This window comes from Balearica regulorum, chromosome 17 (assembly GCF_011004875.1).
Source record: "Balearica regulorum gibbericeps isolate bBalReg1 chromosome 17, bBalReg1.pri, whole genome shotgun sequence".
In the NCBI taxonomy this organism is placed as follows: domain Eukaryota; kingdom Metazoa; phylum Chordata; class Aves; order Gruiformes; family Gruidae; genus Balearica; species Balearica regulorum.
The window spans coordinates 9,007,294-9,584,009 of NC_046200.1; the positions used below are offsets into that span (position 1 = coordinate 9,007,294).

Consider the following 576,716-nt stretch of genomic DNA (forward strand, 5'->3'; position numbering starts at 1 on the left):
AATATTTTATCTTAATATTTAGTTTGGTATATTTCATTTGTAACAATAAACATCAGTTAAGCTTTGAGTATACTGAGGACCTCCAAAGGCCTAACTCATTCTCTGGTTTGTTAAGAGTGTATTTATTAAAGCTACTGGTAACAGGGAGATGGGACAATTATGTCTCCATCACAGTGTCGAGGTATGGCAGAACATTCAGGCAGTCCCATCTTAGTGTAAGAAGCAAGTCTCGGGTCTGCCCAGGATCCTGACTTCTTCCACCGTGAACCTGGATTCTGGCCCTTCAGTAGAATTTTGTGAGGCTCTGGCTTTTCACTAAGGAAGCACTAGTTTTGCTCTATCCTTCCTATTGTCTGTATTGTATCTTTGCTGGGATTATTTCAATTTTTTGCGGGGGAACCTGAGCCCCTCAAATTACTTTTAACAGGTATTTATCATTATACTAATTTTCAAGATACCTGATACTTAGTAGCTTCTCCTGCCACAAACATTTGATGCAACCACGTAATTTCAAGGCCAGTAATCCAGACCAAATTTATCACATTGCATAGAAAAGAATTGGCAGTGACAACTTTGGAGGCTCAGGAGTTAATACAGCTTTTCTTTTTGCAGATTTTGGGAATTCCCCTAGATTTCATTTGGGTTGCCATCTTAATGACGACAGTACCAGTTGCTTGTCTTCTCAAAGTGACTGTCAGTTTGAGAAGGTCACTGCTTGTAAAGCTAAAACTATCTCTGAGATGGCTCCACCAGTTTATAGGCAAGAATATGCCAGTCCCTCCTCTTCCAAGGGCTTCCTTAGCATGTTCTGGTATTAAGATTTGAAGGACCCACTCCAGTCTGCAAGGGAAAAGGCAGATTCCAAGTACCCTGAGGTCATAGCAGAAAGAGGAATGCTCCAGACATTGTTTCAGACATTCACTGTTTGAGATCCTTTGTGTTTTCTACCTGATCTTGCTGTGCTTGGAGTGGAATCCAGCCAGGGCTTGTAACAAGAGGACATTTGCTTTTGGAAGGGGAAGTAGCGAGCACATGTTGGTTGTCAGAAGTTGGAGAGTATTTCAGAGAATTGATTACTGTAACACTTGGTCTGGGAACATTCCAGTCAATACATTCTGTTTACTAACCTGAAAAACGAAGCAAAATGCCCCAAACTTCGATTATTAGCTTTAAGGAAGTATTCTCCTATTTTTTTACCTGCATAAGACAAGTATAACCATGCAACAGCATAAACACACACACCAACAAAAAAACCAAAACTCCCAGAAAAATACAGCACTCTTAAAAAGGAATTAAGTACCAGAAATGGACTTAACTTAAAGCTCTTTCATTGCTAATACCTCACAAAAGATTTTACTTCATCTTATCACACAAAGTTACAGGCAAATTAACATAAACATATGTGCAAACATGCACAATCTATTAATGTTGACAAAGACTGGTCACCAGATTGACTTTATTCTGATTCTAGTTTTGAACACACATGTAAACAATAATTATGAAACAATTTTAAGCAAAAAAAAAAATCACTGAGTTTTTACAGATATTTTAAATTTTCTTCCACTACCATTTTGATAGAAAAGAGTCAGGAAACAAAAATCTTTTTGCAAATTTATGACTTTGAAAAGATGTTATACATAAGCAAACTTAATAAAATGCCATGCAATAGTTTCCTATATACATTTTTTCCTTTATATCCTTTAAAACTGATATTTAAAATCTTCTTTTATTCTTAAAAATACTTTTATAAAAATACTCTGTTAACTTCAGCTACAGTTTACTTTTTCCAGTGGATTCATTGCAACTATAATTTGCACACAGTAAGTTATGCACTTCGTGAATTCCTGATCATTTCTATGGACAAGCACCATTTGCTGATATCTGTACTGCAGCCCTGCTCCAGTTTCCACTGAAGCCAATTACAAACTATCATAAGCTTCAAAAGTTAAACAAGCTCACTTCAACTATTCTGACACAATAAAAAATAACATCAGAGGTTTTGGTTCTTTACTGCTTATTTTAATTGTCAGAAAAAGCAAATCCCAGATTTAGAATTTTGATTCAAGCAAAGCAGAACACAATTTGTTTTTACATCTAAGCTTTGACTTGCTTTTGTTTTACCTACATGTAAAAAATAAGAGTAAGTTTTCATTATCACAGGACTACTATAAAAACTAAGTTTTATAAGTGCTTTTAGCATGAAATGGCATGCAAGCATTTTGCTTGCCATTTAGGTAGTGTCTTCAAAGAGAACGTCTTGTTCTACTATACATACTGGTGATTTTTTTCTTAAGATATAAAAAAAGTCTGGTACATGAACTCTCAGTAAGAGCAAGCCACTGAAGCAGAGTTTTGCTTTTAAACATGCATTTGTCAGATTCAAGTTTAAGACAGCTATGGCTATTTCTTTGCATCTAAAAGTAACAATAACATTTTTATTCATACAGATATATGGTTTAAGCAGCCATCAAAAAAAAAAAAGGGCTAACCATTTCTTAGAGCTCAGAAAGACAGTGTGGAAGGCTCCGAGTCTGAAATCACGTACAACCCAACAAGACTGTACTGATCATCTTGCAATCAAGGTGGTCAAAACGTCATTTATGTAGTATTGAATCAACAACCAGTGACTAGTCATGCAAGCAGTCCCGGTACCTAGAAGCTATTCAAATATGCAATACAAAGGAAATAATTGACTAAGTGTTGCTTTAGCATCTCCTGGCAATTACAAATCTGAGAATGGCCTTTCATAGTACTTCACCTCAATGGCAAGTCTAATTCACTGCTGCTTCCATTACAGACACACACACACTAGTGAGAATGCTTGGACACACAAGCATGAGTACCAAAGAACAGTTACACATCTTTGTGAGGAGTATCAGAAATCCTGCTACTTTGTAATAATTAATTTATCATCAGAGGCTTGTAAAAAGAGTACATCCAGCATATGTAGACAAAAAAATAGTAGTGATCCATTACTAACTTAATATTCAGCATTCAAAATGAGTCCAAATGGAACACCAATAGCAGCAAAATAACTTCAGGGTTTAAAATATCTTGATATTAACTGGAATCTTCTGTCACCTAGACTGGCACTGAATAATTGAAAAAAGCATGCATTTAAATAGCTTTTTAATTCACAGATGTTAGAATGTACAAAGTGCATCTTAATACCCAACTTTTTCAGCAATACAAGACTGCAATAATGTCACCTTACAACAAATAGCTATTTTTACGAAAAATCTATGAGCCATTACTCCAGGCTTTAACATATTATACCAATAAAGAAATGAAGTCAAAATTGCACATGTACAAAACAGCTGATACATGTAAACTTCTTATTCAGCTTCTGTTTGCCAACAGATACCTATTCCTTACCTGCCTGCTGGGGAAGAAAGTAAGAAAACCAATACTGCTAATTAGACTATCAGAAAGCAAGATGTCACAATACATATCATTTTTTTCTGGGCAGAGATAAGCAAGTCTGCTCCCACGATTTTTTCAGTAAAACTGAACAGAGACTGAACTAAGCTTCCTACCTACTCTCAAATCAAGTTTTAGAAATAAGATATATTGCTATACTATCTATAGGCAAAAGAATGTAAAGAATTCCTACCCTGCTCTGCCCTCCCCAGGCAGAGCATTGCACCATGGTACTGCTGATAAGTTTAAATGTTACTAAAGCACTTAATGCTACAAAGATAACATACATTCGTTTAACACCCACTGGCATCAGCTATACAATCTTAAAAACCTGTGTTGAAGAGAAAGCAAAGTTTAGCAAAACCTTCAGACAGAACAATAAAAGCAGCAAATGTTTCCCCTCCTTGGAACCAAAACATGTTTAAGATTCTACTTAAAACATCTTTAAAAGCAAAACAAACCACACCCACAAAAAAGCAATGAGTTTGTATTGGGCAAAGATGGCCTTGCCCTGGAGGCAGGGCAATATTCAAAAATTTATTTCTGGTAAGATGCTACTTAATGTAAAAACAGTTTCTTTTGGTTTTATCCAAAGGATTTGTGAGCCCGACAACGTATGCTACCAGTTTATTTAAACTTTTGCTTTCCTTGCTATTTTTAGCTTGTGGAGGCTGGCACAAAACACTTACTAGAGCTTAATGGCTTGTTCTCTTACTGCTTTTATTACAAACCATTCAAATGGAAAGTTGTTAAGTATGCAGTTGGAATTCATAGGTACTTGTTTTCCACTGGTTGACATCTGCATTGATCATGTTGCGCTCTGTGAAAGTAACCCATCCTTCTGAATCAATGAGAATGACCGTGTTAGTCCTGAAACAGCATAAGGGTAGAAGGTTAAACCTTATGTCCATTATAGAAATTTGCAGCGTCCCGTCCCTCATCCCCAAAGGTTTTAGCTCATTTTTTTTCTTGACCACATCACCACACCAGCAAGGCAGAAATCATCCTGGCAAGTTCTAATGGACATTTTCAGTCTCCTCTTCTGTCACTCCACTGCTCCAATTCCCTGTTGCACTTACAGTAGCTGACACACAAAGTTGCTCATTTACAGAGTACGATAAAAGGTTTAACTTCTTTTAGTGCCAAGTGTTCCATTCAGAAGTAGCATAAACCCAAGTTTCTCTTCACAGCCTACATGTACCCTGATGGGTTATTAATATCAATAGTACTCTTTCTCACGCTTTCCTTTCAAATCAATTGTCCATTAAGATTTAAACATCATTAATTATTCTCATAGGATATCACAGAAAAAATTTTGTCTTTCTGGGAACTTTCCAAAGAGAAGATTTTTTTCCATGAAAAGCAGATTCCACTCGTGGATCTACGCCACTTTGTCACATGTAAGCTGTCATTTCTCTACGGACGCCGCAGTACCCTGGCAGAGAGATCACTGACACAAGCAGGACTTTTCCACCATCCTGATGCAGTGGCTTTCCCCAAGTCATTCCACATATGAATTTTTTATGAGTTCACTCATAAAAAAAGTTCCTAATTTCCTCAGAAGAATATTGTGAGGCCTAATTAACAATCTCTATTCACTAAGCCATGTTGCTAAGGGAAAGATAAGTGTGAGCATACAATTACAGTAGCAGGGAAGATGCAAAATATAGTGGTAATTCACCAGTTGGTATTTCTACTGAGTTATCCCTCTTTCCTTTGAAATAGCTAGACTACCACCTGTGAAGCAAGGGGAAGAAGGTGCTGCTTTACCATTTTAAGTCTTCATTATCCCATATTTAAAATGTTCTTTGAATACACTTGCTAGAGATATTCATATTTTGCAGTGGTTTCTTTCTCAGAATACCAACTTAAAATACTCACAGAAATGAGTATTCTCTGCTTATTAATTTACATCTCTACAGTGGAAATGCTATGGCTGACTATGCCAGAGACACCAATCTGACAAAATGTTGGCAGTCTTTCAGAGTAGGAATTCCCTACCAGCAGCAACAGGGTTCACCTATAATTCTGTCCCATGGAGGATTAAATTCAAGATGCATTGCATTATTCTATTCTTCTTGCAGCTTTGGTAGAACAGTCTGGGCAAAAAGTGAGAATATCTCAGTAAAAACAGCAGCATCAGTTAGGGGAAAAGTGGAAATACACGTTCTTTTGAACAAGAGTAATAGGTTGTTAATGTATGAAAACGGCAGCTACATATTACAATGACATGCCTAAAGAAACCTCTAACTGAGCTACGCAGATGAAACTATTCTTCCTCTTGGAAGAGAAGTGTGTTCTGCAGTTCTTCAGATATAGAAGTAATTGTGTTTTTCTGCTAAAAACATGATTTCAAAGCTTTTCATGTTTTGATAAGATCAACATCGGATGTGGTCAGATATGCTACTACGCTGGGGAACCAGAACTGTATTATCTTGTCTTGGACACATTGAAGCTATGTCACACTCCCCACCAAAGAACCACCATAATATGTGCTTTAAATGCTTATCAGTAGCATATTTAAGACACCAGAATACTGAGCAAGGAAATACTTTGCTGAATTATACTCGATTAATACCCGAACAAATTTAAAGCAGTCAGTATAGAGTTAAAACTTATAGCAGCATAATTTTCATTTGAGATATGCATTGACCCAGTACACACCTATTTCCAACTATGAAATTTTTACCTTGTTCCATAACCTGGGCAACGAACACATACGGCTGCATACTTGTTCAATATAGGACGTATATAATCCTTCCCTTGGTCTTCAATCGCAGGGTCTGGTATTTGACTGAAAAAAGAAGTACAAAAAATATTTAATTCTCCAATATTAACACATTCATGCCTCTTGAACCAAGCTGTGTTGACTGAGTGGCAGATAAATAGCAATCACTTTTCAAAAAGTACAAAAAAGTGTGAATTGTGTTCAAAACTAAAGCATGAGGAAAACTAAAGCTAAAACAGCTTGTAAGCTCATTCCCATAGAAATTCTTCCAAAGTCTTAAACTTTTGTCTCACTTTAAGAAATGTTTTTTGTATCGACAATTTTTTCACTTTCATTGTTATTCTTTGTCTTTCTGTATTATAGTTTCAGTTAAAACATTAATGATCAAGTAATTTAAGGCACATTTATGTATAAACCAGCATTTTTCCAGTTAGACTCCAGGAATTCTTTCTGTGTCTAAGACAGACCTCTCTGCTTCCTTCAATCTTATTTGGAATACCTGGAAAATACCTAGGAAAATCCTTAAAATAAAATTTGTGAAGATGCAGCAGAGATGCAGCTTGTGCCCAAATTTCTTGGCATATATTCCTATCAGTGCTTGAAAGATATTTAGAAACATCATTCTATTATAAAGCATATCAAGGTTTATTTATTGTAATTAAACAAGTACCAGCATCCCATAGAAGAGATGCTAAGGTCCCAAGGGTTAACTGCAGCAACCCTACATCCCTGGCTTTCCATTCACATCACCAGAACATGTTCTCAAATGCTAGTGATAAGTACAGTTTCCTATTTCAATAATTAAAGATTCCAATTTTATTTATCAAAGTCCTGTTTACCTATTATTAGAGCAGGTTTTTGTGCTTGATTTTTAAAGCTTACTAAGTAGCGCAATCTTTAAAATAATCTTTAAAAGGGCATAGAGAAATCAGTGTACAGTCTATGAGTACTAACACTGCAGTAATAATGTTTACTGTGCCTGCTGCTTAAAAGTCAGTATTGTTGAAAGTCAATCTCTGTGGAGAGAAAGAAAACTCTTCTTGCCCTTCATTACCCAGCTTTAGTCAATTAATATAAGGCTAAGGTTTCTTTTCTGTCAAAATAGTTTCTATATACAATTTTTAAACTGGTCATATCACATTTTGAGTAAATTCCGGCTATCATGTTCTTACGGCTCTTGATTATTCATCACTGTAAGGAGTTCCTGCACCAAGTCTTCTTTGGTAAGGTCTTGACTTCTCTTGACCACTTCTGTGAAAAGCTGCTTCCCATATTGAAGTTTCTTCCATGGTGTATCCAACAAAGAATTACTTAAACCATATATTCCTATACATAAAAAACCCCAAACCACTTATTAAGCTCTGGAGCAAATAAAATTAACTTATGTACTCTGCAAAAAAAAAGATAATTATGAAGTTATCCCACACAGTCTGAGGGACAAAAACAAATGCTGTCAGCAAATTCATCACGAATCCTATTGCCAGTTTTCATTTTGCTTCAAAAAAGTGAGGTCATTAAACTATGTACAAAGATGTACGTCACGTGATAAAATAAATACAACACCCCTTCAGATAGTAAGAATCTCGTAAGTGTAAAAATAATGGAATAATTTCTCAACAACTCTTATGGACCACTACTTCTGACTGTCTTATTAGGGGGGGAAAAACCCACAAAACCAACACATGACCACATTAAAAAACCCCAAACACCCACTTCAGAGCATCATTGCTTTAAGTTTACTAAAATTAGAAAATGGAAGCTTTTAATGAACTATTGATTCTTTACTGAAATCTAGTTGTAAATACTGAAATGAATTTAAAGACATTTGATTTTTTTTTTTAAAGAGTGCAAATAAAGAGTTAGCAAAGACAATGCTTAAACAGCTAAATTACTAGAGCAATACAGCTACATTCCGACTCCTTTAAAATCACCAAAAGTAATATTCAGACCTTTCTGAATAAAACCTACCAGGATTTAAGAAAACAGGTTCTGGTTCTCCTTTGTTTCCATAGTAGCAAATCACATCTCCTTTGGTGGTACTGAAAAACATAAATAAGAATTTCTCCTTGAAAAACCATCAACTTCTATATTTGATTACGCTCTAATTTCATGTAATCTTCAAACACAGCAAGATGTTTCTCCCACTGTTACTACTATGATACCACAGCCTAGAGATTGAAAAATTATATTACTCTACTCCTCCCAAAATACCATACGAGCTGTACCACTGTCAAAGAGTACCATTATAATTTTTAAACATAATTGTAATAAAATTCAGTAAAACCCCACAACTGCTGCATGGAAAGTGGCCAGGCTTAATGACAAAAATCTGTATGGTTTTGAATAACTGGAGATTTAGTTACTTGGGGGAAAGGGGAATGTTAAAACAAAGGGACAGTCCATCACAGCAAGTAATGTTTCCCCACCATCTCTTTTGAATTGCTACTGCATTCTAATTATAGTTAACTGTAAGCTCTCTCTCTAATTGTAGGTACTGCCTTCAGGGCTCGCTCTCTTGCGCGCAGTTTAGCAGGGAGGATCTCACGTCATGTTTGTTCAAAGACAGCTTCCAACATTGCAAATGACTCTCTCAGCAGAGATGATACCAGCATATCCAAACAGCATAGATTTGTAAGTAGTCATACTGATATTGACAACACAAATACCAAATCAACTGGTAAGATTAAAAAAAAAAAAATCAAGTCAGTCATCAATAAGCCTTGCACTTCTTGTGGGAAATGGAGAGTGGGGAATAGATTGCCATTAGATGGCTCACTCTCAACATCCCTCAATCCCATCAGCTGACATGAAATAGTGATTCCTCAGATTGCTACCAGTTGGTGGGTTTTGTTTTGCTGGGTTTTTTTAGTTTGTTTGGGTTTTTTTAATTTGCCAGGACACAGCCATGAGATCATAGAATTCTGTATTTCAATCTAGGGATTTACTTGTCCACAGTGGAATAGAGTATTATTCCAGTTACCAACTAATACATTCTGACTGTAGTTCCTCGTAATTTGTCCCCCAAGCTCTAGCTCCTTAGACAGCAAATAGACTTTTTGAAATAAAAACCCCAAACACAAAACTTGCAGCTAAGATTGAATTTGATTTGAGTAACATAAAACATAATACAGTAATGAAGCCATTTCCAGCTCCTCATTTTTTCCTAAGATAAAAAGACATATCTGTGCCTTGATGCAAGTAAGAGTATATAGAATGCAATCTCATTAATGATGTACTGGAAGTTAAATTGCTCTGCATAAATTATCATCCACTACTCAAACTTTAATAACAAGCAAAACAGTCTTGATTTAGCTGTTTATATTCTTCTTAAAAAGCCATCCTGAAAGACGTTCTACAGTATCCCTTGCAAGACAGGCAAATGAAGAGGAAAATATTAACTTACTAATTACACAAGTCAGAAGAGGCAAGAGGAGGAATAGAAAAAAATACATGAAGAAAAAAATAAAACTTCTCCCAAACTCATGAAACTTTTCTGGTGCCTTACAGAAAGTTGTCCAAGTTTTTCAGCATAGTTAGAAGACAGTAATTATAGCAGGTAGTATTTGTGTATTGTTGCTTTTATTGTTAAGTATCATATAAGAAGCTCTCAGTTGCTCAATTTACAATTTATCTACTATTAAAAGAAATGTGGCATTTTTTGAACCTTCCTCTAGTGGCTTAAGATATTTATTTTCTGCATCTTTGTTCTTCTTTTCAACATTAAGATCCTTGTTCAAATTTACCTTACGCTCATCTCCAGATTCCTTACTGACCACCCCTACTCTCCACAGACAAATCTACATACCAGAATCGTGACAACTATCACGACAGCATGCTTTAGTTTCAGCAGGGCACCAAATATCGACCACTCCTTTCCTGTTCCGGCCCTAATTCTTACACACCGATGATTTTTACTAGTCTCTGCTAGACTTCTCATGTGAATGCATTACCTGTGATTCAGTACAAATATTCTTACCCATCAATGAAAAAAAAATGTTAGTGAAAAGGCTGTTTGTTTCTGTATGCCATTTGGAGTATTTGCATTGGGAGTACCTAGACAGTCCATAACAAAAGCAGCTGAAACAAAAGTAGAAGGAAAACACAAGAGGTGACCAGAATTTTCTTTCCTTAATTTCCCGAGATGCAAATTTCTGTTCCACTACAACAGATTAACTTATGTATGTGACCCATTTATGGAATCTGTTAAAAGTTGTATTTTCTTAATCAGAGACAAAAAGGGGTTTCAAATTAATATTTTTAAACATATGAAGGCAAAGAAACATAGCATTGTCAATGAATATGAGAAAGCACTTCTGGGAAGTACAGTTGGAAGAAAAAATTCTATTAGCAACAACCTGAATTCTCCTTCTATTTCTTGAGACTCCTTCAGGTACAAACAAGTGCCAAATTATAAGTTACACAGGAAAAAAAGGTATACTTTGTTCATGAGCAGGCAAATAGAGCAAAACAGCTGTATTTACCAGACACATAACATTTTCTATGTTAATAAGCTTAAGTACTAAATAAAGTTATTGGAAGAGTGGGAAAAATCTAATTAAATATTCACCTATTATGCTGGTTCAGCAAACTTTTTTGCCAGTTATTTCTCTGCAGAAATATTTGTATGAGAAAAATGAGCAAAAAGTATTATTTCCTGAAACTATTTTTATATCCATGCCATATACAATGAGAAGTCTTTGACTCTTTTTCCTACTACTAGGTCCTTCAGTTAAATAACCAACATATTTTGCTTTTAAGCTAGATGGGCACTATTACAGATGTCCTGTATTTGAAATAAGGCTCCTACACATTCTTCCCTGAACTAGATTCTTCAAGGAAAAGCTTTAGATAGAGAAGTTGAGCCATACTTTATTTGGCTGCAAATACTAAGCTACACATCTGAGATGCCTGGGACCTTACAGGAGTAAAAAAAAAAGGAATGGAGTTCAAAGGACCAGTAGACCTTCTGTGAGGAGATCTGGGTATAGAGGCTCAGTTATTCAAAAACTGAAACTTTTGAAAACAGGATGATGTTAATCATCTTGCTCAAAGCATGTTATGGCCTTTGCAAAGCCTGCTATAAACGAAGTCTAGACCCAGGCCGAAAACTGAATGGAAGTTATACTTAATGTTCTCAAGTCCTTGTTTATTAATGTTTGGTTAGGACCAGCTGGCCATTTTAGCAATGTCAGGTCTCTCCTCTCCTCAGCATTCTTTATATTATCTTTATGGCTAGTTAATGGTTAGCATCAAGTGATGTTAACATGTATGGTACATGTCCATCCCAGCTGGGGTCACTTTTCTACAAGCCCGGTTCTGATTAGTACATTTAAAGTTGGCACACAGTTAGCACTAATATTAGAAAAAAAATCCCTTGGCAGCTAAAAAAGGAGAGCGTTAAGCTGAGCTGTCATTAATAGACCAGCCTGACTTCTTGGTCCCAGTCACATGCTAGGATACAAGAAGTCATATACTTGTAAGAGTACACTAGCACACTGCATTTTTCATGAACAGGGGCATAGAAAAAGCGACATGTGAGTAAAGTATTTTAGGCCACCTGAAGTTGCTGAATTGGTGTGCTTCATGGGGCAAACTATTTATATTCTATCTCAAAAGCAAGAAGTAGTACTTTGAAAAATATAATCCGTAAATAAAATCTAGTTGGAATTAATACAATACAGACAATGACTAAGTGCAGGGAGAACAAATAAACCATAGTTAGAAAACAGGAAAAAAGTTGGCTGCTAATGGCTTATTTTAACATTTGGGTAACTAAAAAAAAAGTTAAAACTACAATAGCAATTATAATACATAAAATGCTTGTAATCTATTTAAGCAAATAAAGCAAAGTCATTACGGTCATTATAGGTTTTTCAGTTAAGACACCAGCAATTACACAAACTACTTTGTTGGTGCATTCAGTACTCTCAAATTGTTGAGCCTGTATCTGCTGTAGAAGGTCTATGAAGAGAAAAGATCAGAACAATTGTTATCATGAGGTCTCACAAGACAAAGCTTTAGATGGAAAGGTAGACAAATGGCCCAAGCAAGCCCTCGAACACAGTTGTAAGACAAGTCCTTTCATAAATGAGACCACATGCTGGATAAGTAGGCACTACTAACTTCTTTTAGCAATGGCTTTTTATGTGAAAGAATATTATCATCTAGCATCTGTTCTGAGATTCTCATGACTGACAAATTCAGTAACAAGATCCCCCGGAGCTTAACAAAAAGATGGAGAACATGTACAACCTGCAGGGTCACTAATTCAGGACATCTGTATCTTACTGTTTCTACATTCCACATTCCCCCAGATGTGTGTTTTCTATTATACTTACTTCCACTGCAACACTGCTGCTGTCTTCTGTCAAAAGAAGACTGAAGCCTTCCAAAAGACTTCAGAAATGAGGGTACTTCCAAAATTTAGTTCACTGTGCCAGTCAGCTACTCTTTATCATTTGGCTCTGCCTATTCTCTTCCTAGTGTTTATAGATACTCAGTACTGAACATCAAGGCAGAAGCCAAGATGGAAAAAAACAAAACAAAACACTAAGCTTGATCACAGCAATAGCCTCAAAATCCTAGCCTGGACTCAGATTCTCTTCCCTCCCAGCTTTACAAAGTAATAAAGGCCTAATTAAAGTGATGACGATAGGACCCTGTAGACTTCTTTTTTTAAGATCCCAGCCATAGCTGACAGCAGAAACTAAAACTACATAAAAATTATGCTCTTAGATACATCATTCTGTCAAAAAATGTAAGCAATAATAAGCGTTCTAGGAAATATTCTAGGCAGCGTAAGTCTCAGTAGTAATAGATACTTCACAGGCCATGCAGAGTTTGCTGCAATTACTTCTTAATGCTGATGAAATACAAGCAGTGATCTTCCGCACCCTTGCTCTGCTTCAACTTCAAAGTGGTTCCAAGTCATGTTCAACAAAAGTACACACAGAAAGGAAAAGAAAAAAGTAAGGAGGTAGTAAAGCTCTACAGGGTGTGGTTATCACCACGTGATCACTCCCTTGGGCACTGAGCTCTAATCTTCTAACAGGGTGAATATTTTACAAACAAGGACATTGGGTTGTTTTATGAATAACATGTGCCTGTATTTTTTGTGCAAGGAAAAAAGATGAAATTGGCAGTTTGAAATGCTGAACAGTAGTTTCAACTGAGTATTATGGTTCACAGATTAATTTTATTTTCTTCAATGTTCAATGAGCTAATCAGAAAACTCTTTCTGTTCTGAAGCTAAAAACAAAGAAGCAAACACCAAAGCCACCAACTATAAAGCCCAGACATTTTTGTACATATACAACCTACCATCAAATAAAATGGTGAAAAGAATACTGCTGGATACTCACAGCATACAAAGTCTACTTTAAAGCACTACTCTAATATTGTTGTCAGTGTCTAGATGTTTCTTTGGTGTTGTCCTAATTTTTTGAGCCAGGCAGAAGCTAACACCAGAGGGATGAGATAAAATAAGTTTTTCATAAGCTTTTTTCCTTCTCTTGACATTGGACTGTCCATCTCATTAGACCTGCAAATGACTGAGGACCTACGCAGAAGTATTTCAAAAGTGGTAGTACAGAACACACTAGAGAAGTACCTGGACACCTCATTCTTATGAGGAAGTCACAAGGAGCAAGACAGATGCACTCTGCAGAAGGTAGTATGACAATGCATGGGAAGAAATGTAAGTGAGCAGTCATGATGATTGGCCCATCTACATTCCTTCCACACCAGCAGTCTGACCCTATCTCACTTTTCACTGGAAAGGCTCCTACGTCTCATTTCTGGAGAGCAATCAAATCCCTCATACATACTCTTGTCTTGATAACCATACTGAAGGAGACAGCCCATGTTTCAAAACCTGGTCACACTGTTCAGGTGTTTTAATCTTAAGAGGCCCTGCACTATGAACAGTTCAGTTAACTCTTCTCCCAAGCACCTTTTCTTCAGTTTGCTTTTTTCCTCATCAATGATGTTGCTACATAACTAACCAACTGTAGATTCCCATACTAAAAAAGAAAAATATATACAGTCTATATTTTTATATATATTTTATATACATAACACTTTAAAACATCTATTTCATATTATGTATTTGTGTATCTGCTCCCCTCCCCACACACATCTTCCAACCCTACTGTTTTGGGGATCTCATCTGCAGTTTCAACTGCAACTCAGTCCTATCACATCAAGGATAAAACCTATTATTAACCAAACTTCACTCTCCAGAACATGAAGAATATATTCTAGTACATAATCTCTATTTTCAGTACATTACCAAGTTAGTCAGTGCAGGTGATGGTACAGTTTACTACATTTCCCCTGGAAGGATGGAAAACTGCCTGTCACAGGGGAGGGTAGAAAAGCTTACATGAAGGGCTTTTTTCTGCAGCTCCCTTCAGCTGACTTGTTTCGTAAGGGACAATTCATCTATTCCTCATGGAGAAAGTGATTCACTCCTATTACACAGGGATCTTATTGCACATAAACAATATGGGCTCTAACTGACAACCTGTCAGAGACTCTAAACTTGCTGGAAAGTGACAAGAAGCTGCCCCTTCAGTTTGTCCTTCAGGGCAGTCTGCATTACACGCTTGACAGTACAGAATGCAAGTGAGCTGCTGCCACAACCACTGTAACACAAGCTCGAGATTCCCATGGAAGTCCGAGCAACTGTAGCAACTAGATTTGTTGGACATAAACACAGGTTGCCTCAAGACAGAAATGCTGTCCTGATCATTAACAAAAGCAGCTCACTATTACTCCAGATTTTACCACAAAGGGAGAAAGAAGGAAAACTGCTCTTAATCTTAAGCATTTTCTCAGAGACCATTCCAGCTTCCAATAACCTTGTTCCTCCCTAATCAGACCTACGATAGTCAAAACTGGAGGAGTTAGCAACACTGCCGCCTTAGAAGCTACTTTTGCAGCCACACAAGATTCCAAATAAACAGTTTGTCGTATGCCATACGTTCAACATAAAAGTACGTTTAGCAAAATACGGTAAGTATTCATGACTCTCATACTCAGCAGATACAGCAAGATGATAAACTGAAGGGATTAGAAAACTGAAAGTACAAAGTATTTTTTCCAACAGTATTCTTATTGAAAAAGAAATTAGAGTTTAAATTGACATCATGAGATGCCACAGAGCAAATAGATTACACTAAAAGTGTCAAACCCCACATGTTTAAAATAAGAGTCACACAAAGCTGTGGAAATAAACAAGACTGTACACAATCTGTATGGTGGTTTTCAGCTCTCCTTCTCACATCATTGCACGTGTATTATCTAGCATACTGTCATCATATAACACAGAGAAGATAAAAATTTCTTTTCCTGAAATGTGTACCTGAAAACTCAAACATTGTAAGTATCTCTCTAAATTAGAGTCAGCAATATCACGTGCTAAGATATACCCCTCCCAACAGTGCTTCATTTACACCTTCAATTTGAGTTTCCTCTCCATTTCACACCGCTCTAACAGAGCCAATCACTATTTGTTACACAACAGAAGAACATGTTGAGAACAGTCTTCAATCTTTCCTTTGAATAGTAACATGGCCCAACAAAATAGCATCAACTACAATAACATTTTCTATTTACATAGAAAAGTAGCTTCCATTTATATACTACATTTCTCTCAGGAGTACTTCTCATTTCCTAAAATGAGAAGTTTACATATCTTATAGAAATTGCTCTGCATCATTAGCTTGCCAAGAATTTCATTTCATCGGAGTGTCCAAGGCTAAGGACACATCAAAATGGAGAAGTTAATCAACACATACAGTGTTCAGAGCGATACTCAGCAAGGAATTATGACTTGCATCACCACAGAAAGACTATTCAATTGAGCATACAATTCCCTATCAGCCTAGCATGGAGGAATAAACAAACAAAGCCAACACATGAATGATTGCCTTAAGAAATAGTGTCCATTAAATCTACTTTAATACCATTATACTAACAACCATTATGACTACTCTATTTACCTAAATTAGAACAAACTCAAACCTACTTACTGCTTGCTGGGTCACACCTTGATTATCATGTTTGCTTGAAAACACAGTAGCATTCATTCTTCTGTTATCTTTTCAGTCAAATCTTCTGACCGTGGTAAAAATTAATTTAAGCAACAGAAAAATTTTGGGAAGTCTCTGGTGGGATAATGAACTTCGTAAAGTAGAGAGTAAAAATAACAGAAAAGCAGAAAACTCAGTAATTCCCTAACCTGCTTGTGAATTAAACTTGTGGAAACACAACCTATATGCTTATTTCTAAGCAGGCACACCAAGTAGAAATACATTCCTGGTATCTTCACAGGCAGCATATGTCTGCCTTTCTCTATTCATCCTTTTAGACTTCAATCTTCTGGAAGTTCCATTTCACTTTCCTACTATATCACAGCAAATTAAAAAAGAAAACTAACAGCCTGGCAGAATTTGAAATAAAGGACTTTCTTAACAAAAAAGAAGACAAAACACTTGCAGAAAAGTGAGAGAGTAGGGAAGAAATGACTGCCAAGTCTGAACTACCAGCTGAAGGTGGTCCAATATAGAAAGTGAAAAATATAAACACAAGGTCAGTCAGCAATAGGCCTAACTTGACAGTGATCGAAATTATTTTCACTGAAAACAGTAAACGCTACAACCTTCTGCTTTAGGTGTACGTGGTTTCCCAGAAGCATGCAGAAAAGTCCAGTGGGAGAAGACAACCTGATGCTGCAGGGCCTAATAAGATTAATGCTTCTGCAGAAAGCGTGCCAAAGCAGTAGTGTGCTCTTGGCAACTTATACCTGCTTATGGTCATGAAGTATGCATCTAATAGAATTGATACATAGCCTGGAGTTGACTTAGCCCTGGATTTCTACTCTTCTGAATCAGGAATAATACAAAGAAAAATCAGCATATATACTTGTGCGCACCCACATATGTGCAGTGGAAAGGACTGTGCCAGCCACACTGACTATAATCAAGTATCCAAGGTCCTTTCTTCAGCTACAGAAACTTGAAGAAGTTAAGGTATTTGGTATGTGGTGATTTTTTTCAATGTTTCAGCCACAATTAATGATCTAGTCACTATGACAGGACTAATAGCTTGAAAGCTGTCAGCTGTTCTAATCCTGCCACAGCATGCCACCTCTTGAAGCAAAAAAAATTATGAGAAATTATGGAGCCAACGTTTTGTTTTCTCCAATACACAAGCCACATAGCCTTCAAGATAAAGGCTGACTATCACCTATCAGGGAAAGAGCTGGAAGAAGTTTTGCAGGAAGCAATGATTAGAATACAAGATAGCCCTCCAGTGTTTGAAAGATGAAATAATAACAAAGGAAATTATGACTAGAGTAACACTAGGACCTTACATGCGAATTAGCAAAAAAGAAGAGCCCTAGCTTTAGTTTGTGACTTTAGTTTTGCAGACTTACTTCAAGTCAGCTGCTAATAAATTAAATCCATTGTAAAGATGTCCTTCTACTGAAACTTTCTTCAAGTAAGAGTAGCTGTCCAGATCTGCAGTCAAGAAGTTTGTTACAAGAGCACCTAAGAAAGAAAAGTACATAAAGCAACTTCTATGTGTGAACTCGCTATTCTGACAGGCTTTGTAAAACAGTAAGACACAAGATTCCTGTTACCAGGGTATAACAGTGGGGAAAGAAAACCCAACAAAAACCCCACAAACCAAGCTACCAACCAGCCTTTAAAAGCCTTGTAGCATTCCATCATGTTCACATTAAGAGCTTGACTTTTACCCTGAAGAACTTAGTCAAAAGCTCTCAGTCAAAATTTCTACAGAATTTGTATGTACTAACAGTTCTATACTGGATGTGCCTTTCTTCTCCTCCCATCCTGCCAAACTTGTCTTGCTTAATTTCCCTGATACATAACCCTAAAATGAAATACAAATGACATGGTTCATTTGTTTCTCTGTATAACATGTTTTGCCATTGCAATATATTCCCAATGCAGTACCATATGACAAGCAGACCTATTTTTGCGTTAAAAAAATAACCCACAGGTGTGCTCTTTCAGAAGAGGTTTTTTCCCCTATTATTTCTGCACCTCTGATTTATCAATGTGTAGGGGAGAAGGGACTATAATAGTCTTTTAAACTAACCTCCACATAATCTAAGCTGCATTGTTTCCCTGACTTAGGTGTTTGAACAAGAACATTTAAAAAAGTCTACTGCAATCTAAATCTAGCTCAACACTTGTCTAGTTGTTCTAACTGTAAATTAGAATTACTGTCAAGAGAAGACAGTTGGTGCTGCACTTCTTGTCTGAATGTAACTTCTATGTTACATACAAGGGTCTATGTTACATACTAGGGTTTAGGCACTACATCTTGTTTTAGTTTTGCGTGCTTGATTGGAATATCATTCTCTAAGTTAAGTTACCCACACAGGTGCTCAAACTCCTAAGTTCACAAATGCTGTTTATAGCACATAACCATTTTATTTGTCCACAAAGTGGTGTTAAAAATTAATACTGTAATCACCACTATGTTATTGGGACACCAGGGCTTGTTTGTCCACTTTCTTCTTTTTCTCTTTCTACTCCTTCATACCTCTTCCTTTTGCATTTTTATTAATCTTTGGCTGCATGTAGTTTGTCAGGGCTGCCATCTTCCCTTTCTTACTGATTCCCAGCCACGTCCCACCTTCTTTTCCTTCCTCCATGTCCAGACCTAATGGAATAAGTAACAGTTAGGCTATTACATTTTTTTTTAAAAAATCTCAAACTCAAATCAGAATTTCTTAATGCAAATCCTGAGCCTTGATCAGGTTGGATAAAATGCAGTAGGTACAAGACTCTCTTTCTGGACAAGTATAAGTGAGGTAAGCCCACTTATATTACCCACTCTCCAATTTTGCACTATCAGATATTTTCTAAGCTACTGCAATAAGAGATGAGAGATAATGAGAAAATTAAATGTAAAAGCAAAATTGTAAGCTTTGTCTATATGCTGAATTACACATAAAACTTTAAGTAGGCTCAGAATGCTTGTTAGCTGAAAAGCAAATCTTGGAAGATTAACGTTATTTGCAAATTTAACTTCACAAGTAACCAGAAGAAACTAGAGTCAACTAGATAGCTGATAAAAATCTTGAACTCTGGTAACAGTAATTTAGATTAAGGAGGAGGACCCACAAAAATGAAGCCCACAGCCAAACCTCTTGAAAGGGCGTACAAATTTAAAAACCCAAACCACTACTTATTTGCAATAAGCTCACATTAACTAGCTAGCATTTAACAGAAAAACTAGTTCAATATAACATGCATGCTGTTAGAAACTTTAATTCTGAATCATCATAAGATAACTTTCATTAGAAAATCAAAAGAACAAGTTTTGGATCCTTATTCAGAAACTCCTTCCTTTCTTCAGCATTCGAAACTTCAATATGAATTTTAGCCATGTCACATCTTTACACAATATTTTTACTACTGTTCTCTACCTTAACTGAAAGAAAAACAAAAGAAAAACACACAGTTTTATTGACCGGTGCCCAGTGATTAACATATAGCATTTCCTGTTTTCTGAAATTGCTGTAAAAATGCAAAAATATTTTGCACTTGAGTCACACAATAAATTTGATTTATTTTCATTCAACTTAAGGTTATCTCATACGAAAGCAGCATTAACTCCAAGGCATCTATTCACGGGATCTCCACTGATACACCCCCTGGATGGAGAATATACCAGTTTCTTATGCCAAATATGGACAGAACTGACAAGGGTACAGAAGACAAAAATTCAGGGACATTAATTTTTCAGGATAGTTTTGTTTGTTTGTTTTTAAACTGCTACATATCAGGGGAACGAGCATCCACAATGTCTAGCATGAAACAAAAATATCATCCAAAACTTCAGACGTAAGGGAGTTGCAGTGCAGTGGGAGTAATTTATCCTCACAGGCCTCCCTGCCAATGACAGTAACACACAGCATCAAAGACTATTTGCAAAGTCAGAATCTTGCATTTAAACAATGCTTTGTCTTCTAGAGCTTCATTTCTGTTTCTGAGAAAAGGCGGAAGTATTGATTATACTTAAAAATGACTACAGATAGATTCCTTACAAAGGAGAACGAGACAGGTGAGTAACTGTACTATCAGTTTAGTAAAATGTAGACATGAAAGCTAACAAACTGACAGATCAATAACTAAAATTATTCTGTAGCCTATAAATTATTAACTGAAACGAGAAAGTTTTCACTTTCTTGGGGCTTGGTTTAATGATTTCAAGTCACTATTTTGGACAACGAATCTGTAGAACAACTAATTCCACCTACTTTAAGTAATATCTCAGTGTATCTGACAAAGCTGAAGTAATTGTGATGGACAAATTAATCTAATATGCTTCCATTGTGCTACTCAGACTGAAATCAGTTAAAGAACATAAAACTGCAAAAAAACCCACAAGATATTAACACAAATAAGATAATAATAGCACAACTCATCTTTCAAACTTATGACATGTTTTCCCCAGAAGTATAGGAAAGAAGTGTATTTCTTATTAGAAATGGCACCACCACCCCCATAACAAAAAATCCAGGCCATATTTGCCTTATAAATTGTATGAAAACCACTCAAAACAATAAGACATACATACCACTAAGTATCTCATTGCTGCTGTCCCAAAAATCGGCCGATTTGGATGGTCTGTGGTAAAATTCATCTCTGTTAGCTGCTAGAATAAGCCTGTAGAACATAAGAGGAAAGAGATACTATTACTTACAAATAGGAACTTCACAGTACAGGCAGGAAAAGAATCCAATTTTTGTCACAGCATTAGCTCATTTTAAGTATGAAACCATCCTTTATCCTACCATCTCACCTTCATCACTCAGTGTAAAGGCTGAATGACATCTGAAAGCAGCCCCCTTTCTCATTGTCTTGGGACATTCAGCAAGTCTATCTTGTGCTATGAATGAGGCAGCTATTATTTTCAAAGAATGAATGCAAGAGACTGAATTAAGACCGCATAAGCAATCTTAATCAAAATTCCACAGCATGTGAAGTTACAGCTTAAAGAAAATTTAAAGGCAACCCACAGATTTATACGTAACTTATAAAAAAAATCTGAAGCATGAGACTTATGTTTTTACTGCATCATTACTTAGGATCATGTAGTCACAGTATTTTTTCATCTAACTTCGACACCTAAAGCTTTATTTCTGTGGTTTAAAGATACAAGTCAGATGTTTTTGTCTGTAAGTACCCAGAACAGATAAATTTGTGATAGTCACAATGGTCCAGCCTTGCTGAAATTCATTTGAAGAAATGATAGCATGTTCAAGGAAACAGAAGTAAAAGGAAAAGGCATGGGTTTTTGTAACAGTCAAGAGGTATTTTGGTGGTGCTTCCCCCCTGTTTTTGGTTGTTTTGTGGGGTTTTTTTTGCATGTGTAGATGCTCGCATAATCTGAGTTCTACCAGAACAGTAGGACAAAATAGTCCACATTCATCTTTTGAAAGTCAGCAAGTTAACATTTTCTGTTATTTAAAAGCAATGGAAGATAGCATCAGAAACTAAATTTAGTGACTTACAGCATCATCAAATAGATGCAGGGGTATCTATAAATAAAAGCGCAAGTAAAAAGCGTTACTGGGTTTCTATGCTGAGAATCAGCATTCAGACACTGCCATTTTCAAACCCGTAGATGAGCTTTCAGTTGATGCTGCTCTTCCATCAGTCTTTTTCCAATCATTAGTTTGGAATAAAAAAAAAGTTTGTAGAACATCCTCACCTGAAGAGCAGGTAATGGATTTGGCTGATCCAAGTAAAGGACAAAAGACAACTGTAACCCTAGGGAAGCCACGTGCTGCAGACTCAGGGCAACAGGTGACTGCAGACACGGTTGTGCACAGCTCCGCCACACCATGCCATGATCGAACAGCTAGAGCTTCCAAAGTCCTGCTCATTATTAGCCATAACATGACTTGTCTTTATTTCAATTGTGAGATTGTGAGTGTTCCCCATTCTCTCCAGCTATGTTACTTAATATTTAATTTTAATGAAATGCCATCTTTCAAAGACCTGCACGTTTTCTTAACCAGTTTCCTATAACCTCAGTATCATCTTCACTGTTAGTGCCTCCTACCAGCTGCTTGTCAGTTACATTTACACAGCAGAAGACAAGTTTGTTATTATAAACTTAAGTCAGACCATACAATTTTAATTCTAATTTTTCAGCCACAACACACAAAAATCAATTCCAATGAAGTCTTATTACTTTACAGCTTTCAAATGTACTGACATTTTCTGCAGGTTTCTGGACCTTTTCTGCAAATTCACCTCTTCATTAACACAATGTTTTAAAGCACGATCATAGGTGCCAGTTGCACATTAGAAATACTACAGGTAAAGAATTATAATCAGCTATAGGGAAAATAAAAAAAAGACACTTCAATGGCATCCTTTTTGTAAGGAATATGCTTAGTATTTTGCCCAACAAAGATAGCATCTGTTGGAAAGCACAGCATATGTATATTTTTATCTTTCAAATGCCAAATAATCATAGTATTATTCCTTTCAGACTTGCATTATTTCTTTTCTAGCTGATTCTAGTCTTCAATCTATAGGCTTTCAGCTGGTTTACCAAATTTTTGTCATTTTGCTTGAATATCCTCCATTTACAGTATGCATCCTCCTTTTACAGATTTTTATTTAAACAAACATCTCTAGTGTTAAAAAATAGTTTGGCTGGAGTGCATTTCTCATTTCCTGAAGCTCCAATTATATTTTGCCTTCAATAATTCTTGACACACAACCACAGTTTGTTTATAGTATCTAAATACTAAAAATAAATGAAGTCTTTTGAGTGGGATTGAATATTCCCCATCTCAAATTTAATACACAGACTCATAAATTCAGTACAAGGCTAGTATGCAGAATCAGTATAATCAAAACATCTTTGTCTTTTATGAAACAATCATACTGAAAAGGAACAATATTAAGTGACCCTCATCTTCTAATAAATTGTAAAAAAAGCCTGTTCAGCTATTTTCATAGCTGAAATAATCCAATGGTATTAGGATTTATGTATTAAAATTTATTTTAATGTTGAGGCAGAGATGAAAACATGAGAAATCATTCCATTAAAGCAATTTCCTACAATGTAATTCAGTTCCATAAAAAAACTGTGTGATTATAGTTTTGAAGCTTGAAACATGTATTTATTTGTAAGACCAACACAGTATAGTTCAGAAAGCTGTAAAGGCAGCATGTTACCTTTGACAATAATAATGGACTACAGTAAAGTGTTTGTTACAATGCACTAACTTTTCTACAAATAGGCCTGTAGAGAGAACACAGATAAAAAGGAGAAGAACAGCAAGTTGCAAGGGTACAGGGTATAGGAAGACTGAGTACCATTCCCAACTTATACTCAGACCTATGTCCTTCAGAAAGCTGAGGCAAAGGTAAAAAAACCTTAGGAACAATTTAAGAAGAACAAACTGCAACATTCTTCTGAATAAAGAAAAAAGATTTAGTTATGGTGTGTTAAGGAAGAAACAAAAGGGACTAAAGTTATGTATCTGATGTTAATTTCTGATACCAAGAACACTATGGCCTGGCACTTACCACAATGGATCACAGAATCACAGAATGGTTTGGGTTGAAAAGGACCTCAAAGATCATCTAGTTCCAACCCCCCTGCTGCAGGCAGGGACACTCTCCACCAGACCACGTTGCCCAAAGCCCCATCCAACCTGGCCTTGAACACTTCCAGGGATGGGGCCTCCAAACCTCTCTGGGCAACCTGTTCCAGTGCCTCACCACTCTAACTGTAAAGAATTTCTAACATCTAATCTATATCGACCCTCCTTCAGCTTAAACCCATTCCCCCTTGTCCTGTCACTACACTCCCTGATAAACAGTCCCTCACCATCTTTCCTGTAGACCTCTTTCAGATACCGGAAAGCTGCAATTAGATCTCCCTGGAGCCTTCTCTTCTCCAGGCTGAACAATCCCAACTCTCTCAGCCCGTCCTCATAGCAGAGGTGCTCCAGCCCTCTGATCAGCTTCGTGGCCCTCCTCTGGAGTCTCTCCAACAGCCCAATGTCTCTCCTGTACTGGGGCCCCCAGAGCTGGATGCAGTACTCCAGGTGGGGTATCATGAGAGCAGAGTACAGGGGCAGGATCACCTCCCCTCAACCTGCTGGTCACACTTCTTTTGATGCAGCCCAGGATATGGTTGGCTTTCTGGGCTGCAAGCGCACACTGCCGGCTCATGGAATCATAGAATGGTTTGGGTTGGAAGGGACCTCAAAGATCATCTAGTTCCAACCCCCCTGCTGCAGGCAGGGACACCCTCCACTAGATCGCATTGCCCAAAGCCTCATCCAGCCTGGTCTTAAACACTTCCAGGGATGGGGCCTCCACAACCTCTCTGGGCAACCTGTTCCAGTGCCTCGCCACTCTAACTGTAAAGAATTTCTTTCTAACATCTAATCTAAATCGACCCTCCTTCAGCTTGAACCCATTACCCCTTGTCCTGTCACTACACTCCCTCATAAACAGTCCCTCACCATCTTTCCTGTAGGCTCCCTTCAGAAACTGGTAAGCTGCAATTAGATCTCCCTGGAGCCACCTTTTCTCCAGGCTGAACAGCTCATGTTGAGCTTCTCATCAATCAATACCCCCAAGTCCTCCTCCTTGGGGCTACTTTCAATCCATTCCTTGCCCAGCCTATAGTTGTGCTTGGGATTGCGCCGACCCACGTGCAGGACCTTGCACTTGGTCTTGTTGAACTTCATGCAGTTCGCACGGGCCCACCTTTCAAGCCTGTCAAGGTCCCTCTGGATGGCATCCCCTCCCTCCAGTGTGTCGACCACACCACACAGCTTGGTGTCATCAGCAAACTTGCTGAGGGTGCACTCAGTTCCACTCAATGTCTATGTTGCTGACAAAGATCTTGAACAGTGCTGGTCCCAGTACCGACCCCTGAGGAACGCCACTCGTCACTGTTCTCCACTTGGACATTGAGCTGTTGACCACAACTCTGAGTGCAACTATCCAGCCAATTACTTATCCACCGAGTGGTCCATACATCAAATCCACATCTCCTCAATTTAGACACAAGGATGTCATGCAGGACAGTGTCAAATGCCTTGCACAAGTCCAGGTAGATAATGTCAGTTGCTCTTCCCTTGTCCACCAACGCTGTAACCCCATCATAGAAGGCCACCAAATTTGTCAGGCACGATTTGCCCTTAGTGAAGCCATGTTGGCTGTCACCAATCACCTCCTTGTTTTCCATGTGCCTGAGCATAGTCTCCAGGAGGGTCTGCTCCATGATCTTGCGAGGCACAGAGGTGAGACTGACTGGCTCAGAGAAATTTATCTCAGAGGTATAGAGCAAGATATCGCTTAATAAAAGGTACCAAGAAAGTTAAATAGAATTAAATATTCCTGGATTACATCTTAAAAGTGTTTTCCTCTTTTGACATTGATGGCAAGTTGTTTTCTGCTATAAATCAGTAATTTCAATCTTGATGCAATTTTTTATAGCACGCAAACTACTGTAAATTTTACTTTTAAATATTGATCATAGCAGAAAGTTCACTTGGCAAGCAACTACAGCTTACATCCAAAGGATTTTCCCAAGGGGCATCAAATTGATGAATCTGTCTTCTGCTAACTAGCAACACAAAGAAAGTCAGACCAAATAAATGGACATATTAATTCAACACCAGTCACATCATAAACAAAACCCTTTTTAGGCAAATTCCAGATGCAGAAAGGAATGCACTCTATGGACAATTGAAGTTTTGGTTCTCATTTCCTTTCTTTCTATAGAATGGCATCTGCTTCTCAATACAAAAGGGCAGAAAACCAAGTCAGTGAAAGGCACAGTGATTTACTGAGCATACTGACTCTGACAGTTTCTGGATGAATACCAGTACTTGTACCCCACAAAGTAACATGGAACCAATACAGTATGTATAAATACAGAAAGCAATAGAACTTTACAGTCTTCTTACTGCCTGGAAGTGCTATCTTTCTATTATGTACTGAATGTACTCAAAGACACTGATGTTGGATATGACCTTATAAAATCAAGGGCTGTAATGAGAGAGAAAATTATTACAGGAAGTTTAATGTTTGGGAAACTCATCCTATGACATCAACATATCCAGTAAAACTTACCTAGAAGCATGAATGCTTATTTTGTTTTAAGCTTTTGGCTAAACATTTCATACATGATTATTAGTTTATTACCTGAAGTTTTAATTAACTTTAAATTTTAATTATTTTTAATTACAGAAGATTTCAACGTGACTGTTAGTTTATTACCTAAAATTTTAATTGCAAGCAGATTTGGGGAAGGCTAGGACACTTACTAAAAGTTCCTTATTCTCCAGTTCAAAGCACTACTTGTTTTATATTGATACAGGAGACTTGATTTCCAGCATTTTCTGAAGTTGTAAGTACTTAATTTTAGGACAAACAGCAACTGAAGATCTTTAAGTACACCTTGTCCCAAAGCAAACTGATAGGCATAAGTAACTGTGAGGATACTTTGATCTCATCTATCCCTGTTTTAAAAAACAACTGCACCTATTCACAAGCTAGTCAGTTCTGTTGAAACCAGAGTGGAAGAGTGAGTAGTGGTAGCCATGATGTAACATGGAACAGAGCAATGAACTACGCAGTGAACAAGAAGGTACTGTCCAGAAGATACATAAGCAGTTAAATTTCAGTATTAGTACCTTTTGGATTCATAGAGTACTGCCCCAACAAACATGATTCCCCTTAGTTTAAATGATAAAGTAGAAGGCAGGACTTTCAAACTCTGGATTACAATATTTAAAGGATTTATCCTACACTACACGATAGATCACCAGCAAAAGGCCTGTGATTACAAAGCCCAAGACTTCTGACATAGTCTAAAAACAAAGGGTTCTCAAGAGGTTACAGTAAGTCCTCCAATGGGGAAAGTCATGAAGTTAAACATTAAAAAATCATAATTAAGCACGTAATACTGACTTGAGTTTGTAACTCAAATATTGGCTACAAAAAGAAACTGTATAAAAAATGACAGAAACAAGTCTGTTTTAACTAGAGCCATCTTTACCTGTATGCATTTTTTGAAGCTGGTCGGGGGTCAAATTTGAATAGAAGGATGCACATTGAAGAATTGATGTTTAAATCTTGCTTCTTCCACAAAGGCTCAGTGCAAGGTCATTCTGTAATAGCCTACAAAGTAAATAAAGATTATCTATTATACTGCAAATTATAAAAATATAACCTTGCTTCTATGCTGAAGCTTAAAGATTGCAATATTCTCACTCATAGCTCAATAAAAATAAATAAGTAAAACAGGACTTCCAAAATAGATTTGTTTCAATGAATGGTTTACTACCAAAATTCTTATGGTAGTTGTTTCAAAGTTATGCGTGGCTAATTCAGATTTTTAGGAAAGAAACAAGCATCAGGAAAATACTGACAGTGTCTAGAGTGCTACCAATACATGAAAGAAAAACTATTATGTAATTTTCTGCCCATTACCAATAAAGTACCACTACTTTCCCGCCCCCCCATCTTAAGTAAAGCAAAATGCTTCTGTTAAAATAAAGGAGAAAATAAGACTCAAACCATTGCAGAAGCTGGAAAAAAACCCTATCAAAGACACTCCTAAACCTGTAAATAAAGTATACTTTAGGCCAAGCTATTAAAGTCCAGGAGAAAGTATTATTGTTCATCATCTGGAAAAACATCAGGTACAAACAAAATATTCTGGCCCAGAGTGTACATTTTGATGAATACTTTCCAGCACTTGTGGTATGTTTAAGATTCTGGCCATGCTCAGATGGCATAACAAATGTGCTTTCTATTTCAAAACCACATAACAGCTTTCAAATATTTTGTGTTGCCTCAATGAAAATTTTTCTGGTAATAAAACTACAGCCTGATCTTTACTTCTTGTGGCTGCTAAAGCAATTATCAGAATACTACCAACGAACCACACATAACCATGTTTTACTGCTACCGAGAGCTTCTTCCATGCAGAAGTTTAAGGAAGGTGAAGAGGGGAGAGGGACAGGCAGAATTCAATACCACAACTGTAAGACCATCTGAGCAACCCAGTGACTGAAGCAACTTCTGCACAAAAAGTAGGTTTTACCATGCTTCCAGGAATGCAAAAAGTATCTCTCTTGCTCTTTAATTTCCACATCATTTACCTTAAGTGATATCAGGAAATGGATAATCTTGACTACATTTCATATTACCAAAAGTAGAGCTACAAGTGCAGAATTTATAAAGATTTTTTAATTAACAGATTGCCAGTAACTGTTGGCTCCTGTTAAGTCACAGTTCAGCACTCCAACCAGCCTGCTGTCACTGTCACAGCACAACAAGTTCAGTCTTGCAATCTAATATTCTGCAAAGAGACTTCTGTTGCAGGAAAGGAAGTAACTCCAAAAGAGGTGCAACACTCCTGACATGCTTGCCAGGGCAAAAGAGTTAGTGCAAGAGTGTGTGTATGAATATATATACCTATCATACCAAGTATTTTAAATTATGTTCTGTGACAAAAGGAATTTCCCTCCCAAAATGAATTCATAGTCTACTAGCTATGAGCAGCAATAATCTAGCAAACAGATAATAGTTTGGATAAACAGGTTACACAATAAAGCATCAAACAGAATTAAATGACACCATAGGCTTTCTTCGCCTCTACCAAGTCAATCCCAAAATAACTTGTTTAGAAATGAATCATGAATTGAAGATGCAGACTTGATTTTTGGATAACTGATTTACTAGCCAGGTGTTAAAAAAGATGCATAGTCAGCTTTATTTACAAAAATCTAATCAGTTTCGAGAAGGTGTTACCACCCTTCTCAGACTCCTATTGCTGAATTTTCAGTACACCACAATCATGCTGGACTTGTACAACCAAACTACCAGCTCTAGAAAACTTGAATAGTCTATATACAGATCTTCTTAGCTTTGCACAAAACTCAGGTTCTTATATCCCAGCTGCTTTATATCACTAAGCATAAATAACACTGACCCGTTCACACCTTCCACTCCAACTCCTAAAAAGAAACTGAAGCAAAACAAAATTACAGTCATGGTTCAAATCACAGAGCATGGGTTTCCTAGAGCAACAGACAGCTTATGAACTAGAGTACGGTGCCATTTCCAGATAATATAATTAAAACATAACACAACTCCAGGTACTTCTGAAACCTTTTATATTTTTTTAACTTTAAATTTTTGATGCTGTCCAGACATTCAGGCAGAATCTATATGCCATACATTACCTCAGTTTCTTTATTCAGGATACCATTTCTTCTGCCATAAGGTATTTAAATCACAGAAATTCCTATTCATGATTTCTCTTCTGGAACATTACATCATTCTTTGTTCTACACCAGCTATCTTTCTTTTAACCTTTCTTATCTCAGTCCAGAATCTTCTTGCCTTGCTTTATGTCCGGCTCTCACCTCCAGATCTACTCTGTCTCTAGATACTTGCTTTGTCATTGGACACTTATCTTTCTGTTTGGTAATTTTTCTGTCCCCGGAACAACATGGGAGATGGGTTTCTTCATGACTCAGGTTCTTCAGCATGCTTATTGTGCAGCCAGAATATAGTCATGAAGATTTTTCACTTCTATTAATTCTACAGTACCTTCCAAACAGGTCCCTACCATAGACTTGTCAATCCAACCAGCCTAGTGGATTTGCTAACTGTAGGAACATGGGCTATCGTCAAGTCTGGCAGATTTTCCGCACTAAAAGACTAAGCTCCCAAATAATCCTCTCAGAGATGCACAATCCTGTACAACACAAGCCTCCAGCAAGGCTGGGGCAAATAACAGTCATCCCTCTTTCCCAAATTATGCAAATCTCACAGTGGATATTGTTTATGTGACATGGTACATCGGCTACACAGAAATCAAACAGGCGATTTCCCTGTCCTTCAAAAAGTGAACCTTTTTGCTGAAGTCATTAGTGATGAGAGACTCAAATTAGGACAGACAAGACCTTTCAACCCCCACTCCCAACATTACAGTTAGAATATTGTAATAAACATCAAACTAAGAACAAAGTTTATTTTAGCTGATCGACTGCTGCTGTTCTGTTCCTCAAGCTATCTTCTCTCAGAGAGCTCCACAAGTAAATGGAAACATCATTCTGACCTCAACAACAACTTGACTGAACATAAAATTGGGAGTAGGAGGAACGACAATGAACAACAGCTGCGTTGCACCAGGCTCAACGCTGAGCAAGACATTGTCCTTCCTGTTCTGAGTTCTGTAGATGGGAAGTTCCGCAGAACAACTGCTCCCCTTCCTTCCTGGCCCTCAACATCTCAACAAGAGTTGTGGATTGTGTTTATAAGCTACACTGTAGAGATGCAAATAAGTTGCGGCACCAAAACTGAAAAGCAACAAGTTTTCTGTTAACAGACTTATTTAACATTAGGAGTTAGGCATGCTGAACCTGGTAATAGCACTTTAAAGAGGCACTCTTTCATAGTAGGCACACTTTCATTTTTGAACATGCAAACCCTAATGTACATTACTAGATCTGCTACTGCTAGTTGCACTTCCACCAAAAAAAAGTTTATCACATGCTAGTGATTTCAATTATGCAATTTCAATTTTATAATTCAAATCTTTGTTTTACCTTCTATTTTCCTTTTCTCCCCAATCTGCAGCCCACAGGAGAAGTAAACTTTTGGTCTCTGAACTACAAAGCATTAGAGTCAAGCATTAGACAGTGACTCACATGAAACACTGATGCTTCCAAAAGGATCTGAATCTGTAATGGAAAAGTCTTCACAAGAGAATCAGTAGTACAAGACTGATCCTAACCATGGCTCCAAGAATTCATGTTGCAAAATCTTCCTTGGAAACCCACAAAAAAAAAAATAGATTGTGTTTGTTAAAAGAAATGACAGATAATCTCAAAGAGCTTTAGTTTGTCTTTAAGAAGCATACCAAAAAGCTATATATATATATATATATATATAAAATCTCAATTAAGAGATTTCTTGCCTGTTTGTTGAGCAACTTGTTATAAAAATAAGACCGTTCTATTGTAATTACAACTTTGCATGTCCCTCAAAAGGTAAAGGGCTACAGTTTCTACTACCAAGGATATATTACTGGCAGCCCATCAGAAATGAACTTATGTCCACAAAGCACATCAAATAAAATGTGTTAGAGCGGTTCATGGAGCAAGCAATAAACTAGAATAAAACTGCATACTGTTGTTCACTGGTCCCTACTTCACAAAGACAGAAATACGATAGCTTCATTCTTTTCACCTTTTCCTCAGCGTGAGCGTCAAGATTGACATTTAGAAGTGTTAAGCCATGCCCAACCATTTCAGAAACAACACTCATAGCTCAGAAGAGATCTCCTTCAAATCTACAGTTGAGAGGTACCCATTTACAGCATCAGCATGAATATGGTAGATAATCCTTAGAATTTTTTTTCTTGACAAAGTGCAGAGAAGTGCACTTGGTGAAAGCAGGGATATCAAATACAATTTTAGTGGGCAACTGCCACTGACTACTGTTGCTGACTATGTAGATATGGCTCCCAGTATTCATTAGGTGTCCTGCCAGATAATTAAATGGATTACTCAATAAAAACCTGTTGACAATTAATCACTCATAAGACTGCTATTTTAATAAACAAGTTTCAGGCTCCATTAGCTGATTTATTAAGTTCCCTTCAAATAATCAATTCAGTTCAGCTGTTTGTGCAAAGTTACTGGTCAACATAAAGCTTACACAAAAACTGCCAGCCAGAAAACAGCGGATGAGTAAGTTTGCAACACTTGCCACTATTATCTAGAGGGACAAATGTTTTCAACACTTTGATGCCTTTCTAGAATCCATTATTATGGGGTACTACTGCTTTGACAGAAGTATCTTTTTGTCAGCTCATCAATTCTGGTTGATGCTATAACAGTTCTTTAAGTTACATTTGTGCTTTTAGTAACTCCAAATAGCAAAAGAGTATTATTTATCTTGGGCTCCACCTGCCGGCCTTCAAACAAGCATAAGTGTTTATAGGTCCTATATAAACAGTCCAACATGTTTTGTTATTCAGACAGAAGCATTTAAGCCAGCTAAAACAGAGCTGGTAAGTACATAAACATTTAATCAAAAAATCTTCATATAGCTGTAATTTGTTCAAGCTTATATTCATGTAAAGAGGGTGCTGCAACTATGGGGATGAGACAAGCATATTGCGCAGAGCTGCCGTTCCAAAGCAGATGCGCTCAACTCATAGCCTTCTTGTCATTCATCTGTAACCTCCCACAGATCAAGCAGAGGAAAAGATGAAAAAGATTAGGCCAGTGCTGGCTTCCACACTTGCAACTTGATCCTACAGCAAGTCCAAAGCTCGATCAAAGCTAGCTTTCTAGCTCCATTTCAGCAGAAAATGTGTCTTCAGAACTATCCTTAGAGAAACAGGAGGCAACTTAAAAAAAAATTCAAATAAAAAAAAGGCTAAGTTGTGGCACAACACATACCTTCTGCTTTTCTTTTTTGAAGACAATACAAGCCAGATTATGAATACCGCAGACCTTGCCATGTTGCACAGAAAAAGCTTACTATAAGGTGGAGACAGTAAATACTGCTCTCTGGATAATGAGTTTTTATAAAATCTAGTTTGATTATTCCTAGTCAATAAGACAACAGTTATCAAGGATGATATGTTAGCAACAATCTCCTGTTTCTGTAATATGTTTCTAGTTTGCTGTCTAACTTACACCTAATACACACAACCCTGCTTGACAAGAATTACAAACATCCTGTAATTAAGCATTCTGCTCCAAATGGCACTGCTGATTTGGAAATGACATTAAAGTAACTAACATTCTTATTCTGTGCTATGGTACTCTGTTAGTACAGTGTGTTGTTTTGCTCATTTTAATGATCTGTTAAAAGCCTGAGTGGATACATGCCAGCATAAGGTAGTGTTTAGAGGGACTATCAGGAGACCAAGACATGATAGATTGTCTATGTTATTTTCATAGGGTTCTACCATCATTTGGTTGATTAGAAGCAATCAGTTCACAATTTGGCATAAAACCATTTTACCCTTAAGAACTCCCAGTAGCAGCCTTTGAAAAATGAAGCCATTTGTTATGTATTTTGTTTTCACAAATGAAGCATCATAAATAACATCTGTCAGTTACCAGAGCGATCTCAATTGCTTCTCAACTGATCCAAAACTGTTGTTTAGGTGCAGTCTAAGAGACAGCTAAAGATCATTAATCACTGGATTCTGATAGTTTTATGGACCACAACAATAACTCCTGGTCAGAGTCTAAAGCTATTTTAACACTTCTGAATTGGTCCAAAGGAAACTGAGCACTACACTCCTCAAATGCTCATATAAGAATAAAGTTGGAAAGAGGTTTTTTTTAAAAAAATATATACACCGAACTTTAAAATCATGGAAAAATAAGAGATGCTTGATTAGCTTTCAAAAGTAATCTGCTTCCCTCCCTCCCCTGAAAAGTGTTTCACAGCTGCATTTTCTAAAGCATTTTATGGATTTGCTTTTGCACTTCCCTTGCATAGTACATGCTTCTGGGTAGTAATACTAATCATTACATATAAATATGAGGTAGAATAGATGGATCCATCTAATCTGATGCCTTTCAGGTTGCTTTGTATAAAGACAATTTGTAACTAACCAAGGGTTTGTAATCTTACCAAGGTGAAAAGTCACTCTGCGCTGCAGAGACAGCAATGCAAAGCAGAACACTTACAAAACCACAGAAAATAACACGTAAGACGCATGCCCTTCCCAAGTTTAATGAGCTAATTTTATTTTCAGCTCCTCAGTTTCTCTCTCTGGCATCTTACTAGACTAAGTCTACTGTACAGCCTCCAAGAGAAACAAAGGCCAGTTTCAACACACCATTTTTAAAAAAAAAAAATTGGCAAGGGATGGAGTAAGACAGCCTTTCCCCCAGTTTCTCAAGAGCGCTAGCAATTGTTCTCCTCTGCCACAGTTCTGCAGATCCAGAGTCTTTTGCTAGACTTCTTCCTCCTTTTAGGTAAAGACTGTTATTTTCAGCTTTCACAATTCTTAGGTTTTCTTCAGTGAGGAAGCAGCCAGGAATCCTTTTTTTGGGCAAGAAAATTAATTTTCCATTTCTTATCATAGAAGGTCTATGTTACCAGTAGTTGGAAGAAATACTTAGAAGAATCATATATACTTGCTCTGTTCTTATGCTCTTCCCTAGAGATCTTCCTCTAGACTCTCCCAGAGAAAGAATACCAGTCTATACGGACCTTTGACCTGACCCAGTACATCTGGTTTATATTTTTAAGCTTAACTTCCTGTGACAGAAAAGCTGCAGTCATCACTTACACAAGTGTGTTTTTATTCCCATCCTTCCCACCTCACCTACAGTAACTCTGAGCTTACTACCTCCCCTGAACAAAACTTAGAGGGATCATGGGGCTACAGACATCCTAGAAACTTAGGGGGAAGAAGCGACCAAGAAAAAACACAAACCCACAGCAGTTAAGTAGATGAAAGAAGTCCTGCAAGTATCCTTAATTAAGAAAATACACATCCATTTCTTTCAAGACAGCAGATACAAAATGAATATTGCAACACACAAAGAGCTTCAATCAGAGCTTATTGCTTTGATTTCAAATAGTCCCTCTAGGAGACATAAAGCAAGGACAACAGAATTTTATTAGTTCTGCTGTTAACAAAGTTATTTTTTTATTGTAATTTTAATGCACTCTTTAAAAAAGCATGCCCAGAGAAGTAATTTGGCTGATCACTATCAGCATTCAGCAGGTTCACTTGGAATTGCTCTCACAACAACAACAACAGTGTCTAGGCCTACCTGCTTTACTGCAGGTATCTTATATGTCTGATTGCTTCCACTTTCAAGAATACAGTTGCTGTGATGGTAGACATCCTATTACTGAGTCTGGAGCAAGTGCAACTAGTTAACAAGAGAGGCACATAACTGCACTGAAGCATTGCTAAACATACCAAAACAATTACAGAGAAAAATACTGGTCCACCCCTTTAGCTACTTTGTTTAAAATATTAACTGATCATTTATAATGAAAATAGCTAGCAAGTTGGCTTCAGTTAAAGCTGAGATACTTCATTCTCTGTACAGCTGGGATAAATTCAGTCAAACTGCAAACTGCTGATAAGGAGTATGGGAAGCCTGAAAACCATTCAGCTAAACCCCAAAAGTTAGTGAATTTAACTAAAAAAAGTCAAGTTTATGTTACATATTTTGACTTTTAAAAACAGCACAATACACAGCAGAGTGAGCTAGTAATCAAGTGTGTCTCAGAGCTGCCTGTGCCCTGTTGGCCTCACACAGTCACAAAAGAAATCTCTCAAACCGCCTCCCCTAATGTTTTCAATACCCACAAACTGAAACACCAGTAGCTTCCAGTGCCCTTCTGCGACCATTTCTTGACGTACTGCCATGAAAGGGTCACCATATGTTAAAACTATCACCTCATCAAACTCTTGCATGACACACATACCAACAAGCCACCACCAGCACAAGAGTTAAATACCAACACATAACCAAAGAAAACAGCTGTTGGTTCAACACTTTAAAATGCCCCAGTCACTGCCGCTGCATAAACTTAGGACAAAAAGTTTCTTCCGAAGAAGAGCCGCCCAGAGCAGCGTTTTCCTTCGCGCCACTGGCTGTGAGGGGAGGCAATCACCGCTGCCGCGCTGGGCCGGGAGGGGCCGGCCGGCCCGCCGCCACCTGAAGCACACACAGCCCCCCTCTAACCCCCCCCAAACCAGGAGCCCGTTAGCTCCCATCTAGGCAGCGCTGCGGGCTCCCCACGCGTGACAGCTGAGGCGACTCAAGGCCATTTCTGAGCATGGCCCACACACCTCCCAGCCAAGCGCGAACCAGGAGAAAAGGAGAGATGCCGGCCCGAGGTGACTCCGCCAGGACCGCGCAGAAGAAGCGGTCGAGGTCCAGGCCGCACGACCCCCTCAGAGGAAAAAAGCCCCACAAGAGAAACCGCCAGCGCTCCGCACTCACCCAACTCACCACAGACACGAACACATCTCCCCCAGCACTGCTTCCGGAAACGCAGCCAGTTCAAAACAACGCCCGCCCCTATTGGCTCCGGGCGCCCCGCCCCCCGGGCACTATTGGGGGACGAATCCCCCGCCTCTCCTCCTCAAGCTGCCATTGGCTGGTTCGCACACAGGTGCCATGGGGGCACCGCCCTCTCCTTTCCCCCCCCCCCGCTAGCCCGGGCGTCGCGGGGCGCCATGAGAGGGGCCGTGGGCTCCTGCTCCCCGGCCCGCCCGGAGGCCTGCTGCCACGGCGTGAGGGGGACCTGGCCCTGCGGTGTTTCGGGAGCAGGCGGTACTGGGTGCTAGAGGGACATCACCTCCAACACAGCCCCGTATCCATGTCCGCTATAGTGGATTGGGGAAGTCATCTCTGGTACTGTACACTCCATGGGCTTGGCTGCCTCTGCCTGTTTCCAGTGGGTTTTGTCTCAAGGTATGAAATAATAACATCCAAGGCCTGATCTGAGCTTCAAAGGGCTCATACCTCTGAGGACTGATACACCTAGGACCTGGTTGTTGACAATCTTAGTGAGTTTGGATGGAGCTACCTACCCATTTCTAGAATAAGGTCACTGTGTGGGATGCCTGTTAGCACAACTACCTTCAGGAGAGACTCCGCTTCCAAAGTCATTGAGGCCTGAGCTTGCAACACTGTGCATTCAGGGCAGGGCAGCTTTCCTGAGGATTGAGGAAATCCCAGGTAACAAAGTCAGATTTGCTTTCAGTTATTAAGCACAGCATGATCAGAACTGATAAACATTTAGTAATTTTACTTAGTATGCACATTTACGCTGGGATTGGACCTGTGCCACCTTTTTGTCCTTTCGTACTCAAATATTAACTTACTCATGGGTTTTTCAAACAAGATTTCAAACTTTATTTCTGACTTTTTTTCGCAGGTGGCCATAGAGGGTTTCAGTGGAGCCTGTAAATTAAAAATGTTTTATGGTGAAGCCTCTAAGGGAAGACCAGTAAAGCTTTGACTGCTCTTCTAGGTTCTAACACCGATAAACACAGTACACACAAGATACGGAACACTAATGAAAAGAACTCCCAGAGCTATATGAGTGTGTAATGTGGCTTGAGGGGCAAAGCCTGCCATCCTGGATGCAGAAAACCTGAAGTCAATTGTTAGCTTTACCACTGATCTGTCATATGACATTGAGCAAGTTCACCTCAATACTTGCTTTCTCCATCGTCAACAATGGGAGGACAGCATTGACCTCTGCAAGGTCTTTTGAGATCTACTGATGAAAATTGCTAGGTGAGTATATTATCATCACTATTTGTCCTACTGTTTTTGAAACATAATAATAGATTGTAGTTATACCTACACATATCAACCTTGATACATATAAAGCTAAAATATATTTAGGTTTTCAGGTATACAGCTGTTATTTAAAACAGTTAACTGATGACTAAGTAGACAAACTCTAAGAATCTCTTATTTCCATTACATTACATTTGGTAAAATGCATGCACATTAAATGTAATTTATTGTTCTTTTCTGTTACTCTATTTCCTAAAGTATAGACTCATCACTGTGACCAAAGATTATTTAGCATCTATGCTTTATACCTATTAAAAATCTTCAGATGATAGGTCTGCATACCTTCAGTAGTAGTTATATGTCTGTGAGAAGAAAAGGAAAATTGTCCATAGACTTAAAACTTAATGGTGTTAGTTTTTACAGATTTTTAATTTTTTTTTGTTACTTTTAATACATATGGGAAGTTAGAATAACTTCCAGAGTAATTTAAAAACGTTTTTTAGGAGGCTTCACAAAAACAGCCAACTGCAAGGACTTGTGAATACTGGATTTAGTGGCCATTCAGATGCTTCCTTCTATTCCCTTTGTCTACTTTTTGTTCTGCCTAAACCAGCTCTGTTATTGTTGTCCCTTTTATACCCTGTCCTAGGGGATCTGTCTATAGCTCCCATTGTTCGTCAAACTCTCGAATAATCTGATCCCAAGTAGGCAGGGATTCTGTATCCACTTTAGTGAAGAGAGCAGTACTGGTTATCAGTGCAGAACCTCTACTGGAGAAAGCTAAAAAAACAACCAGAAGCTTAGTGAAAAGCTTGTGGAATTGTCCTGAGTTAGTCTCAAAAACTAAGAGAGAAATAGTCCTGACACTTGTTTAAAAACTTTGTTCTATCTTTTAAGTACCAGAATGCATGTAGTTTGGAATGCATAAAGCACACCTTAAATGGATTCAATATCTTTTCCCTGAGAACTCTCCACAAGTAGATGTTAAAGAGGAGATATCAGTGACCCAGGCAGAGTTTTCTAGACATAGTTCTTGTTCTGATCCTACTCAGTATCTCCATCAATTGTCTAGCTGATGTAAGATTTTTACTAGTGAAATATATAGCTTAGTAGATGAGAGGATAATTCATGACTATTAGTGACAGAATCATCTGATGTGCCCACTTAGATTATTACAGACATTTTTAATGTCAGAAAACACACAGAAATGCATCTGGAAATAAAGAATGCAGGGATGGGAACTAGCTTGGCAAGAAATACTTCAGAAAAGAATTTAGCTGTTATTTTATATATATGTTTAAACATGACCTCTCAGGGTAATACTGTGGTAAACTGGACTAATGTAATCCTTTAATGTACAAAATACAGACTATATGGGGGAGACAGGGGAGTGATACTGCCTTTGTCCCCAGCACTGGTGAGGGGGAACACCACACCATTTGTGGCATCCACAGTTAGGGAAAAACACTGTAAGTAATTCACAGGAGGAACAGAAAAATAACGATGGGGGTAGGAAGCTCAAGCCATTGGAAGACAAAATTGAGAGGTGACTCGATCGATCACGGCGCACAGACCACTGCAAATGGCGAAAAGGTCAAGCTAGACAGATCCTCAGGGATCACGTGCCAGCATTACCTGACCAGCCCTCTGTCACAGCACGCATTTCGGACATTAGCTGGACCCGGAATCTCCCAGTCTAAAGCTGTGAAAGGTGCCCCTTAGCTTCCCCAACCCAGAAAACCTTTAGCTGTACTGCACGTCGGTGGGCTCAGTGCTGCAGGCCGGTTAGTGCGGCTTCGCGTACCCATCCAGTGAGGTGACATAACGGTCCCTGCGGCTCCTGCCGGAAGCACGTCGCCGGTGCACGGCTCCGGCGGGCGGCAGTGCTGTGCTGTGCCCCGCGCACCGCTCTGGGCCGCGCCGGCAGCCCCGTCCCCGCTCTCGCACCGGGCCGCGCACCGCCGCTCCGCGGGCCCGCCAAGGGGGCGGGCAGCTGCGGTCGGACGGACAGTCCCGCCGGCCAATGCCGCGCGAAGTGGTCAGCCAGTGAGCGGAGGGAGGTGGAAACACACCAATGAGGCTTCGGTTGCTGGGCGCGATCGCGGAAGAACTAGCCAATAGGAAAATTCGTGGCGCGGGTACAGCGAGCCGGTTTGTGTGCCGGCCGCAGGCAGGCAGCGTGAGGCAGGGGTCGGCGGCCGGGCCGCTGGCGGGAGTGAGTCGCCCCCACCCCCACGGCGGGCACGTTCGAGGGTGCTTTTTCCCTTCCGCTAGTACTTCCCCCCCAGGTGTGAACGTTGAGGAACGATAACGCCCCGCTTAAAAAAAAAAAAAAAAAGTTAAAAAGACGGTACCAGCATGGGCTGATTGGGGAATGTTGTTTGTTCCCTTCTCTCGGTGGGCCCGTCCTGAGGGACGCTCGATCGGGGCGGCTCCGCGGGCGGTTATTTTGCGAAATGTAGTTTCGGGAGGGGACGCGTTTTTCAGCGTTGCCCTTGGACCTTTTTTTTGGAGTGGCCTTCGGGAGAACCGTGTTCCTCCAGCGGTGGTGAGCGGCCAAGCTGCGGTGCGGGAGCTGGGGCTCGGAGGCCTGATGGCAGCGAGTTTATGTGCTCTATGCGGAGGAGAAATTCCCTGTGTGCTTTAAAAACGCAGCCAAAAATCATAGTAGAAAAGGTAAATGCAAGAGAAGGGTTAATGATTGCTTCCACCTCCCCCTCCTCTCCCCCGGTTGGATAAAGATGGTCTTGGATACCCTTTGTAAATAGGAATGTGGAGGTGGGAGGGGGAAGTCAGCCCGACTCAGTCTGCTATGTTGTCTTGGTGGGTAAGAAGGCGGCAGAGGCTGGTGAAGCCCCGGTGCTCTCCCGGGAGAACGCGCGGGGGGACGGACGCGCCTTCCGCGGGAGCCGGGCACCCGCGGGGCTGCGCCGGGGTGGGGAGGGCGGGAGCGGCGGGCGGGAGCTCCGCGGAGGGGGCTCTGGCTCCCGGGGAACGGGAAGCGAGAAAGGAAGACGAGGTGCTTTCGTTGATATGCTGCCCAGAGGTTGCCGAGTGTTTTATTGAAGAGTTGGGGGTTTTTACTTCTTTTTTTTTTTTTTTTTTTTTTTTTGTGCACCCGCCTCCTTGAAGCCAGCAGAAGCAAGGAAAATAAGCTGAGGACAGAGAAATAAGAGGAGACGGAGGAGATGGTGAGCACATCTTTGGGTTGGGGGGAATGAATGAGGTTGCTGGGCTATTTTTTGTGAGAGGTTCTTGCAGAGTGTAGTACGTTTGGGATGATTTTGCATCACGATTGCAGACTAGCCTTCTTTGTTTGCCGAGGATTGCTGTTTAAGGTTTAACAGCCTTCATCAGTTTATTGTGAGATACGCAACGAGGAGTTGATGTATACGAATGGCTAAAATTACATAGGCAAGCCACACATACAAGCAACCCCTAAACACACCAACATTGTATTAATCCTGCAATATGATGGGCAGCTCTTGTCATGGAGGGAAGTCATTGCTTGGGTTATTTGTGGTGTGCATAGGAGATGAGTATCTCTGTAGAGAAGACTAAACAAAACTAATCTATTTCTTCACAAATGTGAAAATCCATTACGGACTTAAAAGCCAAACTTAGGGGTTTTTTTCCTTTTTTGATTTTTTCTGCAATATTACTGTGTATGATTAAAATCTAATGTTTGCAAAACTTGATCAACTCTTTAAAATGTTCACTTCTAGCATGCAAATAGTAAAGACTATCTCTTTTTTTTTTTTTAAACGTAGGCACTTGTTTGTGTGGAAGGGGGAATTCTTATAACACGTACTTTGGTTTTTACAGTGTACTGTTGTGCCTCAGGTAGGTCATAATACAAAATGTGACTCTTGGCATGTTAAAAAAAAAACCCTAAGCAGATCTTTTATATCAAGTAAAGACCTGTTTTTATACTAATAATACCTTAAACACTAAATACAAGTTTGTGGGGGAAAAACCCCTGTTGTTTTGTATTAATGGGAATGCTTTATGGTAAAAATCATGATTCTAAATGACAGAATATTGACATTGGCTGATTGTATCTTCCTGTGGATGAAATGCTGCAGTCTGTATTAAGCACATTAGCCCTTTAAGCTTCCATAAATTTAAACATATTTTGTTTACAAAATTGTGCTGGACTGCATGGTGCAGTAGTAAAATCTGGAATTTCAGTGGCTTTAGAAATGTTGCAAGGCACTGCAAAAGAGAAGAATTGCAGCTTCATGTTAAATCTGCTGTGGAAAAAAGAAGATTTGTCGTAATAATGTAATACAGGATATACATGGTGACTAAAGTAACTGGAAAGGACTGGATAGTCTGGAGTTTCTGCAGGAAAAAATAAGTTGTGAACTATACTGTAATCATCATGCAAGATACTTGGATGGATGGCTGCTAAATTTATTTTAAGCAACACCTCTGTAAATGCTTGTCTGAAATATTTAAATTATATGCCCCATTAGGCAAATGGGTTTATCTTCCCATTGCTTGGCTGAAGGAATGTATTAGGAGGGCAAGGTTTAGGAGAACAATACAGTTTGACTGCATAGTTTCACTGCATAGTTTATCCTCATGCATTGTTCAGAGATGCATAGAATGTATTTTATTTGACATTGGTGATCTTTATAAAGTTGACTTTGCTGATTTTATTTTTATACCTTAGTTGCTGTCAACCTAAATAACTAAATTTCAATTAATATAACAATAGGTTTGACCTACTATTTAGCTAGAATGGAGGAAAAATAGTTCCCTCCTTTGATTTTCATCTATTCATGCAAAATCTCTGCAATGGATTTCAGTCTCAGCAATTCTTTAATATTGGAAGAACTGTAAGAGTTACAAATAGAGATTCCCATTATATTGAGTTAGGAGACTGTACTAGAAATGGCAAAAATCCTGCCTTTTGCTCATACTTCAAATTTTGTACAAACTGCAGTTCAGAGAAGATATCTCATCCTGAAGACCATCTGCATGCATATTACAGTTATATAAAACTAAGCTTCTGTATTTGATTTTATGTAATGCAACACATTATTTCTGCAGTGCTTTTGGTGGATCTTGGTTAGTGTCAGAATTGATACACTGTGAGGAATACCTGTTAGAATTCTTGTGCTACCAGGTTTATAATTTGTTGCTGTTAATATTTTATTGTGTGAGTATAAATCATTGACGCAAACATTGTAAACAAATGCTGTAGCAGCTAAGTGTGAGCTTACATTTAGCTTGTGTCTTTACAGTTTAACCAGAGTATGACAATATCTTGTCTGGTGTGAGTGCATTCTATTCCTAATAGCCATCACAGTAATCTTCAAAGCAGGAAGATTTCACTTTATTGCCTGTCTCTACAGAAGAAGGAGGAAAAAGGCCAACTCTAGGGCTACACCAGTATGGATAGGGAAATAATTCATCAGATGCATTGCATGCAGTTACCTTAATCAGACTTCATATGAGTCACCTGGAAATCAGCATTGAGATTTCTGTTAAGATTAAAACCCAAATATTTTTAGAAAAAGTGTTCTTTCCATAATGCAAAACATTTAGAGCATACATGTAAACATATTTTCTTCAGAGAAGGGCATTAGCAGTATCATGGGTTTAAGCGTTGAAATAAGAATAAGGAAATCTTGAAGTATTCTCGTAAATTCTAGGTAGGATGCAGTCTACATGTGTGCTGAAGCAAGAAGGTTAGCCACCTATCTCAGAGTCTGAAGAAAGTAGCAACTGTCTTACATAATTAGATGTTTTTTATTTCCCTCAGCTAACTTGTATAAAAGAAAGCCAAACACAAAAAAACTGTGGTGCAAGTTTTTTGTTCCTTGTTCATCCTTTTCACTCCTACCCTTGCATTTCACAGGCAATCCAAAACAATCTGTAACACTGCTTCTGGTTCTATATGCTCAGGTTCCAGAGGTCTAGATCTTCTGCATTAGCTTAGGTGACATTAATTTTAAATAGTATGTAAGACAAATAACTAATTCTAGTGAATCTAATTGTGTTTATACACCTGCTGTTGTGCAACATTGTAAGAATAGGCAGCTCAATTGAGTATTATCCAATCTTTTGGCAGTCAACCCTCTAGCAGTCACATTTTCAAGAAGCAGCATTTTTGATGTGTGGTGTGTAAATGGCTAATCATTTAATAGCGAATGGACAGCATCTATTAATCATCATTAATTTATACACACTACATCAAATAACATATTTTGCAGTCCTGATGGGACTCGTTGATTGCCACTGTTTCAGGATAGTTTGATGTTTTGACTTACCAAAATACATGCCTCTCTTGGAACATCAGTCAATCTTGGGGATAAAAAATCTACAAGAGATGCAATAGGAATGTATATATGGGTGGCATTTTAAAATATTTTAATCTTTTGTAGAGAACGCTTCAATTTAGTTAATGAAATTCATATCTAGTCACTACTTATTCCTACAAAGAACCAGACTAAATATATTTTCTTACAATAATTGTTATTACTGGGAGCATACCACTATTGAAGCAAATGGCCTCTTTCTGAAAATAATGAATCTTAACTAAGGCAGGCACCATTATACCCATGAAATGACTAGCTTTATTGATTTATTTTTTTAACTGATTATCAAATTCTGTGAAACTTGATACTGTGTTTATACCCTCATATTTTGCTATGTAGTTATATTTTTGTTGTTTAATCTAGATACAATTAATGGAAATGTCACTGGTTCCAAGTAAGAGCCATCTAAAGTTGGCTCTAAGAAGCTGGCCACAATGAAGTCAAAGGATCTGCTTAATGATATCTTTCAAAATCAAGCCCTCTGAGGAGTTAACCTAGGAAAACAAAATCAGTGGGTACTTCGGTAGGTCTCCTTCTCAAGTGTAGACTTTCTGCACAATAGATAATGTTTACTAGCACTAGTACACTGAGGAAAGAACCTGTGAGCCTGAGTATATGCAGTTCTGTATCTCTCCGAATACCCCTTTGTGAAGGATCTCGTGGTCTGATTTGCAAGTCTTAGTCCTCTGTAATCAGCTGATATTAATTACTATGTGACAAGTGATATTTGAATATAGAGTATATTTAGAAAGAGTAAAATTGTAATATTTAGATCACAGATTCCAGACTAGGTAGCCCAAGAAAGTAATTTTCATCCAACACTTCTCTCATGGTGATACTGCTGGTGGCAGTATTACAAGATACTAAGATCCATTAAGAACACATGGGCAGGAATGTGCTTCTCTGCTTCATTGTCCAGTTTATATTGCCCTGGGAAGACCTTTCTGTTTCTGAGCTACAAGCAGTAAGCTTTATCTCTACAGATAATGATGGCTTGCTTGGACAGTTTAGGATCTTTGTTCCATGAGGTCCGTGACTGTAGTGTCAATATCTTCTGTGCATGCTTCAGTTGATGTTGTTTATAATTATGGTTTTCCTGCATCTCGAGTCACATGCATTTTGTTTCAGAAGCTGAAACAGAGTTTCCATGAGCTACTGAGCCAGATATATGCTGGTGTACCACTAATCTATTAGCTTGTGATTGGTAGGTCAGGGAGAAATTGAGATATTTTGCTATCTAAGCAATATCATCTCTTTGCTGCTTCAGTGCTTACATGACATCTCAAGTTGGCTGAAGATTAAAAGGACACTGTCAAAGTATCTTTCACAATTTCATTTTTGTTATTTGTTTGCCTTATTATTGCTGTCATAAGCCATTGGAAGCTTGAAGTGTAGTGCCTTGCCAACAGGCCTTTGTCCTCCAGAATAGTTACTGTTCAGCTGCTTATGGTTTATTTAAGAGTTGTGAAGCATTTACTGTCTTATGAAATACATTACTGAAGAGTTACAGCTTCAACATTGCAAGCGAGAGGGAAGAACTGAGTAAATCAGTTTGGGGCAAACTCAAAATATTTCTTCTTTTCCTTATTTCTTTCAGAAATTAATTTGGGAGTATGGAATTAGGTATCAGTGCTTCCTTTGCACAGTCATCCTTGAGAGTGGACTTTCTAGGGGATTGATATCAAGACCTGTATTCTTAGTTGGATATATTTTGAATTATCTAATGAAGTAACCTCTGTAAGAATTCTTACGGGGGCAGAAGTATTGACAGGCTTTGAGGTGCTGAGCAGTAGCTTAATTTGGAGTACTGGCCAGAAGAAAATATCCTTACAGGATCTGGACTTTGTATCGCAAATGGCTTTTTTCTAAGCTTTTTTTTCCCCCTCTTCTTATTTCTGCTTTCATAAAAGGAATGATCATGGGGTTTTTTTGGTACAGAATAATGCTATCTTGACTTGTTGCTGTAAGAAGGTGTTTTCTTAATTGATCTATATTTGTTGCAATGTAAAGTTAGTGAAACTAGAGCTACTGTTTCCAGTAATTTAATTGCTTGTTCTTCATCTGCTCTGGCAGTGTAATTTCTATCCCTGAATTGAAAGTATATCAGCACAATTCTTCCATGGGACCTTCTTATTACAGTAAACATTCTCTATTTAATTTGGGTTATGTAGTGGTAAAATTTTAACTGCTATTCAGAACAGAGACAGAGGTGATCACACAGACTTCTACCGAATTGTTCCTATGGCTAAGAAACTGTATTGCAATGTTTAACTAATCAACATTGTCCATGTCTACTGGATTCATAGCTTGATGAGAGCTGAATGTATGTAGTGACATTGGGTAGACTTATTTTTGCAGGTTTTAAAAGAAAAAATAATAACCTTTTTGACAGTGTTCAGAATAGGAAAGATTGCAGAGATTCCCCAGAGGAAAGCAAATTGCAGTGACTTCAAATATGGTTTATAAAGCATGGATTATCTTGGGGAAGGAGAATCTGACACGTGACACTTAAGTTGGGGTAGTTACAATAACTTCAGACATGTCAATTAGATGCCTGAGTTGAAGGGCAGCAACTTCTGGCTGCAAACAAAAACAGTGGATAGAGACAGACTTCTCTGGAGGTTGATTCAGTCTATGAGTCTGAATCAAGTGTTTTAACTGGCACTTTGAAGGACCCTCTCTCGCTACTGAGTAGCAAATATGGAGACTAGCTTCCTAAATTAAACATGTATGTCAGATGCTGAAAGTGAGACAGTATGAATATTATTCTGTGTACATTAAAACTTTTAAGAACTTTCATGTAGTGGGTATTTTAATTGCTTATTGATGGGTTGAATTTTCTTTAGACAACTGTTCATACACCTCATCTATCAGGTTAACTGTTGAAGGAAACAAAATAATTTTGGTCATTTTGTGCAGCTGTCAACTTTGAAAGAATTCTGTTGATGGATATGTATTGACGTAACTACAACTTCCTCACGAGGGGGAATGAAGGGGCAGGTGCTGATCTCCTCCCTCTGGTGACCAGTGATAGAACCCGAGGGAATGGAATGAAGCTGTGACAGGGGAGGTTTAGGTTGGATATCAGGAAAAGGCTCTTCACTGAGAGGGTGATCGGGCACTGGAACAGGATCCCCAGGGAAGTGGTCACAGCAGGAACTTGACTGAGTTCCAGAAGCATCTGGATAACAATTCTCAGTCATATGCTCTGATTGGACTGGTCCTGTGTGGAGCCAGGAGTTGGACTCGATGATCCTTATGGGTCTTTTCCAACTCAGGATATTCTGTGATTCTATGAATATCTCTCATAGCAGTCTAGTAGAATCCATAAGCTTGCTACTGCAAAGAGTTTCTGTTTTACTGTTCTTGGGAAAGAGGGGAGCCTTAGACAACACTGCCTATGGAGAGAAAGGGGGGCATGAGCATGATTTATGGGGTTATATTGGAGTTTATATCAACAGAAGATATGTGGGATATAAAATTAGTGTCTCAAAAACAGTGTTCCTTTAAAATGGTGTGTTTTGGTTTTAAGGAAATGCAAGTTTTATTAAGTGTTGCAGTGCTTCTCTAGAATGTGTGCAGAACACAGTAATTATTGGTGTAGGCATTTTTAACAATATTCTGCTCTTTCTTTTGAGATATAATCCTAATATTTTGTTAATCCTCTACAATGGGTTAAAATGGCATAAAGATCAGATTGCTAGAAGTAGGAAGTCTTTTGTCTCTTATGTCTGGATCTGTTTCTCTGTTTTGATAGGCCAGTGACAATAAGTGTTCTTGTTTTGCTATATGTCTACCCTGAAGAATTTAAAAGAAAAATGCTTATATATGCTAACATTAATGAAGTGTTTCATACAATTATGATAATAGCATTATCTATACTTTTCAATACTTCACAAATCTTTGGCTTATGGTTATTATTCTGCTGTTGTATGTTGCTGTCAAGTTTTGATTTAGAAGTGAACTCTATTTAAAAAGGTGAAATAATCTAACATTCCTTCTACAATTCTTAATCTGATGCAAGGAAGCTTCCATCATGTTGATCAGTAAAATGACAATAACAATCCATAAAACTTTGATTCAGTTTTGCGTATAATGGTCCCAAGGTATTAGAAGTATAGTTTTATTGTATGCAGTAGCTATAAATTTAAGAGTTTTTCAATGTGTTTAAAACATAATCTCTTCTGCCTGAATAAATATCGCCTTTGACTTTATTTATCAATGTAATGTCAAGTGAAGTCTCAAATGTGCATACTAACTTAAACTGGCAGTGTTCTGCTGCTTTGTGCCACAGGCTGGGTTATGCCATGCTGGTATAATTCTCCACATATTTTTAGACTGGTTCTTCTTTAATTCAGTGTGACAATACAAGTAGTGAGTTATTGACGGCAGCTAAAGTGAGACCATTATGACTGTAATCAATAACACACCTGCATAGAATAACAACTACTACCAGGGACATATTTTGTATTGATCCAGGAATTTATGCTGTCTCCACTACACCCAGTCTGCTACTTCCATAATTTATGTAATAAAATCTCTACTTTAGAGAAGCTGTTACTAAGTTAAATACCAAGAAATGATGACATATCAAGATGTAAATTACATATTGAAGATTTTACTACAAGCAGAAATAGCGCTTGCTAAATTCCTGTGGGTTCTGATTCAGGACCAAGGCACTTCCTTACTGCAGGCTGAAAGATAATGGAAGTAAAAAAAGTGTTTCCTCTCCTGAGGCAGTATTTTAGAGGTAGAGGGTAAGACGCTGTTCTCAATATGATATGGTGGTGGAAGCTTATTGAATTGTCTAATCCATAAGTTTGAAACCTTGGTAGAATTTCTTTATCAGTAACAGTAACCCTTATTGCCATTCTATTCTTAAACTGCAATGTAATTTTCTCTCAATACTGATACATCTTTATGTGTCTCTCGCTAATAGAGGAACATATTCTGAAAGATTGATGCTGTCCTCTGCCTTTCTTTTCAAGCCTGAAGTCAGTGAAATTGGACAGAAGGTACAGATTATGACCAGGAGTTTGGGAATACCAATGTTCCTTGAAAGTAATACCTAACTTCCTGGAGACACATGTTTATTCCCTTACTTGCTACCTCTCTATTTGTTTTGTTGATCAGATGATTAGCTGCGAGTCCAATGGAAAAATTACTGTATATTCATACTGAGTAGAATAAAATCTCTTGGTGGGTTTTAAACATAAGAAAACTTAATGCACCACAAATCATCTTGGTGTGTGAAGCCTATATGAAGCTTCAAATTCAGTTGTTCATACAGATTCGTGTATACTTTATTAATTATTGATTTGAATGTCAAACAGAAAACTCAAATTTGCAAGTATTGCATGCACTAGCTTCCTAGATATACAGCCTTCTATTTCTGATCATGTTACCATCTTTGTATCCAAATGTACCTACAATTTGTCAACAGGAGTAATCTCAGTGTAGTCCAGAGAAATATGCATTTCTTCATACTTATTGTTCTTCAGGTTATTAAATAAAATCTTACTTCTTGGTTGACTTCTAGACCTTATTTGTTGCCTGTCTTCTGTTTAGTGGCATTATATGAAAGCTCTGTCTGCTGTAGGAACAAATAAAAGGACTGGTTTAAATGTTCAAGACTCAGTACTAAGAAGCTCAGCATCAGGACTGAGTGAAACCCTTCCATGCCAAGCTTGAACTAAATCTAGTCAAATTCAAGTAGCATATTATATTACTCTTTATGTAATAGTCTATTACGTGTTGTTTTGTTGCTTAATGCTGAGATAAAACTCTTGAAGTATGATAGATGAGAATCCAGACAGAACAGTGTTCTCCAGACAATTTTCTTAGGATACTATTCATGAATTAGCCCACTAGTTCTTGGCTACATGTTTTGTGCTGATATTTTGCCCTATACAAAACCAGGATATTGGAAGAATATTTGCTACATTATCTTTTTAACCAGTGTTTCAGGATGATATGTTTCTGTAGGTGATAAACAGTCTTCAGCTTTTGCAGACTACATATTGTGTTGATTGTGGGGTTTCTGAATCCCAACCCATGCTCATCTATCTGTTCAAGGAAATAACCACCTCTTTTCATTTATGACACACAAACCACTTTTCACTGTTTTGAAGCAGAGAAGCAGTACAAGAACTCTGAATTTCAGGAACTTTAGGTTTTAAGGGACTGAAGAACTAATGTTAAACAGAACTGTAGCTTGTTGTATTCATTTTGCTCCCCAGGAAGATCTAATGTAAATTGTCTAGAGACATACAGCCTAATAACAAAATTCTTGTTTTGTATTGCTAACAGTGGTTTTTAAATTGAAAATTAACATATACTCTAAATATTATTAATTGTATGAAGGTTAATCTCTTCACAATGCTAGGTAGCTATTTGCATTTGGATGATCAGGAGACAATACAGGATTCCATTTTCCAAGGGATTTTTCCTTCCTGACTGTTTGAACACACTCTGTCTCTTCCCAATGCAAAATTCTGATTTTTCTGGACAGTTATCATTGTTCTTCTTCTTAAGCCTTACTGAGAGGATGAAAAATTCACAAGTAGCAGAGGCCTGATGAGGTTTGCAGCCTGTCTTGCTCACATTTCCTTTGAAGGAAGATCAATGGTGATTGAATCCTGAATAAAAAGAATATGTGAGAACCTCTCTGTGATTTGTAAATAAGTTGATATCTTGGCTAAGACTTTCAATGATCCCTTAGGAATTTAGGCACCCAGTTCCTGTTAAATTCCATTATATTTCGTTACAGTATTTTCACTGAAACCAACAGAATTAGGTTTAGGAATTCTTTAGAAGGTTTGGATCACAGGTATAAACTTACCTTGACTTGTTTCTTTTAGGTTTGTGTGGTTGTTTCAGCTTTATTTTCAAATAAAGATGGATTAATTTGGTAATATGTATTGACAAGTATGTTTGAAGAATGAAATTATTGAATTATTTTAAAAATGCACTTGCAGATCCATTTGAGAAAAATGTCAATTTCCTCAGACTACCAAACTAAGAGGAGATTTTAGCATAAAACTTGATTTATTTCTATTTTTTTTACTTTGCTTACTCTAGAGGATTTTTGATGTCCAAATATAAATGTGTATTTGTATATCTTTGTGATATCTCAGCTACTGAGATTCACGGGATTTGGAAGACTTGAGGTCATACAGTAAATACAAGAATTCCTTCTTCACCATGTTTGTTTAAAACTGCACACAGGCATTTAGTACTTTCCCAAAGCTGAGTAAAAAAGAAAGTTCAGAGGCACTTACCACTGTGAAGAGTTTCACAATACAAAGTTTCCATTTATACTATTGTGAACCATGTAATTAAGTCCAATCTCCAGTTGAGATTGTATAATTTGGAGAATATTGAGCATCCATGCTTGCCTCAGGCTGTCTACTGGACTATATTGCCTGCAATTAAACAGATGAATGCACAAATAAGGATAGGCATCCTTCCAAACAGTTCTATCTATATTTAGCAAATTCTTCTCATTTCCCTCTCTGTAGGAGGGTAGTGATATTGGTAAACTTAATATTGGCCAACAGAACTGAGAGTGTCTTAAGCCCTGTCCTACAAGATGTTTTCCTTTCTGATATTATTTTGACCTTGTATTCTCTCCCTTTCTTTTGGATTGCATCTTTTCATGGCCTAAATGTGAAATTCACATTCTCTGTTCTTCACATTCTCCATCTGAATATAGAAATAAGTAAAAGTGAGTTCTCTGTGCCATAAAGGAATAGAAAGAACTTGAAAATTTTGCAAGTTATATGTTCTGAAATTTATGAAAGATATAACTAAGTTGGGGGGGGGGGGTGGATGTGGAGATACAAAGACATCTCCTTTTTATGGAAACCAAAGCTATAGATTCTGTAACTTTTAACCTCATTTTATGTATCAATATTTGAAAGACTACAATGCCTCTTGTTAAAATTCATCAAACTTTCTATGTAACATTACCTTTAGAAAATACTGAATTCACAGTTTGTCTAGTTTTCTTAACTGATATTTACATTTTCCTTTTTTAAACTTCTGTATTATCCAAATATGTATTAAAGTTGATGCTGTAGCTGGCAGGCTTGAAAGATGCAGTATAATCTGCATGATTTTCCTAAATGAATTACTAAAATTGATGAAAACAGTAATAACTATTTAATCTCATACTTGCTACATAGAGGTGTTTGTGTTTCGGTAGGGAGACCTTGTAACTGTTAGATTTGGAAGGTTACTGGTGTGAATTGTCCTTAGTTTTTTTTTTTTTCTTTTCCGTCCTCCCTTTTTTTAATTGGGAAAGAGAAGTATTGCAAACTCCCATCTGCTTAAGGTCAGAACAAGACTAGACACAGGTTTTCATTAAATTAATTTCTTTCCTTCTGTATTTTCTTCAGGAAACAAGTTGTTTAACATTTATTTATAGAATACACTCTTTAGTTGTTCAACTTGCCACATTGTTCAGCAAATGTCCAAATAAGATGCAGAAGCTTATGTTGCAATGAATCTTAAAGAAATAGAGCACTGAGTGGAAAAGCTTTGGAACTAGTGACAGACAACAAATCAAAGCAAGTTAAATCATAAAGACCTGTAAGATCATCTGGTCCATCTTTTGCAAGATTTCTCCACACAGCATACAAAATCTTTGCTTCAAACTGTAATGTTGTATAGTAATTTGAAGAGAAGACCTCGAATTTCCTTCCAGTTCCCCTTCTGCTAATTTTAGAATAAGTTATTTCACTTGCCTCTTTTCTGTTTTTACTTCCAAGTACCCTATTTCTCAAGATTTAAGTGTTTAAGGGCAGAGATACTGCTCCTGGTGTATCAGATTATGATGAACTGTATAATACTCATTTTGGTAATGTAATACTTTCCAGAGCATATGTCATGTTTCCTGTGTCAGCTGTACCTCTGAACCTTGTAGGTCTGGGACAGTAGTCTGATTTTAGCACTTCCTTCCCTTTCTTATACTTAAGGAAAATACTATTTCCTTTTCTTTCAAATATGAATTTGTATACATACCATAACTTTCATCTGCATTCCTATGGCTAAGTGCCTGGCTTTGATATTTAAGAGAATAAAGTAATATACAGAAGTTACATCTAAAAGAATATTCTCTAAGCTGCCGGCATGTTACATCATTCCTTTGTCATCACAGAAACCTGAGCTATAGAGTAAGTAAATGATTTCACATTGGAACTTCCACTGAAGTTTAGCTGTGTGGGCTTTCCTTTGAGTCTGGACAGCTCTGCTGTTCTGCCCCTTAAGCATCTTCTGTATAATGTCAGCTTCTCAAGAACTGATCATTCTGATGGTTAAAAAGTTCTCCATATTTCAGCTTATTTGTGGTTTTCTAGCCAGTTCATACTGGTTTGGTTTTGTTCTTCAATGGCTCCTCTCTTTTTCTGAGAATTGCATGTTTAGTGAGGACAGTTCTGCCCCCTTTCAGCCTTTGTTTTGCTGTGCTAAATAAACCAAACTCTTATTCTCTGCTCATAAAATGGCTAATCCACTCCCAGGTAGTTTTCAGTAGCCTATATTTATGCCAAGTCAATCTTTCTCTAATGTGGATCTCTGGAATATCATACTGAATTCCAGATGCAGTTCTTAGGTCGTTATATACACTAGTATTAGCAGTTGCTGCCTTCCAGTGAAAATAGTTCACTGTTAGTCTTAGAATTACCTTGTGCTTTCTCACGTACAGCTCTCCCAGCTCTTAGGTAGTTAACTAATACTTTTTTTCCTTCTCACCTGAAGAAATGGAGGCTAGGTCTACAGTTTCTAAGCTTACTGAAAATGTATGCATCTTGCAAAATAAAATTTTCTGGTTTTCAGATATAATCTAATATAGCGTGTTTTGTTGCTTTTTCCGTTAAACTTGATGAAGGGGCTTGTATAAAGAACCGGGCACTAGATATTAAACAATAGCTTAAATAAATAGGGAATATCTCAACTAACACTCAAATAAAATAGCTAAGCTTTATCTAAGAAGGAGTATGCTGCTCTCCTTTTCTCAGTACTGTGACATTTCTCTTTACTGGGGTCAGTTTGAGAGAGGATTCTAGTAACACTAACCATTTCAGGATGCAATGTCTAGAAAAGGAGAGATTTATGTAAACTAAGAGACTACACGGAGAGTGTTAGAGGGGCGTTAGTTGGACTGAGAGAACTGCAACAATTGACAATAGGCATTTTAAGTGTGCCCATCTCCTGATGGAGAAAACAATCTGTCTGTTCCTTGGCTAGTAGACCAGCATTCCCTAACACTCACTGTGTAGTCTCTTAGTTCACTAGAATTTCACATAGTGTCTGATTTAAATGAGGTTTCTACTGTCTGTAGATCTATTAAATATATCTGCATGTACCCATGAGACTGCTATATGGAGAATATAATTATTTTGTTTACCATTTTGAGATTGACGTGAATGGAATCAATACCAGTTACTTTGCTTTTCATTACTGAAAGCATCTGAAATGTTGACCAACCTTACCTTACTTCTGTCAAACAGATCACAAAGCCCTTAGATCCACACCATTTGACCATCTAGGACATTCTTCAAAGAACTGGCAGGCTTAGCATGTCACTTTCTTCTCACTTGAACAAATTAAATCTAATTAGGAGGATCCTACTAATACAATGTAGATACAGATTACAGGTGCACACAGTGTGTGGAGAATCCAGAATGAAAATAGCTGTAATGAAGAAGGGTGGGAGGTAAGACCCTGAAATAGGCTGACTTATTTTAGAGTGCAAGATTGATAATTTAGTGACTTTAGTAGCTGCACAGATATAAAATATTTACAGCAAGTTGGAGAATTCTAATGGGGAAAAGAAATCTCTCGACATTTTCTTCTAGAGAGTATAAAATGAGAAAGGAATTATGCACAAATACAATTACACAGTTTTTGTATTAGTGATTAACCACCTGATATTCATTTCTCTCTTCTTCCCCCAGGTGTGATTTGACCGAATACACCTGAATTACTTAGGTGTTTTTAAGAGGAGAATCATGAACAGAATTGACTTCTCCTTGGGAAACCTTTGACATTTCACTGCCTGATACTTGTCTTTCTTACAGCAAATGTCACTTGAGACTTCTGTAATAAAGAACAAAAAAATATGCTTGTGCATTCTTGTCATTTCACATGAAATCAAGTGACTGATTTCTGATAGAAACCTCAAGAGCATTGAGTTTATACAGGTTTCTCCCGCTGCCACCTCAGAATAACTGCTTGCATGTCTTTTTGAAGGCAAGGAATGTTAGTAGTAGATTCTTGTGAGAAACTAATTGACACTATGAAATTGAAAGAAACTTTTATCGGGTATGTGTAATAACAAGACAAAACCCAACTGGTTTAAAGTAGGTGTAATATCCAGGAGTAAAAAATGTACATCTGTTTTGTATGTCCTTGTGTGACTAGGGACTTTAGAGCAGTCATTGGAAGATGAAGGAATCCAGCTCTCTGCATTATTGGACCCAGAGGCCATACTGTGTCATTACTAATGCATGCAGGCATATTCAATAAATTTCATGGTTATACATCTCATTGTCATTTTCAGAGCTCATTGATTTAAGCAGCCCCCACTGATCAAGAATACTACAACGGGCAGCACAGCTTAATATGCTGACAGGTACGAAGTGGAGAAGTCTTACTTTGATCAAAAACTGGGGAAAAAAATTACTGTGGGGTTGAACTGAAGACTGGAGCAACTTGCCCAGAGAGATTGTGGACATTACATTCCTGGAGATTTTAAAAACCTGACTGGAAAAGTTCCTGAGCAACTTCTTCATAATTGACTCTGAGTAGGGGAACTGTACAGGTGATCTCCAGTGGTCCTTTCCAAACTCAACTGTTCTGTGATTCTGTGAAAATAAGATGGTTAATAATTGAATAGCCTTCAAATTGTTCTGTCTTCTACAAGAAGAAGCAAAGTTGCCAGGATCCTGATGGTGTAAAGGGCAGGAAGTCCAGAAAGGAGTTTCAGGGATGCAAGACAACCTCCTTTTACGTTTCTCACCAGTGAGTATAACTCATCAATCCCAGCACAGGCAAGGGGTGTGAAGGGAGAGCTGGATGGACAGAGCTGTGGGTCAGGCCAGGATGTGGCTGCAGTTCTGAGGGTACCATTAGCAGCTGCATTTATGAAACTCCAGTTTGTTTGGGTTTCTTTTTTAACCAACTTGGTTGTATCCATTTAAATTAACACTTAAGGTCAAACTTCTGTCTTTAGTGAAATAAAGAATTTTATAAGGTTTGTTTAAATGTAAAGGCTTCCACTGTCACTTTATACAGCTGGCTTCAAAGCATATTGAATATCATCTTCTAATGAATTTTGGTTTTGCCAGTAGATACATGCTTCTTCCATTATCTTGTTTGTTTCTACTTGGTATTTTGTACTTTGAGTAAGATTTGCAATTACTTTTCTACAATACCATGTTAGTAACAGCAGCAGGAAGCCATAGTTAGCTCAGCTGGAACATTTTGGCCTCTAGAGTTCTTGTTGTTGCATTCAGAGTAAGAAATAACTGCCTGCTTATCTTTGTGGTATTCTGCTTCCCTTCTTCCTCTCATCCTTTTTTCTTGTTCAGTATTGCTTTATTGGTTAGACTTAAGACAGATGGTAGATACAGTAAATCCAAGTTGATTGTAACAGATATTGTCTGACATTGGTGTGTCTGTAACTAGGAAGATGAAAACAATGGGCAGTAAATATTTTTGACAAGCTGAAACAAGTTACTAAAATTTCATAATAGTCTTGCCTGTTAGACTGGATAAACAAAGTGAAAATTATTTCCTTTTATTTATACACATTTTTGAAGATCCTCAGAATTGCTGTGATGGTGTAGTGAGCTGTATTTCTGCTCAGTGCTCACTGTTTTTTGTTCACATACTTAATGCTACTCATAATTTTCATCAATGCAGTCTTCATGTTGAGAATGTGGTACTGTGGTACAGTCGTGGGTGTTTTCACCTTTACAACTGGTCTGTATTAAAGCACCTTGAGGACATATTTGTAATATTAAAATAAAGGTGCTTAGCCTTTGTTTAAAATCCTGTCTCTGTGGAACTAGGTTACCTAATGAGCATGTTTTACTTATCTCATGGGGACAAAGCCTGAGTTGTTAAATCTGTGGCAGCAAAACGAAACAATTTTTGAACCAAGTCATCATTTTCAGTATCAATAGAAGGTCATGCCCTTGTCAGCCAGTGTTGGTTCAACATAAGGTTCCACTTGGAATTGGCTGCATTATGCTTAGAGCTGCTCTTTAAGACACCTTCACCCTTTACTATGTTTGGAACTGCTAATATGGTGGGTCTTTTGAATATTTATAAGAGACTTATTAAATAGTTGTTACTGCAGTTATTCAGAGTGTACACTTGTTACTTCTTGGTAACTGGTCTGGCAGAAATAAGTTTGTTCAAGCTCATGACAGACCACTAGAAAAAGTGCTCTTTTTCCATCACTTCTTCTCTCCTTAGTGTTGTGTGTTAAGCCATAATACTTGATTGGCAAGTTCAAATACAACTACACTTGTACTACTTCTGTAGTTTCAATGTTGGCTTGGTTCCTGAGAAATTCAGACCTTCTGGGACCTGGAGTTTGGCACACTGAACTTTTTACACAAGATTATAAATGAAGACTGGAAATCTTGTTCTCTTGCTTTGCTGCTTGACTTACTTAGTGTTTTGCTCAGCTCTGCTGTACAAGGATATCCAAAATCACATTACATCCACAGCCCTTGCAATTTTAAGAGTATGTTATTGGAAAAAGGTAGGCATATGTTTTAATAGCAGGTGATTGTTCTCATCAAGAATTGCAGTGCATGTATCATATGCTTGAATTTCTGTTCCCATGAGCATCTTCAGAAGCTGAATAGTGGTTAGTTTTTAATCAAGTGAAAATTACCAGAATGTGGAACATACTTTTTGAGCTATGTTGCTCAAAAAAGAGAAGTTGTAACATAGTAAGTTATGGGTAATCATAATTTCTTCCTGAAACCTTTCTAGGTGCTACAGGCATGTATAGGTAGCAGAGTACCCAGATTTGTAACTGAAGTGACATCTTGATTTATATTGGAAACATGGATTAAAACAGCTTGCCATTGAACTCTTGTTTTTCTTAATCAATGAGATTCTTAATGGTGATTTATTTTTTAAAATATGCCATAATTTCCCACTTTTTTTAAAGAGTAGAAGCTTTTAAAATGGCTCATACAGAATTGCAATACTTACTGAAAAAATAATTTTAGAAGAGTCAGTTTGGGATTTATTGCAATGTTTTAAAACTTAATCAAGCTTCCAGTGCCTTTTTTTAATCTGTAATATTACCCCACTGATGTCTGTTTAATATTATTTCTGATTGTTATCACTATTTGCGTTTCTTTTTGGTTAGGGAAAATCATGTGTTCATTTTATTTTTTGACAAAATTTTTTAAAATGGCAAGTAATGGCAAGATTTTGCTTCTGACCTCTGGATGGAATTGCTCAGCAGGTGAAGTCTGAATTGCTAATAAAAATGAAACTTGTGAGGAAAATTCTTGCCTGAGGTTGGATTTGTACTGATTCAACCTATTTCTTAGGATTCTGCCATCTCCCTCAGTGCCGCTTCTGGAACAACATGACCCTTTTAATGAAATTTTATTTCCTGACAAACTGAATTTCCGTGTACGTGTTCTACTTGCTAGTATGTTTCATGTTTGTGATGAGGTTTCTCCTTTGTTCTGCAGTACTTTAAAGCATTTACTTAAGAGCTGAAAATAAATAAAGCATCCTGTTTACTAATTAGATAAATTTACATCAAGTGTCATCCTAAAGTCACTGGAATTACTGTATTAAGACATAGTGTTGCCTTATAACTTGTAAATTATGAAATGAAGCATAAAATTTACCGTGGAAGGTGAAGGCACAGAGGGAAAAGATCTGGTTTTTGTAAGGCAGCCGAATGCTGACTGTCTTACAAGAATTGGTGGTAAAAAACCCAAAGTCTACAGATAGCTTTGTTTATATTTTTTAGATCTCTTAAAAAAATAAGTCAGTTTGATGTAAAAATGCTAATTTTTCCCATTGAGTGCACATACATCTTTTGTGGGTCTGAGTGTTAGTCATTTTTTGCTGGTATTAGTGGGTTTAGGTGGGCCTTGTGTGTGAGCACTCTTCATTGAGTACTGTAAAAAACCAAACCAAACCCTAGTTATGACATTGGTTACTTAAATCACTGCTATTAGGGGGATACCCTATATGTCAGTGTGACTGTCCTACAAATCCAGTCTAGTCAGCAGTAGAAGGACCAATGAGCAGTGGTGTTTTGGCATTGTAGGGGTATAGCTACGCTTGGGCATACATATATATATATTCCTCTGTGTCTTGCCCAAATATAGCGATAATCAAGAATTCTATGCTACTACCATTCGCGTATCTTCCTTTTTTTTAGCTTTAGAAATTCTGTAGAGGAATTGGATATCTAAAGTTTTTTAGATTTTTAAGGTCAGAGAAAAATTTATCCTTTCCTTTCTTGTAGCTGCAATGCTGCTAGCTATTAGTATTTGACATTAGATGAAGGTGTGACTTCCAACTTGCATTGTGTATGTATGGAATCAGACATATTTCTAGCTTGGAAACAAAGGCAGATAAAACAGTTGGAAATTAATGATTTTTGGAATTAAAATAAACAAACACAAAGAACAGTTGATCAAGACTTGGCAACTTGTGGCCCAAGATGGTTTTTGTGTTTCCTAAGAACAAACAGTTTGTATTATTGCTAACTTGACTTGAAAAATTCTCCAGTTTCCTTGTAACTTCAAGTATGTATGTCTTCTGTGGAAAATGTTCTTCTATGTATGGGACAAGTGTTAGGTCATTGAAATCAAGCGTATGATCCAGAAAAAAATATATTTAAGTAAGGAGAGAACAAGGAGGAACATCTTAGCTGGTTTGCTTCTTGTTACTGTGCACTTAAATTGTTTTTTGGATTTTGTGATCCAGAGATTTCAGAAGAAACTTTTCTGCATACCACAGCATTCAAACCAGATAAGAAATTTCTACCATGAACTTTGATTTCAGGAAGTAGGAACTCTAGAGGCTGATGAAAGTCTTGACTTAGCTGTTTTGAACTAGGGATAGCAGTGCGGTTTGGCCAAGTGTTTGGGCTATGAAGCTGTGTATGGAGTTGTCCTGTTACTCAGGTCAACAAGCCATTAGTCACATTAGTTACAGAGTTTCTGTTTAGAGTTTGATCTGTCCCTCTTGTTTTTCAGGGATATCCATAATATTGAGTTGTGCTTTATGAACAAGGAAAGAGGCCTAACAACTCGCCTGAAAGGGTGGTAAGAATTGTCAGAATTTCCTTACATATATTTTTATTTCTTTTATTAACTGCACATGTTCATATCTATGAAATCTAGAAGGCAAAATCGTTACTAATTTAATCTTTCTTGCTATTTACTGTTCCAGTCTCACAATTGTCATTCTGTAGCCAACAATAAAGTAATGAAAGACTAAATTCATTTTGTAGTAATAGTCTTCAGTGGCCTTTTTTTTTTTTTTTTTTTCCAAACAGTAGGACTATTGAACTGAGTATGGCTAAAATATGCAAGGGTTTTTGAATTAATCTGCTTGGAATAGCAAACCACCATATAAAACCCAAATGTCTATATAATCAAAATGTAGAATAATTAACTGCATATAATGTAACTAACAATAAAACTTTGAAAAAAACCTAACTTGTCCCTGCCTATGGCAGGGGGGTTGGAACTAGATGATCTTTAAGGTCCCTTCCAACCCAAACCATTCTATGATTCTATGAAAAGCTTATAACTGGACCTTTTAGAAATGTTTTGTTCTGCTGCCTCACTACTTGTTCAAAATTAGGAAAAAAGTAGCAGGCAATCAAATGAGATGCTGTGTGTGGATACATGAGCAGCCTGTTATTATTCTGTGGCATATTTGTGAAGCAGAGGAATGTACAACTTTGAAAATGTTCCTGCTCCTTCTATGCTGAAGAAACAGTAGTAATTGTAATATCATTGCCAAAGATATTTTTTACAGAGTTCATGACTAAGACTGATTTGCTTGTTTCAGAAGTGAGGTATGCTCTGTACTCATTTTAAAGAGTATGTCACCCTTAATCAGGAGTGCCATACATTTTCAGAATGATGGTGCTTTCAGTTTATTGCTTGTCAGCCCTGAAGAATGCTGGTTAGTTCCTTTACAAGTGCATCTTATTGGCTGAGAGTGCTCACTTTCAAAACAATTTTAGGTCTATTTTGATTGGTTATTGGTTTATGGCTTTTAATGATAAAATAGAATTCCATTTTTTTGCAATAGGCGTCTTGCTGGAAAATCTGAAAAGTTGGAGCCATTTGGAACTGCTCTTACTCCCACTGAGGTCAGCAGTAGAATTTCTGTGGCTTTCAGTGGGAGTAACATTATACTGTCTGAATGTGAAGACTTTTTCCTCTTCTTGCAAAAAACATTTGTAATTATAATAGTCTGCTACAGCTCGGGTTACACGAAAACTAAGTAACTACTGTAGTACTTGATTATAAAAAAAAAAAAAGATATTTCCTAAGTAGAAGAAAGATGTTTTAACCATTTCTATTATGCCAGCATATTGATTTTTTTTAATACCTACCACTCTGAAAATCATTGCACCATAAAAATTGATTATCTATAATTATTTTGCTTATATCATCTGAACTGTTTTATTACATTGCGTGCAGGAGTAGGTCTAAACAGACAGAGTGCCTTCTCATGAGGCAAGAAAAAGAATTGCAGGATGTATACTTATTGGAGTAATGGTAGACATGGCCTAAATTCTACAATGACAGATATTACTGGTCATCTAAACAGGGCAGATTAGAGAGAAAGCATGCAATATTGTGAATAGATGTAAAGTTTTCAAAACTGTGTATTAGTTCTCAACTCTTAATAAAAGCTTAATATAATATAATATTATTAGTGGCATTTTTATGGATGTCATTTATGGAAAAAACCCCTATTTTTTTCAAAGGTGAACATTTCAAAAAATGAGATACTGTATTTGCTATACAACAACTTTCATTAAGAACTACTATTTTTTTTTTCTCCAGGAAGATACTATTACAAGTGAATTTGGCATAAAAGGTTCTAGCTAGTGGTTGCCCAGAAATGATTTCTGAAACATGAAAAATAATTGCCTTTTCAGAAATTAATACTAAACAGATATTTCCAGAACTGTGATTGTGTGATTTAAATGGTCAGTTTTCATTGTAATTTGCAAAATGGAGTTTTCTTGATTTGAAACATCTTCCAAGCTGCTAGATTTCAGACCTGGGCCATCCAGAATGTGTGTTTTTTATCTGTTATAAACATTAGATTAATGTCTGCTTATTTTGGGCTTCTACCATCTTTTCTGGAACAATCAAGCAATCAAGAATGATCAATTAATCTTGTTTAATTGATGGATTGCTCTAGATTAATCAAACTCCTACTTAATATGCTTGATATTTCTTACGAGTAAGCTATTTTTAAAAAAAATTGTCTGTAGCAAAGCTTATTACAAAATTAAGTCTTGGGCATGTCTGATTCTTTGTCACACCCAGGAAGTGCAAGGTATGACCCAAATACTCAAATGACCCAAAGATAACATTTTGGTTTATAAACATTTGCAGCATAAACAAGTCTGAGCTAAGTAATTTCAGAAAGGAACTTCCCTTCCATGTAGTGTATATTATATGTAGATGCTAATTACTGATTTTTTTTTTTCATACATAGTTCTTGGAAAGTATTTTTATCTGCTTTATCTGACACCAAGTTTATTTGAGTTTGAACTTTTACTATTGTCTTCGCATGACATTAGTTTACAAACTAAGTCTGACTTATTCTGTGTTGTATGCCTGAGAATTTACCTCTATGTGATTATGTTTAGTTAATGATCATACAAGCTTTCCAGAATTCCTGATATGTCCTAATTTTGCCTTCATTATTATCAGCACAATTCTGGTGCCTTTAGTGTTGCTGAATGGATTTAAAAAGGAAGGTTGGATTCTTATGTACAATATGCATGGATTTAATTCCTTATATTTCCAATAGCCTCATTTGGAATCACTTTATAATTCCCAAGTAAAAATGGTTGCTTGTTTGAAAACGTGAGGAATTTGCCTTGCTGCTGCTTATGACCTGTCTTGGTTTACTGATGATCCTGTGGTCTGGGCAGCTGAGTTGAGCTCCTTCTGCTAACCTGTGTGAGGCCTGGGTTGCAAGCTACTAGGATGTTGGAAGTTGCTGCCCTACATGTCTTTGTCTCCTCCTAACAATGATGACAGTAGCAAGACCAAGCCTGGTACTCTGCAGGAATGGTGCACCAGACAGCAGACTGTGGGTATTTTCTTTCCTCTAGCTCACTGTACAGCTACCTATGCACTAGGAAGAGATGGGTTGTATTACTGCAAGTCGTATTTTATGGTTTGATCGGGTAGGGTTAAATAAATTCACTTTAGGGAGCATTGGAACTACTGGAATACCGATTATCAAAACAGGCAGGCATTTTTTGGTAGGGTGTAGTCAATCAATTTCTTGATGTGGCATGTATGATCTGCTTATTAGCAAAATGTCTTGCACAAGTACTTATCTGTCTGAGGTGGAATTTCATTGAATTGCCTGGAAAAGTTTGGCCTTAAAAGTGGACTTTTTACGTAGCTAAGGTATATATGATACTTCATTATGTGCCTTCTTGCTTTCTACTTCATGGCTCAGAGAAAACTTGCTTCATCTAAAATGCAGTAGTATTCAAAATTTGTATGCTTTTCTGGAAAAGACGTAGAAAAGACTGATAATCTGTAGACGGTATATGCATGTGGAAACATGCTGATGTACATCTATCAAAGAGAGTCATACATCTTTACACAGGTTAGGATTGAAAACAAACACGTAACTTCTGATCCTTGAGATCTAACTGTGAATGTTTCCATTCTGGTTAAACATACAATGTAACTTGTCTGTGATATCTTAGCTGTCATATTCCCCAAAAGACATACTGAATTTCCCCATGTGGATCCAATTGAGAGATTAAAAGTTTTAAGATTTAATCTGTGCTTCCACAGCAAGAGTCATGGTAGGCCTTCTTAGTATTCATTCAGTGTTCGTGGAGACATCTGTGGCAATACTAGAGTAGTATTGGCATGGTCTATTAAAACTACAGTGAATAAAACTTTAAGACCCAATGTCTTGATTTACATTTCTTACAGCAATATCTAATAGAATTGGCAACACATAAATGTTAGACAAATTTTCTCCTTTTATTTAGATCCATTAAAGCCCCTTCCAAGCAGATAAAGAAAACTTAGATGATGAAAAGAATTACACAATAAATATAAAGCATTATCTTAGAAATATCTTACAATACCTGGTCCATAGTATGCACCCCCTCAGCAATCTATCCTCTTCCATTAACTTTAAATTGCAGAAGTTATACAGATGCAATTGCAATGCAACCATTTTCAACTGCTGCACCATGCCACGGTGACTGTTTTTAATTGTTTCTTTCTTCAGGTGTTAAAATATCCTTTATAAAAGAGGACAGGCAATTTTATTTGACTTTTGCTACTTTCTTGATTTCTTGTAATTCCACTATTATTCTTTCACTGTAAACTTTCAAATTATGCTTTAGAAAAAGCTTTACGGTAAGCAACGATTAAACATTATTGGTTTTGTTTGGTTTTGGTTTTTTGGTTTTGGCTTTTTTTTTCCTTAAAGCTATATATGGTGTATAAATTGGTGCTGTTTGCTTCAACAGGGATGTTCATGGAAGATGTCTTCCAAAACTGACTTGCCAACTTTGTAGTAGAAACTTGTTGGAGACTGTCAATAAGAATTTTGCTAGATTTTTTTCCTTGTACAACTTAAATAAAGGGTCTTCCTGTTAAAAAGCTGATGACTTAAGTTTTGAAATAGGCTCTTAAAATAGTTCCATAGTAATGTCAAGAGCATTAAACTCTAATAAACAATCACCTTTGTGTTTTAGATTTAAAGCTGAATTTTCCCTCTATCTGGAGGATTACACTTGAACAACTGTGGAAATGTATTGTCCCATGAGTGTTCTGGCAGGGATTGCTTCCCTGAAATGGTGCATTCAGAAGCAGAAGGGAAATATGTCCTAATATGTCTTGGAAGCTAAAAGCATCCCTTATTCCTCCTCTCCTTCCTGACTACAATTCCAGTAATTGTTGCAGCTTTAGCATCGCCCATATCAGTAGAAAGGGAGACTGTTTCTTGCAACTGCTACCTACCATTGCAAAGATGAATTTCAGACATTTCTGATTGGGGATATGAGGGCATGTTTATCTCTTTAAAATGATCATTAGCATATTCTTCCATTGACATTATCTTTAGCATGTTCCTCCTTCAAATTAAATTGTAGCCTATTGTATGGTGATTCTTTTGCTTTCCTGAAGTGTTGTTTCTTCTTAAGATAGCTGTAGAGAATCAGAATTGATAGTTACCTCAGAGAGCTAGCTGCATAACAGAAGATTGAATTTATAATGCTGTGATGGATCATAGCACTTCTTGTTTCGAGAATTTCTTCTCTGGGCACTAGGCATTTTGAAAATGTCTGCTGGTATTTTTTTTCAAGGTTTACTATATACATGTATGGGGTGTCATTTTGGCACAAAGATGTAACACTTTGGTGACAAAGATAAAATTTTCAGTATTCTTGGGGGAAGTTTGGATTTGGTTTGTTAGTTGTACATCACTTTCTGGGTATTTATAGATACAGGGGGCAGCACAAAGGCTAGATGCTTTCCAGCATGTGTTAATGCAATAATACCTCTTTCAAGAAGTTTTTTTTATGGAGCTGAGTTTGGAAATATGTTTGAAAACAGCCTTGTCACACATGTCATCAAGGTCAAAAGGGAGAGAAAGCAGAGACTTCAACATTTCAACTAAGGTTTTGTGAAAGGAGCATAGAATGTTAGTGTTTGCTAGCTAATAGTGTCTTCATGCCTCCTGAACTGTCTTGCAGTAGAGATGACTCAGTTTCTCCTGTTCTGTGAAATGTTTAGCTCACACTGCTGTTTGGGACTTGAACATTGAACCTGCAGGGAATATGTTTGATAAAACCTGATGATGATGGATTATGAATCTGAAGTGTTAGATGAAAGTGGTATTAGATGAAAGCCTGGAGTGCACAGTGCAGAAGAATCCCCAAGTGAGGTTGGGAGTGTGGTGTCTGTACTTGGAATACTCTACTTGTTGATATAATGGAGAACAGAGATTAATTCACCCTCTCTGTTTACAGACAATGGAGGCTTTTTTTCACATAGCTGTAGTGCTTTGGAAAGGGTCTCTTCCAACTGTAGTATTGACTTTATCATGCTTTGCTACAATCAGTTCTGAAGTAATGAAACAGTCGGTTTCATGTTGTAGTAATTCAGTGGTATGTGGTGAATACCAGCTCATTCCTTTGAGTCCTGGCTTAGAACACGTTTTTATTTCAAATAAACGTCAACTGAAAAATACTTTGCTGAGCATTGGACTTGATTAACACCATCATAACATGTTTCTGTGTTTAGTCATTTAAGCTTATTACTTATAGTTTTGGGAACTGCCATATGTGTTGGTAGCACTCAGTTGTTAATTAAAAAAAAAAATTATAGATCAGTTAGACTAATACTAGGGCCCCAGATCTGCCTTATCAAATGCAGACTTTCTATAATAATCTTTGTGTGCCAGTGACATTGTAGGATAAATGCTACTGTGTTCATTTTTGAACCAAGAAAAACTCCACTGATTTATTTGATTTATTCCAGACTTAAACCACTGTAAAAGCATACTATTGCTGTGTAAACACTTTCTGCCAGCACGTGAAAATACATATATACAACTCATCCATTGACTTATTTCTGTCTTTGGCTGGCTGATGTCTCTCTCCCAATCACTGAAGCCGAAGGTTTGTGAAAATCCTGTTTAAGATTTGCAACATAATGGATCTTGCTGTGCCAGGTTCAGCTCTTTTACGGATGCCTAACTGCTCTTGGACCTGTCAGGTATTTTATCTCTGTGCTGTAGCATTATCGCTGAACCTTCTTACATAGTCACGTATTAAATAAAAAGCAGTAATTGTTTCAAATAAACATGAGCAATACCTTCCATGGAAATAAAAGTGGATAGGAAAGAGGTAATTATTTTTAAAGTATTAGAAGCTGATGTTTTCCTGTCCAAAATACCAGCAGTAATGGTCCTCAACTGAATCAAAGGAATAAAATGGAAAAGGGAATTGTGCCTTCTAGAACCAGAGGAGCAGATGATCATGGGAGGATGATTTTTTGTTCATGATTTACTAACATCTGTCTGATGTTAGTGAATTTGAACTATATATTGAGGCAGATTAGGAAAGGAGCTTCCTTTGCAAAGTTGAGACTCGTAGCTGCATATAGTCCTTCTTGTTTCCCCCCCCCCCCCATTGTCAATGCAGTTAACATTCCAGGACTTACGTGTGAGTGGAAAGTAGAACCTGAAGGAGGTAGTGCCAAAACCTGAAACTAATAAACTGTTCCTAGGTAGCTCTGGTCATGCATAACTGTCCTCTAAAGAGGATGAGGACAAAGTTTCTTTTACTAAGTAAAGACAACAATGATAAAGGGAAGGAAATACATATAGCTTTGTATGCTTTCTATATGTGCAAGTTACTATGAAATAAGGTAGGATGTGAATTTACATTCTTTCACTGTTCACTGGACTTTCAATTCATCTGAGAGAGGTAAAGATAAGGACAGTTTTGAAAACTGAGAAGGCCTGCTTGAGGTTTTTTTTCAGAGTTAAGAATGTCATGAGGGGAAACAAACTCACTGCCTTTATGTAGAGAAAGTTGCAGATATTTTTATGGTGTTTTTGTAAGAAGGCATAGTCCACAACTTTGTGTTAGTTGTAGCAGTAATAGTGGAAAAAGTGTATGGGTACTTTTGGGAAACAAAGTTGCTACTGTTTAACAAATGACAAAAATATTTTTTTGCTCTAAGTTTTCTTCTCTTTCCATGCCAATACTTTCTTAACTTTCAGGGACCAAAGAGTTCATTTCTTAAGTTTTTCAGTAAGTTCAAGTGAGTGGAATTACTGCTGCCTGATTGTCAGGTTCTGTTTTATTTGGTGTATGTGATAGCAGTGGACTGGGTAATACTTGACCAAAACACCTTCCTTTTCAGTGAAGCTGTCATGCAAGTGCATACAGTGAAGATAAAGAAAGGAAAAAGCACTTTACTGAATGGTGAGCATTCTGGGAATCCTGTAGTCTTAGAAACATGATGGGAAGTGTGGCATTACCCTCACTTGTTAATCCTTATTCTCTCCACTGAAATCTACTAAATCTTGCTTAGGGCCTGAGGAAGACAGTATTTAAGTCAAGAGCGGGAGAAGACATCTTAGGGGCATTGATGCTTGATGTTCAGATGAAGGCAAACTCTAGAAAGGAATTTGGAAGAATATTCTTTGAAGTGTGTGACTGGATGATGGTGGAAGCAAGGGATGGAATAGTATACATCTGGATTTATTTACAAAATGGCTAGAAAAGCTGTTTATTTTAATAAAGAGTGGTGACACTTTCAATACTTACACCATTCAGTTTGTATTAAAAGAAGCTAAATAAAGAAAACAAGTTGGATTTTGAAGCTGACATGCTGTATTTATTTATTGTCTTTAATATCAACAGATACCAATGTGAATTCTCAAATTTGAGATAGCTTGCTAGTAGATGTGTCATGTCAGCCAACTTTCAGGCTGAGCAAATTACTGACTATACTCAACAGGGTGCATAATTTTTCAGGGGTGGAAGGAAAGAGTTACAAACAAACTAGAGACTGGAAAAAAAGTCTTTTCTCGTAATGGAATTTGTCAAGCAGACACATATGTGCTGTGGAATTGTTCGCACTTGCTAATTGCTAATGCTAATGTCTGAGCCTGAAAGCTCAGCTTAAATATGAAAACTCTTGCCTCCCTTTTTTTCTGTGTAACACAACTGGAGGAGAGGACACTACTGCATCACCTAGTGCATTTGGTGTGTTGAGAGCTGATCACACACTGTTTAACTTGTGAGAACAGACAGCTCGCAGCATAACACTGTCCTCTTTTTTTTTTTTTTTTTTTTTCTTTTTTGCTTGGTAAATACTACAGCTGTTTCTTTTTTGCCTGAAAGAAACATGGAATTAGTTCTCTGTATGTTTCTGATCAAGAGATACAAAGGGCTTCTTTCGTGGTGTACCAGAATTAAATAGGAAAAGGTTATCTAGCCTTTCTGAGGAAATTCATTTAAAAAGAAAGGCATAAAGATATTTTCTCTCATTTTTTCTGAATAATAATATGCACAGATAACATTTTGAATCTTGGACCCAAATCCAATCAATTCTTTTTATTATGTAAACATTTGCTAATTTCTGCATATAATGTAATTCCTTGGCATTTTGGAAAACACAGCACTGGAAACAAGTGTGTATGGATTTTTAAAATTTTTTTTAAAGCAAGTTATTTTGGTGTAATGAATTAGAAGCCCATCCTCAGTCAGAAACATTCAATCAAATGTGAAATAAATAACCAGACTGTATTAAAATCTGTGACTAAAATAATAAATTTTAATATGATTCATCCAAAACTGTAGGTATAAAATACAGTAGAAAAATTTTTAACTTGGTGCACTGAAGTCAAGTTAATTGGAAGAATGGCAGTGCAGGAGAGAGTGGCATTTTATTTTGTCATACTGTGACCACAGGGTATTTCAGAACAGTTTGAGTTTGTTAAAAGGCAAATTTTGCTGGAAGGAATAAATGCAAGATTGTGTTTGTCAACTTATAATAGGAGTGGAATTTCATTAGCACTACTATTCATTTGTGTTGTGGGAAGAAGAGCAAAATAGATTCTCATTGACTTAAAATGTCACTGTCAATTCTAGGTGCTGGAATTCTCTGCAGTTTGTTGGCTGAATATATGAAAGAAAATAGAACTATGGGTCAGCCCTGTTCTCTTTAATTAGGATCCTTGGGGTTTTGTGTGGGCTTACACGTTTGGTTTTTTTTCCTCGTTGTTGTAGTTGTATAACATTGTGCTTTTGTCTTGTCTTCTTAAACTCAGGCACTCTTTGCTTTCTGACAGTGCTTCATTTTGATTTCTGTAATGCAAACCGTCCTCTCAACTGCAAAAGCATAATTTGTTTTGCCTATACTTCATACCTTTCTCTCTATGATCCCTTGTAAAGTCCTTGACATTTCTTCGCTTGGTCTATCCAACATAATTTTTACCTGATTTTCTTGTCCAGCTGCTGACTGTCCTTTCTTCAGTGTTTCTCTCAAACTTCTGTTTATTCTCTTCTTTAAAGAGCTGTACAACAAATCTGTGTATCCCTTTCCTCTCTTCACACTCATTCCATCTTCTGCTACGTCTTTCTAAGCTTTGTTTCTTGTCACAAATTTCAGTATACTCCTTATAGGGCATCATTTCAAATCAAAGTTTGCATACTGGCAGTAAAGTATGTGTGATTAGTTTATGCTTTGGCTTAAGCAGAAGAATCACCATCTCTGCCTGTTCCAAACACAAAGGATTACAAGCTGGCTACTAGATCCTAAACGTTTTGGAATGAGGTTTCTTATCATTTTTGGTTTTGTAGAAATACTTGGTAAGGATTACTGAAAAATACTGTCCTCCCTGCTCAAAGTGGCAGGTTATATGGAATTTTCTGCTAGTACTTATGAACAGCCTTGGAATTATGGCTGTCATGAAGTTCTGTATTAGCATGCAGTGAAGTGGTTTTAAACCAAAGCAAATTAAATCAGAAATACCTGTTGTTAATCTCACATTCAGAAATACCACATTAGCTGAAAATCACTTTGGCCTCTTGTGATTTTCTGCTCCCGTAACTTGTGAAGATAAAGTATCATTCTCCTGCCATCATTTTCTGTATCCTAAAAAAGAAAATTGTGTAAGGAAGGCCTTTCACTTACAGATGACCAGTCTTCCCATCAAATTTTGTCTGTAATAACTGCATTTTTTTCCTGATTGTTTTTAGACTTGAGGAATAAATGTTTAAATTCCTTCTGTCAATAACCCCAGAGGAAATTACATTACCTGGAAAAGATTAATTGCTTGTTCTCTGTTATTTTTAAAGTCAGTATTAATCATTGGCATTCACCAGAAGTATAGAAGACCTCAGCATTACAGGTCTTTGGGGGAAAATGAAGTGTCCCTTAAAACACTTGGGCACTAGTTCCTCCTTGATTCAGGTAGAAGAGTTTCATGTCTTTATAGTAGCAGTTATTAATGATAGTGTGTTTGACAGGAGGTTTTATTTCTTTAATTCCAAAACAGCATATATTAAACATAAACAATTAAAAATACAAGTAGGTAATCCCTTAAGACTGTTTTATAGTAGGTAAAGTCTAGTACTCCGTATTTTAAATATGGCTTTAATTGAACTACTGCTTCTCAAAATATTTCCACTTGTCTCTGAAGTCATAATTATGGCATTCATCGTATTTGAATATAATTGCTGCACTTTAATTTCTTACTTAAGTCCCATGACTTGAACAGAATGCAATCTCAGCTGTTGCCTCTCTTGCCGACTGGAACCTGCATTTTGGACCCCATCTCTCTTGGTTTTAATCAGTTATAGTGCAATGTTTCTAATGAGGCTGTCTCATATGTGTAGAGTATTACCCTAATATGGAAAGGGACATTTACAAAACAATAAACGAATACCATGTGTGTGCTTATGAGGCTTACTCTTATCAGCTCTGCAGCGATTTCTGGATACAGCAACAGCTTCATGCTAATCCTATTGTAGACAAATTCTCAGAAATTATTCCACCTCTTTAAGAAATTGAAGGGCATGATCTACAAAATGAGAAGAATAGTATCTCTACATAACAAGACTTAATTGATACTTGTCAAGTGTTTGAGATGCTTTGCTTTACAGAAGGTGTTGCTGGGTAGTTACAAATATTTATTCTACTAGATGCAATATCAGTGAGTAGATTGGTAGAACAGACCAGTAATAAATGCCTGTGTCTTTAACATGTCCTAAAAGAATTAAAACTCTCACAGAAGAAACTGGAATGTTTAGAGCCTTGGGCTCCTGGTAGATGAAGATCTCAGGAAGTATTTTCAAAAGCCTGATAAGTGCAGTAAACTACAGATGTGTTAGGATGTTCACTGTGTATCACCAATCACACTGAAATTGAGATGCTTTGAAGTAATACAGGACTAAACTCTGTGCCTCTTGAATGTGTGACTTCTTGATGGGAACGAGTTGCATATCTGCATTGTAAAATAGATACCTCAATTTGGAACTGATTAGAAAAGAGTTTCTAAGCCCAGTCCTTTTCTGTCACAACCATGATGCTTTATATGTTTAAATCTATCAAGCTTCCTCCTCAAAAAATAACTAGTGTTTGTGTTTTGTTCTTCTTTATTTGATTTGGAGGTGCTTTCATGATGTTGTTCTTCTGATGGGTAGAATGGTCCTAATTTCCACCAAAACTAATAGCACAAACACCTTCTCTTTTCAAAGCAATAGATTAATGACTCTTGAATAAGAACATTAGTGAGAACTTTAATGGAACCTGATGATGCTTGACCTTGTGGTCCCTGCCACCTTTCTCTTTTCCTCATCTCTGTTGAAAAAGAGAAATTGAGCTTTGGGAGAACTTGCTCACAATAGCCTTCTCTCTTGCTACTTCCCCATATGACCTGCAGTGTTGAGGACGCTCCTGTGATGCTGGTGAGCCATCTCTGGTGCTCTCTGCTTTGCTGTGCAGCACCATTCTTGCTGCGCACGCTGCAGAGAAGAATGTGCAAATGAAAGGCAGTGCAACAGAGGAGACATGAGACATTTGTGGAACGTTACCAGCTCTCCCCACTAGCTAGCCCAGGCAGGAGGCAGGCTCAGCACATGCTAGGCACAAACCGCTTTGAGGCTCTCTTTGCATTTTTCTCCTCTTCTCTTTATCAGTCTCTTTACTGGGGTGCTCTGAAGTTCCTTAGTCCTTGGGAATTATTTCCATCTGTAGCCTTGCTCCTGAGCAATTGTAGTAATGCCAGAGTCCAATTTAGCAGTATTTATTCAAGAGCTTGGGTCCTTGACTGATTTGTAGAGGACAAATGAAAAGAGCAATTGCAAATGGGTTTCTGTGCTATTAAAGCTCTAAACAGCCTTCCCTCTTGGCTGTGTGTCAAATTATACCTCAAGGGGGAAGGGTGGGCTATGAACCTTAAAAAGATTTCAATATTGAAGTGCAGGGTCAAGTATTCGTAACAGTGGGTATCTTAACAAACTGGTCTCAGGGTGCTCAGCGATAATACTTTTCTTCAATATTGTTAGGTAGCATTGAAAGTGGTAATTGAGTAGCAAGGGTTTTGAGTTCTTACATTTCTTCATCAGCTTTCCCTATGATTTATTTATATGATAATTTCACTATAGAACCTCAGTTTTGGATTAATTTTATAAAGCATAGTGACAAGTTGTTGTGCTGTGGGGAAAACTTGTATCTAGTATAGCAATACCTGCACGAAGAACTGGTAAGCCAGAGAATGAACCCAGCCAGGAGAGGAAGAGGTTGTTATTTCTAAGAACTGTTAAAAAGATCTTCTGAAGGAGAGACACTAGCCTACAACTTCTTTCCCCCTGTGGAATCTTTGTTTCCACCATTGTTCAGCTAGTTTAGGCTATTCCATCAATGCATAACACTAATCAAGGGAAAGGGAATTACTATCTTGTGGACGCTACCCTGTAGTACCTTGAGGCTATGCAGCCTCTCTTCCCATACAAATACATAGAGTTCACCTCTTTTGGAGCCATCAGTTCAGCATACTGCAGTGTTCACCGTTCTCCTCAGTGACTGCCCCATAGCTCTTTAAGCATTTTCTTTATTCCTCTCAGGTGTGCAGAAAGTGGTAGGCTTAAATTGACTTTAGCAAGAAGCTCTAATGTATCGATGCAAGAAGGCCATCATGTACTAGTACAGAGTGGTGTTTTCTAGACATGAAATCCATACCCCGGTCCTCTGCTTCAGTGCAGTCTACCACTGAAGTGTATTTGCTTTGTTGTTTACAGCTGGTTCTCCCATCAGCAGAGTATATATCCGAGCAAAATGATACTGTAAGAAGGGATTCATATGCTGCTGTAGGAATCTGTGCCTTGGACTTACCAAGTAGTAGAACTGTGGCTGATTTATGACTCAGTGAGAATAAATGCCTGGTCTCTTCATTCTTCTAATATTTCACGTATGAAAAGGAGATATTGCCCATTATTAAAGGAGTGGGCTCATCAAAGAGAAAAGATAATTACAAATCAACATTAACATTCTTCTTTGAGGATAGCTAGTTGTGAGAAATTGGGAGGAACAGCAGAATGGAAAAGTTTAAGAATTAAGTGCCAGTATCTCTGACCTCCTGTTTGAGCATCAAGCCTGCCTTTATGTAATAAAAGCTATTTATAAATTGCTACTCTGTTAAACGTGTACAGAATTTTATGATGCATAAATTGGGAAACAGAGCCAGCAAGGGAACTTAGCAGAGTGATGAATAGCTGACAGGGTGCAAGACTGAAACTGTGTTTTATTCATGGATTGTGAGGTCAAGAAGAACTACTGGGAAAGGCTGGCAGTTGAAGGAGAAAGATCAGAATCTAGGAGATAAAGAATCCAGTAATCTGAAAACTATCAAGCCACATTGTCACACTTCTTTTTGGCAGTTAGAACTCCAGGTAGTAGTTCTTTATTTTTACTTTGCAACATTTTCATGAATATTTTTAGTTTTTCTCCCAACTCCATTTGCACCACTGTCACTAGCCACTTCCAGCATCACAGCCCTAATACTCCTAAATCTCAGTAATTTATTCCCTTAGAATTTAAGCAACAGATAAGAAGAGGGTGTGGGGTTTTTTTCCCGCTTTGTTTTGATAACACCCCCTGCTGATACTGTAGAGAGAATGTGATCAAGCACCTCAAAATCGTAATCTTGATCTGGGGCCTGGCTAGAAGTTCATGAATCTGTTCAGTTGGTAGTCACTGCTCAAAAGACTAGTAGAGACTGATAACTCATTAAACTGCCATTTCATGCAGATATTCCTCAGCAGGATGCAGTTAATGCAACTTCATTCCAAACAGATGAGTCAAGTTGAGGTCACTAGGTGGCAATTATTCTTTGTAGTATTGTCACAGGATATGTTAAACATGCAGGTGCATTTTATATCCTCAAATACCACAGAGTAAACCACATGGAAACAAGGCTAGAGTAGAACTGTTTTGCACCAATGTATGAAATCTGATGCCTGCTTGTTTTTTATTCCTTTCATAAATTTGTTTTAGGGTCTTCATGTATTTAAATTTGGCAGATAGATTATTTAAAGATATGTGGTTGTACATTGAAATGCATGTTGTTCTGTCTTTTATGTGTTTCTGTGTCTTACATCTGTAAGGATTTCTGCCAAAAAACATTGACAAGGAAATTAGAGAGGCACTCAAGGTAGTAATTACTAAGAGAATAATTCCCTTACCTGGCAGCAAATAAGAAAATATATCCTGATTAGTTTTACAATAGCAATGGCCTTTAGTTTTCTTCTGGCACCTTGTGGGATATTTTCTTAAATAGGTAGTGTAAAGGACTTTTATGTTTGGGGAAACTGCAGCACTTTTTCAACCAGAAATCACAAGAGATTCACTTATGCAAGCCCCTGTGTCTTGCCATACCCTTGATATTGTAACCTTGTAATGCTGTAATTTGATTTAAAAACGAAAAAGGCAAGCAGTATTAAAGAAAAAAGTAGAAAAATTTTGCTTGTGATTCTTTAGAAATTAAATACATGCAACTGTACGTGCAGTATAGCTTTTGGTCTAATTTGAGTGTTGCAGACTAACAGTATGTATTTGCTGGGTAGATTTTGTTCTGCTTTTGGCCACAGCTGTTGCTGAAGGCATCTTCAGAGCATGAAGGAAGTGGGTTGAAAGTGGATTCATTCTATTCACTAACATCTTTTATGGTAGCATGATATTTTTCAGGCAGTGGCCTGTTGCTACCCAAGGTTGCTCTATTACCTCTGAGGAGCCCTTAGGTTAGGAATGGGTGAGTGGGAGAGCCTTAGATCCACACCAATTATTCAGGAGACTGCATGCTGCTAGCAGACCACTTAGACACCTCTGTTCTCTGGAATTGCTTTGCACACTGACTGGTATACCAGGAAAACTAGCTGTGCTGTATAAAATGCTTTTCTCAGCCCTACCTTTGTCCTTGCAGCCGTGCAGCACTATAGCATATATCTTAGTCTGCTAATTGTACGTACACGTTGAGCCAAAATGTTACAGGCTTGTTTGGTGCATTTGTCCTCATTGGTTGAACTAAGGTCCTTCACCATACAGTGAGTATTTTGATTTTTATGCTATAGCAAATGTAATTTGAGGGACTATTAAAGTTTGTTTGCATTGATAATAATACCTTATGCTTTGAATAACATGAATGTCTGTTCTGCAAATAATTGCAAGCACTGCCTACACACTAAGCAAAATGCAAGGGGAGCATGACGATTTTTTGGTGAATGATTCAGGATCTTAACTTTTAAGTTAAAGAACCATTTGTTCTATTATAAAATTAATATCTTTGAAAGAGAAGATCTGTCAGATTTTTTTCCAATAGTAATAACTTGATACTTGTCTTCTAAACTGTCAGTGACGTTTCTTTTAAGGAAGCACATTTCTGCTAGATTTTATATGATATTTTATGGATAAAGATACATGTATATGTATGAAAGAATTATGATAGTATATGAATCAGAAATAGCTTTGCCATCGCTCTAGATGGGATTTGTTAAGTTAGCTGTAAGAACCAATCTTTGCAAATTTTGCTTTGGCAATTTGAAATAGTAAATATGAAATCCCATGCAATTTCTAGACACTTTTCAGAGTAGTAAACCATTTTAACATGGAATAGGACTGTGTTTAGAGTAGTGAATAACAGCATCTTTTGGAAATGCTACAAAGATGGCATTGCTTGTTTCCACATATCACAGTTGGCTCACTAAATAGCATATTTTCTCATCAGTGCTTTCACTAAGTAGCATATTTTCTCTTCAGTGCTTTCCCTGATGTTATTTCCTCCCTGATATGTTGATGGTCGAATCAATCCCTAAAAGCAGAGTACTCATGTTGAGAAGCTAAGCATGCACAGGAAAGAATTTTAACCTAAATACTGGTGTTGGTTTATACATTAGTTGGATCGACGTGCTGTAGTAGTGGTGCTGCAGTATGATTGGTCAAAATGATACAATGAAGATACTTTATTCCTGTTGTGTGAGTTGATTTGTGCTTTCTGTATATGGAATTTTTATAGAAACTAGAGGACATGCAGGATTGTGCATGTGACTTGAAACATGAAGTGGGAAGGGTAGTACATGACATGTTATATAGGGCTCTGGGAAGGAAGCAAATTACATACCTGTCTGAAAAGAAAAGGTTCACTAACATGGTGTTTAACGTGTTTTCCTAAGAAAGCAACTACATATTTTAATTCTGAAGTCTATGAAATATATGTGTTACATCTGTCACTTTTGTATATATTGATTTGCTTTTCTCTGGAATCGGCAAATTAGATTTGCTTTTCTCTGGAATCGGCAAATTAGACTTGCTTTGGACCAAAGCCAAATAATATATGAGACAATTTCATGCCTGGTGAATTATTGAAGAGAATGTTTGGTACGTAAAAATTGTCTTCAGTTTGCTGGTTCCCCTCCCATTTCTCTTAATCCCTTTGGGAATCTTGGTTTGAACTATCTTGCAGAGGCTCAACAATTTCTAAAGGTTGGGTGGAATGGAAGGAATTTTAAATATGATCTCCCTTTTTCCTGACACTTGTCCCTTTTCAGATTGCAGTCTCCTTTTTGCTAATTCTAGATAAGCATGTATGCTAGATTGCAAAATATGCTTTAATCATAATGGTCAACCCTGTCACAAAAATCATTGTCCAAACTTGGGATCACAGGATGCTCAAAGCAATCATTTGAACTTTTTTTTCTATATCTCTGCGATAAATTTATGGAAGATAGCATGAGCTGTTTTCTTACTAAAGTGTGTGTTTCTCTTTTGTTTGTACAGTCTGATAAGTTAAGGTTAGTTACGGGGCAGAACTGCTGGTTTTCCGCTGTAACAGCAGCGTGAGTGAGGAAGACAAACAAGTAAACTTTCCATATAATCATGTTGTTGGAATAGAATATATGTCAGACAAATTTTGGTCAAATGTGAGCTTTTATAACAACTTTGGGCTGGATTTTGTTGAATACAAGGCAAGTGAATTACATGAGTTTATTGTGAGAAGAGGCTAAATAAAGGGGTGATTTTTAAGAGCACTAAAGATGCCTATTAAACTTATCTTAAAGGCTTTTTTTTTTTTTAAATTATCTGATACCTTGCCTTATATGTCTATCACTTGCCTTTGCCAAGGTCTGAAATAGCATATATTTTAAATGGGAGGAGATATGCAAAGATGTACTGAAAATGTAATTTGTGAACCTCTTTGGAATTCTTTGGGATATAAGTATAAATACAGAAAATCTGTTAGAGCATTTTAAAGGCTGCAAAAAAGAAGATTTAATAGAAATTATTCATGTTAATTTTCAGTGTTACTCATAGGTAAGTATTTTTTTTCTCCTCTTTCCAGATACTTGTTACGTAACAAATTTGAACATATTGATCATATCTTAAAAAGTGAAGGTCCAGATTTTTCTCGATTCACACAGAATGCTGCATGGAAACACAATACATGAGATGAGCATTGTTTATTTAAAAGAACTAAAATACTGTATTAATAATGCCTACCATCTAGAAATTTTTGTATAGCAGTTTTTGCTTTTCCCCCATGTGAGATGATTTGTGTAATCCCTGTTACTGATATGCTGTAGAAAGTTTAATAATAGTACAATTTTATTACTGCATAAATCTCTGTTATGGCAATATAAATCTCATATGACAAACTTGAGACAAAATCATATTAATTGTGTCCTTCTATTGACTTCAGCTGAGGCATGTCCAGATTCTTTGACAAAATTAAATATGAAGAAATGCAAAGAGGCTGCTTGTCAGTTATGTCTATATAGACAAAGCTAAAATAACTTAAAATGGGGGGGTTGTAGTTTAACCCCAGCCAGCAACTGAGCACCGCGCAGCCGCTCGCTCCCCTGTCCCCCTCAAGGGGATGGGGAGGAGAATGAAAATAAAAAAACTTGTAGGTTGAGATAAAGGCAGTTTAATAGGATAACAAAGTTTACAATAATAACAGTAATAATAACAAAACAAGTGATGTACAAATGCAATTGCTCACTGCATGCAGAAAAACGCAGCCTGGTGCCCAGTCTGTTTCCGAGCAGCAATCCCCTCTCCCAGCTCGCTTCCCCAGTTCTGTCCGGAGCGTGACGTTCTATGGCAGGGAATATCCCTCTGGCCAGTCTAGGTCAGCTGTCCTGGCTGTGCTTTCCCAGCTTCTTCTGCACCTGGCAGGGCCTGGGAAGCTGGAAAGTCCTTGACTTAGTGTAGACACCAGAACTACCTAGCAACAACTGAAAACATCAGTGTGTTACCAACATTATTCTCATACTAAGTCCAAAACACAGCTCTATACCAGCTACTGGAAAGAAAATTAATTCTATCCCAGCCAAAACCAGGACAAGGAGGTAACTGTGCAAACGCTTCCTGGAGAGAAGACAGATGTCCAGGTATTGATGAGTTTGTCTTTTATGATTACAAAGTCCTCAACCACACTTCTCATGTAACTAGCTTTAATGTAGAAATAAAAGAATCTGGTATAATATTAACCATAGTAATTGAGATTAATATGTTGTAGCAGGGAATCCTGGCAAGATGACCTGGAAGATGGGGGGGGAAACACCAGCATTTGTTCTGGTAGCATAAACTCATTAAGACAAACCTGTATCTCTTCTCAGTATAGGTTACTGTCTATAGGGAATGCCATCACACTTTCCTTGTGATGCAAATGGCAGCCACTAATATGAAGCTTTGGATCAATTGATTCATTTCTGACTGCAGTTGCTTACTCATGCTGCACTATAATGAGCTTGTTTTCCATAGTGATTGTATGTAGGAAGGGGCAGTGTAGAGAGGAAAAAACCCCACAAGGGATTATAAAGAAAGCAAGGAAGGTGACTTAAAGTCCTTCATGTAGAAAGAGAAGCTTAGAGATGGCTCTTTCCTCACTTTTTGCATGGATACTTCTCTTAATTTTACTAGCATCTCTAATTAACTATCTCTGTTTCAGTGCCTTTCAATATAGATGCAGGGATTTGCATGGAAGTGAGAAATGTTACTCACAAAGATTAAAATTTGGCTTTGCTTCTGCACAGTCTGGTTATTTGTTTTTATTGTAATGATTTAGATTCTGAGGATAATTACCACAGTATCTGATATGGACTAAAAGCTCACGGGAGAGCTATTTTTAACCATGGTACTAAAAGTCACAGTAAATTATTAATAAATTCAATATCTAATTTGGCAAAACCTGTGCTTTAACTGTTCATAAGCTACAGAGTGGGCTGTTGAAGGAGATTCTTTAAAGATTAAGCAGAAGTAGCAATTTATAAAGGAAAACTGCATTCTTGGTTGAACAGCACTGCTGTTAGGGTGTAGATATTAATCTTGAGCATCATGAATAAAAACCTGAAACCAGTGTGGAACAGTTTTCAGTTTTAATTTTATAGTTGTTATTGCTCATCACAAATGGCCTGTTTGTTTCCATATACTGTACTGGAAAAAAGAATCTGTATTAATTGCAAATTTCTCATAACTTAATTGTGTTTAATGGTTAAGGTTAGATCTCATGACGGACAGGCAGATTTTGAATGAAATGTGGCAGGGCTGGGATGTGGGACTCATGGCACCTTAAGAAAAGGGTGTGTAAAATGCTTCTGCCTCCTAGAGCCAGAGACCATCAGTGAGCTACAATCTGTATCTTGTCTCTTGGTAATGCTGCAACCCCTAGTCCTGATTTTCTACTGGGATGGTTCACTGTTAAATTTAGACGTGCTAACTGTCACAATTAAAGTATAATCTGATGCCAAGAGACATAGACTTTTTGTGACCTTGGATGAATCACTTGGTCTTATGAGGAATAGACATATTATTTGAGTAATAAAGTTATTACCTCAGAAAGTTCGGAGCACTTCTTTGTTTTTAATTTAACAAGTCAATTCAGCAGTATGAGGTATGTGAGGATTTAGGTATTTTTACAGAGTCCAGTGGGTATTCCACTCATAAGGTATTTGGCAATCCTTTCATGAAATGTACTTTCTCTTTCTTCCTTTTAATATTTTTATTTGTTTAATGACAAAAATAGATTCAAGAAGTTTTGGGGGAAATTTGAAAGTACCATGAACAAGTTTAAAAAGAACAACTCCCATGTATTCATCTAGACTTGGTGTTTGACAGCTGCGCTGACAGCCCTGAGCACTGTCACCTGGCTTAGCACCCAGGCAAAAGCGGAAATTTTCAATTACTGTTCTGGTGTTCCAGTTCTGGTTCCTCCTCCATATGAGACCTGACTTTTCCTGCTTTGTGATGACTTGCTGGAAAGTGCAGCATGTCCCAAAACCACAAGGTCTCACTTTGTAGCTCTCTCGTTCCTATAGATGTGGACATTTCATCCATGAGTGAAATGTTGGGCAGGAATGCTGCTTAATATGCAAGATGTTACTACTGCACAACAATTCAGGGAATGCTTTTGGCAAATACGAAGATTTCTTAAAATTGAAATTTTGTAGGTTTTGGAAGTATTTGTAAAAAAAGTTGGATAGTTTCAGCTAAGAAAAATACTGAGTTTAGATTTATAAACCAGAGAAAATGAGGCATCCTTTCCCTTTTATCCAAAAATATACTGATTAGAGTACTGCATGGGATCTGGGAAACCTGATTCAGCACTGAGGCTGTAAATCATACTTCTTCCACCTCAGGCAAATGCTTACAGCAGGCTTTCCTGGCCTAGGAACTCTCAGTTTCTTCTTTTGCTGTTGTTCCAAGATAATTAAAAAGTCCCAGCTTGCTTCCAGTGTTCTATTTAAATTAACTGAAGACTAAATTTGAGTGGTAGGAGACTTGAGTTCAGAAAGGTATCTTAACTCCTTGCTTCTAAGGTAAATCTCCTTTGATCTTTTCATTGGAGAAGGTTCATTTTGAATGCAGCACTTGATCATGGAGACATCAGTTTTGTGATAGATCTAAGCTAACCTAATAGGTAGTGCTGCCAAAAAGGTGTCTCCCATTTGCTTCACTGCCGCTTGTGTATTGTAGCGGGAGGTCAGGATGGCTCCTTTCGTCACTACGTAGCTGTTGCCCTGGCTTAGCTGTCTTATAGAGTCACAGGGACAAAGGAAGACAGAGGCATACTGAGCTTTTCTGTGAAAGGGAATTCCTCTTTCTCCTCTCCATTTTGTGAATCTGGCCTTCATTTCACAGCTTTTGTTACAAGGCTGAAATGGAACATGTCATGTCAAAATGAAATTTTGAGAGGGTTGGAGCAAGAGAAAGAGCTATTTCAAATTTAGTTCGATCTGCCAAACCGAGAAATCAATTATTCACACAGCCTGAGTTAGGACATAAAATGAAATAGTATATTATCTCCAGTTAACTGTTCTCTCTGTAGTTTTAAGTATGATATTTGAGCTTAGACATTGGGGGGAGAGGGAAGAGGTGTGTGTTGGTGTTGTTTTTTTGGTTTTGTTTTGTTATGTGGTGGTGTTTTGGGGAGTTTTGTTTGCTGTTCGTGCAGTGGGATCTTTGTCACCTAGAATGTATGGATAATACACTGTCTGGGATGGATAGCTGCTGTTGAATACATGGGGGAAATGGTACCAGAATTCTTAGGCAACTCTTCAAGAATGATGTGGAGCTGAAACCACTTAGACTGAGTTCTGATGAGGTCATGGTCCAGGCTGTAGTGGAAGCAAAGCTGACACAAATGAGCAGAACATAAGTACGAATGTGCTGTCAGTTATTGATAATGTTTCACTATAAGAAAATAGGTCATTGAATAGCAAGAAATGTAAAAAATGTTAAACTGTATATATTTCAACAAATGAGACTTTTTTCCAGATCTAATCTTAGGCTCTTTTGATGTAATGCTGTGAAGTTTTTGTGGTTTTTTTTTTAGCTCTTATCCTTTTATACTGTCTCTGAAAATATGCATCATGAATGGGTGGTTAATATTAAGACAGTATATTCTGCATGCTTTGACTTCCATCAGGCAATCCATACCCTAAAGGAATATTCAACCTAAGGGAAAAATAGTGCAGCAATTAATTGGAGGCAATACACAACTCTAATGGTCCCTTTTAGGATGTTAGTGGATGCAAAGATTCTGTAGCAAATCTTTGCAGTCAGCAAGAGGGTGACAAGTGACTGTCTGTCCTGAAGACCTCTCTGTATAGAGATGGAATCATCTTTATTGTCTTCATTCTGTTACCCCAGGCCAGCATGTGTCTAAAGCTCTTGCTGGGATTTAGTACTGTGGCTTCAAGCTATTTATATTAGGATAGGAGGGAGTAAGCTATTCATAGCTGGGCACAATTGGAGAGAGATATAGGGAGGCAGAAATGACATTTGGATTATGATCCTTTTGGTAGGCAGTGACTTTATAGCTTTTCAGCTCAGAACTCTCTTCATTTCCCTGGTGTCATTTCTGCATCTTGTCTAGGATTTGTCATTCCATCATCAGTCCCTTTTCTTCTTGAGTTTTTATGTTCCATTTTTACTTTAAGAGTTTTTCCCTGTCCGTTTCACTCTAGCTTCCTCATTAGTTTCTAGCTTTATGCCTGTCTCCGTGTTGAATCCCACAACATCATTCTGTGTTTTCTGGTCTAGGGCTTGACTTTTTGACAACATTTTGCATGCCTCGTGCTCTTATATATGTGTGTTATATTCCTAGTTAGGCTCTTTTGCTGTAGTGTGTTATTCTAGTTTTCTGAGAAGGGAGGCTTTAGGTGATAGGAAGCCATTGTTTTTTAAATTTTCCAAGATCCAAATGCTGTCTGGATGATGATGATGATGCGTTTGTTGTGCCATCTATCAGCCATTTCTAAATTGTGGGGAAGGAAGAATGTTGTGCTTTTCCATGAAGTTCCCATACTATGCTGAGTGGGGGAGGGAACTTAATTTTATGTTTAGGCAATGATTCGTGACTGTAAATGCTTTTGTATAAAGCTCTGACTTAACATTCCCATATACGAAAATACCATACCTTTACAGATGCAACTGGGAGATGTAGCCAAATAAGAGAATTAGAAAGCTTTCTGTTCTGTTTATTATATTTTTAGGATTGTCTTAAAAATTCCACTAGAAAGATTTCACTTATTCATTAAACTGAGTAGGTGTTCTGAAACAATTTCAAACCTATTTATAGAACTCAATAGAGATTATATCTGTTTATAGAATTTCACAGCTTTAATGGAGAAAGTCCAAAAATGTGGTCTTATTCTTTCTTAAAATCTAAATAGTTTTTCCATGAGAGATGTGTTGTTTTCTTTCCCTTTGGTTTTCTCTTACTCTTTATTTTACTAGTCATTGGAATGTGCTAACATTCCTAGCATTGAAGAGATCTAAAAATTGAATCTAAAGCACTGGAAATGGTCTTCTGTCTTCCTGTGCTTTGTCTATTTACATGAAAAAGACTGGGTTATTGACACTGTATCATATTTATTGTAGGTTCCTGGATCTTGTTGCCATAGTTACATCTGGTAGTCAGAAAGAGTTTTGCTGGGTTCAAAGTTATGCTAATTGACAGTTTCTTAGGGAGAATAATCCTTGAATTTCAGGGAATAGTCATTCTTTCTTGCTCTAAAACTTGAGGAAACTCTTTAGTTTTCAACCACAACAATATCCCCACTCCCCACCCCAATACGATACCAAGGCTGTGTGTACTTAATTTTTCTCAGAGAATGGTTTTGTTCTTGGATGCTTTTTGTTGTTTGATCAATCCTCCTCTTGCTTTTCTCATCTTCCCCCATCTCAGAAAACAATAGCCCTTTTCTGATGCTAGTATAGATTTTTCTGGAGAAGTGACAGTAATACAATGTTTATCTTGAGTTTCAAGGTCCTGATTTTTGTGGGTAATGCAAAATCTATTGTCCAAAGAAAGATAAGCAGGGTTAAGCACATGGAAAAGCAAAATATTATTACTGATGCACCATTAATCTCTTACATGTTCTTAAAGTAAATTGACTTACCCTCACAAAAGAAACAAACAAACAAAAACTCACCGGAATTCTAATGTTTGGTCCTGGGCTTTCTCTCATGTTTGTTTCAAGAAAAGAGAAGCTGAAGTGGTGTAACTGAGCACAGACTTGGTTCTGAAGATTCATTCTAAACAACCCTTGGTATGTGTACATGGTACCTAACAGGAAAGCTGGATCTATGAGATTATCACAAATGCACAAGATGGGATAAGCTACGGAACTTAATTAAAATTGTTTGAAGATATAATCAAGCTGCATCTACCTTGAGATTCCAGCTTACATGAGTGTAAACTGATTTGTAGCATGGGAGAGTTTTATGTAGTTTCAAGCAAGGACAAGCTATGCCTCCTGCAATTTTTGCTGCCTTATGTGGCTAGCTAAAATCCTCTTAAAGGCTTTATTGGAGCAGACATTTAGATTTTATAATGCTAGTGTGTGACACTACTGAGGTGTCGTACTTCCATCCTGTAGTAGGCTAGGGAGAAGAGGAACAGCTGCTAGTCCGGCTTCCTTGTAATGTCCACTTAGTGCTATATATTCAAGGTATATTAAACGGAGTCTTCTGGATGATGTCCAATGGCTACCCAATTAAGATGTAGAACCTCGGGCACTTCTAAGTCAACAAAATTATCAGAAGAACTTCTTGAACTAGATAAACTTTAATTTGTCTCAATGAAGAAGCGATTCAGGGGGAATTACTGCAACTATTGCATTAAACACCTCTGATGAAGGTCTGATTGAACAGCATTTAAATGCTTTCCTTGGACTGGTGATAACTAAGGACTTTACAAAAGTGGAGTTTTTATTGAGGAGCAAGCAAGAGTCTTTTGAACATGCCTTATTAACCAGACTGCTTAGCTGTGAAGGGTTGGTAGCTTGTGGCTAGAGCCTAGCATATGATTTTGCAGTGACTGAGAACATTTGCAGACTCTGGCTAAGAATCTTGTGTCCCAGAAACTGCTGAGGCTGTTGGTTTTCAGAGCTCCCAGAGACAGAGGCGTGAGTGGGAAGGTTTGAGATGGTGTGTTAGGAAATGGGGGCTGGCCTGGGTAAGTCTGGCTTGGTATCTCTGTAAATATTAGCTTGGATCTCTGGGGTGGCGCAGTGTCTGGCTGCATTGTACCGATGTGCATTCACTTACCACGATTGAAGTGCTATCCAGGCATTTTGAGTTTTTGAATTTTCCTGTGTTCAGTCCACCTTCTAACTCCTACAGTGTGCGTCCACCCTGCTAAACTTCTGTTCCTCGAGTGCTCTTGTTGCAACCTCGGAGTATGCCATGGAGGAACCTGGCTGCCTAAGGAAGTTACAAATGTTTGGGATTTTCATTTAAAGCTTAGTGACTAGCTAGGAGTATAAAATGTAACTTGATGAAATCAGAGGCATGGTCTAGTGAGTGAGAGAAATGATGTAGTGCCAGGAGGTCTGTGTTCTATCCCTAGCTCTTCTATTGATTTGCTGCAGCATTACACGTGTCATTTATGCTGTGTGAGCCTTTAATGACACTTTTTTTAAACAGGAGAAAAATATGAAGAGGGATAGCAATGATGGCCAAATGGCTCCTTTGATAATAGTTAAAAGATCTTATGTATTTAAGTCTGCAGAATACTGGCAATCCTTGTCTGTGGAAGTGGTATATGAGAAATATATTTTTATTATAATTCTATTGGAACTTGATACAACAACAGTAGTGTTCAGCCTGTTGAGACTGACCATGTTCAAACTGTAGCTTACATGTTCTGAGTTTGAATTCAAAATATAGCCTCTGTATTCTGTCCTAAAGCTACAATTCCTTTCTCCTATTGTTTAGCAGCAATTGTATGCCTGTCTCCCCTTACAACTAGCTCTGAACGGCTGCTTTTCGAAAGTGGATGAGTGTTCTTGAATTTAGTACTTTGTGTTATCAGTTTAAATTTGTGGGGGTGTTTTTCGTGGTAATAACATATGATATATATAAATTATATCATGTTTTTGCCGTAGGTAAACTGCATTCTGTTACCATTTGTTTGGAAGGCCACTTTTTTTTTCTGCTCTTTCGATGTACTGTGCTGTCCATTTGCTTCAAAGAGCTTGTGATTTAGACTCATGTATAAGAGACAAATTTAGCTACAGGATGGTGTTAAAATTATCTTGCAGTGTACCAATCTTTCTCTAACTTAACTTGGCTTATAATACTACCTTGAGAGAAAATAGGACAATTAACAGTATCCTCACATCCTAAAATGTAAGACATTTGAATAAGTACAATTTATATTTAGCCACTGAGATATTTGGAAAAATACATCTCCTATGATGTGCAAATTTAAGATTAACATCCAATTGCTTTATTATTTTGCTTGATGTACTTACTACTGACTAAAACTTCTAATCAATTCTCTATTACATGCATTCTAAATTTTCCGGATTTAGTTTAGTCTTTTCTTTTTTCCCCATGTGTACTCTAGTGCTTAGTTTTCTTTGCAAATTTACATAAAAATAAACTCCGAGGGCCTTGAGAGAGGACTATGTTAAGAATGTCATGTTCCTGGACTGCTTCTTAGGTCTTCTACTATTGTCCTGTTAAAGTTGCGGAGAAATTTGCTGATAGTATTGTTTTAATTATGTAACAGAAGCATGCTCTTTCTCTTCCTTTTTTGAATACTGTATTATGCAATGACTTAAAGGTCTTGCCAGAGAAGACTTGTCTTTTTTTAAAACTAGCATTAAATTACTGATTTTCCAATACTGTGAAGCTGTCTGCAGTTAAGCAGATCTTAGAATTAAATCATGTTTAAATCATAAGGCGACTGACTATGTTAAAGTTCTGGGGATAGGACTGAAACTTTCCTGAAGTTCAACAGTGTTTGAGTTGTATATTTTAAGTCAAGCCCATCTTTTGTTCCTGAGTTGGGCACCAGCCAAATTGTGCTATTGCTATGTCTATTTCGATGTCTGTAACTCACTGAAGGAGTTTTCAGCTTTATTTTATGCCTCAGTTGAATATGCTGTATTTTTTGGGTGGGGATAAGGGAAGAGAAGAAAAGAACCAGTCTCTGAATGCTCAGACGTGATACGATAAGCTATAGAACATTGCTACTGAAGGATTTTTACTGAATTCAAATAGGTGCTCTGTAGCTTCCTGATTTGAACCCTCCGTATCTGGTAGCTGCTTTGAAAAGATGGATGGTTATATATATCACAGTGTCAACAACAGAGAGATGTAAGCTTCTGCTGTCAAGGCTACAGCCATTAGTGTAACAGTACGTGGAACACAAATTAGTTTGAGAACAGGTTTGACTCTTCCATATGACAATGCTCAGCTTAATTTCTGGAATTTTGTAATTGTGTATAAATAAATGAGTCTATCAACCTGTAATTAACATGTTGCTTTTTCCCTTACCTGCTTTATAATTTTCTTTCAGAATGTATGTGTGTGTTTATTATATTTCACAGGAAAGAAAAGCAAATCAAAACATTAATTTCTCCTATTGAATAAAAAATGTCAACCTAATGATGTTTTAAAGGTAAAGTGTTCATGCATAACTTACTATCTAGATTTACAGTGTTCTGTATATAGTCACTTGCTTCAAAAATTGTTTTGTGTCTGGCTGGATATTTTCTAACCCTATTATGAAGGTCGTACTGTCTGCTGGTAGAGAGGACCTGCTGCAGTACGTAAGTTATGGCTTGAGTTTATATTACATGATTTTGATGCATGACGATATGATTATGCAGTAAGCTACAGTGTGATTCATGAGATCCAATTTTGTAGTGCCTGTGATGTTATTGAAGCTGGTGCTATGGTTATGACTTTGTGTTATGGCGTTATTTCCAAAACCAATTTTTCTTCCTCTTAAAATACTGCCAGTGTATAATCTTATACCTGCTGATGTTGGAGATCTGGTTGTGTCCTTAAATTGACATTAAAGTTTACATTTTGAGGTCAGAGTATTAGATTCTGAAAAGAGTAGTCATAAGATGCAAAATGATACTGCTAGCTCATGTTGACTACAAACCCCTTGGACAAATTTCACAAGGTTTTGACACATGGACATTTCATACTAGGAAGTAAGACTCCCAGACAGTAAGTGAACTAACACCATAAATAATCAAGGACACACCATCACAAAATATTCTATGGTCTATTTTCACAAATGTAATTTAATTTTAATTATTTATGATTCTCCTTTTATGCTGTGGTATTCCATAAAATTAATGAAGTCTTCATAATATGAGACCTTTCTACAGCTCGACCATTAAATCTTTGAGTGGTGCGGTAAGAATGCCAGATTATTAGTAAGAATTATTATTCTTGAATTTGGTGAATTGTATGGCTCTTCTCATACATTTTCTGTCTTCATTCTGTATACCTTTTGGACCAAAGGCCGATTCCACTTCTATTTTGTAGTTGTCTGCCAGTACGTGTAATATGAATTAAAGTACATGCCCACCTTAAAGGGAGAGGGGAAAAGGAGACACAACAGCTGGGCTCTCTTAAATCAGATCTTGCCAGGGGAAAATGACCACAAATTGTCCTGCTCTGGATGATATGCAAATCTCTTTGCTGTCTAGGAAATAGATTGTAAGAGCAGATCCTTGGAGGTATCCAAAAGATACAGAGATGTGGCACTTAAGGTCATGGTTTAGTGGTGGACTTGGCAATGTTAGGTTTATGGTTGGACTCAGTGATCTTAAAGGTCTTTTCCAACCTAAATGATTTTGTAATTCTGTCTAGTTTGTGTGGCTCAGTGCTGCAACGTTCTGGTGAAGCCTCATGGTACAGCTCTACTGTTTTGTGAGGTGTCTGTTGTTATAGTTGCTCTTAATTTAGCACTTTTGGAAAAAAAAATGCACAAGAATTATATGCAACTTTTTTTTCAGCTTTGACTTACGTTGTGAACAGTGACAGCTTAAAGAATGTGTATGTGCTATAAACCTGAGAATTGTATTGCTACCCGCAATACATATGATAGCACGTAATCATGTAATGCAGTGCAAGTGCCACCAAAAAAGACTTTACATCTTTCTTGTGTTTAGTATGTGTGGCAGATGCACAGGTGGGGAATAATTAGAGGTGAAATGAATGAGGGCAGTTTGGCAATTCTTTCCTGTTCTAGAAGCTATTGCTATGCAACTTAGATATAAACCCCAAACTATTTTCCTCAGCAAATCGGGTGTATAATAAATATATATGTATATATGTTCTGGAACTTTCTTATCTGTAAATGTGATATTTTTATGAACATGTGCTAACTTGCAATCTGCACAACCTGCAGTCAAATTCAGCAATGTTAAGTTAATTGCTGTTTAATGACTAAGTTCCATTTGGCAGACAGCACTGTGTTTTAGGTGAACAGCATAAGAGGATGGGTTTCTTTGTACTCTTCATTTATAATGGTATCTTTGCCATGGTGAAAGTGTATGTGTACATACATACATTTATTTTTACATATTATATATTTGTAACTGGCTTACAGTGTTTCAGGAGATTCATAAGTAATTTTCGGCTAAGATTTTTTTATTCTCTAGAATGCATTAATCTCATGTATGTGTGAGCATGTATATATGAATGTCATAAATGAGATGATCTCAACAGCAGATTTAGAAACTAATTTAAATTAGGCATAACAAAAAAATAGGGAACAAGGAAACAAGTGCAATTTTTTTTAAAATTAATGATAATGTGAATACTGAAAAGCAGTATGTATTTTTAAATAGGGATATAAGATGAAAAATGTTCAGCCAGATTTTGCAAATGTCAGGTGTGCAGTTATGTGGAAAAATATGTATAGTATGTAGCTAATGTGATTGGGATTCAGGGATTTGTTATGTAAGAGAACTCAGGGATTTGTTATGTAATAAATGCTTTGGATGTGCTCACAACTGCAATGGAGGTGAAATTTTTAAATAAGACACATAATTGCACACATGTTGCAGGCTTTTGTGTGTGTGTGCTGATCTTTCCCAAATGAAATTGCTAACTAGCAATGAAGCTAAGTAGTGTAAAACTTCCTGTAAAGACTAACTTCACATATTTCAGTTTTATCGTAACAACCTTAGTTAGAAACATCCATACATGATTTTATGGCAAATAAATTTAATTTACAATTTAGTCTGTAAATATATAACTACATATATACAATATGTAACTACTATATGCTTAAACTGAATGAGCACATGATAAGGAAAAGCTGTTCAGAAATCTAGTGTTTTGCCTTTAGTACAAATCTGTTATCTGATGATGATTTAATCCTTTGTCTGCTATCACTGGACCAGACCTAACCCACGAACGCCTGTGTCGCCCCACATACATGTCAACTGCCTAATTAACACTGTTGTATTTGTTGTCTTAAGGAGCAAGTTAAGGTCTAGGGCTAGTCTTATTTTATGTATATGTTGAAGATGTAAAGCTACAAAAAAGGTCTTGGGTTCTGCTCATCATAATGGGGTTTAGGATTCTCAGAAAATTCCTTGACCCAGTAAAGATCAGGGTTGGGCCTTTTTTTAAACCTCTCACCCCGCAGAGTGTCCAAATTCGTTGTTAGTGATTTGATACAATTCCACATGTCAAACTGTTCCTTAGTTTTTGAAGCAGCTGTAATCCAATGCAGATATGAGTGTTTGAGTTGTTTTCTGTGAAACTTAAGTTGAAATAAAATAAATTCCATTTGGCTTTTTTATAACTGTTTAAGGCAGAAAGTTCCATAATGCTGGAGTCCAAGTGAATTTTCTATTGGTTCTTTGCCCTAAACAAATATGGGAATATTGGAACTACTTATCTACTCCCTGAAAGTCAGTGGAAGTTGGTGTTAATGAGGGAAATACGGTGCAGAACTGTGGGGGAGTCCACCGCAGTTTCCCTTAGGGTATTAATTACTTGGTAGACAGAACTCACTCTTGCTCACGGCAAGGTGCTAGGAACAAAGCGTTAGGGTGTGTTTGCACCAGCAATTAGGCCTTCTCTCCCCTCTCAACACGAACCGAGCCATGCAAATAACTTCACCTTGACAGCACTTCTCTACCATCCATTCTGACTGATGGGAACGAGATGTTGGAAGAGCTGGCCTCTAAGGGAGTGTGTCCTTCCCGTGTGTTAGTACAGGGAGACGGGACTGGGTAGGTGCCTCTGTGACACTGAGTTTCGGCTCCTTACTTGCAGAAAGTCAAGCAGGTTATTCTCCAGGAGCAACAGAGCTGGGAAGGAACACTGTTCTGGGCAATCGTAATTATGTTTGCACTTAGTGTTTGCGTAGTTGTGCTTCATTCTACTGCTGTGACCCCAGCTCTAGGATTACTGGTTACGGTTAATGTGGTAAGGACTGCTGCTATGCAAAGGAATTGCTTTATTGAATGAGCAGGAAGGGACGGTGGCTTGATTGTGTGCCCTAGTCAAGGGAATGAAATCTCTGCTGGAAGTTACAGTAGCAGTGTGAAGGCATTTTGCCAGAGAAGTCATCCAACCATAGTTACAAGAAGTCTTCTGGGAATAGTTTTCATGTATTGGTAAGATCTAAGAAACAAGTTCTTCTTTCAGACTTGTGTTTATGTAAGCATGAGAAGTTGTTTGAAAAACTTCAGGTGTCACTTTATAATTCTATGCCAGTTTACTCAATACAGATACTGGAAGAGATCCTATCACAGGAGCATATATATAGGGTATAGATAAATATTTGGACTTTGACATTCTTGTACTTGTATTTGAATACCCTTTTTCAATTAAAGTATGTGTCTAACTTCAGGCATGTACTCTAGTTCTACTAACACTAGATAGGACGTGAAGTATTAATTTATTTTAAATTATGTTTTTATAGGATAGATAAGAAAACAAAGAGTTCTGATTTTACCAAAGCACTTCTAGTGCATAGTGGAAAATAGCTATAAGGTGCATACTTTTCTTTATAATAAATGTTCAAAAATTACCCAACCTTTAACTTAATAAATAGAATAATCTTTGTGTTATGCATTTTATGTATACAATTCTGCTTTCTGGAAAGAGGCCTTCAGCCACTGAACAGTGAATTAATTTAAAATAAATTGAACATGTTTTGATTTAATGTACAGAACATACTTTATACAATGTACTATTTTTGGAAAATGTAACTGAAAAATCAATTCCAATTTCCTTTCCAAATAAGCTGAGGAATTTAAGGATAAATAAAACAACTCTGTAAATTGTCTTTCATTGTTGTTGTGTACTATAGCCATAATTAGTTAGATGTTTGTGCACCAGGAAGAGAAAAGTACACAATAGTATTACTAGAAGAAAAATGTTTAGCATGTTTTCCACTTTGGCTTGATGGCTGGCAGCCAGCATTGAAGTAGAATCATTAAACACTGCTGATGATGAACAGTGTATATCAGTGTTGCACTGATAAGGCTTCGTTTGGATTTGCATAGAGGGAGCAAGTGTAAGTAAGTGTGATAAGGAGCTCCAACCCTCTGTCTTAAAAACTGTTCACTTATCTGTGTCTTCTGATCCTAGAAAAGTAAATTGGCTGCTTCTAACCTGAAAACACACAGAACCATCTGATAGCAAAACTCAATATTGTATTGCTGCAAGTTGCATGGATTTGTGGGTGGTCAGCCGGAGCATAATAATAGCAGTGCTGCTTTTCTTTCCAGCAGTGCTTTAGCATGTTAGATAAACTTAATTTACATTTTGGATCTTCTGAATTGATAATCACATTTGACCAAAAATAAAGATTGCAAATAAAATTAACTTCCTTTACTAAAAATTAAGTATTTAGTCTCCCTTTTTTATTATTTATTCAAAGAATATTATGATTGAGTTTTCCTGATATCAGTATGATGCTGATTCTCCAGTCTCAAAATATTATTCTGAAGTAAACGTCATTGCTCAGATGCATTGTTTGTATAGCACTGATGAAGATCTTTTCGTATTTCTCTCTCTTTCTTTTTTTGGTATTATAATACTAAAACAGTATACCTAGCAGATAATACAGTCAAGTTACTCAGCTGGACAGTTATCTTTATTTAAATAGAGCTAGCCTTAAATACCTGGCTGTCTTTGAATTAGAGAAAATAGTTGTTAAGAAGCAGGTAGACCGTACAGGCAGATTGTCAGAAGCGCCCAGGGTACCAGTGAGGTATGTCCTATCCATCTGGCAGTCAAAGTTAGGGATTTTTCTCCTTAATGCTCACAACTGGGATCCTGGAGAGAGCAAAATCATTAGAATTCTTCAGTAATACGTGTGTGGTGTAGATACAATAAGCTTACTCTCTGTGCATTCTTAAGCCAGTCTAAATTTGATTGTGTCCTGGAAGAGTTTCCCTTAGGTGTCTTGCTGCAGCTCTGTCTTTTCTGGGACACTCATTAATCTGAAGGTGAATTATCTGAGACAGAACCCAGAAACTCTAGTTGGTTTCTTCAAAAGCATTTTCCACTCCTTAGCAGGCATGCTTTACAGCTTTTGTGTAACTCTGCTTGATGCTTCCCAATCTGAAGTACAGCTTTAAAATGGTTAAAAAAAATTAAGTTACATTTGCTTTATTACAGATGTTGGATTGCTGCTTTAAGTAGTAAAAAGAGAATAAGCTTGGGATACTCCTTTCTTTTTCTTCAGTTTCAGATACAAATGCCCAAAGCCTTTAAGTCCTTATATTGAGTGTCCATCTTTTTTACTTGATTTTCACCCCTCTTGCAAGTCCTTCTACGAATGCATTTATTAAAGAATCATAACTATGATTATATAACTTTGGAAATACACATGTATTTATAATATGCACCTTGGGAAGACAACTTGTTTCCTAGCATGCTATGTATGCCTCTGTTCTAGTCATCTTTCCATTTCAATGTTTCGTTATATCAGGTGTCTAAAGTAATGCTCTGTACTTACAGTGAGCACACTGCTTACTCTTCCAAAGGATTTCTTTGAATTCAAAAGAACTACTCACAGTAGTAAGCACTGTGCTGAGCTTTTCTTTGTGCTTATAAACTATGAGATCTACAGCATTGGCTCAACATCTTTATCTTTTCTGTAGAACATAGCATGTGGCTTTAGCACCACATATTAAGTAGTGGTACTACCTTCTGCCTGTGGAGAAGGTTTTATTCAAGATACCTATGTGGTTTACTTCATTTGCCTTCAAGGCAATACCATTGGAACATAAAAGTAAGGAATGACATTAATATTAAAATACCAGCTCTTGATATGACAGGTATGATAGCTTATGTACATAGTATGGTACTTACAGAATCTGAAAGACATTTTTAGATTAAAATGAATTTTGACTTTGTCTACTGTTGACAGATTAAGGCTATTTAAAATGGAGTATTCTTCAGTTTTGTGGCTTTTTTCCAGAATACTATTAACTCTTAATTTGCCACAGGAACTAAAATACAGAAGTTTGTTCTGATGCTGAGTTTCAGTGTAAGACTTTGACACATCCCTGCTAACTTGTTTACATGATGTTGAGGAAACAGTTCACAACTTGTCATGAATATCACAAGGGTCTACGTTGCCAGAGGCGAGATGCTTTAATTTCACTGGTACGATGACAGCACTCTGTTGGAATCCATCCATTTACCCATCCATTTGAGCACAGCTGAGAGCCAGCAATTATGTTTAACTGTGTCAATTTGTAGAACGATAGTAAGCTTTGATGAAATCACCTCGCTAATTGAGAATTCAAAGTTACTTTCTCAAGGTTTGCTAGCTACTTTACTGTAAACTTTTAGGATTACAGATTATATTCCTGTGATTTAAAAGGGAAATTTTCTTTCTTTTTTTTTTCTTTTGTTCAAGACATGTTAAATTCTTCTCATTTACCTGATGACAGCTATGATACATTAGGTGCTTTTTGTTCTTGACTGCCGAGAGTAAATTTTGTCTGATGGTCTCAGGCAAGTTACATAGCTATAGTCAAGTAAGTGATAGCAGAAGATGGCTAATAATCCTTGCTCCTAGCTTAGTGCTGTATAAAGCTGTTGACACAAAGAAACTGATTTGCAGATTCAGCAGTTAAGATTTATTTGGTCAGGCATTAGAGAAGAATTACTTTTACATAGCAGTATTGCATATTCAGTAAATTAATTGAAAATAAAAGCTCATACTTCTCTCAAGAAACCTGCAGAGTCATAAAAATTGTGTATGAATTCCTTCCTCTAAGCAATTCAAATGAGAAAACATTATATGTTAGGTATGGATACCCTTTTTTTGTGTGTTTTCATATTGTTAAGGAAAGGACTTGATTTAGCCAGATCATACATAGGCTTTTAAAATCTGCAACAGAAGATTTCACGTTAAATCTAGACCAACCCCAGCACTGTTTAGTTTTAGTGGACCCTGGAATCATGTTCTTGAATAACTAGTTTTTAAACGTTAAAATTTTGATGGGTACTGATTTGAGAGCAGTGGTTTCTGGACAGGATCTTGCAAACTGCTTGGTCCTTGTTTATGAAACCAAGGCAAATGATCTGTAGAACCATTTTAAAATGCTTTCAATAGCTTTTAAAATGCAGTTTTATGAAGATGGTATTCTGCAAGAGATTGGAGAATTTGCAGTTGGTTTTTTGATCTAAAATTTAAGATTACATTTTTCATTTTGTTGGAAAAAACTGTAGTTCGATTAAAACTGAACAAATATGGTCAACAACATGAACTGATATATTACAAAGATGCTTCTGCTTGGCTAAGAGAGAGGGCCGTATAGAACAGGAAGAGAAGACTATGTCAAGTCCTTTCCTGCTGTGAGGAGAAAAACTACGTAGGAACTGCTGAAGTTACAACCAATGCCTGATGTTAATTTGCTGAAAATTTAATTCTATACAGTGTGTCCCTAGAAGAAATACTGTTTACACATTTGAGTAACTGCTCTGGAGCACATTTGCCTATTAGCTTGTAGAGGGAAAGTGTGTCTTTTTCCTTTCAGCAACATGTTTTAAACAAAACAGCTTACACAGTTGGACTCTCAGCAGGGAGAAAGTCAGAGGACTGACATGTTATTGTAATAATGGCAAGGTCAGCAGCGAGATCTGCGGAGTAGCACAATTGAAAGATTAATCTTATACGAATCTATTTTTAACATGAAGCATAAGATAATCTGTCTTTGGCTGCAGAATATGTTAGTAAAGATTGTAAAATTACAGGGCCTGGTTATCTGTCAAGTTTCTAATGAGGGATCACATTTAACTGATAAACAGATTAAGTTTTGCAGAAAATAGCCTCCTTGTTTAATTGTGAAGATTTCAATCTGAATAAGTACTCTGTATGAAAAATGCATTAAAAAAATTAACTGTCCTTGTACCTGGTTGTCTGTGCTCTATATTTAGGAAGAATGGCCTTAATTTTTTCCTAACTTGTAAAAATATATCATGTCAAATGTACCTAGGTACAGACAGCCTGCCATTCCTGCATGGCTATCATTAGTATCTTTGTGAACATATATGCTGGATCTGCAAAAGATGCTTCATTTTTGCTCATGTAATTGGGATCTTTGTCATAAACCCATTAACTGTAAAGGAAACAGTAAGTTCAAATTTATCGGATCCATGGAAACAGTACATTTACTTAGAAAATTTAAACTTTCAACAGTACTTTTCCGAAGACCTGTTGATTTCATGTTACAGGTTCATATTTCTTTTTTAAATCGCTATTGATTTGTACTTAGTTGGGGCCAGACTCTGTGGAAGGTTAATCAGTCTTTCAGGAATTCCAGGTTGGTCTTGGTTTTTCTCCCAGGTGAAAGTGTATTGCGACCTCAGACTGCATTTAGGCTGGATTAGGCAAACCAGAACCGATTCCTGTAGCTATGGTGTATCATTTGGCAGCTCATCTAGAATACTGTTTTTGACATATATCACAGCAGGATCTTAGAGACGGGCTAAACAGTGAGATGCAGAGCTTACCAAAAGTAGTTTTGAGGTAGAAATCCATGGCCATTCTTGAGTATTGCAGATTCTCAGGCTTTCATAAACACAAGTGTTAAGACACTTGAGTCAATCTCAGTGTTTCTCTGAACAGATTTTTAGTGCTCCAGGTGTATATCAAGTTTTCCTTGATGAAGCTGGCTCAGGAAGCTGGTTCCTGGCCTTTGTTGCCATGCCGCTGTGACCTTGGCTGTACCACAGGGGCTCCACTAGATTGTTAGACCTATCTGTGGTTAGAAAAAAATGAAAAAGACAAGAACTTGTAGTTGACACAGAGTTTTGTGGGGAAGTTCTACTTTGAGAGGCATCTGTAAAGGTTAATCAGCCAAGTACAGGGAAACGACTGTATCGTACACATCTTTATCCTTCTGTTGTTGGCTACTGCAGCAGTGATATTCCAGCCGCACACCTTCCTGTGGGTATTAAAGTAACAAGTGTGTGTTGTTTGCGCTTTGGATATGACAGTTTCAACTATAGCATGATTTAGTAACTACAGTTGGGCTTGTTAAGTACACAGGAGATCAATTAATTTGTTTCCTCATGACTCTGCATGTCTGTATCTTACACAGTTCTGATGCAACTGTCTACTGACCATTCCTTATGTGCTGATGCAGATAACCAGCTAGACCTGTGTCCTGTTGACATACTGTGTCTGATTCATGGAGCAATAAAGAATAGCAGGAGAGAGAACGTGAATGTGCTGTAACTGGAGTCGTGCTAACCTGTGAAGGTCTACCTCCACAGACGTGAACCAGCACATCTTCCCTGATGTTTTGGAACTTGACCCCACACATACCATAACAGTGTTTTGACACCTTGAATAGGATGCCAGTTTGTTGGGTTCCTGTTTTCCCTGCTGCCAAAACACCATAAGCAAAAGTGCTTACTTGAAAAGAGGGGTCCTGCTTAGTATAAGTTTCTATAGACCCTTAGTCATGGTCCATGCCTGTCCCCATGTGATAACTAATCTTAAAAATTCAGTTTACAGTTCTGCTAATGTAATTGTCTTTATTTGTTATGTCTCACTTAGCTATTGCTAGAGATCAGATTTTTTTTTGATGCCTTCATTGGATCTTGCACTGGAGAGAAAATAAGTGATAGGGGTCAGTAGTGTTTGACTTTGTCTTTGGCCTAAACTTACACCGAAAAATACAGAGGATAAGCAACTTCTGAGTTAAGCCTGGCTTTGTTGTTTTTCTTCAGACTTGTTTACTTTTACTTGTTTATAATTAAAGAACTATTTTCTCCAGCTGACAAATTCAATGCACTCCTAGAAAAAGTGTGGTTAGAGTTTTCACCTGCTGCTTCTTCCCCCTTCCTTCTTTTATAAAACCTCTCCAGTGCTGGGAGCTGAAATACTGCTAATAGACTACATAATAGTCTCTTTTAATTCTAATACTTGGTTCTACTCTCTTTTAAACAGTTTATTCTAGTTTCCTTTTAAATGTTATGCATACCAAATATACCAGGAAAAAAGAAAAGCTATTTGAGGGAGGTCAAGAATATGTGTATATGTTTTTTCTCATCTGTGTATTAGGGGTATTAAAATTGATCGTGAGTTCTTGTCATTCTTTGTTTTTTGACATTAAAAGAAAAAATAATTCCCAAATACTTCCTTGCCGAGATTCCCACTTGAGGAAGTGTATCTGAGAAAAATCTTTGAATAATAGTTGGTGAGACTGACATGAAATTAGATCAATTGCAATACTGCTGACATTGATTGAGAGGTGTTAAGTGAGGGCTGGAAAAAAACATATTTGGTCAAGAATGATACTTTTTTCACCAATGCTCCTGAAGGTCGTATAAATAATTTGTTTCCTATAAAGCTGATTACAGAAAACTGAAAAGCCAAATCGCAACTTGTTGAAGTCCCTAGGAATTCTGGGCACAAAGATCTATGAAGACTACACAAAGGTCTTTAAAGACCTTTAAGATTTTATAGCTGTGCATCCTTAATTCAGCTGAAACATCAGGACAGTTCAAGATGCTGAAACCATTTAGTATTATGGATGCATAGCTTTGTCTTAAAAATCCCGTTTTCTCATCCTCCTGGGAAAACTGAAGTGGAAAGTAAACTTATAAATGCTTTGAAATGTTTCATGTTTTTAACTGGAAACCCGCCCACAATTTTCCCAGAGTGCAGAACACTGAAACCTAATGCTTCTTTTAAAGAGAAGGGAGCTTCAAAGATACGGTTTGGAATTCGAGTGGGAAATGAAATTTCTTCCTGCGTTCACTCAGTGCTGATGAAATTAAATCTGTTGTATTTGACATGTAGTTGAGAACTTTTAAATATAGTGCTAATGTTTGAAATTATCCAAAAGCAGGTTTAATTGCGGGGTTTTTCTGCAACAGCCAAGGAGTCACCTGAGACTTCTGCAAGTCTTGGATAACATGTACCACCTCCAACTCCTGGAAAAAATATTTTAAAACCCCTTTTTAATCATATCCCACCTTTTTATCATTTGATCTAAATGTTACTGTTGCATATAGCAGAAAGTGTATATTAACCTTGATAACAAAATGAACTCTCTTATTTCTTTGTGCATTTTGAAAATAGGACAGTTTTTGCTGACTGTATTGGGTTTGCGTGGCAAGGTTTTGGTAGCGGGGGGGCTACAGGGGTGGCTTCTATGAGAAGCTGCCAGAAGCTTCCCACGTGTCCCACAGAGCCAATGCCAGCCGGCTCCAAGACAGACCCGCTGCTGGCCAAGACCGAGCCCATCAGCAACAGTGGTAGCGCTTCAGGGATAACGTAGCTAAGAAGCAGGGGGGGGAAAAAACTGCACAAATGCAGCTGGAGAGAGGAGTGAGAAGATGTGAGAGGTACAACTCTGCAGAGACCAAGGTCAGAGAAGAAGGAGGGGGAGGAGGTGCTCCCGGTGCCAGAGCAGAGATTCCCCTACAGCCCATGGGGAAGACCATGGTTTTCTGAACTCTTGCTGACAGAAAGTAGTTCAACAGTAAATCCAAACCTATTTGTTTCCACTGGAATTCTGCAAGGGTTGCATCGGGCTAGTTCCACAACTGTACTGCCAACAATGGGAACTTTATTGGTACCTTCAGTCCAAATAAATTAATTTTGTAATTAAAAATCAGTGGTGAATTTAAAAGGGCCTTTGCCTGATTTATGGTTAGCATTAACCACCAATTTTACTGTGGCAATACTACCAATTTGCACTGTTAAACACTTCTTTTAACAGCCAGCTGACGTAACTGGAATAGCTGGGTTAAGCAAATTGGGGTGTGGAGAGCAGTGATTGCAAGTAATTCAACATTGTTTCCTCCTTGCTGATGAATATTTTTGCATCCCTCTCCTAGTGTTTATGTCTAGTAGAGCATTCTGGTAAGCACATGCTTACGTCTTATTTTCTTCTTAAATTATAGTATCTATAAGCTTTTATAAAGGTAGATGTACATAAGGGTTATCATACTTATAATTCAGGAGAAAGCTACGTCTGCAGAATCTGTATTCTACTCATCTATGAACAGAAGCAGAATAAGGGAAGAGCTCTTCACAAGAAGCCACTGTTTAGACTTTGAAAACTTTTTGTTTAAAAAATAGAATGCTTCTGTTTATTTTAGTTCTCCTAATATCTGTTTTGCTGTTGTATGAGGTTTTTTGTTAAGCTCAAATTCCAAGTTAGCACTGACATTTTTATTGATAGTTGACTTGTTTACAACTCCTTTTTCTCCTTTGAATAAGGCCACAAATTAAATGTTGGCTTGCAGTATTAAGACTTGACTTGACTCGGTCCCTTGCAGTGCAAAATTAATGTCTATGCCATCTTTGTTTTGCACTCTTAATTGCAGCACAGGAAGGTTTAGAAAAAATAAAAATAAATTCCAAACAAACAAACTAGGGCAGCATTGTTCCCAGAAAGCTCCTGGAGAAAGTCTTCTCTGAAGAGAACTAACCAATGTGCAGGAGGAGATTTCCTTGGGAAGAGGCAGGATAGCTTTTGTTCTAGTTCATGAAGAACAGCTGTGCTCCAGCAGTGGTTTCTGATGATGTACTGGTAGCTGTTCTTCTCCCTGTGTATTGTACTTAAGTAATTCTGAAGTAGTTGCTCTTCGTGTTGTAAAAAGAGCAGTTGATCTAAGCCAGGCTGGCTGCAGCCTGGGCCAGTTGTCACCCATCGAATGGTTTGGGATGCAGCCTTGCAGCCTTCCTATGGAGCTTCAGCTGCTGCTCTGAAACGCCCCTTCGATGGAGGGCAGAGACAAGCTACCTTCCTTTCTCCTGCAGAAGAGGAATACCCGAGCAAGACGGCTTCTGCTGGGACTCCAGAATATGGATCAGATCAATGTCCCATAATGGTTCTGGGAACTGCTGGGTCTTGTTTTTCTTAGTGTAATGCTTTATGAGGAATATATGATCACACGGTATAACAAAGATACAACCCAGAGAATATTTTTAGCAGTACTGACATGGAATACTAACTTCAAGAAACATGCAGTTTCTGTAACATGATCATAGTTAATGGTTACAAACCAAATTAAGTCTAAATATTTGAGGAAATTAACCTGCAAAACTGGATGTGAAGGGATGAACACATACCAAATTGTTCTGATGAACAGAAATTACCTTCTGAAGTAATGTGAACTTGGGATGACTTTTTACTCTTTGTGTAATGAGGGGAAAATGGTTCATTTTTGCTCTTTAACAGATGCTGCCTTTGAATTGTAACAAGAAGGGGGGAAACAGATAATGATTTCCAGTGAAGTCTAATTTGTTAAAAGGCACAATTAAGCTTTGAGATAAACGATTTAGCTTTTAAAACACTGAGAGTAAAGGAATTAAACTCGAATTTCACCTACTGCCTGTAGGGTAGCTTTTTGACTTCTGTAAATAGGAGTATTGTGCATTTGAAAAAATTTGATTTTTATGGTTGTGTTCTGTCTTTGAAACTACACATGTGCAATGACAGCTATTTTGCATCTATTTTAGGGCAGGTTATCTTATTTGATTCTTCTCAGAAGCTAAGCATGTTGCTATAGCTACTGAGCTTGTGGCTCTGGTGAGGTTTTTTCATCAATTTCTAAAAGTAATTGTTAAATAAGGCTGGTATAAGGCCTGTGACATTCTGCTGTCGATTCCACTTGATTTTTTTTTTCTCTTTAGTTTATTTAACTCTAACAGCTACATGGAAACATGTATATACCATTTTTGTGTAAATATGTAAAGATGGCAAAGGAAAAAATGAATGTGCTGGTTTTCTAAGCCAGTATTTGTTTTAGAAAGCTCTTATATTCCTCTTGTTCAGGTTGTGGTTGGATGCAGGCTTCTGGTCTCCAGTACGTAGTACTACAGGTTGAGATGCAGCTGAACCTGATGGCTGTGCGAACCATATGCTGAAACTCCATTCCTGAAAATAATCTTTTCTTTCCGGTGTACTACATCTAAACCAGGTGCACTAGTGAAAGAAGTACTGCCGACAATGTATTGCAGATATTAGGTACACATTTTTAACACGTGTAAAGAGCCCTTTTAAACAACATTTAGCTTTTCCTTGAATTTGTAAAGGCTGCTTCTCATTCTTGAATCTGCCTACACCACTTGATGAATTCTGTGTTCCCTACAGTTGTGGTCCAATTGTTATATTGTCATCATTAATATCAGGCAACAGTACTGAAACATAGTATTGGATTTGTCATGAGTGGGTGTGGTTTGGGTTTTTTCTTTTTTCATTCAAAGTTCACCAGAAGTCAAAGTCCCGTATGATCCTTATGACAGGGCTGATTGTTGCAAAACTATACGCTGTAGGGCATCCTGGAGTATGGACGCTGACGAAGTTCATCTGCAGAAGTGAAAGCCTTAGTATAAACCTATTGCAATGAGGGCAGGGTAGTGAGTATTAGATGTTACTGGCTTTTTGTCAGGCAGCAGTAATATGGGGTGGAGGGAAAATATCCTGTAAAATAGCACCATCACTGGAAAGCCAAAATATAAAAGGATGAGCTGGATTTGCAGGGATATTTAGGGATTGAAATATACTGGTAGGTATCCAGTGAGATTTCTCAAGCCGTTGATATAAATTAGGAGTCTCATGCTCATTGACTTAGAGAATGGGCAGCAGCTCTGTACTGAGTCTCTTAGTAAATTCCAGAAGCTGCGTATTTGTATCTTTAGGTGGTTTATTACTGTTGTACATTGTGAATGCCTGACAAATTCTTTGGTAGCAGTGGTGGATTTAGTGGGTGCTTGCCGAACCTGTGTCTGGGATGCAGTGCTTCTGAGCCACTCGGGACAGTGTAAATTTATTCTTTACACAGGTTTTATTCAGTTAAGATTAGTGGCCTATTTAGGCTGCAATAGCTAATTCTGTTACAGAATAATTTATTCTGGAGCTCGTAACTTTCAGAGAATGATCTATATACAGACATTGTGATCCTGTTGGATAATACAGGTATTCCAAGAATAGGAAGAAACTGTACTGAAGAGATGATAAGAGAATAAAAGTACTGGAGGTTGACACTGCAAACTCCTTTAAAGATTGACTTAAAGACAGGTTCATAATAACCAAACTGGTGTTGCATTTTTAGCATAATCAATTCACTCACTGTTGTGAAGAAAAATCCCTGCTTCAGGAAAATCCTTTGACCATGAAAGCTCTTAGACAGGTTTCTTTGCAGAAGGCCAAGGTGTTACCAGTCATCTATGGGGTGGATGAGGTATATATAGGTCTGGTGGCTTGGGACCTCTGCCTGCAAAGTGCTGGGCTGGATGTATGGCTTTTAAGTTGGGTGCTCTCTGTTTCTGTTACTGAAATAGTAACTTCATTTTTAGGGCACTCCTACCAATTCCATACACAGGTACACAGATATATCCTGTTAGGACATTGTCACTGGCAGATGGCTCTTAAGGCAAGCAGTGATCGTCCCTTTAAGGGTTTGGATTACCCGCATATTTCCTGCCATTTTTTATTGTTGCTTTTCTGCAGCTCCTTCTTTGTTGCAGAGTAGTCTTCACTTCTTCTACACATAGGATCTAAAATATCTTTTTAGAAAGGGGCTAAGAAATAGTTATGCATATAATCTGGGAAATGAACAAATGAATGCAAATCCTAGTGACCTAAGAGATATTTGGTAAATTGTAATTGTGAAAATATTTTTCTAGTAAACGGTCACCTGTCTGCTTGCTGACTGCAGCATTTGATTTAAAATGAGTAATCATGCAAAGTTTTTAAGGATTTATATCCTAATCTTGGTTTCATGTAAATACCTGATTGTCAAAATCATTTAGTAAAAATTACTGTCATTCAAGATTGTCTTACTGGACTGTTTATGAATATGAGAAATATGTAGCATCTATATTGTGTGTAAATGTATGCATACAGGTTAAATTCAGTTACACAGACAACTTTCTGTCTCAAAAATCTCAAATATTTCAGTCATTGCCTTTTAAAGGGATTCAAATTATCTTAGTCCAATTAGTTGTACCAATATCTTTAAAAATAATATGGACATTAGCACGCATGCGTAATCACTTAAGGTGCTTATCCTGTAATTTACTGAATGACTGTGACCTATGACATGAGAATTCTTGGCTTATAAAAATCCAACCTTTAATGACTACTGTAAAAATAACTGTAATTAGAGTTTAATCAGCACATAAAGTACAGAAATGTTTAAAGCCATCCAGGTGGTGTAGAATTTACTGGGCTGCTGCTAGGTTGTGTTAGTAGCATTGCAGGAAACTAGTTGTTTCATAGTAAGCAGAATTAAATGGGGAAACACAACTTTTTATTGGCAAAATTTGCCTAGGGAGCTGAGTTAATTTTAATTTTTTTTTTTAATTTAATCCCTGTAATATATAAAACATGCAGAGCAAACATTGATTTGCAGCTGAAGTGCAGCCAGCTTTGGGTGAAATGTAGAGGCAGTTTAACAGCGGGAGTGCTCTGTAGCTTAGGGAAGGAAACAAGGAGATGCTCTTTCTAGTTGGAACTACTAGAGCTGTAACATGCTGGTGAAGCCTGTCTCATGATTTGTCAGTGGGCTGATCTGACTAGCAAAGAGGAGACTGTTACCAGTTCCAACTAAAAGAATTACTCATTTAACTCAAGTGAATTGGTGTTGGTGCTTTCATGCTAAAGATTAAGGTTTAGTGCCCACTGGCAGTTGTTGGGGGTTGACTACCATTGACTGTATGGTGTAGTTGCTATATAATCATCTATGTTGGGATTTGTTTGTGATGTTAGGCTTGGTATGCCTTCTATTTCAAAAATCTGCTGTAGGATTGCTGACTATAAGATAGCTAGCGTTTCAGATGAATTGCTGCTTATTGCCTTATCTTTCACTTGCATTTAGAAGAAGCTATTTCACAGAATAAGGAGTTACTTTTCTAGTACAAGCTAAATTTCCAGCTCTCATTCGCCTTATACAAAAAAATTATTTCGCTCCGTTAATATACTCATTTTAATATTAAAAATTAGGCTTACCTTGCTTACCTGGTCATTAATTAAAGTGGTTGAATACTGTCGTTAGAAAGTAGATAAATGGACAGTGGTATATAATGCACCTCTGTTACTGTACTAACAGAAATGAACAGTTCCTCACTAAAAAAGGCACTATTATCTTTCCAGTACCTGATCTCTTCTTCTCTATATATTTTATGTAGAAATGCACAAGAAGTCCCAGGCTGGTTTTAAACTTACAGTATTGAAATGAGACACAGATGTGAATTCTGCAAATAATCCTCACAGCGCCATTTTGCCAGTAACCCTGATTCTTCTGCAAGGGTGGGAAATCTCTTACTCCGTTTTCTTCCTGATACTATCAGTGACAGTTTTGCATAGTGTGAAGTCGGTATCAGTAGTGGAAAACTATAGCTTTACTTCATCTTCAGATCAGGTAATGCTGCCTGAAGTATTAGCTTGCTGTGGTTACTTCAAGACGACAGTGTTGACATACTTGCTTTTTGTAGATCACAAGTTGTTTATATTTGGATCCTCTGGAGTGAAAATGTCTGTAAGAATATTATTATTCACTTGTTGTCTTACTTCCCACTATTTTTAACTCTCAAACTTTTCTTCCATAACATTTTGGACATAATTTTTGAGAAGGATTCTCCATGCGTTGACACCTTATTTCCTTGTAGATTCCCTCGAAACATGCATATTCAGCACCTCTTTGGAGGACCAAGTCTCTGCTTTGTTCTCCTTGTCAGAAGAGCTTGTGACTTTCCTGCGTTTCCAGTAGAGCTTGAAATTAGTCATATATTGATGTTCTACTGAAACAAGCATGGGACTCAAAATTACCATGGCTTTTATTTGTAGCTTGTTTTGTGCATGATCATAATCTATAACATTAGTAGCATGCTGCTTGCTGCAGAGGCTTCTTAAGGCAAGTCTATATGTTGGTTTTATGGCAAAACCAGCTGGGTGGCATGAGTTCCTATCTGGAATCTTTGCAGACACGTTTGGCGTGGCACTGAGCCTTGCTAATGCAACTTCCCGAGTGCAGCTGAACCCAGGCTTTAGTGTGGATTCATAGTTGCGGCTGTATGGCTTCCAGGTGGCTTGTGCAGGGGCAGAGACTGCCCTGTAGAAAAGAGCATTGATGTGAATGCAGAGGGAATGCAGGGGCTTCATATATATCTCTTCAGAATTGCTTTTTATTAATTTCTCAATGGTAAATGTAGACATGAGATTTATTAGAAGAAAATATTTGCAAGAAGGTAGAATTTGGAGCTTTTGATCAGAATTTCTTGCCAATGTCTTTTTAAAAATGGAGTGAAATACAGGTCCATCTTTTTTATTGCTGGAATCTACTTATAGTCGACTCCTTTCATTCTTCCTCATACCACACATACAACAGTTGTCAGCCTTTACCATCAGAAGTGCTAGATCCTACTTGTGGATCACTGGAATATTATGCCTATGCTTTCATTGTCACTGAATGTACCCTAGAAGTGTAATTTAAATTCTGTGTATTGCCCTGGTGCCTCAGTGTTACAATGTAATGAGAGAGTTTTATGCATATGGCAATTGCATGTATTAGTGCTTGCATGAATCGGATGATTACATTTAGTGACTGGGCAATAAGTGTATCATACTTTGAAGGGATCATCTGTTGGAGAGTTGTAGGGGTTCCACAGAGGTTTTTTGTTGGGTGGTTTGTTTTTTTTTTTTTTGCATTGAAGATCTAAAACTCAGGGGAAATTCAAGTGGAGCTACTGAAAAATGGAGGGGGCTTAGCAAGAATGAAATAATCCCTACAAATCTGTGGTCTTTATTTTCTGCTTTTGACCATAGTTCTCTCTCTTCAAGTACCTAGTGATTCATTGCTACTGATTGCAGCGTCCTACCTGTGTGCACAGCCACCTTCACGGTGTTTCAGGTAAAATATATATTCTGAAGCTCACACAAGAAAACAAGTGATTTCACAGAATTAAGTGTGAGCAGAACAGTGACCATTGTGTTGACTACAGATTGGATTTAATAGGTAGTGTTTTATTGTTTAATGGGTATGACACTGCTGGCAGTGAAGTCTGGTACTTCATTTGGCCATAGCAGAGTTTCAATGACCCTTATTGATTTTCTTTTTTTTTTTTTCTTTTTTCCCCTCCTTCCTCCAACTCAAGGTCTCGTTACAGTAAAAGCTGATGAGTGACAAAGAAATAGCAATAGATGCTTCTGGGACTCGCATACCAAGCACATAATTGTTTCTGTGCCTCTTTGAACTAGTTGCCTATCTCCAGCTATAATGATACACCAGAGGAACAAATCAAAACCCGGTCAGCTCAGTACTAGAGTTTTTCTCTTAATCAAAAGAATATGTTCTTGCTGCAGAGCCAGTTGCTAGCTGCAAGAAAAGCTGGAAAGTGCTGCCTGTCCCTCAGAAGCATTTCCCTGCAGGCATGGTTTTGATGGATGTATGAAGGGAATACCATCTGCCTTAGGGATGGTAGAGCTGTTCAACACAGGGCTCCCAAGGGGTTACAAAGCTGTAGGACATTTAGAAGTGTCGAGGAGAGAGAAAGGAAGGGCAAACAGAGTCTTTTCTGCTGAGCAGCAGGCTGTTGAAACAAGATGTGGATGCAATTTGTCTTGTGTTTTTTGTATCATCTGAGTATGTACTGGCTACTGCCTCTCAGGATTTTTACCAGGCTATCTTCTTCCTATCCCCAGAAGTCATTAGTGACTCATGATACAGCATCCTTTATAGCCTCTGCAGGCTTAGCTGTAATTTAGATCACTGTACCAATACGCTAATTTGCTGCTTCCTCCTGTTGTCACTTACCGACTCCATAGGTGTCCTTGCCTTTCCTCCTTCATGAGTTTCTTGATTCTACAGTCTTAAAGGTTGAAAGAGGTCTAACGTAAATGTCTCGGCTTAGAAATGCAACACATTTTCTTGATGAATTGATTGCTTGCATAGGTTGTAGAATCGGTCCTTTTGACTGGGTCTACTGACCATTCAGATCTCCTGGGATCTCTGTTGGCCTTCATTGGTTTCTTCTGGGATAGTTCAAACAGGAATTTCAGCTCTATTTGATGTACTGCTATTTCACTTGTCCTAGAGCATCTGAAGCTTGAGGTGCCTCTCAGTTGAGCCCTACTATCTGAGAACGTAACTTTATTCATGTCTGAAAGAAAATCTGATTTTAATAGAAAATGATATAACTGGAAAAGAATAAATCAGACAAAAAGATGCTGTAGCTTATGTACACTCAAGCACAAGTGCTGGGGCATAACTAACATTGTTAGTGCTGGTAATTATATCTGTATTTTGGTTTAACACAAACCTAATTATGGACCGTGTTGCATTATCTACTGGTCAGGAGGTCACAAACTATAATTTCCCCTGTTTCTGTAGGTCTGAAATAGACAAGTGGAAATGGAAGTGATAGTGTTTGGGAGGATTAAAAAATTGGTTATTTGAAAGCATGAAGTCACTGCAAGGGTGATTGAAGGTTGTGAAATAGTGAAGCATTCAGGGGGATATTCTGCAGTGAGGTACTGTTACAACAGTTTCCTCCATCACTTTGGTATAAGTTGTCCCCATGAAAGTAGCATGAATTCATACTGCAGCTTAATACATGAGTATCGTACATGTGGGTAGATATATCTATTGCATCAAGACTTACAGCCAAATAAAACCAAGAGTGATACACGTTCAGCCTTCACCTTTCATGCAGTAGTAGGTGAAATCAACAGCAAGAACAAACATTTATATTTTACATCAGAGTTAAGGGTAATGTTTAATTCATGTTCAGATCCTTCAACCTTTAAATTTTCTTGTTTCATTACAATACTTCTTAAACAGACTTAATAAAAATCTCGATTCCCATGATTACCCTTTCAGAGATGTCACAGTGTATCCCAGCTGCAGAGGATAATTACGCACTGAAAATACAAAGACAGCACTTGACGTTTTTCCCAGATTCATACTGTGTTGGTTTACTGTATTTTATTTTTTTATATTATTATCTTTATTGATTCAAAAATTGTTTTTTGAAAACTTGTTCCAGAACTTGCTTTAGGTGTATAGGATTTTCCGCACTCATAGATAATCACCAAATAATGGTAATTTACTGTCCCTGAAGATTGTTTAGGGCTATATCTGAAGGACTGTAACTAAACATGACTAATGACATCATTGGCAATTACTTCCTGTGCCTCCTTTCCTGGAAACGACACAAACAGTAACATTTTGTTTGTCCGTTGATTGCATTATTATTAAATAACTAAATCAAAACATGATGTTAGAACATTATCATTTCACAGTGTGGTCAGAAGACAATTTGATTTTGTAGTACAGTCAAGAGCAAATTGTGTTTGGGGTCTGGTGCATACACAGAGCTTTAGCACCATTCACAGCTTGTTAGCTTCTTTACTCTTAATTCTTTCAGGAAAGTTGAAAGTACCATATTTTAAAAAATAATTACCACAATAAAAATCAAAGTGAATGTGGTTTTGAACTACTTTTACTCAGTTGAGCTAAACCTCTACTGGTGGTATTCTTATTTTATAAATAAGAGAACTAAGGTACAAAAGTAAAAATGAAGCCCTGAAGGCAATTGATAACAGGGCCAGTGATGTAAACTCGCATCATCTGATACAAAGCCCATCCTTCTGCAATTCAGAGGAATTTAGCTCCAAGAAGCCACTCTACATTTTTTTCCTCTGTAGCCTGGAATACTTAGAGAAGCAGCAGCAGAATGGAACTTTTCAATTAATTTTCAATTTTTGTTTCTTGTACATAGGAAGTTGTCCTCTTAGGTATTTTGTAACCAATAAAGAACAAAATGTTTCAGAGAAATAATAGGGAACCTGGTAACAGTTCCCAGCTCCTCCTAAAGTGCAAGCTTGTTCACACTTGCCACATTAAGTCCTATTCTGAGCAAATAAACAACTCCTAAGTGAGAGCCAGAGATTAACTATGTTCTCCTGTGGAGTTTCCAAAGCAGCGATGTCTTTCATGGGAGCAATTTGTCTGAGAAGCTGGCAACATACTCTTTGTTTCAGTGATGTAGATCCTAGCGAGTCCAGAGAGAGAGGATCTTCTGTTGCCTCTGTTAATGCTAGAATTGTTCTGAATAGACATCTCCCATCTTTCTGTTGGTCTTGATCTCCATCGCTTGCAACTACACACAGTAGTAACTGTGAGGGTATTGTGCTGTGGCCAGCATGTAGCAGTATTCACTCTGGATGGAATTTCCACACAGAAATCTGATAAAAGGATGGCAGTGGAAATTGAACTAGAATGTGTTATTTGTGCACCATAATTGCAAAAATACTTTGGAGATAGATACTGTGCTTCAAGACTTGCAAACAGATTTCATTTAAGTTAATTACATATTGACATATCAGTTAAAAGGTATCAGGAAGGACTCTTCCTGCTTGATGTGTTGCATTAACTATCATATGCTGCTGTTGCAATAAGGTAAGTTAATTTGGAATGATCAGCTCGGACTTTATGCAGCCTAGGCATGGAATTAACAATGCTGAAACTGCTTGTTACCTCATTTTGGTTTTTTCTATCTGGCTTTAAAATCAAGCTTTGCAACAGCAAATGTTGTATAATGAAAAGCAGGGGGAGCTCTTTCTTTTATATTTAAGGAGATCAGTATTTGTGCTAGTTCCAAGTAAAGGTGTACAGCCTCCTGATAAATCTGTAATTAGTAATTCTTTTCAATGAAGGTATATAGCTTTGAGATTATCCCAGAATGAATAACTCCTGGCTTTGTAGATGGATAGGAATGTGGAGTGATGTCAAGGTAAGCCAGTCAGCCTTTAAGAGTGTGTATCATGTTCCTGTGTTCTGATTCTGCTGGTTAGTAGTACAAGGAAGTGTTGTTTGTAAGGCAGATCAATAGGGTGAAAAAGCATGTCTGGTTTGGTGATGGAGACTGCGTGCGTGAATGCATGCTGGCATGGGAGGGACAGAGTAAAAGAAGTTGCACCCGAATTTTTGCGCCAAAGTCTGCCTTCATGTTAGTAGTCACACTCAAATCTCTAAGCCAAAACCCACTGAAGGGATGAGGGGCTGTAATTTCCATTGACTTCAAAGGAATTGTTAGTGCTTGATTTCTGTCAGCACTTGACCTCTAGAAAATTCAGAGGAATAAAGCCTAAAGGTGTGGGTCCTTTTGGAAGGCTTTTGAAACCAGAGTGTGTTTTGCCTTAGAATCACTGAATAATTCATGTTGGAAGGGACTTTTGGCGGTCATCTGGTCCAACCCTTACTCAAAGCAGTGTCTTTAAACCTTTTATGACATCCTTGTAAGACTGGGCATATGTGAGTAGTTTGAAGCTTTGTTAGGTTTGACTCTGCCATAAACTGTAACCCTTTTAGCTTGAGCTAAAAAACACCAGTGAGGAAAAAAACACCTTGAAATACTGAGCACTCAGTCTCCATGGCTAACATACAGTGGAACAGGCTGCCCAGGGGAGTGATGGATTCACCATCCCTGGAGGTATTTAAAAGATGTCTAGATGTGGTGCTTAGGGACATGGTTTAGTGGTGGATTTGGCAGTGTTGTTTACAGTTGGAGTAGATGACCATAAGGGTCTTTTCCAACCTAAGCAATTCTGTAATTCCAATGTGTTTTCACATGCCAGAGTTTTTGACTGTGTAGTCAACTGAAAGCATGTAAGATGTTGCATTCAAGTTGCTATCATAAATCTGGCATTCTTTTAAATGTATGGAATATTTGGGTCTGCATTTCATGTAGTTGAACCATTTTGTAGTGAAGAAAAGAATGTAACTAGAATACTTAATACTGATTTACAAATCTGGAGTATTGCAGAAGGATCTCACTTGTGAAAAATAACTTCCTTTGTCAGCTGCATAGTCACTCCATTCATTCATTTAGTCACCAAAAGTACTAGTCACCTTTCTCTTTTGCCATAGTAGGGAGACTAGATTAGAAATAGTGATCACAAGCAGGAGGTGTTCCTTCTTACAGGAGGTGTTCCTTCTTACAGGAGGTGTTCCTTCTTACAGTCTATGGCCAACCTGATACCTTAAACACAGCAATTTCAGTTTTCAGAAGATATTCTGCTCAGCATTCATAGTGCTTGAAGTGCTTGAGGTAGGCATTTGATTGCCCTTGACCTCTTATACGAAGAGAGATAGCCATTTCTTCTAGGGTATTCATAACTTACGCAAACATAGAAAAAGAAGCTAATGGTACTTTTAGTTTATTATCTTTGCTTAGCATTACTGTCACTTTGTTGTTTATAGGCACAGGTCAGCTAGATAGTCCTGCATACACTCATTCAGATTCTGTAACTGATGGATAATGCATCTGTTTCCTCTAAATTGGCATGCCAAGATGAGAATGGGAGCAGCTAAATAACTGGAGTCAAGAATAAGCGCTTAGCCCTTGCTTGGGTAATCAATCTCACAGACTCAACAGGAGGCCTGCTACGGAAATAGCAGGAAAGAGAATCTGAAAAGATGTGGGATGATTTCTTTAGCGTAAATGTGGTTTCATGTCACTTTATTTCCATGACTCACTATATCTAATATAAACAATAAAAGACAGAAGAGGACTGGCTTTCTGAGGGTGGAATCAAATATGAATAAATTTAACAGGGATTTAAGCTGCAGAGAGCTCTAGTGGAGCTTTTTTGGGTTATGTCTGGCACTTATCCTGTCATTACTGGCTGAGAAATAAATGTTTCCACCTTTTTATTCAGCAATGCTAGCAAAAAAAAAAAAAAAGAAACGAAAAAGGGTCACTTTAACCCTCTGTCCCGCTGTACATAGTTCTTATTTTATGCTATTCTTGGGGTAAGCTAAGCACCTTTTGGAACAAATAATAAATTTAAACTATATCCCCAGATAGAGGTAGTAACAGGAGCAGGAGGGAGAATGGAGGAGTAAGCAGTAAAAAGCAGGAGTAAGCAGCTTTATTTTAAAAGTACAATCAAGTCATGTTTACCATGTTGCAATGCTTTATCCTCACATCTTTCAAGCTGCCTGCTAAAACTGAGGAATTTTGCATTGAGTGCATCAACTTGCTTGTCTGGTGACTATGTTGTGACAGTGCCTGGAGGCCTCAATTGGGACTAAGACCATACTGTGCTTGGCACAGTACAAATGAGGAAAATTAAGTCAGTCCTTTTCCAAGAAACTCAGTAGAGAAAAATCTAGCTGTGATGACAGTTGTGGTTAGGTCTCTGTGGATGCATATTAAACTGAAAAAAGTCAGCTCCTGCTGTAAAGAATATAAAGTACAAAATATTCCTATTTCTGTTTTGCAATTGTATATCTGTATTAATGTATGATAGAAGACAGCAGAGCAATCTACTACAGAATATCCACATACAGAGCATGCTTGTTGTATTTGTCTTGCATATTGATAGTGATTATACTTGGATTTGTTTTTATTTATCTGACATACACTACTGTCAATTCTGTGAATGTGTATTTTGTAGGTTTCTCTGGCCAGGTTGGAAGGACAGGCCTGTCTGTGGGTTTTTTTTGTTTCTCTCATATCCTCAGCATTTGCTGGGAGAGGCCTTTGCAACAGGAGCATTTTTCTGACTGCAGGACTCCATCATTGCAGGCTTTTTTTTCCTAAGTAATTCCTCTTTACATTCTGCTCCGAAATCCCACTGGGTGCCTGCTCAGCAGTGCTTTAACTTCTGAATATTGAAACCAGCAGGTATGGTGAGAATGGAATATTTTAAATGGCAGAAGAGACACTTGGTGTAGCGTATAATATCTGTCTCTCTATATGTTGCACTGGAGAGAAAAGCTCTTTGAGAGTCACTTAGGGTGCAACTGTTTATGGAGGAGTGACTAGGACTTCCAGGGTATGCGAAAGCTCCAAAACAGGAGAGTGGTGCCAGGTGCTGGGAAAAAAGGAAACAGACATCTCTGGATCAGTGACACTGCTTTTAAGACAAGGTGGATGTAATTCTAAATACAAAAATTTTGCTTGGCAAGGATGTAAGATGAGAGACATTTATCCAAAGGTAGACGTTTATGGGCAAAGCATCTTATTTTAGTGCCTGTCAGCTGTACAATGTGGAGATCATTATGGTAAATGCTCATCCTTTTAGATTAAGTTGTTAGCTGTAATATGCTCGGACTTTGTTATGTTCTAAGGTTTTTGTAACAAAGTGTGACTTTCAGTGGAAAAAGAAAAATTCAGTAGAAACTGCATGAGCATATAAAATAGGTTTGTGTAGGTCAAGGAAGAAGAAAGAAGGGTGATTCTGGGCTAAAATATGATAGCTTCTTGTCAAGCCCCTGAATTAATATTTTACTGGCAAGCAGGCATGCGTGCATGTGTAGGGGCGTATGGGAAAAGAGTGAAATAGATTACAGTCCAGAAATTGGATTCCTGAGCAAGGTGGTTTTCTTTTTCTTGGATGGGAAGAATAGCTGAGTAGTAACTTTTCTATGGAGTCAAAAGAGGCCCCCTTTGACCTGAGGTCTCTATGGTGAACAGTACAGAAAGCGATAGAGAAAATACTGGGAATGTTTTTTAAAGGGGTCTATTCCTTTTTCTAGGAGGACTATTGAAATAGAAAACCTCCCTGAGCACAGCAAGAAGCAAATTCAACCTAGTTATGTTACTGATACTCTTCTTCTGAAACGCCTTTCTCAGTTGTCTAACAAACAGGAAAAGAAATGCTAATTCTGTCAGTAAGATTGTTTCCTTGGTATGCTTTATTTCTTTGCATATTTAATTCACTCTGAACCTTAAAATAGCTTTCTGGTGTTTGTCTTGGTGGCCTCTTGTTGCTTTATTTGCTTTTGAATTGATTTGCAAGCTTTCACTCGCTTCCTTTTTGCATGAAGATCTGCAGGGATAAAGGATTGTATCTCTTCCTCTCTGCCCTCTGTTGCCTTGCTTCCTCTCCTTCCTCTCCAAAGCATGTTTCATGCAACACTGAGCTCATCAGCTGGGTTTTTTAATACTCCAAATGGAGCAGTTCTGTAATGGGAGTTGGGAAGCAATACTGTAATACAGTTGGCCTTTATGACTAATCAGTTAGATAAAGAATTCAGGCTGCAGAATAGCAGAACCTTCATGCTTGATTGATGATAACAGCAGCCAACTGACTTACTGCCCTTACTGCTAGCATCCCCCACACTATTAGAGACGATTTCCAGCATAGTACAATAGATTTGTCCTAGTAAGCATAATGCCGGGGTTTGTAGCGCATGACATCAAAAACAAAAGAAAAGCAGGTCAACATGGATGATTCCCTGAATATACTTAGAAAAGCAGGAGTGGAAGAGTCTGGAACTAATGCTTGCTTGTCCCATACCTGCATACTTCCTACCAAAAGAAGCGGATTAGCCTCTGTGCTCAGCACAGTGTAAAGAACGTCTCTTATTCCTCGTGACCTTTACCATGGAGCTTGTTTTTCTTTGGCAAATCTCCCAGACCATAGGCAGGGCTGATTTCTTTGGCTAGTGGAAGTTATTCTCTTTGAGTCAGGGCTTATGGAACTGGCATTATACATATGCATAGAATATATGGAGTGAAATAAAATATCTTTTATGGAACCCATAAGAAAGGAGGAAAAGATACACTTGTTTAATAGAAATGTATCTTAATTTCTTTTGTCTTACAAGCTGTAAATAGCTCTTAAAAACACTTATTGGCTGTGGGTTTGGGGTTTTTTGTGCGTCTAGTGATGTAAACTTACTGCACTATCCACAAAGCCATGAATCATACTGTTATACTGAAGCTGCAAAGAACAGGTTGAGGTGGGAAAACTTTCTGTTGCAAAGAGAAGGATGGAGATTTTCCTGGATGAAATCAAAATCTGTTTATGAATCTCTGGAGAGCAATTCCACTCTCCTGTTTTATAGGAGAGTAAGGAGCCAAGAATATGGATGTTTCTAACACATACACGTAGTGATACATTTTATGGACACTGTGAACTTATCAGGTGCCAGGTGTTAGCAGATTGATTGCATTCTGTGTCATTGCAGAAACTTAGCTGTATTTCTTTTCTTTTTAAATATCATTGTGACCACTGTTCTCATTACACCTACTAAAACAGAAGGAAAAGACAGCTAAAATAATATCTAGCAATTGGATACTTGATTTAGATAGATGTAGATGTTGTTTGGAGCAGAACTCCACTAAGTGCATAAACTAATATTTAAGATATTTCTGTAATCAGATTTCAGTTGCTGGGTTGAGATATGTACTCTGATTTATTATCTGTACAAAGAAATTGCCTAAACTGTAAATAGCTGGTGATGCTTTCTGTCCAGAATTTGATCTTTGTGTTTGACTTAGTACCTGAGAAAGAGGTATTAAGCTACAGTACTGATTTTGATTTGAAGTGAAATGCTGAAAATTCATTGTGAAATTGTTAAGAGCAGGGAGCTTGTTTTGTGAAGAACTAAATTAGAAGCTTTCAAATCTTTTAGTACTGACAGACTAAATGACCTCAGCAAATGATTAAGTTTTTGTTCTATCACTGATTCATCAATAGTTGTTTTCCTTTCTGGGTCCATTTTTCATAACAAAAAGATCTCAGTATAAAAGAGAACTTTACCTTTTACAATTAGCCTTCTCTTCCTGATTGCTTCATTCCCTGTTGCCACAATCTAAGCCACAAAAATACAATTACAATATTGAATGACTGGAATTTATGAGACAATTTAGTTTTGGGAAGTGAATTTGTGGTTTGTGATGTAGGAACCTGTCTGAGGGCTGAAAGCTAGATGCCTGTGGCATGAATGATAGACAACCCTTCCCAAGCAACTTTGCTAATGGGAAGATTGCCAGTTGTGCTGCACTGCGTGTTGTCTGACAATGGTTACTCATTCTTAACAGTGTACCTTTTGATCTACGTGCCACAGGAACTTAACATCCAGCATATCACAGAAATGAAAAGCACTGTGTGTTAACCTGCAGCTGAATCTAACAACCCTTTTGATGCTGTCATAAACCTGCAAATTCTCATGTAGCTTAAAATATACCAGATTGCATCTCTTAAGCTGTTATGTTAATGTTCTGTATTTATGTATGTGTATTACCTAAAAGATGCAAAGTTCTCAAATGGAAAATAAAGAGCCTACAATATCTACTCTGAAATGCATCTGCAGCATCTATTTATAAATGAGCTTTGAACTGATGAACTTGCCTTATGCTGTGCCTCCCAAACAGATGCCAGAGATAGTTAGTTCAGTTATAGAGATATCACAAATCTGGTACAGCTTGAGATGCTGTATATTCAGTGTTCGTCTAAGTCAGTAGCACTCAACGGCATGGCATGGGGCTGGGGAGGAAATCCTAGACATACTGCCTGGATTGCGCAAGAGATGTTCTGGATATATGACCACGATGAAGATGGAATTTTAAGGCATTTTGTCCAACGGAAGCAATTGCATGATCTGCTTAACACTGATTTTTTATACATATCTTTCAGGCTAGGCATATCTTATAGACAGCTCTGAATGGCAAATTAATTTTGCTTTAGTCTTTTGTGATTGACTTGGTCTCCTGGGGCTATAAATCAAAACAATTGATGGTTAGCTTGTTTAAAGTTCAATCATGCCCAAGCTTTTGGCTGTGATGAGCATTTTAGCTGTAGAGCTCTGCACCAATGAGGAAGAGATGAGGCAAGAAATATTTTGTCATTTTTATTTTTCCTTGGGGAGAACAAGCTGTGGAAAGGCTTGTAATCCTCCAGTGGCTTGGTGAAATGGATGGATGGTACAGAACCTGAAAACAGTCTGGAACAAGAAATCTACTCTAACCAAAATGCTACTGAGTTGGTTCTGGTGCTCTATGGAAGGTAGAGGGAGGAAAAGAGGGACACAGAACAAAAATTGTGCTGGCTGGAAGAAGCAATAACACTTCAAAAACTCATAATGAAGCATTATTGTGTGTTAACAGTGATACTTGCTGTGTGTCTAGTGAACAGTGTTCCAGCATCCACCAGGAACCAGTTCTTGTCCTACTGATCTCAGAGCAACATGGCCCTCTGCAGGAGTGGACTAATTGCCCGTTTCTGTTTACTTGCTGTAATTCCATATGGGGAAATGTGCAAAGATGGGCAATGTCCTTGGAAAAAATGCAGAAAGGATGCAGAAGAGGGCAAATAAGAAGGACTATAGGATGCTTGAGATTGTGTAAGATCTATTAAGGAACTGTGATAAGTATAAGTCATGCCTCTTTACAGTTCCTGCACCTGAAAGAAGAAATTATAATGTTAAAATATTGCAGAGCGGTTCAACCAACAGAGAAATAGATTTTTTTTTTTTCTGTTATACTTACGACGTGTGTTTTGTATTTTGCCCATTTCCCTTGTACTTCCACTTGTAGAGATCTTTAAAAATCTTTGCTTGGATCTCTTTGCTAAAGTTTCTGCTTTAATCTTCAGAGAAATCTTAGAAACCTCAAAGCCACTCCTTCCTGGTTAGTCCAGACACAGGTTGTTCTGCCAATACCATATGTCCTGACTCAAGCAAAGGTTGGTACCGGTTCTGGGTATTAAGACTTCATTATCACATTAGAGTGGACTAGCACCATTTTTGGCACTGAAAAGTATTTTATCCAGCAGTGTGATCAGGAGGAGACAGAAACGCATCTGCCCTTTGTCTGAGGACTTTCATTCCTTTATTTCTTCTAGGAGGTGTCTTCATGTTATTGTCTCAAAGTCCAATATTTCACAAGCCAGTTTGATCTCTTTGCCTTAGATTTTTCTTAGCACTGACAGGATATTTACTTCTAATATCAGGTAGCACTTATTTTCCTGTATCAATTTCTCTTAGCATCTGTCTATTTCTATTCCATAGCCACAACCTATTTATAATATTCAGAATTTGAGCTGGTCTGGACTTGATAAGGTAAATGAGCCTTAAGATTCATTCATAATATGTAATTTGTTAATGATTCAAAGCTTGCCTTTCCAAAAATGTTTTTAATTTTTACTCAGTCAGTGCTAGCATTTCTGTAAACATTCTCTTGGAAGAATTGTTTGCCTTAAGGAAGTGGAAATAGCATGAAAACTACTGAGAACAATTAAATTGCATAAATAAAGGGTCCCATAAAATATTTTGAGGCAATTACTCTAAACATGTTGTACTGATAAGGTTAAAAAGCATAATACAAGTTCTGCTGACACTCTGTAAGTCCATTTTTCAAAGGAGGTTAGTTTCAAAGCACCTCTCCCCAGATGTGGGCTGCTTGGTGGAGCCTACTTGAAGGCACTAATCAATTAAACCTATGCTGTTTAATATTAAACAGCATTCCTCCTGTCCTAACCTGCTCTTGCTTTTCTGTCTGCTCATGAGTGGCAGAATTTTACAGAGAAAAAGAGTAGCATGAATTTTGTGGGGACAGTTCTTCAGTTGAGCTAAATGGATACTGAATTAAATAATAGAAAATCTTACTTCACTTCTTCAAGCAGGGTGGGGATATGAAACCTATGGAGTAATGCTCATCATTACCTAGAAATATTAAAACCAAGACAAGGATTTATATTCTAGTTTGGTTTTTTTCCTCTATCTTGGTCCTCTAATGGACATTTTGATGACTAAGACTAATATCTCCTAGCAGTCCTATGATTTTCCCATATGTAGTCTAAGGCCAGACATATTTGAAAAATGCCAGGTTATTTGGAAGCATATGTGCTCAGTATATTTTCTACAGCTTTAAGAACAGTTCTTTGTACATTCATGTTTACTAGAAAACTAATAATAAAAATCCTCTAGTAATGTGCCTTGCTATTACTAGCAGAGGCACTAGTTTTTCTTCATCCAGGCAGGCACCACCAGCCATCCTGGAATATTGCTTGGATCTACCAGGAGAGGGCACGTGTTATCCAGAGCAGGCAATGTCTCCCACTGATCTCCTGCCTGCTGCCATACACCACTGGGTAACTCCAGAGCTGGAGCAATTTCAGACGCTGTCCCAAAGAAAGGTTTGACATTTTTCCAGTTTCTAAGGTAGGTTGCTTGCTCTTAACGGGCTGACGTTCCTCATGGCAGTTTGCCCAAAAAATGTTAAGTGACTACCATAAAAGAGAAGCCTTAAGAATTAGCTGCAAGAGTTTTTAATCCTGATCCTACTTTATCTTAACAGGGTTCCTTGGAGATGTAATTTCATTTGTCTTGTGCAGCGTTAATGGCTTGACAGGTACAGGGATATTTAATAAATAATTCTTAATTATAAAGTGTATTGAATTGCCAGAAGAGGAGATTATATCTCTTTATGACAATATTGTGCATAAAACAGCTAGCCTACCAAATGAAAAGGGATAAAACAATAATTTGCACAGTCAGATGTTTTGAAGCTGCAGAGGCAGGTAACAAGATTTGAACATCATTGATTCATCTTTGAGCAGAACGAGAGTACAGGCAGTGAGATCAGCAAAATAACCTGCTGGTGTGTCAATTAAATCTCTCTAGTAAACAATCAAAACAAGTGAAATGCTGCTTTAGGCATTTGCTGCCTGTTTCTATAGCAATAGCTTATTCACTACTAGACAATTCAAGTGGTTAAATAGTATTTGGGAGTTTTTGTATCTTCAAAGAACTGTCTATCAAACAAGATTTTGCAAGGACTATTGCATTAAAATTCTAAATTATCCCAATTTTAGAGAGTCAGAATAAACAGTTATCAAGCAAAGTTTTAAATGACAGGCAAAAATGGAACAGAAGTTCATCATTTTCAAACATTTACCTGCTTGGACCACTATATCTTGGACACTGCCTAAGATGGACATATGTATATTGAAAAAGCAAGTGATTTAGTACACAAAAATCCCAATGTGATTTTTTTTTAATCTCCCTTCAGTCTTTTTATTTTTAAAAATAGGTACGAAGATTGAAAATTGTTATTGAACACCCCAAAAAGTGAATTTATGGGTGGTTGAGTGGGGTTTTGGTTGGGGTTTTTTTGGGGGGCCGGGGGGGGGTGGTGTGTTGTGTTTCTTACCACCTCTGATGCCTCGTCATGGACCAGTACTGCATTTAGGTCTTAGCGACAGGGAGTTATAACTGATTGCTTAATATTTTGAAGTTACCATGAAGGCTAGGAGTTGAGATCCAAACTTAATCTCTTTGTGTCACCTTAATTAAACTTGATTCTTCTGTATTTACAGAAGCAGAAGGACTCAGTTCAATATAGAGACATGTTACAGGAGAGTGCCTTAGATTAGTTTCATCCAAGGTTAAGTGTACAGCAGTCAGGGATATGTTTAGAACTTTGTTTCTATTGCCTTATGAAAGTCCCAGGTGATGTCTGAGATTGCAGTGCACCAATTTCTTTCTTGTCCTGGAGAACATCCAGAACAAATTATCCAAAGTTGGTTGCAGGCCAAACAGACAGCTTTAGAAGACCCATCTGAAGGGCAAAATACTGTAAAGACTAGGACTGTCTTAGCTTGTAAAAAATAAATAAAAATAAAAAGTAGTTTTAGATTACATCACATTAAAATGTAAGACCATATGGCTTAGCTCTGTTTAGCTTACTAAAAATACAGCATACTCCAAAATGTGCCTCAAGTTTCTCTTCAAAAACTCTGTGCTTCTGAGGTTGTCATGAGAGCTTATGACACAATACAGTGAAGAAGATTAAGAAGAAAAAAAGAGGGAGCTCAAGGTTGCTCTGAGCTCAACGTTGTTGTGGTGGAATGGAGGAAGGATAAACCTGAAGTCACTTTGCCAATTTCTCCCCGAGAAAACTAGTATAATGCAGTAGAGGAAATATGCAGAAAACTAATACCTTCCGTACTCAAGTGTTCAGAAGCACCCCCCAAATTTGTAATTTGCAGTCCATTATGGATTGTATGTGGATTGCCTTTCCTTGCAACAGAGATCTTTTGACTGAAAGATTCCACGTTCAGGGATCTAATGGCAAACCACTGTACTGCACCATGTTGCAAGGAGTTCAGAAAACTCTTCCTATGCAGTCCTGTAGTATTTGGGCTGTACTATAGATGCTTCTGCTGTAGTAGAACATCTACGTTCATTATGCAGGATGGCAGCCTACATTCCTTCTGTGTGTAACATTATCCTGAGAAAGTACTACTGTAAGTAGTCTCTGTACTTTTCCTTGGCATCAGCTACTGGCCGCTGTTGGAGAGTAGGAGTCTGGAGTACTGGAATAGCCGAAATATTTAAGGCCAGTCTGATACTCCAGTAGACTTGCACTGATGTTGAATTTCTTCCAGCTTCTACGTATTTTTAGATACTGTAGCATGAAATTTCACACCCCCAAACCATGGCTTCAGGGCAGTAGCACTTGTGTGGCCAGTTTTCCCAGCTCCAGCAGGACTGATGATGGGAGTACAGGGTGCGATTGTGCATCCATTCTTTTCTCATTATTTAATAAAACATGTTGACTGTCACAGCTTTGTTCTTCAAAGTAAATTTTGATATAGGCTATATGTCTATTTATAAATTTCAAGTACAAAGGGGAATAGTTCTCTGTGTAATGAGAACCTTCACTAGTACTCGTGGTCCTGGGCAATATGTGTATTAATAAAGAGTGGAGAAATTTAAGTCAAAGGGCTGCTGATGGTGAGCGATTCTGAGTAAATTGGTATAATAAAGTGAAAGGAAAACACAGCACTTAGAATGACATTTTTAGCTTTGTTCATGTGTTTCTGGATAAAGAGGATTTTTTTAATGATCTGATTTCTTTCTCAATTGGACTCAGAAGAGCAGTTTTACATAGAGAAGGAATAATGTGAAGGTCACACAATTTTACAGTAGATGTAAAAAGTAGAGCTGTAGCAGGGGAATGAAATTTCAGGGTTATGATGGGGTAACTTATATTACTAGATATGGTTTGAGATGAACACTGTACCCAGTTTACCTCATTTGGTATAACTGCATCCTCTTTAATGAAATGGAAACATAAAATGATCAGATATTCACTTGGGGATATTATTCTCTAAATCATGAAAAAGTATTCCTCTACCCCTTAAAGTTAAATAATTTCCGTTTAACTGTGATTTTTTTAAAAAAGTCTCACAGTTTCCTGTACAGCTTGACAGTTTTGGTTGCTTTTATCTTACTCCAATGCTCCACTTCCATAACTGAGTGACTGTATCTGATCCTACCATTAGTAACAACTGTGTTCATTGTGTACGTGGGGCTGCTGTTGTTTCCATCAAACCCTTATGTGTATATTGGGGACACACACACAAAAGGTCATTTTTATTGAGACTTACTGCAAACTAGTTTTATAACATGAAGTACTGGTGGTATATCAACAGAAGGGAAATACTGTGGCTGACTTAATTGTGAAGAGCAACAAACCAGACTGTTCTTCATACATTCGCTCTGTTTCTGCGTCAGTGTGCTTTCAAGATAGGAATGAAACTGCTCTGTACGTTTTTAAAACAGTCAAACCTCAGACCAAAAAACCCTGAAGGAACACTGCACCCCATCCCAAACCAATGCCCACAACCCAGCCCACACCTGGTTCCATACTGCATCAAGTATTTGGTCTAGTTCTATGCTGCCGTGTTACGTTGTTCCGATAAACCAAATCTTCATCCTTTCCTTCTATTCCCAGTTTGCCAAATTTAGCCTGGATAGTTTCTGCAGTCTAATTCTTTTATAGCTAATTAAATCTGTCTAATTTTACAGCAAATGAGCTGATATGATCTTTTTCATGTCTATGATGTGAAAAATCATTGGAGTTAGTGTATAAATTCAAAAAAATATTATATACATTGAAGTGAAATACCTGAGTTTAAAGATACGTAGCAACTGCATGAAAAAATCTATTCGTCTTCTAAAATTACGTAAGATTTCAGCAGTACTGTTGTAATTTGAAGCATACTCATGAATGTTTGTAAACCTGTATGTTTATCTGCCATAGATATGCTAAAAATGAAGAAGTTAAAATCTTCAAATTCAGTTCCATTGTTGAGCTGTGCACGCAGCAGGTCGAGTTACTGCTTCAATCTCTTGGCACTCACATGCATTGAAACTACAGTTAATGAGAACTATAGTTACTAAATTTTCACAGAGGCTCTGAAAATGACTTCAAAGATGTTTGAACACACCGATTTGTGTGTGCAGGAAATAATAAATGCATGGGGCAATATGTACTGTTATCTATTGGTTTGAATTTTAATGGAATTTTTTTTTGGTTCCCTTTTGAGCTGCCCCATTCTTAGGAGGCAGCATGGTGATCAAAGAATAGGAATATGGATATGAAAATAAAAAATTATTTCTAATCCCAGGTTTTGCTCTGCATTTTACTTTGGATACAGTATGGTATGTCTCCAATAGCAATTATTGGTGATAACTTTACTTCCCTTGGAAAATACATTCAAGTCCCAAGCTGAAAAAGCTCTATAAATGTAAAATATTTGCATTATGATGTAAATGGTGGTATTTCATTAAGTTCTTACTGATGAATGAAATTACAAAAAGCAGAAGAATTTTTTATATATTCAGCATACTTGTTTTTTCAACATCAGACAGTATTTCAAGTTTTCTTAGGGATTTGAAACTTTAGAGTTGACTTTGCTGAGAGCAGCCTGTGCCAGTTGTGAACAAGACTTTGTCAAAGAATTCAGTGAGTTAATTGTCTTTCCAAATTGTCAGTTTGGAATGTAGCAAGATGTCAGAACACTTTCCTTGGTCTTTTTGCTTCTGGCGTAACTGACTGATAGATTTCAGGAAGGGGTTAAAAGGGGTTAATATATATGTCATGCTTTCACTTCAGTAAAGCTGGAATCTGGAGATGCTGTTTGCCACTGTATACAGTCTTCTCTATAATACAGTTTTCTTTCTTATTTCCTTAGCGTTTTGGGAGAGGGGTGAATGCCACCCTTTTGACATGTACTCACATTCTTCAAATTCTTCTTGTTAGTCTTTCACAAGTACGGACTTAGGTAAAAAGAAATGCTAGAATTTTGTGTTTGTAGTGTCTCCATTGTAATCCAGATTACGTATGCATATGAATTAATCTATTTATTACATTACAACAGCCAGCTCCTGAAACTGAGCTCACAGTCAGTCAAAATAATTTTTTTGCATTATTATGTCATTACAGATATTAAGGCCCAAGCATTCTCCTGACATTTCTGCTTTGAATTACTTTGAAAGTGTCAGTAACTGCAGCCTGTGAGAAGGGTGAGCTTTTGATAGCAGACCACTGCTTTTACAGATCTCTTTGTCAGAGGCTAAAACATTTGCTGTAGGATTTGAAGGTTCGTATAGTGCTGCAGCAGTCACATACTCTGTGCAATCCATGTGCAGCCTGGAACATGCCTGCTTTTTCATATGTGCTGCATAGTAAATGTGTATGAAAAAGGAACATGGCTTTTTAAATTTCAGTTGCTGAGTAGTATGTGCTCAATCTGCAATTTATTCGCAACATTAATGAAAAAACAGGTAACACAATCAAAGCATGGATAACAAAACAGGAGACATAACCTATGTGCATAGGTTTGTAAGAATGGGAAGAATGGCTGGAGTTCAGGGCAGTAATATAAGAACTGAAAGACCCAGAAAAAAGAAAGAAGAAAATAAGAAGATCTGGGAAGACCTATATGAAAGCTTATAGGCCCTCTGTAAGTTTTCTACATTACTTGGTTTTCTGTTTTACTTAGATGAGTTAGTCCTGACTCTTCAACAATCAGTGAGAATTTAGGTACCTAAAGAACTTGGTGAACTTGGGTCTGAGTTTCTCTTTGTTTCATCTCCCAGTGTGCAAAACAATGCTAGTAGCGTTGCACTGCCTCCAAGGCAACATGCGTCCTGTTGTTGTGAGGATAGGCATAATTACAGATCACAAGGCAGATTTTTGAGGAATGGTAGCCAAGTAAGTGGGTTTTGTGATTTGGAAAAGCAATTCTGACCTAACTATTGTGACTGCTTTGAAAATCACTTGTCAAAGATATAAGGATATCACATTAATTGCTATTATAACAATCACAATACTTATTTGTCAAAGTAGTATATTAAACCTGATATGCCTTGCTCATGCCTTAAATTCTTGATTGATCCACTTAACCTAATTAGCCATGTTTGAGGGCGGACAAAAACATGGGAGTCTCTCAGAATTGAAGTATACCCTGCAACATCCTGCTAGCTTAAATACAATCAGAATAATGCATGTTTTCTACAAAGAATTGAAGTATCAAATCCATTTAAAGCCTTGGCAGAGCACTGTGTCCAGTAGCATGGCCATTACTGTGATTCCATTCAGCTTAATATATGCAAACCAGACAGTTTCAGTAAATTGCAGCAATAAAACTTTTGTTCCAGCAGCCAAGTTAATCATCTGACTCTTCATTGGAATGACTGTGTGTTTCCATGACAATCAGATGGGTTTATGATTGACACATATACAATTAAAATCTGCCCTTCAAAACTGTAAATTGCAGAGACCTAAACTCAGTCAATATTCTTAAACAACTTGTGTGAAAAGAATGTTAGATTGTGGCTTCCACCAGCAAAGGCATTACAATTTGTAGGCCTAACGAGCAGTGAACACAGCAGAGTAATTTTAAGATTTATTGTGGCCTTAGCCTTAGATTTTGATCCTACCTAAGTGTGGACTTCTATTCTCTTATTGATTTAAACCTCCGTGGGTTTAGTGATTTCTTTTAATTAACATCTAGAGCAAAATTATGTAGTTCTTGGACAATCTGATTTCCTGTTGCCTTCATATAGAGCTGTGTGTGGTTAACTGTTGGACAGACTATTAGGTTTTTTAATAGTAAGGTTATGTGTATACCAACTCTAATAAAATATATGCTTTAGCTTTACCAAAATTTACGAAAATTTATGGACATTTTGGTGGACAATTAAATTTTGTTTAATAAAAGAAAATTAATTTCATGTTACTAAAACTCTGGTACTATTAAACTGTGTTAATAGCAGGGTTTCAGTGGAGAGTATATTTGCTTCTCTGCTCTCTTTAGTGACTGGTTGGCCTCTGGACACACGGAAAAGTCATCTCCCTTTCCAAGGGACCGAAGAACTAAGACTTAGATGAAGCCTGGAGAGACTAGCAATTTGTTTTATTTTATCATGAAGATTTATTAGCATTATATGAGAAGCTTTATATATCGAAGCTTTGCAAATTTTTTGGGAGCCTACTCAAGGTGATTACATTTTTTCGATATCAAATAAAATATTATTTGTTCGTTCATTGCAATTATTCTAGCAAGTCGCAGATAAGTATATTTTTGTGCAATTTTGCAAGGCTGATATGGTGTCGTTATATCTGATACTATATTCATAGGATCCATTTGATTTCTCTATGTTTTGAAGCACCTACAGCCTGTGACACTGTTGTGACTAGAAATCAAAATATCTTGCTGTTTTTTGGGGTACTTGTATGAAATACATTTTCTTTTTCTAATAAACAACTAGCGAAGCTGAGGTTTTTTGAGACCAATATTTTTTGCCTCATCAATCCTTTGCTGCATTTTTGATGCCACAGAAACCAGAGGCATCGCTGAATCATTCAGGAGGAATAATTTAATGAGAGAGGAGAAAACTAGCATCTGAACCTTCCTGATCTGCCACAATCTTCTAAAGATGACATCAGACTGGAAGCTGGCTCGCAAAGTCCCACAGAAGTGTCATGGCTGTAGTATTTGCAGTTGTTTAGCTGCTTACGTTAAAAGGCATGCGTTCAGGTTAAACGAACAGATGTGCAGCCATATTCTATCTCTTAAATCTTAAGATTATAAATATTTAAGATGCAAATAAGACTTGTGTGATAGAGTATTTGCTTCTGTATTTTTGACAGTTAGGCTTGTTCGTCAGTTTTATCACACTTGGCGCTTATTAAGAGGGTTCTGTCCAGGCTGGCAGAACTAAAGTTAGATCTTTTTTACTGCTTTGTGGTTTCCCATGTTGTCTTACTCCCCGTTCTGCCTGCTCCATTCCTGTGAGCTTGAACTGTAATGAGCAGCGTGCTTCGACAAAAAGGTGCTGTAAGGCACGATATCTCACAACTGAGACCAAGAGTGCAGCATGGTGTATCTGCACTTTCAAATCCTGTGCCACTGTTTGTGTCTCTGACCTCTTTTGTTCTCATTTTATTTCTCTGTGGTAATAAAAAATGATTCAACAGGTGTATCAAATGTATACAGACAAATATATAAATTTTAAAAGCAATGTGGTCACAGACTTACTAATCTTACCAGGAATGTGTATTAATCCTACTATCAACATGAGTAACAGGAACTATAATATGGCACAAATCTAAGTGAATTGTTTGCCTGTTTATTTCTCTTTATTAATTACCTATTCCCTTTCCTGACCAAGCGGGAGCTCTGTAGGCAGACTTAGTGTGTGCTTTCTTCACTGTTAACCTTATTTTCCTTGTTTCCTTGCCTGTGTGTATTTTTTTTTCTCCTTGTTTTTCCTCTGCCTAGCCACAAAGCAAGTTCTCTGCAGTCACTAAATCAGGTATCAAAGATATTAATTAATATTAATTAGTCCATTGCTACTGATACCTTCTAATACTTACCTAGGTGAGTTATTGTGGCAGCTACATGAACCCCGTACGTGGAGAGGGATAAATACAATGATTTGTCAGGCACTACTGACAGTGCTCTGGTTCTGGCTCCAAATGCACTTGGGCACACGCTTCTGTTGGCAGTTCCCCCGTGGCACTACTGCTGCTGTTTACAGTGGAAACATGGGTCTCCCGAGGGCCTTTCCTTGCCAGTGTTTCTGTGTTCTTTCCACTCACAAATTTACTTGGCGTCAGCGTGTTTCATCACTAGGCTTTCTAGTAGGTGCTCTACTCCTCAATACTACCAGTGCAGTATTTAGTTGGTTACTTTGGCTTTTGAAAGAGGCCTTTGGTCTCTTGTTTGTGTCTCCACTAGTAACAAACTGCAGTATTTGGGACTCTGTGAGGTCAAGCTGTCACTGAACTAGATTAACCAGTTTACTGTCGTTGCCAAATTTCTTGTGAGCTGAGCCTGCAGGTTTTAAAAAATAGGCAACTATTGAAATTTTTTTTTTTAAATACTGGCTCGTACTCTCTCAGAATCCTAACACACTTTATTGTTTAGGTTTTTGCTAGCACATCCCTCCCAATATTTCATAGAAAAAGCAACAAGAAGTTGCTTGAAATTGGCAAGTTGTCAGAGTTTTAGGAATATGATTTAATTTAATCTGCCATCGTTGGCCCTGAAAATAAATATAAAACCATCTGGATCCAATTGTTTCAACTTCTTTACAGTAGTATTGTAATAAATTTTCTATATCAGAAAAGTTAATGAAATACATGAAAAAGATGAGAGCAGTCACCATAAAAAAGGAAACAGTATGGCAAAGCAAGTAGTTCTGCTTCAGAAGTTTCTGGATAACCAAATTCCTACTGCTTTCACGTTTTAATCCTTTTAAAAGAAGAGGCTGAACTCTTTTAGTGTTTAAAGACCAGATTAAACCAAACAAACTATTATGATTCTACGGTCCTTAAACTTATGAACTGAAAGCACTAGGAAACAAGCTATGTGAATAAATATATGTATTTACCATACTTCAATTAACAAAAGATTGTAGGTACTTACATAACCTTTTTGCAAATGTGGAAACACATACTTCTGGAAGCTAATATTGCATATTTTAGCTGTTCTTGTTTGTCCTGGGAATTGAAAAAACTGTAGCCAGGTATTTGAATAAGTTGGTGTTATCTTTAAATAGCTTAAGTAATATGACTGCCCAGTAGCCTGAGTGTATTAAAATGAAGCATACAGCTTGTAAGAGTTCTGGGACTTGGAATACAAATATCCTTTGTATTTCCTTCTTCAGTAAGCAGTCTCCACTTTGTGTGTGAATTCCCGGTTTGCCAGGAAAGGTTACTGAGCTCTGATCTGTAACAACTCCAAATGATTGATTTCTCCTATCCTTAGATATTCTTCCTAGCCATCTCTTTTACATTCATACAGCAATAAGTTTGGATACTATTTATATCTTTCCCTGGCAATTGTTTTTCATGCTAGATTGCTACAGTACTTCACCTTTAATTTTCACCTTGCTTTGTGGAAGCAATATATATTAGTGATCTTAATCTGTGCTAATGTAACACTGGTTTGTGTGCATGACTGAGTAGAGATCCTACTTTTTCTCTTCATGTGAAATTCTTCCTTCAGGTCATCATTAATAAATAGAACTTATTAAATTATTTTCCAACAAAGATAAATGGAAACATTGTTATGCAATTAAGTAGAATATACATAACTTTAGTGTAAGTTAATCAGATGTGCTACACGCTTTCACTGTCACCCAGGTGACAGATTTCACATCCTTGCAATTTCTACTAGCCAAAACCTCATTAGTAAAATCAATGCTTCTATGGAACATAAAATAAAATTTTAAAAATGCCAGCACATCTGAAATAATCTGACCACTTCTACCTTTTGGTTTCCTAACTATTTGTATGCAGTTTGTTAGTTGGGGAATGCTCATTAGGTTTAGCTGCATACATGTGCATCCACTTGATCAGTTTTCTGGAAGATGTGTGCATCTCCTACCATCCACGAGAGTGCTGTGGATTCTGCAGGATTGCTATGGGTTTGCTTCCAGTTGTTTCAAGCTAGTGTTCTTTGTCCTTGTTTAAAAATGAATAAATAAATAAAATCCTGCTTCATGTAAATAACTGTAAGAGTTGAAGATGCGGCTGAGGCCTCATTCAGTCGTCTGTCTTAGGATCCTAAGGACGAGAGGAAGGCATCACTCACATGTTAAGAATTAGTTTTGAGATTCAGGAGATAGGCTTCTCACTCATGGCTCTGACCTTCAGCAAATTGTCATTCTCTATGTGATTTCCCCAATCTTGCCTGCATTTTACATTCCGTTCTTTTAACTTTATTAGCATGTAAGCGTAATCTGTCTGTCTATGGTAGAAGGTCTTCTGCCAGTTACATGGGTTACGTTCCATTGTAACACTGACTACTTCAAGTGTTCTAGCTGTCAGCATACACTAGTAAGACAGTTCAGTATGAATGCAGATTTATGGAGAAAATACAGTTCTTAAATTAAGCTAGGCTACCCTATAACTTTATTCACAAAATATTGTTAGCTGTTAAACTTTCAGCCTGGTTTTCTTCTTCCGTTTGGGCACAGAGAGTGTGCTCAGAAAGAACTGGACATTTTTCAAGTACATATTTTCGGTAAGAAATTTCCTAGCTTGACAGAATATCTGGTAGCTGCCTTTTGTTCAGACTTGAGACCTTGCCAGCCAGTAGATGTTAGCCACTGGCAGTCAGTGCAGCATAATTAACGTGCTAGAATGATGTCAGATCAACACAGAAGCATCTGACAGTGTTGACTGCAGAGTGCTTTTGGTTATTGTAATCATAATGAAACTGTTACAGACAGCATTGTACCGTTTCGTAGCAGCTAATCTATGTTGTATGAGTACAGTAAGATAATAATTGTAAATTGCAGTTTTCTTTTTTGAATTAAAATTGTCAACAAAGATTTCCTTTTTCACAGTTTACTTTTAAAAACTCCAGCTTGCTTTAGGAAGTCCGTGCCAAAGGAGTTATTTGAAGACTCTCTTAACTTTATAGTTTGACTGTACAATAAATGAGTTTAAAACACGTTGAGTAGCCATGACACACGTATTAAACTTCCCTTTTTTTTTTAGGCAAGACTTTTCTCCTCTTCATGAAAACATTTTCAAATAGAGGCCAAATGGGAGAGCTTAATTTCTCAGTTCTTTTTGTCTACTATTTCAATTAAATACGACAGCGAATTGAATAGGTTGCCTCAAAAAATTCAAATACAAAGCCTTGGCTAAATCCACAGCTGGAGCCTGCTGTACTTTATGTCTTGCAGTCAGTGTTGAACTTGGCTATTCACCCACAAATTAAACAACTTGCTTGTTTCTTCTACTTTCCATTACTTTTGAGATTCCTCCTTTCTTGTTTTCTTTCCTGGTCTCCTTTGGTGTCTTCTGTCCTTCTGGTCTGTTTAGGCAATAACCTTGAATTAGGAAATCAAGGTCAGAAGCCATTTCTCACCCTCCAGACTATTAATTGGACTTCTTGATTGGTTAGGAAGCTGTGCAACACTGAAGTTAAAAGTCTTCAATAAGCAAAAATCACTTGGCTTTTCATGATTGGGTGGCTGCACTGAACATTCATATTTTTAAAACCGCTTTAATGGTATTTATATCACTTGGAAATTAAATTTCATCATGTAAATTCACTGTATAGTATAGCTATTAATTAACAGGAGTACGATTACTAGTACTAGTAAATAGATACTGCTGTTTTATTTAGAAAACAGCTCTTCTGCAAAGCACATTTTTCAAATCTAAAATAATTAGTTTTATGTTAAGCTTGTGTTTGGAGTTGGTGTATAAAGTAATGTTGGGGAAAAAAAAGTGTTAGCTGTAAGAAGAGAAACTAAACCAATACTCAGATCTTATATAATGGTAAATTAATCTTACTGATTGACTCTTTGTGTCAAATTCTGTATTAAGTGCAACATTCTTCAGCAGATGCATTTGAAAGAGGAATGATTTTTCACTGCCAGTCCTTGCAAAGCAAAAATGTTGGTTTGGGAGTTGTTACTTACTGAAACTTGTACGTGATGGGTGATTCAACCTAGATTAAAAAAACAAACTGGAATTTTATTTACAATCATGAACCTAAAGCTTTGTTTTCAACATAACTCTGCCAGGAGCACACTCTGTTCTTACCGCATTGTCCATTGTCACTTGGGTTTGTCCAACACTCTCGCAAGCCCTACTCGCACTTTAACCATATTGTTGGCCAGTATCTCTCATTCTTGCCTAGCAGGAGTTGAGCTGAGGTGTATGAACCTTGCAGTAATTCAGCTAAACCACTGAACCCTGCAGCGGCCCTTCAGAGCTATGAAATACAGATATGATAAAGATTTGATTTTTGGGTAATCATACACTCACGCACACAACTCTAGGAACAAGAAACAAAGGCATATGAAGAGGTTCTTGGTGTTCAGTCGGTAACTTCAGTGCTGTTGTCACGGGGGGTTTTACTCAGGAGTTACAGGCCAAACTGTGCAATTTCTGTCCAGGCTGAACAGGCATGGAAGTGATTCCTGAACTGGGTCTGCCTTGCTTTATGCGTGGAGTTTCTCCCCTGGAGAATATAACAAGCTGCAACCAGAGCATCCTGCAGTTGTTGTGAACTTCACTGGCACTAATGTTGTATTATCACTAAAACCAGGATTTAATTTTTTTTCTTCTTTTTTCAAGATTAAGTTTTGTTATAAGTTTTTTGGAAGATCACCTTTGCCTCCCATTTAAAATTAATAAATTTATCCTGTCTCTGTAATACATATAAGGTGACTTTGGCTACCCTATGAAAAGCTATCATGTTTGATTGGGATATCCTTAGTATACTGGAAAACAAAATTAGGGTAAATTAAATGAAACTCCATATTAGCATATACTATAACAAAATTCCTTTTCAAAATTTGCATAAAAGGTGATCAAGTGCTGCGTCAATTTGGGTGTGATGAATTCTTATGCATATTAGGCTGTAAAATTTTAAATTACATTTTTTATAAAATGTGTTCAGCTACAGTTGCTATGTAAATTCTTGAAACAATGTTGTTGGCAAAGTCTCACTTATTACATATAGGTGTAATGTATATGTGCACCTGTGTGGTATTAGAATCTGTATATACCTGCTTGTTTTTCCATTCCTAGATGTCTGTTTTTAATGAGAAATATTAGGAAAGTAGTACTAGCAACCGTCAGCAGGCTCTCGATAGGAAGATTATTATGCATTAACTTTAAAGAATTAGAAATGTATAATTCATGGCTATTTGGTGGATTTTGCAAATCTCCTAGTTGTGTACAGTTGCTAATCTGTATGACATGATGGAAAACAAATCTTGGAAATACTGTCATTTAGGTTTGTGGCAATCAAGAAACTGCAGTTTTAATGCAACTTTTCCATTTGATGTTTAGGAGGAAATCCTAGCCGTATATTAAAAACACTGAACTGTCTGGGCTGCTTATAAATATTAATTTACCAAACGCACAAAAGTCTATGACATTTCCTTCAGTAGAAAGGATTAGCTTTAATTTTACTTGCTTATATCATAGCACATTGAAGTGAATCACCATATGTTGGCTTTTGTAGTTCTATATTTCATACATTTTCTTTTAATATGTCATGTCTTTATCAACACACTAGGTGCATCTAGTTTGCCAAAGTTGCTTCAGCCATTGTTTCCTTAATAAAAGATTTACATCACTGTTAGCATGTAATGACTTGAGCAACATTTTATAGGCTGTTGTACATTTTCGGTCCTGACATTTTAAAAAGCTGCAGTTCTTATCTCTGGCATGTCTGTGTACTGATGCATGGGCTCTTGACTGCTTTTGTAATATTTATATAAAATTTATTGGCAGTAACTGCTACTACCCAGAGCATCTATTTGGAAAGGTCTGTGTTATCTATCCGTGTTGACTGAGCTGTTTGAGGGTTTTGTAACTTTCTGGGCATTTTGCCACTGCTTCTGTCCGAACTTTGTCTGCGTTTGTATCAGCTGGTTTAGTTAATGGTTGCTTGCTTGATGTTAACATGCTGATTAACATTATAATAAAGAATGAGTAGGAGTTTATAAGGGAACTCAAAGCTCATAAGTAACACAAAAATAACGCTGTTTTGAATAAATTTCTAAAGATAATTGAGTGTAAATAGTAGAATATCAAACAGCTTGTAGTCCGCCTCTTTTGATGGAAAGCCTTATAATGAGTGAACAGTGTTGCTGCTGTTTGGTGTATTGTGTGGTGGCTGTGTTTGTGTCACATCTTTAAGTGGAGAGACCTCACTTCCCATGACTGTTTCATATGTTGTAATGCAAGTTGTGACAGAGTATATACCCACATACTGAGCTGTATAATGTAGATACCTCATGTTTGCCGTCTGATATCTTATATAAAAGCAGAACTATGTTGTCAGTCAGAATATCCTATGTTTATCTGTGAAATAAAATAGCAGTTTAGCAAATTAGGATATAAAGTGAAGGAAGGAGCTTAGGGAAAAACATTCCTTCTCCTCACCTCCTTGTCTCTTGGCTAAGAAAAGTAAATCACAGCAGATGCAAAATGCAGCTCAAAGAATACTATTCAGCTCTCCCTATACTTCTGGTGATTTATCTGTAACAGAGCTCCTGCTGAGGAAAACATACAATTGGAGGGTATGAGCTTCTTGCAATCAATACAGACAAAAATGGACAGACAAATTTAACTTGGTACCAAGCGAGCTCTTTTCCACCGGTCTCTTTTCTGTTGGTGTAACTCTTGTTAACTGAAGTGCTGTCTGCGACATGCTGCTGTAAGCAAGAGAAACATTGGTCCGTTAAGGCTGGTTTTGGGTTGTAAGTGTGTGGTGAGGGCTGTAGCTGTGAATCTGCAGATAATTTTTATGGTCCCAAATAAATTACATCATCCAAATTCTTTATTAGCTGTTTTAGTGCCAGAAATGCCAGAGAAGCTCATTTGAGTGACAGAAGGAGCCAAAGATACAGGCTTTCCATTCATGCCCTTGGCAAGATTTTGCAATATGTGCTTATAGTAGTATTGCAGCTGAATTGAAAAGTAGTCTGCTTGTCTATCCATACCATTTTATTGTCTCTCTCAGTTATTTTGGAGTTTACTACTTGCCTTACACTTGGCAGTTTTAATTGCATCTATGTCTACATACAGGCGAGGAACCCGCTCGGTGCCCAGACTGCATTTCATTAGTAGTTTTGTGTAACGCTGTCTCCGTGTCACTAATAAGCAGGCTAGCGTGGTGTGAACCGCTGGCCAAGCAAGTCCACTGATCTCGGTGGATTTACCCATGCTTTACCTATGCGAAGACTGCTTCTCACACATCTGACTCACTGTAATCGTTTTCAAGAACTGGGTGCATGTTCAGAAGCTTTTTGAGTAAGGGACCAAGAAGGTACTATGAGTAGATTCCCAGCACAGTCCAGGCTTAGTGGATGATGCAAAGTACGACATTAGGAAAAACAAATGGTAGGACAGATTGGCACAGTACTTTCCATCATGCTGTTTCTGTAAAACTGGTGGTCTGTCCTTGCTGTATACACTTGCGATGGTGCAGCATCAAAATTTGTCCCTAAGCTTTCCTATAGTCCAATAAGCTACTCACATTCTCACCATGTTAGAAAGAAGTTTTAATAACTAATTATGTTCACTGGAGTAGGAAAAGAATGAAGTGGTGCTTGGGATGCAATTGTGAAACTTGCTGAATGGTAAGAAACTGTTAGCTGATAGATGCTTTACCTTCCCATGTGTTTTGCAGTGTCAGTGTCTTGATGTTCTGTTAAGTTCCTTATTCTGAAAATATTTATCTTAATTAGTTATTATAGCTACAGACTAATTGTCTCAGTTCATTTTTTTTAGTCGTTTGTTGGCGAGCAAATGTAAAACTGCTCAGAATCTCTAACACTGTGACTGGGGTAATTAGTTACAAGTGAGAGATAACAAGCAATTTGAAAAAGCATTACAGGTTTTTCTCCACCTTTCTCATCTGAGAGCTGTAAGATACTTGATTAAAATCAGCGATAAAAGTATATCACTGGAATGAAGTAGCATTTTTGTAATGAAGTAGAGGTGTTTCATTAAATGTGATGTGGTCCAGTGAGTTTCTTCCCCTCTCCCTCTCCCCTGCAGTACAGTTCATGTTGTCAAATGGACAGCAGTCAGGGGCTGGAAAAGGGACTTTGCAATACAGCCACGAGCCTCAGCAGGCTCCAGGCTTCCCAGGAGTTTGGGCTCAAGGTCTCAGCTGGCATCACCCAATATATACCAACACTACGTTTCCCAAAGTCAGTTAGACTGCAGCCATGTGAACGTGATGAGAACAGCATGGTCTGTCAGCATTAGCTGATGCGGTTGTTTGCCATAACCCCGACAGCACATTATGGACTGGCACTCATGAGATGAAGTAGAATAGTGCCTGTCATGCAAGAGGAGGGAGCCCGTGTGGTTTGGAATTACTGTCCCAGCTCCTCCTGACCCATCTCTTTGTTTTATCCACAGTGTGGATGTGTTGTATTGGCAATGCAACCTCCTCTAGACTTGCCTTGATCATCTATTCTTATCTGATCTTATTGCTAAACTTTCTGGTTACACGTGGTATCAAAAGTTTTAACAAAAAATTAAAGAATTAAATGGAACAATTAAATTTGTATTGAAAAAAGAAGTAGTTTTTTCATGATAATCAACACTAAATTTCAGGCTATACAAATGTGATTATTACTAGAAGGTGACCAGTAATAATGACCAGGTGTTTCTTTTCTGAAGTACCTGATATCTCATGATACTTTATATATATTTTTAATGAGATCTTGTGAAATAGGAAAATGCAGTTTCTTCCCAGATTATATTATAGAAAAAGGTCAAATAGCCCACAGACATACATGAAGGCTATGGTGGATCTGGGTCTTACCCAGGATGTCCCAATTCAAGACAAACGCCTTGGGCTGCTTGTCTTCTTGACTCTGAATCAACTAAAAGAAAAAATACAGGTGGAAAAGGAGGAAGGAAAAATCAAGCAAAATATTTTTTTCAGTAGTTTTTGTCTGTTCCAGGTGACACTAAACATAAATCATTAATTATTTCTGGCTTATAAATGGAGAATATTTTAATAAAATACATAAAATTAGCCTACTTAGAGGAGGTAGTCATATTCTTGTTATGAGACAAAAAGTAAAAGAAATTAGACTTCAAAGAAACCTTCATTTTACATCAGAGATGTGTAATTTTGTTTTAGCACCTGTTTGGTTACAGTGAGGCTGAAGGGCTGAGGTGTTTTTCCTTACTGACCACTGATACATTTGTTTAGCCTTACTGTACCTTCCAGCCAAAGGAGGAACAAAGGGGAAGGTCCAGTGATGAAGCTATGTTGCACACTGGAAATGGAAGGGTAGTGGCGTCTCAGTTTTATGGGTAAACTTTAGCCTGAGTGGAACTAGGATGACCTGCAGGAAATCATCTACTCAAAATGTTCTTGGTCTCAGAAAGAGAGGAGGAGACTGGACAGACAGGTCCGAGACAAAGGATCCAGCTTGTTATCTCTATGAGAAATTTCTAGGATAGAAATGCTGTAAGGGGAATACGACCTGAAGCTCGAACATAAAAGGAGATGTTGAAAAATGTTGAGTTCTTTCTGGTGAATTTCAAAGGTGAATGTCTTCCTGCTCTAATTTCTCTTATTTCCTGCTGCTAGAAGAAAAAATGTCAAATAGGATGAGGTGTATTTATGTAGCCACAGTTGACATTTTTAGAGTCACTAGATAGTATTTAGACCTGGATGACTGAAAATGCTATGGTGTATGCTTATGAAGGAAACATTTTTGGCTTTGAAATCTATGAATCAATGGGGAATTAAGTATAGATTGGAGAAATGTTTGATACATGCACGTATGAGTGGCACTGGGACAGAAATCAAGAGGATTGGAATAGCTAGTTAGCCAAACGAGCTCTTCCTATGGAGTTTACCTTCTGTACTCCAGTTCTGTGGGATTTTCTTGGTGTTTCAGGTGATGGTGGAGTAGATGTCGGAAATAACACTTCTTTGCACACCAGCATGACTCAGGAAGGGAAAGGGAACCAAGGGGAGATACAACTAATAGATTCCACTGTATTATGTAAATGTTAGCCATTATTTAAAAATAACTCCCTCCTCCTACTTCCCCAAGATGGAATAAAAATGTCTTTTTTGTTATGTTTGTTTGTTTCTCTGACAGAGTTATCATCGAACCAAGGGAGAGTTTCTATCTTAAAGCCACTACAAGAAAGGAACACTATAAAAGGTATTGTGTTTCTGTAGATGCTTACCAAGGCTCTTGAGTATTTTGCTGCTTTGTCATTATGTATGTTCTTAAATCATTGTCCTTTTATTTTTTTAAATTATCTTTACACCTCTCAGAAATTCATTACTTTGCATGCTATTGAAGGCCTACTAAAATTCGGTTTAAAATAGTGTTAGAACGGTTGAGGGGCAGAAAGAAGGAAATACCTGTGATAAATCTTAAGACTGTGGAACCTAGGACAGGAGCCTCTGTAATTCTATATTGTGTTGAGAGCCGAGGCACTGGTGAGGGTAACATTCAAGTGCTAGCTGAGGAAATCAGGGGTGGCAGTTTTCTCTTTTGTGACTTTGCGCCATCTCTGATCCATGTCTCCCTTCTTGTACCATGGAAATCCTCATTTAGTTTCACTCTAACCCTGACAGAGCCGGGAGTGTCTCTTGCTGTGTGACTACTTCCTATGGCCCAGACGTACAGGAGGTGGACTCTAAGGACTCACTTTCTATCCTGTTCTCGGCTTGTGCTCGTGCTTTCCTAAGGTTTTTCTGTATTTGAACAAGCTACAGGATTAAAGGCCATGGTTATGTCTTGCATCTCACCTCTTTCCGCAATACAGGCCATACTCTTAAGATGTATCTTCCTCTCTCCATTCCCTCCTGCCAACTATGTCTTAGCTTTCTTGAGATGAAAAGACCGGTCCTCTGGTTGCGTAGAAGATGACCACAAGCGTTTTCAGCTGCTGTGAATTTGCTTCAGTACTTTGGTGTGTCTGTTTTAATTTTAGGGGCTTGGTGGTGAATAATGGGATTAAATATTAAAGTACTCTGTTGTTTGTTTTCCTGATATATTACTCCCTTCTGTGTACCACTTTATTTTTCTCAGTGTAGGTGGATTATAGTTTTAGCCAAGCATTCTTCGAAAATAATCCTCTGAGTAAAAATGTATCATGTTACAGATTTTTATAAAGTTCTTTCCATTTTCATTTGATTATTTTTAGATTAAACACTGTCCCTTTTATTTATATCAAAACTGAAAGTGTATATAGCCCATGGAAGTTTCAAAGCTGTAGGAAGGATTCTCAACAGAGTTTACATTGTATTTACTGTCTGAATTGTTTGCTACTTACCTCTGTTACAAATATAGCCTTAGTGAAATGAGTTAGAAGTGTTTATTATAGCTGGAATACATTCCTATTTATACAGTGCAGGATTTTCATTTTGATATAATAGAGGGAATTTGTTTTAAACATTCAAAGTAGCTAGACAGTTAAAGCAAAATTATTATTTTTCCCACTCAGCACAGTTCTCAGCAGAATGGTTATTAAAAAGGGGTATTTGAATAGAAAGCTGGTTCTTGGAGCTGATCTTCAGTGATCTGGAAGAAATATTTCTCCTTCTAAATAACTGTAATTAGGCACTAGTGAAAAGTGCATTCCTGGAAAGAAGAAATATTGATGGGTGATACAAGCTACAAAAAGCATTAAGATTTAGTCAAAGATGTAAAAGTAGGATAGCCTTGAAAGAGATGAGGTCAGTGTCTAACTATAGGTATCTGGAAGAAAATGATCTGTCCAAAAGACAATTGATAGTGACCCCTAAATCCAATACTTTCCCCAATTCCTACTGATTTTCAGATCAGGGTCAACCTTGGCACAGAAGACGTAGTTTAAATGCGGTCGTTGTCCAGTTGAAATAGAGGCTTATGATAAGGTCGAATTCAGAACTGGTTTCATAGGCAGGGAAAAAGTGCTAGGGAAAAGCAGTTGTCCCTGGAGGTTTAGTATATATATTTTACATATATATATATATATGTCCAGTGACCTCTGCCAGCCTTTCAGCTGCACACAGAAGGGAGACACCGTATCCCTGTTCTGTGCTGGCAGCCATAGAGTTGCTGACTGATAGCAAGCTGCTTGACCGTGACTGCAGAGCCACTAATGGAAGAAACTTGCACAAAATTTCCCTAACTGATATGAGAAACAGTCAAATTATTCTAGCTGAAGTTTTCCTAAAAAAGAAATTCAGCCTGAAGGAAAGATCTATCAGGGAAAACTTCAGCCCAAATGTTTAAATTTTGATAGAGCTACAAGCCAATGAATAAAAAGTTCTTATAATAAAGATATGAATCTTAGTTGTGAAAATTGCTACTTGCAGTGATGTAATAAAATAATTTTTGATAAATATATGAATGTAACGCTTTGCAGACTAAGCACAGCACTGCATTTCTGTTTCATGCAAGTGAAGATCTAAATGAGTAAACACTTGAGTTTGGACTCACCAATGGGGTTGCTATGGCATCTTGATTTACCCAATGATATAAACGAGTCCTGTCCTGAACATTATTCTCTGGAGGCTATTTTGACTGTCAGTTTAACCCCAAAGACACCAATATGCTTGGCTAATAGAATAGAAAATGCTTCTGAGTGATAAAGATTTCTGCTTTGAAGATTCAGCAATGTCTTACACCTGAAAACAGAGACGTTAAATTGGCAGGTTTTGTGACATTGTTTCTGCCCCTCTGGAGCAGGACGTTTTTGCAATGTGTAACAAAGACTGTTCTGTTGGCAATGTTAGAGAGATGTTATGTGCCAAAATCCATCATATGGAATGATGAGTCTCTCTGAGACTGTCGTTAAAATGTATCTGTTTTTCTTGCCTTTATATGCTTATGCATGAACTGGATGATTATTCAGGACATCAGATGAGCTAAATACTTTTGTTTTGCTCAGTTATTATTTATTAGTTTTCAAATGCATGTTTGCCTTGTAACAGTAAAAAGCTGTGGTGTTAATCAGCACAAACTTGGATTGCATCCTAAACTTGCAAGGGTAAAATGAACTTGGATTGCATTTTAAATTTACAGACGCTGAAACAGCGAAGGGTCTATCACTGCCATCTTTGAATCTGCACATACAAGTGCAGAAAGCAGATCTACAGCTTTGGTCTAACAGAGTGGTTTACTTAGTGCCTTAGGCTTCCAAATTTAGCTTGGTGAAAAAAATACTTGCTTTAGAATGAGACAGATGTTACTGGAGAGAATTAGAGCTAGTGGGCCTCCTTCTGTTACTTCCCTTTTTTTTTTTTTTTTATTGCTTTAATCTCCTCTTCATTGATACTGTTCCTGGTTTAAAGCAATGTAAGGTCAAAATCTGGTTGTTTTTAATGAGAGAGGTTGAATTATGGGAGAGTAATGCAGTAGGTTTGGCTAGTAAGCAGCTAATAAAATTCATTTGATTTAGTAGCTTCAAGAATTAAGCATGAATATTGACATTTTTTCTTTCCTGTTTTCAGTTCCCTGGTGGAGAATAGAGCAGCCACACAACCCACTAGATATGACTGAGAGTTAAACAAGACACACATTTAGAAAAACAGGAGAGGGTTGTTTTTCGGGTGGTTTTTGTTTTTTTCTCCTGAAAGCAGTAAGAAAATAACAGACAAGATGCTTGCTCCGAACACATCAGAACTGTGATTTTTTTTTTTTTTTCCTAGCAATGCCAGTTTGGTTTTTTGGTGTAAAATGCTATGGGAGTTATTAAGTATTTGATTCACATGGGTTAAAAGATCTATTTCCTTTTGATGCATTTATTTACATTAATCTTAAAAGTAGTAATTGGAAATGCCCTCATAAACGCTGAGATTGGAGCCCTAGAATTAAAAAACATTTGTTATTAGCCAGGAATGTAGCTGTGCAGTTTTATTAGCCTTTCTTCTACTGTAATCTACGGATCTCATTTAGCTGCATGCAGCCCTGTTCTTCTGAAACATAAAAGGAAGGAAATCTCTCAATAGCCTGAAATCAAATTATCTCTCTGTGTTAATCTGCATGTAAAACAGCCAAGCCCACTTCTTTAAAGGAAAGTAGTTTTACTGATAAGCAAAGCTAGACTGTGTGCTGTGGATACAAGAATTAAGTGGACTTTTTTTTTTGTCTGCAGAGGACTATTTATAGCATCAATTAACTCCTCATGGTTGGGATAAGCATTTGATGCATCTGTTGCTGAGCTTAAACACTCACTGTTCTGTGGGGTCACAGCTGGATTTTTTTCCTATCCTCTCAAACTGTGTAGTGAAATCACCATTTTCTAACTAATGGCAGTTAGTTTCAATACATTGTCTACTGACAGTGTTATTGTAGCATTTGGAGTAGATGAAGCAGGTCGTTGGTCTACCTAACCGCATAGCTGACCCGATCTTTGTTGCTTGCTGTTTTATCTGTTAGAAGATAGCACAATAATGTCGTTTATGAAAGGATGATTATGACCATCTGCAGGATTTTCCAGCCTTGCTGTAATATTTCAGTTATTCCATTATGCCAGTGAGAAACTGGTCTGACTATGGAAATTGTTGCCTACCCACTGACTCTCTTGTTCCTGCATTTTGTGAAATGGAGATTTAATGCTTGCAAATATATGGCAGTTCTCAGCTGTAGTTCCCCACAGTTTAAGACTGCATTCCAGTCAGTAGCTTTTCTCTTAAAATGGAAGCCTTTTACCAAAACTCAAAACATCTAGAAGCCAAGAAAAATGAGGATACTTGTATATTGTTTACTGAAATCTTTTAAGTAGTCTGTGGAAGTAATTGCATAAGGTTATAGCAGTTTGTTCATGTGATTGGCTTATTTATGGCCAAATTGGATTGTATATTAATGAAGTCAAACTTTAAAATACTAGGGGACAAACTAGGAAGTGAAGTTACGAGCTATGCTGCTTTTGATCTTTATCTTTTTCTGTTTCTCATTGAAATAGCCCTGTTCTAAGAATAGACTTATTGATTTTTGGTGGCTCTTCTTGCAAGGTAGGCTCTACAGTAAAGAGATATTTCTGTTGAAAATAAGCTGAGACGCAGTCCATCCATGTAACCGTATGCAGACAACAATGCCTTGATAGTTAATTTAATGCCTGATACTCTGTAGCTGCTTGGAAGACAGTATTCTAGTAAAATGGTTATAGTGGAATTTTCTACTCGATAAAAGTTGGCACAGATTGTCTGTTTCTGCTTCGCAGCAGAAGCACAGCGGCTAAAGCATCTATTGATGTCAGTGAGAATCAGACTGGGGTCAGAGGATGTGGTGAAGCTTGGTACACGTAGCTTCTGCTAAAAGCAGCTGTGAGAATACTTGGAATCCTGAATATACATGAATCAGAAAGGGACCACAAAGTGCAACCCATTTTTAAGTAGTACTCCGTATTGATTTCAGTGGGGGAGACCTTCGAAAAATCAATGACATGCAGCAGCTTTAGGATGCAACGACATGTGTTCTAGGTGTTAAAGTGATCGGCCTATGAACTAATCAAGCTGGTAGCAGTCATGTTTGGTAAGTTCCAAGGCAGAAGAAAAGGTGTCAGAGGTTTGAGAAGCAACAAATTTACTATTCATATTCCAAAAGAGATAGCAAGTATGATCTTGTTTATTCTAGCTTTAACTTCCAAGTTGCATTTTATTTCTATAGAAAAACAAAACACATAAAGGAAAATACAAAAGTTTCTGGGGATATGTAAACATAGGCCTGTTCATTATAATGTACAGTATTGAGCAAATGGAATTGCTGAAATCATCAAAATATTCTGATTTTTTTTCCATGAAATGTGTGCACATCATTCAGCTCAGCTGGTTACTTCAGACTTGGCTTCTTGATAGGAAGTGGGGGGGGGGGGGGGGGGGGGGGGGGGGGGGGTGGGGTGAAGTGCTGTCTCCCTAATGCTACCCAACTAAAGTAGATAAATAGAAATTAAGGTGTGCAAAACAGTGATTCTCTTTATGTAGGGAATGAAGTATTAATGATGCTAATATTTTCACGGTTGTGGCTGAGTTGACAGAATTAACACTTATTGAGACAGAACAATAGCAAGGGATTATAACTGTCACATTTAAATTCAGCAGATGCCTACTGAAGTTAGAATTCAGCCATCTCCTCCTTGTTCAGTCTTTTGATATTTACAAGATTTTTTTAAAAAAACCTATTCCGCCTAGATACTCATTTGAAAATATATGGGGAGTGTTTGTTTACACAGAGAATTTACAGTGCACAGTGTGAATTTATAGACTATCACATACCCCATTAAACCTTAGTGTGGACACTTCCTAGGTGTGAGGTAACGTGATGCCACTTTGCCATGCTGTTTTATGCTTAATTAACACAAACACTGATCTCTGAAGGAAGTGTGGCATAACAAGTGCTCTGTGATGGAAGACTTCAGCTTCCTTGGTGTAGACAAGGTCTTAGGTCCTGGAGAGCAAAAGCTCTGCTTCAGAAAGGTGCTGTTATGCTGTTCTGGTTTATAAATGATAGATTTCAAGGAGAAATGGAAATTTTTTACATTGGATAAAACTAATCATAAGCTAAAACATTTACTTTAAAAATTGCCCTTGTAAAAATATATCAATTTGAAGTTTAATGCATTACTGAATTATTTATGCTATTATATGTGTGCAGTTGTTATAAAGGTGTTCTGTATTACTCTAATTTATTTTCCTTTCCATTCAAGAGTACGGTATAGCGATTGAAATGTATCTTATTAGGGAAATAGAGCTACAGTATAATTAAAGCTATGTCGGCATACTGTATCAGCAAGCCATGAAAAAAATGCATGAAATTTTGGAAGGAAAACCCGAAAAATTCCTAATAGCAAACTGCTGAAGTGAGGAATTGTTACAGAAGGGAAGCTGTAGAAAGATGACTGGTGTCATTTAAACATGCACTGATTAATCCAGGGGAGAGATTGTATTAGCTGTAAGAAAATTTTGTCTTAGTTTTTGCCGAGAACTGTATCTTTTGTAAGTTAATACAACACTATTTCAGTACTTTTAATTGAGAGGTTAATTAAAGTATTAATTTTTAAATGGACTGGGAACCATTATGGTAGGATTGGAGATGCTATGGTGCTACTGACCAGAGCCAGTTCTGTTGTGAGGGAAGCGTTGCAACTACTGTATTGCACGTACAAAGATGCATTGGCATCTGGATTCTTTTGTTGGTGTTGCCAAACCCAGATCGTAGTATAATACTCCACAAATTTATTTGCAGAATTTATTTATTTCTACAAAATTATTCTTGCTGGATGATCGGATGAAATTTCCTACTGACATAAACCCTCATATGTTACACATTGACATTTTTTCTTCAGTAATAAAACTGATGAGCTGCAGTGTTCATTGCTATGTCCTTAAGATCCAACGTTCCTTCTCAAGGAGTTTTCCTGTTAGCATTTCCTCTGCCCTTGTTCCTTCCCTAGTTTAAGCCTTGTTTCACAGACTGCTTCTGTCCAAAGGAACAAAAAACCCTGACCAGCTTTTTTTTTTGTTTCTTTTGACACCGACACAGTATGTCTGTCTGTGCCTATGAGAGAACTATATTGAAATAGCTTTCTTTGTGAATTCCTCATTGCTATTCATTGGTGGAGATTGTCACGTAAGGGTCAAATTAGAACTCAGTCAACCAGAGCAGCGACGAGAGGAGCCAGGCTCAAGATAGATTTCACCATAAGGTCTGAGAAGCAGTTTATTTGGAATTTGTTATGTGTAAAAAAAAAATATATATATATATAAAATTTTATTTTCCAGAGTGTTGCTCTTTTGTCTGTAGAAACTGAATTATGCTTAATTTATTCCCTCTGGTCATTTACTTGAGAATTAGCCTTTCTCTCAGTCTGCCTCCTGACTTTCATCTTTGGGCATATCTTCGCATGGTTTTGTTATATCTCGTAAGTTTTAAGCATAGAATTTACTTCTGTTAGTTTAAGAAAAAAGAGTTTTCTGGCGTGATGGTTCCATGCCCTCTGAGATTGGATCCACGCAAAGAAAGGATCCTATTTCTGGTAATTTGGCTGAAACATAAGGAATTGTGTTTATGCTGGCTTCAGGAAGGCAGACAGTACCTGGTCAAGCATAAAATCTGACGGGGCAAAATTACTCTGAAAATGTTCTAAAACATTTGAACCAGCAAAGTGAGTTTGTACTGGCTCTGCATTTCATGCCATGTGGTTGCAGCATTTTTGATGTGGTAGTAGCTTAAAACTGGATATACTGCTTCACAGAACCGTGCCTTTGCAAAATGGATTCTGTTCTGTACATTTTCCAGCAAAAACAGGTACTAAATTTGCAGTTGCTGACCCAAAGAAGTTTTGGTGCTCAATGTTTTAAGACAAAACAGATCAGAGATTTATACAGCTACACAGATGACCTAATATCCCAAAACCTACTTGCACTTGGGTTTTGTATCGGATCAGATTACAGACAGGTAGAACAGGAACAGATTACAGACACTTACATAGTGTCTGTAAGCTGTTGTGCAGTGTGCATCTTTCAGAAATGCATGTACCCTCTCTAACAGGTATCTATGAAATGATCTGCAGCCATCTGGGGGCTCGTACATCAAACATGGGGCCTAAAGTTGCATGTCTAAATAATTGTTCTCATTTCTGAGAGTGTCATGTGAGGTTTCTGTGTTTTAAAATGTTTGGCTACAATATTCAGTTTTGAGCATTCAAAATCTTCATTCCAGTAACCAGAGTTTTCTCTGATTTAGGACATTAACAGTAAGTCTCTCAGGAACATGCAAGTATTGATCACTGATAACAAATCAGATTAACCAGTTGGGTTTTTTTTCCTTAAGAGTCTCAGGATTGGCTTCTCTGAATATTGCTTCTTTTTCCTCCGAGTTAGGAGGAAAACAATATAATAAATAATTTATAAAACTTATTGAGGAGAACCAGGGAGATGGCTGTGTACAGAAGAGGCTGTAATACCTTATTAACTAACTCTGTTTTCTCTTTCCTCTCTCTTGTAGCTGGTTCTGCTTGAGGCTGCTCTCCTGCTTTGTCTATACTTTTCTAGTCTTAGTGGGTGATGTCACAGCAGCTCTAACATTCAGACCCCAGTAACCACTAGGTGTGTATCACTTCATTTTCTCTGCATGCTTTCCGATATTGCATGGGGGATAACAGTCATTTTTGTACTCATCTCTTGTGGCACTTCAGAGTGAAAATATAATTAGCATGTGTTACGCTTTAGTTCCATAGACTATTTAAGCCCCATTTTTGCCTTATTCTGATGGTTTTCTTCCTTGTAGAGGCACATAGTTACTGTTTTCATGCATGCTCGCAGGCCTTCACGTTTGCTGCTACAGCTGCTGATTTGCTGTACGTACAAGCTTCTTGTTGCTCATCATAGTACCATCTCTTGTCAGTAGGACTTAGTGGACTTGAATTGGGCTGGGAGAGAGCAATAGTGGGACGGCTATGGTCAGTATTCAGAGTATTGGACTAGAGAAATCTCCTGTGTGCCCCAAGAGCCACTTCCCCTCCTGCTGAGAGAAGCCTCTGCGATGTTCTGTAGCTGACTGGTGGACACTGCTCCTTCAAACGCAGCTCACTCAAGTACCTGATGGCCTCAGGCAGGCAGAATGCTTTGAAAAGTGCAGGGGTTTTGAGGTTCTCCAGGACTGCTAGGATGTAGGTGCCCAAATCTCACAGAACTTGTTCCCCTTAATCTCAAGGGTTTTTTAAAAACTCTTGACTATCAGCTACATCCTATATTAGCAAAATTAGTGTTCAAAGTTCACTCACTTTCTTGCAGAGTACCAAGTGACCCTAGGCATGTCAGTGTTTCCAAGATCTTCAAACTTGGCCATGAACTGGGGTATTAATAGTGTGTAGGAGCCCCTTTTTGGCTCTTTGCACAGGGGTGATTTTCATCCCTATTGAGCATTTAAGCTGTATTGACTTATAGAAGGCCTTTTGATGCATTAGTTCTTCATATGGACAGTCACAAAAACCAGATCCTCTTACTTTGCTCTAACTCTAATGCAACACTAATATATTTAGAGTCACGTAGGCAGGAGAGAGATTTGCTGCTGTCAGCGTAGCCTTTGACACTTTGTAGGCAAGCGTGTGCTGTGTTTAGAAGTGCAGCCTGAGAAATAATCTTTACCTGGCTGCTATAGGTCTGATAATTTATTTATACCCTTTTCAATGCACTTTAATTTATTTACAAATGGTAGCAAATTGCAAGTGGCAGCCTGAGTAACTAACTCATGAGTCAGTACTTTTATTTTTCTCCTCTAGTCTAGACTGCTGATAATGTAAATTGTTGAAACCCTGGGTAAATAATTGGGAGTGCAATCAACAGCAAGCAAGTATTTATCTGCTAATAAAACATTTGAAATGCAGAAGTCTGTCTTTGTCCAATAGTTCTTAAAAGGCAGTTATTGGTCCTGCTGCTGTTTCTGCATAGCAATTAGGATTTTTATGGTCACTAATTGTACATCTGAAAATTTATACAGTTTATTTTCTGCCTGTGTTTTTCTTTGCACAGAGAAAAGAAGCACAATATTTATGGTTGTAAGGAGGTTAACATTATATTTTCTGCATGGAGGTCTCTGTAGCTCTCTAGAGATTTGTGCCATTTATAGAACCCAAATTTTCTAGGTTCTCTCATGTGTGGCATCAAGGGCTTAGAGCTCATTAAGGATTTTCTGAATGGGATCTTTGTCACATTCTCAGAATGTGACTTGAAAGTTATATACCAGCTCAGTCATCAACTGTGACTTTTATTATTAAAGCTGTTACTGCTTCAGAATCTGTATTAGAGGAGGTGCTTCTCAATTTTTCATGCTGCTATTGGTTATGCTTTTTCCTAGAACATAAACTTGCATTATATATTCTAAAGGGAATCTGTTTTGTTTTTTTTAAATTTAGTTACTGTAGTTTACATCTTGTCATCTTCTTCCTACATCCCTACTTGATTCACTTTTTGAAGTTAGTCCATAGAAGTATCCAGCCCCTCGGGCCCCCAAAAGATAACAGCGATGTCATATCATAGTCGCATGTGAGAGCTGTTTTAGCTGCAGACAGTGAATTGCCTGAAAGATGGGCCTCTGCGGGGAGTGACTGAGGACACTTGAGTTCCTGCTCTGCAGCACCTCTAAGGAGCCTGAACTGTCTCCGCTCAGTATTCTCTGGCCCATCCTGAGTCTTTTTATCTTTGGCCTGGAGCATCCCTCCCCTCATCTGAGGTGTATTTGGATCTGTGTGTTGGTCAGGCTGTTCCTCTACTCTAGCATAAGGGCAGTGATAATTAGTAACCAGGTAGCTGTCTTTCAGAACATATCGTTAGATATGCCCCCCACCCCAACCCCCATGTATGTCACTCCCAAAATATGACTAGAGTCTGGGTCTGTGAAGTCCCACTTCTTTCACACTCCCTCTAAGGAGTCTGTGAGCGTGTCTGCACTACTGGGAGGAAAGACAACAAACAGAGCGGTCTCCATCTGTGCAAAGCAGGGAAGCACAAAAGCAGAAACATGCAAGTTGGCTGCACGTGAGCCAGCTTAGGTCCAGAAAGTCTGGCTGTGTTTATGGGTAGCTGTGCCAGGGCTAAATCATGCTGAGATGTAGCAGGTGAGTCACGCAGTCCTGTCCTGCGTTACACAGACTTCTGCTGAGTCACACTCTCCCTTTAGATGGTTGTGATTGTCCTTTGCAGAAGGTTTTATAGACTTTTAATAATCTAGCAAAAACAAGGCTCAGAGTGGAAGGTCTCTGAAGTTGACGGCTTAGTCTCTATTTGACTAGTTCGCAACATCTGGAAAACCCTTGGGTGTTTTTTGGTTTTCTTTCAGAATCTCAATAGAAGTTAAATCAATGCATAAATGAGAAAAGTTGCTTCTGCTTACTGGTCTCAAAACATGAAAGGCTCAAAGCATGGCTATGTATAAACATTATGAGATTAATACATGGTAATCCTTATACTGTTTCCAACGTGATTTCATATCACCCTGATTCCTTTCAACAGCAACTCCCTAGGAGTTAACAATGAACCACAGAGCTACTGGCAGTTTATCTCCCATGAAATCAAGGTTATGTCATTGGGTGTGGGTCTGTTCCTTCTGCCCCAGTGTCTTTTGGGCCTGTTGCGTGATTTCAACCACATAGGACAAAAGAAGGGAGACCTCAGGCCTACTTATGAGTTTCCAACAAACTGTGTGAAAACATGCAGCTTAATATCTACTAATAGTCCTCTTTTGGGAACAGAACAGTGTGTGACCACGTTATCATTAGCTACCAAAGAATAAGCACAGGAGAGAGACCTGATAAAAGTAACAGTCATGGTAAATGCATCAGTGGAGAGTGTGCATCATCTAAAGGCACTCAATGATGAAATGCAAAGCTTCAGGAAACCAGGGTTTGGTACTGTCAGTGCTCAGGGAAATCCTTGTTGATAGATGGAAAACAAAGAATCTCTGCCAGCAGGAAGAATCACACATCTAGGGACAATTTCTAGGGACTTAACTCTTAGTGCAGAATACGAACCGTTCTTGAATTACAGGAGCTGGAGAAAATTCTGCCGCTGTGCTGATCTCAGAGGTGCTGTAAGTAGTTTAGTAGTAAATGGTAGTAAACTAGTTACTTGTTTAGCTTTAGTGAAAGGGTTCTGTTGAAACCACTATTTAGGCTTATATTATGTTGCTGATTTTATACTCATGAAAAGATTTTAACCAATGTTTGCATGACAGATCTGTGGAATCAGTGGGGAGTTTTGCTGCATGCATCATACAGATGGAGATAGGGGTTTAAATGGAATACTTTATAACCCTACTAGAGAAGACGTAAGGCAGAAGATATATCCCATCCAGCTGGTTTCTGAGTTGTTCTTTTTCCTGCATTGAGAGACAAGCAGTCTTGTGTGTTTTCCATGGAAGATGTTTGATTTTGGCTTTTTCATTTGCATTATTAGCAAACGGCTGCATGAAGGACTGTTCCATTGGCTATCATGCTGAAATCATCAAGCACATTTCAACTGCAATTGCACTGTCTGCATTTAAAAATATTTTCCACGTTACAGTGTACTCCTATAATTTAAAAATGAAAACTATTTTCAGCTACTGTCTGCTAAATTTGGGGGGGAGGCCATTCACTTGGAAAAAATGGACACAACTGTTTTCTTGTACCATGAAGTTTCTGTCTCTAAAAATGTCAAACTTCTCACTTCTGCTGTTAAAGACAAAAATTCCAGGTGTCTGTAGCAAGAAAGGTTGTGCTCCTCATCCCCTCCAAAGCCATATCTTTTTTTATATAGTTCTTTTAAGTACATTATTATTTGCACAGTGAAATTAGCTTTGCAAGAGGGATGAAAACCCCTGTCAGAGCAATTTTAGCAAAAAGATCAAAGAAATTAAATATAAATTCTCTCCAAGGTGAGCATGTGGATTTTTTTTCTTTTTTGAACAGGAGAGCCTTGGATTAATTACTTTTAATTTAAAATCAAATCAATGGATGGAAAGGAAGGCTTTTCAAAGAGCAGTGCAGTTTGCTGCTTAGAGTGAACAGTATTTGTCAGGGTGACTAACATGTGCATTTTTATTCTTGACCTCTGACCTGTGCCCTCCCCACCCCTTTACCTAACCCTTTCCATTTGCCCTGGTCAGTTAACAGGCAGGAGCATTTGAAAACAATCATGGATGACTATGATATCAGGTCTGCTGCCAGCATTTTAGCATCTGTTAAGGAGCAAGAAGCTCGTTTCGAGCGGCTTACCCGTGCACTTGAGGAAGAGCGGCGCAATGTCTCCTTGCAACTTGAGCGTGCCAATCAGCCAGCAGACCGAATGAGCATTTGCAACATTGGCAATGGGCAGCCACTGGCAACCGCCTGGCAGCAGCTTGTCCTGCAGGTAACAGCCTGCTCATTTTACCTGTTGCTAGAGTTCACCTATTCCAGAAAGTCAGGTGCATCTTGTTTGTCGTCAGCATTTCATTCTGTAGCTTGTCTTCTGATCCCCCAGAGATTGGTATGCTTCATCAATTAATTTGGTAGCTCAGACTTAAGAGCTTTGGCTTGGAAGTTGCTCTTACTTCCTTTTAGCTCCTGGGATACTTTTAAAAATGTATGCATCCTTAAACCTTGAAGAGAGATTTTCACGCCCTCCTCTAAATCTATGCACTTGCTTTAAATATGGTGATGTGCTGGTGATTGAAAAACAAGGCTGAATCATAATCTCCATAGCAAACAAAATTTCCATTAGAAACAGTTGGACTTTGAATAGAGGGAACTGCATGAAAAGCAGGGATTTCCCTCCTGCGAAGTCTTATTGTTTGTGTAGGGAGGACTTCATAATTTGTTTCTCATGTTTATTGAATTGATAGACTTTATTTTAATAATGCACTCTGGCTTTGTGGTAGCCTTAGATTTCCAAATATTGTTTTGCTTGATATGTGTTCTTTAACTGTTCGAATGTGCAATGATAAACTACTTAGATCTCTAAATTACTTAAGCTAGCAAATCACTCTGACATGCAAGGTAAGTCATGCAGAAGCAATAGTGCCATTTGTGAAGGTCTGTTTCCTAAGAAAACATCGCTCAATTCAGAGGGAAACTCCAGGCTATGGGGATTCTAGAAGTTCTTTCCCAATTATACCAGACTGTTTTACAATTATACCTTCATTGAGCTGTATTCAGGCAGACTTTACATTATATTCTGTTAGCACAGCTTTTCTATTAACAACTGCTATGTTTCTGTACGTATAGATGTTTGAATATGGGACTTCATGTGAAAGGAGCAGCCTGCACTGGTTTGGCTAAAAGTATGACAGTAGCTGGTAGGAGCTGTAGGTTGTTGTCCTCTTGATGAGCATGGGGGCTGGGGAGAGGGGAGATGTGCTAACATATTTTTTAATAGAAAAAGGACAAGTTCACCTTCACTTTTTCTGAATGACTTTGTGCAAAGCACCTGATTAATAGCTCCAGAATGAAATTCCTTATCCACAAAACTGATGAAGCGTGAGTTTTCTGCAGTGTTATGGCTTAAAGTGTAACCACTTCCAAGCAAACTTAATAAAAGAGTAAGTTACTGGGGTCTATGTGACGCTTATGGAGAAACAGCCCCTGTAAGTGACCCCAGACTGAATCTGTGTACACTCAGCTCCTTGCCACTGGAGGGCCTGGTGGGGGGAGCTTTAGTTCATAAATAACTAGTGTTGAGGGTTCTAGAGTAGTTTGTATATGAAATAAAATGGTTGAATAGCTAAATATGCACAGTTAAGAATTAATGTAAGGTTATTTGTGTGAATTTTCATTAAACGTACTGAGGACCAAATTTCTCCCTGACTTACTAGAATTAATTAAATAGTGTTTAAATGAAGGATGAAAGCTGTATGTACATTGTCTTATGCAGAATATATAATGATTTCATCTTTACTATTATATTTCACATTTCATTGTTATGAGTACACAAAGCAAAAGGCACTCCATACTTTGCTGTCCGTAAGGATTGCTCACGCTATATGAAATGCAACTGTCTCTGAAGCTGTGTTTTAGTGAGGGCTGACTGATTTCTGCTTATCGCCCTACTCCAACCTTTTGTTATAAGTAATATTGCAGAATAACTCGAGGAGTAGCTTTTCCATTTGGAAGTTGCATAGGTGATTATATGTAATCTAGTTATTCTGAGTAGAATTCGGGCAAAAAAATGAGCGTTAACTCCGTTTTATGAGACTGCCAAATAATCTTCAGTGATCTCCACAACCAGGCATCAGTTTTCCATGTTGTTTGATTGTCAAAGTGGAATCTGTCAAAGGGATTTGTTGGGGAAGTGTGTATAGTCGGGGCTTTTTTAACAAAGTCTCTCTCAGTATTTCTTGTAGTATATGCTCCCAGACTTATTCCCTTCTTAGAAAACTAAGCTCTGGGGGGTTTTTGACTTTTTTTTTTTTTTTTTTTTTTTACTGTTAGAAAAGGAAAAATAGTATATAGGCAATGTGCCAGAAGTGTAAGTTTTCTGAAGTCCTCAAAAGACAAAATCAAGGTCTTATGCAAATATTGATTCTAATTAATTCATTCTGGATTTTTTTGCTGGCCACTTTTTTTTTTTTTAAAATACCAACTTTAAACTCATTCCATAATAGCTCCTTGTCCTAGGCAGCCCATTCACCACTTCCTTCACTTCACTTACTGCTGAGTTCTGCCTGTTCAGTGTGAGTTTCAAATACTCAAATGGAACACGTGAACTGTGGTGCACTTGTTGACGTTTGCTGGGAGCGTATCTGGCATTGTGTGTATTGGTCCCTGACAAGAAATATCGGATCTGCAAATGAGGTCCAGGGTGTGCTGCAATTGCCAGAAAATGTGTGCCTAGACTTCTTAATTTTACATTAAGAAAGTGTGGGGTATTTTTCGAAAAAGTATCTTAAAGTTGTTTTTAATGGGAGAAGTTGATTACCTAGACACAAATCATTAGTGGGTTGTTCAGATATTAATTAGAAATAGCTGAGATTATTCTTTAATGGGAATTTTTCCCAGAGGAAGGGTTTCTGGGAGATACTGTCCTCACAAGAAGAGGTCTTAAATGTTGCTGAAATGTCTCCCATTAATTAATAAGAGTATTTAATTGAGGTAGTGACCAAAGCATTTGCCTGTTGTAGAAGGCAGTGCCTGCCAAACCATCAGGCTTTGCAGAGGTTTTGTACCCATCTCTCCTTCCTGCAAGAGGCAATAATCAGCTACTGCCATATGGACAGCTAGCTTTAACCAGCAGAGTTTCTGGTGAACAGGGACAATGCTGTTCAACAAGTGGGTACCATAGAACTTCTGCCCTACGTACGTTCCCCAGTCTTAAAATCTGCCTTCAGTTAGAGAGTGTTGCTGAGTGTACAGCCAGTGACATGAATTAGGGTGTTTCAACTCTAGAACTGCTGGAAGATGTGCAACATTATGCATGCTTTACTGCAGGGTTTGAAGTGGTCAAATAAAGTGCTCTTCCAGACTAAGAACCCTCTGGACAAAAGGTCATTACTGACTCAATGAAAACCTTTGCATTACCCTGAAAAATGTAACATTTAATGAAATTTTAATCATAGAGCTTTTATCTGGTTAATAAAATCTCCTACAAATCCTTCCATTTTTTAAGGGTGTTCTTGACTCTGTTCCGTACTCTGGCTTTGAGTGGGGGGAGCCACACGACTGGCCATTGCTATTTGTTTCTGAAAGTGAAAATCTGGTTGTACTAAAAAGACCAGAGCTTACTGTTAATGTCTATTTGTGTTTGCTTCTCAAATTTTTGCAGTAAAGAATGTAAAAAAATATTTTTTTGGTTGTTATAGTATCTCAAGCTGTGGGAGTCTTGGCAGTCTTTGCCTTTTTATGAGTTTACCAATGTGGGCATAGTCCAATAAGCTTCTAAGTCACTGGTGAGCAGCACCTAGCATGTGTCTTCTACGTGTTAAAGTATGTGGTTGATAATGTTTTTTACAAGCTTGATAAATCTTAATACTCTTCATGTGTGAGGTATTTAGTTTCATCTACCTGGTTCTATTTCACTTCTTTTCAAACCAGCCTTGTGCTGCTTTTCACAGTGGGAACTAAAATTGGACAAGGGGAAGATCTGAAAGTGCCTGTGTAGGGTATGTTTTGTAGTGGGCTGAATGCACAGAGCTGCAGTGTTATCACTGGATGGCTAACCATTCAGAGCATAACTTTTTAATAATAAAGAATATTCTCTTTTTTTCTTTTTTTAACTTTTATTAAAACATCAGACATGTGAAACTTGGTAAACCCAAGGCTATATCCTGAGTTGGTTTAAACTGGCGTGGCTCCATGGGTTTCAGAGAAGCTCTGTCAAGTCTGATCAGCTGGGGAGCTGAACAACGTTTGCATTCAAAGATTGTTTCCCCATTGGTACCCATTGACGATTTCCATTCCTGTTAACGTTTCAGAACCAAAATAAAGTACAGCATTCAATAAACCTCTTTTGCCAACAAATACACTGTAACAATACTTTGACTTCAATGATCTAGCAGTGACCTATAGGCATTTGTGAGGCGTTCCCATTATCACAAAGGTAGGTGGTATCCCCGTTCTTGCGGGTAGGAAAGCTGTGGGAGTTGCTCGTCTCACGTGGTATTAATAACAGAAACCAGCCCCTTGCATGCTGGTGCAGTCTGACATCAAATTGACTCTTATGCCTGTAAGAAGTAGCATAAGTTGATCCGAGAAGTCTTTGCACTGACAAAATCATCCAATAACTAAAAATGTATTTAATTTGACTGTTATTTCCATTCTTTTAGGTTCCCTGTGGTGGGTTTGTTGGGGTGTTTCTATGTTTGGTTTTTTTAGATATATTATCTGGTACATTTGGCTGAGGAGATACTGGAATAGATTAAACCCAAAATGGAGATTGTGTGTGTACATATATATTGCTATAATACACATATAGATATTCCTACATGCTTTTTACAAAGCCTGTTATTACAAAAGCCTATCTGCAAATATTCACTCTGGTGTACGTTTTTTTCTTAGAATGATATTTTTGTTTAAAACCTAGTGGTATTAAATTGGTAATCTTGCTGCAAGTTTTATAAAATTCTGCTGTACCTTATGGAATACTTTTTTGCTTGTTGAACAGTAGTTTCCGTACAAAGGAAGGTCCGTTACAGCCCTGATGCCACAGAATTGGTGAAGGCTGCTGAGCAGTAAATAGTGATGGAGCAACGGCTGATAGGGTTTGTGGCGTGTGTTCTAGAGGCCGGTCAGTCAACATGTGCCAAGAGACTTACGGCTACAACTCTAAGTTAAATCAGCTTTAGTGACTTGTTTCTTCCCTCTTTTAGTGACTAGTTTCTTCACCCTTCTAGGGGCAATAAAAAAGCTTCTTATGTTTTCAAAAGCAAAGTACAAGTTTTGGATCATGTTTTGACTTTCAACTTCAATCCAGCCAGCTTCACTGATAAATTTTTGACTCGGCGTTAGGCCAGTAGCTTCAAAGGTTTCATCCTGTCAATCTGTTGTGCTTTTTCACACCATGTAAGAGTCAGGCTTGCTGAGATTCTTAATGGTAAAGTCTGTGAGTGCATCGTATAGGCTGAAATTTCAAGTAATCAAACCAAGCTGATGTGGAACCGATGAATATAGCTTAATATCTTGTGTTTATGTAGCTATTACACCTAGAATATACATTATTATACAAGCTTGTCACTTGTAAAGCCAGCCCTGTGCAGGATTGTGCAATTGCAGTAGTTAACATGGCATGAATATGGCGTTGGAGGCAGAACTGAGCTTGTCTGTACCTTTTGTAATAGTGTGCACAATAATTTGGTCCCTTAGACGTGACTGAGACAGACTTCTCTGAAATAGGGCTTGTGGTTATGCCATTTATAAAGGCTTATTAATGATTCACTGCAGCCTGCTCTACAGTCATTTTGTACTAGCTTAACTATTTCATTACAGATGTGGATTTTTTTCTTTCTCTCTGTTGTTCTTTAAACTGAAATAATATAATTAGTATGATGCCAGGTATAAATTACACTGTTACAAATATATCTTGTGTAAATCCTGTTAGTGGACATGTTAGCCCTTTATACGTGGCCATCCTGAAAGTGACGGAGTTAGAGCAATGCAAACGCTGTTGGTTCTGAACTAAGGAAATACATGCAATAATACCCAGGAATAAAACAACTTTAATTGATGAGGTTTTGAGTCAGTCTTTTTTTATTGCTACCATGGTTATTAATTTGTTAAGAGGTATGGTAATGAGCACAGGCTCAAAAATCTCTATCGTGTTTAATTACTATCCTACCTCTATAACTGCTAAGAGCTTTTTTCATATGTTTCTCCAGGTCTGACATAAGTTTGACCATGCTTTTTTTTATAAATTGATATATAGTTTTGGTGCAGATGTTCCCTAACTTTGTGTTTAACGAAGGTAAACAAAATAGTTGAAAGGAAGGCAGAGAGGTAAGTGGGAATGCAGAAACTTAAAAAGACATCACATACTGGTTTGTTGTTTGGTTTTTTTTCTATTAACACCTTCACCAAAAAAGACCGGCAACAAATAATACCCCAGAAGGCCATCTTGAAATGTCAGTAATCAACCAGGATAACAAAATTCTTTTTTTTTTTCTTTATTTTGCAAATGCAATTATAGCTGTTCAAGGAAAATCAGCTTATGGAAAAAAGCTAGTGAGTATTTTCATAGTTACAATTTGGATCATTTATATTTCAACTTATGTTCCCGAGGCATAACACCTGTTTAAAAACTAACAAACACATTTTCCTTTTTTGTTTTATTTTTTAGGCAGGTATTTTGTTGCCATAATTAAGCACCAGTATTCTTCAGTCTGTATGTTAATCTGAGATACCTGTGACTTCTCCCAGAAATGGCATTTTGAGAATTGAGGGTCAGTTTCAAGTAAAAGGTGAACTCCAAAGCACACTAGAACACATGGCAAGAATTTAAAAAAAATACAGGAAGATTAGCTCAAGTTACTTTTCTAAGAACATACCATCAAGTTAACCTTTCTGAGTTACAGTTTGGGCAACAATAACTCTTCTGTCTGTATTTCGTTACTTTTGTTTAAGGTTCTCTGCTCCACACTGACATAGTACAGGCTGTTAGAATATTAAGACTGTTTCCAGTGGTTTGATAATAAGAACATGGGTGCATTAATATTGTATCTTTGAACATATGCTGAGAAGAAGCAAAAATGGGTTCTGAGCTGCATTGAGCCATCAGCTTGCTTTTTTACCTCCTCTCCATGTCATACAGAATGCAGTTCCATCTTTGCTCAGTGTCTAAAGTTTTTTGTAATTAGTTCTAGTTTGTAGTGCCTCTTGGCTTCCTTTGTTATATTTGTGCTCATATTAAGGGACTGACAGCACGGAAAATGTCTTGTTTTTGTTTTTGTTTTGTTTTTTGGGGTTTTTTTTGCCAACAGGGAAGGTCAGGTACAGACAACAGTGCTGTTGATTCATGATAGCTCCCCGGTGTTACAGTACTATTTCCTGTTACACCACCAAATACCCAGAAAAAAACTCATCAATCATTAACCCATGCATGTTTACTCCTGCTAGTACTGAGCAGAGTGCAAAATGTTGAAAGAATTTCTAGGTACAGTCCTATTGTGCAGCCAGCTGCGGGTACGCCTGCTCTCAGGCCCCCTCTCTCTGTAATTCAGCTCTTGTGTACTTTGGGCCTGTGCACTTACACATGCACTCGCTATGCCGTCAGCCTGATCCTGTCAATTCGGTACGTATGAGCAGTCTTACTGAATTTCTAGGAATGACCTGGGTCAGATTTCAGCTGCTGCATACGTGCAACTATTCAAAGGTTTGGGGCGGGGGGAGGAGGAAGGGAGGGAGATTTGGGAATATGATTCCCATGGGAGAATGACTTCTTAGATCAGAATTCAGTGTGAGCTAAGAGTATTTGCACTACCCATGAATCCCAGCACAGTTAGGATCTGGACCAGAAGCCGTTACTCAGCTACTTTTCAGGGAGACGTGTTCCCCATGCAATGAGGTATGATCCCATCTCTGGCTTCTGCTGTGTTCTGGTGGTAATAGTTGAGTTTAGCTTGGAGGTTGGAGCTTTTGCCGCCTTTTTTTATGGACATTGTCCTACCTCTGTGAAAGCATCAACTACTGGTTTACAGTGAGAGTCAGTTGTTGATAGCTCAGCAACAGTGGAAACGGGAAGCAAGGAACTCATGTTTGTCAGGGCCAAAGTACTGCAGATGGCTTAAGACAGCGATGCTAAGCCAGCCTGCACCTCGCGGGCATTCAGCCAGAGCAGTGGCGCCCTTGGAATTACTGCAGGAGTTTCAAATAGAGACTTTCCAAAGTAACGGTATGGCGTTTTGCACCACTGTGAGCTCAAGGAGCTCCTGCTGTTTGCCTTTCTGCTGGGATTACCCAAATTCCAAAAGAAATCCTAGAACCTGCTTCCTGTATTGCAGGAGGAATGCGATAGCAAAAAGCTAACAAAAAAAGAAAGTTTGTGCAGTAGGCATCATGGTATATATCATAGGAGATATGGACTCTAGTATTCTTGTGAGAATTTACATTTCCTGGTTCTTCTATTTCTTGTCATAGCTTCTCCCCTATGATTATTTTTTGGCCTTCATTTAAGGCCTTAGATGGTAAAAACATGGATACAAAAGTGAATGGGAATATTTGCATCAGTTTCAGCCACAACAAAGAAGATTTAACCAGCTGCCTCAGAAGCTGTGAAGTGCCTTCCAGAAGGCATTTATTTGATAAGAAAACCATCTAAACCCCACTTATTAGAGTTATTTGGGGCTCAGATCTGCTGGCGTGCAGCAGAATCCACTCAATCTAATCCACTATCTGAGAAGCGTTTTGTCAGAAAATCCAGTTTTAAAAGTAGGTACCAAAGGATTAATTAAAAAAAGGGAACCCAGCAACTGAGAAACTGACCCTCTGTCTGGTAAGGAAAGAATTATTTTATTCTTTCCGAGACAATGATTTGGGTTTTTTTTTTTCAAAATTTAATTACATGATATTTTATAGTTTCACATGGGCAGGTTGAAAATAAAGCTTAGCTCAAAGATGCATGCCTTTGCAGAAATCTCACTTTTCTCTCTATCATCAACAGTACCTCACTTTCATGTCTCTCACTTCATCTCTGAAGTATATGCTCTGCACCTTTATGTGGTAGCTGCTAAATTCCAAAGTGCCATCTAATGTTTGTCAGCAGGACAGCAACTGCTTTATGCTAACGATTATAATAATGCAAAGCAATAACCACATTTACCCGAAGCATCTCAAAAATATTTTTGCAGTTTCATTTGCCTTGAAAAGTCTCAACTTTTTTTGTTTTGTGTGAATTTTTATTGAATGAGGTTTTGGAAGCAACTGAAAGGCAAGAGTTTTCTTATTTTGTCAAGATTTGTGAGACAATAATTTTCCACAACTGTTAACCTTTCTATCCTGGAACTGTGCCAGGTTTAAATTAAAATTATTTCATTTGAATGATTAATTCATAGTTTCATAATAATTTTCCATGATTTTACATTGCTTTACTAATAGAACTATGTTTTATTCTAGAAGTATATCTAAGAAAACACATTAAAAATAAATTCTGCTTGCTGTGTGTACCTTATATAAACAGGCATCTAGGTTGTTCTTTGCATGACGTCTCTGAGTGCTGCAAGATCAGTAAGTATAACTGCAAGTAAGTATTAAAAATTGTCTTAAAACAGGACCATTCAAATGTAAACATTAAAACATTAAAGAGTAATATCAGGTTTAACAGGATGATTTTAAAGACCAACTTTCTAGTCACATTACCACATTTGCTTCTTGATAATTAACATGAAAACATCTTACATTTTAAAGTTGTGATTTATTTTTCATGTTCTGCTGCTTGTTTATTTCTCAGCTCAGACAGCAGAACTTGACTAATTGTAGTGGCTTTTTAAGATTTTTTTAATTCTGCTACATTTCAGTTCCCAAGCATACTACTGCACTAGTTCAGCTGGGATGTTCAGGAAGAAAGGTTTTAAGCCTTCACGAAACCTTTTTGCACTGTATCTCTCTGTTTTATGAAAAGATTTTGTTACTAATACAGGCCTTGATCCATACATGTACAAGCGAAGCAGACCTTTATCCCTACAAGGCATTGCACAGGAGTCGGTCGGTCTTCGTAAGCCTCTACCCTTGCAGATCCGCATGTAGCCGCAAGAATGTTTTGCAGAAACGTTAAAACCAACAAGCAGGCAAACAGGCAATTTCCTCTTCCCCTGAGCCCTTTGAGCTTTGGACCTGAAGGGTTCAACCTGACTTTTAAACCCCCAAATTTTCTACAATTCCATTTCAGCTGTCTCCAGTATCTGTAAGCTCTTTGAACTAATGAAAGAGCCCAAAATGAATGTTGGGTTATGATGACATTGATAAATTTCTGAGCCTTTTGCTAGTTTAGGCTGTCTTGTTAATTGTTCAAATTATGCTCTTGCTTGCTTTGTCGCAAATGTGGAGTAATTCACTGAAGTCATCAGTGTGACTGCAAACAGAATGGCCGAAGATGGCCATGGGCAGCCTGAGGCTGCGTGCCAACTATAATTAAAGCCTTTGATTTAAATAAATGTCACAGTTTACTCTTTTTAGGTATATATTTAACAAAAACAAAACAAAACCAAAACCCTAAAATTGCTTCCCTTTTTCAGCTACCAAATTACTGGCCGAAGAGAATATTTCTGAACCATAGCTGTGGTGACTAGGAAACGCTGTAGAATACTGTCAGAGTTCATTTTAGGGACTTAATCTAAAATGTATCTTGAGCTGCTGGCGAAGTGGCATTTTTGGAATGCTGTAGTTAAAGATTGAAAAGAACTACACTCTCCATGTTTCTTAACCCATCTCGATTAGCTCTTCTTCCTTTTTGCAGTCTTATTTTCATATATATGTATTTCAAATACAAGAAACTTGCTCTGGAATAAGATTTCATACACAGAGACCTTAATTCTTTCTTCAGAAGAAAATCCAAACCAGCTTCAGGTTTTGGTTTGAGGACAGTAGTAATTACCATAAAAATTGATTGATTGTACAGACAGCTATCAATCCAGTACATAATGGCAAACCACATTTTTGCCCTCTGGTTGAGAGAATGACATGTTAAGCTGGTGTCTTCTGAGCAAGTGATTGTAATGTGCAGCTTGAAATGCAGCACAAATCATCTGGAAAATCCAAAAACCAAAATAAAATCCAAGAAATGAAAAATGGTTAATCCAAGGTCTTTCTTTCCTGCATTTGAGTGTCTTTGTTTTCCTTTCCAATAACTACAGCATGAAATTATGGTCACAGTACCAACCTGAAATTTGATTTGTTTTCCATGCTGTTGTCATTCCGTTATAAATGTGTATTTTAATTATTTATTTTTTTTCTTGCAACTGGAGGAGATTTTCCTCTTTTTATCCCTGTAAAATGTAGTTGATTCTTATCTAAATGAAGCTGCTGGGAAGAAACATAGGTCATTCATTCAACTGCGACCTATATGCAGTGACATGTAGCTTCCTCTGTCCTTTATTTCTAATGTAAGCAGTGCTGTCACCAGACTGTCCTTGTTCTCGTTCTGTCATATGACAACTTGGATGAAATGGAGTTGACTGATATTAGATGTAGCAAGATGGAAGCTGTGTTTGTATACAAATGAAAATCCCCTGAACTTAATGAAATACTTAATGGTGTCCCTCTACAGAAAGCGTCTCCTTCCTCTTTGCCATACTGTTCTTCAGCCATGTGATCCTTTAGACCTCTTCTTTAATACTGGCTTCTTAAATAAGGATAATACATAAAATCATCCTCCATTTATGTACAGCTACTCTGACTGACGCCATCTGGCTTCGTCTCCATTTCTAACCTTGCAGTATGAAAGCAAAAAGATTGTCAAAACCATGTTGATGGAGATGTTAGAAATATCCTGGTGGATTTGTCCTACTAGAGTCATGCAACCATTTTGGACCAAGTACAGATGCTTTGAAAGGGCTCACGTAACTTTTCAAATATATTTAAAAATGATGGAAATGCTAACAGAAAAAGATATCTAAATGTATCTTGGAGATAAAATGTTCTGTTTTCATTTGTCTGTGTTGAAATCGTTACAGTAGGGCACACTGACACATCATCCTATACTGTTCTTTAGTTCTCTCACCTTGTTTATTTGCTGCATGAAATTCACACAACGACAATAAAATATCCTTGGTATGGGAGCACCTATATGAATATAGGCTGTCTAGTTCTGAGAGTTGCCAAGGGTGATCGTGGTGCTTTTGCCTATATGGTTACCTGGGATTCTTGATTCATCTTGTGCCTTCTTGCTCTGTTGGGTTTATGGAAGTTACATATCACTGAAGCCATATGTTATGTTTCCAGGCAGAGCTGTAAACCATTTCATTTTTACTGCATCTGAGAGCAGATCAATCTATAGTGCAGCAGTAGTGATGGAGAATTTTTTAAGGGTAATGGGAGAAAATAAAAAAAGAGAGCTTGGCCCAGATACTATACTACTCCATCTTCCAGAGAATTAAATCCCTTCCTTTTTTATAAATTTTTAATTTCTCAGAGTGAAGAAAGAAGGTTTTCACCCTACTTTTGCAGTTGGGAAAAATGTGACAGATTAAGAAATTAAGGTTAATTTAAAAAAAAGAGGGGGAGAGGGAGTTGTGATGTAGTCAGCAGTCTGATACTAATGGATAGAGTGTTTGTTGCCAGAACGTGGAAGTTCAGTATAACCTTAGGGATCTAATCCATAACTCTTACTTAGGTAATTAGTTCTTTTACTTCAGTATTGCCAAATCCCAGCATTCAGAATTATATGAGCTGGTAAAATATTGCAAGCAGCTAAGAAATAAGGGGACTTATGATGTATTTTGCCCTTTAGAAAAAAATAATTAAAATCTTTGGCTTTGAGTCAAAACATTTTCAAAATTTACTTTGCAACCAGAAGACCTATAAGCATCTATTATATTTTTGAAAGGAAAAGTATGTTTTTTAAATAACAACCTGACTCCAAAAGGTGGGACTTCAAAATTCAGTAATGCTAATCTTGCATGGCTTGCACAAATACCTGTGGGTTTACAACATGAGAGATTTCTTATGTGAGTAAGAATTGGCAAGTCCATCCAGGAAGGTTTTCAGTTTCATCGTTTTGCATGCAAGAGTAGCTACTTCAGTGCCCCATGGATATAGACTTTATAACGTTTTTTTCTTTGACAGTGTATAAAGGTCTGGCACATATCCATGTGCATGCCTAAATTGAATGGTACTTTTCTATGCCAGCATGGCCTCAACAAAAGTTGAGCTATTTTAGTTTGTTAACTGAAGAAAAGTTGGACAAGGAGAAGGGGGCGGGAGGGAGAGTGCTATACAAAAGTACGGGAGACCCATACAAAATACACGTCTCTTGCTTTCGCCTTTATTTTATTAAGGGCTACTATCAGTTGCCTCTAAATTATTCCACTGTAGATAGAGCATATTTTTTCCCTCCAGTGAAGCAAATACTTTGTTTCAGCTAAACCTTGTGGAACATCTACCATTGCCCTTGCCAACCTTTATGGCATTTATTTTTAAACAAACTAGGATCAGAGTTGGGTAAAGTAGTTCTGCCCTGTGCTCTGCCCCTAAATTACAAAGCCTTAGCTCTAATATTCAGCTGGAAATCTGACATTGGCGGTAACAGTAAGGCTGAAATTAGGATTAAATCAGTCTGATACATTCCTTCTGGTTTTAAATGTCAGTACAGGAGGTGCCACCTTTTCATGTTGATCTGATGGGATTGATATTAATGAACATGTTAATTACATTGACACTGGAAGCATGTTTTAGAATTTTCAGGAAACCTGAAGCTGGGATGAAAAGATAGTTTTGTGCAAAGGCACCTATTCTGATAATTAAAGAAAATTAAATGTAATGTACCTTCCTTTGTGCTTTATAGCTGGCCTCGCTGTCTCTGACTATCCCTGTTTTCCAGGGATAGTCTCTAATTTGATTCCAGTAGCTTTCAGTCCCTAATTACCATTGTTCAGCCACCAGCTGTTACAGTGGTGGATTTATTTATTGCTTTGGTTTGCTGCAGGAACCTAGTTCGAAAGAGGAAAAACAAGCAGTACCCCTTGGCTGGTGACTGCAAGCAGTGCTGGTTATTTAGCACTGGGAGGAGGACTTAGCTGGTTGCCTCTCAGACCTGGTTAACTGCATACATCCGAAGGGCAAGGCTTTAATTCCAGTGCGTGGTAAGTGTGCCTTCCTGCCTCTGTGGTAGGTCCAGGGGGGAAAAGTCTTACGTTTAGTTCAGGTTGGTTGACACCTACCTACCTAGGTCTCTTTCTTGTAAGAGACTTGATGCCTTAATGTATTTATTAATACATACCCTTTCTGCAATTTCTTGGAAAGGCAGAAAGAAGGATCAGACCCTGGAATAAGAAGTATGGGAAGCTTTCCTCCTTCCCAGAGATTTCATGGGGGTTTGCAGCCTGGCTGCCTGTTCAAAGACTGAACCTTTATAAAAGCTGGGTACTTTCAATTTATTAGCAATAAATGGATGGGAAAACCATGCTGTGAAGTCCTAGTTTTTGTTGCAGAATGTGGTGGATGCAAGGTACAGCACATCTGGCATTCATTTTGGTAATGAGTAATTTATCAAGGCAGTCTTTAGTGAATGTGGGACAGGTTTGTGGGCAGGTGAATGGTTTTAAAAAAATTAGGCCAGTTGCACTTGGAGCTATAAGCCTCACTGCTGCATCTGTGTAAGATGGAAAAGGGAGGAGGCTGTGATGGAAGATCATCTTTCTCTGGCGTTGGTGCATTAGGGATGGCGTTAATCTCGAAGTGAAGTGCAAAAAGTAAGCAAGCAAGAGAATTTCCTTTCTTGGGCGTTCTTAGACTTCCTTGTAATTCACGAGGCAACTGCGCTTTCGGTGCGGATGGTATCCGAAGGACTTTCTGCCTCCGTAGCCAGCAGGTTAGCGTTTTTAGAGACGCTGATAACAGTCGTTTCGCTCAGTGACGTTTTCCCTCTTTGTCTTTATAATCCAGCAGGAGCAATCCAGCCGGGCGGAGGGGGGGGCGGGCCGGGCCGGGAAGTGTGGGAACCCCGGGGGGGGGGGGGGCTCCGGGCGCGCCGAGCCGGTCGGTGCCCTCTTCGCCCGCGGGCCGCCGCCCTCCCGCGCCCGGCCGGAGGGTCCGCACGGCGGCGGCGGGCACGGAGCGAGAGGCTTCTCCGCGGCAGCGCCTCCGCCCGCGCCTGCTGAGCGCTGGCCCGCTCCCCCCGAGCCGGCAGCCTGCCGTTCCAGCCGAGACGCCGAAGCCGCCGGGCGCTTCCCGCTCCCCCGGCGCGCCGGGCGTGGCCGCGCCTCAGCCCGCTCCGGCTGCGGCTGCCCGTCAGTTCCGCCCCCCGGGACGGAGCTTCCCGGGCGCTCAGGCAGCGGAGGGAAGAGCCATGTGAAAGGGACGCGTCCCGTGTGGGAGCCGCCGGCGGTGTTTTCTCTGCCGTCGGAGTGGCGTTGGTCGGTGGTCTCTTTTCCCTGGATGGGCTCTGTCCGTAGGGAGGCTGCGGAGGGGCTCTCGAGCGGCGAGGTTGCTGGTCAGGTTACAAAAGGAGCGAGCTTCACGGCGGAGAGAGGCTCTGGAGGCAGTCAGAGCAGAAGGCTGGGTCCACAGAGGGTTTGCAAGAAGCTGGAGGCATTCCCTGCTAGGGGCTGTAGAACTGGCACCTTGCATAAATGCCTGCGGAACTCAAACAGGTTAGTGCTAAACTTGGGTCCTTCCCTTCGGGCTCTGGCAGTTCCGTGCGTGTGCGGGGGTCCGGCTGCGTGGAGAGGAGAGAGCTGTCAGGGCTGGAAGGGGTTGTTTACCAGAACTAAGAGCAAAAGCTGAGCCGCTCTTTCTAACGGAGGGTTCGAGAGAGATTTTGCTTTTGTCTCTGTTATGTTAACTGATGAAACACCCGAAAAAGCAAGCCATTGTTTTCTTTGACCTTCTCCTTCTGCTCAGTAAATCTGGGTAACTCTTTGACATGAACAGCTAGAAATAGTGCTCTTTAAAAAAGAAAGCTTTGCTACTGTTTGCTTTTGTTAAATGTTTGCTTTTCCCATACAGTGTTCCGTTGCTTTCTCTTTGATTTTGTTGTTGAACATACCAGGGAGATAACTTCAGTTTTTCAGTCTAAACGTTATCTTAAACAAAAAGCTCTCTTGGCTGTCATCTTAATTATTATAATGGCCTTACAGCTTTGTGCGAAAAGATTTCAAATATTATTCTTTACCTTGGAGTGTCATTGGGCATTGCAGAGTAAAGCTGTTGCAGGCTAGATTTAAATAAATAGAGATCGTGTAGACTCCTGTAATTTACAGGTGCTTACTTTGTTAACCTCCTCCATCTACCTTGTAAGCCTCAGGAAACCCTATAAATTCAGGTGGCGGCAGGGTAGAGCTGCTTTTCAAACTAGGATGAGGTGTTATCTTTTTCTCAACCCTCCTTTTTCTTCTCTGCTTTTTTAATTTAAAACAGAATATTTTAGGGTAAAAAAAATACAACAATAATACATCTGTGAATTTGTTTAGCTTCAGTGCACTGGAACTGTTAGAGGTGCTTCAATTTGGTTTAACCATGCTGTGTTCAACTTGTCCATCTCAGTAACAGCTGAATCATTTCTCAGTGCAAATAGGATGTTGGTTGTCTTGAGGGGAAAGTGGCCCTTTCAGCTGGGCCCTTGAGTGCTCGGTTTTTTGCCTGTAAGCAGTCCCTGTACTCACTGCCCTGCCTGCTAGAGGTGACCGAATCCTGGTTTTGTTTGGGAGCTTGTTTGTGTGCCTCACTACCTGTGGACTTCTTAGTGGGGAAGGGATTTTATTTGTGTATGTGGTCCTGTTCCTACTGTCTGACCTGAAGTTACTGTACCCGTCAAATCACACACAATGGCTTGTTGATTTTTAGATAGATAGATACAGTTAGCAGCTCTTTGGGATTTTGGTTTTGCGTTGGTTTTTTTCCCTCAATACATGAAGAAAGAAACTGGAGGTAAGGAGTAGAATGCTAAGTGTGCAAAAGGTGTGTTTAATGTCTCTTGGTCTGTGCAGTAGAGCTACGTTCTTGTCTTCTGGGTTTTCTATTTTGATGGGAGGAGAAGCTTGAGTGAGAGTAGAAGATTATAATTAATCACTTCAGGTCATGCATTTCAGTTAACTTGTAAATTCTTCTTCCATATCAAACCAAAAAAAAAATCACATGGTTTTAATTTTCATGCTGCCTGTCATAGTTGAGGATCAGGCAGAGATATGTTATCTTTTCTGATGGGAAGAGGGTTTCTGATTAATTCTGCGGTCTTTCTGCAGTATAACTGATCAGACTGATACCACAACAGTGTATTAGAGATTGCTTTGCTTAATGAAAGGCAGTAGTTTTAAGCTGTGAGTTGTCAGAGAAATTTATTGTGCAGTTACAGGGCCTTTAGAAAGTAATCTTTTAGCCTTAATGATCACAATTAAGTAAAACCAAGCCAAATGGATAAATGACATCAAGGTGAATGGCAAGTTTACACAATCCATACGGATAAAAATGAGAGATACTAGAAGGGACTTCTGCCACATTAACTAAAGACCTAATGTGTTTAGAGGCTCCTCACGTTACAATCGGAGTAAAGACAGTTACAAAATTGTGACTAAAAAGAACCAAGAGTCACTTCTAACTATCCTTTTGGCTTCTACTGGGAAATAGCCGTGGTTCCTGAAGTTCTGGGCCACAAAACCAGCAGTGTACCTGTGAGCGCTGGTAGAAGAAACAAATGCTGAAAAACTGTTCTCATGGCCATGAGCGTGCAGGGCAGGTGTCACCTTCTTGGTGTTCTCCCTTGGCCCTTGCTGGTGATGAGGGATGAAGACTGCTGAAGTTTGTGCTGGTATCTGCAGTCTGACATTCTGCAGTGGCCAGAATGTAAGTACAGAGTTCACAAAATCCAGAAGGATCTTGAAGTCTGTTAAAATATGTTTGGTCGCTTTATGATGTACAGCTTTGAACTCGATCTGAAACCTTAAGTGCTGGCTTGCCGCAGGGCCATGAAGTTGTGCAGGAGAAAGGAGTCACTTCAAGTGACTTTTGCCAAAAACTCTTCAGTCCCGTGTCGTTCCTGCTTCAGAAAATAATTCACTAACATTCCTAATGTTAGTCAGGCATCAAAATCGGTAAGGCTGCCCTTCCTCAGTACTTTGTCCCAGAAGGGTTTCGCTAGAGGATGATACTGATGTGAGCAAGTGTTAGATCTTAGGTCTGGCAGGATGAAAAAGTAGTTAATGTGTTAGTGGTTAGACATGATTCTGTGCCAGTGATGGAAATCTTGTGGAAGAAATGTTCGTGGAGGTGCAGCATGCAAGAGCATCATCATTTTCCAAACAATTGGGCAAGTTGTACTAGAAAAAGTGATTGAGAGCTTAATTTTTAACATAGATCTCTATATGGATTCTTACATGTAATGGGCTGCCCAGTGTGACTATAAGGCTGAAACAGCTCTAATGTGTTCTACTACCTTGGAGTAATGAGATGCAGCAATTGATGGTGTTGACTCTTCCCTGCTCCCCAACGTAAACCCTGTGCCAGCAGTTGTGACCTCTGTAGCAGAGCTGGGCAAAGGGAATGTGTTTCACGGCTCAGTTACCGAGATGCTGAAGTACGTACTGGAGCAGTGGAGCGGAGGCACATGTTGCCTTCCTTCTGCTAGCTGCCACTGAGGCAGTAATTCCCTGCAGGAGCATGGATGTTGTAAGTCTTGAGCAGTTACTGCCTAATTCGGGTGCAGAACTTTGGAACTCAGATGTGGGGATGTGCCTTTACCTCTTGATGGAGGGGCATGCACCGTGACTAGGGTGCTCTGGAGCTGCAGCAGGACACAACGTGTGGGTTGGGAGGGTGGAAGTGCTCTGTTTCTGAAAATGCTCGTCCAAGAACTGTGGTGTTCTAAAAGTGCTGTTGTAGCTGTTGGGATATGAGGGTTTGTAATGTCCAATTTGTGTGTCTGCCTGTGGTTTGTAACAGCAATAGACATACCGAGCAAAGTATTCCAGCAATTGCACTTCCCAAGGCCGCGTTGCTTAACCACCTGTCCCAAAGGTTGTGAGATGAGCTGGTGTACAGGGAGAATCGGGCTGTCTGCATTTTTTTGCTTAAGTTCCACTGCAGTTACTAAAAATAATTAAAAAAAAAAAGTGTGCATTCAACATCTTTCATAATGTAGAAATACTTATTATGGAAGATCAAAATGGGAAAGAAAAGCATGTTAAACTGTCACATTTGAAACTGCATGGGCTGGATGTTTCTAACAAGGCTATTCTCAAACACTCTTCTCTGAGGAGTTCACTTCTGCCACTGAATTAAGGTTTTGATACCGACTTCAGTAGGAGTAGAGTCGGAGCCACTTGTTGAAAATGGTTGTGATGTATATAATGTCTCTATATTTGGGTCTTAAATAATAAGGCGTTTCTTTGAGGATTTTAGCGTGTTCTCAGTGTGTCTTTATCTGTTCCTGCCTCTGTTTCTTGGTTGCTCCAAGTTAGTTTCCTCTGCGATAGCAAAATTGTGGACCTAGATGCAGGGAAACTTCTAAAAAGCTCCCGTTTCATTTGAAGTATGCCATAAAGGTGTAGGGGACATACCGTAACATATTTCACTTACTGCTTCTTCCCACCCAAACCTTCTGAAATGCCTGTGCTGATTTGAGGAGGTATTAGTGCCCTCCCTCATGCCCCAAGATACCACTCTGAGACACAGAATTAATACTTCGAAGATAACGTGGATTTAATTAAGGAAACTAAAATTTCAGACTCCACCACTGCTCCTTTCTGGAAATATTTGTGGGTATGGCTGTGTGAGATGGGAGCTTCAGCGTCACTGGGTTAAGAAGATCCTGTCCCTTTCTGCTGCTGGTTGTTGGTTTCCCAAATTATGCAACAGGTTGCACTCTCAGTTACGCAAACACACGTTTTCAGCACCATTCTGAGGACAAGTGAATTGATCCAGCTTAAAAACTGAAGCAAACACTACGTGCTTTAGGAACAGAGGAATGGCATCTTGAACCAGACTGAGGCCCTTGGAAAAGCTGTGTCTTCCTCCTAGGGGTGAAACAGGGAGGAGAAGTAGCTCTGTATTACGTAGGTTAGTGGGAGGAAAAAAAAAAAAAAGGCAAGGAGTGAACAGCGGTGTGTGCATAGGATCTCATGGAACCGCTCTTGCTGGTGAAACAAGATGACAATACAGGGGTTTCTTATCTCAAATAACTTGACCTAGGAGCTCTGTATACGTTTGGTTTGGTCAGATCTTCCTGAGGACACAGTGAAGTATTAAAAAGACTCTGTTCATGTTTTTTAAAGCTACTCTTGTTTCAATAGCATCTTCCACATGACTGATGTTGCCCAGCAAAACTCAGCTGTGCCCAGCAATGACACTGTGGAAAAACAGCAGAAAAAGTTACGGATGCACATGCAGGTTGGGATGCATATGTGGATGGGAACTTTCATCTTCCTCCTAATTTCATATTAGCCTCTACCTTTCATACGATCGCACAGACAGGTTTATACTACTGGAGGTAAGAGAAGGAAATTAATATTGCAGTACCTTTAATAGTCGTAAGGTTAGGATAGCAGAGGTGACGTTTAGTTTGTGTTCAAAGGTTTTGTTTCTAGTGAGAAATGGAACACAGGATTTTGCTAGTAGGTTTTCTTTGGGTTTGTTTTTCCTTTTAAGGAGGAGGGGGAGCTGATGTTTCCTCCCTGTGTCCCAACCGTGGAATAAATAGCAAGAGTAGAGGTTTAAGAGTGAATGGCGTCCCTGAAATAAGTCCTGAGACTAGAGGGAGCGTATTTCAAATTCTTGGATAAAAGGAAAACTGAAACCTAAACTTTGATAGTTTTAAGTTTCACAGTGTCCTTTGTCCCTCACATATCTCATTAGGTTGCAGCCAAGCTTTGGGATTTATTTTTTTATTCATCTGTCTGCATGCCTAAGCAGTGAACAACTGTAACTGTACCTGAGAGAAGCTTGATGAGCACACAGAGGCTAAAATCTCACTTTCTCTGGGGAATTGTAATCTCTTGTATCTACGAATGGGCAGGCAAGATTTCTTCTGCCTTGCTAAGGGGTGGTGACTGCACAGACTCAGTGCTCCCTTGTATACTGCAGTAATGTGAAAATTCATTACTTTCAGTGGTGTTCTCTGCTTCTGTGAGTCAAGCCCACACCTGCTTACAGCAGGAAATTGAAATCCTGGGTTTTCCCTTTTGGCTAATCCCACACATCTATCCTCAGCATCACAATACTTTGGCATTCAAAAAATAAGGTGAAACTGTTCTAAGGAAACCTGGAGAATTTTTGAGCTTGGGAATTTCTGCCTCCACAAGCTAAATCACTTGGCATAGCTCTGAACTTTTATTTTTAGTAAAACTTTCATAGCCAGACTATTGTAATGTTCAGAGAAAGAGATGTTTCTGAAAGCCTGAAATGAAACCAGAATGTGAGGGCTTATTTTTGTACAGTAGAGAGTGTATTTTTATGTGTGTTAGTGTGTATAAATATATATGTATGTATAAAAATATATATATGGAGGAGATGAGAATATGATTTAATTTAAGTAGCACTACTCTGGATGTGAGTAGTGTAACACTGATCAGAATCATCCAGAACTTTCAGAAGACTTTTCAACTTACAAACTTGTAATTCATTAAGGAGCTGATAAAAGATATGCAGCACAATTTGTTCATGGGATAGTAGAGCCCTGAGATGTAAACAGTTCCTCTGTGTGATCCGGATTATTCTGCTGTTTGAATTGTAAACTCTTTCAAATTATTTTAGCAAGTTTTGCATTTGAAGCTATTTGCATCTCTCTCTGTTGATGACATGATTCTCAGGCGAATTCAGCGTTACGGGAATAAAGGCCCTTTTGCCTTCCGGGCATGGCAGCATGTGGGCCGTAGCTGGGTGGCTTTGTGACGCACGTAACAAAGGCATACACTGGGGTTTGTACCATAGTGCTATGCAGAAATGAGAGCCTTCCAAATTTGAATGAGATGGAGTTTAATACAGGCTATTGAAAGTATGTTAAATTCCAAGTAGTTGTGGAGAAAGGTTTGATAAGGAAACCAGTATATAAGACTGTATATTGAATTTCACACAGAACCGTGTTACAATAATGCAAACCAAGTTGTTTTGTTTTGAATGGACAGAATGACTTATTTGTAAAACAGATTGTGCAGGTGGCTGGATTTCTCTATCAGCATCTTCCTGAATCCTTGTTAATCACTGGTAAACCTGACCCTAATTCTTTAAATTGAAATTGTGGCTAGAAGCTCTTCCATGGCACCACTGTCTGATATTGGCATAAATTCTGTAGAGCAACTGCTCTGGTTCTGCATCAGGTCATGCTGATGTTCTCCTGAGTAAGTTGTTTACTCCCAGTCACCTTGCTGACTTCTGTGTTTTGTCCTTCTTAAACCTTCTTCGTAATGATAGCAATGGTGACCAGAATAATTCTCCTATTGTTCATATACATTAAATTATGAGGAATGTATTACCATTTAAACTTAATCCAGCAGATGCTTTATGTTGCTGGCCTCAATTACATTGGTTATCAGCTCATCTGTAAAACCAGCGATATGTTTTGGGAGAGACCAGTTGTTGCCCAGCTGGGCTGTCTTGGTGATCTCTCTGCCTCTGTAAGTCTCTGATACACCATAGATACGGTTTTCACTAGCTTTAGAGCGTACCTCTTTATAGATCATTTTTTACGATGCTCTAATGAGGGAACAGTTATAAATACTCTTTTCCTGGGTTGTAAAAGATTTCAACTGAAATGCCAGATGCTCTGAAAGTAGAGTGACTTTGTAAATTGTAGATTTTATTTATGAAGTATGTGTTGATGCTGCCTACTATTGTAAAATCTAACTCTCCCTGCTTTCACAGCATCTGGCCATGAGATGTCCCCTTGAACTCCTGGATTGCTGATAGGCTTTTTTTTTTTTTTTTTTAAGAGTAACTGATGATATTAAGCATTGCCTTTAATGAAAAGGGAACGGTTACTTCTGTGCTGGTAACTTCAAAAGCTGTATGTTTTCATTATTTCCCCTAAATGCTGCTTGGCTTGTGCGTTATCATACCTTACTTGTTTTCTGTTGAGTTGGTAATATTTTGAAATGACCTGGTACATTGGAAAATAAATTCTTTACCGTCTAGTTGCTTTTTCCCTTTTTTGCTACTAGATCTTATAAATACAGTCGTATCTCAATATTTGAGAAGTGGTCTTCATATCATAGGAGAGTTACGTGATTCTTGAGTGCTCGTGAAAGAGGTGATTGGACTTCATGGGTGAGAGATTTCCCTCTGGGTGTTCTCACTTGTTGCTTATTTGGGTAAAGAGAGCAGGTGAAAGCTGCTCCTAGAGCAGCCGTTTACTGCCCAGTTCCTGACTGGTGTGATTCTAACCCTCCCACCTTACTCAGACATCAAAACGGCAATGCTTCAAACATTCCCAAAACTTGAGAATTCAAGACATGCGTAATGCCTTGCTTTACGCATGCACTGAAAGCTACATTGCTGTGATAAGGGCTTCAAAAGTGCTTTGCATAGTTTATATGTTGTTACAGATGAACCCTGTGGCTGGTGTGCAAATCGGAGGGGAAAAAGTTCTGTCTTCCTCCCCAGGAAGGGAGGCGGCAAGCCTGGACCAGGGGGTGGATGCCAGCTAGCACTGGTGGCTGGGTGCAGTTAAGTGCACAGTTTTCTGGATTAAATTTCAATTAATCAGTTATGTAGAAAGCCTGTCCTTGCCTTCTAGGACTGGCAGGCAAGTTAGTATTTAATAAAATATATGGAAACTTTCTTAGGTCTGCTAGTTATGGCATTAATTCACTTCTGCACGATGATTGTGTTGCAGCAATTAGAGTGTTGGAACTTGAGGCTGCAGCCCCTGTCTTCCCCCCCCCCCCCCCCCTTTTTTTTTTTGCTTTTCAATAAGCTTATTGTACTTTTTGGTTTTTCATTCTCCTCTTTGCCTAAAAGGAATGGACTATGGTATGTTTACAAGAGTTTAAAAAAATTGTATTTCTCACATTAGCATATGTAAATGTGAGTAAATGCATGTAAATATATGCTAGATGAGGAACATTCCACATTTGTCCTTAGCGATTTCATCTCATCTGGGTCGTTCTTTCTCTTTCTACCATGACATGTTGTTTTATTACCTGAGGTTAGAATGCATCTTGGTCACAGCGACACATTTATCTTGTATTTTATGATGTGATGTTATCACATCTCATTTCTTTTCTCTTTCCTATTCAGCTTTTCATCTGTCAGTGACAGTCATGACACGAGCTAGTGGCATAGTAATACGAGGGCTATGTATTAGTGCATACCGTTGGCAATTTTTAAGGGTAATTCTTTGTTTCTAAGGTCCCATGTTTTTTAGCAGGTTATTTCTGCAGGGAAGAGCTATTTGTAATTACATCAAAAACAGCAGCCATCAATCATTTTAGATGTAGCAGATAGCAAAAAAGGTTTCCTTGAATAACATTCAGTAAATATGAAGGTGACACTACACCCTTCTCTCTTGGCTGCAACAGTGCAAGGAGGTGCAAAGAAGTGCTAATTCGTGATTTGTGTAACAGTGACAGACCTTTGTGTATGCAGTTGCAGCTTTGTTATTTTAACATACAAGAAGTAGTATTTTCCGTCAACTCTATGAGAATGTGAAGTGAGAGGGAGAATGTTGTTCACTTCCATTGTTAAAAATGTCATGGCCCTTTTTATTATGTTGGGTTTTAAAATGTATTGTTTCCTATCATTTTTTCAAGGGCCAAAGCTTCAAAGAGAAAACTGCTGCCGTATAGGCAACCAAAAACGAGGGACAGAGTTTCAAACCTTTCAAGTATACACCAACTGCAAATATGATTAGAGATCAGAGTGCTGTGTCAATCCACTGCACAATTTTGAAAGTCTGGCTGCTGGTTTTGGTGTGTAAATAGGAACTGAAACATCTGCCTGCGAGTTGCTGTAAATCTAGTGTGGCACACTGTTAATTCAGTCAGTTTTTCTGCTGCTTGGGTTTTGAGACTCCAGTCAAAATCATCTTTGTGTTTCAGTTACGTGGGATCCGTTTATTTTTATTTTTCTTTCTTTCACCAAGCTGACACTTTAAAATTTCAGCTTAACGGTGCCAACGCAAACTTTTCAATACTCACATAAAATGTAATTTTCCTTCTTTGCTGCCTCTACCAAGAGGCGTAACAAATATTGTGTAACATCCATCCCAAGCTTGGCTAGATTCCAGAGACTTTCCAGAAAGAAGGACACTAGTAAATCAGCATCTGTCCTGTACATCAAGATAGTAAAGGAAGAGTCGTGTCCACAGCAGCTGAAGTGCTGTGTATCCTTGTATAAATATACCCCAAATGTGTGGGTGTGTTTCAGGAATTGTTGGTCATTGAATTTTCTTGTGTTCGGAGAAACTTGGCCAAGGTACATTATGTGGATACTGTTTTGGCAACTGGAGTCACAAAAATATTTACAAAGACTGTTGGGTTCTTCCCCCATGCTCTTATCCCTCCTTCCTGTATTTAAAATTCCCTTAAGTGTTTTGTTTTATTCTTCTAAAAAAATCCACAGTTTTCTTTTAAAGGGACAGGGAGAATTAGCTTTCTCCTGGGTGGAAATTATAGATAAATGCTTTTTAAAGATGCCTTTAAGGTAACAATGGAATCACACCACTTAAACTATGTTGGGTTTTCATGTTTCTGGTGGATTACAAAGACTGTGTTTTTGGGTGGCTAACAAATTGGGAAAAGGTACTTTTCCTCCCTTTTAAAATTCAACTTCATGTTCTCCTGAGGAAGAATGTCAAGATGGCTTTGTTTGGCACTTACGCAGTATAGCTCAAGTAGAAATGCTGTTTGTGGTTCTGCTGTGTTGTGTTTCCCGTGATGGCGGTGGGAATGCAGCATGAATGCCCACGGGCTCCTGTTTTCATCCCAAATGGACGCTGCTCTGCAGCATGCTTGGGATCGAACTGTGTGTGTGTGGGACATAATGTGAGGTGATGAAGGCTGACTTCTCTATTTGACAAAATTAACTAAATATTGGCCCTGGCAATTGTTGAGGACAGATTTCTCAAAGTTGCTGCACAGTTTGACTAGTTGAGCAGTGCACTTCAGTCTGTTACAATGCACTTTTCACGTTTATTTTTACTGGTCCCTGAAATTCTAGATTAAGTTCTGATAGCACTCATAGTAATTTAGAGCCAATCTTTCTTTCTGGCAGAACTCATCTCATTAAATCTGGTGGAAGTATTGTCACAGTATAGACTTTCAGGCAGGTACAGGTCTCTCTCAAATATCTTTGGATTTAGTTGAGAATTGAAGGAAAGGGAAGACTGTCATGAACAGATCAATTGCATTGGAAAGTAAAGAGTTAAGAATGGAAATCTGATTGCACAGCTGAAATCTCAATTTGAACTTGTGGTCTCTTGAGAGAAAATGCCATTCAGCACCGTTGCACAGAGTTATTTCATTCTTAATTTTAATTGACATGTCCCAGAATGCAACCTTCTCTTACGAATCCTTACAGTACAGAGATGTTTGTGAGTCAGTGTGTCTCTGTGTGGGCGACTTCTGTGTTCTAAATTCAGGTCATCATTAATTTCCCTTTTGATACCAGCAGCCTTTCTATCTACCGCATTCACTCCATAGGTTTATGAAATTTGAATGAATCCCTCCCTAAATAAGATACTGGTCATCCTCTGGGATTTCAGCTTAATGACCTGACCCTGCTTCTTTCTCTCCTTTTTTCTTCTCTCTTTCTCTACCTCCCCCCCCCAGCCCCGGATGCCTGATGAACAGGTAGAAGTGATGCTTTCATGGAAGTGTTAGCCCCTTGCCTTGGTGACAGGAGTATCCTGTACAACCTCAGTAACGGAAAAGTAATTCTTTTATTGTCATAAAAATGGCATCAATGTCTCAACTTGATTGGGGGGGGGGGGAACTCAAGGAAAAACTTGTTCTGGTGTAACATCAATTTTTCATTCCTCTTCTCAGTTTAATTCGAATCCAGTAATTTATAAACACAGCAATAGCAGCAGAACTGTGCAGCTCCATCCTGTAGTAGTTGTAGGGAGTAGAGATACCTGCCTAAAATATTTTTTTAATATTTTATATCTCCAGTACTGATTGTATTTTCCAGACAAACTGTATGATTGTCCAATATTGGGATTATCCCTAGAACTTAATTAACTTTCTTATAGCTTTTGTCTCTGTTTTATATCTGATGGGCATCAGTTTAAAGAAACACTCGGCAAATGGCAAAGAGCCTAAATGCATGCAATAGATATATAGTGGAAAACTTGTGCTTCACAATATCAACTTGTGTTTTAATTTGTTTTTAATCTATAAATGATCAGATGAGGACAACTGCAGGCACGTCTGGAACACTGAGTTTTGTTGCAGTGTAGACTTTGACTACCACTCCAGCTTATAATGGATAGGGTTAGTGTTACAGGTCTAAATGCCTTGAAAATATAGATTTCCATAGTAGAATTTGTTTCTAGTTATATTTTTTATATTTTCTGTTACCTATCTACTTTGTCTTCAAGGCTGTTTTAGCTGGTACAGTATTGTGCTAGTATACAAGGTATAGTAGGTATGATTTTGGAGAACAGTGTCTTCATTATCTCTTGGATTTTTGCATAACTTCAACTCCATCACAGAAACAATGTAGTGTTGGGATGATGATGGTGATAATCAGACTCACTGCATCTGTACGGGAATGTTTCAGTTTACAAAGGGTCGTGCTCAGTCTCAAAGACAATAATCTAAGTCCTCTCAAGGCTTTGGCTTTCTTAGATGTTACCCATCTTTTTCAGAAAAATTCGTCAGTGATAATGTAGGTAGACTAGGTAGGAAAAAGGGCATAGTATGGTGTGTTCTAAATTAAGTGTTTAGTTTTTCCCTCTGAACATAAATTATTGTGTTGTGTTTTAACATAGGAAGTGGTTTTGTATTGTTGTTACTACTTTATCAAAGTTGAAGTAACCTGTTGTGAGTTACCCATCCTAGTAAGCCTAAGCATTGCTCCTTGTGTAGAGTTACTTACCACAAAAAAACCAGTAGCCTGTTTTATGATAAGATTTGACTGTCCCTAGATAAAAGCACACAAAGCTCCCTGTTTTTTATCGTTGCAGCTGACAGGTCAGCCGTAACGTAGAAACGGGGTGGTTCAATACAGTGTTCCAAGTGATGGCTGGAATGGAGAGTATGGTTCGTGGCCACTTCTCCTGCTTTCTGTTTATGAAATGCCTGTCCCTAGGCTGAAATTAATTTCATAAACTCCTAGCTAGAGCCTGTAGTCTCCATCGCGTCTTTCCTTGAATCTTGATCTGCCACATACCTATACCTGGAGTATTTCCCGGATGCAAGGTTCCCAGTGCGATCTGGTTGGTAAGCAAGTGAATTTTACTTCTGATGTGCTGTATGAGGTCCTGTAGAACTTGCTTTTGCCTGATTCAGCCTGTTTGTCATAATAGCAAGGCATGCAAATAATGATCATCTCTGACCAGGTGTTTCTTAGTAGAAATTACCACTGCTGGTTTAGTTCTTCTGGGGGTTTTCTGGTCTGGGGCCTGGAGCAGGAAGGGAGCCTACCTCGGCTTTGTCCATGGGTAATTTCATGAATAGCTACTGTGCTCTGACAAAGTGTGTGATTCAGAAGAAGAGAAACTAAATTCAGTTCTGTAACCTGGTCTGGTTTCGGTATTCTAGTTTTGAAAAACGTGTCTTTGTTTGAATTTTAAGCAGGTGAATTAAAAATACTGTAATTTAGTGTGTTTATACTCTTGTACAGCTGACTGCCTGCCTTGGTTGGGGTGGGGGCTCTATCAATTATTAAAGCATGGACTTGTTTGGTTTTGTCCAGCTGCAGTGCAGAGCACAACCTGCTGAAGTTGCTGACTTGGAGGTAAGTGTGAGACCTTTTTTCTCAGCAGAATCATTACTCTTGTGTATGTTTCCTCAAAAACCTAAAGGTTTCTGAATCTATTAGTGGGTACATGTGTCTGCTCCTAAACTAGAATGTGCATAATACTACAAATACACTTTGCAGAGGCTGCACTATAAAAATTTGCAATGCGTCCCTGTGTATTTGGTTTGGTTTTTTCTTTCTGAAGCTAACTTTCTTTCTTTCCTCCTTCCCCCACAGATACCCATATCCTAAAGATCTGGGAAAAAACCATATTGTTTATGTGCAGCCTATTGTTCAGTCAAAGTACATATTATCAGTGGTCACATGCTTTGCTTAAATATTTTATAAGATCAATGTATATATGCTAACCCTGCCTTTTTTCTGTTGTCTGATTGCATATTTCCATTTATACCTACTTAGTAATTTAGACAGGCTTAAAATGTTAAAGCTTTTAGCAGACACTTCATTTCAGACATGCTTTGTGCTGAAAGTTCACCTTTGTGTTGTGCTCAGGACAGAGCTTTGAGTAGTAAGAAACTTTTTTTTCCCCCCTTGTGTTCTGACTGTACAATGCTGAAGTAATCTTGTATCTGTAAAAAGGGTGTCCTGTCCCCCTATGCCTCCAACATGAAGCAAAAGCCATGCAGGTTTGTGCCAGTAGGATAAAATATGAAGGTAGGTTTTTGACACTGCTTCAACATGAGTCCTGTTGCAACTGGGTGAGGAGTAGGTCCTGCGAAAGGTCAGTGTACAGTAGTGATGTTTCAGGCATGTGACCACAGAACTGGACTCCAATGCTCAACAATAAGAAAATAATCCAAAAGAGATGTGGGAAGGAACTACATCGGGGAACTGGGCTTTGCTTGCACTTGGAGTTTGAATAGGGCAGAGTCCGGCAGTGAGCCGTTGGCACCTGTGTAACACCACACAGGGTGGGTGCTCTGCCCTACAAGGGAGCTTTGTTCCCTTTGCTCTGTGCGGGGGAGGAAAAGTGGCTCTGGTGCTGGTCGCCACCCTGTAAAGACAGTCAGTTCTGTTCCAGTAAATGGTTTTAATACAGATGCTGTTCTCAGCAAAGGGGTTTTGACAGGTACCAAGCTTGGACATCTCTCTTGCTTTATTCCTGGGAGTTTGGAGCACTGCCCCATCCAGGATCAGGCTACAGAGCAGGAGAATAAAAAATGCCAAGAAAAAAAAAGGAGTTGTTGGAATGAATCTTTTCCTGGCTCTGGGTGGAGAAAGGTCTACATGCTTTCTTCCTGCTCCTGCATGCAACAGCATACGGTTGCAGCTGCTCTTTTGCTACTTCAGGTCTGACACAGAAAAGGAAGTATTTTATCTCTCTGCAGAAGGTCTGCTTTCCACTTTTCTCCTGAAGTTTCCAGTCAGGCATTACAGAAATTTACAGGAGCTTTGTCACTAAACGTGACAGAAATAGGTCTGGACCTTCTGCAAGCTCAGCAGACGTTAATATTCCTGAGTACAGGTCCACAGTGGCTGAAGTTGCAAGCAATAGTGATCGTACCTGATTTTTTTTTTTTTTTTTTTTTTGGTTGAGTTTCATTCTTATTTGGGCCAGATCTGCTTCTTGTTGCTATGTTGGGGTCATTACCCTGAGGACAAGTGAAAGCAGCTTATTGCTCAGGTTCAAGCTCCATAGTTTCACTGTTTGGAGACATTGGTTTCTGCCTTCTACCTATCTGGGCAGATTCAGTGGAATGGATTTTTGATTCTTTGCTTAGTCAAAGTTCTTTTAGGAGCATCATTATCTCTGAAATCAATTTAATTTACAGGAAACGCATTCAGCTTCTTGCACTGTGTGCATCAAGAAAATTCGAGTAGATAATTAATCTGAGGAACTAGAAATTAATTGGGAGGGAAATTGTTGCTTTAAAGATGTGCTATTTAGCACCATTTTACTATTTTTAGCTGTCTATTGAAGTATTATAAGATGTAGAGAAGATAAACCTTTATAGCCTGGTACTCCTTATTTTGGAGGGATGATACAATATACACAGCCAAATATTTCTTCCTTTAACTCATTGGACTTTTGTAAGTGCAGAAAGCTAGCTGTCAGCTATCAAGAAAGTTTGGGAGCTACTGGATGCCTGCCTTGTTGTAATATGTTTATGAAAATTTCAGCTTGCTTTTATAGTTTTCCAGAACTGGGAGTCATCCACGTGAGTACACCAGTACTTCATAGCACCGGTGCCTGGAGTCTCTGCTGTTCCTCAGGTTCAGTGATGATGTCTCAGGAATGGCCATGGGAGTAGCCTTGACCCTTCAGGAGAGTCAGCTGTGCCTCCTGCTGAGTTGTTTTTGAAAGCAAACGAATCAGTAGCAGCGGCAAGATATCTCTGGGCACTCTGTTAAGGGGTAGAATAGAATGATGAAGCATTTAAAGAAGCGTTTCCTCATTTTTTTTCTGGACTTTGCAATAGGTACCCAGTGGTAACCACCACCATTTCGTATGCTTTGAAATCACCACTGAGTGGAAAAGGTGATGCCAGAAGCAAGCTAGGGACATGGCAATGCTGTTTAGAGTGTTTTGAGGAAATTCCTTTTGCTTGATGTTGTATTATCTTTACACTCCAAAAGGCCGTGTAAGTGGCTTAAATGCTACAAACTGTCAGACTAGATCCAGGCTCTGTTATCTTTGGGATTTTTTGCTTTTTAGGGCCAGTGAGTTGTTACCAAAAAAACCAGCAGGAGCCTGTGAAAGGAGGGTGTTGATGGCACAGCAAGTTACTTTTGCTGGTGCTGAGTTGAACTTTCAGCCATCTGGTGATAATGGTGTCACTCTTCAATTCAGTCTTTCCTTGTTAGAGAAGTTTAATTGAAATGTGATGAATGAAGATTGTGTGCAATATATGAAGTGCATTTTTGTGTCTGATAATAGCAAGGATCAATTTAGTGAGAAGCACATTAGAGCATACTATGGCTACTGATTTAGAATCTAATCGAGGACCTTTTTTCTCGTGGAGTGGCTGTGAATGTCAACATATAATAATATGAGGCGATGTGTCAATACCATGGAGACAGCCTGTTAGAAATTATATGGAATTAATTCTAGACAACAATGATGTAAAGGTTAAGCAAGTACAGAAGTGTGACAGAGAGCAGGTATTTGTTATAGTATTAAGAATATATTGCAGATGTAAAGAACCTACATGAGAATGTGGCTCTTAACCCACAGTTGGGACCGTATAATCAATGGTGCCCGATTTAAGGGGATTGATTTGCAGGATGGGAACCTCAGAAAACTGTTCTCTGGATAAGTCAGGTCACGTAGGCAGAGAGTGGAGAGGGTTTGTAATGATTGATGAAGAGCTGGATTTTAAGGAGCTTTTTAAAAGCAAGATTGTGGAGTGTATGTTTGCATGCATTGGCTTCTTAAAGCAATCATTTTAGCAGGATCGCAGTAGTCCGAAGGTGGGCAGAGATGGTTTTGCTAGGCCATCTGATACAGCTGGGGAGAGCGGAGATGAGAGAGAATGGGCAGGCTTTAAGGACATCTCTGCTTTAAGGACATCTCAGCTTTTCTGGTCAACTGCTAAAGATAATTTTGAAAGATCTTTTGCTGTTTCACCCAAGGGAATGAATTCTGGAGGGATTGTCAACAGTTTGTTATTGAGATAAAGGTAAGTGTGTTACAGTTCCTGGATGCTGTGCTCTGCAATGAGGAAATAAGGGAATGTAACTTTGGGGTTATCTGAGGGAAAACCTCAGTACTTCTGGCATTTGAGAAGTCTAACTTTCAGACCATACCTGAAAGTATACAGAAAGAGTAGAGATATGCTTTAAACTGTGTGGAATGGGTATTCAAGTGAATTTCTTGTTTTAATCTATATCACTTCAGATTATGGCATGTTAACCGTAATTATTTGGACAGACGTGTTGTGGATTGAGTAGATATCTGAAGACAAACTGTTCTAAAGTGCTCCAGTCTTATTTTTATATCTCTATTTGCCTGTCTGATGAGGAAAAGGAAACTCATGGTCTTTTGTGTCACAGTAAGAAAGCAGTGCTGACTGAAGCCTGTTTATTCAGCCCCAAGTAAAGATGATCATTACTATGCATGCATTTATAGCTGCTGCAGATTTGAATGTGGGGGAGGCAATTCAGAAAGGCTTTGAGGTTTGTTTTTTTTTCCTGTTGGCTTGCTTTAGGTGGGGAGTGTCTGGAGAGGAACTGGAATGCAGATTTATAATTTCAAAAACAGTAGGATATATTTTGGTGGCTAAAATGAAACAACAGAATCACCAAGTGGTTGAGGTCGGAAGGGACCTCTGGAGCCCATGTGGTCCAGCCCCCCTGCTCAAGCACGGCCACCTAAAGCCAGTTGCCCAGGACCATGTCCAGACAGCTTTTGAATATCTCCAAGGGTGGAAACTCCACAACCTCCCTGGGCAATTTGTGCCAGTCTCCATTACCCTCGCAGTGAAAAAGTGGTTGCTGATGTTGAGACATAACCTGCTGTGTTGCAGTTTGTGCCTGTTGCCTCTTGTCCTGTCACTAGGTACCACTAGAAAAAGCCTGGCTCCGTCATCCCAGCACCTTCCCTTCAGGTATTTATTTACATTGATAAGATCCCCCCGATCCTTTTCCATGGTGGCTCCCATTCCACTCAGTGTCCACCAGGACCCCCCCATCCTTTCCTGCCAAGCTGCTCTCCAGGTGGGTGCCCCCCAGCACATATTGGTGTCTGGGGTTGTCCCTCTGCAGGTGTGGGACTTTGCACTTCCCCTTGTTGAACTGAAAGTGAAACTTGAAGTGAAACTTGTTGAAGTGAAAATGTTTTGGCATATCTTTAGATACTGTTTTTGAACAATAACCTTTGGCCTGAAACATTGGAAAACAATGCTGGGAGCATGCCAAAATGCTGAAAAAATTCAAGCATAGCCTATTTAAAAAAAAATTAAAATCTGGTGTGCACACCTTAAGCTCAGATGATGCTGTTAAAACCAGTCAGCTGATTTAGAAGGATGTGTGTTTATTTCATGCAGCTTGGAGCAAACAGGATACTGATTTCAACAGTATTTTGTTTGTTTCCAGAACCCTTCTGTTCAAGACACCAGCTCAAAGGAGAAAGGTTGCAAGCCACATCCACTTTAGATTTTAGGAGATGTTGTATGTCACTGCTGCTTGTTGTCTTTTCAAGTAAACTGCTTATGGTTTCCACTTGAATGTTGTTTGTTCAGGAAAATCTAATGTAAATAAATTGATTGTGAAATGTGGTTGGGTTTTTGTTCTGTAGTTCTCTTGATGCAGTTACAAGGATGTTCTAGAGACATGGCAACCAACCTTAGTTTTAGCACATCTGATCTGAGAATCATAAAAAGGCCTTAATTTCTGCACTTTGGAACTTTTTCAGTTAGAAAAAAGGACCAAAATTTTGAACAGTATGTCAAAAAAGTGTGGATGGGTGGGGCTTGAATCACTAAACTTGGAAACTCTGAGTGACAGGTGGGTGTTTTGTGTCTGTTGGGAAGCCTTGAGGAGCTGCTTATAGCAGAAAGGAATAAGCACCTCCAGGGGCTAATGAATTTCTCTTCTGAGGGTCTGTGCACCCTGAAGGCTCACTGTTGCTGGAAGGGGTACGTCTGCCTGTGCTTCTGAGCTGCTCGTCTCATGCAACCCCGCGAGGCAAAATAGCCCTGGTGTTGCTTCTTTTTTTTTTTTTTTCCTTCCTGGTCTGGTACAGATGGGGAGAGAACAGGACTAATTCAGGGGCATGTGAAACCTCAATAACTGTTTGTAGATGTGTGGAAGAACAGCAAGGTAGGAAGGCTAAATTACTAAATGTATTTTAATTATAATTTCTTGTAGGATGTTGAAATGTCTTTCTAGTCCAGCAGAATAAGAAACAGATGCTTTGAACACTTTGGACGTCCAGGACAAAGGTGTGAAATGTAGACATCCTTCTCATATCACTGCCTTTCATCTAGATGGCAAGTAGAACTGCGTACTTGATAAAGCTTATGCTTCACTCTGGATCATAAGTTTAATCATTGAGTGTCTTCAGTGAAGGTGGATGTTATCAGTGTCTTATAGTCTAATGTGGAACTTTTTTTTTCTTCTTTTTTCTCCTTGAACGTGAATAACTAGCCCACGTGTGCCCACATCAGGATTTCCTCCTGAACTGTGAGTTGGAGCAATGATTTGTAGAGCCCTGTGGAGAAGGCTGAGTGTATTTGTGTGCCATTATTTTGCCATACATGGTCTACATGTTGGGTGCAAATTCTATGTGTGGTTATGACTCCCCTCTTCTGAGTTACCTACTTCTGCATTTTTATACTGTGGATTTTATCAAAGATGAGGCCTCAGTTAACAGTAATGTCTGCTGTAGCGGGTCTGAGTGTGGGAGATGCAGATGGGAGGCAGTTGTATCAGAAAGACATAAGTTCCTAGGATCTATCTTAGGATCTACTTTTATCCAATAAAAGATAGTTGGAGTGGTAGGAGAGCCTTGAAGACAGGTTTAAAAAGCTCCTATGAGTAATAGAGCTAAATTTTATGAGTAAGAGAGCTAAGTACTATTTCTAGAAAAATGTCACTGTTTTGGTTCTGCAAGTGATATGTTTAGTTACAATTATTGCAGACTTCCAAAACTGAGGATTGCCAATTGGAGAATGCAGCGCTGGAGGGGCATTTTTGCAGAGGGAGTTGTTGTACAGTAATAGGAGGACAAACATTTGGTAATTCAGCAGTGTGGTTGACTACACGCCAGCTTTTAATTGTGGTATGTGGATCCTGCTGATGTTTCCAGAGGCATTTGGAATGGCAGCAAACTAGTTAGCCAAGTGTAGGAGGATCATTGCTGGGGAAATGCTCCCTGTAAAGTTTCCAGACTTCAAGGGAACGGAAAGGGTTTTTTTTTGTCTTCCTTTAAATGTGACAGATGCCGATCAAGTGGAGAAATGTTAAGACTTTTTTTGCTTTTTCCTGGAATTCATGTGAGGTTTCCATTCCAGTGGTTTTGAATAATTCCAACTCCATGTTTCTCATCTGCTGTGAAAAGCATATAATGTGATGTTGATGTAGCAGTGAGGTACCTTAACTGCACCGTGGCTTTTGGAATGTGGTGGTTGGCATTGTTACCACCCGGATTAATGTCTTTGTTTTTCTTTCTTGCCCTTGGAAGGTCTACAAAGAACATTTAGAACCTCCTGTGCCATAAGGCTCACTGGTTTTATTTATTTTTCTAGAGAAAGAATCTGAAAAAAAGAATCCTAGGCTGACTGGCTTGTTCCCCCTCTCTCCACCTTCCATGTTATATGCCTAGTTTTTATTAAATTGAAAAAAATTAGAAGTCCACACATACTTAAGGGTAGAGCTCCTCTTGCTGCCGAGAGTCAGTACGAGCTCTGGGAGCCCATCATCAGGCTGAAGAAAGATTTGGTACTGGCTTTTGTCTTGGGAAACCCTGCTCTGGTGTGCTAATTAGAGAAAAGTCTGTTAGCACAGCTGTGGGGAACTCATTTGCCATCCCATGTGTTTGTTGACTACCTCTATGAGAAGAGAGTATCAGAAAAAAGTTATTCTCTGAAGTTTGGGATAAGTTAACTAAAAATTGCTCTCTTCCCAATGAGTAACGTGATTTTCAAGATTTTATGTGCAAAATCTGAGATGATACAAGCACCAAGTCTGCTGATTTGAATCCTAGATAACTTTCTAGAATTCTGTGATAACAAAGTAGCAATACAAAGGGAAAAGATATGTTTGGACATGCTGTAGTAGTTTGCCCTCTTCAGGGACCTAGACCAGGAGACGTGTGCCCCCCTTCACTGCCCCTTGTGTTATCTCTAAAGGGTCTTTGCTTCTGCTGGAGTCTCTTCGGCTGGGCACAATCCTCACAGAGCAGAGAGGAGAAGGAGCTATAGGAGTTTCTTATTTGTTCTTTATAATGATTAATTTCTGTCCCCTCCCATGTAGGGAGGCAAGTGGACAGTCCTTGGGCAGGTTAAATGTCTCTGAACACTTTGGCAAAGTAAATAACACCTGTCCTATGCGGGCTTAGATGAAAGCAGGCGATATGCCAGGAAGCATGTGTGCCTCTAGGGCTGATGATTGGACCTGTCGTTGCATCTGTGTTGCCAGCAACAATGATGCTTCCAGATGCTTATCCCTGTCTATTCACTAGGTGGTAAGAGCCATGGCAAGTGAAATATATGTAGTAAACACTGCCCACAATGCACAGATGTAAGGAGTTTTTTGCACGTACATGGGATGTCTGACCTGCTTCTGCTGGATAGTAAAAAAAAAATGCATGAGAGAAATTTGTAGATAAATGTGTGATGCTTCTGTGCAGCAATGCCTTGTACCTGCTCTGTCCAAATCCATCTCTTCCTGGCAGATAAAAAAAAAAGGAGAAGATAATAATCCTCTACTCATCTTCTCCCAACCATCAGATTTCCCTCGTTCTGCTCAGAGTTCTTCTTCCTCTGTCTTCTGGCCGTTCCTTATTCTGCTCCTCCTTCATCTGTTCTTCCCTTAGACTTCTGCTTCTTCCTCAGGTTGTCCTTGCACAAGCTGAGTCTCAGGCCTTGCTTGCAAGCATTGCTGTGTCTTTGGCCAGTCTCACCTGGTTAACATTCCTGGCTTTCCTCATCTTCCTCCCTGGGCTTAAGAAGGCTCCATGATTCCTTGCTGGAGTAAGGAGAGCATGAATCTTGTTTACTTGATTGCCTTGGTAATCATCAAAAAGGCTGGAGGCTTAGTGGGAAGTAGGGAAATGGGACACCCAAATGCTGGAAGTTCAGCTGGCCTTAACAGGAGGTTTCACAGTCCCTCCCCAGCACGGTGGTAAGTGGCACACCATCTTGTATGAAACTCTTCAAGAGCAAACCTTCTTTGTAACCTGCTGTTCTGTCACCTGCATGCTGGTGACAACTTAGGAGATTGCTCTCATGAACGGTTCCTGTACGGTGTTTTAAAGTAGCTTGTTGGTGTCAGATTGCTGTCCTGGCTGCTGCTGGTTAGGTTTTCTGCTTGAAAGATTTCATTTGAATACCATGCTACCTGTGTCCTCCATTTTTCTAGTTTATTTGGTGGTATGCGTACATCGGAGTGCTAATGTATGTCATTTTGTTCGCGCAATCAGATGTAGCCGTGTTAGGTCCCCTGGCAGCTTGGAGTTCTCGGTTACCTGAAAAGTAAGTTTGAAAGTAGGCAGAAGCATGAATGCTGTAGAAATTGTAGGTACACGAGCTAACCTGGCAAGGTGATCCTGACAGTTCCTCTTTGGTTGTCAGGGAGCTTTTGCAGGTGACGACTTCTGTTCCCAGGCTGATGTGAGGCACCTTGTCCCTCGAGCAATTACTTCCCTTATCAGGCTCTTTCACAGGTCTCGGCCTTCTTCCTCTGCTGACTATCAGGAGAAAACGTGACTGCCCAGGACTTGTTGAGGGAGTAGAGAGGGTAGGGATGAAGAGTTTACTCATCTTGAACAGACCCTTGGTCACTAAAAATCCATTAGCAGCCCCTTATGAAAGAGGATAATCTGCTGGTGCTGTTTAGTTTGATTAATGCAAGATGTCTTTTTGGGGGGCTGTGTCAAGGCTGTGTGATAGAGTAATGTTTCTGAAGGTCTGAGAAAGGTAGAGTTATTTGAATAGAAACTCTCTATAAATCTTCTTAAATTGCATTAAACTTACTGATTGGTGCACCTCAAGCTTGCATTGCTCTTCTCTATGTACCTGGTGTTCTAAAGTGAAGATAAAAAAAATGGGTGCAAGTTGAGGCAGCGTTTGGTGTCTGAACTGCTCACTGTCAAATTTGCACCATGTCCTATCAGTTTTCCTGCTCAGTGGTGCCATGAGAGTGGCCACACCAAGAAAGGAGTCATTACTCATGTGCAGATCTCTTCTAAAAGTTGATGTGTTAACTGGAAGGGTTGCTCTTAAAAAAAGAGGAGGAGGGAAGGAGAAAGAAATGCTTACCAAATGCTCTCAGCTTGTTATAAAGTAAATAATGCTTTCATAAGCCCTTTTTCTGTCTGTTGCATAATTTGTCATAATTTTTTGTTTGCTTGTTAAAAATGGGAGGGCGGCAAAAATAACCTTGAAAGAAGGTGGCTTTAGTGAATAATTTTTGCCCAGTGGTGATGGTATTCTAGATTACTTCAAATATGCATCCCCAATATTGAATTTTGGGTCTGTATAATAAACTTCATTGATTGTTTGGAACGGATTGGTTAGGGTGCTGTTCTCTGGGTAATGGCATGTCAGCTTAATACATATTCTAATGCTCTTGGCTAGGACTGAATGGAATTTACTCGAGTGAGAATTTCCAATGACACTAGAGCCTGAAAATTGGCATTGTGCAATATGCGTGGTTACAATGAAGCAGCTTTACTGGAATACAACAAAAAGACTATGTTCTTAGTTTAAAAAAGAAAAAAAGGCAGATTTGATTGTTTTACATAGGTGATTCAGAAACTTGAACTTTATATAAAGGCTATTAAAGTATCCCTTTGAAAACATTGTTATGAATAATTCTTACACTGCATTAATACTTATCCCAATGAGCATGCACAAACTAAAACCACATTCTTAAAATTCCCGCATCAATGCTATTTCTGCAGTAATGAGCCTGGATTTGCTGAAATGGACAGACTTCATCTGTACAAAAGACAAAGCTAGGAAGAACTTTTAATAAGATCAAGTCACAGGAAGAAAAGATGAAAAGGTTTCTGGAAAAAGATTTTGCCTGTTTTGTAATGAAAAACATGTAGGATGGAGCAGGAAGAAGCAAATCAGGTTCTCAAGACAATGCAGCAGTTGAGATGGAGTGTTTTGGTTCGAGACAAAAATTGAAAGAAATGGGAATTCTTCATGGGAGATGAATCCAGTGAGTGTAAACTGTTACTTCTCCATCTAACCTGAGGGCAAAGAGAAGTAATTCAATGACCAGTCTCGTTCATCAAGATTATCAGCTATTTAGAAAACTCAGCATTCTTTTGTCACATAATTTCCATATGCATATGATTTCTATATGGTTTTTAAAAAAAAAAAAAAAAAAAAGAAAAGGCAAGCTACCCCAGACTTGTAGTTGAGAGGTAGCCTTATGTGGCCTTTGAATTTCTGGGCTGAATTTTTTTCATTCGGTGAGATGGCATGACAGTGCCAGTCCTTGCTGCTCTGCAGACTGACTCTGCTGAGCTGAAAACCCGGCCGGAGAAGGTAAGTGACAAACATCTGAGCCTTGTCTGTCTTTGAGCAGGCTTTGCTATTGCCTTACATCAGTTTACATCTCGGGAAGGTAGGTATCAGTATTTATACAGCTAGCTCTAGCATTTATACCTCTTTAGCATCACTTTAAGTAGATATAAACGACCATTCCAGGAACAGTAATGTTGAGAATTGGGAGAAGTCTGGAAGGATCTTTGTGTATAACAGCTTCTCACAGATGCTGAGAAGAAAACATTAAATCCTTATAAAGGTCCAAAGTGCTTACTAGCTGTCAATGCTGCATTCTGGTTTTAATCTTTGTATTTGAGAATTGGTTGATATGTGGAATCCTGTAATTTATTCAGGTCAAAATGCTCTGATTGTCTCTTTATAGATTATGTGCCTATAAATTTCTTGTAATCTTTAAAGAGGAAAGAAGCCATAAATAACTCAAGTTTTATTTTGAAGTATACATATCTAGCTTGCTCTTTGGGAGCAGTAATAAACTATGTCATAAAGGAGTAAATTATTAATAGATTTTTGGGGTTGGTTTTTTTTTTTAATGCGGTGAAGAACTGTGTGTATTTTTTGGCTTCAGTGAGTTGCTGCCAAGGCCTTTCACATTTCTGATTATATTAATTTTTTTATGTATGGCTTAATTTGGTTTTGTCTTGACATGCTGATTGATTCCTGTGTTTTCCTGCAACCAGCTCTGATTACTGAGTAGGCACAAATGATAGCAGGATTCCCTGCTGTCAACAGGCTTTCTTCTACCAAGCTGCACTTTTTCTAGAGCAAATGCCTCTTCTTTGCTAGGTCAGGAAGGGTTTTGCAAGACCTGTTCTGCTACTTCACGACCAACCACTTCTGCTACTGCAGAAATCTGGAAACCTGCCACTGATCAGATGAACATCACGGTGTTTTCATTAATTAATTTGCACTATGAACCACTATGAGGATGAGTCCTGGAATTGATGATCCATCAGAAATCATGTATTCAAAGGAACGTTAATTTTATTAGCCTGATGGCTTGGTATTTGCCTCACTAAGAGGCTGGCTTCATTCTTGTTCTCCCTGTCCAGTTAGAGTCACTCTGGTTTGGGCTGGCGAAAAAGTGCTGCATTTGCTAAGCTCCAAAGGACTGTCTGAAAACAGCTTTTCATTCCGCTGGACTGCAGGAGAAATTCTTCTGACAGTTCTCTTAGGGATGGGAAACTTCCAGGGGAAAAGCATGCATTTATTTCCAGATGTATGGAAACACATGGTTGGTATCCCTAAGGTTGAAACCATTTATCCTATTTTGTTGGAGCAGCAGAAGGGTTATCACCCTTAGAGAGGCAAGGCTATCTTCATTTTGCTAGCTTTACAGCTGAGCGGCACATCTCCAGTTCGTGGCAGTGCTTATGTGGTACAACTTTCCTTAGCAGAAGGCTTACAGAAATACTTACTCCCTCCCTGCTTCTGAGACTTCTTGTAAATGGATAGGACCTGCTTCTGTTAAATTCTTTAACTTTTAAACATGTTTTTATTCCCCCTTGCCTTCTGTCTTCACCCCCCAGAGGTGGCCCAAGTGTTTTAGAAACAACATAGTCAACTGGAGCTCACTGAATAATTCAACTGTTGCCTGAAGTGACAGTAAGAAGAGGATGACCCATTTAATAAATCAACCAGAGCTAAAAGCTGTGTGGTTTGTAAAAATGTTTATCTGCCCTCCCTTTGAACTACCCGAATTTCTCTTCTGAAACACTTTCCCCACCCCCCACCCCCCTTTCTAAGTTGGGTTTTCCCTGCTCTGGAAGGGTGCCTGCTCTACCTGCAGGTTATTCTTGCAAGCTGTTTCTGTTAAGAGGATCTTTTTCAGAGAATACTGGGGGTGTTGTTTCAGCAACATGGGACGTTGCAAACCATTCTCTCCATCCATAGGGTGTCACCGGCTAGCTGTCCTCTCTCATGGTCACTTCTTAATATTCCCTGCTAAGGGCTTCTGAGAAATCCTATCAAAGCCACTGCTGCAGCAGGAACCTCCCAAGAACTATCAGAGTCAACTCTGGGGTTCCTTGACCATTTTTAACCCAAGAAATAAAGATATTTTGGAGGCTACTGAAATATGCCTTCTGAAGCAACGAAAAGTGACCTATCCTTTTCATACATGCTTTTGCTTTTCTCTAAATAAATAAGAATTCTCTAAGTGCTCTTTATTTCTTATTTGTGCGTTGTGCCTCTGTTATCTAAAACAGATCTAAATGCAAAATATGATCTTTAAGGGACATTGCACAGATATATGACTAAGGAAGTTCATAAACCTTTAGCTAAAGACATTTTTCTGTCTATAGTCTGTGTCAGACTTATTTAATCCCTTTGGACAGGTGCTTGCCAGTACATCAGTGTGTTACTGTATAAATTGGTTTTTCATTGTTGCTGTAATTGTAAAATAATCCCTCTATTATACCCACCCAATGATCACTGCATTATCTTTCTGCTGAGCTGCAACATTTCTTGGTGCCTGATGGTGTCCTGCCTGTTGAAATGTGAGAGGTATTTATTAAATTGGCTTTTCAGTTGTGGCTCAGTTGAAAAACTGGCACAGTGATCAGTAGGAGAGACTTGCTACATGCCTTGAAACAACATCATCTCCTTTGTAGTTTACTGCTTTTTTTTATTTTTTAAATGGGCCCTACTTCAATCTGTGTATCTAGGCTCATGTTAACCATATTTAAGGTTACTGAGCTTTGTGTTTCAGAGGCTGCTGCGAATGAATGTGAGAGCACTGCTGTGTATAAATAAATGATTGTAGGTTTAAAATCGAGGTCTGGGGAGAAATGATCAATTTGCTTCTCTTGCCTGTTCTGGCTGGAGAGTTGAATTAGCAGCTAAAATGTGTGCTGTGGTGTGTTAAACATCATTGAATAGGAGGCTACAGAGATAATCCTCTGGGGAGAGGCCGTTGAGGCTGGCACCTTTCAGCACTGAACCCAGAGTTGGCTTTGCTGTTCAATTGCTGTTGTCAATGCTGAGGTAGTAGCTCTTTCAATAAAATTTTGTACCCTTTGAAGCATCCCAAACCTCTTCCTTAATCAAGAGGCAGAGTGCAAGGTAACACTATGCTTGATCATTTTCAAGAGCTTTTGGCTATTTTTGTTTTCTGCTCTGTTTGGGGTTTGTTTGTTGTTTTTTAAATGGTTGGATTGCTTTCTCCCCAGCTGTAAGGCAAAAAGCTTCCCATGGCAACATGAGGCTCCTTCCCCAGCCCCTTCTCACAAGGTATTCAAAACTAAATTTAAAAAAAAGCCACTGGGTGTTTGTAATTTGTTTCTTTTGAAACACAATTAAATTCAGATGACTTAATCCAGATGTAAGCTAGAGAGACTGAACAGTGTGTCTGGATTTTCTTGTACCCTTATCTTCTCTCCAGGTTGGGATCTGCTTGCGTGTGCTGGTTGGCATGCTATGTTGGCAACCGGGGGTTCAGAAATGACCCAGGTCCAGAAAAGAAGTTGACCTAAATTTGAAGACTTAAAAAAGCACAAAGAAATGGAAGCATCTCTTGTTTCTTAATATACTTTCTGCACTTGAGCCTTGAGACAACTAAAGGTTTGGTTTTTAAGCTTTCGTAGAACCACCAGAGTTACATGTAATTCAGGCGAGTACTGAGCTTCACTGAGAGGTGCAGACAGCGTTTCAGTGGCAGCTAGTGACATGGTCCCTTGCCATGCAAAAAGCCATCACTGCAGAAGTCATGGTGGTAAAGTTGTCAGCATCCTGGCTGTGTGATGGGGAAGAATTGGGGAAAGGATGAGTTGTTGCAGACTCTTCTTGGCTTAAACCACCCCACCTCCCCCAGTAAACTAACATCTCCCTTCTCACCCCCAAACAAAATACTGGGCCTTTGTTCAAAGGGGAGGTAATAAATAAGGCAGAGTCAAACTGACCTAGGAAGGACATGGAATACTAGGCTTCTCTCAGTTAGTAGTTCTGAATGCTTCTCCTGCAAATAAAGCTTCCACTGGCCGTGTTTAACTGTAGGAGGAAAGGGCAAGTAACTAGCATTGGAGTGCTCGATCTCATGTCTACCATCAGGAATGGTTTGGAGCCTGTTTCTTGTTTAAGAAGCTACTTTAGAGGAAATATGGCTAATTTGGAGGTATTTAGGAGTGTATTTTTCCAAAGAGAGGTCAGGGAATTTTTGTTTTGGTTTGGTTTTAAGCTCCATTTAAAAGCCTGCCAGTTTCCACAGATCAGCTTTAATTTTATTTTCCCCACTTGCCATACCAACAGCAAGATATGTTATAAAATGCATGACCAGGCCAAGTCAATAAATTCTAAATGCACCCTAAATTATTTTCTGTGTGCCTTGCACATTTTTATGAGGTTATCGAAAGGCTCACTTGATGCGCGTTCAGATGAGCGGGGGAAATTAAACTGTTTTCCCCTTTCCTTTCTCTTCCTTCTCTCTGATAGACTGATATGCTTTGGCTTGAAATTACAAAGTGTCCTTTAAAGGTCTCTCAAGTAGACAACAGAATTGGTCTCAACTGTCCTTTTCAAAAGAATATCTGTAAATGTCTTTTTTTTTCTATTCAGAAACTGAAAAACATTTTTTTTCCCCTTGAAATCATACTGTACTATTGAAAGACTGTCCTTGACCTGATGGAAAATACTTTGTGTTACTATAGGACAAAACATCCAAGGTATATGATTTTCATACTGTACCATCTTGATGCAACCATGTTAAGGTAATTGTCCTCTGTAATACTTTTGCATTACCATATTGAGGAATCTGGCCCCCACGGGGTTAAGAGCATCAGAATACTATTATGTGTTTCAGTAAGTGGTTTGCTGTTGGATGTGTTCGTACAGAAGCTGGCGGAAGCACAAGCCATTCTTATGCTCACACTGCTGGGTGCCAGCCACAAGTTTGCTTGTGCATACAAGTCGCTATAGGCTGCTGTTGTGGAAGTTGGTTCCAAAACACTTTGCTCCATCTTTTAGTGCCTTTTATGGCCCTATTCATGCTTTTCTGTGCATAGGAGATGAAATCTCTCATTACTGTAAGATTTCTTTGTTTGCTTATTACAAGAAAAATAATGCTTTTGTACTGCACAGGATTGTATTCTTTCCAGAGGCGCATCTGCTTAGACTGGTGGGAGAAGTACTGGGTATCAGCAGAACTCAGGTGCTTTTGAAAATGTTGCACAAAAAAGTAGGAAGAAAAATTTTAAGCTTGAAAAAAATCAAACCAGTAAAACTAGGGCTACGTAGTGACTTATTTCATCTGCATCAAATTAGCATCAAATCAAGGAAGTTTTATGGGTATCATTCAACCGCTACATAAATCACTTTGTAAAGCCAGCCTTTTGACCAACAAAATGGCTATTTGCTGTAGACAACTGGTACTGGCCTGTTAGTCTGTCAGAGTGACTGCTGTTCTGTGCTTGGCTTCCCAACAACATGGGGAAGTATTTGGCTAGTTCTGTGTGTAACCCCTGATGTCCTTCAAACACAAAACCATTTTGTCCCAAAGCTTGGGGTAGACCTTCATGCTAAGGTAGTAGAGTGATTTGGATGGCTCAGTTGGAGACCAGTTGCTCTGTATTTGTGGGAGAAGGATGTGATATTTTTAACGGCGAAGGATGATGATGCTGTTAGGCCAGCAGCTATTTGGCTCCCTGCCTTGCAGCCTGCCAGCAGATCCTGTTGCACAAGCCAGCCTCACCAGCGCAGCAGATGGTGAGACCAGTGCCGTGGTGAGCCGTGTAGTAACGAGGAATGATTGCTTATAGTGAACCACGTCTATTGATTAATTAACACAGAAATCAGCAGCGAGGATGCGAAGAAGAAAAAATAGTTTTCCCCAGAAGGATCACTATAAAAGCAGGAGTGAGCTGGTGAGCTACAGAAAGAACTAAAGAGACTTCATAAGAGAAGCATGTGAGTGCGTGTACAACAGACAGTCAAAATTGGCTGTAAGACTAAAAAAAATCTACAGAGTGATGCTATGTTTTCCAACTGTTACCTAAGCAGGACTTCTGTTCACGTGACTGGGAGAATTTGTTAGGTTTTGTACTTTTTACAACAGCTGTGCTTTTCTTCATGTCAGTGTAAAGAAATAGGGTTTAAGATTTATCCTATGGATGTATGTAGAGATGGCTTCAGTTTGGAGACTAGAGGAGAAGTGTTTTGTTTTTCTGAGAAAAAGGTTTTTAAAAAGCACATTGGATGATCTGCAAGAGTAGAAAATACTCAAAAAGTTCATATTAGTGTTGAGATTGAACTGCAGGACTTTAATCCAGTGGAAAAGGCTTCTCTCAGTATGTAGGAATAAGAAATGTGGAACAGGGGGTGTTTCTGAAAGACTTGATCTACCTTTGTAGATACAGAGTTTTCACTTGCTGACTAAAAGGTAAGAACTTCTCTGAGCTGGATTGTTGTTGTCTTTGTTGTTTGCTTTTTGCCTTACTTTGTTGTTAGCCCCTATTAAAGAATCTGAGAGATGATTGTGTTGATACATCCCAGGAGGGAAAAAGCTGCTATTAATAGAGCAACTTCGGGCAAAAAATTGAGGTTAGGCTTTGTGGAAATGGAACTGAAACTACAAATAGCCTGAACTTGAACACTTACACGTTATAAAGCTTCTTGTAAAGAAGATAAACATATCTATTTGCTTCTCTAGATGGATACTATTGGGTTAGTCGCTATACGTCCCTATTCCCCGGGCTCCGCTACGCCACTGGTGGAGTCAGATGTCCAGCTTCAGTGTCCTGTTCCCTACACCTCTCTTAAAATGAGCAATCCCCAGAACACAGTGCAGAATAGACCCAGGCACGCTAAGAATGGCTGTGATGGACAGTAGATTGTAGCAGTAATAAGTGAGATGGTTTATTTTGGCCCAGTGCCTTTGAAAGGGACTGGTAATAAAAACTGTGAGGCAGAGCTCCTGTGAATTGTGTTTGATGGTTGTAAAAGGTTGTTGTGAAAGGGGAGGAAGAAATGGCTCATGCTGATGTATTGGTCGAAGAGCTGGCTTTTCAGAGTTACTAAATGAGAGGCTGAGTGAGTCAGGCACATACTGAAGGAGATGGATGTTGGGCACCAGATGCTAAGGTAGGATGGGCAATAAAGCAGAGGAGAGTGCTGTTTGAAAATATGGAAGGAGATTAGAACCGCTGTGCTATAGAAATGACAGCTGATGTTGAGAATTTAAGAAAATTGACTAGATACTGAGGACAGTGAGTGCTTTTGGCATGGGAAACTTAGGAAAAGTTTAGCAAAAATGTCTGAGTTGTAGCTAAATGGAAGGAAAAAAGTATGAGGGGAAAAGGACAAGATGAGGAAGGGCTTCATGGCTCTAGCCAGGCACATCATGCCAGTGAACTTCAGAGGACTGTAGAGTATTTTGCTGTGGTCGTTTCACTGTTTAACGCTGGTATATTCTCATTGCCATGAGAGGGAATTGCTGTCAATGTTCTGCAGTGTAAAGTCCAATGGAGTTAATCCTTCATATTTGAGTCCAACAAAATTTTGCATTTTAGCAGGAGCCTAAAGTGATACGCAACATCTGTGTAGAGCATTGCTGAAATTCCTGATAAATGAGTTCCAGAGGCAACCTTCCATTTCTGGGACATCTTATTCTTTTTGTGCGACAGATTTTGTGAATTTTATCACCCTAACTCTTCAGTGGCCTGAGAAGCTAAAGGACTGGAGTCTTCTCTTTGGGTGATGGGAGAGACAGGAGTCTGTCGGGCACTGATGCACTCAAGACTGATTTGCTGTTGCTGACAACTAATGTTTCACACAAGCTCAGCATAACTGGAGGCACTGAAACACTGGGGGTAAGCTGTTGATAATCTGTGCCTCAGTTTTCTCTTCTACATAATAAGTAGCCTTTAAAATGAATGCTGGTTTTGAAGCTCTCAGGACATAGAGAAGGTGGCGATTGTGAACTGTAAAATGTTATTGGAAGGTGGTTGAATTATTTCAAGTTACACAATACAAATCAAAACAGTGTCTTTGTTTGCTTGGGACATCTCCTGCAGTATTGGAGAGCTGTTGCTGTCCCTACTTTGTAGCAAGGTCACTTCTGTCAATACCATCCAGATGTGTATCCTCAGGGTTTGTCTAAACACGGTTTTCACTGCGTGGTGTTAATAGCTCTTACGCTGGCTCCCAGCAGGGTCCCACCCTTGTGCTTTCACCTCCATGTTTATCCACTTTTGCTACCCTCTCACTGCTATTTTTTGCTCTATTCGGCTGTCTTGATTCAACAATGTTGGGGGAATAAATCTTGCCTCCTTTCCTCATATGGGAGAGAAAAGTAAAATTAAAAAAAGGAGGGACTACAAAGCTCATCACAGAGAAGCAGTGGATAGGAACAGACCTGGAAATTTCTACCCCTGGGACTCTTTCTAGGAGCAGAGAAGCAGTGTCAATTTTGGAATAGGTAAAACCGTGCAGGGTTAACCATTCTGGAAGTCATCTCATATTAAGATACTTGTGGTATTCAAAATGGATTGATTTAAATGGTGAGAAGCAGGAAGCTCAGGGCTCTGTTCACATTGACTGCATGGTGTAACACGAACAGCAATACCTGCACAGGCACACTCGGGTGTTGCAAGAGAGGAGGTTCAAGGGTCTGCTCTAGGACGGCATTTGTCTGCTCTGCTCTTGCTTCTGTTGACAACTAGCAGGTGATTTTTAGTTAAACTCAGGAAAAGGTTATGAAAGGTTTTTCCTCATTGCTGGTGGGTGAAGAAGGGATGCTGTGCATGTGCAAATGCAAGGGGATGAAACCGAGCACATCCTCTTCAAAATGTGGAACGTGATAGTGTCATTGCTCAAGGCATTTAGTACTGAAGTCAGCGTAGGAGATAACGGCTTCGAGCCGGCATGGCCATAATCCAATCAAAACTTCATTTTTTGCCTGATTGTGTTGGCCTGAGCAAGTCAAATGTTACCCAATTTTCTGACCTAGTTCTGTTTTGTGCCTCCAGGACAAACTCTGTTATATGCTTCTGTCTTTTCAAATATGTGTTTTTGAATGTGTTTGTGTGAGTTCCTGAACCATTTCAGAGGTGGGGGAGAGTAGTATAATGCTAAAGAAAAAAATTATAGAAGTTTCCACTTGGATTTTTTTTTTTTCCTCTGGGTCTTGTTTTCTTCTGATGGCTTTATCCTAGCAGAAGCAACATGTTCCTTCATTTGTACCATTGTGATGACATGGATTTAGCAGAGCTGTGCCTGAGACATGCCAGTACAGTACAACTAAATGAGGCTTCCTGATGAAAGGTGTCCTGCATCACTAAGCTCAGGCTGGGCTTTTTGTTTTAGGGTAGCTGCTGTGGTATTGGCCTGAGTTAGGCTGTTTGAGATTGCTAAAATGAGGTGTTAAGAAATAGACTGCAAGTAAATCTCATGAGTTCATGAAAAATTAGTTTTGGAAAGATAAGAATGGTTCCTGGGGTAAAGGAGTGGGTCAAAAGGGAAGAGCTCAACTAACTGCTGCTGCTAACGTAGCATTCAGCATGGAGCTGCCCATCTGCAAGATGGGAAGGGATTGCATTTTTCCTCAGTTTTGTGAAGTGGCTGAGAATCTATGGCTTAACTATGATGGAGCTGTGATTCAAAGATGCCCCTTGTCACTGTGGTTTATTTATCCTGGTTTATTACATTCAACTGAAAAATTCCTCTTCCAACATTTTGCTTGCCTGATACTTAATTGTGCATTGGCTTCATGAGCCAGACTTGGCTCTTGACTTAAATGAAGTCACGTTCATTTAATAGCGTTATGCTGTAGATGAATTTTCCTCTCAGTGCTAAATCTGGGACACTAGTCAAGTAGGTTCTGCTGGCCTAAACATACACTCAGTCCTTCACTGCAAAAGGTTTGCACAGAATTGTATGTGTGTGTAAGAGCTTTTTTTTTTTTTAATAACACAGCTGCTCTAAATAATGTGCCTACGCAGCAGTTGGGAGGCAAAAATTCACAGACCAAGATAGTTGGCTTTTGTATAATATTTTTAATTGGCATTTGGTGTGCTCTGTAAATTCACCCTGGCTGAATATTCTAACAATATATGACCAGATTTAAGTCTTTTCACGCTCTCACACCCAAATTACTATAACTTCTCAAAGAACATATTGTTTTATAGAAAGGTTGCATGCATTGCACAGTTGCATATTTATGGCTATGTTACAGTGTCGGGTTTTGCCTCCTGTGTAAATCTTCAGGTTAACATCCCTGGTGCCTGCTGGAAGTCATGATCTGCATCATTTCAGGTGCTCAGTAAATGGTTGAGAGTAAACCATTTGGCAGTTTCTGTGCTATTGCTAAATGGAAAATCAGTTTCACTGCTTTTTAACGCTTTAATTCATTAGTAGCTTAAGAAGCTTTTATTTCAGAAATGAAGATGCTGGTGTTAGTAACTGGGCTATAGTTGCATTCACAATGGTACGTATTCACTTCTTCCCAGGGCACAATGATTCCATGGCTAAAAACCGCTATGCAAGGAAGGGCAATTAAAAGGACTTATTTAAATAAACAGTTTGTACTGAAGACTTTGACTCCCCACACCCAGCCACACTGACTGCTGTTTGGAAGTACTTGAGGAAAACACCACTCCCTTAGTAGGAACTCAAGCGTGGCAGGGGCTTTGTTTTGATTTGTTCCAGTTGTGTTTTGCCACTTGGAGTGAAGTTGTCCTGGGCTTGTCCACCAAGTAAAAGGCTCTCAGTCACTTCCCTGGTTTTATTTTTTGCCAGGGCTCCAGCTATTGCACTCTACCTGAAGATTACATCAGTCCTCAGGATTGGAAGAGAACAGTGTTTGAACTGCTAATACAACCTCTTAGGCCAGTACACGTGCTAACTTCTATTACCATCTCCAGGAAAGGTGAAACACCCCAATTTGAGGCGCACTTAATCCTATGTTAAAATTGCCAGAAAAGGTGTAGTTATCTTCTGAGCTATATAAATGTCAAAGTGAAATGAAGCATAGGAAGGTGAAATGCACTTTGTCTTTTTCTTAAGGAAATCACAAGTGCTGTAGCTTTTTGAAATGGAGTGGATGGAGGATATAATAGAGGGCACGTGGGAGGTGCAGTTGCAATTCCTCATGCTTTCCTGGAGGTGCGTTGCACTTGTTTCCCAAGTAAGCACTACTATGTATTTATAGAAATCCTGATTTTTCACAGGAACAGTTGTTGTTGCAGCTGTATGCAAAATAATGAATTCAAAAGCAACAGGTGAGGAAAAAGGCAAGTGGATTAATAACATAGTGATTCACATGTGCTCTCCCTTGGGGAATGTTGTCCTTGTTCATGCTGGAAGGTGACCTTTCTTCCTGACATAAAATTGGAGGTAATAATCTCAAAAGTCCACACAGAGGCTATAGAGGAACTGATGTGAGAAGAGACAGGGGAAGCTTCAATAAAGCTGTGCTGTGGTGAGCTGTGGGATGACTGAACTGTCTCACGGGAGTCAGAAACCCAAGAATGCTGCTGGGTGAGGCTGCAGGGGACAGACCCACAGTGAGCAGAAGTTAGTTATTCTGAATGGGTGTCTTCACTGTCTCTGATCTCAACTTATGTTGAATGAGCTTATTATTTAGATGCTCATAATGAATTAGATAAATAGTAAAATAATTAACAAAGTAGGCACTTAAATGATTATTGCAGGTTTTAGAGCTGATTTTATTTAGATAAATGAGGTAGTTCTTTCTACCATTAGCTGCACCCTAGGAGAAAGGACTTTTTTCCCCCCTTCTTTCTAATGAATAAACACCACAAACAGAAAATGTAGCGTGGCTTTGACTGGAAAGACAGCACAATTGTCTGCTTCTTTTAGAGGGGGAACATCAGAGGCTCTGACTCACATGCAACTTCTGAAAATACTTTCTGGTTTTCTTAAATGTCAAAAATTTCTCAGATTCTTTGACACAGTAGTATAGATCATCAATTCACCAAATGTTGATACATGACTTACTGTCTACTTAGATTTTAACACAATTTTCCAGGTACTGTTAGAGTACATGTAGAAGTACATCTACATTTTTGCCATTCTTTGAGCTATTTCTTTTTACTCAATTTGGTTTTAGGCCTGAGCCATCAGTCGGCAGAGTTACTTCCACTGGCATGCTCCATGGTTTCTTCTTGTAACCCCTGGTCATCTGTAGGACTTCAAGTTCTTCACACCTGGTGACTGGATCCTAACCTGGAAATCTTTCATGCTCGGACTTTAGGCAGTATTCTAATGTCTTTTCCTGATATGCGTATGTCAGCTTAACCAAACCTAATAGTCTCTTTGTATGTTATGTGGCTTTTGTGATTCTTAGCACAGATAATTTAACACAACTTGCAAGCTGTTTGCTTTAGCTTTCATTCTTTTACACACACCATGTGTAGCCCACTGCCTCTCCCAGTGAAAAAGAATAGTGGTTACCAGTGGTGTAAACCCCTGACCTCAGTTCTGCAGGTTTTCTCTTTATCAGTTGCAATACAGCATCCTATCTGTGCAAGACTCAGGTATGTTGTGAGAAAATGCAAGGGGATTCAGAAGAGTGATTCAAATTACTGTAAAAGCTGACCGAGTTTCTGATACTTTAAGGTACGTCACAGAGGCGATCTTTCCCCTCTTCTTTTCTTTTTTTTAAAGAACAAAGGGAAAAAGACTTAGGAAATTGACTGTGACTGCACAGACCAGTACTCTGGGAGTGGATGCTGCTGTATGTACTCTGTGTGTGGTTTGGCTTTCTTTTTAAAGGTGTTAACAGAGAGACAAAATGCAGCTGTTGTGCAAAACCTTTCTTGGGAGAAGGTTATTGCTAAATCCCTAGCTGTGAATTGTTTTTCAGCAACGTCAGATCAATCAAGGCAATTTTATTTCCCTGTCGTCTTTTGCGTGCTATGTGTGCGTGTTCATCTGGCCATTCATTATTAAAACAGTCCAGCCATTTGGTACTTTGCATTTCCTAGTCACCCAGCTACTTTCTGCTAAGACTGTTACCTCCCACTGTTTCCAGAAGATCTGAGAGATCTGGAATGGTAGCTGGCTGGGAAAAACACTTTTGTCATTTGTCATTGTGGATTGCTCCATCAGGAGGTAAATTTCAGGCAGGAAACAAAGCATTTAAGCATGCTGCATAAAGCTGCTTCTCGCTTATTTTTTTCTTTGTACTTTGATATTTTGTGTGTTCTATATATCAAATTGTCAAAGATTCTCCCATATATTCTCCTGAATTCCTATTGCAAACCTTCATACCAAGGAAAGAATTCTGTGAATTTGGATGAAGACAGATGCGTTAGGATAGCTGTGCTGGTCTGTGTAGTCTGTTCCAGTGTAAATTTTATACATTACAGTTGGATTTTATTATTATTAAAAGTAGCTTCACTCCAGAGTAATTGCTCTGCTTTACCAGTGGTTCAATTTTATTTCAAAAGAGCATTGTTTTTCCCTCCGGACAAAGTATTTTCATCAGGAGTTACTCTGAGAAGCTGTAGCTGAATCTTTCCTACAGTCAGCCTCCAGGTAATGTACAACTACAAAAGACATCAAGAACTCATCTGACAACTTGTACTGTGAAAGCAAAAGTTGAAGTCAGAAACTTTTTGAGAGTTTTTGGTATATTTATATCTTGCAAGGAGTCACTAGCGTTTTTTGTCTGGGGAGATCTTTGCAGGAAGTTCCTTTTAACTCTGTCTTGGAAAAACCTGAACAGTATTTTCCTTTTCAAGAGCAGAGAGACTGATAGGTGAGGTAAATCTAAAGCAAATGCTCTGTTCCACTGACTGCACAAACCATGGGTTTATAGATAAATGAAAATGTAGCTGTGGCTTTTTCCCTTTTCACTAATCCCTAATTGGTATTTCCCCTCTCCCTTTGTCAGATGCTTTTCATGTTTCGGCAGTTGAGATGTGTTTAGCTTCTGTGGCCTGCTCGAGTCAGCTCCTCTGAAACACCTTTGGAGCAAGAGCTGTCTGTAAGGGTCTGAACTGGCGCCTAATGAAGCACGTGTGTGCTGCTTCTGTTGTTGCCTTTTGGGCTGTGTTCAGCCATTCCCCAGAGCTGCACTGCAGACGTTAAACAACAAATACGACATCTTTCAAAGGACTGGGCGGGGAGTTGTGGTGGATGGAATCTTTCACCGCGAACTGAATCATCTCTGCATGCTGAGCCTCCTTCAGCGTGGACGTCATATAAGTCCTCACTCGCTCCTCGATGTCCGTGCTCCTATGGGTGAAGCTAGCAGTACAAATCATATCTTTTCACCTAGTTTGATTTATATAAAATCCAGCTAAAATAACGTTTGCAAAATAATTCACTGTATAATGGTTACCTCATAAAACAGAAGACAAGATTTGATCTGGCATGTGCTTCATGTACTTGAAATCATTTCTCCTAATCCATGGGTTTTGATTAAGACCTTTGACTCCCCAGCTATTGTGCAGAGACTGAAAAATACTGCAACTTTTTAATATCTCTAGCTGGATTTTACGTGTTTCTGTTCTTTTTTTTTTTTTTTTTTTTTTTCAAAGAAAGCAATGAAGAAACAGAGGAATGCCCCAAAGCTGTCTATATTTGATTTGCTTGGAAATTAATCATTAATGTCTTCCAGGTGGATAGCAAATGTGTTACGAAGTCTTCCATATCTGCATGCAGGGTAGTGAACCAAAACAAAGTAAAGTGCAGGGGAAAGATCCCCTCAAGCCTGAATCCTTGAAGAGCAAATAGGTGCCTCTAGGAACAGCTCAGTCTGTACACAGGGGCTTACTGAGGTTATATTGACATGATGTTGTGGGTACCGTGGTTACCACTTCTTCAAATCCTCTGTGTAGGTTTATGCTATATCAGAGTGACTGGAAACTGAACATTTATCATTTTTGTTGTCATATGCTTTTTACTAGCATGTGGAAGAGAAATACCTCCTCCTAAATGAAATGTCAAAGGATTTAATCATTGGACGGAGCAGATATTCTGAATTCAAGAGGAGCGGTTCATAGCTTTGAGAAATTTGCCATCTCTCAGAAAGATGAAGTGCTGGACCTAGTTCTATGTGGCACGTTGCAAATCTTTCGGAAACAACTCTCCCAGACAGGAGTCTTGCCACCTTTTTCATTTGCTGCATTCCTAACTGCTGCGTTGTGCACTAATGCTTTATACGAATCACTTCAAAAGTCTTGCTTGTCACATGCCCAGTATAAAATGAAAATGTGTTTGCCAGACGGGTAGTGTGGATCCTGCTGACTCTCATTTACAGCCTGTTTCACAGCAAACATTATTCTGTGAAGGTAGCTTTAATTTTTGTTCTAGTTATTATGTACTTGTAAAGAAATTATTATTAGCAAGGCCTCTGATTTAGGAATGTGATTTTTAAGCCTCTGTACAGCCCCTTCTGCTTCTTACTAGCATGACCTGGCAGCAACTTCCTCTGTAGGAAGCTAGTTTTGAACACCTGTGTATATTGATAAATGTTTCTTCTGTGCTGTGCTTTAACCATTTCCTGCGGCAGAATTGTCTTACTAAAGTTCTACAGCTAGACTGGTTTCAGCTTTGTTTTCTTGAGGTCTTAGATATGGTGTTACAGCTGCACCCAAGACCTTTCTGATGTTGTGAGAGCGGTTTCTGTCTAAGCAGTGGCCAAACATCTGGTGCTTGGGCCTATTCAACTTGTAGTGGACAGATGTTGTTGTACTGGTGGTACTGTAGTAAAATCTTGGAATGCAGTATTTTAATTTAGTTGGGACAGCGCTTCTCTGCTATAGATGTCAACTTTAGAATATTTCTGAAAGGGAGCTGGAGCAGCTAGCTTCGTCTGCATCACAGATGCTTTTGCTGTAGTTTGAGTTCACCACTGGGTGTGGTAATTACAGTTGGTGGTGTTCAAGTTTCTGAATCGGACTAAGTGGGTACTGCGTACGTGAGGGAATGCTGAAACTGGAGCCCTGGACTAAATAAGCATCAAAGGTCTTTGAATCTTCTGGAGAGCCTGCCGTGATGGGTGCTCATCCTCCCTTAACCTGACAAAGGGTTTTGTTGTCCTGTGCAGTGTGTAGGTGCATCCCAGGGGGTTTGGGAGAGGTGGCATCACAGGGGAGGAGGAACGTCTTGGCAAGTAATTTGTCCTCGTGGATGAGAAGGCACAACCTGTGCTAGCGTGTGTTTGCAGGAGGATGGTTGTAGGACTGCTCTCCCTCCTCTGCTACTACAGCCTGAGCTTACACAGACAGGTTGGTGAAGGATGACTACTATACCAGGAATGACCAGAGTTGCGGACCCTGCAAGCTGTCACTGATGTGCGATGAATAAAATCTCTCAATGAGATTGATAACATTGCAAAAGTGATGTCACTGTACAGACTTGTGCCAGATGTAGTCAGAATCCAGAAATAGCTGTCCTGCACTGATGAAATACAGTAGGAGGAGAGGATATGCTGGATGTAAGGATTAGTTTGGTAGTGGTGGCACCAGCTACTAGGAATAGATTGGTGTTGAGGAGTGTAACGGTAAATGTGGGAAAGGAACACCAGGGTTACTGCGGGTAATGGGCCAGTAGATGAGCTACTGGCCTCAGATCAGCATCTTCTATTTTTCTGCTATGTGCCACACTTGTGTCTAAAGTACCAGCATGTGCTGGCTTTTTTTTTAAGTGATTTTGGGTTGGAGATTTTAAATGCATTTTCTGTGACTTCTGCACAGATGGACACACTTTGGTGAAAAGAAAAACATAAATTTAGTTTTTTGGATTGACTGAAGTGTCCTGATGAACTTCCTGGGTATTCACCACAAGAAGGGTAGGGCTGTAGTCTTAGAAACACAGCAGAGCATATGGGAAACCAATTAATTCAATAGATATTAATTAATAAACACTTTTCCTCTGGGGAAAACCTTTTAGCACATCCACTGTTTGGCCCAAGATTGCATGCATGCATGAATGAATAGTGAACATGCTTTCCTGAATTGTCACTTGTTATTTCTCTTGGTAGGCTGGGGACAGCCTCCTCTAGGCTACTGCTGCTAGGCTTTTAGACAAACAGACTGCAGTTAATGCTTAAGCTGTCTCTCAGCCACCAGCGTTCTCGCGTGTAACTGATGTCAACACATGCCGGTTTTCCCCATTGCCCTGTGGACTGTTTCGCTGAGTCTGGCCACCTCCCGGCACTCTATGGCCTCTTTGTTTTGAGAAGCACGCTTCGTCAGTGGTGTGCGTGTGGAATTATCAGCTCTGAATATAGCTATTTTATGTATTGAAGCATATACGCTTGTGAAAAAAGAGCTGTTGCACGAATGGGTAGTGTATTGTCAGTGCCTTCCTCTTGATGTCATACAGCTTTGTTTGCATCTGGTACCGCACTGCCTTGAGCATTGTAGACTGAATAGTTAATAGACCCTGCAGGGCAGTTTAGCTGAAGTAGAAGCCTCCATTTAATCTATCTTCTTTTAGAAATAGCCCATTGGCCTGTCATCAAGATCATATAGCTCCAAGAGAGAATAGTAAACTAATGCTTGTGTTGTTTTAGATTTATGGTGAAGATCTTAAAATCTCTCCACCTGGTCCTGACAACGAATTAGTTCTCTTGTGAATCTTTCTTTAGTAGTGACGAGATATAAATGGTTTACAAAAGATATTTGCTACTGACCATTTGAACTTGCTTGACTCCTGAAACTGCAAAATGCTGCTTAATGCTATAAGCAATGGATTTCACTGGTGATTTCTTCTGCTATGGTGTTGCTGCACATGTGAAGGTAACGTTCTTGATTCGCTCAGTGATTTGTTCTGAAGTTGTTGGGTTTTTAGCTGTGTAAAATTCCATTAAACTAATTACGTGGATTTGTATTGGTATTTGCTTACTTCCTGACGAGTGTAAAGATAGAAACTTATTATTGGAATGCAAACACGCTATGATGGAAAAATCGCCTTCATTGCAAAATATGGCAGGGCTTCAGAATTGGCGGTGTGCTGAGACGTGACCTTACTGGTAGAGGATTGGGTCAGAAATGTGTAAGTTAGTGTCCCTTTATGGTTTCTCTGATTCTTCTCATTACATGAAATACTCTCTTCTTCATTAAAAAATGGTCTTATTTTTTGTGGTATGTGAAAAAGAGGAGAATCTTCTTCATGAAAATCTGCAAAGAATACAGAGGCTTATCTTGATGATCTTGCTTCCTCTTGGAGAAATTATGGGTATAAAATGCATTTATGAAAGCAAAGCAATTTTATCAACTATGTCTTTTAAAACCAGTAAAATTTCCAAAAGTTTTTAAATTTAAATATCCTATTTGAACTTCACCAAAAAAATAGTGAAGTGCCTCTTGTGCTTGTTCACTGTTTGTATTTACATGGCTTTTGTTGTCAGCTTTTCTTTGGAGATTTTCAAAACATCGTTAGTACAGGACGACTTGACCTTGTCTTGCAGATAAAATTAATTGTGAATCTTACTGTTTTCCTGTATTCTAAATGACTGGCGGAATGAATGGAGGCAGCGGGGCTGGACACAAATACTGCGTGAAGAGGTGTATTTCCCAGTAGCAGCCTTGTACGGTGCCTTCCCCAGTGCTACCTTCTGAAGTTGTGCCACTGTGATACAATCACGGCAGCTCTCGATGGTGAGAGGAAGGTGAGAGCTCCGAGTTTAAGTGTCTCATCTTCTAAAGAGCAGCGGGTATCTGGGTTAGAGAAGGACTTACTTCAGCAGCTTGTCAAAAAGTTTAAGATTTTTGAAATTAATGAGTTGAGAATAAAGCGTCTTTTATTAATGTGTGAATATCTGTGGTCATGTATAAAATCAGTATGATAGAACAGCTGCCACATGCCCTGTTTCCCTTTCTCATGGAAAAACTCTCTGAATACACCAATAAATAGCGAATAGTACATAAATAAGAAATCATTTGGTTATTTCAGAACATGATTCAATGTTCTAAGCAGTGCTGTGCAGTATTCAGTCACTTCTGGGTTGTTTATGTGCTTTTCACTTTTTAATGAAGGACCCTGTTTTTCATTAGTACAATTTATATTCAATGTCTTTATTGGTATAGTCAAATACCACCTATCAAAATGTCACCAGTCCTTTTCAGACACATGCATAACCTTTTCTACTTAGTACTTGCAGCCTATATCCTTAGCAGGGAAAATTATTAATCCCTGATGAGTGCAACTGAAATGATACATGAAGTCAGCAGAAATCTTTCTACCCAGTGAGCTGGCAGGGCATGTTTATAAGCCAGCAAACTGCCGTGCTTTGCAAAATATTATGGATCCAAAAGCACAATGAATTATTTCTAGAGGGTTTACAAAGCTAGGATTAAGAATGGCTGTAACAACTACTGCTGAGGGTGTACAGAGCGTGTAATCTAGTATATTTTCTGGGTTTCCAAACACATTTTAGATACTAAGAGCCTGTTATAATATGTTGGGTGGCTTTTGTTAAGTGAATGATACGGTTATCCTTAGGTTTCCTTTAATTTTCTAAATGGAGCTTTACTCAGTTTAAAATTCTTAGCAAAAATATTTTTCTGGGTTTTTTTTCGGTGATCAGAGTTGCTGATGATTCATTATTCAGAAGTTGATTTAATTTCTGCGTGTATGAATAGATAAATGGTGGGAAGCTGTAAATACTGATGTGTTTGGTCACTGTTGACGTGGATAATTGAATTAAATGTAAAACCAGGCTAGTTTTCTGCCTGTGGTGTGAGAAGCATTCGTTGGTGTTTGCCGTTCGGGATGTATATCTTCCACCCAAATAGCTGGGTTACATTTGCTCTTCCTGACTTGCTTGCTGTCATCCCTTGTAAGCAAACTTTATGAATTTGGCTCCATCTTTGTGTTGTGTTCTTGCACTTGCCCAGTATTTGTGGCTTGGGGCAGTATTCCTCCCCGATCCTGAGCTCGTGTGTCGGCTGCGGTGAGCCAGCCTGCTGGGAGGCTGGAAGTGGTGTGCCTGGCACGTCAGCTTTTGGTGTGGGAGATGGGCCGTGGTACAGCTGGAGTTGTGCTGTCTGGGAGGGTCTCAAAGACCCTTTCTGTCCTTTCCTAAATGGATTGCTCACGCACTGGTATGGAAAAGTTCAGGCACAACCAGTTCATCCTGAATGTCTATAGAAGTATCACTAGGTCGCAAAGCATTGTACTGTTGCTTGTGAGCGTCTGTGTAAAATCGAATGCTGGGCTTGTTGTTCAGCTTTCTTGGATTTTATAATCTCTTTGTTGTCAGTAAGTACCAGTACAAGATAAGTATCTAAAGAGAGCTTAGCAACAAAAAAATAGTCTAGGCAAACCCCATAAAAAGCCAAAGAATGACATTGCGTTGTTTGGAAAGCCTTAAAAAAGAATCTTAATGTACTGCCATGTGTGGAGAGAGCTACTATTTGTCAAAAGATTTATACGGTGAACTAAAGCAGTGTTAACGTGATGAAATTAAAGACTGAAATATTTCTCTCATGCTCCCCCCACTTCTTCCCCTTTTCTTACTGCTTTGGTTTTTTTGATGTGAAAGCCAGTAATTTGGCTTTCACATGACACTTACTCTTCCCATTTATGGATTCTGTCTCTTCTAATTTTTTCCTGTTCTCCCCCTCCCCTTTCCCTGCTATGGTTTATTGTTTTGTTTTTCCCCTCGCTGGGATAGACTCATGCATTTTGTAATGCTTTTCTCCTCTGCCCATCTCTTCTTGGTGTGCTTCTGGCTCCCAGCATTGCTTTTGTATCTCCTCTCTGCCAAACGTACTCTCTGCCCTGCTTATGTTTTATCTGTTGATAACTGTTGTACTCCCTGATTTAACAAGTTGAGCTGTAGAATATTATGGATTTCTGACACACTGTTCTTGAGGACGTCTTCATTATGGATGATGGGTTAGTCCAAATCAGCAAACCTGACTCATGGGTTCAGCAGCACCTTTTTGGAGATATTTTTGCACTGCTGAGGACTCTGGGAAAGTATTAAAAAGCACTCTTCTCTTAGAAACAGGGTAAACCCAAAAGAATGACCCAAAGGAGAATGAACCCCGCTAGTGTGTATTTCTAAGGACGTTTCCAGTGCTGTGCTCAGGGTGAGTCCCGGAGGCAGGACCCATGTTTGTGGTGGGGTGTTCATCGCTGGTGGTGGGCTCGCTGCTGCTGAAGTTGTACTGATTGAGTCTGTCCAACTGTTTAAAAAAAGATGGGTGGGATGACTGGCTGTTTATTCTTTGATTCTTTGTGAAGAGCTGGAAGAAAAACAAAACGACTTCATTTGAACTCTGAGAAAGACAGCTGTGTGTATAGATGACACAAGGACTGCTAATGCTTCACGGAGAACTTTATTCCTCTAATGCATTTACGGGAGTTTCACTGTAAGAACCATTTTATTTCTGCCAAAGTTTTAGTAGTGAAGGTGGGTCTTATGGAAGCAGTTCCTTTTATATAAAGGTAGGCCTGGGTACCTGGATGCTGCGTATTCTGCCAGGACAGATGAAACCGGCATATCCTGTACAATCCTAAATAACAAAGGGAGACTAACACAGGAGACTGGTTCACGTGAAAGCAAGGTAGTCACTGCTGCCAGCGTGTACATCGGGAATTAGGCACTCTGAAGAGTTCTGGCTAGGGTATGAGCGAGCTGGCTAGAAGTTTACTAACGCGCTGTATCCTATTTGCAGCCTTGGCTTGGCAGGGCTCCTCTGGAAAAATTAAAGATTCCCTTTCCTGGCATAAAACCACAACAAGGAGTGGGAGTGAAACGCAGCTGTCCTATCCCTGGATTGAAACAGCAATCTTGCAGCTTGTCTTGCCAACTGTAGGGAAGTACAGCATTCGGAGCATGAATCTAGTTTTCTGACTGATGCTTGTTAATAGCAAGTCCTTAATTTCATCCTGTATGATCTCTTCTTGTTATCTGCGTGTGTTTAATTGAGAAATGTCTCTCTGAAAAGCCTTCTGAGAACCTGTTTGAAAGTGACTTAGATTGCTGGCTCCAGAGCTGTGTTGTCTCTTAATCTGTATCATATTTGAATTCCATTGTGAAGTGCCAAACAAAAGCATATCAGAAATAATAATTAAAAACATACTATGTAAATAATTGGGTGGTTGGCAAATGTGATTGGATTTTACAATTCAAATGCTTTCATCCAGAAGTGCTGACTGTAGACACAGTGCCAGTAGGAGTGGTCACAGAAAGATGCATATTTCCAGCAAGCATGTGGAACACTTAGCCAGAGCTGATGCAAAATGAAAAAACGCCAAACACGTTTAACTAGAGAAATTAAGAGCTATTTTACTTTCCTAGTGAAGATACTTACCTCTGGCAAGTGACTCCTACCTTAGCTTAAATAACTTTTTCCTTTCTGAGATTCACGCTCATCATGCAGTAATAGCAGTCCTTGCTAAATGGCCTGACTGGTGATATTTAGCATTCTTATTATGCACTGAATGGACCCAGTGGTTTCCCATGAATTTTCTAGGTGACGGTGCCTTATCTCTTCTTTTTTCCCCTTCCCTTCCTACTATTACGCAGCCATCTCAGTTATGCTGGCACAGCAGGTTTTGCGAGCTGTGATGTATATAGCAAAGGTTAGGGGATGGGACAGACAGTCATTCCTTGGTGATGATGGCTTCTCGGTTGAGTTGACACAATGCTTTGGTTTGCAGTACTGGTGGTGCAGCTGTGAAGGGGATTCACTGTGGCTCACTGCTGGGAGAAGGGCAACTCCTTAAGCCAAAACCATTGCTGAATGGGGAACCTTCATTAGCCCCCTTCCTTTCCTGGCTGACAAAAATATCTTTATTGCACTTAAGTATAATTTTCTGGGGGTGAGCTGGGGGAAGTCCTTCACAAGCTTTAAATAATTTGTTCTTAGACTGAAAAATCTTCAGGGTGGTGTAGCAGTCAAGTAGGAGTACTTGTGTGCATGCGCATGAGCACCTCTCCATTATCAGGTTTCTGATTAAATAGGAACACGTTTCTTAAAAATAAATAGGTCTAACCTATTAAGTGGTTAGCAAAATTTTAGCAGTAAGTTTTTTTTCTTACTTGCACTGCTCGCACTTGCTGTCTAAAAATTAAAACAAAGCGTGTGTGTGTCTTGTCAGCCCTCAGCTTCCTGACATTGGGACTAGTTAAACCTTTATCGGTGAGGGTGAAGGGTTCTCTATGAACTTTCCATTTCACCTTCAGGCACTTGAACTTTAATAAAATTGCCCCTTGACCTTCTCTTTGAGGTGAATAGCTTGGACCTTAGGGCTGAATGAGACACCTTTCTGATCCTCCTCTTACGGCTGTTGAGTTAGCTGTGCTCTGAGCCCGCTGCAGTGTATCCGCATCCTTCCCCAGCTGAGGATACGAGAGCTGAACAGGTTGTCCCAGTAGTGACTATGTGGAGGCCAAACAGAGGTGATGAAATGTTCTTACTCAGCATTTTTCCTTAATATCCAAGTGCTCTCTCTCATCCCCCCACCCCTTCTCTTTCTACTGTTTATTGCTAGTTTAGCACTGGTTTAGCAAGTCTACCTGTAGTCTTTCCAGTCTGTGTGAGGTCTCTCTGTGTGCAACTAGCAGTTATGAGCTCCATCTTAGGAAATACGCAGAGAATGTGGGAAGTAAACGGACTACTGGGGAAAAAAGCCATTGGTGAACTCTCTTGGGTAGTTGAAATAGCACAGTAACTGCATTGCACTTGGGAAAATTGTCTTTCTGCTGGAATCCCTTCCATTTGGAAGATTTACAGCAGATAGAGGAGCCTCTGGCTTTGTTGGCTTGTTTGTGTCTTTTGGTGTTCAAATGGACTTATAGTCATCCAGAGACCTCCCGCACAGTTTCTTTCCTGCTGTCACATTTTTGCTCACTGGGGTTACATCATATGGAGAGCCAGGGCTCTGTGAGAGGCTGTTCACACGTTTCCTGCTATGTTTTGTTTAGACGGTGGCTTTTTGTGTGGGGCTGGGAGGGAAGGGGGCAAGATGCAGAGAGAAGAAATAGAATGTGATTTAACGTGGGTAATCTCTTGGGGAACTGTTTGGATGGAAGCAGTCCTGCCGTCTTGGTGCCAAGCAAACCTACTTTGGTGCTTAATAGTGGGAGACACTGGCAAGCACATTCCTTATGAGACGGGTGATTAGATTTATTGTCAATCACTTTGTATTCCCTAGAATGAGAAATAATTTATTTAAGAAATGGCTTTCTTGGAATGCAAGTTTAAAAATTCATCAGTGATCCATTTGTTCTGTCTCCCTCAAGATTATAAAAGCTTTTTTTTTTTTTGCCTTTTTTTTTTTTGCTTTTTTGTCTTGTGGCAGTGTGTTTTGCCACAAAAAGCATTTTTGTTTTGTAGTTCAGATCTACAGGCAAGATTGTGGGTGGGTGAGGAGATTAGTTAAATTTAACACTGATCTGACATGGCTGCTAGGACACCCAAATAATGTTCCAGTCTTGGTTGTAATTCAAACAATGCAGAGATGGTTTACATCTGCCTTGAAGTTAAAAAAGCAATTCTCTAAGGTAGTTTTGTAGCAGTGCAAGTAGGCGTGCGGGTGAGCCTAGAACTGACAGGCTGGGTCTGGCAGATTTTGGCTTAACACAGTAGTGATGTGTTTAAGTGGCTGGGGTAGGGTCTGGGACACAGAGGCTGCATAAAGAAACTTGCTGCTGTACTCTGCCAAACTGACGGTTCTTTTTTTTGTTTTAGATGAAGGACCTAGCTTGTACTTCTGACTCCTATGTGCATGTAAGTTTGTGGCCTTGATATTTAGTAATACATGCATCAGTTTAATTTATGACCCAAACTCTGTGGGACCAAGGAGAAATGAAAGCTGAATGCCTGTCTTGCAGAAAGGAATGTACAAATGAGTCATCCCACACCACTCTTAATGCCAGCATTGTAGTGGCAGCAGGTGGAGATGAAGGAAAAAGCTTGCTGGAAAATTGTAATCCATGATGTAACCTCATCCCACTAAAAATGTCCCTAATTTAGCCTTGGTTAGTTCATCTGAAAGACTCCAGAGGAAGCAAGTTGGATCTGTTCTGGGTTTGGCCAAAGATTAGGCATGCAGATTTGCATTGTGTTTGTCTTTGGGAGGTAGTTTGGCAACTACCAAACTCTGTACAAATCTTGGTGAGAAACAGTCATTTCCTGCTTATTCAGTATGGTTTCCTAATGGACAAACTTCCCAGATAAACACTAGCTGTGCTGCTAACAGCTAAGTTAGGGCAAGCCCTAATACTGCGTGTGCCAGGTGTTCGTTCGGGGGGGTTTTTTGTTTGTTTGTTTTTGCCTGTATCATTTTCATACTAAAAATAATGGCTTATGCTTCTATTTTACTACTTCATCTATCTGAAACAGTGGGGGAGAAAAAGGGGTTGTGCCGAAGGGACTCATTGATGAGCAGTGATACCCTCGTCCTGTTCTGGGTTCTACCACAGGCTGCGTCCATCGGGGCTCTGAGGCCTGGGTTCATCCCTCGGTTTTAATGCTTTTTTGAAGTGCTTGAGGTCATTTCCCTGCAGATTCGGTGGGAAGAGCTGGATGTGTCCAAGGAGGTGATTTAGTCTGTGCAAGATCTGAACTGTTCTCTGAAGCTCCAATTCCTCTTTTTGACTAAAGAGGAAGAATTAAGTTATTGTGCATTTAGATACCTCGCTAAGCTGCCTGAAGATAGGTACTGTGTATTTGAACCTATTATACATCCATTTCCCTACCTGGAAGATGTGTGTCCTCACTCTTCCCTCCTAGTTGCTGTTTGGGTCAGCAGCCTGCTTTATCACGTTGCAGCAGTATTGCCCTTTTGCAGTACAAAAGCTACTAGTGATTGTTTTGTTCTGAAAATCAATGGGCATGCGTGATTTGCTGCGCGTTACCTTTAGTGTAGTGGAACTGATTAACACGTAAATTTTAAGTATATATTATCACATCTGTTGAAGTTGACTGAGATGTAATGTCTTGACATCTTTGGTTAACACCCAGTCAATCTGAAAAACAGGGCAAGGTAACAGCCCTGAGAGACGTCTTGCTTGTCAAAGTGACAAATTGCCCTTTCTGATTCAAAGGACCAGCTTGCATGGCAGAGCTAAGTAGCTACTGGAGAAAGGGGAGGAGAGCATGGGAAAAATACCCTATTTGTTTAGGCCTTCCCCTGTATTTTTTTGTTGTTTGTTGCTCTGAGTTTGAAGCTCTTGGTTTTCCTTCGTCTGAAACAATTTAACAGCAGGTTGAGAGGAGCAGAGCCTCTGGGATTCTGCCTCTCCCACTTCTTGTTCTTATAAACTGTTTACAATCTCTTTCAGTTTTCTAGCTTTGTATGGAAAAGTTCAGTGGGTCAGCTTTCCCTTTAGCTTCATCCATCATTCCAGTCAATTAGAAATAGTTGAGGGCCAATTGCCCGGTCTTCCATTAACTGAGACACTTCAGATTGTTTAAAATAGCATAAAAGCCCTCTTTGTTGACCGTTGGGCAAGCTCTGTAGATTTCCCTGTTGATGGGCAGTTACCGCGTGGCTGAACAGAACCCCAGTGTGTCTTGCACTACTTGAGGGATGAATATTACTGCTACAGGCCTTGTCTGGGTTTTGATTCCTTCTCCTTCACCTCTGCCTCTTGCTTTCCCTGAAAGGTGTGATGCCTTCAGATGGTGAATTACCATGCCTGCTTGCTAAAAAAGCTGCTCTTTGTGGCTTTTCAGAACTTCTGTAGATGAGAGTTTTTTCAGTTGCTGAAATGTTCCTTTTTAACCTTGGTGCTTTAAAAGCTCTTGGCATTATTTGTTAGTCGCTTGTCGTGTGTGTTTCTAAAGGACAAAGGAAGTGTGTAAGTGTTCAGGAAACAGTTAGTGCATTGTGGTGTGTGGCTGAGTTCATTCTGGTACCCCATGCCAGGACAGCCTGCTTTCATTTAGGGCTAACGTTTTCCTTATGTTCTGAATTGACCAGCCTTAGGGTAGTAGAGCTTGTGTGAGAGCTCTAATGGAGAGCTTGAAACTTGGCATAGGTTAATGTGTTTGGGTTCACATTGAAGTGAGCTGAATCCATTGTATATATACATATATATATTTATATGTATAAATAAAACCCACATTTTGTTTCACGTGACATTTAGCAGAGAAGTAGGCTCACTAAATGGAGATCAGTTTATCTGCAGCAGAGTAGGTATTTATGTATTCCCATCTTAAAATCATTGTCTATCTTGCAAGCTCTCCTTCCAGCGTTGTATACTGCCTAGGTTTCAGTACATGCTGGTCCGTGTGCTTTTTGTTGCTCCAGAGCCTTTTTGCCTGAATATGTCGTCATATATCATCTGTGCAGCAGTGTGTCCCCTGACTGTGAAGTTTGGATAGGTGTGACTGAGCACCTGTGCTTGGTGCTGAAGACGTGGACCTTGCTGCGGTTTTTGAATTGGAGGAGTGCAGCATGTGGCAGTCCTTGAACATAAGGCCTCCATCTTCTTCCAGAAGGTGCCTCCATCTTCTTCCAGAAGGTGTCCTGTCTTGCAATGATGCAAGCACTGCTGTGTGTGAGGGCTTTCCTGTCTCTGTTCGTGAAGCATGATCTAAAAGGAGTAAGACAGTCTCCTGTACGGCTGCCTCTCAGATGGTACAGGCTCAGTGATGTGCATGTGCTGGTTAGCTCGGATTCCAGCTGTTGCGCTGCTGAGATGCACTAAGAGCTCCCTGGACAAATCCAGGGCAGAGAGCACAGCAGGGATCTTCAGGCTGTGGGGAAAGAAAGGGAGATCTGACAAGGCAGCAGGATATGACAGTAATCAGATTTGAGAGTCTTCAGCTGATGGGGAGCTGGATCTTTTATTGGAGAAAGATCTGCCACAAATACACCAAGTTCAACAGACTCCACCAGTGATTTTCTTCCTCTTTGAAGTCCCATTGGGATATCAATCTGATGCAGATCTCAAGATAGACTTTTTCAATTGGTGTGTTCCTGCAAACTTGCCTTTTTTGTCTTCCTTTCTCCTCTACATGCCTTCAGTAAATAACAGCTTGAGGACATGACTGAGCTGGAAGTGCAGACCTAAGTTGGAAGGAGACCAGTGGGGCAGAACGGCAGCCTGAGACTTGACTCTGACAACACTGATGTTTGCCTGCTTTGCACTTACACATAATCTCATGCTTTGCAGAGATTGAACCTTTAGTAAGTAATTTAAACAAAGAGGAGTAGGAGGAGAGAGAATCCACATTTAATTCAATTAGCATTGTTGTCCAATGCCATTAATTATGCCCAGCCTTGTAATGTGTTTCACAGAAGTTGATACACTTGAGCTTTGTCTGTGCTGGGGTCGACTGAGGACAAGTACGTCTACTGGTGTGGAATCCAGCCTTTGTGCTTTGCAAAAACCTTCAAATTTGGTATCTGACAGTAGCCTGGAGTAAGTAGTAGCCTGAATAGCCTGCGTTGCAATCTACTGAACAAGGGGAGTCTCTGGGAGAATGATGATCTGGTGTACATGTTTTCAGTGTTTTTGAAGATGAACTGTTTTAGTGGAAGTAATAATCTCCTGCAATTTTCTATTATTTCCAGACTGTTTAAAATTGTTTCATAGGCAGAGAATAAAGGACTTTGTTTACTGTCTTAAAGTAGGATGTCTGATCCTCCTGGGGGAGGTTATTCTTTTATTAAAAAAGATATAAAATAGCTAGTTTGATGGAAATATAACTCTAGGAATTGAAATGGTGATGATTATAGAAGCTGTAGTATTCTAATGCAAAATAAGCCCTAGGAGATATGTGCCCTAAATGGTAAATCACTCTGGTTTTTAACAAAACAAGAATTACTGTTATTTTATGATTCTTATTTTACAAGGTCTTTAGCTGTTTCATCTGCACTTAACTTTTACAGGCTGGGGATAAATTGATTGTTGTTTTGCCTTTTAAATAGCTTGGCTTTTTTAAAGCATGCTGGAGATGCAAGCACAGATCAACAGGATAGGATTCATTTGGTACTGAGAAAAGCCATGATTACTGACACAATATGCAATAACTGGATTGGAATCTGTTCTCATAATTTGGTGGTGTTTTGTAATCTTCTTGGAAGGAGCCAAAGGTTATTATTTTGAAAGGGACCTCATGGGTAATGCTTAGCAATTGGGCAGGAGGGGGGGAGTTATCACCTTGAAATGTGTGTGTTTATTGCACGAGAACTCCTGCTGCCATTTTAGAGGGGCTGTGGGGATCCCTGAGGGCACTGACAGACCTCAGTGGCCCTGACCAGCTTCACATGGGGCTTCCACCCACATTCCTAGCCCAGAGACCTGGGAGCTTTATTTAAGCTCAGCCCTGGGCCCTCAGTCCATGCTTGGGCTATGCTGGAGGAGTACCAGGCTCCAGCTTAGTCATAGCTGTGCCTGTGCCTGGCTGGAGACCCCATTGATCCAGACCCCGACCTGCAGCCCAGCTTCCCAGCCTGACCTCAGACTGCCTTGTCACTGTGGACCTGCCTGGCTGTCACTGGACCTGATCCTAACCCGGACCTGCAGGTTTGCTTTCTAGGCTGACATTGAGCCTCCCTCATCACCGTGATACTGTCTCTTGGTTGGACCAGGCTGCTGTCTCAGGCATGTCCTTGCTCGGGTGCTGTGGAAGCGAACCCCAGCCAGCAAGACCCCTGCCCAGCCATCCGCGGGATCCCCCTCAGGGAGCTGCTGGCCCTTGGTGTTCCCTGCTGCGACTGCTGTGGTTTGGCTGTTGTGCCTCAAGTGTTTCAAAGGTCCCTGGAGGAGGAGGGAGCCAACCTGCAGGAACTGTCAAGGATCCTGATGGTCTCCCATTAAGAGGACTGGAATGAAGCTTCCTTTAAATTTGTTCTTCCTAGATGCTCAGCTGATGACAGTGATAGCTGTGGCATGGCAGATCCCTCTTGTGCTGGGGACCACCCTCTTGTTTGACAGTACGGGAAGGACCACAGAGTCTTGGCCAGTGTGGTAGGAAAAGAGGAATTATCTGCTTGCTTTTGCGTAGAAAGCCTCCAGCAAGGTAAACGAAGGAGGATGTGTTATTCTAAACTGGAATTGCCTACCTCTAGTAGGCAGGGAACTACTGGTAGGATTATTCATTAGGGGTGTCATGTTCCAGCTCTATCTGGCAATTTGTGTTTTACTTTGAATAATGTGGCTTATCTGCCAAATGTTTGGAATCTGAGATGCTGAAATGTATTTAGCAAAAGAGCGTCCTAAATACAGACTTAGAAGCTGAGCACAGAGGAAGGTGGTTGAAAGGGGTAATGTGTCCCAGTTTCTGCAATTTGTGATGACCTGAAATCCTTAGTGATGGAAACTAAGAACAGCTAACAAAATCTTTGCATCTTTTCTACATTAATATTAGCTTGTGACAACTCCACGTTAGCGATGTGGAGAAAGTACTGGTTTTGGAGATCAAAGAACTGCTTCCTTAAGGTAATTCAGGGAGGAGAAAGCTGGATGATATGCTGTCCTCTTTGCTCACTGCGTTCCTCAGTAGCTCACGTAATAAGAAGGAAGAGACAAGAAGATGCAGTCTGGTTAGTTGTCTGTGTTGAACTTTGCAGGCTTTTGTTCTTTCTGATGGTTAGGAGAGTCTCTTGCTTACAATAGATTTTCCTATAGGAATGGAGATCTGTATCTTATCTCCTTGAATCTTCATTTTAGAAGCAGCCAGAGGATAAAAACTAGCACAGTGCTCATTTAAAGTCAATATGCTCTAGTTTGCAATTTGCTCATGTTTAAGTGCCCAGCTTTAAAGGTTTCCTTTGCCCTCAGGCAGTCTGAATACAAAGGGCGACTATTTTTTTTTCCTAAAGAAAAAGCTTTGCAGAAGCTCAAAGAGCAAAATATTTCTTTCCACCTTCCATCTCCTTGGGTTTGTTTATCACAAGGCAGAGTTTGCCTCTGAAGAATCTAGAGGGGAATGAAGAGACATAAATTCATGGAGTCACCTTAAGATGCAGCTAGAAATGAGGATGATGGATGAGATGTGTGTATGTACATACACGAGTGAGAAAGCCCCACCTTGAAGCAGTTTTGGCATTTGATGCTGTGGAGCTTGTGAGAAGGTTTACAAGGACAAGATGTAATGGAAAAAATCCCTACATGTGACTGGTTTCTTTGCTGTTGGCAAGGCTGGGGTTGCATGAAGATGAACAGAAGTTCTGAGTCGTCACTGTATTGCAATATTGTGTAAGTTCTTCTGTTTAGAGGGAAGCTTTACTGTGGGGTGGGGAAGAGAGAGTTGCAGCAGTTAGAATGTAGTATCCTCGTGAAAAATGTGAAGGGATTAATATATTTGATCCAGGATCTAGTTTGCCTTCTGAAGCTGTGGACAGAAGACACAGTCTGACATCCGAACCCTACCATAAAGGATTCGGTGTGTATCATAAGTTATTGGCCATAATGATTAAGTGCTGCAGACTGGAAGGAGTGACTTCCTTTAGGATTTCAGAAGCCTTATTCTTGTGGATTGATTCTGTAGCCTAGTTATTCTGTCGTTTCAATAGAAATGGAAGTAGTGCCTGCTTCTCTCACCTCTGGTGGTCCAGCATGTGTTATCTTTGAAGACTGTCTGTGTTGTATTTTGACTGAGGTGATTGCCTGAGGCTTATTGTCATGGTCTTGGTTAATATTGGTGCTTACCTGAAAATGAAAGCGGCTTCCTTACTGAAGTTCAAGTTCCAGAATGTCAGAATACAGCTGTAAATAAAGGAAACTGAACAGGGGCATCTCAGCTTGTTTCAAAGGAAATTATAGATCACATGAGGATTAAATGATGCTTTTTTCTGTGGAGCTTAATGAGACCTCAGTACCCTGCTCCCGCTCAGCAGCATAAGGTCACTCAGGAGGATACGGTCCTTCAGGGCTTGCACGAAACATGGCACGAAGTTCTTCATTGGGATGTAATGGGGGGGGAAAGGCTGCTCACAGGTGGAGAAACCTTTGTGTAATTAGACTCAGACCCTGCATGGCAACAGTTTCATCCCGATCATTTTGTTTTCCTGTGATGTGAAAAGGTATACTGAATTTGCCCATGGTGTTTTCTTTAGGGAAAGTGTGTTCACTTTGCAATTTAGGGCCTCCTGTCAATCTTGTGGTTTGTTGTTTTATGAAAAAAAAAAAAAGTGTTTGTGTATATTTGTGTGTGTGTGTATATATATTTATTAATAAAGGATGTTCTTTGTGTGTGTGTTTGACAAGATGTGCGAATAGAAGCCCTGCTTTGGCTTTGAGGCCTGTGTAGCCCAGTACCTTCAGGGCATGTAATGAAATGAAATGAACAGCCTGCCGTTTCATTTTACATAGTTGAGGATTCATAATGCTAGGGGAAAGTCTTATTTCTTGGTACGTAAGCTGATTCTTTATTGGCCACTTGCTGTGAAACTTCTGAAATACATTCATCTACCAAAGGGGAGCTTCTCTGATTTCTGTGCAGGGACACACAAACGCGTACGGAAAAGGGAAGTTCAGACGTTAGTGCTGGCAAGCAGCAGAAGTATTCTCTTTGGGCAGTATCCCTGCAAGAACTGGCCTTTGATCTACTTTCTTTCTATTTAGTGTTTCTTTATATTGTCTATCTGTTATAAATTTTAAATAAGCTTATAGCAAGTTAGATCTTACAGACTTAGTGAAGGGAAGATGTCAGAAGGGTAGCATTTCATGTAATTCAGCTATTAATCTCTAGCTATCTTTTTTTTTTTTTAAATTATCATTTCTTTGGACAGTTTGAGAAAGGTGTCAGTTTAATAGTAGGTCTTGATGTTTTATACCCTTCTGTAGTCTGCAACTGAGAGTATTTTATCAAATGGAAATAAGCTTTTAATGGTGTGTAAGATTAACTGCTCTGAAAGCCAATGGTCCTGTTCACTGTGGAACTGAATGAATGTTTTTACAGACAAAATTTCCACTCCTACGCTGGGCATTGAAGAGAAAGCTTAAAGCAGATTTAAATATAAGGTAGTATTTTGTTAGTCTGTAGTAGGTTGCCTATAAATATGAAGTCCATGATAGATGCTTCACATGATTTTCATTTACTAAGCTGAGCCCAGTCATACCAGCATAGCTGCAGCATGCTTTTTTGAGACAATAAATACTTTCTCTGAATCTCTGCTTGCAAGTTGTTGGGTAAAATGTGCTTGTCAATTGAGAAAGCTGAAATCAATAGAATAGTTACACCATGATGGTAGAAGTGAAAAGTGTTTGGTTTTTTTTTACCTGCTGCTTTAGGAACAAAGCCCCAGTAACCAGACATCAATAGCAATGATGCAAGAACCTCAAGAGATGGTGGAAGAGACGGTTACTGTGGAGGAAGACCCCGGCACTCCCACTTCCCATGTGTCTATTGTCACTTCTGAAGATGGAACCACAAGGAGAACTGAAACCAAGGTGAGAGGTTAATAAACAATGAGGAAACTGGCAAAATACCACCTTATCACAAAATAAGAATAGCAGGGAGTAGCATGAGTGATGACAGTCACACTATCGTGATCCTCGGTGAGTTTTGAATGTTGTTTGCCAGCAAAGCTGAGTTGATGGCTGTTTCAGTTTCACTACTGTCTGGTTTGGTCCCAACTAGCTGTGCTGATACAGCTGTTCATGGAGCTGTGAACTGAACAGTAGAAATTATCCAGGTTAACAAAACAAAAACACTGGAACCCCTTCCCAGACCGTTTATTCTTTTAAGATTCAGTTTACTGATACAGTTCACTGATACAGTTCTGCAAACATTTGGTGATATGAGAATTAGATGAGTTGGTAGGGCTTGGAGTAAATTACTTTACAGCTGAGGAAAATGTACTTGGAAATATGTCTTCAAATTAGTTATGATCTGTAATAACAATATGCGATTATGCATTTGTCCTTCAGAACAAGAAACATCCTATTGAAATAACACCAGAGCATTTAAATTCTGCTACAATCTTGTGAATGGAATTTTATTCTTGATGCATGGGGAAAGCTGGGTGTGTTCTCAAGTGACCTGTACCTCAGGTTCTGCTGGATTACAGGTTTTGCATATGTTCTGATTTTCCTGATGTCTTTTTCTTCCCTTGTGTAAGATAATTTTGCAGTCTCTGCTGAGAAGGTGCTATATATTCATGGCTGTCTCACATGCCTTCAGGTACCACTGGAACATTAATACACCTTCTCATTTGGGTCTTGGAAGTAGAGCTGATATCTTTGTTAGGTTTTGGTCTTGTGAAAGATTAAGGGTGATTCCCGTTTTAAAAACTTCTGAATAGCACTGATTTAAAAAAAAAGAGAGACTGTCCAGCTGCTTTCTGTGTTAAAAGGAGTTGAACATAGGTCACTGCGTAAATCAGTGTTTATTTTTACTGGTGTTCCAGAATTGTAGTCCTCTTAAGATATCTACTCAGGACATTAGATCCTCAGGTTGGAGTAAATGAACGTTGATTTCCTGAGGTCTGTGGGCCTGTGCACATTGTTATAAACTGAGTATCTGGTTTAATGTTTGCTGCAATTAGTTAGAAGATAAATATAACTGGCCTATTTTCTCACTGTTGGAAGGTGATAAAGGTCTTAAAATAAAAATAAAACAGACAACAAAAAATCCAAATTTTTATTAGCTCTTCAAATAATCTAATGTATTTAATCTGTTGACTTATTTGAAAGAAATGCTGTTTTCTTTCTAGGGGCAGCAACAATGACAACTGTTATTTACAGGAAGGAAGTAATAAAATTACAGTGGTGATGGACACCTTTTTATATCCACTAATAGTAGTGCATAGTTTTAGGAGACTGTAAGTGCAGCTATGCAAGGGAATAAAATGATAGCTACGACTGTAAAAATAGAGAAGAGGCCATGCAGTGGTCCCTAGATAACAGGACCACATGGAATGAAATAGTTTGTCTGAAATAGTCATGCCACTGATAAAGCTGCGTGCTTGTCATAGCATAAAAGGTGTGATTTTCTCCTATGTGTGATGTACCTGCTATTTTTCCATCTTCCCACAAAAAAGGACAGTGGCAGCTTCAAAACAGGCATTGTATCTGCATATGGGAAAAGCAAATTGAAAAAACCAGCAGCCCTAGAGCTACTGTTCCATTTTGAAGAACAGGGCTTTCTCCTATTACTGGAGTTCATTCCTGGCACTGAAGTGTGTCCGGAATGGAAGGTGCACGGCTGTCTCCTCTGCATTTACATCCTTTCAAATAATGCCGCTGACTTCAACTTACATACCATCTGGAGAAGTTCCCTAGTATTTCATTGCTAAAAAGACCAACTCTTAAAAATAAATAAATCAATCCAGTTGTTGTGAGGAGTGATTCTGAAATGTCAAAATACAGATGGGCTCGGCTTAGCCCTAACTCTGTCAGGGGAGGTGCTGTGACTTTGCTGAGGTGGTGGTTGTCTCTGAAATGGTTTTGGTTTGACTTTTCCTTGTTGTGATAATATGGCATGGATTTAACAGCTCTTAGATAGGAATCTGCAGTCAGAGGTTTTTGTTTTGTTCTTTAAATCACATTGGTCTTCAATTTACTTTTTGGTTTTGTGGGGAATATGAAAATGAAAACTTGTCACTGGGGTTTGGTAGCATTGGTTAACTGTCCTGGAGTTAATTAACATCGACTTACTATCACTTCTAATAGGTGGTATCATAGTACTTTCACAGGTCATACTATTATATGTGAGAGCCTTACAGCAAAAATTTAAGTTTCTAGTACCCCTGTGCAGTGGCAAAATTCTGACCTTGCTGCTCAGATGAGGATGGAGAAGGAAAGCATTTCTGTGGGATGAGAGATGCAAACACCTTTGTGGGCATGCAGTGTGCAGTAGTAGGATCTTTGGGCCCAGAAACTGCTGTTCGGTGTCTCTGCCTGTTCTCCCCCAGAGTAGAAAAAAAACATAAAAGGGAAGAAAAAAAAATAAATAACCACATGCCACCACTGCCAAAAAAACCCAAACCCAACCAACCAAAAAACCCCCACATGAATCTTGCCTTGCTTTTAGTGTGCAGGTACTTCTGATCCTTGTAAAGGAGCAACATTTCCTGTGGTGGGAATCCTCACATCTATTTTCAATAATATTTAATCTGTTACTTAATAAGGGTAGTGTTTAAAGTTGAGATGGTCACATTGTATTAATTAAATGTTAGGGGGGTTAGGTTTATGATCAGCTTTTTTTTTTTTTTTAAACTTTGAACAATCAGTTAAGTCAAGGTAGCTAGCACAAGTTTTTATGCTTTACACTGCTGTGCTAGCTCTCAGCTACTTTGAGGAAGGGTTTAGAACTATTTTTATAACCTCTGTAACTAGAAGGCTCTACTGGATAGTGCCAGTCACAATCTCCAGCATGTTTATCTTGCAAAGAAGGTGGCAGCAGTGGTTTTTAAGAGCCAAAGAGACCCGAGATGTTTTCCAAATGTATGCTTTCTTTGCTGGATAGCTTATGTGGGGATTAGTCAACGTAATGTCATTTAGTATGCATTTTTTGATTCTTCAAAAAAAAATTGTCATTTAGTTTTGTTATAATTGTATGAATTTTTAGCTTGCTGGAGAGTGGTGCCTTTGAAATTTCTCCTCTAGAAATGAAGCATAGCAAAAGCTGTAAATGTGAATGCTCCTGTAGTCTGTGGTTCCTTTACTCCTCCTTCCCTCATTGTTTCAAAATCATAATTCATAAAGGTTATTCTCTTCAATAGTGTATTAAGTAAACAACCTTAATCTAGTAGCATTGACAGTTTTGCTATGCTTTTCCCCCACACCTTTGAAGATGCATGTAGCAGCGAAGCAGGGAGAAGGTATAACAGAATTTAATATTTGATATTTTAAATAGAGAACATCTGCCTTTTCAAAATGAGATATCTCTGAGTAATTTTCCCCAAACTGTTATTCTCTTAGTACTATACTAAGTCCCTACGTAACATTCACTGCACAAAAGATGTAGCAGATAATTCTTCATTTCAACTTATAATCTCTCTGGAAGTCAAATACCTATCATGCTAAACCAGTGAAAGTCACCTTGGGGAGAGGACTGCCACTTCTTGCCTGTCGTTGGAGCGCTGCCATGTGTTGAAGGGAGCCTGCTTGTAAGTGGCTCAAGAGAACTCAGTAAAGCAAATTAGTTGTGTGTGCGTGCTGGTGTTAATGTTTTCTTTTTTCTTTCTTCAGGCACCTTTTATTTTTATCTTTGAAATGTTAAAAGATTGGAGAGATTTAGGCCACTTTTATTTATTGAAAATGATGTTTTATGATAACAAACTGTGAAATCTATCTGTATACAAAGTAGTTTAATTTGTAGTCCATCCATTTGCCTTGTGCTTTCTAATACTCAGCAAGGCCGGATCTTTCCCAACAGCGATGAACTGCTGCTTCCAGTAGCAGCGATGGGAAAGTGCTTGTGACTGATACTCTTCAGTTGTGATGGTGCCAGGTACCCCGAGATGCAGTCCTTCGAAACTTTGCAGAAAATTCAAGAGAATTAGGTAATAGAACAGGAATGGATTTCAGCCGAAGTTGAGGGCCCTTTCAAAATGTGAAACATTAAGCTTAAAATTGAAGGGGAGAAATTTGAGCTGTTGTTTTGAAAACCTACGGGGCCAGTTCTTACACAGCATTTAATAGAAATGTAATAGTTTCAGCCTGCTTGGGCTGATTAATTTTCATAGTCCATAGTTCAAAAATAACCTCTGAGAAATGTCAGAATGCTTTTATCTTTGTGCATTCTTTCTCATCTGTTTTTTGTTTTATGACATAGTTTCGACAAAATTTTTAGCCCTGTCAGCTTTTATAGGGTACTTAATTTATAAAAAAAAAAAAGGGCAAAACAAAACCAACCTTGATTACAAAATGGAAGGGAAAATTACAGGTACTATTTAACATGGCTGCATTTAACCATGATAGCTCACTTCATCTGAAATCTCTGTACAGTCTTTCTTCCTCTTGTGTCTGAGCACTGTGCACTTTGAGGGATCCACTTGTACCATCTGCACATGCATCCAGTAAGTCCAATCGTTGGATGTTTTCATGTTTGTTCTCCCATCCTTCAAGACAAATAGAAGGATGAGGGATGGAAAAATACAGAACCTGCTTCAAATGTGTGAATATTTCCTTTGTGTTCTGCTGGGAAATGTATTTCCAGAACCAGAATTAGTGAAAACATTATCATGGGGCCAGTAGGGGGATTATTTAAAAAATAATTGCTATCTGGAGGGGAGAACAAGGTCAGTAACCTTGATTTGTAGTTATATTCTGGGGCAGGGGGAGCAGAAATGAAAGCACCCAGTTGCAGTCTCATAAGATTTTGATTCCAGAGGGCTTGAATAAGTTGGTATATTGGAACCTTTTTTTTTTTTACTGTGATTGAAACCTTAATATAGTTTACAGGAAATAAAGAATTGCAAATATATTTCAAGCATACTCAGACAACCTCTTAGTAGGGAAGAAATCTGAATCTTTCATCTGGTATTCTGAGACTGTAGCACTGAAACAATTGAGCACCTTTGATTTGTAATCGGGCTAAAAAAACCTCTTTGAACAGGTTTTCTTTAGAGATGGAAAGTAAACAGAGGAAGTCAAATTACACTTTTCTCAAAGTAATTTGTATCTCTAAATTTTTCATTAGAACATATCTGTAGTGAGGAGTTCATGCTAATAAATCTTTCTCAAGATTGGGTGCATCTGAAGGATCAGGTGTCTCTCAGATAAGACAGTCTGCTGGAACTCCCACTTGGAATAGCTTTGTTCTCTCTGGCTAATGCATCAGTATTAAGGAAACCACAAAAATGTTGGGAGAGAAGATTACTGTGCTGTCAGCTGTGCAAGACTGCCTGTGTTCTTTTAAGAAATATAAATGAAACATTCCCTTGAGCTGGATTTCCTGAAATAAAGATGTTCGGTTTGTTGGGGGGGGTTGTTGGTGGTTTTGTTGTGGTTTTTTATTTTTTTCTTTGCTTGGAAATCTAATAAATGGACCTGCCTCTCTGTGCTGGCTAATTACTTCCTAAAAGCTTCCCTTTATTGTTCTGTAGGCAACAAAGTCTGTTTATCACATGATAAATCTTCTATCTCAGTGCCCCTGACAAATGAGGCATGAGTGCAAATACTCTCTCTCAAAATATAAAAAGACTTGGTTTGATTCCCCCACCATACCACCTTTAGCATTATTGAATGCTTTTATGCTATGAGAAATGTGTACTTTAATGCTTGAGTGAAATGTTCCTTTTTATGTCTGACAAGGGGGTTTTGATTGTCCTGATTTTTTTCCACTCGTTAATAGTGGCAGCATTCAGAAAACGATAGGGGTGAAGCGGTGCTAACATTGTGAACTTGTTCTTACATGTGCTGCCTGATGCTAAGTGTGTCATTTGGACTAGCCAAAGGCATTGAAACCTTGGCTATGTTAGTCTTGAAGACAGGAAATAAGGCAAATTTGGAAAAAATTGCAAATTAATCTCCTGCATTCTGTGTTGGTCATAAATTTAAAAAAAAAAAAATTCTCTGTAAATACTCTGTAGAGTACCAGAGCATGGTGAAAACCTCATTAAGTGTAACTGGAAAGTCACAAATTGTCTGGGAATTGGTTTTCAAAGTGTTCTGAAATTCTACTTTGTCTTTTTGGTGTATGTATATTGAATATTTGTAGACAATTGTCCTTGCCATACCATTTCTGCATTGTGTTACCTCATCCTGTTTGACAATAACAGTGATTCTCAAAGCAAAAAAGTAAACAGTCAAAAATGAGCAAGAGTCCAGACCTGGCAGTAGGAGTGCTGGCTGAAGACCTACAGCAGCGATGTCTCCACTGCAAAGCCTTTGTCCAAGGAACCTGCAGGGCAAAGCCTGTTCCTTCTTTCATGCTGCAGCCAGACGTGGTTTTTATAGGTATCTTGCATTGTCTGATCTTGACAATTTCATGAAAAATGACACAGGACAAACTACACATGCCTGGCAACATATGTCTTGAAAAGAGAAACTCAGAATTAGATTTGAAATATCTGGCTCCTGGTGAGGCACTGCTGAAAGAAAGGGCTTTGTGAGGTTACGTGAGTGCTCTTCCTGGCATCTAGAAAGTTGCCTCTTTGTTCCATCCTGGGCAGAAGTATCCGTTTCTGATTCATCATATTGTTGAAATGCTACCTTCCTTCCTGTTATTCCCGTCACTGGTTCCCTGATTCAAGAATGCGAAGGCCCAGCAGTTTGCATCCAGTTTAGTCATTGCTTTGCAAAACTTGCATATTTCAGGCCTGAGAAATGTTGCTTTTTCTACTCTTAGAAGACCACTTATGAACATACTACGTTGAATAAAACTTTTGTTTCAGACTTCAGTAGGAGAATACTGAGCTGTGTTGCCTTGTGTATGTCCACTTTACAAAGAGCTACTGTAAGCTACGCAGCTCTCTTTCTTCTCTAAATGCTGTCTAGTTTTATAAACGCCATGGCTGTAGTCATGCTGATAAATGAGTGGAAAGTAGCATATTGTGTGCAGGTAGTAGGCAAATCCCACTGCTGGATTCTGTCACAAAATAAATTTTTAGTTTCTAGTTTCCTTTCTCTTACTTATTGTGTGCTTTTTTTAAAAAGGGAAAAAAGAAGATTTGGAGGCATGGAAGATAGCATCTTTCCTGATTTGCTATGGAAATCTCTTTGGGTTGAAGAGGAAAATTTTTTCAGCTCTGGCCCAAATTAGATACTAAGGTCATGCTGGTCCCTGGCTATGCTTTATCCAGCACTGTGATACTGTTTAATTATGCTGGTGGTGGAGAGCCATTTATGCTGCTTTCAGTCTTGCAGGATTTCATTACTTCATTAGGCTGAAGTATCATTTGCTCACAGATGTCTCTAGGAAAAGAAATGCTGTTTGGGTGGATTTTTTTCTGTTTGGGGTTTCTGTGTGAAAACATCTGGCTGGAGGACATGTCTGGAGCCACTTCAAGAGATGTACTCTTAATTATTTTGTTTTAGCAGCAGCTTGGCTAATCTGGTGCCAATCTAAATGTTTAAATCAGAGGCTATAGGTCAAAATATCTATTTGGACTTCAGAGCCATTGAGCAATGCAGGAATACATGTTACAGTTACTGTTTCTTTTGTTGTACACATTTCATTCTGCGGCTTTCATGAAGAAAAGTGTCATTTACTGATGCTTATTTACCTCTGTAATACTTTAGAAACCCAGAATCTCTCTTAACAATTTTGGTTTGTGTTCCTCTCCTCCCTGTGTGTAACACTCTCCAGTGGATTGATTCTTCCTCTCCTCTTTGTGAGTGTGTTGCTTTGTTGTTTGATTGGGTTTTTTAAGAGGGCAGAAAGTCAGCATTTACTAGGGTTAGGGTAACTTTTTTATAGGTTAAAGTAACTTTCTTAGGGTTAGGGTAAGGATAGATTGGCTTCTGCTGAACTTTGTATTCTCCTGAAAACAACTTTTGCTGGTCACTCTGGAAGGCAGTACAGAAGTTGATGAACTCCAGATACCAACCAAAACAGAAGGTCCTTTACTAGTTTGTAAATAGTGGTGGCTTTTGTCTGGCACTGTTCTACACAGATTACTAGGCCTTTCCCATGAAGGCAGAGTGTTCTTGGAAACTCTTGAGCGGTCTTTGTTCTTGCCCTTTAGCAAGAAACTCTGAACACAAGTGCTCTCTGGACACTTACGTTTCCAGTTTTTGTCAGTTATGTGAAAGAGTCTAATTCTGTCTGTGTTGAAATGACACGTGATTTCTAGGAAGAAAAAAAGATGTATTTGTGTACAGATTTTTCTTTAAACAAGCTGGTCTAGCCTAGTATGTTTAGTGTAGCTGCAGTTCCAAAAGCTGTATGGCATTAGCGTTCGCTATTGCCAAGTAATGTCACCAAAATAATGGAATAACACCAGCGACATATTGGGCTTGTGTGGTAGTGGTCAGATGTAAGCATATCTTAAAAGAGAAAGTAGTTGTGGTGTCTAAAAGCTAGAAGCCCGAAACTTTTCTGTTTGAGGTCATAGTTTCCTAAATATTACTGCCAAATTTGAGCTCCATCAAGTTACACAGTGGTATAGTTCAGGCAAGAGTATATAACTGTATGTCTGTCAAACTAGAGAATGTGATATGGTATTTATGCTAACTGTGGGAGGACAGGCTGTGGCTCCTCAACATTGTAAAAAGTCTGCTCTAGGAGAGATGCCTTGTGAAAACGTTTTGGGCAAATTTGAACTGGTGAAAGGGCTTTGCACTGCTTCCCTGCACTGTCACGTGGCTGCAGTGGTTTTGATTCGGTAGCAAGAGCCCCAGAGTGCACTTAGCTCTGGCTCTATGACCCATCTTTTCAGCTTTTTATAGAAATATTTTCCCACTATTAAATCTTAAACCTAACAGGTGAACTCGAGTAGAGTAGTGCTTCCATTCAACAGGCATGTTGCTGTAGTATGCTTTGTGATGCTCTCTCCCCGTTTTACTGTTCTAGCTCCCTGTATGTCTCTTCACATTGTGCAGCAAGGAGAAAATTAACATATTTATTCACTGCTTCTTCACAGGTTACCAAAATGGTCAAAACAGTCACCACCAGAACAGTGCGTCAGGTGCCACTTGGGCCTGATGGCTTGCCATCCATGGATGGCTCGTCTCCCATGGGCAGCTACACAGATTCAATAGACAGAAGGTACATGAAGAATGGGGAGCGGTACATCACACCACAAGCATCTTCCACGTTAACCAGATCTTACAACAGCTACAATGATTCTTACCCTGAAAGCCATGAAGGCCAGTATCGCCCTTATGTTGCTCATGATGGTTATGGAGATCTATCTGATAACTATGGCAGCTTGTCTCGTGGTGTCAACTACCGTCCTCGCTATGCCTACGTGCCAGGAAACAGTTACAGGCCAGATGATGGTAGCTTCACTTTGCCAAGCAGAAGGGATAACTACGGTCCTATTGCCCAGCCTCAGGTGCCAGTAGGTAGCAGCGTTGACTTGAACCGCTCTCAACCGGAACGCTTCCAGCCAGAGCCCTATGGACTGGAAGATGATAACCGCAGCCTTGGAGTAGACGATGAAGGATATGAACTGGATCCCGATTACTCCACCGTGAATCGGAGGACATCTGCAGGTGTGCCAGAGAGAGGAAGACCTCACAAAGGAAGGTAAAACCCCTTTGTTTTTTACGATGCTAATCTGCAGCTGTTTTGCTTAGTTAAACATGTACATTTGAACTCTTAATGGTCTGGTAAGTTCTGGAATTACTTGACATAAAACCAGGTAGAACCCATCATTTTGTTAGCCCATAAATGACTGCAAAATGCACGTGAAATACAGGAAGGAGGGAGGGTAGTGCACAAGAACCCTTTCGCTGTGTTTCTGGACTGCTTAGTTTAGGTTGAATTTAGAAAGAAAGAGATGATCTTATAGAAAAGGGCTAAGCTACTCTTTGTTCCTCTTCCTAAAAAAAAGAGTTGACTGCCCTGTGTTGTCCCAGAGCCCACACTAGCAAGGTGAAAAGAGGGATTTGTAATCCATGAGACTTCTGACAGCTCTGGTTATGTGCACATCTGCCAAACAAAAATTTTGAACAGCTGGCTGGGGTTGCAGACGGGCTGATTCCTGGTGGTGAAGCGATGCCTTATTATGTAAAAGCTGTCTTGTGAGGAGATGTTTGACAGCCTCAGCTCCTGATCCTGTGCTAACTGTGCACCCTCAGCTGCATGACCAGGTTGTGCTGAAGCTCACTGAAATGCTTCAACATTTTGTAAGACCATATCATTATTTTGTCCTGTGCCTATGTTAAGGGAAGTTAAGAGCATCTGTGGTGCACTTGATGTAACTGAAGTGACCAGTCACAAATTCTGGTTCAGCCCCCGTTCCAAGGGATGTTCTATTTTATGCCATATTTTCTGATATTAGTTGTTTACGCTGGGTTCGCAGCTGTCAGTTCTTGCATTTGAAGGAAGGGGGAGGTGGGGGGGAAAAGCTTGGGAAAAGAGTCTTATTACTCAGCTGAAAGTCATGTTCTGAGTAGGAACCTGAAAAACTTGTATACTTTGTTTTCCAAGCAGTGTACAAACTTCTGCATGTGCCTGCATGAAGTCATATCCTCCTGATTCATGGTTTGATATGGATTTAATTCTCATTATCTTCCTTTTAATTCAGAAAAGTTTCTAGAGCTGTAAAGAGTCTGGAACGCACCTGCCTCTGTGTGTGTAGATGGTCTTTAGACTTAATACTGACCAAAGACTGCTTCATCAGCAGTAGTGGAATTTGGGTGGGCCTTTGGAGGGCTCCTACTTGGCAACGCTGTGTCGCTCATGGTTTCATTTATACTTAGATATCTATCTTCTTTCACGTTTCTGGAAGTTCATTTTAAAGTTAAATGGAATCAAGCACTGGCAAATTGTCATCTACCTTTAAAAAATAAAAATTAAAAAAAATAAAAGGTATCAAGGCATATCTCCCAGAACACCTTTTAAGTCCCTTGTGACATCTTTGATCTTGCAAGTTTACCAACCAGTAGAACTCCATCAACATATTGTGGGGCTAAATGGAATACCTGCAGCAAGGGGGTGCCAGAATACTGATCAATCTATCAAACTTTAATTGGTGCTCCCCTGCATCTAAGCAAGTTTACAGTTCTTGTTTAAAACAGGCAGCAATGCTTTTAAAATTTTATTACCATTTTTCAAGCTAGATGCATGATGAATAATTAAATGTATTCTTAGAACCTGCCAATTTGCATTTTTAAAGGTTGGTTTGTTTTTTTTTTTTTAAACATCCCTTTGATTTATTGTTCCTTGCAGTTTGGGTAGGACCAATTCACAATTTTTGTTTTACATTTCTTTTGTTGTGAGTTTTTTCCATATTTAATATGATCAAGAGGCTTTGACAAGTAATTAGCCTGACTGTGGCAGCAAACTTGCTGGTGAGAACATAAGAAGATTGTATGAAGGCCTCTTCCTAAGTAGTTACTTTTTGACATTTCAAAGAAATACTTGAACAATTCAATAAACCTGCGTTTCAGATATGCTGCTGATCTCCAAGAAACTAAAGACTACAAATAGTGCTTTGTATTAGATGAGGGTAATTACTACTTGATTATTCCTCTCTAGGTTTTTTAAAATAAGTTATTCCTTATGAAAATGATTAAATTAATGTGATAAATTGATGGCACTTTTGATTTTAAAAGGCTTGTATTTGTGGAGTAGGTATAACAGCAACAGTGTTAGAAGCTTTTCCACATCGCACCGACTTTCAGCTTGGGCATCTTCATCATGTCATGAACAGAATTCTTCTGTTGGCTACCTCGCTGCGGAAACTTAAGTTATTCTCTCATTTTCTTCCCAGTAAGTGCTACCCTCATTTGTTAATAGTTGAAAGGTAGAATAAGGATCCTGACTGTCAGTTACTCATTTGATGCTCTTCTGAGAGGACGGAATGGAGATTTCTCATCTGAATCTGTGGCAGTAAGTCTCACCCTCTGTGTGATAAGGAGGCAACCCAGCTGTGTCTGGAGGGGATCCTCATCAAGGGGATTACAAGTACAGATTGGTCTTTCCATCCCTTGCCTGCTCAATTTGATCACAGAGATAAATGTCTATTGTGCTCTCCTTCTGTCATCACCAGCCTCATTTTAAGCTACTTAGATTTCATTTTAAATTGGGGAAAAATGTGCCTCCTCACAAACATCTACAAATCCAGATAAATGCACAAAGGCAAATATTCCCTCTGTTGGCTCTTCAGTGCTTGTACCTGGGTTTGTTTCTCGTTTTCTTTTACACTGAGTCTCTGCTGCAAGATATATTATTTTCTGCAAGAATAATACCTGGCACTTAATGTCCTTTTCCTCAGCATGTGCTCTGGTTTGATTTAAGTCAGACTGCATAACAAATTGGGGTGAAAGGTATTTGGGGTGTATAATACGGATTTACTATTACTCAAATTTACTTATGAAGGTGTTTACACATCTTTAATTGATTTTATGCCCTTTTTTCTTTATTTGGTAGGTTGCCTTTATTAAATTAGGAGGGTTTTTTATTACAGTCTTTAAAATATGTAATCTTGCAGTGTTGCTAGGTGTTTTATATACAGTCCTTTTCAAAAGAGAAGCAGGAAGTACTGAATATTTTTCATTCACAAAACACATTACTACTACTATTATTATTATTTGAATTTTTTTTAATCATTAAATTGAAGTCAATACAAATGAATAGAAAAAAACTGGCAAGTCATAATTCATTCTTTTAAATTAACTTCTGTTCAACTTCTCATTTCTTGCCTCTGTGGTAACTTCTTTCCGGAGTGGATCGCTACAGTTTGTACTTGTGCTAGCATTCATGGGACTTCTTTTTCCCTAACAACTCTGGAGCAGCTTTTGCCAGATGTGGATTTTTAACATTGACTAAATCCACAACACAGTTTGCTGCTGTTAAATTTTCTGTGTCAGAAGTCTGATCTAAGACACTGAGACTATATTTGGTGGTCACTTCATGGTCCAAATAATAATTTTGACCAGATTTTCAATTAAGTAACAGTAACACTAGATCTCTCTTGCTTCTGTTATGTATAGACAGTGCAAGAATATTGATATCACATACATGTTAGTCATATTCTACTTCTGGTGTCTTTTTTTTCAATCTAGAATGTAAAGGCTTTTATTTGTAGATAAATTTTCCGTCAGCACTTCTGGCCTAACTTCACCTATTTCAAGTGTGGTCTCATGGCAGCACCCATGGAGGCATCCTTAAGGCTCGGGAGATATCCATCACTGTAGGTTGGTCTCTTTGGTTTAATGACCAAGCGTAAGTGTAATACCCAGCTGTATGGAGCGTGGGGATGTTGTCTAGGTCATGGCAGGAGCATACGGACATGCCTGGGCAGAACGGGGTGAAGAAAAAAATACAGTCAGTTTGGAAAAGATTGGGGTTATTTTTTGGCTCCTCCTAGAGTAAGTTAGTTTGTTGATCTTCTGGTAGCAGAAGACCCACGTATGGCTGAGTTTTGTGTGGCAGGCAGCAACCTAAGTGAGCTCATCTGTTAGCAGCTTTTAGGTGGTTCCAGTCAAAGGGATTTCGGTGTTTTAACCATAGCTCAGGCGTGTCTCGGCAGAGGATTCAGTCCAGTTTTGAATCCTCTTGTGTACCCTCCTATCAGGGAACAGAGGCTGGCAGAAGTAGGACCTCATACTGCAAAGTAGTTAAATTTCCTCTTCAGTGGTTGGCATGAAGTTCCCTACTGAAATCCTAAGCCTTTCTGGTCTTTTATCCTAAGCAGACACCAGCTGCAAACTCTGATGAATGTAACACTTGTATAAATTGTTGAGGATTAAATGTGTAAATCCTTCACCTGTTTACTCAAATGTCCCTATGTTGAAGCCACAAGGAAGATGATAAATCCACAAGCTCTCTCCCAGATTTTGTCTATGCTAGAATGTGTTTTGATCAATTCCCTGAGACAGGTGATCAGTGAGACCCATGGCATCCTAAAAAACTCAGCTGCCTTGCTACAAACAGATGGAAGGCAAGCTGCTTGTAGTCAGCAACTCTGGCATACTACCAGATCTCTTCAGTCCCGTGAGTAAAGAGCTCTTGGGCTCCTGAGCACAGATGACTGTATCTGCTGAAGCTCTCATTAGTCCTCCTCCTGTGTCAAGTGGCTTGCCTTTCCAACGTAGCTGCTCTGCTGATGTGAAAATGAAAAATCACATTTGGCCCCCCCGGTCCGACTCAGATAATTTCTTTTCTCTCTCTGTGTAAAAGTGTTGCTGACTTTACTCATTTGTCTTCAGAAACTGAGTGTGTTTTAACTCCCTGATAGATACTTGCTTTTGACTTCTTTGCTCTTTACCTTGTCTGCACTTCTCTGGGCCCCAGACCCCCCGTTAAAGGAGGGGAGATGGGACATACCTGGGCCAGACCGTCCTCACTCACACTGAGAGTATGCCAAGACAGTCAAAGTCTTTGGGGTAGTTCTGCATTGTGCTGTCTGATCAGAGTTATTATGGGAAACTGCTTCCCTTTGATGCTGTGAAGCAATGGCAGAAATGATATTTAGAGCTTCCCTTGTAAAATATTTCAGGATTCCTTTCCTCCAATTACAGTGTGGGTTGTTTTGGGCTTTTTTTTCCTTTTTTTTCTTTTTTTTTTTTTACCTTTTCCAGACTTGATCATTGTATTTAGTCATGTGAATCTGAATTGGTGTGATACTTGCCTTCGCTAAGCTTTCTTGTACAGCTCTTAAGATCACACCAGGATCTCAGAGTTATTCAGGGTCTTGAAGGGTCAAGTGTCCAGATGTTATCTTTGCTGCCAGGTAAAGTCATTGGGTTTTTTTACTGGTAAATTAACCAGTGGCTCTTGACAGTGTTTCTTCCTACAGCAGTATGTTGGATCTGTCTGACCAGTGTGGGTTTATTTCAGCAACAGTGTTTCTTGGGTTCATCCTTTCTCTACAAATACTTGAGACACGCTGTCTTGTTTCAAAGTAGCTGTCTTTGTGTACTACAAAAAGTCTAACATTGCATGTTAGACGTGCAATCCTGTGTTTTCAGTAAGGAAATGGTCCAGGAGATTCAGGTTGAGATTGGCAGGAGCACAGTTATGAGTGAATGGTTTATGTAAGAATGGGACTGTATGAAAATGCCAACTGTTGTTAGAAGTCACTCACCAATGTCTTTGTGGTTCAGGGTCTGTTTCCTTGAGGGGGCTTTGCTTCTGCTGAGGGGCTGGGGCCAGCAGTATGCGCTGTGGTCACCACTTCACTGCAGAGCAGTAGCTGGTGGGTTCTAAGCAGTGCTGCCCTCCCCACCACCACCTGCGTGATTCCTCCTAAACCATCTGCAGCTCACTGTACCCACGGCACTCAGGAATGCAACCTCTTCCCTGCAGCATGAAACACTCAGCGTCTTCCCGTATCCTGTTTTACCCCAGTTCTGTGTCCTGGGGATTTCATCAGAGAGGGATCATCAAAGGCAAGGATCATCGAAGCGTATTGGCTGTCTTTGGTGTATCAGTAGCTTTGTATCAGAACGATGGAAGAAAAAACCTCTTTTTTAAAAACTGTGTTAGAACAAGTAGCAAGTTGGGATGTGATCTTTTTTCTGTTTTAATGACTGATTTTTCAGGTGTTCACATTCATATTTAATAAGTAGTGATTGACAATTTAAAAAAAGTTAGTATTGTTGATATGAGAGTTAGGTCGCATGCTCTCTTGTCATGACAGTGTTACAATTTAATGTCCTAACTCTGAAGGTTTATTTTGGGCAAACGTAATGAAACCAAGGAGCTTTGTGTGGCATGGGGGAAAGGATAGAGCCTGAGGAACATGGGCCCATCTATGTGGTTCTATTCGGAAGGCTTTGCGGAAATAATGCAAACAAACTGCATCCCAAGACAGTTGTCTTTGTGTATTTGTATGGATGAGGAGAGAGAAACTTAATTGTGCAGGTGTAATTGAGGTGGTGTACAGTTATCTTGTGGGCACCTCATAGGACCGAGACATGCTGAATTGTGAGTTACCAAGTCAAGCAAGCAACAGCTATGCAAAGGGCAATTATTAATCTTCTGCTACTTTTCTTTTATGCAGTCAATAAGAATTTAACATGAGGATGAGTTTGAGAAATGAGTTTGTTATAGTTTTAATGCTGGTTGTCCCAAATTTGCGTATATAAAACTAGAGTTTTGTTTGAGGAGTACTTAAGGGATTTTGCTATTACTTCTGCCCTGTGTATATGCACAAAAGTAAACCTTTTCAATGTTGTGACATTATTTTTGGAATGATGGAAACAGCTTTGTTCTGTAATAGAAAATAAAAGGGCTGTCCAGACATTGTAAATTACTGTGTAGAGCAAGTACTGAATTATACATACATAAATAACTACATTGATAAAAGAATTCCTTCAGATTCATTCTGAGTTTTGGATACTGGCCCATTTTTATCCTTTCATTCAGTTTATGGTTTAGAGCAGCAATTAAAGCAACTTAAAGTCAGTAGAGGTGCTTTTAACATTAAAAGCATTAATTGTACAAGACTAAGTTCAGTTTCCACCTCCAGTTGCTCTTCTCCCCAGAGTCTAGTTTAATTAGCAGTCCCTTTAGGACAACAGCAAGCTCCATTTTCTCTCTGAGTTCTAATGGTCTATACTTCCTGCAGCATGATGTCAGAGATTGTTCAGTAGCATCAGTCAGTGCTTAAAATGAAAGTTTCTAAGAATCATTTTGTAGCAATTAAAACTGCTTGCTTGACTAAGATAATGACAATATTGAGATAGTAGCTAATCTGTCCAGGAAAAAAACAGTAAGGCAAAAAGGTGCTGCTGTTTAAAAATAAATAAATAAAAATATATAAGAAATCCGTTTATGTTAATATTAAGTGTATGTGCTGGTTTTGGCTGGGATAGAGTTAATTTTCTTCATAGTGGCTAGTATGGGGCTGTGTTTTGGATTTGTGCTGAAAAGAGTGTTGATAACAGAGATGTTTTCGTTCTTGCTGAGCAGTGCTTACACAGAGCCAAGGCCTTTTCTGCTTCTCACCCCACCCCACCAGTGAGTAGCTGGGGGTGCACAAGGGGTTGGGAGGGGACACAGCTGGGACAGCTGACCCCAGCTGACCAAAGGGATATTCCATACCATATGATGTCATGCTCAGCACATAGAACTGGGGGAAAGAGGAGGAAGCAGGGGATGTTCAGAGTGATGGCATTTGTCTTCCCATGTAAGGGTTATGCGTGATGGAGCCCTGCTTTCCTGGGGATGGCTGAACACCTGCCTGCTGATGGGAAGCGGGGAATGAATTCCTTGTCTTGCTTTGCTTGCACACACAGCTCTTGCTTTACGTGTTAAACTGTCTCAACCCACGAGTTTTCTCACTTTTACCCTTCTGATTCTCTCCCCCATCCCACCAGGGGAGAGTGAGTGAGCAGCTGTGTGGTGTTTAGCTGCCAGCTGGGGTTAAATCACAACAGAGTAGTATTAGAGGGAATGGAGGATGAAGAAGAAAAATCTTCTAGACTTGAGGTTTAAACAGTGGGATTAATTGGAACTTTGATTCAGCTCCCCAGTGGGTCACCTCAGCTCTTGATCCTTCTCAGCCAGGTTAGCCAGCTGGTGTGAGCCTTTGGGGCACAGCCTGAGAGAGGATGGATTGCAAAGCTGGAAGTGTCTGTGGGAGTTCATAACGGTTAGCTGCAAGTCACCTTATTGCCGTGTGCACTTATTCACATAGAAAATTGAAGAATTTGTGACCAGTGGGTCACTGTGCGCAAGCTTCAGATTTCCTTTTGTACTTCGCCTAAGGACTTTAGTGTCTCTTGGATGGGTGCACTGAATCTCTTCTGCCCGAACTATGCGTGTTCTGGAGGACAAAAGGTGTCACTTTGAATAAAGGATGAAGTATCTCAGTGAATCTCAAAAACAAATTCTGAAGTTGTAAATGCCTTCCCTTGCAAATCTCTTGTAGAAATGTTCTGTCTTTAATAGCTAGTTGTAGGAAGTGATTTGGTGGGGGGAAATATTTTTTGTGAAGGTTAGAGGTTATAGTTGCAGTGGTGGTGGTAGTAGTTAAAGAAGTATTTGTCAAATACTTATTTTTTTATTTTTTTTTATTTTTTAGGAATATGGGCATGTGTAGTGTGAGAATGTACTGTGTTAGAATATTTTCAAGTCTGTTGATTGCAACTTTGCCCTTTGTGTGAACTGAGAGCGCAATATGTAAATAGGTGTTCTAGCTGGTTGTGACTGACCTTACTTCAGTTACAGTGAATTATGGCACAAGGTGGATGCTGTTTGTTCTAAAGCTGTAAATGGTCTTAGGAGTGTCTGACATCCAGGTTAGTTGCCGACCTGGGGAGGAAAGCTTAGAATTCTCAACTTGTTTTGGATATCCAGCGAATTTTTCTGGCGTTAAAAGTTGGACCCAGATTTCTTGACGATCAGCCCCTTACCTGCATGCAGAATGACTCTGTGTAAGATAGACCTTTATTGCATGCTTGGATTCAGGACTTAGGTTTTTCCACCATCTTTGACATTGTTATGTATATTGATGAGGTCGGTATACTCCTGTGAGCATCACCATGGAAATGTAGTGGAACATCTCAGACTTGCTGAAAAGTGTCTGTGGTCTCTGCCCAGGCCTCACATGCCTTGAATTAAAGTTTTGGTTTGTCATAGAAGTAGCGGCATTAATGAAGCTCAATATTTCCTACTAAATGTAATCCAACTCTATCATAATTGTTTTGCTAAGTGACCAAAATGAAAGCAATCTGTTTGATGACTTGCAGTTCCTGTCATCATATTATTGCTAGCCAAATACTGTGCTGTAATCCCATCACTGCTGAGTATTCAACTATGGTTGATTTTCAAGTTACTACAAATAAATTATTAGAAAGTGTAAATATGCTGCCTCTAATGATGTTTGTGATATTAAAAGGTTTGCTCATAGCTGAAATCTCCATGCTGAGTCAGAGGTACAGAGTGTTTAAATGTGGTGTTTTGTTTTGTTTTGTTTTTTTCCCCCCCTTTCTTTCTCTTGGAACTGTTGCTTCTTACAGGGGCTACGATGACCCTATCGAGACAGAGATGGTTGAAGAGAGGATCCCTTACCTTCATGGTGGCTACGCAGCACCACTGGCACAGCCAGAGAGAGGAAGCATGGCTAGTATTGACCGTCTGGGGAAGCGTTCCCCCTCTATTGACAGCATTCGTAAAGACCCCAGGTGGAGGGACCCTGACCTCCCTGAAGTAATCGCCATGCTCAGCCACCCTATTGATCCAGTCAAGTCCAACGCCGCAGCCTACTTGCAGCATTTGTGCTACGAGAATGATAAAATCAAAAAGGATGTGAGGCACCTTAAAGGAATACCTATCTTGGTGGGCCTACTTGATCATCCAAAGCCGGAGGTCCATCGTAAAGCCTGTGGAGCTCTCAGAAACATCTCCTATGGGAAGGATAATGAAAACAAGGTGGCTATAAAGAACTGTGATGGGATCCCTGCATTGATCAGACTATTGCGAAAAACAAATGACATGGAAGTCAGAGAGCTAATTACAGGTCAGTGTCTGTAGTTTCTTTACTGAATTATTCTTTAGAAGAGTTTTTTTCAGCTTCAGGAACAAGAATTTCTGGAGATTAGAGCATTGAAGGAGAATTTAGATCACTGGCTGCAGCTGTTTCTTTAGCCGCACCATGTTTGTGGTGTGAGAAAGCCTAAGGCAAACATGCCCTTCAGGAGGAAATTGAGATCATCTGTGTATGTAACACACTTGGGTTTCCCTGGCTGCTGAGAGATGGATGATGCTTCTTGGATGTAGCATGCAACTGCATGTGGCCGAGTTACTGAAGCCTAAATGAGTTATAGCATCTTCATTGACAGGTAATTTGTATTGCGCTTGCCCTCAGTGTGTTATAATCGTGAGGTAAGATATGCTAATCTAAAACTTTCCTTGTTAATCTCTTATAAAACAATCCTGCTGCCATGTCCCCACTCTTTCATGTTGATAGAACAGGCAGTCTCCTCAGGAACACTTGTAGCCCCTGGTACTGGGGATTCTGAGGCTGTATATAAAGTTGCAGCACTTCTGGGCTGGATAACTCAGATTTTAAGGAGTGTAGAGTCTGCTGTTCAGATGCTCTGGACGTGGAGTTTGCTTGTTGCAATCACTGGAAAAGGGAGAATTAAATTTTGAACTTACTGAGTTTGTGCACACTTTGCAGGGAGTTTTTAATCACTTAACTCCATTATTCAACCTGTTTTTTATTTGAACTTAGTCTTGGACATCATCCAAAAAGAGTAATAAAGTATATGCCAAGTTTCAAAGTTCAGCTATTAAGTGGAAAAGGGTGGAAAAGTATGTCAGCTCTTAAACTGAGGAGAAATATATTGTTCTTCAGTCTCCCATAACTCATGAGGAGTGAAATGGATTTCCCTTTTTCTTCTCAGAAGCAGCAGGGGATGTTTGGATGAAGATCAAGGCAGTTGCAATGAATTTCAGTGCCAGAACAGAATTTTTCAGAAAGTTTTGTTGAGTGCAAAAATGGGTCCAGAGCAGAAACTGTTTAGCTACCTTATCAGTGTTGGGTTCTTCAGGCAGACCCTGTTGCAAATATGGATTAAGCCATTAGAAGTAAACATCATAATTCTATAATCACTTAAAAAAATTATAGTAGGCTCTCCAAGTTTTTACTGGTAATCATAATTCTCTGGGATGAAGAGTGGCCTTGGGTGTTCCAACTGTTCTTCCCCAGCCATTGTAGGATATTTTGCAAACTAGATCTAAATATACAGTGTAGAAACTAGCAGGGATATTTTTCCAGTCTTTTTCCAGTGCACTGGTAAAGGAGGGCTGTCTGTTTTGTCAGAGATGCTCTAAGTAGTATGTGTTGGTTGTGCTTTGATTCCTGTCTGTGCTTTGTCTCTTAACGTGGAAACTCTGTAGGTAGTATTTATATGCTATTTGTTGTACTCATTTAGTACGATGGCTGACTTAAATTTATTGTTATTTTTTAAATAAAGAGTATCTGTTTATCTACTGTTCTAGTTTACTCAGAACTCATTTCTGGAATGCTGAGAAGGAATAAATGTATTTATTTAGATTCAAGAAAGGAGAAGCTAGTCTATAAATTACTCTGAAGGAATATCATTATAATGCTAAGTGGTGATCAGTCACTTCTGAGATGGCAAAAACAAACTGGGTATTTTCCCTTTTTACTTTAAATGGCGATTGCTTTGACTTCCAGTTGATTAATTAGTTTTACAGTTCAAATGTGTTTTATTTGACAGTAGCTCCTGCTAATTAAATATAGTATTTTTATTCCACTTTGGGTTTTGCTATTTAAAGCTCTTTATTTCCCTTTACTGAGAAACACCAGGAATACTGAGGGCATTAACCTAAACAGATGTCCAGCAACAGATGATGTGCATTTAATCTCCACCTAACCAGGAATAATTTCATTCCACTTCTAAAATGATATCACCAGATCCGGTGTGAGACATCCAAGCATCAATAGAGAAGAGAAGAGTATTCCAGCAATGCCTCTGTGACTGATGCTGGTGTACTTGCAGTCAGTGTTCAAAGCCTCGGCTGATAATGTGGAATTGTCCACTTGAAAAATGAGCTCCAAAAGTCAGCAGAGAGAAACAAGAGCCAACTCGAAGTGCAAAGGGAGCATTCAGCTGGGGCTGCTACAAAAGGACTGTGTTTTGCAGCCTCAAAAATTCAGATCACAATTCTGATGTTCTTGTGGTAGAAATCTTGACTTCCTATCTGGGTACTTTTCCCTAGTGATAAACCAAAGTCTACCTTTGCCATGAAAGTTTTTCATTCTGTCTGGAGAGAAATCTCTGAGGACTTCTGCAGCAATGCAAAAAAAAAAAAAAAACCAAAAAAAAAAAACCCCAGCATACAGGGTTTGCCTGTTTATTTCTTTTAACAGGCTGCAAATTCAAGTTTGGTATGATACATTGACTCCTCTGTGGTTTAATAGTTCTTTAATTCAATACTGACTGCTTTTTGAAAGCTGACTAATCATCAGCTGGTCATCCCAGATGTGGACGAATGATAAAATAATCCTGCTTTCCAGAGAGATTTAAATAATTTAAAGACATTTAAATATTTTAGATGTCTGAATTTGAAAGCACTTCCAGTCTTGAAGTTTTGCTTCGCTGGGTGTGGGACCCTGCCTGCCTGCAGGACAGGAGGTATGTAGGAGCATACAATAGGACCCGTTATTTGCAGCTGGAGTGGGTATTTTCTGGCAAAAGAAAGCATCATTCTCATCTAATTTGAGAGTCAGCCCTTAGCTTTAGAACAGCTCCAACGGCCTCTCATTAACTTGGTGATCTGATGCAGCAGCCACAGCTGTCCAGAGCAGTATGAATCAGGCCAGCCAGCTGGGTCTGGTCAGTGGGTTAATGGAGTGGGGAAAAAAGCCACACCGATATGTTAAAACCGCATAAGAGGTAGATGCAGTGGCAGGGGAGCATGAGGGAGGAATCAGATGTGTGACGCTCAGTGCTGAATGAGTGAGACTTGACATGTCAGAAAGTGTGTTCACATGACTACTTCCCAGAATATGTGTTTTGGAGAACGCAAGTTAGACAAACGCATTGACATGTAATTTTGGAAGCAGGCTGAGTATACTGATACAACATTACTGCCAGATTAAGCAGGTCTGTAGACTTTTTCTTTCAGATAGCACTCGTTTTAGCAGAATTTGAAAACCTTTGCTGGGTTACTGCCATGTCTGTTTTACCAGGCATTCTTGATGTATCTGCAAATGGTGCTAAAACACGATGTCCCTTAAGGTAAGACAGATACGCAAGGCATGTATGTTAAAATATCTTCAAAACTCAAGATACAATCATAAAATACCACAGATCTCACTTTTCTTTTTAAAGTGTGGAGTTACAGAATGTCTCCCATCTACTGCACCGAGAAAAGCTTGATTTAACTGCCAGAGTGACCATAAGTAAATCATGAGTAGAGTTGTGATGAGAAATATTCCAGAAATCCTCTCTTGTATCCCTTTCTAGTCTTGGAACTGTACTACTGATCTTTCAGTGGATCATTTTCTTGAGAAACTGAGAAAAATGAGGATTAAGCTGATAAGGAATTAAATCCGTTCTGATTGGGAAAGTTGCAAAAGTTTTATCTTGAGTGATAAGGGGTTTTTGTGGAACAAATGTTCCCATCAGATATGCAAGACCAAAATTCCATTACTTTCTTTGAAAAGCAATCAGAAGTTGGTAGCTTTAATGAATAATTTTGTTCTTTGTGAGAACATCAAAAGTAATTTTGTTGTTTAACAACATTGCACTGATTTTTAAGTGATGCAGAACGTGATTTCCCTGATGCTGTATGTTGCCAGACTGGCTTTAATTGAAAAATGATTGACCTTCAAAATGCTCTGCAGAGGAAATATTTTGATCTAATACTATAATAGAAACTTGCAGATTGATCAGCTTTCTCAGAATTCACACCTTCTGGGATTTATATATGCTGAGATCCTGTCAGCTGATCAGGCACTAACTTCCGTTTGAAGTACCATGCCGTCTTGAACTTTCTAATTACAGATGAGCTTACTCCTTCCATTTTCTATTCGAAATCTTGTCAGAAGGAGGTCTCTTCTCATGGTGTATTTTATGTGAGACAGTAGTTCATGCTGAGATTCCAAACTTGACCACTACTTAACTTGAAGAAGCACAGCTCCAGTCTTCAGCACTTAGAATGGTACAAACAAGCCTGTCACGTACAGGGCCAACGTGCAACAAGTGAATGTAATGCAGAGAACTTTATTTTCCCAAAAGCTAAATGATTTAGTATGGACCATAGAAATAGAATTCAACAGCTTCTTTGTCTAACTTCTTGGTGATGCTGGATTTTTGCAAGTAAGCAAGCACAGCAGGAAAAGATTTCCCTTGGATTTCAGAAGATAATAGCATGTATGTATTCAGCCACAGTTTCTTTAGAAATCTTTTCACAGCTCCAGGGAGGCAGAGATTTAGGAAATTATGGCTGTGGCCCTAATCACTATTAATATTACACAAATTGTATAGCTATGTTTGTAGCCTATGGTAATTTTTAATATATTTTTACAATAATCAGTACTTTTGAAATAAGAACTTGTAGCTATTGTCCCTGCTTAACATGCTGAAAGAGTAGAGGTAATGGTTGTAGTTAGAAATATATAACTATATTACAAATAGTATTTATGAATAAAATATTAATCATGATTGTGATCATCTTCTGTAAAGCAATAGTTCTTTTTTCTCTAGTCCTAAAATTCATGCAGTGTGGTCACAAAGGCCAATACTTGCAGGGAAAGTGCATGGAAAATTTAGATAACTTGATTTCCCTTATGCTGCTGTGTTAGTGACTTGATTTCTCTTGAGTGCTATTCATTTGAATTGATTAAACTTAGAGTTTTAAAAACAGTGTTTCCAGCTTGTTAGATCGTTACTGTGTTATGCTAATAGAGGCAGGGAATGATTTTTAAAGATGGATGTCAAATTTAGAGGGATTTTAATTTTTTTAATCTGTTTTTATTCAGATTTTCTCACACTACTGCTCAAATCTACAGTCTGATCTGAATTTGTTTTTTGGGTTTGTTTTTTTTTTTAAGTTTCTGTGTCTGCCACTATCTGTGTCTTTTCCATGGAATTTGTTTTCTCAAGAGCTGAAAGGATGCTGGGATTTAGACCTCTTTGTTTTATGATTTTGAATAAGAAAAGTATATTGTCACTGTTTATGTTCTGCATCCCTTCTTGTGCAATATTTTCCCACTGAAGTCAGCCTCAAATCTGAATATTTTTTTTTCTCTGCCTTTGGAACCACAAGATTCCCTCATCTCTGTTTATCTTGGGCTCCCTTTCTGTTAAGTGCTGCGCATTTTCCTTTACTGAACGCTGTTCAACAGAGGGATTCTTTTGGTTTTCCTCCTGCGGCTGTCAAGAAGAATACTATACATTTAAGTGGTTTGACATTTTTGAATAATTTGAAGAGCTTTGTGCTTGCTTTTTTTTTTTTTTTTTAATAGTAAGACTGTCTTTTATTCTTCACAGTTTGTTGGTGTTTTCTGTGAAACATTTGGGAGATGGGAGGCAGATGAGCAGTTGAAAAGCTTGTAAACTCTTGGGTTTTTTCTTCAAAGAGGATGGAGGAAAGGCATTCTGTTTAACTTAATGACAATATAGGATAAGAGGGAGTTTGGAGATGATGATTTTATTTTATACATTGGGGTTGAAGGTGTTGATATCTAGACACAAATCTCTAAGTCTTAAGCAAAAAAGTTTGAGCACTGGGAAACTTTTGTACAATCTTGTAATGTTAGAGCTCTTGGAAATTTTGTAGGTATTTTTGGCAGCAGTGAAATTTGCCCTTGTAGTTTGACTATAGAGATAACAGATTATGTCACTCCTCCAGGCAAGAGGAAAAGGCAGAATGTCATTTCAGGTGCAAGAGTAGTATGTGCATTTAAGGAAAGAGCTCTTACATATGAAGGGTTGTCAGATTTTAAAACTTAGCTCTTCTGCATACAGATGATTTTAAATCTCCACATTGTTTCCAGTTGCAATATTTTGCAGTTTCAAAAGAACAGAAATGCAGGATCCTTAAGAACACTGTACTAGATTCCCCAGTGGATGTCATCTTTTGCTAATAGCGGGGGGGGTTTTTTGACCATTCTAAATACCAAATGTTCTGTTTATGTTCCTGTGAGGGAACCCTGACATGACCCTCCGGAACCAGAGTATTCTGCATGACTTGTTCTCAGTTTGAATCTAGATTTGCTCCAGAGATAATTATCCTGTATAATTTCCTGGTATTTATCCATCTCATTTAGTGCTGGATGTTTGGATTTTGCATTTGAATTTTGAAGTACTGAGCCAGCAATGCATTTCGGGATTTAATTGTAATTTTAAATTTTGTATCAATGAGACTGATATGCCTAAGGAACTGGTGTACAATAACTAAAGAAAGATTGTCTAGTGAAGTATTTAAAATTAATTGGGTAGCTTATATGTCAGGTTTTATAGTTTTATTATAAATATTGACTTGCGTTTGTTTCTTGTATGATGAATATTTTTGAGTCGCTTTGTTACTAAAAGTAAAGGCTTTCCTCCACAACAAAATGGGGCCAATTAGCATCTTCTGCTTGGTTTTGGGGTTTTTTCTTACTGTGCATTGGTGTTTTGCAATGACAAAGGGTGATTTATTGTAATGGGTACAAAGAGAAAATTAATTCCTGTTTCACCTATAAGGTCTGGTTTGAAAGCTTAAAAAGTAGGTTATAAAGATCTCATGCACTGTGTTGTCTATGAATGGCAAAGGAAATAGGCCCAACAAAAAGCAGTATTCTTGTATGGTTTTAGAAAAAGACTGAAAGAAGCATTATGGTATTCATTCTGATGTCTGCCTCAGAGTTTCTTTATTAATTAATATGGCCTCCTAAGTCTGAACAGATGCCTGGATTTTGTAAAGATCACTTCGAATAGGAGACACTGTAGCATTTGACTTCTGAGGCTCTGCTAATCATCAGCTTTTGAGGTTATCGTAGAAGTGCCAGTCACTACTCGAATGGAGATAAAATTCCCGTCTGACCTGGTACCTGTCATGACTTTCTATGGGTAATACTCTGATATTAAAATAGGACGTTTGGCATTTGACACTTCTAACCTGTAGCAGCAAAAGCCTGAGTGTGAAGGATTGTTCCCACGAGATAGCTGCCTTCGCACATTTGGAGGTGGACGTGGTGGCCCTCGCATTTCTCCGGCATGTAGGAGCCTTGTGCGGCTGCAGATTCCCTCACTGCTACATGCTTTCCATTGACTGGCAGGGTCCAGCAAGTCCATGTGTGCGTTAGACTGTGTGATAAAAGTAATAGATCTAAAATCTTTTTCCAGTCATTTTTAAAGTTTGAAAGTTGTAGGTTTTAAAACTTGGGGTGATAGAAAGGGACTGAAACAAAAGGTTGCACCTTTGCTGTTCTTTTGTGTTTTGCTTTAGACATGTATACTAAGAGGGGAGTATCTACAATTTGCACTGTAATATGCACAAATTCACAGTTGTAGTAACACATGGAGCCTCAGATTAATATTTAGGAAAGATTTCCTGTGTGTTCTGGGGACCCTAGCTTCTGGGGACCCTAGCTTTTCCATGCGGTCCCTCTGAAATTTTGCTAGTCTTCACACTTTTCCTTGGAGATCAAAAGCGTGCATCTGGCTCCCTCTAAGTGTTGTTATTGATAGTTCTTAAATGTTACCAGGCTGGGCCTGTGCAGAAATTATCTCTGAAGCGACTGTCTTGTTTTAGTCCTAACCTAGTGAGCAGTAAGTATCAAGACAGTGATATAGGTCTGCTGGGATGTTGTATAGCTTATCTAAGACTCGGTATTTTTACAGTTGTAAGGCTGTTCCTCTGTTATGTTGTTTTGATGTTTGACTTCTGTCTACTTTGGCTCCTAATTGAGATAAAAATGGAAAGACAGAGGAGCCATGGTTCTCAGCTTCTTTAAGGAATCATATGCTTGTGGCACCAGGTGATTTGAACACAGATATTGCCTGTGACAGGAAAATGCGAAAGTAAATAATAGAGAGGAGTCTTGAATGAAATATTGTCTTGTGCAGAGGATAAGCTTAAGATCAATGATCCTCCATAAATTCATCTCTGTTTTTAAGACTTGCTCAATGTACTTGTCTGCTGCACTGGATTAATTTTTACTTTTTGAGACACAGCCAGATTTCAAAGTATACAAATTTTGTTACATGGCAGAAAAATTCTATTAATCTGTAATATCACATCACGTTTACATACTCTGTTGTCAGACTTGATGACTTCAGCAATATCCATATCTTGATAAAAGTGCCTCTATGCTTTTGGAAATGCTTCTGTTGCACGACTATGGAATTTTCCCTAAGCTATGTGCTAGTCTGGCATCTCATCAAGTGGTTTTGACTTTTCATTGGGTTTCATGATTTAACCTTCTAGTGATTCTATTTAATCTAGAGATTTAAAATAGTTCTTATTCTCTTGTTATTTAATAATGACTGTTTCTCCTGCAGGCACCCTGTGGAACTTGTCCTCCTATGAGCCCCTGAAGATGGTCATCATCAACCATGGTCTGCAGACGCTTACCAATGAGGTGATTATACCACATTCAGGTTGGGAGAGTGAGCCGAATGAGGACTCTAAGCCTCGTGATGCCGAGTGGACAACTGTCTTCAAGAACACTTCTGGTTGCTTACGGTAAGGCAGAACTGTGGAGTATTAATCTGTTCACCACATTCCGTGTTTAGGATTTTGTTACTTTATTTCAAATCAAAATAATTTTATCATATATCTTTAATTTTGTAGAGATATTCCCATTTCAGTGGGCACAATAGTAATGCTTGGAGATACTTGCCTGCCATGAACTCTCTTGTTGCAGAGCTTGTCAACGTAGGTCTGTCTGGTGGGGTCAATGTGAAGACTAGGTCATTTATCCAGGTTAGGGGGAGTGGATCTATATAGGGAGGTGTATAATACAATGGAGAGTGACCCAGGTAAGGTTAACTGTCAAGCTAAGTACAAAAAAAAGCATTTTTGCAGTGCAAACTGTGCCATATGTACTGAGAATCACACTTCTCATTTGTTGATTGTGTTCTGATCAGCGGGCTGTTTCTACAAATTTTGAGTATCTTCTCAGCTTCCCTTGGTGGTGCTGGTTTTATTTATTTGAAAAGTGTGTTTTCAAACAAATCTGTTCTTGGTTTCTTCTTGGTTTTAGGCTTTCTCCTATCAAAAGGCTTTTTTTTTTTTTTTTTTTTTTTTTTTTTTTTTTTTTTTTCAGATCTTGGGTAACTAGTTTCATGGAATTACACTGAGTGTGAAACATGGATCCAGTTTTAGCCACAAACATTTTTGTGGACACACTCCTATTTTAAACTAGAATGACTAAGGACTAGGGAAATTAGTTAAGAACCTGAACTGCTGACCATTTAGGAATCTTACAAAATAGCCTTTTCTGGTTAGAAATTGTATTTGCATTTCTGAGAGCACCTTGAGAGTAGGACAGTAGATGCTGGAAGCTGGGGTCAGGAGGAATGCTAATGCAGTCTGAAAACCTGAGGAACCAATGTTCCCTAAGCAATGTCTTTCGTTTTGCTTTTCTTTGAGATAAAATGGTGGAGATGCCCTGCTAGATTCTTCAGCTTTATGATGAAGTCAATTACTTTGAACAAAACTAATAAAGATTTGGCATCATACCTTCTGTTGCTCTGAAGTATACTTCTGTCAGATTTCTACTGATGAATGCATCTTCAGAAGTTGGTTCATTTCTGTTTCTTGGGCTTGTGGTCTCTAAATTGCAGTAAGTATTCCCCTGAGTAACTTCACAAATGAAGAAGGTAATGAAAAGTGTTCTGAAAGTGCACATTACTGAAATTATTTGCAGTCCCACTGGAAACTTAAGGTCCTTTAAGTAGGCTCCAGACATCGTAGGTTTTTACTTACTAGTGTCTCATTTTCTAATGGTGTTCTGGAAGAGGAAATTAGTCATGCAGGGGGATAAAAGGATTACCTGAATGAATATGAGACTCTCCAGTAAGCATAGACAATAAATTGATCATTAGTAGACTAACCCAATCCACATCATAATTTTTTATTAGTATGTGCAGTGTCTTGATCCACTTGAACTTCTACATTCCAGGATAGCTTTGGGTTGGTTTGTTTGTTGGTTGGTTGGTTGGGGTGGTTTTTTAATTTTTAAAGTAAGGTACTGGTTTTACAGGACATGCAAAAAGGTTGTGCCACTTTGGACATTGTATTCTTAAGGCTAATGAAGAAGGGTGTGGAGCATAGTAGTACTTAGATACATTAGACAATTTGAAATTTTGGTAATTAAAAGCAGTCCTGGTGCACTTCAGATGCATTGGGACAGCAGCCAGTGAATGGTGACTGCTTCTGTTGTTGAAGGGAGGAAATGTATTTCAGTCCTTTCATCTGTAGTCCCTGCTGTCATAGTCATGTGAGACTATGTGCTTCCTTATGGAAAATTTGAAGCTTCAGTCAGATGTGGGGCGAGGTGATTTCATGCTTGAAAGTAGTTGCTTAAGGTAAATGGAGACATGATGGCAGGTTAGCAGGGAAAGGTAATCTGAAAAAGGTGGTTTGTCCATGTCTCTCTGCTGTGCCGTGGAGAGAGCAACGTCTTGCATAGGAGGGAGGTAGAACTGTCTCCTTATTTCTTGCAATGAGCTAAAGTGAGCCCAGGACAACAAAAATGCAGGAGTAGATGAGATACGAGCTGTCTTTCAGTTGTTCGTACTTCATTACAGTGTCAGTGATATTACATACCTTTTGTAGAGCGCTTCTGGATCTACGGATAAAAGTGGACATATCAAAAGTAATTATCATTACTACTGTTGGAAATAATTTTGCATTGTTTGTTGAAATCCTCTGCAGCTCATCCTTAAAAGCACCAGCAAGATAAGATAGTTAACACCAGCAGAGAATAAATTGTTGCAGCCATCTGTCTGACATACGTCAGTGTTTAAAAACTCCTTTCCATACTCTTCTCTTGTTGACATGGTAGCTGGTTCTAGAAATTCAGTTTTCTGTGAATGGAGCTTATTGCAGTTTACAAACTGTTTACCAATTTGATATTTAATTGGGGGACTGGTCCTCTTGATGGCATGCCAGCCTCCTTTGTCCCCTTTGAAAGTGAGCCTCAGGTGTGTGCTGTGTTGTCCTCCAAAACAACTGAGAGATTCTTTGAGCTTCTGAGGTTTCAGATGTCCTTGCAGTTTAGATCCAAGCAAAAGATAGGCATTATGCATGCAGGATGGCATTCGTTTCAGTATCGTTTTTGCCGCTACTGAAGTTTATCAACAGATGTGGGCGAGTTTGTTTCAAACTCAGTGATTCACAGCGTGAACTGCCAGTTAATTATTTGCGCTTTTTTTAACACTGCTTTCTGATCTTTACTTTGTTCTTAATGTAGCTCTTCCCTTTGATAGTGCAGAGCCTTGAAACACTTACTTCAGAATAGTTGAAAACAACTAACTTTAAAAAAAAAAAAAAAAACCCAAAAAAACCAAAACCAACTAATTAACACTTTACCTCTTAAAATCCCAATCCATCCCACTTTCCTGTCCAGTCCTGTCCTGTCTACAATACCTTTTTTCCTGTGTAATTCTTAAGTCTCTCTCTCCCTCCTCACTTGGGGAGTTCTGGTGCTGGTGTATGTCCAGATCCCTCTAGGGCAGGGTGAATTAAATCTTAAATAGTCAACTTGGACTGCTTGTGCCAAAGGGTGGCTTAATGTCTGATATTAGCAGCACAGATAGCATAGTGCTGCAGGTATATGTGGGATGGAAGGATGCTTTAGCAGAGGGGTCAGTAATTGGGGCCAGTCTCTTAGCAGACATTTGTACCTGCACCAGCGTTGCTTTACTTAGGAATGAACTTTGCAAGATAAGCGACATGAGCCATGTACCCTTTTGCCTCTAACCCAAAGCTAAGGTAGCTTACTGGCTTTGTATAGCCCTGACTTCTGCCCACTTTCTAAAGTAATAAAAATCCCTGTATGTTGCTTGATGTTGATTTTAGTCTGTATGGCCAAGGGACTTGTGCTGAGGAATGGATCTGTCAGAGCTGCTATCTGAGAGGGCCCTGTGCATGGCACCGAGTAGTGTTAGACCTGGTCGTTTACAAGCTGGAAATCAGAGAAACTGTGCAGAGTTTATCATCAAGAGTACCATTCAAATACTATCTCTTTTGCCATAAGTTAAATAACTCTGGGATTATCTATGATACTTAGTGATGTCCATACCAAACTACTGTAGATAACTGACAATGTGTATGTAGCCAGTAAGAATCAAAGGAAGAAAAGGCACCTGGTTACGGTTTATATTGACTTTGGAGACGAGTGTTTATTTTAATGGCTTCTTCTAAAGTCAAGCCTTCTCCTATGACTGTGGCCATTGTAAGAGATCTTTTGAATCCTGATACCATCTGGAACATAATGAGTGGATTCTGTGTGCCGTCCTACTCTGTACTTACTTGAGTTGCCAAAAACTGTCTTCAAACAAATGTTTTGGGGATACTGTATTCCCCTTTGCAAAATAAAGACTTGGCAGCACAGCCAGTTTGCAAACTATGATCTGGTAATGAAATATATGGCATGCTTTTTCTGTAATCTTTACCGAGAACCACTGAAGTTTTCAGAAACTAGTGCAGATGATGACACTTTATCTACATTCTTGTCCTGAGATCAAGAAGATGTTTCCTCTTCCATTGCTATGTTTTGTTTATAGGAAAAGACACAAAATGATGAATGGATCTGCAATGTTGGTAATAATTTTACTACTTAAAACAGTTATGAGCCTTGTGATAAATGCTATCTTAGGTGTAATTTTATAAAATAAATGTATTCTTATATTCTGTTGAACCTGTTGAGAGAAATAGGTATGGTGGAAATCTGGAAAGGAATAGTAAAAAAGCAAGGCAAAGATTGACTTACTGAAATTAAGTGGATTTTTGGTTGTGGAAAAGTAGGACTGGGGAAGAAGTAAGGAAGATATTTTCTAGGAGAATCACTAAATATGCACAGATGTTCCTTTATTTCATTTGGTGTACAAGTTTCATGTCTTTGCATTGTATTTTATTCTTTTAGGTACATGGAGAATGTTTCTTCTAGGTACTGCCTTTTTTTTTTTTTTCACTTCTCTTTAAACCCCTAAATACCTACTGGGATTTGCAGTCCAGAAGCATTTGGTTTTACATTGTACTCTCTTCCAGTTTTGGTGCATCTTAACAAGGCCATTTCATGATTCTTCCTGCAACTTTGACCAAGACATTAAGGTGCGTTAGGAGAAGAGTACAAGTTGAATTGCTTGTGGGATTGATGGAGCTAAGGCTGGCTCACGTGCACCCAGGCGGTGCCAGAGACCTTCGCTGTGTCTCCAGGTTTCTCCCAAATTGCTTCTCTGCTTTAGAGGGGAAGTGCCACATCTGTAGGTCAGGGAGTGCTGCTGCAGTCACAGCATCCCTCTCATTTCCTGTGTAGATATCCACCATGGAAGCAGCAAGGATTTAAATGGTTTAAAAATTAAATTCATTCTGGGTTTAATTGCTGTTTTCTGCCTAATTACTTTTAATTCTCCCTTGGATTTTTTCACTTCGAAGAGGACAGAGTAGAACTTAGTTCCTAAATTGCCAACTTTCTAGCCTGATTCCTGTGCTAAACTGACCTGCTGTCAACAAATGTTAAATGAATTAATTTGCATAGCAAACAGATGCAAAGTGCTCCTTTTTCGAGAGTACCATCTGTAGTTGCAGCATTTCTTGACAATTCTCCAAGTACGCAGAAATTCACATTCACAAATAGCCTCAGGGTTCAGAGACCTGGCCGTGGGTGTACGAACACAAACAAACTGCACCCACTTGACTTCCATTAAAAACATGCATTCTTCAGATCGAAATTGCGCATAACAGCTTGTCCAACATCAGCTCCTGAGAAAAGAAGGGACAACCTGGTGGCTAGAACTGTAGCGAGAGACTTGAGAAGTACGGATTTAATTGCTGTTCTGCTACTATTCTGACATAATTACAGGGAAGATTAATGGTATAAACCTTTTCGTGGTCTAATTTTTAATAGCTCTGTCTCCTTCTGGTTTTGTTGAGATTCTGGCTCAATTCCTTGAGTGGATCTGAACTCCAGTCACTGATCTTCACCTTCCTGTCTTTAACGTGAGACTGGCACCCCTGTCCTTCCCTTCCCCTGAAGTTGGTAAATACCAGTCGCTCAAGGATTGTCAAGTGGTTGGTCCTAGAGACAACAACTGGGAATAAGCACCTCTTGTAGGTAAAAATTAAGAATTCAGTCCTATGGAATCAAAATCCAAGAGTTATGGTAAGTGTGAGAGATGATGCTTTTTGAAGACACAAGATAGGGACTTGGTAGATTCAGAGCTGAAAAGATACTCCACCAGGATAGGAAATGATGTATAAGTACCTGCAGGCTCCTGTTACTTTTACGTACTTCAGAGGAAAGAGGACTGCAGGAGCTTGCTGGTAAATCAGTAATACTTAGGATGTGCCAAATAGAGTTTTTGTATGAGAATGTTTTAACTCTTTTTTTTTTTCTGAGGAGGACAGAGCACATTAAGTACATGCATGTACCTCTTGTCCTGCAGATGTAACTTAGAGCGCTTCAGTCATACTTAACACTGCTTAATGGTAATGGACTCGTTCCTCGAGTCCTAAATATCTTTATATGCTTGTGAATGTATGTATGCATACAAACACCTACAGCATGCACTGTTTGTAGCAGGGGTGTGTGTGTCTGTGAGGCACATGGAGGTAAAAGAGGTTTGTCAAACAGAATCTGTGGTCTTGTTTTGGCAGAAGAGTTCTGAGGTCTCAGTGATACCGGCATGTCCATTTTTTCTTCCCATCTCTGCATGCTGAATTTGAGGAAAGAAAGGAAGAAAGGCTGTCAAAGCCAGGTGCTTATGCCCTCCTTTCTTATTAATGATTAATGTATGGCTTTTCTCTGAAGAAAAGTGCTTGGGAATTAGAGCTTTTGAAGTGAATTACCTTCAAGCTCTCTCCATCTTTAAATTCTGCAGGCATGATAATAGTATGTGGTGACAGTCACATACTATTTTGTCCTACCTGCACTCTCAAATACTTGAGGCAGCCTTCATCTCCAACTGACTGAAGCAAGAAGGCACTTAAGTGCAAATCTTTGACATGGAAGTGTGGTCTAGTGAAGAGCAGGGCGCAGGAGGTGAAACTCAGGTGATGCTGCTACAGTGCTGCCAGCCAAGCTGCCCTTGGCATCAAGGGAACTTTGCTTACTGAAGCATAGCAGGGCAGAGAAGATACGTAAACATCAGTTTTCACACGCTGGCTTTTCTCTTTTTTATCAGCCGCAAACTAGTTATTGAGCTTCAGGAGTCTAGCATTAGTAGAGAGCCCCCCTTGGGGCAGCTACATTTCTCCCCCACTCCAAAAAGGATTCTTTGACAGTTGTTTGGTTGACTTTTCTTCTTAATCAGAGTACTCCCCTACCGTAGTTCAAGTAGTCCTTTTATCTGCTTTTGTAGGGCATTTGTTTAACCCAGGAGGCCTGGACAGGACTTCTTACAGAGCTTAGCACCTCCTTGTCCCACCCAGAGGAGATGAGGGCAGATGCTGTCGCGTCTCTGTCCACCCACGGGCTGTTCTTGGAGGCTGGTGCAGCCTTTGGGAGATTGCTGCTTCAGAAACTGGAGCTAACGATACCGTCAATGTTTTGCTGTGCAGCAGGTACATTTGAACTGGACTTTCAGCGAAGAAATAGTTTTAGAAAGAGATAAAAACTGAACAGAAATTTGCCTGTGAATCTTTGCTTCGGAGGCAGCAAGCTGCATGGAAAAGGGAGAAGCTTATCTGCCCAACCCAGGCTGGAAAAAAACCAACTCAAATTAAAAACCCACACAATGGAGAGAAGTGAGTGAAGGCATTTTCTTAATTAGCTTACTGATACTGTGCAGGATCACAGCATATGGCTGTCCTGGGGCTTATACAATGAGCAGAGCGTTTAATTCGTGCTAGTAAGGAGCTGTTAGAGTTCCTCTTGACAGTTCCTGATGTTTAGCTTGTAATATAAATAAATTATGCATAGATTTTAGCAGCAGAGACATAACCTAGTTACATGCAACCTTAATGCTTTACAATCAAATCTGAAGTATAAATTTAAAGTTGTGCACTTGCTTATTGCCTTCTGTCATTCCTTAGGAATGAATCTAGGTCCCTTCTCCCTTGGCTGTCAGTGAAGGGAATCTACAAAAACGTCTGTCACTGTGGTGTGATGAAGAGCAAAACTGAAACAAAGCTCACTGCACTCACCGTAGTGGACATAGTTTGCTTTGGAAGGCATGTGAGCCATGATCCTTTATTAGATAAATACTACCTCATTGTTGTGTTTTTGAGATTCTTTTCACACTGCAGCAAGCATGTGTGATAAAGCAAGCAGAGCCCCTTAGCCTTTCCTCCAAGCAGAGACTGGAAGAGTTTGGAAGCTAAGTAGCTGCTGGGCATCATGGAATTCTTGTGTAGTGCATTCCTGCGTTGTTTTGCATCACAGGAGAGCAAGCTAAGGCCCTCCAAGTAGGTCATGCAGGAGTTAACCAGTCAGCATTTTACTGAGAAGGCATTACATGATGTTTTGGATATAGAAAGCCACAAATAACAAAGGATGGACTTGACATCTGTACCTTGTTGAACTGCTGGCTGTTGAGCCCCTGCTTATTGCAGAGAGCTCTTTTAGACAGTGCTGACGTGAATATGAGACATGGCAGTGTGCTTTGTAGATCTCCTGCTCTGTGCCAGTGCTGCTGGAGCACAGACTAAGCTTGGAAAGCCCTTTTCAGGGGTGGCTTTTTGTATGCCCTCTTTTGAGCATTTGACCAGCTAAACAAAACCAATCCCTTTATTCAAATAGCTGGAACGGTTTCACGTGCAAGGCACCCGGGGCTGCTCCTCTCCTTCTCTCTTGGGTCTAGCTGGTAAGTGGATGCTTAAGTGGAGCAGAAATCTCCAGTGGGATCTCCTGCCCAGACCTGATAGACCTTTTCTCAGCTGAACAGCTGCTCCCTACCTAACATCACCATCAGTAGAGTTTCCCTATCTTTCTGTTCATTTCATTTGGACTTTGGCTTCTTCCTGTTTTCTTTACCATATTCTCTGCTTGATTTCTAATTCAGCTGCCTGCTGCCAAACTCCATGGTGTTGTACAGGGCTCTTTGACCAGTGCTGCCTGGATCAGGCTATCGTTGTGTCACAGGCAGCTTCTTTCTTTTTCTCTCTTATTTTCAGAAAAATGAACATAATACAAATTAAACTTTCTGGTATTTCATGTGAACTGAAGTATGGAATTCATTCTATTTCTGCATGAAATGATGGAAAGATTTTAAAATGCTGTATATTCCTCTGTTGGGACATTCAGTACCTAGGAAAAAAGCTTGGAAATAGAGTACATTACTGCAACTATTATTTATCAGTCTCCTCTGGCTGATATCCAAACAAAAAATTCTTAATAGTGAAGCAAAGCGTGGTTGTGGAAGGGTGTTTTTATAGCAAGGGTTCTGACTGTCAGAGTAAGTGGACAGAACTACTAATATATTTAAATTAGACTTGTGAGAACCTTGTAGGTTTTTTATCAACTGAAGTATATAAAACTCGGTGTTTGGACAGCGAAGCCTCAGTGACGGTGTTAGTCGAGGTCTCGCGAGGTGTATGTGCTGCCTGCCGGCTCCACCGCAGCACTGCCGTAACTCAGCTCGCTCAGCCCACCAGGAGACCCCAGTTGTTTGTAGCTCTCAGGCTTGTAACAGTCACAGGTATCGTGTTCTTCCTCAACAGTGCTGAGACAGACTATATAGGAGCTACTGTTACTTTTTTAGCTATTAGAAGGTTGTTTACAACAGTAAAAAGTAGGATTCGTTCGGGCAATCTGAGACCCTGCAGTGTGCACAAAGAGGCTTTTGAAAAGAGCCCATTGCTGCCTCAGCTTCAGCTCTCGTCCATGCTTCTTCCAGAGAAAAGTGGAAATGTTACTAGGACGATATCTTAAATCTTTCCAGTTCAGCTTTCTATTTATATAAAAAAACAAAGTCCCCAACCTGATGTCTTTGTCCCCAGCTGGGTCTCTAAACAAAGTGCTTTTTACACCTGCTGAACTGAAGCAGGATGGTAAGTGTTCAGTAATACTCGAACCTCTGGCTTTCAGCTTCATCTGCGGCACTGTGGGATAACAACTGATGGCCCTTTCCAGCCAGGTGGCAGACACAGCAATAATCTTGGAAATACTAGTTTTAATGTTCAGAGAAAAAATGTGTGTCTCTGGTGCTTGTATTTTCAAATTTCTATTTATCATTTAAAAAAAACCAAACAAATGCTCTCCACGTCTCCACTCTATCTTTCAGATTGTTAGGGAGAGCACAGTGGGGGCATTTCTACATGATTTGCATTGAAGTAGTGCAAATTAAATGCCATGCATTTAATTACTTTTAAGTCTTTACTCTTGAGGATAATTGTGGTGTGTGGCACATAGTAGTAATAGCTTACCTATCCTGGAGGTGATGAATACCAACTCTGTTCTGCAGATGCAAATGTTACGTTCAGACTTGCATATCATTAAGAAGACTATTTGGTGATAATGATAACCTTATCTAAAGCATGAACAGATTTCTCAACACGTTCCCTCCCATTTTCTGAAGTCTTTAATACCAACCCACTGGATTCCTAACCTGATGTGTTTCTATGCCGGTAGATATTTACTTTTGTTTAACATTTACTTAGTGCTCCTCTGTTTTGTTTTCCCAGGGAAAGCATATATTTGAACATCCTAACAAATCCTCTTTCGCTAGTCCTGTCTACAATCTGGACTCCAAGAATTCGAGAAAGCATCCAGGTCACTTTTTCAAGTTAAAGGCTGGGGATTTAAAATCTCTGGAAATGACATCTGTGCTTTACTGTTTTACATAAAATCAGTCATACAGATGGTTTCCTTCCTGTGTACTTTGAGTAATATGAACAGTAATTCCATGTCTTGCTCCTAGAATTGCTCTTTTGAGTGCATTGTATATATTTACGGCAAGCACACTGTGAAGCTTTCTATTACCCTTTGCATTGCAATGTAAGAAAGATACTGTTGTTGTTTTTAAAATAGATTTTTCATTTAAGGTACTCTTGGAGAAGTATTGAAAAGCAGGGAAAGTCAGGGAAAGCAGCAGCAGCCTCACTGGTGCTGAAGAGACAAGGCAAGGGAAGCAGACTGTACAGAACGCCAGAGATGAATGGCAGGTATCATTTGTCACTGTTTTGTGTAAAAAGTAGTTCGGGTAGTTCCTCCTCCTCATTCCCACCCATTTGGACAGGCTTTATTTTCATTTATAACAGGATTTTGCCCATAACCGGTGCCTCAAAAGCCCTGCAGAATTCCTGTTTCAAGTTGTTCAAACTTTGAAAGTATCTTTGATTTCATCTGTAGAGGTTCTTGATATTAAACTGTCCCAGCCAGCAAGTCACTGAGATAATGTGTGTAGCTCCAAAATCTTCGGGCCGTTTCAGTTGTTGCATGGCAGACTAGCTCCTAAGTAACAGATTGAGTGAGCACCTCAGGCCAGGGTATTGGCTTCCTTTTCTAGTCAGTGTCTTGTATCAAAGACTCCATCCACTGAAGAATTAATTGTCTTCTGATACAAAGTGATGCTTGTCTAATGTGTAGAAAAGCTCAGTGAAAAGCAAAACTTTCTACTTTATCCAAGTCTGGTTGCTATATGCTGCATGAGTTTCAGGAGGTTTCTCCCCGATCAGGGTCTTGCATTCCTCCTCTGGAGTGTCGCCCTGCGTAAGATGACTACAAATCCCTTGTTACCGTCTGCTGGAATCTGTTGCCTATTTGTTGATTTTCATCAGTCTTGAAAGAAGGGTATGTAGAAACTTTGCTTTGAAAGTTTCCTTTGGAACGTGATTTAGTTACATCTTTCATTCCATAACGTGTAATCAATCTGTAAGATGCATCAAGAACAACTCCAGTGCAGATGTGAAATTGGAAGAGATTCTTCCTGACTCTTGTCAGTGGAGTGTGACATCAGGTTGCAGTTTCTGTCCTTCTTTATGACCAATGCTAGCACTAGCTGTCTTCTCCATGTAATCGCTTTTGCCTCCACACTGCCTCTTGAAGACCCAAGATGTGAATTTGACTGATGACTACCAGGTGATGTTTTTCAAGGAGTTAGTATAGAGTCTTAACACCCAAGGCAGAAATGCAGCCTGGCATTTTCCTGGGTTCTGTGAACTTTTGAAGGTCGCTCTGGATTGTGGAAACCAGCCCTGGGAACTCTTCTCCTGGGATGGCCAAATGACAGCTTACTTAAAGCATACTGTCTTCACATTCACCATGCCTGCCTTCGCTTAGTCCTTAGGGATGTTTGGTCTACTTGTGCATGTGTCTGAAATGCAAACATTCCCATGGGAATTGGGAGATCTTCACTGCCTTTTGCAGTGCTGGACCAGCAGAAAGAGCAGACTCTGAGAAGCAGGTAACTGATCTCCTGCACTTAGTCTTTGAGATCTGTGTTGCCCAGACTTCTGCGGAGAAGAATGTGAGCTGAGCTCTCCAGGAGGTCTGGGTTATAGTTACAGACAAGGAAATGGGTTTTGTTGTTCCATGTTAGGTAAATCCCATCAGCTGCAGGAATCTCATCATCCAAGGAGGGAGGACTAGCAGAATCCCAAGAGTGCTGGGTATTTATAGAGCAGATGTTTCTGTGTGAGATGCTCATAAGGATACATTTTCTGATGTGTTAGTTACAACATTAAAACTGCAAAGTTTGATGTCTGGATAACTTATTCATAGCATTAATTAGCTATTAATTTGATCCTGCAGAGTTTTCATGCTTATTTATGTGTGATACAAGTGGGAATTTTTTCTTAAGGCATTAATTTTCAGTAATTTTTTCTATAGTTGAAGATACGGCAAGTGATATCAGCAACCCACGCTTTTACTGATGCACTTTTATAGTATCTTTTTCAATTATAACCTTATCAATATCTAACTTAATATTAATCCTAATACAGATCAAGAAAAAGAAAGAAAGATACAAAATACTGTGATGCTGTTGATAACCAAAGCAGTAAAACAAATGTGCTACAAGTGTGGTAGCACAAATGGACTGTAGAAAAATCTCTTCTGAATGGGCCATGGGGCAAGAAAGGTGTGAAGGATTTATATATTTTTTTGGCAAAATTTTATTTATTTACTTTTTTAAGTCTGCAAATGTTCCTTGTGTATTTTAGCTCTCTATTTCTAATAGTTAATGAGGGAATAAGAAATGTGATACACAGCTCCATTTTTAGTGCATTTCTGTCACCTTCAAGCTTAGTAAGTAATGTTCCACTTTACTAGATGTGCTTGGAGGTGGAGCTGCTATTGTTTATTGTTACAACTACTGAAAGGTTTCACAGAGAACTTGAATTCTAATTTCAGTTTCATAAAGACTTTACATTAAAATTCACATTTGGGCTTTTGATATGAAAGGATTAGTACAACTGGAGATGGAAAAACAGCATGTAGAATTCTCTCTTCCGTATATCCTCTGGAATCATATTTTAATATCCACTTTACCTGCCCTGTATCAGACGTTGCTAGAGGTGAGGCTGTGTGTTAGGATTTGGGGAAAGGATTCATTTATCTGTGTGTTTCACTTGTGTTCTTAATTGAAGGTTAATGTGCTATTACAGCAACCAGCTCACAATTAAGTGTCTTCAGATTTTGAGAGGTCTCTGAGAAAATGTGGGGGTTTCCTACTCATCCAATTAACATACCCACCTGCCCAGGTGATGGGGGGACATGGGAGGGGACCGTGATTGATTTGTTAATTACTTGGAGATGGGCAGTCCCACTGGTTGGTTAAGAAGAAAAACTGGCTGCAGGATCCTGATAGCAGAAGGTAACGATTGTGTCCTTAGCTTTTGAGAGCTAACCTTACATGGGTTTGTAGAATTCAAAGACCCTGAAAGCTGAAATGTTGGCTGTGGTGTTGTCGAAATTTGTGCGTTTTAGCTTTGAAAAAACTTTCTGTATAGGTTTTGCCAGCGAGCACTATTAAGAATTATCTTGTCACTTCATTCCACACACACCCCCAAAAAAAAGGAGAAGAAAAATTAAAAAGAGAACCAAAAAAAGTCAGCATTTGAAAATTGCCTTGAATTTTCTGTATTTATTGGGTAATGGCAGGTTGATGCTTACGCAAGGCTGGAGCTTCAGTATGTAGTGTGCACGCTCACTGGGCAAGCGAGGCTAAGTTCATAGCTCCCTTCTGACAGTTTCTACAGTCAGTCCCATCCTGACTTCTTTGGAGCAGATGAGGAGCCAAACAGTTTTATATACAGGTGGATTAAATAAAATATAGCTTATTGCACACTTGTTTTTAATCTTTTTCATTTTTCAGTTTCTGGGGCCATGAATACTGCTGAGCAGTTTTGTGATTTTTTTTTTTTTTTTAAATCTTTTTCTTCAGGTGATGAAAGTATTTTTTCGGATTAGAAGTTCTGGCTTTGAAATTAAATTTTTGGTTTGCATATTGTTTGCTCTGAAAACTCCTGTCCAGTTTAAGGTATACGACTGAACTCGCTAGCAACTCAGCAAAACATGTTTGTAGGCACCTCTGTGACTTTTCCCCTTTCGTTCAGATTCAGGGAGCTGCAGATGTGCATTGCCCGTATTTTACTGAGATTTAATAGGTTTGTCAGATTACTTTGCCTCCAAATTGTTCATCCAAGGTAATGAGTTCTTAATAATTGTAATATAAATCGACACACCTTCAAATTCATGGTGAAGGTTAGAGGGCTAAATTTTCTTTTAAATCTCTCCTGTTAGGAATGTAAGTTCAGATGGAGCAGAAGCACGCAGAAGACTAAGGGAGTGTGATGGCTTGGTGGATGCGCTCCTTCATGCTCTACAGTCTGCAGTTGGCAAGAAGGATACAGACAATAAGGTGAACTTGAGTATTAAATCTTAATGGATATTTCCATTAATTTAGGCTGAAGGGTTGCGCTGGGATCTGACTTTTATTTGCTAGTATCAGAAGAGGATTATGCCTGCCTCAGAAAATAGAGTAATTATCTTCCTCTCATCTCTGTCATGATATCCCCAGTACTACTGATGGGGTGTCAGCACGATGCTGCTATGTTACGTTGTGTGGCTGATGAGGTGAGCAAAGGCAAGTGGTTGCGATAGGCTGGGAGAGTAGTCCTGTATTATTGTCGGTGACATTATTGCTGTTGTTCTGCGTTACTTAATTGATATTTATAAGTGCAGTCTCCAAATTAGAATTGAGTCTCGTTGTGCTGTGCTTTGCACAATACCAGCAAAGGAGTCAGCGCCCATTTTAAAGACTTTATTCAGCACCACCTCTAAAGACTGTAGTGCTTAGACATTAAGATATGTCTTCAGACCTGCAGCACTTTCATTGTGGCTTTTTTTCAGCTGCAGATTTTGATTAATCTGTTTTTATCATCATCTCATCCTGTGGCGCTTAAAAGCGTATTTCTGTGCATAAAGAATATCATAAGTTTAACCTGTTTAAAAAAGAAAGAGCATACTATTGCTTTATCACACCAGTAAGGCTTGTAAAGCATTGTTATTTTATTCTTTCGGAGTTTCAACATGTGATGATACAAGGGAATTCTAAAGCCCTGTCACTTAATCAGATAATTCTGGAAGTGGATTTTGTAACCACCTGATGTGCTATGGATTAGCTATTACTACAGGACAACGTGTGCTCTCATTGAAATCCTCACAAGGCCCAGGTTTTGACCCAGGGAAAATTTAATAAAATGGGCCCCTGGGGGATTGTAAAGGTTGGAAGAGTGAGAGAGAGGCTTGTATTAAAATAAGATCTTTATATGATCATTTTCCACTTTGTGTTTGATCTTTTGGTGAATTGTATTCTTTATGTAAGATCAGGTGGTATTTTTGATTAGAGAGTTTTCATTTTGAATGGGTGCTATTTATAAACTGCTTCACTTTTGGAAGAATAAAATTGGTTTTAGAACAAGAATGAACCTTAATTTAAGGGATCTTGACTAAATCTTCCTGGAAAGCTACATCCTTTTCCTGGGGCAAGTGGGCTTTTTTTTACATTCCCCCAAACCCTCCACTCTATAATATGATGGTTTGAAAATAAGAGGGTGCAATACTTATAACACAAATTTGTCTGTAACAGTCTGTGGAGAACTGCGTGTGCATTATGCGGAACCTTTCCTATCACGTCCACAAAGAGGTCCCTGGAGCCGATAAGTACCAAGAATTAGATGCCAGTCAGGCTACAAACACGGGAGGCTCTCAGAAGAAGAAGAAAGACGATGCTGGTTGTTTTGGTGGAAAAAAAGCTAAAGGTATGTGTTGCAGAGAGCAACTGGAAATGGATTTGGGGGTAAATTTTGCTGTGTAAGCCTGCTCTTGCAAGCACATTCATCGTGCTGGTTTAGAATGATGCAGTTTGTGGAGATACATGTTTGTAGTGTTGTGGCATGTATTTGTTCATCTCCCTTGGTGCATCACTAATAGGTATTTGGGATTTTTTTCTGCAATTGCTGTAGTTTCGTTTGGCTTCAAATAGGAGTGGTGCATGCTGACAGATGACACTCTGCTGTTGGACAAAGGTGGATGTGCTCTGCCTCTCCTCTGCACTGCCGTGTTCTTGCATCTGTCAAATCTATGCTTAGTCCACTTGCTTGGCTGTATAGCATGTCGCAGCCTCTCGAGTCAGGCCAGCACGTGTTCGTCCCTGTGCATGGTAGTCCTGTCTGTACATCTTCCGTGCCTCCAGCCTCTCACTTTTGAAAACAAACTAAAAGCCTACCCTCGCACTGACAAACAAAACATACAACCTCCCAATTCTGTCATTCTTTCAGTAATTTAAATTGCAAACATGATTTTGTAGCTTTTAATTGTCAGTCACTTTTAGACCTGTTCTCCCCTCTGGGGCATGAGTGTTGCAAATGAGTTTCATTACAAGAGAGGATTAATAGTCTCGGTAACCCCCGTTCCATCTTTCCTTTAGAAAGAGACACTCAAATTATATCAATTTTCTTTGTTGTTTAGAGAAATGACTATTCTAGACTGAATTCAGAGATAATTAACTCCGTTTTTTGACTCTGCTCCGTTTTCCTTATTCATGTGTGCTCACATCCTGGCTTACTATTTATAGCCAGGTCTAGGGAAGCTTTTGGTCCTGAAGAGACAGTATGGAATTGTTTGAACTTGACGGACTCTGTGCTGCACGTTCCTCCTCCTTTGATCTGACCTGTACACGTTGTTAAAATGTTAATTGTTTCCATATGTGTTAGGAAAGTTACCACAGTGTGAACTTGCTTTTGCAGACTAGTCTGTCATCAACTAGATTTAAGCTGTGTTTTAAAAAAAAAAAAAATTGATGGGAATCTTTTAATGACTGGGGGAAGAACTGAAGAGAGCATTTTACCTGCCTGGCCAGCCTGTTCTCACAGCGAATGCTTACAACTTCAGCGTGATACCCTTTAGAAACCTTGAACGTGTGCTGACTCGAGCCCGTTCCCCGCCACTTGCGGTCCCTGTTGTTTTGCTGCTTGAGAGCAACACAGTCAGTGAAAACATTTTTAGACATAAAAGCTATGAGTGTGCACTGTGGGAGGAGCGTGCTGATTGAGAATTGTCATCATCCTCTTGGTGACAGTGAAAAGAGAGCGCTCTCAGGTGGCTGTCCTTTGTGGAGCGTCTGCCTCTTTCCTCGGCGCCCCGACCTACGGGTACCTGCTGTGGCTGTACACCCTGATAGTTTCTGTTTGTCAGCCAAAGCATCTGATCATGTCTTTTTGGACAAATTGGGCTCAAAATCATTTGATGCTGAGGATGAACCCACAGGTTTCAGTGAGCAATGCAGGCGCTCAGTGACAGCTTGGGTTTGGCTCTGTGTGTTCAGCAGGAAATTACAATTTCCAAAGTATATTTTAACATTTTTTTTCCTCCTTTTTGCAGCGCTCTTTTTAAAGCGTGATGTTCTCTAGAGGGAAATCAACTGGTAATAATGCTGAGCTCACAGCTGGTAGTATGTAGATCAGAAGGATAGAGGGGGACAGGCAACCTTTGTGTTTAAAAAAATAAAAATTAAAATGCATTAATAAATATGCTTTTAAAATTGTAAAGAGAAGCTTCCTTTTCTCACTGTTAAATTTATGTGAATACTTGGTCTGCACCTGCCTTAATTTTCTTGGTCTAGGACTTTAAAATAGATAAATTCTCCCCCCCCCGTTCACTTAATTTTGCAGTGTTTCCATGTTTATTTTATTTCATGGTCATTGATCATAGCATTTCAAACATTCCTGCAAAGGGCTTCTGTTCCCTCAATTCTATGAGCACCTTTTCGTTTAATGAAAAGAGGAAGAAAAAAAAGCTGTGCAGAGAAAGATTGGGGTTTTTTCGGCAGGAACAAAAGGGAGAAAGTGGAATATCTTGGTTTGTTTTGTTTTTTTAGTTGATGAAAGTTCTGTAGTATTCTTGTACTACTCAGGTTTTGAACCTATTCTGTGAAAGTCTGCCTCTTTGTGACTGTTCCTTTGTATTTTTTTCCTTCCTGTAAATTTTTGTTTTTCTTTTGCTGCTTTTCTGGTAATTAGAGGAGTGGTTCAATCAAGGTGAGTCTTTGCAATACTTTCTTTTCATCATCGCCATAATATGCTTTGTTCAGCTTTTACCTGCAAGGCTAAGAGCTGAGATCAAGGTCTTGTTCATTCACCTTCTCCTCTGCTCCCCCAGTGCATCCTCCTGTTCATTTCAGTAGGCATGGAAATCCTCTGATTGAGTGAGCATTTTCAGTTTGGTCTTCCCACACTGAGAGTAGAAAAGACAAGATTTTATTCATTCCTGGTGTAAGTGCAGTAAGAGAATTGATTTGCAACTGGCCTGATAGCCCCATGAGAGGGGGAACACCTATGTGTGCAAGTTGCCTCACCAGCCCTGTCATATCAAAGCACAGCTTTGCTAGCTGCTCTGGGTTGCAGTAGCCATGAAAACTCAGCAGCTTGGATGTGGATTCTCGAGATCCTTGGTATTTTGTCTGCTTGGGTGTGCATGCCTGGGCTGCTGCATCTTTATTACTGGCACTCAGACTAGCTAGGTGAAGCTACCCCCAGTAATTTCCTCTGGGGATTCGCCCTTTCGTTTTTCATCCCAGCATAAGTAGTAAAATTGCAATTGGAATACACAAGGCTGAGGCTAAAGTTTGCCTCCCTCGCTTCTCAGCTGGGAAATTGTTAGGCTGTGAGTGCCCTGGAGACTTCCACTGTGTTACTGAGACTGACTGGGGGGCAAAGGCAGGGCCGTTTTCAGTTTATGACACTTGCTTCAGGTCAATGCATTCTGGAGGGCTGAGCCAAAGGAGAAATGTTGGGGGGTTGGCGGGGGAATTGCTCTACCCAACAAATGGTGCTCAGTAGCGTTCTGACACACACTGATTTCACACTGTGGCTGGTGAGCCTGTGGAGGACGGGCATGTTGGCAAGACAGAGCTCAGCCCTTGCTTTCTGTCGCTGCGCTGCAGTCCGGTTCAGTGGGTACACGAACAAGCACAGTATTGGCTGTCGGGGGAAGTGAGGGGGGTTGTTATGAAGAATCTCTTTCCCTTCAACTTTTTTCTTTAACCAGAAAGCAAGTGTTTGGGAATTAATCCTTCAGCAAATATGGTCTAGCTGAATCACTGTTTTGATTATCTGATAAAGCAAAACAACATTTGAGGAAGATCAACAACAACATTAGTGGTTAATAATGCTGGGGCACACCTCAAAGTCTGTACTGAGTTTCTGACAGATTGAAAATGCTGAAGGTCATGTTTTGGTTGTTTCTTACATAATGAAAAGTAGTAGGGGAGAGAGGGAAAGAATTTTAATCCCACTGTTTCAGAGACTGTAAATTACATCTTGCACAAGCAAGTCTCATGTCAGGCAGTTTTCCCAAACCGGAGTGCTGTGCCAATTCCTACAGCCAGGTCTCATAAAACAGACCTGTCAGCAGGCATGTTCAGAGCTGTCTGTCTCTTGGCAAAGTTTGGAGCCATGCTTCTGATCCAACAGCATCATCTTTTCTCTGGTGTACCTCAGGCTGGAAAACTTGGGGAGCAGGGAGATGCATAGAAGGGCAGCAATTGAAGGGTACACAACCAGGGTCTTAAACTTCTTTTCTACTGCTAGTGCAGTCATTTCAGCATCCCTGTGTGCTGTCATTACTTGCAGGCTTGAGTGGCTGAGGGGGGTTCAGTGCTCCAGAAGCTGGCAGTGAAGCTGGTTTTCTCATGGTAGCAGTCAGATCAGGGGATGGCTGAGAGTTTTGTAATTGGGAGGCTCCTGAACTCACTAAATTTGGTCACTTTTTTAGAAACTCCAAACCAGTATTTGTGGGTCCTGTGACAATCAAATTGGAAAAATACCAGCTGGACCACAGATTGAAACCTTTGCTTCCTAGATGGATTTCTTTTTGAGACTTCTTAGAGCTTGGTCACTTTCCCACTATGCAAAAGCCTTGGAAAATGTAGGTGCTTCAGGTATTTCTGAACCTGGCCCTTGCTCAATTTGATTAAGCAAGTAATTTGCTTGAAATCCCCTTGGTCAGAGCTCTGTGTTCTGAATTGCTTCCATTCGTAAACAGCTGGCAGCTCCTGGTTTGAACAGACGTGGGTTTTGCCTGCAAGGTGTGTTAGTGTCTCAGAGAGACAAACTAGCAAAGCTTCATAGAAGGCAGCCAGTCTGGCCCAGAAATTGAGAAACCGTGACTGAAGATCACAGAGCCCAGGTGGAGTGTGCTGTCTTAATGAAAAATTGTTTAGTAAATAGGCAGCTGCTTCTGCATTGTCAGCTCAGAAGATGTAGCAGCCAACACTGCTCTTCTGGACAATCTCTTCCTTAAGTTGTGCACAAATACATACTGCTTGCTAAACGTTGCACTAGGAAGTAGGGAACTCTTACTATGCCATCTCAGTTTTTCAGGGCTAATAGAAGTACCAAACCCCAACCTTTAAATTACAGTGAGAACTTCTGAAATGAGTAGTTGTGTTGAATAAGGTCTGGGTCTCTGAGTCAATGTTCTGAAATTTAAGCTAGCTAATGCCAGAGACATGAAATTTGGGGTCATGTGAAAAAACAGTTTGTCCTACTTCTAGATAAGATGTAGTCACATTTATTGGGCTGCCTTAAGTCTGCAATCTTTCCTAAACACTGACTGACTTCCTTCAATGTTTTGGGTTTTTGTTGGTTGTTTTTTTCATCTCCTCCCTCTGCCCTGCTTTTTCCTGTCAGTGCTCTAAGGGTCAACAAGGGTTTGCAGCCAGGAACTGGGTTCAGCTGCCATTATGAAATGCGATGTCCTTTGGTGATGTGCAGCATTTTTTCTTTCTGGTATTTGGTTCCCTAAGCAACATGTTTCTTGTTCTTTCATGGAGCGAAAACTTGATACAGGGCTGCAAAGTGCAGCTAATTCCTGTCCCTTCCTTTAAAAAAGATACCTTTCAAAGGAGTGGCATGGGACCTGGCTGCACGACCTTTTGGCAGCTTAAATGGGCTTTTTCATGCTTTAATTAGATGAACAGAATGATGAACAGAACTTCTAGATGCATGTTTTGTTTTGCAGTTAAAGCTGTCTGGTATTCTGTGTTGGCATTTCAAAACAAAAATGTGTGATATTTCCAAAGAAAGGGAAGGGATGGAATTCTACCTTGAGGGGTTTTTTTTCCCCTCTTGATGTTACTTCTAAATATTCATATTGGCATTTAAAAGCTCTGTTTCTTCTCTATATAGTACTGCACGTGTTTATCCTGTTGTCAAGAGGAAAGGGAGAGTGGCCCATTGAATTCAGTGTGCAGAAGCTGTCCCTGCTACAACAGGGCAAGGATTGGCCTTTCCCATTTCATGACCTATTCTCAGTCAAGAGCCAGGCTAATGTCCACATTTCACTTTCAAGGACCATTTTCCTGTTTGCTTTTAAGCATCGTGACTGGTGGAGCTTTCAGCCCTTCCTGTGAACCTCCATTAACAGCCTGGTAGAGCCCCTGTTCAGAAGCCACCTCTGGCAGCTTAATTTGTGCTGTTCTGAATTCATCCCATCACACCTGCCTCCCTGCTCTTGAGGGAGAGGGACTAAATAACTTGATTTTCCCCCCCTCAAAAGAATTTGGGAAAGCTAAATTGTACACTGCTGTCCTCAGAAGCCACACAGATTCCTGCACTTCCTTCCAAATCTGTCTGTCTCTGCTGTCAGTACTTCTCTGGTGGCAAGGTGCCTGCTTATCCCACAGCATCCGTGCCGGCTTACCCAAGGCAGTGTGTCTCCTTGGGAGGGAGAAGGGATGAAAATTAACCCTTCCCTCCCCAGCTGTTTACATAACCTTGAATTCCTGACCTAACTAAAATTATAGTCCAGGCTTTGTTCTGCTTTCTTTGAAGGATTGTATAAATTAAAGCTGATTTAATGGTTTGAAACTGTCTCTTAGCAAAAGTATGGAATTATTTCTATTAGTTTCTAATAAATAGTCAAAATGGCACTTTATTGATTGAAGAGTTTGATTCAAGGTTAAGTTGTTGGCTGCTGGCTGTATAATGTATTAAATCTAGACCTTAGTGCATGATAGTTGCAATGAGAATAGAGGCTGCAAAGCAAGCCTGTTGTTTTTTGCTCTGCTGCTCAGTTCCTGCTTCAGCTAAGCTTCAGGTCAAAATTCCTCTGTGAAAATAACAAGTAAATACTGGGCTTCTGAGGGAGGGACACAGCTTTGCAAAGAAGGAAAATGGCACAATTTTCCAAGATTTTAAGCACTCTTAAGACCCACTGAAACAAATGCTTGTGCTAAGCTTGTTTGCAGACCAACCTGAAAGTAGCACGGGTTTTTGTCCCTAAGTTGTTCATGCTAAAACCACAGCTATACAGCTGGATTGCAAGTCAGATAGGTACAAATATGGATAATAGTCTGTGATTTATATTCTGAGTCTCTATCTTCTCTCATCTTGTAGATTCACATGACAGGAACTTACCTGTCAGTATACTGATAGTCTTTTCAATCTGTTGTCTTTTTTTTTGCACAGGAAAGAAGAATGGAGATTTGGACAGGAATTTTGATACACTTGATTTGCCTAAGCGGTCTGAAGCAGCAAAAGGTAATGCTAATGTTTGTGCTTTTGGAAATAACAAGTAGCCTGGGAGCTGGAGGCCCTTAAAGGGACGTGAGACATGATCATATCGGGCTGATCTCTTTCTTTTGTATTCAGTTAATTGAAATAATAGATGCGTCTGTGCTTGTTGTTATCTAATATTCAATACTGGATATAACCAGCTTTTATGTAAAGCTGCTGAATTGGTGGAATATCGTAGAAGCCCATCAGATTTGGTGTTAGGTGATTGTAACTCCGTAGAGGGGCGAGTGCATGCTCTCTTCCTTTACAACTCCATTTGCAAATCACCTGCGCTAGATGTGCACGTCAGGAGTTAAGAAATGCAGTAGGTGAGCGTACTTATCACTAGCTTTTTCTGTTCCTTGACATCTCTGTAGTTCTTCAGTGTTCTGATGAATTGGAGAGTGATGGCAGGAATGAGTTCAATTTTTTTGTCTTTACGGATGGTTGGTCTTCTCCTGAATACAGTATTCCTCCCTGTCTGTAGTGCGTAGTACTTGCAGTTTTCCAAAATCAGGAGGTTCACAGAAAAAGTCTTGTGCATTGCGCTTTTGTATTTCAGCCCTCGCAGAGGTGAAATCTTACACAAAAAATCTGCCTTCCCATCCTGCATGCATGGTACTCATTTTAATTGGAGATTAGGAGATGATTTTTGGATCTCATCAGACTTCTTCCAGCATTGGCCGGTGTTTTGAGACTTGCACAGGTTTTCACTCAAAGTGTATGCAATGTCATTGCAAAGATTCAGCCATTGTCATGGCAACTGCTGCCGTGCCACCCTGCCAGCCTTGCCTTGCAGGAAAAACTCTCCCATAGCACCCTCACCTTACTGATCTGCGAATACCCAGAAATGCCTGAGTGTTCTTCAGAAGGAAAATCTTCAACTCTTCCTGTATCACTTGTACAATTTTGGAGAGTATAAAGAGACAGTGTGACTCAACGGGGGAGATCCTTGGACTTGGGATACCTGAATTATGCTGCTTTAGTGACCTTGATCGAATCAACTAATTTATTATTCAATTTCCTTACTGTTAACTGAGGGCAGCAACAGCAGCCATATCTAACATCCTTAGAGATGTACTGGTAGTCAGTCATGGTATAATAATTCTACACATCAAGTGCTGCACTCTCACTTAAATTCATGGGCAGTGAAGCTCTGATGATACGCAAACTAATCCTAATATATAGATGGATCTAATCTATTTACTGATCCCCTTTACAGTGGGTACACTTTCTAGGCTAATGTCTAAACACTAATTTTCATTTGGTGCATTATTGCACAAGATACCGATGCACCTCTTAGAAGGTGCAATGCCATCCTATTTGGAGAGCTGCAGGAAAATTCTCCTAACCAACCTTCGCTTTAATGTCACCAGTTCAGGGCTGGAGACGTCTTCAGGATGCAGAAAAGGAAAGCAAAGCAAAATATAACAAGGGCTCCAGCGCTTTCATTCCTTTCTAAATGTGATTGGAATGTAGGTACCACTAAAGGGAAAAGATGGAAATCAAGGATTTCTGCAAAGGAATGGATCTTGCATAACTTTCTTTAAAATAAGCTAAAAATCTTTCATGTGGTTTTGCTAATGGTAGAAGTGTTGTGGCCTATCTGACGGGAGCCGTATCTGTCTCTCTGAGCTTACGTAGCTCATTATATTCAATTGCTAGAAATCACACACTCTTGAAGAGGTTTTGTTTAATAATTTTGAGATACTCCCATTTAATCTAAGCAGAATAGATTTTAGTCTGACTACATATCTTATACTAGATGAAGTCAGGAGATGAATCCCCCCACAGTATTTTGAAAGGAGCCATTTGACATGGAAAAAGGCATGAGAAAACTATTCACTTGTTTGCTAAGAGTAAAAAAATAAATTAAATGATGCATTTTTGTTCACTTTTTCACTAGCAGTTTCATGTAAACTGGATGCTTAGCAGGAGAGCTAGTGTATATTAAAGATTCTAACAAGATTGTGAGGACTTTGAATTGTTCTGTAAGATAAGAAAAATAAAACTGCAGTTTTAAACCCCTTAAAAGCTCTGGTCAGATCTCTGCCATAGAGTATAATTGGCTCTGATGAGATCTGCTCTCAGCTGAAGCAGAACCTCGTTACTGAGATTGAAAAATCATGCAAGTTTTAATGATCAAAAGCACTCAGTTTGAGTGACACAATGAAGTGCTATTTCAAAAATCAACAATTATAGATTAATCTCTTTCATGTATTATTAAAGCCATATTAAAGTGAGTTTTCGGCTGGAATCTTTGTGGGCAAATGAAACTGCAGTGATAAGATTTGTTCGTGCAATGGAACAAATGAACATTGTGGTAGTTAACAAATGCAGTGTTGTTAGATTTCCTGTAATCTTAGAATCAACATCCATGATGCTTATCTGGTGGATCTGAATGAGATTTCAAGAACTTGACATCATAATTTTTCCTGTAAAATATTTTTAGGTATGATGACTGAGCTTAATTGATAGCATGCTCATCATCACTTAAAAAACCACGAACTAGAAGCAGTGAACTAGTTCAGACCTATTTTCTACCATCTCTGGAAACATCGTTTGGCTTCAGATTACCTTAATTGCAGGAATCTCTGCCTGTCCTGTCGCTGAACATCATAAAACCAGAAACTCCTGTAGTTTCTAGTTAGGGTGTGGGGACGAGTTAGTGTCTGTGTGGGAGGCAGAGGTTTTCTCAGTCTTGGTTGAAGAAATTCATATCCTGAACAGTCCAGAGGGTCTTGTGAGTTATTACCTAATTTAAATGCTAGGGGTTTTTTTTTTTTCCTGGAATTTGTTTGCTCTGGAGAGGAATGAATGAATGAAGGCAATTCTTTTTTTTCAAAGTGATGAACTGGAGTCTCCTTTTCTTCTGATTGCTCTTGGTTTTTTTTTTTAATGGCAATCAGATTTTGCTGCAGCACAGCATTTGAGCAGCCCTGAAACCATTTCTGAGCCTCTAATAATTTTATGTGCTAGGCATCCTGGCAGGGGAAAGCTTCCAGTTCAGGGTTGTTATCTGTGGTAAACTAGATAATGTCAGATGGGAGAATTTGCAGTGCTTTCAGAAGCTGTCTCATCTGATATTAAAAAATAAATATATGGGCTCTGGCAGTGTCCAGAGTCCTGCTGTCCTCATGAGGAAAGATTGTGGAAGAGAAGCTTGTTTCCTCTTTGTTGAAAGGAGAATATTTTTTTCTGACAGTTGGAGAGAGAGGGGATAAATTTTTTTGGGTCGTGATAGGAGCTTGCATAGAGCCCTACGAGAAGGGGACAGCACTGACAAATTATGAATGCTGTCCTAGGGACCTGGCTAAATTTAGTACTTTCAAAAAATCCTGCTTCTGTGAGTTGAGGGGAAAGAAAGAAAAAAAAAAGTCTTGCTGAAATCCCTTCCCCAGTATAAAGTAGGTCACTGATAGTGGTGTTGGCTGTCTCCTCAGCAGCGTGTTCTCTTCTGCACTACTACAGCGCAATTGCTGATTTCTCCTGTGTGCACATTAAATACATAGCACAGTACAATTCCTTTGCTTTGTTCACAGAGTCCTTATTTCTGAGCAGGAATAGTGTCAGGAGGCTCATGCATTGGGGGGGAGATCAGGATTAATCATATCTGTGCAGTGGAAAGCAGTGTCTCAGATGGCAGACTGCGATAAGGTTTTCTGAAAAGAATCAGCATTGATAGGTGTCAGCCCTCTGAAGATGTTATAAAGGTTGTAACATTTAATCCTCCTGATGTGAAGGTGTTGGATTGTCTGCCTCTCTTCATCAGTGCTGGAACATGGGAGGAGAAAGTCCAGAAGAGCAAAACAGCTTTTTATATGGCATCAGCAGGATATTCCTGATTAAATCCAAACTTCTGTGCTATTTGGTTTAAGCAAATCTCATGGTTTCTTGTTTATGCACGCACACGTCCAATGGCATAAAAGTAGGTGCTCTAATGTGCTTTGGGTGTTCAAGTTCAGCCATGGTTTCAGTTTATCTCATTAGGGAATTGAAGTTTTCAGCCATAAGGAGACATGTGCAAGTACACTTCAGCCTGGTGGATGAGCTAACTCATTCTCTTCTTTAAATCCATTATTAAAGTGGTTATTAATTTGTCTTTTCCATTTTGATTATTTACGCTAACTTCCATTTTAATGGGAACATAAGTTTTAGGAGAGAGTTGAACAGAAAGCTGAATTTGAAAGCTCAGCTTAGTATATAGACTTACCCTGGTCAGCAGCCTATGTATGTAGGGAGTGAGATTTTGGGTGAACTTGTCAGCAGGTGAATTTCTTCTTTCTCCATTATCTGAAATCCTCAGTCGCTTTCCATGTAGCCCAGTGCTGATGATAGATTTTCTATTCCAGAAGGTGAGTGTTTAAATTCACTTATAAATCTTTGTGTTACTGCTCCAGGAAATTAGACTTCCTGGCACTGTCAGGGTAATGACTTTAACTTAGGAGATTACAAAAATGCTGGCAATTTGTCTTCAGCTAAAGGCAACATGTACTGTGGGGAGAGAGAAACTTCACTGAAGCTTTTCTCTGACTTTAGGTTTGTAATTAAGATTAGCTGCTGTTCTCATTTCACAGCCATTTTAATTTGCTTTCTTAAAACCTTTACAAGTTGACTCAAGCACTCACCTGCCCTTTCCAGCTCCCTTCAATCATTAATTTTGATTGTTGTGTTGTGAATAAGTGAGTAGAACTGATTGATTAATGGTACCATCCACACCCCTCCTGTGCCTACTAGTGGAAATACAGGGACTGGGAAGATCTCCTCTGTGAGAGCAAGTAACAAGTTTTTGTAATATCATCTTTTAGGTATTTCATGCGTGTTGTTGAGAATTCCTATCAGAATTATTAAGTATCTTTTATTTCTGTTGCTTTACTAAGTAGAGTGTTCATTTTGGTCCCATGTGTTTTGCATAATTTACAAAGCAGTGAAAGATTTCTCATCTGTCTTCCAGTGCTTTGAGTCAGAGAAAATTTATTACCTTGAATAGGAAGATTCCCATATGGAGCCTGCCATTCCGCAACTTTCTCCAGCCCAGTACCTGTAAATTCTCATTCTTTTTCCCAATATCTGCAAGGAATTCAGAGCAGGCATCTGTGGATTTTTCCTTTCTTGTCTACAAGCTCTTTCCATAGCTGACTGCTGATTGTTCTGGAATAGTTCGCTTTTATTGTCATAATCTTCTCCAATTCTTATGTTGAGCCGCTCGTTTTTTCGAAGCTGGGTTGAAACATGGCGGTGGCTTGCTTCCTGGCCTGCTGAGCTGTGCTCTACAGGTGGAAACTCTTATTTGTGATCTTTATGGATCCGTTAAATTTTATTATGTAGAACATAAATTGTAAGTTTAGAACTGAAACTGAAGGGTTTGAAAAATCGTATGGGGAGATGTAGCTGGAATGTGAATTGGAGGTCCAGGGATGCTATTACATCTTTTGTCTTGTTTCTGCCCTAGCACATCTTCTTCCAATGAAAAGAAAGAGTCTGCAATAGCTTCTTGTTGTCCTTAACATGACAACTCAAGCAGTTTGAACTAATACCAAGTGCATTATAGAACAATGATTATTTTCATTTCAAGTGGACTGTCCTAAGCCTTTAAGAGTTGTAGCCAATATTGACACACTGTGACATGTGTTCTCATGATGTGTGCATGACTCAGTAACAGACAGGTTTAATGGTTACTCACTTAGCATGGATTTTAAATGGAGTACAAAATTCTGTCACCAATAGTTAACTTGATAAAACTTCCTTAAAACAGAAAATCATTCCAGTAGGAGTGTTCTTGATACAGAGGGGTTTTTTACTGAGTTTACAGACAGCACAAGTTCTCTGTAAACTCTAGATGAGGTGAGCAGCGATGGGTGGCCGTGACTCATCTGCAGAGATGAGAAGGTGTTTTTGCTTGACTTCTGTCTTGGTCCCAGTCCCAGTAACAAACTCCAGGATACCTAAAAGGAAACATGCTCTACGATTGTATCTGAATATAAATGTTTTGCAGTTCTTGCTTGAGAAGTTTTGTGTGGGCCAACAAGGCAGGAGAAGGAACAAGTAGAAGGGTCTGCCTCGCTTTTCAGGGACAGCTGACTTTTGAAACCTGTTGAATAAGCACTGCTTCATTGTCGTGATGTTTCCTGTCACTAGCTATTCTCAGTTCTTGCTGCCTGTTGCCAGGATCAGTTGGTTCTTTATAGTAGATTTGTGTCATACCCATGCAGACCTGCTGGACTTCATTGCTAAAGCAGTCCGAGTAGTTAGTGATTCACAATCTTGTCTTGTGATAAACTCACTTTGCTGCACAGATGTTGCATAAAATAAATCATTAGCACAATTCTTAAGGTTGTTCCTTCCTTGTAGCTTTTGCGCAGGTAGTAAGCCTTGAACAGCTTGGCCTTGGAAGGACGTTGTCCATGGAACAACCTCTGTTTCCTTCTACATAAACCAGTGGCATAAGGTTTAAAAAACCAAAACAGCCCCACCTATCTTTACAGGTATTGAACTAGCTGAGCAGTTAAAGCAACAAATTTTCCCCAGATAGCGTGTTTTACCCACAGGTACCCATGATGAGAGATTGTCATGCAATGCATTAAACAGCAGCAACTAGACAAAAATCTTTTAGGCTTTTATCTTGGTGCGTGCTGCTGCAACAGGACAAATGAGTAAAGGGCACAGTTATGCTTTTGTATTGCATGATATTGTTAGGATCTGGATTTAATAAAACGAAGTGCTCTGTTGTGTAGGAGTCAGCAACCTTTGTAGAGGGAGGTAAGTTATATCACTGAACATCACTGAGTGTCCAAGGTTCTCTTGTGGTCTGCTTGTTTTGTTACATTACTATTCGTTTCTAGGCCAAATGTGGTTTTCTTAAAGTACTACATCCATTTAGCTCTCTCCTGACATACACGTAACTTAAGTGATGTTTGTAGTTCAGTAGTTAGCTAGTTGTGATAATGTTTGTCAAGCACTAGATACATTTGTTATCCGCTGACTTATGCACGTGTTGTCTTGAGGTGGAAGATGCATATCTGTCATATCTGTAGTTTTACTGTCATCGTTGGTGGGTGTGATCACGTGCATTCATGTAAGCATTTTACATTATATATTCATAGTAGTTCTTTTTGCAGGAATATTCAAATACCGATAAGGACTCAGAGTTCAACCTTGCCTTTCTCAAGTGTGTATGACCTTTCTGAATTCTGCTACTAATTCTTTTTACTCATTACTACGATTCTATCCTACAACATTCTTTCTTTGGAGACTGTGAGAAAACAAGTATTTTTCTGGGAGAAATACTAATGATATGACTGAAACCCTACGCAGTAACTGTGTACAGTAGTGCTGCTGAGACTCTCACAACTCTGCTCTGTGGGGTTTAGTTATTCCACCAAATCATGTGAGAGGAATTTGAGACCGTTACAGGACCAGCTCTTACTCTGGTGTTATCTGTCTGCTCAGGAATGTGAAGAATAGTTTTGGCTTTGCGTTCTGGTAATTGCTACCATGTTTGTCAAATCATTACTCTCGCTTCTTGGAATGCCTCGACGTTGCAGCTGTGCACCGTGCTTTCTGGTCCCTTGCTTTGTCCATAGGGACATCCAGGCAAAAATTGTGTTTACAGACGAGACAGGCTAGATTCCTGGTAGAGGTGAAATGGCATCTGTGGAAGAGCAAAACTGTTGCAACTGTAGTAAGGGGAAGCACAATGTTTGTGTGACTAGACTATCCTACAAATTGCCCAGTTGAGAGAGATTTACTTTTGTGTCAGGAAGATTTGAGTTGGGAACTTGAAGAGTTCTGCTACATGGAGGATATATAACCAGTGTAAACCAGAGAAGAAATTTCAACTGTGATTGTTAAATGCCACTAATGCTTCCCCACCCCCATTATGGACACTTCGTAGTGTGAATGTCTCTTTTGGTTTCAAGTTATGTAGCTTTGAAATTTAAGCTGAGGGAGCAGTGGGAAATAACTGCTGGGACAGGGCGGCAGGAAGAGTGGTTGTAGTGTTTCCTTCAGCTCTCTATTTTTATACAGAGTTGAGAATACGAAGCTCTTCATGAAGTCATAAGGTGGTCGTTCTTGTCCATCACTTTGCCTATAGAGCTCCTCTTTTTCCCTTTGTCTTCTAGCTCTGTCTTAACAGCTAGAGGTCACACGTGAGATGAGTTAGGAAGGCAGCTTGCTTTCTGAATTGTTTCAGAATTCTTTCAAACTCATCCTTCTGAATGAGAAAAATCTGACTCACCTCTAAGGTACTTTAATTATCCTGAAAATGGTGAAAGAACATCCACAACTATTCCTCCTCTTTATCCTTCTCTTGCATACTTGAATGTTCAGTCTTCCTCAGTGCGTGGAGAAAAGCTGGCAGCTGGAGACAAGATTCTTCCTCTCCACCTTTAGGTCCTTTCACCTATGGCTCTCATGGGACTATCAAATAACTCCAGTAGTCAGCTTCCAGCTCCTCCTTGCCTGAGGCTGACACCCAAGAATATAGATCTGTCGTAATAAGTAGCAATATCTTCAAAAGACAAGAATCCCCGGTGGGAAATTCCCTTTCCAGCTTGATGTGAATTTGTGGCCAAGTTATAAATGCACAGAAAATGAGACTTATGCATGTGGTTATAACATCTTAAACTAGAACAGCCTATATATACTTGCATAATAAAGTAGCCTATGAAAAACTAAACAGCAGGAACTCTACTCAAGCACATAGTAATTACAGCAGCTGCTAAGGAGATGGAGTGATCTGGAGCTTCAGCAAAAGGCAGAATTGGAAGTAAGAAAGTTCTCATTTTCGCATTCCAGCATTGCTACTGACTTGCTGAGTGGCCTAAGGCAAGTTAATTGTGTTCAGATACTGGGGCTATACTGAGCTCGTTCATGAAATGTCTGCGACTTCCACTGCCTTCACGAGAATAATTACTGGTATTTTCACTGCTGCTGTGATAACCAGTGCAGATGGAGTGTACATGATACGTTTGTAAAAACAGCAATATTCTGCCAAAGCATTGTGTATCACAACTGTTGCTAGCACCACAGTGACAGAAAAAAAATAAATAAAAACATGGTTTGTGTTAAACATGGATGGTAGTGGCTTGTCCCAATGGGATATTGTGCGAGTGGACCGAGGAGTTCATTTTGTAGAGAGTATTTTGAAAATATGTAATACTATGAGTTACTTTGTATTCTTGCTATGCATATTACACTTACTGTGTATTTTTATGGGCAAGTTCAACTGTATTATTTATGACATTCTGTATAGATAGGTGTACACAGAAACCAATACATAACTCAAGACGGTGGCAAATTTTACAGCCCAGCTACAATATTTACTTTAGTTACAGCACTGAGTGCTCTCTGGCAATGCAGGATGTTAACCCTTCAACCACTGATTGGATTTTCATGTCCTTTATATTTGGCTAACATTTCTGATGATAAAATAGTTAATGTTGGAAAGCGCTACTTGTCAGTCGTATTTTTTTCTTTTCATAGCCTTCCCTGTACTGTTTGCCCCAGCTAAGAATGGTTAATACTCTTTTCCCCACTCTTTGGTTTGTGTATATGGTTTTGCATGTCTCATTTAGCATTTCTATTCTACAAGCAATTCTAATTGTTACTCTAAAATAGAATGCTTGTTATTACAGAGCATAGCTCATTATACAGATGCTGCTCAAGGACTATTTATAAAATGAGAATAACCCGAGAAAGTCTGCCAGGAATAAAGCAGGAGTTGGTGGGGAGGTGCTTATCCCACATAACTGTAACTGCTTCAGTCCTGGGACTTAGTCACTGCAGTGAAAAACTCCATCCATCCATCCATCCCTGTTGCATTGTGTCAGATTTCTGCCATGCCACTTACTCGGTTTCAGTTAAGAAACAACAATGAAAGCTCAGAGACTCCGCCCCCTCCCTTTTAGCATAAGTGTAAAAACTGAGATGATACTTTGAAGAGGGGTGCGAATCAGAAAGTTGTCCTGATTGCCTAGCCAGTATTTTCGTGAACCACAATGAAGAGGAACTCAGCTTCTGTCGGAATTTAGAGATGAAATTTCACGTCAAAATCAATTACAAAAACCTTGTTGCACAAAGTTACAGTTGTCTCTAGTGTCCATCAAAAGTACCGCAGCGAAGTTCTGCTGACAAAGCTGCTTGACAAGTTAAGAGAACAGCAGAAAGTTTCAGAATAGCTGAGGCAGAAAAATGGTGTAATGTTGATTTAAATCCCTTGCCAGGTTTCCAGAAGTAGTGTTTGCATGAGTAAAGGAAGTAGTTACAGCTCCAGGTGAGTGTTACCAAGGCTGTGCCTTTAGGGGTAATAGGTACGTGGATAGCTTTCTTGGAGGCCTACGTGACTCAGATGCTTTCAAAACTCAATGCTAGGCAGACATCTCTTGAATTTTACTTAAAGAATCTGTCTGGGATACTCTGGCTGTCCCATCTGGTATTCTTTTGCCCCCCAAAAATGCAGGCTAATGCCCCATAATTAAGCGTTGGAACAGGTTCCTCAGAGAGGTTTTGAAGGGTTCTCTATCATTGAAGAGTTTCAAGATCTGACTGAACAAAGCCATAAATAACTTGGTCTAAATTCAGCATTGAGCAGGGAGCTGGCCCAAGTGACCTCTCACACTCTTTCAACCTAGTTGTTCTGAGTGACTCTCTTGTTAACTGATTATGAAGTCAGCCAAAAATGTCTGTCTGGAAAAAAAAGAAAAAGCACTTCTAGGGACAAGATTTTTCCAAAACAACTAAATCCATGACAGCTAGCTAGGTGACTCAGATGGGAAGAAGAATGAGAGCACCCATTTGTCTATGGAACCTGGGAAAGGAGAATATATGCAAAATGCATCTTAATTGTTGAATCTTAGGTTGATTGATGATTATTATTATTCCCCAAGGTATGGCTTTTTTAAAAGGCAAATATATTTTTACTTATATGTACTTTCTCTGATGTCAGCACGGCAAACCATGGAGTCCTCACAACACTACATTAATCAATCTTTGAGGATGTGCTTGTAACACCTAATTATGGGGGAGAGAAAAGGGAATAAAAATGAAATAGTTGTGTGATTCTGAACTAATTGCAAATTGAGGTACTAGAGATCAAGCAAGAAGGCCTTCCTTATAATGCAGCCAAGACAGGGGAGGTACGTGCAGTAAGGTGTCTAGCAATTTTTTCTACTTTTGCTTGAACAGTATTTATTAGAGTAAATGGAGAGCTTTAATCATGGAGTTAATCTGAAAATTAAAATAAACTGGAATGTCAAATAACCTGTGCATTCTAAATTGTAGCAGTCGCTGATGTTCATTAGTCAGACTGAAGCTGCAGTCGTGTTTTGCAGAAAGGCAAATAAAGAAAAGCAAAAAATTAAGACTTCTGTTTTCTCAGCATTAATTTCCAGTGCATTTACCTGCACAGCTGCTGCAGTCCTATTATCTGACTCATTACTTTGTAAACCACTTTGAGATATCTTGAATGTGAAAGCTGCTATATAAAGCCTTATTTATTTCTATAACCCTGAGTGCTCTGCACAGGCTTAAAAGCTCCCCCCCTTCTCCAGCATGACAGGGGAATGATACGACTTAATGTGCCATATAACTCTAACTGTGGATTGAAGAAAAATGACCTTGAACTGAGAGGCAGGCATTTTACATTGTAAAGCAGACGCTTAAATTTACCTGTCAACTGGAAGGGGGGCAGCTTACCTCGGCATGGTTTAGAAAGTGACGTCAATCCACCTGTTCGTTGCTCTGAAGCCACTGAGAGCTTGATTGCTGACCCAGGCATTTTCAGGTGATCTGTGTGAATGTTGATCAGTATGTGGTAGAAAGGAGAGCATTTGTACTTTGGCCTCTCAGACCATTAGTTTCAGCCCTGAATTTTCTGTGTCTTGGTCATAGGGAAAACTGGAAGTCTGTAATAGCATGAAATGTTATTTGTTTAGGGAATAGACCATGGTTCGGGCTTTTCTGCAAGGTGGATATGCAGAGAGCAATCTTTCCACTTCGTGTCCAGTTCAGTCATGTTTTGTATGCCTTGCAGTCTCCTTATTTTACTGAATATATTGTTGCTTTTGTAGGAGACATTTAGAGCAACTTCATATTCTCTTTTACCAGTAGCCTCAGTAAAGTGGAAGTACCTGATGCTGTGACAGTCTACTTGAACAGGCCAAGCCTAGATAGGCGAGACAGAAACAGAGTGGAAGGGGAGAGGGGGACACGGACTGCTGCAGAGGGTTGTGGCAGTTATGTGACATGTCAGTGGCAGAGCTGGGAATAGAGATGAGGTTTCCTGATTCCTAAACTAATATCTTTGTCGCTGGCTCATGCTAACAAGCTAGGCAGCAAATCCACTCCAATTGGAAACATCAGTTCTTCTTGTCCCTCTCATACAAAGCCAGAAAGAATAATTAATCTAATGAGGTTTTTTTGTTTCAAGACCTTCTAAAATCGCGACCAGCAAATCTGTAATCATGTTTGAGCGTATAATTGCATCATGTTCAGCTTAAAAATGATGAGCAAGAAAAGCATCTCCAAAGACTCATTCAAAGTGTGAGGGGACAAGAATAAGATCTAGAGAAAGGATCCACCTTAGCTGGAGTGTCCCCAGTGACCTTTAAGCACTTAGGAAATTGGAAGTCTCCATTCCTTGCAAATGCAGGTTTCCCACTCCCCTTTTGGGGATACTTTGCGCATTGAGTCATAAAATGTGCTAGTGATCGCTGCAGAGCACAAAAGGAACTTATAGGTGTCGAAGAGGAGAGATGAGGAATGTCAAGGATGACTGAGGTGTTAGTTGCATGGCAGTGTGCTTGGGATTTCTCAAGGAATGAGAAAGTGTGGGTGTTAGGAGAATGAGATCTAATCCCATTTATTCAATTACATGAGCGCTGCTTCCAGGTGAGTACTTCCCTTCAGGTTAGTGCTGGTGTCTAAAACTTAAGACTTTGTAAAGGCATGCGTGACTTAGATTTGGGCAGTTCGGCAAGATTTTGCTTGATAGTTAAATCCTAACACGCAAGTCCTTTCCAAATCCCATGTATCTGCTTGCTGAAAGCAATGCTGAGATTAAACCCATTGAAATTAAACTGTATTGGCAGATTTCTGTGTGGCTGGATCCCAGCTGCCCTGCAACACTTAAAATTTGGTGCCACTCCCATCACTGCAGTCTGGATGCCTATTTCTAGGTCCAGCTGTGGACTCAGATGGCCCATGAAAAGCCATCAGGACATTCATAACACTGCCTTGCATATATGAACGATTAGAAATGGGTGTAGGTTGTAACACGATGGAAATTTCGATACTCTTGAGGAAGTATCTCACCTTATTTACACTTATACTGACCTTTTCAGAGTTTTCTATAGGCATGAACAACCTCCACAGTAAATGTCAGCTTCTGCCTAGAATCTTTTACATGGGTAGTTTTAAGTTCAGTTTTTAATTGCATAATATTACCATACGAAAGCTGCACTGAAATTGAAAACTATCGTGAACAAAGTGGCTGTTGGGTCACTGTCATTATTTTAACAGTATGAAGTGGTTTCAAAGAAGCTGTTAGAGTTGCTTTGAGGTAGTGTCTGCTGTGGCTTTGTTCTAAAATTTCTCATATGACTTTCTGGTGGTTTGTGAATGCAGGCTATGCCTGTAGGATGGTAAAGATGAGGCCAGGCTGCAGTTGGATGCTGTGTAATGTTCCCCTTTGCCTCTTGAAAAATGTCTCTGTACTTCCTCTATTCATTTCAACTAAGTATCTCATTACATGCTGGGGCCCCAATCTTTATTCTTTTTTATATATTTTTTTTTAACTTGCGAATAGATTTGTTTGTGGTTGTAAAACGTGTGTGTGTTTGGACGGCTAAGGCTTCAGAGAGCTACTTCTTTCGAGATCATACTGTCTTATCTCACATTTTGGTCCAAATTTAAGTTTTATAGCAAGATCCATGTTTCCAAGAAACGTAGAATTCTATGGGCAAAGCTGGTTTTGTGTCAGTTCTGCCTATGATTATCAGATAGTCAGTCAGTGCATCAAACAGCAGGCATTTAATAGAAACTTTCCTGGTTTTCTAAAAAGCTGCAGAGAATGGTTGGCAGAAAGGAGAAGAGTGCCCCTTCACTTCATGCCTTCAGTGTGGTACATCCCAGTGCATCCTAATTCAAATGAGGGAGAAGCAGCAGCATCTTCTCTTGCCTCTCATCATCTGTAGCCCCTGCCTGGATACCGTGCTTTGAGGATGGATGGAAAATCTCTGTTGTTGAAGGCATTAAGGTTTCTAGATTATGCTGAAATCCATAATAATTAAGTACTCAAATCCTGTACCTTGAAAACCTGGGCTGCAAGGTCCATTTTTTTGTTACAGAAGTTGAAGAAAATCTCCTGTTTATGCTGCTTCCACTCTGGCCTGACATTTATTTGACATTGAAAACATCAAATTCTTTTTCCTGGATACTTGGGAGATACTTGAATTGCCTGACAGCAGCATAGTGACTGTAATTGAGACAGATTAGAGGCATTGGGCTGCCTTTTGGGGGTGTGTGGCAGCTTTCGTGAAATGGAGAGAGGAATTGAAACACACTTTTGACTTTGGAAGCTGTAGCAGGAACTAATTAGCAATTTCAGGACACAAACAGGATTGGAGGAAGTGTTTGGGCTGGTGTGTAATAAATTATTTAGTAACATGAGGGACTCCTTCCATATGGCACTTGCTTATAAAGGCAAGATTGCCTGTAACGAACCAAACTTCCGATATCAGTCCTGGTGATTAGGAGTCACTGACCTTTCATTTCTCTAGGCTGAGACTGGACCTGCTAGCTTTTTCTCAGCTTGGATTCTGATAACTTTTCCCAAAAAAAAGGTTACTTGTTTATATCCAAACATTTCCTTTGTACTGGGAAGTATTTTGAAGTGTTTGATGTTTCTGTGATGGTGGATCCACTGGAGAACATACAGATTTATTCTTCCTTCTTATTTGAGGAATGCAAGCTGTGGAGTTCTGCTGCCCTTCACTGCCTTAAGCAGACGGGCCTCTAACAAGCACCTGAATTGATATGAATAACCAAATACCTGTTTTAAGGCTTATGACCATGTATGAGACTTTATATAAAAATCATGGTGAGAAGCAGAAGTATAAGTAGACTTTGTAAAGCATGAGTAACCCAGAAAGAAGCTTTCAAATTGGCTTCCAAGCGTAGTTCAGTGTGTGTGAGCTCTGAAAGATTTTGGGTTTTTTCTTGAAGTTGTTTTTCCCTTGGCACTGAAGATAAAACTCAGACTGCGAAGGGGAGAACCTGACAGGTGCCAGCCCGAGTGGAAATACTGTCTGTCGATCCTTGTCTGTCGCAGCTCTAAGCAGCGCCCATCGCTGATCCATCCAGACGCTTGTCAGGAGTGCAAGCTTTCAAACCCAAGCAGAAAGTCTCTCAGCAGCAGGACAGTGTTTTGAAGCGCAGCCAGTGGAAACCCCCATAGTCCCATACCTGACAAAGCAATCCTGTTCCTGTAAATTCCCGAGTGATGGAGGATTTGGTTTTGCCTTGCTGGTTAAGATTCAGCACCCCAGCGCGCAAAAGCAAAGAAGGGCTGATCCCACAACGTGCTGTGGGTTCCCCACACCTAGACTCACCACAGGCCTCATGGAGAGAAATAGCATCCATGGAGGTGTGGAGGAGTGTGGCTGCTGTGTCCAGGCAAAGAAGTGGCTGCTTCCTGCGATCCGCCCCCCCCTGCCTGACACCAGCCAGGCTGCCGAAGCGGCTGGCTGCTGCCTTTCCTTAGCTGCCAGCTATGCAGTACCCCCTCGCAGGTGGTTACGCACAGAGCTGTCCAGTCCGACAGCTGGTTTCCACCTGATGCTGGAACTGCATAGCACCACTCTCCAGCCCCATGTGAGCTTTCATTTACTGGCTTACTATTTCTCAGATAAGTCATGTAGCAAGGGAGGGCACTTAGTGGGACCATACGCAACCTTGTGATCCAGGGCGTTTCATAAAACCTGTCTTGGAGATAGGAAAGACAATGCTTAAGATGTCTACAGAGGTGAGAAAGTGTTTTCTGAGCACTTTCCACCTTTCTTGTGTAACTCGGTACTTAATGTCTGAGGGTATGTGGATATTTCAACTAAATAAGTATTGCCACGTAGGGTTTTTTTATTTTGCCTTGCAGCTGTCTTCTGTAGTGCTTCTTCCCCTTTTCTGTGCTCCCCCACTTGCTGGGGTTTTCTGACAGTAAGTTTATAAAGCTGTTCAACATATAAACAGTTCTGAATAATGTCAGAATCTTTTTAATAAAATAAATTTACTTAAGTGGCATCTGGAGCCAAGGACTAATGCATGATTCTTTTTGCAGTAAGCTTTTCTCTGCAGACAGGTTTCTACTCCTGAGCTGGGAGGAAGCTAAAAGCTCATTAGCTTCCTGGAGTCAAAGCAGCTGATTGGCATCTGGAACTGCAAAGCTGAGTTTTACAAGGGCTTGAGGCCAAAAAAGGGCAATTTGGAACACATGATTGTTAGTTAAACATGCACAAAAGACCAGAGGAAAGAAAATGGTTAGGTCCAGACAGCCACAAGTGGAAGGAAGGACTCCCTTAACAGTGCTGTTGATTTTCAGTGATGACTCTAGTTCTGAGACATTTTTGTGTTATGAGGCTCTTGGACTTGTTGATAAGATACCAACAGCAACATACTGTATTTTATTACTGGACAGAGCTGTGGTGTGATTGGATTTTTTTATGGCCTTTCCTTCAGGGAATCACTCAGTATCTTTCTCTTTAATAAACACATTCTGTACAGTAAGCTCAAACCTTCTGACGGTTGGGCTGGACAATTAGGCATCTGCACTAGTAACAGCAGTGAAAAAGTCTCTCTTAGATCTCAGATCTATTCAGCTGCATCATGTGGCAGCTATGATCAGAAAAGCAATAGTGTGCTTTACTGAGCTGTATGTTGGTTTTGTAAGGAAAATCCCTTTACCTGGCTTTTTGGTTTTTTTCAGCTTAAGGAAAAGTCCCTGAAAACACCCATGTTCCTGGCATGTATACATGAATGTACAGTTGTAAAACCACATTGTTTATATAATGTGAGAAGTAATAATTTTCCTCAAGTTCCCAGTCCTCATTAGCTTTGCCAGCTATCTCTCTATTCCTTTTGCTCCTTTGGGAAAGCTTAGCTAAATGGTAAAGGCTTGCAATATGCTCCAAAAAGCAGTGAATTCAAGCACTACCAAGGAGAGAGTAAGTTGTAGCCTAGAGATTCTGCCATTTAAAAGCTTTCCCCATTAAGAAGAGGGGTCCATTTTCACACCTGCATTTATCAAATGAGGCTTTCTGTAGTGTCACCTCATACTGTGTCTTTCCAGAGTTACAAATGGGGAACTATCTTTGGCTGCGCTGTGGATTTGGATTATTGTGGCATCCCCACGTGTTCTTGGCTTGTGCTTGCAGCTCAGAGGATGGACGTTGACACCTCCGTGAGCTCCTGCGTTTTCTACTGGTGTAACAAGCCCAAACGCCAGAAGCCAGACAAGCCAGAGGGGCTGGGCAAAGTTCTTATTCCTACCATGGATTGTGCAGTCCTCGCGCTTGCTATTTGTGGCTACAAAGGAGGGGTGACAAAATAGAGCTGTTTGGTGCCACACACAAGGAGAGACCCCTCAGGGCCTGTGAGCGATCACCAAGTATTGCCATCTGTGTCCTTTCAGAGAGGAGAAGGAAAACAAGTCAGTCGTGTGTAATTCTGGACCCTGGCAGAGACAGGAACAGACGTGTCAGAAGCACCCATGGTCAATAGTAGCAGCAGCAGCAGCAGCACTGAGATCTAAAAGAATAAGCATGGACATTTGACCTTGTCCACTGTTGTTCTAATATTGCTGTTATGTAGCAGACAGCATCTGGAAATTCAGGTTTTCCCTCCCAGGGAAACATAACATGATCAATGACATGCTTGTTATTGATCTCGTATGTATAGGCCAAATTGCTGTCTAAGAAGTCCCCAGTGCAATGTGCATCATCGCTGTGCCCAGTGTCCTTTTGGTATCAGCTGTTAGAGGTGTGTGGCCAACGTGAAAGCTTCAGGAAGAAGCTTCCCTGGAGGCAGCAGGCAAGATTGCCTGCATCTAGGAGCATTTGCATTGCTGCTTTCCTGGTATATTGATCCACTGTCAGTGAGATCACCAGCCTGATAAGCCTAATCTGTCTTTTGTCTTAAAATACTGTAGTGATTGAGACAAGAGTAAGACTACCACAGACACAGAATTTCTCTAGGCAAGAGAGTATTCACCCCTAGTCTCAGGTGTGCCTGAGCTACCACCAGTACAGACAGTAGCCTTGCACAGCTAGCAATGTCACGCTGTGAAACCCTGCAGAGCTGGCAGAGCTTTGGTGCGAATTAGTTTCCTATTCACTTGCCAGGATTTTGGACCAAGTCCCATTTTGAGATTTTGCAGTGGTGATGCAGGGCCTGGAGCGCATTCTGGGGGCTTGCAAACACCGTTGTAAGCTGTTCTTGGGACAAGGGAACCTGTACTGCCAAACAGATCGTCTTTGATATGTAGCTCACAAAGGACAGACTCGGATGTGTGGAGTGTGTGTGAGGGGGACAGAATGTTGTTTGATGTTTGATTTTTAGATACAAATTGCATTTCAAAACAGACTTGCTTTTGGAATAACATGATTATCCTGTTTCCTTTAAAAGAAGATGCATTCAGTTATCACTGTGAAGTAAATAAAAATAACTTTGGATCAGAGAAACTGGCAAGAGAGCAAGTGTTAGTACTTCGTGTACCGTACTTAGTCTCCAAGGTCAGATGCAAGTCTTCTGGGATGGGGGTAAGGCAAGCTATTTACATGAACCGTCCATTTTAATCATTCAGCCAAAGGGCTTAATGTTAACTTCGGATCCAAAGCATTGTTGCTTGTAACAATGGTGTTTCTCAAAAACAAACAAAAAACACTGCCAAAGGTGACCTACAAATGCTTAAACGTGCTACAATTCACCCATATGCCTCCTCTTCCTTTCAGTGGAGACCTTTAGCAACTCTCCCTTCTTTGCATCAACCTGGCTCCCAGGTATTTCTTGCCCTTCGTTACAGGCGTATGGGGACAGCACATTCCCCTTTTGAACTAGTAGCTTGGGTAGTGCTCTAGTTATCTGCAGCAGCATTCAGATCCTTATTAAGTACTGGTCCTCCAGAGCCTTCACTGCTGATTAGTGAACAGAGGAGAGAAGGTTGTTAACAGAACATCTCCAGTTGCCAAGAGACTTAGTTGCATATGCTTGAAAAAAGCCTTTGTTATTGGGCAGCGTGTCAAACGCTGTTGGGAGAAACGCTGCTTGCAGGGCCTTTGGAAAGGGAAAACTGTATTAGCTTTAAAATGCCTGCTCACAGAAAACAGAAGTGCTGGAACTCACACAAGGTCAAAATGGGTTGTGTTTAATTGAGCCATGTCTTTGTTGAATTGCATATTCTTTAGATATGAAGTGGAATATAACCAACCCCTTACAAAGCACTCTCTATAAGAGGAGTTACTTTGATGACAGCTTGCGGAGCTTGGGAAATGTAAAGAATAATAGAAATAGCAAAAGACAGTTTGCTTTCCCAGGCATCCTTATTTCTCCTGCACTGCCTTGCCCTCCCATTTCTTTCCCTTGCTGCCTTTCTGTCTTCCCTGCAATCAGCCTTGCTCTTTTGTGTTGGGTTTTTGCATACCTCGACACTCGGTAGTGCTGGTAACATTCCTGTTACATCCTTTGGGTTGGGGGGCTGCTTGCTTCCCTTTTTAACTAGTGTACCATTGCTTCTTTTGTTGTGGGAGTACGTGGTAAACTGGGACGAGTTTACGTAATTTTAGAACTTGTGTGTGACTTAGTAGATTAGTTGGAAAGGTCACACACTATGGTGTTCATTTTCTAAATAGAAAAACTCCTCTTAAACATTCCCTCAAGCCTGATTTGAGTCTCATGTGTCCCATATTATTCTGGTTGTTCTTTTCAATAGTATTCAAAGGCTGTTCTGTCTGTCTTCAGAGTTCCTGCTCAGTGGTGGATGCTGCATTCTTGATTGAATCTCTGCAGTAAGCGTAATACCTGTCCTGACTTGTGCTGTACCTTGAAGTGAAAGCTATAGGGACTACTCAGAACTTTCCACCTATTATTTCTTCTTCATTTGTTGCAGGAGTTTGCTATTGCTGTGTTGTATGACACTCAGTATTCTACATGTATCTTCATCGAGCTGCATTCTCCATCGATTATGCCAAGCATTTGGCTCTGTTGGAGCTGGCTGCATTTTCGCTACTGTTAAGCCTTTCAATTAGAAGAATCTTGCAAGTTTATGTTGGCATTCAAGCTGCTTTGTGCACCGGGTGCTGAAGCACAGCGTACAGATGGAATGGAGCTGATGGGTTGGTTTTTTTAAGGATCTGATTACTGTTTTTAGAAAAGTAACCAGCTGCCTCCTCCCTGCCTTCTATGGGGTTTTTCATGTAGTCTATGATAAAGCTATGCTGTGGGGTGAGGCGTTCCTGGAAGGGAGGGTTGAACTGCTGGACTGATTTGCTGCTTACATGTTCTGAAAACATTTCTGTAGCAAATAATTCTGAACTCCGGTTTACAACTTTTTAAGTTGCAAATAATGAACCACATAGGCTGTAATGAAGTTACCAGCCTGTTGTCAGCAGAGGGCAGGAATCCAAGATCGGCGGAGCTTTTCTTTCTTGCAGAATCAAATTGTTCATCTTTTACTGACATTATTCTTTTTTTTCTCTTTTTTCTTTTTTTTTTTTTTCCTTTCTTTCTTTTGGCTCATAGCTTCCTAGTTGCTTAGAGAGCTGCTTTCTTATTCTATGAAGTCTGTTAGTCTATGACCTTGCAGAGAAGTTGCCGTTTGGGCTCCTCTCGCTCCATCTGCTGGTAGCTGTCACATCTTGCGCTCAGAATTGGCCAGCGCAGCGATGGCCACGTTGGCTAGTGGAGTGGCTCGGGATGGGCAGATCAGCCCTTGAACTTTCATTCCTAGTCAGCACATCCTCAGCGTGGTCCTGGAGCACATGTCTTGGTTTAGTTTCATCCCAAAAGGAGCCCAGGGTGGTGCTGCCACTTCTCTGTGTTGGGAACCAAAGCACAGTAAGTGGGAAATTCGCTTCAAAACTGGTCCAAATCAAAACACAAATGTAAATATGCCTATAAACGCTGCAAGAATGAGTAGCTATCAGAGTTCGGTTTAGTGATTTTATTTTTTTTTTCCCCGAGGGCTAGGGGTTTTTTCATTTTTCCTACAGTATTGCGAGCATCCTTGCAGCTTCATATGAAATTGCTTCTCTTTTTTAACAGCAACCCAGAGTTTTTGCAGCGGTAGAAAATGAAGCAGGATATTTCTTCTACAGCAGTAGGAGAACTCTCGTCTGGCCAGTATCCACGTGTGTATAATTTCCCATGCCTGTAGGGGGAGAATAAATTCTAAATGGGATGGGTGATGAAGGGATTTGGCAACCTTCCTCCAAAAAGAGTTGTCTGAATTTGGAATTAAGCTGGCGTATCAGAGATAGGCACCTGGTGCAGTATTTTATGTTATTGCCGGAATGTAGCTAAGTGTAGGCACAGCATCAGCGTTGCCAAGATGAAAGGAAATAGGTTTGTGGAGGAGATAATCCAGGAACTGCTGCATCATTCTCAGCACAAGGACTGAGCGTTGAATGGATGGAGGTAGCTAATCACCCCCAGTTAATTCCTCAGGTGTTTTCTGTTCAGGATTGAAACTGCTGGATGTTCTGTGGACAAATAAAGGATAATCCACTTGGCACCTTCTGGTAGCATGAACTTCACACAGAATGAATCCATTTGGCAATTTTGAGCAACTCTGCTGCCACGAAGCTCCTCTTCCTTTTTTCAGGAAGATGAGGCTACGGCACGTTGGTGAAGATGAGTCTAATGTGGAAGATCTTCCTTTGTATACACATTCCTGCCATTAGCTGGGAGGGATGCTTAGATGCCCTAAAATGTCTGATACAATGACATCAGCGTCTAAGGCATTTTCCGTTTCTTTAAAAGGCAAAAGCTAATATAGTGAACTTGTTTACTTTGCTTTCTGCAGTGAAGAAAAGCAATAAATGACTTATCCTCATGCTTTTCCAGGAGGAAACAGTGTAGATTGCAACTCAGCACAAATCCGTAACTGATGGAAAAAGTCTCATTTATTCCTGGAGAAATTATCTTTTTAAGGGTAGTGCTGAATCTGGGCTATCATTAAAACAGCTTTTTGAAGAAAAGGAAAAACAATGGATGTTTTTCTCATTTGATGTGTTACCTATCAGTAATGACCCTCTTTTCTCATCTCCATTGAAAAAATGGATATAAGCAATTAGCCGTCTATTGCACAAAAGTAGCATTACCTGAAAAAATAATTAAGATGATCTTGAAATTAAGGAAATCAGTTTTGAAGAGAAGCAGGTGCTTAATGGAGGTGAGACCAGCTGTGCTTCCCAGGAACGTGCTTGAAGCGCTTCATGGCAAAATGTGCGAGGCTTCCACACAACACTGGAAGGAAATTTATAATAATTTAGACAAATTGCATCCTATAAATAGCAGAGCTGGATTCATTAGGACAGGAGGCAGATGGAGAAAATATAAAACTTGTTTGTTTCTTTTTAAGGCACTATAACGCTTATGAAAAGTGTCAGTTTGCTGTCAATGAGGGGAAAAACCCTCCGGTGCAGCAGTAACTTTCTCACTATTGGGTTCTCATCTCTGCTAATGAGGAGCCATCCATGACGGGTATTCACAATACTTTGTTTTAGCAACTCCTGCCTACTTTTCTGTGGCGTAGCCAGGCTGACACAGAAGTGCTGCAGTGCTGGAAGCACGCAACAGTTGAGGGGAGGGGGACGTGAGGGAGGACAGAGTTTCACGTATGGTGTGTAGCACTTGCTAACTCTGTTAGAACAGATGCTAATGGGGCAGAGGCATAAATGTAGTTGGAAAGTGGGGATGTGTGGAGTGAAGTGGGAATCATCCACCAAACTGACTAAGGGTTATGCCCCAAAGCAGAAACATACTGGTAATTGGTAGAGGAAATGCTGTGCATTATTGAAGAGAGAAGGTGAAGACATTTTTGAGATGCTTTTACATTAGTAAGTAGGAAAAAGGAAAGGCTTTCATGCATGAAGAGAACTAATGACAGAAAGCGGGTGGGAGGTGCGTGACTGGAATGCAGCTCTGTCCACAGGAGGTAAGCGAAGGCGAGAGGGTTGTTGGTCTTAGTATTCATACACAGTGAGGTGCTGCAAAGAAGGAAGAGTGTCCAGCCAAAAAGGAACGTACAGACTGACAGAGAGGGCATGTTGTAGACTGCACTTAAATAACGGGAGAGGGTGAATGTGTGTGGCTGTTTCCAAGTATGCCGAAGTTATGACTAGGTGCTTTAAAACAAAGCTGTCAGAGAAGACTAGCGTGCTATTCGACCATAGGCAAACCTGAGCTGAAATACAGAAGCAGTAAATGTTTTGTATGAATATTATCTGTTAATGAACTGGCTTTCGTATCTTTTGCTGATTTGATGTACATTTCAGCAAAGCTTCCTTAAAGTAACAATGTCAAAATTCCAGTAAGCTATCCTAAGAGATTTTTTTAAGTATTAGTGTTCAGGAAAGGAATACTGCATGCTTATCAGGCAGCGGTGTTTCTTCTTGTGGAGTTCTTAGATTGCTAATTCACCTTGTGAAGCGGCAGAGGAAAAAGTTGATACGAAGGTCATATTGGAGTCAGATAATCACAAACTTATTTGAGGAATGAAGAAAAGCTATACAAGTGTTCATGCTTCATGTGTTAAGTAACTATAGTTTTTCTCAGCATACAATATAGGGGGCAATGATCGCCACGCAAGGAGAGGACATTGGAGAAGAGGAAAGTAAGTGGTATGGATTGGCAGGATGCCTTTGGGGATTGCATCTGTTGTGGCTTGCACATATCTGTAGGGTGTCATGTAGCAAGCAAGTGGTGGCATTAAAACCAGTCACAGACATGGAGCAGGTTAACTCTGCAGTCATTTGAGAAGAATGCAAGCGTGCTGGGATGCCTGTGAGATCATGGATCCTCATGCATAGATCAGGTTTTTGGTATGGAGTAAAGAAACCCTTGGCAGATGAAGTGTGTTTTCTTGCTTTCAATAGGATAAATAAGCCCTGTATATCCAGGGGGTTAACACGGCCTGTGTTTATGGGTAGTGTTATACAAGTTATACGAGTACTGAGTTCTGAGATCTTGACTCACATAGTCCCATAGCAATAGCTAGTATGAAAAATATGGAGAAATAGTTAGATTTGAAATGTAAGGCTTTAATTTCAGAAAGCCTTTAGCAACAGAGGATTTTTAAAAAGGAAAAAATATCCTCGTGATAGGGTAGCATTGTTCAGTTTTCTTGCTTCTAGGTTTGATCTGAGATGCCTGAAATGCAATAATCTGTGATATGTACTGAAAAATATGTATGAGAGAGATGGGTGATTCTGAAGAGAAAGTACTTGAAGAGAGGGAATGATTTGTGTTTGTAGGTTTCCTGTCTTGCTGGTGCAAAACTTGCTTTGAATTATGCTACGCTTATAGGACAGCATCTTGTTATGTGAAAAACATTCTTTTCATGTGTACAAATATAAAAAAAATACAATTCTTCTGCTCAAAACAACCTTCAAACTTCCTCTTTGCTCAAGCTCATTCACACCTTTATACTTTCTTTCACATCCTGTTTTTCCAAAAATCCTTTCCTAGGTAATGCCTGCTGAACTTTATTTATTGTAAACACCCCAAAGGCCACCGATCCAGAAATGCCTTCCAGCTACAGTGACTGCAGATGAGTCTACGTTGATGATAGGTTGCTTGTGCCTTCCTGCACTCATCAAAACACTTTAGGGAAATTAGGTTTTTGTTCACATAATCTGAACAGCACTGTGGTCTTTGAGATTATGTTTGGCAAGTCCTTTAACAGGATATTTGGATACTCTTCCCTTATTGATGCAGTGTATTGTGCCACACTTAGTGAAGAAAGATAGGTAAAAATGGCTTCAAAATATATGACAACTTGGAATGATGAAGTTCTTGCCTGAGATCCCCTTTTTAATGTTGGTAGATGGATAAATCCTAATCCTTTGGATGAGGAAGTCAAGACACGGATGCTACTGTCAGTTACTCAGCATCACAAAAGGAAATCCATGGCAGAGCTGGGAATAGTTCTCATTCCTGTCATGCTTGAACTGCAAAGCTGATAGAGTGACTCTGGGGATATTTAGTTAACATATGTGTCTGTCGCAGTCTCCCAATGTGGTACGATGCAGATGTATTTCTTTACCTATTCAAACTGGAATCAGAATTTCTCCCTACCCCTACCAATTGAGGATTCTAGTCACTTTGACATCTGGCATCTTTCTTTTGTCACCTAGGTGTGAGAAGGGAGTGGCTGATGCAATTGTGTAGCTTGCTCTCTCTGGCTCCGTTGTTTGTGTCTGTAAAGGTACTGAGATTGAGATAGATTTCAATGAGGAGAGGAGTGCAAGGTGAATTTGCAACCCAATCTACAGATGCAAAGTAAGAATTGTTGAAGACAAAAATTCTCTCTTGTCACTTTGTTATTCCACGGATATACTCAGCCTGCTAGGCAGTGTATAGCATAGCACAGATTTCAGAAAGAATTGTCAATCTGAAGACAAGCAAAGGGACCTTCAGCCTAGGCGAACATCCTGTGCATGAGTTCCTGTGTGCACTGTTTTCAACAACTGTGGATAAAATGTCCTGGATGTGGCAGAAGCCCTTCTTTCTGTGGTGTAGCTTTCTCTCGGCTGCTGTTGTATGTGATTAAATGAAGGTATGTTATGTGTTTATTCATACATTGCCTTCTCCTCTTGTTTCTGTTCTCTTCCCCTACCTGCAGGCTTTGAATTACTGTACCAGCCAGATGTGGTCCGACTGTACCTCTCCATCCTCACTGAAAGTCAGAACTTCAACACTCTGGAAGCTGCAGCAGGGGCTTTGCAGAATCTCAGTGCTGGTAACTGGACTGTGAGTGCAGTCTTCTCTTAGTGTCTTTTGTTTCCTTTGTAAAAGTAAAGAACAGCTATGCCCATTATAAGTGCACTGTTACTTTGTGCATTTACATCTCCTTTGGAGTTTCCACCTCCTTCCTTTTTAAAGAACCTATTTCTTTCTTACTTGCTCACTTAAGAGGTTTTGCACCTTCTGGACAGATGGTATTTACGTGGTGGAAGTGTCACTGAGCTCATCACAATTTAACCATGACCAGGTTTTACTACTTAAACCACTTAACTATTGCTGTGTCCATTCAGAAAAGGCTGTTGTTAGATGGTTAACTGTCCTGAATACTTAATTCATCGGATTCAGATTGCTCACGGAACTGCACTCCAAAGTGTTCTCTGATATCCTCTCTGAAGTATCCCCCCGCACTAATCAGGCAGTTCTCTCAAAGGTATGCCTGATCACTTCTAGAACCACATGGTGAAGTGGGACTGAGCAGCAGCCTGAGGATGAGCAGGGTGGTGTTTCACAACTGTCTTGAATACTGCCTATTTTAAAATCAATCATGGAACAGAATAAAAGCATGAGATTGGAGGTGGGGGGAGATAATAGTTGCTTTGGATGCTTTACTGTTCTCTCCAAATGACCTCTTTTTCCTAATCTAGGAAGATGTGTTTTCACACAGAGGTGTGTACAGAACAGATGCTGGCGGATAATGCCTCTTCCTTCTATTTCTGTCCTCTTTCCCCAGCAGCTTGCTAAGCTGTAGGATGAACTTTCTTTCTTGGTGCTTGATGAACTTGAATGATGGGTTGAGTTATAGATGCATCAGCACACACAACCTGACTAGTCTTTGCAGAGAAAAAAAAAAAAATTACAACACTGAAAGAAACACCGGGGCAAGGAAAGGGCAGGTGTATGAACTCAAAGGACTTTGTGTTGTTTCTTTTCCCTTGTGTGTTCTGATCAGTGGTCCACGTACATCCGTGCAACAGTGCGGAAGGAGAGAGGCTTACCAGTGCTTGTGGAGCTGCTCCAGTCCGACTCTGACAAGGTTGTGAGGGCTGTGTCAATTGCTCTGAGAAACCTTTCCATGGATCGTCGCAATAAAGATCTTATAGGTATCTTCTGATCTTTTCTAACCAGACTGGGATCTTGGATACCCTTGAGAGGCCTCACATTTTTCTGTCACTTGTGCTGAGAATTCATTTTGTATGCAGTTTCCATCCGTGCTACCTAAGATTACTCTGCAGCCACCAAGTGGAGGGATGTCATCTCATAATGTAAATCCAGCCCATTCGACCAAGCCATGGTCTGAGGGGAAATCTTTAACTCAGGAGTAAAAACAGATGCAGATTTCTGCAGGAGAAGGGATTGTGTGTAGGTGTGCAGAGTAGCGGATGGGTTAAGAGGTTTCTTGTCTCTTCCTTAGCTCTGGCTGACATGGCACTTGTGCTCCTAATCGCACATGGTGGTTATGGAGATGTTGCTCCTTAGGCCTGCTATTTAGATTAGAGTGGGAGTCTTGCCCTTGGCATGCTAAGCTAACCTGAGGAAGCGCAGTGGGCTCTAAAGTCCCCTTTTTCTTGCTTCCTCCTTCGCTTCTCATCCTTTTGCATGGTAGTTGCTTGTAGAAGCTGGACAGCAAGCAACTTACTCTTCTTCAAGTTAGTTCTTCAGCAGTGCTCATTAGCTCCTATCCAAGGGGGTAAATAAGCATTCACCTGCCCATAAGCAGAAATCTGAAAGACTCAGCTGTGAGTTGGGTTTTCCCCTGGATGCTTCTACATTTAACTGATATATTTGTTTAAACTATAACCTTGTCAGGCCAGGAAATATTGATCACACATACAGGGCCATCATCCAAATTGATACTAACAAATAGCAAGGTGGGATTCTGCCTTAATACATCAGGTTCTTTTTTTAATAGTTCAGAGGTATAGCTGGGCAAATGGTACAGACAGACACCCGGGAGTGATAAACTCTGGCCTCCTTGGTTTTTTTCCAGTACTATACACTGAGAAGGCTAACTGCACCCAGGAGGAAATACTCTTACCTTTGCTGGGGGAAGGTTAATAAATGCATGGCTGCACACCTTGCCCCAGAAGGCCTATTACAAGGCTAAGTTGAGTAAGCCATGTGCGTGTATTAGCATGAATATGTGGCATTAGCCGCAGCTACTGGATGCTTTTTGCCTGAGGCATTGCAAAGTATGATAGATGCTGGCTGTAAAATTCTCAATAAAGATTGCTTTTTTTTTTTCCCCCTCAATACCTTTTAGCGTTCATGATGAAAGAGTTTGTTTTGGGTACCAACTCTCGATCACCTTGAAATAATGAATGATAAATACACTGTTAGGTTACAGTCTTGAGGTTCAAAACATGTGCATTATTAAGTTTTTTGACCTGGCAAACACCCTTGAGTTTTTGTCATTCAGGATGGGAAGCTGAAGTTATTATTAGGGATAACTAATGGTATCTCTTCTTCTTATCTAGGTAGTTATGCCATGGGTGAGCTGGTAAGAAATTTGCCCAGCAGGCAGCAGAGATCTGGAAAGAACCTGGAAGAGGATACAGTGGTTGCAGTGTTGAATACCATCCATGAAATCATTACTGACAGTTCAGAAAATGCCAGGTCTCTGATCCAGACACAGGGCATTCAAAAGCTGGTAGCTATCAGTAAGTCAAGGTAAGTGACAGTTGAAACCAAAATGCATAAGAACTCACTGCAAACATGAAAATGTCACTATGAACAGCAGATTTTGCTTTGTGAAAGTGTTTATAGCATCCTAACCTTTCAGAGCCTTTAATTTCAGAACAATTAATGTATATGCAGAAAAAATGGTCATCACCTATAATACTTGATTTTTAAAAAAAAAGTTAATTGAGTAGTCACTTCAGTCATGTTAGGACATGCTCTCTCCTTGTGAGATACATCTTAGCACCATGTATGCATTTAGCAGACATCATTTGGAGTGAAACAGTGATCTTTAATTTTTGTGTAGGAGGCCTTTTTTCTGTGGCAGCATTCCATTCCTGGAATGCCAGTGATGAAATCTGTTTTAAGTAAAATGGTTAATGATGTGCAGTAATCTTTCGGGCCAAAGGGCTGGCAGTGGTAATGTGAAGTGACAAATTTTCATTCTGCAGTTCTGTTGAAAACTGTGTTCTGACTGCTTTAGAGAAAAGTTTGCTTCATATAGTTCAGCCAGTTAGACCTTATAGGTGTGATTTCCAGCAAACTTTTGGGACAGTGGCTAAAGACTTTGTTGGGTTGCATTGTTATGAAATGTGAGAGCCAACCAAGAATCTAGCCCTGTATTATTTTATAGAGAGTGCTTGTATACTGACTTAGTAAGGAATGGATAAAATTTAATTTTCTGTTTAAAAATAGCTTATTTTTTGCTGACCCAAATTGCTTTGTAAGGTATTCTAAACCATAAAGCAACTTCATTGAATTGTGAGGAATATATGTAAGTAGGGGTGAAGTTTTGAAAAGTGACTTAGAACTTGTTTTGTTGGGTTTTTTCCCAAATAAATCCAGGCAGTATGGAATCCATCTGGTTTTTGTTGATGACAGGTGCAAGACAAAAGGGTCACCCTGGCCTCAGTGTTTGCCCAGCAATATATGTGAAAACCCAGAAATCTGCACAATTTACAACTTTTGGACTTTTTTTTTTTCTGTCAGCAAATACCTACACATATGAAGAAATCACTGAATGATTTCACAAATATCCTGTAGCTTATAGGTTCAAAGAATAGCTGTATGGAATTACTAGGTTATCTCCTGGATATTGTTTTGGTGCAAAGGGGTCAACATGTGAATAGTCTTATATTGCTTGATACTTAAGCTCTGATTTTATCTTGCAAATCAGCCAGTCTCCCAGAGAAACAAAAGCAGCATCTCACGTTCTTCAGATGATCTGGAGCTATAAAGAGTTACGAAATGCCCTACAGAAGGATGGGTGGAACAAATCGCACTTCCAGGTAAAGATGTGGGGTCTTAGATTTAGTTATGGAAATGCCTGAGTGGAAGATGTCCTAACTTAGTCTAATATTACAGTCTGATAGATTGTGGACTTTGGTTCTGTTGTTCTAGGTGATAGAACAATATATTCAGTCACAGCATCATGCATATACTTGCTGGGTATGTTTTTCAGTGGTGTGTGAAATGTATCTTTTTCGGTTCTGGAAGTATGCCACCTCGTGTAGGTAGGCCAAATGCTCACGCTTTACTGGAGGAAGAATAAGCATGTCTTTTCTTAGTTGTCTCTCATTTGAAACATTCCATCTTGTAACATAGGGCAGCCACCTGTTCTTCACATGCAGCCTCCTCATCTTTCCTTGTGAAAAGGTTTTGCTCCTTTTACAGACCAACAATGCTGCCATTTATATAACAGGAAAAAAATCCCACCAACAAATCTATATGAAAATAAAAAGTATTCCAGTGCCATATTATCAACAGAAGGGGAGCTTAGCAGCACTCCATAATCTCTCTCCATACTGTTGATTTGTTTATTTTTCTTGTTCCACTTCCCTGAGTAGCAATTTCGTATTTATGTGGTGTTTTGTTTTTTTGATTTGTTGGCTCGTTTTTTTGGTTTTGGGGGGGGGTTTTGTTGGGTTTTTGTTTTGGGTTTTTTTTTTTTTTTTGTCTTGTAGTCTGTTTCTGCAACTTCAAAGGGTTCCAAAGGTACTGCTGGCAGGTCTGGCTATGATGACAGCACCTTGCCTCTGGTGGATAAAAGTCAAGGTCAGTTCTGCTCTTTACCACTTTTTCTATTGAGTTTTGCTTGTATTCTGGATTTGCCACTTCTGTGTTACGGTGTGAGGGATATTATTTGTGTGGTGATTTTTACCCCACACTCCCAAAATGATCAGTCCTGTTAGCTGGATATGGATAGTATTCCTTCCTTTGTGAAATGTACACTACTGACAATGTTTTCTCAACTTGTATGCAACATAATCAGTTAAATCTCCTGGGAGAATTTGGGATAGATGTGAGTTGGAACTTTGAAAGAGAACACCCCTGTTTGACAATGTTACATATTAATAACTCTAGCCTTCAGCCAGGCAGTGGGCTTGGCCTTACCCCTGCTCAGTACTGGAGTCTTTTCCTTTCTAAATAAATGTGCCTGTTCTGGCACTGCTTCTTCCTCTGCTGTGCAGTTGTTTTCATTGGAGATGGTTTATCCAAATGCTGGCTAAACCTGTCTGTGCTTTCTCATGAGGCCTAATGCAGCTGTGCCAATGCTGGTGTAACTCCAGCTTTAATTTCGATTGATTCATCTCTGAATCTGTTTCTAGTTTCTAACGCTCAGATGTCAAAATTTCTTTTCAGAAATCTTTAGTCTCCTGCAGCAGAGTTTGCCATGTTACACTTTACCTGGTTTAACTGCACATTACTGCAGAAAAGACAGCCCCATGCTGTCCTGCCTGTTTCCACCTTCCCTGTTTTTGATCACATCTGGCAAATTATGCAGAGGATGACTTGGGTCAGTTTTCTGATCTGACAGAAAACTTCTTGTTTTCGTTGTGGGTTAACTTTCTGTTGGCTCAGCAGGCTGCTAGATGGGACTGTGTGCCATGTGAAGCTGCACCCTTACTTTCTTTCTTTCTCCTCTATTCTGGAGAGAAGCTTGTTAGTAGCTGTAGGTAGTCCAAAGCAGAATTGCAGTTTCTGTTATCACTTGAAGAGGAGTTCTGTATTATAGTGCCAGAGCAGAAAATACTAGGATTGCATGTGCTCCCTGGAGAGCTTAAATCAAACTTCCCTTTCTGAATGGATAACAGTTGAATAGTTTGGGTGTGGTTTTAGTTTTTTTACAATGGTCTCTGCAAACCTAGCGTTCAGTACTTTTATGGACCTCTCCGGTCCTGTGACTAATTTAAAAATACCAGGTGCTGAGAAAAGCAAATGTAACTCATTTCAATGTTTCTGTTTTATAGATAATGAGAAGGCTGGGAGTCGTGATATGATACCTATGGATGAACTTGGCCCAGGTAAATTCAGTCATAGATCAGATCCTCTGTCTGTTTCAATAGAGCACACTGTCACTCATGGGAAAGTTCAACTATTTCTCTAGGAGATATTATTTCAGATGGATAAATCTGACATTTAAAAACAGAACATTACCTTACAAAAGATTGGTCGTCATCTTTTTTTTGTCTTTTTTTTTCTTTTAAAATACATGTAGAGTGTACAAACCGATTTCTCCACTACTTTAAGCATATAATGGAGCTGTGCTGACCTAGCTTTCATTCTAGTCTCTGGCCCTTGATGCAGCTGCATTCTCTATTACAGATCTGGAAGTCTGGGCATTCAAAGGGGAAAAAGAGTTGAAAATTTACTTCAATGTAATGCTTGTGTTTAAATCTGTTCTGCCTTTATTTTCTGTAGGTAACACTAAAAATAAGTTAGTATGTATGATATTCTTGGCTCCACCTTTCATTTACCTGCATCTAACTGGGCCTGGCTTTTCTTACAGACTGAGAACAGCCACCTAGTGTCAATGAAGTGCTTTGAGATTGATAAGCTCTGTAGTTTAAGACTTGTACTTTTTTCTTTACAGAGGTGGATAAAGGTGCTGTGTGGTCTCGTGGGAATTTGCTTTACTACTTCCAGTTGATGTTATCTTTATTTAAATACCTGTATTAATGCCTCCAAATCAAACAGTTTCATATACTGCTATTTGTGATTGTAGCTGAAAAAAATAGCAAGTTAGCACGAAGCTGAAAGCCAAGCATGTTCAGAAGTTAAAATAACAGGTATATATTACCTTTTGTATTCTTAGAAAAATGAGATGCCACCTGCCATGAATCAACTGTCCATATGTATTTTGCCTAGAGGAACACTGAAACATTTGTTCTCACAATGGAAGAAAATAACTTCAGAGAAGATTGCCTGGCAGGGTAGCTGTGTGCTAGCAGGTGCTGCAGTATGGGCAGTGCTGACTGTTTATAGTCCCAATATTAATTGTTGCTTTATGATTTCAGGAATTACTGGTGCAGCTCTGAGTACAAACTTAAATGCAAATTAACAGCATATGTACAACATCAGGCAGATTCACTGGGCCGTTCTGTTGTCCAATCTTTTTATCACTATTAGAAGATGAAATCTGTGTAAGTTTTCCTGACCCCAGCTTGTGAGTGCTTCTTAAGTCCAATATGACTATAACTTTTTGCTGTTCCAGAGGTCAGCTGAGAAGGGACTAAATTAATTTATCGAGTTTACTATCCTTAATTCCAAGGAACTGGAATAACAACTTAGTACTTCTTCTCTTTCCTCCAGGCTGTTCCAAATGCCCTGTGGTTTTTGTCTTATGGGCATGCTTACGTGAGGAGTTGCTCTAGACTGTATTTTCTGATTTTAACTTCATTGTGGACTGTTGTATTTTGGAGTTTTTGTTCTTTTTCCACTCTGGAGTGAAGTGGCAGATATAAGGAGCGGAACATCAACATGCAGTTCTCTGGGTTTGTACCTCGAGCAGGCAGTTTGGTTGTATCTCCACGTACTCCCCACCTGTCTATGTTGAGCTTCCAGGAAAGACTGAACCTCACTTTTGTTTGCTAAGAAAATGCATGACAGAGTACCAGAGAAAGTTGTTTGGCATCTCAGCTTATCTTATTTCTTTATATTGCAGGAAGTCCTGTGCCCTGGTTTCAGTTGTGTGGTTTTTCCCTTGCCTTCCTCTCTTTCTGACTTCACTTGCCCTAAGACCTTTCAACTTTATATTAACTGTCTTTTGGAGAATTCTCATCTGTCTCCAGCTTTATGTTGTCCACTTAATTTAATTGAGATGCTTCCAGATTGCATAGTTTCTGCTGTACTGCTTTGGTACTGCACTGTAATTGCCTCAAACATGTCAGAGTGTGGCAGTGCAGAACTCGGTGAGTTTCCATGCCACACACGTTAGAGGTACCCATCCGTTCAGCCAGGTCCTTCCAGCCCAGTGTTCATCCTGCTCCCTGGCAGTGTACAAGACTGCACGTTCCAGAACATCACCGCCTGTCTGCTGCCTCTTTTTTATCAGGGTTCAGCTGTCTTGGTGCCTGGGCCTTTACTTTTAACCCATGTTGACTCTTTTTCAAGATTGCAAAAAGGAAATTCCTACTGGTATCTCGGCTTGTTTGCTATTGCTGTGGGGCTCATCCTTCTCTATAAAGGAAATTAATTCACTATCAGTGTGGCTAGGGAGGCAGAAAGATAACGTCCCCCATCAGCTGGCAGTACTAGACCAGTCAGATTCGTGTTGGCTGGAGCAATGGGAAAGTGTGGGTAGAGCATGGATGTCCTGGGAGATGGAAGAAAACATGTATTGTGAGTTACTGTGGAATGCACAAGACAGCCCAGTGCAGAGATAGCTCAGGTCTGTCAGACCTTACCAGCTCCAGACAAGTGGCTCTGCACAGAGTCATATGAAGATCATCAATGCTTATTGTCACAGTGCTGCCTGAGGGTGGCTGTGGCCCTGAGCTGTCTGTAGAAGCAGCAGAACTGTGATCTCCAGGCTGTATGCCAGACTTCTGGGTTCTCTAAAACTGTATCTGTGCCTCAGTTAACCCACACTCAGTCAAAGAGCATCTGAGAGCTGAGAATTGTTCAGACCAGAGACACATAGTTCAGATGTCCCTGTCCTACATGCCCATCTTCAGGCATAACTTTTCTTCTCCTCCTCCTCCTTTTTGATGGGTCCGGAGGTTTGATCTTTATAAGTTGAGAGCTGTGTGATGGAGCAGTAAGATCTGTGTAGGTCTCCTTTATGCCACAGAAACAGAGTTAATTCTGATCACTTTTTAGAATGAATCTGACACATGGGAAAAGCAGTACTTCCTAATTTCTTTGGAGAGCTGTGTTCCTTAGGGCACTGAGGTATACTTCTCTGTTGCAGCCTCCTTCGAGATATTTCTCATTTTATTAGGTCAAATCGTGAACTTCCCATCTTTGCTGCTGCTTATCTTGACAGAGTCATAGCACAGTGTTGGTTGTTAGAAACACATAATCCATTAGTGCTGATGTGTGCAGCACCGTTAGCATGCAGACCACACAACAGTGGGCTGACAAGATGAGTTGCAAAACATAACGGAACTCAGACACAAAGAACAAAGTTCATGACCATTCTCTGTTGTTAGATCACTGCCACTGTGTAAAAGCTTGCTCTTCCTTTTGCTGCTGTCCTGGCTAAGCGTGTGGTTTTAATTTTTTAGTAGTATTAAAGATCTGTTGTGCTTTTAAATTTTTTTTGTGATTACAGTCTTTACTTCTGACCTTGCTCCCTGGGAAGTATCACAGCTGCCGTACTTCATTTAGTAGCTGTTGCTTTCTGGGGGTAGGTTAAAGGTTTCCTTTGTATCTTGGCAATTCATTTAAAAAATGTTTGTGATGATGGCACTACAAAAATGAAAAGTGATCTGTTACATCATTGTGAGTATAAATAATATTAGATTGTAAAAAGCTACCACTCAGTTGTTCTGAGTTTGATTTTGCAGGGGGAGAGGAGTCAGCACGTTTCCATCATTTAAATACATACCTGTGTGCACTATTTACTCCTAAATGAATGATGAATCTTTAGATCAGGATATGACTTACTAGCAATATTCATGCCTGACGTTTGAAAGAGAATTATTGGTCATGCGTGCCTCCATAAGTGCTGGCTGGGTAGCTGGATGCAGCTGGTAGGCTTTAGGTTTTTTTTCTTTTTTGTTCGAAAGGAATAGCCAAGAATGTTAGGCATCTTCATTGCCAACAAATAATTGTAAGTAAAGCTCTGTAGCGATTATTTTCGTGCTTTAAGATCTGTGTACTACACGTATAACTCCAAAAGTCTTTAGTTATTTTTAGGCAGTGGTTAAATAATCTACTACTATCCGTGATGTCATAAATATATTCTACATCAGGTGCTTGTTGCAGGTCTGTGTGCACTTTGATTCATAAGATGCATAGGAAAACTACAGCTCTTGTAAAACTTAACCTGGCTGCGGCCAGCATAAACATCGTTTAGGGCCCTGGTCTGTGCCTGTGTTTGGTACAAGTCACTCTGGCTGCATGTACTTTTCTCCTGTGGGGAAACACTGCCTCTTTATGCCATGGGAACCCACAAAAAACATTACTTACTTTTTCTAATGACCTGTTGCAGGCAAGTAATAAACCAAGAGAGGAGCATTTTGGTAGTTTATGTAAAACCTTTTTGTGGTGTTCTAAGAACCCAGTTTGTCAGGATATGAAAACATTAATGATACCTCCATTACATAGGGGAAAACAAAAGCCTACAAGGAGCTATAAATTTCAGTGTCATTTACTCCAGATTACAATCTGTCAGAGCAGGAGAGGATCTATTTGTCATTGATAATGAGGGAAATCTGATACATCAGGAAAATAAACTAAGACTCTGCACTGGTGAGGCCACACCCCGAGTACTGTGTTCAGTTTTGGGCCCCTCACTACAAGAAGGACATTGAGGTGCTGGAGCATGTCCAGAGAAGGGCAACAAAGCTGGTGAAGGGTCTAGAGAACAAGTCTTAGGAGGAGCAGCTGAGGGAACTGGGGTTGTTTAGCCTGGAGAAGAAGAGGCTGAGGGGAGACCTTATTGCTCTCTACAGCTACCTGAAAGGAGGGTGTAGCCAGGTGGGGGTCAGTCTCTTCTCCCAAGTCACAAGCAATACGACAAGAGGAAATGGCCTCAAGTTGCGCCAGGGGAGGTTTAGATTGGATATTAGGAACAATTTCTTCACCAAAAGGATTATCAAGCGTTGGAACGGGCTGCCTGAGGAACTGGTTGAGTCACCATCCCTGGAGGTATTTAGTGTAGATGTGGTGCTTAGGGACATGGTTTAGTGCTGGAGTTGGCAGTGTTAAGTTTACAGTTGGACTCGATCATCTTAAAGATCTTTTCCAACCTAAACGATTCCATGATTCTGTGATTTGCATTGGCTGACAATGATACAAAGCAAAAGTTCTGAAATAATTAGAACCATTTCTTTATAAAACCCTCTCTTAGTTTTCTTCCTTGTGTTCATCGTGCTTTCATATTGTTTCTTAGTTGTCAGGAGAAAGCACTGACAGGTGCTACTTTGTAATGAAAGACAGTCCGAGCACAGCAGGGTTCTTCCAACCCAACAGGCCCTTTTTCTCAGTGCTCCGAAAGGGACTCTTCCAAATTATTGTCATGTCCTGCTAGTAGTCAGGCTCAGGAAGAGTGGGAACATGCTGCAGAGCATTCAGAGAATGAACACAGCCAATTAATCAGGCTGCTAAGCAAGGAATGCAAGATTTGGGCTGAAGTTGGAGCTCATTAGCCACAGGGCGCACTTGACAACTTGCTGCTTTCCTTGAGCACGCTAAAAACTGCAGCAGGCTGGGATGAAAACAGTGCTGCTTGCTAATGAGTGCCAGCATCTGGCAGTGATACAAAAAGAGGGCTTTTCTGTTTCAAGCTGGTAAAAATGAAATTTCAGAGCTGGACCACATGTGAAAAGCAGGCTGCCAGCATCTTTGTGTTGTGATGGTTTATTTTCCTGTTTCTTTGCTGAAGAATTCTGCTAGCATCAGCTCTGGTTTTGCTCTTATTTGTGCTTCATGCCTGACTGTCATGTTATTTCTCCCCAGATGGGTACTCCACCATCGATCACCGGGACAAAGAGCGCAAATACAAGACCAGTGATAACACAGGGGATGCCTCGGAGAAAGAACCTTTAAAAGTGAGCTTCCTCTTGCTGCTGAATGCTACTTAGTGACTTTAAAAGAAAGGAAGCCGGGTGTCCTCAGCAAGAAATACAGGGTAGTAACTCACCAGGGGGCTGCAAAGGCCGTGCTTGCTTTTTTTTTTTTTTTAAATAAATACACCATTTCGTAACTTAGCACTTTGCTAACTAGAAATAAAAACTAAATGCTGCTTTCCAGTGCAGGAGCAAATGTAGGCATTTGCTGTATTGTTGTAACTGGACAAGGCTGTAAAAGTAGAAAGTGTTTGTTCTGTCATCCTTGTACAGGCAGCATTCCCTAGCCCTGAAGTGTGTAAGTGTGCTCAGACTTTGTTCTGAGAATAGTCACTTCAAACTGTCACAGTGCTTTATTTTTTTCACCATAAGAAGTAGGTGTAAGCTTGTGTGACTGTGTAGAGCACTGTGCTGAACAGTATTTGTTTCCCCAGCACTCATTCACAGTCCTGATGGTGGACTATGGGCATGGACCAAGGAGATGGAGAGGGAGGGAGAGACGTGCATAGTTATGTGTGTGCCTCCTAAAAACAAATGTATGCAACTTTATAATTTAAAAGAAAAAAAAAATCTTCACAAAGCTCTTTGTGTTGTGGGTTGTGTGCAAATGTGGCTTAGTAGGCTCTGTGTAACTTCTGTTGCATTGCTACGCCTTTTCAGTAGACCTTTTAAAAACTCATTTAATGCTGTGGCCATCAGTTCTCCCTGGCCTCAAAACAAGCTTTTGTTTTCCCCTGGGGAAGTAATTTCAAGGAGGAAGAGGAGCATTCAGTGAAACAAGAGTCAGCCGTAGAAAACACTATTGTTAGTCTGCAGAAGGCTGTCCTTAATAACCTTCAGCACGTGTCTGATGGTATTGGAAAATCCAGGTGATTCATGTTCAGTGGAAACAATTAAACTTCAGTCAATTGAAAGGAAAACCCACTATTATTGAACAAGGGAAATAAAAATGTGATTTGGAGGAAAAATATTTCCGTAGATCACGAATTAGGAAGATGTCCTGCTGCATCAGTCTGCCTATATTAACTTCCCTGGTCATGCCTTTCCTGCTGTGTCCTACCTTTCCGTGAAGGTATACCCTGGAGAATGGCTTCAAACTGGCTGGACTATTTTTAAGCACAGATCACTCTCTTCAATGTGCCAGTTCTGGGTGTAGCTGTACCCTGTTGGAGGCTGCCCAGTTGGACTTTTTGGTAGAGGTGGTTGTGCTCCTTCATTTGTTTGTGGAACTGATAAAACTGAGCTGATTACTCAAGTCATGCAGTGTGCCCACCTGTTCCAATGTGGCAAGAAATGGCCCTGCTTGAACCAGTGTCAACAAAATAAACTTTCTAGTTCCCTCATCACAGTTCTAGTAAGTTTTGCAAGGATGCAGTGGGAATGGATGCATAAGAATCATAAATAGGAGCTTGACAGAAAATGTCTTTCTAAGGAAAATACGCTAAGGCAGGAAAATTAATGAATTTTGAATGGCAAAAATAACAAGTATTTGTTAAAGTGGTCTGATGCAACCCTCAATCACATCAAGCAGCCCAAACTCCAGTGTATGTCTGAAGTGAAGTACAACACAGAGTTCAGTGAGTAGCTGCTTTGCTTACATGAGAAAAAAAAAAAAATTCACCTCGACATTGTATCTTCCATAGTCTGTGCTATCTCTTGGTTTTAAGGAGAGGGAGTAACCCGAATTCAGCCTATTGTACACCTCAAAGGTATGCACTGCCGTGCCCTCAGTTGGGCAGAGCTGAGTAGCTGCTATTCATTCTTCTCCCTATCCTGTGAAGCAGAAGTATACCTGTGGGGTCTTCTGGCTTGTGAACTGTTGGCTGTGGCTGAGCATTGTGAATAACGATGGCAGGGAAGTGCAGCCTTTTGGCTCTTGCGATGCTTTTGTCGGTATTGTGCCTTTGCTGATCTTGTTTCTTTCTCTACCACTAATTTTCCCTTGTGCTACTTTAAGCTGACTTGTTTGGTGGTTTTGTTTGATTAATCCGCTCTGTTTTGCCTTTAACTCCTCACCCTGTGCTGCAGAATGACACAAATAGGAAAAACATTAACAGGAGTAACAGGGCTTCGGTGAATCTGGTGGATGCCCGTGACATTAAACCCCAGCCTGTTGACTCCTGGGTCTAATTTGCATGCATGGTAGGTCCTTTTAATGGTAATTGGTGCTAGTGATTAACTTGTCTCATGCATGATCTGTATCGCTGTGGAATCACTTCAAGGCTAACTGCTATCTGGGTCCTTTCAGGCAAATGAAAATGCATTTGAAAAAAAGTGGTGTTTATATTATTCAGTGTATCTTTAAATGCAGTCAAACACCACTGTTTGATTAAAAAATAACCTGTCAAATAACCAGGCAGAAAATTAATATTGTGAATGATTGGTTGTCGGCTGAAATGTGGAAGATTTCTGCTGTTAGGCCATGGGAATGAATTTGAATAGTATGTTCCTGCTTCCAACCATTTTTTTGCTCCTGTATGGTCTTTATAACGATTAGCCTGAGACTTAAGGAAAGGCATATCCTTGACTATTTATGGATGTCCCCTGAGGTTCCCATGAATTACACAGCCCTGCCCATCTGCAGGAAAGCTGCTGGCTGTCCACAAGTTACTTTGCAAGGAGAGATGATTTTGATTACACAATAAACATTGTGTAAACCCACAACTCCCACTTCTCAATTCCTTTTTTTTTTTTTTTTTTTTTTGTGTCACTAAAGAAAGAGTCTTTGTAATTTTCTAGTTCTCTGCCTTCACTATGTGCCAGGTTCCTCAGTCATGTTACTGGCCTTTCTTCGCTCTCGCTACTGCTAATCTGTCTCCTGCTGTCTTGCTAGACAGCCCTCTACCGTGGTTCTACCTTCTGGCACTCCATCAGATGTGATGCTACATTTGGAACAGCAGGTTTTGTGCTCCTGGCTATGACTAAAGGAAAGTCTTAGTGACTGTTGTGAGGCAGTGGGCAACTTTCCCATCAGAGTGGACAATGGGCCTTTAAAGGCCCATTCCAAAACATGGAGCATCATCCACCCCAATAATTCTACATGGAAATCACTTTCATTAGTGGGAGAGTAAACTCTTGGATGTTTTTGGATGGTGGTGGTAGAAATTTTTTTTTCCCCTCTTTCGTCTACAAATCTAGTATAAGTGCTAACTATTTATAGATTGTTTCTGTTCCTGGGTTGGAAGCACCTGCCCAGAGCAGTCTTTCAACACTGCCAGACACCCTTGTGTAGCCACAGAGCAGGCCTTGGCACCGCTGGCTTCCCGCAGCTGGTCAGCGCTGTGCCGTCAGCCTTGTTGGCTCAGACAAAGGGCAGGGATAAATGTGTATGTGTAGTGCCCATGGGCTTCGCTCCTGCGCTCTTCCTCTGAGCAATGAAGGCTTACAGATGAGGTAGAGACTTTGAAAAATGAAGTCTGTGCTCATTTTCTCCCAGTCATACCCTTCAAGGAACCCATATATTGGGGATAGACTGTCATTTCCAGTCACTGTCCTTCCACTGGGTTATGGAGATCACCATGATCCTGTTATTTGCTGGTGTTAATCAGTTGTGACTTTATTTTGCAGGGCTAGAGTCCAACCACTTTTTTTTTTAATTGAGGGGGAGAAATAAACATTGAATTGACACAGAGGATCTCATCAGTCACAACTGCCATTCAGATTTGGAGGGCACTGCATCACTGACCAGGCTGCAGATTCTAGGAGGATGTGGGGAGAAAACACAACTGACTGCCATTGCCAACCCTGGAGCACCATGCCTTACAGTGAGACAATTTGCTTTTTAACTCCGTTACATTCCCACCAGAAATAGCCACCACCTCCCCCTCCCTCCCACTCCTGCAAGAACAAAGCAAGCAAGAAAAGAGAACTCAAGCTTCAATCTAGCTGGCTGCGTTCTTAAGTGACTCTATGTGTGGATGGTGCCAAGTATGAGAAGTGAAGGTCATGTGGCAGCAAAGAAGACAGCTTCACAAGTGAAAGAGAAACTGCAGAATATTCAAAATAATATCGTAGGTGTAGCCATGAAGATAATAGCACTTTTCTGGTTTGGGGCTCATTGTTTTGTTTTTTGTTTTGGAGGATTTCTTTTGAACCGTGACTCTAACATTTTTAAAGGCTTTTTGAAAAATGTTTAGGTTTTTATTATTATTTCCACAGAAAGTGCAAGAATGTTGAGTGGGTTTATTGGATTTCAGTGAAGGGAGAAAATGCAGAACAAAAACTATTAAACGCTGGTCAAATGAACTGGAGAGTGGATGACAAAATTGATGCAAGCTGTATAATCTGCTTTTAGAGTAAGCTATATCAATCACAGTGCTATATTATCATTATTATCTGGTGTACAATACTGCCTTTTGAATTCTGTAATGGCTCTGTTTTTATTTCCACATATTGAAAAGCAGTTTATCAAAGGTTTCAGTGTCCCTGGTTCAGAAATCTTATGCTGAGAAATGGAGTTGGCTGACTTTTTTTTTTTTTGTTCTCAAAGATTGCAGTAAGGAGCTTTTTACATTTTAAATGTACCAGTGTTGCATTGATGATGATTAACAATTTCTTTTGCCATAGCTGTTAACACATTGGAAGAAAATAGGAACTTTTTTGTAGGATGTCTTATTTTGAACATGCTATAAATTTTAGATGGGTCTGTCAATTGTATTTGATGGTAAACTTATCATTGTTGGATCCATGTTTGCTTTGGGCTATAGATCCTGATGAAAAATACCACAAAGGTTTGGCCTTTCCAAAATCATCATCATGACTTCTGTGTTCCTTTGGTTTTGTTTTGAGATTCCATATTTCAGTTGGTGTGAAAATCATCCATGTGCAACAGTTCTCCTTTAAGTTGCCAAAGCCTGTTTTGTGTAAGGGAGAATTTTTACCTTACGAGAACATACTCTGCATATATGGTATCTGGAAATGCCGTAAACAAAATAACTTCAGATCACTGATTTTCTCCAGGCATTGGTTAAGGGAGGGCAGCAGATGAGAATAGGAAGCAAATGTCTCACTAATAGCATCAGAGGACTTTTGCTGATTTTATTTGTTCTTTGATTGCCATATTTAGTTTTAAACAAGCTCCTACAAACGGTGTGACTGGAAAGCACATTTTTGAATCTAGCAAACATCATTTGCGGTTTTCAGTGCCTGCTGTTTCCTTTGTAATTGAAAAGGAGAAATATCCAACGACCTCACCTCCCCCAAAATATTACTGTAATAGCAAACATCTACATTTTTTGTAAAAAAAAAAATTTAAAACTTTTAAAAAAAAAAAGGCAAGTACCAAGAGCTTTGTATCTTCTTGAGTATATTAAAAATTTGACATGAATACATATATATAAATAAATAAAAAAATCTATATATCTATATATATATATTGTTGTGCAGAGGATAGGTTAACAAAACCATGTAAAGTAGTTTGCAGGAGAGGGAAGCATTTGTTGATTCAGGGAAAAAGACTGATGCCAGAAGCTGTCAGTGATTTGGATGATACATGTGCTCCTTCGCACCCTCCCTTTTTGACCCTCATCTTCCATGTACATTGCAGTGGTCACTTCTGGATCCTGGGGAAGGTGAAGTTGCTTGAAGCAAATTAAGATAGCAAAGATTTGTTTTTTCACTTGCATGAGAGTCCTGTTGGGCCAAAGATGCTCAGCGGATCAAGGGAAGCAAAGAGCTACATCTGTGATTATCTGCATTTGTGTCGGGGCAGTGTCTCTCAATGTGTAGACATAAAGTGTGGCAATGAAACCAGATACATAGTCTGACTGTATATTATATCAATGGTGCTCTTTTCATACTTGTTCTGCCAATACGCGGAGACCCTTTTAACCAAGCTACACAGAAGAGTTTTATATCACTTTTGGTTATGTACTTGGTGTATTCTTTTTGTATATGAAAGGATTTTTTTAAAAACGTTCAGTAATTAGCAATGGAACCTGCTTGTAGCTGATTAGAGCAGTGTAAGAGAAGGGCCGTGCTGTCAGTCTGTCCCTGATCTACTTCAAACCATATATTTACCAAAGGAGTCTGAGCAAAAGTTCACTTAAAATAAAGATCTGACTGTTGAAAGGAGTCTCTGCTAAGACTTTGTGATTTAGTTATTGTACAGATATTTCAAAGCCAGCAAGAGGTTAACAGAGAAAACGGCAGGAAAGGGGAAGTGACATGGGGCCAATTATGTCCATGGCCGCCTATCCCAGATAGCCCATGGCTCTCAGTGGGGCACTACAGGGACACTCAAAAGCTGGATTGGAATGTACTTTGGTCTCTGTCATTAGTGGGCTAACAACACTGCGGAGTATTTGAGAAGCAGATTCAGACCCTATCCCACTTTCCCCCAAAAGTCCTTTTCATATTTAAACTGCATCCTGCGATAAGCAAACCTCTTGTCAAGTTGGATGGCATTGGCTGCCCAGGGTCATTGTAGCAAACTGTTCATTTTCCTGGGGGTGTTCGTGGCCACCAGCGTAGTTGTGAGCAGACGACATGGTTTATTGCTACAGAAAAGCAAAGGATGGTATATCAAGAAGTCAAATACCAAGTCCATGGGCCAAGACTTTCCCTGGGAATCACATGTTTTACCTCTGCCCTTCCCATGCCTTACAATAACGACAAATTCCCAAGTATGTAGCAATAACCCATCATTTACGTTACTGTGGGTTTTTTTCTTCTCACCAAACTGTTGTTTGGATATTGAGGAAGGAAGATGGATTGTGGCGTGACTTGCATGTGAGACTCATATTATCAGCCCACCAGCTGAAGTCCAAAGCAAGATACTTTGAACCAGGTCTGGTGATGTAATGTCCTTTTTATCTATGGCCACAAGCTCACTCATGGCAAGCGTTGGTGGGATGTGTGCCCATACCTGCCCTTACCTCTCCCCTTGTTGGCGCAAGTGTGACTAGCTGTTCGAGCTGTTCTGGGATGTGGGTGGAAGAACCTGTAATTGTTGTATTTTGGCAGCAGGGACTGTATGTAAAGAAGGGAAAGCGGCAGTGTGTGTGACTAAAGCTGCAGTAGGGTCTAGAGTCTCCTGCTAAAAGGCAGGCAGTGCTTTTTGGGGCTCAGGTATGTGACCTCTTCTTTTCCTGTTAGCTCCACTGTGAAAACTGGAGGGAATCTGCCTGCAAAGGGCTGGGGTAGAAGAGATTTCTACCTGCAGAATTTCTAGTGGGAGAGATGGTTGTGGAAAGAAATGATGGTGTTGCAAGACTCCTGCTAAAGAGGAGGAGGAAATTTGTTGGCCCAGCAAGGGCTGAGATAATGCAGGGGAGAGGGAGACTTCAGATGGCAAGTAATACTGTAGAACTTTCTTCCCAGGGAGGCAGCTTGCACATCTCCCAAGCATCTTCACTAAGCTGCAGAGGTGGTGTTTTGGTTTTTTTTTAAAAAAAAACAACAACAAAAAAAAAAACCCCACAAAAACCAACCATTGTGTGTCAAGACTCCCCTGGCGAAGCATCAAGTTTGGCTCTTGAGCGTGTAAGCAATTGTACTTGTGTACAGCTTTCCAGGTTGGTCAGTCTGTCTGCAGAATCTGAGGAGGAGAGTGGAAAGGCAAGGCTTTAGGACATTTTGTTTCTGTCTTGGAGTTAAGTAGCAGTATAGCCATAGGCGTAACTTGGCAACTCAAGAATGTGTTGCCAGCCTGAATTGCTCCCCAGAGAACAGCTTGGGCAGCCACAGGTCCTGATCTTCAGTGTCTTCTGGGCAAAACACCTGCCTGTGCTAGTTCTACTCTTGTGCACACAGACATGCCAATTCTGAATGTGTCTGTATGAGGAAAGCAAATCTTGTTTCTGTTGCAAAGACATCACAAAAGCGACTGACTTGGGGACTAGGAACTGACTTGCTGAAGTGACACATCAAGAAAGCAGAGGGTGGCGTGTTAGTTACAGCAGATGAGTAAGTTCTTGCTAGCTCTGAGGAGTAGTTTTCAGTGATGCTTTCTAGCAGGCCAGGCTTATGCTGGGCAAAGCAGTTTTCACTCCTAGAGTAGAAATGAGATTGAAGGCGGTGAGTTACCTTCTGTTACTTGCCTTAAAGCTGAGCATATAGGCTCAGTTACCTGTGAGAGGCGCGCACATCCTAAATCCTTCGAGTAAGCAGAGCTTCAGAAGCCACGTGGGCACATTAGAGTGGTTGTAGCTTTTTCTGCTGTCCAGCTGCCCACTCAGTGAAAACTGTGGTGTGCCAATAACTTAGTATTTTTGTGCTGTTGGGATGGAGTCGTGCTCTCAAAAAAGTTTTCAAAGATGTTTATATAAGCATAGTTTCTCGCAAAATTTCTGATTTGATGGGGGCTTTTGATGCCCCTAAAATCTGGTGTTTCCTTATCTTCGACACAGAAATTCTCTGATTTATTGGTACAGTAACTAATCTAGTGCATTTAAGGGGAAGGTGTTAAGAACCTTTTTTTTTCTGTCTTAAGTTTTACATCAGGGTAGAATGTTCTGAAGTCCAAGGTGAGGAAGAAGATAGTGCAGATACTACAAGACCTGCCAATCTGGTTTTTACTGTTCAGAAAAACAAAGTAACTAGACTAAGAAGCTTACTGGTAATTAGTAGCTAATGTGTTTGTAACTATCATGTGCCTTAAAATTTTCATGGTAGAATAAAAAAAAATCAACAATGTGTTTTCTGTAATACTGCTCAACATTCTCTCTGTAGTTTAGACTGGTGGGATTTTGCATTGTATTTACACTGTACTATAAACTGAAACACTTAGAATGATTTGATTTTACAAGTATGGAGAGGAAAAAAAAAAGGTGGATTATGCTTTTCATAGAACAAATGTTACTGTGACAGAATGTATTATTATTATAGGATATTTCCATAACGCAGACAAGTAGAATGCTTGTTAGAAGCCAGGTATGTAGGATAACAATTTGGTGTGTTTTCAATAAACCATGCCTGGAATGAATACATGTGCCATTGGTTATCTTTTGTTACGTCAGGTATCTCAAATATTCTTTGGCTTTGCAACAGCAGTCTTCTGTGGCAGGGGATTATTCAACCCTAGCTCAGGTCAGTGCTCGTTAGTAAGAGGTCAGTAGTAATGACGGCAATTGGAAAATCCTTTAAACTAGTATAGCATAAAATTTTTGATCCATTGCCATATGCTGGAGTTGTAGCATGAAGTCCTGTAAGGACCATGGACTGTAGATCGTGAGGGTTTTTTCCTTTTTAATGTACAAGCGTATTTCTGTGGGAAAGACAACTGTGATACTGTTCAAAGGCCTGCACATTTGGGACCACAAGCCTAACTTGCTGATGGCTTTTCCATTTTTGGAAATGACTAACTTTTCCCAATTTAGTCATAAAATCCATGTAACTTTACAAAAATTTCACATTTTTGAAATGTGTGCAAGTATTCTTACATTTATAAGTGTGTAAGAATAACAAAATCTTGATGTTTGAGGTTTGGTTGACATGAGAAATTGTTATTTTGGGAATGCGCCAAATAATTTACATTTGTTGCTGTGCGGGGAAGAAGAATCCTGATACTGAAAAGTCAACCATGTATTTCAAGTAATAGCCAGTTACTGACAGATCTTAATTCTTGAGGACTGCCTCTCCCTGGCATGTTCATAAGATCACTAGGGAGACTGATGCTCCTAAAAACATCATACTTACTGCTGTACCTTCATGAAGCATGACAAAACCCAATAAATCTTGAAATAAGTGTTCTGCAAGATCTTACAGATAGAGTGGAGGTCAGGTTTTCTATGAGTGAAAGGTTGATGAATCATTGCCAGTAACAGTTTGCCATATGTTAATTCCTGATTGTACCATTCACAGCACTATAAGGTTCCATTTACTTGCAAATGCTTGCAAACAGTACTTGGAAGGTCATTTTCAGCTTCTCTTCCCTCCTTATTCCAGATGTCCTGAATGCATCCCCAGGAGTTATGTAAAATCATCTCTGGATTTTGTTCTTGCAGGTGGAGAATAGTTTCACAAGTGCTGTGGTAAGATATGGGCTCTTGGGCTTGGCATCTTGCTTCTAGGTATCATCGGTGTTCCGCTGCAGCAGGAAATCTGATTTTTTTCTTTGTGGATGCACTAGTATGGCAATGAATAGCAGATGCTGTAGGTAAGGTACTGAGCTAAAACAAATACCTTGTTTCTACAACTGACCTTTTATAGCTGTCAAAGTGATTTCATTTCCAGCTTATCACAGGTTGGGTAAATGAAAGCAATGAGTCCTCCAGGTGAAAGGTTAACCTGGTAACAACAGGCAAGAAATATCACAGCCTTCATTTGTTTCAGGTTTCAGCAGTTTCTTGGGGGGAATATTCTGTCCTCATGGGTCTCTTCCCCAGTGTCTTACTGTGAAGGTCTCTGTGCAACTGAAGCACAGCAATGGCAGAATCTCATTCTGGTACAAGCTGACAGAGGGGACTTTTTACAATGGGAAGTTGTTTTATAATGGAACCATTAACTGAGTTGTAGAGAAAAAACTCTTTTAGTACATTTAATGTGCGTGCACAGCAAACTTATCTAGCTGTTATTCATAAGATACCTTACAATTGCTTCCTAACTGATTGACTACTCAACCAAATAAGCACACATCACTGACCTTTGGTGGGAGAGTTGGGATCTCGGTGGTCTCTTCATTGCTACCCTTGGAGGGGTTTCTGTATGTTCTCTTCACTGCATCTAATGCTTGACTCATTGTTCAAAATTCTTCGGAGGGGTGCTTTGCACTTCCTCGTACCAATGGGATGAAGCACGATCCTATACAAATGTATGATGACTACTGTTTGCTCTGTTGAGTAATTTCTGCCATAAGGATTGCTATGTGGATGCAGTTATGCTCAATTCGGTATTAAATTAGGAAGCGAAAGGGACTTGTGCTGGGTTTGACTTCCTCATAAATCCTTCTGCTCTCTTGTACACTGATTTAAAGAATCTGTTCAATATTTTGAAAGACAAACATCATGTCCCTTTGAGGTAACAGAGGCTCTGGCAGAAACCACACCTTACTTTTAGGTGTCGTCTGAATCAGACAAGGTAGAGAGTAGCTGTCATTTGGAGAATAGATCTCAATTAGCAGTATTTGATGGGCTCAACTATTTGTGACATGAGTTGTGAGAACTGGCTGAAAGCTGTGTGTTGTTTTAGGGGAGTTCTTTCCATTGGGAGCTGTCTATCAGTGCTATGCTCTCAGTGGGCAGTCTTTCAACACATGCTTCCAGATGCACAGTTCCATACCTGTTTGGTGCAGGAATAGGTTATGTCTTCTAATTGCAATAGGCTGATGTTGCAGTAACACTCAGTAGGTTTTTAGAATATATTTGAATGAGAAGATCTGTTGTCTATCTTTTGCTTTCTCCCAGAATTCAAAGCATGACTTTATTCTGAAAAGTAACTCTTCTCCCTGGGAGATTTCACATTTATGTGTTAGCAACTCCGGATCATATTTGCTCAACTGACCAAAATCCTTTTTTCTAATTGTCAGTCATGCATAGACAGGCTTTTTCTTTTTCAACCCTTGCCACCAATAATTAAGAACATTTCAGAAGTGTGGTCAAGTGGAAAAAAATTTCTTGCATATGAAATTCTGTAAATAATCTGATGATACATACACTGTGTTTATTGTTACAGTCTGCTATGTGGGAGATCCTGTCTAATGGATTAAAATACCCTTTTTATACTAAAAGGTGGCTGTTATATTTGCACATATATTTCACATGTATTATTCGCTAATGCATCTTTTGAAATATCCATGCTAACTCTACAGGTTCCTTCCTTCCCTAATTTTCTTGACAGTCTTTCAGACAGTAATTTTGGCTGTTAACTAGCAGTAGGAATGTATTTTTCTGATCCTCTCTTGCAAAGTGCAGAACAGTCTACCTGTTTACTCTTACGCATCCTTCAGCATGTATCTGAGATTTTGGGTTGTTTATCAATATGCGTTAAGTGCCCTGCTATGGTAGGAGTGTCTCTTTAGATGCAAAGGTGTTTAAAGCCAGAAGCAAAAGAGGATTCTTTGGAGTTATGACCTTAGATGTACAGAAAAAAATTTTGGTTAACTGTATCCAGATTTTTCAGTGTGCTCTAGAAACTTGTGTATGCCAGTAAATTGGCTTGAAGATTATTTTCTTTTGCAAGTGTTGCAAAAATTGCTTGGAATCACCTGAAGGACTTTGGCACGGTGACTTTGAGTTGAGCCTGAATACCAAAAGGACGTGCTGCTAAGGAAGCTTACACAATAAATCATTGACTTATTCACAGTATGAGATGGAAGTGTTAGAACTTGGGGTCTGCTCCTATGCACAACAGCACAACGGAGTCACAAGAGGCTGCTTCTGCGTAATCTAACCCAGTATAGTAAATCTCGTGTCTTTTTCAATGTGACGGAGTTTAAGTTGTTAAAGAAACTCTGATGATGTTGCCTTCTCATATCCCTGTGAAATGCACTCATTATAAGCTGGCTGGGTCACCATGGTTTGCTTGGACCATTTCTAAACTGTTCTAGTTTTCTTTTAGTGGGCAATTCTCTGGTGTGCTCGTTATTGGATTTTCTGTAGCACGTAGACCAGGCTAGATATCACCTCAGTAAGGTGAGCTATAAAAAGAAGCAGCTGGTAGCAGGTCTGAAAGAATCCATAATGGGAAAGATGAGAATGGTTATCCCTGATTTTCACTCTGATTTTCAGCTGTTGGATCTTTCTGTGGCTGTTCCAAGGCTGGAAATCCCAAGTGCAGTGGAGAATTCATGGGAAACAAAGGAAGTCATATGCCTGCTCTATTGTTTTTTAGTTTTTATTTATAAATGCGACCATTGCCTCATTATATCATCACAGCAGGACACGCCAGGAAATGCCAGTGGATTTTTGCATTGTTCAGGTGAGTTAGACTTCAGATTTGGCTTTGTATCTTCTCAATGACAACTGTCACTATTCACATAGTGTTATCAGCACTGAGGTTAACCACGGTGTACAGGACCCACCTGATAAAACCCATTCTCTCTGGTCGTTATTTTTATACAGTGTCTTAAACATACACAGCACTTACGAGTGAGCAGCTTGCCCTGTCCCTAAAAAGCACACACTATGTATATACAATATAATGAGGGGATAACTAAATATGAGCATTTTCTCAAGGTCTCTGATACTATGCAGTTTTGGTGTTCTTTTGGAAAGAGCCTGCTCCTTTTGTTATCTGTCTGTTACTGTGTTTTATTTTAATCTATTTACTACTTCAGTTTTCCCTACCTCTGCACGAGCAGATTAATAATTTTATTTGTCTTCTGCAAAATTCTGTTTTATTTTCTCATCACTGCATGGGTCTTTCTTTCACATAGAAATTATTAACTTCTGCAGTAACTTCTGCAAAAATCTGATATCACAATAGGAGCCCTAAGTGTATTATGTGGGATTAATTTAGCAAAATCAGAGCTCCTGAAATGGTCTTTTCTTGCATCACACATGCTTTTTTCCACTCTTGATAACAATTAATCAGGTTTGGTTGGGGACAGAAGTCTTCAGAAGTTGCAGCAACTTCAGAACTTGCAGCAACTTTCTCCACCTCACCCTTTTGTTTGAGCTCAAAATAACAGACTCTGTTGTTCAATGATATGTTGGTCAAGACAAGGCAATGTGCATCACCTTGGGTTTGCTGAATTATGTGAAACAATGGAACAGGCCTTTGAGCAATTACCCTACTTACTCCTGATCTTGGTTTCTACCTGACCTAAAATAATCTCCACTAGCGCTTGCTTTAATTACAGGCTCCGAAATAAAAATAAAAAAAACCCCACAAATTTAAAGCATGGACAAGTTAACCTGTGTAGTTGCATTTACATAATTTGAAACAAAGGTTGAGTATTAATAGCTCTATCCCAAAAACACAGCCTTTTCCATAGCATCTTCCACTTTCATATATTCCAGGTGAGATGGGTAGTTAGTGCATTGGAAACGGGGGTTGTTGCGGATATACTTAAGGAATTCTGGAGCTCCTGGGACGATGATATTGTCAGCCAGAAGAACTGAGCCTTTCCTCAGCAAGTTGCATTCCTAGAAAGAAGAGAAACTGCTTCATGGTGGCTGTTAAGCAAACATTGGCTTGAATGTAATGTGCTTTCATGTTAATCATGTCATACTCGAGTGCCTGCATCCAAAAACCCATTGCACTATGGTTTGGGGGGAAGAAAAGACATGGGAGAAGCCGAGTAACTCCAATCCTTTATGGTCATGTGTAATATGCTGACTTTTTCCGTTAACACAATCAGCAGAACATTAGAGATGCTGATAACATGTTGGGTCATTCGGGTTCAGAAACAGCAAATCAAGTACAGTGGAGGTGTGCAGTTTGCTGCTCAGATTGTTTCCAACTACATCTACATGATCAGTAAGACAGTTTTGTTTTGGCTCTCATGCCTAATGTTTGAAAACTTTCTTTAATATAGCATTAGAATGTTGTTGTAGCTCTTAAGGTCACCTGAGAGACTGGCAGGTACCAGTCTGCTTTGGCCAGTCTCAGTCAAACTCCAAAACCACTAAATGAGAAAAGACATTTTCTGTGCTTGTTTTTCTTTCATCTTGTACAACTTTCTGCCATTTTGTTCAGGAACTGGGCATGAAGCAGGGTTTGTGCACAATGAAGATCTCTCTGACAAATTTCCACAAGGCATAATTAACTTGCAATATTCACTTCAAGTCCAATGTTTATCCTCAAGTACACCTACAAACCTAATTTTTACTGGTATTTTTGTCTAGTAGAAGTCGCTTATCAGAGCTTACCAGCTGTTTTAGAACAGAAAATCTGTAGTTAATCAGGCTGCTGGTTATCCTGTGGTTACAGGCAGCATTTGTAGCCAAAACATGGGGCGGCTTTTGTCGCTCCCATTATATTACAGAAGTCCTGTTCATGAGAGTGCTGTGGAGGCTGTTTAGCTTACTACTTTTGCCTCTCATGACTGAACACCAGTCAGTACAGTAGAAGCAATTTTAGAGACATGGCAAATATCCTCCAGTCTGTTTCTATCACATGGCTTATAGAAGCCTAGAAATGACAACATACTGTATTCTCCACTGGTCATCAGGATTTCAGATGCTCTTTGTGTCAGGCTTTTCTAGAGGTGCATGAAAAGGAATGCTCTCTGGGCCACTTTCAGTATATATTTTATCTGAGTATTTTCTATTCATATTTCATATTTACTATTCATATTGCAATACATGCCAAAATTGCATGTTAGAACGTTTGTAACATCTGAGAAAATGTGAGGATCTTTTCTTCACCTTTCTCCTCTTAATTTCATGGGTTTTTAAGAGAAGCAACTTTGTGTCACAGTTGCATCAGACTCACTGCAGATGGAACTAAACTGTTTGGTTTGGCTGTATTGTGAAGATTAAGCTCTGATAAGGATGTGATAGCTCTTCCCAGTGGAAAGAGCTCAGTCATCCTTACACAGCTAAGTTGAAAGAAAACATTCTCTGGGTACAAAATAACTGCAGAGAGGGAACATTTTCTTCAGCTGCTGTTGTGTAAGTTCAATACTGGCTGTTCAACCCCAAACAAATTCCCTTTTCAAATAGCTATCTGGACGATAGGCTGAAATTAAAAAACAGGGGAGCCTGGATGAGAAAATAATGTTGTAGTCCTCAAGCAGGGGTCAGGAAGTAGTTAGCAGGTTCTAAATGTAAGAGGTAGCCTCAAAACCAGTATATTTGTGAAGAAAATAATTGAAGAAATTACACTTCCATACAAATAGTTAGGCAGTTGTAGAAAATTTTATCAGCCTGCAGCTCCAGTGGTAGATACAGATGTTGTCAATCTCAGTTATTTAACACATGAAAATGCCTTTCGATCCGGAAGTCCTCTAGTAATCATCTCACCTATCATTGCCTACTGCTGTTACAGCCAACTTGTTTTCTAATGCTAACAGTGATGGTTAAGGCAGGTTGGGAAGAAATGAGCATAATTTTTCCACATTCAGGGCTGGAGATAGAGATGGACAGCACTTCGCTAGCAAGTGCCTGACTGGGGCAGTCTGCATGTCAAAGGTTGCTATGGAGCCAATTAATTAGGTGGCATAAAGACTCACAGAAGATGATACCTAGCTGTGCTACCAAAATAGTATTTCATCAAAAGGCTCTGTTGGCACCACAGACCCAGGCAAAAAAAGGGGTACTGAGGAAACTAGAGAGGTGGAGCTGGGATATGAAGGTCCTAAGTCACGCCTGCTCCCAGGATCAAAATGGTTTTGGGTCAAGTCTTCTGGTTAATGATCATGCAGACACTCCTCCTAGGGAGTGTAAGACCCAGACCATACACTTCTCCAGGCTAGGATTTCTACAACAGACTCATTTGTTCAGGAAACAAAATGGTTCAACAGTATTTGCCAAGTCCTGAGCTATGTAGTACCAGCAGTTGTCCCTAACAAAAGTTTGGGATCCTGTCCCCCAAATCCTCTGTTCTTGTAAGGTTGCTATTTTGGCTGCCGTTCTTCATTTTACAGAGGATGAGGTTCTTCACAAAGAATATAGTCCTCACAGACATCAAGGTATTTGCTATTTTACTGTTAAGACTGGAATTGTGTAAACTGACCTGAAGCAAGATGGTGTCTGGTGCGTATTTCTCTTTCCAGTGGTCCAGGAAGACAAAATCCAGAGTATCCACTTCATATTTTTTCTTCAGCTGGGGGATAATTTCCTCCGAAGGGCCTTCTAGGAGTTTTACCTGAAATGCAAATCCATCTGATGAATTGTGAACCATTAAGAAAAAGCACATGTCTTTAGCTCATTTTAAATTGTGGCCAGACATCAGCGATTCTGTTTATAGCTCAGTATTGCATCAGTTGAATTATTTCATAGATTTAGATCAAGTGTACTTTTTTCTTTCTGACAAATCAACTCAGTTATGTTCCAAAATATGGATTTGAGTGGTTTTGTTTTGGTTTTCCTTAAATAATAGCAGAAAAACTGACCTGTTGTTTCTATTGGATAGTGTGATTCTTTAGTGGAAACATGGGAATCTCCTGTTGAAAACAGTACTTTTAATTACTTTTTTAGTTACATTTCAGTTGAATCTTGTAGTCCAAGGGAAGCAAAAAATACTGAGAACAGGTTAGTTTAGAATAAAGTTGGAGGGTACAGTATGTAAAATTGATACAGCCAGTAGAGGGAGAAGGCAGGACAGAGGCTATTATATCTTCCTCACAGGTCTATTGGCATAAGTACTGTTAAGCTGGAAGAAGCTGCTGCACATTGATTTGTTAAGTAAGTGCCATATTCTGAGTGGAGGGGAAAAAAGGTAAGGAAATCTGGTTTATGACTTATAGCTGATCAGGAGATTAAATCAGATGGGGAAAATGCAATTTTAGATGTCACTAGTACTTCAGGTTATCTTCAAGAAGTTAAGAAACACATTAGAAGATCTCATGGTGGGATTTATTTCCTCTAGTTTTATCATCTACATTGAAATGAGTTGTCTAGTCGAATAGACAGGCACTTCAGGCATGAATCCCCTGACCTGCTGTAGATGTCTGCCTTGGGCTGAGAAGGATTATAGGCTGGAAATATCTGCATCTCAACCAACTGTACAGAGTCAAAATACCTCAGACTGCACAAAATTTAGATATAAATATATTGTGACCAACTAGATTTGGGTAAGTACATCTCATCTGAAGTCCATTGCACATAACGCAACTGTTTCTTGTGAGCTTCTGTAACAAATTAGACTATGGTTCAGTTTTATGTTGTACTCAGTCTTGACACTGATTTGAACCTTATAGTGTAAAGAGAAAACCAATATTCTAGTCTAGCTTCTGGGAGGTAACATAGTGAAGTCCTCGGCTGTACTGCTGTGAGAGGTCAGGGACTAACTAGGCACAGAGCTAGTTAAATTAATGACTGTGGATGCAAGAGAAAAAAAGAATACAAAATGTCTATGAATAAATGTTGGATAGAAATCATAGAAAGACTTCCAATTTTCAGGAGGAGGAATCTGTGGGACAGTCTTGCAGTTCAATAATGGCAGTAAATCTAACCAGTTTTACAATAGCGATTACTAATTTCATGAAAAAGACTGTGTGTGCTGATGTCCTCTGACTAGAAGTGAAATAACCGACTCCGGAGCCTTTCTCCAGGTCTGTATTATTCTTACAGTCACTATGGGTTTTGAAAATAGCTCTCAGCTAATGGCCTGTCTACTGTACTAAACAGTGAATAGTGAAGAGGCCAAGCTGGAAGGTGAAGTCTAAATGTTTTCAAAATGTTAAGGAGATACTAATGTATATGATTGTTTCTGGTCTTGCCCCTAAAAATCTTCATCCTGACTCACATAGCAAAGAACTTTGGAGAACAGCCCTGATTGTTTTGGTCACACATACACACACATCTTGATAAGCCTCAAACTCTACCTTGACTTTCAGCTGGGTCTGCATCATACTTGGACCCCTGACTGATGCTAACAAATTTAGCTCACTTGCACTGTATATACAAAAGAGCAGACGACCTTGATCCTCTGCATGGACACTGGTAGTTTTCCTTGCTATCAAGCTTGATGGTTAAACTCTGCATGTTCCCAAACACTTAGAATGTTGTACTTGCTTGACAAGTAAAAAACAAATTCAAACCTATTATTGTTGTTTCTATGGATAAAGTCCCACTCTCAATGTATTACTTTCTCATACCAACCAGACACAAATGGAATTTACCTTATCTTGTACTCCAGCAAACTCAATCATCTGTTTAGCTATAGCAGCAAATTCTGGGTTGAACTCCACAGTGAGAAGACGAGCTCCTGCCTTCAGCAGCCGAGCAATCCTAACTGCTGAGTAGCCACAGTATGTTCCCAGCTCCAGTGCAACTGATGGATTGACTTCTTCCACTGTCTTGTCTAGAATTAAACCTGAATAAAATGGAAATAGGTTAACTTTTGACAAAATCAAACTGGTTTACATACAGAAGAGCAAGTTAGTGACAAGGAACTTACAAAGTCAATGTACTCAGTTGCTCAGGACATTAAGGGCTGATGTCAAATTATATACTGTATCCTTTGCAAATTGGCTTATCTGTGATCAAGTTGATCATTGACATTGTAAGTTTCAAAATGCAACCTTTCAACTAAAAAAAAAAAATCTTAGTTTCACTATATAAACATTTCTGAGTAAGGAAGTGTCTGAATTAACTAAAATATTTACAAGGGAAAATTTTACAAGGGAAAAATGCAGTGTTTTTTTCCCAAGAACTTATTGCAGAAACTGGTCACGCTTGGGAAATACCTAACTCCTGAATTTTGAGTGCTCAAAATTGTTGCAAGTGTTACATGCAGTAGTCGCATACAAAATTTCTTATCCTAAATATTTGTTTTTAAAGGGAAAAAGAAAAGTCTAGTTATAAAGTTGCAAAATATTTGGATTCACTAGAGGAATTTGTGGGATGGAAAAACATTAGTCAATTGTTAACAACAACAAAATGTTCCCAAAAAGAAGTGACAGTGTACTATACTCAGTCCTTCTGAAGAAAAGCATTTATTTGTGAGAAAACTGTCTCCTCTTACTTGTATGGCTAGAAACTAGATAACTAATCTGAAAAAGTATTTGAAGGGATTTTACACTGAGCCATGGAATTTTTCAATGTACATATACATTTCATTACATGATATTTGCCTGGGTGTCATTTGTTTATGAATAGTGTGATGATGATGCTTGCATCTTGAGATCATGTGGTCACTCTCAAAATCTTAGGAACTAAAGATGCATTAACTTTGATGGCACTTATCTGAGGAAAGGTCATCTTGTCAGAGCAAAACTAGAATGAAATTTTTAAGACTATAATCCCAAATGATCAAAGTTTAGAGCTTTAAGGATTCCTGCTCAGCCATTACCTACTGTTCTGTTGCCCTAAGCACCCCAGCCTCGTATGCAGAGGAGCTAGTTTCACAAAATGTACCCATGACAGAGAAGCATTTTTATTACAATGCTTTCAGTTGTGTTTCGTTAGCTATGTTAATCCAGACTAAGCAAATTTCCCAGCAAGAGGTACTTTTGTGTCTAATTCATAAGGGAACATATTAACTTTTTGCCATTACAGTTTTTTGAAAAAATTATCACTTTTCTGCAGCTAAGAAAAAAATGTTTGTCCACATACTTTCCTTTTGGAGGCAAGAACAACACAATTTACTTGCTAAGTAGCAACACTGTCTGATAGCTGATTTTGTGTATTACATAGGTAGAATTTCTTCCTTCAACAGTAACTTCTAACTTATACTTGCATACACAAAATTGATACAGTTTAAAATACTTTTTTTTTTTAATTTACTATCTTTTCATTAAGGATCTGAAAGTACTTAACATAATGAATTATGCCTTAAGGCCACCCTGTATAGGATCTGAAGTATAATACAACCCTAGATTTTTCCCATAAATCGTCACCCTCTGCTTACATGCTTGCAATGTACACAACGTACAAACCCAGATTTGGTCCTGTGACTCACTGGATACCCCTCTTAAAAGACATCTGCACAAGCATGCATCACTGTTTACAGAACTACTCTGCAACCACAAGGCTCTTGTGGGTTGGGTTTTTTTTTTTTGCAGCAGATGGAAGTTACCATGTGAATACAATAAGGTGTCCTGTACTGTGCTAGTCCTGAAGGATCTTTCAAGTGTCGATCCCTGCAGCAATTACCTTTTTCATTGCCCACATTCATGGCCCACTCCTTCTGGGAGCAGTACTTATCTATAGAGTCCATCACACTACAGGGGTCTCCTCGGACTGCATTCTGCAGCACGAAATTTAAAATCCTCTGTTCTTTGCTCTGATTCATGATGAAATTGGTTATTTTCTCCCGGATTATTTCATTCCAGATAAGGGCAGCAGTGCCGTTTTTCTTGATGAGCACCACAAAGAGCAGCAAAATGAAAAGCAGAACAATGAACAAAAGGACTGAAGAGCTCTCCAGCATCTGGAAGGAAACAGAAAAACAGCCCAGGGTTAAGGTGGCACAGGAGAGTGCTATTCTTTTTGTAAATATTAAGCTGAATAACCCACAACCAACCATACTGAACAGGAACATGCAAAGTTTAATTATGATATTGTCCAGAATAGCTGAAAATTACTTTCTGTCACTTGGTAATGGATGGTGCTCTGTGGCACTCCCTTTAGAAGCCAATTTTACAGGCAGTCAACAAGCAGCTTTAATGCTCTGGTCCCTTCCCCCACACATCTGCTCCTGGCTCCAAGCATGCCACTGCACAAGGAGCCTCTCAGCATCAAATCTGTTCTAGTCATTTTTCAAAGGATTTAAAATCTTAAATTAGAGCATGCTATGTGATCCCACTCTCCTAATTTTTTGAGCCTTGGGAAACTTCTAAGCTGGTCTCGGTAAGAAAATATGGAACGTCTCACCCTTTAATTTTGAGCACAATATCAGCAGAAACTGGGCACTGTTAAGTAATGTTCTGTTTCAAATCCCTCTGCAGGTGCTAAGTTACTACCTTGCATGCAGACCTCTTTGCTAGCACCTGCCCCTCTTGGATACTCTGCAGAGAACCTAAGCTTGATGTTTCAGTAGGACTCAACCTGCCTCTTTCCTTTCAGAGCCTGCTGCACAGGGACCCAGGTGGAATGGTTTATAGAAGACAGTAGCCTTTTCCCTGCTTATAAAACCTTTGACACAAGCCATCAGTCTGATAGTTTTGAGAACAAAAGATACATTTCCTTTTATAAAGTAGGGATGTTTTCTCACTGGTTATAAAAACATAAAGCTGAATCCCTGAATCAGAGAAGAGCTCAGTCCCATGAAATTCAAGAGATGTAACAAAAGGGTATATTATACCTCTCTGATGGGCCAGCTCAAATTATCTGATGGGACTGTGCCTATTTTCCCCCTGAAATTCAGTGTCATACCTGCAGGTGCCTGTGTGTGTGCAGCATGGTTGGTGTATGTTTCTGTTTGTGAGTTTAGGCCATCTGAACACAAAGCTCAGCAGATGGGATGCATGTCACCCTGTACAGCTCAAGCAACAAATCCTGTCAAAGCCATTTACTCAGATGGATTTCAGACAAGCCAGTATGCAGGAAGGTGCATTTACTTCCATGCAGGAGTCACAGCACAGAAGATCTGATAACAAGTTCTTAAAATTAATGAATTGATTTAGCCTTTGAAAGGCTGCCAAACTAAGGGTTGCGATTTGCCTGAGGATTCTCTGCATGTGAAGGTCCTCTGGTACAACCCAAAACACAGCATATTTCTGATGATGTAGCTTATAACACCTCACTTTTCCACCTCTGCTTCCCACAAGTGGGTGCTGACAGTTACACACCAGGAGAGCACAGGTTGGAATGTGCTCCAGTTAGTATTCAGATGAATGAATGCCAAGTTCATTTGTTCTTTAAGTCTAAGTAGGCATTTGAACACAGGTCTAAAGGATTTAGAATCAATTTCTTAACCTCTGCAGGGTGCCTTGGGTTGCACTGGTTTTTAAACTGTTATTTTTAAAGAACACAATACTCAACTCTTTCTAGTCTCTGATTATTTCTATTAAGTCTCTTTCTCTTCCAGCTTGCTAAAAATGGTGAACAGTTTTCACTTGCACTTGTATTAATGTTCTACCTACTTAGACTTCAGCAAAAACATTGGTCCAACAGGAGCTACATCCTCCTCAAAATTTTGCTTAAGTTGCCCAAGACAGAGGTAAAGGGGCTACATGATTAGCCAAATAGTCCCCCCAGATCTCTTCCTACCTGTTCTTGCTTCCCTTTTTTGTTTGTTTCCCCCAAAACTGTCCCAGGAAAATCCTAAACTTCATGGGTAGTCAGACCTCCCTTCTGTAGCGGAACTTGACACACATTACGCATGGGAAAAATCTACTCCATTGCTTTAAATTTTGCATCATCATGCAGAACAGATTTTGAGTTCAGAAGATGACTGAGTTTCCATGGAGATATGCTCAACCTACAATACAGCCAATGTTTGTTCACCCATCCACTGATCTTAGTTGCATAGCAAGTGTGATTTCTTTGGAGTAGTTAAAACTCTATTGCTTTTATGTAGTTGCTAATGTTAATACTACCTTTAATGCTTTCCTTGCAAGATCTGACCTGAAACATTTCCTTTCAGGGCTTGCCAGCATCATAAGCACATGAAAATCTTGCTGCTTGGACTTTCTGAATTTTGTTTCCTAGCTAATAAGAACCTGTTTCTTTACATCACCAGGATCATAAGGGCCTGGATGTTAATTTTCCTTCTTCCCTTCTATGCACTAGTAGTTCTACTGATCAGGCCCAATTGTCCTGTACCTTCCAGATGGGACTTCTGCTCTTTCTAGTTGTTCTACATGAAGATGTTCCATGTTATCTGTTCTCTGAAAATATCGTTAGTAAAATATTTCTCTAGCTTCACTTGGCTTGTCTTCACTTGGTTTTCATGGCTTAGTTGATCGTATGGTGATTGTTGATGGACCTTCCTGCCTCTGGACAAGGGAAACTGCGTGAGCTCCGCATACCAGTGACTCACTTGGTGGCAGTCCAACTGTATTCAGGTCCGTCTAGAACTGAAGACTGTTGGCATTCAGAATTGTTTCAGACTACTGCCAGACATAATCCTCTGGTTACAACAGATACTTTGGCATCCTCTGAGTACAACTTGTCACAGGCTGTTGCTTTGGCACTGCAAGATTCTGTCGGTGTGTTTGGGGCTGCCCTTCAGAAATCTGTGGGACAGCAAGAATGGATGATAGTTGCAGCATCAACTAGGTGGTGTATTTTTTGAGGAACAGCTTTCTTCCTTTATTGCTTAGTATAGATATGAGACCATTTGGTAAGATTTCTCGAAACAGGGAAGAGATAGCATCTGTAGGCTAACTCAGCCCCACTCCTTGTCCTGCAGGAATGCTGAGACTTCTTTTTTGGACAGGGAACAGACTGTGAAGATTTCTTTTTATATGCTAACAAAAAGGACTTACTTGACAGTAAAATCCTGCCCCTCCATTTTCATATTGCTCCCCAGGCAGAAAGGGTATGTCAGCAAACCAGATTCCCATTGTCTTATTTTCCCATGCTGCTACAGGCTTTATACACCAAAATTACAAGACATCACATGCTCAAAAGCCCATGTATTAAAGAAGGTCAGCTTCTTCACTGTCTGCAGCCTGTGAAATGCTATTTCTTAACATGTCTCTGTTAGCCAGAGCAGAGAAAAGCACTCAACTTTAATTAGACCTGCTGATTTTTAGTAACTTCAGCTGATCCTTATTTGGACAGTAGTATCCTTTTAAAGATTTTGTTGTTTTAAAAGAATGCACTTTGTGCAGAGAAAGACACCTTGTTTGAGATGTACATGCCATATCTTTTCAAAGGCGTAGATTGTATTTAGGCTGCTGCCACCCACATCACGTACTGCGCTGTGACATCCTGATATCGACATGCAACTGGCTTGACTAAAAGGTGTAATTTGGGATACACTTCTGAACTGTGCAGATAGCCATAATCTCCTATCTCTTCTAGCCATTCCTTATGCAAAAGCATGAGCAGGCTGACAGCCCTTTAGCTTATCTAGAAGGGCAACAACTGATAGTTCTGCTGGGCCAACTGGGAAACAAATTTTGGATCTTCAGTTATGAAATCTTATTGCTTCAAGTTCACCCACAAATCCCCTCTGAAGGCCAAGTATTGACCTGCATTTCTCTTCCTTCATATCTAGACTGGTGAATGGCTGTTAGCACTGGTTTGTTTACACATTTTGTGTAACATATTTGTCAAGAAGACAAAAAAAGCTATAAATTTAAGCTCAAATGTGTGTGATTCGGGGATAGTCTTAGATCTAAAGCAAGGAAGCAATTCAGCTTGGCTGTTCCTATGATCAAGTGCTGAGAGGGATCTATTTCTGACAGTGCCTCGATCTTTGCACTTCTGAGTCCCACATGAATGCTACCACATGTAACAGCAGAGCCCACCTGCCTCGACAGATCCTTAGAGGTTGCTCACAGGTAGCAACAACCTATATAGTGCCTGCTGGTTTTTTCCGTTCCTACACAAGTTCACTTTTTCTGCTGTATCAAGAAATGTTTTTCAACTACTGGGGTTTTATTATTATTATTGCTTTATAACACCTCAGCGCCCTCATAAACTGTCGGTACGGGTTGCTCTTAGCAGAGCTCCTTTAGGAGGCAATTATCTTGAAATCCACTTTCCAGAGAAGGTAACTTTTAAAAGGAGCAAGAGACACATCTTGTTTTTCTTTTCCTTCTTCTTTTTTAAACACAGTTTCTTTTTCTAAGTTTGTCCCTCTTATTTTCTCTCTTCTTAGATGTGAAAATAAATTCAGTAATCGCAGTAGACTATAAAAGCAGCCTGCCAAGAGCAAGATGCATTGGTGATGGTCATGCATCCAGAAGGGGAAAAAAAAATCTGTACCAAAATAGGTAATTGCTTTCATATTCTTAACTGGAAAACATTTGATATGAAAATTAAGTGCGTAATTCAACCAATTTAAAACTACCACTACCTAAGAGACAGTCATGTTATGACAGCTTTAGAAAATACAACTGTAATTTTAGCTTTAATATGGATTCATGAGATTCATTAAATATGCAATAAAACTTAACTTGCACAGTCAAGTTTCCCATAACCACTTATTACAAGGCAGTCACTCTTATTATTTAATGCTGGTACTGAGGTTCCAGATACACAGGTTAGCACTGCAACCTCTTCTGTGCATTAGAAACACCATGATAAAGTTAGTCTTCTCTTTGAAAGCTAAAATTTGAAGTGGAAAATAGTAGGCAAAATGAAAAATTCAGCAAGGGAATAAACAGAAAACTGGAGGGATAACATTATGGAAAGAAATGAATAACATGTATTACTAAATCTGCTTTTGAGAAGACAGAGTTTAAAAGAAAACATATTAAAATTTCATGCCCAAACCTGTCAAACTACTGACAAGTCTTTCTAAAGCACTGGGTTATTTTCTTATGCATCTAATCTTACTCATTTTGGCAGGTTTCATAAGACCACATCATAATTTGATAATGCAGTTCAGCAGTTTTTCCCTGATGCAAACCATAATCAAATGATCAGCATTTGAATGGGAGTACCTCTGTTTCAGCTTACAGACATTTCAAAAGACACTTTCAAAGAGAGAAGAAAACACAAATTGTGGGAATCTGCTGCCCCGGCTTACCTGCCCTTGAAGACAAAATACCTAAGTCATTCCAATGGCTACAAAAGAAACCTCAAGAGACTAGCTCAGACTATTATTATGGCAATAGTTGTTAAGTTAGGGGATTCACTACCCTCTTACTATTATATGATCTCCAGTTTTTCTAAAATCATAAACATGCCCATGTGATAGAGTACAAAACAATATATCCTGTTCTTTATTCTTGTACAGGTGACTCCAGCCATTTCACCAAAGGTTACAATAAGGATATTTCAGTAATGCTATTTATCAGTCCTTCTGGTAAATTTTTTCCAAGTACTGTTAAAAAATAATTGGTCTTAGAATTTCCTGAAGTGAAAAAATAAGGATTAGAACAATTGTTAACATCAATTTTTAAAGTAACTCTGAGTAACCAGACAAATTCGAGTTGAGATTTTTCTCAGTGTTTCATAAAAACTGTATTAAGTTTTCATAATACCGTTAGAGGAAGGTGTATGGAGATTTGATCTAAACTACTGATTGCTACTGTTTCTTTCTCAGATTCCAAAACAACCTCCATCTGCTAAAACCTGCTATTTACTGAGAAGAAAAATAAAAATGTTGTAGTAAGCACCTTTAAATGCTCTGAGTTTTAATAAGGACATATACCTTAGAGAGTTTCACACTTACTGGATTAAAAAAGTATCACATCTGATTATTTACCTATTCTGAAGTTCAGTTCATTACATTATGAGTAATTAACAAGACCTCATTTCCTACAGATGCAAAAATAAGAGATGACAGGTATTAAAATACTTGCGAGGTTGAAAACCATTGGATAGAACATTTTTCTAATCAAGGCAAATCCTTATAAGCCTAATTACAGAACCTCTCATTACAATTTTAGCTTGGATAAACTCATAATGCTTTGCTTTGTACTGAAAATGAAGTCCTAAACATAATCACAAAAAAAATCTCTTCTGCAAAGACAGCATGTACATTAGACTGCCATCCTCCAGAACTGTAGTGAGAGTAAACTTTGTGATCTTGAGTCAGGGGACTTAGGTTTGAGTCTCATTTTGACAATATTTTTCTGATCACATCTTGGGTGAGCTGTCTTACCTACCTCTTTGTTGCCACAACAGTAAGTTAAAGTTACTGCTACTTCTATAACTTTCAAGGTGATGTAAAGCTGAATTAATCTTTGTCAGAAAAGTCCCTGCTATGGATCTATGGATAACACCTGAGGAAAGGCAAAGTGATTTTATCTGCATTAACTAAAGAGATCAGTTTTGGGATACCAAGACAGCAAATGCCTATGTAACATTATTATTCCTGAGTTTATGAACAACAGGGAAAATCTGGAGACAAACAGTGCTTCAAATACTTTCCTTAAGTGATTTCAGCCTGCTCACAAATCAGGCCTTTGAGGAAAGATGATGTTACATCCAATCTAGCTATAATTTTTCATGCTTTTAATCTAACTGCCAAGTACCGGTTGGTTGTTTAAGAGTTTATTACGAGTCTCCAAGCATCCAGACAGTACTTTAGCATTCTGATGCTAAAGGGTTTAGAATCTAATTTAGACTTTATTAGCTCACATAACCTGGTGAATGGAGAGTGCTTGGTAAATTTCTACCATTCACAAAAGAATCTCTCCATTGGTCTGATGGTACTGAGGATGATAGAAATGGTCTACAATAGTAAAGTGCCTGGGGACAACAGGGCCTAACTCATTGCAGAGATACTGCTGCTAAGTCTGCAGAGAAAGGACTTTAATAATGCAAACAGATTTCTAGAGGTTTTTTTACAAAGGCCATACAAGTTAACAGATTAAACCCTCCCACACATGTACCCGTGTGAAGGAGGTAAGTGTACCCCCTATTTTTAGAAAAGAGTTAAAAAGGTTTAAATTCAAACTTCCTAAAAGCTTCTGCTTAAATTATGCCTTTAAGTATCTCATGCACTAAAGTATGCAGAGGATTTTCATATTAGTAAGGATATATTAGCTGTTAAGAAGCACTGTGAAAACAATGCAGAAGAGTCAGCACATTTCTACACATATTTTCACAATGTCTGTTGCTCTGTATTCAGCCAGAGGAGATCTGTGCTGTGCCATGACTGGGACTGGAGTTCTTGACTCTCTCTCCTATGCTGTCTTGAATGAGGCAATCTTTGTGTTGTGGCATTTTGCTCTTCTCGATCTTTTCCCAGAGTGAGAAAGGCAGAGTATTTTGGTCAGAAAGTCTAAACTAACTTCTGCCAAACATATTGTATCCTGTTGCTGTAGGCAACACAACTCAACAGCTTCATATTTTAGTACATTTAAAGGTAAAAAAAAAAATCTTTTTACCTCCTATTCTTTCCTTATTGTTTATGTATTTTCAAATGAGTGCAACACTGTGAAAAATAATCAGCATATTGCCAAATGTGAATAGCTTGTATTTCAGTGGAAACTGAGCCTGGGAGTTTGACATTCAGATTTTCCACTGACATAATGAAAACAAGCTGAACAGACTTTATATAATTTTTCACTAAGTATTTCTTCATGAAATCTAAATTTCCCTCTTCCTGGGTTTTTCTTCAAATTACTATCATTTAGCTTCACTATCATGACTACAAAAATTCTGACTTCTATAAATGCAAATTTCTGATGATTATTCACACCCCCCCACCCCCCCCCACCCCCACCCCCCGCCCCGCCCCAGCCCTTTTGTCTTGTCTTTTTCCCTCTTCTCTGGTTGAAAGGAAACAAATACGGTTTTTTTCTTACTGAATGAAAGGGAAAGAACAGAACAGTGCCTATTGCCTACTAAGTTTCATCAGGGTGTTTAAATCCATTCTCCCCAGATAGATTTCAATTAGGATAATTGCTACCCACTTAAAACTCCCTTCACAGCAGCCATTGTCTAAGCCTATTCAGTGCTATCACCCGAAGGAAAAGGTTTCTATAACGGTTATATGCCCCATAAAGAAGAACGGGGTTTAGAATAAACTGGCCACACAGAGAGACCTCATCTCCATCCAACAAGCAGGTCTGCATGGATCTGTAGCACTCTGATCCAGACTTGCCTAGTGAACACAGGATTAAAAGTGATTAAAGCCAGAGTTTGGGGTGAGAGAATTCTTCAAGGATAAGAAAGGCACTTTATTGGGCCTTGAGCAAAGACAGCTCAAAGGAAGAAGATCCTTTCAGGTACCCTTACAAAGCATTTGCTTCTGATAGTCCTTACTCCCACTCCAGAATTCTAGATGCGTTTGTACTATTTGTACTAATGTTTGAGGCCAGTGGCTGGCATAGCTCCGCTGAATTGTACAAATCCCACCCAGGAGGCAGTGGACTGCTAAAAGGAGAAAGTGCTCTGCCCTGTCAGCACACTAGGAGCTGGTCTGTAAAAAGTTTTCTCAACTGAGATTTTCACATTCTCCAGGGGGTAAAACAAGCTCCTATTGAATGATTTTGCCCCAAATGGAGTTAGGGAGAAAGGGCTGGAAGAGGAAAGACCAAAATGGCTAGTTGTCCTCAGCATAATCACTTGTGACATACCTATTTCACATTCTCTCTTTATATCACAGAGATCAAGGGCTGAATCCTCAGTGTCCCAAATCCCCACTGTGTGCTCCTGCCCTGCTTCCAAGGCTACCAGCTAATCTAGTGTAAATCTGTCTCTCTCCCAGCTTTCTGCTCTCCGCAAGCTGCTCTTCAGGCCATGGGGAGTGCACAACTGGAACTTGGTAATGAGGACACCCACTGAGGGATCGGAAAGATTAGGAAGGAAATTGCTGCTGAAATGATGGCTTATTTCTATGGAAATGAACAGCTCTAACAGGCCAGACAAGGTGGGATCCACCACAGCACAGCAGGTAACCAAAGCACTGCATGGGAAGAGGCAGCCTAACTCAGATAGAGCAAGGCATGAGACCTTGCTCTAAAATCCTGAGTGAATGCCCTCCCCCAGCTGGAGTGGGCACAGAGTGTCTTTTACTTTAGCTAGAAATTGCTTTCTGAGAAAACTGTCCTGAGAGCGTTTTAGTAAAACTGGTATGGATGGCCTCACACATTACGATTTGGTTTCAAGAACTGCTGCCAAAATTAGGGGTGGGGGTGGGGTGGGGTGTGTATTCAGAAAATTCCCAGACAGTTCTGATTCTAGTGATCCTGAAGGAATGCTGAAAGACAACAGTGTGAGACTGGCAGAGATAAACCTGATAGCAGCTGGAGGCTGCTAAGAAATATTGCTAAACTTGAGCGACAAGTTGTTTGCAGTGTTAATGTAGTTAAACTCTTTTTCCACTGATGCAAACTAACACTGTAAATCAGGAAAAATTTATTTTGAATTTAAATATTGCAATGCTGTGCAAATGCATGGGACTCTGAACCTGAGGGCTTTGTTAGAGTTGTCCATGGCTGAGTAAGCAGAAAAAAGTAAGCTTAAGCCCAGAGATGAAGTAAAGGTTGTTTATGGAGATCGTCAGTGTGACATGTGGTTGACGGTATTGGTAAATTTGAGTCTGTTTTTAAAGGACAGAAGGTAAAGAATGTCCCTAAAGGGCATCAGAAAGATACTCTATAAGCAGCAACAGGGCTAGCAAGCAAAAGTACTAGCTTTTTGTCTGTTCTTCACAGACATTTTGCTGTAGCAGAACTCCCTCTTGAGAATGAAAACCCCCATAAAATACAGCTGCAGCAACACATTTGTAAAAGCAGCTATTCAGTCAAATATGACTTGCATTCAGCTTTTTCTTGAATACAAATGAGTACCAAATTCCAGCATACTTATAGCCATAAATTACATTTTCAATTTAGTCAGGGTTATCTCATCTCACTTCTTTCAACTGTCAAGGTTTACAATACAATACAAATGCATTACACACAAATACGTCCTTTCCTTTCTCTGTGAAAGCTGTTGCTGCCCACGGACTGGCTTCCTGACAATGAGTACCAGTCAGAATGTGGAAAACACTGCTGCTTTCATATTCACCACTGTTTAAAATAGTGACATTATCTAAGATAACAAATCATGTCCAGTCTGAGAAATAAGAAAATATAAATATGTACCTTTCTCAGTACAGCAGAAGCTGTTCCCTCCGATCTTTTCCTCTGCTGCTCTGACGTTGATTTTATAGAATAAGAGTCCAAGAGCCTGCAGTATTCAGTCACATTCGATCACATCACAGGAATAGCTTATCAGTTCTGTTACACAGACTCTAAAAGGAGCGGTGTCCTTTTCCCCAACTCCTCCTTTCACAGATTTCTGGACTCCTTAAAGGTGCTCAGTGCTCTAATAACCTTAGAGAAAGCTATTCATCTGTCCTCTAATGACAGTGTTCTTGTTACTTAGTTACAGCACAGTGAATGCTGACAAAGTCAGGTAAGAGCCAAATTTGTGCTCAGTGTAAATGCACAGTGTTCCAGCAAGCAACCTCAGGAATGAATTTGGCCCAAGGGATTTAGTTCTTTTTTCAGCTCAGACGTGGCATGCTACAGCCAGTGCAGAATTTGTAGAAACAAGACCTAGACATGTGGGTTAAATATAGAGTGCTGCTGGAGGGAGGGGAGGTACGTATGGAAAATTGCTGTACAGCAGCTACAGAAGGAGGTGCAATCAATATATTATAAATAGTACATGCAAATTTCTATAGCTTCTAGTTGGAAAAAATATTCTGCTACAAACAGTTCTAAGATAAAAGAGGAGGTTTGTTCTAATAAACCTTGTTCTTGTCTTGACTGTCTATATTGTTTTCTTCGAGGTGGAAACAACCTAATCAAGTTGCCATTAAATAACACCATAAAAGAAAATAGTAAGAAAAACTAAAAACTAAACACAATGTGGTAGTAGTTCTCTGCTGTTTTCTCACTACAATATTGACTCAGACCTAGTCAGTGAATATTTGAAGCTCTAGCCAGAAACTTTTTAAAGATTTAATGAAAGAGTTTGTATTAAATGTGGCAGAAACAGGAGTTGAAGATCTGAAAATAGGATTTGTCACATGAGGAGAGAGGTTCTTGAAAGAATTCGGGACTACCTGATAGTATGTCAAGAGAATAAAAAAATTGTAAGTGGATGAATTGAATAAAGAATTGTGGGGAAAAGAGGTAGGTGAAGATGAAAGTGTTTTCAGTAACTCTAAACAAAACATAACTAAATCCTGCAATATAGCACAGTACCCAATGTCAATACAGAATAACTTTGAAGTATCCCTTCCATGTATAACAGAGCTTTAGCTCAACAAATATTTTCTTAAAATCCAGACATCAGGGAGAACAAAGAATGAAATAAGCAATACTGCGCTCCAGCTTCTCTGACAGTAATTTCCTGTCTGGTCGAAAGCCGGTTGTGAAAACCTGACAGGTTGTGTCTGCATGATCCTGATAGCACCCACAGTTATAATTAACTGAGAATTTCTTTTACTGCTGGGCTATGGAGAAAATAGCTTAAAACAGTAAAACTTATTCTATGCACTGACCTGGTTCTGTAAGCATACAGCTATTCTTTGAAGATGCCCTTGCAGTTAACTATAGCTAGTTGTGAACTGGCGGGTGGTATCAGCCTAGCTTCTGCTTAGCAGCATAAATTCGTGCCAAGACTTACCAGACTGAGCAGTGTCCCAGTGTTCTAAAGGACTTCTAACTTTGAGCTGAATCATATTCTTCAGGCTAGAAGCGTGGGAGGAGCAAGCTTGCTTCTGCCTGCCCACAACTGTTTACTTGTATAATAAAAACTATGCCTGCAAAGTAACCCTTTCTGTTGTCTAGATTTTTTGTTACATAAGTAAAAATGGTAAATGGCAATAACTGCAAACTAGATAAAGCCAGAGGTTCAGTTAGTTAAACCACCCAAACTATGTGACAATGTCCATAAGTTGCTTCCAAGTTAAGAGAAAGTTGAAATCTTGTAATACATTATTATGGAATAACTTTTTCTCCAAGAGAAGTTTCTTTGGTATGCTGTTAGACATTGGCTTATGCCTTTCCTTAATTCACCTTTTTGCCCAAGACAGGGTCTATATAGGTCTGGTTATTTTTGTAAGTTTTTACTATCATAATAACAATGCTACATACTCCAGAGTATATAAATTTACACACTATTCACATGACGTATCCTTGTCTAGATAGTAATGTACCCTGATATTAATACATCCAGGTTAGAGAACTATGGAGAGCTATAAATGCATTGATGTAATACAACTTTTACGTATGGACAAGATCTTAAAAGATTGATTTGGTATTGCAGAATATCAGGATACTGCATTCCCAGGGCACATCTATGAGAAGAAATAGACCCAAGTCTTAGCTTGGGAGCAATATCACATGAATGGCAACAGGTCAGAATGACTGGCTAGTTCAGGCTGACTCATTCTGACAGTTGACAGAGTTAAGCTCAGATCTGTCTGCACAAACTTGAGTAGACTTGCTCAGGTAGAGTTCCCAGTCTCAAATGGCGGCTATGCAGCTGCAATCATACGATGCAACATGGCAGTGCTATCCCCACTTGTTGTGCACAGCACAGAGCTAAAGCTTTTCCAGTAAATCCATGCCTGGCATAACAACAAATGACATTCCTTTCTTCTAATAATCCTGGCCAAAGACTGGTTTTTAAAAGCCAAACAAAAGGAGACAGGAGAGTTAGCACGTTATCATAAACCCCACAGATCACATAAAACACTGAGTGGAAGAAAATTCTTTTGAGCTTGCATTTTCAGAATAGCAGGAGGGATTTTCTTTTATGTGAATTTGCTGTTTTCAACAGGCAAATTAGTTTCTCTTGCTGAGAAACACGCAAAAGAGGAATTTTGAGAAAGGAAGCACCATTCATATGAATCAGGAAACTGCCTGGAGATATATAAAATAGGAATCAGCTAAAAGAAAAGATGTCCAGCAAAGCTGTACTGTAAAATTTAGCAGATAATAGAAGCAGTTAGACAATTTTGTGTTTACTATGCATCTTAAAAGGTTATCATGCAGACTGAAAAAAAAATCCTGCTTTCAAAGACTTCATAACTCCTCATGAAAACTTTGAAGCTCAGTTAAGTCTACTGTATTTCTGTCTTTTCTCCCCTCTTTTTTTTTTTTTTTTTGGTAATATATGTTGAAGCATTTGAATGAAGTCAAGAACCTGTGTTACTTGAACTTCATCTGTTTATGTTGGGTTTTTTACCTTACTTGCAATCAATTAATTGTTTAGGACAAACTACGAACAGAGGATTCTATGTTAAGAAAGGAAGGAATAAAATGGCATAGATTCAATTCTGAACAATGAGTCCTACTCAGACAAATTTCTGAAAATTTTAAAAAAAAAAGCAAACAAAATGAGAAATAGTGACAAAACTGAAAATGTTAAACCATTTTTTTGTTTGTTTATGAACCTATGCACAAATGTTTCCAGCAGAGGAAACACCATTAGCTCAAGGATGTATTCTTTGTAACAAGATGTCATTTTGGGACAGTTAGTAAATATTAGAACGGTTGTGTTTCTTTTAGAATTACATTTTTAAATGGCATTTAAATTATGACCTGATTTAGAGTAATTCTGTGATATGTGTACTTTTTTTAGCTTTCTCAGTGTAGTAGTTTTAGATAATTTTTTATGTAGGGTCTGAAAATGTATTAGCTAATGCGATGTATTTGTCCCATGTGAACAAAATGTTGTAAACTTTGTAGACTTCACATGGAAGTCTGATCACTGCCTTGATCTCTTAAACCAAAATTAGTCACGTTCTTCTCTTACCAGTTTGACTTTTAACTCTCCTACAGTTTGATTTGTCAATAGTCTTAAAAGCAGATCTCAAAAATGCAGAAAAATACAGCAGAGTTGGATAGTAAGCAAAGAGCCATAGATCCCTTCATGCCAATATAAAGCAATACCCAACAAAAAGTAATATTGGAAAATTCTTGTTACACAAGTCAGTTAAGAAGCCTCAAGTAAAAGTGGTAAAAATACTTCTTTTGTTTACCCAGGATCTGTGTCTTCAAACAAGGGTCCTCACTTGTCAGCCTAGCCCCCACATTAGAATACTATCCATATATTTAGCAATTTGAATCTTGAGAAAGTTTTACCTTGCTTTGAAATAAGTGTAAGAACTGGTAACCACCCTTCCCCTGCTACCATTTATTCTGTGTTTTTTGTAGCTCTGTGATATGGTTCTCTGAATTGCCAGTGACTATGTCACTACTTCCACTTTTGTATTTACCATTTGACATGCCTTTCTTCCACGTGCTCTTTCTTCCTCTCCTCATTCCTCCTTAATGCTAAGGACACATGCTACACATTAGCAGAGGAACAACAAGGAAAAAACCTGACCAAACAAACGAAAAATGAGTACAATCAATCACAAGAGAGAGAGTAAGAAATCAAAAAGTTCTACCTCATGCAGAGACCTCATAGTTCAACCACTGATCCAGTGCAGTTCACTGACACTCCTGTAAATTATTAATCGGGTCATGCCACAAAATGCAACCTCTGATATAATCCATTTCCCACCCCACCCACTAAAAAAACAACAATGGGATGATTTCCAAAGATGGTATCTACCCGACACCTCTCTTCTTTCCCCCACTCTGCCAGGTCACTAATCTGGGAACATAAGACATAAAGCAAAGCATGCCAGAAAAACAGGAAAGACAAGAAGATGTGTTTGAAAAGTTAAAATTTCTAAAACGTTAGAAAAGGTATTTTGTCCTGCTGTCTTCATGAGGAAGACTTTATGTAAGCCATTGATAAATGTAAAAAAAGGTATTTCATATGAAGGGGGAAAAGTACAGAATTCCCAGCTGTCTTTACAATAAATTCAAAAGGAGAAACTCTGACCATTAATAGAAACAATTCATGCCTTAACCCCCCCCCTTTTGTTGAATGGATTTATATATATTTCTGAAGCATATTACAGTGGTGTTTCCTTTGCCCTTTTAATACCACATGTTCAAAGCACATTGAATAAACAACTCTCTCTGAAAATAAACCAAACCATATCTAATATATTAATCTATGACTAGCTACAACTGACAAAATTCTTTGGAAATATGATGCTAAGTCTGACAGCTATCTTGTAAGAAGTATTTTTTTAATCCCAATTTTGAAAAAATATGCTTTCACATATGCTTCATGTAAATGATTCCTGATAGTAGAATGTATTTGCCACTAAAGGACGTAATGCTTACTTTCTTAAAAGAAATTAAGATATATTTATGTGTTAAAAAATGTTTATCACTAATTATTCTGATCAGCCTAAAGCTAACCACAAAAGAATTAAAATAAGAGAGTAGAAAGCTACAGATGAGCCAAAGACACACTAGAAATCACACCTGATAACCAGAATCTGTTTCTGGTCCCTGAGAAAGTTTTTGAAGTGTAATGCAAATACACCTGCTCAGTGCTGACAGCAGTAAGTATCAGTGGTATTCCTCTTATTGATATTGTCACCACAGGCAAAACCTACTCCTCATTTGCTGATATTTGCCTCTATCGGTCTCAATGATCAAGCTTGTGAGAATGGCAAGAACAAACAGCGTGGAGTTACACAGACTTTGTACTTTCTTCTGAAGGTGGCGGTGCTGATGGGAAAGCCTTAGCCTGTGGAAATGCACAGTGCTTTATCATTAGCTGTGAGATACAGCCAGAGGGCTGGTGACACCCTAGTTTCACATGGTCTGTGCCAGTGGCATAGCAGCAGCTATGGGTAGTTCTGGTTCCCAGATGACTTAAGAAGGATGTCAAGGGAAAGCAACTGACTCACTTTCAAGCTAGAAAAGAGAGGGTGTGTGCTGATGTGTTCAGGAACACACAAACATCTAATAGAAGCTACAATCTCACCACTGCTGCATACACTCTGAGCTCTAAAATAATGAAAGCAATCAGTAATGCTAGTGTATGATGTGGCTGTTACAATGGGCACTTGGCCAAGATGCTATCCTTAAAAGAGTTTAGAAGCATTACTCCAAATTTATCATCAGTTCTTTCCTAAATCGCCACTGTAGGTGTTGTTTAAAGGTAAAGTTTTCTATCAACAGCTTTGCTACATTTAAGGCCTTTCCTTATTAGCAAAATACTATAACACTGCAGGAACATTTATTTACATAAACTTGTTTTGTGTTTTGGGAGATTTAATTCTACCCTTGATCTTACGTGTCTGAAGTAAATGCTGTGTGAAAAGCATATGCTCAACGCTGCCTGATTCAATTCAGGATAGTGGCTAAAATGAACAACTATAACAACTTTGTCTGCATGTACCTGAAAAGCATAAAAGATTAGTATCAACATGCTTGAGGTTTCTTTAATTGAAAGGCCTCTCAATACACTCTAGTCATGTCTTTCTACTGCTGCTGCAGTGGATAAGAGCGTTTCTAGTGATTTATTGACTAGTGCTGCAGGAGGCAGAGAGGGGGTTTGCTCTTTTTTTTTTTTTTTTTTTACAGCAGTGATAGTGGACAAGTCATCAACCCTTTTACTAAAGTGATAGTAATTCCTGTTTCATGTATTTTCAAACATTAATGGAATGAAAAAAATTACTCAGACCTACACTGGAAGTGATGTTAGTTCTACAAAAATTTCGAGTATTTTAATTTCCTGCCATTTCGCCTCAACTGTGGATCAGATGATTGATGGTTTCTGAAACAAAATGGTTGGATGCTGCCCCCTTGTGAGCCAGGCCCTTGCTCCAGAGACAGCTGAACCATGGCTGCTCAAAACTAGTTTTCTCTCACCAGCTCCCTCTCCCCAAGAAAAAAACAGCTGATTCTTTGTCCCAAACTCTGATTTGGCTATGGTGGCATTTATCACATACAAGTCACTACATACAGCAGCAGGTAGGGTTACTACAGTAAAGGCCAACAGTCAGCACTTCTGAATGAGAAAGACCTTGCTCCCTGTGGTATTGTTTTGATCAATGCCAACTTTGAGGCCTTTTACCTTAAGCTGCCACAATATGTTACAAGCATCAATAACTCTCACGACTCCCATCCGAAGTAGGTCAGCAGCATCACCCCTGTTTAATCAAAAGCTGGCATGTGGCACAGGGACAGGAAACACTGCTGAAGGCTGTGAAGCATCGGAGGTTCTCCAACAGGTTGTCCCGTCCAGATATCTGTACCACCACAGTTACACCATGTGTTAAAGCTGTTTATGCTGGTCTAGTTCACTGACCTGTGCAGCACAGGCCCGGCCCAACCATTTTGGTTGAGGAAGTCCTTTTCTCTCAGACCTGAGTCCTTAGTACCTGCTCTCAGAGCTCAATAGATCTTAGCCACAGGAATCAGAAACATCATCATATGTTGCCTGTAATACCTTGTGGAAGGGAGAGGCTTTATTCAAACCACCTTCTCAGAGGTTTTTAACTTTCAGTCTGTGTGCTGCACCTGAGGAAGGGGCTAACAGCCCACCTCTCACCATGTCTGTTGCAAAGGGATGTGCGGTTTCAGAAGGGAAAAAACAGGGGTCTGCATATCGGTGAAGGTTCTGGGCAGTCGTCCTGTTCCTTTTTGTTCCCAAAACACCTTCCCTGAACCCCTTTTGCAACAGCATCTCGGGGGGAAGCCAGTCAAGCAAAGTGGAGGGTTTTTTCCCCTTCCAATCTGTCTGATTTTAACCCAAATGCACTTCTCTAACGCCAGAGTCTGTCCCCGCCTTGTAAAAAGGCTTCGCAGCGGCTCCAGAATCCGGAGCTTCGGGTGCAGGGCGAGCGCTTTCTCCGGGAGGGAAGCGGCCGCCTCTCCTCAGGTCTGCGCGCAGGGCGGGCGTCGTGCCCGCACCCGCGCGGCGATCCTCGCGCCCGCGCCCCCGCCCCACCCCGCCCCGCCGCCCTCACGGGGCTCCACTGCCCTCACCGACCCGGCGACGCCGCCCTCCACTCTGGCGCTGCTCGGCCACCTCGCAGGGGTCCTCGCTCGGGGCGGAGGCCGTTTGCCGTACAGCATGGCGGCGCTGTGGCGGAGGCGGGAGCGTCTCTTGGGAGTGTTGCGGCTGTGCCGTACGGTACGAGCCCTCTCAGGTATGGGATGCCGCTAGGCTCGGGCCTGGCAGAGGCCGGGCCTCCGCCTCCATTCGCGGGAAGCCCTCTTCTCCTGACGCCGAGAGCGCCTGGGGAGGGTCCCCCGAGTCCTTCCCACCACCCGCACGGCGGGGAGAGGCCCGCGGGCGCCTTACCTGAGCGACCGCTGTGGGAACCGCAGACCGCCGTCCCCCCTCCCCGGAGGCGCCACTGTCCTCCCTCAGTGGCCAAGGTGGGGAGGGTGGCGCGCTGTCTCCATCCGTAACGGCTTTTGGAGCCACCCCCGACCCGGTGCCTCTCTCGGAGCCCGTCCCTCGGCCCCTGAGTTGCTGAAGGAGTCCCTGGGCCGCAAGTGGTTGTGCAGTGGGCAAGGCCTCCTGCCCCGCTGCTGTGGGGCTTTCTGGAGAAGTACCGAGGAGAGGCAGCTAAACCTTTTCTCTAGGCTTAACTCCAGCGACCGGAGGTATCAGCCTTTGCAGTCTGACTGCCTGCTCTGAAATGCTGAGAAAAGTCCCCCACCCCCCCATGGTGGCACGGCAGGTGTGGGGATGCTGCAGGCCTTGGCTGTCCTCCCTGAACTGCTGGCAGCTCTCTGAAAGCAGGGGTTGCTCTGATGCCCTTGCTGAGAAACAAGTTATTGCTCACCTGTGGGCTTCTGCCACTTCAAAAGTGCTCTGGGAGACTGTGCTGATCTGTGCGGACGCTGAGGTGGCAGAAGGGGCCAGCTTCCCTCTGACCGCCTCACCACACCCCTGCAAGGCCTACATTGCAGCTGAAGCTTTGCGAATCCGATAAGGTGACCTGGCTGAAAAATCTGCATGTAGAACATGCTGCTGTAATGCAGAAACAGAAGACCTGTAGTGGATCCCAGTTGCAACTGTCTAATTGTGCAGAAAGAGTTTCTTGGAACATTGTGTAAAAAATCTAATCTATTTCCTCACTTTTGGATCACTTTATTTTCCATGTTTCATTCACAAAACCAGACTAGACAGTTTAAAAATTTTTGGAGAATGCTTTGGAACACTGAAAAAACACAGTGCTCTAGTAAAGTAAACCCAAATCAGCAAAAATCAACTGTAAAAAATAGTGTACTTTTTGATATTTACTTTCTTACATACCTCTTCAATCTCCCTTGCCTGTTTCTTCTTTTTTTCATGTCTTCTTCACAGGGAAGAATGAGTATGATCTTCTGGTAATTGGTGGAGGGTCTGGAGGCCTTGCTTGTGCAAAAGAAGGTTTGTATATATAAATAACTAACAAAAGTTTTGTTTTAGCTTAAGTAGTGTTTATGGAAGGTAATAGAAGTGTTACTGATAATGCTAAAGCGTTTTAAGAAACATAGTATACTTCAGTCCCTGAACATTAATCATCAACTCAGCTCCATACAGTTAATTTGCAAATTAATTCACAGCCTCATGTGGGGTGATCTTCTTTTGCTTTCCTATTAACCTTTTAAAAAAAATATTTCTTCTTTTCTCATGGGAAAATCTAATAAACTTTTGTGAAATACTGAGTGCCTCCATATATACACTGTATTTTTTTTTAATTATGCTGTTTCTTATTTATGTGGTAAAACAACAGTCCCTTCAGACTGTTTCCAAGAACTGTTTTAACTGCTGTAGAGAACCTTGCCCCTTTGTAGCTCAATGTAGTGTGTTCACCAACTCATGAGGTTCTTAAACATCTCATTTGGGGTCAAATTGCATTTTTTAGGGTTGGTGGAAGCTCAAGGCTCTAGTCTGGGTTATTAAGTGCCTTCTGGAGAATCTGCTGACCACATAGGCAGCCTGAGTCTGTAGGCCGGCATCTTGAGTTAGACAGTATAAACCACCAGCCATCAACTCCTGTACTCTTAATCTGTGCCTGTACTACCAAAAATGTTTAGGTGTGTGTGTTTCTCCCTCCACTAAATACCTTGTCTTGCTTTTTGTTTAAAGCTGCTCAGTTTGGAAGGAAAGTGGCAGTTTTGGATTATGTGGAACCTTCCCCACAAGGTATGGGAGAGAAATACTAGGATAATGTTTGGACATGTGTATAAAATGGTTTCCTAGGTGAGCAGATTGCTCCAGGCAGCAAAGTGACCAAAGCCATGCTGCCTGCTTTGCTTGTAGTAAAAGTCCTTAAGCCCAGCTTGCTGTACTGCTTGTTCCCTCCAGTGATGTCCCAGGTCTGCCTGCTTCTGCTGCACGTTAAGGTTGTTAGCAGTGTTTGATGCTACCATTTGTAGTAGACTTTGGTCTTAAATATGTGAGAATATTGTCTCTGTTAAAATGTCATTTACAATTTCTAAAAATTATGAATTGCATCATGTGGAGGCTCTTTGTGTACAATACGTAAGATAAGATCTGCAAATGCGCAAATGTGAATGTGGAGTACCTGGTTCTTCAGAGCTCTGAGAAACAGCTTGAGATGGTTTGAATTCTAGAAGAAAAATACATAGAGATGTTTTTTATCAAAACAAATTAACACTAGCAGAGTTAGAAGCTGTTTGTTTCAGAACTTTTTAACTAATTGCATGAACAACCTAATTCTCTAAGTAACCCAATTGCATTAAGTTACACTAACATGATGCTTTTTTTTTAATTTTTTTTTTCTTTTTTTTCCCGAGGAACCAAATGGGGACTTGGTGGAACTTGTGTGAATGTTGGTTGCATTCCTAAAAAGCTTATGCATCAAGCAGCCCTTTTAGGAAGTGCCGTTAAAGATGCCCAACACTATGGCTGGAATATAGCCCAACCTGTTCATCATACCTGGTAAAGATTATTGCCTGTGTCCACTCCTATGTGCTGCAAATGCCTAACAACTTTTCCCAGTTGGTGTTTTTTTAAGGACAGTTAGGGAAGTAAATTTCGCATTAAGTTTTTTTAGACTGCTCCTTGCTTAAAACACAAAACTGTATTTACTGGTTTATTAGGGCAGATATTATGCTGATTTGGATTGATAATTTACTTTTATAACGAAAAGTACTGTAGACCATTCCTAATTTCTAGCAATTTTCTGTATCTTTGAGTTGCATAATCTGAATTTGTAATAGGATGAGTTCATGTTCAGTTTCTTGTTTTGTGATAGGTCTGTGATGGCACAAGCTGTTCAGAATTATGTGAAATCCTTGAACTGGGGACACAGAGTGCAACTACAAGACAAGTAAATAAGACTTTGAAATTCAGCTCTATTCCCATAGTCAAGGAGCTCTTCTGCTTGTAAAATTGGTGAATTGCCTTTAGAGTTTCTCATTAGAGCTAGTATTTTGAGTTTGTAAGTCCTTTCTGCTCAGGACTGTAAGTGCCCTGGCCAATGTGATTTACCTCTCTTTCCTTTTCTTTTCTGGGAAATAGTGGATGAAAGTGACCATATGTGAAAACTTCCTAACAGCGTAGTGATCAGGGAATGCTCTTTCTAATCTGGAGAGATTTTGCATTAATATGAAGCAGTCAGAGTTCCTAAAGATAATTTCAAGCTGTCCATCAAAATTCATATGCCATACAAGCCCACAGATAACACTGTACTACAGCAGCTGAATTTTTTGCTTTCGGTGCAGAAATGGTTCCAAGATTTTTGGCATGCAGTTCCTTTTATAGAGAAATTATATTAATAGATAATTTAACAGGTACTAGTCTTGTGACTCCTGCTGAGTCACTTTTGATTGCTCTCAAATGAGCATTGTATTAGTAATGTTATAGGTAGCAATAGTAATGCTGTGGCTAGTGGAAAATGTATTATTTGAAGAGGTCAATAATCTGATCCCAAAGCATGTTACAAGCTTAGGTACTCTGCTGTACAGAGGAGTTAACTGTGACACAAGAATTAAGTGACTTAAATTATGTGACAAAGCTGCAAACAATCCTATGAAATGAGATGCTTTCTTCCCTTTACTTTTCTATGCCTGTTTGCTCTCCTTTTTAGCACTTAGATATGAAAAAAGTAGCTGATTGTACTTCATTCCTATTCTTCATTAAGTGTTCATTTATGTTGCTGTTTTCTTCTAAACAGGAAAGTGAAATATTTCAACATGAAAGGGAGTTTTTCTGATCCACATACAATTCGTGGTTTAACAACAGCAGGTAAAGAGGTGAGCTGCTGCGCTGATTTCTGCACTTCAAACATTTCAGGTCTTCATGTTTTGGTTTTCTGGTCAAGTGGGAGCTATATCGTACTTTTGCAAATTGCTTTAGTTATTCAGTATTGTTTTGCTGAGGGAGACTTGCATTTTCCACCTACAGAAGATGTTTATGTACTTGACTGTTTTCTTCTGAGTCCGTAGCCTCTAACCTGTCAGTTAGATGCCATTACTTTTTTTTTTGCAGATGGAAATGCTGAGACAAAAGTTTTTGAGGTTTTTTTTTTGGTCAGAGTCATACTGCTTTGATAGATGCTTACAGAGGTGTAAAGAGGACCAACATCTCCTCATTGCTCTGAGCATTAGATCAGTTTTCCTCCTTCAGGTGAATTGTAAGGGTGATTAGCTTTCTAATACAAAATTGTGTGTGTGAGGCAATTATACTGAATTCACAGCTTCAAGCAACTGGGTCACATAACAGAATGGAGGCCATTTCTGCATTTTTAACAAGAGGCTAAACATGCATTTTTAACACTTTTTTGAGGGTAATTATATAAATGTTACTGGTTAATATCAGCTTGAGAGAGCAAATGTTTTTTGGGGTAGATGCCTAACATTTTTCTAAAATCATACCACTTTTGAGGTACCTGAACTCCAGGCCTTAGAGACAGAATTCACTTGCTGTGATCTCTGTGTGTTTTGTCCTAAGCAAATATTGATTTTTATAAAGCTGCCATTTGTGCACAAATGTTGCTTCCAAGTCATCAGAATCTTGTCCAGGATAGGTATAGCTTAATATTAAAACAAAGCTTATTGAGTATGTATAGGAGAAACTTCTGCATGTATTAATTTCATCTCCATCCTTTTTTTAGTGCAGTACTGATTATTATGTCATATATATATGGCAGACGGTAGTGCTGGCTTTCTCATTTATTGCTCATTTGTACATAGATAAAATCTAAAGACAGGTAAAAGGATTTCAAATGCTTGATTTTGATTTTTGTGGTTTTGTTTGTAGACTATTGTTACTGCAGAAAATATTGTCGTTGCTACCGGAGGAAGACCAAAATATCCTACACATGTAAGTTACGCTTGCCATCTAACAATTCCAATGATTTTACTGGTTTTGTTGCAGATAATAATGAATGTGTGGAGGATAAAGAATGTAAATATAAAGTAAGACACAAGAGATTTTTGTACTTGTCTCATGTGAAAAAATTATCTGTTATATAAAGCACAGGCTTTTCAGAAAAACATTTCCATAGAAAATAATTTGCATCGATTTAGTATGTTGATGTTGCTTATTGCTGTAGGATAATTCAAGTTGGAGGAGATCTCTACAGGTCATCTAGTTCAATCTCCTGCTCTAGGAGGCTGGGACCAGTTACTGAGTCAGCTGTCAGGTCAGATTGTGTTGCTCAGGGCTTTTTGCAATCAGGTTTTGAAAATCTCCAAAGACAAAGACTGGATAATATATCTGGGCAGCCTCAGATGTATTTCTGTCCGTCTACTGGCTATACTTCAACTAATACAACTTGCTATTAGCTTTTTTTGCTGCCAGGACTTGCATTGTAGATCCGAGACCTTACCTGTGTGATCATAGATTGCAGGTGCACTGGAGTATGGAATCACAAGTGATGATCTATTCTGGTTAAAAGAATCTCCTGGAAAAACGTAAGTTACCTTACCATGGCTTTAATAGATGCTGGCTTTTGTACTTTTCCTTTATGGCAAGGTAAAAAAAAGTTCAAAATTGCCTTTTATACATCAGTTTTTCTGTACTTCAGTTTTCCTTCTGAGAATTTGTTTTGCTATGCGTCAACATCACACTACCAACCTTCATTAGTAACTAATAGATCCCTCCCTTTTATGAAATTCCCTTCTAAAATCAGACTAAATATGAATTTTAACCATCTTAGGTTAAGGGGACTTGTTTCCTGTAGCAATTCTACGTGGCAGTCACAAGAGGGCAGCATAAACTTAAACAAAGGCTGTACTGTCCTTTGCTATGGGTGTACGTGAACTTGCTCTACAGTTAGAAAAGAAACTCCAACGTGTTTTTATGTTCTCTTATGTGGTGGCGGTTCTGATAACAAAAGAAAATATGATGAGATAATTGGGTTACTTTTGCCTTTTCTTATGCTTTGGGAGCTATTGTTTAACTGAAATACTAATACTAAATACTAATACTAAAACTGAAATACTAAAACGTTTTTAATGGAAATACTAAAATGCCATAGTCTTTGGCTTATAACACATAACACACAGAACACATGCATGCATGTGTTCACATAACACACAGAACACATGCATGCATGTTTGCTAGCATGGAAGTTGGCTAATACTATTTTTTCTTTTCTTTATTGAGCAATTCTAGGAAAAGCAAAGTATCTATAAGAAAAAGAGACTTGAAACAATAATACTGGTGTTTTGAAAGAAAACAGAGCTGCCATTATTGGCTGTGACTTTCTAATATAAAAAATGCACTGTGTTAAGCTAAACATCAATAGATAAAAAGGCTCCTTGGTACAGTTTGAAAAGGAAACTAAATTTGCTGCTGTTTGTAGTATATCAGTCACCTCTTCAATTTCAAAAGCATGATTTATGCGAGGAAATTGTTTTTAAAAAAAAAAACAAAACACCAAAATCCTACACAAAACCTAAACATAAGATTTATCCCTATAAGATGTTTCTGTGAAAATGTGGCTTTTGTCCAGTTGCTGCTAATGCAAGTTGTAACAGTGTAATGTGGGAGTCTAGTGTTTATATGTTGCATTCCTGAGATTTAGTCAAAATAAGCCTGCAGGGGCTACAGTAGCATTTCTGTGCTTTATCAGGCTATGTCCTAGCAAATGAAGGAGGGAGTTGTTAAAGGTTTGTTTCTGTCGGATTTGTTTCTATTATAAATATTCCCAAGGTACAGTTTAACACCTTTTGTTTTTAGTCTGAGCTGTGTTGTACTTATTCCTTCTTTTCTCCCTCTCCAAATGTACATATCTCAGCTACAAATTACATACCTGGGAGTTATAGAACTGTCAGTCCTGCAGTTGTTCATGTTAAAAAACAAAAAGTGCAAACTGTTAACGAACTTAAAAGTCCTTTAGATATACAAACATTATGAAGAAATCCTCACTACTGAGATGAAGAGTTTTGGCAGAATTAATTAGAAAAGATGCCATTAAATATGTTCAGAATGAGTGAGAGATTGAGCAGGTATGAAGGAGGTTAGGTTCTGCTTTCTTAACTTTTCTATTAGATGCTGACAATGCCCAGGAACCCTCTATTTTGTAGAAGAAATTTTGAATAATGTGCTGCTGATACTATGAATGAGTGCCAGCTGGCATCTATTTTTCATCTAATGAAAAAGAGCAAACATATGCCCAAATTACAGATATTCTCATTCTATTCCCTGTGAATCCCCAGTAAATATTTCTTTATGGGTAGCATGTGGCTTTTTGCAGCACTTCCGAGGAGCTACATGCTAAAAAAGGGGTGATCATCCATTCACAGATGAATTGGATGCCCTAATGCCCGAAAAATTTGTTTCCCACTATGTTAAATTGGTTGCTAAACGTAAAACCCAGACTAGCAGATTTTAATCTCTTTAGCTCAACCTGCTCTCTGTACACCTTTGGAACTTGTATGTTTTTCTTATAGCATAGATAGATGTTATCTAGAGTCTTTTGTGAGAAAACATGTGTTGTACTGACTCTGCAATCCCTGGGGCTTACGGAGCAGCAGCCCCCGTGTCTGCACTTTTCAGAAGTTTAAAAGCATCTCTCTTAGAACTAGGAGATGGTGCAGATTGGTTTAGGGTAAGGTAGAGGCCACAACCAGTATTTTACCTACTATTTTTGCTTTGCTGTCTTAGCATAGGATGGACTGTTTATGAAGAGCTTTCCAAGTATTGGACCTGTTTCTCTCTTGCAATATTGTGGAAGAATAACTTTCCTAGGGATATGTGGCTAGTCAGTGGCAGGGCAAATTTGCTGTTTGCAGAGCTCCATCATGCCTCTAATACTTGTTTTTAGTTGCCATACATGTTCACATATAAAATATTTTTGTTTTCTAAGGTTCTTGATGTCCTTCTATGAAACACATTTCTGTCTTTCTAAGTGTGTATACCAGTAGCTTTCCTGGTAACAGGGTAGAGGGAGGATCATTGCTTGTAAATTTTAGTTGGAATTGATGAATGATACCTCCTTACAAAGAGACCGCAATGCATGCATGTCTTTGTGTTAGCCTTCAGTTTGTGTGTGGTTTTCCATGGATTTAAGGGTTTATGTTTATTTTGTGAAGCACCATACTGGTGTATGCTACTTCAGCCAGGAATCAAGCAAAATGTAGAATACAAAACAGTGTGGGATGTGTAGGCTGCAGGTTGATATTTCAAATGTGTTCCTTCCTGTGATCTGACTACTTTGAATTTTCACCTGTTCAGAGCATGTTTTGTCAAAATAGTTTTGTTTTGTTGCTTAGAGTTTTTGAATTAATGCAGGCACAGCTGCTGAAGGAAAAGGTTTTTACTGAATGGATTATTTCCATGCAACTGTGTTCTCTGCTGGCATTGTCATTTGTGTTGCTAAAACTTATCTTCCTCAAAACAGTCAAACAAATTTGGATATGGGTAAAGGTATATGATAAGGTTCTGTGACTTACGCTTATAATGTTTATGCTTCCTTGCTTATCTTCCTAGCTTTAAATAACCTGTTTAAACTCTTTGATTATGTGAGTTTGTATTTTGAGTTTTTAAAGTAAATTTCTAAATTCAAGTAAATTTCTAGTTTTCCAAAACACAGTTGGCAAACTACTTCTTTCATACACAAAAATACAAAGGTTTTGGGTTTTTTTTACTTTTGGATATGGCAATATGAGAGATACTTGCTTTTAAAAAAAATTACCAAAATAAACTGAAAAAATGTGTCAAATCTTCAGGTGGGTTCCAAGTGTTGGTTTTTTTGTTTTGCTTTTTTTGATGAAAAGTTCTTTATAAAGCATGTATTTCCATAGATTAAAATAATAGTGAGAAAGAACCTAACATTCTACATTGTTCTTACAGTAACTAGAAATTTTGATCCCTAATGATGATTTTTTTTCCTAATTCAAAAACTTAACAAAAGACTTTGCTGTAGTGGAAATATTATGTGGAATGCATCTCCAAACTGAGATTTTAACAAGTCTATATAACACATGAACAGCAAAGGAATGTGAATGCAGCCTGTCCAGCAGCTGAGTGTCAGTGACTGGCCAGTTGGATCCACTTTTACCCCTGGAACAGCGACTGAGCTTTCCACATTTTGTGTACCCAGCAGACGTAGGGAACTGAGGATATGGTCAGAAGGGAGAGCACTGCTGCAGTGTGTAGCGCATCTGGGGACAGGCATGGAAACTGCTGTGCTGGAGAGCTGATACACCTCATAAATTGAAAGTGTTGGTGGACAATTTTAGTGATGGTCTTGGTTGAAAGGGTGTGAAATATGGGGAGAGATAGGAGCTGCAGTTTTATTTAAGATCTAAAATGGATCTATTTGGTGAATACTAGTCTAGGTAAATCTATTAAACAGATTTTCTATAACTGCATACACAAACTTTTGAAGACAGGAAGGACAAATATTTGGCATTTGGAAAAATAAGATGATTAAAAAGCAGATGGTTATAAATCAAAATGAAATTTAGCAATGAATAAAATTTTATATTGGAACTATAATCTACTTGATAGGAAGATAATGAATTTCAAATGTGCATAACTTCTGATTGTGTTAAGTTTTCTTAAAAATAATTTAGAATATATATTTAGTAATTAAGATACCTCTAAAAATTTTGAGATATACTTGACTTCCGACAAGACTGCTGCATGTCTGTATGTTTATATGTTGGCTACTGTCTCAGAGGCACTGCTGAGATGCCCTGTAAAGATGAGGCATCAGTAGCCGTAGGCACTGGGGCAAAACCTGTCAGTGTCCACTCTAGATGTTTCCAACGGAGGTACGTCATAGAACACAATTAAAATATTTGTGATGCCTCTTAACCTTGCTAGTTTCTCTGAGTTTTTCATGGCTTTCTTCACTTTGTCTTTCAAAGTATGTGTTTAAATGTCTACTTACAATATAAAAACAATGCCTTATGTCTTACAAGCCTGTTCTTTTTTTATTCTGTTCATAAAATAAGCCCACATGTTACAGTGTTGTCTTTGTTGGAGTTGACAAGCCAAGCTCTCTCTTTCCATCTAACAACATCAGATCTACTCCTCAAACCTGTAATTTTGTAACTTTACATACTTCAGAAAATAATTTTTTGGTTGTGCAGAAATATGCACAAGCTCATTTCACTGCTTTATTCTTTTTTTTTCTTTTTATGTAACAGGTTGGTTGTTGGAGCCAGCTGTATCCCTTGAAAAAGCTGTGAGGATTTATGATAATAAGCAGCATAGCTGTCTTTCCATGAAAGCTCAGTTTTCAGAATTCCTTTGCTCATGCCCTGTAGTTGAGTTGGTAATAGAATAGTAATAGTTTTCTATGCAGTACCATCATAGGAATAAAGGTCAGCTGAGGATAAATTCTCAGAATCTTAAAAACTATGAGGAAAATATTCTAAGGCTTTGGAGTTCTATTCTATAAAACAAAAGCAAGCTAAAGATGTTCTCTATGTGAGGAGGACTTGATATCTCTAAGTAAAAAGCCCACTTAGTATACTACCCTTTTATACTGCATTTATATGAAATTGTTTATATTTCCTTAACTGATGCTTCACCAGATGTTTCACTTGAGTGTGCTGGTTTTCTAACGGGCATTGGATTGGACACTACAGTCATGATGAGAAGTATCCCACTTCGTGGGTTTGATCAGGTGAGTACGGAATATCTTGCATCTCCTTATATATCAAATATATTAAAAAGTATATTTGATTATTTTTGTCTCCTAAAGAAAAAGTGGCGTTTGCGTCTCCAATCGTTTCCTAGTACATGCTTTCTGAAGAGAAACAAATATTAGCTCTTGTTTTCCTATCATATTTCTTGATACTGTACTCAGAAAAGTAATTTTTTTTTTTTTTTTCCCTGCTTGAAAGCAAGATTGAAAAGGTTGGGAAGCAGGGGAAGGATTTATGCCACTCCTAAACCCATTAGACAATTTCTTCAAAATAATCCTGAATTTCTAGGAGTTACAGATAATGATTTTTAAAACAAATTATTGAAGTAGTTCAATGTGGAGTTCATTATGATGAATATAAATAAGTCACTAAGCTGGAAGTTTTTTAATGACCACTTTCAAAACAGCGGTGGCTATAACTAGGTAAGAAAATATATAGTGATTTCAGTGGAGCTATCAACCCTAAGCTGGAGAAAATTAAAAGCATAAACTTTCAGGCAGGGAAATTTTAAGAGAAAAAATTGTATTTCAAAATTGAGCAAGAGTTTGAGTTTTATTTAGAAGTGTAAGTGATCATGATTGTGCTGACAAAACAGAAAATGGGTTTGGCCAGAAACCCATTCCTATATAAAGAGAATAAAAGCAATTAGAAATAACAACAAGGAAAAGCAACAACAAGAAAAAAGGTTTTGTATAGGATTTGTGAAAAAAGGTTTTGTATAGGATTTGTGTAAAAAGTATAACTGCTTAAAGAAGCAATAGAAGGTAGTATAGCAGGTTTAGATTAAAGACAAGTTACTGAATCCAGGTGTTACTTGGATGTGAATTCATAGCCTCTTTTGTACAGGTTAGATGATCTCTTTGATGGCCTGATAGTCTTTTTTTTGGTTCCTAGATCTGTAAGGAGAGTATGTTAAAGGTGGTTCTGAATCCTCTGTCTCTGCAAGATATGATGGAACACTACTTTGAAGGAAAAGTTTCTGTAGTGTTCTTAAAACAGTGAGAGAGTTCTGAGTTTTCATTCACATGTGCAGCGAACTTTTTCTTTGAAGTTTCCAACAAATTTTTTCTCAGGCAAATAACTTTGGAAAATGTCGGCCTCAAGAATGAAGACTGTGTCATGTTAATCACTTGAAAATAGTGTTTTCAGAATGGGAGCGAATGTACATTAACTTAATTATTCCTGGTATCATGAATTAGGAATTTTTTTAATGGTTAATTGCAATAGTGCAAAACATTTACAGGCCACAGTTGATGAAAGAGTGATAGAACTATGGGTTTGTTTTTAAGAACTTCTTTGCACACACAGTGTGTAGGCAAATTATTTTAATGTGTAACAGCACAGTTTTTGAGGAGGGAGTATTGCTGTTAGAAGCAGCAGTGTCAAGTACCACTGCAGGTAGTGACAGCTGCTGGTTGCACGCCAGCCACTCCCACTTTGAAGTGGGTTCCCTAAAACTAGTGGTATGTGTAACAGAGTTTGCAAAACTTGTATAAGAATGTGTCTTGGGATTTGCAATCATCATTGAAGAAATCTACACCTGTAACAGCATGAGATCTGAGTAAGCAGAGAATAGTGTTAAGAGTGTGTGTGTGGCACTTCATAAAACATTTACAGTAGGGCTTTCTCTGAGAACTTGATCCTTTGTAGTCAGGAAGAGCACAATGCACATTTCAAAGTTGAGAAAGCATTAACAGAGATAAAATAATTATATTCAGTCTGTAGCCACAATGAGTCTGATGGAAACTGGTTAGTGAGCTATCGTATTTATGAAGAGGTATAACCCTGCTGTTGCCTTCGTATTAGTTAATGTCACCTTCGAAAATAAAGTTTTGTAAGCTGAGAGCTTGCATGTAGGGTTTTTTGTGTGAGTGGTTTTGTGATAATACCCTTTAAGTAATAAACATATTATTTGACAAAGTTCAACCCGAATTACTGCAGTCAAGAGCAATGGCATCTTTGGATAAACTGTCAATGTGACACTTTACTACTTGACTGTGGTGTGGTATTATTTCAAAGAGGCTCTTAGGACAAAAGCATTATTTCCTTTTTGTAGCAGAACTTTCCAGGAAACCTTAGTGATTCATAGCCATTGCAGAGAAATGATGGGTGTCACAGCAAAGGGAAATATTTTTCTTTCTTAGCTTTATGAAAGTATTTCATTCTCATCAAGCTGCCAGAAAATGGTAATTATGGTAATGTTAAATTGAATATGCTCTAGATGCTATATTTGTATAAGCAACAAATTATTTAAAAGCAACAGTTTTATTCATATGCTATTTTCCTTTTTTAAAATAATTTTAATATTCAGATGTAGATGCCTCTTGGAATGCAGTTGCAGGTCATAGTGGCTTGTTATATAATCATGTGTTGACAATGCATAGTAACTAAGTGACAAAGAATGTTTGAAATGCACAGTGCATTTACTGGATTTTCATGAAGACAGCTGAAAGAGGGTTTTACATTTAAAAGGTCATATATCTAAGAGTAAACATTTTTTTTCCCCTACTCAACAGCAAATGGCATCTTTAGTAACTGAGCACATGGAATCTTACGGCACAAAATTTTTAAAGAGGTGTTTCCCAACCAAAGTTGAAAAATTGGAGAGCAACAGATTGCAAGTCACCTGGAAAAATACTGACCTGGGCACAGAAGGAAGTGATTCCTTTGACACAGTGATGTGGGCAGTAGGTAAACTTGATTATCGTAACATTTATTTGCAATGTCTTCCATTCTAAAAGTGAAGTCCCCTCATCATGTAGTATGGAGCCAAACAGCCCCCTTCCTTTTTTTTTTTTTTTTTTAATATTAATGATAGTTTTTTAATTCTTTTCTTGCATGCCTGACTTGTTCACTTACAGTCTAAAAACACATGAAAGTTACAGTGAGTGGAAGAAATCTGTGGTAACTACTTTTGCGTGAGCTGCAATAAATAGACCATTTAGTCTTCCTCACATTTACTAGAGGATGAAAGCATGAATTCCAGCAACCTCTGTGGTGCAGGTAGTATTCTCTAAGTCCACACTCTTGACTTATTCATGAAGCTATTCACTACAAATTCCTATTTTTCTAAACTGTGCTGTTTAAGTTTGTTACTGCAGCCATCATCCAATTTGGAGAAAGAGAAGTAATTGTCCCTAAAAAATCCAAGCTCATTGCAGGGAACTGTGGAACTTTAGAGCTTTTTGAATTCTGGTCAGGAATTTTCGCATATCTCAGACTCCTTGGAACTGACATATAAGTCAGAGTAAATCAGTTTTAAAGAATTTTGTGACAAATGGCTCTGAGCATAACCACCAGAAATGGGAATTAACTGGGTTTTGCCCTCTTTGAGTCAAATGCTACTTCTTGTAAGGATTAAGACAGTAAATGATGTATGGTACAATGGTCCAGTCCACAGGAACAAAAATATTCTTTTTGCATTGCCTCCCTAAGCTACTCTTCTGTTGCTGTTATGAGTTGGCCCTCAGTTCCTATATTTGTTCAGATGGACTGCAAGCCCACTAGAATAGGGGACCTCTTGTCTTCTATGCGTATAAAGCTTTGTGAATATCTGGAATTCTAGATAATGGATGGTGAAAGGTAGCAGTGGTATTTGGCAAGTGGATGATATCTGGTGAACAAAGTAAATAGGCTTAAACTTACTGCCCAAGAATTTTTTTTTAAATGCAGAAGAACGATCAGTTTTACTAGCAGCTTTAGCAATTCCTTTAACTACTTCATTTTTATGCTATTTTTTATCTTACACTACTGTTTTAGAGTAGTGGGGGAGCCTTCCTCTGTCATTTGTTGATAACAGATAAAGTTAAATTCTTGTGGTTGTAGAATAGATCCTTTACAGGAAATAGGAACAGATCACTTACAGCATTTTGTATTTTGCCCCGTGGACTAAATCTGTTGTCCTGTTGTTCCTTTCCCCTTGTTAAGTCAGCTTTATATCCTAATACCCCAAACAGAGAGCAGCTTGTGTGTTGTGACAAACTTTTTTTCACTTACTGTGATTACTATTCTCTTAGAAGTATAATGGGCTTCTATGAATTGTGGAAACAGCCTATAATAATGGATTATGCTCACCAGAACCAATCAAAGACACTAGTGCTTGCCAAGAGCAAAAAAGATCATGCTATCTGGAGATGTGACAATCCTGAAATCTGTAGAATAATATTCATGAGGTGAGATGAAAATGTTTCCAAAAAGTGAGTTTCTAAATGTCATATGTGATTTTTCTCAAACTTTCTGGTAAAAGTACACTGAGGTGGAGTCACACCTGTGAAATGTCAAGTCAATTTGTTTACTTTTGTCAAAGATGGAAAATAGAGCTATTAAATTGAAATAATATGAGAAAAATCTTGCTTTAGTGTTAATTATAGTGGAATAAGGTTGCATGATATACTGTTGCAACTCAGTTGTAATGTAACTCCATTCACTATTTTGATACAGAGGAACTACTTGTATTATTTTTGTCATACATTTGAGTTACAATCCCTATTTAGAAACTGCAAAATGAACGGTTTTGTTTGGGTTTTATGCGTTGACTTTTTTAGTGTTCAAATTGGCACTCCACCATTTAAGGATTAAACACATTAACAGTTAAAGCTAGTTAATTGATGTGCAGTTGGTATGATTCATTGTTTTGCTCTGTATCAACACACCCACACCAGGTGTCTCAGATAATAGGCTGGGAAACTTGGTAGTGTTGAGGATTTCCTGTCTGCAGATGTGCCAGTTACAATACTGATTGAAGAAAGTCAGCTTGTAGAGTTAGTTAAAAAGCAGCTGCTATGGTTAACCAATTGTAGTCTGAATTATAGTAAATATTTCTTTAATTTTTGTAAGCACATCATGGAATTTTAGTAGGATTTTATGAATAATGTTAGAAGTATTTACTAACGGTGGCACATAGTTTGAGTTTGGTAAGCTACAGTATTATCTCTTAATGTAGGCCCTTTGAAAAAAAAATTACATTGTGTTTCTATGAAGAGTTTTGTTTATCTTTTGGAATGTGTAATTTTCTGCTTGTGTAGATAAGCCAATAAAAGCAGGTACAATGCTCTATTTGCTTTCCTAGCAGCTTTTTTGAACCAGTTGACATATTTGAGGGGGAAAAAAAAAAAAATCTCATTTTGATATCTTTTATGTAATTTAAAGGTTTCAATCCCAAGCTTTTGTAAGTAACTGTTATAGGCCCGTGGTACTTTGCTGAGTAACTATAACTATTATATTCGAGATCTGTGAAACAGTTCTTTCTTGACCTTTATTTGATACTGCCTTTCCAGTCCTGTAATGTCCTTCTGTCTTTTACTAGTGCTCTGTCTTCTGCTTTTGTGAGAATTCTCCTGAAATGATAAACTTGTGAGATATTTTTTTTTCTATTCAATATGGAACCAATGAACTTATATAGTATTCCCCCTGCCCTTAAAAGACACACAAAAAAATTATATGTTCAGTGCCTAATATACATGAGCTACACAGCAATGGTGGTTTGTGCATGCACAGATTGAACATAGGGTCTTTATCCAAAGAAAAAGGTAGAGATTGACACCTTTATAAACAGATACAACTTCTGAGCTGCAAGGCAAAGTTGCAGGAGATCAGGCTTTGTCAAGTGGGTTTGTTTCAGCTATTAGAGGACTGGAACCTGTGGATTGAATGCTGCAGTTGCAACACAGCTAATATATAAAAGGAATTGGCAAGTAGCATTTCCTTTTGAATTTGCAATAGATTGCAAATGATCACTGGTGTAACTGGAATTTGATTATTCACGAAGTCCTTAGAAAAGATACTGAGTTACTACATATCTAATGAGGTCTTACTGTGTAGAGGAGCAACACTGAATTGATGATTGAACTAAGGAGGTGTTTACAAAATATCCTGGTATTAGTTTGACAGAGAAAGTGAGGTAGTGTGCTAGTAAACTGTTAACAGAAAGAGCAATAACCAGTAGCAAGTTTTAAGTTTAGCTTTACAAAAAGAGTATTCTCCCTGATGAGAGCAGTGGAACAACCATTCTCAAGTTCCTTTGCATTCATAAGCTTAGAGAAAAGCCACTGTATCTTTGAAGTAGTATAATCTTTTCTATAAAAAGGAATTATAACTAGCTCAATGTAAAGCTGAACAGGTATCAGGTGTTGCACATCATGTGCTATCAAACATTGTCCTTTGTGCCAGATTGGATGCTTGGCAGATTCATTTTGTAGTGCAGTAAAATAAGATCCTTGCTGTTCAATATTAAGAAAGGGTTAAGTACATAACAGGTTTTTTAATAGTATTTTTCTTCAAGTCTTACAATCAAATCAGTTTGGATTAACTAAGAAAACAGAAATTTTGTTTGGAGATTTTCTTTGAAAAGTCCCATATGGTAAAATATTGCTGTGATCTCCTGTGAGCATATCTCTGCCAGCCCCTATAGAAAAGGGGATGAGCTTTAGATTTGTCTTTGCAGTCAAAATCTTGCCATCTAGTTTTTAACCTTTGAACTATTCAGTGAAAAATAATGCACCTTGGTTGGTCTCAGACAACTATTAGTGCTAATGGGATATGGTTTGCTGAGGCTCTGGGTCTTTGTTCTGAACTTCCCGTGCCTCTTTCTCATTAATTTTAATTCACTACTGTCTTGGTAAGAAGTGGTTTCTGCAGTCTTAATGAAAATTGTCATTCCCGTTACATCAGCCAGTACTTTTAGGTTTTTTCCCAATATCTAGTTTTAATGACATTCAGTCAGATTTTATTCAACAGAGCTATTTTTAATGTGCTAGTAATTTGTTTGCATTGAAAGAGGCCTGGACAGTAATTTTTCTTTCTTTTGTTTAACGCACCCATAAACTTTGAGTGTAGCTCTTATTTTATGCTACTTATTTTATCAGCTTGTAACTACAAAAATCACTTCTTCATGTTGAGGAAAAGTAGGATGCTAGACTATGCTTCTAATCTGCGTGTGGGAAAATGTTTTGGATTCAGAACTATAAGGTGCTATTTGAGTTGATAGGCGATGGCTAGCCTTTATCTGAATGGTGGTATAAATTAAAAAAAAACCATAAACCAACCATGCTGGAAAATGCTCTAAAGTAATTTCATGAAACCAGTGCAATTACTGTGACATTTCCTACAGAATATAGGTTCTGTTCATCCGTAAGTGTGTAGAAGTTTGAAGCCAATGACCTCACTTGGGAATGATGGTTGAGTACTGTTTTTTGAGACTGCAGAGCCATCCTTTAAGGGTGTACCATGATTAAAGAAAGCTTAGTGTGGGAGAATTAATGTAAAGGTGAACTATACCTTCTCAGAAAATGTTTCCAGCCCACTTTAACTTGTACAGAACCTTGAGAACAAAACAAATAGAATTGTTAGAAGTCTGTCCCATGCTGTAAGGTTTTCATTTAAGTTGCATATCACTTGGAGTTGCTTTTTGTTGTTGTTGTTGTTTGGGTAGGATGAAAGCAACAGGTCTCCATATGCAAGTAACTTCAGATGTACAGTGGATGGTGGTGATTGCACCATAGCTGCCACAATCTTTCTGCTGAGATAACTCCTCTGTGTAATAAGTATTACAGGTCAATGCTACAAGAGATAGTACAGCTTAGCAGACTTGGCAAACAACCAGTTACTACCCCAGCACTGACTAGGGTCAGATTTTTTTCAAATTGGGGCAGGCATGCTGAAAGCTTACCAGTAATGAATGAAAGGTTCAAAAACGTCCTTGTAAAATTGGCGCACGCTATCAGTGTGGTCAGGGTTCTGAACTTTTTTTTAATCTTAGTTAATCTTATTGTAGTCAATATTTTCTTGTAATTTGAACATTAGTTACACTGAATTGGTCTTTATTAGTCATTATCAGCTGGTGCTGTTTTAGTGAACACCTTTTCGGTTTTGAGGAAGGATTTGAAGGAGGAAAGGGTAGTGGTCTTGAAACTAATTTGGGGAGTGTGTCAGGCACCCAAAACAAGACAAGAGAGAGTATCAAGACTGGGAACACAGTTTAGATTTTGATTAAGGTCAAACTGATGTCGGATTGGGTAAAATTATGAAGTGATGTGTCAAAATGCCAATGTATAGGGAAGAAGTGGAGAAGACTATTGGGCTTAAGTTTTATGCCCAAAGAACCATCCTGTCACCCTGCAGTATCCTCACAGTGGCCATCTGCAGTGTCATGCCTGATAACAACATGCTTGGTTGGCTCTAATTTGAATTTTTCAAATTCTGGGGGGCAAACAGACATTCCAGCTTCTGTGATTAAGAAACTGCAGAAGACCCATTATATAAGTCTGCTGTCAGCTGCACCTTTATCACCCTGGGAAATCTTACTGTGTGCAAGAGTATGCTGTCACTCACATTTACCGCTGCTACTTACTTGACTGTGCCTATTCCTATGGTTTCTTCTCAGTTTAGCTGCTTCAGTCTCCACTGTTGAAGGTCCTGAACCTGAAGGTCACAGCAGCCTGATACTGTCTTCACCTTATTCTGTGTGCGATTATCAGAGTCCCTCAGCAGATGATGGGACAGAAATGCCACATCACAATACTAACCAGCCTAGCATGTATCCAAGATGGATGCTTTAACCAGTCTCTTGTCACTCTCTGTAGCTAAGATGACTGGCAGCCCCCTTAGGAAGCCGTGTTGTTAGATTTTACAAAAACAGATCAAAAAGCTGTTGTTTTCTTTTTTAAAGTTAAAAGTGAATGGAGGCAGGCCCTGAAAGCAGGGATCTGTGTGGTTTTCACAGCTGTGTGGTTATTGTATGGGTCTATTAAAGGTGAGATTATGATGTGGTATTAAAAGTGCAAGAGTCAGGTAACCTTTTTAAGGGTCAGATTTGAATTGGCACCTTTCTTCTAGATGTCTGGCATAATATCTTGCTGTTTTGAATAAAAGCTAAATCTGGTCTTGTGTCTTATACAATCATAGACTCCTTGTTCTGTGGCAGTTTCAAGGCAGTGGACATCTTCAAACTAAAAGCATATGTGCTGGCTTTCGTGGGGGCGGGGGGATGTGTTGTGTGCCCGGTACGATTTGGTATAGTTTTGTATTGCCCTCTGGATCTTAGAAATAAGCTGTAAACTCATGCTTTCTTGGAGCTATAAATGTAAAAAACGTAAGTTACAAATGGCCTTTTGATCCAATACTACTGAGGAATGGTGAGAACTGATTCTGCAGTACAAGTAAGTGAATGTTGAGATGTATCAGAATTTCCTGAATTTTACATTAAAACTTACCTAGGCACATTGGATAATCATGAACCTAAGCTACTGAATTTGAGGTTAAGCAAGATCAGTAAGTGTAATTCTGGCTTATGGAGGTGAGCCAGCATGGGGCTAAAGGCCAATAAAGCTTCACTTCAGTTTTACAAAGTTTTATTTTTGCTTTCAGAAATAATATTTAGGTAGTAAAGTTGAGAGAGAAATTTCACTATGAGCAGCAACAGATTTTTTGTAACTCTTAGCTATTAATACCAAGCTGTACACGTGTTAAAATAGACTGGAATCGAAAGGTTAAGTGTTATCCTGCAGATTTGATAAACTCGTCTGTTGTTGTCACAGGTCTTTAAATGACTCTATTGACAGTTTTTCTTTTTTTCCTCTTTCAGTGCCTGCCATTGCGTGCTAAGCTTTCTCTTGGCTCTGCCTGGCAGGAAAAAGGGGAAACTAGAAAACCCCATTAGTTGTCCATTTGCAGAATATCCAGGCTTTACTCTCAATACACAAAGAAATACAACGGTAGGAAGTTGTTTCACATCCGAGCCAAGATAAGGTCCTGGAGGTTTATTATTTTTGTTGCCTGATAGCATCAGAACTGGGGAGCAGGGGGCAGAGAAGGAACAGCAGATCAACATCCCATGGGGACAACAGAAGGGAAGACAGACAGATAGCCAAGTGCCGACAGCTTCAGTCAGTACTCCCAGAGGAAGTGTTGGTTTCACCAGATGAAATTAATACACAGAAGTCTTTACAGAGGCATTCAGATGTGACATTGTTTGGGGGGCCTGGCTATATGGCAGATGTATAAAGCAGTGAATCATATGTTTACATATAATTAGGTCTGTATTGACAAGCCAGGTTTTCCTTTTGTTTAATAATTTCCTACATTAACATCAAAGAGCTTGTTTTTATAATGAAAACACATTTCCTTTTTTGTTTTGCTTTGCTATAACTCTGTATTAACATCAAATACAAACTCATGACTCACGCAAAGGAGACCTATATATGTAGATGTAGATATATCCATATTCATTTATAGCTTCTAAAAATGGATGCAATGTTACAAAATTTCCTTCATTTGGATATATTCAGGTAAACTTTTCTATGTAATTCTATATGTCCCTAGAAATTTTGGGAGTACCTGATAATTTTACTATGCTTATTAACCTTCAAATACATTTGAAAAATTTGTTAGGATTTAAGATTCCAACTCCTGGGTTAGATACTCTATAGAAAGCTCAGTGTAATGTTATCAAGACTTTGGTAATATAAGTGGAAAACACTACAAAAATATTTTTTTAAAGATGAGATAATTTAAAATTATTGGAAGAAGAAGCTGTAATAAAATCTAGGCTTGGTAGAATTTGCCTCATTTGTTTTTAAATCCATTTAAAATAGTGTTTCTAAACTCTAGGAATGGTGTTTGTAAACTACAGTAATAGTTCAAATACAGAGCTGAGCTAAATAACTCAGCATTAAGGACTTGAGAGCAAAGTTGGTAAACTTTTTCATCCAAGCTGAGGGAGCTAAAAAAGCTTTAAGATAAGTGTATTGGATAACAAGAAAAGAGGACTCCAGGAATGTTTAACGTTGAACCGCAGTGTTGTTAATTTTTATCTACAAGTGAGCACAATAGGCTGTTTGTTAGTATTCAATGTCATTTGGGTAATGTTTATTGGAAATTTTCAGTGTAGAAGTTGCTTACTGGTTATATGTGTACTCACGCTATATCAGGAAATTGAATTTAGAATGTGCAACAAATATTAAACCATGTGTTTTTTTGAACTTTTTTGAAGTGGATGTTGTCCTGCACATTTTTAAAGGATAACTTTCTCTGAAATATTCTGAGCAAAGACAATAGTAAAAGAGGTTCTTTCACCAAGAAATTAATATCTATACTTTCCACCCTTACAGCTTTTTCAGAATGAGGTAAGTTTTGTCATGTTTCTACTTGGACTATCAAATAGCACAAAGTTCTTGGAAACCTACAGTGGAGGATGCCAGCTTTTTAGGTTAACACTGCTGAAGTTTACCAATATTTTTTTACTTTAATTTCTATTTTTTCCTTAAGGCCGAGCCCCTGAGACTGAAACTCTCAATTTGGAGAGAGTTGGAGTGAAAACTAATTCTGAAACTGGAAAGATCATTGTTGATGCCAGTGAAGCGACTTCTGTTCCTCACATTTATGCAGTTGGAGACATAACAGAGGTACTGAGTCTACATAAACTATTTTACAATAACAGGAAGCCAACTTTGTTCCTGACTAATAACTAGTCCCCAGATGTCGTCATACTCTAGCATATATCTTAGTGTTTTGCTCTTTTTCATTTTGCAGAGCTGTAGTGTTTATGCCAGCCACCTGGGTCAGTAATTTCCTTCACATGGATCTTGTGAAGTATCTGAGCATTAGAGATTATTACTGATGTTTATCAGGGAATGCATCATTGGTCAGAGGCTAACAATAATGTCTTTATCACTTCATTTATCTTTCTAATAATGTTTTTATCACTTGAGACATATGACTTCATATTGCCTGTGAATACTGAGTGAAAGCAGTTCTTACCTTCTGGAGTTGAATACACTTAGTGGGAATGACCGTGACAAGTTCTGTAATTCCATTTTTAGTATTTTGGGGTTTAATTGAGACTAGTCACAAGACAGCATTTCTGCTGCCTGACACAAAATGCTTCTGACAAAACTATCTTCCTCTAGAATAAGAAAAAGTAATTGCTGCAAATACTAAATGCGTTTGACTTCTGTTCATGATTTGTGGCTGATCATGCCAAGTAAACATGAGGTGTGTTGTTGGGTTTTGTGTTTTGGGTTTTTTTTTTTAAGGAGGGGACATTATAACGTAAGCAAAATAATTTTCTTATTATAGATGCAAAACCAGAATTCTGTGGCCTTAATCTAGTGCTATTGATAATCTACAGCTATCTATGACAAGAATGTCTTGTGCTGATCAAAATACACTCAAATACTTTCAATCCCTTAATTTTCAGTTTACAGAAGAAGTCAGAGTATCTGCTGTAAATTGGGCATCTGCAAATATGTTGTCTTCATAAAAAAATAATATTTATCTGGATTCAGAACTGTAGTTACAGGAGGATGTTTTCATCAGCTGCCTGCTGTAGCTGAAAAATTTGGGCAGTATGTAGAATAGAGAGGCCGGGCATTGCAAGATACAGAATTCTCTCACCTGTTGTTGAACTTAATGGAATTCAACACATGCCTTCCTAACAAGACTGTTTTTGATATAGTGGAGGCATCTGTTTTAAAAGTCTGGTAAATCTAAATAGTGTAGCAATATCCAAGCACTGTGTATAGTATAATTTGAGAGACCTTTAAAAGATTTCTCATTCTGCCATGTTTAAAATCTTTTAAAGATGTCTCAAATTTATAAGCCCTACAGGTGCTCCGAGTTTAAGAGATGTAACAGGTTACATAATATCTTGGGAATAGCCCTGCAAATTTCTGACTGGACTCTGGAACTGCCAGAGACACTTAAATCTCATAAATCTGCTGACCATTCCTGACCTCTTCCCCTGTATGTAGACATGTGTTTCTTCCTGTCTGTCTCCATCTTCATGTGAATGACTTGCCATTTCCTTTTAAACTGTGTTAAAACTCTCCTGCTCAGCTTTTTCTCCTGTTTTTCCTTACTCTCCATAGCTTCTCTGTCCTGTCCAGTCACTCAGAGCTTTGGGATTATGTACAGCTCCTCTCCTTTCTTCTCACTTCACATACAGGTTCCCTCTGTACTTGTCACTTCTTGCTCTGGAATATTTCCTGAAGTCCTCTTTCTGCTCACAGTGACCTCCTACACCTGCTTGTCCCTGATGTATGCCTTGCTTGGGCCTCCTGCTCTCCAAACTTTAATTTTTAATTTCATCCAAGAAGCAGTTGTTAGAGGCAATGCTGGCAGGGCCTTAGATTTGGTTACTCATTTTGCTGCCAATCTGCAGTGTTATTTTGGGCAAGTCATTTCCTTTTGAGTGCTTTTTGTCTTCTGCCTTTTGAGGATTTATTTAAGTAAGAAATATAAAGTTGGAGGCAGGATGCTCTCCTCTTTCCTACACTGGATCTAAAAAATCAGGTCTTCATTTATTTGTCATTTTCATTTTGTTGTTAAAACTTGATTTGCTTTTCCTGCTTTTGTCCTTATTAGTGCAGATATTTGAACTTGAGTTGTTCAATAGGAACTTCTAAATGTAAGTGTTAAAAACAGCAATACAGTTTTATACTGTGTCCAGTGCACAGTTGGGGAAAAACTGAAGAGTTAAATCAGTGCTCTACAGAAATATTCTCTTAAGGTTTCATCTGCGTATGGGCTCAATATAGGGAATTAAAAATTTATAGATTTTAAAGATAGAAGGAATTACCGCCATTATCTTATCTGACTCCAGTACAATGTGAGCCATGTAATTCCAATTGCTAAGCAATAAAGCTTATTTTATTTGAACACTTAAATAAATTTTGTCTTTTTCTGAAAGCAGAATTAATTTAGATAATAAATTTAATTGGCATGGGAACCAGCAGTGAAAGAAAGTTCTGTGTTGGCCCACATCTCAAAGAATACACACAAGAAGAATCAAGTGCATCCTGCTAAGAACCAGGAAGCTGTAGAGCTTGGTGTGTGATACTTTCTGGGTGAGACCTACCAAAAGAGCACAAGAAGATGAATCTTGTTTCCTGTGAATGATCATCAATGATCCCTAATATTACTTATAAGAATAAGATTTTATTTTTTTTCCCTTCAGTGTTCCTGCTCAGGATTTCTCTTTGCTCTGTTCTCTCCCTGTCACAGTCGCCTTGCTACCATAAAGTGCTATTGCTCATACCTTTGCAAGTAGTTCTCAAGCCCTCCTCCTCCCTCCCTTACCATGCCACACTGAATAGACACTAAATTGCTACCAAATAGCAAACGCTACTTTTTTTGTTGTTTTGTTTTGTTTAATTCAGTGGCCTGGCTCGAAGAGGATTGAGAGAGGGGACAGGCGAGTTTCCTGATATGCTCAGAATGACTGTTTTCGTTTAGGAGTCATACCCAGCTGGCACAAATGAGAAACTATGTGTGCATGGGTGTCTTGTTGCACCCTTGTATGGCAAATGGAATCCTAATGTTATCCAAGCTGTCCATTTGGAGAAAAGGGGGAAAAAAATCCTTCCAGAGGTCAGTCAGTTGGTCTACCCTCAAAAAATATTTTTCAAGCTTTGGCAAAATATTATTTTCAACTGACAGGTGAAATTGCATTTAGGCATTTTCATCTTCTGTAATCAGGATGAGGAAGATCAAGCTGGAATTTTAGTTTGAAATTTTTATTCACTGCTGATATAAACATTCTGTGTTAAAATTCTTCCTTCAGTAGTATTCTTGTTGAAAAGCATGGCATGCACTATAAAGTTCTCTCAGAAGGAGGTTTATCATATGGTCATGCTGCTCTACATCTGTCATATTTCAAAGGGTGTTATAACAAAGATGTGTAGAGAAGGTGGAATGTACAGTATGTGGCTTTGAATAGAAATAAGACCAAAAAGAGTTGTGTTAGAACAAATACACATTACTTCAAAGCTTTTTAAACTCTCTTAGGAGCCGTCTCGTTTAAATGTGTAATACATTGGAGGATTCTTACGAACAATTCATATCCATAATAATCAGCAGAGTAGTTCTAAACATGACTGCAAAGTTAATGTTAATTTCAAATATTTACCAAGGAAGGTCTTTAAGTCATTGTTTATGAGAAATTAGGCTTTATCTGCATGGATGTTTTAGTAATTAGTTGGGTTTTATGGAATGCATGGCAGTGCTTTCACAATTTTATCTCTCGTTCCAATCTTCTATTCATTTCTGGAATGCCAAAACAACATCTGTATTTCCTGCTACAGAAATGATTGGCAGCCATGTTTCAGGCCAATGTGTATAAGAAAAAACAAATGGCAAATTTCATCTGGTAAATGACAGTTACAGACTTGAAAGTCAAAATGCTGCATTTGAAAAAACCATGACTTGATGTATCTTAGGGGTGGAAAAAAGGGATAGACTTACTTGCAGTTTTGTGATTATTGTTGTTGTTGTTGTTAGTTTGTTTTGTTATTTGTGGGGAAAAAATAGGTTAGTCTTCATTAACAATTAAATTGTAGTTTCTGTTATCAGGTTAGATGTAATGTTGTTTCAGTTTGGTTTTTTGCAATGGAAGTTTTAACTTAAGTGGTTATTATTACAGATAAAAGCATAAATGCATATTAATATGCAGATAATTTATATCATATGTGTACAGAAGTAAATGGTGGCTACTACCATGTACAGAATCTATATAGCAACATACAGAAAAGATAAGCTCGAAAAGAGGAATGGATTTGAGTAAATGCTAAAAATCTTCATGAAATGAAGTTTGGGGGTTTTTTAATGAAAAAAATGTTTGAAAAACATTTCAGGGAATCCTTATTTTAGTTTCTGCTGAAGACTGTTTTGAGGGCTTATTGGATGACTGCCTCCAAGTGGGACTTTGCAGGAGTGTGACAAGTGTTCTATCTAGATAGGACTAGTATGAATCAAAACTTCACATGTTTTATAAAGCATTCCCTGTTGTTTCACAAAGGTGTTTTTCAGTTACGGTTTTCTTATGTCTCCACATCATTCCTTCTAGATTTGTGACCTCTCCCCTCATGTCAGACAAACATCTTGATGATATGTCTTGGATGAACTCTTAAATAGTGTTTTTTACTAGATTTATGAAGTGTGTTAGATCTAATTAATGCCTTACTTCAATTTGCAAAAACTTCCAGCTTCCTTAAAACTAGCACTGGAGTTCTGATGCTTCAGTGGTATTGTTCTGGCACACTCCATAGTCCTGTTTGGATATAAAAAGTAGCCAGAACTCATGGCTTGAACTGGAGCATGTCCTGGTCATATCCTGCTATCATTCCATTTCTCGCTTGCAGGAAGTTAGCATTTGCCAATAGCAATCCTTTTGATGCCTCTCTCTAATACCAGAGCCTGAGATCAGGACCAACTTGACCTATAGGTTGCAGTGCTAGCAATGCTAGCTGGTGTTCCACTTCTCTGATCCTGGACCAACATAGGAAATCAGTAATAGTGCCTACAAATAGGTAAGTTTTCTGTCTGTGTTCTGTAAAAATGTGACAGACTTTTTTTTTTTTAAAAGGTCTGATGTTATAAAAACACTTTATACTAGGCTTTTCCTGCTTTAAAAAGACCATCTGAAAAATTTCTTGATGACTTACTATGGAAAGAAAGGGGGAAGCAAATGGTTAGCATATGAGTATCTTCTGCTTTTCAAGGGGTGACATGATAAGATATAACCTTTTTTTGACCTTCATTCATGGCATTTGTTCCCCTCCATCAAAACAGATATTGCACTCAGACTTAAAAGCTACTGCCTTCTCCATTTGCAGTACTGGCTACTAGGCTGGAATTCCAGGATTTGGCCTTCCTCTGACCATTGTCCCAGGAGAAATCCTTGGATGCTACTTCTCTTAATTAAAACAAAGCTTTGCACACTCTCCTTAGGGCCGTCCTGAATTAACACCCACAGCAATAGCTGCAGGAAGACTGCTGGCTCAGCGTCTTTTTGGCCAATCTTCAGAATTGATGGACTATGACAATGTGAGTTGTTTTTTTTTTTTTTTCAATAATAAGAACCAAATCTTACACCTTTTTTTTTTTTTTTTTTTCCTTACCAAGTTTTAAAGAATTGCATTTTGTCATCTGGAATCCAGCTTTGACAGTAGCCAAAGTTGATGTGTGTGACAGAGCTACACTTCTCAGTCATGCAAAAGTCTCCCCTGTATCTGCCATGCCTTTGCTTCATATGGTTTAACAGTACCACTGTCTGTTTCCTCGCAAGCAGGTACCTACTACAGTTTTCACTCCCTTGGAATATGGTTGTGTTGGACTGTCGGAAGAAGCGGCTGTGCAACGTTATGGATCAGATAATGTTGAGGTATGAAAACATTTTTAATTTTATAGTTGGTATCCGAGTTGCACTATGAAAAGACAGAAGTTTCACTGTTGTATCAGGCAAAATTTTTGGTCCCCAAAATACTATGTTTGCAGTTAGGGAGTTGGTGTCTTCAGAATTGCTCAGGACTTTAAAAGTATTGCAGCAGGCCACAATGTAAACTGCTACCTAGTGGTCTTAAAATTATTGACTGGGTATGACTAGCTGCCATTTTAGTAAGCTATATTGTGCAGCATAATTAAATAACAGTTATGTTCTTTTTAATTGTCAGAATTGCTGATCGGGTTCTTTAGTCTAAATTTTTGGGATGTCACGAGAAATATTCACACAAGCTGCTAAGTGTCTTTGTGGCTAAAATGTCTTGATATAATATGCCTAGGTATTGTGTATTGAGGAAGAAATCTGTTATGGCATATATTCACACCTAGCCCTCTGATATGAGGAATGAAATTAAGGTACTCATGATGAAGAAATTCACAATCACTATATAATAAGACAAAATTCAAAGAAGTCACCCTTGAAAAGATGTATTGTGTTACCTTTATTCAATCATCAAAAAGACTGACAGTGTATGACTCAGTAAGCTATGGAAATACAAAGCACAATACTTCATGTCCAGTCAGTTATTAGTTTTGTCTTTTATGATTCTGAAATACAGTTTATACTTCAAAAATCTGTTCCAGAACTCTTATCTGGTTTCTGGATGCTAGTGCCAACTAGAATGATATAAATTACTGTAAAACAATTGTTCTCATCTGATTAAGGTATACAGTTGAGGTGTGTGTGTGTCATAAGATGCTGATGTTATGTATGTATTGGAGAGCAAGTTCAGCTGATGGATTTAGCTTGGAGCCTCAGGCAAAATCATTAATGAAAAAATAAGCATTTACTAGTCAGAATGCAAAAATTACAGTTTGGATTGTCTTGTATTTCATTATTTTCAGTAAACAAGGTATTTTGGGAGAAGCTTAAAGGAACAAAACTAACATTTTTAATTTGGGGCACTAATTTGAGTAACATGATTATTTGTGATTTTTTTTTTTCCCCAGTTTTGTTTTTAATCTAATGGTTCCCTAAGAAAGGTTTGTGTTAAACTCTTACTGTGCTTTCCATATTTTTCTTTAAAATAATGAACCGGCTATAAATAAATAATTTTTTCCTACAACATTATAAATATGTATTTGATAATAATCATTATAATACTAAATAGCAGGCTTTGACATAATAGTATTCTCTAATGTTACTGTTTTCCCCACCAGGTATACCATGCGTATTATAAACCTTTAGAGTTTACAGTGGCTGAAAGAGATGCAACTCAATGCTATATGAAAGTGAGTGTTGTGAGCTTTTAACTTGCTTTTAACTTAAACCAAGAGATATGGTACAGCCAGCTTTAAGGAGGACTATTTGGCAAAAAACCCTCTCAAGATAGATAAGATATTTTCTTGGTGACAGCCTGTTTCTGTAGTGTAACTTCAAATGTTTAATATTTATTACATATCCCATTGCATCTTTAAATTGCTTTACTGATATTAGCATTTTCCAGAGATGACATTCTGCTGACTGATACCATCTTTGAACTGCTTGTAAAGTCCCAAGACATATTCCAAACTCTGTGGAGATTAATCTCTGCTTCCCCCAGAAAAGTTCTTAACTAGTTATGTGTAATATTTGAGTTGCCATCTCTTGGGAAAAGTATGCTACCTTCAAAAAAAATGAAGCATAATGCTTACAAAACTAGAGTAACTGTTCAGTCTTACTCATGAAAACAAAAACCTTGTGGTTTAGACCAAAGTGTTGGACTTGAATGTATCTTCTCCTAGAGCAAGTCACTTGCTTCAGTGTTGAAAGGGTTTTTGATGCACTTGCCTATAGTAGAGAATCTTAGATAAGGTGAAGTGCGGTGTTGGTAGAATATATCATTTTCTTTTTCTTTCTTTTCTCCTCAATATCAGGGAACAATCTTTTTTTGAATAAATGTAGTAACTTTGGTAGGTCCATCACAAATTATTATGTTATTACTGTTGTGTTATGTAAGGAATATCCATTGTCAATAGTTCCAACCAGTTTTTCTAACTATATTTTGTCACATCTGATTTGTGTAGGTGCCTTAGTAGCTTGCCTTAACTGTCCCAAGTATCAGTGCAACCAAGGTGATGCTACTTCTTTTTAACTATTCCCTTTAAATTATGTCAATGAAAGTAAGTATTTGAGCGTGGAGTAGTAGCAGCATAATAGTGGTTGGATGATATTGAATGTAGTCCTTACTAAACTCCCAAAACACATGAATAAACATTAAACTTGAGAGTTTCAAACTCTATTGCAAGAAGATTTTTTCTTTAAAACTCCTCAATATTTAAAGTACCGTATCAGGATTGCTGCTGTTCTTTGGATTCTTAATGAAAAAATCCAAGCCTTTACTGAATAACAGAACCTATTAGATTAGTGATGATTTAATGCTTGATGGGAGGACACAAGGAGAGACTGACTTTCTTTTCATAATTATAAAGATGGTGTCCTTAAAAGAACTAAAAAGTTTTCATTAAGTTCCTAATAAAAGTTAAGCGTGCAGTGACTCAGGCCCTCCCAGATACTTACTAACTCACCTTCATCTTTGGCTGCTTCCAAGGCTTGACTCCTTTTTAGGGTATGTGGCTGATGTGGTAAATGTATCTTACCAAACATGCTGCTGTAACTGTTTACTTACTGAATCACAAAGGCATAAAATATGCTATAATTGGTAATGGTCATCTTTGGAAATACAGCTAATCAGCTGCTGAGAGTAACTGCACAGGCTTGGCCATTCAGTGTCAAAATAACACTAGTCTGGTTACTACCTTACAGAAGGTATTTTGAGGATTTCATATAAATGACAAACAACAAAGTATTCAATTTACCACAAATTATCATTGTCAGTGGCTCCCTGAAGTCTGAAAGAAATACACTAATATAGCTTCGATTCAGGAAAGTGCTTAAGGACAAGCATAAGACCTATTGAAGTCAGTAAGACTTAAAAGCAAGTGCGTAAAAGTTCTTGGCACACTGGGAAGAAACAGCTGAACTAGGATCTTGGGGCACTTCAGTTTCATTTAATTCAACTTCATGCCTTATCTTTAAATGTTCTAAGAAAAGATCTCTATGTAATGTATTGTTTTCAGATGGTGTGCTTACGAGAGAGAGTGCAACGAATACTTGGCCTTCATTTCATTGGACCAAATGCAGGCGAAGTTATTCAAGGATTTGCTCTTGGAATCAAGTAAGTACAAAAGAATGTCTCTAGCTTCTAAAGCCTGCTTTTTAAGTTATTGTAAGATTATAAAAGATAGCTGCCTAGTTTTGGCAACACTATAAAGAATCCATGCTTTTTGTTACTTTTATGTAGTATTGCACATATTTTCACTAAAAATACTGCAGTTCTTCATTAAGATGCACTGGATTTAGTTACTGTAATACTGGATATAGTTAAGGAACAACTGAGGAAAATATAGTCTTGATATAGTTAAAGGAAAAACTAAAATTATGCATTAACTAATGTTAGTTTTCTCAGAGCATAGCTTCTTTTGCATTCTATGCACAAGATAAGAAATCAGCATATAGTTTTGCAAGTCACTTCTTTAAAAGAATATTTGTACTTTTCATAAAAACCTCTCTTTACACCTGCCAAGCATTTCTTTTCCTAATCTAATCTTTAAATGTGCACAGCCATTGCTCCTCAAAAGCTCCACAAGGACTTGTATGAATTTTATATTTCTGGGGTATGAGCTAAGCATAATATGATAAGGTAAGAAAGAAACCTCTGTAGGACGATGGGAGAGGGGAGGTACTTTTGTCTGAAGCTAACTGATAATTGCAACAAACTTACCCAAGTAGGTGAACCTTTGTGATCTGATCTTGTGTAAGATTTTGCTCAAATATTAATATAAAGTCCTCTCTTTGAAGAAGTAAGGAATGATTCTGGGTCCTCTCTGGTTAAATGGAGAATTCCTGCTATGCCTCTTGTGTGCTACAATTATTTCTTCTTTGTTTTTTTCATTTCCCTTCTTATTGCTTTATTTCTTATTTGTTTTTTCATTTCCTTTCTTACTGCTGATTCACATTGTCAGAAATATTGATTTGTATATTTACATTACTAAATTATACTTTTTAACTCCTTTTTGAAGAAAGTAGGCTGTGACACAAGAAATCACCCCCAATTGTGGTATTAGTTCATTTTCTTAACTATCATCACCATTTTATTGCAGTTTTAGTCTTCCACTTTGAATGACTAGCATAAATGAAAAGCAGAAAGAATTAAGGAGGCAGGACCACAAGTATCATGTGAGGAATATCTTGGAAATCACTGATTGCAGTGTACCCTCAGTACACATTTTCAACATGTGTTTGTAGTCCATTAATTGCCAGTGGTATAGATTCTAGAACTACATTTTTTTTGGATGTCATTGTTTTGAAGTTTTATCCAAAATAACCAGTGAAAAGGAAGCACATGAAACTGGAGTGCTTCTCTGCCTTGCCTGAGGGAAATCAAAACTTTAGCCACAGTAAGAGGTTTTCAGCAGGTCAGATTCTTATATTAGTTTCTATTGTATTTCATAAATCTGGAGCTTTCAGTGTGGAACACTGGCTGTAAGAGCTGCTGTTCTCCTTTGTCAAATATTAGGTCTTACTTCAGCCTCTCCACAGGATGATTTTCCATCTTCCCTTCCCACTTAGCACTCCAGTAATATCTGTGCTCAGCAATGATTATTTTGCTTGTCAATGCTTTTTTGGATCTAGGTGGGGACACCAGAAGACATCTATGGCTTTCTTCCCTGTATTTTGTAGAGGGAGAGAACATTATTCCATAGAGAGCTTGAAACAACTCTTAAATTTAGGGCCATTTCAGCTATACTTAGAGTATGACCTGCCAGGAATAGCAGCTCAAAGGAAAGTCATCAAGTCTAAGAATGGTATTGAACAAGTAAAGGAATTAAGCAAGTGGGATGTTAGCTCAAGGGGTTTTTTGGTGTTGTTTTGGTTGGTTGGTTTTTTTTCAAATGAGAGACTTTTTCCTCCTGCTTATAACATTGATAATTTCAGTGTAAGCACCAGACTCTCCCCAAGATCATGGAAGAATATTCTGGTATTACTTCCTTCAGCAGATTCCTGCCAGCAGTCCTAATTAAGATTTTCTTCCTCTGTGCGTATGTGTGTGTTTTTCCATCTGGAGTCAGAGTTAGTGCAACACAGATGTACGTACAAGAAAAGCTGAAGGCTGCAGTTTTGTCATATGTTTTTGCCATAGGCTCAGTTGTGACTGGGGGTAAATTGCTTCATTCTCTCTGTCTCAACTCTTATGACAATTCTTCCTGACCTAACAGTGCTGTGAAGCTGGGCGTTTAAATGTTGTTTCATAAATGCCTGAGAAATAATAGAGAGCATTGTTTGAAGAATAAATGCAACTCATCTACCTGATAAAATGGACAAAAGCAGAATTACTTTTGATGTTTTAGGATATTCTTGCTGCTTCACAGTCAAAGTGTTTGACTTTGTGGATCTTTTTTTTTTTTTTGGTAGATGTGGTGCAACATATCCTCAACTAATGAAGACAATTGGCATTCACCCTACCTGTGCTGAAGAAATTACAAAGTTGCGCATTACAAAGCGTTCTGGCTTGGATGCAACAGTCACAGGCTGCTGAGGTTAAGTACCATCCCTGGAAAGAAGGAAAAAAAGCACAAAATATTTATAGAAAACAGGGGCACTTAGAGTTGAAACAGCTTTAATGGTTCAAGCTCCAGGAATCTTTCTTCTTCTCCCTGTAGACAGCTTTTTCTCACAGCCAAAGAAATTGTCTTTCCACCATCACAGTTCTAAAACCAATGCAGTCCTGCTGTAACAAATCTCTGTCTTTCAAAGTGCCTATAACTCTTTTCTTGGTGGGAGCTAGGGAATAATTGCAGTTTTATATATATAAATATAATTGAAGCCAGTGACATCTGAGGCCATCTACAAATTAAGCAGTTGTCATTTGAGTTTCTCTGTTGGCATGACTGACTGCCAACAGGAGTGTCTCACATAATGTTCATACAGATGCTAGGAATTAGACAGAGCCTCCCTTAGAATTTTGGTGATGATACTTTCTGCTAAGTACTTGGATAGCTCATTACTGATCCTAATCTTGAATGCTGACACTCTGTGCTCACTAGTAGAAACAAGTTCCCAGAGCATGTAACAATAGGTAAGCAGTCATCTTTGGGGTTTTTTTTCTTTAAAATGTAATATGTACAGGAATTTAATAGAAAATCACTTATCACCGAAGCCATGCTGCTACTGGATGAATCCCAATGGATTAATCAGTGGCAGCCTGGTCATAATGTTATGGTGATGGCTGAGAATGAATGAGCTCAGAGGTGCTAAAGAAAGAGTTGAATTTTATGGTGACTTCTCTGCCTGCTCTTGAAATCTCTAATTCAGTTCAGTTCAAATTAAATTGATGCATCTCATAAATTACAGCTTGAACACCATATATTAAGTAACGCTGACAAGTAGAATCAAAACTACTAATAATCCAACTCATGCAGCATTTTCTGTTTTATAGAATGCAGAAATTTGGCTGACGCATGTATTTTGTTGGTTTGTTCTTAAGATTTTCTCACTGATGATCTGGATACTACATCTGAATAGATTTAGGTCTGACTTTAATAAAACATGTTACTGAATGGAACTACATTAAACAGTGATCTAGAAAAGACATGGACCTGCTCAGGACAAAGATAGAAAATAATTTTCTGCAAACTTTTTGGGGGGGGGAGTATTGGCCAGAGTAAAAAAGCATTAATCTGTTGCAAATTTCTGCTTATTTTCCTGCTATCCAGAAGGGGGAGATGCTGGCTAATTTGTGGCAACAAAGCAACAGAAATCTGATATTAATGGTTCTTTTGCAGAACCCTGTTAAATAGGTAGCCTGACAAAGCAAACACAAAACAAACTGCACTGAATTTCAGTCCAAGTTGCAGTTGCCAACATTTTGAAATGCATAGTCACATAGTGTCTTCCACCCTTTACAGAAGAAAAATGCATGTAGGCAGAGATCAGCTTAAGGTGAAACAAAATGTATCCTTTTTTGCAGTTCATTTATATCAGTGTTTTTGTGTATAGAATTTGATAGTTTCATAGATGTCCTTCTGCTTGTTGCATCATTTGGAAGAATAGTCTGATGATCATTTATATCTTTGCTATTTTTTTCTTTGATGCTATTTCACTTCTGCAGTATGCAACACAGACAAATGGTTGGTTTATTTCAAGTGTGGAATCTTTTTTACTATGAGAATTGTACCTGTCAGAGAAACCAATTAGACAAAAAGTGATCAGACCTTCCTTCTAAAATATGATGTAATACCATTTATCACAGTCTTATTGATACTAGAATACTCCATTTTCAAAGATTTGTTCTGAGTTCAACAACAAAAAAAGAAATCTTAAATGCTTTCTTTACAAAGTTTCCTGATTTTTGGTCCATATTTCTGGTCTGTAAAAGACGAAGAAGTGATACAGTTTGACTGCAAGTGGCACTCCCTATCAGCTGATGCCATTTTTCATCTATGAAGTCATCTATAAGCTTGTGTTTGAAAAGAAATACTTTGAGTGGAAGCGTAGTTGGAACACTGCCTGAATATTGCAACTGCCTTTAGAAAAAATGATAAAAACTTGATATCTGTATATAAATGTGTGCATACCTGCACATTCAGAAGTTCCTGTTTCTTTTAATAAAGGTCTTGTGAGTATGATACAGCCAAAAACCGTATTAGAATTTCCCTGCTGTTTACCAAAAAAAAGTTCATAGTAAATTAGGGGGTTTTAAATGTTTTACTTAATATTTCAAAACATTGAGATACTGAGCATCTCAGTCTACAGAGATTTTGCTGTGAGAAACATCCCACCTCTGACTAAACTGTAATGTGTATGCATGACAGATTTTTTTTTCCCCTAGTGATTACCTATTACAGTTCCTTTTGTACCCATAAATTAAAACATTGGTGTTTAGCCATGTGAAAGCTGCTTCTCTTCTCTGTCCTACCAATGCATCCAGCAGACTGAGTTGTCTGCCCCTACAGACAAATCAATGGAAAGATGAGTTAATTTCATTCATCATAAAGTTCAGAATAATGACTTGGGACAACAAGTAAAGAGATCTCGAGGAAACATGTGCTCAGTGTATATGGGGTGTGAAACTAAGGCATGTCATCATTCTTAGAACTAATAGCACTCTTGGTTTTAGAATTTCTGAGTGGACTGCATGAAAAGTGATCCTGTATCTTGAACAGCAGTCTAGTTCTTTTCCTCATTTAGTGGAAAATGTTGTTGCCCCCTGAAGTAAAACGAAACACATACTCACACCTACATAACCCTAATGTCAGAATCAACAGCAGGACAGAATAATGACAACTGCTGTGATTGTGCTTTTTTTCCTGAAGGATTCGCCAGGGATGGTCATTAAGATTTGTTTTTAAAAGCCTGACTAATGTCAATTGACATAACTGATGTATGCTGCAAATTACTGATTATATGTGAAAACGTTTAAATAAATAAATAAAAAAATAATCAGGCTTCTTCTCAGGATGCCAGCTGATGAGGGCTTGTTTGTCAAACCAGACCATGGTGCAAACAAGTCTGAGCATTGCTGGGTCCCTTATATGTATGATCCAAATATTTATTGTGTTGTAAATGAATGAATTAATAAATCTTTTTTTCTCTAGTAAATGATTGATTGTATTTGCTTAATTTTGTACATATGATTTCTGCTTACAAAAGATTTATTTTTTTATCTTAATGCTGTTTCTCTTGGTTGAGGTATGTGTTAATGAAATGAAGAAGTAGACAGACTCAGACCTTTTAATAAGGAAATGTTGATATCTGTTATATCAACATCTCTGATGTGTAAACTGAATAGCCATGGACATTATTCCAGGCTGGATGACCTTCTTATTTGAAATTTAAATTAAGAGAACCTCTTAGACTTGGTAAGTATCGTTTCAAATACTTTCCTGGTTATTCCAGCTAATGAGGTCCAACAGCTATTTTCACAGCCCATGTGTGTTGACATGCTTTTGAACACTCGACAAGTGTTCAACTCCCTTGAAATACGTGCAGTCAGAGTATTATACAGGGCTAAACTATTCTACGTTAGCTATTCACTTTGGGTTTTAAACTAGCAAATACTAATTGGCATTGCAGCAAAGCCAATTAATAGCTATGGGTACTGCTAGGTATAAATGTTGGAAAATTAATTAGGAAATGGCTAGCAAAATTTATTTAAAAACTATGAGAAAATTCTCTGTCAGAAAAGAAGGGGACTGCATTGTTAGAATTTATCTCAATTTTCTGTTATTTCTTTAAATCCGCTTATTTTGATGAGAAGTTCCTATTAAGTCAGGTGATGCTGAGCTTCTGAAACAAGCTAGTTTAATATTATGTCAGTATATGCCCTGGATTTGATGCTGAGAAGGAATGCTGATTTTATTGTATTTAAAGGAATTTTTACTTCTGCATTTTTAATCTGTTTTAATTTCCTAGAATATTTAATTGCAGGTTGTAACTAATTAGGATAGCTAGGAACAGTGGCTAAAAAAGGGACTAAGGTAAGCATAATTCTTGATGGATTTTTCTCCTTATTTTCATATACCACTTAATCCTGAAGCAAACAAGAATAACAGACAAGCATATAGATAATAATCTTTATAAATTAGGAATTGAATATACTGCATTATTTATATTATACCTAATGAAAGCTTGTTCTCAATGCTAAGGTATTATGTACAATTAAGTTTTGCCTTTTCCCATTTGTGCATGCACTGTATGCCATTATACCTACCGGAAAATGTTTCTACAGGCCGAGAGCTGCAAAAGATATTTCAGTACGGCAGATACACCTTTTTTTTTTTTTTTTTGCTAGCACAGTTATTCTGATAAAAACATAAATGCCATAGTACAATGTATTTCTAACCAAAACAGTTGCGCATTGTACAAACTTTTTGTTTGAAGGCTTTTCTTCAGACACTCATGCCTATCCAACAAAGTAGGCAATTTTGTGCCCATATAAATTGCCGTTTGTCTAAATCCCAGTGAAATCAATGTACTCAAAGTTAATGTTGGCCATTAATTTCAGTGGGATGCAAGTATGTGTCTTAAGTGCTTTGTTAAAGGGGAATCAATATAAGCATATGCCAAAATGTCTTTCATTATTACAGTTGGGGAACAGACTGCAATTATGATTCAAAACATAAAAGGTACAATAGACATCTATGATTAGGCAATGAAATATGCCTTTAATAAGCACAGCGCAGACAGTTTGTTTTGCAATAAGTTAACTTGTATAAAATTCATTGACTTTTTCATTCTTTCAGATCTGTGTGCTCTCTTTTAAGAGAGGTTTTTTAGTTTTATGCACAAAGTTTTCCTGATGTTCTTCCAGCAGAAAGGCTGGGTTTGCATGCATTTATTCTAGTGCCAAACTTGAATTTTACTGGGAAATGAGGAAACAGCAGAGCAGACCTTTTTTTTTTTTTTTTTTTTTTTCCCTCCAGAGCAGCATGCAACAGATATGGTGTAATTAACTGATTTTTTTTTTTAAAATGGAGAATTTCTGTCCACTACATGTCAAAGAGCTAATTATGTTTCTGTTGTGGCACTCAAAGTCAATATTGTCAGCTCTTCTTAGTTCTAATCCTCTACATTGAGTTTTGATGGGCCAGGTGAAATATCCCCTTCACCACCTTACTGCAATTCTTGTCAATCATCTTGCTATGAAAAACACGCGTATTACAAAGGCTTTGGCAACACTGCATCTGATTTCAGTCTTTAATCTTATATGCACCTTAAGAAAACATCATTCCAACTACTGACGTGCTGTTTGGGACATGAATGGGATCCTATTTGCTGTGGGAAACAAAAGAAAATGATCTAATATTTAATGAATATAATGGAACTCTTTGGCCATTGCAGTATAAAGGCTTAGTACTAAACCACTGATCTAGGAAGAAAACAATTAGGATGGTGAACTGCTGCAGAAATTAAGCAGAATAACTCATGTGAATAAGTCAGAAAATGCATATTTATTTATTCATTATGTAATTGTAAAATACCTCAAGCACTGTTGGAGTTAGGAGAGTGTCTTTTTTTTTTGTAACTAACTCCTAGACTTTCTTTGCCAGGAGTGCTGTTCACCGAAGTCCATTTCTAAGCATGGTACTGTATGTGCCATTTTTGTTGTTGTTTCTTATAGGCAAGATCTAGCACATCTAAAATCTTCTGGTCCTACAATGGAAAATTAACATCATCCCTAAGAAGCTGGAATATAAACTAATAAGGCAGGCTTCCAGAATCTGATTGCATCAGTCAGAAAGATATAGTATGAAGAGAAAAGTGGATATTCCCTGGGGGATAGTGTGCAATGGAGACCAGTCTTGTTTGAACAAGGTGCTTTGCATTGTTAGCTAGGTAGAGGTATTGGGAGTTGCAGCCTGTCAGAACCAGCATCTCCAAGGAGGGGGTGGGTGAATTTTTTCCAGGTAAATGTTTCAGCCGTTTGTGGTAGAGTATGTCCAATACACTAATACAATAATTTAAAGAAACCCTTTATGAAAGATGAACTGTAAGGATACTTACCCTTTCTATGCCTCCTCCTCTGTTTTCCTTCAGATCATATGAAGACCAGAAATACTGTTAGGTTTTTTTTCTGTCTTTCTTCCCTTTACCTTAAAACAACATGGGAATCAGGCTTGCTTTTCCTTGTTTTGCCATAAAACTGAACAGGAAGATCCCTCATCTTAAATCAAGGAGACTTCTTTTTCCCAAGGCTGTGTGAGAAGTTAGAATTAGCTAGGTGGTAACATAAATCTAAAACAAAAGGACTATAGATACGTGTTCAGTCTTTGTCTGTTAGAATATTATGTAACTCCAGTAAAATAAAATACCAGGGGAAGAAAACAGTGAAAAAAGACAGCTTTTAGGCTTTAAACAAAAATCAAGAAAATAAATAAATGTTCCCTTCTTAGCAGGCTCACTGTGAGACAAGGACCAAATATACTATTCCATTGCGTACTCCTAACAAAACAGTCGGAATTGAAAGCTTGTTTTATTTTTATTTCTTACTAATGTGTGAATGAACTGTAATGCAGCCAACCAATATTCTATTCACACTGTATCAGAGCAACAGGTTATGTAGCAGCTTTTAGCTTTATGCAGGAGGTTGAGCTGTCGTACATGACGCCTTGGTTTGTAACACAATTAGTGATGCACAGCAATCTTTATTTAAACACCTTTGTTCAACAGGGACAAAGGATTGAGCTTTGGTATTTTTATTTAATCTTGATAATCTTCCTCTTTGTGTCTCTCTCAAAGGATCAAGAGGAAGTGCATTAATTTTCAACTTCACACGAAGGCAAGTTGTACAAACACAGCTGAAAACATCAGGAAACCCAGGCATTTTCCTTAGAGAAATGGAGTCAACTAATGTTCTGCTGGCGAGAGACTCCTGAGTAATTGGGAAGATGTTGCTAGGTACAGTAGTTTGGACAGCAGAGTGTTCATACTCTGATAGCACTGTTCAGTTTGGCTAGCTTAGATGAATGATTCCTGTAATGCAGAAAGCAGAGACTATCAACCATCTAACAGGAAGCAATTTAAAGAATACAGGCTGCTTTGGAGACTTAAGCAATGGCTCTCAGATAGTCAAAGGACTGGGATCTAATTGAATCATGAGAGCACTTTTGATTTTTGCCTCTTTAATTCTCATTGAGTTTATTTCTTAGACATATTTCAAACACGGGAAAAATAAGGAGAATTCTCTTGACACTTCAGACTTTGTTTGCATTGATTTCTAGCTTTGTTCATCCTACATATATCTGGGATACCTTGAAATTCCAGGTCAGGACTTTGGTTCTTGTCCTTAATTAGGGATTTAATTGTATTATTCCTTGCTCCTTGAATTTTTCTTGTTCCGCTTTTTTGCAAGATGCTCGTTCTATTTTACTTAGTTACTTTTAGCCCTATTTAAGTGTCACTAAGTGAATTCCCTTTGGATGGGGTAAGAGTCCAATGTGTTCGTAAGAGAGCATTTCAGAATTTTCTATTTGCACCTTCCTTTAACTCCCTTGTACTTTCCAAATCTGGAAATGTGACAGCTCCAGAGGAGGCAGTCCTAAATAAGTCCTAGCCTTAGTTGTGGTATAGTCCCTGTTGAAGAATAAGAGACCAACCATTGTGAGTGTTTACAGCTGGACCTTCTGAAGGGCATCATCTTTCCTTAATGCCAAAATGCATCAGATTCATAAGCTGTGACAACAGCGCCTCAGGGTTTCCATGACAGTAGCAAAGCGGAACATCTGATGAAATCTGCTTGTGAAATGCAAGGTCGCCTTCTCTGTCACTGTGGTTACTGAGAGCAATAAGATCTTGCATTTTTGTATTGAGTAGCAAATTCTCAAAGTGCAGAAAGCTACCCTGGAGTGATGAGATTGTCCACGTGTGGGGCTTAAACATCTCTGTGAGGCCACCTCATTGTCTTACACTCTAGTTCTGGAAGTCCAAATATTTCCCAAGTTCACAAGTTGAGTGAACGTTTGCTTTAAGCTATTGAGTTGATGCCTAAGAACAGCAGAGGGGGGTGCTCACTTGGATCTACATTATTGATTGAAGCACTCTCCCTCACTGTACTGCAGTGAAGTGTAGCCAAGAACAACAAGATAAGAATTAATATAAGTGACAAGGGAGTTTCTCAGACTGTGCCGGTGCACATTAGCCTGGCTGAAGAGAAAAAGAAGCTGATACTTGAGTCTTTTGAGTTGCGAAGGGTCTGGTCAGTCCTTGAAGGGGAAGCACATGAATGGTCCAGTTGTCATCGCATTTTATTTTTCCTCTAACTTTGACTAATGGTGCATTTCCTCTGGCCTCCCACGGGCTATCCGTGGCTGACTTGCTTTGTCACTCTTCACGTCTAGTCGCTGCCTTTACTGTCCACCCTGTTCCCATGGCAGGAACCCGGTGTCCTCTAAAAAAACGCACAGGCACAAACCATCTGTCATTCTTCCCACTCCTCTTTCAAGTGACCACTTCCCATATTGTGTGGCCTTGCAGGCTGAAAGCAGTCTGCCTCCCCCCTGCATGCCTGGAGTACATGCCAACTCTCTCCCTACTTGATAAGGGACCTTCTGACGTTCTGCCTGTAAAAATACTAATGGGCATCTCCCTGTTGATAACCAGCTCTGCCTTTTTGTTCTGTTCATGGGGCGATAAGTTGTCTGGATCAACAAGGAATTGTCCCTTTTGCCACTTTGCAGCCAAAGTTATTAGGGTCAAATTAGGTGTGAGTTGTGAAATTAATTGTTGCAACCACAAATAATTTGCCATGTGCTATGAACAAAGGAAAAAAAGAAGCTGGAGAATAGAAGGGCAAATTATTGTAGTGCACAAAGAACCAAAGTGATCAGGAAGGAGGGAGGAGAGAATGGCTGGCAATGGTGTACAGGATGTTGAGCTAGGCCTGTAGGCTGTGCTGCATTTGCTCTCCTGCACCTGTGGACTGTGAAATCATAGAACAAGGTAGTTCTTTAATGTCATTTGAGAGTCCTAATTAATCCATGCCCAAGATGTCTTAGGGAGAGGAAGATACCTGGCTTTGGATCAGAAATAGTGCTTTTATGCATATGTTAGTTGATGATATTCCTTGTACATCTCTAGCCAGAAGCATGTTCATGAGGCTTGTAAGTCTAAGAAAAGCTGCACCTATGGCCATTAGGCACAGCTTGGTCTGCATCAAACTGCATCTGTCAAGTGGACAACACTGATAATGTAGTTAGATATACTTTTATCTATAAAAATTATTTTAAAAAATCATACTTTTTTTTTTGTACGCTTAGTAAAAAATGGAGCAATTTTGTTTCTTTTTTTCAAGTACTGGCTTGTGGAAGGTGTCATAATCTGAATCACTAATCTGAATTACATGGATCTAGTCTCTGCTGGAAACGAAGTCCAACAGATCTAAATTATGGCTGGAATTCCTAAGCTAAAAATCCAGTCCATCCTTCTGAGGCAGCACTTGACAATACACGTACAATCGATGTCTAGGAATGATGTCCTCTGAATCATGCCTTTTCCTACAGTATAGCTTAGACTCACTGCTTGGGGCCACAGCTTCTGGGGTCAGTTGTTGCCAGGGCTGCACTCAGAGCAGTATTTAAGAGAGTTGATTAGAAGAAAGTAATGTAGATAAACCTTCAGTTTATGTACGTAAACAGTGTAACTGGCATGACCATGTTTTTCCAGAACTATTAACCAAGTTTGGGAGAAGGAAGATGCAACTCAGAGGTCAAAGCTATGAAAGCAAAGCCTGTTTGATACACCAGGAGCTCTGTGTGAATTTAGTTCTAACTTGAGAAACTGGGGAGCTGCAAGGGCAGGATAGGAAGGGAAGATAGTGCAACACCCACTGAAAAGCTTTTGATTTCTGGGCTGAGAAGCCTGAATTTTGTGCCTAAAATACAAAGCTGAAGGTGTGCTGGATTTGCTTGGAAATGCTGCAAAGCTATTCTCATTTCCTGTAACTATTGCGAGGTTGGCCTTTTTCCATGGCTAAGCCCCAGTTCTTAGCTAGCCAGAATGAAGTGGCAGGAGAAATTGACTCTCTCTTTCATCTTATAGTGTATCTAGGAAGGCAAGGACCAAGGCTTTGAACCATGAATTCCTAAGTCTGTGGCTTGATTTGCTGCAGTAGAAACTGTGTTTTAAGGGTTTTGTCTTTTCTTACCAAAGCTAATTGTTAATTGCATCTTCTTTTCTCTAGCCACTGCCACAAGGAATGACTGCCTTCTGTGCTGATGACAGATCTGCCCCTCTGTTATCAGACACTGCTCTTTTGCCATCTCAGTTTCATAACAATTGCCTCTGCCTGAGAGCCAGTGGAGCAGCCATGTTGGGCAAAGCAGTCCTCTGAGGAGGAGAATGATAGATGATGGAGTGATTCCCTTTGACATGGTTGGGCCACTGAGGTTGTGTTAATTTTTTTACCACCCCCCCTATATTCCCCCTTTCCCTGCTCTGAATTCTTAAAATGAATCATGGCATTGCTGTATGAACAACATACACAGATGATGCTATAGTAACTTGAAAAAACCCATATTTTATGGTACTGCTATGCATTACTTTTGTCAAAATTGTCAGGAAAGAGACAATTGCTACAGGTGGCAGAGGCTGCCAGATGACCATCAGAGGGTACATAGGGAATAAATTTAACTGCCAAATTTCTAGTGTTTATGCCAGCGATACTGTTTCCTTTTCTCTCATTACTGTCATATTTGTCATTTTGCTACAGCTTGTATACTGGCCTCCCTCCTGTGCTCAAGGAAGAAGCATGTCTGGCACCCATACTGTTCTGAGGTTCTGTTGGGCCCTAAGGAATGGGTTTGCAGTGATGCAGTTACACTGGCACAAAACTCTGGAGATGTTGTACCAGAACAAAGCAAAGTTTGTCTGGAAGCGGCTTGCTCTGAAAAGTGTCTGCAAGCAGTACAGATGTCTTCATGGCGATGGGTTCTTAGGACTGGATCTCAGCTGTATTGAGAATCAGCTTTGTATTCAAGTACTTCCCTGAAATATTCTCTAATAGTTGATTTGAGCAGTCTTTAGCAGAGATCATATTTCTAGTTTGGGATTCCCTTCATACATCTTTCATTAATACAGGGATTCTCCACAATCAGAGACCAGCACCACAGAACAGCTGGATCCATTTTGGCATGACAAGGGGCATGGGCATTTTTTTATATATATTTATGGCTCTCGTGAACATTCAGAATGCTTTTTATAAATATTAAAAATAATCAAGGGTTCTGGAAAGAATTCTTCCTGCATTGCCATCATCTGCAGGAGTTCTTCCATCTTCCTCTAGAATATGTATTACTAGCTGACACTGTGAACTAACTGGTCCAGTCTGGGAATTTCTAGCTACAGCTAGAGGAAAAGGGAGGCTGTGAAGGGAATTGGTATCTCTTGATCATCAGAGAGAGCAAATATAATACAGGCGGCAGCCTGGCTGCCCCTAGAGCAAGTCAGAAGCAAGAAGCTTCCAAGCAGGCACCTCACAAAGCTCCCCAGGGTTTTGCTCTGCCTGCTGCACCCACTGTGGTTACTTGGTAGGTTACTTGCCCTGCTTGTCTTGAGGTAGCTAGAGTTGAAGCATATGTTTTCCATTTAGAGCTTGGAGGATGCCCAGGTCTGGCTTGGCATGCTGTCTGCACTGGGCATCAGCAGTACAGATGTGGAAACCACAAACCCGATTAATATGAACCTAGAGTAAAAACTTAAATAAGCTTATAAATAAAACCAGACTTGCAGATTATTTGTTTCCATATTAGTCTATAATAGACCCTACTCAATATGTTTGTTTTATTTGGTTTGGTGACCGACATAGGTATTTATATTTCCAATAAAAATTTAAATCAGAATACAACAGACAAAGTAAGCTTAAATTATTTGTGCAGAAGATGATTGCAACTGTCTGAAGCATGTAATTCCTTATATGAAATGTTAGCCTGCTTTGAACAGAGATGTGACAAACTCCTCAGCATTTAATTTACCGTTCTATCATAGCTCCAAATCCTACATTTATTTATTAAAATGAACTCCTAAATGCACTCTAATACTCAACGAACAATCCAGAGGTGTTGGATGGCTTGATGGGTCTAATTCTTGGTGTAAACACCATCTGTTTGATCTTGGTTGAGTCACTAAATGATCCCCATGTCTTAGCCTAAAGTAGTGACTGTCTTTTTTTCCCCCTGCCAGTCTCCTGCTGAGCTCTGGGCATGCTTGAGGACCTCCAGTGCTCCTTTCCAGTGCAACTTCAGCTGCTCCAGTGCAGGCAATGAAACCATTCAGAGAAGAGAGTTACAAAGAACCATCTGTGAAGATTCTTCAACAGTGCTGACAGAAGTTTTACTCAGTGGAGAAGATTTCTTCCTGGGAACTGCTGGCCTTTTATCCAAGGTGAGATTGCCTTAATTCAGCTCCATTTAAGCACAGCTGTACCAGAAAAATCTATGGCTTGGCACCAGTAGGGCATCTAGTTTATTTTGCCTGTACTATGCCATTTAGGATGGGACACCTGCACAAAGCTGGACAAGTCTTTGAACTGAGACTTGTTGTACCGAGGCCTTGTACACATCTGTGGTAAGTAGCATCTACAAGTGATCAATTAAGCCTACCTAGCTTTCAGACCATACCAAGGTGATGAAACTGGAATTGTGTTTCTCTCCACTAGACCTAAATAGACAATAGAGGGAAATAAGCACTTCCACATGCTGGTTTGGATCTCACATCATAGGCTGTCAAGGGAGTATGCAGTTCTTGCATCCCAGTGGGATGAACCTGAACCTTGGATAAGTATTTGCAGTGACTTTTTTGTGCTAGTGGGGCTCCAAGACAAATGAATAAACAAACAGTGCTCTCTTCCCATCTTCGCCTTGCAAAAGCGTAACGGAAAAAACTCTCACGCACTTTGTTAGGATGTCAATGCCAGAGGAAAGACACCAGCAGTTATTCCATTCAAATGTCCAGTTTTTCTTTCTGATTGTTTCTCTGGGTTCCTTTTTTATTTTTTCCCCCTCTTCAGCTGTTTGAGCGATGGCCTGTTCTTATGAAATAAGTTTTCAGCTTCACAATGGTCCTGACTTCTCATTGTTTGAAAGGCAAAAGGGTCACTCAAAGTAAACTCTCTTGTGCTAGATAGTGTTTTTCCACATGGAAATGTTGGAGGACCACTCTGTGCTGGCAGCCCAGAAAGGCCAGAAGATGCCTTCAGACTCCCCAGGTGCCTCTGTGTGTGTTTTCTAATGTTACTGCATATACAATATCATTAATATTATGTCCACAGTTTGTCTTTTCAAACAGAGTCAACACATCTAACCTATTAGTCAGCCAAAGGGAAAAAAAGAAAGGATTAAGTCAATGCTGTAAGGAATTAACCCTTTCCATTGCCCAGAGAAGAAATCAAAGATGATATGACACCCCACCCCCACCCCCAAATTGCAAAAGGGACTTAACTATTTTCTCTCACAAAGTAGTGGAAATAATTCCTCTCACTTTGGCACTCAGATGTAAAATGCAACAGTCTGTGTCCTGCAGGTATCGGAAAAGACTGGTGACTTACAAGACACCATTCTCTTTCCCGCGGTACATTCCATTGAAGGGCAGGAAATTTCCTTCCCACCCACCTCTTTCTTTTTTTGAATCTCCATTTCCCTGTGGGCTGTCTCAGGTACTGGGCTAGGCTTGGCATGTAGACACAATTAGAAATATAGGCGAGACTGCATGGAGCAAAGTGTCCAAGTGCTGAGTGAGTGCCCAATGGGCCGTAGCAAAATGCGCAACCAAGTCAAAGAAAAATGGAAAATATTTCATAAAATTCATCTTTGCATCCCTTTTTCCTCTCTTGATATATGGCCCCTTATTCACAGCTGCCCAGGCCCCGGCCCGTGTGTAAATATGTCAGTGCACCAATGAGACGGAACATGGTCACAGAAATGCCGGCGGCTGTTCCCAGATAAAACGCTGAGCTGGAGCCGAGGCGTTTATTGTAAATAAAGATCAAGGCAAAGCAGCAACATTTCTGTTCGACTCACGCCTGCCAAGGTTACTAGTCCAGCTCCTTTCACGACTACCATATGTCCACATGGATTTCCCCTTCCAGAAAGTGACATGTTAGTCTTCTGACAGCTCTGTAGCCATTGCAAGTTCCTCGATACTTTCCATGTGTTGCTTTACAATAACCTGGAAACATTGGTGGCAGATGGAGCAACGGATGCATGTGTAGGCAGGGAGGGGAGAAGTAGACTTCCAACTGTTCAGCTCTAATACCGCTGTATCTTAACAGTAACTTTGCGGGGCCTGGGACAGAGTAATGCTTTATTTGGCTCTGCTCAGTAGAGGGCACTGGATCCTATAAATAGGAATTGATACAGTAAAGCACAAAGAGTTTGATAGCTTTAGCAGATGGGCTAATCCTTTTTCCTCTGGATGCTGGTGGTGTGGAAGAGAAGTCTGCAGCTCTGTCTGCTGCATGCCAATTGACCGAGAGACAACCATGGCATGTGTTAGCAGGTGATAAACTTGTGTCTTTTACATATATTTTTTTATTTTAATTAAAGTGATAGCTACAAAAATCAGTCATCTGGAAATCAGGTTGGCTAAAGAACTAGCCATCTGGCATCCTTCTGAATAGCAACACCAGCCAGCTGACACAACTGGGGGGAAATGCAAACACCTACAAACTACAGCCTGAACAGCCAGGCTGGGGTGGAAACTGGTTGAATTGTGCAGGCTTGTTCCTGCAGTCCGCAGGGGAACTATAGGAGTGGTCTGAGGGGAGTTGGCTGAATCAGGGAGTTCAGCCTCTTTGGATCGATGGCTATAAAGTCTCCACAATTTTACTACAAAGTCATCATTTTTCCAATGAGTTCATCTTGTTCTCAGCAATACCCACAAACAACACACTGTCAATCCATTCTGCTCTCCTTCTTTCGTCACTGAGTTCCCTTTGCTGTGTGCTGGGGTTTGCATCTACCTTGCTCATAGCTCATATGAGCTGTAAGCCAAAGGGACTAAGAAAAAAATATTAGGAATGTAGTTTTTTCAGATTAATTTTTTAAGTTTAGATGGATCTTGTGCACGTATGTTGTAACATAATTCTTTTAATAATAAAAGTTTTAATGCTAATAAAGAACATATATTAAAAAAACCTTCCTAAGCCTTCATCTGGCACTAGTCTAATATGTTGAAAATTTGGCACAACTTACTGATATAATTCAAGAATAAGAGCTGAAATTATTCATTCTCCACATTGACAGATATTGACCTAGGTTCTTGAGCTGACCTAGGATGCTTCACTTTAGATCACAGCTCCAAATGCAACAAGATTGAATACCACTACAATATATGCTTCAGGTCTGCTGAAAGGGAACTGCAAGGCAATGCTGTTCCCCAAAAGCAGCTAGTTAGTTACTGATGGGTTTATACTTCTATAGCAACACATCTCACCACACCCTAGCAATTGCCAGACCCAAGCTAGAGGTTAAATGTGCTGGAAAATGTGGCAGTAGCTTCCAGCATTTGCTGATTCCTAAGCTTAGTGGGACTCGGGCATGCCTGCCTTACATAGCAGCAAGATAAATCTCAAACCTGGGAGAGAGGAACAGCTTTTCTTTCACACACCCTCTCTCTCACAAGTCTGAGCTCCTGCCTTTGCCTTGGCAATGCAACATATGGTTCAAGAGCTGCCCATGTGCCACAGGTGGCTGGCCCTTGGCCTGTAGTGCTATGCTGCTGTTCCCAATTAAATCAGATAGAAGCCATGACTGCTAAGGGTTGTGGGTTTGGTTTTTTTGATTAAATCGGTCAGCAGGCCCTAACAGTTGGCAGCCATCTCCAATCCAGGAGCTGTGTGATGAAAGGATGTATTATGGCAGGCTCCAGTGTATCTTTTTATCTGTCCTACTTGGTACGGCATGTTCCAGGTGGAGACTGGCAGGATGCTAGTGCTAAACCCTGCCCTACTGCCGTTCCCTAGTGACAGCAGCAGTATCCTGGCTCGTCATCCTGTGTTCAGATCCCAGCTCCCTTTGACTGCCCTGGAAGCTACTGCTCCCATCACGTTTCTTTGATATGTGGAGACTTCCTGACTTGGGCATGTTATTCTGGGAAGGGCAATCAATCCCTTTTAACTCCTTTGCAAACAGATGTGCTCTTGAAGTGGTTCCTATAGTTTGTATTAGGCTAAACCTGGTCTGCATTTTGTAACCAACTTCAACTTTCGCCGCAGAAGCCTGATACTGTACCTTCATTTCTGGTACTATAAATCATTATTCCTTAACACCACTCTGTAGAGAAGTTGGTAGATGATAAACTTGGCCATAAGTTGGTTCAGTAGCAATTTCCCTTAGCAGTTTTAAAGTGTGATTTTTTTTTTTTTTTTTAAATTTTAACAGTTTCTTAACAGGTTAATGAGGTACACAGACAGGAGACTTCTGCTTTACCCCCTGGAGCCCTGATAATTTGAGGTGTTGCCTGGCTCAGCTCCTAGATGTGTGAGGAAGAAGTTGCACTTTTGCCCAGTGATTTTCTGATGCTCACTGGTGGAGAACAGACATGATTCATTCCAGAAGGTACTGCTCAGTGCTCCCAGGTGTCTGCATAAGCTCCCACAAGATTTCCCTCTCCTCAGGAGAGGCTGGTGTCAGCCCCAGCTAACTCTCAGAGGCCTGACATCAAACTGTGTAGAGTTTTGTTAGAAGCTGACTGAAAACGTGGTGCTGGTATTATCTGTCACTGGCTGAAACAAAAGCCAAATGTTGATGAATGTCTGATCCTAAAAGTAAACAGTTTGATTTTTTTTTTTCTTTGCAAGTCAGGGGCCCTCTAGGGTTTTATCTGATTTTGGCAATCTCCTGCACATTTTGGGGCCTGGAGCATGGTTTTAATTGTTACATCACAAAAGTTGCCAAATAACGTTGAATGTTCCTTAAAAACTCTCTCAATTTTATGGAACTTCTCAACGGCTTGACTAATACAATAATTACTGGAACTCGGCTATGTTGCCTAGTGGCAAATGGAATTTTTTCATAATGATGCTGTCTGTCGTTAATAGCAGGATTTGTTCTTTCTCTCAGCGGGAGAGAGGCCAGGAAGCCATGGTATCTGTCTTTTTTAATGACAGCCAACAGCAAACGGATAAAATAATTATATCTACAGATAGGTAGATAAAGTATAATTAATCATGTCAAAAACAAAAATGTTTTTAATTGGGCTGTTAATCATTTTGTAATTTTAACTAAAGAGATGGGGCCTCTAGTTTTTGCTCAGACATCACTAATATTTCATACAACATTAGCTGATCTTATTATAGCTTTAATAATAGTGTTTACTACTAACTGCCAAAATATAAAATGCAATTTCTGCTCTCATTAGCTGAAGTCTTTGCAGTTACAAAGGGAATGCCCTTCCCTTTTATTTTTCTCCTTCTAGAAAGATCCAGGGGAAAAAAAGGGTTCAGCTGACTAATCAGCTGTTTCTAGAATATGCTGATCTTTCTGTTTGATTAGAAGTACCCATACTAGTTACCAATGCATTACTGACATGATTTATTTATTTATTTATTTATTTTACAGCAAAGCGTATAAGCAGATTAGTATAACAGAGCAAAGATTGGAAGTCAGGAGTTTTGATTTCTAGCCACACCTGTGTCATCTTGTGGGAAGCTGGGCAGATCATTTAATCCCTCCTAACTTGTTCTCCCTGTCTCTAATGTGGGTATTAGATAGCTGCCTCATCAGGCGAATGTAGAGTATGTAAGTGTTGTAAGATTCCTGCAAATGTGTAATAGAAATGGCGAACATTCGCATGGATGGCTGCAATAGCAGCTTCTCTGACAGCTAGCTCTTTGAGGAAGGAAATGGGAAGTTTATGGCTGGAACTAAAGCTTCCCCATATTATAAGTGAAAACATCCTCATGATGTTGCCTGATTTCAGGATCAGTGAGAAATCATCTAGCAGAAAAATCTCACAACACTGGGGTACTTTGGCTGTCTACGCTTTTGTTGTTATTCCTATCCATGTCATGAGCAGATGCCCTGCGTGGGACCAGATCTCTGTTTTACCTATAAATTCTACATAAAAACAATAAATGCCAGCCATGCTAGGAAAAGAAATGTTGTGACTCTTGAGCATCCCTTTGTCTCAAATACACTGGAATTACTTCCCTGCTTCAGAAGTGTTTTACAGAGGCAAATTAATCTCCATTCCTCTTAATCTGGTTTCCCTCTGAAAAGCCCTACCTGCCTTAAATGAAGACCCAGACTCTAGAGTACCTGTTTGGGAGCAGAACATGCACTTAATGTTGTTTGGCAAGGACAGTTTTCACTTTCAGTGTTATGGTGGGTGGTTTTGGCTACGGGTTTAATTTTATGTCCACAGCATCTCCCACTGATGCATGTAACACAGAGAGGGGGCAGGACTGCCCTTCCTGTAACTGGATCTTCCCTGGGAGTGGGGGAAATTTAGTGGAGTGAGTGGGTTTTTACAGGTCTAATGCCAGGATTGAGGTTGTATTCATACTGGGAAACAGGGAGGAGAGGCTTTGGGGCTGGCTAGCCCAAGCCTAAATAAATTGGTGGTGCACAAACGTTCAAAAAATTCCCAGAGAGTCACGTTGCACAACTTAATGGGCCTGGTGCCTTCACCTGTGCCAATTTTATGTGACTCTTAACTCTGGCGTTAAATAAAAATGAGACTTTCTCTAATGACATCAACAGCCTGCAGTGAAGAAAATATGCTGCTACTTTGATACAGATCCCCTTTTAAGGAGGACACAGTAGACAGCCCTCTTTTTCCCATCTGTTAGGTGAATGTTTCGATTCCCTGCTCAGAAGCGTGCTCTCAACAACACTCCTCCACTTTCAGTGTTACACTAGATGATTTTTAGTAAGAATATGGTTATCTGCTGCCCCTGTTTTTGCCACCTTGACTTTACTCTCCTTCTCTATTACATGAAAGGATGGAAAAGGGGGACATGAGTTGGCTGGGGGAGGGGAGCAATATCATGGGGAGGGTGTTAAATGAACCAGCTGTTATGCATGAAGTATCTGCTTTCTAATTGCTTCTGTTGGAATTCAGGGGGAAAAGGCACTGGCTACACTTAATTAATAAGACAGGACTCACATAAACTCCAGCTGTGAGCACAGGACTGGTCTTTAAAGGATAAGCTCAGGAGGTGGGGCAGAGAGTTTGATTTCCTTGCACTAAACCCTATCACATGCTGCTGGTAGTGTGTGTGTCCACTTAAGCCTTTTGGTTGGTCTGTCTGAACCAGACATGAGGTATCTGTTGCTGTCCACGTGCCCCGCCGCAAGAAAAATGATCTGTCCTCAGAAATCAAAGGTGTGAGGCTGTGTTTCAACCTAGGGTGAAACTGCTGTGTTTTCACTCGAGCTTGGAATCCCTAAAAAGTGGAGATGTTTGGATCAAAGGTTTTTGTTCAGACTGAACAAAAGCATGGGCTTTTGCAGCTGGACCCAGATATCGGTTTGCCTCTTGGTCCTCTTTTCTAGTTCCAGAGGGTTGGATTTGGCATCTTGTCAGCATCTCTCTCTCATCTGGGCTCTGCCTCAGGAGCTTTGCTGCAAGGGTAGCACTGATGGGGTGGTTGTGCAGCACTGATGGGGTGGTTGTGCAGCTGATGCCTCCTGACCATGTCCAAAGGCCATTTTCCAGTCATCCCTTTGAGCAGAACAATGCCCAGTTTATTTCTCTTTTTTTTTTTTTTGAGAGGGGCTTAAAAAGATCATCAGGAACTTCCCTGAGTTATAGACAATGCCCCTAAAACCCACATGAAAGTGCAAATGCCACAGTTTTCCCCATTTGGTCCTGCTCCAGGTCTCACTGCCGTAGGACACCCCCCACCACCAGTGCAATGTCTTCCCAGTCAGAGCACAACAATACTGGGGTCTGTGCTGGGACCTCTTCCACTTCCCATGCGATGACATCTCTGGATTTCAAAGTTTGTTGTTTAAGTATGTTACATTAGGAAACAGTGAAATCAGAAAAGAAGGTGGAGGGGATGTTCCCATGTACTTAGGAGCCTGTTTTTCCTCACTGGCTGTGGAGGGAAATGAGCTTCCTGCTTAAGGTGAGGTGTCATTTGCTGGATGGAAACCTTTGTGTCCCGGCTGGCCTGCTCCTTTGGGTGCCACCGCTCAGGGCAGGTCTCTTCCAGTGCGATCGCTCTCCCTCCCAGGCCCTCTCCTTTCCTGGCCCCATACTCCTGCCTTGTATGTGTCCTGATGCTCCTCAGATGAGTGCTAGGGTCAGCACATGGGAGGGGACATGGCCATGTGGCTGCAAATGGGTTGGGAAAGCAGGAGTGCTCATTTTGGCATGGAGAGCCCAGCTGTTTGTTCTCACCAGACCCTTCCTTCCCAGGCTGTAGATGAGCAAGTCTCCATTTGATGTTGTCATGCCCCTTTCCCCCCTCTCTCTGCTTGGGATCACCCACTGCCTTTCACAAGCTCTGAAAATGCAAGAACCCTTCAGATTTCTGGCCAGAGCCCACTGTGGTTTTGAAAGGTAAAATAATCCAAGGCTGAAGCATTCAAGGAGGATTTTGGCATTTCACTGCTCCTGATTTCAGTGACAGCTAGGCCTGGTGTGGGACTAAACACACGGATACATCAATAGCGTCAGTCCCTTGAGGTAGCTGTGTGGAGCGGTACTTCCCACCCGGACAGAAAAACAATTCTCGGGCGTTACAGCATGTTTCCAAGCAAGCAAGGTGGGGCCTGACTTTGCAAAGCTCTATAAACAGCAGCCCTTTGTCTCCTCTATTTCTCTTCACCCTGAATGTGTTGTTAGTTTCAAAGGTTGGTTTCAAAGTGCTGATTCAGAGCCACCAGCCGTATTGTTTTATCTGAGGAGATTAGGGCTGAGAATGTTGTGGTTTCGTAGTGAAAAGGCTCCATTGGAAAATGCAGCATATTTGACATGAGACTGTTATTTATGCTCAAATAACCATCTCATTAAAGGATGAGGAGTCTTTTTTTTTTTCTTTTCAAGTTTAGATCAATCATGTATGAAGACAAACTCCCACTCAGCCTCCCTTGGCCCCTAATACTTTCATTTCATTCTTCTTCTGCTCATTATTTTATGATTTTGTCCTTGACTGCTACATTCTCTCTTGTTCTCCCTTACATGCACCATTAAGGAGGGAAAGAACTTACATTTAAAGCTCAAGCCATAAATAATGTGTTATACAGATGCTAAGATTATTAAATCCTTCTAGTTAGCCTCCCTCTTACTTTTACAGCTCATCTGATTAGAGGGGACATATTCTTTTGAAACTTGTCTTAACTACTTCTGTTTTGCTTTTGTAAGCAGACCTGAGAAGACAGGATCTGGCTGTATGCACTGTTGATCCAAAGACTTGCCATAGGAATGCATAAAAGCTTGCCTGCAAGAGACCTGATTGTTAGCATGGAAAAAAAAAAAACATTCAGAGAAGCCCTGTAATTCTGAGATGGCATCAACCTTCTAAATACAGACAAGTCTACAATTGAAATTGAAATCTGTCTATCTATCTGGGGAGAGAAATGCATTCAACATACCCTTTTCTGGAGAGGGCTGACAGGTACGTAATCAGTGCAGGGAATGCTTTGGTATGAGGAGATAGTTATGTTCAGGTAGTAACTGATTTTTGACAGCCATAGGAACTAACCCATTGGGCTCTGTGCATCACCTCCCCGTAACTACGTATCTGGCTCCTTTTGATACTAGGACCAGGCATCACAGAGCCAGGCATCTGAAGCTCAGCTTTTCCCTACAAATGCAGCCAAACCAGCTGCCAGAGTCTGCAGACATCCTGAAACTATAGTGCTGAGCTGCTTTTCATCCTGCTTGATGAAATCTGCTCACCTCTGACAGTACCTTAGGGGTATGGCCAGTTAGGCAGGCCCCGCCAGTATGACAAACTATGGAGCTGAGCTCATGGAGGAAAAATATCCCTACTAGAGACAAAGCTAGTGAAAAGTGCTGAAAAGCCCCACAGAAGACAGCCTACACAACAAAACTATCTCCTCCAATTAGTCCATGGTCATCAATGAGGCAAATGCCTCTGCCTCCTGAGCCAGACAGGGTGGTGTTTTAATAATAGGCATAAATCTATTGTGCTTTTCTCCTTGTGACCTAGCATATTCTGTCAGGCAAATGCATACCCCAGAGAAGGAGCAGAATTTACGTGTATAGTTAAAACAATAGAGCTTCAGTGACATCAGCTGTTTGACGAACTCTAATATACATTTGCTATAAAACAGGCAGCAATTACCACAATGTGATACCCAAATAAAAATCCATGATCCATTTGCACGACAGATCTTCATTTTACTCACATTCATGTGAAAGAGACACATAAAAATGATATCCATGCTTAAAATCACTTAGAAGCAGTCTGAAAGCCCCCACAGTTGCAAGTGATACTGCAGTACTTAGCTAATACTCATGTTTCGATGGCTTTGCCTTCATGATTCTTCCAGTGGTTCCTTTATGTTTTCTGGTATTTTGCCAAACACCTGTGAATCAGTGCACAACAAATATTCCTGCCATTTAATTTAGCCTTGCACAGAAAGGCTATATTAGGCCTGATGCAGACCTAATCCCAAACCTCTAAAGAGGTTTAAGGCACTCTGGTTTCACCTAATCCTGAAACCCAAACCAGAATCATTGAAAACCTCCGTAACACCACAGGAATGGGCAAATAAAGGGTTTCCACTATGAAATTATTAAAAGGACACAGTATATCTTTTGGATTTGAGACCTAAAGCTTTACCTAAGGAGCTTGGACTGTCCACAATAAAAGTGTTTATTTTGAAGATAAGAGGTTGAAAGGTTTATTTGACTAGAGGGCTGATTTCACCCCTCCCTCCCAGAAGAGGGGTCATCTCCTAGAAGAGTGCAAAATGGGAAAAGGGATGAACAAGTAACAAGGCAGGGGCAGCCCAGCAAAGCAGCTGAAGAAAATGAAGCCCAGGTTTCTGTTTAAGCCTCAGTCATGGCCCTCTGTGAGAAAGAACAAAAGAGCAAGAGCACAGCCATTGGTGCACAACTGGGCCATGGTCCATGAAGTTCCTTCACAAGGAAAGAGTTATTGGTGACATAATAAATACATTGCTGCTGTTCAAAATGGAGAAGGTGCTCTTTTGAGATCTTACTGATGGGAGATAACATGTAAAAACATGCACTGTAATGGAACTTTCAATTACAAATTGCATCCAAGTGTAATAAATTTGCTCTTGCATTAATTCATGTTAAATTAATTGGATTCTGTCAATCTTGAATTCTGGTACCACCTTATCTTCCCATATAACTCATTATCTTTGTGTTGTGAAAGGGGTATTTCATTTTCAAGGTGACTGTAGGGAATATTAGCTGTACCGTATTCTAATAAACATTTAGCTCCTAACAAATTAAAGACCTGAAAGTATATTGCACATGTAGTTTCATTATACATAGCATTTTATAGCAATGATCTGCTGCTCTAAATCTCTTAATTCAAATAATTTCAGCAAAACATGTAGGGAAATGCAGCGCTGTATCTGTGCATTATACAGTACTGAAAGTATTTATCTGTGCTTAGGACACTCCTAATAATGAGAGGCATAGCCTCCTCAGTGTACCACGGAATGCTGTTCAAGAGCCCTTTAGAGCATGGATTTAGGAACCAGTGTTCCTACTGATGAGGGGTTTGATATAACTTGAGTAGAAGAGCAAGCCCTAGATTTACCTTCACAAACTTACAAAAAAATCTGCATGCCTTTTTTTGCATCAATAGAAGTGGTAGCATTTATTTAACAGCACTGCAGTACCCTAGGTGTAATTTAGCTTTGAAAGACTTTTTGGCTCCATAAGCAAAAATGGCAGGAAAACTGAAAAACAATTATTTTATGAGGTACCAGTCTTTCTAGCTGGAATTATAGCAGTATAGCCTTGTGAGAAGCTACATAAATGAGGAAGCTTTTATCTCTTAGCCAGATGACACAAGCAAATGATGGTTTATTTGTTTTCCTTGAGCAAGTCTTAGTGTAGCTGAAGAGCAACAAGGAATGCTGAAGGGGGGGAGACTATGTCTTTCTGCAATGCTGTCATGTGTACATGTGTACATCACCTGTCTGAGGAGGGTGGACGGGTATGTTCCAATCCCACATAGCAGCACTTTTGTTCTAGCAGCAACAATACATACTGAGTTTTTTAACTGTTGCCTGATTTAATCCAATTATGTCACCTAACCATTAACTTCCATTTGGAACCACTTCAGGAGGCAACTTTCTTCTCTAAAGAGGCTGTCCTGCAAGGCAACATCTGGAAAACTATGTGTGGCTATGATGCACTGAAAGACCTGGGTCTGTTTATTCCAGAACAAATCCAGACTGACAGCAGTTGCCACAAGAGGTAAATGCATTCAGGAACACGGTAAGCCTGTGCTCAGCACTGCTCCTGGCAAATGAATGCTGTGAGTGGAAGAGAGCCTAAAACAGAGCCTAGCATGCACCCCACTGCTCAAACTTCACAACGAGAACTATGGTGAATAACGTAAGTCATAACGAGAACTATGGTGAATAACGTAAGTCATAACGAGAACTATGGTGAATAATGTAAGTCACAAACTGACTCGATGCATGCTCGATGGCAGTAACAGCCTGACACCAGCACCCCAGCCAAGGCCGTCCCAGCTGGTTCAAGCTCTGCTCCATCAGATCTCGTCCTTCGCACATCCTGGTATTCGTGTCTGCCTCTACAAAGCATGACACGCTTCAAGTCCAGCCTGGCCGGGCCTCCCAGTGAAGGCAAGCTCCTCCCGGGTTATGGGGCAGGTGGGGGCGAGAGCGGACAGGCACAAAGGCGCTCGCCGCCGCGGGACCCGCAGAGTGGGGCTGCCTCCCGGCCGCTGCCGGGACCACGGGCCTCCCTTACCGGCCACACGTCCCCGTAGCTACCCGGGCGCCGGCGAGGACCCACAGGCTGACGGGCCGCGCCGGGTGCAACGCGCTCTAAAGAACCAAAGGCCCGCCGAGCCCTGACAGCGCATGCGCGCCTCCTTGCATCCCCGTGACGTCATGAGCGGTCTGCGAGCATCACGCTGGCGCTCGGCGCTCCTCTGCGTTTGCCTGGTTCCCGGGAGGCAGGCTGTACCCAGTACAGCGGAGGATCGCCGAATTATCGCTGTCACGCTTCCTCCCTTCCCCAGGCGCAGCGGCGCTCGGTGAGAGACGGCGGGGAAGAGGGGGGGTGGAGGGGGCCGCGCTGCATCCCCGCCGCCACGGAGGACTCCCGGCTCGGCCGCTGGGGAGGTGCCAGCAACACCCGGAGGCGGCGGCGGAGCGCAGAAGACGCCCCCGTCACGGGCGCAGCGCGTATGTGTGTGCGCGCGCGCCTGCGCGGGGGTGTCGCTACGGCAACGCTGGAGCGGCGATGCGCCTCAGTCCGCCGCGTGCGGGGCCGGCGGCAGAGCCCGCGCGGGGCGCGCGCCGGCTGGACCGTTATCCTCCGCCCGCCTCGCGCCTCCTCTCACGGGTGACAGAGACCGGGGCCACCCCGTGCGGGCGGTCGGCTTGGCTTGTCCCGTCCCGGATACCGGGCCCGTTACGGCACCCGAAGGGGTATGCGGAGTTTGTCCTAGCCAGAGGAGCGAGTGGGCTGGGAAGACGCCCAAGACGGGACGAATGCTTGAGGGAGATGTGAGGACTCTACTAGAGAAAAGTAATATTTTGGTTAGAGTCTGCATCTAATTAATTGCAGTTAAGCGGCTCTGAATCAGTTTGTCTGGAGAGTCTCTCTGCAAGGTCTGTTCTGGCAGCTGTAACACTAATGCCTTGTTCTTTGAGGTCAGAATACACCCGATGAAATATTTAATAGCAGTGAGCCATAAATACCAAACTTAGTTGTAATGGAACTTACAATTCTAATGTATTGAATTTTACAATGCTTCCATAATAATCCCAGTGCTTTGCTTTTAGGACCAAGAGAAATTAGTGTTTTTAAGGTATTTAAAAGTAAGCGATAGTGAACCAGCTTACGTAAACACCACTTGAACAGATAAGGCGAGGCAGGGAGCTGCATCTACTGCATTTTGAACCCAGCTCTGTCTATGGAAAGCACAGCCTCAGGTGGGTTGGTGCATATTCTGTGCCTTACTCCCACCACCTGCAAAATTATAATGGCAGTCCTCAGGAAGACTTAAAAGTGCTGTAATACTTTTCAGTTGAAAGCATTAAGAAAAGTAAAACATAGTATTGTTAATAATGCATATAATATAGTGATATGAAAAAAATATTGTATTTATCAACTGGTTAGAGCTCTGATCAACCTGATCTGGTCTCATAGCTGATCCTGCTTTAAGCTGGAGATCAGACTGCAAACCTCCTGAGGTCCCTTCCATCCAGAGTGAGTCTGTGATGGTATAATTAATACACTAATTTCATAATGCAAACTTCTGTTCAGATATAGCCTACATAAATCTACAAAACTAGCCTACTTTCAACAGATTGACTTGAGTCCCTAGGTTTTTGTTTTGATTAGTATCAGAAAATGAAGGAAATCTTGCCTTAATGGATTTTTCACAGATTGATTCATTGAAGGGGAAAGAAAAAGATGAGCTCCGCTCCTTTGTCTTCACATAGTACATAGCCTGGGAGTGCTGCTCCTCTTTCACGGAGCCGCAGCACTGGTGGTTTCAGATCTCGGGTGGCAGGGTTTACTGGCTTTTGCTCCCTCTACTGGCAGTCTGATTCTGCAGCGAAGTATTGCGCGGTTAGCAATTATGTGAGACGTCGTCTATGTTACAGATATTTTCAGCATGGGGGGACTTTGTTTGCTGTGTAGCATTTTATGGACCTAGCTGACATTCTGAATGTAATCTTGAAGTGTTTAGATGACATCTGCATACTGATATCTGACATTTTGATTCTTTTATTGTATATTTTTCTTCTGATAGTACTGGTTGTTTGAAGTGAAAATGCCTTTACAACTCCTTTATATGCCACTTTACAGTAGAAAATAATCTAATGTCCAGATTTGATAGCTTTATTTTGAAATGAACAAGGTAAAAAACAGGCATGGTGTGTGCTCTGGAAAAAAAATAGAGGAGAGATGGAAATCTGTGTGTAACTTTTACTCTTTTGAAGAGCACATCACATTCTTTAGCACAGTTTTTGTGACCTGTCATTCATCCAAGGCTCCTTCCACCAACCCATGATTTTAATAGCATTTCTGTGAGTCTTTTAGAGAGGCTTTCAGAAGGCTTCATGACTGGGAAGCTTTTCATTAATAATTTGTCTTGTCTGCATAAGTTATGTGGAATATAGAGGACTTTTTTTTTTTTTTCTGAATTACTACATTTTAAAGAAACTACTGGAGTAACTTCTTGTTTCTTAATGATTTGTATTGACTTTTATTGATTTACAAGTAAACTAGTTTTTTCTTGTTGTAAAAGTATCCTTGTGATCATGGAATCTAACTCTGTTCTGGTTTGGATGTGTCATTATCAGTTATAAAGATTCTGCAGATGGAAATTATGTTGGTGCATGCACTGAAATAGACGCCAGTTTCTAATATCAGATAAATAGTCTGGTTTTGGTTAATTGGTGTAAGGACTTTTACTTTTATGTATTAGAGTTACAATATTAGAATCGGAACACGTTAGGGAGCAGATCTTTTGACTAAGTACATTATGCCTTTTGTGAGCCTGTTGACCATTGTAGAAAACTGTGAGTTTCTTTTTGCAAAGAAACGCTTAACTACTGACCTGTGTATGTTCTTACATTAAAAAGAGACAATTTTTTTGGCTCTCAGTCACACAGTACATTGGGCTATATTATGTTTTGTGTTTGCATAGCATTTAATTTGAGTACTGTTTCTCTGCAAGCTCAGTCATAACAACATACTATTTTACTGGAACAGTAAGAACTGTAAACCAGTCATCACTAATTAGCTTATATGGGAGATTTAATGCTGAAGATTCTGGTTTTCCAAAATTATATTCTATGAAGCACTGTATTCATTGCAGAAAATAGCTACTCTAACTACTCTTCTGTAATAAATTATTTTGTCTTAGCTATGTTGGATCATAGACCTATGTCAGTGAGATTTCCGGGATTGTGAAGACAAACTTAGTAATGATTAAAAAAAAGGTTGAACTTTCTTTTTTTGACACCTCTTCTGAGTTGTAATGCTGATACATTAATTTTGTAGAAACTTGAAGCCTCAGCACAATATTACATGGTTTTGTGTATGTCTCTATAAAGAAAAAAGGTAAGTTTAGTAGCAGTAATACTTTGAGAGTTTTGATCCCATAAAATCTGTTTGGATAGATTTATGCTTTCTTTGTAAGAATGCAGTTTGACTGCACTAGAATACTTGGTAGTACAAGTGAAGGCTTTCAAATTAGTAATAGCTTGAAGACTACTTTAGCTACTGGTGTTTTTTTCCCAAAGTATCAGTCTCTGTGGAGCAGTAAAAGTGATCACAAAGCAAGGAGAAAGAAAGAAATCTACAAAAAAAACCCTGCACAATTTCTGCCCAAGCAAACCAGCTTCCTGTTGAAGGAAGTTGTACGATAAAAAGTGGATTTTTTTGCTGTTCATAAGCAATAAAAATAATTTCACAACTGTAATGAATGTACTTCCTATGGTACATTTTAATTATATGCAGCTAATGATGGCACAGCTCATCAACTCAAAAATTGTTTCAGTGGCATTTATGACTTGGTACAAATGCTCATATGTCATAGGATTACTTGAAAGAACTGAACTTCTGAGAGATGTCAGCTTTGCCATGTTGAGAAAAGTGACTCATTAAACAATAGATGCTAGTTATCAAAAGTAGATTGTAGAGCACATTTAGGCTACAAATACTAGAGTCAACAGATTTACTTAAAAAATACTATTACTGGATGTTGTTTAAAAAGGCATATATTAGCCTTGAAAGTTTCCAGACTACTAAACTGGAGAGTCCAGGCTATGTCATGATTCAGAAGCATTTAAAATATGAATCAGTCTCTTCTGCATCTCAAAAGTGAAAGTTATAGGGGAAACCACCTTTTCTATAAATGGATTTACCAGCACAGGTCTTTAGAATTGTAACATCATACTGTAAGCAAATTAGGAGCCTTAGGAGCAAAAAATCTTTTAGTCAGCAATTTTTCTCTTTCATGATTTATTTTTAAAGGCCAGAAGGTGACCATTACAGTCAAAAAATAGTAATTTGTACAGGAAAACCTTCCCAGATGAGATGCAACCCTGTCCTAAACCTCTGATTTTGCAGCCTAAGTTTCCCAGAGCTGCTGGGTGACTGTTGGGCATAAGGTAAATCTGAGCAAGAACTGTTTGGAAAGAAACATAGACTAATGTTTTGCTCTTTTTTTTTTTTATTATTATTATTTTTTTAGCTATTCCATAATTTTTCAGTAGAAGCTAAATTTCTTTGATTTAGAGGAGAGAAGGATTCTGCTTTAAAACATACCAGATAGGAATCTTAGGACAGACTTTTCGCACTCAGACAGCTGGAGCAGCTGTAGATTCCCCACAGAAATGAAAATGCTACAATTCAAGATTTAGAAAGGTAAAAAGTGTGACCAGAGCATTAAATAGAAGGGCCATATGACACCAAAATTAAGCTCTGTGTTTATTATAAAGAAAATCCTAGTTGTAGAAGGAAAAAAATGAACTTGTTCCACCACTTTCTTTTTTCCTCAGGAGAAAACACAGAATATATCCTAGGTAATAAATCTGTTTTATGGCTCACATGAGAAAGGGTGGAGAAACTGCCATTATTTTCTTCCCAGAAATTGAAATGCACATGAGCTAACATGGGAGACACTGGGATTTTCATCCAACACATGCACAGCTGGCTTCTGCTTTTATTATTTTTGTAAGCCTAATAATTTTTCATTTGATTAGCTGGTGGCTGACAAAACTATCACTTGCTCAGTGTTTTGTATATTTAGTAGAGTAGATGTGATGCAAAAAAAGATACTGTAATACATACCCAGAATTATAGTTCAACTTGTTCAGTTGATGGGAAATTTCTACTTGCCTCTCCTTAAAATGCAAGTTTCTGTCATCAGGATTTGAGTTTGAATATCAAGAAAGTAACTTCCTGAGAACTAGATAGAGGAGAATTGTGGAAGCATTTGAGAATATTTTTTTTTTAATTCACATTGTAGAATTGTATGCTGCTCTACATATATAAATAGTCAGGAATCAGTTGGCATTCTACAGTGCCAGTTTTGCCATGAGAAAGTGGTGAGACTATTTGGGTGAAAAAAGTCCTAGTTAGTGTTAGGAGGTGGGAAAAGTAGAGTTGCCAACAAGATATATCAAGGATTTTAAGTGTACACAGAGTGAGCTGTGCAGAAGACCCACAGACACACTGTGTGAACCCCCCAAAACACACACAAACCAATGAGACAAAGTAATAAAGTGAGCAGAGACATAAATGTAGGAGAACAGGAGCTATCTAGGAATGAGGTTACACTGAGCCATGTCTGTGCAGACCTCAGTAAAGCCATGGATTCTAAATTTGAAATTGGGAGGAAGAATGACCTGTCACAAAACTTCTAATTGTGCCTTCTGCAGAATAAAGAAAACATATTCAAGAATCCAATATCCTGTTCTGTTTTGCATTGATCATTAATACCAGGGACAAAGCAGATTGATTTCTTCTGTATTGACTTTCCTGGTGTTTAAAGTGCTAAGCTATGCCAAAGCTTGCTGTCTTTGTTGTCGGGGCAAAACAATGCTAACACCTTTGTTAAGTAAGCAGCAGAGGAGGGAAAATGCAATTTTATCTCAGATTGATAGGTCTGTGTTGTCCGAGCATTTAGTGTGTTTCTAGTTGTTATTTTCAAAAATTCCTAAACAACTTGATGTGTTATGGGGTGTCATGGTTTAGGCCTAGTGAGCAACTAAGTACCATGTGGCCAGTCACTCACTCCCTACCCTTCCCAGCGAGATGGGGAAGAGAATCAGAAGAAAAAGGTAAAACTCATAGGTTGGGATAAGGACAGTTTAATAGGACAGCAAAAGAAGAGAAAAAAACCCAACAATACTAATAAAAGAATGTACAAAGTGGGTGATATACAAAGCAATTTGCTTACCGCCCGGAACCTGATGCCCAGCCCATTCCTGAGCAGCGATCCCTCTTCTCTGGCCAGCTCCCCATCTTGTATACTGAGCATGACATCATATGGTATAGAATATCCCTTTGGCTAGTTTGGGTCAGCTGTCCTGGCTGTGTCCTCTCCCACCTTCTTGTGAAAATTAACTCTATCCCAGATGAAAACCAGGACATTGGGACAGGAGAGAATATGAGCTATCTGCTTTAAATTGAATATTTTATGATGTCGTCTCTGGTTTTAATTTGTAGTCATTTATAAATGGTAGATGTTTAAAACTATTTAACAATTTTTAAGTGAAATAACCTTGAAGCTAGAGGTTCATTACAAAGCCAAACCTCTACCTAATTTGAGGTCAGTTTTGTGTCCTTCTATACAGCGGCTGGCTGATGAAGGAATGATTTTGTAAAGATTAGTAGAATCTATGTACTAGGTATCTATGTTCTGACCTGGCTCCATTGCATTCACTAAATAATTGCTGACAAGTTCAAGCTCTGTAACCAGAAGGTTATGATGTTGCTAAATGCCACAAGCCAATATATTTTCACGGTAATGGAAAAATGTGAGGCTACTGAAGTAGCAGTAGATCATCATGGGAGCTCTCTTTTGGTTGTCTCATGTCTGCTAGGGATCAGAATACTTGTGTATGGGACTGCTGCTTGGGACATGGAAGTGTATGAGCCTGTATCAGTGATGGCTGGTTCCGAGTGTTACCCAGTGCAAAGGCCCATGTAGCAGTCTCTCCGGACGAAGTATAATCAGTGCAGCCAAACTCTCTGTTTGCATCCTTTTTTCTCCATCTGCCTTGTTAGAATTTGCATCTCTGGCCTACCAGTATTTAGCTATTTGCTCTCATAAATTTTCTGTGATGGACCTGTTTGACCTTCTGAAGCTGTACTTTGAATTCTTGCACCTGCGTTAGACCCTTTGATTCTTTTGTCCTCTGACATATGAGATGATGCCACATTGATTCCCAGCTCGGTGAACATGTTACTGTGTGACTGGAGGGGATGCATTCCTGGTGTGCAGCTGGGGACGCTGCTGGTTAGTAGAGGCAGAAGTGGCTTGCTGTGGTGGCACAGGCTTTTCCTGCAGCACAGCACCATGGCAGTTTGATCCCTTGTCCCAGGTGCAGAGGGTTCTCCACCCAATTTGCAGTAGGTTGCAGAGAGGGAGAGAGTCCATAGTGCTATACCACATAAACAGTTGATGCATAGCCTTAACTGCAGAAAGGTCTCTAGCCTGGTACTGTTATATAGCATTTATGCCCTGCATGTGATTTGCCAGGTTTGCTGTTGGTAACAGTTCGACATTATTGAACAAGGCTCTCAAATTTGAGAGTAATTGGGAACATGTGAAACATTCAGGACTTTTTAAAGTTTTACTTCTTTTTTTTTTTTCCCCTAGTTGTGTGTTTAGGCCCCCCACCTTTCACTTCAACAATTGAGGGTGTTGGTTACTTCCTCCTGTGTTTGTGTAAGAAAAGCTTTTTATAGTCTGTTTTTCCAGTTGGCGTATGTACTTCCTCCATTGCAGCTTAACACATCATTCTTCCCACTCCCTCCCAACCACTGAAGCTAATGGAAGACCTTCGGGGTTTTTTTATTTATAATAAAAATGGAGCTGTGGGGTGGGGGATGGTCATTATTCCTACTTTGAAATGTGTCCTTCAACAAGTTGTGTTTTGTTCTTGGTAAAGGAGAAACATGTAAGGAAGCAAAGAATAATCAGCTGTATTTAGTTTACAGGACATTTAGTTTGAACTGGACATTTCCAACTTAGTTTTTGTTTAGCTGAAAATCTATCTGTAAAACCAGAAATTTGTCAGAAACATGAATGGAAGTGGGCTACATGGCCACTTCCCCTTCATTGACTGACAGAGGTTTCACCGTTAAAGACAGCATGCACTGCATCCTGCTGAAGGACAGTACAGCATCTCGTTTACCACCGCTTCACTCCTGCTTCCTGAATGTTTTTATCACCATTTGTCCAGGGCTGTTATTTAACCCCAAAATAAAATTAGTAATATTTAATATTGCAGTCTTTCCCCCGCCTCTATGACAGATAGCTTATTGAGAATATCTACCAGGAATATCCTTTATTTCCTATCTTTTGGATGATATTTCTCAATAAAGGTTATGTTTGGGAACTGATTTTCCAATTAAAATTATTTTTTTAATATAATCTTGCAAGGTTTTCCAACACTAATGAATGCTGCCCTGGTCCTTCAGTGAAGAGGCATGTGCACACATGGCAACTGTGGACTGAACTACCTCACTGCTTCAGATCTTTGATATTTTTAGTCTCTATATAAGCCTTTGTTTTTCCCCAGTGACTAGTTTTAAGGTGACATGGTAACTCTAACCCAGTCAGGGCAGGAATTCACTTTTCTCTTTTCCCATATACTAGCTCCACTGTAAGCTTGCAGCAGAAAAGCGGGTCTGAGGGACGCAGAGATTAATTGCAACACAGGGCCTGAGAATCCTTGTGCCTCAAATCTCATGTCCCACCATCGGATGTCTAAAGTCCTGAGAGGTCACTTTTAGCTCCTTTTGTATTCTGTGACTACTCTGTGAAAATAACATTTTAAAGGTACTTGCTTATTTTATTGTTCCGCTGCTAAATAATTGAATTCAGCACTTAGCATTTAATTATAGTTATTTTATACCATAAATATTGTATAATGCCTGACGATGTAATTGGGCATTTTTATAGTAACACCCTATTTTTTAAAATAAGGGGGAAATCTCTGAAATTCTTGCCTTCATGCTTGTGGGCATTAAATATGGTTATCATTATCTAGTGACGATATATGTTCTTCCTAACTAGGATTCTCTTCTTTTTCATGCTGATACTATCTCCATGCTAGATTATTCCTGTCCCTAGTAACACCTCAGGGCAGGAGTGGGAAGCAAATGTGTCCCATGTGGCTGCTTTAGACAGCATTTTTCAGTGTGGGGAGATGGGAAAGGAGCAACAATGGGGTGGAGAGACAATGGGGTCCTCATGCCTGATCCTTCCCTCACTGTCATATAAGTAGGGCGAGCAGAGGGGGAGTAGGGCCATGGCTTTTTGTACTATCAAGCTAGTTAGGAGTAACGTGTGAGTACACTGCATTCAGGATGGGGTGAAGTTATTTGTTCTCCCATGCAAGAGGAAGGGAGCCAGGGAGGAACTGTGACTCTGAGTCACCCGTTCTTCCTGGAGCGCCTCCTGGGGTGGTGCTGCTACATGCAGCCCAATACAAGACTGAGCCTGAAGGCTTGAACTAGCTGATTGCAGATATTTTACAGAAGTCTTATTTTCTGGTAATTGCTTTAATATGATTCAGTGTTTTCTCTTTTGTCTGATCTTGTTGATGAGCCTTCCTGCCTGATCCTTCCCCCGATGTCAGGGGAGCAGGGCAAGCATTCCCATACCATCTGTACCATTCCTGCTGTGTTTCGCCTCTTAGTTTCAGTGGCTGTGAGTAGGTGCATTTTGAAGGGTTGTTGCTGTTTAATACAGCAGACCAAGACCATGTCCTTGCAGAAAAATGGCTGATCGTGGAGCTGTTCTTGTGAAGCCTTTGAAACTACTAAGCTGATTCGGATACTGGGGGTAGAGCAGTGTGCAGAATTGGGGTCTGGGTACTGTTTGCCAGTTCACATTCCTAGGGATCCCTGAAATTAGAGCTCCTGTGGAAACCTGGAACTTTGCTTCTGAGGCAATTGTTGTATATGAACTGAGTCCAAAGCACCCAGTGTTCAACAGATATATGAAGAATGGTTAGGATTTAGGTTCCAGTGGGTCACCAACAGTATTTACTAGAGACTAATAATAACAGTGAACAGCCTCATTCCATTCGCAGATCTCTAGGGTTTTAAAAATCCAGCAGAACCAGCAAAATACCTAAAACCTAGCCACTGAAATCCAGCCAAGTTTTGTAAAGATTACAGCGGTAGCTTCAATTAAATATAAATTGTGCACTTTACATGTACAATTTATTTAAAAGAAGTTATTTTGCCAAACCGTAAATGTACCAATAACTAAACCAAGAAATAACAGATTAAGAAATCTAAGTTTATAAGGTTTAGAAAAAAACTTTCAGATTTTTTAATGCTTTTGTTTAACCATGTGATTCATATTTAATCCTAGTTAGACCTAATTCATATATACATAGCATTATAGCAGGCTGTACCCTTTCATAAGCAATTGACTGGTCTGTGTTATCACATTTGTTCAACACGGGTGGGGGGAGAGGGATGTAGAGTACCACTGACTTGCATAATCTTTTGCATATAGTAGAAAAAAATCTGTCTTGCATTATACCTACAAGAAATACATGGATGTTCATAATTCATATTGTCCCATAAAATTTAGAAGAGCATTCAGAGACTGCAAATGAAGGTAATTTATGTATAAAACCTCATCCATGAAGAATTTATTGCCATAGTAGGTATAATATACTTTGGCACAGACTTCTTCCCTGAAACTAGTACTTGCAGACTTGAAAAAGCAACATACCAAAGACCTTGCAGGTTAAACTGTAATCTGTTTTATAGAAAATACATTATTATGAAGACTTTTGTGTTTGAGAGAGCTAAAGCCAGTTGCTAAGTTAATGTTCCATGGCTGTTGCAGATGTGTGTGAATATCTTCACTGTGTGGTTAGTCTCTTTAAAATCAGTGTTAGTGTAGTGGTGCTACCTTTGTGTAATTATTATATATGTTAGTATTTTGGACCTTACTGGGAACTAAGGAAACTGCAGAAGTACATTTATATAAAACATTCTAATGTGTAGTATCTAAAAATTAATATTCTGCTTTGCAGAGGTAGTTTGCTAGCAATTTCATGAAATCCAGATTTAATTTCCTGCTGCAAGGACTGCACTGGGACATGGGACCTCATCTTCCTCTCTGCACTTGGGCAAAACTGCCACATAAAGGCTACGGGATCCATCCACCATCTACCTCATTGCCATTTTGAGACAGCGGCATTTCTGGGTGACCACAGGGAGATGTGGCTCCTGTGTCCCGGTAGATTCTTGCTGGTACACTTGGGCATATGGTGCCAGAAGCGAGGCCAAGGCAGAGCTGTGATTACATTGCAGCGATGTTGTGCTCAGTCTTGGGGGAGATTTCAGCTCTGTCTCCTCAGTGCTTGGGCAGCTCATGCAGCTGGAACAAAGATATATTTCCTTTTGTTCCTTCTGGTGGAGTCTGGTTTCTTTTTTCTTTTGAGATTGTGCACATATGCTTTTATAATTGTTGCCTCTTCTTGACCCAAACACTTTTACTTCCATGAAAGTTAATGACATGAAATGAAAATCAAGGGGGGAAGGCAACCCGTTGCTACTCTAACATTTTGCATAGTACAAAGTAACCTTAAAATAGGGCAGGATCTGGGGTACTGTAAAATATGCCACTTAAATGCACATAGCTGGGAATGGAGAGAAACAACTGCTAGCACGGTGTATGGGAGGGATTTTGGCCCAAGTCAGCAAGAGAAGCTACAGGGCTTATTGCTATAAAAGTGGACCAAAGTTCTAAAGCATTGATATAGAGTGGATAGAACCTTTAAAATTCTTCCCTGAAAGATACGCAGTGGTGTAGGGAAGCAGTCTGCTAGGCTTGGATGGACAGAGAACATTATCAGTTCCTCTGGGAGTTTAACTAGTAATTCCAGGAAGTCTAGGTGTTTCAGGAAGTGCTATTAAAATATTATGCTATTTCTTCCGGATATAGATCCTTGGACAGTACACTTACACTTAGCCTTTTCTCTGTTGGCCCTGCAGCAGAAATTCTAAACTATTGAGAGCAAAGATAACTTCCTTTGCCAGGTGTATTAGCTGGAATTATATCTGCTGCAGAAAGAAGTAACTCCTCTCTTGAAAGTGACATGTGATTTTTGAGGTCAGTCAAAATTTATCTCATTGAGGATGTAATTTTGTTACTAAGGAAATCTTAATGGGCTCATATCTGAAGTACTATGTTCAGTTCTCTGCTTTTCCAGATGGGTTTAGTGGAGTTAGAGGTGGTGCAGAAAATGGCAACTGAAATAATGGGGGGAAATGGAACAACTGTCATGTAAGGAGAAGTTGAACAGGCTGATACTCTTTAGTTTGGAGAAAACAGATATTTATCACTGAGATTTACAAAATCGTGAAAGTGATGAAAAAGCTGAATGTGAAACTGTTGCCCTCCAAATCCTGCGATGCAAGAACTAGAGGGCACTCAGTGAAGCTAGTAGGAGATCAGGTTTAAAACGAAAAAAAGAAAATATTCCTTCATTTTCTGGAACTTCAGATAGTGAATTTTTTGCCACAGGAGGTAGTGAAGGCAATGGTATCGGTGGGTTCAAAAGGGATTAGACGATTTCATAGGCAGCAGGATTACAAATGTAACATCATTAGTATAGTAATTGTGCATGGAGGAGTATGAGGGGAATGAACTGGAAGAGTAGTCAGGCTTCTGTCTTTTGCCTAAGTAGCATCTCTAAATAGTATGCCACTGTTGGAAACAGGATACTAGGTTAGACAAACCAGTTGTCTGACCCTGCAGGGCATGTTTTTCTGCAATACTAGAACCATACAATGTTTTCCTTTGAAAAGTTCTTATTGTTAGTACATTGAATTCTCATAAGGATAATCAAGAAAAAATTGGTAGCAAGTGCGTTACTATTGCTTTGTTGATACTTGAAATATTAATGTATTTTAAAGTCTGATCCATTGATAGTAAAATGCCTGCCTGTTACTGTGCATGTTACTGACATGGCATTTATTTGGAAAATGTACAACTTGGAAAATGAATTTTAGGTTTGTGTGTTTATTTTTCTTGGCAGTGAGTTTTAGTTATCTCTCAAGTGAAAATCCATCCAGGTGCAGTGAAGCTGTATGGTGCCATGAGTACTCTAGCGGGAAGGTATGCAGGATAAGTATGCAGGAAGCTGAATCAGAGTAGTTTCTTCATGTTCCAATACTGTGTGCTACTGAGATGTCTTTGTGCTACTTCCAAGTAGGCCAAGTTGAGAGAATGAGACAGAATAGGGACTTTGGGCCAACCACATCCTTGGATCAGAGGCCCAGAACTTGGGACGTGGTCCCTGTTCCAGGTACTGGGCTTTAGTGACACTACAGACCTGCAGTGACATCCCTGTGGGTTGGAGAATCCTACTGAAGCACCCTGTTTAGTGCCTGCCCAACTCCTGATCGATTAGTCAAACCCTGGTTATTTAGGCTACTACAGTAGCTAGCTCTTTTATTATTTATATGTTTTTAAAAAAATATTTAGATATTGTTTGTTATCAACATCTGTAGCATTTAGAGGAGACCTGCAAAGAGGAAGAAAAAATCATGAATTCACTTTAATATAGGACACAGAAAAGTTCTCTAAAATGTTTTGGTCTTTAATCTTTTTTTTTTTGTTAAAAAAAATTGTCTTTTGTATGTTTTACTTTTTGAATATTAAGCATATCAACAGAAACATTCCCTGCTTTAATTCAAGGACATGCACTTTGTTCATATGGATACTTTTGAATATTTGCGTAGTTCCTCTGCTCTGTGCACAAGATTTTAGTAGCGATACTTACACAAGCCAGAAACTGTACCAGTGCAGCTCAGGTTGGTTCATTGTGTCTGAGGAAACTGGTAGTGCTCAGCTGTCGATGAGAAATCCAGTGTAAACAAATCCTCACTAGTGGTCTCAGATGTGCTATTGGGAAACATGTTTGGCTTTTAATCAAAAGAAATGGAGTGTTTGGTTCTTAAGAATATCTTTTTTTTTTCCTCTTGTTTCAGTTAAATAAATGTTAACACAAATGAAGAGCTTAAAACCGTCTGACTAAAGCCTCAGCTAATGGAGCTTTGGTTCCATGAGTTTCGACGTCATCATCCTTTTTGTTTTCTAGTTTTCTGGGGAAGTACTTCAGCTATAGGGCAAAAATAAACCTTTTAAATCTTCTTCACACTTAAATACATTTATGTGTAATTTTAGTTACTATTTACTTCGTGCAAATTTATCTTGATCTGAAAAAAGTTTCAGATGTATTGGTTTTTTAACAAAGATTTGACCCTCATCTATATAGACACAGTTTCACTATTTTCCCTATCAGCATTTAGTTCAAAGGAGCACTTCTAAGAACACAGGCAAAGAAACAGTTCTATTGTGTAAAATGGAGATGTGTGTTTTATATCATGGGAGTTTAGAGAACAATGCAAAGGTCAATTGTGTTGCTTGCTCTCCTGTCACATGATGTGGGTGTGTATATGAATGCATCCCTGGAATTCCACTGTGGGATCTGCATCTTTGAAGCTGATGCTAAAATTACTGCCGAGGCTCTTCCAAAGGCGGATACTGATAGAAGATTCAATGAAATCGAAGGTCGCCAGTCTGGTAGGTGTTGAAAGATACCTGGCTATGATACTATTTCTGATTTAATAATGCGAATGGGAGGCTATCCCTTTGTAATAATTAGGACTAATTACTGAAGAGGTGTTGACAGATGGGCTAAGAGGAAACAAACTGCCTTTATCCAGTGGCTTAGAGTCAGATTACTAGTCTTGTGTTATCTGTTTCTCAGAAAGTAGAAGCTTCAATCATTCACTAAGTCTTCAAAGGGGAAAGGGATCTTAACAATATACAGGATTTGGGATGAAGCTATGAAATACGTCTTTGACTCAAAATGGCTAAATTAATCTCCTTTCCGTAAATTATCATACTTTTAAAGTTTGGGTTACAGATGGAGAATCCAATTGCAGTACTGAAAAATACATGAAATCAATATTGATGACTGTCCTGTTGTTATTTGTTGCTGCTCCTGTTCATGGATTAGTCTAAACTCAATTCCTTGCTGTTAATTATATTAATATGAATTCTTTGATTCCCTTTTATCCCATGCTTACTATTCACCTGAAATGGAGAAAAGGGAAAAATATTTAGTACTCTCTCATGTTCAGTGTTTGTTTTATGCAGATGTCCTATCTGCTCAAAAAGCAGAAAATACATCTGCCAAACATAATTACAGTTATTTACCTTTTTAGGAGACAAGATCATGCATATTTTAGGAAGAAACTGAATTACAATATAATTGCATGTACTGAGAAATTACTCATTGATGTAGGATTTCCTTAAAAAGTATTTCTTCTCTTCTTTTGGGTGTAGTGTCCATGCAGTACATCTGCATGAAGTAAGTAGATATGATTGCCCAATATGAATGGAGCTAGCAAAGACATTCAGTTAGTGCTTTGTCACTAGAATGAGCACTCATTGTGACTTACTTTAGGCAAATGATTTAAAAGTGTAGCAACCCTCCATCTTCTCAAATAACTGTTTTTAAATGCATTTCTTCCCACCCACCCTCCACCATATATAGGTCCCGTTTTTCTGAGAAGCATGAGATAAATATGGTTGCATTGAATACCTTTTATAAGAAGAGGTAGCTTTCAATTATTTATTTACTTTTTACAAAAGAGGCCTTTTAATTAGTGTTTAAATATTTATAACTTTTATTGTGCTGTAAAAGCAGTTATACTTTGATCTAGATTTTCTGGTTTGAGACAATAGGGTTGGTAAAAGTTTTCGTAATGAATTTGGTCAGAACATGACATAATCTGATTATCTGATGAAAGATTGACACTTCAGTTGCCAGCATAAAAGTGTGGTACAATAGGGGGCTCTTCGGCACACATTCAAAGGCTGGGAGTTCAAGTTCAGGTACTGCAGAATTGTTCAAAGTTTCAAATTAAGGCAGTGAAACAGTTTTGCATTTTTCACTACATTTTTGGTCAGGAGTAGTTTATCCTGGATAAAGAGGAGTGAAGCTTGAAGTTACATGTGTGAACTATGTAACTCTATTCTGTAACTTTGGCTTTATTTCTTTCGATTTGCTAAGCAGTAGTTAGCATTACTCCTTAAAATGTAGAGAAACTAACTGATCAGAGCATGCAGACATAGGAAACAGTCAGTTCTAGATAATGGGAATTAAGCATCATCAGTGTTCAACTGCTGTTAAATGCAGCACCAGCTTTTTATTAATATCCCTCACATTTAACAATTTAACTGTCTAACATATGATTACTCTTATCTCAGAGTCTTGGAGGTGAGCATATTTAACTAATGCATCCTACATGCTTATGTAGAATGGATGTAGACTTATGTGATCAAACTGGCATGAAAGAACAATTGTGGGTTTGTATCTAAAGTGTAAGCTTAGCCTAAACTGTGAAAATAAACATTTTTTTAAAAATTTGATATTCAGGTAGTATTTGCCTTGTAAACATCATTCCTGTTTGCACTGTAATTATAGTGATCCTTATTAGATTTCTTGGACTAATATGCTCTCCAATAGCTTGGCTTATCCAAATACTTAGAGTATATTGGATGGGAATCCTAAAAGAAAAAATGACACATACTATTAGTAATTAAGTTTGAATTTTGGGATATATTTCATAGCATAAAAATACTTTATAATCTGTAACTTTGACTCATATATTTAAAAGTTATATACATAACACTAAGTCCTCTCTTTTTTTTAAATACTGGTGGGGTTCTTGGGGAAGGTAAAATGTGTGTACTGAACAGTGAGGTCTTTACTGAAATGCTTCTGACCTTGAGAGTTCACCTGAATAAGGATTTAAAGTTTTAGCCTAATGAAGTGATCCAGACTAAAGTACTGTCCACATTGCTTTATTTCTTAAAATACTATGTGGCATGTGAATCTCACTGGCAGTGGGAAGGGACTGTTTGTGCCTGGAGTCAGTGAGTGGAGTCCTAACCCCAGGTCTAGTGACTGTGCCACCCTGGGAGGTCACTTACTGTCCCCGTGTCGGTTTCTCCATCTACAAAGAATGAACCATAATAATGCTGGTCTCAGAGACGTGCTGTAGTTTACACAGAAGCAGAAACCTTCTAAAGAGAAAATGCTTTATGAAATACTGCTGTAGTGAATGAATCCTCTAAACCCTTCCTCATCTGAACAGTCTCACCGGTATCATCTAGCAGTTTGGATGGGTGTAGATCAGATCCAAAATTTGGAATTTGAAACATGAGCTGGACAAAAATAGGAATTATCCTTCGTTATTTAATATTACTTCTGTGTTTACGTCAATTTATTCCATTTGCTATTTGCAATTTGGAAGTATATTTTTTAACTGTTATGAAACAAATATGGAGAATATAAACATGGAGGGTAGGAAACAGGTAAAATATTCTGATATAAGTGTATCTCCCACTATGGCAATGCTGGTGAAGTACTTAGCCTGTTCAATTATGTGCAGAATTGTTTTTTCTTCTTTTGTTGTATATGTATTTTGTACTTTTCCTTTTAATTATATGAAATATAAACTATGTGATAAAAGTAAAAGGAAATATTTTTGAAAGCACAGTCAGAGCTGAACTTGCAGTGCATTTTAATTTAATTGCCTGCCTCTGCAAGGTGTCTCACTCTTGGTAAGGCGCACACAATAGGGGGTTATTTCATAAGCAGAAGAAAGCATACAGCCAGGAACGCGAGCAGAAGTTTTAAAAGTACGTGAAAAGTAGATTGCTTCATTATGTCTTCGTAAGAGTGACTACTCAGTATCTCCTCCCACCACATGGGAATTTCAGGGACATTTATATTCAAAGAAACTTAAGGACTTCTGACTGTAAATGACAGTCATTTTTACTTCAAGTATAGCCAAAGCAAAATCAAATACAACACTTAATTCTGTGGGTAATAAAATATTTGTATATGTTTCTTTTATCAGGGTTTAATCCAAATATAATATTTATAGAGTAAGAAAATAATTTATATACTTTTGGTTTAGTTGAAACCAAACTCTCGTAAAACTTACTGAGATACTAAAATGAATGTAATTTTAAGATAAATATGAAAATAGGTTTTGGTTTCTTTCTCCCTTGTTGTTGACTGTATCAGACCAGATCCTGAGCAGAGCTCAATGTCAATGGAAACAAATCCATTTCTAGCAGCTCTGGACATGGTCCTGTACATCAGGAATCAATTGATAAGTCATTGTGTGATGTATTGTAGAAGCATAAGTTAATTTCCTATAGGTTATATTTTTATTATGTAATATCATGTTACATATACATTTCCTTAATACTAAAAACTCTTAAGTTCTGTTTCACACTTTGAAGTAAAAAGTATAGAAGACAAAATGTCATCCGATTTGTGCTGTGTTTCATGTTCCTATGCCCTGTGGGAGGAAAAGAAAAGTAATAGAACAGACAAATAAATAAACGTGGTGTTGAAACTGGCATGACAGTTTCTGCTCTTGCGCAAGGGAACTGCAATCAATTTATTGTCTTCATTGGTCAAATGCCAGAATAACAGTATAATATTATACAAGAGTAGATTAATTAAAGTGTAATTAGAATGGAATAAATTAAATAATCATAAAAGTTTGTCATGGGAAAAATATGTGTTTAGAATTAATTAGTTTTCAAATAAAGTGATATTTTAATTGCTCAGAGTTACAGAATCCTTAATTGCAGACATATAATTCTGGCCCAAATAACTTCAGTTGCTGTAACAACTTGATATATTTCTTCTCTGTCAATTCTTTTTAATAGTTTATTACTAAACAAGATTATTGCAGGAAATGTCTGCTAAAATGTCTGGAAGATGTTTAATTAAGCCCATGCTATCTGAGGACATTATTAGCTCTTGGAACCAAAAGATTTGTAGCTGATGCTGCACTATGCAGCGCCCCTAATTAAGGAGGATGGGCAGACAGAGCCCTGTGGCTGACAGATTGCTATGCATGGTTGAACTAGAGGCTACTCAAAACAATCTTTTGATGGTCCTTGATTTATCAATTTTCTGCTAGATTACAATGACTTATCAAGTGTATAAACTCAAATTCATTTTAGGTCTGATGGTATGGTATAGAGAGACAGTTGTATAAATACTTCTTTTCACTTATATTGTGCATTTTCATATTCTTCAAATTTTCAAAGTGATTAGGCATTTGTTGTCTTTTGGGGTTTGTTGGTTTGGTTGGTTTTTGTTGTTGTTTGTTTGCATTAATTTTATGGATAGTGTGTTGCAGAGCTGAACTACTATGGGCTTTTATGCCTGCTTTCTTTCTCCAAAGGCAGCTGTCTGTAGTTATATCATTGCACTTTACCGAGCAATTAATGGTTTCAGAAAGTAAAACAGATGGGTGTCTTTTCCCTCATCTGCAAAATTAACCTGTTTATGAAACACTAGAATTTCATCTGTTTCAGCTGTATTTCATGCTGTATTTTAGACTCCCTTATTAAGAGCTAGTGCAGTAACATGTGAGGCAGGGGTTCTTGTGTTTTCAGACCCCATATTTTTGGCATAAAAGTATCCATGATATTTGGCTGTCTCCAAAATGTTTACTTCAGTAAGATTTGCAATGCCCAAAATGTTTAACTGTGTTAAAATAGGTCAACCAGCTGATAGCTGAAGGCGAGTATGTCAGAATGAAAGACTGAAAAAAAATTATCAGTCCGACACAGTGGGAGTATTAGAATGATTAATGTTTATGTTAATTTATGGCTTTTACATATTGATTAATAGCTTTTTGTTTCAGTGACCAAAATGTGTAAGTGGCAATGAGATCCATATGCTAACTCAGTGTCTTTCAAATAATTACAATCATTCTTAGTTTTGTTCCCATGCTGAATCTATGTTTTCATATAGAAAATAACTGTAGTACAGTGACTTTTTTAAAATTGCAGATGGAAGTATTTGAAAGTGAACCTCAAGACACAAGCCTGGGTTTCAGTATTCCTGAAGGTTACACACTGACATGTATATACATTTTTCTTGCAAACTTCATTACTTAAAATCGTAATACATTGTAGTTTAGCCTCATTCAGTTGGGGGATGCTTAGAGACAAAAAAGGTGCTAGCACTGTGAGGAGCCATTATCTGCGTGGAAATCATTAAAAATGTGCTGAATTGCATGATGGTTATTAGTCATTTTCTTTTCTGCTCCCATAAGATTTCTTGGCATATCACCATTTGCTGATAAGCAATTTTGTTTGCTATCTGTCCATTTACTATTACAATTAAAATGTGGAAACTTCCATCATTCGTTATCTAAATGTCAGGACAGAAGGTAATTTTGGGGAGCTCCTGAGAGAGGATGAACTCCTAACTTCCCTTAAAGTCAATGGGAAATGGAGGTTCTCAGCACTTCTCAAAACAAGACTTTTGAAGTGGTTTTTCTGAGCAGGCAGTCGTTAGTCATTAGAAATTATTTGGTGACTATTTAGAATGAAAACGCTGACAGCATTTAGTGTTCCCAACCTATAAAAGGAAGGACACTTGTCAGTTGTAATGTTGGCTGTGTGGCAACAGGTTTATGATATCAACTAATAAAGAATTGTATACATAGGTCATATTAATCATTACATTCTTTTTGACACTGATGTGTCTCTATCTAGCAAGTCGTGCAAGTGAGAGAATTCTATCTAGAAATCCAACTACAGTGTCTAGATACTGTATTTTCCAGTGCAAGCATAAGCACACCAATGAATGCTTCCAGTCCACCATTGTGATTTTTTTAATTATATTTTTAGGTTTTGAAGTCACATACAAAATACAATTATACATCACTGTGCTTGATCTCTACTTTGGTAGTCATAGGTAGGTAGTAATATGAAAAATAACCAATTTAAGAGAAAGCATTTGGTTATCCTTACTCTTGAAAATTAAGAGTGCTTTATTAGTACATTTTACTGGTTAAATCAGAAATTTCTACTAATTCTAATTTCTGCTTGAAATCAATTTAATTATTTAAAGATTTCTACTGATTTCTAATTTCCACTTGAAATAAATTATTTTTAAATTAGCTTTAAAGAAATCCTAGAAGTATAATACATTTTATATCTCAGTTTAGCACCAAAGATAGCAAAGGGAGCTTTAAACTGAAAGCTGTGGTGTTAGTTGACTCATGAGTGAATTTTCATATATTCTGGGGCGCTGACCTTTGCAACTATTTGTATAGCACTCCCACATTTCTTGATCTGTGCAGGCAGTTGCTATACAAGCTTCTACTGATTTTATTTTTACTAGTGCATGTTTCTGTCTTTGCACACAACAGACATACCATGTGTTTCAGGGGTTGGGGTACGAATGCAAAAGGCAGGCTGCCTGGCTTTTAGTTTTGGATTTTAACCTAAGTGGATGTTACATTCTTCCCTAAGTGTTTTGTATGTGTTAGCTTGTGTACAGTCAGTTACTTTTCACCTCAGGTGCAAAGGATTTCTTCAGATGGCTGTCTCGCAACATCCCATTCTATTGCTGACTTCCCTGTTTCAGTGTGTTCTGTCATTTTTTGATTTGTACATGCAAAATGAAAAGCTGGGCTTAAAAATTTGTCACAACATGTCTGAAGAATTATTTGATTACCAAACCGTATACCTGTTTTCAGACCTTTTATAGTCAATAACCTATAAAAAAATCACTTTTTTTGCAGTCAGATGAGGTGAACTTTAACTCATTCAACTTGTGCAGATTTGTCTGGCATCTCTTTTAATTATGTATAGAAATGCTACTCATTAAATGGGCTCTTGTAGCCCTAAACTCTTGTCCTCCACTTCCTAGAAGTGCCATATAACCAGGCAGCATTTTGCATCAACCAGGGATGTCTAAGATGTTTCCAAGTCCCACTGTGTTCTGGCATAATTCAGTGAGGTGAATCGGGTGCAGTTGGACCCTCCTGATCTATCTTTGCTACTCAAATAACTCACCAGCAAGGCAATAGTTGGCTGCAGAAGGAAGGGCCACGGTATTCATAGTCAGCCGTGTTATAAGAGTGTTTCTTGGGCACAGGATAGTTCATACTTTCACCACTATGAAACCCAGTTGTTCATAGTGGGTTACAGGCTGGAAACATGGAAATACTGTGTTTGGAAGGCTCATAGTGCAAGGACTGCCTGCTATATTTTAATGCTGGAGATTGTAAATGTAATGGAATAAACAAAATTGTTTGCATTGCATTATTAGTTTGAGGGAGTCTTTTATTTCCACTGACTTCCTCTGCAGTTACAGCTAGTGACCCACTTTGAAAACATACTCGTGCACTAGAGCTATGCTATACAACATGGCAGAGTGTCACAAAACTTTTGAGTGAATGCAGGTAGGCATAGAAGTGCAGGCTAAAAAAGGGCTTTTGTGTGAATGATAAAGAAACAGCCTGGAAAGGGGGAAGAACAATTTATTCACATCTTTCTCAACTCCTTCTTTGCTCTGATTTTTCCTTTGGGAGGGTGGCACCTGGTAGACTAGGAATTTTCAAAAAATAACAGGGATTTCATATATCTGTTTCTGAGCACACCTGGATGTGTTGAATATTTTGCAGTAGTAATTATGTCTGCACACCTGCTGGTTTCAGTCCCAAATCAGTTTGCCAGACATGCCAAGAGAGATTTATTTCTCCTATACCTGACAAAGCTCTTTTACCACTGAGTTTTTACTACTCTAAGAAGAGGATTTTTACTTGTCTTTGCTTGAGCCATTGGTATCTCAAACTGAACTGTGGAGTTTGTAGGGGGAGGAGGGTGTTTGGATGATATTTTAATAGCAATTTGTTTTTGCTTCAATGTGTGATAGAAATACAACTGACAGGAGTGGGAACAGGAGAGTTGCTGAATTCTGCTGGAATTTTTCCTGTGGGAATCTGTTAATGTTTTTAATTCTCTGAGAGATTTTTCTAAGGTAATCCTTTTGACATTTACATATTTTAAATGACTCTCATTAAATAAAAGCTTAACTTTTTAATATCAAATGCTGAAGTGATGATACTGGAATAGCACTGCATAGACATTCAAATGGTTTGAAGATTATTCTAATTGCAACCTAAACAAAGTAAAGTTTTGTGAGGGGTATTAATAGGGAATTGTTCTTTAAAATAACATGATTTTGAAGGAAATTCAATTGTTCTGGCATTTAGTAGCATTGTATGGTGCACATAGCCATTTGCTAGTTGAAACACTGATTTGAACAGCTAGGTTTTCTACTCCTTGCTCATGTAGCAAATATAATCTATGGAGGAGCCCAAGGGTTTGCGGTGCACCTTGTGAAAAATACTTTCAGTTGTCTGTATCATATCAGAGTAACTCAACCCCTGAAGGAGGATGCTGTTACCCGCACAGGGAAGGCTGGAAGAAGTAAAAAGAGGAACATCTTTTAAAAAGAGGTGTTTTAAAATGAGGTGTTGCATCTCTTACTGGTGATACCCTCTTGCAAACAAATAATGCCATAAGCAAAATGATTCATATTTTTAACGTCCTTTCATAGGAGGCAGGAGTCATAGCATGAGGATATCTCAGGGACAAACATATGGTCTAGCCCTAAGATGTTTTTAAATGAACTTTCTTCTGTAGGTTGCACTTTGCTTGTTCAAGCCCTTGAGCCAGATTTTGCTCTCAGACCAGCCTAAATACTAAGCAAATTCATTTAATTAAATTTGCTTCAGATATCCCCAGTTAACAAGAACAGATTGGTCTCCCTGGGGCTAGATGGAGTTAACAAGAAAATATATGTTGTGCTAATTAGAGAACTCATTTTCAGACACCTGGGGTGAAACTTTAAAAAGTCATAGAGATTTAGGATTGAAAAGACATTTGAAAATGAGTCTTAGGCTTCTAAATCGCTTAGGCACTTTTGAGAAATTCACTTAGGGGCTTTAACCATCACACAGTCATCGTATTTAGCATGTTTGTAGCCGTCTGCTTAGCAAAGCATGGTATAACCCTTATCTATCATCATCAGTATACCACAATGTATTTCATTATCCCTGTAAGTAAAGTAGAAATATTGAGCTACCTGATGAGTTAAAGGTAGGCTAAATGTTTGGATTTATTTTTTCTTTTGAGGACACTTATGTGTCAACAGGAACAGATGAATGCTTTCTTGGAGTTTTTAAGGCACTGGTGCACCAAATTCCCATCTGTTTGGGACCTCTTGGGACTTTCTGTTGATTTAGGTACCTAAGATCAAGATGTAATTAAAAGTTCTTAAGTGACTTGTCCAAGCTCATGGATGAAGAAGACAGCACAGATGCAATTTTATAGTTCATCACTTGCTGGGAGAAAAATGAGACGCTTAATACTGTCACATTGCCATTCATCTGCTGAGTCATGATAGGAAGTAATAAGGAGTCATCTCATAAGCCCAATAAAAAATGACATAGGTTTAATATTAAGCTAAATTTCCAGATTCACGTATCTGATTAGCAAAAAAGCAAGCAAAGAACCAGACTTCCAGGAGCAAAAAGTCACTTCATTACTTACAGCTTGAAAGTATGTTTTCAGTTGGTTTTTTTTTCCTGTAGCCAGTCTGAGAATTTTTCTGAAATACTGTCCTTGTAAAGACACGTATTAGTAGCGTCTGTTTCATGCCAGGTAAAACCCTTCCCACAGCCACGCACACACTTGCTGTCTGTCAGCAAAAACTTCTGTGTCAGTAATTAGAAAAATGCTATTAAAAACCTGCCTTGTAATCCCAGATAGCCTCTGGGTTGACTCAGTTCTATTTTGTCTTCCTTGCGCAGTGCAGTAACCCAGGATCATTCCACCATGAAGAGGGACCCTGCTCCTCTGACAAGCTGCCTAGCTGCTGTTTTATTTACATGATTCTACAAAGTGTCATTTTGAGACAACAGCATACAGCTGTAGTGTCCCAAAGAGGTGACTTTTGGTGACAAAATCCATAGTCTAACAGGTTTATAACACAGGTGAAGCATGTTACAGACGGGCACTTGGGAGCTGGATCTCACCATGGGGGCAAACCTGTACATCGTGTAATCATGTGAAAATTTACTCCAGCCTGTCATGAGTCTAGATCATCAGACAACATCATAAAACAGATGAGTCAGGGCACTAAAACATGGAGGTTATCCACTGAGCTCATTATTTTCATAACTAATTACACAGTGCTATTGAGGGAGAACTGCACATTATGCTGAAGAATCCTGTTTCATCACTAGTCCTAAAAGATAATTGTGTTTAATTAGGACCTATAGATACCATGGTGATTACCGATCTATAAACACTCAAGGTAGACCTGCCAATGAGGTGCAATAGCAAGTGCATCCATTAAACACAATTCAAAAGCTGATACTGAGGTGACATGACAATTAAGAGTTGAACTATTTTAATTTGGCATGTAACTTGCAGCTCTAGCACTCTGTTCTGATTCTCTGCAATTCCTCTGCTGTGAACCAGCAGGCAGAAAAACACCTGCTGATCTTCCCTTACTAAATTTGGAAAACTTTTTGTTTAATCCTGTGTAATATATGCATGAATGGTAAAGAGCGATGAGAGTTGACATCTATAGTGGCAAAAACTGTCCTTTTCTGTGTGAGGACAGGTCAGAAAGGAAGAAGCAGAAATAAAAGCATGACTAGTAATGTCACAGATAAAGCAGTAAAAACTTTCCATGGTTAAAATATTTCTTGCAATGCATGTTACAATACATTTTCCAATGAATGGCAAATTGTATTTACAGTCAAAGAAGTTGCTGGTTATCTTGTCCCAGCACAGGTCAGGAGGGTTATTTGCAGCAAGTGAGAACACAGGAAAGTCATCTTTGTCCTTGTCCTTCTTTGGTGCTTCTGCACAACTGCTGCAAAGGTGTTAATGTGAATGGAAATGCTTGGTGAAGGTGCCAGATCGTAAGAGTGTGCCTAATCAGATCACACAAACTATCCTTGTGACTTCATAATAAATTGTCCATCGCATTTCCCATGTTAGACAGGGCAACATGCTTCCCCACATACTTGTCCTGTTTGCTGACTTGGACCATGTTTGAACCAATGACACAGCTGAAAGCATCCATCTCTCTTTATTGATCCTTCAGGGAATACAAACCCCTTGGAATAAAATGTTTAACACAGTAGTCACTAAGTTAGTGTGAAATACTGCATTTTTTTTTTCAAGTAACCATGCTTGGAACCAAAAATTCAAACACTTGGGATTCTTGTGTAAAAATGATCATAACTCTAATCTCATCTGAAATTCTTTTTAGTTGCTATGTTCACTGCAATGCTTTTCTGTAAATGGTTGTGAGTGGAAAGCACAGAACTAGTATTTTTATGGGGAGGAAGGGGAAAGACTTGCCAAGGGGCTAAGTGGAATGATAAATTGCTTGCCCCCTGAAATTATGGTATCCAGTTTCTTGCATTTTGTAGCTCTTCCTTTTTGCAGCAGGGAGAACAACTGAACAATTTTGTATTTACAAGTGTGCAAGAGGTGTGTACACACAGCCAGCTCAGCACTTACCTTGCTTAAAAAGGAAAGCAGCAAAAAGCAGATTTGACAGCTGCTTGATCAGTCCATGTTAAGAGAAAATATACTTTGCACTGAACTGTATGGCAAATAGAAATAACATCCAATTATGACAATTCAAAGAGGAAAGTTACTAGGAAAAGCAAATATCCTGATCAGAATATATTTGAAGTTGTAATTTCACTTTAGGCTGCCTTACCCTCTATGATATCTGTGTCATCTTCTCACTCCCCCTAGTTCACTGCTGAGATGGCTCTGCCACCTCCAGATCCACAGTTTGTTCTCAGAGGTACCAGTGCTGCAGTCCACACACTGCATTTTTCCTGTGGAAACCAGGAACCTGATGTCCCCATTCTTTTCTCTGGGTAAGTAAACCAGGATTTCTGGCTTAGTTGAGCATCATATGGACATTTGTTTTTAAAACAAAGTGTATTATTTAGATAAATTGAATCTGGAGAAAACAACAAAATGCATGGTTGGTGAATGATGGGTGTGTTATCTTTGTACCTTCAGTTGGGGGGGGGGGGGCAGGGGGAGAAAAAGAAAAAGTATCAGACTGTCTTATCAGACTGTATGCAGTGGTCACACTAAAAACATCTGTTCTTACTGCCAGGTCCGAGAATGGGTTTATCCATGTGTGGAACCTGAAAACACACAGAGTGGACAAAACACTGGATGGCCATGGAGGAAGTTCTGTCTACTGTGTGGAGACAATGGGTGGTAAAAACAGGCTCCTCAGGTTAGCAAAGCAGACAAAAAACAGTGAAATTATTCATGTCTCTGTGATGTACATGACTGAAAAAGAGGGGAAAAAAAAAAGGAGGAAAAATAAAGGAGTCTCTTATTTCTGGAATCACTGAAAGTCTCCCCAACACATATGGAAATGTACAGAAGTACAAAAATACAGAAAAACTGTAGAACAAAAAGTGGAAAAAATTATACAATTAATTTATGATATGTGTGTGATGACATCACAACCACTTGGAGTCCATAATGTCTTTATTATTGCAGTGAGATCAGGTGAGGTCTTTGGGTAAAGGAAATACACTTGGATTTGAAGTTGACAAATGCTCCACAACTGGTTCTCAGGGAAGATCAAAATTGATGTAAAGAGTTTATAAATAGAGGGGAGAGGGAGAAAAGAGAAGGAAGGAAGAGACGAATCAGAGATGGGAGAATGGAAGACTGAAAATGAGCAAGAATGCTGCTTGGTTTGTTGCAAAATATCTTCTGTTCTTGTTTTGCAAGGGAAGGTCAGGAAGATTTGTGTACTTTGGATAAGACAGGTGATCTAGAGTAGATGCCAAAGTGTCTGTATGACTAGGAGGTGTTCTGACATGTTTATCTAGAGAAGACATCTCTTATAATATACAGTGGAACTCATTAGCATTTATATTTGTTACCTGCTTAAGTACAATTATCAACACTGTCCCCCATAAAATCATATTGAATGAGCATTGTTTGTATAATTATAGAGTTTTTCCATACCTCTATTTTTGCTGTGTATTTATAACAGTTCACATAGCAGTGTAATTTTAGGACAGCAGTTACCTGTATTTTTTGTTTCTTTGTTCTAAAGCTAAATCCACAACAATTTCTTACAGTACCACATGCTTTGTATGGCCGGTGCTATAAATGTTTTGACAGTGCTCACTCTGCTGAACAGCAGGTGGGTGTTTCTGTATTGATGTTGAAGAAGTCCCAACAGCCTGTAGATTTGCATCTACCTCTGTTCAGGTTTCATGCTTCCAGCAGGTGATACTGCTAAGTAAAATAAGAAATGGCTAAGGGGTTTTTGATGACTCCTTGTCCCAGGTGATAACATGAGGACACATATCCTGTGCTACTATAGTTTGTGGATTGGCAGCTTCTCCACATGATGCTTTGCTCCAGAGCCAGTGGGATCACGTAAATACATAGCAATCGATGCTGTGCCCTTTGTCTGGCCCCCTTGGTCTTACTGTCTGGGACCAACACACAGATGTTTCTGTGGGATGGAGAGGTGTGCAGAGGAGCCTCCGTGTGAGCTGCAGTAGTACATTGCCCATGCAGCCGCTGGTTCTCTGATTTCGGATGTTTTAACCAGTGTTTCATTAATTCCTGCTACTCACTGTGTTGCCAATCCCTCTCCTGTTGTGTCTCTACACACACACAGTTGCAACAGTCTTCCATGCCCTCCCTGTGGCTGTGGGAAGTTGGCCACTGAATAACTGTAGCTTTTTATTTACCCTCAAAGTGGTCTTTGTTGACTTGCTATTTGTCTTTTAGTGTCTATTTCATTGCTAGGGTGAAATACTGTTAAATGTGTTACTCTCTGGATACTTTTGTTTCATTTTAAATTAGATCTAAACAATGGTAAAATGTAAGTATTTTTATTACAAGAATGTGCAAATACTCATGAGACTTCATAAATATGTATGGGCATTTAAATAGGATAAGATGTGTTCGATCAAGTCTCCCTTCACAAGGAAACGTGGCTACCTGTGACTGCCGTGTATCTGACTGACTCTTAGGTCCTCCTCCCTCCCAGTAACTTTTGAACCTATTGGCCAGTTTTGCAGAAGGGTGGTGGTCTCGGTGGCACCGAGTGCCCACACATTTTGTGACAGACCCAATTACTACCCCCACAGAAGCTGTACTAAGCTGCATGTTAAAGACCCAACTTGGAGATACTAACCTGCAGGAAGCCAGGCTCCCTCAGACCTGCTGCTCACAGATAACTTGTTTTACTGTAACAGTCAGGGTCGTGACCAGAGGATCTGCTTGTGGGATTTAGCAGAGGGACGGACTTCAGTGACAAATTCTGTCTTCACGGAGAATGTGGGATTCTGCAGATGCGCTCTGTTAAAGGTGGCACAGGGACGCTGGCTAATGGCCATGGCAGCCAAAGCCCCGGAGGAGGTAGGAAGCATCTCTTTTTCTGGTGCTTGGGAGATGGCTTTTGGTTTTGAAATGAGAGAGTTCAGGAGGGGAACCATCATTGCTCTCAAATTCTCTGCTCAGGAGAGGGCAGCACAGGGAACCTTTGGGGGTTCTAATCACTAATTTTACCTGCCAGAAAGATGACTGAATTATATAACTCATGCTCTAATAACAAGGATCCTACCCCAAGATTTGTCTGACATTTAAGTATTTGCAGCTGCTGGTCTTTCATGTGCAGGAGTTTTGAAAACTCTTCTGGTGCTGCTGAATACTGTTAAAGGGGAACAAGAATCCTTCTGGGGAACTAATGGTCAGAAAGTCTGTCATCAGATGGAGGTACTCATCTTCCATCTGAGGCTGAAAGTCATGTTTGGTGAGAGAAGGGGAGGTGCAGGTGATTTGTAATGCGATATGTGGTCTTTCACCCCGGGGCTAATTCTTTAACTGGTACTTTGGCTGGAAGTAGTTGAATTACTATTAGCGGCCAGAGGTTTGCTCAGCGTGAGGTAATTGTAGGGTCCGTTTCAGTTCCTACAGGATAAGTGCACATCTAATACCCATTATCACAGCAATCATTGACTGACAGCTGTGTTGGCATTTTCTACTTCTGCTTTGTAGTAGTCATATTTTGGGGTTTTTTGAAGGACTATTTGAGGACATCACACAAAGTATTTCAAATACTTTACATCAAAAATACCCAAAATATGAAAAAAGAAAAAAGTGACTTAAATATGAAAAGAAATATTGTAGCTAATTGCAAATTGTTCATGAGCACAAAAGGTCACATGCTTTTCTGGACTATAGGATGCATATCTTGAAACTGAAAGTTGCATATTTTATATACAAAGTATTAAATGGGAATGGTGCCTGTATTGCAAGAAAATGTGAAGTTTTTATTACTCAGAAGTTAAGCACATATTTAAGTACTTTGTTGGCTCACAGCCAGAAAGTTCAGCCCTTCACAGAACTGAGTAAGCCTGTAGACACAACGACCGTACCAGTAAATACAACCATTCTAACTCCCATACATTGTTCTGATCAAACAAAGAGCTCGCCATTTTACAGCAGTGCTCGATAATATTTAAGTTAAACAATATTGACAAGTGCATTCTCGTGTCAGGCAAAGAGAACACACACCTTCTGGCAATGAAGAATTTAATAATCCTCTGATCCAAAGAGAAGACGTTTACACCAATGTCTCTTACAACTCATCTCTGTTTTATTTTCATTTGTTTGCTTGGGCCCTGCAAACTGATAATGATTTGCAGTCTCCTGGGGTAAGAGAGTTCCACTCAGTGTATGAACCTTTACTTTAGAACTGTGTCAGGTTTCAGTAAATTCACCTAAGCTCCCATAATATATAGTGCTTCCAAATAGGCAGCACTGTGTGAGACACAGTACATTTGCAGCTTATGATTAAAATTAAGACTTAATAAGTGTTTATGCTTGGCTGGTGCCCAAAAAAGAGTAATTTTGTCTTAAAGCAGGTTCAGTCCATAAATAATGAGATCTGAACAGGCATTTATTTGTTCATGATTGCATTTAAATCACCAATTATGAGTTACACGCACTTTTTCTTGCCAATTTGCCAGAAACATGTTAAAAGCTTTATTAATGTGAAAAAGAAAAAGGGTGTGTTTCCTTGTGGCCAGTTTTAGCCACCCAGGAACACTATTAACCTCAGGCAAAGGCAAATCATTCTCCTATTAAGCAAAACCAATATAAACACAGAACTTCAAGTTTTAGGTTACAGTTGTCAAAATATATGAAATAGTATTTATTTCCAAAGCTCAGTTGCCTCTAATGCAGACAGTCTCTGGAACTGTCAGTCTAGCACAGGCAGCTCATGCCTGCCTGCCTTCTGCAAAAAGCTTTTCTCATCTTTGTGTTTTTCTTTGTCCTTTGCAAGCCCGACTGTAGCCCTTGTACCAGTTTGTCCATTTTTAATCAAGGCAAAGAGAAGGAGGGCAGGTTTTTTTCTTTCAACCAGCAGAAGTGCATTTATTGCAGCACACTTCTCCTTCCTTATTATGTAAAAGTTGCAGTTTCAGTCTTGTCTAGGAGGCAATGCCCTTTGGAGAGCCAGTGATGAAACACACAAGATGAGAGCAGGTCATCTTCATATTTATAGTCCATTTCCTGCAATAGCTAACTTGATCATTATGCTGACAGCAAGAAAGTTGCCAAGAGAAAAGCATCTTTTCTTAAGAGTGTAGCTCCAAAGAACCAGAATTCCCAGATGATCAAACTTTGGTCTGTTCATAGGTTTGGTCTACATATTGGATGGTTCTTCGCTGTAGTCTCTATTCCTCAGATCTGGAGAACAGTTTCCTGCTCCAATGCTAAGTGACTTTAGAAAGTGTTCTGTCTATTGTGTGTAGTACATTGTTGACTTGCAGTCCTAGAGCGCAGCTGGCTTTTGGCAGGCTAGCTGACAACCTCTAGAAATAGGAAGATGTTCTGGCAAGCTTTGAACTAAAGGTATGGGATTGGAAAGCCATCGCAGCTGCTGTGGCCTTGATTGATGGCTCCCAGAGGAGCCGTATTTGTATAATACCTCATCTCAGATGCTTAAGAAAATTCGCATGACTGGGTCTGTCCAACAGCACTGCTGAAACGACTGGTGATGCTGGATTTATCAAATGTTTCAAGTCCTTCAATTTTATGAGATAATGCAGACCATTGTTTATTTCATTAAAATAAAAGATCACCTTAGTGAATAAGTATGCATTTGAGAAGCAGCGATGTTCCTGGCAGCAAGCTTTTGATACCTAAGAGCTTCTATTTCTCCATAGTTCCAGGCTTGAGAATCAGCCCAGAATGAGGCACTTCCATGTCAATCAAGAGACTCAAAACCTTCCAGTGCCAAATCACAAAGGCAGACTCCCCTGATCTTGCCTGCCATCATCCTGAGGTGGAAATGAGCTACTCCCTTGGCAGAGGAAAAACATGTTCCATGCTAAAGAAAAAAAAAAAAAAAAGGGAAAATAATAATCAGATCTGTAATTCATTCCCATCAGTGCAAGCAACTGTGGAAGCTGCTATGTAGACAGAGAGCAGGTGTTTAACACAATATTGTCCGACCCTGCTTTGAACAGGGTCAGACAATATTGTGTAAAAATACCTGTGTGCATTCACTGCTCCAGCCTGCATTATCAGATAATTCCGGGTTTGTTCGTGCAGCCAGCCAGTAAGTAAAAAATCCAACTTTATCTATCTATCTATCTATCTATCTATCTGTCTATCTATCTATCTATCTATCTCCTATATTTCCACACAAGGTCCATGTTAGCATGACAGAACAGAGGAGACAATGCAAGTGTCCACAAGTGAATATAACAAAAAAGTTAGCAACAGAGATGGAAAAAGGGGAAAGGGAGAGGAAGCAGGGAAGTGCTTTCAGATTAAGCAGTCTCCAGTATTATCTAGTGTGCGCGCAGTATCATCTACTGCATGGAAAGACAACTATAATACAGGTTAAATAGAAGAGTGGAAGAAGAGGATGTGTTCATTCTAGCAGTTTTGTCTGGTCTTTCTTAAAACAATGCATTTATTTAGATAGCTGTAGATTCCCCTACAGCTCCAACTTAACATGTATTCCTCAGTTTCCTCCAGACAGTTTTTACTGGAAGAGCTTATACTAGCCTTAATCACCTTAAAAGACTTCTGGTTTTAACAGCAGAATTTTGACCTGGAGCCTGACCAAATGCTCTTGTTTTCCTGATGTCAGGTTCAGGTTTTGGAGCTGCCATCCAAGACGTCAGTCTGTACCTTGAAGCCAGAGGTGGGTGCCAAGCTGGGCATGCCTATGTGTCTGAAGCTATGGCAGGTAAGGCAAGAGCGCCTGCTAATTGTGAAATGTTTTCCCTGTGATTCATTTTATATGAAACACATGAATCTTTCTTCACTTGGATTTTGATTTATTATCAAACCAATCAAGTAATTATACTATTAAAGGGGGGAAAGATTTGTGAACATCCTTAATGTAACTTTCAGAGCTTTCCAAGCTTTAATGGAAGATTTGCAAATGCTCAGGGAAAGCTTTGTATCCTTAGGATAGATACGGTTTTTGCATCAATCAAGAGGAAAATGAGTGACTTACCAAAGCCAGTTGTTTGATATGGTTTCTCGCTGCATTAAGAATGATGAGAAATGATTGGTTTACTTAAAAACAGTGATTTTAATGGCAGGTTATGTTCACTTCAATGCCCTCAGGAGAAGGAAGCACTCTACGAACATTTCTATTCCAGACATACAATAGGAATAAAATATTTATGGTTGTATTGACTTTGGACAAAAAGGTAAATAAAAGCCGTTAATGAAAAAAAAAAAAACAACCCACATTTGCAAAGTATTCAGTAAATAATGTTTATGGGGTGCCACCAGTGAAAAACAAGTAATACAAAAAGGTGGCAGTAGAGGGAGGATGAAGTTTAGGTGATTGGCTCTAAAACTCCAAAGAACTGGAGACAAAGCTGATTCCCAGTTTAATCCCCTGACCACATGGTCTGCAGTACCGTCTGAACTGATTTCAATATGTTATTCTGCAGGTTCATCTGAACATTTGTATTGGTTTCAGTTGAAAAAATTATCACAGTTGTGAATCTGAGGCTTTAGTGTCTTCACTCAGGGTCCTGAACTGACTGAAGTCTAGAGGAAATCAGGTGCCAACTTCAGACAAAAGTAGGAGAAGCCACAGTTCAAGTCCCATGGTGTAATTAAAAACTGAGGGGAAAAAAAAAAATAGAAGGAAAATTAAATAGACTGATTAGGCTTTTATTAAGCAGAAAGTTTCTCCTAAAAATGCAATCAGTGTTCAGTGTTCAATGAAATGAACTTTCTGTCTCCTGGACATATTTTAATAAGATGAAGATAACTGAAGAAATGTTCAGTGTTGAAAATTTTGTTGCCTGTATAAAAAGTCCTCTGTCTTACCATATTTTCTACATGCATTAGTATTGCTATTCCTCTAGGAAGCAGAGCAGGTGCAGAGTCTTAATTTTATGTAGTTTTTAATTTTGTTGCCAGTGGGGATAAAGCAGAGGACTGGGAACTGGGAGAGGTAAATTATTCCATGCAAATTCTGGCTTTGGAAGTCACCACAACTTCCTAGACTGCAACAGGCAAGGATAGATAATCCCTTACAGTCTCACAGCTGTATTTGCTCTTTTACAAATGTGTGCAACTTGGTTTAAAAGCATGGGGGAGGAGGATATTCTTAAGGACAAATAATCATATGTGGCGTACTGAAGTGATGCTCTGCATTCTGGTTTGTGGTTTTGCTGCAAGTGGCTCACTGAGTAACCCTGTATCCATAAAAGCAGAAGAACATGGGCTAACCCCGCTGCACCCCTTCCTGAATAGAGGCCGTTCAGGATTTCTTTGTACATTACCACATTGGGCAATATAGACATACCCAGGAGATTAGCACTCCCCAACCCATTGCTTATGGGCAACATGTTGCCTAAGAGACTATTTGATGTTGCTTATGGCACAGTAAATTAACAAGTTGAAACAGAAGCTGACATGGAGAGAGCCACACAATGGTCTGAAGGAAGCATGCTCAGCGTTGTCCAACAAGAGTTTGGGGGCTGCAGCCATGTATCATCATTTTGTTCTGCATGTCAATAAAAACCGATCCTCCTATCAGGGAAACAACGCACCTTACCAGCAGCAGCATGAGTTAGAAACTCTGCTATAGAGCAGAAGGAAGTTGAGGCTTAGGTTAGGCTTGTAGATTAAGCCTTACTGGCTTCTCCTAAGCAGTTAAAATGCAGGCAGCTGTTTATTTTGTTGGTTTGAAACTTCCTCCCCCCACATTTTACTAAGTCTGTCCTTAAATGTATTAGTTCATTCAGTGGGTTTTTCCCTTGTGAAGGTTCATTTTCTTAAATACATTGTCCCTTCAGCTTCACACCTTCCTGCTATTACTAATTGGGTGGGGTAGGATTTGCAGGAGTAAGGATAGTCTTCCCTTAAATTTTTTGCACTCATTGGAGAAGGCATCATGTTGCGTAATGGTGCAAACAAAATAATTCAACAGGAATAATACATGTAGAAACTGGAAACGCAGAGTTATTACTTTATATAAACTATAGCAATTATTCCTGTTGAGTTGACAACAGATCACCTTTTCTTCCTTTCTTGACAATTATCCAAATGCAACAACAAAATGTTCTGCTTAGGAAGAACAATGATTTATAATTTATTTTTTCCACTGAAACCAAAACATGACTGGTGAAGACTTTTTGCCAGAAGTGTACGTTATTGGGAACTGCAATAAATAGGCTGTTGTGAACCACTGCTTGGTGAGTCCAGCCATCAGACTGAGAGCTCCCCCGGTCTTTCAATAGCTTTTATTGTTTAAGTTCAAGTATATGTACTCATTGAAATATTATACTTAATGTGGTTAGGGAAAGTTAGGAAGAAGTGTGCGAGACCTTCATTTCATAGAGAACAATACTTTGTTCTTAAAATAGACCAGTCTTAGATCTCACCTGCAAATTACTGATTTTCCAATCTAAGCTAAGATACCCACAGGACAAAAAAAAAAAAAAAATTGCTTGGCATTTCCCCTAATGCTGAGGACTCACCTGTCTCTCTTACCTTCATGAGGGTTATGAACATCCATGAAAATATCTGTCCATCCCATTTTGAGTAAGGCAGAGGAGCTGACCCTGACCATGTCTGCAGAGCAAGGCAGACCTGTCAGACGTGAGTTAGTGGTGGACTTGGTTGGCAGTGTAGGTTTACAGTTGGACTCTGTGATCTTAAAGGTCTTTTCCAACCTAAATGATTCTATGATTTTATGATCCAAATCTTGTTTATTGGCTAATGAAAGCTATACCTTTTGTAGAGCCCCGGGGCTCTGGAGGAGTCATGTGCTCATAGAAGAGCAGTACAGATAATTGGGGGGAGGTTGTTTATGCCCAAACTGGGGGCTTTTTTTAAAGTTAATTGAAGCACCTATGAAATACTTTGTTTTTCTTTGATGGTTTTACCCATTATTAAATATAAATAACATCTGGAATGTTTGTTTCATCTGGATTTTTTTTTTTAACTTTTCCCTTGGTATTATAAACCAGGTACTCTTCATCCAAAAAACATGATGAGTTACTATGAATGCACAGATATTTGACATACATTCATTTGCTGTTTTGATAGCAAATCAAAAATGTGACAGAAAAATCATGCACAGTTCTGGGCATTATAAGACATCTTCTTTGTGGGCCTTTCTAGCCAGAGCATGCTCCCTACCTTTTCAAAAGAAAAAGGTTCTTAAAGCAAGGAATGAGGCTCCTGCAGGATCCCAGGTGTGGGCAGACCTGTTCAGAAAGATGATGTAGGGGATTTCCCCTTGGTTTCCTTCTTTTAAGGGGCAATTTTCTTCCCCGCTCAGTGAGATCCGTTCCTCATTTAAACACTTCTCTAGGCCAAATAAATCTCAGAAAGAACATGAGGCTTTTACTCGGCAGTCTTATTACCTAGACCACCCATCTCTTGTTAGTTTAACTCCCCTTAGAACAAATAATAACCAGTGGGAGAATAGTCCGGATCATTAATAGTGGCAGTGAGCCTTTGGCCACTGCAGGTTTGTATCATGACATTGACAGCCAGCGAGTTTGAAGAACCTCATTCAATAATGTGATGCCAGTAAAAATTAATTATTTATAAATGCCCTTTACCTTTATTTTGAACTGAATACCAAGCAAACGAATCCTGTAGGATCAGACAGTGCTGGGAAAGAGATGAATAAGCTGTTGGATGCATTTCTTAGGGTAAGAGGTCCCTGCGTGAGGTGGTCATAATCTCAGTGTCCATTTTGGTGTTTCTGCTCCTATTAAAGAACTAACTGACTTTGATGCTTGTTTTTTAGTTGCTTTTCATTAGGGATTTGCATCTTCACTCACATAACCAGTTACTGCTCATGGGGTCATTAGTCTTTTGGCTGGAGCAATGATGAATATTTTCCTTAAGTGTGACATGTAATCCAGTAATGTTCCCTTCTTTGAGTTATTTCAGAGGCTTAAATAAATTAGGTGTCTGCCCAGGGTGCCATGCCCTCTGGCCTGTGACATCATTAATCAAAATAGCTTTCAATTGGTTATAGTGGGACTCAGGCGCCCGTTAACCCCTTGGTGACTCACCCAGAGATTCCTGAGGAGAGGTTCAGTGTTTACCTTTAAGAACTGTGGTGCACTCGGGTAAACGATCTCTGTGTGTAACCCTACACTTGGCAGTGTGAACCTGGAATCTTTAAGCATTGCACTTCTTTCAATGTCCATACCGGGTTGTATAGCTTGATAGTAACCCAGCTGCTCTAAGTCATTTTTTTAAGGAACACAAGCAAAGTTCAGGCTATGAAGTGAAAATTTCAGGCAGGCTTTTTTTCAGGTGTTGTAGAGGGCAATAGTTTGATTTTCAGAGAGAAATTTTCTGTATGTATGTACGTTAGATACATATTATATAGATAAAATGTAGAATTTTATATGTAGATACAAAAACCATAAGTGCCTGTAGCAGTTACCTAGTAACACTTTTTGTAAGTGGGTAGACTATCAAGATTATACATTCAGACTTCTAAACTTTTCACTTCTACAGCACTCAGCATTTTAATTTATTTTCTTGATGCTTGGACTGAAACCTACCTGGGGATAATAATTTTCCTAACAGATTATTTAGTTTTCGAACAATTTTACTTTTCTCTTGATCAGCACAACTGTGATTCACAACCTTTGCTTCTGGCTGGCTATGAAGATGGATCAGTGGTCCTTTGGAATTTGTTGATGGGAAAAGCGTTGAGCCAACTTGTTTGCCACCAGGAGCCAGTGATGAGCCTTGACTTTGACTCGGAGAAGGCGAAGGGGATCTCAGGCTCATCTGAAAAGGTGCTTAGCATCTGGAGCCTCAATGAGCAACAGAACCTCCAGGTCAGGATCATTGGCCCTCTAGTGTCATTTATCCCACTTTGCACTAACAGTTTGATAGACTAAAAAAATATTTAGTCATGAAGAGGAGTTGTTGCAGATCTCTGGCTAATTAATCACAGACTGGTTAGAATGTCTGTGCTATGTGACTAGACTTAGCAAAAGATGGTGAGTATTTAAAAAAAAAAAAGAAAAAGAAAAAAAAAAACCTCTCTCACATGTTTCTGGTTTTACCAAAGTTGCAACAGGCACACAAGCCTAGCATTACTCAAGCCATTGCCTCTGTATCTTCATTTATCACGTTAGTAGTATCCAGCTCTTGGAATGTCCTAAATGTTATAAATGAGTTATAAAAATGAGAAACAAAGGATTGATTTTCCAAAGGTTCTGCTTGAATGGATAGAGGTTTCTTTCGACTGTGGGAAAGACAGAAATATTCCATTAAATACTTCACAAACAAGAAAGAGTAGGAGTAGCCCAGCTAGCACCAAGAGGCTATGAGATTTAGGCAACCAACGTCTTTGGCACCTTTAGAGCCCTAGCCGGAGACAAGAAAAATAAGTTGATTTGATATAGCAGTTTGTGCCTGAGCTATACATACCTGGAATGGCTGGTTTAGAAGGAGGTCTCATAATCACCAGTTCAGGCTATGCTGGTGAATGGCAATAAATATTGCTTAATCTCGACAACTTTAGCAAGTGTTCCAATAGCACCAAGGGGTTAAGTAGGTTTTAACTAGGTGTGGAAATGAAGTGCATAAATAAGGCTCATGAAAATTAAAATGGCCCATGCATAGCCTCTCCACTGCTGAGTGCTGTAACCTTTTTTAAAGTGGCAGCTGTCCCTTGAACACACAATGAAAAGGATCTGAACGAGCCCCTGTGTACCCCCCATATCATCCTTGAGAACAGAGCTGCTGGATACACCAGTTCATGCAAGCACAATAATCGCTCTTCCAGCTTGCAGCGTTTGTGGAGATTTTTAGGTAGTGTGGCAAGTTAATGTTGTTTTCTGAATGGTGTTACAGGAAGACAAGCAAGTGCTTGGACATCTGACGGTGACTCATCAGCTGGGGGACACTGTGAAGGAATAGATTCTGTTAGGCCTCACCACAGAACTGGCACTTATGGAGTGGTAGGGCACTGAGACCCCAGTGCATGTAGTGTAAATGCATCCAACTGAGATGACGTTTGGAGGACACAGTGCTCACTGAGGAGAACATCTGAACTTTAATAAGCAATAAGACATGAAGTAAAAGAGGCACGCCAGACTCTGAATAAGTAGCAAAGGCATTCTAAGCAAATGTGATGAAGAAGAGTTTTAACAAATCTGGTATACAATTGTCATGGTTTGGGGGTTTTTTTTTTTGGTCATGTTTGCCCTCCCCTGTCCCAGCCTTTCTATCACTATTGGCACACATCTGCACCTGGTGTCCTTCGCTCAGGGAAGCAGAGGGAAGCTGAGTAGATAAGTGCCAGTAAGAAACTTGGTATTGACACTAGTTTTCTAAGGCCAAGGTGTCAGAAATCTGACATCATGACAGGCTTCTTAAAGCTTCACATACTCTGGTGTTGTAAAGGAAGCTGTTCCCTCATTAATTATAGCATAGCTTTTTCCTAAATTGAAAGAAAATATTGTTCTCCGCAGCACATTTCAGTTATGAGTTAACCTTAATGCAGGGGTACAGGTATGACTCATGGGAAAATAAACAGTTGTTCACCTGAAATATTCCAGGTATTGTTTTTCACGTTTTTTAACATGTGAATGTATTCACATTCCCAGGAGATATAAGATTAGTTACATCTTCAGCACATCACACTAAGAGATAGTAGCTTTTCTCAGAAGAACTTTAAATGCCAAGTATTATAAACTATAAGTAATGTTTCTGTCCTTCATGCATAGTGTGAATGCCCTAATAAAATGCATCTTTCATATGAGCAGTAGAGATTGTCAAGGACATAAAGGTTTTTTTCCACTATTGCATTAATAATATAAACCAGATGGGGATTTTTTTTTTCCTGACATTCCAGGTACCTGAGGTAATGGTAGACGTTGGAAAGCCACTCAGTGGCACATTATTTTTATTCTAAAAGGTTTTAATAAGTAAACGTGGTGCATAGCTATCTGCCGTTGGAGAAATAATGACGCAATGATGGTACTTCAGCTCTGTTTTAAGTGGCAATGTTCCAGTGTGTCAATGAATGGATGATGAAGGCAACTTCATAGTTTATTGCTATGGGGAAAGTTCAATGTATTGTCTTCTACAAGAAAGTTGCTGAAATCATCACTGTAAGCAAATGACTGGATTGGTTACGAGCCTTCTGATTTGGATGAGATAGTGTAATTATGTGATGATGTTTGTGGTAGAATGTAGGAGGTAAACAGCTTCTGCAGGTGAATAAACAAAGAAGAACTAAGAAATGTGATAATCACAAAAGCTTCTTTATATATGACAAGAAAAAAAAAATCTAGACGCTGTAACATAAGTAAGCGCACAAGTTTTGTTCATTGGGTTGCTGAGGCTTTTCCCTCAACTGCTGAAGCTAAGACTGCCGCTATCTTGGCTATTTTTCTAAGAAGAATAGGGCTTAAAGACATAATTTGGGTGTAGGAGAGGGAGATTAAAAAAAGAAAAAAGAAAAATCATAGATAGCATGTGTTAAGGAGGGAGGGAGAGGTGCATATCTGGTGGCCTCAGCATGTCAAAATTTCTTAATGCATCTGCTAGTAGATGCAAGTGTCCTTGGTCATGACTGGCTGAAAGCAGCTCACCTGTTTTTACCTCTTTGTCTTCTTAATTACAAGTTGATTTTCTGGTTAGGAAATGATGTTGGTATGCATTTGACTACAGTAGTTGCCAGTAAGTAACTGGATGGCACAAATCCTGGCACTAGGATTTCACCTTACTGCACATACCTTGAGCAAGTTGTTCTACTTTGTTTTGTTTTTCTCTCTCACTTCTTGTATTTGCAGATCATGCACAAATGCCCACTGTTCCCTCATGTTCCATAGCCAAAAGGCATCCCCATTATAGGCTTCATTTTCAAGTTGTAGCTTGCTGATGTCATGCAATTTCTCCCAGTCGCCCTGAGTTTGCTGTATGGATCTTGCCCACATAATTGACAGTAATGATGGGAAGCACCACGCCCAGGATTGGTTATAGCCATTAGCTAATAATCTCAGTTACAGAGTAAGGCCCATCTTACATTTGCCAGGCTGGTGATGTAATAAATCTTTCCTTTGCCAGTGTGCACATGCCAACAAAAATCCCACTGAAGCCATGCTACAGTAGTTTAACTGGGGAGTTTGGAAGAAGATACATACTAGCAAAAAGCACAGGTTTTACAGTAGCAGCCCCACAAAAAAAGGCCCACGTACAGCCTCTCACTGTTCATCAGGCTTGTGCAGAACTTGCTGTCCTCTGCTCTGAATTGGCTGTAGACACATTTGTCAGGTCCTGTTTAAAATAGGACTGTATGAAGCATGCAAGAAGCACATCAAGTTTCATTTAGCCTTTTTTCTCATCAAATTTCACATCTCTTGCTGTTTGAGTAAGTAGCTGGGCAGTTGTTCTATAGTTGGAAAATAATTGCATACAGCTTTGTGCCTGTAAGATTCCAAGACGTGTTCAACTGCATCTGAAACCAGCTTTGAGCAGCATTTCTGAAGTTTAAGTTTTCTACATCCACTATTATAGTTAAAATTATTTGCAATTAATATATTCTTTATAATCTGGTACTAACTATGCATCATGGAATGTCCTTTGAGAAGGAGAGCTACTCAGATGTAATATGCGTATCAATCCTTTCCCACCTCAGCAAAACAACAAACACCATGCAGTGTATTAAAACACGCACTGAATTGTATTAAGCTTTGGTACAAGACAGCTACAATATTCAGTCTTAAGTAAATGGTGGCATTAACGCATCATTTCCAATTGTGCTAATAAATAACAGCACTTTAAGGTCAGCACACACCCAAAAGATGTTTTCCACATTGTGACAAAAGCTAGGCTATTTCAATAGACACGCACACGCGCATGTGCGCACACACATTCTGCTGCATATACTGCATCTGTTTCAGAGGTAGACTGCTGACTAATACAAGTTACCTGAGGTAAGAACAGCAAAAGCATATTATATTGAGCTTTTCCTCTGTGCTTCAGAGGAAGCTCATGTCAGTGAAGTGAAAACTTTTCTTTCCAAGGGCTAAGTCCTGTGCATCCCCAGTGCCTCCCGAAGGAAGCTAAATGCCTTCAATTTAATTGTGCCCCTCAGAAACTTTTGCCCCAGTAGTCTCCAAACAGTAAGTAAAGGCTTCCAAGATTGAAATCAGTAACTTGGTTGTAATCCTGTTCTTGGAATTTGGTGTAAATAAAAGTCTCTTGGGAAGGAGTACTAGAAATACAGATTTCCTGACACTGTAACCTAATTCCTGGAAGCATTCCTTTCTCAAGACTGGTAAATGCTACCACAGCTTATTTGGGTTTTTTGCGAGGGGCCACAGTAGTAGAAATAAGTAGCAGGTAGTTTAAACATCAGCACAGAATGTCAGCATGGGAATATTGCAGAAGCAGGGAAAATATATGGCCATAGCTCTGAATGTTGCAGCTCATACAAGAATAGCTGGGAGAAAAGAGCAAAGCTGTGTAATCTGGGTCTCAAAACCTTGACTCAGAGCTTCACTTGTGGCAAAATATAAAGAGCTTTAAATCCAATATAAACTAAAAACATACAAGGGATGTTTTAATTTTTAGAGAATGGTGCCAGAGATAGATAGGCTCAAGGTCAGGTCTTTTCCATCTCTGTCTATAATTGTTCTCACTAAGGCATCAGCCACAATGCTCCATACTACCTGTGTGATACCAGTGTGTATGGGTGGACACTATACCTTCTAAAATCCCAAAAGGTTTGTTTTAAACAATTAGAGCTCATCTATAACTTTCTCACACAGGTTTACAAAACACACAAACTTGTCAACGCTGGCATATCTGATATCACCATCCGTCCAGACAAGAAGATTTTAGCAACAGCAGGGTGGGATCATCGCATCAGGATCTTTGGCTGGAAAAAACTGAAGCCCTTAGCAGTGCTGGACTACCACACAGCAACAGTCCATTGTGTGTCCTTCTCAGATCACAGAAACCCCAGTGAGAGACTGCTAGCAGCTGGCTCAAAAGATCACCGCATCAGTATCTGGTCAATATATACTCAGACATGACGTGTTCTGCACTGGCATGACCTAGGAAAATAGGATCAGTGAAGCAATTCTTTACACTATAATTCAAACCTGGATGTGGGGAAGCGGCAGAATGTATTTTTAGGCTGAAGTGAGAAGCCTAGGTTAATTTTTATGCTGCTTGTTTAAGCTGCAAGTTTTGTTTTCCAGAAAGGGAAGTGGATTTCTAAAATTCATAACAAGCAGAGCCAGGCCAGTCACAAACAGAGACACAGAACAAGTCACTTTCCACAGGTTTTGCAACAGCTTTTCTTTGGCAGGTTGCTTAAATAACTTGTGCCGGTATCTCCTTTTGTGAAAAAGGACTGGAATCCCTCAGACTGCGGTGGGGGCAGAATACATCTGTTTGTAAGTCATTTATGTATCCAAGAATCTGAATCGGTGTAAAATATCACTCTTCCTTGAAAATTTATACCCATTAAACCACCTCTAGTGGTTTCTCATTGTCAGTTACTTTTTCTTCCCCCTAACTGAAAGGCTATCAGAACAACCTTGATTTGTTCACACTTCTGTCAGTTTCTAACTTAAACCAACAGCCAGGAATGTGACTAGGGACGGCCTTTGGCATTTATGAATTTCATTATGTCTCCTGTCACCTCAAGCCTCACAATTAATCACAAGAAAGAAAGGGGGGGGGGGAAATCTTCCCCTGCGCTGCACTGCACAGCTATGTAAAGCCTTTTACCGAGCTAGTGCTTAAATCCTTTCCATAGACTGATGAGCTGAGGGATTTAAACTCAGCACTCCAATTAGCGCCCTTCTCCTTGGAGCGTTATAGGTAGGTTTCAGCATGGCAGGTCTGGGATTCGGCCACACAACTCCCATTAACAGGTAGGGGAATTGCATGGATAAATCCTTATCCATGTAGTGTGACTGGCTCCGTTAACTTGTCATTTCTACAGTCATGGAAGCTGAAATGCATTCATGAAGGTTTTTTTTTTGTTTGGATCATGAAGCAGCATTTGCATTTTTTAAAAGCATATTAGACATACAACACTGTGTTCATAGACGCCATATTCAGTCACAAAGTTGCAGTTACAACTGTCCCACTGAAGCAATTAGCAAGGGCCAGCTTGCTAAAAAAGGAGGTAGCCTGGAAACTAGAACTGAGCCTTACAAACTGAAGTGTTTTGTGTCCAGGCTGTGCACTGTTGATACTTTACTGGAAATACATGTTTCTGCCTCTGTTCAGAGCTGGCTATCAAAGAAAAAGTCATCAGAATTGTAGTGAACAGCAACATCAAAAGACTTTAGAAATTATTTCAGGGAAAACACACAAGCAGATTAAGGTCTGGGTCTGCTATCCAGCTGTGCTTTACAGGCAGAGAATACTGTTGGACTAAAAGCCTTAAGCACCAAGCCTGATGTTCTTTCCATTAAAACACAGAAACAAGATACTGTTGCCAGACTTTTCTAAATAAAACTTGGCCTTACACATTTTGGAGTGACACATTTGGATGACACTTTAAATAATGTACTACTTTGATTCTTTCTTTACTATTCGGTAGCTGCATGGGGGATCACACTGCAGTTGAAAGTTAAAGCCTAATTTTGAGTGATCCTGAGTCAGGGGAAGGCGCTAATGTTCATTACATCTATCAGACAGTTGCGTAGATGGTAAGTAAGTGTTCCATCTCCACCCGTCATCCACCTCCCACACAGTGGAGTAGCTACCTACGCCATACAAGAGACTCCAGGCCAGCAGCCTTATGGAATGAGACAGGGTCCTTCTCCACAAACTTGCTGCTGGAAGAAACCTTTCCTCTTTTCTTTTTCCTCTTTCTCAAAGTAGGTCAGAACGTACCATAGATAAGCAAACAAAGAAACACATTAAATAAATAAATACAGAAAGCATTGTTGTGTGTAGTCCAGGGACCCATCATAGGGAATTTGCAAAGAGCTGTCCTTTTGGCTGTCCTGTCTCATACTGCACCACACACAAAGCCTGTCATGCAGCCGTGAGATTGGTGTCTCTCATATGAGTGGTGCTCTGCAAACAGAACTTAGTGAAGTTCTACTGCATGAGAACAATTTCACAATCAATTTTTAAAAGGACATAACCCAGTGGTTACATGCTTGGGCTTTAGTCTCTCCACTTAGATTATAAATAAATAAGTTAAATATTAAATTAAATAAATGGTAGAACCCAAGTCTCCATCCTGTGCTTTAACCTGTGTAATCACTGCACCTTTTTAATCAGCAACCTTGAAGTGAGCGCTGATGCAGGCCCACGCCCTAAAAAGCACTGTCAAGCTGGTGGTTGGGCACTGTCCCAGAAAGTGAAAAACAGCTCTGCATCTCCTCAAGCATGGATCTAGGTGTCCTGTGTCAAAAATTAGCACTTTATCCCCCCTCAATTCCAAGGTACAGGGCTAGAGTCACAGCTGCTACGGTAATTTTGCATGGATCAAGGCCAAGAATACATTCTTGGGACTCCTGGTACAACAGGCATGGGACTGTTCAGTGCTGGAGCCCAACATGCTTTTGGACTATCTGAAAAACTTAGCTTCTGAGTAAAATTTAAGTTTCCACAGCTTATCACTCAAAAAAAACCCCAAAAAAACCAAACCAAACCCAAAAGAAACCCAACCCTCAAAACACATAGTCAGTCCCTGTGATGTGAACCACACTCAGTTTCCTCTCTCAACTGTGCATCCCAGCTATTAAATGTTCCTTTTTCTCCCTTCTTTCCAATGGACTCGAGAGCTGGAGACCTGCTCTGCAATGGCACTGGGGGTGGTGGAGAGGCCTGGAGGGTGCAAGCATTCCTCTTCTCCATGGTGGCAAACAGCAGCCTACACTGTTGGGCAATTTCCACAGAACTGAGCTGTAAGTTTAATACTCATCCAGCAGACAAGGAAAAGAAATCCAGGGCTTGCCCATCTTGGGCAAATGGTTACCATAGGAAATGAGAAGGGCCAAGCCTGGTCCCGATAGAGAAGAAGTAATCGTTCTCTGCTCTCAACCTTTTGACCGGAAATGGTAGCTGTGCCACCAGAGAGTATTGTAAGCAGTGAAAAGCCACTTTCAAGACTGGAGCAGGGACTAAGATTCAAACCTCTCCAGCATTTCAGGGCAGCTCCATGCTCAGCACACCCCTTGTCCTGAATGCCAGTGATGAGCATGTAATGCTCCAGGGCCACTGTGAGGCTCCAAGGCATTGACACAGCCTGCCTTCTGCTCCTGCCACGGCTGGCTGATGGGCTGGCTCACAGCCACCCCCACCTCATGCCCCAAAGCAGTAGACAAAATGCATCTTTAATGAAGGCCTGTGCATCTTCCACTGTAGGAAACAACTTTTGATGCAAATTCTATGATACTGGCACAGTGGCAGCCCCCTAGGAAGAATGGATTAATACCCCATATCTTAATAAGCGTACTATTAGATCAGAGCCTGAAAGTTAGGAACCTTTGAGTATTTTCTTTTCTCTGAAAAATGCCATTTATTGCCAATGTCAGTGTCTAAAGTAATTATGGAGCTTCACAAGGGAAGATACTCTAAGGATTACTATGTGCCTTCACATCTAACTTACTGCCCTTTGCTGGGGGTTAAATATTTATGTTTGTCTGACTAGGTAGATTTAAAAATAAATTTAGTCATGCAAGCATAAACTAAAAATGAGGGCATGAACTGCATCTGTAATCTTACTAGTAGACAGACACAGAGGTAGTTTCATCAGCTTCGAGAGGAAGGACGTTGCAGATCTGCTTGCAAGAACAGACCCATCCTATACTTCTTTACCTCCTATTAACCAAGCACTATCCATGTCATACTTTTGCCCATTACAACAATTAATTCATTAACACTTTACATCACTACTGATTTTATTTAAACACTCAGTAAAGGAATTTTTTTTTTCACATTATTGTTTCCTTAAAATGAGCAACCAGACTACATTCATTTGATTTAGAGCTGAGCCAAAATGTCATAGTTAGAAAGTGAATTACTTCTAAAAGTTTATTTGCTTAAGGAACTGACCTGGACTTTCCCAAAGTAGAATGATTTCCAGCAGGAAGGACACTGTCTATTTGCTATAGATGTAAAATACAGTTGTCTGATTGCATCTAGGAAATTAACAATTCTTTTTTTCTGAAGAAAAAAAATAAATTTATAGCTCTCTACAATTGTAACATGAGCATGGTTATCACTCAAGATTTCAGCTGACTTGCTAGCAGAAAGGTTGTGAGTGAAGAACCACCTTAAGCTGCTGGAGTTAGCTCTGGAATCTCACCTGCCAGAAAGGAACAGGGCTAGCCTGTACCTGGCCTGAAGGATTCAGGAGTGAAGGTGATGACAGCTAAATGATTACAAAAGGCTTCCTCCCAAGAATCACCATCTTTGGCACTGTGAGAGGGAAGAAAGCAACCAACATTCATAAACTAATAGAAATAAATCCCAAACACTAGCATTTGTGCAGCAATTACATGGGATATTTATCACTACTGGAATGAATGGTGATCTCTGACCCTCTTAACATTTTTTGCAAATGTATCCATTAGTTCCAACCCCTTTCTCTTATCAGTACATGAGCCATAAAGCATTGCAGTCCTAGGTGCAGATGAGCAAGGAAAGAGGAGATTAATTGTATTTGTAGTAATGAGTTAAAAAGGAAGTAGGCTGAGGGCCTGCAATGAGACAGTTGTTAAATTTAGCCTTATACAATGCAATTGCATCAGTAAGCCAATAAATTACTCTCTGCAGCTTGACTTGGATCGCTGCAAAGATTTGAATTTTAAAGAACAGATTTTTATAGTTAAGTCAATACTGGCTTCTGAACTGCTTTGGTTTTTAGCACATTTAAGATGCATCTACAAAGCCAACTTACAAATTAATAAATCTTTAATTCACTCTGCCAAGAGCAAAGATAGAACACTGACTACTGCAGGAGCCATGTTAGTGATGTAAACCAAAGGACTGGGGATTAAACAAGGATTACTGAGTGCTAAATCAATGTGTTTCCTTTTCTGGCTGTGTGTGGTGTGAAAGTATGGATCATTACATAAAACACGGCACATGACTGCCTGGATTAATACTAGACAATGTTACAGCAACATTGAGACACAAATTTTGATGTTTAAGTATGACCAGTGTGCTACCAAGAAAGTGATGGCACTGACTAAGGAAGAAGGTGTGGTTTTGCTGTTTTTTGTAGTATTCTGAAATTCCAGCCTGGTTGCCCTACTAGAGTAATTTTTCCACGTAAAGCTGGCTGCATTTAATCTATGCCCTACTGTTCTGGGCCATGCTGGAGGTTTCTTTTATTATGTGAAGAAACCTATCAAGAATTAAGATCATACTGGGTTTTTTTTGCCAATTCATTTAAGGATCTCACCGTATGAAATTAAACACAAATCCACCCCACCTACCCCCCCCCCCATGTCTGCACCATCATATACAGCAGATAGAAATGTAACTTTTTAAATAGACTTAAATTGAAGCATACCAGTTGTAAAACTTGCCAACAACATCAAAGTAAGCATGGAGCAAGTAGCCGTATTCTGGATACTAAATTCTTTGTCCCCTGATCTTACCACATACATCTCATCCCTTTTGATCAAGACAAGACCAGCAGCCAGAGCTTGGGCTGGTTAGTCACACAGCCCTTCTTGTGTATGGTTTTATTTACCACCACCCCTTATCAAACACCACAAATCAGGTCTGTTTGGGTTGAGCCATCTGCTCCCCTATGCATTTTTAAAGCTGTATCAGCTGCATTTACTCAGCTCATTAAGGATTTTGTCCCAGAGTAGTGACACCCCCAAATACATTTAATCCTCATGTCTGAGGAAGTACATTTTGTTTCAGCTATTAGTGGTTTATTCCTCATCAATACAATCTATCACAAAAACTTTGACACTATAATGTATTATTAAACCACATAAGCTCTCAGTTGTGAAGGTATTGCTCATTTGATTAACGATATGAAATATATCTGTATGTTCTATCAGCATTCCTATGTACTGCTTTATTCTGACATACCTCAGAGGAATTTGATTTGCCATTCAGTATTTTAAAAGGAGGGGAAAGGCGGGGGGCAGGATGAGGGGGCAATTCAAAACAAAGCAGCAACTTGCCCCTGTAAGTTTGGTGATAGAAAGATTCTAGAAAGCACAAAGGGCCTTGAAGCAAACCACTTCCAGGAAGGTGACAGATTCCTAATGGGAAAAGGACAAGGATGGCAGGGAGGAAAAGTACCTAGAGCAAGCATACAGTGATAGGTCTGTCTTTTTAAACTTGTACACCAGCTCATTTCAGTTTCATAAGTATTTGCTTTTACCTTCCCACCATCCTTTTTTAAAAGTGTTGGAACACTAGGAAATCCTGTAAACCGCAGCCTACACCTCTAAATAAGCTTGTGCTCACCCAGAGGACCATGTATTTATTTCTCTACTATGAACAGTCATAATGCCAAATGTTAACAGCGCCACTGGAGATAGAAGCATGAGGGACTGAGGTCTTGAAGCAGCCACATGCACTGCAGAACCATCCCAGAGCAGTACTATGTCCTTACAAGACAGTGACATGTGTTTATTACAATTTGAAGTTCTAATTAATTATCTATTACAATTTGAAATTTTTATTAAAACAAACACCCAAAACACAAAACTAACAACTGTTACATTAGATTGAGATTACAGACGGATGCCATTTCCTCCTAGTTTTTATTCACAGTATATGTAAATTAGGGCAGCAAAAAACTATAGAAATCCTTTGGCACTTTCTGGACAGCAATGTTCTCTTTCCTACCAGCTGCAGGGTTGATTGATCCTGATTACGTCCAGCTCAGGGAATCTAGGGAGGATGTTAAACTGGTGAGCCATTATTCTGCTCCATAGCTCTGGCATCTCATCCATGCAAAGGTACATTTTCCAGGCACCCATGGCATTGCTTCCTATAAACATGTTCTGACATAGGTAGGAGGAAGGTTGGTGCATTGGGCCTACATAATAACTTAAAACATGGCAGAGAATGTGGACATGGCGTTTGTCTTCATGGTAATTAAAAAAATTGCTGATATGAAATCTCAGTGATTCATGGCTACACAGAAAAGCATCTAGGCTGCTTTTAACATAATACGGTAAGTACTGTCTTTTTAGATTTTTTTGCCTCAGATATTTTGATGGCATGCAGACTTGGCATCATGCTAAATAGAGACATTGAGTCTTTATAGTTTTATCTCTTGAGCCCATCTGGTTTGAAGTAGTTGACAACAAGCAGGAAAGATAATAGAATGAAAGACTCACTTCATGTTTAAGGCAGTGCTCAAATAAAAACAACCTGGGAGGAGGGCTGCCGTACTCCCCTTCTCTACACTTTTAAGATGATTGGAACAGGACAGCTTCGCCTGCAACCCCTCCACTTGCAGCACTAGCTCTGACTGCCCACTGTTGGAGCTCACACCCCAGTCAAAAATCAGCTGAAGCAAGCAGGGTGGAGCACCAAGGGAGAAGGGGAACCATCTGCTCCCCAGAACAAGGGACAATAGGAGCACTAAGCAAGCAGAGTAAAAGAAGCAAATGCAAATACAGAGCCCTTGTCCATCAACCAAGCTAAGACTATGGAAAAAATAATAGTGCAAACACCTCACACAAAGGTACTTCAGTAAGTTTTACATGTTGTTTATTTCATTTTTAACTGCCTTTTGCAATTTACAGATACAGTCCAAGAACTTCAGCCTGAGTACCTGGGCACTTGTGCAATTACCCCTATTACAGGCAGGTGCAGAACACGGCAATAGCACCAGAAGTGTCCTGCCCTGCCCATGGAAACAACCGTTGGATTAGTGACAGTGACCAGAGCTAGCTTCAGTGAGAGCGTATTTGGTTGCAGGAAAACATACCCTTTCCTTCTCCATCTACCAATGACCACTAAGAGCTGTTCATACAGGTACTAAAAATTTCTGTAACTAGAACTCAGGCTAGACCAGCCATAAAAGGACACTTGCTTTCTCAATGAGGCACACTGTATGAAATCTTGGCCCTTTCATGGAGGTGATGAGAGGCTAGCCTTTATCAGCTACAGAATCACTCTAAGAGCATAAGATGGAAGTTGCTATACAAGTTTGCATGATTTTACACCATGTAGGAGCTAGTCTTGAAATGCATATGCTCTCTTTCCCTTTATGCTGCTTTGCCTCCTTATAGAATTAGGTCCTAAATGTGACTTTCCTGGATTTTGTTCTTAATCACTTTGTTACTAGTTCAAATTTATAATTTTAACCTAAATAGAAGTGAGTGATTTATTGTAATTATTTTGTATAGGCTGCTCTTCATAAGCTTTTTTTAAAAATCTGGAAAAACATTTAATTTCCCATGTGGAAAGAACACATTTATCATACTTTACTCGGATATACTTGGCCAACTATTGCACATATATGCAAAACATATGTGACATATTCAAGGCTGAATTTCATAAAACAGAAATGCTATGAAATGTGATATAATAAATATATTACACAGACATATGTGGCCAATTTATAAAACCATGGTATCTTTGGTAAATGTATAATAGGTCATTTCTATTAATGGGGGGGAATGAGTGCATTTTTCTGGCATATGCAACACATACAGTACTTTATACATAGACTTCCTGAAGGGAGGTGGACCTTTGAAAAGCAGACTTGTACATCTACATACATAGTGTATATGGGACATGTCCATATTTTTCAAAATTAATGTATATCTTCAAAAATAGCTCTTGCTTTTTGCATTGATCATGTGCACAACATGCTGGGGGAAAAAAAAAAGGTATGAAATATTATTCTTGGAAATTAGCAAACCTCTGATACTCTAATTAGATTCCTACAGACAATGGGTATCTCTCACTTTAATACAGAGCACAATTTATAAGCACACGCTGTGCTCGTGATAATGGCCAGTAACAGAAATATTTGGGTATCATCGCTTTCATCTAGTTGTGTCGAACACTCATGTAAATGAAATATCTTACTGATCACTTGAATTAGAATAATTAAATGAAGAAAAAAACCTGCATACACTTAGAAAAAAAAGTTACATATATACACACATACAAGCCTCTACACTAGTAGACCGGACTCTTCATACCAGCTTATAGCAATGGCTGAATTATTGCTGGTTGATTATCTTCGAATTCTAACTCCCAGATTACTGCTCTTCCCTATTTATGCCTGTGTGCTTCAAAGATCAAATCTTTGCTTTATAAAACAAACCTATATTGTTCTCTCAGATTGCATATTTGCAAACTCTGGCAAAAGTTCTCTAAGGGTTCCTTTTTCGTGCATGCATGATCTAATTCGTGCGATGCCCAGCTCTTCCCTCTGGAGGGAGCCTGCTCTTCAGGCACGGCCGGGCAGGGGGTGCGTGGATGCAGCATCCTCGTCCGCTGGAGCCGTGGTGCAGTGATACCCACATATACCAAAGCCCCCCCGGGGCAACACTGCCTCTCCTGGCTACACTGGCAGTTAACATAAACGGCGGGTCAGACCATTGCACCCACGGTCTCCAAGCTCTGCCAGCAAAAATGCATTTGTTTTCAACCCATCGTGAAACTTAACAGAAGGAAAAGCAACAAGAACCAGAACATGCATGTGCACACACACGCTCTTCCCCCACCCTCCACCCCACCGTGTTCAACAGGCTCACAGCAAGTCTTTGAGCTCCTTGGACAAAGGTGCTAAAACTTGCTTTGCAAGTACTGCTGCATTAGCTCTTCCAGCACTCCCCTGGGCAGCAAGGCTCAGTTTCTGTCCCCCAAACCTATCCCGTGGGTGTCTAACTTGTTTCCAACTGCTATAGGGATCCCTTTACACAGGCAGAATGTTGCACTGCACAAGTGAACCTGCTTTTTTTATTCCTTTCAGACCAGGTCAAGGTGTGACTGCCCCTCAGCCAGGGATCCAGGCATCACAAGTTTAAATCCACTTGCTGGAAAGAATGAGGTCTGTTTGGCAGGGAGAGGGCAGACCACCAGCTGAGGTGGCCCTGAGCCATGCAGCCCCACTAGCCATGACTCCTTGTGGTGATGCACTAGGAAGCCCCTAGCTCATGGGAGACCCACGCTGTCCCCCAGTGATCTGCTGGCTGCAAAATGCCTTTTTATGCTTACTGCAGTCCTTGGGTCATTCCCCACACTGCAACCCACTGTTACACAGACTGTAGCATGAAGGAAGCCAAAGTACTCACTCCCCTGGCAATGGCCATGCATATGTGTGCTTGAGACTGACTGAAGAGATGCCAATGCCCCAGGATGCTGAGAGGCATCTACTGGGGACCACCTTCGTGGTTCCACCCAAAGCAGTTCTAGGGTCTCCCTGAACAGGAGGAAGGATTAAAAAGAACATCCATTAAGTGTGTGAACAGTGTGCATGAATGCTGCAAGCACACAGAAGTCTCATCCCCATGCTCCTATCCTACATCAAATTTAGTCAGATCCAATAGCAAGGAAAAAGTAAAACCACCACCAAAAACCATTCCTGAAAACCTGAGCTATCCCCAATGCTTGGGAAAGTGATCAAGCAAAGATGTCCCCTGTTTCACCTGTGGGTGCCTAACCCTATACTTAGCACTGGGGTAAGTGATGTGGTTTTCAGACCTTTGGAGCAATCAGTAAATTCAGCCTCTACCTCTGGAAAATGCAGCCATGTGGCTAATTTATTCTCTAGCCTGTTTGGAGGAGACAAAAGGTGCTTGTAACCTCTGCGCTTGGGCCTGTTTTACCAGCAGCTTTTAAATACACAGTGTTATGTGTGACTTGAGACGACCATAAGTGGAAGTATTGGCTGGAAATGCTGCAGCCTTCTTTCCAAATGTGTGTCACGGACCATGGTGATGGCATGTACTGTGTGAAGTTTAAACATACATGTAATCAAATCATACAAAGGCATTTTTAAAATGAAACTGCAATACATATAGATAAGGCATGGCCTGTACATGATATACTTTGACTAACTGGCTGACAAGTAACATGAAATTAAAGTGTTACAGCTTTTCTGTGATTTTCAAAAGGCTTCTACTACTCAATGTGCAGTGTTACAGGGTTTTTGTTTGTTTAAAGTGGATTTTTTGTTGTGATAGAAAAATAACACTGCTTGCTTTCCGTATCTGGAACAGTCCCATCCAGTGTGACAGACGTAGCTATACAAGGCAGAAACACCAGTCAAAGCCCTGAGGAAGCTTGATTTAAGGACTAAAACATGACGTGAAATGAACTGCTAACATGCTTAATACTAACATATATAAGCACCTTGCCTGTTGATGGCCTAAAGGCAAGCTTAGAAATACCATTTTCATAGTTAAAACTGCAGTCTTGATACAGCTGCATGGTCTCTCCTTCCCATTCAGACACAGGACTTCTGTAATGGTTCTTCTAGCATAGAGGCCAGACTAGTAATCCTGAGTGCCCACCGCCCACAGCCATAGGTTGAAATTCTGTGATTCTGTCTTCTTCTAATGGAGATAAATTAATATTCCTACAATCAAGGCAAGGACTTTGAACCACTGTCTGTAAGAGCACAGTTTAGTCTTGGTGTCTTGGGTCATGCAGTCCTCTCAGCTCTTGTGCAGTGAAGTACGTTTGAAAAGGTGTGTGGCCAGTCTGCACTGAGAGCCAGTGGCACTTCTTGCAGCACTGTATGTGCATTTGCAGAAAACAAGTGCTTACAAATACAAGCCAAAGTGTACCGTATCCATCTCAGCCTGGGACCCCAACCCCGCAAGCAGTTGCATAATGACAGATCGCAACAACCATGGGCAGCTCTGGCAACCAGGGAGCAAGAAGGGAGGGAGCAAACACCTATGGACATGCACTATTTGCTCAAACTAAACAACTCCCATTTAATATCCCTCCTTATTTAAGTGACCTCGGTTTTTAGGGGAGGTTTAGACTTTAGAGCAGACAAACTGACAAATATATGCAAGTAATCAAACAAGAAATGAAAGAAAGAAGAGGAAAAACATTTATAAATGTCACTGTCCAATGTCTTTTAAATTTAAATGAAATAAGATTATCTACATATATCTACAAATATCTACATGTATCTACAACATTTGCAGATATGATTCTTTGGTTGTCTTCACTTTTTTCCTACACTGCAACTATCAAGAAAAAAAAGGTGTTTGTATAATCTTTGAAAGAAATAATAAATATAACAACTTCATTAAACATTTAACCAAAGCTTTGGCACTAATCAGTTTACAGATAACAAACAATAGTGAAAACTCTGAAATAACAGTGGCAAAGCAACAGAGCACATCCAAGAGCCATTTCCAACTGACTAATAATAAGCACAAGGCTATTTTACATCAACCTTTCTGAGAACATTAATTATGATTTAGTCAGACACTAAGAATCTCACAATTCACTGCAAATGTCAAATAAAATACATATTCCTTGCACAAGTCTTTTTCATGGATCCAGATATATTTTTTATAACAGAAAAAAATTACATAAAATATTCATGTTAGCCTGTATCCCTTCTTAAACCCTTCCAAAAAGTTTTAGAAGCCCAAAGCCCACTGCCAGAGATGGAATAAACATTGCTATTAACACTGCCACCTGCGTAAGGGAAGGATTATGTTTTAAAAGGTTTGTAGTGAAAATGCACAAACATGGATGAATAGAGGACTTAAAAAAAAAAAAAAAAACACAAAAAACCCCCAACCAACCCTTCTTTTCATAGAGTTATGTGGAAGAATCAGAAAAGTGTTTATAATACTGTATACCAACACAGCTGAGGAGCTGTTCAATACCTTCTCTGAACACAAAGGGACTGCTATTCAGTGAGCATCTGGCAAAAAACACAAGCCAACTATTCAATACACATCACTGGAGAAATTGTGACAACAGGCCCATCTTTTCAACAATAAGGAAAGACTATTGAAGGAAGGAAAAAAGAATAAAGTACTTACCAGCTCTAAGAGGGAAGATGCAGCAAGCAGGTAGGTGCAGAATAGGTGCTTTGGGACTACTGTAGTTTGGGTCAGCCAAATATGAGAGGTGAGGCATTCTGGGGAAAAAACTCTTAAGTTCCTCTAAAAGGCACCTCTCAACATAAGAGCATCAAGAGCTCAGGAAAGAATGTAGGAAGGCAGTACTGTGAGGCTGCCTGTGAAGCAGCCAGTCTACAAACTATTGCTGAGAATAGACAGCCTAAACTCTGCGGGTATTCCCTCCATTTCCAGGCTGGTTTTTAAAACTTAGCATCCATTGTTGTGAAAACAAGAAGCAGTACATGGCTGTGCTTTTGGCCATGGGCTTTTCTCAACAGCTCCAGAAAACGCTGTTGTGGTTAAATTGACCCAATGAACCCCAAAACTCACGAGCAAGTTAGGACGGGGGAGAAGCTGACAGTTAGTTCTGACAGTGAAGATTCAAAGTGTTCCCTTAAGCTAAACTCTGCTTCCTCTGACAGTCTACTCGAAGAACCACCTCGGCCAACTGTGAACGAGGCCAAGCGTCCCCGAGGTAAGAGAGAGACTTATATCGACATGTGCAGAATTACACTCCATCCCCGGGGCCCACCGCTGCCGCGGGCTAGCGTCCGGCGGTGCTCCCGGCCAGCCCTCCCTGCTCGGTGCAAACGTTGCACATCCCGCTGGGCTGGGAAACACCCGTGGCACCGCCAAAACTGGTGGCAACACCAAATCTCCACCAGAAGACCCGGCGGGCGAGTGAGAAGGGGGCAAGTCACCTCACCGCTGCCGCTTCCCCGTCCTCCCACCGCTTACCAGCGGCCCGACTGTCCTCAGTGCCCGGTGCATTCGTGGGGCATCCGCAAGAACGGAGGCGCGGGGGTAGGGAGAAGGGAGATAACGACATATGGCTTCATTTATCAAAGTGCAGCTGCGGGTCACACCACGATGAGGAGCACCCCCCGGCCCCTCACCACACGCCACCGCCCGCCCTCACGGCCCGCCGACGGGTGGGGAGCGGGACGGGGGAGGGGGGGCTTCCTGCGATTGGGCTCTCCGATTGTCGATCAGGTCAAGCTGGCCTATCAGCTCATTCGTAAGGCGGGAAGAAAGGGAAAGGCGGGAAGGGGGGAGAGGACGGTAACGGTCGCGGCACGCGCGGCCGCTGCCAGTCTCTCGCGCCGTCGGCGGCTCCGCGGGGCCCGGGCGGCGCCGTTATCTGGGCCCGTAGTCGTAGTTGGCGGGCGCGCCGGCCGACGAGTACATGTTGGCGGCCGCCGCCGCCGCGTTCATGTGGTGGTGATGGTGGTGGTGGTGGTGGTGGTAGCTGTGCCCGCGGATGCTGGGGAGGGGGTACGGGGCGGGCCGGCTCTTCGCCCCCAGGTAGTGGTCGTAGGCGGCGGCCGCCGCCGGCGGATACTTGTAGGGGTGGTGGTGGAGGGGCTCCGAGGCGGTGGGCTCCAGGCGCAGTTCGTGGTGGGGCGGGCTGGGCCGGCCGCCGCCCGCGCCGCCCAACGGCACCAAGCCGCCGCCGCCGCCCGGCAGCGCGGGGCTGAGCACGCGGGACATGAGCTGCTGATGCGCGGCCTCGGCGTGTAGCGGCGTCCCGCCGGCCGCCTCCCGCTCGTACTCCCGCCGGCTCTCGGCAGCATCTGCGGGGGCACACAGCGTCAGCACCGCCGCCCCCGACGGGCCAGGCTTTAAATAATATATTTAAATAAATAAAAAAGCGGTGTGCGAAGATAAAAGCGAGGCTTGCAAGTGAAGTGTGCAGCAGCATGCAGCAGGAACCGGGGCTTGTGGGACGGGACCTTCTGACTGCGATAAATGGGGCTGAATTGACTGACAAGCTGGTACACGCCTGAAATTTTTGCAATTGTGTAACACTAAACAAATACAGACTTCCCTTTATTTTGCAGGCCGGGAGTGTGTTGGAAGAAAGGCCCTCGGTTGTCTTTGCAGTTGTTTGCGTAATGGAAAAGGAGTCAATGGGCAGAGGTGCTGTTCAACCTGACTGCAGCTCCTGAATGGGAGCAGGTCGGCGCTGAACGCGCTGCCGAGGTGCGTTAAAAGGGCAATGCGAGGAGGAGCCAGCAGCCATCGCTGCATCCCTGCCTGAAAAGCTGAACTTGCTGCTGAAAAGTCGAAAACGGGACACTAAAGGAAAAAGGTGGTGTTTTTAAAAGCAGCAAAGTTGCTTAAGCACAACAATTCAGTCCTTTAGACCTAGGAAGAATGAATTAGGCTATGAAGGTGGCTTTTTTTTTTTTTTTTTTTTTTGTAAATAGGTAGTAGCACAAAGCTCATTAGCAATGGAGCCATGCTTGCTGCAGGTGGCCGTGCACCAGCATGGTGAGCAAGGCTGGCCCCAAGCATGCATGCGCTGAAGCCAGCTGTGCAGGCCAGCAAGTCCAGGGTGACAGGCTGGCCCAGCTGTCTGGGGCTCTCACCTTTCTCTGTCCCGTTCTGGTGGGCCGGGGAAGAGACTGGATTCCGGGATCTGGCAAAAGCGCTCATGAGAGGAAGGGCCCCTGGTCTGTGATTCCTGGGCCTGGAAGAAGAAGGGGAGAAGTGATACGGAGCCAATGATCCAACAGAATGAGCACTTGGAGCATTGCTGCTGTGAGCTGCAGCTGGCAAACAGAGCCTGACAGTGTCCCCCAAACTCCACGCAAGCCTTGTGCAAATGTAAGCTGGGCAGGTGCATGCAAACCTGCATGGTGGTGAGAGTGGGGTGTAGTTGTAGTCAGTAAAGACACAGCCTTACCAGTCCTCAGGGTCACAGTCTCTGAATCCCTTGGCGAAAGGGTTGCTGGCGATCTTCAGCTGCGTGATCTGTAAGAAGAAGCAGGGAAATGTCTCAAAACAGCATACACTGGGCTCCCAGGTCAGACAGCAAGCATGTCTCTGAGTAAGCTTTGGGAGTCAGCGGTGCCTGGTGTAACAGAGAGGGCCCAGGTGGCTGGTGGAGCTGGGCTGTGCTCTGCCACAGAGCACAGATATGTGCTCTCCCTCTGTTAGAAAATACAGGCTAGTATGCTATCTAATATGAGTTCAAGGCGAAAGGAGAGGCAGCCTGAGTCGGCTGAAAAAGCTGTGTAAATGCACTTGTAAGAAAATGCCACATTATATGGGTCACCACTGGAGCAACTAAGACAAATCACTGGATAAATCATACTTATGTATTTATTTAATTCGCCGGGGAGAAGGCAGGACATTTTCTATATTTAAGCAAATCCACGGATAAAGTATGTGATTGTGAGTTTCCGGAATGGGTTGAAAAACAAACTTTAAGCCCCTCAGTGACAGTTCCAGCCTTAGAGGTCAAACTGATAGAAAGCAGGAGAGAAAGAGCAGCTGTCCGGAGCCATCAGGCAAATGCCAGCCGGGGAGGGACTCTGGAGCCCCTTAAAGGCACAGCCTTGATCCGGCCCTTGCTGCCTCTCCGGAGCGGGGTGTCGGCCCGACTGCAGCATCCCGGGGGGACCCCGGGTCGATTTGCTCGGAGCCGCTGCAGACGGTGACACCGGTGCTGGCTGCTCAGGGACAGCCCCGCGACCCAGCCCCGGCGAGGGCTGCAGCATCTGCACGGAGCGAGGCGGTTTCAGAGCAGCGCTGAAAAGCCCCCACTATGAAATCGTATTTGCACTCGCGGCTGATCACTGATGCGATTTAAAGAAGCAATTGGATTAACTGCTGCCCAGAAATCCGCATAAGATTAGGGGGGGTGGGTTGTTTTGTTTCGTTTTGTTTCGTTTTTTAATTTATAATTGTATTTTGGGGAGGAACAGAGGTCTACGAGCTCAGAGAAGTAAAATCGCAGATTTATCCAAACAAATTGTGCATGACATTTCGCAGCGGGAAGCCTGTAGTTTCCCATCTAGCCCCGGTCTCGGGTTTACATAGGTAATGAGGTCCCCCCGGGCGGGGGGAAGCTGGCGATGGGGCTAGAGCTCATGTCGCTTCCCCAGCGCGCAGCGATGCGGCTCTGCGCAGCTCCCCGGCTATCGGGTTCCTTGTGCTGCCCCAGAATGGGTTTAGCAGATGGGGAGGAGGAGGCGGGAATACCCCCAGACACCCCCCGTCGCCGCCGGACACCCGCAGCCCGACCTTCGGCCGGGCGCAGGGGCTGAGCCAGCGCCGGGCGCGCCCGCACCCGTGGTACCTCCCGGGGGGTGACCCCTTTTTCGTTGTCCCGGGCCCCGCTGCTGCCTCACCCGGTGGTTCTGGTAGGCGGTCACGGCCGTGAAGCGCGTCTCCTCGAAGACGAAGGTTTTGAAGTTCTCCTCCGCGTATTTCTCACTGTCTTTCCGGGGGTCCACGTAGACCACGTGAAAACGCGGTTGGTATCTGTGCATGGAGTTCAAAATGATCTGAATGATAAAACGAGCAAGGAGACAATAACTGATCCAGGCGGAGCATCGAGAGAGGAGAGTGCAGCCCCCGGTCCTGCCGGCTCCCCTGCCCGCGGGCAGCCGCGGGGCTGGGGCAGGACGGGACCGTGGAGCCCCTGGGAAGGGCGCGGGCAGGGGCATCCCACGGGAATCACGGCGCGGGGAGTCCCGTCCCCTCCCCCGGTGCAGCCCCGTGTTTGATACCTTCCCCCGAGAACACTTACATGCCCGTTGTCATCCAGCAAATTGTTGGTCAGTTTGAGCTTATCGAAGGAAACGATCTGCTTCATCCACTGCGCCCCTTTCGCCGGGGAGTCTGGGTGGTAATGCACCCTCCCGGGGGTGGCGGGGTCGGCTTTGCCGGCCACCAGCCAGGAGGAGCTGTGGAAGGCGTACCTGCCGAGAGGAGAAGGCACCCTTAGCCGCAGCCTCAGGGGCTCCTGCCACCGCCTCCTGCAGCAGAGCCCTTGGGGCTGCAGCACCCCGTGCCCCGCAGGGTTCAGCCCGGGAGGGCTCCCCCGGCCCGGCGAGGGGGAAGCGCCGCCTCCCCCATCACTCCCGCTTCCTACGGAAACGAGAGGAACGAGCTCTTCTCTACAGCCAGACTCGTTGCGGAGGGGAAACACTACTTTGTCAGGTCGCCGATGGAACTGGTGGGAGAGAAATCTGCAGGACGGAGGAAATTTATAGCTACCTGCGCAGATTTGGGAGAGAAGCCACAAAAGCTCCCGCTTCCTCTAAAAAAAAAAAGGGTGAAAGGGAGCCCTCTATACAGTAATGTTCTGGCTTTAAGTGAAAAGTGGAAATTTATGTGTAGATTAATAGCAGGTCCAGAGTTTAGCTGCCTTGTTTCATTCTTTCAAAGTACATATTCAACAGTAACATTTAAAACAGAGAAACCAATCTTCTATACACGTGTTTACTTTAAAAGCCAGTGTTTGCACAGGGGGAATTAGACACCATTGGACTCGAGCAGAAACATTACTTTTTAAAGATATACTCAATTGGATGTTATATATCCCACTTCCCTTGACAAGCAAACATTTCTAGGACGCCCTGAGAATTTGGATATCTGTCTAAATATTTATATATCGGACCCTCCGATTCCTACGTGGGCTGCCTGCTCGGCGTCCCGATCTGAAGCTAAATACATAATGCGCCTTTCACTGTCTTTAAATTAAAGGCGTTGCAAACCAGACCGCATCGCTCCCTTGCAAGTCGCCGGTTTCCAAGGCCTTTCTATGCTGTTGCTGGAAACAAGGGCAGGGTTTTGTGGCTCGCATGGCCGGTGCCTTTCCAGAGCACAAAACCTCACCTCTTCACCCAAGCACCCAGCGGGCTCCCCGGCGGCACGGCACAGCACCGGGACGCCCGCGGGGCTGGCACCGCCGGGCCACCTGCCCCAGCCAAGAGCCTATGGCACTCGAGGAGCACCGAGGGGATTTTTGTCGGGAGGAGACGGGGAGCTGCGAGACGGGGAGTGTTTTACGAGGCAGGACAAGGCGGGTCCTGCCCTGCCGCCCAGCGGGAACCTGCGATCTGGCCCCGGCCGGTGCGGGCGTTGTGCGAAAGCTGGGGCGGGGGGGGGGGGGGGGCTGTGGGTCTGCGCCCCACGCAGCCGCGCCGCTCCCGGCCCTAAACTCGTTGCAACGGTGTGAAACGGACCGCAGGGCAGCCGCATCCCGCGTCTCCTCCTCGTCTCGCACCGACATATGTCGGGCCCAGGGGCGCATCCCCGAGCCCCCGGAGGGCAGGCAGCAACCCACCAGCCCTTACAGGGCCGACCACCGCGGAGTGGGCAGGGTGTTACTTGCCGGTATCGCTTGTCGTCCACGGGGACGAAATCCATGAGGAGCATGTAGTCAGCCATAGGGTCCATCCCAAATATCTTCACCTGGAAGGTGGGGAACATGCGCCTGGCACAGAGAAGACAGAGCAGAGCTGAGTTGAGGGGCAGCGGGGAGCCCCGAGGGGCCGGCGCGGGCACTCACGCCCTCCCCGGCCCAGGGGTGCTCAGGGCCGGGTGCGGGAGCCCCGCATCCTTCACCGCCCTTTCCCTCCAGCTGTCCCGGCGCACGCCCGGTTGCGATGTCAAGTCCCTCGCTGGAACCGCCGGCCGGACCGGGAAGAAAAGGCAGATACGGCCGGGCAGCGTGAGACGAGAGGCCGCCGTGTCCCTCGGCAGCATCCCGAAGGACGAGCCGGGGCAACGCGGAACGGCCCTGCCTGTCCCGCCGGCTCCGGGACCGCTTGTGTCGGACACCTGAAATGGCGGGACGCGGAGGCTGGGAGGTGGGAGTGAGGGAACAAACACCACCACCGCCTTTGCCATGGGGAGACACAAGTGAAAAGAATTTCCTCCCTGCGATTCCCCCATCCTTCCAGCAGACCTGATTTGAGGCAGATACAAGGCGTTATCCCGTCTTTAGACCCACACCCGAGCCGGGGGCAGAGCCTGGGAGGCTCGGGCAGCCCAGGGGAGCACGTCTAGAACCTCCTGCGGGCGACGCGAGGGAATCGAGTTTCCACTTCTGCAGCTTCTGCCCCCCCCCCAAATCTGCACCCATTTAAAAGCAGCGGTTACAGCAGCAGCGTGGTCCCTGGGGCCAGCGGGAGACTTCCCGCAGCCCGAAGGGGCAAATGCACACACCCCCCCGGCGGGCAGGGACTAGAGAGCAGCTCGGATCTCCCAGTGAGCCCCCTCCCTCCTCCACTTCGTTGACAGAGCTCGGCCAGGCTCCCGGTCCCCGCACCTTTGAGGGGCGAAAGGAGAGTGGGAAGGAGGCCGGGGCTCCCGGGCAGGGCAGGTCGGCTCCCGGGGCTGTCCTCACTGCTCTACTCCGCGCAGACCCCCGGGGACCGCAGGCTAAGCCGGGGGCGCAGGTCCCAGGCTCAGGGAGTGCACGATTCCTTAGAGGGGCTGCGGGGCAAATGCGATCGGGGGTGGGCTAAGGGAAGGATCCGCGGCAGCACCCCCGTCCCTCCCTCCCGCTGCACACCGAAGATGCGCCCTCGCGTCGGGGCTCGTTAAGGCTTCGGGTTTGTTTGATTTTTTTTTTTTTTTTCCGTGTAGGAAACCAAGCGAGCGACAATGAACGGCGTTAGGGAAAGGGGGTTTGCAGCCGTTGAAAAACCAAACTCCCAGCACCCCCTGATCAAACCCAGACATCGAGAGTCCCCCCCGACTCATTCTCGGGGCGCACGGCCGGAACTGCTGTGCGTCTTCCCGGGGCTTTTTTGGTTGTGTGCCGCTGCTCTCCACCGAGGAAAGGCTGCCTGCCTTCACCGCGACCGGGGCGACGGGACTGCGGGGTTCTGCCCCCGTAGCTCCTTCCAGTCCGGGCCCGGCACTGCCGCATAGCATCAGGATCGGGCGGCTGCGTCTCCCTCTCTGTAACGCTTTAGCGAACTCTGGAGGACGTTTCCAATCGCTCCCTCTGTTATTATTATTTTTAAAGGTGTAAAAGCCCCCATTAGCTCCAGTTCCGGTGTTTCTTGTTTTAAAATTTAGTTTTAAAACAAACAACCCGAGATGATAAGACCCACCTAGACAAACAGCAGGGCCAGCCCAGAAGATCTGGGAGAGAAAAGGCTTCACGAAGCCTTCCCTGAGCTTTTTCCTGCTGGTTTTACCCCGTTTTCTCCTGTTTTTACCCGCCTGCCCGGAGATTTGTCGGTGTCATAAAGTAAACGAAGAGGAGGGGGAAGAAAGCCCCTGATTCAAATCGAGATGGTTAATTTCCGAGCCCTTTTGGAGTGGAGTATTTGCACTCTTTTCGCTGTCCTGGGAGAGCGAAGAAAGCCAGATCGAAGAGCTCCTGTTTGCAGAGAGCCTCCGCCTGGAGCCTGAACGACCTTTTCCGCTAAGGAAAGCAGCGTCGAGCCCGGCGCCGGGCTCAGGGGCCGCGGCCGGAGACAGCGGGTTGCGCGACCCGGCGCCGGTGCAGGCACCGTCTGCGGGAAATCGTGCCCAGGGTCCCGCAGCGCCGGCCTCTCCACCGGCTGCTTTTACACCTGGCACCGCGGTGATTCTTTTATTTTTGTAAAGTGCTAATTTAAAAAAAAAAACAAAACAAAACAAAACAAAACAAACCGCAACTGCGTATATATAACTTTTTTTTCACCTTCGGGACCCTCAGAACCACTGGAGGGAAAGCGGGAACGCACGGCCGCGGTCACCGCTGGTGCTGGGCCCTTTCGGAGCGGAGCCCGACCTGCCGCGTTGTGCCCTTCTCCCCCCGGCGACGGGGGCTGCCGCAGTGCCCGGGGCTCCAGCTGCCGCCGCTGCAGCTTTCCCCAGGGCTAACTGAGAGCAAGCACTGGGGGATTTGTTAATTTGTTTGGTTTTATCCCCCCGCCCGCGCCGGATGGCTTTAAACCGAGGGAAGAGACCAATGCGCTCGCCCCTCCCGAAGGCAGCGTTTGCCCGGAGCCTGCGTGGGGAAAGCTCCGCAGCTCTGCCAGAGCGGCCACGGCGCTTCCTGGCGATCCCAATTAAATTCAGTAATTAACAACTGTAATTGGTACTCTTCTTTCTCCTACATGTTTTGCTCGTTTCTAACACGGTCGCATCAGCCGCTTCCTTTGTTCCCTGGCCGGGAGCGGGGCCGAGGAGTGCCGGGCTCGTTACTCGATAGTCGGGAAATGCAACAGTCCTGGAGCATGTTTCGGTTTGCAGAATTAGGGTCTGTTTGCGACCCCGCCAGAAGGAAAAGATCTGCCCGTGCTAAAATATTATTTAGTTACAGGTATTGCACGAGTTTCTTTCCCCGCTGTGCCGTTCTGTCCGCCCCGGGAGCACAATGTCCTCCGCAAACACGGATCTAAGTCCCGTGCGGGGTAACCGAAAGCCGAAGGCTCCCGGTGGAGCACAGCGCCCTTTCCAGCGGCAGCGAAACTCGGTGGCGGAGCGCACGGTACGGCTCCCCCCGGCCGTGTCGGGCTGCCCTGCCCGCCGCCCCCCGCACCTCTTCGCAGCTAGCCCGCAGCACCCGAGGCCTTCGGGCCGCAAGAGCTCGTGGATTTCGCCCCGGGAGAAGCGCTAGGATCAAATGACGGCAACCGCCGGGCCGGGCCGCCCCGCAGCTTGCCCTTGGCCAGCCTCAATTTTCCCCCAAACAGCGAATTCAACCGCCTCCGGCCGGGCCCGCGACCGGGCTCTCCCGTCCCGGCTAGTCTGGGTGCCCGCGGCCGGGGCTACCGGCTGGAGAGCCGAAGCCGCTCGGGGCCTCCGCACTGACCTGCCGGCCTTGGTGACGATCATCTCGGTGCCCAGCTGGTTGAACTCGTCCCACAGCGCCTTCATCTCCAGCTGGACGCTCACGTTGGCCACCTTCGGGTTCTTCTTCACCGGCGCCTTGGCCGCGGCGGCCGCCCCCGCGGAGCAGCCCGAGACGACGGCCGGCCCGGCGGCTGCTCCCCCGGAGCCCTCGGGCGGCTCGGGGCCTGGGGGCGGCGGGTTGGCCCCGGCCGCCGCCCCGCCGAAGGAGTAGCCGTGCTGGGGCTGGGGCGGCGGGTGCGGGTGCTGCTGAGCCGTGCAGGGCTCGTAGTGCGGCGGCTCATGCTGTCCGTACGGGTCCCCCGGGGAGGGGGAGAGGTGGTACCCCCCGGAGGCGTTCAGGCTGCTCAGGCTGTTGGCCGTGAAAGCTGCAACATCGCAAAAATGGGACAGCTGGGTGAGCCAGGGGCTGGAGATAGCTGAAATCATTCCAAAAACAGGCGGTCAGGGCTCCGCTCCGGCTCCCGCTTTCCCCCCCAGCTCCGCTCCGCGCGGCCCCCGCCTCCGCGCCGCGCCGGCTCCGCGGGGTGCCCTCCGCCTCCTCTCCTGCCCCGCGCCCAGCCCAGCGGGGCGCCTCCCCCTTTCCGCTTTGCTTGGCCCCAGCCCCGTTCCCCCCCGGGGCAGGCGGGGAGCTCACTTCTCCCGCTGCCTGCCTGCCTCGGCTCTTTTTTTCTCCTTTTTTTTCTTCTTTTTTTTTTTTTTCCTTTGCAAACCCGAGAGATCTGCCAAGAGCCGCGGCGGTGCAGAGCCCGTGTTATCTCTGCAGAAGGCTTCCTTCGCCTCACACGATTTAGGACAAAGCAAACTTCCCCCCCCCCCCCCAAAAAAAAAAAAAAAAGGAGGAGGGGGGAACTCAAAGAAAGAAACTGGTTCTTATTTCCATGTAGCTACGGTGCTGCAGGTAACGTCCCTTGCTCTGGGGCCGCGGCTGACAGGGGAAGCCGGATCTGGTTTGGCAATCCCCCCTTCCTCCCATCTCCGGGCGAGAGAGGGGGAACAGACGGGGACAGGAGCAAAGCTCCAGGTCCGCGCCGAGGGGCGCCGGGACGGCCCCGGCCGCGCAGCCCTCGGCCGCAGGACCGAGCAGGCCCTGTGGCGTATGACAGGCCGCCCCGGCGAACTGATGGCTCCTTCAGATCCCCTCCGATGCTGAAAGGCTCCTCGAGGTCCTGGGGGGTCTCTTGAGTTATTTCCGCCGCCACCTCCAGGCCGGACAGGGGCTGCAGAGCCGGCGGGAGCCGAGCCCCGGCCCGCCGCTGCCCCGGGCACGGCCGGCGCTGTTGGAGGATGCTCCAGCACCTCCGAGGAGACGCGGGTCCAAGCGGCGGAGCCGTCGGAAGCCGCCACCGGGGCACGGGCAGAGCCTTATTCTCCAAGGAAGGGCTGCGGGGGCCCAGACGTGCCGGAGGGCACGGCAAAGTTCCCTCCGACAGCCCCCCTCCACCCCCGCGGGCAGGCCGCGCTCCGTGCGCTCCCCCCGGCCCTGACGCCGGGCCGGGACGCCTGAAAACACCCCGAGACGCGTTGGCCGGGGGTCCCGTCCCGGCACCCCTGCGTGGCCGGGTGCGTCGCTCACCTTCCATGTCCCTGGTGACGGTGCTGAAGTGCATCTTCTGCGGGCGGCAGCTGGGGCGGGCGGGCGCGCTGCGGCCGCCGCGGCGCTCCTCCAGCGCTCCCTTTCCTGCTTGCTCGGCGGCGGCGGCGACTGAAATCAGAGAGGCGATACTGAAAGCATTTGCCTTGGGAGACAGAGGGCTGTTTTCGTCCATAGGGGAGACACCAATGCAGGAGCAGCAGCCGCGGCAGCCTCCCACCACGAGCCCCCCCTCCCACCCCCTCACTCCCCTCCTTTCTACCGCACCATCCAGGGAGGTGCGAACGAGACCCCCTCCTTCCAGACGGGGGGGGGGGGGGGGGAAGGGAAGCTTAAAAAAAAAAAAAACAAAACCCAACACAAAACAACCCAAACCCTCTGCTCCCCCCGGGAAGGGCGTTGGGGAGCAAGAAACTTCCCCGGGGCCCTTTGCAGCCAGCGCCGAGCACCGCAACGGCCGGATCGACTTCTGTCAGAGAGAGGGGACCCCCGGGGGGGATAAATAAACAACCCCACGAATTTCTTCCCCGGGTCTCAATTTCTCTCCCCTCAACTTCGTTCCCTACGATTTATTAATTTATTTTCTCTCTTCCCTTCCCCCCCCCAACCACCACCTCCTGCTTCTGCCCCCCCGTCCCCTCCTTTTCTCCTGCACGTAGGGAAAGTGGCTCCCTTATAGGCGCTTTCCCCCATTCAGTGGCTGGGAGGCGTCACATGGAAGCCGGGGGTGTTTGCCTGCAGAAGCGGCGGCGGCGAAAGCGAAGTGAAACTCCTGCCGAGACGGTGTCAAAGGGCTGGGGAGGCCCTTCCCCGCCTCCCGGGCACGGCGAGCGGCCGGCGGGGAGGGATGGGATGTGCTGCGGGGCGGGCGGAGGGGCCGGCGGTGTCAATCACGGCGCCGGGAGCCGGTCGACGGGAAGGGAAGAGCCGAGCCCAGCCGAGCCCGGCGTCACGCTGCGGATGTCCGGCACCGAGAGGGGGAATTGCTCCCTTCCTCCAGCCCGCATCCACCGCGGGGCTGCGGACTGCCCCCGCCCGGCTGCCGGGGCTTGACGGCCGCGGGCACTCGCAGCCCGAGCCGCCGCAGCAGGCGGGGACCGGGCACGTCGGGGTGCGCTGCGGGCGCAGGTACCGCCGGCTGCCTCGCCGGAGCGGGATGGGACCCCCCCAGCCCCGGGCCATCAAACGCCCAAAGCACCCGCCGGCGTTCGAGCATTTCCTTCGCCGAAAAAAGCAGAGAAAACGGAAAGCCACCGGCGGGGCGGCAGGCAAGCCCTTGCCTGGCGCGGCGTGAGAGCGCGCTCCGTCGGCAGCACCTGCACGGCCCGCCTGGGCCGGGGGCCGCTGTCCCTCCCTGCCCTGGCGAAGGTGAGGCGCTACTCACCGCCCGGCACCGGCCACTCGGAGCGCCGCGGCGTCCCCCAGGCCCTTCCTCCGCATCGGCGCGGGGCGAGGCGGTGCACCCGCCCCACCGGGCCCGGCCCGGTCCCAGCCCCGGTCCCAGCCCCGGTGCCGAGCCCTCCGGGCGGGTGGCTGCACGGAGGTCCCGGGGGAAATGCCCTGATGGGGCGGGCGGAGCCGTGGGGCGCGCCGGTGGCTACCGCCGCGATGGGGGTTGCATAACCCGAGCGATGCGCGGAGAGCTGGAGTGAGCAAGCGGGTTATATATAGCTGCCCTGTCTGTAGCCTGCGGGGCTTGATTCTTCTGTTGAAATATTATCTTTGGATGTGGTAAAAATATTTGCAGAGAAAAATCTAGACTACTCTTACATATTTGAGCATATGTTCCTGCAGCTAACGGCATAAGGGCAGAATGTGACACGATTGGTGTTTTGATTCTTCGCTGCTGCTGTTCCTGCCCTCCGGCCGTGGCAGTTTCTACCCTGAGCTCAGGGACACGCCACGAAGAAGAGTGTCCCGGTGCTGACCCTCGCTGCGTACCTGGCGGCAATACAAGGAGGAGGAGATGGGATTTCGTTAGGGCACCTCGGGGCAATACCGGAGGAACGCGAGGAGCCGTGGGTGCGAGCTGCAAACCGCCGCTGGGAACTCAAGGGCTGGTGTGAGCGGACGCGGGACGCCAGCCCGTTCCCCGACGTGTGCCCTGCTCTGGGCAGCCTCTGTCCCAGGAGGAAAGAAAATATTACCCCCTAGAAATTAAGAAAAGCCCCGAATCTAGCGTCCCAGCGGTGTCGGGGAGCTCGGAGTTGCTTGCCCGCAGCGTTTCCCACGTTTCTTCTTTCCTGCTCCTTAGGTAAAACCCCAGCTGGAAGCGGCTCCACGTTGGGGACTGTCCGGGCGCGGACGGGCCCCTCGGCCTGTCCACCCGCCCGGCGGGTTCAGGGATGAGCAGTCTCTGCCGGGGGTACGGGACCGCCGGGAATCGTTGCCAGCCGGTCCCTGGGCGGCAGCAGAGCGGGTCCCTGCCGAGCCGGGGGGGGGGGGGGCTGCAGCGCCGAACCCCCAAATCCCTGAGAGGAGACTCCCCCCGGCGCTCTACTCCCACACCCCGTGCCCGGCCTCGCAGGCCGCGCGGGGTTCACACACGCGTGAGTGGGATCGGGCGGAGCTGAGACGATGGGAGGGCGAAACCCCCGCGACGGGGGAACCCCGCAGCGGCAAAGAAAACCTGAGGGAGCGGGTGGCACGGCGCTGTGTTGCAAACGGGGTCCTCTCCTCTCCTGCACCCCCAAAAGGTCCTAAACCCAGACGCCGCGTTTGCCAGGCGTCTCGCCCAGCTCCGCGGGCGCTTGTCCCGTTTCCCGTTTCCTCTGCATCGACGGAGCTCTCTGCAAAGTGCAACCAGCCTCGACGAGGGGTTACTAACCCCGCCGTTAGCGATACTGCTCTGCCCCCGGCGCTGCAGTCGGAGGCTGTCGGAAAGGCACCGGGGAGAGGGTGAAGGGGATTTCTTTGCTCCCCCCAGCTCACACCTCACTCAAGCAGGTGGGAGGGGAGTTCGGGGTTGTCCTGTGTCTCTCCAGCGGGAACGGCTCCACGCTGCGGAAACGCCGAGAGCTCGACGGGGAAGAAGGGCAGGACACCCCCCCCCCCTCCCGCCCCGCTCCGCGGACACACATTTGTTTCGCCCCGAAAAGCTCGGGTCCCGGCTGTGCAAAAGCCCGTGGCGGCACCAAGGAAAGCAACGCGCTGCAACGACTCTCGCGTCCCCCGCGACGGCAGCCCCCAGACCCAGGGCGGCCCCCGGAGCCCGAGCATCGCCGCCTCCCCGCCGCCCCACCACCTTCTTCGGCCCCGGCGAGGCAGGTATCCGCTGCCGCCTCATCCCCCGTTTGGGCCCCACACCCCGCAATCCACCAGACCTTTCAGGCGAGGCGGGGGCGGACACCGTGGGCTACTGCCTTCGTCCTCCCTCGCAGGGGTCTCCCCTCCGGCACCGCTCCCCACGGGCCGGGCCAGGTGCCCTCGGGCGCGAACACCTCCTCTCTAGCGTCGGGGCCGTGCTCACACCAAACCACGACCCTTTTGCTGCAGAGGTGCCGAGGTCCCCGGGGCTGCGTCCCCCTGCGCACCCTGAGACCAGGCTGTGCTGCAGGTGCACCGCGGCCCGACGGGCTCTCCCCGCGTTCCCGGGGCCCGGCTGGGACACAGCTCGACAGCCCGCCGGCTTCCCTCCGTCCGCCCTTCGCACTCACCCCTCCGCCCGCATCTCTTCTCTCGTCCCTCCCGCGATCCCTCCTTTCTGCCCGCTCCCTCGGCCCTTGCCCAGCCCCGCCGACCCTCCCGCCCCCCAAACCCTGCGCCCCGACGGGCCCCCGGCGAGCCCGGGCTGCGGGGGGTGGTGTGCAAACTCCGCAGGGGAATTTGGGGGCGGCCCCGCACGGCCCGGCTTGGGCTTGGCACGGCAGCGCCGGCTCCCCGCTGAGCCGTGGGGCAGCAAATAACTAGCGGGGGGACAGCGGCAGAGAGCCGGTGCCGGGGCCACGCAGGGCCGGGGGGGAGCGGCACCGCACTCCGCGCACACGTCCGCATATGCTTATTTCTCTGCACACTTCCAAGACGAACAACCCTGCGGCGGGGCGCCCCGGGCTGGGAGGATGAACCCCGCGGCCCCCGCACTTCCCCGCCCGCCGCGGCAGCACTGCCTGTGCGCTGCGAACGATGGAAAACAACAGTACGTGAAAGGCTAACGCTGCCGGTAGCGATGCTGTTGGCGAAACAGTGATAATTCGTAGAGGTTCAGCTAACGGGAGCCGCGGACGTTTACGAATTCGTTGTAAAGGAGGAAAAAAAGAGGAGACCAGGGAGATCTCGGCAGGTGAAAAAAGCCTGCGGTTCCCACGGGTCCTGGGAAAACCAGGGATTTTCTGGCATTCAATTTGAGACGGTTATCGATGAGTACTGTTCTTATAATGACAGTCATACTCGTTATTATTCCGACTATGGCGATTATTATTATTATTTTGCAACTGACGCTTGAGCTATAGGAACCGAAATTAACGAATCTATCTAACAAATCCAAAAATCAAATGTGGTAACCAGGTCTTACCGAGAAAGACATACAGAAGGACAGAAAGTAGGACAAGACAGACAGAAAGAAATAAAAATGAAAGAAAGAAAAAAGAAACAGACAGAAAGACAGAAAAAGAAAGAAAGGAAGAAAGAAGAAAGAGTAGAAAAATAGAAAAGGAAAGAAGGAGAGAAAGAAAGAGGGAAAGAGGGAAAGAGGGAAAGAGGGAAAGAGAGAGAGAGAAGAAAGAAAGAGAAAGAAAGAAAGAAATACAAAGACAAAAAGAGGACTAAGAGAAAGTAAAAAGAAAAGGAGAGACAGAAAAAGACATCGGAAAGACGGCCAGACCGATAAGGACAGACGAACGAAAAGGAAGGCACGGCGAGCCAGCGCGGGGACGGCCGCGCTCTGCCGGAGCCGCTTTGCCCAGCCGCTTTCCCGCACCTGGAGCGGTTTCGGCTGGGGGTACCGGCACCACGGCTCAGTGCCAGTCGCCGTCCCTGCGCGAAGCCCCGCGGGGTTCCCCGGCGCTCGTCGGGGCTCACTCCCCCGCTGCAGCTCGCTGCTTTCCCCGGGGCGCCCCGACTCCGCTCGCCCCCGTTGCGCGGCCTCCAGAGCCCCCGCAGCCGCCCCGAACCGTTCCCCTCCGTCCGCCGCGACGCCCGAGCCGGCGGCAGCGGGTGGCACTTCCCCCGCCCGACCCGGCAGCCCGCTCTCGCCCTGCCCCGCCGCTGGTGCTGAGAGGGGATTTGAACCCATTCCGTCCGGCGGCCCCACGGTAGGTGCGCGGCCCCGCGGAGCGCGGCTCGTCCTCCTGCGGCACGGCGACGGCGGGGCGGCCCGGCCCGGGCACCTGAGGCCGCGCCGCGAGCGGCTTCTGCCCCGGCCGCCGCCGCTGGGGTCCGCGGCTCCGCACGGCAGACTCGCTGTGCTCCGCCAGTGTACGCGTTTGGACTCGGAGTTGGGGAAGGAAGAAATGAAAGGAGAGAAAAGAGGGAGAAAAGAGGGAGAAGAGCAGAGCAGAGCAGAGCAGAAGGGAAAGGAAAGGAAAGGAAAGGAAAGGAAAGGAAAGGAAAGGAAAGGAAAGGAAAGGAAAGGAAAGGAAAGGAAAGGAAAGGAAAGGAAAGGAAAGGAAAGGAAAGGAAAGGAAAGGAAAGGAAAGGAAAGGAAAGGAAAGGAAAGGAGGAGAAAGAGTGAGAGAGGGAGACACAGAACAAAAGAGAAAGAAAGAATGAACAAATGAAAGAAAAAGAAGAGAGATAAACACACTGAGGAAGAAAGCATCCAATAATAAAGAATTATTGTTATAACCACCACAATCCTCATGAAAAACAGTTGTTTTCTTGCTAATAGGCAGTGACTTGCCTGGGAAAGCTGGGGCTTGCGGGGCTCTGTGGACTGCCTGACCCCACAGACAGACATGGCGGGGAGCCCACGGCTGTACATGGTGCTCCACAGGGCCCAGGGGAGTGGGGCTGGGCTCCTGCATCCCCCACACTGCCCACAGCCCCCACTGGCTCCTGCTTGCCAGCCTTGGCTCCATGTTATTTGCCATGGGGATTTCGGGCTGGTTTTATGGGGTCACTTGCCTGCAGATCCCAAAGTAGAGATCACGCACGGGGAAATTCTCAGAAATAAAACTGTCAGCCACTCTCCCCCCAGCACACAGCCGGCAGGGTTTCTCCCTTTCTCCCTTTTTCCCTTTTTTTCCTTTTTTTTTTTTTTTTTCCCCCCCCGCTGACAACTGCTCGTGCTTCTCCAGTGAGATATCTATGCTCTCCTACAGTGCAGCTGCCCTGTGTGGCCCATGGTTTGGGGCTGTTAAGTTTTTGGGACCCCTGCCCAGCCCCAGAGGTCCCTTGGGAGCTCCAGGGTGCTGGCCTGGGCACGTGGACCTGGCAACTGGAGTCATTGCCTGGGGCTCCCCTAGGAGACTACTCCAGCTCTTCTGGCTCTGAGTGCACAAGGAGCTGCCTCTGAACCAGTCACTCTCTGTCACTCCTGTCCTCATTAATGTTCATTAATGCTGTCAAAAAGTTCTGTATGGGGGTGCTGCTCTGCTGCCTGGGGCTGACACACACGTCTGCCACTCAATATGTGTGAGTGAATTTGTGCCCATCCCCTCCGTTCTGGCCCTTTCCTCACTTGCACCCCAGCTCAGCAAGGAGAGGGAAGCCCTTGCCCGGCTGCCTGCACTCCCTGAACATGCAGGGAAATGGGGCTGCAGCTACAGGGGAATGAGGCGCTTTTAGTTTGAAAGAAGGATCCCCCCGATCCAGTACTGAGGTGCCAAAAATGGCTCAGTTGAAGCGTGTTTCCTTATCGCAGCACAAGTTTGAGGAAAAGCAGTGAGGAGCACTGCAGAGCTCAGGAGGACACTGCTGCTGCGCTGCATTCAAAGGGAAAGCAGCCGCCTCACTGCTTCTTGCTAGATCCTTTCTGTGGAGCGAGTGTAATTTTCAAGCCAACCACTTGCAACTGAGTCGCTAGAGGGAAGGGGAGGCATTTCTCCATGACTCGGTTGTGGTTGTTGCACCAAAGGTTTGTATTCACTCAGTCCCGCAGCAGCATCCTGTGCAGACATTTATTTTGGCTAAAGCCAGCCTGGTTCTCATTTGGATGTGGTCACTGAGGCCTGACCCACACAGGCGCTGTGCAGGTTGGCTGTGTGGGGGTTTGCTTCCATGCAGGGGGGCCCAGGTGATGCCACCCCGCACAGGGCTGCAGTTAGATGGGCATAGTCCTCATATGGAAGGGATTCACGGAGCTCAGTCACTGTCAGGAGATGAGGTGGCCTCCAAAGCTCCCTGCCTGCAGTTGCTGTAGATCATCCTGTAAGGATCTTTTCCTTGTGAGGACTTTTTCCCTTTTCTGTCAGGCCAGTAAAATCCCCCTGACATTCCTTGTTGTTCCACCTTGTCCCCTGTCACAGCAAAGAACAGATCAACATCATTTGTTCTGGACCTCATATGTTTTCATGGGGGTTTGGTATGGCAGATGATGTTATATATTAATCACTAACACAACACAGTATGTTAGCACAAACAAATTAACACAAACAATAAACCACAGGGCTCAGCATGCTAATGGGAGGCTGCACAATCCACAGGGCTCCCACTGGGATAAATCCTCTCCCTGCATTGCCAGGTATTTCACTGGGCACATTGCAAACTTAACCTAAGCACCATAAGGAATGGATGCTTCAGCTGACGTCAGCTGCTGCTTCAAATCCAATCCAGCATAAAAACTGACTAACTCCACCCTGGAGATTTTTCTTCTTGCGTCAATGCTGGAGCTGTACCCTCTGGAACGCATCCAGCTGAGAGGCAGTGGGCTCTGCACTGTCACAGGGGGCAGCTCGTGCATTTAAAGTCATACGGGAGAGTGCAGTCTCTGAGAGCAGAGACCAGACCTGAAGATGAGCCCAGGACCCTTCCAGGAGCCCATATTTGTCTGGAAAAGAGCAGTGTTGCTTCTGCCAGCCTGCTCCACTCCTTTGTCTTCTCCCTTCTCCTTTTCCCTTTACACACTTGTGGATGTGACCTGTGGGCTGTTCTCAGCTCCATTTACTATTTCTTTGTTCCCTGGGGGAAACTTCACCCCTTTTTGGAGCATTGTGGTGAGGCAGGTGAGGCAGGAGTGGTGGTCCCTTCTGCATGCCCGTAGACCACACCAATACTACTGACAGCACATCCCACTCCTTGGGCACAAGGAATTTGAGGATTTCAGGCCATTGCTCTGGCTCCTGCTTCCACCACCCCATCAACCCAGGCAGATATCTTGCTGTGGGTGCTGGGGACACACATATTGTCTCTGCTGGAGCTCAAGGCTGCTGGAGCAGGCAGCCACTGTGGTCAGGGCCTGCCAGGCACAGAGACCAGCTGGCTGGATGGCCAGCTCTGCCCGCAGGCATGACATGCCCTGTACTCTGTGTGCTCCTGCCTGCAGAGTCCTGGCCGGAGATCTGGCACCCCTTAACAGGCATCGCATGGAAAGGAAGGGGCAGGGACTTCACCAAATGCCAGGAAGCCCTTACAATAGGCTTTGTAATCCCTGCACAAGGCCTGCTAAGGGCAGTGGTGTGTTACTAAACTAACCAAACATAATGAAGCAGAGCAGAGTGGAGCAAGGCTCAGTGCTCCCACTCCTGCCTCTGCAATGCCTTAAACAAGTTCAGCAGGGGGTGCCCAGGATCGCTTGGCTCATCTAAATCCCTTTGCTAGTTGCATCTCAATGTCCTTCTGTGCAAGCAACAGTGATGAAGTTTAGTCACCTTAGGAAAGCTGTTTGGCATTGAAATAGATCCAGGATAATCTTGGCTTAGGTTTTTGTGTAATTTATTTATTGTATTTTTAGGTTTTGTTGTAAAAAATAACACTGTATCATTTCTAGTTCTTCTCTGATGACATCTTAGCTCTTGTTCTTCCGACTCATTAATTCCATTTCCCCCTTTTCAGTTGAAATGTCAGCCTGGAACTAGTCAGAAATCTACTTTCCCCTGGATTTTTTATGTGTCTTGTGATTCTCTCATAGAATATTTTTAATGGAAAAGGGTGTTTGAATCTAACCTGTTCTCACAGATGTGGCTGATGTATGAGGAACATACTTGTCCTACTGGGCTCAGAGACAGGGTTTGGAAAAGAGATGTGAAGGTGCACAGTCAGACTCCCCAGAGTTGAGAAGCAGCACAGCTGTTTCCTTCCTCATGGCTTTTGCTAGAGAAAACCCGTCCCTGGTGAAGCCAGTAGCGGGACTTCTGTCATCTGAGGGAGGCACATGTGTAAGGGGACCCATAACACACCCGGGGCCACTGGCTCTGTGGGGGCCCTGGCTGCTACTGGCCCTGGAGGCAAGGGCTCTCCGCCTCTGCCACGCACAGCTCTCTGCGGTCCGTGGGCACTTCCCATGGGCCATGGCCTAGGAAACACTGCCATCCCCACAAATAGCATGAACCAACTGGCACTGAGGGGTGGGTTCAGTTTCGGGAACTGCCAATGCTCACTTCTTCCTCTGCGGAATTAGCACAAGGACAGATTAAAGAAAGCCAATTTCCTTTCTCATCAAATCAATTCCTTCTGGGGCAAACAAAGCCACAAGCACAGTGCTCTTGTCCTCCCGTGATCTTGTGGTTTGCTCTGGCTGGAAGAGGCAGCTTTGGAAAACCCGAGCCCATTTCCTGCTCTGCGTGCTGCAGTGTATATCCTCGCCTCAGCCCTGGAAATGCTTTGATGGATATTATTAGGCCCGGAAAGCATTTGGAGCTCCTTTCTTCCGTACGAGCTGACCAAACTGCTACAGGATGAAAGAGGGGCAAATTGGAAGGGTCTGTGGATGCTGCGAGCAGGCTGTCTTGCTTAGGGAGCCCAAGTTGCGCTACCGGCTTCTGTAGGGACCAGAGCAAAGCACCCACAGGGCCACGATCGCTGCCAGCACCAGGGGAGGGGAGACATCTCTTTCATACCTTCCTGCCAAGAGGCAGAGCTGTGGTGGGGCACCACCAAATCCATGCCAGCAAAGCCTGACCTCTCCTGGCTGCATCCAGCCCCATGCAAGGCACCTTGGCCTCTTCTTAAATCCATATACCAAGTCTAGCAGATCCCATCCCCTTCCCCAACCTACCCTCATCAAAAGTGAGGGGAACCAGCCTTTTGCCCCTCTCACATCGGCTGTTGCCCAGCCTGGGTCTGCATACCCCCATCCTTGCTCAGGCCTCCAGCCATCAGGAGCAGAAGTCTCTCACTGCTTTGAACGGCAAAGTGGCTGAAAAGCAAAGCCAAACAACACCTTCGCTTTGCAAGGGACTGGAGCTCTGATCGGTGTTTCGCTGCTAACACAGTCAAGAAATGACAGTGCAGAAATCTTGGGGAGAGAACAGCACTTGTGGTTATTGGTGAAATCCCATATTAGTAGAAAGGTCTGGTAAATGGAAGCAGGAGTCGCTCTGACTACAGCATCTGTTGGATGTGGAGAGTGGTTATGACGCTCTCCAAATACAATGCACATGTACTAGGGAAAATGACGGCTACAATAACAGGAATAAATCTTAATAGAGACTTGGGTGATAACAGACACCATAGGGGAGTTATCAAAATGAAAAACATATGGCAGCGTCTCTGCCAGACCTGCATGGAAACCCCTTGGAAGTACTAGTAGACCTTGTACCTGAAAATGAAAAAAGAGCAGGGGAGACAGTGACAGGGGAATGGGGATGAGGGAACAAGGTAAATCCTGTCATCATGCCCTGCTGAGAAGCTAGAGCAACGGGGTTTTGTGTCAGCGTCCTGCTGCCTGTCTCCCTTCTGCACAAGTCTGGGTCTAAAAGCAGCCCAGTTCAACAGACTCTTCCCCACTTCTCTCAGCTTTGGCAAGGCAAAAGGCTGCAAGTCAGGCTGGACAGGGGCCATTTTTCACTGTGTTCAAACAAGACCTCGACCTGGATTGCTTATGAGCACAAGATCCCATTTTCTCTGCCTTTTGGCAGCAAGCAGAGGCAAGGCTGGCAGAGAAGGAATAGCGGAGGAGCAAACTCAGGGCCCAGTGAAGTTCAGGCACAGCCCTGGGGTGCCAGGGCAGGATGGATTTGTTTTCCTGCAGTTATAGGAGCTATAAACTGAGCCCAGACTTCATTGTATAGCAAAGAACAAGCAAACGGGAAGCTCGGCTGGAACTGACAGTTTCTTGGCAGGAAGCAGTGAGAGACAGGACAGAGCAATGTTAAATGAAATCACACCTTCTCCCAGCACTTAAATGTCTTCACCAGAGGAGAAACCACAGATTAGCCAGAGTGCAGAAACCCAGCTTTGCTTTGCTCTCCTTGAGAGCAGCCTGGCGGGTGATGGATAAACATGAGCGCAGTGGATACAGAGCAGGTCAGCGCGAGTTGAAGATATTGTTTGTCCCTTGGGTTTGCAGGAAGGGAGCAGGAGGCATGAAGTCCATCCCAAGGATCCCTGAGGTAAGGGGAGGTGTCCAGCCTTTGCTGATCAGACCCCAAACTTTGGGGTCAGGAACAGGATATGCCAATCGGTTACCTGGGAGGTTCCCCACCATCATGGGGACCAGCCATTTCTCCTTGATTCTGTTCAAAGGCTGGTCCCACACCAAAACCTGACTGCACTGACCCCTGCAGCCATAGGGTACTGGGGCAGAGCCCAGGGCAGAGGGAGAGTCTCAAGCAGGGACTGTCACCTCCTCCTTCATTCTCAGAGGTGACTGTGCAGGCTACCATCATCCAATCCAGGGCCAACTTGACAACTGGGGATTAAATAGTGGAAAATTCAAAAGACAGCTGAGGAAGGGGCTTATATTAGTCAAGACACTCGGCATGCTAGCTAGTGTTAGATGACCAGGGACACCCACAGTAAACAGAGATGTTGTTATGGTAATGGAAACAAGACTGGAGGGAGGGAGGACCACAGAGCAGATGCTTAAATGCTTAATGCCTCTAAGCTGTCAGGGACTTTACCCCTGGCTGTCATTGTTTTAATTGCATCCTAAATCTGCAGCCTCTGGTTGGACCAGGTGTGTGAGGACATGGGATGGATAGACTTTGGTGCCTGCCACAGCCAAGACTACACTGAAGAGAGAGTCGGACATGATCTTGGCTACACTGATCATCTACATTGATATAATCCAGGGTTAATAACCCCAACTGACATGTTTGCTTACAGTCAAAAATCATCCCTGTCCAGGGGATCAGCAAGGAGGAGCCTGAAGCTTTGAGCTGGTCTATTCCAGCAGCAGAGGGGCAGATCCTGCCTTTGCTTCCCCAGGTTGGGACTCACTCATGTCCATGGCTGGAATAGTCACTGGGACAAGACTCTGTCCCAGGGACAGGCAGGGACTGTCTGACCCCAGACGGGCTGCAGATGCCTGGTTTTGGCTCAAGCTAATATTAATAATTAGAATCATAGAATCATAGAATATCCTGAGTTGGAAGGGACCCGTAAGGATCATCGAGTCCAACTCCTGGCTCCACACAGGACCAGCCAAATCAGAGCATATGACTGAGAGTTGTTATCCAGATGCTTCTTGAACTCAGTCAAGCTCGGTGCTGTGACCACTTCCCTGGGGATCCTGTTCCAGTGCACAACCACCCTCTTGGTGAAGAACCTTTTCCTGATATCCAACCTAAACCTCCCCTGTTGCAGCTTCATTCCATTCCCTCGGGTTCTATCACTGGTCACCAGAGGGAGGAGATCAGCACCTGCCCCTTTGCTCCCCCTTGTGAGGAAACCGTAGGCTGTGATGAGGTCTCCCTCAGTCTCCTCTTCTCTAGGCTGAACAAACCAAGGGACTTCAGCCTCTCCTCATATGTCTTCCCCTCCAGACCCTTCACCATCTTTGTTGCCCTCCTTTGGACACTCTCCAATAGTTTTATGTCCTTCTTCTACTGTGGCACCCAAAACTGCATGCAGTACTTGAGGCAAGGCTACACCAGTGTGGTGTAGAGTGGGACAATCACTCCCCTAGACCGGCTAGCAGTGCCACACTTGATGCACCCCAGGATATGGTTGGCCTTCCTGGCAGCCTGGGCACACTGTTGACTCACGTTCAACTTGATGTCGACCAAGACCCCCAAGTCCTTTTCAGTATGGCTGGTCTCCAGTGTCTCATCACCCAGTCTGTATGTATAGCCAGGGTTGCCCACTCCCGGGTGCAGAATCCGGCACTTGCCCTTGTTAAACCTCATGCAGTTGGTGATTGCCCAGTTCTCCAATCTGTCCAGATGTATATCAGGCAAAAGAATTTGGAGATCAAACAGCATCTTTATGCCAGCCCCGACCAGAAGGTTTGCTTTATCATGTGCTTAGTCACAATAAACTAGCCAATAAAGTAGTAATAAACAGTCACCAAAAATTATTTCAGAGTCAATAAAACAAAAATGGAGTTTAACAAGGAGAAATGAATTGTTAACACTCCTCTTCCCTGTCCTATAAAACATGTTGGGTTTTACAGGCAACAGGCGAATGCAAAGCTCCCCTGGTCTTGCAGAAAAGGCAGCGTGACCATCGCTACCTTTTGTGGTGAGCAAGGTGACAACCCCAAAACCCATCGTCAGTACAGCCCCAATTCCCACTTGTGTTGTTGGCTGGGGAGCCCTCCACAAGACCGTGGGCTCCCCACAGCTGCAGGATGTGGCCCATGCCTCGTGTTTCCCCTCCGCTGGCGACAGGGAGTGCTGCGGTGACACAGCCTTTCCCTGCAGCAGTCACAAGCGCTGTTGGGAGCCAGATAGTAAAACCGCGGGGTGCTGAGCTGAGCTCTCGCGCTGAGCAAACAAGCCTTTCTAAAGGTTTAGAGGACCACCTTCATGCGCAGAATGACCCCCCATGTTTAAACCAAACAATCTTGACCTCTCTATGAGTTTTAACCACATAAAAGCTCACCTCTTGGACTCTCCATTAGGTTTTATGATGTGCTTCCATATTTAAATGGACATGACTCACACCAGGGTTTCTGCCATGCATGTGAAGGAAAGAAAAGATGAATGCCAGATGTTATGTATGAGTTACTTCAGGGGAAAAAAAAGGAGAGAAAAGGAAATTAAATGTTGGGCTGGGCTTTCACAGCTCTCCCTGCTCAGGTGAGCATCAGGCTGGTAGTTGAATTTGCTTTAAAAATGTAAGCTCCTCCACCTGGCCACACTCCTGGCTGCCCTGCAAGCATGCAGCCCCCCCCTAGCTTGCCCTCCTCACAGCGGGGGCTTCAATTTTCTGTCAAAAGTCTTCTGACCAAACCTGGCAGCTGTCAGCACCTCCCTGTTTATTTGTGGAGCAGGAGGGGGCAGGAGGGGTGCAGAGAGCGGGCAGAGGGCAGCCCCGCTTTGGGGTGATGCGTTCCCTCGCCCAGAAAACCCCACATAAGGCAGGCAGGTTGGCCATGAGATGCAGAGGAGATGCACAGGTGGGGTGGGGCAGGTTTGAGGGTGCAGGCTCTAACCACTGCAACTGGAAAAGCACCTGGCAAGCCACCAGACATCCCTACCAGCTTCTGGCTGCTTTCATCCAGGAGCCAGGAAGGGCTCAGCAGTAGTCCACCTTGCAGCCTTGCTCCTGCCTGTACTCTCCGAAAGGACCATCTGTGCCTGCACAGAACCCCCTGGATGCCATCACCTCAACCGCTCCACTCTCCACGGGCTCATTTGGCACATAACTCACATTCCCACCTCAAAAGGACAATGGCAGAGCCTCCAGCCAGGCAAGCATGAAATTCCCAGGCTAGTGCTATGGGTTAGTCCTTCCCTGCACTGTGTACACACACAGAGCATGAAGCATGGCCAAGCTCATGCTGAAGTCATGGGCACCAGGTCCTGCTCTCAGAACCAACATAAGAGCACAGGGGCTACAGAAACCCTCAGCACCACCCACGGTGAAAGAAGGACCACCACACCCATTGCATCTTTTCCAGCAAGGGTGAATACAACCTTATAAACCTAACCAGCTATTTGTGCTCAGCCCTTCTCGGGAGTCTCTTCCTGGGAGGGCCTGATGCTCCACGTGGCCTCTCCTCCCTGCAGCTGGCTGGGGGGATCGGCACATTGACATGAAAGGGGTCCTGCTGCTCCCAACTGGGGCGGGCTGTCCCGCTGCAGACAGATGAGGCTGAAACTCCACACTAAGCATGTGTAAGGACATTAAGCTGTTGGAACTAAAGGATAATTTGAAAAGTATTTTTCTTAATACTGGCATTAGGTTTCCCCAGCTTTGCAGTTGGTAAAGAGAAGAATGTCCTTACTAAGGGAAAGCAAGTGAAAGCTGAACCGGGGAGGAATTAGGGGGTACTGGATGCTCGGAGCTGGGTCCCCTTGCTTGGCTGAGGGCTCTGATCACACTTGGGGCAAGAAGAAAGCCTGTTCCCAGCCCAGACCCTGCTGAAATACCCTACGGGTCACTGGCTTTCCCTCGCTGGCAAACTGCAACATAGTGAGAGGGAACCAACATGGCCACACACTCTCTCCTGTAAGCAAGAGCATCTGTGCTGCATCCTGCCTGCACCGAGGGTAGGGCTGCACTCCCATTGGGACGCTGGAAACATTACATTTAGGCAAAACCTCTGTTTTTCCAGAAGTGATGAACTGAAAAATTTTTCATCTTCATATCACACAGAAAGTACCCATGGGTACCTGCTGAGCTCTGCAACTTCTTTATATGGCTGCTGAGTGACCTGGTCATGAATAGAGAGGGCAAAACTCTACAGCTTTTATTTCCCTTCGCATCTTTAAACCTCTATCCTTCTCTGGGTAAATCAGTGCAGAGTCAGTGAGACAGCAGATCTGCAGTTACAGCAGCTGCAAGCGGTGTCTGGTGAGTTATGTTAGTTCTCAGCACTATCCCATTCCCGGACCCCACAGGGATGGCAGCCCTTCCTGATGCTCTGGGGCTGGTGAGTCATGGCCCTATGGTGCAGCCTCTCTGCTGCCTCTCTGCATTCCCACCTCTGCCCCCGCAAAGGTCCCAGGGTCGCAGGCTCTGTGCTTGCCTCTGCTTCTGCTCCCTGCCTCTGCCACCACAGGCCAGGGCAGCAGGTGGGATGCAGGGCCCAATGCTGCACCCCAAGCTCCTGAGTGCAGGAAGCTGATAAGTTGGTGGCTCGCGGAGTGCAGGGAGGGACGGTGCCAGCCGCGGGGCATCAGAAGAGCCCACGTCCCTCATAGAGGAATTCCTGTGCCCTTGCAAAATGCCCATGTGAATGGAGGCAGGAAAATTAGCTGCAATATGGCTTTTTGTGATCGCAGAGAAATGGCGAAAGGAAGGAAAATAAAAAAAGTTCCGTTTTCCTCTTGTTCCCCTTCCCCACGACGCTGGAAAGGCTCAGGAAGTGCCCAGCCATCAGGAACAATATGAAAAAGCCCTGGTACCATTTTCCCTGGTGAACCTGGCGGGATCCCAAGCAGGGACCATAACACCCAGCAGAAGTGGGAGTCCCTCGTGCCCCTTGTGGGGAAACGAGATCTGGGCTCCCTCCTTTCATTTTCCTCCTCTTCCTTTGGTGAGCCCTGCTGCCATGTCCCAGCATGACGAGGAGGGATGTCCCACCCTGCTTGGGCACACTGTGGGCATGCACAGCAGCAAGGGCTGGGAGGGGGTCCCCAATGAATTCCTTGTCTCTGGCCCGGGTGGGAAGCAGTGGCTTGCAGAAGGACACATGCTAGGTCACTCCATCAGCCTCTTTAACTTGCTGTCTCACCCCCCAAAATGCCTTTTGACTGAGTGTTGAGGCTGCCCAAAAGCTGTTTCATCCTGAACCACTTATGTCGATGAAGACATTGTGGCTGACAACGTGCAGGACATGTCCCCGGGAGCATTCATCAAATTTTCCAAGAGCTGCAACCACAAGAGTGTCTGGGCAGAACCAAATTTACCACAAGCCATGTTCCTGCCCTGCCTGCTCTGCCTGTCTGGCACAGCTGGGGGAAGAGGAAAGGCAGGACCTGATTCCCAGGGTCACAGCCCTGGTGCATCCCCCACAGTGGGGTGAGGGGAGCTGTATGGACAGGACAGGTGCTGCCACATCCCCAAATTTGGTACGGGGAGGGTCCAGGATGGTGAGGAGCACCCGTGCTCCCAGGCAGTGCATTGCCAGGAGCACGCACCACGGCCCAGCCTCCTCCAGAGCCTCGTGCATCCCCTGGGCCTGTGTGTAAATGCTATGCTTCCCCAAATAGATGCTTTTCTGGGAACGTCCCATGGCCCCGCGGAGGCTTGGCTGGTTGGCATCGGATGACCAAAGCTGCTGCGTGCACCCATTGTTCCCCAAGGTGGTTATTAATAGAGCACCATAATAATAGGGGATATTTATAAAACACCTCCGTGCCTGGGAATCCAGAGCAATCTGCAAACCTATGCAAATCCATCTGTCAGCCCTGAGCTGCTCTGGTGATCACCACGAGGGAAGAATGAACCCTATACCCCATTGAATGGTATGAGAAATGTGCAGGCTGTAGGGGCCACTGCAAATGTCTGGTGCAAGACGTGCGCACCAGCACTGTGGTCCTGCAAGGGTGCAGGGGCAGGGACACCCCAGCCCTGCCAGCAGTGGAAAACAGGGGAAGAGCAGGGGTCATAAATGCTCTTCCTCTGGTCTCAGCTGCAGCCTGGTGCTTGGGGAAAGGAGAGATGTCACTAAAGAAATCAAAGCTAACATGGTCCGTGGCAGCCCGACCATGCCCGGGCTCTCCAGGGTGCAGCTGCCAAGGGAGGCTGCACTGGTGCCATTGCCTTTCATGCAGGGTTTGGTTAGAAGGACCCATTTACTGCCATCCCATGACATCTGGGCCACAGGGACCAGGACCAAGCTCTGAGGACAGGCTGAGCATCTGTGATTAAATAGCGGAGTTTCACATTTGCAGCAATCTCCCAGGCCCTGTACAGAAGATGCACCAAAAATGCACACTCTTGCTTAGCTGTATAGATGGAAAAAGTAAAATGAGGCGCAGGATTCAGAGCAAAGCCAGCAACTCTGTGCTTTACAGGCTGGGGCCAGGCGGAGTGCCCGGGAGCTGCCAGGTGGGTGTCTGGGCACCAGACACAGCCAGGATGGGGACTGGACGGAGAGGTGCACAGATAGCCTCGCTGTCAGGCTGTTCCACCAGGATCATAAAAGCCAAACAAATCCAGTCATCCCCCCAGCCTTGCTTGAGGAATTAAAGAAATGAGGCCATTTATGTCTTCACACGGGCGACTGAGCCTGGCAATGACCTTTGGTCACTTCGGAGCGGGGCTGGATTTGAAATGCGAACCAGAGACCAGGAGGTGAAAACCTCCATATCCCATTACAAATCCCCAGGGATGCCCAAGGCTTGTCAAGTCACAGTGCTTTACTGCTTATTTATTACTATTTGTCTGCGATTGTAGCCATCACCAGGGCTTGTGTTACTGCTCAGGCAGTGGTCAGCTGCCGAGTGGCCTTTGGGGCCAGCCTGTCTCCCAGCAAGACCAGAGGCTGGGACCCTGGGGCTGGGTTGGCCGCGGCGTTGCTCCTTGCTGCTGGTAAAATGCATTAGTCCTTCCCTGGCAGCAAGTAGGAGCATCACGGTGGGTGACACAGTCCCCAAGATGGTGACAGCCATGAGGACATGAATTCACTCTTTAAGATAATGAAGTATACAGCCCTACACAGTGAGAGATCCAGGTAAAATATCCCTGAACCATATTACAGTGAAATTAATTCTACATATTGTATATGCAATATTGTATACTGGCTTATTCACAACCAGACAACACTTGCTGTTGGATTATTAATGCTCTAAGATAGGAAAATCCTCTGTCTGGCTTGAGTTTGTCTTCTGAAATAACTGCAGAAGACCTACATTTATTCAGCAAGTGGTTTGACTGACTTAAGTTTTCTTTTATCCAAAGAGGTCTCTAACCCATCAGGTAACTGCGGTTTCATGAATTAAGCAAGTTGGAGACAGTGTGCATTTCTTTTAAAAAAATATTATATATCTCTATAAACAGAAAATACCCTTTTATCCCTTTTTAAGCCTGCTTCACCCCACTCCTCCCCACTAATCATCTTATTGCTACTTTTGTGGTCTAAGAGGTATTGGATCATTTTGTAGAACGGGGGGGGGGGGGTAAGGCAGGCCTCTGGGTGGTCAGGGGCAGTCTCCCCAGAGAGGTTTTGCTGAGTTTGCCCTCCAGACAGAGGGGCAGGTTCCCATAGCTGAACAATGGGGTTTGCAAGATGTTTTATAGAAGAAGTTTTAGCACCCCTGTGTGGCATCACTCTGCTATGTGAGAGCTGAGCAGCGCACAGAAAATCTGCCTGAAGCTTCTGGTAGTCTGCAGCAGCCTTGTGTCTCCTGATGGAAACGTGAGTCTGCCAGGAGGCCAAGCCCAAGCGATTTCCCCATTAACAGCTCTGCCTCTGGGGAAAGCTGCAAACCCACCTCATGGCAGGGACAGACACTGCAGGGCTCCCTGATGTGGAGTTTCTTAAGGTCTCTTGAAACAGGAGAAAAAACAGCATGTAGAGAGCATGCAGTGATAAACTCACATAGATCCATCTGTCTGTATGTGACATTAAATGCTTTAAAGCAGAAATGATGATAATTAAATTGCTTACGATGTGGGACAGCTGATGGAGATTGCTGAAGCTGTCAAAAGAGTCAGTGAGGCTGCACTGATTTCCATGCAGACACAGGGGCTCTGCTTGTTATACATGATAAGTTAATTCCCAACAGGACTGTGGTGATTTAGGAGGTAGAGCCCCATTTTCAAAGATGAGAAAGTACTTAAGGGCATGTTTGCTGAGTACGCATAGGTTTGCCATTTGAAGGTATCCAAACACTGGTCAGTGATGGAAAGAGAGACCAAAGACCAGTAAAGATGAATAAATCAGAGCAGTATTGGTCCTGACCTTTTGACTGGTTTGTTAGTTTCACTAGGCCCTATCTGCATTAAATAGGAACCCTTATACACTTCTGCAGATGTGATACAGACTGCCAAAATGCTTGCATTCTCTTGAAAATACCATCCTGAGTCTCACTGACTCTCAGTGGGATTTATGCTATTAAGTCAGTTCTGGAAACACCAGCCAAAAAGTGTGCATTACTTCAGGGTCCAGCTGAAGTGCATTACTTCCAGGTGCAGGTAGAAGTGTGAAAAGCAGCTCCAGCAGCTCAGTTGATGGGGGGTAACTTGTGTGTTAATGGTGCTAGATCTCATGTCTATTTTCAGCCTTTTGCTACTGGGAGGCTCCTTTCCCCGTGAGGCTGTCCTGCTTGGTGCTGCAGCATATCTTGTTAACAGTCCCATCGCTTCTGAGCAGCTCTCCAAATCCCTGCCACTGGTAGAAAGAATCTATGGGGGATGAAACAGCACCAAGTGTCTGCTGCTCAACAGAGCAAATATATTCTGAGGGTTGTTCATCAATAATAAAACTACGGAAAGAGAAATACAGGACTGTAAGAAAGTACAGCACAAGTCTAGTGCTGAATAATGGAAATTCCCAAGAATGGGGCTCACTGATGGCTCTTCATGCACAAAGTTAATCCAATAAAGTGAATTGTCCAGTGCAACCTTTCCAGTACAGCAGCCAATATGTGGAACAGGATTAACTTCGGGCTCAGAGCAAGGAAACACAATCTTTGTATCCAATGCTGCATTATTCTGCCTTGGTGCACTATCAGAGTCTGAATTTCTTATTTTCCATTTGCTTTCTTTAGCAGAAGCATATTGTGCCCAAACTGAAATGACAATCTTAGTGAACACAAAACAGAAACTTAGATTTCACTGAAACACGAGTTTGTCAAGTATAAATAATGATTATGCTGTTTATGATCCTTAAACTTCGATTGGCTTCTAGTTAAAACTACATATCTGTTCCAAGTGTTTGTTTTTGTTACTTGTGTCAGGAGTAGAGTCCAAAATACCTAGGACTACATAACAGCTTAGGGAATATCCCATTTTCAGCCCAGTGGCTGGGTTGTGCTGTAGTGATTTTAGACTTCTTGAAAACACGGACAAAGAATAAATTGGCTAAGTAGAAAAAAATTAAATGTAAAATCTCTTTGAAACAATCAAAGTATGCAGCTGTTGCAAAATAATCCACCAAAACCGTGCTTTTCTTGGTGTTACTGTGCTGAGAGCACTTCCATTTCAATGCCAGGTTTTAGATAGTTGCACCTTATTTCATGCTGTGGCAAACCTACAAGAGTTTTGTCTGGTCTAAGGTGAAGTGCTGTGCTGTGCCAGAAGAGGCAAGCAGCTCTGATCGTGAGTGGAGGCAGGAAAACAGGCTCCGCTTATAGTGTAGCACTCTTTCTTGCTGTGTGCAGAGGGAGATCTCAGCGCAGGACAGCTTTTCTGTACGGTTACTCCATGCCCAAAGGTTTGTACAAATTTCCTCTTCGGCCTGGCAACTGAGTCAGCTTTGCGCTCCTTTACAGAAAATCTGCCTCCTTGCAAAATCTCTTGTGCAAGGCATGGGGTTGGCACAGAGCACCTCTGGGTCCCCGTGGCAGCCTGGGCATCAACCTGCCTTGTCCAAACTGTAGAGCGTGTGGGGCTTTAGCAGGTGGCCAAACCGGTGATATCAAGTCAAAGTGTCAAATTCCTGGGAGAACAGGCTGCCCTGGTGAGGGAGGCAGGCTGGGCTGGGTGCTGCCATTGCTGAGAACAGGTTTTTGGCTTAGTGAGTTCTGCAGGCATCCGGCAGGTATTCACAGCATCTGTGGGGGGCTGATCCAGACAAATTTGACCTCCAGCATGTAGAGAGCACCAGGGAAGGGGCCTGTGTCTACTGCCATATCCAGTAGGTAAAGCTTAGTAGTTGTGGTGGGAAGACCCTGCCTTGCTCCTGGAGCAATTCGCTGTGCTTCTGCAAGCAGAGGTCTGGCAGGGAAGGCACAGCAAAGAGCTGCTCAGCTGATCCCAGCTTTACCTACACACCTTTTTAATCAAGGGAAGTCCAGGGGACAAATGCCCCAGCAAAAGCAGTAGTGGCTGTGACTAAAGAGAACAAGGCTTTGTGGGAGTAATTTGGGGTGCAAACTGAGGGGTTTCATGACAGTTTTGCAGGGGGTGGCACTGCCTCAAGACAGGTCCCACTGCAGCCCCCATGGTGCTTCCCCCACACGTTCTTCCCTGCAGATGATGGGAGAATAGGTATAACCTGGGGCAATGGCAAATTTTCAGTGTATTTCTGGAAGTCCTGGTTTAACTTCTGCCTTGAATTATCAGGGCATCTTTGAACACAGGACTCTTCATCTCAAGTGCTTGTGCTGCCTCCAATGGGCAGGCAAAGTGTCCCAGTGAGGGAGGGCTGACAGAGCATGATGGGTGCTCACTGCAAACAGAGACATCAGATGCCATCTCAAGGCCAAATTTAAGTGTGGGTAATTACATTTTCCCATTTAAACTGCTGACCAGTCTCAGCTGGATAAAATGTTCCCTTCCTAGCTGGAAGTGTTGCCATGTCCTGGGAAACAGCTGCTGTGACAAAGTTAGGGGGCAGCTGCTGCACGGAGAGGACTGACGTATTCGTGGCACACGGCCGCCGGAGCCCAGGTACCTGGTGGCAGGAGGCAGTGCTGCTGAGGGCTCATCTGTGCACTGGGAGCCCCAAGAGCCTTTTCGGGCTTTTGTATAACTTGAACCATTGCCTGACTGGGGAGGGACTGGTGGGATAGAAAAGGGCTCAAAGCCAAGTGCAAGTGGGATTTGCAAGGGTGGGTAAGGGGCCATTGTTGCCCAAAGCAATGCTTGCAGTGGAGCACTTGGTTTGGGACAGGGACAGAAGCCTCTGCCCATCTGGGTGCCCATGCTCCTCGCAGAGTGCGCTGCACCAACTACGTGATTTTGATATGGCTGAGTTTGCAAATGAGACCAAATCCAAAGACATCTGAATCAAAGACAAGCTGAGGCAGTGGCCTAGCTTAATGAAAGCTGGTGAAATACAGACTTTGGCCTTTTCCTTCCCTGCAGCCCTGGTGAAGTGCACGGTCTCTCAAGTAGGTCTTTATAAACGATCAAAGCGTCTGTGTGGCTTTTCAGGGGGTTGAGCTTCCACTTACAACCCAAGGTCCAGTTTAATAATGTAGCTTGTTAAATAAACAAGTGGCTATGCAGAGCCCCAGCACTGTGACGATGGAGAAGATCCGGTGTTCTCTTCCCACTCCAGCGCCAGCTGTTGATGGACATCTGTCTGTAAAACATTGGGCCTTTTATTGTTTTTAATGCAAGAAATGCCTTTTCCTGGAGACCACCACTGAATACTGCTTTGCTAGAAAGGCTCCTTCACAATCCAAACAGAGAGCAAGTGAGCATAGAGGATCCATTACCCAAAAACTCAACAAAATCTTCCTCACCCATGAAAAGTGTATGCACAGCGGAGGACGATCTTGGGGATGGGGCTTGGAGGAGGGGGGAGCTGTTCCTGAGGGGGTGGCGTTCTGGGACCCACCAGAGGAAAATACTTCCATTTTTCTATCAGATAACTCTACTGCCTGGCTAACAAAAATAATCCCTTATTAAAGATAACAGGAATCTGGCTTCTATAATGCATTCATAGAGATTGATGTGCTTCCAGTTTTCAGAGTTTCTACACCTTCAGAGACACTAAAAGCCATAATATCAGCATGATGGTGAGGACAAACTCTCTTGCAGACATAGTTTGGGTTCATGTTTTTGCATGTGCATTTGAATTGCAGGCTTAAATCTGATCTCAGCCACCAAAAGAGTTGTCAAGGTCTTAATCTGCCTGAAGAGGTGGCCCATTCAGTTGGGGAGTTGAGGGGTTCGTGTGTGTAACGACCTCTTTTTACCAAAGGCATGGAGCCACATTTTCTTAATTGTCATTCTTTTATTATACTAGAGATTTGTTTTACTAAGAAAATACGGAAAATGCAAATGCCAGTAATATGTTCCTTTAACTGAGCCAAATTCCACATTCTCTTATGCTCTCAGATACCTTCACCAGCAGCATTATTTTGTCTAGTATGCAAAAAGCACAGCAGGCTTTTAGAGCAAGAAAGCACAGCAGAGCCACTGCTACCATCCCCAAGGGGGGCTGCCCCAGACTCCCTCACTGTGGGACAGAGGCAGCCAGTGGGTTACAAAAGCACTGCGCTGCCACAGGTCACCTAGAGTCACCTCAATGCTGACACACATTCCCTGCGTCTGTTTTGTGTGGGAAGAGGTGATTTCAGCCTGACACGTAAAATCAGGCGTTCTTACAGATCGGTCCTGGAGGAGACATCGGTGGCGAGATAGATGCTAATTGCTAATGAGAAATGGTCCATCGGAACTGGCAATGGCCCCAGCTCTGAGGTGGTAAATAACCCTAGTGCTTTTTTGGCAGTAAAGCAAAAATCTGTTTTTGTGCAATGGTCAGCAGAGGAGAACTCAACCGGAGCAACCTGGGGTATGCAGGGGGGCTCCCAGGGAGAAGGTTAATCCAGAGGTTGTTTTACTGTCTCGCAGGATTTGTGATCCATTTTTGTGCCTGGAAAAGGTTTACTTCAGTATAGGAAAGTTCCACCCGTCTCAGAATAGCTTTGGTTTTCCGAAAACAATTTAATGTCATCAAAGATGATTTCACCCTTTGCCTCCTTGTGCGTGAAATTGCAGCTGAGTGACATTCTCACGTTATGCAGGGACAAGCGCAACAGAAATTCCTCCAATTGAGGAGCTCTAAATTGCAGGGTCACCTTGTCAGTGTGGTGAGGAGATCCCTATTTGGGTCCCACTGAAGGCAAGTTTGAGAGGGGTCTCAACACACGTCTCTCCTTCCCAGGTCTCAGCTCTCCCACCCTAAGCTCCCTGAGCAATGGCAGGACCGTGAAAACGCAGAGCCCGGATGTCCATCTCCCAGCTCCTTTCATTCCTGTTTTTCACAGATGAAAAGCATGATTTCCTCCTGGTAACACCCAGGAGCTGGAAAGTTTTAGCCTGGAGTGATTTCTTTTTTTTTCTCTAAAGAGCCGTGATAAAAATAGCCCCCGGGAAAAAAAAAATCAAGCACTCAAACCCCTGAAGGCCTGACGCAACCTTCACTCACAGGAGCACTAGGACTGACAATACCATAATAAAGATCTGAGGTATCACCAAGAAAAATAGGAAGTAGCCAAAGAAAAAGAAGGTCACCGCAAGCTCGCTGTAAACACCCTTGCTTTGCACGTATCTTGGCTTCGCCGATTTGATTGCTAGCAGGCGAGAGTGTGACGCTGCATTTTCAGTGCTACAGCTATTTATTTTACACTCTGGCTCTGAGTCTGAGCCTCTGAATGTAAAAACAATCAGAAGGCTGAAGTGTAAATTCTCCCTGCTGATTTATTTACTGTTGTGTTTTTATAGCACCACATGGCTTTAAGTTTGCACTGGGCCCATTCAACCAAAACCCATGTCATACACTTCCAGAGAAATGAATGACTTTATAAATTCTCTACAATAATAATCCCATGTACAGGAATGCATGCAGAGAACACCCAGACGGGGCTGGAATGTTTTAAGAATATAATATTGTGCTTTTTTGGTCAGGGAAACACATTTCTCTCAGGGATATGTGGTGTGGCCCAGGCTCCAGCCCTGTCTGCCTACCACCTGTAATGAGCCCTTTGGGAGATTTTAGTTCAGGCCACCCAAACCGTGAGCTGGGCAAAGAGACATCAGCGCTACGAAGTTAACAGCCTTAATGAAGCCCGGCCCAGAGGAGACTCGAAACATCCACAGTGGGGAAAAAAAAGGAAAGAAAGAAAAGAAAAGGCTTTGATAGGAAAAACATCTGATCCGTGTTCTCTAATCTTTGCTTTGTTGCTTTAAAGCATCTTTAAAGGGCTTAATACCCCTGGAACAGGGACCTCTTTCTCTCCCTTCAGAAACACCAATTAGAAAAGCAGGAAACTGCTTCCAGAAAGGGGGACTCTTTAAAAGAAAACCTAACTTTAGCTTGAGGGATCTGATTGCCTCTTTTTCACAAGCTATTTTTCCCCCCATGTTGTGTGGCTGAGCAACGGTTTTCTCCAGGGCAAGAAAGCAGCTCCTCATGCTGATCCTGCTGATGGAAAGCAAACGCAGTGGGCAAGGAGAGGGGAGATTCATGGAATAAAGGGATGGGAAGACCAGACAGCTTCTCTTTTAAATATAGAGGTAATGACACCCTTATGGTGTGGTAACATGAGGAGCAAGTGTGCTGCACACTGGGAGGAAGGAGGCGGCAGGCTGGGTCCCAGCACCCACACAGACCCTGTGCCGAGCACCCCAGCCACCAGCTGTGAGCAGGGTTCGTGCATGGCCCCTCCAGCCCCGGCAGTGAAGGCAGAGAGGGCTCAGGTAGGCAGAGATTTTGCTGATGGTTGCAGATTACATTGTCTTTGCACTACTCTATCCTCCACGGGGAGGGAAAACCTGTCTTTTCTCTTTCCCGGGGGTCTTGGTGTTGGGCACATGGGGGCAGCACCCTTTCCCTTGACAGGACTGGCACAGGCACAGTCAGTGGCGGCACAGCACCGTTGATGGCCAAGGGGCCACACCTTGATGCAGCACAGCATGGCCAGCCAGACTTTGCTGCCAGTGGAGCTGGTTGCGGTTCTCCTGGCAGCACCCTGAGGACTGTCTGTCAGGCTCGCCCCAGCCCCAGGGCTTGGCAGTGGGAGCAGAGATGCCACTGCAGCCCACGGGGTCTTGGCTGAGTAACAATCACCTGGACAGTGGTGGCTGCTGCTGCCATGGGAATCCCCACAGCTGGGTTGAACCTCTGGTGGCTGTCCTCCCTGATAGCCACCCTCCCTCAAGTCTGTTGTCCACACCAGGCCATATCGCAGCCCTGCTCCAGTCACAGCTGTTACGAATGATAAATCCTCTCATCTCCACAGACCCTGTTAACCCAGAGGCTAGAAGGGAAACATCTGAACAAGCTCCTGGCTCTGTTCATGAAATTCCTGGACATAGTCCATGCTAAGATCTTTTTCTCTCTAGCAGAGTATTTTCCTTTGGACCTCAGGGATGTTACAACAGCTGTTTGTAAACAGTTTGTATCCAAAGTTAGCAGGGGGGTGAGCAAGGGAATCACATATCAACTTTGTCCTCTTGAACATCTAAAAAATGTTGCAGCTATGTTGGCACTGCCATCGCAGATTTAAGTCAGCCGAAAAGGCCAGTAGCCACCAGGCAGCCGCCCATGCCTGCCTCTGCCTACAGACACACCAGGCTGGAGTGGGACCATGGGAGGCAGCCCTGCAAGATGCCAGCCTGCCAGAGGCACGTGCTGCCTCTGCTGCGGTTGAAATTCATGCCAGAGCCTGTGGCCAGGTAGAGACCAGCAGAAGGAGGTTTTCTGGGGAAAGAAGGAGGCAGCGGCTGATAGGAGTGGTTGGAGCTGAGAAGCAACAGGGCAGGTAAGTGCTGAGGAGGCTGAGAGCTATGAGCACTTTGGAAAACATGGTGTCCCTCTGTGAAAGGCTTGGGTGGCTGTGGGGTAGCATAAAACTGGGCTTGAACCCAAACCCTGACCCTTCTCCCCATGCTACCAAGCCCCTTGCAGTATCCAGCCTTGAAAACAAGATACAGACCCTGGGTTCCTCCCTGTCCTCCTTTCCACCACAAGCTGAGTTTTGTACCGAAAAGAGAAAACTTGTGAAAAAACATCAATAAACTTCCCTAATGGAGGGAAGGAGAAAATCTTGTCATCACTACATAAAGGATTTATGGATTTTGGAAAGGTTTTTGCTTTTCTATATAGCACAAAATGGTCTGGCCCCTGTGAGAGCTCATCCCGTTGTGTGAAGCTGTTGCAACTGTGGTCCCTGGAGACACCTGAGTTGTATAAAAGGGGGGCTCTGAGGCTGTGTGGCCTTGACATGAGACCTCAGCGACAGGAGCCACAGCACTGGGTACAACAGGGTTGGGGGGCATCTGCAGGCCATCTGTGCTGGCAAAGCTTTTTCCACCTCTTTTTCTCCCCAGGGTGCCCCTGAGATTATGTTAGCTGTCATCATTTCTCAGAACAAGTGCATTTCAGGAGATATCTCTAAAACTGTGTCCAGCAACAGGCTCCCACTCGGACATTGCATTTGAGTAAATAGCTTTTTCCAAGGGCAGTGTTTGCTCCTTCAAGCTCTTCCCTCTGGAGATGCCTCAGCTTCCCGACTTCTCCTGCTGTCACAGGCAGCACAATGCCTCCACGCTCTTCCCTGCCAGCCCTGACTGATCAGCGCTGTGTGCTGGCACAGCTCAGCCGTCCTGACAGGTCCTTGAGTGTTTTTCTGGATGTGATGGATTGGCACAGGGCATCAGCAGAACCCAGAATTTTTCTTTCCATCCTTTGCTGGCAGTCTTTCAGCTGATGTTGGGAGGATCTTATTTGCTTTCTTCTTCAACTAACACTTTCCCTTGGCGTTAAAATTATCGACAATGGTGCTGACACTGGCAACAAGTCCAGAGTATTTTTTCCAGCTCCAGTAAAAAGGTGAGTTACGACTCATTGTGCTCAGCCTGACACCAAATAATTCTGGGTGTAGACGCGTGTAAGATGTGAAAATGTTTTGCATGCATCTGCTGGGGCTGCTGCTCATTTTCTAATGCTATTCAAGGCAGCCCAAACTGAAACACAGAAAGATGAAGCACATGACCCTCACGGACCTCTGGCATGCGATCAGCAGCAGGAGCTACCTGAGATGGGGCAAGGGTCTTTGTGGATTACTGCCCTGGTGCCAGGTTAGTGCTGGGCATTTGCCATGGAGGGTCACTGCAGTCTTCTCCAGGGCACCAGACACTTAGCTAAGGATTGAGCCACATGGCCCCAGGTACAGCCCTGGTACAGCCCTGGATGCTGAGGCTAGGTTAGGATGTAAGCATGTGCAGAGTGCTTATGGATGTCACACCCTGAAGCAAATTGACCACAACGCACATTGCAAATAATTGCTTAATAAGACAGAAGAAACAGAAGGTGGAACTAGCCCTTGGGCTTTCCCATAGCACAAGGCAGAGAATTATTTTTCTTTGCTACCTATATGTCCACCTTCTGCTTTCTCCTCTCCCAGCCAGAGACTCCGCTCAGTACCAGATGCGCTCCCTCCACTGCTTGCTGCCACTCAGATGCTGCCTTGCTTTTGCTGCCTGACCTGTCAGACTGAAACAATACAGGACATGTTTTACAAGGTACTTCTGCAGTGGGGAGGGAGAATTTGTAATTTTATGGAGCTTGTAAACTGAACTTGTAAAGTCCTTTAAAGCCCATAGCTTGGGCATTTCATCCTACTGATGCTTAGGGATAAAGGCCAGCAAGGGCAGAGGTGAAAGGGGCCAAATTCATTGCTGAGATGACTGCAGGCACTGGAGCTTACACAGGGAATGAGTTTGTCTTTGTTTAACCATTAGCTTTACAAAATTAGCCTAGATTGTCTCCCTTGCAGCTCTTGAGAGTCTCTCGGCTAGTTCTATCCTCACGTGGATATGTGAGCACAAAAGACTCCGAGTCAGGACAGCTGAGACACTGAAAGGACCCAAATGAAGTGCTTTTGGTTTGCAAGTCACCAAATACAGTGGTAGTTCACCAAATCCGGGGAGACAACTTACACCTCTGGCAAGTTTTGTTTATATGCCCCAAAAGTCAGGGTGAGCACCATGGACTGCAACACCACAGGAATGTAAGGTACCTGCTGAAGCAGCCCCTAAAAAGGAATAAATAGCCATCTATTGCAAAGCACCAACCATGAACATAATGGAAAACAAATGATAATAACATCAAGTATTAGAGCGGGGCTTCCAATAAAGCCTGCTCTGTGTCCTGAGCCAAGTGCCTTACCTGCCACTGTGGGCTCTGCAAGGTAATTATTCCACAGGCAGCTGGGATGATTGATGGAGATATTCATTAAACACAAACCTGACACTTTGCTCTCTAAGCCCAAATAATCCAACCAGGCTGCCTCTGAATAGGGCACCCTCCCCTCAGCACGTTTTTAATGGAGGGTTTCAAAATAAAACCAGCAGTTGAGTACCAGAGCCCAGACCCAACGGGGGGATCCCGGCTCGCTTCTGAGGGCCGAAGGCAGGTGCTTGGGCCGAGCCAGCTGTGCACACACAGACCCTAAGCAGAGAGTATTAGGCTGTGACAGCTGCAGCTGGCTCTGAAATAAGCACTGAGCATGAAGAGATTATGATAGGTTTTGCTTGTATTATGAAACTGATTTTACATCATATACGAGGCAAAAAATGTCTATCTCTCAAAGGGCTGGAAATCCTTTTGCAGGGCCAGAGCTGCCAGTGGAGTCAAGCTCAAGGCTGCTGGAGGGGGTCAAACTAATGAAGCATCCTCTCTGCACAGTGGCTTGTCTGCAGCATATGGCACAGAAAAAACTCAGTATCCAATAGTCTGGCTTTAGTTTGAGGGAAAATTAAACTGTCTTTTATTCTTTCTCTTCTCTTAATAAAAGCAGTTTTCAAATGTCTTTGCTATTTTCGACCAAGAACCAGGATGGTTTGGTCCAGCTGATTTTGTCTGTAGTGGCAAAAGTAGGGGACAAGGTAGGAAGGAAGGACTCATCTCCTCTCTCTTCATCATCACCAGCAAGGGACATCATTTCTCTCAGGGATGATCACATTGTGTTTGCTGCAATTCTAGGATGGTGCTCTAATGACAAAGCTCTGGGCTGCTGGCAGGACCTGCCTCTCTGTACTAAGGGTCCCTGCTTTAAGCAAGTTTGGAAAGAAATGGCCTCAGAGCACAGGGGAAGCCAAAGTGATGGGATCTCCAGTGCAGTCCAGCCCAGGGTCCTTTCTGTTACTCCTCCAGGAGCCAGGAGGTTTGGTTTGGTCTGTAGTCAGCAATTCCTTGTGCCATACAGATGTAAGTGTTAATTCACAAAGAGATCAATCTTACAGTGTTGAATAATACTAATGGCATTACTGGTATCACCTCATTAGTCCTCTAGTACCTGGCCCTCAGGAGAACAGTGTTTAAGAGAATAACAAAACTCTACTTTTAAAAAAATACTCTCTAACTTTTTTACTAGTACCTCTGCAGCTATTAAAATGTCAAAGTTGCTAGTAAAGGGCTTCTGTTACTGGTGAGAGGCTATACAGCCGGTTGTGAATTTTTATGAGTATATTGTACTATGTGATTTGGGAGCAAAAGGGATATGTACTCATTTCTGAAGCAGATCATTTTTGTGTGACTGAAATAGCACCTAATTCCCCTTCAGTTAATACCATAAAACAACATCCATGTCATTATCATATGATTAAAGTGCCAGATTATAACTTCAGACCTTGCAAAACCTTGACTGACATGTCTTAACAAAAGGAAGTTCCAGTTTTGGACACCATAAAGTCCCTGCTGCAAATGCTGTCAATGTCTGCCACCTTCACCTGCAACTAGATTTTTTTTTTTAAATAACTCTGCTGGGAACTGGCAACAAGCACATCTTGGGTAGTGACCAGGTCCCAGGACGACTTTAGCAACAGCTCTCTAAGCAGGCTAAGACTCTCCAGGAACAGGGGAAGGGCTCATCATGAGCACTTGGGCAAGAAAACTGTGGGGTCTCAGCAGAGCAAATAAGCAGGTTTGTCTAAGGATGGATGGTGCACCAGCAGCAAGTCACAGAACTGGAAAGCAGGGATTGAAAATGATGAATTAAACACATGATCCAGAGGAACATGTCAGGTGGAGATGCTCTGATAGGCCATAAGAGGTTTGCCTGAATCCTTAGAAAGCTTTAAGGGGGTTTGTCTTTCCAGATGATCCATCCTGCAGTTTACACAAAGATAACCTCTAGGTCAGGAATTTAGAGTGATCGGAGCCACAGAGCAATAGGGTGTTTCTGAAGCAAGCTTGCCCTGCTCTTCCCCAGGCATTGGCCACTGTTGAGGCAAGAGATGGGCTTTGGTGAAGCTGTGGTTGGATCCAGTGCTGTCTCCCCTGACTAGCAAGGGCAGTGGGTGGGAACCGGGGTCTCCAGACCACTTCGCAGGGCAAATACTCCCAAAGCTGGATGTTTTTACTTGCTCTTGACTCTCTTTCAAAGTCAGTGAAAGGCTTGTGGTTCCCAGGGCGCATCTGACCGCTCTGGGATGGGTCCTCACTTCTTGCATGAACCAGGTGTCGGCTGAGGTGCCTGGGGAAATCTGCATGGGGAAGCAGGATGCATCGTGGCTTCAGGCTCCCCTCATGGCACTATTTAGTCACTGGGGTTATGGGAAATAGCCTGAGGTATCCAGGAACTGACAGTGGGACCCCATCCTGTTATCATGCTCTACGATGGCCCATCAGGAAATGACATAAATACCCTCATTACTCTCTATTTTATTTTTCACCATTGTGAAGCATCTTTTTTGTTTTGTTTCTGCTGGCGGCAGGTGACCAGTTGCAGTGCCCTGGCTCCCCACATCCTGCTGGGCAAGGTCTGGCTCTGTCCCTCTGAGAATCAGGCAAAGGATGTGCCTGTTGGCCCGTGTTTTTTCTTGCCGCCCCAGTGATGTTGCCTGGGTCAGGAAATAAACCTATTTGGAAAGTGGCAGGAAGGCAGGCTTTTATCAAGCTGCCTGTGTTGAATGTCCACAGCAAGATGGGCACCATGCGTCAGCCGGGACAAGTGCTGTGAGAATATGAGTTCACACTGATCTGGCTGTTGTGATCCAGAGTGACTCCAGGTTGCTGACTCCTAGCAGCTGATCCCTTCCCCTCAAGTGACCTTTACCGCAACATTTTTCATTTAACTTTTGCAGATTGCATCCTGCCTATCCTGAGAGGGGAAGCTCCCTTTCTTTGCATCTTTGGAAATATATTAAATATTACTGCAAGTTAATTGCCCTCTGAGAATTATGCATCAAACTGTTAGACAGGGAACTCAGAAGACGCAGAGGAGAACCAGCCTGCCTGGAGAAAACAGGAAAGCCAGCTTGGTACCATGTTTCCTTGCTGTGGTCACACCCTCTTTGAGGACAAGAAGATGGATACCATGGGTCCAACCAGCATCTTGCACTGAATAGGTGCCAGCCTGAGACCTAAGAGAGAGGAACCCTCTCGCTCTTGTCTGCCTGTCCTGCTCTGAACAGCCCAACACATAAAGAGCCAGGGAGAACTGTCACAGGGCGATTTTCTGATTTACAATGGGACTGTGGTAGAGTATTTCTAGCTCAGTTAACAGCTGTTTTGTTAATTCTTAATTTCTCCCATAATCTGTATATTTTTGTCCCTGCTAGGACATAGTCTGTGATATATGATGGAGAGCTTTGCCATTAATCACGTGCAAGTGAAAGCATAAACTGGTTTTATTAGTTTTCAGAGTGCCAGGTCACATAAATTAACTGAAGCATGTACTTAATGTGTCCTGAGTACTGTCTCCTACTTTTCCTGGTAAGGCAACGTGTCGTACAGGAACTTGTTTATCTGCATGGGCAGCAGGACCACAGACTTTCTCATGCTACCCTTGGGTGACTTTTGCCTACACTATCACACTGGGCTTTGGCAGGCACCCTGAACACGGACATGTCCAGGTGCTGTGGGACAGGACCAAGGCACAGGGAAGGGTACTGCTGACTGACTGTCCATGCTGAGACATGCATTGGTGGGACCAGGGTCCCATCACTGCTGAGACCCCAGAACAATGTGTTTGAGGTCCATGGCAGGGGGCAGATGCCACAGAAAGGCTTCAGATGCTCGTGTGGTATTTGAGTGCTACTTTATCAAGTGGCTACCGTGTCACTATTGGTAGCCAGGCCCTGTTTGCTGTATGGCTCCTCTTCCTCCTAGCTCTCACCAGCCTCCATGTGAATGAGCCCATCCTCACCACGCAGCTAGCTGGGACGTGAGCTCACTCACCCAGGGCTGCAGGAACAAGAGGGTGATGGCAGAATAACATGCACGACCTTAGCAGCAAGTTCTCCTAATGGGGACAGTCTTACAAATCCCAGCCCTAGGGGGAAGCCAGGAAACCACTGAGGTGCAGCACCCTCTTCTTCTCAGCTGGGGACTGTGTGGTGACACGTGATGAGGTTGCATGGGTAATATGTCTTGATGCCATCTCAGGAGTCATGTGTCATGTTTAGTTATCCTTCTCCTATAGAAGCAAGAGGGGAGGCAGATGGGAACAGTGTCCTGCTATTGTGTTTCTTAAGCATTGACTTTCCTAAAACTTCAAGAAACAAAAATTTCCTCCATTTTAATTGCAATAGCATTGCTGGGACTGTACTGGCACTAGATGCTGTATTTGCATTTAGGGTAGCCTGCCTATCCCTGAGAACGCTTTTTTACTATTACTAGAGATTATAGATGGGGAAACACGCAAAGTGAGATGATACAGTGGGTGTGCTGCCAGCCTGTGCAGAACCAGGAGCCCAGCCTGTATGTCTTGAGTGAGACTTGAGGGATGTAACTGTAACACCAAGGAAAGCTTCCTGAAATGATTTCACTGCAACCCAGCATGCTCCTGCATCTGAAACTCAGCTGTTTAGGGCAAAGCTGTGCTATGAAAAAAATAGTGACTCAGCTCTTTACGGGTTTGCATTTGCCTTTGCATTTCCTATGGCACACGGTGAGTATCCCTCCAAGGACCTGGGTTTTTTTGGGAGGAAAGGGTTTAACCAATTCATTAGCTGACCTCAGCATCCTTGATTTGCATAGGATGCTTCTGCTCTGTAACTCTAGAATAATGGCGGTGATTATAAACACATGACAGAGAAGGGTGAGGGTGGTGAAAACCATTGTAATCACACATGGGGCAATGTGCTGATGGATGGGCTGTGGTTTCAGGATCCCGGGCTCTGGGCAGCCCGCTGAGCTCCCACACACTGCGGGAAATCCCCCAAAGCAGCTCAGCAGCTTTCCTCGCAGGAATTCATTTCCCCCCACAAGGGTCCTCCCAACGTGGAGCCGTTGCTATTGAGCAACAGAGAAAATATAATATTGCATCTATGAAATGTTGTCATCCAACTCCCAGATCAGAGCTTGTGATCCTGCACGTGCAGTCTAGACAGCCTGTGTCTCGGTCCTGCAACTCAGAGCCCCTGTCTCGGCAAAGCTGGGGCAGCTGGAGCACAAAGTGGATGGATTGTTTTTGCGTACTCCGGGCCCTTGTAGGATGCAGAGACTGCTCATGTTCTGACATAGACTGGAGCCACCTTTGGGCTGATCTAAATCGTGCTGGCTGCCAAGCCCCTGAGCTTGATCTAGTATCATAGGTGGGTCCATGCTCTCTCCTGACCTTAAATATCCTCTTGTTCTTATTTGGATATCCAATTTTTGCTGAAAACACCTCCCATTCTTAGTGCCATCAGAAGAACCTCAGCATGAGAACCAGATGTGGTACCTGCTCTCCCTTCACCCATTCACTCATACACAGACTATTAATCTGTGGAGTGTATTATAAATGGTTTGATATGTATGTAAATCCCAGAGCTAGAGTGTTGTTCTTGGCAGCCTCTTCCATGAGCTGATGTGCAAAACTCTTGTCTTTGAAGTCTGCAAACAATTTGCTGGATCTCAGCACCTTCCATATGAACTCATGGGGACTCAGTGTGAGAGAGATGGGCAACACCAGACTAATCTGCCCCTTGTTTTGGGGAGCTGTCAGACCTGTCTCCTCCCTTGTTCCAGATGCAAGCAGTTTTTTAGCTTGCCCCAGTTGCCCTGATGCTCCCAAAACAGCTGCAGATAAGACTCCAGTGACTTCATTGTCTTGCTCTTTTGAGGAGTTTTCACCATAATTGTTTTATTATTCCCTCATTTTGTTTTGCATTTGTTTTCTGATTGCACTTGCTTGGACAAACAAAGTGAGAGAAGGGATATATAGCTCTGAAGGAAGAGAATATGGTCTTAAGCTCTAGACCCCTTGGTACATTTGGGTCTTCCTCTGCTTTTCCCTTTTAACTGAAAGCTTGCAAACACAGTAATAATTTACACTTAGGTTACTAATGCCCAAAGCATTAGCAAGAAATATCCAAACCCTGGATATTTCAACCAAGTCCATAGTTATTTAGAGAGTATGAATTAGACCATTTATTGTCTAACTGGGTATTTTATTTCTGATGCACACTAGGACCTGTATATCAGGTGAGAAGCAAGAATCCTTTTCTGGGATTAAAAAATAAAGATTTGAATAGTTTATATAGAAAGGAAGATGTTTTTCCTAACACTGGCAATTAACAGTTAACTTTTGTGCTTTGAGGCATAAGTGTTTCTAGCATCCATCCATTTATCGCACCTACTTACCTCTGCCCTAACTCAATAAATGTAACTATCCTTCTCATACATGAAAATGTTTGTGTTCTTGATATAAAATGACCATTTATTATCCTATGGCACTCTGGTTCTCTGGTGGATCTTTCAGGAATTATTTCCATGATCTAATTGGCACAACAGGAAAAGATTTCTTCTTAACATGTCCTCCTTCCTTTTGCCAATGGAAATAACTAACATCTCACATCCCTAAAAGGTCTCATGTAGGCCCTTTGGTAACTCGCATTGGTTTGGGAATTATTCTTGCAATTTCCTAGCTACTGACTTGGTGCTCCTGGATATTTTTCTGGTGCAAGAGGAGGGGGAGTGGGTGCTCCTTACTGCAGGTAGAAAAGTCTGAAGAGCCATTTGAATAGTTACTTGACATTTTCTCCAGTGCTTAAAACACTCTTGTTTCCAGCTGGGACCCTATTTTTCTGATAAAATATTCCCTGATTTGTGACCCACCTGCAGGTGCCTGGGTTTTTGTTGGCTGAGTGTCCACGTCCTGAGGTGACATCATTGACTATTTGAGGATTTTCTCCTTACCTTGAAAAGACCTTTAAATTTCCAGAGCCAGAGACCCCACGAGCAAGGGTTGCTTATCAGGCTTGTTTTCACATGTAGAGAAGAGGGGATGCTGCAGACTGGCTATTGCTGGAGGCTCATGCCTGACTCTGCTCTGGTGGGTGCTTGGTTTGGGATCATGCTGGGTAACTTGAATTGTTGCCAAATTGGTGTGAGAGAGGATAATCTCATTTGTCCTTTTCCCACCCAGCTGCTTTCCGGGATCTGTCAGGTGTTTGTTCTATCAGGCCTATCTCTGTCCAGCTCACACTCCAATGCTCTGGGCACCCCAGCCGCATCCCAAATACATCCCTCCCATGTGGGAGGCTCATATTTTCATTTTCATAAAATGCTGTGTCTACTGGGACTTTTCTCAAGTTTTCAGTCCATTTATGACTAAGCAAGACTGTGGTTAAAGCTAGAAAATACCTAAAGCCTCTCTTAGGACTACATTTGTGTCTGTCATGATCTTAATGGTCTGGGCACGGGATGACTGCTTTGTGCCAGCTCTCCCAGTGATCTTCCTGGCTGCCACTGTACCATTTTATCTCTGGAGAGGAGCTTGCAGCAGTAATTTCTGCTAACTTCTCTTTGTCCTTCTATAAATCAGCCAGGAGACATAGTCAGCAAAGAACAGTCTTTCACTGTTTGCACCAGGCTTTAGATGAGCTGCACATTTCTCAGTTGTGAGGAACCCAGGACCCACCCAGATGTGACTATGTTCAAAAATTTGGTCTGAATCCTACCCATTCAGTATTGTGTCAATCCACCCAAATTTCCTATGAAGCCCAGACAAGAAACACTGATACGTCTAATGACATCATGTCAAAACTGTCCCCAAACCTGGAAACCCAATAAAGGCATTGACTCCCTCTAGGAAGGGTGTTCATACATGAAAGTGTGACACACAATGAAAAAGAGATTACTGGACAAAGAACTCTGTTAGCTTCTTGCTGTTCAGTGGTTATGGATTATGTGTTTAACAGATTTCTACTGTATCGTCCTATAATTCCCCTCAGTAGGGAGGCTTATTTTAACCGAATGGACCACATTTTCACTTGTTTTTCTAAGAGCAAACCATCTGTGCACCAGGTCAGTTTTTATGGGGTTTGAAGGAGCACTTATAGGTGCAAAGTATCAATGTTTCTGTAACATTCAGTGAATTACCTGCTGGGAACAAGGATTCCTTTTTCCCTCATTTGACTAAAATTCCCAGATCTGTCCTCCAGTTCCCTTCGAAACTGGGAACTGAATCAGATTAATCAAGGCTGAAGGCATTTCCGCTTGCTATTCAAAACACTGCAACTCCCCTTTGTCCTTATCATAGCGCTGCTCAACCACTCACTGCCATAGAGGAATATTGGCTAGTGGACGAGGACAATGCATATGCTCCCTTTGACTCAGATCTACCTTCCTTCCCTTTAGAGTCATTGTAGCATTCCTTTGCTACACCTTCAATTGCTCAGAGCTCAAAAGTACAAACTCCTCCACAGGGATGCAATGAGATGGTCAGAGCTGGCAAATGTACTTGCCAGGGTAAAGGAATCTAGATTATAATTTCACTGGCTCATCTTTCCTGTCTATGCCTCATTTTTGCCCTTTGAGAATGATGCATGACTTCCCTATCCTTCATCTTTATATTTCAGGTGGCATCAGCTATAGTACACGGGCTGCCATCACATCCTTTCCTTTTGTTTGAAAAAAGTCCATAGCCTATCCCAGCAGACAGCTCCACTTTGATGGGAATATGCTCAAAATTCAGTGATGAAGTATAAAGTGTACTGGATATCATAATGTGGAAGGAAAGAAGGGATGAAAAAGAGACATGGAGCTCTGCAAGAAAATGCATAAACCCAAGAAGCCACTTTAGAGCTGGGGAAAACTTTCTTTACAAAAATCAACTAGATCCTCAGAAAATATATTCTCCCACTTCTGATAGCAATACAAACTTAACAGCTGACTGCCCAGTTGTCATTCATACTTCTGAAAGCCATTTTAAAGTCAGAGGAATTTCAGAAGCAGCTCATTAGTCAATTAATTTAATCACTTAATCATAAATATGGAGAAATCACAACCAAAATGATGGAATACCTAGCAAAAGCTTTCCCAATTGTTAAAACAGTTCAAGGATCTGGACAGCAAAAGCTCGGCCAATTTAGCGTATGCGGCCCACCATGTACCAGCCATCTGATCATAGCCTTCATGAGCATCTCTAGAAAACATGCTTGTGAGAACATTAACTGCAAAGATGGGCTGACCACAGATAGGTACCATGTCCCTAGGATAACAGACTCTTCTACACTGCAGCCTCAGTCAGTGGAGCAAACCCTCTATGGTCCATGCAGCAATTGCAAGTTATAGCCATTAGAAACAGATAGAAGCACATAGAGCTACAAGTTACATGTTTTTACATTCTTACAGTTGGCTCTGGAGTCTTTATATAGTTGATTCAGGAGATCACTTACATTAGAGATAGAGAAGACTCCCTGTGTGTGTCCCCAAGTCCCCCAGTACAGAACCCTTCCTTACAGTCCTATGTGCGATTGGCACTGGCACAGTTTGAAATTACTTGGACAAGGGGTTTCTCTCACTTCTTTTGGAAGATAATTAGAACCCATCAGCTGGATGTCCTTTTATTTTAGCTTATTACTTAGCTAGAGCATACTCATGGTGTTAGTACAAGTCCACACGCAGATGTATACATGGATCTGAGCTGGCCTAGCAGGAATTCCCTGCTGAGATGGTCTGACTGGAGAGTCAACAGTGTGTGGTGGCATGCAGCTTGCAGGAACTTGGCACCTTTAAGACAATTCTGTGGCTGTGTTCATGCAAGAGGAGGAGTTTCCCCATTTCTTTTTGTCCATGTGACACACACTGAAGGATCCCTGAAATATTAAAATAAACAGAAATCTTGACTTGCAGAACCTGTCTGCTAAGCCAGGAATCACATTTCTTGCTGCAGTTTCAAACCGTCATCCAGAGACTTGTAAAACATTGACAAAAACCCCTTTGCCCCCAGAGCTTTCAACGAAAACAACAACCCAGTACTTGCACCCATCCCTGAAAGAGCAAATATATTAAAGTCTGTTCCTTCTCCACTCTCTTTGCTTTTACCCCTACAAAAGGAGGAGCTCTGAGCATATTCTCCTTTGTAATTTCAATTCCTTTTCCATTCTTTCTATTATAGCTGATTTAAGAATTAGAAGGCCCCAACATGCCAGATGTGGGGGAAGCAAGCTTAATGGATATAGTAAAAGAAATGAAACCCCCCTGATCTAAAGGCCCATTTCCTGCTAACTCTCATCACTGCTTTCAACAAGGAATGCATAATCTCTTGTTCGACAGAGCACTGCTAGCTTGTAAAGTGGGACTGCTCTGAGGCTAGCTTACTACTACAAGGTGTAGTAAAGCACAGGGTGCCCATGAGAGAGAGACCTCTAGCCAGATTATAGATAGATCTAAGCAGATACATGCTGGCTATGTAAGCCATATAAGAGCCCTTCCTCAATGACCTGCTGGACTCAATAGCCACCACATACACACGCAAGGACAGGGCAGGGTTAGTTTGTGACTCACCCAACACGTCTGTGGCACAGCCAGGAACTGAACCCAGGTCTGAAGGATGACTTTATGTTCTGCACAGCAGACATGCCTGTTTTTCACTTTCATTCTAATAAAATGCCTGTTGCTGTCTCTATTGTGAAAAGAGAGGGACTTCCCTAAATGACTTTGTTTGAAAAAAATCTGAGTGAACAGAAATCATGAAGACTATTCCTGGATAGGGTGTGAGCTTCATAATAACTGAAGAATTTTTTTATCCTCTAGCACTTCTTGGTACTAAATAGATGCTCAGAAGGATGCTGGAAATGTCTTATTTGACTGAGACTCTTGTAAGTTTACATAGGGTTTTCAGGTGATGATGTTTTATGCAATATATCCCAGAGCCTTCTGTCCTCATGTTTGGACAGAAGGTTCAGCTTATATGCCACCCACAAGAGCCATCAACTCTTATGCTGAAAAAAAAGTTGAGTAATTTCCAAAGGAGCTTGGTGTTCTGTTCTACACTTTGCTGCTCAGCAACCTTAAGTAGTGGGATTTGAGAAGATATTTGATATGAAAAAGCAATTTAATTCTACATCCAAGCAAGCCAGCTAGCACTATCCCACACTTAGGACCAGTAAGTCTCATAGTAGCTGCTGGCAGAGTATCCCAGGTTAGGTGTCCAGTGCTTCTAGCAATCCACAGTCAGCAGCCAGTTTTGAAACAGAGGTTTGTTTGGTGAAGAAATACCAATCATGCACAGTCAGATGGACTCTTTCCTCCTCTAGTTTTCTAGGGAAAACTCTTTCAGCTGTTCGACCACACAGATCTTGCTCATCTCAGAGGAAGGTCAGAGAGCATCCTTCTCTTGCTGACCCACCCAGCAGGACCCACCCAGGGCTGTTGGATCCCTTTGCTGAGCAGAAGGACCATTCTAGGATCTCTCCATATTGTCAGCCTAGACAAACTTCGAGAGCCAAATCTGAAAGTTGGATACACCCAGATGAGACATCCAGTCCTTTTGGTGAGAGGAAAGACAGAAAGGTGCCAGGTGAGATAAAGCCTTTCTAAAGCAGCAGAGAGGAAGGGGGCAGCAGCTGCCTGGCCTGCTGTGCTCTAGGTGATGGGAGACAAAACCATTCAAAAAAACATCCCATGGAGGTAGGTGGTTCAGACCCTGACAAGTCCCTGCTGGGTGAGCACCTCAGCACCTGGAAGTGTTTCCATTTTTTTCCATGTTCCTTTTCTTCTCCTTCTTTCTCCTTCTTAATCCTTTTTTTCCTCTTCCTCTTCCTTTTCTTTTCAAGAGTGTGCTGCTAGCCAGGTTTTCCTATAGCTTCGCTGGCTCTGCTTTGAATTCTTTTCAGCTCATTGAACAAAAAGACTTTCACTGCTTGGCGAAGAAACCTAGAGAGGCTGTGGATACCTGGGGCCTCTGATCTGGTTGAAAGACCTTGACCCTGCTGAAAGCCCAGGGTTTCACTGACAACCCCCCACTGTTCATTGCTTCCTTTATGCTCAGTTCTCTTGAAAAGCAGAGTCCAGGGCTACAACTATCAACAGCTAATACCCCACATTTCAGCAAGATCAGATCTCTGCTCTAGGTATTCTGCTGTACAGATCCAGTGTCTACAGAGAAGGTTGGGCAGTTGACACCTTCTTAGGGGCTTGTTCTCTGGGATTTCTGCCCGCATCTGCATGATACCATCCCATGCACAGCAGATGCTGAGACCAGCTTTAATACCAATGAGTCCAGTGAGTGACACCAGGAACTAACCTGGTTTTGGCAATAGGTATAAACCAAACCTGGTCTAGAAGCTATCTTCAAGTCAAGAGGCAAGAGTGAGAACAACTGGTTTTGCCACATAGAGAAATATTTACATTGGTCAAATCAGACCAAATAGTCTCTACCTCAGTGGTAGAAGCAGTGAAAGATGAGAACTGGGCTGGATTTCAGCAGCAGAGCTATGGTAATCTCCTGAATGGGAAACCTTGTGCCTTGAGGATGTTTGCATTCAGTTTAGGAGAGAGGACTGCCCATACAAGCCCCAAGGACTGAAGAGGCCAGAAAAGCACAGACTTAACATCTCAACAACTCACAGAGGAGGGGATAGAGAGATAGTGGGACAGAGGAGGGTATAAAATTGTAAGCTTTTATTAGGTGTGGATGTTAAAAAATGTGCTAGGCAATTGCCGTGTGTTTGGCATCCCAGGAAAACTGACTCCAGCTGGCACCTAGGGACATGAGCTCTCCAAACTGTAAAGCTCAAGAGCTTTGCTGAGAATGTAAGTCAGCTCTTTCTTTATGAAATGCTGCAGGAGATCAAGTGAGAGAATTTGTTTCACCTGAATCAGCAAATCACTGCTAAGTCATTGCCTGGACTCATCTATACACGCAGCAAGAGTATCTGTCTGGCTCGCTGGCCTCCCTAAGTGCTGGCTGAGTGGTTTGCAGCTCTTCAGCCACAAGTGTTGGGAGCAAGGTGTGAGATGCTGTACTGAAATTGCCAGCTGACAACTTCCAGGGGGAGCTTCCGAAGCTCCTTGCAGCCTGTTCCCTCTCACCCTCTGACTCCCATGACCTTTCCATATATGTGTAAATGGCACCTGAGAGGCCTGTGTGCAGAGCTGGTAATTTGTCCTCACCCAGTCTATCCCCCACCGGTATGCAGAAACATGCTTGGTGTGAGAAATGTGTCCTTGGCACAAAGCCAGGGCCCAAACAGACAAAGAAATAATGTTTACCCCCAGGGCCTTTCTGACAAACAATAAAAAAGCAATAGCGTCAAGATAGATTACGCGTCAGCTAAAATATTACCTCTTCCTGCCAATTCTTATAAAAGGAGGCAAAGCTGCTCTTCATGCTGAACTAAAACTTCTGTTAAAATACTCAAGGAAAATAATCATTTAGACAGCATCTTTCTTTCTAGCCAATGAAATTAATATTCTTGTTAAATCTTTATTGTGACAGTCTGCTTTACGGGATGCAGCAGGCAGTTTGCTTTGTTTGAATACAGAGTCACACAAAGGACTAGAGGACTTACAGCTCAAGATGAACAGCCTGGTGATAGCATCTTTGCAAGCAGAGGAATGGCCTAAATCTACTTCTGGCAGCTACAGAAAGCAGCTTTAGCTTGGTTGTTGGCTTCTTTCTGCCCTGTGCATAACTCACTCTCAAAGGCATCAAGGAAACCATTGCCACTTCGGCATCAGGGAGTATGATAAGTGGGAACCCCAGGCTGCCTTCACCTGAGCCAGCACCAGCATGCCAGCTACTAACTAGATGCCTGTGCTCACCTGAATGGATCCTAACCACAAGGAGATGAACAGGAACCGTGTGAATATTTTATTCAATAAACTTGGCTCTGCTGTTGTGTGGAGGGTGAGGCATGTGATTTATTACTTACAAGAATTTGGACAGCCCCTGGCTTAACGTGAAAACACTGGCAAGTGTCAGGAAATTAATGAACTTTACACGCATGATTATCAATGAGTTTTATTAGCAAACAATTCTGGATATCCTCCCTTTTGAAACAATGCCACTGGCCAAGCAGAGCAAAACACCCATGTGGGCCTAAGGTGGCAAATCACACGCTATCATTTGCAAATAACCCATAGTCAGAGATTTGTCTGGGTAACATCAGTGAGAGGCAAAGATTCTGCTTAGGAACAGATTAAGAAAAGGGCTTACACTCCTGCAAAGCTTGGGTGAGTTTTCAACAGGCACCACTTATAGCAGTGTTCAACACAAATGCAAAGCTGGTTCGAGCCATAACTCTCTCCATTCACATTGATGAGCATCGCTCAGTTTCTCTGTGGATGTCTATGACATGGCATGAGCTGACAAAGGAGAATTTCAGTGAAAACTATGATCAGACAGCTGAGATAAGCTTGAGATAGCTTCCTTGGCTTGGCAAACCTAAAACTTCCTGTTAGAGAAAAATAATTTCTGCACTCAACAGAACCCAGTTTTGGATACTGGGCTTCCATGTTGGTTATTGGATGAAAAGAAATGTTTCTGTGAGTCAGCACATCCTACTTACAGCCCTCCACACTTGTCTAAACCCACAGATCTGGCAGGGAGACAAAATGTTTACTCACAACCAACTGTACCTGAAATGAGGAGTTTAAAGTGGAATATATAAAGTAAGAATCTTACTATATAAAGTAAGATCTATTTCAATAAAGACAATTGAAGCATGGAGTCCTGGCTCTCCTGAAGCCCATGGATGGAGCTTGCACAGTGGAGATCAGATAATACAATGGCACGCTGTGCACAGACACTGTATATTAAGTTCTGCAGAAAGTACCAACTTGTTCTGCATGAGAGTTCAACACTTGCTGGTGTCCCCTTTGGAGTTAAGAGGTCGTTCAGATCTTAATTAAGTACTTAAACATATGCTTAATGAAAGCTATTCAAGGACAGACCGCAATGGAAACTAAGCCCCTCCAGTTTAATGGTGCTTAAGAGTGGAGTTAACGGGGGTTATTAACATAACCACTCTTACCCTGGGTGAGAGGGAAACTAAAAACTGCCTTTCAAAGCAAGAATAACAATGGAAAATTAAGAAATGTACCCAGTAGTAATGAACCCCATTATAGCAAAGTATGACCAGTCCCTCAGTCAGGAAGTACTCGTAAATACCTATTTCTGTTCTGAATTTGAAAAGAAAGAAAAGTGGCTTATTTATATTGTTCAGTGATAATGACATCCTCTCTGGTCCATCAGAAACCAGGGAGAACTTTCAACAGGAAGAAGTCAAGTGCTTTAAGATCAGCAGAAGTGGGAGCCGTATGACCTACTACTGTTGGTTTTGAGGAAATTTTGGAACATGAGGGAAATTCCATGAGACTGAAAAGAATTGCAAATCGTGCCAACATTTAAACAGGGGTAGACGGGAAACCCCAGGTGGTATTAAGTCAGTTAATCTGATATTGATTCTGGGTTCAGTTGTGGAAAGACTGATACTGGATATAAGCATTGAAATAATTTAAAGGTAGCATATTTCATGCCAGTCAGCATTGTCTAGTGGAAAATAGGTTTTGCCAAACTAACGTTATATTGGTTTTTGATGGAATTACAAGCTTCATTAATAAAAATGCTTGTGTTGATACAATACAGAATTTCCTGTAAGGCACAAGGTTTGTCTGCAAGACATTCTGATTAAAAAAAAAAAAAAAAAAAGCAGTGTAGCGTTTCTTAAGTTGATTACAGTTAGGGAACTGATAGAACACAAAATAGATGTAAATGAGGAACTGCGATGAAATGGGGCTGTTTCTGGTGGCGTCCTAGGAGGCACTGCTCTTGAGCAAATACCAGCCAGTTTCTTTCTTAAGGATATTGATTGAAATGCAAATTTAAGTAGGGATAACGCCTAGAACTGCCTTAACAAGTGAATGTGGTAGTTGGTAACAAGGATGAAGAGCAGCTCCATAGAGCTGTGGAGCTCTGGCTCATTTGATCAATATGCACTTGAATTTGACCAAATGAAAAAACCAAACAGCCAGTGTGAAAACTGGAGGTCCCATTTCTAAGATGTGAAGCCCTAAAAACATTAGAAGGGACCTGGGGAGCACAAAAACATCAGCACTAAGAGCATTTGAACTCAAAAAGAAGAGACTATCAGGGGGAGATGAAAATATTATCTTTGCCTGAGAAATTAGTGAGACCACTCCAAGAATATTCCATCCTGCTCTTGGACCTATCCTTTGAAAGGATGTGGAAAAAACTGGGATGCACTCAAAAATGTATATCTAAATGAGACAAGGTTTGGAAACTATGCCAGATAATAAAAGGCTTATGGAACATAATCTATGTAGTTCATTGAGGAGAAGCTGGGAACAGACTTTGAGGAAAGCTGCAATATTTTCTGTGTTCATTTCTGGTTGGAGTGAAACCAAATTTTAAAACCTGACATCTTTCATGAAATGGATCTCCTGCTCTCTGAGCTGTTCTCATCACAGTGATCCTAAACTCTAACAAATCCTATGCCAAGGGTAACATGAATCTGAATTTGAACTGGAGATTCATTACATTTCTTTCTAGGCAAATAATTTGCTGGTGCATGCAGCTACAGAATTACACACCCTGATGTCATGAACAATTTCTCCTTGCACCCAAAGAGGCCATGTGGCTGAGAAGTGGTTAGAGAAAGCAAGGACTAAGCTGTGAGCATCCTGGGCTCTAATCCCACCTAAGCCCCTGCCCAACATTTTGAACCTGAGCAAGTCATTTAACCCCCTCAGCCTCCAGTCCAGCTGTAGAACTGTGCAAATATTAAGATCTTGCAGAAAAACAGATGTTGCATCTTGACTGAGCTTTACATTTCTAAGAAAGTAACTCAATGAAAACACCTGCTGGGAATGCAGGCAAGCGATGGATGGAGACTGTTGCAAACACTGTAAATTCACACTATTCACATGGATGCTTAGGGATAAAGGGGGAGAGGATTTTCCCTAATGATCAGTTTAGCCCAGTAGCATCCCCAGCATCAAAGTCACAGTGATAGCACATACAGTGCTGCCAGCAACCAGATTTGAATTTTGTGGATTGACAGCCCAGGCATTAAGTTGGCACAAGAAACGAATTTTATACCTGTCAGTTTTTGCACAGGTCTGTAAATGGCAGAAACTTTCAACTTCTGCCAGAAAAGCATCAGGGTTTCCAGATACAATGCCAGAGAAATGATATATCTAGACCAAATACAAGAATTTGATTTTGATTTCAATACAGTCACTGCCCCAAGTAGAGGTGGTGGGTGGTAGGCCCCTTCTTGCTACCATCTGGTTTGGAACAGACCAGCGAGCCCTGCCACTGGAAAGCCCTCTGTTTCAGTTCATATTTATTCATGTGCTCGTTTTTCTTGTTTGGTGAATGTTGCATGTCAATATTTAGTCATTGCTGTGGAAACAGCAACACATATGCAAAGGGAAAGGGGAAAAAAGAAAGAGGAGGGAAAGAATAGAAAACAGTATTTCAAGGCACAACCAGTTTGGCTGTGTTTGCCCATTTGACTCAGGAATGTGAGTTCGTTTTGCCCATGTGCCTGCAAAGGGAAACAGGAATTGAAAAAGGAAGTACTACCAAACTGTTTACCTGAAACTGTGGGCAAGAGTGGGAGCCAGAACGTCTGGGAATCCCATCAGGCATCCTCTGTGTGCGTGCACAGCTCACTGGAAAAGCTGCCTGGGGCCAATGCTGCAACAGAGCTGTTGTGTTTTCAACCACCTCCCCTTCTCTCCAGGGCTTATGGAGTAGCCTGATCTCCTCTCAGAGGAGTTCCCTTCCTGATGCTAGGGCCTTAGGCAGGCTGGATTGGAGCTGAGGGTGGGCAGTGAGGACCAGAGACGCATGCAAGAATCTGAGGCTCACTGGGACGTGGAAGAACATAGCACCTCTCACTCATAGTTCTTCTCCACAGCTCTTCTGCTTTTGGGTGGGTGAGATCTGCAGGGGCAAACTGGTAAAATGCAAGGCTTCCTAGATTAGATGCTGGAGGCCAATACAGAGAAGCTGTGACCATTAACACCAGCTTATGTGTCAGCCCTGCTTCAATGTACATGATGCTTGTGGGCTGTGCATCTCCTGAGAGTGTTTCAAAGCTATGTAACTCTGAGTGGTGCTGGAGGGATCTTTCCATCCATCAGCAGCAAAAAGGCAATGGAGCTCTGGGGCTCCTGACTTTCCTGTTCATATGCAACTTGCATTGAAAAAGCAGTAATACTTAAAAGACTTTTGCTGATAAGACCTACAAAACACTGGTTGCAAATGAAGTTTCAGTGAGTAATATAAAAAATTGCCCAGCATTTTTTAAACTTCATTTAAATTGCTGCTGATAGTATGTATCTGCTGCATAATAAAACCTAAATGACACTGGGAAAATACTGGATTTTAATTACAAGAAAGGACATAGGAAAAGGCTGTAAGTTTTACATTTGAGTTATAGTCAATTTGAAAAAAAGAAAAAGAAAATGTGGTGACTATGATCCCTAAGGAATATTATTTGCTTCATATATACCAACAAATTAGGGAAAGTGTCCTCTGTTTCTGTTGTTGAAAGTGGAAGAGGGATATCTAGTTGTGATTTGGAGGAAGAGCAATCAATACAGTGAAGAGCAGTTATTATCTGTTGCACTTGGCAATGGATATATCCTGAATAAAGACACAGGGATGTGCATGCAGAGACCTGAGGAAAAGTCAAACCTGAAAGAAAGGTCAGCTTGTGCTGCCAGTTAGGGCTGCAGGGTTTGTTCTGCTCAGGCTCTAGTCTTTCAGAATGACATTACCTTTTGTCAAAAAATGCCAAGTCTCAGTGAAACCCTGGAGAAAGGCGAGACTGCAATACCCCCCCAGGCTTTGGCAATAGTTATAGAAAATATGTGTGTGTGTGTGTTTAGATCCTTGATTGCAAAAGAAAAATGGCATTAAGTTGGCACAAGAAAGGAATTTTATACCTGTCAGTTTTTGCACAGGTCTGTAAATGGCAGAAACTTTCAACTTCTGCCAGACAAGCATCAGGGTTCCCAGATACAATGCCTGTATCTGGGAAATGATATATCTAGACCAAATACAAGAATTTGATTTTGATTTCAATACAGTCACTCTGGATATAAGAGCTGAATAAGTTTGCAGAGACTTGATATAATCTAAAATGGAAATAATGCTTGACATGGAGAGTCACATCTTACATTTCTGCACTCACATTTCAGCCTGTAGTGTATAAGTCTCTTTAGGAGATATATCTAAAAGCTGCATTGATTTATAATCTCTGATGTTTGGGAAAAGTCTAATTTGACGTCTCAGGAGCTAGGATGTTTGAACTGGAGACCAAGCACCATTAAGCACAAGGTGACCTGCAGTTTTGTCCTCCCCATGCAAATGCTCGCCAGATTCATATAGACGGTATTCGTGCATTTTCTGCCTTCTTACGTGGGCAGGGACTAGCCTCCCTGTTTGGACTAAGTGTGGGATGCAAACCCCAGTCATGATCAAAGCTGGCCTGTTGGCTTCAGCCCAGCAGCACATGGGGCCTTTGATGCAAGGTCCTGGAGTGGCCTAGTGCCAAGGAGGATGACAAAACTGTCCTGCAGCAGATGTGTGGTGGCATGCCCTTCACATGGGCCTCACTGTGAATGTCATTCTAATAACTCAGGATTGACCAAAATCTTCAAGTCCGTCCACAATTCGACAATTAAAGACAACTAAAGATAATCTTTACACAGGTGCCAAGCCAATTACAGGTCTTTCCAGGATTCAAACTAGTGCTGCTGAGTCCTAGGTCTAAGGAGATATGTGGGTCAGGCTCCAGGCAGGTATCTAAGGCTGCCAGTCACCTTGTCTGCTCTTCCCTGTAGCTCTCCAATCTCTATTAAGAAACTGCAGAAAGTAGCTTTTTGGTTTCCGTGCCATGTTCCCATCCTGACCAACGATATCCTTTCTTGGAGAGGGTGTGTAATTTGTGCCAGGTCCGCACTGTGAACGTTGCGTACATGCAGTCCCTTTTGAATCACAGGAAGTATGTAAGCTTTGGAGATTATCAGCCCATTATTAACATTTCAGAAAAATATAAAGTGGTTTCCGCTTTATCTGTTTACTCTGTGGCTGATAAAATATTAACATTTTTCAACCTTCACTGAATAATCCCTAGTCCCCATATTCCCAGACAATATGGTGTGTGGCTTAAACGGATCACCCCAAATGAAGCTGTTTCTCTTGGCTACTGTCATACAGGAAGCTGGTGAGAAAAAGGTTGTTTGCACAGGATTTAAGCATTTAAAAAAAAAAATTATGAAAACGTGATGCTGAGGAAAACATCAGGCAAGTAGTAAAAGCGCTTTGCATGTGCGCAGCTGTTTCCTGGACATTTCTTTCTATTGCAGGGGCACTTGGTTTACAGGAAATTCCAGTTCACATACAATGCCATTCTCCTCAGAAAACGGGCTCTGGGCTCAGCTGTATCGATCTGCTTTGTGCAACTGGTGGTGCCAGCGATTTCACCACCTGCACGCCCACGGGCAGCAGGGACTGTTTTGATTTGATCCTAAATCATTTGTAGGAAATAGTAGTAAATTCGCCTCCATCTGTTTTATAGCAGGGCTGTTGTTTCTCATGGTTAGTTTTAGACCTGCCCAGATTAGATATTGGTCTAGATATAACTTAGCACCTAAGTTCTCTGAGCAAGTGGCTGGCTCTGGGCTTGTGCTGTGCATGACAGGGAGTCATGCTTTTTGGTGGGAGCTCCAGTGGAAAGAAGCAGAACTGCAAATCCACAAGCTGAAGCACCGACATAGACTGACAGTCTCATATCACCCTTCTCTGTACATCCAGAATTTGTACCAAGTTTAGGGGTCCTGAGAAATTAATGGATTCTACCAGCTAAACATTCTGGGCTGTTCTTCCAAGTTTAGAACAGTGACAACAGGAGATGGGTACAGACTCCAGCAAGCCCAGATAAACTTTACATGTTTAGCATTTTCTGTTGGATAGAACCCTAACATGCTCCGAGCACTGGTATGGCTCATCATATGGCAGACCCAGCCATGTTCAGTTCTCATCCGGAGGTGCTGGGAGCAAGACAAGTGTGAGCAGGGTTAGCTGGAGTTCCCATTCTGCTGAGTTGGCAGAAAGCCTTGTAGCAGCAGATGCAGGGGGACTGAGATGATAAATGGACTTTGGAAAGCAACCCAAACATGTACATACAAATTAGTATTTAACATACAGTTGCTATTTGCAAATTATCCCCTTGTGATTTAGCTCTTGAATGAAAGCAACTGTGTTAGCTGAACAAACAGTAGCAGAGGGAGCTGCAAAAATGCACCTATACTCCCACCCACAGCTGTACCCTGGCGAGTGCGTATGCCAACCCTGTACACGTGTTCATATGAGGCACACAAAACCTTTCCCAAGCATGCTCTGAAAGCCACCCAGCTGTGTTCTCTTCTCCGTCTACCAGGCACTGTAAGCCACACAAGCCACCCTTGCAAGCCGCTAGCCCCTGAGTTAAGGCTCTGGACTGTGAGGAAGGGGCTGATGGCAAGTTGCACTGTCAACACGCAGGTCACTGACGAAAGGGAGGCAGGCAGCTGGGCATTTTGCCAGGTGCTTTGGCAGAAGACGAGTTGGGTCACTAGCCCAGGTTTTTAATGGGAAGTGATGTCATGGCAACACATGAATCATAAATAATTTGACACCAAAAGGAACAAGCTACAGTGGCCCAACACTTGATCACCTGGCTTGACATCCGGAGTGATGCAGTGGGCTTGACGCAGCAGGCCAAGCTCTGACGTGCATTGTGAATCCTCCAGAACCCCAGAAACCCTCCAAACCTCAACAATCAAACCCAGACCTTCCCAGCCGGGCCTGAGAGTCCCTGTGCTGACAGCTTGCACTGTCCCTGGGCCTCTGGGAGGCACTGGGGCAGAGGTGAGAAAATCAAGGCTGGGCAGCATAGTGACCATCCTCTGTGCACACTTGTGGTGCGGCCAAATAGTTAGCCTGCAAGGTGTTGGGACAGCATGTCCCAGCTAAGGAGCCTGCTTGCATTCAGCAAATATGAAGAGCTGGTGAATAGCTGTCTCCTGACATTTCTCCCAGTACCGCGTGCTCAGGGCTGTGCAGGGCAGGCAGCCCACACGGCTGAGCGCCCAGATGAGCGCTGCCTTGACTGCACTCTGCAGGAACCTACCAGGAGTGGCACAACTCACCATCCTCCTCATGACCCCACTGCAGGGCTGGAGTTTTGAAGTACCAGAAAGGTGGTGTTACTCAGTGGCCCACATTTTGCAGGTCAGGTCTTTCCCAGCCAAAAAAAGAGGAAAAGAATTACATTTCAAAATAGTTCCCCTTCCCTTTGGAGGGAGAAGGCAGAGGTAGAGCCAAGCAGCTGCTACTATGCATGATTTAAGGAGATAAGCAGCAGCAAGAGGGAGAGACTAGGATTTATAGTATCAACCCTAAAAATAGCTGTTCAGAGAAAGCCTAAGCCTGGCAAAGCCTCAGTGGGAGTTGCCCCATACACAACAGCTCAGCTCAGCGGATGGCTTCTAGATGGGGAAGATTTGGCTTTGAAGAGTTTGTCTCCACCATCACCACTCTAACCTAAGGTACCACTTTACACTTGAGGTCAAAGTGGCTCAGCCCTTATGTGGATGTCCCTGGAATACAGGTCACCCTGAAATACGCTGAAACAGAGCTGTCAACACGGCAGCTCACACTAGTTTATAAAAAGAAACTTCAGCTGAAGCCAATATAACTTCCTCTTTGAGCATCTCTGAGCAGGGAAGTGACTTGCCCAAGCAGGTTGGTGGCAGACACTAGTGTGGAGAGGGGCTCTCCAGGCTGCATTTACAGCCGAACCCAAATTACATGCCCAAGTTGGCAACCAGGTCTGGAAAGATCGTCTGCATGTTGAGTCTAGTCCTCTGCAATCGCAGACAACCGTGTCATATAAAACCATTTAACTTTGTTAACTATGCTGCTCATCCCTTCAAACCTACCAGGAGTGTTTTTAGACCCTCTCTTGTCTGCTGGCGTCTTCTTTGCTTTCCTTGCCAAAATGAAAGTCCCTAGGGCAGTGGGACCAATAAATACACATTCCACACTCAATCAGGAAAACACGTCTGCTCTGAGAAAAGAAATATAAAGACAAACCCTAGTGAGAGTGAGATCAATACGTATCAGTAAGCTCTTCTGCTGGAGATGAGCTTTCTACTTGCATTTGCACTGAATGTCACCCACACACATAAAAAGACACTGGTGCTATTGCACAGGTATGTATTAAGTATTCTGTACTGTGAAGAAAGATGTGGCTTTATAAAGTATCTGGTTTAGTAGTTGTTAGAAAGTTGATTTGCTGCCCTAGAAAAAAAAATTTTCTGTTTTCTTTAAAATCTTTCTTTGACTTTTTTTTTTTAAAATTAATTTATTTTTAGTGATGGGAGAGCAGCAGATACTTTGTAAGGGAAATTTTGATGGTTAAAAAAAAAACATGTTGCCTCTGGGGATTTCCAGGTAGAGGGAAAAAAGTTTATTTTCCACTAAAGGAACATGAAGGTAGAAAGTTTGATCCATTCTGTGTTTGGTTGTCTCTCCTTCTCCACTCACGATGCTGAGCATCATGTAATCCCAGTCTGTGCTCTGAACTGGCCTGGCACAGAAGCTGTGTCCTGCCCAGCTCAGCCAGAGCCTGTGAGAGTGTGCCAGGCATTGCTGTGCGCCTTGTCCTCCCTACTGGCAGTGGTAGAGGCCTGCTCGTAATGCTGGTTTTGCTCAAATTGTCCACATGCTGTTTCTAATAAAACCTGATCTTGTTCCTTTTGACGTAGACGACAGGAACTGGTCCTGGTTTAAGTCACCCTGCTGGAGAGCGCACACTACAACCAGCCTATGATAACACTGTGGAACTGGAAAGAGGGACTCAGGAAGCAATAAATCAACTGTGCTGAGTTATGACATTGGTGACAAAGGAATGGTTTCTCCTCCAGCAAGCCCTGTTGAAGGTACTTGGTCTTTGAAGGCACTGTAGGGGCTGGGCTGGCAGGCCCCACAGCAGAGCAAAGGGTGTTTATTTGTCCTATATGCACTCTAGAAACAACCAGTGCTGTTGTGGATGGTTTACATATAAGCTTAATAAATAGCATCAATAACATTGAAAAATTCATTACTTTGGTAACACTTTGAGGCCCCATTGTAAGTCTGTATGTCACTACACTAGGATTATACAGCCTCCTAACAGGAACTGATTCACTCCTAAACAGGGAATATGGATGAAGAGTAAGGGAGGCTTCCAGGGCAGAGAGCAGTGGAAAGATGTTCAAGGTCACACAGCAGCTTGTTGTTTTAGCAGTCCTGGTTCAGTATGTTATTCACTGCTCTTCATTAAGCCCTCTAACATTATTCACACTATGAAAGTATCTGGTTTTGAAGCCTCTATTTGACCATTAAATCCCATGATGGAGCAGAGACAAGAAGAGTGAGACACAGGGAAGACAGGGCCAGTGTCCTGAAAAGCTACAGCTGGTAGAAACTGCCCCTTTTGCAAATGTGTTCCCAGAGGAGCCACAAGGCTGGTGTTCTGCTGGGCAACATTATCTGAGCTCCAAGTACTTGGAGTAACCACATCTCATGAGCATAATTTTTCACTATGGCCCTACAGTACATCCAAGAAGGAAGCGTTGTGACAGCAGTAACTTGTCACCCATTGACTGGCCAGGGAAAGAAACTAGGAGTCCAGGTTGCCAGGCATATTTTCTACTTGATAAACTACCCTTCTACTCCAATCACATAACAAGATGCCCATGTAGTGCCACATGGCATCAGAGACTCATCCACACAAGGGGTCTGCAACCAGAATAAGGAATCCGTCTGGGAGGAAAAACTGCAGCAGAGAGCAAAGGCAGACAGGCTGGTTAGCCTGCACACGGACAGAGCTGTGTGGCTTCTCAGAACAAAGCGTGGAGAGCTCAGTGTGATTTCCTCTGTGCTGCCCTGACTGGAAAGCTGAAGGGTCTGGGCCAATGTAACACCAGTGCCGAACCTGCACACTCCAGGACAGGCTGTACAGAGCATGGCTCCCTCCAGGGGCAAAGGCTGGGGTAATAAACCATTTGCTAGCTTGTCTAGTTTGTCTATGGACTCTAAAGCAAATAACTAAGCATGCATCTTGAACTCAGCTTGTAAAAATGTCATGTCCACCTGTTTACAAGAGATTTCTCTGTGATATTTGCTCAGACAGAAGGTAAAGTCACACCAGCGAAGCAAACAAGACAGGAGAAGGAAGTCACACAAAGCAGTGAAGATTAAGGTCCCAATCAGCACAGAAAGATGGAGGCTGTTGGGTACTGTCACGCCACCTCCCTCCCTCTCTCCCATGCATCAAGTTATTTGTGGCCAAGGAAAGCGACCATTTTAACAAAGAGAGCCTCCCAGGGAAGCCTGGTCTCAGCCCACTGTGTGAGATGTGATCTCTTGGTCAGACAGTTTCCTCTTGTGGAGCCAGGAGGACAGGATGTGTCTAGTCAACCCTGGAAGAGGAGTGCAAATCTATGCACAGCACACCAGTGCCCTGCACAGCCTTTGGAGGGAGATGGATGGTGCTGATCTCCTGGGAAAGGTGGCAGCTTCTGTGCCTGCAAGGGGGAGCTAATCAAAAGGCTGGCAAGGCTCTGCAGAGCACTATGGCAGGATCAGGAATGCTTTTCATTCCTGCTGCTCCTGTGACAGAGACTCTTCTGCCACTGGGAAGTGAGTTGTGGATTCCTCCCTTCACTCCTGTCTGCTACACAAACAGTAGATGATAAATTGAATACATTTGACACCATAGAGAAAATTCAGAGGTGATGTAAACCCCAGTGTGGGTTACGCGTTGGGTACATGTTGGTCAGAAAACAGGTGTAAGTGGCAAAGTCCTATGATTTGGCATGTGGCAGATATGCAGTGTGTAACTGACCCCAGACAGGATTCTGAGGGAGTCCTAGGACACAGAGATGGCTGCAGGTGGAGGTGGAGGGCTGTGGCATCATGCCATACTTTATATACTCTCGTTTAATGCTCTTCCTGTAGTACAGGGCATCTCCACGAATGTGGGAGAGCTTTGCACACTAAATGAATGCCAAACCCCAGTGAGATACCCTCACAGCAGCTGTTTCCTGACTAACTTATCCCAGGGTGTAACTGATACCATGGCTTTGCCTTCTGCACAAAGGGATGAGGGTTAAGGTGTGGGGAGACTGAGGGAATCATCCCTGTAACTTGGAATATCACCATGTTTCCCAGGTAGGTTTGCTCTGAGATCCATAGGTGAAGAGCCAGACCCTTGGCTATCAAACTGACTTGTTTCACAGACTCCAGGGTGCAGCAGGCTATGGGGCAGATCCTAAAAGGTCTTGTTCTCCTTCTCCCAGGGCAAAAGGAAAGCCACTGAACTGAATTCAGCATGAAGATGTCACCGATGTATATGAAAGCTGGGCAGGGGACTTTTCTCCTTTCCGCCACTTTGAAGCTTGTGCAGCAGTGCCCATGTCACTGGGAGTGAGGAAAAACTAAATATGGGTCTCAAATCTGATGCATTTGGGTCAGGCGATGTCATCACAAGACACATGGCACCACTTACAGGCACAGACCAGGCCCTGTCCTCCTTTGCGCAGAACACCAAATTCCCCATGCTCTGTTAGTCCTGGCTCTGTACATGAAGTCTGAACTGCTCAAGCCTACATAAACAGCTCCCTTTGAAATGAACCTTGCCTTCCATCTCCACCTGCACAGGAGATTGATCCTATTAAGGTCTCAGTAACGATCCGTAATGTTATGTGCTACCCATGAAAAGTGGTTCCATCAATTCAGGAACTTGTTTATAAATAATTTTAAAAGCAAGCACATAGGCAGGCAAAGAAGTAGAAGAGGCATCTCCATCCCTCAGGAACTGCTGGCTCCTGTCCATGGGATTTTCACAGAGCACCTTTATCTCATTAAAATTTTGTTTTTTCATGAGCCATGAAATGATTTTCCGTGCATGGAAAGGGTTCATAGTGCTCTCAGCTCTGAGCAAAAGAACCCACTGAGAATGGCTGGGAGAAGTTGACATTACACCTGGCCCCAGACAGAAAAGAAGGAGCGAGAACAAAGCCACCAACTCCATGGTACCCTCAAAGGACATCCTAGAAACACCAACCTCAATGGCAGGATTTGGGGTCACCAGGCAGGCATGACTTATGGCTCTCAGCTCTGGCTGACACTAAATCTGAGAAGCAGTAGCAGCTTGTTTCCCACAACAGGAGCCCTTCACTTGCCCAGCCCTTCAACAGCATTTTTGGGTGAGCACCCCAAGGAGGGAGCACACCCAGCCGCACCGCTCAGCATGACAGTCTGTCTCCTTCTTGGGGTGCACTTAGCACTTGGCTCCGAGCCCCCTGCATGTCCCCTTGGGATGGGCACTGGCAGTTTTGGACACAACCTGGGGCAGAGGGAGCTGCCCCAGACTCAAAGCTTCTCTCCATCCCTTCCAGCTGTCTCCTTTGCAGAGCCAAAGGCCCCTTTGCAGTACCCTGGAGCTGCAAAGCTCTTGGGGCAGAGTGAGGGCCTACTCTTCAGCTGTTGGGGCTCCAGGGATCTTCAGCTCTCTGGAAAAAGGAGTCTAGATACTGCTCATTTGCAGAAGACACAGGCTGGAGGAACGCCTCTTCCCTAACCCCTATTCAAAAGGAAGATGCCAATGCTCACTCCCCTGTGCTGCCTGCCAGCCCTGTCCTCCTCCAGGCCCCTGTCAGCAGGTTGGTCCATCATTCAGCCTTCAGCACCCTGCCACCTTCCTCAAGCTGCGTGTTTTCACACCCGCAAAACTGCTCCCAGCAAAATATTTGAACAGTTCCTTCTCAAAACACCAGGAGATTAATATGAGGCACGTGCAGTGCTGTGGAGACATCTCTCCTAGCACAAGGAGATGAAGAAAGTGCAGCCAGTCCCACACTACTAATAGGTACATCTTTATTTTCCCAAGCTACAGCCAGGGCATATCTCCCAGGTGCCACTCAGGAGATCTTAATGTTGCATAAATACATCAGCTGGATTGGCCTTGTCCCCTAGTTGGTGAGCTTGACACTCTGTCTTTATAGGTTCAGACAAGATCAGTCCCCAGTAGGTGATGGAAGGGCTCTTTCCACACTGCTGCTCTGTGCAATCCTCTCCATGGCCCATGCAGTGTGCTGTGTGCTGGGCACATGCCTGTCTGTGGCCACTCTGTCTCCCTTCCAGCTCTTTGCTCCCTCCTTCTGTCTTTTCCTTTCTGAGGGTGTTGATGTTGGATCAAGAAACACTTCTGATCAGCTTGTAATAAATGAAACACAGTATTTTAGCTCCAAGAAACTTTGGAGAGACTCACGCAAGGCTAGAATTTGGCTTTCATTCCGAAAGCCAGGCTGCAGAAAAAACCCCTTTGAGATCACTTTACTATTACCTGGGTTACTTCTTCCCACCCTTTGGCAGGAGGCTACAGCGCCAGAAAGTGTCAATTTAATCTCACTGTTGGGCCAAGAACATCCCTGGTACAAATTTATTGCTCTTAATAGGGCTGGGCCTTTAATTCCTAGTGCATACTTGTGAAGAATTTTGGCTTGTCACTGAGGAGTAGGAGTTATTTTCCTCTCTACAGGTAGAGGCAGGTCCTCCTTTGGCTGAGGGCTCTGCACATCCCAAGAGGAGCCTTACTGCAGTGCTCCCATAAAGGGGATTTGAAAACCCCATAAGCACCTGCCTGTGCTGAAAGCCAGAAGCAGAGTGGCTGCTGTTTAGCACATGGGATTTTTTTCTTATTCCTTCCCCCTTTTTTATTGCTCTGCTACTATGCTACTAGTTGAAGTGCTACTGGGGGATCAATCTGCTCCCAGTTCCCCTGGGGAATTAGACAATGGGGTAAAGGGCTCCTATAATGAAGTCGGGGCAATTTTGCCATTAAAGTCACTAACAGCTGAAGCTAGGACTAAGGTTTCACAGCAGATTTTATGACTTCTTCCCATTTGTAAAGGGATCTAGTTTAAATGCTGGTCAGGCTCAGCTAGCTGGGGTTTCTGCCATGCTTCTCTGCACGCAGTGCTGATGTTCTCACTGCTGCAAAAGCTGCTGCTGGTGGCTCCCAGTCACTGATCGGGGAAGTGGCCACCAATAATAGTAGCCCATTAAATGGTATTCCCTGAGAGAGACTTGCTGGCAACTGGAAGGAATCTGCCTCCTGCATTTCAGCTAACTCAGTGTCTGTAGGACAAATCCAGGCTGAATCTTTTCAGATCACAAAAACACCTGCCCCACATGTAGCAAAAATCAGTCTGAATGAAAGCAAAGAGCAAAGATGAGCACACTGCCAGCATGTGCCAAAAAATCCCACCAGCCTGTTGGTGTGTCACCTGCCACCCACTGCTGTGTCCCCAGCAGTACAGTCTGGGAGAGATGAAAAGATGTCTCCAAGTAAATGCCCTTCTGCAACCCAGAGGGCAGCCAGGCTGGCCAGGCCAGCAGCTCTGCTCACGGCTCTAAGACAAAAAAACCCCAAAGGCTGAGTGCCAGTCTCCCTGAGAACACAAACAACAGTGACTACTGAGGGATGCACTTCCCCCAGCTACATCTGGCTACAGCTTCTTCTTTACAGGCACGACCAACTGTGGAGATTATGTGGCTTCAAATGGCAGCAAAGGGCTCTGTTACTGCAGTCCCTTTCTGTACGGGTGTCTGCACGCAGCTTGGCAGCAAAAGCAGTTGTAGACCACCACTAAACCTGATGCCAGTTTGCAGTAGGTTCCCCTTTTGACATCTTTCCCAATAACACCAGTAACTTACTCCTTCCCTGGGGGCTGTTACCCTGTGAAACCATCACCACCAGCACACGGTGGCTTGCAAAGTCAAGTGAAAGAGGGGATTTTGTTTCAGTTGTTCATATTGCTGAACTGTGAACAAGAGATGCAGATAATCAGCCATCACTTTTCTTCTGCAAGGAACAAAACGCAGTCTCTGTAATAAAAAATCCTCTTTGGATTTTAGCTAATGGGTGCCTCGGCTTCATCAGATCTACAAAGGAGGATTTGTGACGGTTGGAAAAGCCCAAGAACATATGGGAGGATGCAAAATGATGAAAATTCAAATGTCTGCCTTTACCTCCCTATCAAACTCCTCTGGACTTAGTCATTATGGAATATTTGTGGTTAAGTGTAATAAAAAGGGTCTCTATTCTTACAAAAGGAAATGATGCTTACAAGGGGTCCTATCATCCCCATCCTGGCAGATCTGTCCCCTTCTCTACAAATCCATTTCTGCTTTCTATTCCTTTTTGAGTCTTATGATGTTTTGTGTACATCTGAGAGTCTGCACAGACACTCAACAAACCATTCGCCTGAGAACTTCATTTCATGGATACGTAAACCAGTCTCCAGACAGATAAGGTTGCAGAGGTTAAATAGCTAGTTACGGTACATAAAGTTTATATCCACTGTGCCTAGATGAAGATTTTCCCTTGTTTTATGTGCCTTTTTTTTCTCTTCATGAAGAAAAGACAGACAACTGCAGTCACATCCCAGCTTTACAATACAATCCCAGTTTAACCATAATAACACACAAAATCCCCCCTATTTTACAAACACCTGTACTTCACTTCTGTGGCAGAGAGAGATGCCGCTCAGCATGCAAGGGAGACTGAGCACCTGTGTCTCAACAGTCTGTTTGGCCTAACACACTGCCACCTCCCTAACTACTTTCCTTATAGACTGATTTCAAATTAGGGCTTTCTTAAACATAGTTTCTCTAATTGATAATATTAATTATGGACTTTGAACATTTGATTAAAATGATTATTAGCTGGAATTAGAACACGATTTTATTTTCTGGTTCATCAGGTGCAAAATTCTAAAACCATGGTGAATGATACAAAGATAACAGAGCTTCCCTGACTTCTGTGAAAGTAGGGATTTGGGGTAAGAGACTCAATTACTGCCTCGTGAAGCAAAGGCAGGCAGTACTCAGCTGTTGTACAGTGCCTGGCAGCCACTTGCACAGTCTCCCAGGCTGACTGCAGCACATGCTGCTGCTTGCCCCATCGAGGCTCATTGAGGACATGGGGAGAGCTACAGTTGTTACAGTGCGAGCATTAGAGGACAAAACTACAAATCTGAAGCAAGTCTGGTTCCTCAGTTCTACTTCTCATAGTATAATTTGCTAGTGGTTTTTTTGTTGTTGTTACGGAATATCAGAACTAGATCACAATTTTCTTCGCTATATTCACTGTTTGAAAATTCCTTGCTGCATTTTTTTCATATTTTATCCCTAATGGAATGAACTTGTAGAACTGCAACTTGGAAAGAAGTGAATGTCCCACACAAAGTGAACTGCCTTTCAAAGCTGATCTTGTCTTTGTACATTTGGAATAAATAACATGTCACTCTCAAAATCAAAGGTCAGGTATCCCAGGATTTTCTGTTGCAAGGCACAGTGCTGCAGAATGCAAGGTGCATTAGGTTCCTCTCATGGATTGGTACAAAGCTGGATAACAGAAGTAGCACAAACAACTTTCATCCTAGAAAATTGTTCTCAACAGAGGACTGAATGCACTGTCATGGCCTTCATTAGCTGAGGAAGCACATAGATCTCCCAAGCACCCATCAGCATTGAACTCCCTCTTTAAGCTACCAGATCTCTGAACCTTTGCCTTAAAGGAACTGACTGAGCACAAGAGTAAATATATGATGCTTTATCTACAGCCTCAATTAGGAAGAGGGGATAAAGATCAGCTCTGAGTTGAGATAAGGGTAATAAAACTGAAAGGTGACATCAGAAAAAGGTAGCAGGGCTGCCATACTTTCTAACTTCTGCAATATTAGTTCTGTGAAAGTTTCTAACATATTAATGACTGCAGTCAAAGCCAGCCATGCTCTGAGCTCTGATCAACATGAACTGAGCTCTGCTGTTAACCCAGAAAAGGCCAGGCAGCTCTCTCCTTCCCCTTTTTATTTCTAAGCACATTTCTGTTTTTCAACAGAATATGAACAAAACCGAACATAGCAACATACTTCATCTTGAGATATTTGTAGCTCAGTCAGAAGTGAGGGGTAACAGAAATCTATAGTCCTCCTGGACTTCTAACCTAGTTTGAAGACCCAGGAGAGACAGAGAAAGGGGATGAGTCAGATAAGTTTAGCATTTATTTCAATTATTTCCAGTCTTTTGCTCTGTATCAATAATAATTTATCTCTATCCAAGTGATTACAGTCAGAGAATTTTAGCATATCTTAGCACTGTCATGTAGTTCAGTACTGCTTGTTTGCTAAAAATATAGCACACTTTTTCTTTACTCTCTTTTCTTTAAATAGTTCTGAGGTATTTAGGCTTTGGAAAGAGATAGATTACGTGAAATGCAGAATGTTAGAAAACCTGTGGTAGTTTAGTGGTTTCCTTGGAGACATATGCTCAGAAGATAAAGGAGCTTAAAATTAGAAAGTTCATGGAAGCTGTATAATGAGTTGTTTTCACCTGAGCCTTTTGCCTTTGTGTACGTGTCCTTTTCTGTTGGAGCTGGAGGAACTGTTCCAAGATGTGACCTCCACTCTGACATGAGACAAATTTTTCATTATTTTCAAAAAGTAAAAAACAATTTTTCTTAAAATTTTTCTTAAAAATGGACAACAGAACCTGTAACAGTGCCAGTACTGACCAACCACCTAGCTGGGTCAGCTTACTGGTGAAAATGGCTTTGAATTTTTCCCACACAGCTGATGGGACTGATAGTTCCCAAACTACTGATGGGACAATCCACAAGAGATTTGGAGAACGGGAGACGTAAAATTCTGAAATATTTCTGGAAAAATTCTGCCTATGCCTGCAAGGTTGGCACAGCAATACCTTTGGGAACAGATTCTGCCAGGAGTGTCCAATATTTTCATGCTGCCCCTCTGCTCAGGACATGAAAGATCCTCTTGAGACTTCTGCTTCAAGTCCTACACAGTGAATAAGAGTTGGAAGATGGGAAGTAAACTTAATTTTTTCCCTAAACTCGAAGGCAGGTTTGTTTCCTTCTCCTCTGGTTTGGGCCAGCAGGGAGGCTGATACAAACACCTGGCCCATCATGGTTTTTCCTGCAGAAGCTACTGGATGTGTCCTTGACAAGGGAGAGTATTAGCAACATGACTGACATTGTTCTTATATCTCTGTAGCTCAAGTGAATAGGAAAAGCTCTGGCTTTACTAAAGGAATTATTTAAGAGTATTACTGACGTACAGATGTTTCTCTATCAAAATGCAAGGCCATAGCTCCTTGTCCCAAAGCTACTGAGACGTATGATACAAAGTCAGTAGACAATGACATGAACATGGGACAGAGATAAAACATGAGTGTATCCCTTATTTTCTGTGGCACCATACTCCATAATTTCTTTCTCCTCATTTTCCTCTGTGGAAGACCTGTTGGTCAGGAATGAGAACAAAATCGTTCCCACCAGACAAAAAGAGGAAGAAGCTGAAGACCTGGGAGGTTTCACACTGGGCTGGGCTTGGATGGCTCTGCCAGACATAAAGAGCAGCAGCAATGAAAAACAAATTGAGACATCCCTATGGTATGCCTTCTTTCCACTGTCAGCTTTAAAAATGACACTGATGTAATTATGTGGGCAGTCATGGCAGGGGTTGTAAGGCTCAACTGATGTTGTAAGGGAGTTCTTTGTTTCAATTTCTTTGATGAAAAGTGCTCTGATTATTATTATGGCTGTGTTCTAGAAATTACATTTGGAGGACAACCACATTTGTCTAGAAAGTGGGCTGTAAATCTTACAAAAAAGGTATGATTTGTGAGAGTTCATTGCCTCAGGCCAGTAGGTGCTTCTGAGGCCATCAAGAAAGTGAAGAGGAATGACAAGGAGATAGGTCTCAGAGGCCTGACAATCTTATATTTCAGACTTCTACTGAGATGAGCAAGGCTAGATGCAGTGGAGATCTGGAATCTGTCCCAAGAAATTGAGTTCTGCAAGTAATTTCCTTCCCTCCTTTCATCAAATGTATATAGCAAGAATATCACTTCCTTCCTGCTGTAACCTAGTTTTCTATCAGATTTCACAGAGAAGGTCTTTGCAAGCTTCCACACTTGATGGTTGATTACCCCTTTCATTTCATAACGTTAGAATACTTCATAAAGGATAATACTATTATCAGATACTCTGTGATGGCCCTGATGGAGCTACACAGTCCCAGGCAGCTAGTGCCATCATTTCTTCCTCGACCATGCCAGGAACGCCAGTGCCAGCTGGTTATGTCTCAGGAGGAATGATTCCTCCAGGGGCTCACTAGTTCAGTGACTTGTTCCTACCTGCTATCTTGTCCCTATTTGCTCTAGTGCAGAAAGTGAGCAATTTTTAAATGATTCATGAGACAGATAGTCAAATCTAACGTGAGGAGCAACCTTGACTGAATCTGGACTGTCCTACTGACCATTTTCAGCCATCTCCTCCATGAGAAGTGTTTTTCTTGATAATGATCCCTCTGTGCTCTGCAACAGGCATATCTCAGAGCACTGGCTATGCACTGGACCACAGTCTGTAAATAGATGTGAGGAAGCAAAGAATTGCAAGGCAGGAAATGGCCACTTGGCCCAATGAGCCTGGCCCTTTAAGTTTATCTCAAATGCACCTCCTTGCTTTGTCTTTGCATCTGCAAATCTCCTTTCTTCTCATAAAAATGTCTAGCTGTCTCTTGAACCCATTCAAAGTATTTGCTTAAGTGACCTAATTTGGCAGTGACTCTATAGCATTTGGGCTGGCCTGAGTGACATAATGCTGCTAGAATCCCCTGTTTATTCTTCATGTTGCCTGCAATCCTGCCATGCTGGGCTGGGCTGTAGCAGACAAACAAGTCTTGCTGAGCCCACAGGAACCATCCACGGAAAACCCAGGGCTACCAGAAGTGGCAGTGCTGACTCAGCATACAAAGCATTTCCCATGAAATACCTGCGGAGCCAGCCTCTTTGGAGCTTGGGTAATGGTGCTTGTGGAAGAGCCATCTCTGACAGACTCTGAATGGGCTTTAGCCTGTTTTCATGGACAGATGTTCTAGTTCTGATTTGGCAGGTAGCTAATTTTAAACTGAATTACAGTTAAATAGTAAAGATTTTGTGACGATTAGCTGACTTTTGTGCTCCTTACAACTTTTCCTAGGATAGACATTCACCTGCTTGTTCTAACCTTAAACTAGCACTGCCATTTGGTTCATTTACCATGGTTCCTTCCTCCCTGGTGAAACACCAGCTTCACCCACCTGCTCAAACCTAGTGTAACTCTGCTTCCCACTGGAGTTTACAGTGGATAATTTGTTTTCCCATATCTATTCTTGAATTGCTCTTATTGATGCTGCTGAACACACACTATCCCAAGAGGGTCAAGTTTTGATGATACAGCTGATGCAGTGTATTTATACCTATCGATCCTACCCAGTGCTTTTCATTCATTTCTGCTTGGCAGCCCCTCCACTTCTCTCTGTGGGACTGTACACTGGATAGCACAGTGACCTGAAGCCAGTGAGCTTGTGATCAGATTTTCCTAGCTACCTTTCCTGCATCCTGGGGAAGATCCCAGGCTGAAAATCATAATCGGGGAGAAAACTTTATCAGAGGATGTAGAACCTCATCCATATGCACCATTACACGAGCACCAATGGTTATACACAATGTCTAAAGCTTTAAAGTCATTAAAATAAATACTTCAACATCCAACCTTTTGTCTTTTGTTGCAATTCATATTCTTGAACACACTGTGAACAGCCAATGCTCTTCTCTATTAGCTGCCTGAGTGTTTGTCAGCTGAACTGCAGCAGGGGGAGGTGAGAATAAAAACCTCCAACCATAACATTTCCACATACACTATATTCTTAGGTTACAAGATAATCCTACATATTCTTATAAATGTGGCCTCACTAAGGCAAAGTGATCATTGATATGAAAACTTATCTGGAATATTAGGATCTCTTCAGTTCTGGTTATTTTCCAGATCCTGTAAATGGTTGGCACATGGAAAAATCCCTTTGCTCTTGATAAAATCCCATTCTCATAAACATTTTAAAATGCTATTATTCCAGTTTTGCAAATAAGAACAGACCTTTAAAGCATGTGGAAACAGAATCAGTTTTTTAATGAGCCTTTTTGCCCAACTCTAATTACTTTTTGTAGTATTTTAAATGACAGGGTTCCTGATGTAGCCCTTCTACAATCATTAAAACACTACTGATATTTGATTTTTTTTTTGTTTTGTATATTTTAAGCATTGCTGATGTATTTTATGTTTTGTTGCTATCCATCTACAAGCATATGCCAATCTGTGTTTTCCTCTTTTTTGGTCTCCTTGTAAGAGGAGACCAGATCCTGCACTCCCTGGAAAGCTTAGTTCTAGCTCATTTAATTTGATCTATAATAAAACTTACTTTCCATTTTCCTATCTGATGACTTCTACTGTGTAAGTCCCCTGTGTGTACTAGGTTGTGCTGACTAAAGCTACTTCTTCATCAACAGTTTGTGTACAGAATATTCTGTATTCAGAGAGATGTATGCAATGCTGCAAAACACATTTCCCCATTGAAGAATAAATCCCAATTTGTGAAAGTCTGGATGAATATTTGCCATAGCGTCAAGCCATTTCCCAGAAACTGCCTTTCATTTCACCGTGTATTTGGATTCCACATTCACTTTGCCCAGCCTCTTCCTCAGCCTGGCAAACAGCTAAAATTCACTCAACAGCTTGATATCAACCAATGCTGTATCAAAGAAAGTCTAAACCTCATTTAACAGTGCATAGGGGGATATGAAGGCTTTCAAGAAGACTAACAATACATAGCTGCTAGTCCTAAGAGTCCCTCATTGCACTGCCACAAGCCTAAGCAATCTCACCCTCCCCACACATCTTTCCCACAGTTAGAGAGCTACATACAGCTGGTGCCACCTTTTATACACACCCCAGCCATCCCAGGATGCGTTGCTGCTCCCCTGTGTGCAGCTGTAGCTGCTAAGACAATGGGCACCCAACTGAGGCTCATACACTCATTTAGCTCATTAGACTCAGACAGCTGTAGATTACACAGAGAACAACAAGAGACAAACCAGCTAGAGAAAATTGAAGAGAAAGCCCCAAGGATGGCTATGTTGTAGAATTGCTTCTCCTGTTTCCACATCACCATTTTTGGCTTGCTCCTCTGCGTCTAAGTATTTCTAAGCAGAAATCTGATCTGCACATTTGGGTTCAAAATGGGCCAAGTTCCTGCTATAGCGCTGCATGTGTTTGGTATCGAGATCTGCATGGGAAGGAAGCTGCCTTCCACAGCAGGGGATCTGAGTACCTCTAGTGGATTTAAACATCTTGGCCTTTGTCATAGAGTCCTGACCGTGGCTTCACATCCTGCGCAACCCAACTGCAATGGGCTGAAAGCAAGGGGGAAACTAGGAGAAGGAAATCGCTATTATAGAAGAGCTGGAAAATAAGAGAGGCAGAGTATGCCTGGTTGGTACATGATTTTTTCCACTGATGATGGCAGATAAATCACTGCCCTCCCTCATGTACCCATGGCAGGTGTGTACAGAGCAGCTGCTCTTTGGGCTCTGTTGCTCTGTAATGGTACGTGTACGTTCTACCTACACCCGTCACAGCTGCTGTGAAATAAATCTCAACCTACTGGAAGGTGGATGCCCCCATCATGTCATGGGGAGAGGTATTTTCATGGGGAGAGGAACGAGAGGATGGGAAGAAACAGGGCTTTGTAGCAAGAAATGTGCAGAAGAATAATCAAAGTCACAGTCCTGTCTTGCCATCCAGATGTTTCTAGAGACACCAAACCAGTGCATTCCAAACTCAGGGCTTCTCATTCCCACCAGACAGGCACCGCGTGAGGAAAGGATATGTGCACTGTTTAACCTCATTTATTCCTTAGCAACCGAAAGCTCCCTGTATTTTCCCATCTTGGGGGCTTATGTGCGGATCCCCATTCAGTGACATTCTCCCACCATGAATGATTAAGGAATCTGAATCTTTAAAAATTGCCAGATCCCATTTCTATTCCTAAATACAGCCCTATATAGAGAGATAAGCCTGGGAGGCCAAGGGATTTTAGTTAATGATCCCTTTTTATGGGGCCAAGAAGCAGTGCTATGAAAAGGAGGTCTGGGGCCATTTCTTCCCTCCGTGCCTGTGCTTTGCAGAGATTTATGCAAACATTTTTCACGTTTTATTTAGCTGTGCTGTGTTCACTAGGAAAGTAAGCCAGGTTCTTGCCCTGGGATGTATCACACAGCCATGTGCCAGGTCTTGGAAGATATGTTCAACACTGGCCAGTGCTAATGGAAAGAGAAGATTAACATCTTAATCCCTGGGTGTAGCTATCCTAGTGACATCCTAGCAAAGACAAGGCAGTGGGCAACTTCCTCAAGGTGGAATCAAATACAAGGCTAGTTTGAAGAGGGTCCCCCTGAGAGAGCTGCCCATTGCCTTGTCTTCCCATTTGAATGAACGGGATTTTGCCTCTCATTTATTAAAAACATACTTTTATCCTAATGAGGGCAAAGTGTGGAGGGTTAACTGTTTAGCAAGGTCAGTGCTGTGCAGGACTTTCCTTACCTAATAGAGCTCTTGAGAACAGGTTTATTTGAGTGGTTTACTTCATCCAACTGCAATATTTTCCCTCCTGCACAGGGGTGAATGTACCTGTTCAAATTTATGCTTAGGACCAACTCAATGATCAGTCCACTATAAATAAGGTAGATGAGTTTCACTGTCTCATTATCTGTATTTTCCTGTGGAAGGAGGTGGGATTACAAACCACGGGGCAGGAGAAAACAGCCATGGAACCCAGAATGTCCTTAGCAGTCCTGCTTGACCTTAGAACCTGCAGTCTTAGGGAAAGCATAGCATAACCAGCAGAGCCAGCAGCTGGAATTCAACTGCCCCAGCAGGAACTGGAAACAAATGAACAGAGTAACTGAAATATACCTCCCTTCTGATATCTCTGAATCAACACCATGCTATTTACAGTAGTGTATAATAATATTGAATCAAGATTTGCATGGGACAATTTCTGTTCCACAGCACAAGATAACTTTCCAATAACTTTTTTTCAGAGATGCGAAAACATTTACTTTAATGATAATGAAAATAAAGTCAGTAAAATCCCTTTGTCCTGCTGTTTTGATCAGATAAACCATATCTACCAATTGTTAGAAGGAGGATTAAGTTGGGCTGACATTTTTTTTAATGTACTATGAGAAAAGCCCTGGGGCCAAAACATTTACAGGCCAGGTTTTAGTGTATGTTGATCTGATAGTTTCTCTGAAGAAAATGTCTTCAGACCTGGCAGGTGTGTATTGGTTTTCATTACTTCAAATGTCTACTAAGTTTTAATTAACAAGGTTGTACGCAAAATATTTCCAGTGTTGTAAGAGCGAGGAGCTTAGGAAGAGGACTCCTGGGTTCTCTTTCCAGTTGCTGAACAGGTCATGGTAGACAGCATTGTAGTAGTCTTGCCTGACTACCCCATGGCCCTCAAGTTGGTGGGACAAGATCTTATATCCAAGTGTTCCTCTGATGTGTTATTTGCAAGACTCCAGTCCTGCTCTGTCAGGTACTGCAAAAATTATCTCTGCTATGGACTAAAGGGAAATACAGGTGCAAGGAGATGGACAGACTTGGCTGAAATCACCCAGCAGGTCTAGGACAGAACAGGGACAGGCTCTCAGGTGCCCCAAGACCTACTCTGGTGACCTAACCATCCTCAGCTGGCAGTTTGCCTCTCCCCATTCCTCTTGGGGAGATGCCCACTTTTGAAGTCTATGGAAGAACAGGGTACAAGCTTAGAAAGCTGCTTGCCTACTGCAAACATAACAGGAGGAAACATGGCGTTTGCTTTGTCTCTTATCAGAGACGTTAGACCACAAGAGATAAGGTTATTAGCCAAAACATATCGCTGGTGCTCCAGTCAGATAGCAGAGGAGATAGACCACTTATCAGCTCTTTTATGAAGACTCCCTCACTGTTACTATAATTTGCTGATAATATTATATGCAGAATTTATAGCATTTTATTTTTCCTGGACCTGTTCTTTTCACTTGCCCTTTTCTTAACAGGTGGTCTTTTTTCCTCTTCCAGTAAGTGGATTTTTCCCTCTGAAGTCCTCAGTTTGGCTGCTCTGTTTTTCTCTCTTTTAGATCCACTTCATCCCAGTTTCAGGTTGTTTTGATTGCAATTTTTTTACAGTCCTTTGCCTTCTGTTGTCTCTCTTTCAACAGAGATGCTGGTCTAGGGGATAGGTTTTTGACAGTAACAGCAGCAAATGGGGCAATTTGCACTTCACCCAAAACTCCATTCTTTATCTGATAAGGATTTATTTAACATGGATTGTATAGTCCTTTTGTGTACTTGGGAAAGAGTAACTTAATGATTTAGGTTCTGTGCATTTCCACTGCGTGATTCCCCCAGGAGAGAAGGGTGCGCTCCTGCTCTGCAGATACACCATTAGACAGAGCTCTCCTTTCCTTGTCATTTCTGTGCGCAATGAGACATGAGCTGGTAGAGAACTGGGCCTGGAGTCCAGGACTGTACAAACCAGCCTCTATGCAGCCTGACTCTGATCTCCTCTGTGTCCAGAGATCCACATACCTTGTGCATGTGGAGCAGTCCCCCAAATCCCTTCTGTATCCCTGTTCTTGAATGCCCTCTTGTTTTCTTCTGTGACTATCCCCAGTCCCAGCTCAGAGCTGTGCTGCTTACACTGGAATATGATTCCTGCACACAAGGTGCCCTATTTAAGCCAGACCTCCCTATCACACTGCACTTTGTCCCTCTGCAGTACTCTGTTAATAAAAAGTTTGCTTTTATTAAATTACATAAAATTAAAAGAATCAGAGAGCATCAAAGAGCTCTCTGGTGACCCGCTTGCAAAGGCAAGTTCCTTGAACAGTTCCTGCTGTAGGCTCTTGTTTTTTTTTTTTACATTAAGGTTTATGACTCTGAAAATGTAAAAGCAACTTCATGCAAACAAAAAATAGGCCCTAAATTATGAAGTGGTGATCCTGTACCACTAAAATTAGTGAGAGATTAGTCACTAGTTCCAAAGGGCATAGGGTCAGGCTCTACCAGAAAAACACAGTCACCCTCAATTTATTGTGCACGTTTTCATGGGACAGCCTTTGAGATGCAGCAAAGATCTCAATATGGCCAAATTAAACGGTATGTAGAAACCCTCCCTTTAGAACCATCTGTATTCTCCTTATCATGCCATGCACGTCAAGCTGAAAATTTGGGTCGTTACCATGCAGATTATAACTAATTTCATACATATGATTTTGAAAGAGATCACTTTACAGGGCCTTTGCACAGGGATTACTTGCAATCCTCCTTGAGGGGTGATCTCAAAATTTTTTGCTCAGTATGATAGATTGATTTTTCTTTTGGCCATTTGGGATGATTAAAGCAGAGATCTTGACAGGTCCTCCTACGAAGGGTCAAGTCCTGCTCCTGGAAAGATGGGAGTTGGCATCTGGTAGCCTGAAACTAGGACAGACATTTTAAAATCCAAACACTTGGCCATGGCATTAATTCAAAATGTCTGGATGGGACTGTTTGTCTGCCCCTGTGGTTCTCATATGCACTGTTTCCAGGAGTTGTCCTTCCTAGAATAACATAAATCTCTGAGTGATGCTTTTTGGCTGCCCTCAGAGTACCTCAGCTTGAGTAGGACACGCTGTCTTAAATCATTTTTAATTCCTTCCCTTCCGTGGTGTATAATGCCTTGTGTATGCTGCTCTGGCAGACTGGCCTCTGGACTTACAGCCTGGCGAGAGGCTGAATTATTGTGCTCATTAGGGAACTAACAGCTTGGTGCATTGTTGGATTTTCCTGAATTTTCATGAGTATATGCTTTAATGATTTTTTTTCTGTGATATTCACATACATCATCTAGCATGTGTGGGTCCTAAACTTGTGGCAAACTGAGCATTAACTGAAAAATACAGAACAAGATATTTTTTCCTGATCAACAGAGTTTCTCATTTATAAATCAAGAAAAGGACAGGCCTTCCCCAAGTGCATCAGAGCTGGGCTGTTCTGTTGCAAAGGCTGTCAGTGCCTGAGCACTGCACTCTGCAATCCAACCTGCTTCCTTCTTCATTCCAGAAAAACCATGCTGCCCTCAAAAGCTTGACTTTGTCGGTGGATGTGGTTTCTCATAAACACTGGCTTGGTTTATGATGCTGTAATACTGGATCATTTTGGCTGTGTTTCATATGAAGGTCCCATTTATAAATGACTTCTAAAGGAGTGTAAATGCTTAAAAACATGCATTTTATACATATAAATAGGGTATATTATGAATGGTTGTGACCAGATGAGAGGAAGATGTCCCAGAATGTTTTGGAGGACCTGTTGGATGCTATAGCAATCACTAATGACCAACCTCTTTGTCATTTCGTAACAACTTACATTGCATGTATAGGTGGAAAATACAAAACACAATCAGATTTTTTTTTTGGTGATAATATTGCAATCTGAGGAATCCTCTATTCTAACTGGCTGGATCCCCTCAAAGACCTCAAGACACACAAGCAGGAATAGTAGTTCTAACCCATTTCCCTTTTACAGTCCAAATCACAACCATGCAGCAAATGAACTCTGACACACCAAGTAGTTTGGGGGCCTTTTTCAGCCACTGCCAAAAGTCCAAGTAACCTGGAACATGAAGTTCAAAATTGACTTACTAACATTCACAGACAGGTCTGAGACATTCATACATTTCCTGGTTTGAAAGTGTAAGAAGAATGTGAAGGGGGCATCTGAAGTGAAATTCAAGTTCTTTAGCTGTTAAATAAGGTCAAAAGTATTTATTTACCTGCTGGTGATGCAACACCACAATTCCTTAATACAAACCGAACTCCAAATCCCTTTTCACTGATGTTGTGGTTTAACCCAGCAGGCACCTAAAACAACCACACAGCCACTCGCTCTTTCCCCCCCACCAGTTGGATGGTGGAGAGAATCGAAAAGGAAAATAAAGGTAAAACTCGCGGGTTGAGATAAAGACAGTTTAATAGGGTAGAAAAGGAAGATGATGATGATGATAATAGAATATACGAAACAAGTGATGCACAGCACAATTGCCCAGAACCAACGCTCAGCTAGTTCCCGAGCTGAACCACCTCCCGGCCAACTCCCAGTTATATACTGAGCATGAAGTCATATGGTATAGAATATCCCTTTGGCCAGATTGGATTGGCTGTCTTGGCTGTGCCTGCTCCCACCTACTTGGACACCCCTGCCTTCTTGTTGGTGGGGCAGTGTGAGAAGCTGAAAAGTCCTTGAGTGCTTGGCAACAACTGAAAACATCAGTGTGTTATCAACATTATTCTCATCCTAAACCCAAAACATGTCACTATACCAGCTGCTAGTAAGAAAATGAACTCTATCCCAGCCAAAACCAGGACAACTGAACAAGATGGTGGGAGAGGGAAGCAGAGTGGCACTACTTGGTGGAAGAAGAACCTAGCAGTAATGGGTGCTTGGTCACCGGCCAGGCCAACTCCCTGCTCTACGGGGCAAAGAAACTGCAAGTCTTGGTGTGAAAATGCACTCACATAGCGCTGCAGGTCTGTGCTATTTCAGTCTCCAGTGAAAGCAGAATCACTTTAACTCAGCTGCAGAAGCACTTAGGAGTTGTGTGGGAGTCCCGCAGAACACATAACAAATCATGGAGTAACAAAGGGAATTAAAAGGTGGTAATATGATACGCGATTTAAGAACATGGATTAAATATTGAATTAAGCTCTACTCCCCATTCAGCCTACAGCCAGTCCCTTCTTCGCTATAAAATGGCACCAGGGGCCAAGTCCTGCTCCTGCATTAATGGGAATGAGGAGAAATTGCAACAGAGTTATGTCAGAACAAGCCTGGGATGGTGAGAGGAGCCTGAAGCCAGGGCAGCAATGTGGTCAGGCCATGCTCAGGAGGGAATGAGGTGAACGGATCTCCTGACACAGTTGTCAGTGTAGGCAGACAGGCCCTAATTGGTCTGATCTGATTACTTTTTCCAAAAGCTTTGAACTTTGCACAGGATGCCTTGGGCCTGCAGGAGCCTCTGCTCTGGTAAGGAATTAGCACAATGGCTGGGCTGACCTTCCCCCCACCCCAATTGAATTTTATTACCTAATGGGCAATGGTTCAGTGATGAATGACTGACAGGTGTGATCAGCTGATGGGAATGGCTGGGGATGGTACATATACACTGCAGTTTTACCAGACCATAATGTATTCTGCAGTGGGCAAAGGATAAAGCTTGTAAAACATTTGTTTTAAGTCTTAAAATATCAAATTCCTCATAACTATGGGCTTCCTAAACCTGGCCCTGGTAATTACAAGTGTTGAGCCATGAATAATTTCATGCTAGGAGGTGCATTAATTTTAAACTCCTCCCGCCTCCTCCAGACAATGTGAAAGCATATTACCAGTGAGGACAAGTTTATGATCTTATCCAGGACAACTGGTGCAATAATATGAAATGAAAACCAAGACAAAAATGTCATTGTCTGTGCACTCTGTACAAAGGGATCCTGCAAAAAGCTCCCCTTGCAGCCTGAGACCAAGAGGAGTGCTCCAAAGGTGCGAGTGAGATTTATGGAGCCTTTCCAACCATATGGCTCAGACCCTGCCAGATCCAGCCATCACCAGCCTAGTGTCTAGGGATTCTTTCAAGGAACAGGAAGGAGTTTTGACATCATTGTACCTACGATGGTTTGCATTTAAAATCTTCAACCATACTTTCACAAAAATCCACTGAGACTTGGGACCAGGTTAATCCAGACGTAGCATACTTGGTCACAAAAGAATTACCCTGCAGCCTGGGGTACTTAGGCTTATAATCTCACTATCATTAATTTCAAGGCAGTGGCATAAGGATCTATTTGGCAAGCTCTCCCTGCTTAATATCTACACATGTTTCTGTCTGTTCACATTTACGGCAGCAGTCCCATAGTTTCACAGCTCACTCAGAAATTACACCTCAGTCAGAGAGGAAACAGGCAAGTCTGGCTGGAGGAAAGATCAGAGATTTCTATCTTGGGCAGGGCACCCCACAGCGTATTTACCATTCAGGCTGTGTCAGAGGCTGCACTGTCAACACCATTCTCAAGAAGGATGTATAATACAGATGTTAAACACCAATTATCCCGCTAAAGATCAGGTAAAGTTAAATAATAGCAAGGGTGTGATGCTGAACGTTGAACAAATTAGGGATGATATTCTCTCCCTAACATTCCCAGGTGCCCCTGTGGTAGCTCTCCCTCACCTTGTACTATTACTACATCAGACTGTGTGTGCTGTTACAGCAGTGCACGCTTGGGAAGTAAAAAATTGTCTTGATGTAGCATTTGGAAGCCTTGGGGTTTGCTTCACAACCTCAGTGCTAACGTGCTGACAATGTCATTCTCAGTTGCTTCTCCGTCCCTTTGGACTAAGCTAAACATGTTTTGCTAAATATATCAAAAGTCCTGTTTTATATCAAGACATGACAATTCAGAAGTCATTAAAGCTGTTGGGCTGCACAAGGTAGAATTTAGCTTCCATGTCTCAATCTATGACCCCGAAAAATAAAATCTTTGGGTACATTTATGAGTGTGCCTTATTTGTTCTTTATAACAGTATAATAGAACTGAAGCCAGCTATAAGTTATTTTGGGGGGATCTTTCATGCTTCATTTTTACCCTTTAAGAAAAATGTATCAGCGTGCCACTATTACTAGGACAAAATTTTTCCCTGGAAATCAAAGCACAGTGAAAACTCTTTATCAGTTTCCCTGTTCTCTTCAGAAAGCTGTGGTAGCAGATGCTTTAAACTCTCTCGTGGGTGAAGGGGAAAGGTTGGATTACTGAAAAAACAAGGCAGGCTTCAGAGTGTGGAGGAGGCATTAGGAACTGCTTAGGATCTCAAACCTGCAACACCTTGAACCCATCACCAGCCAGAACCGTGATGGATGGGAGAGGATAAAGGGCAGTCTAGCTGACCCATGATGCCTTCCAGTGCCCTCCAAGAAACAAGAAGAAAAGAGATTCTTATCACTCTGTGAAAGAACAGAGGGGAAAATTATCATTAAAATGCCTTCCTAATAAAACTAACAAACAGGGGCTTTTTTTCTTTCAAACTCCATTCTCTTATCCCTTCCCAATAAGCTTTAAGATGGCCATGACTTGAAGAATTTTAGTCTTTGGGTGAACCTTTCCTAAGCAGAGGTCACATCCTTCTGCCTAGACTTCAGTTTTGTTAGACAGTCTTCTTTGAAAACCTCAGGAAAATAAATAATTTTGGGTATATCTTTATAGTCATTAGTGCATAGAATCACGATGTAGAATTATGCTAATACACAGAATTAAAATATATAATAAAATTTCTCTATTTGTGAATCTGAATTCACATCCCACATCACCTGCTGGAGAATCACTGATGAAACATAAATGAATCACTTTATTTCTTTGTTTGCTTTAGGTCTGGGAATTTTGCTATCTCCTTGGTAAAGTGCTCTAGGATGACGTCAAGTAGTGAAGTTAGGTGTGTTATGGAAACCAAAGCAATTACAGACCTTGTAGCAAAGAATTTACAGTATAAAGCTGGTCATTGAAAGTTAATGTCCTATGATTTTTTTCCCCCATAGATATTTGCAGCCTGGCATTCACAGCTCACTAAAACCTGTCCATTTTCCCCTCCAACTCTCCCATGTCCAGCTTTCCATTTGCCTCTACCCAGCATCTTCCTGCACTCCAGGAACACAACTGCCTCCTTGCATTCCAAATGTCTCCCAGACTCTCTCCTGCTCGTAGCTCTCAGGGCAGAAGAGAGCTTCTGTCTGTCTCCTCTGTTCCCAGAGCCCATCCTTCTTAACCTCTCTCTCCCTATCTACTCCCAGGGTACTGTCCCTCTCTCAATTTCCATAGGTAGTCTTTGAACTGAGTACAAGTAAATTCAAAAGCCAAAGAGCAGGAATTTCTATGGACATGTAAATTTGTTATAAGCTGGTATCTGTGGTTCCCTAACATCTGGTGCCCTGTAATTCAAAGTCTTATGAAGCCTTCTGGCTCAAATTCCACCTGTGCAATAGGTTGCTCATTAGACGGGTACCACAACTCCATGATAAACAGGCTCTAGGAACTGAACGCCAAATCCAAGAAATTTGCCATCCAGCTGTCCTGGTATTTGGTCATATATTAAACACTCCAAAACATTTGGGGTTTTGGTTCTTTGAAACCAACCCTTTACCTTGATACTGGTTTTAGGTTATTAGCATTATGCTAATCCCCACAGACCTTTGGGTGTTTGTTCTGCAAGTCAATGACTACATCCAAGGTGTCTGGGTGGGAGAATCCAAGACAGATACATTAACTCATAGCAAAGGAAATCTCCCCTGTTCTGCGGCTGAGCTACCAGTTATGAAGGTATCTTCAAATCCCTAATTCAACAGAGGCAACAGAGCCTCTTCCTTAACTACCCCCACCATCATGCTGCCCAGGCTCTCTCTTGATATACTCAAGAGTATTGTCTGGAACAGATCTTACCCTGGTGAGAAATCAGAGCTCCACCTCCTAGAAAACCCACCTAATTCTACAGGAAAAAAAGCACAAAAGCACCTTTGCTAAACACATTCATATCTAGTAACTAGGTGGGACCTGCTCTTTGCCTCTGTCTCAGAACTCACATGCAACTCTCTGACCCAGCAAACTCCCACTCCTACTAATTGAAAAGCTCTTCCTCTTCATCCTGTTGATCCTTCTCTGTTCTTTTTGCACTCTTCAAAGTAAGGTTCAAGGTGTACTTTCAAAGCAAAATGCCAGTCTTGCTATACACCTGCTCCATGAGAGCACAGTTCTGTGCCCCCAGCAGCATAGTCACGTTCTCTCCCAGCCAGCCAAAGACACTCTTACAGAGCTCATGGGAATCTTTAGCAGTCAGATCTTCCCAGTAGTGGCATGACGCTACAAATGTGCTTTTGCATCACATCTTCCTGGTGGTCGTAGGGGCTGCTAGGACAAGGCTGGACAGCTGAGTGGGTCTCAGGTCACTCTGTTCAGTGTCCAGCTACAGTACACCTTACTGGCTTTGAAGTTCTGGATAACTGGAATCAAGAAATAGCACGTGGAAATTCAGCTGTTACAGCCCAATAACCTACCCATATACTCTGCAGCAGACAGCTGGGGGCTAAAATGCACACAAGTCTCTTTCCCTGTTCCCCAAAAGCTGCATATATGATCTGGTGTGCTTTAATTAAAAGGAGGGCTTTAATTTTTTTATTTTTTTTTAAGTTAACACTAGGTATTTTGGGCAGTCACACATGTCTGATCTTTTTGGCACCAGTATTGTCTCAAGGCCAGGAACCACTGAACAGCCAGTCCTGAAACAGTGTCAGGCAGCAGGGATGTTACCACAGACACTGTAGTCTTTCTTTTAGCTATGGAGCTGGAAATGTTTCCCAAAAGCTGCTGTGATGTGGTGTCTCAGATTTTGCCTACCCCGGGACATTGCACCAGCACCAAGAAACTGGTTTTAGATGTGAAAAAAAATTCAGGTCACATAGACATGCTAGCAAAAGATTTAGTTTAAATGTAGCTAAACCATCAGAAAAAGGCTCTTTTGTCTCTGTGCTGTCCATCATCCAGCACCTCAGCCTAGGCGTGACAGCCCCTCTACCTGGCAGAGCTGCTCCAGTAAGCTAGGGCAGAGGGGCTAACATCAGATGCTATAAAAATGCGTGATTTCCTGAGTGCCACCACACAACTCAGGCCTTTCAAACAGCTTTGCTGCTGAGTGGTCAACTTACTGAACAGCCCCAGATCACTTGTAAATCTTGGCTCTTCTCCTCCAGAGCCTGCCAAGTTCCCATGATCACCAAATTGAGGGTAGTTTGTAACCTTTCTCCATTAAAGGTTTATTCCTAATCCTGTTGGTTCCTATCTCACAATGACATAGCTTGGATCCCCCAAACATTCCAGTAATTCCTCTCTTTTGAGCCGGCAGACGCTGCGCTTCCTTGGCAAGCAGGCGTCCCGCATTCCTGGACTCGCTTCCCAAGCTGTCTTGCCCACTCCTCAGGAATGGCTCCCTGCAGGGACTTATTTCCTTAAGGATGAGATGTTTTCATACCCTGGCAAGTTTCCCACTGCCTATCATCACACATATCCCGTGCAAAAAGGGAGCAGAGAAATGCAGGTTTCTTCTCGGTTGTTGTGAGTGCCCAGACACCTCAGGATAACAAGCAGGTGCTTACAGAGTGTGTGGTCCCTTGCTCTGACCTGGGACACCGCTGGATTGTGGCTAGGGGCCTTGGGGAAAACTCTGCCTGGGGAATGACAAAATACAGGGAAGAACCTTTCAGAAGTGACACATTAAATTAAACGAACTCCTCAGAGGTGCTCCTAGGTTTATGGCAGAGACCAGATTCCCCGAAGTTATCAGCACTGAGAAAGCTGGTGAAGTATAGGACAGTCTCACACGCATGAGCTCTGCTGCTACACAAGGATGTCACAATTTCTAAGCACCTTTCTAGATCAAGCTCAGGTGACAGTCTGAACATTAAGCTATTCTCCAGGAACAATTGCCAAGACGTATCTGGGCTGAATTCGCCACTCTGTGTGTTGTGTTGCCTTCTAACTTGGTGCACAGTCAAGAACAGCAGCACTTTGCATCTCATCATCTCCTTCAGCTCTCCTGGGATCTCATAGCAGGAACCAGTGTGGGGCCTCCTATGCAGACTAGCCGACTCTCCCCGACTGCCCAGGATCATGCTGCCAGCCTATTCATTCACACAGCCCCTCTCCTCTCCCCAGAGAGCTGAGACCTGTGAAATTCCCTCCCATTGTCACTGTAGCTACCACTCTCTTTACGAGCACAGGAGTTTTTAAGAACAGGAGTTTTTTCAGGCATTTTTACCAACGCACAATGCACAGAGGTGGATACAAGCTAAACACAAACTGCTGAGCTGGTTATTACAGGTCATCAGCCAATAGGCCGTGTGGTTTAATTTCTGTCTCCAAATACTGTTAGCTGCTTGTTTTCTCATTTGCTTTCCATTGCTGGGCTCCCAAGGGTGCTGCCAGCACTTAAATATATTTCTATATGAATTCCAGTTTATTTAGGAAAGAAATAAACTCACTTCCCACTGCTGAGAGGCCTGGTGTTAACAAGCAATGTGGGCTCTGCTTAACTCCTATTCTACCAACCTAAATCTACAGGAAATATTTCAGACGACACCAGCTTACACAACCCGTTTTACACGAAGTTACTGCGTGAGTTAAACCCAGAAGAGCTGCAGGTACAACCCAGCAGCCTCCTGCACGACTCGAGCTCCAGCTTTGTCCCCGCCGGTTACCAGGCCTCACCATCATCCCTGCTGCGAAGCACACGGAGACATCTAGTGGGGAAACCCCACGGCGCGGCACGGCACGGCGCGGCACGGCGCGGCGCGGCACGGCGCGGCGCGGCACGGCGCGGCGCGGCACGGCACGGCGTCCCCTTGCTCCCCTCCATGTCCAGGGCTCTACCGTGGGCACACACAGCCCAGGTAACAGCACGCTGCCCGGCTCATGGGACACACGGGCTGATCTCTGCCTCCTTCCTTCTGAGTGCTGGGAGGCCAGGAGCGTTGTTTTTGCAGAGCTGCTGCCAGTAATGTTTTTTTCCCATTTTCACTGAAAAATCTCCATTGCAGATCTAGTTTCACATCCCTTACCATCTTGTACTGGTTCAAACACAACCTTTAATTACTTTTGTCAGAATTTTAAAACAATTATATAGGAAGATAATGTAAAAAGCATTACAATTTTCACAGTACCTCTGCTGAGGAAGAACTTGGCAGCTGTGACTACACAGTGTGCCAGATTTCTTTTCCCTGTCCAGCTCCACTAGCCCCAAGAGCCACTGTCCAAGCACAAGTGCCAGCAGTGCTGGATCCAGCACCTTAAAGTGTGAAAAGCCAAAGCTGTTAATCTGTGCAACGCAGTGGGTGAGTGTGTGCATCGCCCACAGGAGCACCCAAAGCCCAGCAAGCCAGGCAGAAGGCCAAGGGCAGGAAGATGCACAAGTCTGCTGGCCAAAGCAGATGCTGTAGAGTCAGTATTCAACAAGCTGTCATTGCTGTAGGAGCCCAAAACACAGATGACCCTGGGACCACCTTCTGTTGTATGCACAGTGCAAAAGTTGTTCGTCTTAATGTTTGAGAAAAGGGATGATGCAGGACACTGCATCAGAGCTGAGGAGTTCTGTGGAGAAGAGGCCATGCAGGTTTGCACTATGTCAGTATGCATCTGACCAGAACCCCCTGGGACATGCAATTTCTTTCCGAAACATGGTGAGGTGAACACCCACTATGGGTCCGGGGAGAGAGCGTGTTTGCTGCCGACACTGGCCATATGTACACCTCTGCAGCAGAGCAGCCAGGGTCCCAGTGAAAACAAGATGCTGGGAGCCAAGACTTCAGATACTGAGGAGCCATTGGGAGCTTGCTCTACTTGGGTGCTTTGGTTTCCTCGACTTGAAAACAAGGTAGTAATATATGACCTGCAAGGGTGTCATTAGCATTGCAGAGATCTTTGAGGTCCCTAGAAGAGAAGTGCTGGAGAAATGCAACCTATTAAAAATGCAGTTTTCTCCTTGCCAATTCTATTCTGCTTCAAGGAAAGGGGCTTTTGTACTGACAGCTGGGATGAGCTGGTTTTGACAAGTCAGAGTATGCAGATTTTGATGGAAGATTTAAGTGAAACATGACTAAAAGACTAAGATCGAGTACAGTGCTTTTGCCTTCCATGCCCAGATGCTTCACCTCCCTTTGAAAGAGCCAAGGCAGGGTGCACTGAAGTGTCAAGAAACCCATGCTGGATTTCAGCAAGGCACCAGCAAGTCCAGGAGAGCATGTGGAATATGTTTGCTCAGATAAATAATCCAGCGTATTCTCCCACTGGGTTTCTTGCTGGACCAGCCTGGAACTAAGCCAACCATGTCCTGACTGATATCCTCGGTTCTCGTAACTCACTGTAGTTTTCAGGTAGTGAACTTATTACAAGGCAGATTCTCACACCTACTTGCCACTTCCCAGAATTATTTTTTTTGCTGCTAAAAATTCTGCTGCTTTTATTTTAATATTACACTTAGGGTGGGATTTTCCTCCAAGTTTGATTCCTCTCACACACCTCTGTGGGAGCTGCACAAAGCCACCCAGGGCCAGCTGAAAGATGATCCTTCTCTGTTCCGAATGTAGGTCTTTGCCACAGCCAAAAACCTGGTTTACAATACATTTAAAATAAAAAAATTGTCCCAAATAATTCTGGGGCTTGAAGCAAAGCCAAGATCTTGGATGTGCCCAGGTAAACAGCAACAATCTGTTTTTGAAGGGGACAAGGATTTTGGTTTGAAAACCTTTTTCTTGGAAACTTACCTGCCTGGCCAATCTAGGGACCAGAATCTGCAACTTACGACAAGACCCAGCAATGTGAATGTGTGCTTAATGACTGTCCTGGATGAGCTCTGGGCAAACCTGCACACAGAGATTTTCCTTGGAGTGTGTTGGGGAACACTGCCCAGAGTGGGGGCTTGGATGGGCTCTGCCTCATGGACCAGAGGAAAGGAGCTGGGAGGAGAGGCTGAGTGCATTACATCCATTCTGATGTGCTGTGAAAAGCTACGCTGGATGCACCACTCGGTCGTAGGGCTCTGCTAACAAGTGCTAGCATGCACTTCAGCCTGCTCACGCACACAGGGGAAAACATTCAGAAAGGTTCTCCTGATTTTATAGCATCAGCTGACATCTGGGGCCACAACCTGCTCCAGTGGAGTTAAGGCAGAAGAGAAAGGAGATTTTGCCAATGTGTGAACTTTTAATTAAATCTTAATGCCTTAATTAAAGTAAGGAGGGCTTAATTAAGGACTTAGCTAAAATTTAATACTTTAATGGGACTAAAGACTTTAATTTATCACTGGGCTGAAAATGAAAAAAAAAAGCATGAGGGCTCACTCTGAGATGCACATATGCACACCAGCCAATTATAAAAGAATCCCAGGGTGTCAGGTTCATCAGTCTGAGCGCACTGTGCACAAGGGGGAATCTGCGGTTGTTCACATTTCCATGTTACCTGCCTAAAGTGTAAGCATAGCTTGAGATCATCGCATTAAAAGGTACATGGTACCTTTGCCTCTTTCTAAAGAAGTTTTTCTGAACTGATGAAGACCTATTTCCGGGCTGTCCAACTCACATTGCAGCATCAGCCCAGCAGTGAGTCTGGAGGTGTCCTGGTGCACCTGCAAACATCCAGGCTCTGAGCCTGCGAGCTGCCATTTCGGGGCGGTGTGTGACTGAAGATGCTCTGTCACTGGCACATGGCCCACAGCTCGCAGAGGACTGGCCAGCCCTGCCCAGCGTTACTGCAGCGACAGGAATGCTGCAAGGCATTTGGCTGGCTTTTAAAGGCCAAGTTTTCACGGGGCTCAGAGCTCAGCACCTCCCATCTTCCTTAGACGGGATGTTTATCTACTTCTTGGTATTTCTTGTGGCTGGGAAATATGAACCCAAGCCACTGAATCTCACTTTCAGCTTTCCAAGTGTGCTAGCATTACATAGTGATGTTTGTGCCACAAATAAATGAGCTTTAAGGTGTTTCTGAAAGAGTCCCCACATGCACCAATCTTTCAGAGGAACCATTTCCAATAATTTGACTTTTCAAAGCTTGTAATTCACTGCATCAATTAATGTAGTTACCTAAAAAGGAATCAGGACTCTTGACAAGCACAAGAAAATCTACCCTTTTACATTTCTTATATTGTGGTTTTGCCCTGTAGTATTTTCTGCAATCGATCTTGAAAATCTTCTGAAAGGTCAATAGGTATTATTGCAATTTTACCAGCGGAGAAGTTGAGGTATGGATGGGGCAGTAAAGGACTAATCCAAGATCAGACAGTGACCTCACAGATATTTTGAAGACCCTTCCCCACCAGGCAGCGTGCAGCTGCACTCCTTTGAAAGGGATTGGAGCTTAAGAAGAGCCTTAGGTTCAAAAAACGCAGCCTCTCCTGGGTGTAATGTGATACTATATGGGGCTTGGCATTTTGGTCAGACTGTCATTTCTTCAAACAGAAATCTGCCCAGCCTATGGAGAAAGGACACATATGTTTCCTATAATGAGACTGTACATTATTTTTTATATACATAGGAAGACTGTAATATCTGAGAAGACTCATTGCTTGCTATCCATTCATATCTGCAATTCTCTATGGGGTCACATAGGCCTAATATGTTGTCTACATCAGACACATGGAGGGCCAAAGCTTCATCTCTGTCCAAGGAGCACAGAGTGCAGTGTAGCGTGGAAGGACCAGCAGGTCAGGATGCTGAGACTTGTCTCTGTTTCTCTGCCAGCCTTCACCAGGAGCAGAGCAGTCCCCCAGAATACTTTCAGCACTTACTAACTGCCAGAGGTGAGAGCTTAGCTGGGAGCAGTGAGGCAGGGTGCGAGGGTGCAGGTAGCCCAGACACATCCCCTGTGCGGGTTTGCTACAGAGACACCAACACCCAGGAACCTTCAGTAGCTCTGGGTGACTTTGTTATCCCCAGGATGTGCATACCCATGTACAAAGTAGAGGAGGTGTTTGGGGTGTGCAAACATCAAATGCTCCTCAAAACCATGTTAGCAATTTCTCCCATAAATCAAGAAGCTGTAGTGGATTCTGCCTGCCAGCACCCCTTGCCAGGATGTGAGAAGAATTGCTCTCCTCGCACACCTCACTTGCTGAGTCTGCGTGCTCAGTCTGTGGAGGCAGCCAGGGGGTGAGGGGCTGGGGACTTGCCCCATATGCTAGCAGTAATTATTCCACTTTGATTCTTGCTCATCTCTGGCCCATGAAATCAAGGCCAAACTTTGGAGCATGTGTGGGGGGTGAGGAGACGGAAGCTGGGCCCAAACCGCCTTAACTGGTTCCACAGAGCTGCTGCTTTCTGCAGTGAGCAAGCCAGAACAATGTCATCTCAATACCCTGTGCTAATCTGGGGGAAACTGAGCATGACCGACTTCACGCATGACAGCCTGGAAGCCAAGCATGGGAGGTCAGCACCAGCCTCACTCCAAGCTCCCTCGCAGCCTGCTTGGAGAGACAAGGCACACAGACAGCCGTGTCCTGTCCCAGCGCCCCATCACTCTCAGCATCCAGTACCACTGGGGTTGTCCATTGCACTGAGACCCCAGTCCCCATGCTGACAGCCCAGCCAGGCTTCCAGGGTCCCAGCTACCCATCAACAGGAGAGGCTGGTGCACATTTCAGGCATGCTGTCATTAACAAATGAGGCACAGCACTTGATTAATTCCACAGGTTTCTTCCATTAGGAACTACTACATCATTGCTACGCGAGAGCCTTCCTCCCCTCAGTGCTGACCTTCCTCCCACAGCTCACCCATTTCCCTTGGCTGTGGAAGTTATTACAGACTGGTTATTTGAAAGACCTGGAAACCAGGGCAGCCGCTGCTTCCTTTCATCTCCAGCTCTGCTGCTCCTCACTCCTTGGCAGTTTGGAAGGATGGTGGAAGTAATTAATGGCTGGGGAGGGGAGGAGGAGGTGCTCCTAAGAGGGGAGTCAAAAATTCCTTTTGACAATGACCACATGTCTGAGGCTCGGCTACTAGTTCACCTGACAGCAATAAGGGTCTAATAGTCATTAGTCACCACTGCAGACATGCTCCATGCACTTCTCCATGCTCTTTTTTTTCCCTGATGAAGGCTGAAAACAAAACAGCATCAGCCACCCTGATGGTTTCAACCACCTTTTGTCATCTTGCAGGGAAAAAAGTGTGGACCTGATAGCTCAGAGAGCTTTGTCAGCATCCCTGACCAGAGGTGGGGAAGGATCTTCAAGCAGAGATGTAAAGCAGTAAAAAAAAGATTAAAAATCTCCAACTAAAATCCACCAGAAAATGAGACAGCTGGGGATGGACAGAGAATACTTATAGGGAATTCAGGCTGATCGATATGGAAAACTTGTGTGACCTGATCCCATGTGGCCTGCAGCTCCCAGTTTACTCTTTCTATAAGAGACTCTGTGTCTCTCTTCCTTAGTGGCCTCTTCTGTACCTCCCTGCCTTTAATTTCTCTCTGCACCTGATATTTGGTTATCTAAGGGCTTACTTTCAAAGAACTTTCTTCCTGGGATGCAAGCTACAGCAATAAAAATACAGTGATCGTACCATGGCTCAAAACCAAGCACGGAGCTTGGCTTTGCAGCATCGTGTTCAAGGCAGTGGAGAGCAAGGGTTAGACTCCAGCCCCTGACTCCCAGGCCAGTCCCTGCCCTGGGTGAGACGCTGAGGCCAGGACGCCTGCGTGCTGCTCTCCCTGCTGACTTTCCCACCTGCTCACATGATAATATCTGAGGTTTTGGCTCAGAGTCACCTGTAATTAGAACAAAACTGGCAACTTTCTGAGGCTGAACTCCAGATAAAATTGGTTGTGAATGAAAAAATAAAAGGAGTGCTATAAAGTGGAAATGATATATCAGAGAGCTGATCAGGATCTAAAAGAGTGGCACGGGAATGCTAATGCTCCTCTGTGGAGGATTTGGATATTATTTTTTGGACTGAGTGCAAAACCAAAACATTTTGAAACATAGGCAGGAAGGGAGTGCGGCTCTGGATCTTGGCAGCCAGTCTGCTTGCCATACTGTCCTGCAGCCACAAGCCATGGAGAAAATCTAGGGCACTGTGCCTGTCCTAGACCTGCTGACTCTGTGAGGCCAGCAGCTAAGGTACAAACCCGGCATCTGAACCTTGCCCACCTGTCGGTTTGGTATCGTCACCCAAGTGCACTGGCAAGGAACAAGCGGGCTTGCTGGCAGGGCTCTCCAGAGATGTCCACCTGGGACCTTCCAGCCTCCCTTGTCATGGGGCTGTTTCCCTGTGTCAGCTGGATTTTGGACTCTCAAAAGCCTTGTGGAGCAGAGGCTGCAGCTTAGCTTTTCTAAGAACTCTTCGGTTTTTCTGTTTTATAACCCAGCACCCTGGATCACATATCCCCCCGTATCTCTGCCAGACAGATTAATCCTGCCGTCCCCATTTTTCAACAGGAAAACAGGGGCATAACAAATCACAGCAACCAGCCCAGGGCCAGACAGAGGATCTGACCTATTGAATCCAGGTCACGCAGTTCTTCAACCAGGGTCTTAATTGCTGGATCATCCATTCCTCCATCCACAGCTGTCCAGGACAGGAGTTTTCTCCCAGAAAAGAGAGGGTAAAAGACTCACTGGGCCCAGCTGCATTTCATAAGTGCCTTTGCCAAGCTTTTCTGCCCCATTTAAAAGGGCTCAGGCATGCTTTATAAAATATCAGATGGAGATCTCTGAGATAAAGCCATTTTGTTTTGTACTGCTCAGTACAGTACGTGATTTGGCTGCAGAGGAAAAGCACTGCTTATTTGCAAAAGAGTTCTCCTATCTGTCTGACCTAGATATCAGTCATTATAATTAAAAGTAATTGTTGTATTACTGAGAGAAGAGTGGTTTGCTTTCACCAGCAAAGCAGCCATACTGTTTTTGAGGAAAACTGCACTCTCCAAGGAAAGCCGCGACAGGCTTGATTGGCGCCCGGCTGCCATGCAGAAGTTAAACCAGATGAGCTGTGTCAGCCCAGTGGAAGGCAAATGCATGGTAGCTGCTCCGAAAGCCTCTCTTCCCCTAGATTTGTCACTGACTGCATTGTTATCTGCAAGGGGGCAGAATGTAATCAGAAACACATTTTTGAGTGAAGGACTGACCTCTGCAGAAACACCAGGAATTTCTGAGGCTGTACAGCTGTGCAAGTGCCTTCCCATCTCTGCGAGGCAGAGCCATGCCCGCTTTCATTTCAGTGCTCCGAGCTCTCATGTGGTGCTGAGCAGCATTTCTTTCCACCTTAAATTCATGCACTGTGTTCGAAATACAGCTGTGGAGCACTGATATATTTCAGAAGTTGGCAATTTTACAGAGTCAGAATAAGTTGAGAGAAGCAGAGGCTCCAGTCAGAACCCTTCCCTACCCCAGCATTTCACCTAGGTATTTCTACAGTGTTCAGTACTGTGTGTTTGGCCACTCACTGCTTGTCTTCCAGAAAAGCATCTCCTCTTGATTTGAAGAAGCAAGAAATGCAAAAATGTACACATAGCCTTGTTCTGATTATTCTCACTGGTGAAAAGAAAAAAATGTGCCTAATTTTATATTTATTTGGCTTTAGCTTTCAGCCACTAATTCTTGTTCTGCCTTTCTACTCTGTTTAATCTAAACAGCCTTTAGTACCTGGTATTTTCCTTCTGAAAAGGTGACCACCTACTGTACCCAAGTCACCTCCTACACTTCATTTTGGTAAACCAGATCAGATGGACTGAGCTGTTTAAATATTTCACTGTTCAGCTTGGAAAAATGTTTGTAATCTTCCTTGTACCCTGCCCTTCCCCTCACCTCCATTTTTTAAAGTGTGGAGCTAATCCCAAATATGGGCCAACCAGCAGGTCCTAGCATCAGTCCCACCAGTGTAACACAGTGCCAGAATCCTCTCCTTACTGTTCCATGCTGATCCCTTTTCAGAGCCCGAGAAGAACCCTAAGGCCATCCCAGGACACAGTTCCCACTCCAAAACTATTCTTGTGAAGGTGAAAACTTGGTTTGGGGTCAAGTATACAAGAGCTCTGGAGACTCTGGCCTTGGTCTCCAATGGGAGCAATAGAGGAAATTCTACAGAAGCTACTAACAGCCTTGAAATGTAATTCATTTCCTGCAGAGTATTTTATTAATATCCCTTGAACAGCCACATTCTCAGAAATGTGCAGTACCCCCAGGTGCTCAGCATTGCAAACCTCTGAAAACCTGGCCCCAGGGCTCAGTCTGGAGGGTGCTAAACACCTTCACGTCTCGTTGAGGCACTGGGTGCTAAGGTGCTCAGCACCTCCAAGGCTGTGGTCCTTAGCTGTCAGTTGGAGTGAAAATCCCTCCTGAAGCTGAACATGCAATGGGCTGTGCCTGGAGGCGGCATTTGCGTGCAAAGGTGATGTGTTCAGTGCGCCTGCTCCTGGCAGCAAGCTAATCACACTTCTAATGTTTCTGGGCATTGCAGGCTCTCCTTGAAGCTCCTGTTGGCTCTCTGGGAGGGAAACACATCTTGTAGAGTCCCTAAATGCACCAACTTCGGGCTTTGAGAAGGAAACCCTGGGAAGGATTTGCTGACATACCAATGACTAGAATTTACTATGGCAATTGCTGAAAAAACTTCACAAAATATGAGCTATGCTTTCTTTGCTCTCTTTCAGGTTTGTTTTCAGGATTACATATAGAAATCAAGTGCAAAAATTCTTTATACTAAAACCATAAGGATAATAACAATGCTTTGTTTCCTTTTTGTGTTCTAATTTACTTGATTTTTGCCTAAACCCACTCACACAAACTGATTGCACAAACTGATTGCACTTTAGGAGAAAGGATGAATCAGTAGTTCTAAGGAACATGTTCATTTTCCAGTGATTTGAGGTCACTGTGGTATCAGGGAGCAGGTGAGCTGAACATACGGTTTTTCTTCTCATTTTGCAAGTAAGGGCAGGCCTCACAATTCTCTTGCATTCATAAATCCCATAACTGCCTATGCACCTCGTACACAGGATTAAAACCTTGTCAAGGTGAGAAGTTGCAGCCACAATGCTGTGGTTGGAAAGCTGAGTCTTCATCTGGCATTGGGACAACTTATTCACGAGATTCTGCTCTCAACAGCTGGCACTGCACTCTGCTAAAATGCAAGTGGAATATTTTCAAAAGCACCCCCAAAAGTTAAAACTTCTATTTTAATATTCAAAATAAGAAACAGCCCTTCCATAACACTTGGCACCTAGCAGTGTCCCTTCGAAAATCTCCAGTCACTTCTGTGTTTTTTTTATAATGTCTAGCAACTTTCTGTGATGCCCAAATGCTGGGTAACAACCCTTGTGACTTTTTTGCAGCTATCCCAATATTTGCTCCTTTCTATCTCAAGCCTTAGCTGCTGGATCGAAGACCGTGAACATCAGAGCACCTTGCTGCTCTTTGTGGTTACTGGGAAACACCTGAAAATGCAAAACAAATGTATCCTAAAGGCTCAGATGCCAAAAGGAAGATTATATTTTTAAACTCTAGATTTTTTGGCCTACTGCATACAATTTGATCACTGGGGGTTTTGCAATTATGCAAATGGCTGAAGAGCCCTCTGAAGCTGCGGCTGAGCTGGAGTACAGACCAATATCTGTAATAAAATCCTGCGATAACTTAGGAGTGCCACTTCAGGCAAATATCCCTTTCCAAGATAAAGAGAAGTACACTATTGCAATAAGCTGGGTTCTTTTCATTCTTTTGCCTTCCCAGTATTTGGCACAAGTCCAAATCTGCTCTGTTCTCCACCCACCAATCAGACATATTCTGCTAAATATCCTGTCCTCTTGTCGTTTTGGCAAAAAATAAACTATGCACGAGAAAGAATTATGCCTGTGAGGCTCTCATAAAAAAATTCCTGTGAACGATAAATCAAAACAAAATAATAATTATCACCAGCCACAGGACCACATTTATGTTTCTCATATTTTCCTCTTACTTTTTGTAGATTATCAAGTCTACACAAGAGCGAGAACCACATTTTCCTAAAGATATTGATACACTGGTAATCTCCAACTCTGAAACTGAAGCTCACCTTGTCTACAAGAGACTTCTCTATGCTATTTACAGAGAGGGTTAAAATTTTCTCTTAGAATTAGAAATAGTACATTTCTGTCCTGGAAACAAGATGCCTTGTTTTTTCCTATGGCTACATAAATCTTCCACAGTCCCTGTGCTACCCTCTGACTTGCATTTAATAAATAATGAGTACTTATAAAGTGATTGTTCTTTGTAGACTCTCAAGGGCATTGACACATACACACATGCTTTGTAGATGGGGAAACTGAGGCACGAGGGACTTGCCCAAATTCACAGTATGGCTGGGTGCAGGCCTCAGCCTCCCAGATGATTGATCTCACCCAGCAGGTGTATGGCCCTCCTCTGAGCAGCGCTGGCACAGCAAATCCCCATCAGGCTCAGGAACATTTTCCTGTGGGACCACTGAGCACAGGGAGCATCCACTCCCCACGGGAACAGTGCCTGGCACAGAGGTGTTCTCCAGCCATGCTGGAGTTGGGGAACACAGGTGCGTCTGAGACAGGAGTTTCCCCCTCCGGCAGAGTGGGTTGGGCTGTATGAAGAGGGGAAGGGCCAGCAAGACCACCTTTCCTTCCTGCTTGCCAGGCTCTGCCCAGTTTTTGGATGCTGGGCTTCAGTGCAATGTGGACCAACTGAACAGAGGGGAGAGCTTTAGAAGGAAATGTTCTCTAAAGAAATGTTGAAGAAATCAGCATGGTTCAGTCTAGAAAAGAGAAGGAGAAGTAATACTCTACTGTTTTTCACAGCTTTGCAAAGTACTAATGGCTCACAGTAGCTGAAACAATTTGGAGCTGTGGTAATCAGCACCCAGAGCTAAGGTGTAACCTCACCTTTTTTTTTCCCCAGCAGCCTTGGAGCTTGAACAGAGCCAAATTCTCCAAAAAGCCCAAGAACAGATGGAATTAATGTATGAAACCCCACCAAAATAAACGTGTATGGGACTTAGGAAAACACATCACAGGAGCTCAGACAACCACCCAGCCTTTGCATCAGCACCTATCAGCTTATTCCCACTCCAACAGGCAACAGAAGTTGTGCCTCAGTGTGCTCTTACAATAGCAATTAGGCTCATTAGAGAGCAATTAATACTTTTACTTATCTGTCAAGTTCAGAAGATTTTTCAAAATTAGTTTGAAAATTGCCCCATAAGAAAAAATACTATGATCCTACACTTTTGCTAGATTGCAGCATTTCTGGAACTTAACTGCATCTTTTCCTGTGTAAAAAGAAAAAAAAAGAAATACTTGTAATTGCTAACTAAATCCCCTGAAAAGGGGCATTGAAATAATCATTTTTTGATGAGCTCTTAATGTCAGGATTAAGTAGGAAATTATGGCAATGCTTTTATGTTAATACCTCAACTTTTGTGTCAATACATTAACTACGCTAGTGTCAAACAAAATCCTGATTACAAACTGATGTCATATGAAAAAGGTGCAAGCCCAGCCAGATGCACCATGGCGTGATCAGTTACCGCAGGCGCTGCATAAGGATGAACCTCACTCCCCACACAAGCCAAACTAATGTGTAGCAACACAGCTAACAAAAGATAATTCAAGGCATTGGAGATTTAGAGAGAGAAACAGCACGCATCTAAGCTGTGGCTAGGATCCTCTGGCATGTTTGCCCTGTGAAATGGAGCGTGGTACAGACACTGGAGACCACAGAGACACAAGCCGTAAAGTTCAGGTTCAGGACAGACCAGCACCTCCAGTGGCATGATACGTTTTTTGGGTGAGCTAAGCACTGCATACAAGCTAGTAAACCCTGAGATTTATTAAGCTAATACAACCAAATCACATCCAAATCCAAGATGGTTTACACCTAACCACTTCAGGTATCCCTGCAGTATGCTCATCTGGTCTGCAGCTATCACAGTTTGGTCCCTCTGGCAGACCCTAAAATCTTATTTATACTCAAGGTCTATTGAAGAGAAGTATTGAGGAGAAAGCCAAGCCCTCTGAAAGCATCCACAGAAGATGACTAATCACATAACACAGCGAATTGCTACAAGAGAAGGAACTGAAGAAGATAATGTGCTGCTCAGCTCTGTGATGTCCTGAGGGTTTTAGTGTCTGCTAGATTTTTGATGATGCGATGATTGGGGGGAAGGGAGCAAAGGGGTGACATGTTAGCAATGGCCTTTCTATCCACGAATAGCTTCCTCTTACTTAAATCTGTTCTGAGTAAGGCCAGAACACGCGTGCCTTGTCTCCTCCTCACCATGTACCTAGCTTTGCAAAGATCTCTGGAGAGCTTGTTCTCTGTCTTCCTGCTCTCTCTGCTGGCAGTAACTCATTCTCAGTCAGCTGATGTGGAAGAAACTTCATAAATGAAATTTCAAGTATGCTCTGGACTCCATAAGTTTTCCGCGTAAGTTGGGCCTAAATACTGATTGTATGAGTTGACCCAAACACTTCAAAGATAGGAAAAATAAACACTGTGATGGAATAAACTTTCTTGGCTGCTCATAGACTTAGAAACAAATAAGCTGCAAATTTGGAAGTCTTTTTTCAATTAATATCTTTGTAGACTATCATGGCTGAGAAAAAGGGTGTCTGTACAAATGTACATTGCTAACATATAGCTGTTTCACGGAATGTCCTAAACCTCTTCTTTCCTGTTAAAGTTTTCATATTTAAAAAGGGAACATGATGCTGCTATAACAAGCAGGGTTGTGGTTTTAAAAAAAAAAAAAAAAAAAAAAGCCATAATACTCTTCCCTCTATGAAGACCAGGAATACAATGCAATATACGACAAAACCAGGAATAATAAATAGCGTAGTCTGTAAAAATGAACACCGTGCAAGTTGTGGAGAACTATGCTGCAGAAGAGGCAGTGGGACACTGAGTTGGGATCCAAACGTTATCCCTGGAGATAATCTGATACCTGTTGGCAGCACAGGGTGTTTCTGCAGGACAGAGTGAGCGAGGTGTGCTGGGTCAAAATATGTTTGGAGGGTCACAGACTTTTAAGGCCAGGATGACATCTTATGTCACTTGGGCCAAAGAGCTCATCCTGTGAGTTCTCCACTCGGTCATCTGTGGCAGGGATTTCAGGGAAAGACTGTGAAGCACTTGTACATGGTAAGCCTATTAGTTTTATTTTCATAACTACAGTCTCCCAAATATAAAAGCCAAACAAGCACATCACAGGCCTGGCAACATGAGCCACAATCTTGGAATGTGACTGCATGGTAATGTCGAGGGCAAGTTTCTAAACACTCCCCACCCTTCCCTGAGAAATGCAAAGACACGAGCTATTAAATAATCTCTTCATTTTAGTAATTTAGTTGCTGTTTGTACAATGCTTTGAACGTGCACAGTGCCACAACACAGAAATGCTAAGTACTGTGTTATTTAGCTGCAAAGCCTGTGATAATCCCTCATTATGAAATAATAATTAATCATCATCATTTTATTCAAGAGCTCCTCACCCCCACCCCCACCCAAGCCCTACAGGCGCTGACCAAACTCTCTCCTGGAGCACGTCTGGACAGGATAGGTTGGTTATGGATGCAAAGTTCAGGTATGAACTTTCCCAAAGTTCAGGTCTGTGCCTACCTGCATGTCTCACCCAGCCTGGCGGAGGGACAACGCTTCCTAATCTCCAGCGGAGGATCAAAGCTGCAGATCCACCCAGCCCAACCATTCCCATCATCCTCACTAGTCCAGAGAGGGAAATTGAGACATTCAAAGGGTAACTGAGGACTTCAAGAGGCTGCATCTAAAAGAACTCTCCACGAGGGACAGAGTTCCTGACTCAGCCATCTCTGTTGTATGTTTAAAGATGGGGCAGATCTTCTGGGCCTACCTCCCTGGGGGCAAGGACTGTCCTGTTCTTAGTGAATGCCCAGAGCAAGGTGAAGGGCCCTGGGAGGCTGTTTGGTTTCAGAGCTATCTTTATTAAAAGCAATTTGACATTTAGAATATCACACAATAGCACAAAATATGACTGCTGCAGGCAGAAGAGAGAACAGAGCCTGGACATGTGAGAAGCCAGGAGGGACGTGCTACAGCAATGTTGGGACATTGAACTGGTCCCCAGACACTTCGACCAGTCATAAAGCCCCACTGCACTTACAGCCTGGGTGAGAGACAATAGACAAGGCTCAGTCATCAAAGAGAAGGATGCAAGTGCCTCCTCTTGCTTGGGACCCTGAGCTCTCCCCAGCAGTTAGCAGTGCAGACAGTAAATGCTTAACGTGAGACCTCTTTCCTTCCCCATCCCACCTCTTAAAAGAACCATGATTCTCGCCAGGCATGAGGATGTCCTATTTCTTGTGGGAGCTGCTCTACTTTGTACAATATATTGTTTCAGAGCAGATGTAGATGTAGATGTTCATGTACCAGCTGAGTGGAGATGTGCATTCCTACATGTGTTTGAAGATTTGGGCCCAAGTGTCCTAAATTATCTCTACCTTGCACAACACAACCCTTACAGCATTACAGACATCCTCACACCCAGCAAGTCTCCCACCAACCTTGGTCACCCTGGAAAACCAGCTCTCAGCCATCTCACAAAACTTTACCAAGGAAATGTCTGCAGCTGCTCCTATGTACTTTAAAGCTTTAATAAAACTAAAGTGAAAAATATTGTGAGATGGTTCATATTCCATCATGCTTTCTGGTGAGAAGACAGAATTAATCTCCTAGATAACAAAAGAGGGACAGGCTCAGGGTGAGCAAAGTTACTTCTGAATGCCAAACGAACAAGCAAAGTTTCCTGTACATCGTCACAAATAAGCAGCACTCATAAAAGCTACTAGTTTAGCAATTTGTCATTAAATTGTCCAGTAAAAAGGAATGGCTGTGGGTGGGGATGGCTGCTGTGAAGGGTCATTAGACACAACGTTACTGGTCATCCCTTGGTATGAGAAGAGCATGGGAGAGTTTGAAACCTTGGTCTGCTCTTGGGTGCAGTCCCCTGAAGGTGGAGCTCTACTTGATTTTGGCTCTTCACCTGCGATAGCTACATGAAGTCTCACTGTGCCACTGCTAGGGTTCAGGTATGTTTTAACATTTAATGTTCTTAGTTAAGCTTTTCTTTAGTAACAGTGCTATGAACTTTGTAATCAAGCAGCTGAACTCTTTTTGATGCAAATTAAATACATTCTAATTTTAGGCTAGCTCAATATTTAATGTGGAACCACTCCCCTTTCCTGGAGGTAGCAAACCTAAATAAATCAGAATTGCTGATGTGTCCATTTAAGCTTCATGCAGCTGAGCTAGGAATGGCGTGAGCACTGGTATCAGGCAGTGCCAGGTAAAGGAAGACTCACACCCCTTGGTAGATGTCATGCAACATTCTCTGGCATGGAGCAGACAACAGCAAGGCAACAGACAGCTCTAGCAATGTACCCCTTATTGGCATCTCTATTTCTATGAAGCATTACAGTGAGTTCTTCATGATATTTTGAGCAAAAATAACGCTAACAAAAATCTGTGCAGGATGGATTAAATAAGCCTGAAACCACTTCAAAGACAGAATACAAAAAGAATTTTTAA

At 40.9% G+C, this 576,716-nt stretch overlaps 6 protein-coding genes across 61 annotated transcripts; 3 read left to right on the forward strand and 3 right to left on the reverse strand.

Annotated features, from left to right (window-relative positions):
• Nucleotides 1-1,439: 1,439 nt before the first annotated feature.
• TANGO2 (transport and golgi organization 2 homolog) lies at nt 1,440-36,292 on the reverse strand. Of its 6 annotated transcripts, XM_075769249.1 has the most exons (10): nt 36,213-36,249; nt 27,242-27,363; nt 20,996-21,082; nt 20,771-20,859; nt 18,728-18,847; nt 17,589-17,703; nt 8,117-8,187; nt 7,321-7,474; nt 6,110-6,214; nt 1,440-4,290 (listed from the first exon to the last, which is right to left on the reverse strand). In XM_075769249.1, exons 5-10 carry the CDS (start codon nt 18,837-18,839, stop codon nt 4,170-4,172), a joined length of 678 nt encoding a protein of 225 aa, XP_075625364.1. In that variant the 5' UTR covers nt 18,840-18,847; nt 20,771-20,859; nt 20,996-21,082; nt 27,242-27,363; nt 36,213-36,249; the 3' UTR covers nt 1,440-4,169. The 6 variants fall into 6 exon arrangements, with proteins under 6 accessions (XP_075625364.1, XP_075625359.1, XP_075625361.1 ...); XM_075769244.1 differs by lacking the exon at nt 20,996-21,082 and having other exon boundaries at nt 36,213-36,292; XM_075769246.1 differs by lacking the exon at nt 20,996-21,082 and having other exon boundaries at nt 36,204-36,229.
• A 125-nt stretch (nt 36,293-36,417) lies between these two features.
• Nucleotides 36,418-322,728, forward strand: ARVCF (ARVCF delta catenin family member). 29 transcript variants are annotated; one of them, XM_075769218.1, is made up of 23 exons: nt 36,418-36,944; nt 37,144-37,508; nt 60,103-60,171; nt 140,101-140,166; nt 148,948-149,048; nt 153,586-153,830; nt 218,235-218,273; nt 226,736-226,894; nt 235,978-236,585; nt 245,975-246,474; nt 254,981-255,164; nt 269,332-269,449; nt 270,680-270,851; nt 277,560-277,631; nt 303,538-303,665; nt 304,609-304,759; nt 306,134-306,326; nt 307,513-307,624; nt 308,300-308,390; nt 309,587-309,640; nt 315,243-315,334; nt 317,381-317,494; nt 318,920-322,728. In XM_075769218.1, the coding sequence occupies exons 6-22, from the start codon at nt 153,615-153,617 to the stop codon at nt 317,480-317,482; spliced, it is 2,991 nt and encodes a 996-aa protein (XP_075625333.1). In that variant the 5' UTR covers nt 36,418-36,944; nt 37,144-37,508; nt 60,103-60,171; nt 140,101-140,166; nt 148,948-149,048; nt 153,586-153,614; the 3' UTR covers nt 317,483-317,494; nt 318,920-322,728. The 29 variants fall into 29 exon arrangements, with proteins under 29 accessions (XP_075625333.1, XP_075625350.1, XP_075625334.1 ...); XM_075769217.1 differs by lacking the exons at nt 36,418-36,944; nt 37,144-37,508 and adding exons at nt 40,351-40,705; nt 126,413-126,492; XM_075769219.1 differs by lacking the exons at nt 36,418-36,944; nt 37,144-37,508 and adding an exon at nt 39,823-40,190.
• A 1,403-nt stretch (nt 322,729-324,131) lies between these two features.
• Nucleotides 324,132-355,205, reverse strand: COMT (catechol-O-methyltransferase). 7 transcript variants are annotated; one of them, XM_075769255.1, is made up of 5 exons: nt 355,076-355,205; nt 335,995-336,271; nt 334,020-334,213; nt 331,910-332,041; nt 324,132-329,376 (listed from the first exon to the last, which is right to left on the reverse strand). In XM_075769255.1, exons 2-5 carry the CDS (start codon nt 336,269-336,271, stop codon nt 329,197-329,199), a joined length of 783 nt encoding a protein of 260 aa, XP_075625370.1. In that variant the 5' UTR covers nt 355,076-355,205; the 3' UTR covers nt 324,132-329,196. The 7 variants fall into 7 exon arrangements, with proteins under 7 accessions (XP_075625370.1, XP_075625372.1, XP_075625371.1 ...); XM_075769257.1 differs by lacking the exon at nt 355,076-355,205 and adding an exon at nt 354,586-354,718; XM_075769256.1 differs by lacking the exon at nt 355,076-355,205 and adding an exon at nt 354,271-354,293.
• Nucleotides 354,298-391,256, forward strand: TXNRD2 (thioredoxin reductase 2). 7 transcript variants are annotated; one of them, XM_075769239.1, is made up of 17 exons: nt 354,298-354,430; nt 355,600-355,665; nt 356,368-356,424; nt 357,039-357,183; nt 357,500-357,574; nt 358,421-358,499; nt 359,506-359,568; nt 360,091-360,161; nt 364,851-364,870; nt 365,241-365,332; nt 367,871-368,045; nt 376,617-376,753; nt 382,077-382,172; nt 382,417-382,509; nt 383,787-383,858; nt 385,686-385,783; nt 388,081-391,256. In XM_075769239.1, exons 1-17 carry the CDS (start codon nt 354,355-354,357, stop codon nt 388,202-388,204), a joined length of 1,539 nt encoding a protein of 512 aa, XP_075625354.1. In that variant the 5' UTR covers nt 354,298-354,354; the 3' UTR covers nt 388,205-391,256. The 7 variants fall into 7 exon arrangements, 4 of the variants coding, with proteins under 4 accessions (XP_075625354.1, XP_075625357.1, XP_075625358.1 ...); XM_075769242.1 differs by having other exon boundaries at nt 354,308-354,414; XM_075769241.1 differs by lacking the exon at nt 354,298-354,430 and adding an exon at nt 354,991-355,226.
• A 21,930-nt stretch (nt 391,257-413,186) lies between these two features.
• On the forward strand, nt 413,187-458,446 carry GNB1L (G protein subunit beta 1 like). Of its 9 annotated transcripts, none has more exons than XM_075769179.1 (9): nt 413,188-413,501; nt 435,831-435,935; nt 437,773-437,942; nt 439,745-439,872; nt 440,121-440,246; nt 442,246-442,408; nt 446,160-446,258; nt 451,144-451,359; nt 456,310-458,446. In XM_075769179.1, exons 4-9 carry the CDS (start codon nt 439,757-439,759, stop codon nt 456,574-456,576), a joined length of 987 nt encoding a protein of 328 aa, XP_075625294.1. In that variant the 5' UTR covers nt 413,188-413,501; nt 435,831-435,935; nt 437,773-437,942; nt 439,745-439,756; the 3' UTR covers nt 456,577-458,446. The 9 variants fall into 9 exon arrangements, with proteins under 9 accessions (XP_075625301.1, XP_075625294.1, XP_075625299.1 ...); XM_075769181.1 differs by having other exon boundaries at nt 413,189-413,350; XM_075769186.1 differs by lacking the exon at nt 435,831-435,935 and having other exon boundaries at nt 413,187-413,350; nt 446,160-446,213.
• On the reverse strand, nt 450,121-480,995 carry TBX1 (T-box transcription factor 1). Of its 3 annotated transcripts, XR_012838082.1 has the most exons (9): nt 480,734-480,995; nt 479,120-479,576; nt 475,694-475,795; nt 474,104-474,275; nt 473,703-473,858; nt 472,253-472,320; nt 471,936-472,036; nt 469,483-471,137; nt 450,121-450,266 (listed from the first exon to the last, which is right to left on the reverse strand). XR_012838082.1 is itself a non-coding variant. In XM_075769177.1 (8 exons), exons 1-8 carry the CDS (start codon nt 480,924-480,926, stop codon nt 470,701-470,703), a joined length of 1,635 nt encoding a protein of 544 aa, XP_075625292.1. In that variant the 5' UTR covers nt 480,927-480,995; the 3' UTR covers nt 468,591-470,700. The 3 variants fall into 3 exon arrangements, 2 of the variants coding, with proteins under 2 accessions (XP_075625292.1, XP_075625291.1); XM_075769177.1 differs by lacking the exon at nt 450,121-450,266 and having other exon boundaries at nt 468,591-471,137; nt 479,120-479,525; XM_075769176.1 differs by lacking the exon at nt 450,121-450,266 and having other exon boundaries at nt 468,591-471,137.
• Between the last annotated feature and the right edge of the window lie 95,721 nt (nt 480,996-576,716).

Excerpts from the sequence above, each read along its gene's own strand:
- COMT (XM_075769250.1), bottom strand. Across the intron at positions 334,214-335,994 it reads GAATGTGGGCAATGAAAAAG|GTTTAATTCTAGACAAGACA; the intron begins GTAATTGCTGCA and ends CATTTTATTCAG. Across the intron at positions 332,042-334,019 it reads TTGCTGGAGTACAAGATAAG|GTAAAACTCCTAGAAGGCCC; the intron begins GTAAATTCCATT and ends TTTGCATTTCAG.
- TBX1 (XM_075769176.1), bottom strand. The coding sequence starts at position 480,926 with ATGGACGAAAACAGCCCTCTGTCTCCCAAGGCAAATGCTTTCAGTATC. Across the intron at positions 479,577-480,733 it reads CGTCACCAGGGACATGGAAG|CTATCTCCAGCCCCTGGCTC; the intron begins GTGAGCGACGCA and ends GAATGATTTCAG. Across the intron at positions 475,796-479,119 it reads ATCGTCACCAAGGCCGGCAG|GCGCATGTTCCCCACCTTCC; the intron begins GTCAGTGCGGAG and ends TCTCTGTGCCAG.
- TANGO2 (XM_075769244.1), bottom strand. The coding sequence starts at position 27,297 with ATGTGCATCCTTCTATTCAAATTTGACCCCCGACCAGCTTCAAAAAAT. Across the intron at positions 17,704-18,727 it reads TAAAAATGCAAAAGGAAGAG|GTGCTCTTGTAACAAACTTC; the intron begins GTATGAAGGAGT and ends TTTCTTTCTTAG. Across the intron at positions 4,291-6,109 it reads TGCCCAGGTTATGGAACAAG|GACTAACACGGTCATTCTCA; the intron begins GTAAAAATTTCA and ends ATGCTGTTTCAG.
- GNB1L (XM_075769187.1), top strand. The coding sequence starts at position 427,511 with ATGCATCCCTGGAATTCCACTGTGGGATCTGCATCTTTGAAGCTGATG. Across the intron at positions 427,634-439,744 it reads AATCGAAGGTCGCCAGTCTG|TTCACTGCTGAGATGGCTCT; the intron begins GTAGGTGTTGAA and ends CACTCCCCCTAG. Across the intron at positions 439,873-440,120 it reads GTCCCCATTCTTTTCTCTGG|GTCCGAGAATGGGTTTATCC; the intron begins GTAAGTAAACCA and ends TCTTACTGCCAG.
- ARVCF (XM_075769218.1), top strand. The coding sequence starts at position 153,615 with ATGGATGACTATGATATCAGGTCTGCTGCCAGCATTTTAGCATCTGTT. Across the intron at positions 153,831-218,234 it reads GGCAGCAGCTTGTCCTGCAG|ATGAAGGACCTAGCTTGTAC; the intron begins GTAACAGCCTGC and ends TTTTTGTTTTAG. Across the intron at positions 315,335-317,380 it reads CGGAGAAAGAACCTTTAAAA|AATGACACAAATAGGAAAAA; the intron begins GTGAGCTTCCTC and ends CCTGTGCTGCAG.
- TXNRD2 (XM_075769239.1), top strand. The coding sequence starts at position 354,355 with ATGGCGGCGCTGTGGCGGAGGCGGGAGCGTCTCTTGGGAGTGTTGCGG. Across the intron at positions 357,575-358,420 it reads AGAGTGCAACTACAAGACAA|GAAAGTGAAATATTTCAACA; the intron begins GTAAATAAGACT and ends TCTTCTAAACAG. Across the intron at positions 368,046-376,616 it reads CACAGTGATGTGGGCAGTAG|GCCGAGCCCCTGAGACTGAA; the intron begins GTAAACTTGATT and ends TTTTTCCTTAAG.